Here is a 576,716-nt window from a genome sequence, read left to right on the forward strand (position 1 = left end):
AAAATCATGCTGGAGAAATTAGTTATAGCCAAGATTTTATTAGACATATATGAGACGTTCTTGTAACCCAGTGCATGGAAGTTTCTAGTTCTGTAAATCCTCAGAAGACTGAATATTGTGATTAATTTTAATGTTAACCCCTTAAGTTGTTGCAGTAGTGATACCTCATTGTAATTTTAGTTTGCATTCCTCTACATACTAAGCTACATACTAATTATTTTTAATAATTGAGTTATCTACTTCAAGGAGAGCATAACCAAGTTTTATCCATTTTTATAGTGGGTGGTCTTTTTATCATTTTTTTCTTTTTTTATCTTTATTGGAGTATAATTGCTTTACAATGGTGTGTTAGTATCTGCTTAATAACAAATTGAATCAGTTATACATATACATATGTCCCCATATCTCTTCCCTCTTATGTCTCCCTCCCTCCGAAGCTCCCTATCTCACCACTCTAGGTGGTCACAAAGCACCGAGCTGATCTCCCTGTGGTATGCAGCTGCTACCCATTAGCTAACTATTTTATGTTTGGTAGTATATATATGTCCATACCACTCTCTCACTTTGTCCCAGCTTACCCTTCCCCCACCCGTATCCTCAAGTCCATTCTCTAGTAGGTCTGCATCTTTATTCCCGTCTTGCCCCTAGGTTCATCATGACTTTTTTTTTTTTTGGTTCCCTATATATGTGTTAGCATATGGTATTTGTTTTTCTCTTTCTGACTTACTTCACTCTGTACAACAGTCTCCAGGTCCATGCACCTCACTACAAATATCCCACTTTCATTCCTTTTTATGGCTGAGTAATACTCCATTGTACATATGTGCCATATCTTCTTTATCCATTCATCTGTTGATGGACACTCAGGTTGCTTCCATGTCCTGGCTATTGTAAATAGAGCTGCAATGAACATTTTGGTACAGGACTATTTTTGAATTATGGTTTTCTCAGGGTATATGCCCAGTAGTGGTATGGCTGGGTCATATGGTAGTTCTATTTTTAGTTTTTTAAGGAACCTCCATATGTTCTACATAGAGGCTATATCAAGTTACATTCTGACCAACAGTGCAAGAGGGCTCCTTTTTTCTCTACACCCACTCCAGCATTTATTGTTTGTACATTATTTGATGATGGCCATTCTGACCAGTGTGAGATGATATTTCATTATAGTTTTGATTTGCATTTCTCAAATGATTAATGATGTTGAGCATTCCTTCATGTGTCTGTTGGCAATCTGTATATCTTCTTTGGAGAAATGTCTATTTAGGTCTTCTGCTCATTTTTGGATTGGGTTGTTTGTTTTTTTGATATTGAGCTGCATGAGCTGCTTGTAAGTTTTGGAGATTAATCCTTTGTCAGTTGCTTCATTGGCACATATTTTCTCCCAGTCTGAGGGTTTTCTTTTGGTCTTCTTTATGTTTTCCTTTGCTGTGCAAAAGGCTTTACATTTCATCACGTCCCATTTGTTTATTTCTGTTTTTACGTCCACTTCTCTAGGAGGTGGGTCCAAAAGGATCTTGCCGTGGTTTACGTCATAGAGTGTTCTGCCTATGTTTTCCTCTAAGAGTTTGATGGTGTCTGGCCTTACATTTAGGTCTTTAATCCATTATGAGTTTATTTTTGTGTATGATGTTAAGGAGTGTTCTAATTTCATTCTTTTACATGTAGCTGTCCAGTTTTCCCAGCACCACATATTGAAGAGGCTGTCTTTTCTCCACTGTATATTCTTGCCTCATTTTTCAAAAATAAGGTGACCACATGTATGTGGTTTATCTCTGGAATTTCTATCCTGTTCCATTGATCTATAGTTCTGTTTGTGTGCCAGTACCATACTATCGTGATTACTGTAGCTTTGTAGTATAGTCTGAAGTCAGGGAGCCTGATTCCTCCAGCTCCGTTTTTTTCTCAAGATTGCTTTGGCTATTTGGGGTCTTTTGTGTTTCCATACAAATTGTGAAATTTTTTGTTCTAGTTCTGTGAAAAATGCCAGTGGTAGTTTGTTAGGGATTGCATTGAATCTGTAGATTGCTTTGGGAAGTAGAGTCATTTTCACAATGTTTATTCCTCAAATCCAAGAACATGGGTATGTCTCTCCATCTATTTGTATCATCTTTAATTTCTTTCATCAGTGTCTTATAATTTTCTGCATACAGGTCTTTTGTCTCCTTAGGTAGGTTTATTCCTCAGTGTTTTATTATTTTTGTTGCAATGGTAAATGGGAATGTTTCTTTAATTTCAATTTCAGATTTTACATCATTAGTGTATAGGTATGCAAGAGATTTCTGTGCATTAATTTTGTATCCTGCTACTTTACCAAATTCTTTGAATAGCTCTAGTAGTTTTCTGGTAGCATATTTAGGATTCTCTATGTATAGTATCATGTCATCTGCAAACAGTGACAGCTTTACTTCTTTTCCAATTTGGATTCCTTTTATTTCTTTTTCTTCTCTGAATGCTGTGGCTAAAACTTCCAAATCTATGTTGAATAATACTGGTGAGAGTGGGCAACCTTGTCTTTTTCCTGATCTTGGTGAAAATGGGTTCAGTTTTTCACCATTAAGAATGATGTTGGCTGTGGGTTTTTCATATATGGCCTTTATTTTGTTAAGGAAAGTTCCCTCTATGCCTGCTTTCTGGAGGGTTTTTATCATAAATGGGTGTGAATTTTGTCAAAAGCTTTCTCTGCATCTATTGATATGATCATATGGTTTTTCCCCTTCAGTTTGTTAATATGGTGTATCATGTTGATTGATTTGCCTATTTTGAAGAATCCTTGCATTTCTGGGATAAACCCCACTTGATCATAGTGTATGATCATTTTAATGTTCTGTTGGATTCTGTTTGCTATTATTTTGTTGAGGATTTTTGCATCTGTGTTCATCAGTGATATTGGCCTGTAGTTTACTTTCTTTGTGACATCTTTGACTGGTTTTGGTATCCGGGTGATGGTGGCCTCGTAGGATGAGTTTGGAAGTGTTCCTCCCTCTGCTATATTTTGGAAGAGTTTGAGAAGCATAGTTTTTAGCTCTTCTCTAAATATTTGATAGAATTCACCTGTGAAGCCATATGATCTCCGGCTTTTGTTTGTTGGAAGATTTTTTTTTTTTTTTTTTTTTGGTGGTACGCGGGCCTCTCACTGTTGTGGCCTCTCCCGTTGTGGAGCACAGGCTCCAGACACGCAGGCTCACTGGCCATGGCTCACGGGCCCAGCTGCTCCGCTGCATGTGGGATCTTCCCAGACCGGGGCACGAACCCACGTCCCCTGCATCGGCAGGTGGACTCTCAACCACTGCGCCACCAGGGAAGCCCTGTTGGAAGATTTTTAATCACAGTTTCAATTTCAGTGCTTGTGATTGGTCTGTTCATATTTTCTATTTCTTCCTGGTTCAGTCTCGGCAGGCTGTGCATTTCTAAGAATTTGTCAATTTCTTCCAGGTTGTCCATTTTATTAGCATATAGTTGTTTGCAGTAATCTCTCATGATACATTGTATTTCTGCTGTGTCTGTTGATACTTCTCCTTTTTCATTTCTAATTCTATTGATTGGCATTTTCTCCTTATTTTTCTTGATAAGTTTGGCTAATGGCGTTTCAATTTTATCTTCTCAAAGAACCAGCTTTTAGTTTTACTGATCTTTGCTATCATTTCCTTCATTTCTTTTTCATTTATTTCTGATCTAGTCTTTATAATTTCTTTCCTTCTGCTAACTTTGGGGTTTTTTTGTTCTTCTTTCTCTAATTGCTTTAGGTGTAAAGTTAGGTTATTTATTGGAAGTGTTTCCTGTTTCTTAAGGTAGGATTGTATTGCTATAAACTTCCCTCTTAGAACTACTTTTGCTGCATCCCATAGGTTTTGGGTTATTGTGTTTTCATTGTTATTTATTTCTATGTATCTGTTGATTTCCTCTTTGATTTCTTCAGTGATCTCTTGGTTAATAAGTAGTGTGTTATTTAGCCTCTATGTGTTTGTATTTCTTACAGATTTTTTTCCTGTAATTGATATCTAATCTCATAGCATTGTGGTTGGAAAAGATACTTGATATGATTTCAATTTTCTTAAATTTACCAAGACTTGATTTGTGACCCAAAATATGATCTATCCTGAAAAATATTCCAAAGCACTAGAGAAGCATGTGTATTCTGTTGTTTTTGGATGGAATGTCCTATAAATATCAATTAAGTCCATCTTGTTTAATGTATCTTTTAAAGCTTGTGTTTCCTTATTTATTTTCAGTTCGGATGATCTGTCCATGGTGAAAGTGGGGTGTTAAAGTCCCCTACTATGATTGTGTTACTGTCAATTTCCTTTATTATGGCTGTTAGTATTTGCCTTATGTATTGAGGTGCTCCGATGTTGGGTGCATAAATATTTACAATTGTTATATCTTCTTCTTGGATTGTTCCCTTGATCATTATGTAGTGTCCTTTTTCTCTTGTAATAGTCTTTGTTTAAAAGTCTATTTTGTGTGATATGAGAATTGCTAATCCACCTTTTTTGATTTCCATTTGCATGGAGTACCTTCTTCCATTCCCTCACTTTCAATCTGTATGTGTCGCTATGTCTGAAGTGGGTCTCTTGTAGACAGCATATATATGGTCTTGTTTCTGTATCCATCAGCCAATCTGTTTGTTTTGATTGGAGCATTTAATCCATTTACATTTAAGGTAATTATCAATAGGTATGTTCCTATTACCATTTTATTAATTGTTTTTCATTTATTATTGTAGGTATTTTCCTTCTCTTGTGTTCCCTGCCTAGAGAAATTCCTTTAGCATTTGTTGTAAAGATGGTTTTGTGGTGCTGAATTCTCTTCTCTTTTGCTTGTCTGTAAAGGTTTTAATTTTTCTGTCGAATCTGAATGAGATCCTTGCTGGGTAGAGTAATCTTGGTTGTAGGTTTTTCTCCTTCATCATCACTTTAAATATGTCATGGCACTCCGTTCTATCTTGAAGAGTTTCTGCAGAAAGATCAGCTGTTTACCTTATGGGGATTCCCTTGTGTGTTATTTGTTGTTTTTCCCTTGCTGCTTTTAATATTTGTTCTTTGTATTTAATTTTTGATAGTTTGATTAATATGTGTCTTGGTGTGTTTCTCCTTGGGTTTATCCTGTATGGTACTCTCTGTGCCTTGTGGACTTGATTAACTATTTCCTTTCCCATATTAGGGAAGTTTTCAACTATAATCTCTTCAAATATTTTCTCAGTAACTTTCTTTGTCTCTTCTTCTTCTGGGAGCCCTATCATTCGAATGTTGGTGCGTTTAATGTTGTCCCTGAGGTCTCTGAGACTGTCCTCAATTCTTTGCATTCTTTTTTCTTTATTCTGCTCTGCAGTAGTTATTTCCACTATTTTATCTTCCAGGTCACTTATCCGTTCTTCTGCCTCAGTTATTCTGCTATTGGTCCCTTCTAGAGAATTTCTAATTTCATTTATTGTGTTATTCATCACTCTTTGTTAGCCCTTTAGTTCTTCTAGGTCCTTGTTAAACGTTTCTTGTATTCTCTCCATTCTAGTTCCAAGATTTTGATCATCTTTATGATCATTATTCTGAATTCTTTTTCAGGTAGACTGCCTATTTCCCCTTCATTTACTAGGTCTGGTGGGTTTTTGCCTTGCTCCTTCATCTCCTGTGTGTTTCTCTGTCCTCTCATTTTGCTTAACTTACTGTGTTTGGGGTCTCCTTTTCACAGGCTGTAGGTTCATAGTTCCCCTTGTTATTGGTGTCTGTCCTCAATGGCTAAGGTTGTTTCAGTGGCTTGTGTAGGCTTCCTGGTGGCGGGGACTATTGCCTGTGTTCTGTTGGATGAGGCTGGATCTTGTGTTTCTGGTGGGCAGGTCCACATGTGGTGGTGTGTTTTGGGGTGTCTGTGGCCTTATTATAATTTTAGGCAGCCTCTTTGCTAATTGATGGGGTTGTGTTCCTGTCTTTCTGCTAATGGATGGGGTTGTGTTCCTGTCTTTCTACTTGTTTGGCATAGGGTGTCCAGCACTGTAGCTTGATGGTCATTGAGTGGAGCTGGGTCTTGTCGTTGAGATGGAGATCTCTGAGAGATTTTCTCCATTTTATATTACATGGAGCTTGGAGGTCTCTTGTGGACCAGTGTCCTGAACTTAGCTCTCCCACCTCAGTGGTACAGCCCTGACGCCTGGCTGGAGCACCAAGAACCTGTCCTCCACAAGGCTCAGAATAAAAGGGAGAAAAAAGAGAAAGAATGAAAGAAGAAGATAAAATAAAATAAAATAAAATAAAATAAAATAGTAATTTTATTAAAATAAAAAATAATTATTAAGAAAAAAATTTCTAAAGTAAAAAAAAAAAAAAATAGAACCCTAGGACAAATGGTAAAGGCAAAGCTATACAGACAAAATCATGCACCAAAGCATACACATACACACTCACAGAATGAGAAAAAGGGGGAAAAAATATATATCATTGCTCCCAAAGTCCACCGCCTCAATTTTGGGATGATTCCTTGTCTGTTCAGGTATTCCACCAATGCAGGGTACATCAAGTTGACTGTGGAGATTTAATTCGCTGCTCCTGAGGCTGCTGGGAGAAATTTCCCTTTCTCTTCTTTGTTTGCACGGCTCCTGGGGTTCAGCTTTGGATTTGGCCCCGCCTCTGCATGTAGGTCGCTGGAGGGCGTCTGTTCTTCGCTCAGACAGGACGAGGTTAAAGGAGCCACTGATTCAGGGGATCTGGCTCACTCAGAACAGGGGGAGGGAGGGGCACGTAGTGCAGGACGAGCCTGAAGCGGCAGAGGCCGGCGTGACATTGCACCAGCCTGAGGCATGCTGTGTGTTCTCCCAGGTAAGTTGTCCTTGGATCTCAGGACCCTGGCAGTGGCAGGCTGCACATGCTCCTGGGAGGGGCAGCGTGGATAGTGACCTGTGCTCGCACACACGCTTCTTAGTGGCCGCAGCAGCAGCCTTAGTGTTTCATGCCAGTCTCTGGGATCCGCACTGTTAGCCACAGCTCACACCTGTCTCTGGAGATCCTTTAAGCGGCGCTCTGAATCCCCTCCCCTCGAGCACCAGGAAACAAAGAGGCAAGAAAAAGTCTCTTGCCTCTTCGGCAGCTCCAGACTTGTTCCCGGACTCTCTCCTGGCTAACCATGGTGCACTAACCCCTTCAGGCTGTGTTCATGCAGCCAACACCAGTCCTCTCCCTGGGATCCAACCTCCGAAGCCCAAGCCTCAGCTCCCAGCTCTGCCCACCCCAGCGGGTGAGCAGACATGCCTCTCGGGCTGGTGAGTGCTGGTCGGCCCCGATCCTCTGTGCGGGAATCTCTCCGCTTTGCCCTCCACACCCCTGTTGCTGCGCTCTCCTCGGTGGCTCTGAAGCTTCCCCCCTCCGCCACCCGCAGTCTCCACCTGCGAAGGGGCCTCCTAGTGTGTGGAAACCTTTCCTCCTTCACGGCTCCCTCCCACTGGTGCAGGTACCGTCCCTATTCTTTGTCTTTTTTCTTTTTTCTTTTGCCCTACCCTGGTACGTGGGGAGTTTCTTGCCTTTTGGGAGGTCTGAGGTCTTCTGCCAGCGTTCAGTGGGTGTTCTGTAGGAGTTGTTCCACATGTAGATGTATTTCTGATGTATTTTGGGGGAGGAAGGTGATCTCCGTGTCTTCCTCTTCCGCCATCTTTCTTATTGTGGTTTTTAAGTGTTATTTCAAGATTCTGGATTATGGAGAAGAAAGTATCTCAAGGATTGACATCCTGATAGAATCAGAAACAATTTTCTTACACTATAATCCAAATGTAGTGACTAGCCATATCCTCTACATCTGCCTTAAAAAGGGGATTTCTTACTGAACTTTTAGAAGATGAAAAAGTTCAACTTGTTTAATTTAATAAAAACTTACTAAAAAAGACAACATATCTCCTCTGATCTCTGTTCCTTTTCTCAGATTTGTCCTTAAGGTGAGGTCAGTCTTATACAGGATTGTATTAATAGTTCAGCCACAAACTATTACTTCTATTAAAATGTTCAAATTTTTAATGCTGATTGCTAAATATCCATCTCCTAAGATCCTAGGCTCTCCACTCTCTGCTGCCTGAGCTACTTTGACAGCCACCCTGGGACTTCAAAATGCCACATGATCCAGGAATAAAAGGGTTAATGCCAGGACAGAAGGGTTTCTATGATTCATTTCTAGGGTCCAGGTCTGGTTTAACAGCATGAGTATCCTCTGACTGGTCAGTGCCAGTGAAGTTGTGCAGACTGCTGGTTAAACATTTTAAATGCCGATACAATTTTTATCTCAGCCTGTATTTCCTTAGCTAATTCTTCCTTGTCCTTCACCTTAGATATCCTCAGAGAATCCCTCTATGACCACTTCTGTAAAACAACAAAGTACACATTCCTGATTAGCTCTACAGTATGACAAATCAGCTAGTCCAAAAAGTTTGGTAACTACCAGATTTAACAAAAAGTTAAACATTTATTTTTCTTTAATGTAAGCCTACTCTGACTTTTTAATATGCTAATGAGAGTTGTAAATATTCAAGCATTGATTTCAACAGGCAGTGTCTCCCCAATCTAGTTAACTAGTGGTAGAACATGTATTAATGATTTACATGCTTAACATTAGAGGAACACTAGTATTTTGATGTAAAGAGCTTAGAGAATAAAGTATCACATATATCAGACAAGTATTTGACCAATATATTTTCAGGAAAAAAAAAAAAGATGAAGAAGAAGGACAAAAATAAAAATCTATTCAATCAAGTGACAGTAATATTTTATGTGATAGAGTTTTATAATGTCATAATGTTTGATGTGGATTAATGGTGTCAGTACAAAATAGTTATAGGTATAAGGTACATGTAGCTCCTGCTATGTGATTTGAATATTAAAGCTGAAAAATGATTTCTGTGACTAGTGACAGCCTTAGTGTAATATAATCCACTATTATCCATCAGCTGTCCCTCATGGGATTTTTATTTAATTTTAATATTATATTTTATAGACTTTTATTGTTCTTTGTTTACTTGGTGAATCCAGCAATTATTTACGGTAATAAACTATAGGTTTAAAAAATAACTCATTGTAGAACATTTAGTTAATGAATGCTTGAAGGTTTGCTATATGTTATTATTGGAGCTGGGGTAGAGGATCTGGATTAGGGAAAGAATTTACAATACTTCAGAAATAATGTTAAAGTTAGTGAAGCATGCTGAGATTATGATTAATGTGCCAACACCTGGCTGAAATGATGTACAACACAAGTAAATAAAATGGTGAGGAAGCATAAATTATAATTTGGTAGGCATTTTTCCTTTTGAACAAAATGAAAGTTTAATATAATGAATGTCTGAAAAAAGATTTAGCAAGTAGTGTACTTTATATCTCTAACCTACACATATCTTCTGGTGTGTGTGTGTTTCTGTGTTTGTGTTCATGTACTTACATGCATGCAAACCTAATATGATATTAAAACCTGGACTTGGAGTGGGTCAGACAAAATAAAACAGAAATATAAATGCTCCCTTTTCCAACACAAAATGAAATAAAGATATTAAAATAAAATTTCATTTATGTACCAGTATCAAATAGACAAGAGAAAAATAAATGAACTGTTAAGGGAGGAAAATGTAGCTATAAGGGAAAGAAAAAAAATTTTAGATCAGAACTACTTGGCCTCCTCCAGCCAAACAGCACTGAGAGGAGAAGGAGAAGCGAATTAATCCTAGGAATTCTTACCAATGCTTTTCTGTCTCAGAGTTGATTGAGTTGGAGGTGGGTGAGTTATGAATACACTGCTGTGGCAAAAACATTAAGCATAGACAGTGCTGCATATTCATGGTACCAGGGAAGGTGCTAGAATGAATGGCTTCTGATTATGTCATTTTTCAGTCATGTTTAGGAATTGGGAATGTGAGCAGAAACTCATGGGACTGAAATAAGCCCTGACTGAATGAAATAAACTGTGGTATATATATATATATTTAAATCTCTAGAAAGAAATAACACAGAAAAGCAGGGCAAGCGGGGGTATAATATTGCTTAACCTCAAAAACAGCTCTGTTGTGTTTCCCTGGTGGCGCAGTGGTTGAGAGTCCGCCTGCCGATGCGGGGTACACGGGTTCGTGCCCCAGTCCGGGAGGATCCCACATGCGGCAGAGCAGCTGGGCCCGTGAGCCGTGGCCACTGAGCCTGCACATCCGGAGCCTGTGCTCTGCAACAGGAGAGGCCACAACAGTGAGAGGCCTGCATACCGCAAAACAAAACAAAACAAAACAAAAACAGCTCTGTAGAAGATAATGTGTATATTTCTCTGGAATTTTCAGGAGCTACACACAAACCAAGCTCCTTCTTTCACCCACCCATGTGTTTCAGAGGTATATGGCATAGATCAAATAAATTTGTCCAGACAACAACACTCTACCCAAATACTTTCATGCTAAAAACGATTATTTGCTTCCATTTAATGATTCTTACTGTAAATATCTTTAAAAGTATTATCTTATTTTAAAATCTATCTATCAGTCTGACTATTTGTTCTACAACTACCCATCCATCTATCCATGCAGGCATGCATGCATGGATATAGACATCATTCTCCATATACAGATGCATAAAGAAATATTTGTAATGATATTCACCCAATTGTAACAATAGATTTACCCTGAGAGATATTTTTGAATTATCTATTGCTTTCTTTCATGACTTCTTTTGTAATTTTAGAATTTAACTATTACTATAAGAAATAAAACAAAAAATAGAAAACTGCATTTTCAAACTTTTAAAAGAGAGCGGGGGAAACTTGAATGTTTATTTCCTTTTATTCCAGCCATATTGAGATGTAACTGACACATAATATTTAGAGCAGTAAAAACAGTAGCAGCAAAAAAGTAAGAGTTTGAAAAGGGGATAAACAGAGAAATATGTTTTGCTGAACCACTTTTAATATTTTAAATCTTTGTATTTGTTATTTGTTTTTTTGTCTCTCTTTTTTTTAATCTGAATTTTCTCATCTGTTCTTAATCAAACTTTATTTCTGATACAAAGGCAGAAATGAGGGATTTGTGTTAAGGTGTATATGGTGGTTGCACCCCTGCTGGTTTGTAAGATTCTGTGTGTTCATATGTGTGTGTGTGAGCAAGTGTGCATGTGTGTGTGCTCGTGAAGAGAGAAGGATAGAAAAGACAAAACAAATTAAGACATTGTCTCAAGGAATTTTGAAAACAGTGGAGTTTTACATTTATAAATCCTTCAATACAATTATAGGACACAAGAAGGAAACCACCTGGGACACATGAATTAACACTTGGTTTAACTAAATTTTTATTATTATTATTATTATCTGTCATTCTGCACTACCATCCATATACCACAAGAACTGACAACTAAGTAAATGCTGTTGGATTTTATAAGATCATATTATTCCTATCTTTTTGCTACAATGAACTGTATAGAAATTGACTTGTAGCATCATTTCCAAATTTCCCTTTGTCTTTAAAAGTAGCCTCTAAATCAAAGTAAAATTTGGTATTACTAATCTTCCATATCAGCAGAAATTTCAGTTTCAATACATATGATTCTATAAAATGCCTGCAGCCCATCCTGACAACAAATATCTGAAATCTTTAGTTTTTTTCAGTAATAACCTTCACATAGAGAACACCCAGTTCAGCATGCTAGATCAGCCTATATCAGCAAAGTCAAATCATTGCATTCTAATCCAAGTGTAGATTCTACTGATGTGCTATCATAATGTGCTGTGAAAAATTATTATTTGCATTTTAAAGTTTAAAGAACAGTTTTCTTAAAATTTCCAAATTGTCTGTCAAAGAACAGTAAATGAAATAAGGTTATAATAATACTGAATAGGCTTAAGTTTTCTCATACAATTACATTCTATTAAAAAAAAGTGTTTCAAAGTAATGTTGAAGACTTCAACTGGGCAACATCTACTTAACTCTTTCTTATTGTGTGTATTTACTTTAGACCTTCACGTATTCCTTTAAGTGCGCATATAAAGATATTAACCCATGCTGCATTGGCAAATCCCAATTCTGTGCTTTCTGAAGAAAAAACAGTGATGTTTCCTGGGGTCTTAAATGTTGGTTGTAGTCGGTATTTTTCTTCAAATCTGTAGTGAGGAAAAATACAATTAATTGTTACTTGTCACTTTTGATGAACTCAACTGTCAAGAAATTTCCAATAAGCAGTGAAAAGTGCCAAAAAATGGGTTTTGTGAAATTCTTTTGATGATTTACATTTCTTGAAACAATGTACTGAAACTCATCCAGCTGCTGAAAATTTGTCAATGCCACAGAGTGTGATTGTATCAACAAATAGAATTTAGTTCTAAAAGAGAAATAAAGCTCATCTCTAATGACATTATAAGTGTTAGAATTTAGGTCAAATGATTTTGTAAAATTATATAGTTGCAATAGAGCTTATAAGAGCTCTAGTTCGCTCATGTCTTTTTTCACACTGCTGCTTCTGAAATTTAATTATTTTCAATAACATAAATTTCTAGACCTCCACTCTCTTTCAAAGCTCCAAACTATATATGGATCACTGACCAAAAAAAAAAAAAAAAAAAAAAAAAAAGCAGAACAAAGTTAGAGCTTTGAGCTGATTGCATTGCTTTGTTTTTCAGAAGTAAGTCCGATTTCAAGCCAAAAGACAGATTAAAGAGAAGAATGTAAAGAGAGACCATATAAAATGTTCAATAAATTGCTTACAAGTTAAAAAATACATTATTTAAGGATTTGTTTTTACAGCTCATGTGAATAAATCATATAAATGGATGGTATACTTCCAAATGCTGTTACTAAATAAAAGTTAAGAATAGAGGACACATATAGTAGGTTCTATTGGGAAGAAGATTTCTTATCTACCTTGGAAAATGGTATTAGGCAATCTCATTTTTCACTCCTTGCCAGTTGTTTTGTGTCCGTACTCTAAAGTGTACACAATTGTGAGCTGATCTATAGAGATTTAATTATCTTGCATATGTTTGTGTATAGTTTGTATGTACTGGTATTATTTTACATTATTAATAAATTAAGAAAACTATTCTGAAAACCATAATTTATGTACAACTGATAGAATCCATTGATTTTGTTGTCATTATTGTCAGGAAAACCCAGGTGCTTGGATATATTTTACCATTACATTTTTATCCTACACTGTAAGTAACAATACATGACAAATAAAAATTATATTAAATTAATGTGGACTTGATAGCAGTAATTGCAGCATCAAAGATTTTCTGAATGGACTGTCATGTCTTTCCATAAAATTGAGATTATTTTTATTATTGTAATTTCAGAAAAACTTATTTGACATTACAATAAATATATATTTTATATTTAAAGATTGTCATAGAACTGGCCTTTTCAAACTAATGTATAGCACCTTCAAGATGCGAGTTAACTGATGGTGCATGACAGAGTAGTATATTTATTCTCAGAATAAATACAGTGTTCCTTTTGGAGTGTCAAGTTTAGTCAGTGGCAATTTTGAAATATTTTTATATTAAAACTACATTGATGTGGCATCTGTTTGGAAATACTTTCATGCTTTAAATGTTAAACCTTATAATTTCAAAACAAGTGTTATGTTCACTAAGGATGCTTAGGACATGCCTTCAAGACAACTGGAAGTAAGCATTCCTTCTCTCCTATCATAAGAACTACTTTGATGAAAGTATTTGAGAAGCACTGTAGTATTATAATCCCAGAGTCCCAGTAGTCTTAGGATTTATAGTAAAATTTTCTCCCAACCTTGATCATCAGAAAAACCTCACATAGTATAGGAATATTAAAAGTAGACATTGACAGAACTTTCAAGGAAGATAGCAGCATTTCTCCTAATTCCTACATTTTTGTGAAGATAGTTGTTATAAAATTAGGATAAAACTGCATCTGTGGGGCTTCCCTGGTCGCGCAGTGGTTAAGAATCCACCTGCCAGTGCAGGGGACATGGGTTCGAGCCCTGGTCTGGGAAGATCTCACATGCCGTGGAGCAACTAAGCCCTTGCACCACAACTACTGAAGCCCGCATGCCTAAAGCCTGTGCTCCATGACAAAAGAAGCCACTGCAGTGAGAGACCTGTAAACCACAACAAAGAGTAGCCCCCTCTCAGCGCAACTAGAGAAAACACCCACAGAGCAATGAAGACCCAATGCAGCCAAAAATAAATAAAATAAAACAAATAAATATATTTTTTTTAAAAACCTGCATCGGTGATGTAAACCAGGAAAATCTTTTACATATACTATATTAAAAACAGTACTGAAAGAAATGTAAAAGTGAGACATTTTACTTCTCATCTTATGAACTAGAACATAGTAGAAGAGAAGAATGAAAAGCAGGGATACCCATAACTCAGAGAGAAGAGGGCTGAGTTACAGCTTAGTGAGGATGCCCCATGGCTGGAAAATCCCACCAGGAGGAAGCACAGACATTACTGGGTCATGAAACCTGTGCAAATGGCCATGCCAGGCAAGAGAAGATCCTCTTTTTGCATAGAGGTGAAAATTTTATTGTCAGTGTCTGAAAATCTACCATTTTCCACACTCTATTTTAGCCATTGTGGAATGGAAACTATGGTTTATCTCAATGCCAAGCACATTGTTGGGAAAAGTGTCAAGGATTTCAGCTCAGGGGAAGTGCACTATGGCTGATTAGCAATGTGGCCTTTGGAACAATGGTGGGAAATGACACCAAGTGATCCATGTAAATATTTTATGACTTTGACGTAAATTATTGGACTTCTAAATGGGCTATTGCAAGTTAAAATAATTTTTTTTCCTTCTTTTTTTCTTCTGATCTTTGCCTTATCGCCATATTTTTTGGGGGTACTTTGTTTTTCCTTTTAGGTCATTTTAGTATTTTGTAAATTTTTGTTATGATTTTTTTATGTTCACTAACTTGTATTGAGCTGTGGATCTCTTAATTATTACTGTTTTACTTAGCACTCAATAGGGAGAAATAATTTGAGAATATGGATCTTCTATTTTGGAAAAATTGTCAGCAGTTTTCAATTTGAATCTTGCTTCTTCTCCATTCCCCCTATTCTTTCTTTCTGGGAAACTTGCTCAGTTTTTTTGAGCTTCTCATTCTATCCCTTATGCCTCAACTTCTTTCACATTCTTTTTTATATGTCTGTGTTGGACCAGAAGTTTCCTTCTGTTTTGTTGTGTACTATTTCAATCCTATACTTGACCATAGACATAGAAGCATCTAAAAGAACTGCTGAAAATTTGTATTTCAATAGCAATCTATTTTTATTTCAATCACTTTTTTTTTTTTTTTTTTTTTTTGCGGTATGCGGGCCTCTCACTGTTGTGGCCTCCCCCGTTGCGGAGCACAGGCTCCGGACGCGCAGGCTCAGCGGCCACGGCTCACGGGCCCAGCCACTCCGTGGCATATGGGATCCTCCCAGGCCGGGCACGAACCCGCATCCCCTGCACCGGCAGGCGGACTCTCAACCACTTGCGCCACCAGGGAGGCCCTCAATCACTTTTAACACTTAAAGATATTGTTAAAAAATATGTTTCTTGAGAATAAGATTCTGTCCCTTAATTCGCCTCTGATTGCCTTACATAGAATACACTGAAATGACTACATGCTCATGATGGAGCAGTTACATGCACACACATATACACATGTACACATTAAGTGTGAGTAATCTGAACATACAAACTACTTTGAGCAGATAAGTTATATTCACATAACAATTTCAGAATTCAGGCTATCACATCTCTAATGTGAGAAATTACCATTATCAGCATCCAGTCCCCTGCTTCTCTGTCTTGCTGGGTAGGCTGTGTAAAAGAGCAGCATATTCTTAAGGAAATTAGTTCTTTCTGACCATTTGTTCAAAAACAATGCCTGCTTTGATTTTCTTTCTCTCTCTCTTTCATCCTCTCTACTTTCCCCCTTTTTTTTTCTAACGAAAAAAGAATTGAATAGGCTTAAGACAGAAAAAATATAATGTGTGTGTGGGGGGGGGAATAAAATTTGAATATATTTAGAAGATGAGATGATGTGAACCAGTGGTTCAGAGGCTTTATTTAATCAGGCCACCAGTCTGTCTGACACAATATATTGACTTTGTTTATCTTTACTTTTTAATAAAATTAACTTCATTGTCTTTGCTGTTTTTCATACCTTCAGGATTGGATTAAATCTATACTCCCATTATCCTGGGCCTCCACTTTGCAGAAAGCAGATCACAGGGCTTCTCAGCCTCCCCAACTAGGTGAGCCAATCCCTCATAATGAATTTCTTTCTATATACTCTCTATATATCCTATTGGTTCTGTTACTCTAGAGAACTCTAATACAGTCTTTTTCAATCACTATGGTAAGAAAAAAGATTACTAGAGAATTTCAAACTAGAAATCAAATGCATCTGCCTAGAAGGGATATATGCACCTATATATGGTCCAGAAATAGTCAACTGCAAGAGTTTGAGAATTACAGTCTTCCATGTATGGGCACAAAAGAGGGAAAACAAGGGGAAAAAATGATGCCTAGGACTTCCCTGGTGGTGCAGTGGTTGAGAATCCACCTGCCAATGCAGGGGACACGGGTTCAATCCCTGGTCCAGAAAGATCCCACATGCTGCGGAACAACTAAGCCCATGTGCCCCACTACTGAGCCTGCGCTCTACAGCCTGTGAGCCACAGCTACTGAGCCTGTGTGCTGCAATTACTTAAGCTCACGCACCTAGAGCCTGTGCTCTGCAACAAGAGAAGTCACCGCAATGAGAAGCCTGCTTGCTGCAATGAAGAGTAACCCCCACTCCCTGCAGCTAGGGAAAGCCCAAGTGCAGTAACAAAGACCCAACGCAGCCAAAAATAAATAAATAAAAATAAATTTGAAAAAAAAATGATGCCTACACACCTGGAAAACTGCATCACCATATTCCTGGTCTCCTTGTAGCCTCCCTTCCCCCTTCTATGATCTATTCTCCTCACAGGAACCAGAATAATACTTGAAAAAAAAAAGTTTTATTTCATAACCCCCAGCTTAAAAATTCTTCAATGGCCTCTCATTGCTCTTTGGGTAAATTCCAGTGCTTTAAAACGGATTATATACCCTGCATGATTGCTCTCATTTTACAACACTCTTCCCATTGAATGTTATTTCCCAGCTTCTCTGGCCTTCATTTAATTTCTAAAATATAGCAAGTTTATTCCCATCTGAGAATTGCTGTTCTTTCTATTGGTATAATTTTTACCTAATACCATACTTAACTGAGCATGTTAGAAATTTGCTTTTATTATTCCCTTGTTTTTTAAAATGGTTCAATGAACATTATTTGTATATAGTAATTTCTACATTTCTGCAAATTTCTTAAGTTCAAATTCCAAATTCTACATAATTTTAAGATTCCTCACTTCTACATTTTAATTACTTTTAATAAGGACTCTAAAATGTGTATGCCTACCTGTAGTATACATTGCTATTAAACTAATTAATTCATTCATTTATCCTCTTGGGCAGTGATATTTATTGCACACACATATGTACCTCTGTGAAAAAAAATGGAGTTATCATTGAAAATAGTAAAAAGTTCCCTAATATAGGAAATTTTAAAATGCCTACTGGTGTTTATAATTGCTCTGTTTTATTCTTTGTGAATCTAAATATTTCTTTAAATACTTGGCAGCCATTTGTTTTCATATGTTTTGTTACTTCTATACTGACACTTTGAATTTTTCATTGATTGTTGTAATAAAATGAGGACTGGAATTAATTGTTGCATTTATCAAAGTGGAGGCTGTTCATGTCCTTAATAACAGTGATTTTGGTAGGATACTAGCAATAAAAACTTGATGGAAATTATCCCAAAAAAATCTGAAAAAGAATAAAAGAATAATAATTATAGAAAAATAGAGATTTTTATTGCAAGGTCTTTTGCTCTGAAGAGAAACAGATAAATAAATAGGATAGTATGTGGAGGAGAGTCAATCCAGCCCTCCACCTGTTTTTGTACATACAGTTTTATTGGAACATAACCATGCTAGACCATTTATATTTTGTCTATGACTGCTCTTGTGCTTCAGTGACAAAATTTAGTAGTTGTAACAGAGACCCAATAACCTGCAAAGCCTAAAAATATTTACTATTTTGCCCTTCACAGAAAAATTTTGCAAACCTATGATGTATAATAAAACCTAGGATAAATAATAATTAAAGTGCAAAACAAGAATATTTAACACTCTTCTCACTGTTTGTCAAGAAAGTCCCTCATAGCCAGTGAGAAACAGACAAATTGGTCTTAGGAAATTTTATAAGGGATCAAGATGATCAAATTATATACAGTTTTTATTTTGAATCAACAAAAGCCCTCAGAAGGTATTTAGAATGTAATACAGAAAACCTAGTTTTCTACAAATAGAATGAAAAAAATGATTAGTTCCATATATCATTACTCTATTAAAAGTGGTTCTTATTAGATAAGAATTTTGTTAGTTTTGAATGTGCTTCTGCAAAGACTATATATCTCAAAGGCAAGTAGAAAAATTAGGAACAAAGTGAATAGAAGGTAATTACTAATTGTCTGAAATCACCATTTTCAACAAGGTGATGATCCTTAAGACAACACATGTCCTTTTTATGTATGAATATTTATTCAAGGGAGTTTTCTATAATTAAGTGATTTTTCAAACTGGAAAAGAAAATAAGCAAAAGGTATTTGAGATTGTATTCACCATATCACCTCTAAGGAATTCGATCAGAGTGATTCATTCTACGATGAATAATTAAATGAATGAATCTCTATTGTCAGTGACATATGAGGTCATCCCCAGTAAGGTAGAGAATGCTTAGTAGAAAATTATTATGGACAAGTACTTGGGAAGTGTCGAGTTTGTGCTCAGATCAGTAACTCTCCATAATAATCACATTGAAAATATTGTTTTCTTCAGGTGTCTATTTCTTTTAACTGCTATATTTATAAATTCACCCAGTTAGCTACTATTAATTAAGTACTAGTAAAGAAGTCGACACTGTATCACACAGGGCAAAATCAAGAACAAAAAGGAGAGAATTTAATAAAACATTTTGTTCCTCTTAATCCAACTTTGTTTGCATTTAGTTATACTTCTGTTGGAAGAAGTCATTGAGGGGATGTGACAACTGTTTGACCCATGAGCTGGATTGAGGCAATCAGAGGCTCCTTATCCAGTCCAGTGTCCTTGGAATGTCCATTCTGCCTACCATTTCCATACTGGGAGCCATTTCAAGGAAGCAGCTTTGAGAGAGTAATGTGTTACTGAGACCATCTGGACTGTATAAATGACTAAATCCCATTAAGGCCTTTATATAAACTCTTAAAATTCTGGTGGATGGGTACAGAGATCCACTCATCTTGCAGTTGCCCAAGACAAACCTCCTATGTGAGTTCTCTGCTTATTAAACCTGCCACCTGCCAATCTGGAGAGATCTGCTTCTTTCTTCATTTCTCCTTGCCCTCCCTTTATGGGGGCCAATTTTGAATTTCACCTAAACTCCCAAGGTTTCAAACAGCAGTTGGTGAGCCAGTCAGGAAATTGAATAAATGGGTTGTAGAAAAGAGACATCTTTGGGGGAAATCTCAGGTTGGCAATCCATCTCTATGTAGGGAGAAGTGGCCCATATGTCAGATGCTTGTGTCCTGATGCATGACAACAGGAGGTTTAATTCATTTGCTTGAGAAACTGCACATAGTGTACTCCAGCAAAAAAGAAAAACAAATGGCTGGCACAGGGAGCTGGCCTCTACTGTGGACAATTCAGCTGGCCATTGAATTGCCCAACTAGAGGCTGAAGCTGGTGTTAGAAAGTTAGAAGAAGAGCCGAGGTTAGAGAAGGACGTTAGGGTGTCCACTACTCTGTTGGCACACAAGATGCAAGAACAGGGTGATAAATTGGAAACCTTAGCATGCATGCCTTTTTGCAAAACTAAGAGAGTGCAAACCACTGTGGATTAAAATCCAAGTGCTTGTGACAAAAACTGATTGGAATGCTAAGAGGTGGAATCCCTGGAAAAGTGAAGAGAAAGAAGAAGAAGATGTTGTGATTGATAATGAAACAGATGAAACGTCTGGTGCCATCCAACCCCTAATACAAGGAAAAGCAAAAGCACATCAACAACAATCCCAGTCCCCAATTCAAGAAATGTTCATAATGAGAGAATATATGCCTGCTGAGCTTATTGATATAGCTGTCAAGTTCCAACAAAAGGCCAGGGAAAGTACCCAGGCATGGTATGTTCAGCTATGGGATACAGGAAACAATGGCATTTCTCTGACTGGGCAGGAGGCAGGGAAACTGAGCAACATCACCACATATCCTGCTCTCCAGTAGATCCCACATGGTGCTCGAGTGGTTCAAGAGACCCATTCCCTTATTGATTGCATTACTCTGTCCTACAGGGAGGCTTGGCTTAATGATGGGGATCTTCTTGGACATATGGGACCCTGTAAATCTATAGAGGAAGTACAACAAATTCTTAGGAAGTTGGGAATGAGATCGGTCATCTACATCCATCTTTGAAGGCCCTGATAGAGCCACATTCACTTGCAGGAATGAAAGCCAAGATACCACAGACCACCCCCAGTATCTAATGTAGGAAACTGATATCCATGCTGAATCAAGTCATGGAACAAAACATTTATAATGTTGGGTAGTCCATTGTGGATCTAGGGAAAAGTGACAAATCCCAGGAACAGGTACAGGCTGTGAGAAAGACCTGAGACAGAGAGGAAGCTCAAGAAGCCAAATTCTATCCCAGCTTATTTGTTTGTGTTCTCCTGGGTTTTCCATATCTGCTTCTGCTTGCTTTGACACCAAACTACCTAATTTTGATGTCTTACATATTAAAACTTCTTTTCTTCAGATTTCAAAATCACAGTTATGAATTAATCATGTTATTCCATGTACCACAATAGAAAACAAACCTTAGAAACATCCTTTTATTCACATAATTTCAAACATGGTTACTATTAACATAGTAAATAATGTTGCTTATATTGTCATAGCCTGAAGACTCATTTTTAAATAGTTATCATACTGCTACTTCAATATTCAATATTTTTCAATATTCAATATTTTACTATGATGTGGGAGCATCTATTAATTTTTTTCTTATGTAGGCTGATTAGCATAAAGGAGAGAGGAAATTTATTTCAGAGATGGTTACTTATAGACTACATTTTATTCATGTGAGCTAGCTCTCTTAAATTGTGTGTCTTACTCAAGGGTCAGTATGAAATACTTCATGTAAAATTACAAAAGCCCTTTTAGAATCCTTGAGATTGATTGAATCATAAATATATGAGGAAACTCAGTTCATAAAACATCAGTGGACAGTTAAATCTATCAGAATTCAAACTCTAACTGTGTCTGTGCTAACTAGGTCTGTCCATGACAACCAAATGCAATTCTAGCTTGTTTTCCTGAGAATGCAAGATGTTTCAACACTACGGAAGAAATAACCTAAAACATACAAGTGTTTAATTAGTAAAATATAGCATAATATTACTATTATAAATTACCTTTTTTTTTCTCTATAGCTCTATAGAATACACACTCTATTTTGAAACTCACAAGAATCATGAAATATAGACAGGGCAGGTATTCAGAGATGCTAAAATATTTTCCCAAAGAAATGGAATTAGCATTAGAGCCTCTCTTAAATAGGACTCTCTTTCATATATCAAACTTCTATTAAAATCTGGTATGATACAATGGTAACTTAAAATAGTATCATATAACAAATATAATGCAATATAATGTAATGTAGTAATAGTATGTAATAACTGAAACTATTTAAAGAATACTATTCCTGCAGCTGGGAAAGAAAAGCTTTTCACCACACAGAAAGTATGGGTGCTGGGGATGTCACAGAGTACACCATAAAGCCATTAAATTTCTCCCTGACAGCTCAGGGAGCTGACAAACCTCTCTGACTCTATGAAAATAAGAGAGAATAACAGCTGGATAGTTTGGGACAGCTTATGCTAAACTTTTATAACTGTTAAGATAAAAAAAATGAATTGCTTGATATTCAGGTAGAAAACCTAGTTTCTGTTATACCTCACAGGTAGTTTAGAAAATATTTCTACAGTTTTTATCTGTCTGGCATTCCCAGGCCATGATGTACCCAATACTATCCCAAGTTACTGAGCCCAAATAACACAACATTAGTTCTAAGTGAATTGGATTGTCAGGTCACAAGTTGACTGAAGCCATATTAATAAGCGTATTTCTAATACATCTAGTAAACTGTAACCCAATGACCACTAATATTATTTAAAATGCTACATGTTTGTATCAGCAATACAATCTCAGAAAGTGGCTTTTGTTATTATAATTTTATGCCCATCATTTGCTAATTTTAATATTAATATCAGTGAATGTTAAAAATGAAGGAGAGTTAAAGCAATGCAAGCTAGCTTCATATTAAGGGAGACTGAATGAAATTCTTTCAATAGAACAATCAAACGTATTTACAAAAATCCCCACAAGCCATAGGTTTATGAATAAAAAAGAGAATATTATATCAAAATATTTGACATATATAGGCATCCAAATAAATTGAAGATATATTTTACATGTTGCTACATATTATAGATGGGATAAGAGATATGGGTTTGTTATATTTTTCTCAAGATGATAAATGAGGGAAGATGATTCTTGGAATCTGTCTATACCATCCAAACAAGAACATCATGTTCTTGATTGATATATTGAATTTTCTACAATGAATGATGATTGATGCCTACCAGTTTATTGTTCCACAGGAAGTATGTTTGGTAGCCAAAAACAATACAACACAGTGCCATAAATATATTCCATATTCTCATACAGTAAGGATGAAAATAGCAACAGTTTGATGAGAAATGTTAAATATCATGGAATCTATACAACTTCAATCCAGTATTACACCAACTAGAAAATAGAACATTTTGAGTTCAAGACCAAAAAAGTACAATTAAAAAAATTCTTGCAGTTTGGTATGTAGATTTCTTCAAATACCAACTTAATACAGTTTTTAAATAATTTCAGGTGGAAGTAATGGAGTGTTTGGAAACCATGTGGCAAATTTGTAATATGCCCCCCAAAAAATAAATATGTTAAAAGTTTTTTCATAGTAATATATCTGTAGATCAATAATTCCCAAGTTTAGTGTGACAGAGAAACACCTAGGAAGTTTGTTAAATTTCTGGGCCTATTATCCAGAGTTAGTGATTCACTAACTCTGTATGCAGCAGAGCTCAACAACAAGAACCACTAGTTATTCCAGTACAATGAATCCACAGATCTAACTTTGAAAAAAAAAATCTGTAACTGATAATATACCTTCATGAAAAATATTTGAGTAGGTAAAAATAAAATTAGATATTAATATTCAACCCAGATTTTCCTCCGTTGATTCAGAGAAATAGGAATAGAATCTGTTAGGTCACTTCAAGCAAGACGAGTTAAACTCCATAGGATTTTCATCCTACTCTACCAAGTTACCACGATCACCTTAAAGGATAAGGAGAAAAGTTACACAGAAAATAACACAGAGGAAAATGGCCATCTGTGCCTCCTTCCCACAAAGAAACAAATCAGAATATATATGAACAGAGAGATAGGAAAAACAAACAAAATAAAACAAAAAACAAATGAAAGAAAAATTCATATAATTAAAACCAGAGGCCAATTAGTGACAAGGAGGAAAAAGTGTATGCACCTGACCAGTGCACCACTGATCCCAGTTCAAAGCCAGGAAACAGATTATGTACTTTCCTTGAAGGCAGTTCTAAGTGAACCAGACCAGCAAATTACAAATCGTCTGAAGCAACTTCAAAAGAAATTTTTCAAAAGGTATAAAAAATCAAAATCAACTTTTCTGGGTCTACCTCAGCTTGACCAAGCTGAATCTTAACTTGAGCATAAGCTCTGCTGGTCCTATAAATAGACATGTCTAGATATAAGTAGAGGGTCCATGAGTCAGGTCCCCAGCTGCATTATGTTATATCTTCCATGGAAAAACTCATCCAAAAATAAGAGGTAGTCAAGGCTTAGAAGGTTGAACCAAGATGATAGTTTAATGCTGGAGAAGATACTTGAATATCTTAAGTACATTCAGTGTATTCTGGAGTCAGATAATATCCAGGGGAGCTCCCATGGAATTCACTCAATGAAGCCCTTTATTCGTCAAATCTTTACTGCATATGATACATTTGCCAGGTGCCATAGTAGACACTAGAAATGCACCAGCAAATTTTTAAAAAATCTCTACTCTGAAGAAGCTTTACATGGGTGGGTAGCATGAGGGGCATGAACAATTACAAACGTATGTGTGTGTATATATGTATATATATATATATATATATATATATATATATATATATATATGCAGGTGGTAGTAATTTCTATAAAAGAAACAAAGCAAGGTGAGAGGATAGGTTAGTGATTGGTGCTTAGAGAAAGGCTGACTTGAAATGCCTTTGTGAAGAAGTGACAATTGAACAATGCTTAAATTAAATTTCATCTAGGCAGAGAAAACAGAAAATGCAAAGCGTTAAGGAGTAGAATATATGAAGGGAAGAGTGAATGATGCTGCCAAGGGCCTGATCATAAAGGAGCACTTAGGCCACTGCAGAGAATTTGAAGTTTGATGTTAGTGAGATAAGGAGACTAAAATCTGTGGAAGAAGACAAGAACTAATGACCAAGTGAGATCAAGTCAGCATTGCTTTAAAACATGATTAAATGAGAGGAGAGATTGAAGCCTTTAGTAGGAAAAAAAAATAGTGCAATGTTGGTTTCTGGGACAATATTTTCTGGAATCATACTCTGAATGCACCACTCCCTAGCTGTGCCATTGAGTAGGTTATTCTAACTCAGTGACCTCATCTACAGAGTTAGGATAATAATAGTTTATTGTAAAGAATAAGTGAATCAAAATAATTAATGTTTTACTGGGCATATATTAAGCATTCCATTAGTGTTATTTTGACCACTATTATTATTTATTTACTAACTTACTAAAAGTTTTGGTACGAAATGCTATTCTTAAGACAATTTAGTCATAGCTTCATGTGATCAGATACAAAATATTAGCTAATATTATCTATCAGGTTCAACTCTACAGAAATTTTTGTTTTTAAAATCTATGAAACAGGGTGCTCTCAGCAGCTTTTGCATCCAGTGAAAAATTATAAAGTGTTCAGACACAGCAGATAGTTCTCTTAATATGAAAACATATCTGATACACGAATGTTCATAGTAGCACTGCTCCCCTATCCAAAAGGTTGGAACAACCCAAATGTCCAACAACAGAATGAATTAACAAAATGTGTATAGCTATACAAGGAAATATTCAGACATGAAAAGTAATGAAGTATTGATACATTGTGGATCAGTGTGAGTGAAACTTGAAAATATTATCCTAAGTGAAAGAAGCCAGACATAAAATATCACATATTATATAATTCCATTTACATTAAATATCCAGAAGAGATAAATCCATAAAGAAAGCAAGCAGATTAGGGGTTGCCAGGGATTGGAGGGAAGGAGAATGGGGAGTGACTGCTTAATGGGTGTGGGGTTTCCTTTTGGGGTGATGAAATGATTTGAAAGTAGAGAGAGGGAAAGGATGCACAACATTTGGAATGTACTGAATACCAGTGAATTGTACGCTAAAATGGTTAATTTTATGTTACATATATTTTACCTCAATAAAAAATCTTAGAACATACACCACAAAAGTCAATTTTAACTTGTTATTTAAAAAAATAAACATAAAAAAATTAGGAAGTATGATTGGTAGCTCTTTGGGCAGAAATCACTGGATATATATAGCAAGAAACTGTACCTTGACAAGCAGTAGTAACTCAACAAACTCAGGGTCAAGCACAAAATTTTTTTTGCGATATGTGGACCTCTCACCATTGTGGCCTCTCCCGTTGTGGAGCACAGGCTCCGGACACGCAGGCTCAGCAGCCATGGCTCACGGGCCTAGCCACTCCACGGCATGTGGGATCTTCCCGGACAAGGGCACGAAGCCGTGTCCCCTGCATCGGCAGGCGGACTCTCAACCACTGTGCCACCAGGGAAGCCCAAGCACAAAACTTTGATAGCTGTGAAATTTGAGACAACTTTCTAGATGTTAAAAGGTTTAGCAGGAGGTCGTATCAAGGAGCCAGAAATAAAAATAAAAGGGAAATGGCCAACTTGAAGGAATGGCTGAGAGGACATAACAGAAACCAGAAGTGTGGTAGAGGATGAAAAGAGAGAATATTCTTATGTTATGGACTGAATATCCATGTCTCTCCAGAATTCATATGTTGAAGCCCTAACTCCCAACATGGTAGTATTTGAAGGTGGGGCCTTTTGGAGGTAATTAGGTTTAGATGAAGTTATGAGAGTAGGGCCCCCATGATGGGATTATTGTCCTTACAGGAAGAGGAAGAGAGACCATAGCTCTCTTTCTCCTCCAGGTGAGCCCATAGTGAGAAGGTGACTATCTGCAAGCCAGGAAGAAGGTTCTCACTGAGGACCAAATCTGCTGGCACTAGACTTTGGACTCCTCATCCTCCAGAAATGTGAGACATAAATGTCTGTTTTTTAAACCACACAGTCTATGATACTTTATTATGACAGTCAGAGCTGATTATGACATTCTAGAATACTAGCCTTCAAAGTTATTTTCTGATTAATCTTTAAAGTGTTTTTTGAAAAGAAGTACATTTTAAAATTTAACATTTTTGCCAGACTGCCTACAGGCAAGTAAGCACCATTCCTGTTCACTTTTATTCTTTTTCTCCATCAAAGAGGCTGGAAACCTTGAAACTACATTTTTTTTTTTAAGTAGTTGGCAGCAGAGTCCTGAGGTACATTCAGCCAGTGAGATACATTTGAAGGAGGCTTAGAAAACATAAGAAGGACAGAAGCTATGTTATTTTTTCCCTAGCAGAGGTTGAAACTGCAGTAGCCACAGGTTTTGCCATAAGCTCAAGACATTTCCTGGCAAATCAACTTCCTTAATGCTCTGGAAAGCTATAGTCATTGGTGTAGTTTTCTGAGATTCTTGAAATTTCTTAATTCTCTAAAAGCTATGAGTGAATCTGAAACTGGTGGAGATTTTCCTGACTGTTTCATCACCCATCTCTTTCAATGGTTTTGTAAGAACCTAATTTGCCATTTAATTTCATTCCTGCTTAAAGTATGTGGAGTGGTTTCTGTTTTCCTGACCAAACATATTCTACATTAAAATGTCTAAGTTTAATATTTTCCAAGTATGTATTTCTGGCTTAATATATATATTGCTGTTGCAAGTGTACTTTAAATGTATTTTAGTGAAAGTATTTTGAGCTGCAAGTCTAGATCTTCCAATATATGAATACATGCACAACTTGACTTAATGATAAAGCAAGTGCTCATTATTTTTTTTAATTTTATTGGAGTATAGTTGATTTACAGTGTTGTGTTACTTTCTGCTGTAAAGCAAAGTGAATCAGTTATACATATACATATATCTACTGTTTTTTAGGTTCTTTTCCCATATAGGTCATTACAGAGTGTTGAGTATAGTTCCATGTGCTATACAGTAGGTCCTTATTAGTTATCTATTTTATATATAGTAGTGTATATATGTCGATCCTAATATCCCATTTATCCCTGCTCTCCTTCCCCCTGGTAACCATAAGGTTGTTTCTACATCTGTAACTCCATTTCTGTTTTGTAAATAAGTTCATTTATAACGTTTTTTTTAGATTCCACATATAAGCAATATCATACAATATTTGTCCTTCTCTCTCTTGGCTTACTTCACTCAGCAAGACAATCTCTAGGTCCATCCATGTCACTGCACATGGCATGATTTCATTTTTTTTTTTTATGGCTGAGTAACGTTCCATTGCATATATGTACCACATCATCTTTATCCATTCCTCCATTGATGGGCATTTAGGTTGCTTCTGTGTCCTGGCTATTATAAATAGTGCTGCAATGAACACTGGAGTACATGTATCTTTTTGAATTATGTTTTTCTCTGAATATATGTCCCAGAGTAGGATTGCTGGATCATATGGTAACTCTATTTTTAGTTTTTTAAGGAACCTCCATACTGTTCTCCATAATGGGTGTACCAATTTACATTCCCACCAACAGTGTAAGAGGGTTCCCTTTTCTTCCTACCCTCTCCAGCATTTATTATTTGTAGATTTTTGATGATGGCCATTCTGACTGGAGTGAGGTGATACTTTATTGTAGTTTTGATTTTCATTTATCTAATAATTAGCAATATTGAACATCTTTTCATGTGCTTTTTGGCCATCTGTATGTCTTCTTTGGAGAAATGAAGTGCTCATTATTAAAACAATCTGCAAGTCAGACAATTTCTGTCAGAAAAATCTCTCTTCCCTAATCAGTTCCAGTAAGTACATTAATATACTTATTACACTCTAATTTCTGAGTATCAAGATAAGTAATAGATGATAGATGATAAAGATAAATAAATACATACATACACACATACATAAATAATGCACAGGGTTGTAACCATGTGAAAATTTTCACTGTAGAGCATATTGTCATAATGTGCTCACTTTAATATATCTTACATGGACTTTATGGTCACAGGGATCTCCTCAATGGCTCAGGCTTTTACCAATCATTTCTATGTTTTCTTCTTTAGAAATTTTTGGTTTTTTCTCCTCTATGACAATGCCTCATTGCTGGATGAAAGGATTTCCTTTTTATTACAAAAGGGAAAATGGGTTATTGTGAAAGGAGAGTTTGGACAGGAAAATGAGGACCAGAAGTAGGTTAAAATTAGGAAAGGGTACGTATAAAAGTTGAGAGTCTGGATGATTATTCTCTTTAAATTATTCATGCCCACGAACTTCCTGGAAAACCAGAGGTTTGTGTCAGTTTGAAGACCACTGCTATAATAGCACATATTCCTTTACCTTCTCTGCCTCCAAAATTAAATGTCTGGGAGACTGAATAGTTACAAATTAATATGATATAGGTTTGCCTATTTTATAGAAAAATCTTATAAAGAATTTGTGGTTTTTCAATACATGAATGAATGTGCTTATGTGCTTACCACTGGTGAATTCTTTGGAGTAATAATCATTTAATATGATTTATTCACTATCATAATGCTGCAGTTTAATGTTAAACATTTTGAGGTCAACTATCGTATCTTAGAGGCTACCCTCTCTTACAACTCTTCTATATGCTTGTTTGTAATAAAAATTAATCGTTAGTCACATACTATAAGATGACATTATAGTGAATGGAAGACACACAAGTGAACTAGGTTCCCTCACGGAGCACTCAGGCCAGCGGTTCAATCGATCACAAAGTGTCTAGAGTTCATTTAAAACACACAGATCTCTTGATCTCATTCTCAACCTGCCTTTCTATCTATCATCAGAAAACACCATTCCACTCCCCTCCAAAGGAAAAAAGTGGAGAGTTTCAACCATTACATTACAGAAGAAAGTACATTATAAAAGTAATGAGTGTTGGGCTTCCCTGGTGGCACAGTGGTTGAGAGTCTGCCTGCGGATGTAGCGGACACGAGTTCGTGCCCTGGTCTGGGAAGATCCCACGTGCTGTGGAGTGGCTAGGCCCGTGAGCCATGGCCGCTGAGCCTGCGTGTCCAGAGCCTGTGCTCCACAACGGGAGAAGCCACAACAGTGAGAGGCCCGCGTACTGCAAAAAAAAAAAAAAAAAAAGTAATGAGTGTTTAACATTTTCTATGATTCTAACACTTGCCAGATAATAAACTGAGCTCTTAACAAAAATTATCTAACTTCTAACACTTGCCATATAATAAACTGAGCTCTTAACAAAAATTATCTAATTTAATACTCAAAATAGATATATGAAATCTATATTATTTTCTTCATATTCCATATGAATGGGTTGTAGATTATATCATTTCAGTAACTTATAAAAAGTTTCACATTTATTCAGTGCACAAACTTAGCTCGACTTTATTACAGGTACCAACTTGTTGCCACCACTAATTCTAGTCTTCTAATGCAAATTCTTCCAGTAAGAGAATCCTGTTTATCTTTCCATCATATACAGTTTTACTTCACATACACTATGTGCTTATTACCTCTCCCACAATTCAACAAATACGTTTTGCACTTTGCCCCTCTAGCATGTTGCTACATTATTTCATACTGGCTAGAATATCCATTTCACATACATATCCCAAGAACGACCCGGATAAATTCTGCCCTTTCTTTCAAACCTAAGACAAAATCCCACCTCCTAGAAGTCATTCCATGTCATTTTCCCTCCTTAGTCCTTGGTATGTTGCATGTAAATCAGAAGTAGCATATCATATTCTTCTATCAAAGTAAGTTCTAATATAAGGAGGTGTATTAATCCATTTATACCAATTTCTATTAAAGATGCATTTTTGTTTAATTTTACTTTGTAATTTCTACTTAACAAAATTTCCTTTGTATTAATTTTCAGAATTCTTACCTTATATTTCTATTTCCTTTTCTGTGTGTACGTCTGTGTGTGTGCTTGTGTGTGTGCCTTTCATTGGATTCAAACTTACATGACTTTTATTCTATTTATTTGATTGAATATAAAAATTTTAGCATGCATACTTAACTGAATAATATTCAAAATTAGCTAATATTTCTATTCTTTCCCTGCACAATAAGAATATAGCAGACATTCCTATATTCTCCAAGGCAGTGTTGATTATTAATTTAGATCTACTTACTTTTGTTCTAAAATATTTGTAATAGTAATAGCATTATTAAAAAATCTAGTGAAAACTAGATTTACCAAATATTTAACTTGTTTTTTTACCCTTGCTTTTGTGCACCAGACCTTCTTTTTGTCTTTGATTCTCTTCTTGCTGTAATATATCCTTTAGTGCTTTATTCAGATAGGATCTGAGAGTTATAAATTTTATTAGTCTTTGTAAATCTGAAAATTCAACTTTCTTCTCAATAAAAGCTTAATTCACAACAGACTTCTGGGTCGACTAATATCTTCAGACACTTTTGGACCCTGTTGCTCATGATAAGTGTGCAGCCAGTCAGAAACTTTTCATTTTAGGGATTCTGTTTCCTCCATATGATTGAAAAAAAAATTATATTTAGCTTTGATATTCTGAAGATTTACTGCTATTTATTCAACCGTGTGTTTTGTTTCATTTCCCCTAATTAGGATTAGAGGTGATTTTTCAATCTGAGAGTTTGTCTTTTCTCTATTATAAAATGATTTCAGTCAGTATATTTTTCAAATATGCCTCTTTTCCATTTTTTCCCTTTCTGGAACTCCTATAAAATACAAGTTGGAGTGTGTCTTAATAAACATCTAATCTTCCTATGTTATATTCTGGTAATTTCCCTGAGGAAATCTTTATGAGAACTAAGTCTTTGTTTTGTAAATATAGTTCACTCTTCTATCTATTGTTTTAATAACTATGTTTTTCATTTCTAAAATTTTAGTTTGATATCTTTTTCTTTCATATCTGTTTTTTTTCCATCTTTTGTTTAATCGATTCCTTTTTTATTTTTTTATTATTATTATTGTTTTTTTTTGCGGTACACGGGCCCCTCACTGCTGTGGCCTCTCCCGCTGCAGAACACAGGCTCTGGAAGCACAGGCCCAGCTGTCATGACTCAGGGGCCCAGCCGCTCCGTGGCTTGTGGGATCTTCCCAGACCGGGGCACGAACCCGCATCCCATGTATCAGCAGGCAGACTCTCAACCACTGTGCCACCAGGGAAGCCCAATCGATTCCTTTTTTAGTTTAACAGAATTTTTAAGTTCTGTTCTCTGTTTTGTTGTATCCATAAACTCTTTTTGACATTGTTATTTTTTTTCTTCTATTGTTTTGTAATTTTAAGTAGCGAATTCATCCTCAGCAGTTATTAATTTCATGGGAGTACCACAGACTTTGGGTTGCATGGGCATTTTGTGGGGGTCACTTTGTTTGGTTCTGCTGGAGTCCCACTAAGGCCAAACTTTTCTTTTTTAAACAGTGTCAATCCCATGAGAGTAGTGTCTTTTTGGAAATAGCATCTATGTCCAGCTGAGGGTTAAAGTTATGATTGTTTAGAGTTGAACCTACCCCATCACAGTTTCTATACTGACCAAGGTCTCCTATTGGTATGTGTTAATTTTCTTCATCATAACATAAACCTCTGTTATAGAAAGAATAATCTTTTAAAATTTTATTATGCTGTCTGTGTTTACACATTATAGATACCAAAAAATGTATATTTTCTCAACTAAATTGATCAGTTAGCAACTAAACATCACTCAATCTGAATACAAAGGAATTTAATACCATGAAATTAAATCACAAGAACCCATGGTTTAGACCCCGGAGGAAGATGGCGGAAGAGTAAGACGCGGAGATCACCTTCCTCCCCACAGATACATCAGAAATTCATCTACACGTGGAACAACTCCTAAAGAGCACCTACTGAACGCTGACAGAAGACCTCAGACCCCCCAAAAGGCAAGAAACTCCCCACATACCTGGGCAGGACAAAAGAAAAAAGAATAAACAGAGACAAAAGGATAGGGACGGGACCTGCACCAGTGGGAGGGAGCCGTGAAGGAGGAAAGGTTTCCACACACTAGAAGCCCCTTCACGGGCGGAGACTGAAGGTGGCAGAGGGGGAAAGCTTCGGAGTAGCGGAGGAGAGCACAGCAACAGGGTTGTGGAGGGCAAAGTGGAGAGATTCTGGCACAGAGGATCGGTGCCCTCAGGCACACACCAGCCCGAGAGGCTTGTCTGCTCGGCCGCCGGGCGGGCGGGGCTGGGAGCTGAGGCTTGGGTATCGGCTTTCAGTCGGAGCGCAGGGAGAGGACTGGGGCTGGCGGCAGGAAGAGAGCCTGAGGGGGTTAGTGCACCACGGCTAGCCCGGAGGGAGTCCGGGGAAACGGTCTGGAGCTGCCTAAGAGGCAAGAGACTTTTTCTTCCCTTTTGTTTCCTGGTGCGTGAGGAGAGGGCATTAAGAGAGCTGCTTAAAGAAGCACCAGAGATGGGCACGAGCCGCGGCTAAAGGCGCGGACCCCGGAGACGGGCGTGGGACGCTGGGGCTGCTGCTGCCGCCACCACAAGGCCTGTGTGTGAGCACAGGTCACTGTCCACCCCGCCTTCCGGGGAGCCTGTGCACCCCGCCACTGCCGGGGTCCCGGGACCCAGGGACAGCTTTCCCAGGAAAGCGCACGGAGCGCCTCGGTCTGGTGCAACGTCACGCCGGCCTCTGCCGCCGCAGGACAGCCCCACTCTGCGCGCCCCTCCCTCCCCTCTGCCTGAGTGAGCCAGAGCCCCCGAATCAGCGGCTCCTTTAAACCCGTCCTGTCTGAGCGAAGAACGGACGCCCTCCGGCGACCTACGCGCAGAGGCAGGGCCAGGTCCAAGGCTGAGACCCGGGAGCTGTGAGAGCAGAGAAGAGACAGGGAAATCTCTCTGTGCAGCCTCGGAGGCAGCGGATTAAAGCTCCACGGTCCACTTGATGTGCCCTGCGTCTGTGGAGTGCATGAATGGACACCGAATCATCCCAATTTGAGGAAGTGGACTTTGAGGACAAGATTTAAGACTTTCCCCCCTTTTCCTCTTTTTGCAACGAATTATCCCAAATTAAGGAGGTGGACTTAGAGAGCAAGATTTCAGACTTTTCGCCCTTTTCCTCTTTTTACAATGAATTATCCCAAATTGAGGAGGTGGACTTGGAGAGCAAGATTTTTGATTTTTCCCCCTGCTCTCTTTTTATGAATGTGTATGTGTATCCTTCTGTGTGAGATTTTCTCTGTATAGCTTTGCTTCCACCATATGTCCCAGGGTTCTATCTGTCCGTTTTTTTTTTCATTAATTACTTTTTAATTTGAATAATGCTACTCTATTTTACACTTTATTTTTTTTTACTTTACCTGCTATTTCTTTTTTTCCTACCTTCCCTTGCTCCCTCCCTCCCTCCGACCCTCCTTTCCTTCTTTCTCTCTTTCTTTCCTTACTCCCTCCCTCCCTCCCTTCTTCCTTTCACTCTTTCTTTTTCTTTCCTTCCTCCCTCCCTCCCTCCTGTCTTTCTTTCTTTCTTTCTTTCTTTCTTTCTTTCTTTCCTTCCTTCCTCCCTCCCTCCCTTCTTCCATTCACTCTTCCTTTTTCTTTCATTCCTCCCTCCCTCCCTCCTTTCTTTCTTTCTTTCTTTCCATCCTCCTTCCCTCCCTCCCTCCTTTCTTTCTTTCTTCCATTCTTCCTTCCTTTCTTTCCTTCTTCCTTTCTTTCTCTCTCTCTTTCTTTCTTCTACTAATTCTTTCTTTCTACATTTTCTCCCTTTTATTCTGAGCTGGGTAGATGAAAGGCTCTTGGTACTGCAGCCAGGAGTCAGTGCTGTGCCTCTGAAGTGGGAGAGCCAACTTGAGGACACGGGTCCACAAGAGACCTCCCAGCTCCACATAATATCAAGCAGCAAAAATCTCCCAGAGAGCTCCATCTCAATACCAGCACCCAGCTTCAGTCAACGACCAGCAAGCTACAGTGCTGGTCACCCTATGACAAGCAACTACCAAATCAGGAACACAACCCCACCCATTAGCAGAGAGGCTGCCTAAAAACATAATAAGGCCACAGGCACCCCAAAACACAGCACCAGATGTGGACCTGTCCACCAGAAAGACAAGATCGAGCCTCAACCACCAAAACACAAGCACTAGTCCCCCCACCAGGAAGCCTACACAACCTACTGAAACAACCTTAGCCACTGGGGACAGACACCAAAAACAACAGGAACTACGAATCTGCAGCCTGCAGAAAGGAGACCCCAAACACAGTAAGATAAGCAAAATGAGAAGACAAAAAAACACACAGCAGGTGAAGGAGCAAGATAAAAACCTACCAGACTTAACAAATGAAGAGATAATAGGCAGTCTACCTGAAAAAGAATTCAGAATAATGATAGTAAAGATGATGCAAGATTCTATTTCCAAGATCCAAAATCTTGGAAATAGAATAGACAAAATGCAAGAAACAGTTAACAAGGACCTAGAAGAACTAAAGATGAATCAAGCATCAATTAAAAACACAATAAATGAAATGAAAAATAGTCTAGATGGGATCAATAGCAGAATAACTGAGGCAGAAGAACGGATAAGTGAGGTGGAAGATAAAATAGTGGAAATAACTGATGCAGAGCAAAATAAAGAAAAAAGAATGAAAAGAACAGAGGACAATCTCAGAGACCTCTGGGACAACATTAAATGCACCAACATTCGAATTATACGGGTTCCAGAAGAAGAAGAGAAAAAGAAAGGTACTGAGAAAATATTTGAAGAGATTATAGTTGAAAACTACCCTAATATGGGAAAGGAAATAGTTAATCAAGTCCAGGAGGCACAGAGAGTCCCATACAGAATAAATCCAAGGAGAAATACGCCAAGACACATATTAATCAAACTGTCAAAAATTAAACACAAAGAAATCATATTAAAAGCAGCAAGGGAAAAACAACAAATAACACACAAGGGAATCCCCATCAGGTTAACAGCTGATCTCTCAGCAGAAACTCTACAAGCCAGAAGGGAGTGAGAGGACATAATTAAAGTGATGAAGGAGAGAAACCTGCAACCAAGATTACTCTACCCAGCAAGGATCTCATTCAGATTTGATGGAGAGATTAAAACCTTTACAGACAAGCAAAAGCTGAGAGAGTTCAGCACCACCAAACCAGCTTTACAACAAATGCTAAAGGAAGTTCTCTAGGCAAGAAACACAACACAAGGAATATACGTACAATAAGAAACCCAAAGCAATTAAGGAAATGGGAATAGGAACATACATATCAATAATTACCTTAAATGTAAATGGACTAAATGCTCCCACCAAAAGACACAGAGTGGCTGAATGGATACAAAAACAAGACCCATATATATGCTGTCTACAAGAGACCCACTTCAGACCTAGAGACACATACAGATTGAAAGTAAGGGGATGGAAAAAGATATTCCATGCAAATGGAAATCAAAAGAAAGCTGGAGTAGCAATTCTTATATCAGACAAAATAGACTTTAAAATAAAGACTATTAGAAGAGACAAAGAAGGACACTACATAATGATAAAGGGATCGATCCAAGAAAAAGATATAACAACTGTAAATATTTATGCACCCAACATAGGAGCACCTCAATACATAAGGGAAATACTAACAGCCTTAAAAGGGGAAATCGACCTTAACACACTCATAGTAGGGGACGTTAACACCCCAATTTCACCAATGGACAGACCATCCAAAATGAAAATAAATAAGGAAACACAAGCTTTAAATGATACATTAAACAAGATGGACTTAATTGATATTTATAGGACATTCCATCCAAAAACAACAGAATACACATTTTTCTCAAGTGCTCATGGAACATTCTCCAGGATAGATCATATCTTGGGTCACAAATCAAGCCTTGGTAAATTTAAGAAAATTGAAATTGTATCAAGTATCTTTTCCGACCACAATGCTATGAGACTAGACATCAATTACAGCAAACGATCTGTAAAAAATACAAACACATGGAGGCTAAAGAATACACTACTTAATAACGAAGTGATCACTGAAGAAATCCAAGAGGAAATTTAAAAATACCTAGAAACAAATGACAATGGAGACACGATGACCCAAAACCTGTGGGACGCAGCAAAAGCAGTTCTAAGGGGGAAGTTTATAGCAATACAATCCCACCTTAAGAAACAGGAAACATCTCGAGTAAACAACCTGACCCTGCACCTAAAGCAATTAGAGAAAGAAGAACAAAAAAACCCCAATGTTAGCAGAAGGAAAGAAATCATAAAGATCAGATCAGAAATAAATGAAAAAGAAATGAAGGAAATGATAGCAAAGATCAATAAAACTAAAAGCTGGTTCTTTGAGAAGATAAACAAAATTGATAAACCATTAGCCAGACTCATCAAGGAGAAAAGGGAGAAGACTCAAATCAATAGAATTAGAAATGAAAAAGGAGATGTAACAAAAGACACTGCAGAAATACAAAAGATCATGAGAGATTACTACAAGCAACTCTATGCCAATAAAATGGACAACCTGGAAGAAATGGACAAATTCTTAGAAATGCACAACCTACCAAGACTGAATCAGGCAGAAATAGAAAATATGAACAGACCAATCACAAGCACTGAAATTGAAACTGTGATTAAAAATCTTCCAACAAACAAAAGCCCAGGACCAGATGACTTCACAGGCGAATTCTATCAAACATTTAGATAAGAGCTAACACCCATCCTTCTCAAACTCTTCCAAACAATTTCAGAGGAAGGAACACTCCCAAACTCATTCTACAAGGCCACCATCACCTTGATACCAAAACCAGACAAGGATGTCACAAAGAAAGAAAACTACAGGCCAATATCACTGATGAACATAGATGCAAAAATCCTCAACAAAATACTAGCAAACAGAATCCAACAGCACATTCAAAGGATCATACACCATGATCAAGTGGGGTTTATTCCAGGAATGCAAGGATTCTTCCATATACGCAAATCAATCAATGTGATACACCATATTAACAAGTTGAAGGAGAAAAACCATATGATCATCTCAATAGATGCAGAGAAAGCTTTCGACAAAATTCAACACCCATTTATGATAAAATCCCTGCAGAAAGTAGGCATAGAGGGGACTTTCCTCAACATAATAAAGGCAATATATGACAAACCCACAGCCAACATTGTCCTCAATGGTGAAAAACTGAAACCATTTCCACTAAGATCAGGAACAAGACAAGGCTGCCCACTCTCACCACTCTTATTCAACCTAGTTTTGGAAGTTTTAGCCACAGCAATCAGAGAAGAAAAGGAAATAAAAGGAATCCAAATTGGAAAAGAAGAAGTAAAGCTGTCACTGTTTGCAGATGACATGATACTATACATAGAGAATCCTAAAGATGCTACCAGAAAACTGCTAGAGCTAATCAATGAATTTGGTAAATTAGCAGGATACAAAATTAATGCACAGAAATCTCTGGCATTCCTGTACACTAATGATGAAAAATCTGAAAGTGAAATCAAGGAAACACTCCCATTTACCATTGCAACAAAAAGAATAAAATATCTAGGAATAAACCTACCTAAGGAGACAAAAGACCTGTATGCAGAAAATTATAAGACACTGATGAAAGAAATTAAAGATGATACAAATAGATGGAGAGCTATACCATGCTCCTGGATTGGAAGAATCAATATTGTGAAAATGACTCTACTACCCAAAGCAATCTACAGATTCAATGCAATCCCTATCAAACTACCACTGGCATTTTTCACAGAACTAGAACAAAAAAGTTCAAAATTTGTTTGGAAAAACAAAAGACCCCGAATAGCCAAAGCAGTCTTGAGAACGAAAAACGGAGCTGGAGGAATCAGGCTCCCTGACTTCAGACTATACTACAAAGCTACAGTCATCAAAACAGTGTGGAACTTGCACAAAAACAGAAAGATAGATCAATGGAACAGGATAGAAAGCCCAGGGATAAATCCACGCACATATGGTCAACTTCTCTTTGATAAAGGAGGCAGGAATGTACAGTGGAGAAAGGACAGCCTCTTCAATAAGTGGTGCTGTGAAAACTGGACAGGGACATGTGCAAGTATGAGATTAGATCATTCCCTAACACCATACACAAAAATAAGCTCTAAATGGATTAAAGACCTAAATGTAAGGCCAGAAACTATCAAACTCTTAGAGGAAAACATAGGCAGAACACTCTATGACATAAATCACAGCAAGATCCTTTTGGACCCACCTCCTAGAGAAATGGAAATAAAAACAAAGATAAACAAATGGGACCTAATGAAACTTCAAAGCTTTTGCACAGCAAGGAAACCATAAATAAGACCAAAAGACAACCCTCAGAATGGGAGAAAATATTTGCAAATGAAGCAACTTACAAAGGATTAATCTCCAAAATGTATAAGCAGCTCATGCAGCTCAATAGCAAAAAAACAAACAACCCAATCCAAAAATGGGCAGAAGACTTAAATAGGCATTTCTCCAAAGAAGATATACAGACTGCCAACAAACACATGAAAGAAGGCTCAACATCATTAATCATTAGAGAAATGCAAATCAAAACTACAATGAGATATCATCTCACACCAGTCAGAATGGCCATCATCAAGAAATCTAGAAACAATAAATGCTGGAGAGGGTGTGGAGAAAAGGGAACACTCTTGCACTGCTGGTGGGAATGTGAATTGGTATAGCCACTATGGAGAACAGTATGGAGGTTCCTTAAAAAACTAAAAATAGAACTACCATATGACCCAGCAATCCCACTACTAGGCATATACCCTGAGAAGACCATAATTCAAAAAGAGACATGTACCAAAATGTTCATTACAGCTCTATTCACAATAGCCCAGAGCTGGAAACAACCTAAGTTTCCATCATCGGATGAATGGATAAAGAAGATGTGGCACATATATACAATGGAATAGTACTCAGCCATAAAAAGAAACGAAACTGAGCTATTTGTAATGAGGTGGATAGACCTAGAGTCTGTCATACAGAGTGAAGTAAGTCAGAAAGAGAAAGACAAACACCGTATGCTAACACATACATATGGACTTTTTAAAAAATGTCATGAAAAACCTAGGGGTAAAACGGAAATAAAGACACAGACCTACTTGAGAATGGACTTGAGGATATGGGCAGGGGGAAGGGTAAGCTGTGACAAAGCAAAAGACAGGCATGGATATATACACACTACCAAACGTAAGGTAGATAGATAGTGGGAAGCAGCCACAGAGCACAGGAAGATCAGCTCGGTGCTTTGTGACTGCCTGGAGGGGTGGAATGGGGAGGGTGGGAGGGAGGGAGATGCATGAGGGAAGGGATGTGGGAACAGATGTATATGTATTACTGATTCACTTTGTTATAAAGCAGAAACTAATAAAAAACAAACAAAAAAGAACCCATTGTTTATATTGAAAATTTTACCAACTTAATAATATTCAATAAATAAACTTAAAATAGAACTCCAAATTCTGCAATATTTTAATCTGTGTGTTTCTCCCATATAAGTAGAGAAAATAATACAAATATACTTGCATAAAGGCCTCAAAGTTAAATTATTTTTCAGTTATAGTGGTTTTGTTCTCCCAAGCTCTCATGCAAATATTTGTTTCCCAAGAAAGCTATTATTTGCTACTCTCTAATAAAAGAATGATAAGCTTTTATTGAGGGGAAAATAAAATTCCTAAAGGAACATGTAAATTTAAATACATTAATTATAAAAACAGTTTTAAATGTTAATATATGTGCAAAATAATATACAAAAATGAACCATCTATTACATTTGCCATACAGAAGAATAATACAAGATGTTACGAGGAAGCCATGCTGTTGCTAATCAGGCCCCAAATAAAGGATGACATTTCTACAGTTTTGGTCATCATAGAACATCTGTCGCAAAATATAGCAGACAGGTATATCATTAAAATATTTTCTTTCTGCTTATAAAAAATGTGTCAATATATAGACAGGTTTACAACAGGGTAATAAAATCTTTGCTGAATTTCTTTACAGGAAACCCATACATCTAGAGAAGAACTGTATCTTCTGCCATAAAGATGGAAAATATCATCAAAGAAATTTTTTCATCACAATAATTTCTGAGAAATTATGATACAAATATCAGAGAAGTTATGATACAAAGATTGTATCATATTAGAAATTTGGAATTTTGAAATAAATAGACCCAATCAAAGGGAGTTTAAATACAAAATTACTAAACTAGATTACAATAGAGAGCAGCTATTAGTTGGGTTCCATGGGTGATTTAATCTGAAACAACAATATATCTTCTTTAAAGAAAATAATTAAACATTTTCTTTGGACTATGATGAGTAGAGTATTTTTTTTAAACATCTGTATTGGAGTATAATCGCTTAACAATGGTGTGTTAGTTTCTGTTTTATAGCAAAGTGAATCAGCTATACATACATATATATATATATATATATATATATATATATATATCCCCATATCTCCCTCCCTATCCCACCCATCTAGGTGCTCACAAAGCACCCAGCTGATCTCCCTGTGCTATGCGGCTGCTTCCCACTAGCTATTTTACATTGGTAGTATATATAAGTACATGCCACTCTCTCACTTTGTCCCAGCTTACCCTTCTCCCTCCCCGTGTTCTCACGTCCATTCTCTACTTTATTCCTGTCCTGCCCCTAGGTTCTTCAGAGCCATTTTTTTCTTTTTTTTTTTTTTTTTAGATTCCATATATATGTGTTAGCATACGGTATTTGTTTTTCTCTTTCTGACTTAGTTCACTCTGTATGACAGACTCTAGGTCCATCCACCTCACTACAAATAACTCAATTTCATTTCTTTTTACAGCTGAGTAATATTCCAATCTATATATGTGCCACATCTTCTCTATCCATTCGTCTGTCGATGGAGACGTAGGTTGCTTCTAAGTCCTGGCTGTTGTAAATAATGCTGTATTGAACATTGTAGTACATGACTCTTTTTGAATTATGGTTTTCTCAAGGTATATGCCTAGGAGTGGGATTGCTGGGTCGTATGGTAGTTCTATTTTTAGTTTGCAAAGAAACCTCCATACTTACTCCATAGTGGCTGTATCAGTTTACATTCCCACCAACAGTGCAAGAGGATTCCCTTTTCTCCACACCCTCTCCAGTATTTATTGTTTCTAGATTTTTTGATGATGGCCATTCTGACTGGTATGATATGGTATCTCATTGTAGTTCTGATTTACATTTCTCTAATGATTAGGGATGTTGAGCATCCTTTCATGTGTTTGTTGGCAATCTGTATATCTTCTTTGGAGAAATGTCGGTTTAGGTCTTCTGCCCATTTTTGGATTGGGTTGTTTGTTTTTTTAATATTGACCTGTATGAGCTGTTTGTAAATTTCAGAGATTAATCCTTTGTCAGTTGCTTCATTTGCAAATATTTTCTCCCATTCTGTCTTTTCGTCTCGTTTATGGTTTCCTTTGCTGTGCAAAAGCTTTTAAGTTTCATTAGGTCCCATATGTTTATTCTTGTTTTTATTTCCATTTCTCTAGGAGGTGGATCAATAAGGATCATGATGTGATTCATAGCATACTGTGTTCTACCTATGTTTTCCTCTAAGTGTTTTAGACAGTCCGGCCTTACATTTAAGTTTTTAATCCATTTTGAGTATATTTTTGTGTATGGTGTTAGGGAGTGTTCTAATTTCATTCTTTTACATGTAGCTGTCCAGTTATCCCAGCACCAGTTGTTGAAGAGGCTGTCTTCTCTCCATTGTATATTCTTGCCTCCTTTATCAAAAATAATTTGACCATATGTGCATGGGTTTTTCTCTGGGCTTTCTATCCTGTTCCATTCATCTATATTTCTGGGGTTTTTTTGTGCCAGTACTATACTGTCTTGATTACTGTAGGTTTGTAGTATAGTCTGAAGTCAGGGAGCCTAATGCCTTCACTTCCATTTTTCCTTCTCAAGATTTCTTTGGCTATTCGGGTTATTTTGTGTTTCCATACAAATTGTGAAAATTTTTGTTTTAGTTCTGTGAAAAATACCATTGGTAGTTTGCTAGGGATTGCATTGAATCTGTAGATTGCTTTGGGTAGTAGAGTCATTTTCACAATGTTGATTCTTCCAGTCCAAAAACATGGTATATCTGTCCATCTATTTGTATCATCTTTAATTTCTTTCATCAGTGTCTTATAGTTTTCTGCATACAGGTCTTTTGTCACTTTAGGTATGTTTATTCCCAGGTGTTTTATTATTTTTGTTGCAATGGTAAATGGGAGTGTTTCCTTAATTTCTATTTCAGATTTTTCATCATTAGTGTATAGGAATGCAAGAGATTTCTGTGAATTAATTTTGTATGCTGCTACTTTACCAAATTCATTGATTAGCTCTAGTAGTTTTCTGGTAGCATTCTTAGGACTCTCTATGTATCATGTCACCTGCAAACAGAGACAGCATTACTTCTTCTTTTCTGATTTGGATTCCCTTTATTTCTTTTTCTTCTCTGATTGTTGTGGCTAAAACTTCCAAAACTATGTTGAATAATAGTGAAATAATAATAGTGAAAGTTGGCAACCTTGTCTTGTTCCTGATCTTAAGGGAATGGTTTCAGTTTTTCACCATTGAGAACGATGTTCGCTGTGGGTTTGTCATATATGGCCTTTATTATGTTTTGGTAAGTTCCCTCTATGCCTACTTTCTGGAGGGTTTTTACTATAAATCAGTGTTGAATTTTGTCAAAAGATTTTTCTGCATCTATTGAGATGATCATATGCTTTTTAGCCTTCCATTAGTTAATATGGTGTATCACATTGATTTTCATATAGTGAAGAATCCTTGCATTCTTGAAATAAACCCCACTTGATCATGGTGTATGAACCTTTTATTATGCTGTTGGATTCTGTTTGCTAGTATTTTGTTGAGGATTTTTGCATCTATGTTCATCAGTGTTATTGGCCTGTAGTTTTCTTTCTTTCTGACATCTTTGTCTGGTTTTGGTATCAGGGTGATGCTGACCTCGTAGAATGAGTTGGGGAGTGTTCCTGCCTCTGCTATATTTTGGAAGACTTTGAGAAGAATAGGTGTTAGATCTTGTCTAAATGTTTGATAGAATTTTCCTGTGAAGCCATCTGGTCCTGGGCTTTTGTTTGTTGAAAGAGTTTTAATCACAGTCTCAATTTCATTTCTTGTGTTTGGTCTGTTTCTATTTTCTATTTCTTCCTGGTTTAGTTTCAGAAGGTTGTGCTTTTCTAAGAATTTGTCCATTCTTCCAGGTTTTCCATTTTATTGGCATATAGTTGCCTGTAGTAATGTCTCATAATCCTTTGTATTTCTTCAGTGTCAGTTGTTACTTCTCCTCTTTCATTTCTAATTCTATTGATTTGAGTCTTCTCCCTTTTTTTCTTGATGTGTCTAGATAATGTTTTATCAATTTGGTTTACTTCTCAAAGAACCAGCATTTAGTTTTATTGATCTTTGCTATTGTTGCCTTCATTTCTTTTTCATTTATATTTGATCTGATCTTTATGGTTTCTTTCCTTCTGCTAACTTTGTGGGGGTTTGTTCTTCTTTCTCTAATTGCTTTAGGTATAAGGTTAGCCTGTTTATTTGAGAAATTTCTTGTTTCTTGAGGTAGGATTGTATTTCTATAAACTTCCCTCTTAGAACAGCTTTTGCTGAATCCCATAGGTTTTGGGTCATCATGTTTTCATTGTCATTTGTTTCTAGGTATTTTTTGATTTCCTCTTTGATTTCTTTAGTGATCTCTTGGTTATTAAGTAGTGTATTGTTTAGCTTCCATGTGTTTGTATTTTTTTACAGATATTTTTCCTGTAATTGATATCTAGTCCCATAGCATTTTGGTTGGAAAAGGTACTTGTTACAATTTCAATTTTCTTATATTTTCCAACCCTTGATTTTTTTCCCCAAGATATGATCTATCCTGGAGAATGTTCCATGAGCACTTGAGAAAAATGTGTATTCTGTTGTTTTTGGATGGAATGTCCTATATATAGCAATTCAGTCCATCTTGTTTAATGTATCATTTAAAGCTTGTGTTACCTTATTTATTTTCATTTTGGATGATCTGTCCATTGGTGAAAGTAGAGTGCAAAGTCCCCTAGTATGTTTGTGTTACTCTCGATTTCCCCTTTTATGGTTTTTAGCATTTGCCTTATGTATTGAGGGGCTCCTTTATTGGGTGCATAAATATTTACAATTGTTATATCTTCTTCTTGGATTGATCCCTTGATCATTATGTAGTGTCCTTCTTTGTGTCTTGCAATAGTCTTTATTTTAAAGTCCATTTTGTCTGATATGAGAATTGCTACTCCTGCTTTCTTTTGAATTCCATTTGCATGGAGTATCTTTTTCCATCCCCTCACTTTCAGTCGGTATGTGTCCCTAGATCTGAAGTGGGTCTCTTGTAGACAGCATGTATTCGGGTCTTGTGTTTGTATCCATTTTGCCAGTCTATGTCTTTTGGTTGGAGCATTTAATCCATTTACATTTAATCCAATATGTATGTTCCTATTACCATTTTCTATATTGTTTTGGGTTTGTTATTGTAGGTCTTTTCCTTCTCTTGTGTTTCCTGCCTAGAGAAGTTCCTTTATCATTTGTTGTAAAGCTGGTTTGGTGGTGCTGAATTCTCTTAGCTTTTCTGTATAGATTTTAATTTCTCCATTGAATCTGAATGAGATCCTTGCTGAGTAGAGTAGTCTTGATTGCAGGTTTTCCCCTTTCATCACTTTAAATATGTCTTGCCACTCTCTTCTGGCTTACAGAGTTTCTGCTGTAAGATCAGCTGTTAACCTTATGGGGATTCCCTTGTGTGTTATTTGTTGTTTTTTCCTTGCTGCTTTTAATATGTTTTCTTTGTATTTAATTTTTGATTGTTTGATTAATATGTGTCTTGGCATGTTTCTCCTTGGATTTATCCTGTATGGGACTCTCTGTGCTTTCTGGACTTGATTATTTCCTTTCCCGTATTAGGGAAGTTTTCAACTGTAATCTCTTCAAGTATTTTCTCAGTCCCTTTCTTTTTCTCTTCTTCTTCTGAGACCCCTATAATTCGAATGTTGGTGCATTTAATGTTGTCCCAGAGGTCTCTGAGACTGTCCTCAATTATTTTCATTTTTTGTTTGTTTGTTTGTTTTCTGTTCTGCAGTAGTTATTTCCACTGTTTCATCTTCCAGGTCACTTATCTGTTCTCTGCCTCAGTTATTCTTCTGTTGATTCCTTTAGAGAATTTTTAGTTTCATTCATTGTGTTGTTCATCATTATTTGCTTGCTCTTTAGTTCTTCTAGGTCATTGTTAAATTTTTCTTGTATTTTCTCCATTCTAGTTCTAAGATTTTGGATCATCTTTAGTATCATTACTCTGAATTCTTTTTCAGGTAGACTGCCTATTACCTCTTAATTTGTTAGGTCTGGTGGGTTTTTACCTTGCTCCTTCATCTGCTGTGTGTTTCTCTGTCTTCTCATTTTGTTTAACTTTATGGTGTTTGGGATCTCCTTTTCACAGGCTGCAGGTTCATAGTTCTGATTGTTTTTGGTGTCTTCCCCCAGTGGCTAAGGTTGGTTCAGTGGGTTGTGTAGACTTCCTAGTGAAGGGGACTAGTGCCTGTTTTCTGGTGGGTGAGGATGAATCTTGTCTTTCTGTTGGGCAGGACTGCATACGATGGTGTGTTTTGGAGTATCTGTGACCTTATTATGATTTTAGGCAGCCTGTCTGCTAATGGGCAGGGTTGTTTTCCTGTCTTGCTCGTTGTTTGGCATAGGGTGTGCAGCACTGTAGCTTGCTGGTCGTTGAGTGGAGCTGGGTCTTAACATTGAGATGCATATCTCTGGGAGAACTTTTGTTGTTTGATATTACATGGAGATTGGATGTCTCTGGTCTACCAATGTCCTGAACTCGACTCTCCCACCACAGAGGCGCAGGCCTGACACCCAGCCAGAGGACCAAGACCCTGTCAGCCACACGGCTCAGAATAAAAGGGAGGGAAAAAAATCAGGAAGAAAGAAATAAAGAAAGAAAGAAAGAAAGAAGGAAAGAAAGAGAAAGAGAGAGAGGGAGGGAGGGAGGAAAGAAGCAAGAAAGGAAGGATGGAAGGAAAGAAGGAAGAAAGGAAATAAAGTTATTAAAATAAAAATTAAGAAATTATTAAAAATTTAAAAAATTAAAAGTAATAAAAAAAGAAGAGAGAAAGAAAGAAGAGAACAACCAAACCAAAAAACAAATCCACCCATTATAACAAGCAGTAAAAACTGTACTTAAAAAAAATAAAAATAAAAAAACCGATGGGCAAACCCGAGGACAAATGGTGAAAGCAAACCTATACAGGCAAAATCACACAAAGAAGCATACACATTCTCACTCACAAAAAGAGAAAAAGGAAACAAACAAACAAACAAACAAACAAAAATATATATGTATATATCATCACTCCCAAAGTCCACCACCTCAATTTTGTGATGATTCATTGTCTATTCAGGTATTCCACAGATGCAGGGTACATCAAGTTGATTGTGGAGATTTAATCCATTGCTCCTGAGGCTGCTGGGAGAGATCTCCCTTTCTCTTCTTTGTTCGCACAACTCCTGGGGTTTAGCTTTGGATTTGGCCCCGCCTCTGTGTTTAGGTCGCCTGAGGGCATCTGTTCTTCTCTCAGACAGGACAAGGTTAAACGAGCAGCTGATTTGGGGGCTCTGGCTCACTCAGGCCGGGGGGAGGGAGGGGGTACGGCTTGCGTGCGGGGCAAGCCTGCAGCTACAGAGGCTGGCGTGATTTTGCAACAGCCTGAAGCGTGCCGTGTGTTCTCCCAGAGAAGTTATCCCTGGATCACGGGACCCTGGCAGTGGCAGGTTGCACACGCTCCTGGGAGGGGCAGCGTGGATAGTGACCTGTGCTTGCACACAGGCTTCTTGGTGGCTGCAGCAGCAGCCTTAGAGTCTCATGCCCTTCGCTGGTGTCCAGGCTGATAGCCGTAGCTAGAACCCATCTTGAACTCATTTTGGGAGTGCTCTGAATCCCCTTTCCTTGCACACAGGGAAAGGGGCAGCTTTAGGCAGCTCCAGACTTTTTCCAGGACTCCCTCCCGGCTAGCTGTCGTGCACTAACCCCCTTCAGGCTGTGTTCATGCAGCTAATCCCAGTCCTTTCTCCCTGGGATCTGACCTCTGAATCTTGAGTCTCAGCTCCCAGCCCCTCCCGCCCCGGTGGGTGAGAAAACAAGCCTCTCAGGCTGGTGAGTGCTGGTCGGCACAGATCCTCTGTGCGGGACTCTCTCCACTTTGCCCTCCACACCCCTGTTGCTGCGCTCTCCTCGGTGGCTCCAGAGCTTCCCCCCCAACACCCCATCTCTGCCAGTGAAGGGCTTTCCTAGTGTGTGGAATCTTTTCCTCCTTCACGGCTCCCTCCCAGTGGTGCAGGTCCCATCCCTATTTTTTTTTTTTTTTTTTTTTTTTTTTTTTTTTTTTTTTTTTTTTTTTGCTGTACGCGGGCCTCTCACTGCTGTGGCCTCTCCCGTTGCGGAGCACAGGCTCCGGACACACAGGCCCCGCGGCCATGGCTCGCGGGCCCAGCCGCTCCGCGGCATGTGGGATCCTCCGGGATCGGGGCACGAACCCGTGTCCCCTGCATCGGCAGGCGGACTCTCAACCACTGCGCCACCAGGGAGGCCCCCCCATCCCTATTTTTGTCTCTGTTTTTTTCTTTTTTATTTTGCCCTACCCAGTACGAGGGGAGTTTCTTGCTTTTTGGAAAGTCTGAGGTCTTCTGCCAGCGTTCAGTAGGTATTCTGTAGGATTTGTTCCACATGTAGATGTATTTCTGATTTATTTGTGAGGAAGAACTTGATCTCCATGTCTTACTCTTCCACCATCTTGAAGGTCTCTCCTAGAGTATTTTTTTTAACTTAGAAAATCTATCATATTCCCTCTCTCTCCCTCTCTCTCAATCTCTCTCTCTTTCTCTCATTGCTTCATGTAACTAGAAAAATAAAGAGTTCCTCACCTAAGATATAGACAGAAAAAAATTGCATAAAATTAGAAACCACTTCAAGTATGGACAAAATAATAATTGCCTTGGATTACTGCCATAGCTCAGACTCTTGGGTCAGCTTGTCATTATTCAATCACTTACCACTCATAGACTTTGGGACATTTCACTTTTACCCTCAGTTTTCTCATCTAAATAAGGGTACCCATATGAATGCTGGGTACATTTATTTAGAAAAAATATTGAGAGTGTAAGAAAGAGAGAGACGTAGACAGAGACAGAGAGAGACCATTTTTTTCTAATGCCTGGCCCAAAGAAATCACTCACATATTTTGGCTAGTTTTCTTCCAATGATGGTTACTGTTTTTGTTGTTTAAATTATTGTTATATGATGAAAATTAATGGACTTTCAGATCAGGCACTGTGAAGTAACACATTTTTATATACAGAAGGCCCAGTTTAAATCAATTTATTTTTCATGGGAAAAAAACACATTAATAATTTTTTTTTCTGTAACCTGGGCTAACTAACTTCTTAGAGATATAGCTAAGTGATTAGTCATTCATTTGGTCACTCCACAAGCACTTATTGAAATTTACTATGTGTCAGGTCCTGGTCTGATCCTGCAGATACAGTGGACACCAAAACAGTTTAAACACTGCCATGATAGAGCTTATATTATTGGAGAGGGAGAGTAGATAGACAAAAATATAAATATATATGTATACTTGTATATATACATATATTATGTTTATTATATATATTATGATACATATATAATGTTAGACAGCAATAAGTTATAATGTAGAAAATATAACTGGGCAAGGGTATAGAGAGTATTGGAAAGTGAGGAGATAAATTAATTTAAAGTAATGTGGTCAGAGGAATTCTGACCCAAATGAAATGAGAGAGCAAGCCATGAGAATATCATGAGGGAGAGCAGGTGGGGTAATAACTGGCTCTAGCTGTCTGACTGTGCCTAGTTACATGAATTTCCTTAGCACAGAAGTGCCAAAGCTATTGTAGGCAAAATCAGTAGGGGAGGTTTTTCTCTTGATCAAGCTTGGCCTTGTTTGTTTTAACTCTAAAAACCTACCATTTTGGGCCTCCCTGGTGGTGCAGTGGTCGAGAGTCCGCCTGCCGATGCAGGGGACACAGGTTTGTGCCCCGGTCCGGGAAGATCCCACATGCCACGGAGTGGCTGGGCCCGTGAGCCATGGCCACTGAGCCTGCGTGTCCGGAGCCTGTGCTCCGCAACGGGAGAGGCCACAACAGTGAGAGGCCCGCATACCGCAAAAATAAATAAATAAATAACCTACCATTTTACAGAATAAGGAGATTACAACATTGAGCACATCCCTTCTCCTGTACTGCTTTTGAACCTTGTATGAAAAGTAAATAATTAATTCTCAGAAATGTTGTGAGCTCTATTAGCCCAGTTTTATAGGTAGAGTTCAGTGCAGAAAGGGAGACTGAGTGGTCTAAGGCCATATTAGGAATCTGCACCAGACTGTCAGAACTTGAGGGCATGTGCAGACAAGCCTGTGCCCAAAACAGGAGCCTGTGTCAGTACCTGATTCAGTCTTAATCACTGTGAAGTGACACTATTAACTACAAAAAGCACTTTTAACTAAAGGAATTTCTAGCCTAATATCAACATGCAAGTCAAAGGAAAACCACATTTCCTGGTAAAATGGAAGTATGAATGATGCACAAAGATGACATTTAAAAATTCTTTCAGAGTTGATTTTAGGAGAATTTTGTCCAATTAGAATTAAGCCACAAAAAATGAGGCAAATATACTTTTTGTATCACCCAGTCAGCCAGCATTGTGCATTTTCCATGTTATAATTTTAAGTTCTGAGCAGGAGTCAAGCTTGAGTCAAAGCACTAAAGGTTTTCTAGGAACAGTTGAGGAAGGTCTAGAGAAGCCTCCTAGGACAGCCTATCCTTAGCAAAAAAGGAGCCAGACACAGGGAGTTAAACCCACTTACACACAGTCAGCTTTGTCATTAAGGAGCTGATGATCCTGTAATATTAACCCTCTGATCCGTCCTCCATTCCAGTGCCTAAAAGTCCTAAGAAGACACGGATAATAAGTTAAAAGGGCAAAGGCATTTAATTAAAAGATTTATAGCAGGGCTTCCTCTCCACTCTGACATGGTATAACTCAGAGGATCACACAATGTTCACTCAGATCCCTCCAAACCACTTTGTTCATTGGGCATTAAGATTTTTGTACATAAGCAGAGGCATTTGGCACAGTGACAGTAGCTCATGGCAAGAGATTGTAGTACCTAGTAAATCAGGAATACATTTCATAGAAGCCCAAATGGACTTCTAAGATGAGTAGGTCAGTGCCAATCCCCGGAGCAAGACAGCAGCACTGGCGGTTGCAGATGGTGGGAGCAGCCTTTTTTGCAAGAAAATGTGAGACACTCTCTAAAATACCAAATAGGGAACTTTATTGAGCATAAAATTCTCCCATCTGCTCTAGGAGTAAGTTGCCAGTGGGATTCCTTATCTACTCACCGGCTGTTGAAACTTAGAGAGACAAGGTAAAAGTAGAATTAGGGTAACATTGCTGGTTTCTGTATATTTGGAAGTTAACCAATTCTTATGCATGTGATGACTACGTCTGATTTTAACCTTAACAAGTTTGTGCTGTGTAATATATCATTAGCAAGATTTCAGGGTTATAATTATTGAGCCAGATAAACCCATCTTATAAAAGCTATCCAGAATCCAATCAGATGTAATTTTAATGTATATAATACTTGGCGATGCTGACATATTATAAAGAAAAAATATATATATATATATATACACTTATATGTGTGTATATATATGTGTGTGGTGTGTGTATGTGTATATATATATATATATATATAAAGATAGAGGACAGAATTCTGCCAAAAAATCAAAGAGGTAGAACAGAATTCATATGTGTATAAGGATTCCAATGAAATGGCATTAGTGGTTCTCTAGAGATAGGTACGAAGACATTTTAAATATCTCAAGAAAAACAGAAATAATGCAAAACCCAACAGATAATTAGGATGTAAAAGAGTTATATGCAAACTTAGGAGTGCTTGAAAGACTGTGAGAGTAAATAACGTTAGAAGAAATGGCTGATGACGTGACTTAAGCCCAAGAATGTGGACCACAATAGTTCCCAATTCTTAAATTTAGGAAGTCTCCTTTGATGTCACTATACATAGAACTTGAAATGTCCATACATAACAATAGCATAAGCTCCATACTATGCCAAAGGCATGGGCCTCTGGTCAATAGGAACCTCAAGACACCAACTGGCTCTAGAAGATGGAATCACTTCCTTGGTGGGGAAGTGTTTTTTAATCCTGAAGAGATTTGGATTTAAGCATTAGAATAATAAGTGAAACTGATCTTTATTTTTATTAGCTAATGATAGAAAGCTCAGCCATTTTATGTGTCAAGCATTTTTTCAGACTCTGGGATAGAATGATAAACAACAAGGTCCATATCCTCCTTATGGAGTCTATAATCTAGAGGAGAAGATGAAGAGTAATCAAATAATGACACACATTATATATACTATGATATTATATTTCATCAAATCTGAATATCCTTCAATTGTAAGATGTGTTATTTTCACTAAGAAAGCAAACAACAATAAAAGATAATTAAACTATCATATGATACTTTTTACACCTAGATTTTTATATTTCATATTTTTTAAAGTTTTTTAGATAAATTTAATCATATTTTACTCTTGGTCACATGTGAAAAAGTGCATACAAGTGAAATCAAGTGGATAACGTTTTCCTAAAAATGTTTTCTATTCACAATCAACCTCCCCTTTAGTGGTATTAATGTCATCTCTCACACACACTCACACACACACACACACACACAATCATTCTCTGTGTTATCAGGAATGCTAATTGTATAGGATTTCTTACAAAGGAACCCTATCTTTGCTTCCCAAATTTTCTTTCAAGACACTGAACTCCATTCTGCAATTTTGGTGCCAGTAATTTCCAACTTAACATGTGAAAGACAATCTTTGTGCACAGAATTCAGTAACAAAATATAATCCATATCCATCTATTGCTGGGATCTCTTTTTCAGGTACCATAAAAAAAATTCACTGCTACTTTGCAAGTAAATGTGGAGACGCATTGATTCCTTCACTGACTTACCTTTGCCGCACTATCAAATTCATGCCACATTGCTATTCTCATGCATTTCTGCATTCACAATGTCCAATTTGTTTTACTGCCAAACCAGTGTCACTTAAAAAAAAATAGTTTTAAATGGCAATTAAACTTAACAAATGTAAAGCAAAAAAATCACATAACTTTATAATTTACAAGCTCAGTTTAGAGTGATAAGCCAGCAAAGGTGACAAAAAAGTTGTTAAGAAGTAGACAAGAAAACCAGTTTAGCCAAGAGAACAAAAGACTTTACTGTGTTAAGAACTACTGAGATGTCAAGATAGAAAGGATTTTTAAAAATCTCATCATGTTCAGTGACAAAGGGCAATAACGAACTTAAAAGTAAAATCTTCCAGAGGAGTTGTAGCTACATTTTACATATCAGAATGTGTCTGGGGAATACATAATTCCAAGGGAGTAGGGTTAATTAGTATAGTCGATTCTCTTAAGAAGTTTGGCTTTAAAGAGAATGAAAAGAATGTGGCAGTTACTTAGTTATAAGAGTAATTGAGATGGAGGCAATTATATTGTTAAGATTTGGGAAACTTGAACACATCCAAGTGCCATTAAGGTAGGATCTGGTAAATTGGGGAAAGAGGCAAAGAAAACAAAAGGGATGATCGATATTATATAGTGCTTGAGAGAGCTGTAGGCATTGGGGTTGGTCTGAGAAGTCACTGAGGGATCTTTCCTTCCATTTGAGATTAAAGAATAAGGTGCTTTGTGACCCCCTAGAGGGGTGGGATAGAGAGGGTGAAAGGGAGATGCAAGAGGGAGGAGATATGGGGAGATACATACATACATACATATATATATATATATATATATATATATATATATATATATATATATAGTTGATTCACTTTGTTATAAAGCAGAAACTAACACACCATTGTAAAGCAATTATACTCCAATAAAGATGTTAAAAAATTTTAAAAAATAATAATGGTTAAGATCACAGACTCCAGAATCAGGTAGCCTTTATGAAAATATCACTGCTTAGTTCTAGGTGGCCTTGAGCAAGTTAGTTCACCATTTTGTGGCTCAGTTTCCACATCTGAAAGATAGAGACAGATAATTGTACCTATCTCACAGGATTGTTGTAAGGGTTACATAAATAGATATTTGTAAAGTCCTTAGAATAATACATAATGCACATTGAGCATTTATTAGTCTTTGTCATTATTGTCATCTCATTAAACACATTTCACTTACTTGCACTGAGAGAACTTGCTACTTCAAGTTAATAATTACTCTTTAGAGGTCAATGGATAAAACACATGTTGTCATGTGAAATTCGTGGCAAATGAGCTATTGGTATCAATTAAATTTTGCCTTATTTCTCCCTCACAAAACTAGTACAGATCAGAAAAAAAGAGAAAAGCAGTTTAATAGGCAGCATCATCTCCACCCCTCACATTTGACCTCTCCTCCTAGAAAATGTAGATTTCCAAAAATGCTATATTCTTTGTGATTTGTAAGATGAATTTATGATGTTCCTCAGATAAAAAAATGAGAAATTTATTATATATTCATGTTTAATTTGCTTTGAAGGAGCTTAGGGTAGCAATAGAATCATGCATTTGTCATCCAATAGAGCTAGGTTTTGATGGTGGCTTCAGTCACTTGCTACCTTGTGACATTGAGCAAATTATTGAAAGCCCTTAGTCTGTACTTCTTCACTTACAAAACTAAGGTAAGTACTACCCCAGAGTTGTAAGCATAAAATGTGAAAATACATGTAAAGTCCTTAATAGAGAACCTAGACTACAACATTATAAGAGCTCAATAATGTTAATTGAGCTTTGTAGCACTTGTATTAATTTATTGGCAAAGTTTTCATGAATACACAATGTAAAATATAACAAAATGAAATCTCCATTTTATATATAGGAGGAAGTCAAATAATATGATACTGTTTGCAAATAACAAGCACATAATAGTTGCGGAATAAATGGCATTGGAAACACAATGTCACCACATAAAAATGTCCCAGTGGGGCTTCCCTGGTGGCGCAGTGGTTGAGAGTCCGCCTGCTGATGCAGGGGACACGGGTTCGTGCCCCGGTTTGGGAGGATCCCACATGCCGCGGAGCGGCTGGGTCCGTGCACCATGGCCGCTGAGTCTGCGCATCCGGAGCCTGTGCTCCGCAACGGGAGAGGCCACAGCAGTGAGAAGCCCACGTACCACAAAAAAAAAAAAAAAAAAAAAAAAAAAAGAAAAAAGTCCCAGTGGCTTTCTTAAATCTAATCCATTAGACATGCTTGAAAAAATTAAAGTTCAGAAAGAAAACCATGTCATTGAATAACTTCAAAGAAGATTATATGTATTTGTTCTAAATTCAATTTTAGTTAATTATAAAATAAAATAATATTCAAATTTTTGAACCATTATGTACTTGTCTACCTTTTCTCATTTTTGAAGAGAAAATAAAATTTACCCTTGCAGTATTTCCCCAGACCAATCATTATGTATACAGAAATTGACAATAAAATTCAAATATTAATATCTAAATTTTCTATCATCATAATAATATGATGCTACTTAAAGTTTTTACCATATTAATTTCTTCAGTTCTCAAAGGAAATTCAATCATAGGACTATACAATAACATACAAAGAAGGTATACATTAATCTGGATTCTTCAAAACTAAGGTGAACATTTAAAAATATATGCTCTCAAAGTTCCTTACCAAATTTAAAAGGCTATGATGTCATAATAATATAAAAATATAAAACAGTAATAAAATAATATAACTTATTTATAATAACCTAATTTTTCTTAAGTTTTAAATTTATCCATTAAGTCTGGTTTAAAAATTTCTAGCACTGGGTAACCTCAAAACTCAGGTTTAAAAAATTCATATTTGTTAGCTTAGTTGTAGCACTAGCTGGGTAAATAAGCTATAGACCTCTTTGTAGTCTCTTTCTGCTGGAAGATTTAGGAACATTTATGTATTCTCAGTTGATTTAATTTTTTCAGTTCTACCTTAAATATTTCTCAAATGAATCTCCTTACTCTCTAGTCATAGATTCACTGTCAGTTCCCTCTTTCCTTCCATATAATTTCTTAAAACAATAACATCAGCAAACAAACTAACAAAAATCAAACAAAAAAACAGTGAGTTATATTACCTCTTTTACTTATGACAATAAAGGGATATAAAACCTAGAGATTCTCTTCCATATTACAAGATACTTCATGCAAGCCTCCTGTTTCTCAACTGTGGTGGGTTTTTTGTTTGTTTGTTTGTTTGTTTGTTTTTTGTGGTACACGGGCCTCTCACTGTTGTGGCCTCTCCCGCTGCGGAGCACAGGCTCCGGACGCACAGGCTCAGTGGCCACGGCTCACGGGCCCAGCCACTCTGCAGCATGTGGGATCTTCCCAGACCGGGGCACGAACCCGTGTCCCCTGCATCGGCAGGCGGACTCTCAACCACTGCACCACCAGGGAAGCCATGTGGTGTTCTTATATTTGATAATTCTTTAAATTATTTATTCATTATTTTATGGAGTCTCATTTTTAATAGATATCTGACACACATCCCCAAAGAAATTTAGTATCAGTCACTTGATTCTTTATAACTTTATGCTATAATACTATAACTATATGCTTTAATATAATATATGTAATATATTTTTAAGAATGGATAAGGCAAAAGTGTTTCAGACATTAGAGTTTCTGTTCAATCCTAAAAGTTATGGCTAAATCAGAAATCCAGTACTTCTGTATGTTTATTACAAAAGATAAAAATGAACTTCATTATTTAAGGTGTTGCAGGGTGTATCAACAAATGACACATGTGCTACAATAATATTCTTACAAATTTAAGACTTCTTCCCAACTTTATCCTAAATGATAGCTCAGAAGCCATTTTTTTAATGTGCTGCCTTTATAACAATGCTCAGTTCTTCAGAATTACAGCCTTCAGCATCAGAACAAATTTCTCACTCTTGGACTCCAGTTTTGCTAAATATGCATGATCATATAAATCTTCTTAAATTACAGGTAGCTTTGCTACTTCTACTCTAGTTAAATTATGTGAGTCTCTATACTTACAAAATTATTCTAAGTCCACAGACTTAATGCCTTAAGAACTGACATAAAAGATATTTTGTCTTACATATTAGTGAGGGAAACTCCTTCTATTCAAAATTACAGATATATATGCTTGGTTCTCACAAAACTCTAGGGCTCATTTTCTCAATTGAAAGTTCTTCACACAGACTACTCTTTGAAACTTCTATTCTGCTGTAGACTTTGGATGGATCACAAAATAAGACTTTCTGTAACACTTATCTGATACTACTAATAAAAGTAGCTTCAATTTGTTTAGTGCCAAATATATACAAAGCAAAGTTGTTCAAGGACAGGGATTGTAATGAAATGTGGGCTGTGGAATAAGAAAAACAAAATTTCCTTTAACATATAGTCAATTTCATGCAATGCAGAAAATGCTTACAATATATTAATGTTGCCAAATTCGCATTGCCACCTTTTGAGTTAGAGATAATTAATCTCATTTTAGAGTTGAATAAACTGAAACTCAGAAAGGTTAATTGTTTTGCACAAAGTAACAAAGCTAATAAAGAAGAACAAAAATGTAAACCCGAGTCTCTCTAATCCATAAATTTCTCTGCCTTCTTACTCACACATCGATGCTCCTCCTGATTAGAGTGTTGTACTAAAGAAGAGGTAATAATTTGTATGGTCTTTTGTCTTAAGGCTTCCAGTTTTATTCTCCATAGAGTTTCTTTTTTAGCCTTGATTTTCTGCAGTAATTATTATGGCCACCCAGTTCCCCCAAAAAACACACATGCTGTTCCTAGTAGAACTCATAGGCTTTAGCTTTTTAAACACTTTAGCATGGAGAATTTCAAATATAGTATAATTAACCACAATGCATTCATCACCCAGTTCCAAAAAACATCAATATCAATATTTGATATTGATGTTATGCTTCCAACCACTGCTCACTCTCTCCTTCAATTTTTCAGATAAAATTTATATAAAATGCACAACTGTTAAATATGTAATCTTCATAAATAGATACCCTTATAGTCCATATTTCCTATAAAGACATAGAATATGTCTTTATAGGAAATAGCCATAGAATATATTTCCTATAAAGACATAGAATATTCCCATCAGTCCAGATATTTGCTCATGTTCCTGTTAGTCAATTACTCTCAACTCCAGAGATAACAACAGTTCTGATTTTTCAACCACATATTAGTTTCACCCTTTCTAGGACTTCATATTTATGGCATCACATGTATGTACTATCTTCTGTCCAGATTCTTTGTCTCACCATAATGTCAGTGAGTTTCATCCACATTGTAGTGTATATCAATAATTTGAGTTTGGGTTGTTGTAGTTGGGTTTTTTTGGTTTAATACTGAGGCATAATAAGAATATACCACATATCATTTATCCATTTGATGATTGGCATAATGTTTTTTTAATAGTTTTTGGCTGCTATTAATGAAGCTTCTATAAACATTTGGGCATAAATCTGTAGAAAACTGTATAGGTTTTTTGTTTTGTTTGTTTGTTTGTTTTTTGGTTAGATATCTGGAAATGGGTGTCCTGAATTAAATGTTTACTTTTCAAGTATTTCCAAACCTTTATTTCCAAAGTGATTATACCATTTACATTCCCATCAGTAGTGGATAAGAGAGTTCTGGTAGCTCCACATCATCATTGACATATGAGTGTTGCTAGCCATTATCAATTTAACCTCTTTGGTGGATGTCTAGCAGTATCTCATTGTAATTTTAATTTGTAGTATTCTTCTGATGACTTATGATATAAAATCATGAAGATACTGTGTTTTTATTCTAAAACGTCATTGTTTTAGTCTTTACAGTTAAGCCTATTATCTGTCTTGAATTAATTTACATGTTTGAGTAAGATAGGGGTTATAGTTGATTTTGTTTCCATACGGGTACATTCAGTGAGCCAAACACCACTTGTTAAAAAGACCCATATAAGTGTGGGTATAGTTCTGGTTTTTCAAATGACTATCATTGGCTTTAGAATCTATTTTTAGGATAAAATCACACTTTTTTAACATCTTTATTGAAATATAATTGTTTTACATTGTTGTGTTAGTTGCTGCTGTATAACAAAGTGAATCAGCTGTACGTATACATATATCCCCATATACCCTCCCTTTTGCATCTCCCTCCCACACTCTCTATCCCACCCCTCTAGGTGGTCACAAAGCACTGAGCTGATCTCCCTGTGCTATGTGGCTGCTTCCCACTAGCTATCTATTTTACATTTGGTAGTATATATAAGTCCATGCCACTCTCTCACTTCGTCCCAGCTTACCCTCCTTCCTCCCCATGTCCTCAAGTCCATTTTTTACATCTGCATCTTTATTCCTGTCCTGCTCCTAGGTTCTTCAGAAACTTTTTTTTTCAGATTCCATATATATGTGTTAGCATACAGTATTTGTTTTTCTCTCTCTGACTTACTTCACTCTGTATGACAGACTCTAGGTCCATCCACCTCACTACAAATAACTCAATTTCACTTCATTTTATGGCTGAGTAATATTCCATTGTATATGTGTGCCACATCTTCTTTATCCATTCATCTGTTGATGGACAGTTAGTTCACTTCCATATCCTGGCTATGGTAAATAGTGCTGCAAAGAGCATCATGGTACATGACTCTTTTTGAATTATGGTTTTCTCAGGGTACATGCCCAGTAGTGGGATTGCTGGGTCATATGGTAATTCTATTGTTAGTTTTTTAATGAACCTCCATACTGTACTCCATAGTGGCTGTATCAATTTACATTCCCACCAACAGTTCAAGAGGGTTCCCTTTTCTCCACACCCTCTGCAGCATTTATTGTTTGTAGGTTTTCTGATGATGGCCATTCTTACTGGTGTGAGGTGATACCTCATTGTAGTTTTGATTTGCATTTCTCTCATGATTAGTGATGTTGAGCATTCTTTGGTGTATTCATTGGGAATCTGTATATCTTCTTTGGAGAAATGTCTATTTAGGTTTTCTGCCCATTTTGGGATTGGGTTGTTTGTTTTTTTGATATTGAGCTGCATGAGCTGCTTGTAAATTTTGGAGATTAATCCTTTGTCAGTTGCTTCATTGGCAAATCTTTTCTCCCATTCTGAGGGTTGTCTTTTCAGCTTGTTTATGGTTTCCTTTGCTGTGCAAAAGCTTTGAAGTTTCATTAGGTCCCATTTGTTTATTTTTGTTTTTATGTCCATTTCTCTAGGAGGTGGGTCAAAAAAGATCTTGCTGTGATTTATGTCACAGAGTTTATGCCTATGTTTTCCTCTAAGAGTTTTATAGTGTCTGGCCTTACATTTAGGCCTTTAATCCATTTGGAGTTTATTTTTTTGTATGGTGTTAGGGAGTGTTCTAATTTCATTCTTTTACATGTAGCTGTTCAATTTTCCCAGCACCACTTATTGAAGAAGCTGTCTTTTCTCCATTGTATATTCTTGCCTTCTTTATCAAAGGTAAGGTGACCTTATGTGTGTGAGTTTATCTCTGGGCTTTCTATCCAGTTCCATCGATCTATATTACTGTTTTTGTACCAATACCATACTGTCTTGATTACTGCAGCTTTGTAGTATAGTCTGAAGTCAGGGAGCCTGATTCCTCCAGATCCGTTTTTCTTTCTCAAGATTGCTTTGGTTATTCAGGGTCTTTTGTGTTTCCATACAAACAGTGAAATTTCTTGTTCTAATTCTGAAAATCACACTTTCTTTTTGGCTTTTTCACTGAAACACTTTGCCTAGTTTTTTACTACTTATTGTAGGGATTATAATGTACACCTTCTATATAACACAATATGCATTTAGAGTTAAAATTATATTACTCTGGAGCTTCCCTGGTGGTGCAGTGGTTGAGAGTCCACCTGCCAATGCAGGGGACACGGGTTCGTGCCCGGTCTGGGAAGATCCCACATGCTGCGGAGTGGCTGGGCCCATGAGCCATGGCTGCGGAGCCTGTGCTCCACAGCAGGAGAGGCCCGCATACCGCAAAAAATATATATATATGTATATTACTCTGTGTGATATATAGGAGCCTTGCAACAGTGTGGTCTCATGCACTGTCTATTGTGTGATTTACATTATATATATGGTATCCACTTATGTTGTGAATCTCAAGGTAGTGCTAGTTTTTAAATAATTAATTTTTACTTTAAATAGTCGTATATTGTTTCTGAGATTTATGTTTTATTCAGCAGGAATTTTTAGGACTTCAAGCTCAGGAGACAGGACAGCATCTCAAGTAACCCTAAAAGAACTGCTTCCAGGAGGAGAGGGGGAGCTAGGATATATAAGAGTTTTGCAACAAAGGGCAGATAGTTGGGAACATCAAAATACTACTGTTAATTAAAGAAAACCAGATATGTCAAGTTAAGGAATTTAGTGCCCTTCTATGTACAGGAAGATGCAAGAGTCTAGGCTCACTGAAAATCATTCCTTTGATATGCACCTCAGCTACCTGGGGACAGTAACCTGTGTTTTCATATCCTAAGTTTCCTCAGGGCTCACCACAGGGAGTGGCTGCAGTCTGATAGCTGCTAGATGTCAGGTATTCTTTCCCTCCTGAGTTTCCTTAGGGCTCACCAGCTCACCATAGGCTGTGGTTGCAATTTCTGTTGACTGTGACACCCTGAGTTTACTGATATGGCAAGAAATATTCCATTCCTAAGATCCTCCTCTTGGTCCAAAATTTAACTAATATTTGGAAGACATTTCATGACCAATTTTTGTCCCCTGGCACTGGGAGGCTCATCCCAGATCAGGCAAAATTCTTGTTGATATGCCACCCTGGGTGCTAATTTCTGGATTAACCCTGTTGATAATTAAAGATTCTCTGGATCCTCTGTCTTACTAGTTCATTATGATCCAGGAGGTATTTTCCCTTATTGCTTCTTCCCGTACCTAGAATCACATTATTACAATTATTTTATGGAGTTATAAATGTGATATATTTCCTCAAGGTGTTTAGCTGTCAATTTTGTTGGAGGCCTGATTACACATTAAACACTGTAAGAGACAACAATCTTATAAATAGATAGGATATAAGAAATGTAGGTAGTAACATTGACAAAGTGATAGTGTAGAAGGAAGACTCAAATCATAAACAATTTGGAAACAAAGAACAAATTAAAACAATGATTAGTATAACTAGTTGTAATCCAGTTGCAATAAACCATCAAGTCCATAGGAGAGCCAGCTGGAGAAACCAAATTCTAGCAGGATCAGGTAGAGAGAAAAAGATAAATGTTTTATCTTTGTTTACAAATGTATACTTTATCAATTTGTTTTAGATCATAGCATAAGAGAAAAGATTTTTTCTGGAAAACAAAAAATTAAAGCTTGTATATTTTCCAAAAAGTCATAAAGTTATAAACCATACTCATCAGTTCATTCAGTCCCATGTAACTAATTCTGTTGATTTGGATGAAGTAATCTGGTTTTCCATTAGAGTTTTATCATTTGTTACCCAGTTCAGTGGTATTACCTAAAGGCTATCAGAAACTTATATTTGTTAAAAGAAAAACAAGTTCTTTTTATGAGACTTCTTGAAAATCTTCATTTTGTAAAAACATCAACATAAAATAATGATTGTCTATAGAGGCCAAAACTTAAAATAGCATGGTTAAAGATTTGAGTGCAATGCAATTAGCAGGAAACTTGGATGTTTCTGTGACATATAATATTTTAGGATAATAACTAGAATTATGACTGATAACATTCTATCAGGACATATTTTTAAAATAAATTTTAAAAAATATATTCTTGGTCTTTGGTTGGTTTGGTTGTATAACATTTATTAATACATAATTGACATACAGTAAACTGCACATGTTAAATTATATAGTCTCATAAACTTTGACATATGTATATTCTCATTAAACCATTTAGACAATCAAAATAATAAATATGTCCAACACTTCCATAAGTTTCCTTTTGCCCCTGTGTAATTCTGCCCTCATATTTGCTGCCATCCCCAAACAGGCAACCTTTGATCTGCTTTCTGACACTAGATTAGTGTGCATCTAAAAAAAATTTGTATAATGGATTCATACAGAATATACTATATTGTTTAGCTTCTCTCTGAAACAATTATTATAATATTCACCCACATCATTCCATATATATATATTTTTTTTTTTTTTCAGTACGCGGGCCTCTCACTATTGTGGCCTCTCCTGTTGCACAGCACAGGCTCTGGATGCGCAGGCCCAGCAGCCATGGCTTACGGGCCTAGCCACTCGGCTGCATGTGCGATCTTCCCAGACCGGGCCACGAACCCGTGTCCCCTGCATCGGCAGGCAGACTCTCAACTACTGCGCCACCAGGGAACCCCCCATATATCAGTTTTATATTATCATTCTTATGTGATACTGAGTAGCATTCTACTGTATGATTGTTTAACCATTACATTTTTCTTTGTTGTTTTGATTTTGGGTTTTTTTTTTGTTTTTTTTTGTTTTGTTTTTTTTCAGTACACGGTCCTCTCACTGTTGTGGCCTCTCCCACTGCAGAGCACAGGCTCTGGACGTACAGGCTCAGTGGTCATGGCTCACGGGCCCAGCCACTCCGCAGCATGTGGGATCTTCCCCGGACCGGGGCACGAACCCATGTCACCTGCATCGGCAGGCGGACTCTCAACCACTGCACCACCAGGGAAGCCCACCATTACATTTTGGATGGGCATTAGAGCTGTTCAAGTTTTTGGCTGTTGCAAATAATATTGCTTTATTTATTCTGTATTTCATTTTTTGATATTTTCTGTCACTATGTATTCAATATCTTTATCTACAATCATCTGTGTCATACCTAGGATTATTTGATAGATTTTTGTTTTCTTTTTGCTATAGGCAGATTGTTCTGCTTCTGTGGTGCATGATAATTTTGATAAGAAGATAGACATTGTGTGTTTGTCCTTGTTGGATGATGGATTTTTTTTGTATTCCTATAAATATTGAGCTTTCTTCCAGGACACAATTAAGTTACTCAAAACCATTTGATCTTTGTGGATATTGTCTTTAAACTTCATTAGGTAGAGACAGATCAGTGTTTATCCAGGTGTTAATTTTACAAACCATTAAGTAAGATCTTTTTAGTATTCCATCTCTTACTTCATGAATTATGAGGCTTTCCACACTGGTTTTTGAGAACAAGCAATATTTTTCACTCTGAGCAATGCAGATTGTTATTTCTAATTGTTTTTGGTGGTTCTTTTTCTGAACTCAGGTATTTTCCATATATGTACTCACCAGTTAGCATTATACAGACACTGCAGAAATCCAGATCTCTCTCTCTCTCTTTCTCTCTCTTGCTTTTCTCTTGTACTCTGCACTGTGAACTCTGGCTGCCTTAGACTCCTGGACTTCCAGATCTATTTCCTCTAGTGAGAGGTAGTTGAGTTCTGCTTGAGTTTATGTTCTTCAGGCAGTAAGCTGAGGAAATTATATGGCACATCTCATTTCTTTCCCATCTCTCAGGGATCACTTTTACATTGCTGGATGTGTTTCATTGTTTCATTTATTTTGTCTGGATTCTTTGTTGTTTTGGGTGGGAAGGTAAATCTGTTCCATTTTGCTCCATTTTGGCTGGAAACAAAATCGTTTTGTTATTTACTCACATTTAACATCTGTATCTTTTCATGTATATTCAAGTTGTCATCTGGTGTTATTTTCCTTCACTCTGAATTAACTTCCTTAGCATTTTTGTATGCAAGTTTGAATGGAACAAATTCTCTCGGTTTTGGTTTACAATAAAATGCTTTTTTCTTCCTTCATTTTTGAAGACTTATTTTTCTAGATACAGCATTCCCATTGACAGTATCTTTTGTTCAGCATATTACATATGTTGTTCTGTTGTAGCCTAAACCCCACCTTTTTTCTAATAAGTCAGCAGTTATTTTAATTCATGTTCCTCTGTTTGTGATATGTCATTTACCTCTGGCCTCTTTTGGTTATTTATCTTTATCTATTGATATCCATAATTTCACAGTGATGTGATTTTTTGAAGTACTTGTATCTGTAGTTTGATGCTTTTTCTCCAAATTTATGAATTTGGGGCTATAATATATTTTCAAGTAACTTTTTGCCCCATTCCCTCTGTCCTTTCCTATAGGACTTCAATTATGTATATTTTAGAGTACTTAATATTTCTATTATTCAGATTAGATACTTTCAACTGATCTATCTTCAAGTTCACCAATGTTTTCTTTTGCAGCCTCCTATTTCGTTTTATCAATTTCATCAGTAAAATCTTTATTTTAGTTGTACTTCTTAGCCTCACTGCATTGATTAGGTTCTTTTTTATAGTTATATTTCTTGGTTGATTTCTCATCTGATTATCCATATGAGTATAGTTTTCCTTAACTCATTGAGCATATTTTAATAGCTACTTTAGACTCCTAGTTGCTAATTGTAATACCCTGATAATTTCAGGAAGGTTTTCTATTGACTACATTTTTTCTCTGTACAAATGTTAATGTTTATTTGCATTCTCATGATTTCTGAATGGATATTATATTTATATTTATATTGATGTCATTATAGAGGCTCTACATTTTGTTATAGTTCTCTTCAGAGGATTTTTTTTTTTTAAGCAGGTATTACACTTGTCTGAACTCAGCTTGTGTCTCCCTTACATGGGCAGTAACTGAAACAGCCAACCAGATCTTTCAGATTTGAACTACCACATTTTGAGAGTGCTCTGCATTCTCTTTCATGCATGAAGAATTTAGTGTTTTATTAGGATTTGTGCAGTTTTTAAACACTTTTTGTTTCCATCTCCTATCCAACTCCCTCTTTCCAGAGTTTCCTCCGTAAGTTTCCAAGTGCTTTCCCAACCCCAAGCTCTGTTCTCTGACACCTTAAGCTAGTAAGGTCATGGTTTTCCACCACAGGAGCAGTATTCAAATGGAAGATTCCTTCAGGAAAAACCTGCAAATTTGAAAATCTCATTTGTTCCATTTTCTACTTAAGGACACACTCCCCTCCAGTTTCTGCTAGATTTGATCATTCTACATTACCTTCAAATAGATGTTTTTCTTTCTGTCTTGTATTTCTATCTGCAAGAGGGTTAGGAGAACTAAACTGCAAAAACTTGAACTCCATTAACCTCTAAAAATATTTACTTGCATATAAGCTACTCCACATAATTTTGTAAAGTAATCCAGATAAAAATAAGAAAGTATCCTAATCTGTCACTAATCTCTTATAATAATTTCCTTTTCTCCCAAATCGGTCGAGTGCCTCTTATTTTGCAAGGACCCAAATCAGTGCTATTTAAATATTTCCAAAATCAATTGAAAGAAAGTGCACCTGTCAACATTTTCCCTGAAAAAAAATTACTACCATATACATGATTTTATAGATCCATATAAATATATCTGCCTTTAGTTGGGAAACATTTTTCAACATGGAATGGAAACTTTTTTTTCCCACCTGTCTGCTTAAATGAGTGTCATTTACCCTTTAAAACTTTTTTCAGTTGACTTTTTCTAGGAATTTTCCCAAGTTATCCCATTTCTATCAAAAGTTGTTTGGGGTACCTCTTTTATGGACTTTTAGGCTATTTCCTCCCTTCTTTTTGGCATTTATCACACTGTAATGTATTGGTTGGTTTAACTTGTCTGTCTTTCTGATAGACTGAATTCCTTGAGGTCAGGCATTGAGTCATTTCTAAATTCCCATCACTTAGCACATTATTTTTGAAAAGTAAGTGCTTAAATAAATTTATTTAATTAAATTGAACATTCAGTATGTAGAATAATATCATCTGTTTTATAATTTCTCCATATATTTTTTAGGTCAGTGGGAAAAAAATGAATATTTAGACACTTTCAGTGTTGCCCTTGTAAATATATTTCTTTTAACTGTTCTTCATCTCAAAATACTGAAGCAGTATAATGTAATTTTTTACATTCTTAGTTCATTCAAGTCTTTACTTCTTTCTAGTAGAATTCAGATAAAATAATGAAACCTACCAACACAGTTTTATTTTTAATGTTGCAAGTGAATATCGTCCTACTCTGACCAATCTGCAGCCATGTTTATTTCCTTGAAGAAAAATGGGCATTTATAACTGTTTAGATTTTTAAAACTGTGTGACCATTTTTTTCATTTATTCCCTTACTACTATAAAGATCAATTCAAATATTTTACCTTATTTTATATATTGGTTAAAACATTGCCTTCTGCTCTTTCTTAAAATTAATCAGGAGTTTTACCTTCCTTTGAAATGCAAAATAAACAGTACATACAAGATATCAATAATTTAGAAAGTCATGAATTCACTTTTTTTACCAATGATTCATTCTAAATGTATTGTTTAAACAGACTCATTCAGTATTCAAAATAATTGTTAAATTGAGCCATTACTCAGTATTAGTTGTTTTACTCCTTTCAAAATGTTTACATGTTATTAAATTGTCTTATAACTGATAAAAGATTTTCATTTAAAGAAAAATATCATAATACTGAGGATAACTTTCTGCTATAAGCTGAAAGTTTGTTTTCCTAAAATTTCAAATATTGAAATCTTAACCCCCAATATGATGGTATTAGGTGGTACCACATCTGAGAGTTAATTAGGTCATGAGAGCAAAGCCCTCATGGATGATATTAGTGCCTTTATAAAAGAGGCCCCAAATGAATCACTTGCCCCTTATGTGATGTGAAGACACAGTGAAGAGACAGCTGTCTATGAACCAGGAAGAGGGTCCTTACTGGCACCTTGATCTTGGACTTCTCAGCCGCAGAACTGTGAGTAATAAATAATCTGCTGTTGTAAGCCACCCAGTGTATGGTATTTATTTAGAGCAGCCTGAACACTTTCCATCTGGAGAAAAAAGAACCCCTGTTCACAGGAGGAAAAAATAATTAGAAATCCAGGAACCATAAAATAATGAGAAGAAAGGAAAGTTAATTTTTGGATGTCAGAGAATTGATTCAACAAATAAATGTATAGATTAAGATATATTTAATTATATTTTAAATCTGATTTTTAAAATTATACTCCTGTATGTTCACATATACACCCCAAATAGAGTTTTGAATCACCTTTACAATCCAGTGTTTGAACATTAAAGAAGAAAAGAAGAATGTAAATAAAGAAATAAAAATCATTTATAATAGTCTTCAAGGTTTTGTCTTATTGTGAACCACCTGAATAGCTAACATTTTGGAGCAGGCTCTACTGTCTGCTGAGAACACTGCTCTTTTATTGCCTAAAACACTGCTAGCAGGTGGTAAATATGAGGAAAGTACAGAAAATGGAACATTTGCCACTTGAGAGAAAATGGCTTGCATTAATTAGTTCTAAAAATTATTTAATGGAAATTCTACAATATGTTGTGTTAGAAATTGATAGCCAACTCTACAATGTCCTAAAAAAATTAAAGTACATTTTACCAAAAGGCTGTAAGTATTGGTGTTTATATTCTCTACAACACTAAGCTAGTAATATTTAATAATAATTAATGTTATTACTGAGAACCTTTCACTCTGAAAAGCTGTATAAGCTGGCAAGGTGGATTAGTGACACATGTTTCATTTTTGTTACATTGAGACTCTATAAAATAATATATTCAATTCCTGTCTGAGTCGACTCAGCTCTTCATTTTTTTAATATAAATAAAATTGCTTACTCTGATGCATACTGAGGATTTTTCTTTGGATTATTCTTTTTTCTATTTTTGGCTGTGCCACACAGCTTGTGGGATCTTAGTTCTCCAACCAGAGATCAAACCCAAGGGCCCAGTGGTGAGAGCGCTGAGTCCTAACCACTGGACTGCCAGGGAATTCCCTTTAACCAATTTCTGAACAGGCATGTTTGATTAGTATATGGTGCTAGCAGGAAATGGGATCTAAAACAAACTTAGCTGCAATTATCATAGTGTACCTCTCTTCTCACTATGAGCCACTGTGCTCAATGTACTCTAATGAGCTCACTGTCTTCTTTATCTGTCCTTAACATGGACTTTTTATTTAGATGATTTTATCCCCAACTGGGGTTATAGTCTAATCCTAAATTTTAGCCTATCCTTTTCATCTAGGATTCAGAAAACTTCCCTGGCCAAACCTGATAGTTCACTCAGAATTAAGACTTATCTGATTCTGAGAATCACTACTGCCTAGGCTATTTGACCACTTACTACAATGGCTTGTTCACCTTTCTAGCTCTTACTTCTATTTTGGATATAGCTTACATTCATCTAAATCATTTAAAACAAAAATTGTCAAACTAAGGTATGAAGCCTAAATCTAATTCTCCCTCATTTTTATCAATAAAGTTTTTCAGAGCACAGCCATACCCATTTATTCACATATGGCCTATGGCTGTTTTCATGCTACAATGGGAGACTTGAGTAGTTTCAGTGCAGACCATATGTACCACAAAGCTGAAAATATTTTGTCTAGCTCTTACAGAAAAGTTAGTTGAGCCTTGCTTCAAAACTGCTATTCGAACAGTTGTTGACTATGAACATGACCTTTCTGACAATGGATTTAGCATTTTTACTACCAATCTAAACATTGTTTTACCTGCCTAATGTCTTCCTGTAGTTCCAGCATATCTCCCAGAGAAGCTTACCTGATGTATAACATTAAATTATTTTCTTATTGTTAACTGTGTAATGTTTCCTGATAGGTACTCACAGGCATGATGATGATAATGATAAAGCCACAGAGAGAATACTCTTTTCATAGGAACTAATCCAATTTCTTCCACTTCTTCTCTGTGAAAGAGAGACCATCAAATCTAATTAATTACTCATGTTAGATTAATAAATCCTCTAACAGAAATAACTTTGGGTCTTTTATTACCCTTTTTAGTTGGGTTTCTTTTTTTGCTCTTTTTTCCTAAACAGAATTGACTTGAAATTGAAGATTCTAGAATTTGGAACTGAGAAGTCATAGTTTAAGGGCTTAGGTATTGGAAACCAATGAGACTAGGTTTTTGCTCCCAACTCCCCTGTTATTATCTGTAAATATATTATCATATTGCATTCTGAAATCGTAAATTACTAAAAATAAATTCAAAATAAATAAATAAATTTGGAGTTTTCCCATATGATCAATAACACTGACTGCAGTGAGACTATTCAGCTTTTAGTTTACATTTTCCAAAGCTTATTTGAAAAATGTGATTTTATATTTTGAATACAAACACATGTAATTTTCAAATATACAACATTTCAAAGGCTGCAAATCTCAGTGTGCTCTTGCCATGATCAGTAACATCGTTAATATTGAGCCCCCACCCCCAGGGCTTGGCACAGTGGGTGTATCAACAATACCAAATACTTTAAATTTTCCAGAGAGACCTTTTCTTTCATGCTTCCACGCGTTTTTCAATGGTTTTCTTTGAGTTTTGTCTTCTACTTTCTCACCCTTCAAGCCCATGCTCACGCAATGCTGTCTAGCTGACTCAACCTATGTGAGAGTCAATCCAAAGCCCAGAGAATCTAAGCAAACCAAGTATACAAAGTACTATTGACTCTTCAATGTCCCCATTTGTCCAGTTGTATATTGCTACATCTCTCTCATTCTCTAGGTCTGAATTCTGGAGATTAGATCTAAATCAAGTATAGATCTAAGTTTTTTATCTCCCTTCTCTTTGGTGTAATATATCTTTGAATCTGTAGCCAAGAGGACAAAGTAGATAAACAACCAACCAAACAACAAAAAACAACCTTTTTGGTCATGGTCTGATAACTTCTTTCCCTTTGAGTAGAACTGGACAATATCCTTCCCTGTTAAACTTCACTAATCACCTTACTTCAATTAGTATGGACACAAAAATACACAGTATATTGAATCACAACATTTTATCAATTTCAGGACACATTAATTCCCACAATATCTCTGGAATTGGAGGTTTATCTTAATATAAATGGAATGGTGTTTTAGTGTTGTGGTATAGTTCAATAATAAAAGTTTTAATTTCCTAGTGTTACATAAAAGAAGTCTGTATTTTACAATCAATGGCATCTTAGATTTTGAATACGTGTGTGTGTGTGTGTGCGTGTGACCCATGGTTTTTGGTCGAGTCCTGTAGAATGTAAACTTTTTAATGAGAGTGAACGTCTCTAGCATACTTGGCACTTACTAGCTATTCAATAGTCATTAGTAAAATGATTAAATAAAATGCTACTCATAGTAACATATGTGGATGCATGTGGTCTCATTGGAATGCCAGTGCCTGTACTTGAATAATCTAGTAAATCCTGGAACATGTCCCATGATCTGCATCCCAAGAGTATATAAATTCTACTTAGAAATGTTCGTGAAAATGAGAGAAAATTCCAGTTAACTAAATTCAGATCCGCCAAGAGTTTTGCAGAGGAGTGTTACCAGTATTATCAGGAAGCATATGTGCAATGTCTACAACATTATGTGCTCTGTTGTAATGTTACCACCTTTGGTTAATATGGCAAAAGTATCTCTGTTTTTTTTTCTTTTTCCTTTTTCTCTGGCTTCTATTTATCAGTCTTCATAAAGAAAACATCTTAATCCGTGAACCTGCATGTCGATGTGTGTTGTAGGCTGAATAATGGTCTCCCCAAGATGTCCACACCTGAATCCCCAGAGCCCGTGAATATGTTACCTTACATAGTAAAAGGAACTTTGCAGATATGATGAAAGTTAAGGACTTTGAGATGTGGCTATTGTTTTGGATTATCTGGGTGGGTTAAATGTAATTATAAGGGTCTACATAAGGAGGCAGAGGGAAATTTGATGACAGAAGAGGAGTGTCAGAGAAAGAACGAGAATGTGATGAGGGAAGCAGAGATTGGAGTGATGTAGCCACAAGCCAAGGAATATAAGTGTCTCCTGGAAACTGGAAGAGGCAAGGAGATTCTTCCCTTGGAACCTCTAGAAGGAAACAACCCTGCAGGCAACTTGATTTTAATCCTATAAAACTCACTTCAGATATTTGACTTCCAGAACCTTAAGAGAGTAAATTTGTGTTTTTTCAAGCCACTAAATTAGTGACAATTTGTTATAACAGCAACAAGTAAAATAATACAACGTGCTACAAAGTTTTGTTTTTAACCCTCTTCTAGCTCTATATAACCCTAGAAGATTCCACCCTCACCTAAATTTGTAACCGCCATCTGTAAGCAGTTGATGCTCACATTCTCTCTGTGGGGTAAGGCATCTCCACCTTTATTTAACACAGGCAGTTTTAGCACAAAAGTCCAAAATGGAAATCGTTTCTCACTTTGACTTGTGCCACCCTCTGCATTACTGTTTTAGTGACTGGCACAATTCTAAGATGTTTGACTCACCATTTCTTCAAAAATCACATTAAACCGAGCATCAAATCTAGGATCTCACATCTTAATTTTTCCTGACTTAGACTTAACTGAAGGCTTCTTCTTCTCTTACAGCACTATTTCAATAGAATCTATTTTTTTTTCCATATTGCTGTAAGAGTGACATTTCTAAAAAAGCACAAGTGATTATGTCAGTTCTCTGCTCCAAAATTTTAAATGATTCAATTATTAATAATATAAAATCTTATCTATTGTAAGATACATACACTCCTTTACCTTTACATCTTGTCCCAAAAGGTAACAGTCTTCTCATTTTTTTTTTAATGACATTGACTGTTTCAGGCCAGTTATTTTGGAGAATATCCCATATTCTGAATATGTTGCTAGATGTTGAAGTTAGCCTCATTCTTTTATTCTCAATAAGTGAACGTTAGACCTTGAGGTCAGAATAGATTCAGATTAAACATTTAGGGGACAAATATTTCATAGGTGATTTTGGATACTTTATAGTGCACTAACCAGGAATACCATGGTGTGAGGATGCAATCCTATGAATGATCTTGAATTTGATCACTATAGGTGGTTTTTTTTAAATTTATATTTTGCAATTAATATGTGGAGTGATAATGGGCACCCCATTCTTATCTTGCTTTCTAATACATTTTCATGTAATGGTTTTGGCATCCACTAATTACATATGATTAAATGGATTATAGCATAGAATGTTGTAAAAATGGTGATTTTCAAATCATCATATATGTCTCATTCTTCTGCAAAGAGCTTTCTTTCATCACATATGTATATATATATATACCTTTACTATCAATTCATGTTTGTTTGTTTGTTTTTTGTGGTATGCGGGCCTCTCACCATTGTGGCCCCTCCCGTTGCAGAGCACAGGCTCCAGACGCGCAGGCTCAGTGGCCATGGCTCACGGGGCCAGCCGCTCCACAGCATGTGGGGTCCTCCTGGACAGGGGCACAAAGCCATGTCCCCTGCATCGGCAGGCAGACTCTCAACCACTGCACCACCAAGGAAGCCCCCAATTCATGGGTTTTTAATTCAGTCTGCTACAATCAAAATAATGTACTCATTACTGCTTACAACAGTTTCCACTATTTGCCACTAAAGTCATTGTTATCAGTAATTTAAGAACACCTTTACGATTCTAAGATGTTTTGATCTCATGAGACTAGAATTAATAATTTTAACAAAAGAGTATAAGTATTTATGATTCTTCTCTACCATAGAGAAAAGCAATAGCATCTAATCACCTACTGTATAAAATCACTGTTCTAAATAATTCTCATGTGTTTTTCCCAGTCAATCCTCAAAGCATATTATTAATATCTCTTGTAGCATTTGTTCCCCACCCCTTACCTACCCTCTCATTTTACAGATCAGGAAATCTATACCTCTGAAAGGCTAAATAAACTGCTCAAAAACACTTAATTAGTAAAAGATAAGCAGAATTTAAACTCAGGTCTACTGGCTCTTTCCCTACCCAACAGTGCCTCTCTGAAGTTCTAGTCACCTTTATTTTACTGTTATGATACTTAATAATGATCATATTAGTTGGAATTCTCCAGAGATACAGAATCAATATATGTGTATGTGTGCATGTTGATAGATAGCTGAATAGATAGAGAGATAAAGAGAAAGAGAAAGAGAGAAAGAGATTTTAAGGAATTGTCTCAGGCAACTATGGTGACTGGCAAGTCTGAAATCTGCAGGGCAGGCCAGGAGGCTAGAGACCCAGGAAAGCATTGATGTTGCAGTCTTGAGTCCTAAGGGAGTTGAGAGACAAAATTTCTTCTTCCTCAGAGGACCTCATCTTTTTCTCTTAAGGCCTTCAACTGATTGGATGAGGCCCACCAACATTATGAAGGATAATCTGCTTTACTCAAAGCCTACTAATTTAAATGTTAATCACATTAAGAAATACCTTCACAGAAATGTCTAGACTGTTGTTTGACCTAACATCTGTGCACCAGAGCCTAGCCAAATTAAGTCATAAGATTAACCATAGCAGTGATATGCAATGGATGTGCTATCTTAGTTGTATATGTAATAGTGCCATGTTTCACAAATTTAATTTCCCAAATGAGTTTAACTGTTTTTTTTTCTTTTTATCATTGGAATATATGTTCACATTTAAGTTCATTAATTTCTTGTTCTTTATTGGTTGTGTTGTTTATGAATTCATTAAACTGTTTATTTTTTCCCATTCCAAATGATATGTGTAATATTTATTATGAAGTATGATATGTTATCTTTTTAACTGGAAGCTATAGCAATTATAACAGCCATAGGTTAATGGCTTCAAATTTTAACTTAAAAAAGTCCTTATTGGTGATCCTTTTTTGCTGGTCTTATGCAACCACTGTTAGTGCTTAAAAACAATTTTACAGTAAAAGCTATGAGTAGAGATTGTCTTCTTCCATGAGAGTTAAAGTGACACAGTACTTCAGAAAAATTCTTCACTAAACCCTATTCTCCATAGAAGAACACTGGGCCCTAGAATTTTGAATATCAGAGAGGCAGAACCCCACTCATTCTTCATTTCTAGTCCATACCTTTAAGAGATGTGCTTCTAGGAAGGCCAATATAGGCTTCCAGAAAAGTAGAAAAGTATAGTCACCCTGAGATAGACATTCCCTGACTATAAGTCCAATCATTGTTTCAATTCATTCATTGGGTTTCTAAATAATCTCAAACTCCTAAAATCCCCACATTCTTTCATGAATTGTTTAGAATAATCCAAATTTTTCACCTCAAATCTCCTGTTATTTTAAGATGATGCATCAGCAAGTTCAATAACTGAAAAAAGCAAGTGGTAAACACTGTATGTCCTTTCTTGCCTATGGTCCAGGTACCACTTCATTTAATCTTGACCTATTCCAATTATTTTCTAATTGTATCCTTGTTGTACCCCACCTACTGCCTGGACAATTTTGTATTTGTACTTTAGTTCTGTAACCCTAACCCTCAGACTATGGCTCAGACTCAGCACTTTAGCTGTTACTTGTTTTAAGTAGAGTTGTTTTAGCTCTTCAAGATTAATTTTGAGTTGCAGATTACTTGGCTGACTTTATATTTGAATCTCTTTCAATCCTTTGCATATAAACTTTAGACAAAAGATTTGCTTAAAAAATAATATAACACTCCATGTGAACTGACAGCAATAGGAAAGGGATCATCTGGACATGCACACAACATCTATAACAGAGACTCGTATCTCTAATGTGTTTTTAGGAACTACTGATATTTTTTTCAAAAATTCTATAAGTTTTGGTCATTTGATTGAAAGTTTTGGTATTGTTTAGAAAAAGTGATTATCCTGTTGATTGTGAGGAACATAGAATATAGTTACTTCCTTCTATATATTTTTGATATTAAAAGAAAGAAAAGAGATATGAAGAAAGTACCGTGGTTCATAGTAAATTTGTATCTATTACTGGAAAGGACCTGATGGCATTACCTGTTTGGCTTTGCCTTTGACCTTAAATATATCCTAGAGTTTCAGAAAATATTCTTTCTCTCAAAATGAATGAAACTGAAGCAGAGAATTTCAAGGAAGAGCTGAGGCCTCAAGGGATAGGCCTGTATACCGATTAGCATGACTGAAAGTTGAACAAAGGGGCAACCCCAAGTTCACTCCTGACCTTTTCCCTTCACTCAGTGACATTTATATGAGCTTAGACTGCAAGTATTCCAGAGATGGCAGAAAGCAGATCTGGGCACACTTCAAGCTATACTGATTCTTTTTTGCTCCAAAGAAATTAGCAAGTTATTTTTTTTATTTTCTCCCTGACCCCTGACATAACCCCCCCAAAAAAGAAACAAACAAACAAAAACAAAACAACAAAAAACAAAGAAAAAAAAAAGAACTGTCTCAAGGTAAATATAGGAAACTAACAATATATTCTAAATTCTATATTGACAGATAAAAATCTAGTTTTTGATAATAACCTACAAGGCAATTAAATTAACTTGAATTTAATCCTGCTCATTTGATAAAGAAGAAATTCTTCATGGGGAATTTTAGCGAGAAAAATTTAAGGAACACCAGGATGAAAATAATTAAAATGAAAACCATCTTTATATTCAGTGATGATATTTCTGAGAACTCAATTTTTAAGAGACCTTTCTATACAAGTATTGTACTTCTATAATAAAAAAATGTTAATAGCAAAATTAACATATCAAGAGCTAGTCTCATATGCTACTATTTGTGTTGAACTCATTAATTTCTGGAAACTTACTAGCTATGATTTTTATGTCTTCAACAAATGTTTGTGTTAAAGCAAAATTAAATTATACACAAACATACAAATATCATAACATATACATTCACACACAAACACACACATACACACACAGTCATTAATCTTGATTCATGACACAAAAAGATAAAAACCTCTGTAGAAGATGCCATTCATTCCCTATCCCACATATTTTCACCCCAAATGAGTTTACCAGTGGTTTTAGTTGACAGTTTCCAGCCTACCTTCGGCTTTTGATTTAAGACTTTATTTTTTTATTTTTATTTTTTTGGAATCTATTTTATTTTATTTTTTAAACATCTCTATTGAAGTATAATTGCTTTACAATGGTGTGTTAGTTTCTGCTCTATAACAAAGTGAATCAGCTATACATATACATATATACTTCCCTTTTGTGTCTCCCTCCCACTCTCCTTATCCCACCCCTCTAGGTGGACACAAGGCACACAGCTGATCTCCCTGTGCTATGTGGCTGCTTCCCACTAGCTATCAGTTTTATATTTGGTAGTGTATATGTGTCCATGCCACTCTCTCACTTCGTCCCAGCTTACCCTTTCCCCTCCCCGTGTCCTCAAGTCCATTCTCTACATCTGCATCTTTCTTCCTGTCCTGCCCCTAGTTCTTCAGAACCTTTTTTTTTTTTTTTTTTAGATACCATATATATGTGTTAGCATATGGTATTTGTTTTTCTCTTTCTGACTTACTTCACTCTGTATGACAGACTCCTGGTCAGTGCACCTCACTACAAATAATTCAATTTCGTTTCCTTTTATGGCTGAGTAATATTCCATTGTATATATGTGTCACATCATCTTTATCCATTCATCTGTTGATGGACACTTAGGTTGCTTCCATGTCCAGGCTATTGTAAAAAGATCTGCAATTAACATTGTGGTACATGACTCTTTTTGAATTATGGTTTTCTCAGTGTATATGCCCAGCAGTGGGATTGCTGGGTCATATGGTAGTTCTATTTTTAGTTTTTTAAGGAACCTCCATACTGTTGTCCATAGTGGCTGTATCAATTTACATTCCCACCAACAGTGCAAGAGGGTTTCCTTTTCTCCACACCCTCTCCAGCATTTATTGTTTGTAGATTTTTTGATGATGGCCGTTCTGACTGGTGTGAGGTGATCCCTCATTGTAATTTTGATTTGCATTTCTCTAATGACTAGTGATGTTGAGCATCCTTTCATGTGTTTGTTGGCAATCTGTATATCTTCTTTGGAGAAATGTCTATTTAGGTAAGACGTTCTTTAGTTTTGTCTTGTGAGGACTTTTTAAATCACTTGATCAAGGTATGATTGAAATGTAAGAAGCTGTACATATTTAGTGTACACAATCCTTGAGTCTTGGGATAAGTATATACCCATGAAATCATCATTGAACCACTATCAATGCCATAGACAGATCTATTACTTCCCAAAGTTTCCTCCCATCCCCTAGATGAGGATGAGGATGATTTTGTAGGTGCATGATGGTAAGAATGTTTAACGTAAGCTCTACCCCCTTAGTGAATTTTAAGAATACAATACATTATTGTTGAAGACTTTAATGGTACTTAAGAACTTGTTTGGACCTTGAAACAATGGGGAATGGAGTGGTCAATGAATAATAACAAGATTTCCCTTTTCTGGAAGGGAGATTCTGAAGTCTGTTCCATATCATTTTCCAGAGGGTCTTTAGAGGGCTAAGTGCCCATAACCCAAGCTTCTCTTCCTTGCCTCACAGTTTCTTACTTGCACTTCCTGGGATCCTCTCTCACATCATTCACTGTACCCAAATTCTTGTCTCTGAATCTGTGTTTTGAGCCATCCAAACTTGACGTAATGGAACAAGGCAAATATAATTTGTTCATTTGAGTTACCTCTGCTGCTGAAATAATCAATAATAGAAATAGAAAACCTGGTGAAATGGAATTCTGACAGGACTGTAAGATGACCAAAATATATTGACTGGTTTTCACATTAATTATTTTACATATGCAGGTTCAAAAGTGTCCTTGAACCACTATTTTCAAACTATCTAAATAAAACTACTTTAAGTGAAATGCACATTTATTTTTAGTGATGTAGAATTAAAACATGATTCCTCGCTAACAAAATAATTGGAGATTCCCTCCAATTAATTTTAGTAGGATTTCAACTGTTCATATTTGTAAGTTGTTCAAAAAAAGGGAAAATAATCCTAATAAATATACTCCTGACTCTTATAACTAATATATTCTCTGTTGAAAAATGTGTTCTTGGTTTAATCTTCAACGTTACTTAACTATCTCCAGTGGATTCTGTTTTGAATAAATTTTGGTTTTAGTTTCTTTCTTCTTGCCATAGAGAATAAAGCACTTCCCATGAAAAAACCCTGAGGTGATTCATGCTACATGCCTTAAAATACAATTTTCGTTATTTCCTTTTAAATTAATTTTGAATATTTATTATATTCATAATACAAGATCACTTACAGCACATGAGAGTGAGATTGTGCAGTTGGGATTGCCCACAGCCCAGCTCATATGAGTAATTGTAAGTAGTGTAATACCCATGCTTTTTTATTGGCTAATGCTTTAAGGTGGCATCTGTCATCAGCATCCTCATATAAACTCACCATTGCTACAGCATCTGTTCCATCACACAGTGTTCTATTTCTGTGTCTCACACATCTAGCAAGAGAAGAACAAATAGGCTATTTTAAAATAAGTTGCCAGTGTTTCTAAATGAGAACTCAAATCATCTTTTCCAGAAATGTATGTGACAGGACAGGAATAAGCTATGACATGTGACTTTAAAGAATATTAAAAAATGAGTTAACTGATTTATTTAAATTTTAAGATTATGTAATTAAATAACTAGAGGACAGGTTTATGGTCCTTTTTAATCATATTTTTTAAAAGCATGTGTAACTTAACTTTCATTCTGGATTGAAATAGCATACAAATGTGATGAATCTTTTTGAAACTTGGTAGATTCAACATAGGTAATTTTCATTTCACTAGAAATGAAACTTGAATTCATCTATGTATTCATCCTTCCATTCAAGAAATGTTGATGGATCATACTGTATCCTAGGACTTAGAGATAAAATAAGTTCTTGAAAAAGAAGCGACAAAAGTGCCTGGTTTCATGCAGCATATCATTATAGAAGAGGAGGCAGAGAATAAGAAAATAAAACAGTTAATATATATCAGGTTCATAAGGGCTGTGAAGGGAAATAAAGGAGGATGTGGGGATAAGAGTTGCAAAAGAGGGTATTACTTTAGAAAAGTCTATCTGAGAATAAGTTTCCTATTGAGTGGAAAATTGTATCTCAAGCACATTTGATAATTGGAATCAAAGATTAAAGAAATATATAGTCACTTATTCCTTTTGGAAAAGGTGATTAAAAAACATCCTGAATAGTTAAAGTTTTAGCACTGCCTGGCAAAAGCTAGTTAGAGAAACCATCCCTAAGAATCAAAAAGTACATGATTCTACAATCCAAAAGCATAGTGTAAAAGTATGTAAGAAATCTCAAACAGGCCAATCCTTAGGAGAGCTTTCTATTGTGCTTCAATGCAAGCATTGTATTTTAATGCAAACCCTATACATAGTTTACATGACTTAATGGAGAAAAGAGCGTTTTGTTTAAAAAGTGCAGCATAAATTATTACCATGATGTTAAATTATTCCTCTTACTGCTTTACAACTATTCAAGAACACTTTGCATGAGAAAAAAAATGTTCAAATATAAATGAAGGCCACCCAATGTGTGAAAGGCAGCAGCATTTTGTGGCACATGGTGTGTGACTCAAAGAAAGAAAAGGCATGACAAAATTCCATTTAGTCATGTATTTATTCAATGAATTTATTCAAACAGTATTTATTTCAGACTAAGTAAATATGCCACAGAACAAGTAAGAGATTTCAGTTTTTATTTCTGTCCACTGAACGTAAAACACTGCCATTGTTTGTATTTTAATTAAACAATGGCTAGAAAATAGTTCTTAAAGTGTAAAATGGATATTGTATGTAATCAAGGAATCATGTTATATTTAAAACAAAAATTTTATATGATACTATGTTGAGCTATAAGGAATGTATTTTCTGAACAAATAATAAGTGAGTAAATCAGTGGAAATATTTGAGCAAATGAAAGCTCTTGCCGTAATATTAAGGTATGATCTTTTCTTTCAACAGGGTTACAATGTAGTAATAAAGAAGCAAAGCATATTAACATAATGGGCAAATACTAAAGAAGTAATAATTAGGTATTACATTTAAGACTGAATCTGCATACTGTCTGATGGTGTGTGTATGTCATTGTGGTAATCATTCAGGGTCCAGAGTCAAAAGTAGTGGATTCTACCTCTGCAATTTCATAAGAGGGTAATTTTGAGTTTTGTTGTGTTCACCTCTAAATAATAAAATATGTGAAAGAGAAATAGGGAGAGAGGGAGAGAGAGAGAGAGAGAGAGGCTCAAATGAGGCAATGCATCTGAAAGGTACCAAAAGTGGTTTTGGTTTTAACCACCATTAATATAAAATTTCAGAAGGGTGCTTCACTGATTCATTCATTCATCCTATGCTTATAGAGCCCCATTTATATATCAGGCACTGTTCTATGGCTAGATATAGAACATAGAATAGACCAATCCCTTACTCTGGGCAAGCTTACATTCTAAGGAAGAGGACAGAAAATGAATAAGTAAACAGATATATCACATATCAGATCAGATTATAAACACTAGAAAAATATAGCAAAATAAGGGGATGCTGAATGATAGCCTTTGGGAGGACTAATTTAAGCAGGGTAATTGGGGAACTCTGTTCTGAGACATGTCACATAGTAAGAGATCTGAATGAAATAAGGATGAAAACTATGAGGGATTTTAGGGTTAATAGAGTTTCAAGAATATAGGTAAATAAATGAAGAAGCATCAGGGGAAATAAGTTTGGCATATCAGAAAAGGAACAGGGAAGGACAAAGTGAGTGAGGGGTCAGTAGGATAGGAGATGGGATTGGGATTTTATGGAGAAGGGTCTGACATGGAAAAGGGATGGGGATTGTCAGGAAAGGCTTAGAAAAGTTGCAGAACTTTATTAGAATCTGGACGGAAAGTTGAGATTTGTATAGGAGAAGAAAAGGCAGGGACTCCAAGATGAGGGAAACCTGAAAAAGAAGTGAGTAAAACAAACATCAAAATATTGAGGGGGGGCTTCCCTGGTGGTGCAGTGGTTGAGAGTCCGCCTGCCCATGCAGGGGACATGGGTTCATGCCCCGGTCTGGGAAGATCCCACATGCTGCAGAGTGGCTGGGCCCGTGAGCCATGGCCGCTGAGCCTGTGCGTCCGGAGTCTGTGCTCCTCAACGGGAGAGACCACAACAGTGAGAAGCCCGCGTACTGCAAAAAAAAAAAAAAAAAAAAAAAAAAATTGAGGGAATTGGGATCATAATAAGAACTATAATAGGATAGTGAACCAAAGCAATGATTTAGAAATAAGCAGCTATTCAACAGCTGTTTGATATAAAATGTATCCTGGCAATGAGAAGAAGGATGGCTTGATATCACAAGCACCTAAGATAAGGTTGTATTAATTAACCTATGGCTCAAAGTCATCCACGACATGATGTATTAGCCAAAGTAGGCTAACTGATTTAACAAACAAACCACTCTATCACACTGGTTTTACACAATTAGTTTATTTCTCACTTATATCACAGAAAGGACAGACCCTAATGGGAGCCTTGCTCTACAGAGTCATCTGGACCCCAGGATCCTTCCAGATCATGGTCTTGCTTGACTCTAAATCCTTGAATTCCTCCCCATTCAGTCAACTGATGGCAAGAGCATAGCCTTGGTATTAAGAAGGAGCATGTGTTTATTGTCTCTTCCAGACAGGAAAGTTGATTACTTCCTATTCAATTACTTGAACCTAAGCCAAGTGGCCACACATCACTGAAAAGGAGCCTGGAAAAAATAGTCCAGTTGTATGATGAGGAAGAAAAACAAAACAGAGAAAATATAGTCAGAGATACATTGCACATTACATGCAAGTAGGAAGTACAAAGGAAATTTAGTCAAAAGAATATACATATTAGAAGGAATAATAACATATATAAAGTAAATGGCACAAAGAAAACATAAAACATCCAGTGTCATCAATGCTATTGTTCTTATTTTAATACCTCTATTAAAAATTATAAAAACTGTCATCATTATCAAAAAGCTTTTCAGTAAACATCACTAGGACAAAGTCTTCATAACAAAATGTTCTATCTTTTATTAAAATATTACCTTTTGAATTGAATTTCATATTTTCTGGTTTCCTACATACTCATAGAGTATAGCAATGTAGACCATGGCATTTGGATAATGGGATTATTTTTAATCATTTATTTTTTCCATGTTCCCTAAGTGAATAATTCTGGTTCATTATGTCTTCCTTCTAAAATGCAATATGTGCATGCATCTGTGTGATTTCTATTTATTGAAAAATTTTCTTTTTCTTGCTAATTAGAAACAATGAGAGCTTAAAGTGAGATTTCCCTTTTGATTTAATGCAGAGGTGTTATGAAAATAGCAACTTGCTACCTGGAACTATTTGGAAGCATCAATGATAAAAGCAAGATTTTACAATAAAAAATAATATTTGTTAAAGATAATGTAGTAGTTGTTAGCATATCCAGAATGAATGCAAAACTCACATACAGTCTTACAAATTTGACTATATGGACTATGACATATAATGACCCATGAAAAGTTGGTCAGTTGTCCTATACCCTAAGCATCCATGTAGTAACAGTAGTAGTGGTAGTAATAGTAGTAATTATAATTGTAATAAAACAATTAGATTAAAAATCACTTTGACATAAAAGACTCTCCTCAAACACATGATCCATTAGGAAGATCTAGGAGACATGACTCAGAATTATTGTTGATTGCATTCAGGTATATCAGTAATTAAACCTATAAATAACTATCAGTTTTACATCAGCTCTAAAAGCCTCCTGTCTTTCTCTCATATTTATTCTCTCTCTCTTTTTCTCTCTCTTTCTCTCTCCATCCCTCTCTCTTTCTCCTACCAGGACACTATTATCTGGTGGCTAAAATCTGACTGTATCTTATCATTCAAAAATATTAACTTCCAATATATGCTGATGCTAAAATGATAGTGCCTGGCTAAAGCAGTGTCTTTTAAAAGTATTTTCCCTTCATATATCCCCTACAATAATTTAGAATAAAACAAGTATTTTCAAGAAAAATTTTAGGTTGACAATTAAATTCTAACAGTTTAAATAACTAAAACTTTTGAATATTGCCATTTTAAAATGAACGGGTTATGTCAGTCTTTTAATAACATACAGTGAGATCTAAATATAATAATGATTTGAAACACAACATTAATAATTAAAAAGAAATACATGAACAAGTATAATACTATGTGGTCCTTACTTCTTTAGATCATGTTCAATCCCAATGCCTCCACAGAATTTTATTCAAACCTATCCTTTTAATATAAGGTGTAGATAAATGTACTAGAGAAGGGAGATGTAGGAAAGAAGCTGCTTGACTCAGAAACCTTAATCAGTCTTAGGAAGGAATCCATATGGAAGTGAGGATCAGAAAATGAATTTCCTTAAAAGCATCTGAGCTTGCTGTATCTTGTAACCCCAGGCTATCTGTACCCCAATTGGAAGACAAATGGTCTAAGGAGGCTGCCTGCAAACTGGGGACAATCCCTTGGAGAGTTTGAATATGCAGACTAACACTGGTTCCTTACTTAGTCCCTTTTTTTTCTGTCACATATCACAGATGGCATGCAATGTTTCCTGCATAAACAGTAGAAGTTCCACATCCTGGAGAGATTGAGAGTCACACTTCTATTTGCTGAGAATTTTCTGACTTATTGAATTTTTCATGTGCACGGTTGAATGGACTTACATACTATATATTTTATAGGCTTAATTAATTAATACAATGCTTACAAATGGACAAGTGGCCTACAAATATTTCTGCCAAATAAACATATATTAAAGATAATATATGATTAATATCCAAACATGAGCAAACATCAGAAAATAGCAGAACTGATACTTATCAATCAAGTTCAATCTTCTGGCCTGCCACCCTGCCACACAAAAACAGTTATGGTCTAAATGATGTGACAAGAGGTTTGTAAAAAACTTCAGAGTCATCAAAAAGACAATATGAAGTATAAATGTACATCTGTAATTATTAAAATCTTTAAACTTAATCACTTATAACATCTTTGTATTTTGTGATGGTTTACAATGTAGTACATATTGCATCAGTAAAGAAGTATGTGGGGCTTCCCTGGTGACACAGTGGTTGAGAATCCACCTGCTGATTCAGGGGACATGGGTTCATGCCCCGGCCCAGGAAGATACCACATGCCACGGAGCGGCTAGGCCCATGGGCCATGGCTGCTGAGCCTGTGCGTCTGGAGCCTGTGCTCTGCAACGGGAGAGGCCACAACAGTGAGAGGCCTGTGTACCGCAAAAAAAAAAAAAAAAAAAAAAAAAAAGTATGTGTAAACAATTTATAAATAACTAAACATATTTGGGGATATTTGTCCAAAAATATTTTAATGGTGGGTTGTATTATCAAAAACCTTTGGGGATCCATTGTCTAGAGAAAGCCTAGGGTTAATTTTTCTATATGATAGAAAGAACAATCGCTCTGCACCTGCCTATTTAGAAATTTTGTCAGCATTATTTCCTCTGTATATTTTGTACTAAATGGCAAATATAGAAGAAACAGTCAGGTTCCAATAATGCTTATGATAACATAATTATGCTATTCTACATGTATAAATAGTATTAATAATATTATGATTTTCAAGTAATTCATACATAAATAACTAAAGACAATGATTTTTTTTTTGAATGATAGAATATAAAGTTTGGGAGAAGGTACATAATTAGACACAATTTTCTTTCAGCATGAATCATTTCCCCACAGCATTCTTTGTCAATGTAAATTCCAGCAGAACTTCCAAAATATTTGAGTCATGAGCTGAATACATCTTTGTCTTAAGCTGGCATTCCACAGAGAAGCAGAGACCTCTGCAGAAACAAACAAATCTTCACCAGTTTTACAAGTTGGGCTTAGCTGTATTCATCAGTTCTTTCACAGATACAGTTTGCATTTAAGATTTTTTATGTCTGTGTCCTATAGCTCTGGGCAGGTGTTCAATTTGGGGATAACATTACCATTAATTTATATGCTTCAGGTTAACAAACATGGAACAATTAATATTTTCTTTTCACTGTTAACCAAATTATAGAGCCTTCATTTCTGGAAGATGCATGACCTGAAATACCACAGTGCTTTAATATAATCGATGGGTACCTAAAATGTCTTCTAACTGAGTTCCTTATTTCAGATCCGAGAACTGCAATTCAGACAGAAAAAATGCAAAGAAAGTGCTTTACAACTCAAAGTAAAATTCCCTCAACTTAGAACACCTAAATACCTGAAAAAAAACAGAATGAATAAATGAATTTTTCTGCACTAATTAGCAATTTCCAACATAAGCCATATGTGAACAGACTGGACTATAAGGTTGAGGCTGAAACTGACTTGAAAACAATGAAAAACTCAGTTCTAGAAATGGTTATAAGAAAGAATTGTAAAAATTGTGAAAATGGATTTTCATTAGCCATTTTTTTCAGCCACACTTGCAAACACAATTATAGCAATTTTACCAGTAGTTGTGTGCAAATTTGAATAGTAATTATACACATGCACAGCTTCATTAAGGTTTGATGAATGTCTTTCTAATACATTATTAACTAAAAGTTAACTGCTTTTTGCTTAAATAAAATAGATGATTTCAGTTACTCATAACTAAAACAAGGTTTATTTTTTTCTTTTCTGCTTTTTAATTTAGACTTCTATTTAAAATTGATACTCAGGATACCATCAAACACTTTCCAATAACCTGAAAGGAAAAATGTATTCCACTCAGAACACACAAACAAACAAGCAAACATAAACCCAGGTCCAAGTACCAATGTAGATTTAATCCTTGATATCACAGTTGTTTTTGTGATTTCATTAAGGTTAAGCTAAAAAGATTTCAAGCAGTTTGCCTCAAATTGTGTCTCAGTTTTGCTACTATTCTAAAATATAACTCATTAAAGGTTGTTTAGTAAGAAGATGGGAGAAAGTAAAGAATACAGGGAAAATGCATTGTGTATTTATTTATAAAATCTATATTATTTTAATGTATTTTTGTGTTGCCAGACTGAAAATCTGTGTGTCTTCTAAATGCAAAGATACTTTAAAATATCTATTTTATTTTTAGCATTTTGCAAGTAAATATACGATGATCTTAGAGTTTAAAAACATTCCTAATCACATCCAAAGATATATGAATTAGGCATAATTCTAACATAAAGTAGTTATCACAATCACAAAGTATGAAAAGTTCTTACCTATGAGTGAGGAGGCTGAGAACTTTTAAAAAATCAATTTAACTCAATTCAAAAACATGGTTTGCATATATACACACATCTCAAATTATTGTAGACATTGACAACAAAAATTACTAGTGCATGTTTCCTGCCACTAAAGACTTTATATGGTACAGGAGTCATAAGTATCACCAAATCTAAATGCTACCTTGGAAGTAATACAAAAATGCAAGGAAAGCATCATTCATTTTTTAATGTTGTGGCCTATTCATAAATACTTGAAGAAGTGACATTAGAGCAGATCATTATAGAATGAGAAGAAATTTCACAGGCAGAGAAGTCAGAAGGATATTACATTCTATCCCATTGCAGAATTCTTCTTATATTTTCTCATTTCTCATTTCTTCTTGTATTTCCATCATTTCAAATATTATCTAAATCATTTTCAAACTTTCTTATACCTCAGGTTTTGTTTGAAAGATAATTTTCTACGAGAGATCATCTATGAACCAACAACATTGAATAGTTTTTCCTTATATTCAGTTTGAGTATCTTAAATTTTAATTAAATAATTTAAGCTGCTCATATTTACTTAAATAACTTTATATTTGGTCCAATGTATAATTTTATTTTATGCTTTTTTTGGTTCCTTTTTGTTCCATCTTTTGTCTTACTGACACTTCTCTCTGCAGTGATTTAAAAATTAGGGTGCTAATTTCAATTAAAGATTTTGAATTTTCTTAAAAAACAGGTTTATTAGTATTAAAATTAAACCATTTATTTTTAGTCTCTCTTACTCATTTTCCTTACATTTCTTTCCTAACATTTTCCTCAGTTCACATGTAATTTATCTTGAGGTCACAAGCAACATATTTAAAAAATAAATTTATCTTTTAAGTTTTTTTATACTTAAACATTCTATTTTGGAGTTATAATTACAATAGTTATTTAAATGCATTAAAACCCTATGCTTTCCAATAGACTTTAATACCTTCAGACATTTATCTTGGTTTTTAGCTGTTATATGTTCATAGCCATTCCTTTGTTCATATTTTGCTCAATTCCTGGCGTTATGGAAAAATTATTCCAGAAATTTTTTGAGGAAAATATATTTGAGTGTTATTCTTTTGAAGCTATACAGGGCTCTGAATGTTTCCTCCACACAGGAGCAATGTCTTTGCTGGACAAAACGGTTCTGAATTAAAATTGTTTTTCTGTTAAACTTCTGTTGAATTTGCTTCACTGTCCTCCTGCATTTATTGTTACATAAACAAAACAAAACAAAAAAGAAACCCCATGAACTCCTTAGAGGAAAGTCACTATAGAAATATAGCAATAGGGACTTCCCTGGAGGTCCAGTAGTTGAGACTTTGCCTTCCAATGCAGGCGGTGCAGGTTCAATTCTTGGTTGGGGAGCTAAGATCCCACATGCCTTGGGACCAAGAAACCAAAAACATAAAACAGAAGCAATATTGTAACAAATTCAATAAAGACTTAAAAAAATGTTTCACATCAAAAATAAAAAAAAAACTAAAAAATTAAATATATATATATATATATATATAGTAATAAAGTCACTGTAGAACTTACCAATAAATAAACCATTTTCTCAGAAGTCAGTGGCCAAAGGAGAACGACTTCCCCTCTTTGGAGAGGGGAGCAGTAACAATATTTGTCCATTGCCAAATCTGGAATATTTTGATTGAAAAATTTTAAAGACATTATAGAGAACGAGTTTGCAATATCTAGGTAAGATTAAAAGTTGAATCTTACAATCCTTAAATTCTGTTTCTAATTATGTAAATTTAAATAAACTCTTACAAGCATGTGCAAGAATTTTTATTAAATTGCAAACAGTAGAAAAAATAGATAACTAAGAAATGGATAACTTTCTGAAAGAGATGTATATTTATTGACATGTATAGGAGTTGAAAATATAATTCTGACAGTAAAAATACAAATTGAAGAATACTACATATAATATGTTAAATATTTTTTGAAATATTTAAAACCACATAAACTATATTATTTCACTTTAGTTTTATTTTAATAAATGTTATACATGGGTATAATTTAAAGACACATCGTTATAAAAGTTATTAATAAAACAGTGCTTCCGTGTCTCTGCTCCTAACATCTTTATCTTCAAAATCAATGGTTTTGACCCTTTTAGCTGATTATTTTTGTATGTTAACACTGTATTTCTAAATAACATGTAAATACTTCAGCCTCTCTATTTAAGGTTTATGCATTATCTATTGATTTTGTAATAATGAAGATAAGGATTTTATTCTCTTTAATAATTCCCCTTTATAACCATTCTCTCACATCCTTCCATCACATCTATTTATCAGAAATTTTATTAGATCTATATTCACCATTTGCATTGTTCTTACTATGTGATTACTATCAACAGGTCATTCAAGAGTTATCATATGATTACTTGTCTTTTCCTTAAACCTATGTTTTCCCTGAATAACAGTCTTGTTCTTTCTACCTATCAGTAAAATATCTCCAAAAAATTGTTAATTATATTACTCTTCTCCTTGTATTAAAATGCATTAGGCATTCTACCAATTTTATCTTCTGAAAGCAACCTTTCAGGTAGCTAATTAGTTTTCCACTTGTTGATTTAGTATTCAACTTTCTTGGGCCTCTTAGATTATTTATCACTCAGCCATTTGCAGTCTTATCTTCCAAGATAGTTTTCTGTTGTCTCCCTGCCTGTTCTCTTGCTCATTACGACTTTCTGTTTGTTTTTTAAAATCTCTTTATTAGTAACTTTAGTAGAGTTTAAGAGGTAATCTAAAGCAGATGCTTGAGTTCTATCTGCTACCTTTATACAATGCACAAATTCATCAGTATTTTTAATTTGGGCAAATCTGGGAGCTGTGAAAGTTTATTCATGTGGAATTAAGGGTACATGAATATGTTATGTAGTTGTTTGCAATTTTTAAAAATATTTTTAATGTGAAATTTAGATTTCAAAAATCCTATTAAGATATTTGGTCTACATAATAGAGTTCTTGAATTTTCATAGTACTATACTACTACATGATAATGAAAGTTTTAACCCACTTAAAACAATTAGAAAATCCAAAGTGGGAAGATATAAAAATGGACCTCAAGTAAAACTCCCAGTACAAAGTAATTAAAATAGCTGATTCTTGCTTTTCTAGTATTTTCACTTTTTTTTCTGGAAAAGAAAACCATTGCACACAAATAAATATGTAATTTTTTCCACAGTGTGCTTGGGGAAACCAAGTCATAATCCTGTGCCCACATGTATGATGATGTTTAAAAAAGAGATCTGTTTCCATTTTCCTCAGACCAGCTGTCTGACATTTCAAAATGTAAGAAGTACTGCTCAGCTTGAGTGAACTCAAAAATATCTCTGCAAATGTATTTGAACTCATCTTTTGAAATGTCAGTTTGTGACGAAGTGATATGAGTTACTCATTCAGGTACTGGAATATGTGTAAAAAGTCTAAAAATTTTTAAGGAGAAATAATGAGATTGAAGAGTCTATTTTGAATAAATCAAGGAAGCAAAAGTTTGTGTGACTATTATTTCATTAAGATAATTAGTTATTGTTATCATACTTAAAGTTTCAATATAGAAATGTTATTGTGGAATTTGCATATCAAGATATTCATTTAATTTTCTGAAATTTTTCCTTCAAATATTCTTTTTTATTTATTTAATATTCCATTGACTATTTCACTTGCTGTTTTGTGTACATGTTGAATATCTTTGTGTGTCCTAACATTTTCTTTTTACAGAGATTTATTATACAGTTGGATATGATTTATCCTGTTTCTGTTGCATAAGGTGGAGATGCAAACGGAGTGGCTGTAAACCACATATCTTTAAAAATTAATGATGAAAATGGCATAACATTTGACTTGACAATTGCACTTGTGAGCACTTAGTCCAAAGATATGAAACTATTTTCACACAGGAACTTGTACACGAATGTTCATAGCAGCTTTATTTGTAGCAGTCCAAAGCTGGAAGCTACTCATCTGTCCTTCAATTAGTGAACAGTTAAACAAACTGTGGTACATCCATACCATGGACTACTACTCAGCAATCAAAGGGAATGAGCCATTGATATGCCAACAACTTGGATGAATCTCAAGGAAATTATGCTGAATGAATAAAGCCGGTCTCAAAAGGGTACATATTATATCATTCCACTTATGTAGCATTGTAAAATGGCATAATGTAAATGGAGGATTTATTAGTGGTTTCCAGGGGATGGGGTAGAAGGATATATGTGGATATAAAAGATAACATGAGGGAATATTTTAGTGACGGTATGAGTATCCTGATTTTCCTGGAGGATACACAAGGCTACATACACATGAAATAAAATTGCATAGACATACACGCTCATACACACACACACACACACACACACAAATGAGTGCATGTATAACTGTTGAAATGTGAATAAGCTCTATAAATTGTACCAATATTTCTTGGCTTTGATTTTGTATTATAAATGTGTCACATTAAAATTAGGGGAGATTTAGGGATTTAGGGAAGGGTAATGTGACTCTTCTCTACATTTCTTTGCAATGTCATATGAATCTATAGTTATTTCAAAATGAAATGTCTACAAAAATGCACTTATAGTAAAATAGTTTTGACAGGCAAAACCTTAAGAGAAAATGCAGTGTTTTAAAAGTTTGTGTTTTGGGACCCTGTCACATTTTCAAGGTACTACTGTTCTCTACTATTTATCTCCCATTGGTGGGCCTACAAAAACCTCTGTCCTCAGACTAGTCCACTGTGTAAGTCTGCAGGGAAGCTTCACACACAAGCTATGAGCAAGTGACTGGAAGTGATTTTTTTAAATAACAAATGGGGGCATTTCCATTCTGCAGTTTTGGGCATTTTTATTATTCTTTTTTTTTTTTTTTTTTTTAATTCTAAACATGGAATGGAATTTGATTCTAGGACACTAATGCTGGGAATATATTTTATAAAAGTAAAGAAAAGGAAGTTTTTTTTCCCATAGACATTTTGTTCTCTGGAAAAATTATTTGTTTAATATTTGAAATAATATATTTATGAAATACACCCATTTTCATATTTTTGTAATTTATATTTAATAAACAAATTCAGTCTAACAATACAAATTATTGTTGAATTCTAAACCAAGGTTTTGATTTGTGATGTATGTTCATGCTTAGTCCTTTTGGTGAATCATGTTCTTCCTCAGAGGCGATCAGTACTGACAGTTAAATCTATGTTCAACTACAGCCAAAAAGGACTGATAGTATCTTTTTAAAACATTTTTTATTGCAGTATAGTTGATTTACAATGTTGTGTTAGTTTCAGGGGTCAGCAAAGTGAATAAGTTTCTTCTTTTTTTTTAGATTCTTCCTGCCTAGGCCATGACAGCGTATTGAGTAGAGTTCCCTGTGCTATACAGCAGGTTCTTATTAGTTACCTATTTTATATATAATAATGTGTGTATGTCATTCCCAATCTCCCAATTTATACCCTCCTTATTCCCTCCTGGTAACCATAAATTTGTCTTCTACATCCATGACTTTAATTTCTGTTTTATAAATAAGTTCATTTGTACCCTTTTTTTATTCCACATTTAAGTGATATCATATGATACTTGTCTTTCTGTGTCTCACTTACTTCTCTCAGTATGACAGTCTCTAGGTTCATCCATGTTGCTGCAAATGACATTATTTTGTTCTTTTTACGACTGAGTAATATTCCATTGTATTGTATATATGTACCGCATCTTTTTTATCCATTCCTTCATCGATGGACATTTAGGTTGTTTCCATGTCTTGACTATTGTAAATAGTGCTGCAATGAACATTGGGGTGCATGTATATTTTTGGAATTATGGTTTTCTCTGGGTATATGCCAGGAGTGAGATTCCTGGGTCATATGGTAGTTCTATTTTTAGATTTTCAAGGAACCTCCATATTGTCCTCCATAGTGGCTGTACCAATTTACCTTCCCACCAACAGTGTAGGAGGGTTCCCTTTTCTCCATACCCTCTCCAGCATTTAATGTTTGTAGATTTTTTGATGATGGCCATTCTGACTGGTGTGAGGTGATACCTCATTGTAATTTTGATTTCAATTTCTCTAATAATTAGTGATGTTGAGCATCTTTTCATGTGCTTTTTGGCCATCTGTATGTCTTCTTGGAGAAATGTCTATTTAGATCTGCCCATTTTTTGCTTGGTTTGTTTGTTTTTTTTATATTGAGCTGCATGAGTTGTTTGTATATTTTGGAGATTAATCCCTTGTCAGTTGCTTCATTTGCAAATATTTTCTCCCATTCTGAGGGCTGTCTTTTTGTCTTGTTTATGGTTTCCTTTGCTGTGCAAAAGCTTTTAGGTTTAATTAGATCACATTTGTTTATATTTGTCTTTATTTTCATTACTCTAGGAGGCAGATCATAAAAGATCTTGCTGCAATTGATATCAGAGTGTTCTGCCTATGTTTTCCTCTAAGAGTTTTACAGTATCAAGTCTTACATTTAGGTCTTTAATCCATTTTGAGTTTATTTTTGTGTGTGGTGTTAGGGAGTGTTCTAAGTTCATTCTTTTACATGTAGCTGTCCAGTTTTCCCAGCACCACTTGTTGAAGAGACTGTCTCTTCTCCATTGTATATTTTTACCTCCTTTGTCATAGATTAGGTGATGATAGGTGCGTGGGTTTATCTCTGGGCCTTCTATCCTGTTCCTTTGATCTATATTTCTGTTTTTGTGCCAGTACCATACTGTTTTGATTGCTGTAGATTTGTAGTATAGCCTGAAGTCAGGGAGCTTGATTCCTCCAACTCTGTTTTTCTTTCTCAAGATTGCTTTCACTATCCAGGGTCTTTTGTGTTTCCATACAAACTGTAAAACTTTTGGGTCTAACTCTGTGACAAAATGCTATTGGTAATTTGATAGGGATTGCCTTGAATCTGTCGATTGCCTTGGGTAGTCTAGTCATTTTCACAATATTGTTTCTTCCAATCCAAGAACATAGTATATCTGTTTGTGTCATCTTTGATTTCTTTCATCAATATCTTATAGTTTTCTGAGTACAGAATTTTTGCCTTCTTAGGTAGGTTTATTCCTAGGTATTTTATTCTCTTTGTTGCAACGGTAAATAGGATTGTTTCCTTAATTTCTCTTTCTGATCTTTTGTTGTTTGTGTATAGGAATGCAAGAGATATCTTAGTGTTAATTTTGTACCCTGAAATTTTTCCAAATTCATTGATGAGCTCTGGTAGTTTTCTGGTGGCATCTTTAGGATTTTCTGTATATAGTATCATGTCATCTGCAAACAGTGACAATTTTACTTCTTCTTTTCCAATTTGGATTCCTTATATATATTTTTTTCTTCTATGATTACCATAGCTAGGACTTCCAAAACTATGTTGAATAATATTGGCGAGAGTGAACATCCTTGTATTCTTCCTGATCTTAGAGGAAATGCTTTCAGTTTTTCACCATTGAGAATGATGTTTGCTGTGGGTTTATTGTATATGGCCTTTATTATGTTGAGGTAGGTTCCTTCTATGCCCACTTTCTGGAGCATTTTTATTATATATGGGTGTTGAATTTTGTCAAAAGCATTTTCTGCATCTGTTGAGGTGATCATTTAGTTTTTATTCTTCAATTTGTTATTATGGTGTGTCACACTGGTTTGTGTATATTGAAGAATCCTTCCATCCCTGTGATAAATCTCACTTGACCATGGTGTCTGATAGTATCTTTAATGGAATCAACTAGTTTTACTACAATCACTAACATTTCCACATTTACCTTATGTCCTTTTATCACTTTAAAATAGTTAATAATATATATTTGTCCTATCCACATAGCTTTCATATTTTTATAAGAGTAACATGGAGGAAAGACATGTTTTTATAAAAGTAACATGGAGGGAACATGAAGGAAAAATTGTTATTTCAGAAGGCTCCATTTTGAGCCAATATGACTAGGGAAAGCCCTACATGGATTTTTTGAGTTATGATTGTTGAGAATCTGTGGCATAAGTTTACTGAAGAAAATGACTTTGGGACTATTTTACTTAGTTGAAAAAATGGAAATTTAGGTGCATGGTAAAGGGAAAGATGAAGAAGGGTGGAAAGAAGAAAATAAGAAAAATAGACACTCAGAAAGAATCTGATGAAAAGTATTGCTCCAGAGAAATTCTCTGTGATATTCCAGGCCATAAAATTATAGGACATTGAAGTCAAATATCAATTTTCACTGACTCTGTGAAAAAAATACTCCTCTTTTTTCATGTAGTTTAAGAAAATTAGCTATCCTATTCAGAACCTACACATTCTGTAGCAAAGTTATAGGGATGTTTTACCAATTATGAAGTAAGTCAGTGTGGAAAGAAAACAGGAACAGAAGTGCCATCAACCAAGGGGGACATTGGAGATTTCAGCAGGAAATGCACTGAAACATGAGGCAGTGGATAGAAATTATGCCTACCAGAGTTGACAGAATACTTGGAAATATTGTGGACATGTCAAAAGCGATTAAATCAAACAAATGATCACCCCTGTTTTTAGAATAGGGGCAGGGGCCAACTGAAATAATTTTACTTTACAAATTTATGGTAGTATAATGTTATTCATTATCACTGTCTTTCAACTCTCTTCTATTCTTCTGTTTCTCCTTCTTTATTTTATTTTTTTCTTTCTGTGTGTGTGTATAAATACATACACATTTTCTTCTGGAATTTTTTTTACTTTGATTTTTCTACAAAAAAAAATCTGTATTTTTATACAAATAATAAAAGCTAATGGTAGAAAATACAAAAATAAAAGGCAGAAATTATCTCACCAGTCATATACAAATGTCATTAATGGAACATACCTTCTTTCCATATTAAAAAATTGCTTTGTATATGACTTTATAATTTGATATTTTAGAACTATTTTTTTATGCACATATTCTTCCAAGCATTTAAATGTTTCCATGGTGTCTATTATATAGATGTATTTAGCACTTCTTATTGAATATTAGAGTATTTCTGATTTTTATCCATTAAAAATACCATTATGTTTAATCTTTTCATCCATTTTTATTAATTTATTTCCTTAAATTTTAATAAGTGTAATTGTTGAGTGTAATGTTACCCACATTTTAAAGGCACAACAATACTGTGAAACCACCCTACAAAAGATGTTCTAGATTCACTTCTCACCCATAGAGTGTGACAGTACATGAGATTATCACTGCCAACTTTTACTTAGAAGCTGGTTCCATGGACAATCAACAGTGGTATTGAAAGCTTGGTTGTAAATGTACCCCTTACTTACTTACATCATTGAGCAAATGTATCAGTTTTCCCCCCAGCAAACTATTGCTAGTTATATTATAAAATATGTTCTCATATGTGGATTATTTATTAATTTCAAGTCAGTATATGCATTGAATTTAATAAAAACCTTTCTCTGAATATGAAAAATAATACAGCTTATTTTTCACATATCAGCAAAGACTTCTGGAGTCCAGAAGATGGTTAGAAAAGTGGAATTTTAAGTGAAGTGAGTCACTCTCACAATGTATCACTTCAATCTTGTGACTCTTCTGAGCACACTTTTCCTACTTCTTCAGCCCCGAGAGTCCTTGTTATTTCAGTGTCTACGTTTTCATATGATGCCAGTTGTTCAAGATGCTGGAGGCAAAGAGCAACTGACGAACTTCTGGGCAAATCAGTGTGGCTCCTCATCAACTTCAGCAGCCTTGGCCTCCTAATGCACTGCAGTATGGGCACTTGTAGCACTTTGATATAGGGATCATTAGAGAATAAACCAACCACCAACAACAACAATAAAAATCGGTAGCTCTTTAGATCACTATAATTTACTTGAATATTTTGTTCCTTATTCTTTGCTATAAAACTCTCTACTAATACTCACAGATAGTGGAAGATTTTATTCTGTTCTCGATATTCATAGAAAGTAAAAAAAAAAAAAGAATGCTGATTATAATATGAACCTGTTTAATAAGTGAAGTTTCTGATGAGTATAGTGTTTTAATGTATTGTTAATGTAATGAACAGTACATTTAATGTATAGTAATGAAATAATTTATAGATTTAAACCTTCATTAATTTATTAAAATGTTATTAATTCATTATTTTTAAAATTAAATACTTAACTGATAATCAATTAGATTTAATTAAATTAAATCTAACATTGTTATATAAAAATTTGGGTCATTAATAGACAAAGGGATTCTAGGACTTTTTTTTTTTTTTTTTTTTTTTTTGCCCTATGCAGGCCTCTTACTGTTGTGGCCTCTCCCGTTCTGGAGCACAGGCTCCAAACGCTCAGGCCCAGTGGCAATGGCTCACAGGCCCAGCCGCTCCGTGGCATGTGGGATCTTCCCGGACTGGGGCATGAACCCACGTCCCCCACATCGGGAGGCGGACTCTCAACCACTGTGCCACCAGGGAAGCCCGGGATTCTAGGACTTAAAAAAAATCTTAAAAAACAATAATGAAAAATTTTTGTTTTTATGTTAATTAAATTAAAATGCAACATATAAAAAATGAATATATTAGCATTAATCTGGTTGTGAACTTCAAGAGCTACTATTGATTGCTTAAATATATTTTAATATATATTGTATATAATATAATATATATTATATATATAATAAAATTATATATTTTAATATATTATATATATTAAATATATAATATTTATTTTTATATATTATATATTTAATATATATAAATATATTTTAATGAATCTTTACCTTTGGGATCAAAATAATTGACATCACCATATATGTATTCTTTTCAGGAAATCATGGATCTGAAAAAGTAACTTCATTAGAGTATCTTATTGTTTCATTAGGACATCTTATAATTTCAAATGTAACATCTACCATGGGTTAAATTTTGCTTTGTTCTTGTTTTTCCCAAATTCTCCCAAAGAAAGAATATAACTGTGACAACAATATTTAAAACAATTATGTAAAAAATTGCTAAGATTACATAAAATTTAGGGAAACATGTTCTTTGGTTTATGGAGTTTTATTTAGATTATTTTTATAAAGACTGTTGCTTGTGTTTTCTTCCATGGTTTACATGAGCTTCCTGCCATCTGTTTGTGTTGTCTGTTTATCTGTCCACACACCTCAATTTTGTTATTTTCTTGATTTAGTCCATTGTCTCCATTGTACACAAACAAATAGTGTACATGTTTTTGTGTACATGAGACAATCTTTTTCTCCATGTAATGCTCATTTAGGATCCTTCCTTTCTTGTTTTTTCCTATTCATTTAACTGACCTGTACTGTATAATTTGGCTAATTCCTTTTAGATTTAAATAAACCTGAAAATTGGAATACATTTTTCCATTAATTGTTCCCATTAATGGAGAATTCTTGGGTATTGCTCTTTTTTCCTGAACAACTGGTTATCAAATTTATTCTTTACTTCTGTTACATTATAATTTTCTCACACAGAGTCAGTGCCATGGGTTAAAATTTCCACATCTTACCAGCTGTTGGACTACTCAGGGTGCTTACCTCATTTCCTCAGTCTTTTCATCATCAATATGTGGCCAATAATTACACAGACATGATGGTTGGAGTGTCAACATTAAATAAAATAATTGATGTAAAACATCACATGATGCTTAATACATAGCAAATCATCAGTAAATACTGGCAAGTCTGCTTATTAAAATTGCTTCTGTTGTTCTACTTTGAATGCAGTGAAGATATATTCAGGTTTATTAATACATTGAATTTAACTATAATACCTTTTATAGGGTAGTAACCATTCAACATGTCATATCAAGGTGATTCTTCATATCTTTTCTTCATGAAAGCTTAGTACGAAAGCCAGACCAAGTAGAGATCTAGGGAGATACCAGCCACTTTCACCATTTTGAGGCCACAGCAGTTATCCCAAGCAATGAGAAATGCAAACATAGTAGGCTTTCTTGTGCAAAGCTGTAGTATGACAGAAAAAGACAAATCTAGTTTTCATGCAATGCCGTCATCCAATGTAAGTATGCTAAGAGTATGTCCATGCCAAGAAATCAACACATGGTCAAATATAAGATTTCCTTGGAGATTGAGGCCAAAGCCAAATCACCCTCGTTGTCGTCTGTGATTAACCTTCATTAGACCAAAAAATGACTTTCATTGCTGTTCCTGGGGCTTCATTTTACAGCTGTTCATTCTTTCAAAGATATGTAATAAATACTATTTAACAACCATGACAAAGATGGAGAATAGCAAGGTGGAGGATACAAAGGATTTTGTAAGTTGGAGAATACAAAGAATTTTGCATTCTGTATTCTCAGTCCCTTAATAAGAAGGTAGAATAATTCCCACCATAAGGAAGAGTGTCCCAGGTTTTCTTTGACATACCTAGTTTAAATTCTGTCTCTTTATACCAATATATATATACTTATAGTTAGATCATTCGTTCCAGTTTTTCACTCAGGAAATATTGTCATTGTGTTGATTGACATAAATAACAAGCTATGGATATTTGGAGAAAGAGAACCAAATCACTTCTTTCTGGGAAGAGAAAAATCAGTCTTGAATGCTTGCCTCTCCTTGGATACTGAGTAGGGTTTTAGATGAGAGAGATGTGTGTGAGGGAATAAGGTGGGGGAAATGTTAAATATTTTTAGGGGGTGGTGGAACTTCTGTTGAGTGAAGTACCAGATGTAAAAGCAGAGAGGTATGAGCCAATTTAGGTAACACTGAATTCAACATTTTAGTGTAAACTAAAATAGAAAATTTGTTTAAGCCGTTTGTAGTAGAAGGCTTTCAAAGATAGCCTGAAGAAATTTGGTAATTTTGTAGTCAAAGGTAAATAATTGGAGACAGATGAACAGAGTAGTAACAGAAATGCAAAGGATATGGAAGAGAAGAGAACTTGAAGATCATCTTCTCCAAATGCCTCTTTTTACTGATGAGGATACTGAAGCCTAAAGAAATAAAACAATAAGCTCAAAGTCCCATTAAACTTCCTGTGTTTCATACATAGCATTATTGTGTGTTCATAGGCTTTAGATAACTTCCTTGATATTCTGTTTAGATTTTTTTTTTTTTTTTTTTTTTTTTTTTTTTTTTTGCAGTACGCAGGCGTCTCACTGTTGTGGCCTCTCCCATTGTGGAGCACAGGCTCTGGACGTGCAGGCTCAGTGGCCATGGCTCATGGGCCTAGCCGCTCTGCGGCATGTGGGATCTACTTGGACCGGGACACGACCCTGTGTCCCCTGCATCGGCAGGCGGACTGTCAACCACTGCGCCACCAGGGAAGCCCTGTTTAGATATTTTTAAGTAACTCAACTATAAATTTGGGCGGAGGTGCTTACATTCTGAATGGTCTTCAAATAGAAACATAAATTTTAACTTTTCATCTCACTGTGAGGCTTTTTGCCAAACTGAGAGACTGATTCACTGCCATTCCTCTAAATTTGCTGCATGCATTTGGAGCACATTATAATAGAAAGAAGCTGCTTTTAGATTTCTGGTGCCAAAACATTTCAGGAAAAAAAAAATCAAAGATGAGCTTCCACCTCTTCATGAAATTGCATCACTGCCGCTTTATTCTTTCATCTTTATTGCAAATATTTAAACAAATAACAAATGTCATCAGCTAAAGATTATGAGAAAGTTATTGTGAAGACAAACAGGGCTCTCGATATCAAAGTTGGTGAGCAGAACCAACTTTATTGTGTGTGAGTGTAAACCCAATCTTCACAGTAGATACTCCGCAGAAAATTAAATGAGATACCTTTCTTCTAAAATCACACTTTTTGGTAGATGCTTTATCTGCAATTTTTTGTTTTTGTTTTTTTAATGCCAGTATACTAAAACTTGCCCTTCAGATGTATCTCTTTGAAAAAATGAATGAGAAAATTGAGGAAAAAATAATAAAGTAAGGGAAGACATAATAGGGGTGAAACATGGAAAGTTAATTGTTTTAAACCGTTTTTCTTAATTATTTGTGTCTCTCAATGCAGCAGAACATGACATTAAAACGAATTTAATTAAAATATCCTGAAATTAATTTCACTGGAATTAATTTCATATATCTGCATATCATATCATTTCTAAAGTATAAAACGTTCCATCAATGAAATTAGTTAATTAAATCATCACATCTTAAAGTAACTGGAACACCACAATTCTCAATTGCCAAATTCTTTGACTTCCTGAAATCGCAATCATAGCTACCGTTTCTATATTTAGAAATTCTACCATTTACTTTGAAGAAAATGTTGACTAATTATTTCATTCCAGCCGCCAAAATATTGGAAGAATAGAAAGGGTCAGTAGCAGTGAGCAATAAGGGTATTTAAGAAACTAGCCACGGACGAGCACAGCCTACGAATGCTTGGCTATGTGACGGCAAGGTTGTTGATGCCACAGCCTGTGAGGGATAGCAGGCAATATGCCAAACAAGGGACCCGCTCCTCTAAGGGCTTGCTGCTCAACTAGGTCTGATTTCCCTTCAGCTTCCTGGGAGCCCGGGTCTTCGCAGGTGTCGTCAGGAGAATTCTTCGCCCTAATTATCCTCGGAGAAAGACGCGCCTTTCTCGGAGACCGCTAGGCAACACTCGCCACGGCAGCCTCCTGGTTACTTCCCTCCGTGGGTGTGTGACTTCGTCTAAGCCACTCACACTTACAGTAGATTCTCACTGGCGAGGCTGCGAGCAGCAGAGGGCGGGTTGGGGGGGAGCCGGGAAGAGGAGGAGGGAGGAGGGTGGGAGGCGCAGAGCGGGCAGGCAGAGGAGACCGCGGAGCTCCAGACTCAGCAGGAGCGCGCCGTGGCAGTGCAGTTCCGAGCTCGCCTGCCCAGCGGCGCACACACCGTCTCCTCCCCGAGCACCGGGAACCGCCGCAGCTCCCGGCCGCCGCCGCCGCCGCAGGGCTCCGCGCTCTTGCCCGCTAGCCGCCGCCAGTCCTTCTGTCGTCAGCGCTCAGCCCGCAGCTATTTCCTTCTGCCGGCCTCTTTGAACTCTGGGTCTTTTCCTCCGCTCCCCTCTCTCGTATTTTCCCCACCCTATATTTTCCCAACTCCTCTTCCTTTCTCCTTAGCCACCCTGCTTTTTTCTCCTCTTTTTATTGAGGATTTCTTCTTAAGATGCCTTGTCTTCCTTACCTTCGTCCATTTCAGCCCTGAAGACTGAAAAGGAGCCTTCATCTCTCCTCCAGTGGCATTTAAAAGACCCCCATCCTTAAAAGTCTAAAGAGGTAAAGAACAAGACGCGGGACCTTCTCGACACCCTTGAGTCCGGTCCCTAACTGCACTATCAACCGTAACTACCATTTCATTTAACCCCAGTGTAGAGGAGGGAGTAGGGAGCCGGGAGCAAACTTCAGACGTCTCAGAGGATCCCTGGTTCCTGCATTTGGACGAGCCGCGGGCCAGAAGGCGAAGGAGCCCACGGGGAAAGAGGAGGAAGCGCGAGCCTCTCTCGCCCCCTCCGCGAGGCGGGAGCCGTGGACTGAGCGGCGCGGGACAGCGGCGGCGGAGGCGGCGAAGAGAAGATGCGGGGCTCGGGGCCCCGGGGTGCGGGACGCCGGCGGCCCCCGGGCGGCGGCGACGACCACCCCAGCACCCCCGTGTCTCTGGCCGGCTGCTACTCCGCACCTCGCAGGGACCCCCTCTGGACTTGCCTTCTCCTGTGCGCCGCGCTCCGGACCCTCCTGGCCAGCCCCAGCAACGAAGGTAGAGCGGTGGGGGTGGGGACCGCGGCGACCAGGGGCGGAGGGGCGAGGCGGGGCCTGGAAGCGCGGGTCCGGGCGCGCTGGACGCGGCTGCCGCGGATGAAATTGCACCCCTCCTCTCGAACTAACATTTGTCGTCCGCTTTCGCTAGCCTTTTCGCTCGTATCCCGCCGTCTCTGCTTGCATTGTTTGACATTAGCTGCGGAGTGCTGGGCGCGGAACCTGCCTGTGGACACAGGCTGCTTGGGGGGGCTGGGAAGTTGGAAGCCAGGAGGAAAGAGGGCTCCGAGACCCGCGCCCGGAGGCTGGGTGCGGCTGGGTCTCACTTGAAGCGCCTGGGGAAGTGACATTTCGGGCTTGAAAGAGTGGGAACTGTTTGAAGAGCAGTGGCGGGGATCTCGGGAGCGGTGGGGCTTTTCGAAACCGTTGTTTGAGGCCGGGGATGGGAAACTGGAGGCAGTGGGGGTAGCTGGATGCTTTTATTTTGGGGAGACGGGAGTGCCTTCTGGGAGCTGTTATTTAGGGCATCACCCGCTGCTATTCTGGGGTGGGTGGTAAGAGCTTTTATTTCTCGAGGGAGGGGGTTGGCGAAGGAAGGAAGGCGCTCCACACTGTGCTGGTGTCGCTCACTTTAGGGGTCTCATAATCACACTGAGGCGAAATTGGAAGAAGGCGGGAAGGTGGGACGCCGCGGGAGGCGGAGGTTTCGGGGGGGAAGGGAGTGTCGCCTCCGGGAAGGCGCTACTGGCACCCACCGGGTCAGGTCTTCCCATGTTTCCGTGAAGGAAAAGCCCCGCTCCGGATCCTCGAGTCCCCACTCTCCTGCCCACCCCGAATCCTGCGCTCCGGACCCAGAAGACTGTCCCCACCTTGCACCGGGAGAGTAGGGCCGGCGCGGGAGCAGCACCTGCGCGGCGTTCGCGGCTCTCCGAGCTCTGCTCAGCCCCTCGGCCCGCCGCCCTCGGCCTCCGGGTCCGCTCTGCCGCGCTGGCTCCTCTTACACGCCGGGACCGAGCTTAAGGGCACAGCCCAATGCGGGGGAGGGGAGGGGGAGGGGGGCGGGGGCGGGGCGGGCAGCATCTCATAACGGTCAGCTCCATTACGAACACATCGAAAACCCTACCCTCCTGGCTGCAAGGTTGAGGTTTCGGTTTGGGGCTCCGGATGCCTCGAATGAGGCACAGAACCTTAAAATTTTCCTTCCACTCGTGTGGCAGGGGATGCCGGACCGGAAAGATGAAGCAGCAGCGGCGGAGTCTTGTGTGTCCTCGTGACTTGCACGGGTTGTGTCTTGGCTGTAGGAGAAGCCGCTGTGCTGGTTTGGGAGTGCTGCCAGCTCCCTAGAAACCGTGTGAAAAGCAGGGCAGATCGAGACTCCTTACCCCACCCCATGAATTTCTCTCTTTTACCCCTACATTTATCTTTAAAAATCTGATTTAAGGATTACATGTAGATCGATCTATCTCCCTATCTATTTACCTACCTAGTCTCCCATGCTTAACACAAGCAGTCTGCATTTTTTACCTTCCCGACAAAGTTGAGAAAGTGTTTTCTGAAGTCGTAGTCCTTTTATTAACATCCCATGTTAGATTCATTATGTTAGAAGTCCGGAGGATTATGACAGGGTTAGGAGTCCTTTCATTAACTGTCTTATTCCACCAAAAGGGGCATCCTGGTTTGGATTTAAAGAGTAATAGTAGTAGTAATATAATTTATCCTTTCGTGTGTTCCTTTATGTTTCAGTTTTTTTTTTTTTTTTCCACGTGTGATGGGGCAATGGGCTTATGTAGAGGTGTAAGGGAGTAGTAGCTCTTGGTTAGAGAATGGAAGAAATGAAGTCTCAGGGAAGGTGGCGCTAAATGGAAACAAGGGTCGAGACTGTGCAGGGAGAAAGAGGCAAAAGGAGATGGAGGGAAGCAAGCAAATAGCATCGGTCTCCTATTGTAAGCGGAGCTGGAGTCTTGTGGAAGGTAGACTGGCTGATATTACAGACTTAACACCCACAGATTGTGTTGTCCTTACCCCAGCTAGTGGTACACACAGCAAAACTTGGGCTTCAGTGAGATGGGGATTGCCGAGGTCTAACCAACAATGAGCGGTACTTTACCAGCCAGTGTTCTGAAGACGCTAAAAGTAAAAGCGTGTCTGTTGTTTGGGGTACATTTTGTAACTTCATTATTTTACATAACTGGAAATAAAATTTACACACACACACACACACACACACACTTCTTCTCTTTCATCCTGTCTCTGCCCAACAGTTTCCATCTTTCCATTAGTGTCATCCCAGACGTTTAACATTTATGTTCTTTTCTTTTTGTTTCTCCATGATACTGCTCTTTTACATCAAAGAACAAGAATATAAGGTATTTATAACAGAAGTCAGTTTGTTAATTTATGTAAAGATTCAGATTGGAGATTTTAAGTTTGTTTTTTATTGTTTTTGGAGGAACTTTGGAAGATCAGGGGCAGAAAGATTTTATGTATGCATTGACTCCATTAATAACTTGCTCTCCTATACTTTGCTTTCTGCAAGCTATAGATGCTTAGTAATTTCTCAGACTATAGTGTGTATATACATTATATATGTGTATGATATGAATGTTCCCATTATGTGAGAAAAAATTTTTCAAGGCAGATAGAAATAAATGTGTTTACATTTATAATTGGTATTCCAGTCATGTTTAAAATTTAAGTTTGGTAGACATAAATAAGCAGAATTGAACAGAAAAAGTCAAATATGTGTCTAGAATCTTGGACTGATATGAAATGAATTTTAGAATACATTGGATAATAGACAAAAAGAGGAAAATTTACTCTTTAGCCTGGATTCTAGGATAATGTAAATATATCTTTAGTTGTCTTATTACACACATTAGGCATAAATAACATGTGGAAGAAACCTTTGAACTGCAGTGTAATATACAAGACTTTTATTGTAAAATAATTCCAAGGCATCTATAAAGCAAAAAATTTGTCTAAGACTGATCAGGCAGGACAAATGTTAGCAAGTGTATCAGCAAGTGAAAATTTTAATAGATTTAATAAGTAAAGGGAGCATGTCCACTGTTATGAATATTGGAGGTGGCCCTGAACTTATTCAGTAACTGCCACTTTTTGCTGTCTGGAGATGTATTTGTAAACAAGCATTATTTTACAAGTGCTTTTCGCAGTAGGGATTCTTGGCCAATTACTGCTGAACAGCTATGCATTGAAAATGATTCACCCGCAGTGAATCAAGCTTAATTCATTGAGCTACAGTCAGTAATGTCCCAGTAAAGTGCTTCTGACAGTTGTCAGCAGTTTGTATTTGAAAAGTCCAGTTTCTTGTCTCTGAATGTTTTGTATGTTGGAGAAAGTGGAATGGAGGGACTCTGAGAGAGAAAGAAACACCACATGAGGGGAAAAACTGGGGGGCTAAACTGTTTGAAAAACAATTATAAAATTGTAAATGTTTTCAGTGGAAAGAAAGAAAAGGAAGAAAGTTTGTTTTAGGGTCTTTCTTGGTTTATAATAGGACCAGGCCCATAAAACGATTGGATGACAGACATAATAGATTTGTAAAACCAAATGGCTTTGTTGTGTGGCCTTGTCATCTGGTTGTAATTCATTTCCTTTTAGATAAAGAGGCAGGACCCCACAGAAAAAGGACAGTAAAATTATTCCCTCACCAGGACGCTACTGAAGAAAAAGAGAGCCATTACCCCTGTTTGAATCATAGATTGTTGGAACTAGGAAGCCACCATGAGTTTAGGCTTTTTGCTTTATAAACCATAAATGGGGAGCAGAGGGTTGGGTCTTAAAATTGTAAGCCTTTTTTTTTGAGGTAGACAAAGATCTTCTTGGGTGTCAGGGTGACATGTAAGAGGATTTCATTTCCTCATTTAGGGCAGGGAAGAGGTTGAACAATTTCTGCATTTCTAATGGATATTTCTCCTTTGATTGAAAATATTCTTATTATAATATTGTCACTTGTAAATATTATTAATTCTTTATGTAAGTTCACATAGAATATAATTGGTATGGGAAAAGATTCATTTTTTATGCTTAGAAATGTATTACTTGCCATTATTTTTATTATTAATACTCTGCTTTACAAAATGTGACCATTTAGAGTATTTCTACATGAAATATAAAAATGAGATGATATAGCTATTTACAGACAATACAGCCCTAGTCTATTTAATTAAATATTAGACTTTATTCAGTGTTACTACTGCTGAGAAAATGACTATGCTTTAGTTATTTTCACTACATTTTTTTTTTTATTGACTTGACCACTTGAATCTCCTTTGTTTGGTGTGCTTTTTTATGTATTTGCTTGGGTGACCAATTTATTTCTCTTTCATTTGGAAGAAACCTTTTTACCTTTGACTGTAAAAATAGGGTATAATGTGCATGATTATGTTAACTAACTATGTGTTGTTAATATCTTGAAGAAATAACTACTGTGAAAGTAATGATAATTCTTTATACTTTATTTTTTCAATTTAAATTAGCAGATATATTTCATTTTACTAATGAATAACATGAACTTAAGTCAGCAGAGGTATCTGATTGTTCAAAGTTGTTTATGGCATTTTTAACAATCTTAAAATACCTTTACAATAGTTTTCATAAAACCTCAAAGTTAACTGAAGTTTGAATATTCAGCCTTGCTTATGAATCACTAAAAATTGATTGCAGTATTTGTCCTTTTGTTTTCTTTCCAGAAACAGTGTCTTTTAACTATGAAATCAATATGAGAGCTAAAAATGTAAATTGTTACCTTAGAGACTCAATGATTCTTTCTGCTCTAATATCTCTGGTGAGTATGTATTTATCTATAGAGCAGAATAGTTCCTGCTGGCATGCTCTACTGGGTAAATACATATTTAGTTATTTTATCAAAATGTATATAATCAGTTGGTTATATAGTGATTTCTTCAAAGGAGTTTTCCTAGTCTATTGTATACATAAACACACCTAATGGTATTTTTAATTGATATTAAAAATATATCATATGTTCTATCGCAGACTAAATGATACACTTACAATTCTATGAATGTATACAAAAGTCACTAAAAAATAAAATAAGTGCTAAAGGCTTTGTAAACACAGATTTAAATAGTTCACGATTTTTACAAAAAGGTTAATAATACATAACTTTGAAATAATAAACAAAATAGGTTATTCAGTAAGATATATTTGATATAGGAAATGAATAACTGGAGATTCTCTGATCTATTCATAACATTTTTCAAAGCATTATGTTATTATTATATTATATAGCAGTTTAAAAACTGGAAGATTTGATAGTTATTCACTGTGAAAATCTTGTCTGAATTATTGGTTCCATTGAAAATGTTTAAATCAAAATGTAAATGATCCGTTTTTAAGTATTTGGTTTTTAACTTCCAAAACAGCACGACTGCTTAAGGAGTCTCCCTTTATCATATATTTACTTTTCCTGTTTTAGTTTCTGCCTTTCTAGACATTTCTTTATTCAGAGTTAATGAAATAGATTTTAAAGTGTTTGAACAAGACAAAAATTTACTTTTGAACAAGAAAAAATGTTTAAGAATTTTAAATCCAAATTTTGGACAACAGCTAATTTTTTAGAATACATTTGGTAACATATCCAAGGTATTGTAATAAAGAACTTTCCACCAAAATACTAGGCTCACTGATGCAGTAAATTGTACTATGAAATAGCCATTTATAAATCAAATTACAAATAGGTAGTGGTGCAGGTATTCTTGAGTATTAAAACTTGATTGGAATTTACATTTTTCTATTGACACTGTAGATTTCACATGTATAGGTTTTATTCATTTTACTCATTCTAATCCCATAAAATAAGAGATGGCTGTAACTTAATATTCATATTAAAATGACAATAGAAAACACTTAATTGAATGACTTAAAATGTAATTCTAATCAACAAATCTCATGCGAAATAGATTTTTAAATTACCTTTTAACTTATTTCATTACCATCTTAAAAATTTTTAGCCTATATAATGTTAGTGTAAAGCAAAAAATAAATAAATAAAAAAAAAAAAAACGCTGTAAGGTACATAATAATTTAAATTGTGTCTGGTGAACTGTGTGGGACTTTATGGTCTGGTTTTTTTTTTTTTTTTCCTAAAAGTTCAAATTTGTCATCGAGTATCTCTAATGAGAATTCTAGGTGTTACAAAGTTATAAAATAAAACTGTAATTTAGTAGTTGCACCACTTGGAGCTTTTGAAAACTCTGTGGTTTAGCATGATGACTTTTATTATTACTAGCTGCCATTTAATGTGGGTATAATTTTTAATGTTTTTTTTTAAATCTTTAGCAATTTAAAGAAACCATAAGGAGTCATTTCTACCATTTAAAGAATGCCGAAAAACCCTCTAAAAAAAAGTATGTGTTTTGTCCTTAGAATCTCATTGATAATGTATTCAGTTAAAGAAAACCTAGTAAGCTCTGTTCTTAAAGCATTATTTTAGCTCTTTTTCCTCCCCGTAGGTTCTACAGCCTTTAGTTTCTGATCAGTTTATGTAGTACTTTATTAATATCATTTAAACTATTTCTTAAACTATTGGAGAATATACAAAACTTTGTTGATCAGAAGTTGATCCTAGGTCACACATTCTTTCCTCTATATCTTCCAGTGATTCAGTGTTCATGGCTTTAATTGCTGTGCATTTATTACGCAGAGTGCAGGAACTTGGCCTGAGGATTGTGTTTGTGCACATGGACATGTTTTGGGTTGTGTGTTAAGGTTGTGGTGAAGCTGGGAGAAAGAGTGAGGAGGGGTGTCATGATGGTATCACTATGAACTTGATATTAATAAAAGCGCTTGGGTTTTATTTTTTATATTGTTAAAAAATACCATACCAGCACACACACACATTCTAATTTTATATTTGTTTTACTGACTGAAGATTTAAATCCCAGCCTAATGGAAAAAAAATAACTCTTTAGTTCATTTTCTTTTATTTATCTGTAAGTTGTACAGTTTTCTTGAGTCATGACAAATACTTGTGGCGTTAGATACCTCGCGGATTAAATAATTGGGACTAAAGTGTCTGTGATGAGTCTAATTCTGTTCTAGTTGCTGGACTATTGCCCAGGCTATCTTCTCCATCCATCACACACGTCTTCGGTTCTAACTAATCTGGGCTCGTAACTCTGTTAAGTAAACGATCTGGTAAAAATAATAATAATAATAATCAAAGAGCCAAAACTGGAGGGTTGAAATATTTTGCATATGCTTTGTGAGAAAATGTTCCTACTTGGAAACATGTTTCCGGCTCAGTATTGGACGATTTAGAGAAAATACAGTCTGTTCTTTTACTCAGAAATGGGAAGTGTCTTTTTTCTCTTATGATAATTTCACACTCTTATTTTTATCTGTCACATCTCATTTCCCCTTTACCCCTCCTTTTCTCTCTCTTTCCCTTATTCCTTCTTCCCCCCTCCCCTATCAGATACTCCATTTATGCAAAGTCAAAACAAGATAAGAGGGTAAGAGCTCATCCATGCCTGTAAGAGCTCATCTATACATCCTGCCTCCAAGGAAGTACTGGGGCGATCAGACAATATAGTCTTCTGTTAAATAAATCATGGGACCCAGTCTTTAACGGTAAAGAGTAGATTGTAACAAACCAAGTTAAATATTTTTAAATTGATTCTTAAGTCATAAGTACAAGAGTTTAAGGTAACTCTGTCAGTTTTGTGTCTCTTATAAGATAGCTCACTTATTTACTTTGCACTGGCTGTCCCTTCCAGTTCCAGGATGCTTGTTAATGACTTCTGTGGAAAGACAAACTCAGCAGGTAGGTCCGGCTGGCACCGGTTCAGCCCAGCAGTCCGCAGCAGGCACTCTCTCTCTGAGCCAAGTTGTAGCTTTCACGCAGAGTCCTGGCCTGTGTGCTGCTAGCTGGACAGGTGATTTGACTGCCCTGTTTTGTGGAAGATGACAGTGGTCTGTCTTCTCCCTACAGTCTAGGCAGTATAGTGATGCTGTCATGAGTCTCCTAAAATGGATACAACCAGCCTTCTGAGAAAAGTAGAAAATACTTGGGAACTGTTGTGTCTGAAGGATTTTAACCATATCTAGTTTCAAACCATCATATTTAATTTTTCTGGAAGTTGGGGGTAGGAGCAACGACAACAACAGAACCATTTAATCTTGGAGATTTGGAGCCACTGTTTTTTGATTCAAGCCTGCAAAAAGAAGCAGGGAAAGGATTTTTGGTATGGAATTACAGAAAAATAAGAGAAAAGAAAAAAAAAATCCAAACTTCTGGCTTTGAAATTCAAAAAGAAAGTAGTCTTGTTTTGTTTTGTGTTTTTGTTTTTTTGTATTTTGTGGAGTTTTTTTTTGTTTGTTTCTGTTTTGTTTTGTTTTCTTTCCTTTTTTCTAATCTCCATCATTTACTACCTCTGAATTCTGTGGACACTCACTGTTGTTTTTTTTTAGCCTCAGTTCATGTATCTGTAGCATGGTACTACTTCACATAATTGTTGTGGAGAACAATCAAAATGAGATAATTCTCCAATTGGTGAGCATATATAAGTTGTGGGAGTGTGGCTGGTTAGAGCTCTGCAAAGTCCATGTATGTTAATGCTTCTCTTGCCAGGTAAGGACTAGGATACAAGGAAGCATTGGGAGCGGCAGTTTTGTGGATTTAAGTTTACACTATGTGAGGAATCGTCCTTAAGGAAAGGAGTACAAAAATATTTTAGTTTTGCAAGTGTAGCAGAAATACGGACTTAGTGAACACTTTGCTGGTGCCTTAGTGGCATGGAAGTGACCCATGTCATTGAGGGCCCTGTAGCTTAATTTTAATTAACTTTGCCATAACTGTCTATCACTGGGTAGTGCAAAATGGGAGCATGTAAAGACCATGAAGTGAGCCCTGCTATGTATGAGTGATGTGTTCTTGAACCATCCACCTCAGATTCCACATAGTTAAAATTAAGTGTTAACACACACTCATAGCGTTGTTGTGCAAATAAAATAATGTGCAGAGTATGTATGTTGCTTAGTAAAATTCCTAGAGCAAAACAGTTATCCAACAAATGTTAGTCCCTGGGGTTTCCCCACTACTAAATGTGGGATATTTGAGATAAGCTTTCAGAATCACAGGTTATTGTCTTCCTTGCATTGGATGATCAAAGGGAATCTGGGACAGGAAAATAATCTAACAAAAAGAATTGCATATGCAAATTTTCCATAGAGCAATCAAAGATAAAAATCAACCACGTGATGTTGTCCTATTTTCTAGCTGGTTTCCTACTTATTTAATATTGAATACTGGGATTAAGAAATAAAGGAAAAATCATCAGTACAAGGATCATGGGTTGTAAATGTTGCCTTTTATCTCATTATGACCCAAGGAGGGGTCAGAAGTTTCTTATTAGCCACAAAACATATCAAGAGATATTTCAAATGTTTTGGATATTTAGTACTGACATAGTAAGTCTTATATATATGTATTTAATATAATATATCATATATATATATATATATATATATATATATATATTTAAATGACCTCTTTGGTGCTATGAAAGTGGATAATTGGGAGAATTAAATCCTTAGAAGTTTCCTGAAACATATGTCTGACACTATAGTTCGACACCTCCGTTTTGGTTTAAAGTATATGATTTTCTCATCTGGTCAGTTATATTTAGATTTTAAAATATTACTTGGAAATATAACTGAGCTTTTATATTTTTAGAAAGGTTTTAATACAATTCTGTGAAAGCTTATCTTTTTTATGTAGGTAACATAAACAGGTATAAGGAAGTTAGAATGTACTGTATTTAGATCTGTTTGTGAAATGTATGTGTGTATCTGCGTGCATGGGTACACCCACCTGTATACAATAATTATAGCTAACATTCATTATTGATATACCACATGCCAAACATTAAGTGGTTTACATGTATACTGATTCATTTTCCTCAAAACAAGCCTAGGAAATATGTATTATTATTATTATTATTCCTATTTTACACATGAGGAAACTGAGGCAGAGAACAGTTAAATAACTTGCCCAAGGTTACCCATCCAAAAGTGATAGAAATCTGCATTCAAGCCCAGGCAGTCTGACTCCAGCACTGTTCTTTTCAACTCTTCTATACAAGGGGAGACTATTGACTAAAGTCCTTCAGATGTCCACAGTCACTCTTGCCCTCACCATCCAAATAATGGCTCATTCCACAGACAGTGGGAAATACGGTTAAAGTGCATACAAAAATTCATGTGGAGTCCTAAAGATATTTGTTCTCATGTTCACTCATACCTCTAATTTTTTTTTCCTTCTCACTAAATGCATGATCCGCTTCTTGTCATTGGGCTTTTACACACTGATTGAGCCCCATGTTGACATCTCCCCTCTTCATTGCCCACTAGCACAAGGAAAGATCTCTTCCTCCACATTATGTCTTTTTAATTTTAGGCCATGTATTTTTTAGTTTTTAAATTGTTTTCTGTTACTTTCATGTATAAGCAGCCCAGTTCTCAATCTCTAGCCCAGGCTACACACTAGACCTAGCTGTGTATGCCTGTAATCCCATTCAGAAACTCTCCCGGCGAAGTGCTGTTTGTGGCTGATCACTACACCTTGCTCTGTTGGAAAGAGAGGGCAGTTTTGAGATAAAGATTTGCCTTAAACTCATGACATTATAATTTTTAGGCAACACTACTTTTTGTAACAAGTGAAGGTACTGAAACGTTCAGTGGGTAGAGTGGAAAATGTATTCACCTTTAGTCTCCTACCCAAGGCAACTTCTTGGGTGCTTTTTTTTTCTCTTTATATACATGGCAATATTAAATATTTTATAATCACTTTTAGGTAGTTTATGTTATTAAAATGCTTTGTAGTTTACAAAATGTGCTAACCTACCTTATTCCACGAGAATCTCATAAAAACCTGTAGGGTAGATTAGACAAATAATTGCTATAAACAAAGGAACTGAAACAAGAAAATTTTGTCTAGTAAAAAATCAGAACTGGTCTCAAAGCCAAAGTCTCATGATTGCAGAATCAGCGTTCCACTTTAGGAGGCGGTGAGGCAGAGTGGTAAGAGCACAGGCTCTGGGGTCTGGCTGAACCACTTAGAGTTGTGTGAACTTGAAAACCCTGAAAGCTAGAAAACCTCCTGTGTCTATGCATTCTTTGCTGTAAAATGGGAATATTCATACAGTTCGGGGTTGTAAAGATTAGGTTCATATGGATAAAGTGTTTTGTAAAAGTTCTGGTATACAGGAAGCATTATATAAGTGTTAAATAGTCCACGTGCTAAAAAATAGTGTGGGTTGGCACTCTGACATTTAGCAGGGTCTAATTTTCGACATTAGTTAGTGAGTACTGTCTAATATTTATTGTATATGGAAAGACCACAAGAAAAGCACTTGACTTCAGTTCAGTTTCTCAAGCAGGCCTTGTTTACTCCCTGGGTAAACCCTTCAATGGCTCTCCAGTGCCCTCAGGATAAAATCTAAATTCCTTGAGCCTGAGTACAAAGCACTCAGTGATTTGCTCCTGGCCCACCTCTCCTGTTGCTTCCCTCCATGTCTGCACTCCATGCTTCTGTGGGGGAGCCCTTCTCTCAGCACAGTTGGGTTCTGGGTGCTCAATAGGAAACCCTCAGCTCCTTCCTGCACCTAGGTTACCTTGATCTTTATGCCTAGTTTTACAGGGTAAGAGTACTCCCTAGTTTTCCCAGTACTCTGTGCCCATTCTTTTTCCGTGTGTAGCATATCACGCTGGGCTGGAATCAAGTTTTCCCTTGTTTATATATTTCTGATATTTGATAAGAATAAAAATCGCCATAAAAAGTAAAGGTTAACGAGAGAAAACGGTCTTTCTGAACTGAGACATCCCTACTAAGAGTTATTTGGTATGATTTGCCAACTAAAGCAAGTTGATTCCAAGAAAACTGGCAGGTTTTCTGTTTTTGCATTTACCAAATGCATCAGTATGAAGAAAGCTTTGCCTGTCTGTAACCCCAATACCTGATACTCCGTATGTATCAGTGAAGTATGTTATGTCCTGTAAATTTACTTTTAAGGAATAAATTATATTAAGTAACTTGTTTTGTTTCTGCTTTTAAACACCCAGTCTTACCACATTACTGGTTTTTGTGGTAGAGCCTATGTAGCTTTTGTCCTAAATCCATAACCAATAGAGTTTAGAATCTCTGGTATTATAGAGTCTTTTCTATACGGAGATTTTGCCAACTAAAAGAGCGTATGATTTGCCCACCAAAACAAATTAATACCAAGAAATCTGGCAGTAAAATACTTTATTTTAGATTTACCAAAAGTATCAATGAGAGGAAAGTTCTACTGAAGTTTGCCAAACCATTAGGAAATAAATAGGATATATCCTGTGGTCACTATCTTTTTGTGATTTAATCAACTACTGTTTTCTCCCTCTTTCTTATGATAAGTTCTCAGAATTTATGACTTGAGCCACAATCAGCCAACATAAAATACTTTTTTCTGTTTTAAGCATGACTTAATTTTATCTCTAGAAAAACAATTAATATAAAACATCTGTTTCTTAATGGTTTAAATTTCTGGGGAGGGGATGGATTTACTCTTTCATTTGTTCTAGATTTCCTGGATAATTTAGACTGTCACTTACTTTATGAAGCACTTTAGATTTACAACTTGGTAGGAATTCTTAATAATGCAGGGAAAGGAGAAGGAAAATGGATATCATCAACCATGTGAACAGAATAACATTAAAAAAATAGATTTATAAAGAATAAAGTTTAAAATGTAATGATGAATAGCTTTTTAAGTATAGCTTGGTTAATGTCTGGTCAGTGTGTTTAATTCTACCCAGTGTCTGGTTAGTATATTTAATTAACTATCCCTTTTGAACATATTTTTATTTACTCTAAAAATTCTAACAAATATATGAGAAGTGTCAGTGGGTTAATATTGTATTCTACTGAGCTAAGAATTCTTTGAACTGAATTTTTCTTCTAGATGGGAGGGATAATAGTGATAACTGCTCTGAAAACTATTACCACATAATCTCTAATTCTCACAATAACCCTGTGAGCTCGATATTATTTCAGTTTACTAGTGGGAGATGGGGCTGGGGAAAAATTAAGTAAATTGCACTGGATTGCACAACAAATAAATTGATAGGATAGGAACCAGGTGTGTTTGATTCAGAAGCTCTTGGTTGCACCCACTATCTAGAGATTATATTTATTTAAATGTACTTAAGTATTATGATTTGTATTTTATTTACATATACAATTGTTCAAGGAAGGAATCATGTTTTGTTACAAAACCATGTTTTGTAAGAAAATCAATTAATATAAGAATAATATAAGCAAAGTATATGGGGACATGGAAAATTTATATCAAGAAAATCTCACTATCATTAATGCTAAAGCAATTGAATAGAAAACTTAAGTATAAGCTTTGATTTACACAGTTCTCATTTCCTTGCAGAAAACCTGTCAGAACTTATTAGATGAAAATCAGTTTTGTATATTGTGAAAATTGGTAAGAATTATTATTCATGGCATTGTTCAAACACAAACAATACTGTGACCAGCTAATAGGTTCTTATGTAAGTCACTGTTGACAGCCAAGGACAAAATGTTAAAAATGGTTTTCAAATTTCTTTTTTTTTTTTTTTAAAGTTTCAGGACCTCTAATTCCTCTCATCACTGTGGAAGCCCAATATATGAAGCGGATAACAACAGAGTTATTGGGTTTCCTGACTCTGTCTTTACCTCCTTGCTCCCTTCATCTGCTTGTGCCTCTGAGACATCTCTTTAGAACCACAGGGGCCATTATGGGCTCAGTGTGAAAACCACTGTGTTAAAATATTAAAGGAATGTTGTATAGAAGATCCGTGTGCTATGATCCTGACTTGTAGCTTTGTAACAATCTAGCTAAAAAATAAATTATAATATCTAGTAAAGTTTACTTTGAACCAGTGGTTCCTAACCCAGAGGCACTCATCAGAGCCAACCTCAAAACATGGTTAAATATACCATGCCTGGAGCCTCCTATACTCACTGAGTCAAAATTCATTAAAGCAAGTCCTGTGTAAATCTGTAAGTTTAGAACCTGGGAATTTGTACTTTTAGAATATATATTCTAAAAGTACAAATACATATATATATCTATATAAAAGAAACTATATAAGTGTTTTCTATTATTAATCTCAAGGAAAATATGAAAATGTGCTAAGGCTAAAGGTAATGTATATTATTATGTACAATAAGGACATAAAAATGTTAGAGAATTGTAAAAACAAATGTCAAAATCCAACATTATTCTAACTAGGGTTTGATATGTAGTCAATGAGAGAGCCATTGATATCAGAACTGATACTCAAAGTGTATGCTTTGATTAATATTTCCCCTTTATATTCCTAAATAATATTATCTATTATCTTCATTTTGAATGTGTTCCCATATATCCCTGAGTGTCAAATGTTAATTCAGATAATTATACCCTAAGAGAGTCTGACTTGGGGGACACAGAAGGATTATTTCACAGGTAATGCAAATTCAAGCAAATGTCTACTCTTATAGCTAAGCAATTGGAAGGTTGAACAATCAGCAGTATACTTCCTATTTTATGCACTGATGCATCCCCAAGGCCTAGAACAATTCTTGGTACTTAAGTAGATGCTTAATAAACATTTGTTGAACGAATGAACCCTCATTCACTGCAAGTGTCCATGGAACTGTAATAGAAGTTAAAGCAGTGAGCTAGACTTTCTCCTTTTTATATACTATTTGTATTACATGTAATTTATTAGGTTGAAGATAATAGAAAAACTATCCAACAGTGACTTACAATGTAGAGGGTTTAAAAAAATGTTTGAGAAATAAGTTTCAGGGTAGATGTCTTGTGGTTTGGGTTCAGTGGCTTAATGATGTCCGGATAGGAATCACTGTGACTTTTTGGCCTTACTTTCAAGCCTACTGCCTCATGGTTGCAAGAAGACTGATGCATCTCCAAGCATCACATCCAGTTCAGAACAAGGAGAAGGGAAAGAGAAGAGCCAAGAATCATGTCAGCTGCACTATTCCTTCAGCTAGGACAGCAAAACTTTCCCAGAAGCTGACAAGATTTCAGACCTATGTAACAAGGGTCCCCAGTTCAGTGGAGGCTAAGATTATAGAAACATAATGATCATTATTTGGTAAGGTCAGTTATGAACCATTGTCTGGTGCTGGGCACATTGCCCCTCTAAATACAAGTGAGATTCTGATATGAAGGAAGGAGAAAGGTATGTTAGTGATTAATGGGCATAAAATAGCATCAGATACAATACCACTGAAAAGAGAAAATGCTTTTATTTTATTTTATCTTGTTTTATTTTCTTTTTTCTTTTATTTTTTTCCTTTATACACATTGTAAAAGGAGAAGTAGCCAACTAGTGGGGTTATATTTTGACCAAATATATATTTTAGGTACCAGGTTAACTAGGCAAAAATGATTGCTACTAGATCATCAGTCTTATACCTTATAAAGATACATAATTTATTGTATTTCTTAAAAATTACTTTGCTGCTGTCATGAATCTTGCTAGCTATTTTTTTTTATAAATACAGTTGTTTTTTTAATAGTTTTTTTTTTTAGGTGTTGGGGGTAGGAGTTTATTAATTAATTTATTTATTTTTGCTGTGTTGGATCTTCATTTCTGTGCGAGGACTTTCTCTAGTTGTGGCAAGCGGGGGCCACTCTTCATTGTGGTGTGCGGGTCTCTGACTATCGCGGCCTCTCTTGTTGCGGAGCACAGGCTCCAGACGCGCAGGCTCAGTAGTTGTGGCTCATGGGCCTAGTTGCTCCGTGGCATACGGGATCCTCCCAGAACAGGGCTCGAACCCATGTCCCCTGCATTAGCAGGCAGATTCTCAACCACTGCACCACCAGGGAAGCCCCTCTTGCTAGCTATTTTGGAATGGGTAATTATAGCTGGGTACTAAAATGTTTATGTTCAGCCACCTAAAATTATTGGGCACAATATTTATTTATACTTCTGTCAGTATTGCTTTATATTTTGACTAGCTTTTTATGACAAATTGTTACCCAAGGATTTCTTGTAATATATATATATAATTTTTTTTTTTCCATTTAAGATAACAAAACCATTCTGTAGGGTTTACATCAGAATTCAGTTTTAATTAAGCCACAAGACTGACCTGGGGTAATGACTGAAGTTGCTAGCAGAAATTTTGGTCACTTCTCAGTTCACAATAAGGGCTACTGGGCCACACAGTTGTTTGTGCTTTTTTGGAAATGCCATCACCTTAAAATACAGACTGTGAAATTGTGCAAGTTTCTGTCTGTTTTAGTGCATGTTCAGATCTAATCATCATTTTATACTACCCTGAAGGCTGGAAAGCTAATTATTATATAGGTTGTTTTGCAGTTTGGTATATTTCAATCAAACATTAGGGGTAATTAGGGACTGGGGTAAGGATTCATTCCAAATGAAGAATCAGCTTTGCATACATTTCCCATTTCTATTTTGATGTGCTTTTTGACATCTAAGGACAAAGTATATTTTGACAAACGTATACCCTGTTTTGCCCCAGTTAGCATGCTTATTAAAGCATAATGAATAATAAAATAAAATAAAATAAGAGTTACCCTTTTGCTTTCTGAGATCTTGTAACTTACTGTTGGAATTTTGATACTAAATTTTGATTTCTCCAGGAAAAACTGGTATCTGCTCTGTTTAGATTAATAGATCTGAGGATTTCCATTTTATATAGAGTACTACTAGATCATTATGGGAGATGCTGGCTTCTCTAACATGTTATTCAAAATTCATTGATTTAGTAAAACTCCTTGATATGTAGAAATTAAGAGTTTCAAAGGAGGGAAACTTTGGATTCAGTGAGTCTGATATTGGGGCAAGTGTGATATAGAAGCAAGAGAAAGAGCTTTGGAGTTAGATAGACTTGGATTTAGATTCTGGTTTTGTGCTTATCAGCTCCATGACCTTAGACCATTGCTGTGTTTAGCTTTTCTCAACCTCAATTTCCTTATCTGTAAAGTGGGGAAAATAACATACCAAAAGATCATTGTTAGGATTAAGTGATATAATGTGTATTAACTACAGATACACATAATTTTATTAGTCTTGATCACTGATATTATAAATATGAGAATAGAGGCTCTCAAAGTAAAATCACTTCCACAAGCTCACACAGTAGCAAACCAGAACCATAGGACTGATGAATATTCTCTGTGCAGTGAACTATTCTCAAAGTGAATTGTGAATATGCACATTTATTTCAAATGTTGAGGATTTGCACTGTTTTGCAAGGAAGAGCTTCATATACTATCTACATACATTGTAGAGTGGTGAACAAGAATTGAGTGAGCATATTCTGTAATATGACAATTTTCAAGCCCATTATGTCATCTAATTTTGACTTTTCTTTTTAGAATAAAAACAATATGTAAAACTAGAAAAGTTTGGTTACCACACCTGACAAGGTAGCCATGAAAACCATCTTTTTGCTCTTTTCATGCAGTGTGTCCTGTGAGGAGCAGACTGCTCATTAGTCATAATTTCACTCAGTAGACTTCAGAGTTACCTTGCCTAAACACTCTGTATAGACTAACCAGTGGATACAAATTCTCAATCCCTCTTTGCCATCTCCATAAGTTTACAATTTTAGAGTATATTAACAATTCAAAATCTTTAGCATACATTTCTGATTGATTTTTGCTTCCTTCAGAGTTGTATGCTTCATAGTATGACTATGCTACTGCTTACTTTTCAAAGAGCGGTGGCTAAAAGTTCTTTGTTTATGATGATGAAAAATATTTTGTAACAAAATGAAAAAAAAGAGACAAAAAGAACAAAATGAGCAGAGGTGAATGTATTTTGAAACAAACAATTAAAGGCAGTGGTTATTGCTCATAGTCAACAATGAGAGTAATAAGATTGAAAGAGACAACAAAAATCATCTATCTTTGATATCACTTATCACTTCAAAGATAACTAATATGATGGTGTAAGTAACACAATTTGAAATGTTATTGGAATTCTTTAAGTCAAATATCTTTAAATGGGAAGTATCGAGACATGATAGAAGAAGAACAGACTTCTGGCATAAGAGAGACTAAAGTCTGCCTTCAAATTCTGCCACTTAGCAGTTGTATCTCTTAGGATGTCTTCCTCTGCAAATAGCAGATCACTTCCCACTGGATTAAGCAAAAAATTTGATTATTTCCCATATAACAGGAAGTCCTAAGAGAGGTAAGTTTCAAATTTAGGTGGATTAGCAACTCTGTGATATAATTTTGAATCAGTTACTTCTCATCCCTTCACTCTGCCAACCCTAATCTATAAGCTTCGCTCTCCTGCTGATTCTCCTTATTTGCTCTAGATGGCTGCATTAGTTCCAGGAAATATACTCATACCCAGCAACTTTCAAGGCATTCAGGAGTTTCTTTTCTACTGTTTTCTTCATAAAAACTCCTTTCCTTTGCAGATCACCTTCACAGCTCATTGGACAGGACTGAAACAATAGTTAAGACCACATAATTGGAACTGAGATAAGTTCAGCATTGCTAAATTGTGGAAAAAGAAGGAGGGAAAAACCTGAATGAAACTGGAGAAGAAAATAGAGACCAATTTTTCTGGAAGAACTTATATTAAAAACAAGACACAACTACAAGGTTTGAAGTAGGGAGGTGACGCGACCACATTGGTGGCTTAGAAAGGTCTTTCTGGGTGCAGTGTGTTGTAGACATTTTCAGGGATCATGCCTCTCTACTGAGAAACCAGTTAGGAGATTTTTCAAGTTAAAAATTATGGCACAGATTTGACTGGACTGGTTCTGCTGTGGAATGAAACAGAGAAGGCAGTTCAGAGAGTTATATACAGAATAGAGTTAGAACTGTTGGGATTTGGTTACTGATTCAATGTAGGGGGTAAAGGTGAAGGAAGACAAAGGTGACTCACAGACTTCTGGATGGAACAACTGGTTCTATGACATTGCATACACTGAGATAGGGAACATAGGAGGAGGAATTTTTTGTACAAGGAAGATACTTTGTTCACTTTGCTACAGGTTGAATTTGAAATGAGTGCAAGCCATGAATGTGTTAGTAAATAGCAGACAGTTTTATAAGTTGATTGGAATTTCAGGAGAGAGAGATGGACAAAATATATGGATTTGGAGGGTTATTAATATTTACATTACAACTGAAGACTTGGAAGTTCATGGGCTCCTCTACACGGGTTCTTCCATAGGGGTATGTGCTAATATCACCTCTAAAACCAATCAACTAACAAACAAAAGTTAAATATCCTAGCCATTCTCCATCCTAAACAGTCTTATTCAGTATGGATGGACTGGTGCTAAGACACTTGTTCTTTCCAAAGATTCTTTTTTCTTATTCCTACTTTAAGTCCTAGTCAAGAATCATTGGTATAGAGTGATAAGTGAAGACAGCCTACAAAAATAGAGTATTGATCAATGCCAAGGTTTGAAGGGTTGGTAGTGGAAGAGTAGCTTATAATGGAAACACATAGCCAGAGAGGTTAAAGAAAACCACAGAAATGCATTGTCACTGAAGATGAAAGATGAGAGTGTCCATGGGAGTCATGATCATATGCTACCAAAACATAAGGAAAATTAGGAACTCAGAGCTACATGATTATCACATTTTTTAGAACCAATCTTTTAAATTGGTAAGATTTTCCACAGGTAGTGTCTGACAGCCATGGTTCATGTACAAATAAAGTAGATTCATTCATGATTAGGGTTTACTTCTTGGTCTTTGGATGCCCTGGGGAGATAGGTTGCTGTAATCAAGGTATTTGATGATGTCTAGGCTCTTAAGTGTGGGACTTGGTTATGGGAAAAACCATAAGCAAGGCTTGTGGTCTGTCATGAAGGCTTCAGGTATTGCCTCATGTTCTTTTCCTTCATTGATTTCCCTGCTGGGGCTCTGAATGATACTGCAAACTGTCAGTGTTGTGTTGATCCTCTAGGTTTGCTGGGATCATTAAATGAAAGAATATATATAAATTGCCTGGTAGAGTACCTGACATATAGTAAACACTGAATAAGTTTATTTCCTAATATTCTTCCTTTTTTTTCTAAAAAAAGGTTGTACAGTTATGTTGCTCAGAATTACAAAAGAAATGAATACTCTCCCATTCATTTTTGAAATACAGTTGGTTACAGATTCCTGCTTTCAAGCAAAGATGACAGAAATCTATGTAACACCCCTAAACCTAAAACATAATTCTTACCAAATTTACAAATTTAGTTTTCCAGTGGGAAACACATGTCTTCTTTCTCTGCACTCCTGTTGCCAACTGTTCTTTGTTCCCTGCAGCAGTTGTCTCATTATAAAATTTAGCCCAGAAGCAAGAAATCACATCTGTACTGAATGAGACTATGGAGAGAGGCTGAAGAGCTGTATATCTGGGGTTTAGTCCCACAGATTAGTTAAACGTGTGCTGTAATTGAATCCAGTAGCTTTTCTGGTATTGTTAAATGGAAATCAATAAGCAGGCAAACATCAAAACTTGACTGTATTCAATGGGACTTTGGTTCAATGCCTTTAGAGAGAGAGGATGCCATCTTATCTGCTACTAATCCAAAGTATTCTCTCTTCACACTGTGGTGGAGGTCTGACTACCATTATAATTGTGTTTGTGTGTTAATGTGAAGATCATAGGAAAAACAGAAACAATGTAAAATTACAAATATGCCTTTTGGGTCTCCTTTACCTTCATGTCATCAAGGATCACACATTCTTTCAAGGCATTACCCACTGATGGTGGTGGGACCATGTGCCTTCAGCTGTCTTTTGACTCTTCAAAGTCTCAAAACACATTCATCCCAATGCATCATTTTCCTGGAAAATCCAATAACATTTTTTTGCCTAATATTAGCAAGATGTTAAGGAAGAAACAATGGAGTCAGAGGGATACACAGCAAGTTACGAATATTTGAATGTTATAACCATTAAAGAACATATTTGAATAATTAATTCCAATTACCCTTTAATTTTCAGAATGTGTGAAGTTGAAGGCTTAGGAGATTTTTTGTGCATATTCCATTTTACTCATTTTGCCCTCCCTTTGTCCTTCTTGAATCCCAACAAAAAGAATGAGTTAGCAACTCTGGATTTTCTGAAAGTAAAAATTTTAAAAGCTTTTCTCTGTTTGTTCAAGAAAGCATTAAATTTATTAGTATGTAGTAATAAAATTAAGACATACTTAAGATTAGTTTGAATTAGTTTCTATTCTATTATTTGGTTAGGCAGTTAACTGATTTTTACTTATTAAAAAGTTCCTGTATTTGTGAGTCATTGTTTTTCCTATGTTAACTTTAGGAATTTGCAATAGACTAAATACTCATTGACCTCTACAGAGTTATTTCTCCTGGAGAATCAGTCTTCTAAATTAATGATTAGATTACCAACCAATATGCCCATCTTCATTGTAATTGTAGAATGGCTGAGGGAAAATGACCTTGAAAGCTGTCTCTCAGTTTAATGGTGTGGCTTTATATTAAAATATAAATAATAGAATAAAAACATTTTCCGTAAAATTTCAGATATTTAATTAATGTCTTTCAGAGTAACTGTGGTATCAAACATTTCCTCTAATTATATTCATTAGTGGCTTCTCCTGGACAAGTTTTAATTAAGTTGTACAATGAAGATCAATACTCATTGTGTATTCATTGCAATTTACAACAAGCATATATACTGTTCAGAACAATTTAATTACTGTAATTGTAGCACAGAAGATACTTAGTGACTGTGCTGCATTACTGCCAAACCACCTTTTAATAAATTCAGTAATGAAATTAGAAAAGGAAATTCTGAAAATTCACATTTATATATACGCTATGTCTAAACCCGTTTTTATGTTAGTAGCTTAAGTAATGGGGGGAATGGAAGCATTGATAATATCAGTGGCATAAAGCTTTTTCATGCATACCATCATGAATGTTGAGAAATTATTAGAGCATAAATGCCTACACTTGTAATAATAGTTACATCGGTTACTAAAAATAATTTATGGGTGTTGGGTATTCAGAATACTCTGTTTTCTCTAAATAAGATGTCAAGTTTTGTTACTTTCATTTCCTTAAATAGGGGTAGTATTTTCATTCATAAGGAATGCTTACAAATGTGTTAACTTCTATTAATGATGATCATGCTACTGATGCATTGTGCAAGGAATTGTGAAGTAGAGATTTTCTAGAAGCATCATAGGTGCATACCAGGGTTTCTGAAATTTGGCACTGGTGAAATTTGAGCCACATAATTCTTTCCTGTAAGGTGGAAGAAGTTTTGCTGTTCACTGAAGGATGTTTAGTCAGTTGCATGCCTGGCTTCTTCCCATAAGATGCCAGTAGCAGATATTCCCCTACTTCCAGTTTTGACGATCAAAATGTCTCCAGACATTATGAAATGCCCATGTTGAGAACTACTGGTGTGTGTTGATTCAGCCACACCCTCCTGATCCATCTACTGGCCAAATGATTCATTCATAAGACAAACAGCTATTCAGCTGTTCTGAATGCAGGCTAGGTTCATAGGCATGAGTCAAACATAGTGTTCTTTTAGGGGAACAATACAATTCTATGTATTCCATGTTTTGGATATAAGAATTGGGTGTTAATAAAATATTCAGTAATACTACCTTACCCACATTTAGGAGGAGGAGAATCAGAGATGGTTTCCTGGGGAAGACAGTTTCTGAAATATGTTTTGAAGTACAAATGAAGAGTTAGAAGTTCACAAAGGGAGAAGGGTATTTGAGATAGCTAAAGCAGCATGTGCAAGACTTGGAGGTATAAGAAAGCTCTCTTACTCATATCTGTACCTATCTGTATATCTTATTTTATGTAGATATAATTTTAGATAGTTATTTTTCCTGAGGCATCAAATCCCAATTTACTCTGCATTACATGAACAAAATTATAAAGTAGTAATCTGCAGGTAATTACCTAAAACACCTAATTTTTATCTTTTTTCCCCTCAATTTCCAATTCAGTAATGGTATATGTAAATATCTGCTTTGCACTGTGAATGTTATGAAATCGTCTTCTAGGAGGAAAGCAATTTTAGGCAGTATGGAAAAGTGACATTCATGTATTTCCTATAAAACTCCTAATCTGTTTACCTGAAGAAAATCTTTTGAGAAGATCATCAAAAGAAAGATGATATACATTCCTATTGTAGTTATTTCCATGTGTTCAGTAATGTATTCCAATATGGAAAACTCCCAATAAATTGTAAAAATAGTGAAGCAAGTATTTTCATTTACTTTCACACTTACACATTTTCTAAGCCAAGAAGAGTAAAAATAGTAATTTTAATTAAAGTTAATTCAAATGAGGGCAATTAAATTTTAGAAAGACATCTGGAATTCTGTTGATAATAATGAATATTTCAAGATGCACATATTATTAAGAAGTCTACAAGGAATGCTGTGCTTCTCATGGCAGGCTAGTTATGAATTCCTAAAATTCCTATGCACATCACTTTGCCACCACAGGATTAAGTTCAATTTGACTGTCATCGAAGCAGAAGGCCTTTAGTTTGCTCATTTGCTCTACTTTACTAGACCACACAGATATGCCGCTGCTCAATATCAAAGGTGAGTAAAATGAATCATAAAGATGAATAAACAGAAGGATTTAGGTTCTGCACTCCCCTGATATTTAGTTATGTCTAGACACAGACCTAGTGCCCCAGAAAAACTAAAATGAAGACAAGGACATTTAAGTTTAATGTAGCCTTATTCCCATAGAAAACAGAAGAGCCAACAGTCGCGTAAAAAGAAAAGAGTATGGATTTCCTGAAAAATTAAATTTAGTGGACTGACTCGAGGATTTGCAAAGATAGTGTGTAGTGAAATAGTTTTGGTCTGTTTGTTTTTGGGTTCTGCTGTTTTAAAAAAATAGTTTTTGAGTTAGGTCAACTTCCTTTAAAAAATAATAATTCCACATATCATTTATTGTTTTATTCCCTAAAGCCAACATGCTGTATGTAGGCTAAAGTTGATACAAACATTCTATAGGCATGCATTTTTATAGTTAAAGAGCTCAGAACTTAATGAGGAAAATAGACAAGTTTATGGGTAGGTTACAGTATTGAGTATATATCTGTGTTTTCTAAGATTTTAAAGTTTTTGATTTATTTTCATATTGATAGTTTTAATATAGACTGTTACCTTAGTGTGTAGATATGTATGTTTGCATATATGATATGAAATAAAATGATGGATAATAAGGGTTAAATGCATATAATTTCCATAGCATGCCAAAAATTTATATTTCAGTTGTGATCCTGATTTCCTTGATCACAATAATTTCAGAGTACGTTCTCTTGTAGAAGTTTTACACATTTCTCAGCCTATCTAATGTTAAACCTTTAGTACCCTAGGCTTACACTTGCAGATCCAACCATCTTTTTAGAATTGCGGGCATTTCAAGATACTGACTCTTGAATGTAGTTTGAGAAAGCTTCAGTACCTCTGATGAGGGTTAACACAGTCGTTTCCCTTTTGGGTCCAAATACCATGCTCATTCAAAGTGGTTCAGCTGCACAGCACACCAGGTAGATCCATTTGGTTTAGGCATAATATATTTGAAAGATAATGGTCTATGGTCTAGGTCTAAAGCATTTTGACTACATAGCACCTTTTTTTAATAACATCTTTATTGGAGTATAACTGCTTTACAATGGTGTGTTAGTTTCTGCTTTATAACAGAGTGAATCAGCTCTACGTATACATATATCCCCATATTCCCTACCTCTTTCATCTCCCTCTCACCCTCCCTATCCCACCCCGCTAGGTGGACAGAAAACACTGAGCTGATCTCCCTGTGCTATGTGACTGCTTCCCACTAGCTATTGATTTTACATTTAGTAGTGTATATACGTCCATGTCACTCTCTCACTTTGTCCCAGCTTACCTTCCCCCTCCCCATGTCCTCAAGTCCATTATCTACACCTGTGTCTTTATTCCTGTTCTACCCCTAGGTTCTTCATAAACTTTTTTTTTTTTTTTTAGATTCCATATATATGTGTTAGCATATGGTATTTGTTTTTCTCTTTCTGACTTACTTCACTCTGTATGACAGACTGTAGGTCCATGCACCTCACTACAAATAACTCAATTTCATTTCTTTTTATGGCTGAGTAATATTCCATTGTATATATGTGCCACATCTTCTTTATCCATTCATCTGTCGATGGACACTTAGGTTGCTTCCATGTCCTGGCTATTGTAAATAGAGCTGCAATGAACATTGTGATATATGACTCTTTTTGAGTTATGGTTTTCTCAGAGTATATGCCCAAGAGTGGGATTGCTGTGTCATATAGTAGTTCTGTTTTTAGTTTTTAAGGAAACTCCATACTGTTCTCCATAGTGGCTATATCAATTTACACTCCCACCAAGAGTGCAATAGGGTTCCCTTTTCTCCACACCCTCTCCAGCATTTATAATTTGTAGATTTTTTGATGATGGCAATGTGATAGGTGTTAGCTCTTCTCTAAATGTTTGATAGAATTCGCCTGTGAATCCATCCGGTCCTGGGCTTTTTTGTTGGAAGATTTCTAATCACAGTTTCCATTTCAGTACTTGTGATTGCTCTGTTTATATTTTCTATTTCTTCCTGGTTCAGTCTCGGAAGGTGTGCTTTTCTAAGAATTTGTCCACTTCTTCCAGGTTTTCCACTTTATTGGCATATAGTTGATCATAGTAATGTCTTATGATCCTTTTTATTTCTGCAGTGTCAGTTGTTACTTCTTTTTCATTTCTAATTTTGTGGATTTGAGTCTTCTCCTTTTTTTTCTGGGTGAGTCTGTATAATGGTTTATCAATTTTGTCTATCTTCTCAAAGAACCAGCTTTTAGTTTTATTGGTCTTTGCTATTGTTTCCTCCATTTCTTTTTCATTTTTTTCTGATCTATTCTTTAAGATTTCTTTCCTTCTGCTAACTTTTTTTTTTCCTTCTTTCTCTGATTTCTTTAGGTATAAGTGTAGGTTGTTTATTTGAGATTTTTCTTGTTTCTTGAGGTAGGATTGTATTGCTGTAAACTTCCCTCTTACAACTGCTTTTGCTGCATCCCATAGGTTTGGGCCATTTTGTTTTCATTGTCATTTGTTTCTAGGTATGTTTTGAGTTCCTCTTTGATTCCTTGAGTGATCTCTTGGTTACTTAGTAGCATATTGTTTAACATCCATGTGTTTGTATTTTTACACATTTTTTCCTGTAACTCATATTAGTCTCATAGTGTTGTGGTCAGAAAAGATACTTGATATGATTTTAATTTTCTTAAATTTACCAAGGTTTGATTTGTGACCCAAGACATGATCTATCCTGGAGAATGTTCCATGAGCACTTGAGAAGAAAGTGTATTCTTTTGTTTTTGGATGGAATGTCCTATAAATATCAATTAAGTCCATCTTGTTTAATGTATCATTTAAAGCTTGTGTTTCCTTATTTATTTTCATTTTGGATGATCTGTCCATTGGTGAAATTGCAGTGTTAAAGACCCCTACTATGAGTGTGTTACTGTCGATTTCCCCTTTTATGGCTGTTAGCATTTGCCTTATGTATTGAGGTGCTCTTATGTTGGGTGCATAAATATTTACAATTGTTATATTTTCTTCTTGTATTGATCCCTTGATCATTATATAGTGCCCTTCTTTGTCTCTTGTAATTGTGTTTATTTTAAAGTCTATTTTGCCTGTTATGAGAATTGCTACTTCAGCTTTCTTTTGATTTCAATTTGCCTGGAATATCTTTTTTTATCCCCCCAATTTCAGTCTGTTTGTGTCCCTAGGTCTGAAGTGGGTCTCATGTAGACAGCATATATACAGGCCATGTTTTTGTATCCATTCAGCCAGTCTGTGTATTTTGGTTGGAGCATTTAATCCATTTACATTTAAGGTAATTATCGACATGTATGTTCCTATTACCATTTTCTTAATTGTTTTGGTTTTGTTATTGTAGGTCTTTTCCTTGTCTTGTGTTTCCTGCATAGAGAAGTTCCTTTAGTATTTTCTGTAAAGCTGGTTTGGTGGTGCTGAATTCTCTTAACTTTTGCTGTCTGTAAAGATTTTAATTTCTCCGGGAATTCTGAATGAGATCCTTGCTGGATAGAATAATCTTGGTTGCAGGTTTTTCCCTTTCATCACTTTAAACATGTCTTGCCACTCCCTTCTGGCTTGCAGAATTTCTTCTGAAAGATTAGCTGTTAACCTTATGGGGATTCCCTGATATGTTATTTCTTGCTTTTCCCTTGTTGCTTTTAATATTTCTTCTTTGTATTTTATTTTTGATAGTTTGATTAATATGTGTCTTGGTATGTTTCTCCTTGGATTTCTCCTGTATGGGACTCTCTGTGCTTCCTGGACTTGACTATTTTGTTTCCCCTATCAGGGTAATCATCTCTTCAAATATTTCTCTAATATAATCTCTTCAAATATTTATCAGTTCCTTTATCTTTCTCTTCTTCTTCTGCGACCCCTTTAGTTCAAATGTTGGTGCATTTAATATTGTCGCTGAGGTCTCTGAGACTGTCCTCAATTATTTTCATTACTTTTTCTTTATTCTACCCTCTGGTAGTTATTTCCACTATTTTATCTTCTGGGTCACTTATCTGTTCTTCTGCTTCAGTTATTCTGCCATTGATTCTTTCTAGAGAATTTTTAATTTCATTTATTGTGTTGTTTATCATTATTTGTTTGCTCTTTATTTCTTCTAGGTCCTTGTTAAATGTTTCTTATATTTTCTCCATTCTATTTCCAAGATTTTTTATCATCTTTACTAACATTTTTCTGAATTCTTTTTCAGGTAGAGTGCCTATTTCCTCTTAATTTGGTCTGGTGGGTTTTTACCTTGCTCCTTCATCTGCTGCATATTTCTCTGTATTATTTTGCTTAACTTACTGTGTTTGGGGTCTCTCTTTTGCAGGCTGCAGGTTCTTGTCGCAGGCTGTTGTTTTTGTTGTCTGCCCCAAGTGGGTAAGGTTGGTTCAGTGGGTTGTTTAGGCTTCCTGGTGGAGGGGACTGGTGCCTATGTTCTGGTGGATAAGGCTGGATTTTGTCTTTCTGGCGGGCAGGACCACGTCCAGTGGTGTGTTTGGGGGTGTCTGTGAACTTAGTGTGATTTTAGGCAGCCTCTCTGCCTAGCACACTTTTAAACTACTTTAATTTCAGAGGGACAGTAGGTGAACCTGTTGAAATATAAACTCCCTGAGTGTCTATGTATCTGTGTGTGAGTATGTGCAAGTTTGTGAGTGTGTGAATGTTGGTGCATGTGCATACTCTTCTATTGCTTCATTTTGCAATGATGATGTTTGGACTTCCATCTTGGGAGCTACAAATATGTTAGGATACCCAGCCCTAATTGAGTTCTGCCTTTCAAAATGTAGCTAACAGTTATATAAAAAACACATTTTGGACTATAGCTATATATAAAAGGAAAGTATCTTTGGGAATGCAATGAGCACTTAGCTATTGCAACAACCTTAAGAGCTGCTGCATTTCCTAGGCTTCATTGAGTGTATAGATTTATTTCTTAATTAAATTTGCAATTTGGATTATGGATTTTGGTTAATATCACAAAAAAATCTTACAAACTTAGGAATAGTTTATTGTTGTTTAATGTAAATTATTTGTTCATTGCCTTTATAACAGCTTTCCAGAAGAAAATAGAGTACATTTATCCCCAACTTTACAGTTGCAGCTTAATCCCAAGAACTAGCATCTTTAAAAAATGGACATGGTCCTCATGGTTTTCTGTGGACCTTTCATTATTTTCTTTTTCTTATTCTTTTCCTTTATTCCTGTTTGACCAAAAAAAAAAAAAAAAAAAAAAAAAGCACTTTGGATAATAACTTGTTTATATACTTTTGCTGTTATTTTTCTCCAAATAATTATTCAAAATCACTTGTTCTCTTGCATCCTAATAATGTTTTCTTCAAATTATAACTCTTGTATTCATCATAATGAATGCTCAATTTACTTTCAGTTATGGATGTAATATGTACTTTTAATAACACTATGAAAATAGTAATATATTTTTGTATATTTGACTCAGTTTTGTTTTCTTTCTCTTTTAGTGAATTTGTTGGATTCACGGACTGTCATGGGGGACTTGGGATGGATTGCTTTTCCAAAAAATGGGGTAAGACTTTATGAAATTTTCCTTACAACTTAAAATACTTGAATAGACATCATCTTAAATATCATATAGTTGTAAATTATCTGGACAGATTTGATGTTAAGAAAAGAGGGGTGTGTGTGAAGGGGAGTGAGGAGACTTCAAATTAGCTTTGACTGGGAAAAGCAAGCAAATTGGGAAGAGATTTTTATGACTGAACAACAAATATATTATTTTCCTCTCTGAATGTTTATCCATAAAGAAATATGAAGTTTCTTCAGCATTCAGGAGAGCTTCAGATTGAAGCAACCAACACATTTTTAGAATTGGTTTATCTTTAAAAAAAAGAAAGAAGAAGAAGAGCTAAGAAAAAAACAAAGATTTGCTGCTAATTTGCCCTTATCTTGTTTATATTGAATAGGAAATAAAAGTTCATGTGTCAATGACAGTGTTGAATCAAACACTGGAACCAATTTATTATGTGTTTAATTTACATTAGGGAATTAAAATATTATAAGAAATTCCTTTAAATTCCATTGAAATTAAAAATGTCTCAGATTATCAGATTATTCATCATTCAAAGGTTTTCTTTTAATTCTTGAATTTTTCTCTATTGAGAACTTTCAGAAAAGATGCTCCATTGGAAGAGTTTTATAATCAACCATTGTTTTTTTGTTAGTTTTTTATGGTTTACATTGAAAGTAACTTCTTTGGGATGAAAATTAAGTAAGCCATTTTTTTTTGACAATATGCCTATTAATATATTTATAGTACTAACAATCTTAATACATAGATTATATAAAAAGTATTCCATTATCTCATGCTTAATTAAAAACATCCATATTATCAGATGGAAAATGAAAATATAAGTAAAATATTGTGACATAAAATCATTGTATTACATAGAAAACATTAACTGTATTGCATGACTATTATATTGAAAACAATCTAGACTTTGATAGAACATTTTTATTATATAATGACTTTAATATTTAAATATATATATTTTTAATTTTCAAGCTAAAACTACCCAACATCATTATTGAACCAACTCTGCTCAATAGTCTATAATAAACTAAAGGGAAAATAATTTTAAAAAGAATAGTTACATGTATATGTATAACTGAATCACTTTACTGTACACCTGAAACTAACACAACATTGTTAATCAACTATACTCCAATATAAAATAAAACTAAAAAATAAAATAAAACACACATGGATTTTTATAATAAAAAATAAAATATATAAAAAAGAAAAGTAAAAAAAAAATTATTGAATCACCTTGTGACAAAAAGAAATAATATTTTCAATCCTCCATTTAAAGAAAAAGTATTTTTAAACAATTTAAATGCTTAAAACTTTATTATACAGTGTATATATGCAATTAATTAGAAGATTATGCACATTAGTAATATTTCATATGACTTTGAAGGTTAATTTCAATTTAATTAAGTAATTTAATATTATACTAAATCTGGTTATAACAAACCAAATAACCAAAACTTAAAACTTTTTCTAATTGATGAGTATACCAGATGTTTTAATTGGTCCTTTACTTAGAACATTCTTTCTGTAGTATTCTGTAGTAGACAAGTAGTATTAATTTTTCTAATGTATAATAATTTATATGTTAACATCCTCATCTCAATGTGTTTCTCTTTTTTCATTAAGTTGGTATTTCTTTTTGGTTGTAAATATTATGGTTAAATTTAGAGCTATAAAATAAATAAAGTAATACAAGTAAATTGTTAAGATATTAAAACATGAAGATAAGCCAAATGAAAAACAAATTGTCTTACTCAGATATAGCCAGTGCCAACATAAAGATATATATATTCTCTTAATCTGTCTCTTATCTTTCTTATGCTCTTCCTTTCTCCATTCTTTCTTTATCCTTCCCCTCACTCACCACCTCTGAGTTACTGTCTTTCTTTCATCTTTCACCACCCCTATATAGGAAGATGGCTGGCTAACATCCATCTATGAGAACCTGTAAATATATTTTGTACTCTGCATTTTTTCACATATCAAAAATGATTTATTTCATAAATAACTTAAATTGCCCTTCCTGAGAAGATGGCTGACATATTGGATTGAAATTATTTTTTTTAAGTGAGAAAATATGTCATATTCTCTTTGAATCTCTTGAGTTTAGTTTTGTGTTCCTCCTCTTTCCATTCAGAAGTTATTCAGACAAGGTTTGACAGAGTGTAACTTTGAGGGTAAATCTGATGTTGTAGTTGTTCTTGTAACTAAACATTTTTAGGGAAATTACTCAATTTTGTATGTGATTTCTGCGTAAAGCACAATTGATTCCTTTATAAAAACCTAATCTTTTTATCAGGAATGGGCTATTTCCAGTCATTCTAGCAACTTCATCCTTTCTTTTTCTTTCTATATAATTGTTACTATAGTGTTAATTTTGTTCAGATTTTTAAATGAGTATTTTTTCAAAACTCTTGTAATTTTTTGAGTGATGTTCCTTTTGACATAGCTAATGCCTGATGTTAATACTGAAGAAAAAGAAGTTAAACTAGAGAAACTTAGTGAATGTGCACTTATCCGAGTATGAGGAATGCATGTGGAATTCAGTTGTTATATTGATGTTATGTCACCCAAATGCAAAATGAAGAAACTTTAAAAATTATATTTTAAAGAAAATAAGCATACAGAGTACAAGTAGTTCCAATAAAGTGTGTGTGTGTGTATATATATATATATATATATATATATATATATATATATATATATATATATACTTTTTATATATTGCTATTAGGCTGAGTCATTTAGGATTAGATAAGAAATCTAACTCTAAGTGAAATATAGATCATTGGTGTGATATCAACAAAAATTTTGGAATAAGAGCATCTGAAATTTTTCTCTTCCATGAAAGCCATGAGAAAAGTGGAAAATATTATAAGAATCAATTTTTCAGAACTCTGGAAATTAACCAAAATCTTGGAGCAATCCAAGGAACATCTAGTCAAGAAAAAGGACTAAATCTTGTCAGAACAACAAGTTTGTGGCATTTCAAGGTACCCTGTGTCCTTTTCTGCCACTCCAGCTCTTTAAAGTAGCCTTGGACAATACCAAAAATCTGTTGTCAGGGTGAAAAACAGTAGTCTGACAGGCACTAGGGTGGGCAGAGTCAGGTAGGAGACTCTTCAAAGACTTGATCTCAGAGGATTGTCATTATATATAACCTGATAACTCCATGAAAGAATGTTCTTGTAAGGCTGTCTTGAATTGTCTGACTTAAGAGCTCCCCCAGTCTGAAAGCCTTTACTGTATTAAGTAAAGAAGAATATTCTTTTTTTCAGAACATTTCCTGAACCTCAGGCCTTAAGAATGCATGTTTTATTATTTTATTTCTTAGACCGATAAAAATAGTACCCTAAATCTAGGTCTGAGAATTGGGCAAGTAAGTTAGGAGAAACCCTATTCATCCCTTGTAGTCAGGCACACATTCCATACACCTCTTAGAAACAATCATTGCACCTGTCATACTTTTTCTTTGCTTTTAAGCTTTTAGATTTCTTATGGCAATCTCATATAAACACTGTACAGTGTTTCTAAAACTAGGCTCAGTTCCTGGCATATAATTGGACTTCAATAAATATTTATTAGGAGGATAACTGTTTGTTTGTTAATTTATGAAACACAACCAGAAAGCAACAGTTTGGTGGTTAAAAGCAAAAATCACTCAGCTATCTCTTTGGCATTTGACTGTTCAAATGAAGTAAGTAAAAACTCTTAAGAGTTTTTATGCCTCAACTCCCAAATGTGGGACTCAGTACTCTAATTTCACTTTAAATAAAATTAAGGGGAGGGTTTGTCAATGCTTTTTTTTCTCCCGGAACTGGTCTTTAATTGTAGACAGAAATAAAAACAAATAAGCAAAACACAGACTGACTTCTGGCTTAATTGATGTAAAATGTTCATAGTTACCCTCAATTCTAAATTTCACTGCCTATTTGAGTAAATATTTTTTTTCCTTCAGAGCACCTTTTGTTAGTATTTTACACTGCGGTTCTCAAACTTTTTCAGCCTCAACTCATTAGGACATAATTCTAACAGTAATAGTAGTTCATGATTGTGAATAAGGAATAATAAAGAGGTGTTGAGAATTAATTTATTTCATGATTGACTCTATTGTCAACCCTCTTTTTTATATTTACATAAGATTTTGTCTTAAAATACTTGTTATTTTTTTAACCATTGCCTTATTTTTAAAAATTAATATACTTAATTTTTTTAGAGAAGTTTTGGGTTTACATAAAAGTGAGCAGAAGGTATGCAGAGTTCTTATACACAACTTCAATATTCCTCCTTACCCTTTTTTCACTATTAGCATGTTGCATTAGTGCGGTACATTTGTTACAATAGACCAGGCAATGTTGACACATTATTATTAGGTAAATTCCAAGTTTATATTAAAGTTCACTCTTTCTCTTTTACATTCTCTGGGTTTTAACAAATACATAATAACATGTGTTTACCATTGCAGTATCATACAGAACATTCCCTGTCCTATCTGTACACACCCTGAAGATGTACTTTGCTTCCTTCTAATTACAGTAGCATTATTTCATTCACTTTCTGGAACATTTAGTGTTGATTAATTTATATAGTCTAATCATTCATGTTAATAGCATTATTTCCTGGAAATTTTGAGCAAGTGTTTTCAAAACATTCTTATAAGAATAAAATGAATGGCTATCGTGTTTGTTTAGAGCAGATTATGCTCTTAACGTCTTAGAAATTTCACTATTGCTCTTTTTCCATATGTTGTTGTTACAAAAGATCACAAGATAGACCTGCCTTCTTTGCTTTGGGAGAAAGCCTTTTCCCCACTGAGTCCTTTGTACTTCCTGTTCACACAGTGGGCAAGCCACCACAGTCCCCTAGCTGTCACCTCTGAATCGTATTGCAAATTCTGCTTTTATTTTTGCTCTCTTTTCCTATTCCATTCAAAGAAGATAAACATTATTTTTGCAGTCTTTTCTTATGCTGATCTTAGTGGGTATTAGGATCATTCAAAATAACTTATTCATTTGAGAGAGATTTCAGAATATTGACTTAAATCATAGTTGTACTAAAATGGAGACAGAGTAAACTGCTCTCTGCCTAGGGGAGAAAGAACAAGCAATAGTCCTACATAAAGTCACTTCAAAACAGAAGTTTATGGCTGTTCTTGTTTTAGTGTCAGTTTGTTCTATTTTCTGATTTCTTCAAGACAGAGAACCTATGTTTACTTTTTTTTTTTTTTTTTTTTTTTTTTTTGCTGTACGCAGGCCTCTCACTGTTGTGGCCTCTCCCGTTGCAGAGCACAGGCTCTAGATGCACAGGCTCAGCGGCCATGGCTCACAGGCCTAGCCACTCCATGGCATGTGGGATCTTCCCGGACCGGGGCACAAACCCGTGTTCCCTGCATCGGCAGGCGGACTCTCAACCACTGCGACATCAGGGAAGCCCTGTGTTTACTTTTGAAGTTGAAAATAACTCAAGTTTAGATTACTCAAAATGGACTGTGAATCCATCATTAGTGTTTTATGTGGATTCTCTTGAATCAAGAGAAACTTAAACTGGATTTTCTATTCTGATACTCAGATTTGGGTAAAAGTGTATGTGAGGGCTTTGTGTGTGATTCCTCCTCCCCAAACTTAAAGGCGAAGAATGAGGAGAAGTATTTGAACACTGCTAATCTCATATATTTTGGTTATGATCAGGATGTTTTGCCAGAACCTTGTTTTGGCTTTGCTTTCTACCAAAGGAGAGGAAAGATAATGACAAGCACTGAGGCCCACACTGAGCATGGAGAGGCTAATAAAGATTAAAGTTATGCTGAAGGGGAAAAAAGAGCACATTAGTGGATATAGAAAAGCTCTTTATTTGGACAGTGATAGAAAAGAATTCTAAAGGGAATGGGTATTATACTATATATTGCAAATGCCAGTATAATGAAGAACAATCCTATTCCAAAGTAGCTTTGTATCCATTATTTTTTAGAAAAACAAAAAGCACACCCAACCCCTAGGGTAATTAAGATAAATAATTTAAGGAATTCAAGACAGTCATTTAGCATACACTGAAGTTTAGATGAAGCACAATTTCACATTTAGATTTCCCACAAAGGAACTAAGCAATTATGAAGAAAGTTTTTTTAAAATGTGCAGTTCTGCTTTGGCATATGAGACAAAGGTTGTATTTTGCCTTTGTTATATATTGAATGTATTAACAAGAGTCACAGTGTATTCATTCAAGGTAGGATTGAGACATGCATATATTATTTGTTTGCTAGGTGTCACTGTTTATATATTTAAAGTCACTATAAAACAGTGCCTATATTTTCTTCTTTACAGTCTCTCAAAACACTTCTGCATTATAGGGAAACTCACAAACATAAACTGGAAAATAGCCTCTATTCATGATATCCTCTGGTTAATCCTTCTTCTTACCCCAACTGCAATAGGCTAGCTAAAGACCTCATCCTTCAAACTGCAGTTTAAGTCTTATTTCCTCAGGAAAGTATGGTTCAAAGATTAACTGTTTTTCCATTAGCAGATCATGCTGTGAAATCCTTTTTCCCTCCATCCCAACCCCTATCTATTTTTTCTCCAGATCACAATGTGTACAGCTATGTTATCCATACTCATCACCTAGACTAGCTTTCTACCCAAACACTTAATTCTCCTGATCTGCTCCTTTTGGATGACATTCTCTATTGGTCTGTATAAGAAGCTGGGAGCATACATGTGAACAGAGTTTCAGGTTATTTCTAAAGAGTTATATGTTACTGTCACCTTACCTGTGATGTCAGACACCTGTGCACCCACTTACTTCAAACAGCCATTTCCCAATATTATTCCCACCTGTTTCATATTGGGTACTCATGTTTTCCTTTTCCCCATTACATATATGGAGATTTCTGGGTCTCTATCTAGAGGTTCTCTGTGAAATGATTTACTCCATGTAAAATCTGGACCTAAAATCCTTCTTCTTCTGAAAAAGAATTCTCTGCTCTCATTGATATTTTCTCCAGTTTCCATATGTGACTATAATGATTTTTTTTTTACTTTCATCTTCCCATTCATTAATAAAGATGTTAAATAAAACGGCTTTGCAGAGGTCCCCAGGGGCCAAACACCGGGTATTTTCCTAGTGGTTTGATTGCTGTTTATCATGATATTTTTTTTAACCATTCCTCAGCTGTTTTCAATTCATGTGACAGTACTCCCATGCAAGTCAATTTGAATTAATTTTGCAAGCAAAATGCTTTATGGTTCTGAGTAGATAATCTCCCTCTCCCACAGAGAAAATATATACTGTAATCATCGAGCATTCCTGTTGATTATTTCCATTAAAGGCAGCACAGGGAGAGAGAATGCTGAAGACTCCTCTCACGTTTGAAGTTTTTTGAGGCTTTTGCTGTTCATTGCCTTATTCTCTCTCCCTCTCTCTCTCTCTCTTTTATTTTTCTTTTATGCCACTCACTGTTTGCATTAATGCAGAAAATGATGGTCCATACTGCTCAGCCTGGAATCTCTGTCCTCTGGAGCCTGGGCTGGTATCTTTGTGATCTTATATCCCAACACACTTCCCCCCAAATGAACTGACTTCTCTCTTCTTAACTCCCCAAAAGATTCATATAAATTTCTACCTCTAGTGTTTTGCACGGATTGCTTGAAATACTCCACCTTCCACCCTCATATAACCCATCTTAATACTAATCATGTTTTCTAAAGCCCAGTTTAAGTTATACAATGGAAATGAAACTTTCCATTACCACCTGGAAGGGTGACCACTTCCTAGGCTGAATCAAAATCCAGCACTTCCTGTGTATTGAACACACTAAAAATTAGATATTTATAGTGTTACCAGTGTTTGTGTATGACTACTGTAAGCTTCTCTAGTGTGAAGACCTTTATGTTGTTATCTCTAGCACGTTGCTCTATGCCTCAAATATAAATTCACATTAATCGCATCTGCCACTGATTGATACATAACTAGGCATATGAATCTGTAGGAAGTGGTGGTTGTTTAGATGCAAAAGGCTATACATTTTTGGCTAAAATAGAATAGTAAAAAGATACACCGAAGTTTGGATTTAAGGGTTCTTATTTATTTGGTGTCATGTAAGCTTGAACCAAGAATAGTTTATTTTTATTATACAATTAAGTTTACCAAAAGACTGTTATGTGCCAAATAGTGACATTACATTGTTATACGGAACTCACTTCCTCTCCTCAGGTAATCAGATAAGTTTGAATGATGTCTCCTAGAGTTGTGAAATATACAGTCTGCAAAAACATATACACAACTCTGGGCCCCCCTCTCTATTGAGTTCAATCCAAATTACTAATTTGTATACATATTTGCCTCCTTAAAGTCATTATGGTTAACATGGAGACTTTGAAACCAGCTAATCTAGATTCAGAATCTAACTCCACACCTTACTACCTAATGTGTAGCAAGTTATCACTCTGTGTCTCCATTTCCTCATTTATAAATTGTGTATAATACTACCTACTGCACAATGTTCTTATGCCTATTAGAATGAGATAATGATACAATGTTTAGCACGATGCCTCTTTAACTCACAGAACCCAATATCAATTGAGTTCTTGAAAAAAATGAAACCAAGGGATTGGGCAACGTTTCATGATCTGGTTCCTACCTTTGACTACTCATTTCTTTGTTATTCTCTCAGCAAACCAGATTTATTCGCTTCAGTTTCACATGGCTTTCACCCAATTCCAAATTTGATTGCCTGAGTTTAAAAGACCAGCTCAGGCTGACTGGGGATGTTCCAAATTCCACATAGAAATTTCCACTTGGCTCTGCTGACCATCACTTATTCAAATATACCCAGCTGGATTGAGGAAGGAGGGTAAAATCATACAGTATAAGTGTAGCTGTAGCTGTTGGTGACCATCTCTTCTATGAGAGCAGCTTAAAAAAAAAAAAGTTGGTGTCATCTCAATTAGTCTCTTGGGAATTCTGATAAGGAAGCATTTCCCTAAGTATAAAGTTGTTTTCTCATATAAAATTTATTTTGTTATAAAATAATTACTAATGTGAAACATTTATTCGAAAAATTTGCAGTGAAATTAGTTGTTTCAGTGCATAATTTCCATCAAGTTTCTAAAGCCTGATTTCTACAATGAATATGAATTTTACCCAGCATTCAATAATTTTATTTGAGTGGTCTCTTTGATTTATTTAAATTCTATTTGATAATCATATTTAATTGGTCTATTTGACTTATTTAAAATCTTACTATTATATGTCCCACTATTCTTATATTTTAGACTTCATTGTAATCAGTGATTCTACATCTTTTGATTATCATCATTCTGTTCTGTAAGACAAATATCTATGCGCCTCCATGCTTCTTTGCATATTTTGGTATACATCTAGTTATTATGAGTAAGAAGACTAACAGTATCCTATAAACTCATTGTTTCCTTAGAGGCCAAGAAAATCACCCTTGTGTTTGCTGACCTGGTCCTCAAAGTCACTATGTTGCATCATAAGCCAAGTCTCTTGTTTAGAAGCAAGCTATAGACACAAAAACATAGAAACAAAACAGTAAGGCAGTCTTTACTGTTGAGTAATAGTTTTTACAATCTTTAAGATAAATTAATGCTTTTCTTATGTGGGATTGCCTTACGTGATTTCAACACTTCCAAAATGTTACTGTGAATATTTAATGCCATAGGTTATGAATCTGAACTTATTCAGAATATACCTTCCAATTCAGCTTTATTTCTTAACATTTGATCTAGGACATATATAATAGAAATGGTGTGCATATGCTTCATGAATCCTTCATGTATTCCACCCCACGTTATATACATCCAGACAGGACAGCTGCCAAAGCTGTTGGAGAAGTTTCATTTTAAACAGAGTTTTGTATATTTGGGCATGCATGAAATTTTAGTTGATTATAACATGCAAATAAGTAATAAGCCGAAGAATCATGGACTGTGCTGTGATTACAAATTATTTAAATAATGGAGGATTATTCACTTTGTGTCACAAATAGTTCCAGTCTTCACAGTTAAAGTCATAACGATGAGTATAATCCTGAGAGATAAAGTCACTTCATTAAACAAGCTTCTCTGATTTACTGTTTGCTTTATTTTGATGCCAGATTGAATAATGGGATTTTTAAAGGTAATTTAACAGTGAAAGTATATTGCATTTATATCATCTTATAATTTTGCAATACTTCTACATTTGTAAAATATATAGATTGATGTTATTATGATAAAAGTAGCATATAATTTCAATGCTAATGTCAGGCAAATTAAAATGGTTCTGAAAAGTAATATTAGCATGTCATTAATCTGGAAGGTGAAACATAACTATAATGTCATCAGATGTTGATAATGTTTTCCAGCTAGCCAGTTTTCATGGTAGCTTTATTCATTAGTGCACTGAAATTTATTCCTGACATGTACATATAATATATGTTGTGTTGTTCTTTGAAAGTAGAAATGAGCATGAAGTTACAATATCATATACACAGTCAGTAAAAGATTGAAATAAAGATTGTCTTATGTACCATCTTTGCAATGTTTGTGTCTTCCTCAAATTCATATGTTGAAATCATGATGCAATGGTATTAGAAGGTGGGACCTTCAGGAGGTAAAATCAAGAGAGTATAACCCTTAAGATGGGTTGAGTACCCTTACAGGAGGCAGGGGAAGTTTGCTTCCTCTCTTTTTCTCTCTCAGCCACATGAGGATACAGCAAGAAATTGTCCATCTACAAGCTAGGAAGCAGAATCTCATCAGACAGTAGGTCTACTGGTGCCTTGATCTTGTATTTCCCAGCCTCCAGAACTGTGAGACATAAATATTTGTTGTTTAAACCACCTAGTCTGTAGTATTTGTTAAAGCAGACTGAACTAAGACAGGTGTCAATTTCTATTTTTCTAAAGGAGTAATAAGGTATAGTGTGGTCAGCCACAGAAAAGGCAATGAAAATATGGGAGATCTCTCTCTCCTGCTCAAACTACACATCCCATAAAATGAATATGTATTTAGTAAACAAGGCAGACTTTTAGGATGCAGATAACGTAAGGAGGGCTAAGACTCCTCAATTGAGGCTTAATATTTCCCAAGTTGATGTTTTACTTTAGTAGAGTAGTAGATTTAATAGATTGTCAGAAACAGGAGATTCACGTGTTAAGCCAAAGTGGTTCTATACTCAAGTAAGTTTCAAAAATATTAAATGAAGTAGAATTAGCATATTTCTCTAATTATTGCATTATACTAAGCCTTTGTAGATTAATGACCATGCAGGTCTCCCAAATAATTTGATCAAGCAACATTTTACCCACTATATGTATGAACACCTTCATGAACAATGTCCAGCGGAACATAATTTAGGAAACATTTTTTTCAAAGAACTTGTTTTCTTTCTAAAACATCTTCATGCAATGATAACAGAGAAATAAGAATAAAGAAATATGTGTTTTCCCTTTGTCATAATGACATATGGAACAGTGCCTAAGAATCACTTTCTTACACATGCCTGGAAATTTTGTCTAAGGCACCATAATAACAACCAGCTAGTCTGTCACTGGAAATTACCACCATATTAGTTTCAAATATGTGGCTTATTATAGGCTTATTAGGCTTATTATACATTCTTATTGCAGAGACTAGATGACTTAGATATGCAAGCTATGGTTGGAAAGGATTTCAGATCTACTTTTTCCAAGGGTCAATGAGAGAAATTTCCTTTTCATTTACATAAATGAGAAACAAAATAATGTATTTAGCTCATAAATAAATAATAATTTATTAGCTCTAGTTACACATCTATATAATATCATCTGTTGCTACATGGTAGGAGAGAATGAAGCCATGTAAAAATCCCACAGAAAGTTATACTGAATGAATGTCTTCTAAAAAAATAGTGTAACTTTTCCCTTAATCTGAGCATCACACATGCACAAGTGGATTTTCTAAATAACACTTTGATTTGAGATTATATGAGTTTGCATATAACTTTGAAATCATGCTTTTGAACTTAATTTCTTGAATAGTTTATTTGTTCATCATTTCCTCCAACAAATATTTATCCATCAAACTATGTGCTTAGAATTATACTAGACACTCAGGATACAAAGATGAAAGTTATTCATTGACTTTTTTAAAAAACAAGTGGTAGGGCTGGAGATTATATCATTATACAATTAAATACATAAAGAAGTTCAAGTCTTGTAATAGTTTTTAACAATGAAATTTGAATTCCAAATACAGATGTGTAACATTAAATATTCTATGAAAATAATGAAGTAGCTAATAGCAATGCTGTCTGTGGACTCTGGTGAGCAATTTGTATATTCAATGATATGTTAGGCTTTTACCACGATACTTATAAAACCTCAGAAGTTCAAAAGTATTTTTCATTACTGCAATAAATTCATGTTTTATTTCTCCATTGCCAGTGACAAATTTGTGTCAAGCCCTGATTTACATAAAGCCTCTTTTCAAAATGTAAATTGTCACTCAAAGTGTGACATATTTATGTGATATTCAGTTAACATTTATTGAAATACTTTCTTTAAATGAATATTAAAACAACTGCTAACAAACCCACATACTGTATTCTGGATGTTGTCTGTGTAATTGGTGATGCCAAAATCAGATTTACTTATTTTTAACTATAAATTGAATCACCTATTATATTGTGGACAATTTCTTATCATGTAGCTACAACCACAGAAACAAGCAGATTTTTAAATTTAGCTCACTTTTGCAACGGCCTCCTGTGAATTAGATCAGGTAGGTCAATTACTAAATCTTTCTAGAGATGAGAATATTGACATACCTCATAGGAGAACTGGGAGAGAAATACAAGCACCGTTTAAATGCTTGATATCTTAATATTTCTCAATGTCATAGCTGGTATCACTTGATGACTGGAGGAGATTAGTTTACCTCCTGTGTTACATAGTATGTGAATGCCTCTGCACATGACAAGAGGTGCATATGGAACATATGAAAATTCTTCATAGGTGTGTGTTTTCTTTTTTTTTTTTCTTGTTTTTTTTTTTCTTTTTGCGGTATGTGGGCCTCTCACTGTTGTGGCCTCTCCCGTTGCGGAGCACAGGCTCCGATGCGCAGGCCCAGCGGCCATGGCTCACGGGCCCAGCCGCTCCGCGGCATATGGGATCCTCCCAGACCGGGGCACGAACCCGTATCCCCTGCATCGGCAGGCGGACTCTTAACCACTGCGCCACCAGGGAGGCCCGATGTGTGTTTTCTATACACATGTAAAAAGGCAAGCAATCATCTTATATATTGTGTTTGATAAATTGGCAGTTTCAGAAAAAAAATAGATCACAGGCACAATAATTCTCTTTACACAGCTTTTTCTTCTATTATCTATTATTACATTTAATAGATTTCCCTCTATAACAGAGATCTGTGTCTTTCTTTTACATTCATTAATTTATGTAGGAGATCACATAAGGGAAATCTTAATAGAGCTTAATATCATAAGGGAAAATCTTTTCTTAGTTATCTAAATCTGAAATATGTTTAGTGCTGTAGTTAATAAAAACAATCATGTGCAATAAACACTGAGCTCTAAGGTGGTCATTTCATCTATATCAATGACTTTTTTTACAGCAGTTGTTTTTATTTATTTATTTATTTTATTTATTTATTTTTGTTTTACAGTAGGTCCTTGTTGGTTATCTATTTTAAATATAGCAGTGTGTACATGCCAATTCCAAACTCCCAATCTAGCCCTCTCCCCTCTTCTCCCCTGGTGACCATAGTTAATTCTCTAAGTCTGTGAGTCTGTCTCTGTTTTGTAAATAAGTTCATTTATATCACTTTTTAAAATTCTGCATATAAACAATATCATATCATATTTGTCTTTCTCTGTCTGAATTACTTCACTTAGTATGATAATCTCCAGGTCCATCCATGTTGTTGCAAATGGCATTATTTCATTCTTTTTAAATGGCTGAATAATATTCCATTGTACATATGTACCATATCTTCTTTATCCATTCATCTGTTGATGGACATTTAGGTTGCGTCCATGTTTTGCTGTTGTAAACTGTGCTGCAATGAACATTGGGTGCATCCTTTTGAACCATGTCCTTTTTTTTTTTTTTTTTACAGTACAGCAGGGGCTTTTAAACGTCTGTTTGTCTATTAAATTTGTTCCTGTTTCACAGATGAAATTATTTTCAATAATCTGTGTCCTTAAAAACATCTACTTTCAAATTTATTAGAATATTATGAGAGAGATAACAATGGGGTTTATTTTGTTATGATTTTAAAAGGAAATGCACTGTTTAATAGCAGTAAATGAAAGTTCTTGCCCCCATCTACAATCAGTTGCCCCGTCTACTACTCCAATGGGTAGTAACCATACTCTGCAGTGAATTTGTGAATCACTAATCTGAAAGGCATTGAATAATGATATGTAAACCTAAAAGCATTCAATTTTCAGTTTTGGAATGTCACTAAAATTATTTTTGTATTTGAAATAATTCAAAAAGATTTTTATCTTATAATTATTTTATCTCTTTCTATTTAACTTTTCCTGAGGTATAACAATTATTTCCACTTTAATTTTACCTGTATTTTTGTAAATTTCTACAGGTTATTTGGCCAAATTCTGCTTTCCTAGTTTCTGATCTGATCACAATTGGTAATAGTGAAATGTGAGGTTTGCTGTTAGATCATAGGTTTCACTTTAATTTTTTGTCCATTAGTCATTAGTTACCAGTGGTGCAAATATATGCAATTTTAGCATTTTCTAAAGTTTTACTTTGAATTTAGCAATTTTGTCAAATAAAACCTTAAACTTTCATTGCTATTTATAATAGCTGCCATAGTGCTATCAAAGCATATGGATGTTGGGCTTCCCTAGTGGTGCAGTGGTTGAGAGTCCGCCTGCCGATGCAGGGAACACCGGTTCATGCCCCGGTCCAGGAGGATCCCACATGCCGCGGAGCAGCTGGGCCCATGAGCCATGGCTGCTGAGCCTGTGTGTCCGGAGCCTGTGCTCCACAACGGGAGAGGCCGCAACAGTGACAGGCCCGCGTACCATACACACACACACACACACACACACACACACACACCAAAAAAAAAAGCATATGGATGTTAAAACATATAATTAATTTGTTTCTAAGAGAGAGATACTCTGTATCATAACCTTTAATGTGATTTCATTAAGAATTTTTGTTATATTGTTCTATGGTGCTCATAATAATAGGTATGATCCATTACATAACAAGGCAGAAACATACCTATCAGGAAGTCATGAAGCCACTGACCTCAAAGTCTTTCTTTTAATTGAAGTATAGTTGATTTACAATATTGTGTTAATTTCAGGTATACAGCAAAGTGATTGTTATTTTTTTTCAGACCATATTCCATTATTACAGGTTATTACAAGATATTGAATATAATTCCCTGTGCTATATAGTAAATCCTTGTTGCTCACCTATTTTATGTATAGTAGTTTGTATCTGTTAATCCCATACTCCTAATTTTTCCCTCCCTCCTTCTCCCCTTTGGTAACTATAAGTTTGTTTTCTATGTTTGTGAGTCTGTTTCTGTTTTGTATATAGATTCATTTGTATTATTTTTACATTCCACATATAAGTGATATCATATTTTATTTGAATTTCTCTGTCTGACTTCATTCAGAATAATATTCTCTAGGTCCATCCATGTTCTTGCACATGGTAATATTTCATTCATTTTATGGCTGAGTAGTATTCCATTGTGTATATATATATTATGTGTATATATATTCCATTGTATATATATATATATTCCATTGTGTGTATATATACACACACACACAACACATTTTCTTTTTTTTTTTTTTTTTTTTTTTTTTTTTTGCGGTATGTGGGCCTCTCATTGTTGTGGCCTCTCCTGTTGCGAAGCACAGGCTCTGGACGCGCAGGCTCAGCAGCCATGGCTCACGGGCCCAGCCGCTCCGCGGCATGTGGGATCCTCCCAGACCGGGACAACACATTTTCTTAAGCCAGTCGTCTGTTGATGGGCACTTGGGTTGTTTCCATGTCTTGACTATTGAAGATAGTGCTGCTATGAACATTGAGGTGCATGGATGTTTTCGAATTAGAGTTTTCATTTTTTTCTGGATAGATACCCAGGAGTGGGGTTACTGGACCACTTGGTAGTTATGTGTTTAATATTTTGGGGGAACTGTTTTCCATGGTAGCTGCACCGATTTACATTACCAAAAACAGTGTAGGAGGGTTCCCTTTTCTCCATACCCTCTCCAGCATGTATTATTTATAGACTTTTAGATGATAGCCATTCTGACTGGTATTAGGTGATACTTCATTGTGGTTTTGATTTTCATTTCTCTAATAATTAGCGATGTAGAGCATCTTTTCATGTGCCTTTTGGCCATCTGTATGTATTTGCAAAAATGCCTAGTTAGGTTTTCTTCCCATTTTTTGATTGGATTGTTTGCTTTTTTCTATTGAGTTGTATGAGCTGTTTATAGATCTTGGATATTAACTTCTTGTTTGTCACATTGTTTGCAAATATTTTCTCCCATTCCATAGGTTGTCTTTTCATTTTATTGATGGTTTCCTTTCTTGTGCAAAAGCTTGATTAAGGTCCATTTATTTATCTTACTAACCTCAGCGTTTTTATGCCTTAGTCTCCATGGAGTGGCTATTCTGAATATACCTAGATTTTGACTTCCAAAATCCTAGAGCCTCCTGCCTCATATAGCTATTTTGGAAGACTATAAGAGAGACTTAATATTTCCCTTCTAGCACTTATCACAAACCTGACATTATATTATATTAATTATATTATATTATATCATATTAATTTTATGATTGTATGCCACCTATGATAGCATGTTAAATATAGGTATACTTTAAGAAACATGCAGTTGTCTTTATTGTTCACTGTTGAGTCTCCAGAGCATATGGTGATCAATGTAATTGTTGAATGAATGAATAAATAAATGAATGTGTGGTAGGAAGAGAAACATTTCCTCATTTATATGAGTGTGGATTTAGATCCTTGGGATTGTCGCAAAAGAGCTATGGGCACCAGACCTCCTCAGTTATACCTTAAATGTGCTTCTCATAGAAACAATATCATATATATTAATTATATATTACGTATGTTGATAGCTTTTTGTGAGACTTATGACCTAGGAGCCCAACCTCTTTTAATAAAAGCTTTTTATTATGGGATATTATTTCCAAGATTCAGATAGGTTAGCTACAAATAATATGGGAGTGCTACCTTTTCATAAGCTAAACTGCCTAAACCCATGTTATCCAAATTAGTTGATAATAAATTGCCACAAAATGACTATATGCCCTTAAAATTAAATATTAATACACTATTTGTTTGAAGCCTTCCTGAGTTTCTACATGACACACCAGCCATTCTTCTCTTATTAATAGTTGAAATTACATGAACTTGAAATTCAAATACTGTGCACAGTTTACTTCAGAAGCCAGACCAAGTCCATTCTAGGAGACATCATTCATTCCTTCCTTTTCATACGCAAAACCCAACAGGCATTTCCTAGAATATAAAATAGTTATGCCACTCATCGACCAGTGATTGGAAAATTAAATTCAAAGCACTCTCTAAATCAAAACCCATAAACTACCCTCTATTATCACTTATGTTTCATTAAAAGAGAGAATTCTAATACTAAAAATAATAAGCATATAATCCCCAAATGAAGAATAATCCATTAAATTGAACAAATTGGGTTTTATGAAATACCTACTACATTTTTCTAATTTCTTTAAGAATGAGCGAAGACTTTGTCACAGTCCATTGGTTAACATTTGGAAATGATATAAAATTTGTATCTTCACTTACAGACTGAAACACTTAACTTCTTCTCCAGGGTCTTTAAAAATCTGCCATGTTTCCTCTGACTTGAACATAAATTCACCCCAGTCCATATGTGAACATATAAACAAATTAAAGTGTAAGTGTTTTTCTAGAAAACCTTTACATTGCTAAGGTGTTTACCATTCTTTCTAACTCAAGGTATGCACCCAGACCCTAGTTGGTAGATTGAATAAAAAACTGTACTAAGTATACAGTTCATCTTTGAAGAGTATACCAAAAAAATACTGTTTAGAATTGATTCTAAGCAAAAAAATGTTATTTTTCTGTAGAATTAAGCAATCTGAACACACTACAATTACATAGGACTAATATGAGGATGTCTAGAGCAAGTTGGGCCTGACTGAATAATTTTAACCTTAAGATTCCCATCTAAGGTTTAATCGTACTCCTTAGGCTTCAGCAAAATAGAATCTAAGTGAAGCTTTAATCTGAGAACTTAAGGGACTATAGGGTCTCCTTTGAACTCCGAGTACTGATAGTAATATTCATGCCCGATGCACTCTTATTTTGTTTTTCTAAATCTCTAGCATGCTCAGAAACACATCCACGTACAGACACACAGATAAGGCACAACCCAGTACTAGATACAGAAAAACACTCAGAAGATATCCAGGGCTAAATATGTCAACGTGCTAGGAGCCCTAATAAAAATATCACATGCTAGAACCCTGTGAAATGGTTTTCTGGAATTAAAACAGTATTTGAACTCTTCTTCTTATCCCTGGGGACCTGACTTTATTTCTGCTTCTGGATCTTTTTTTTTTTCCTGGATTATGATTTCTGAACCTTTCTCACTTTTTGGTGCCCTCTTTCATTTATTCAACAAAATAACACTTACTGTAAACCTATTTTGTTCTAGTACTTTGTACATTATAAATGGAGAAATGAAAGACAAACTCCGTGCTGTTCATAGTCGAATGGAGAAAACAGGCTGTAACTATTAAATAATAAGCATTATCATTCACTTACTATGTGCCAGTGACTGTATTTGGCATTGCAGAATCAAATATGGATATCTTATCTCCACTTTCAAATGGTTTAAAGCCCAGATTTTAATACATTTGTTTGTTCCATCCTACTTCTGGCCACAGTAGTATTTGCCACTCCTGGGCTTAGATGTCTTCCAGGTTGGTGCATATTTTCATAGCCAGCATAAGTGAAGAAGGAGGCGATTTATGTAAACAAGTGATGTTCCCCGATGGTTTTATTCCACCTTTCCTTGTTTAACTTCATTAAACATGATGGCAGTCTTCATTATTCAAACTGGACTATGTATCCTGATTAAGGGGAGTATCATTTTTCTAAGACCGGCGTCTGAGGTTAACAATTACTCTATTGCTTTTCCTAATGACTTTCAATATATAATGGAAAAAATGGAGACTTGGTTCATAGTGATACCCATGTAAGTATTGAAGCATGTTACTCCCTGCTGTTTCTCCTGCTTATCTGTAAGGAGGAAAGACCATATCACCTTGTGTTTTTCTTTTCTCCCACATATGGTGAAGGCATTGAGCCCTTTATAAGTTAACACAAATCCATTATCTGATTCCTCAAGTTTCCTGTGTCATTTTCTGAGTACATTTCTTTAAATTTTTCCTTATTGCTGAAACTCTTAATTTCTTTTCTGTTTTAGCATGTCTTTAGCCAAACAAAACTCCAGCCAGCACCATGGGCTGCTTTCATTTTATAGCAATAGATGTATAAGCATTCAAGAACTGAAATACTATTTTGACTTTCATTTTTATTTTAAAAAAGGGTTACATAGACCAGTAGATAAGAGATTTTGAATGATCATTCATTCTGTGTAACTGTCATAGACAAAATGTAAAAAAAAGTAGATTAAAAAACTTAAAAAAATTAAAGTGTAAATTAGGTCTCTACTAAAATGGTAGTAGCTTTCTCACAGAAAAGAAAAACTGTATGAGATTCAAGTATCATGAAGGAACATCACATTAATTTGATTTTTAGTATATTTAAAAGAACACTGTGTATTTAGATTGTAATTGAGGGAAAGGAAACACTTCTTTTTAATCCAACTCAATTTTTTTTTCTGTATATTTCTAAACCTGAAACGTGGGCCTCATCTGGGCCATATACTAAGACAAGGTATAGTTTTGAACATTTTATTTAGCTTCCTAGAATATCTGTTAGTTATTAACTATTATTTGTGTAGCAAACAGAACGATAAATGGAAGTCAGTGACAATTATTTCCTGTAATTATGGATATATCCTTTATCATATACAGAGTCTTGTTTGCTCCTCTACAAGTAGATAGAAATATCAAATATTATCTAAGATTATTTAGGCTAAAAATTTCTATGTTTCTGTACGATAACTAGACTTACCTGTTATCTACATTTGCACCATTTATGCTTCCTGTTACTAGAATATATTGGTGAAAGGGATTGTGTTAATAAGCAGAGAAAAAGGCAATTAAAAACTTGTTTCAGTTTTAAGATTAAAATCCCAATGCAAAATTAATTTCACTATTCCCATTTGTGGTCACTAACATAAGGAAAAAAAGGCTTCAAGATGATTAAGGGACAATCTAAGAAGATACAGAAAAAATATAGGCAGAAGATTCAAGTAGGAAGAACAAACATAAGATTTCTCTTCCCTACTGCTGTAATTTCACTAATGCTGTAAAAGTTTTATATTTGCCTAGAACTCTTAGCATTCTCAGAAAAATTCATTTTCACAGTAATCCTCAAATTAGAAAAATCCTCAATAAAATGCAACAAAATATTTAGATTGAGTTGATAGAAAATTTCTATATATATTAGTCAATCACTGTCTTCAACTAGCATGCCCTGTTATAAAACTCTACAGTTTAATGTAGGGTCAAAATTAAATTTGCATTAAACTAATGATCAAAAACATGTAAAAATAATGCTAAAAATTTGGATTTCCCACCTTAGAACTATCGCTAAACATTGAAAATGTTCATATTAAGTTTTTGGTAAAAAATGTACTTTTACTTAAGGAGCTATTTTTGTTGAGAGCAGTTTTTTGGTCAGAAAAGACTCAACAAATTCAGAAGGAAGAAACTGCAATGGATCCCTGGCTGTTCCTTCTTTTACTTCCACCTCAAAGAGAGAAGCCCTGGGGTTCTGAAAAATAAAGTTGTTCTGTATGGAAGTTACAGCTTCTGACTGGACAACACAGTAACTGTATATGCCCTCCATTTCTACAGTGTTGGTAATATGGCTATGGCAAGTGGATGCTGTGAACTTTAGTCTATGATGGCAGTATAATCACTTAAACTTGAATAAACTCAAAGCCCTAATGTGGCTGTTTTCCAACAAAAACTGAGATGGAAATTTGTGTTGAATAGCCACTGATTACAAGAACATGATTAACTTGAGATATGGAATTGATTACGGGTGCTGTTGTGAAGGCCTACACCAGAAATGTAATATCTTCTATTGAAATATGAGGACAGCATAAAGACCAGAGACCACAGACAACATTATGTTTTCTGGTATATTTTATAGGCTGGATAAATAACCCAGAGTTGCAAATGGTTTACTGAAATCTTTTTTTTTCTTTTTTTTTTTTTGCCAGAATGGCAAGTGTATAATTGTCTATCTATTTTGCCTGAAATGTTAAGTGCACCAGAGGTTAGCACCAGAGATTAATCTATTTTATTTTCATTAAATTGAATCCCAAGTGAAATAGTTGTTTTCCTCATTTACTGAAGCTTTCATATTGTTTTGAGAAGAAGGCTTCTCCACATAATTCTTAGCTATTTATAATAGGACAGTATTTATATTAAAGACAGTAGTAATGTCACTCTAAAATTTTAAAGTGTTATTGAGAACATGTATATTTAAATAACACTCGGAGGACCATTTCTAGCATCCTATAATACTGTCATGAAAGAATTCTTCATTGTGAGTGTATGTGTGTGTGTGTGTGTGTGTGTGTGCACTGTGAAACCCTGAAACATAGAAGCATATGACTCATTAAATCTTAAAATCTCTGTGGTAAATCTGTACTTTTACTTATGCAAGTATGTAATTGAGATTACAGTCATCTCTTTAGAAAGATATAAACTCACAGACTATGTGAACTTTTGTAATCGTACACAAAAGATTATCTGTATTACCAGTTTTACAAGTTATCAAATGTTGGACTGCCTACCTCTTGGTATAACACGATAGAAAATATACAGTGGTAAGCTACTATCGCATAAAAATGGAGGTGTCTCAATATATTGTATAAAATGGAACTAAACTAGATCAGTGGTTTATAAATCTATTTTTAGCTGCTGCTTTTAAAATTTTAGTTCATGGCACAAAATTACTGACAAACTAGATAACTTGTCATATTTAATGGGACTGCTTTTTGATTAAACACTGATGAGATCATTTAAGATTTTAATTCATTTTATTAATTTGTTAAATTCAGACATACCTATTCACTTAGCTTGTTCTGCCTTTTAAAATTATTATTGACAAGTTGATGTTTGAATTTGTTTTCCTAAGTAAACTTTTCAGGAAAAAGCCAAATAAAAACTTGAAGTATTCATGATATATTTTAACATTTTATGTAATGTGAAACTGTTTAATATATACCTTCTTAAAAGTGGAATAACAACAAATATATAAGCAGTCATTATATGTACATTTTCTTTTTTGTTTTTCAATTATGTTCATTACAATATTTTTCTAAGAAATACCTTTTTGTTTAAATCATAAACTTCTCTGTCAATATTTTACTAATGTAATTTTGATTTTTCCAGTCTCTAAGTCATTTCTTGTGCACTTGGATATTTTTTAAAGAATAAATGAAGAAAGAATCCATATTTCTTCTTTCTTTCCTTTTTGAAAAAAAAATTACATTAAAGAAAAAAATATGAATTGTTTCTCCAGGTGAAAAAAATCTCCTCTTTACCATTCATATTTAGTGTTGTAAGCAGATGCTCAATTGTCTACAAATTTCCCTGTAAAAGTACTCATATAAATTTGAAAGTTTTCATCTCTATATTTCTCAAGTGATTTCGTTTCACAAATTGAATTTGAGCCCATAAATACTTGTACTATTCTATGGGCAATAAAGTAATTGACTTCAGCTTTATTTCATACATAGAAAATTAATTGACTCATTTCTAGCAATATTGCTACATCATACTCATGAATTTTAAAGATGCTTTAAACAGCTCGTATTTGATGCAATCCTTTTTTCCACTAACATATTATTGAGGAAATGTAACAAGATTATTAATTCAAATGATTTTTGCTGAAAGTTGATACATTTTGTCATATTTATTTTACTACAAAAACATAGCTATTAAAGAGATTGAATTGCTGAAACAGAAACTACTACTACATATTTCTTTCTTTTTAAACCATTTTGCCTTGTGGTTGTGCATAAAAACTGAGCTACTTATCTTGCCCAATGGACTTGTGTGGTCTTGATCAAAAAGTCAGTAAACTGACCAAGGAAGGATGGGTGCTAGAATTCTACAAGAAAGGCCCACAATTTTATCTTTTGAAACATAAATACCTAGTTCATTAGGTAACGAAACATTTTCTCTTTTGTTGGTTAAAATGACCTCATGTGCCAGTATATTTTATGAATTAAAATATTAACCCTTCAAAAGGAGCAAACGTTAATTAATATCAGGGACTTCCGATCTTAGACATTAATTTGGCATTAATTAGTGTATCAATCTCTGGATCTCAGTTTACTCCTCTGCAAAATGATGTGGCTGTTTTCTGTATGATTATGTCACGCATATAGTGTGTAATGAGAAAATTAATCTTCTCAAATGTAGGTTGACTAGCTGTAGCTTGGACCTATTCTTCCTGTATTGTATTATAGTCTTGAGGTTTTCACACATTGCATGATTACCTTTGAGTTACAATAAAATTTCTTTCAAAGCATTATGATCCAAGGTAAAGTTTGGTCTTCTACTTGACTCTCACTGTTTAAGCATTTGGGCAGCCACTGGACAAGCAGGTGGACTAGTCTTAATAATACAGTATTTCTTTCTAATGAGGAATGACTCTAGTGGACAGTAACACATCAAAGGTAGTAAGAACAAACAAAAAAGTCTGCCCCAACAATAATAGGATTCCTCACTTTTTCTGCCATTAATCATGTTCCTAAGTCACTTATTCTTTGAGGATTTTTCTGGTTTATTTTCTCTCAGAGGAATTGTCCTGGATTGAATGTATTAGATAATGGCAAACTTCTGCATGCACACACAGACAAATGAGCTCAACTGTACATCCAACAGGGAGAAAAAACATAATGATTTTATGTAAACATAGCAAGTCTTATAAAGTGTTATGGGGAAGAATATTTGTAATAGTTTATCATGCACCTGGGAAAAATGAGAAAATAAGCAATTCATTTAGGTTCTTATTTGAGTATATTTTACCTAATTTTAATCAGTGTAGCAAAATTGAAAAAAAAATGAAATAATGAAACTAAAAATCTGATATTAAAAATATAAATTACTATAAAAAACTGGACATTAATAGAAAGAAAAAACAAAAGATCTTTGGTGTGTTTGAAGTTTCTGATTTTTTATATTGTATTTCATTTGATTTTTGCAAGAGCAGGAAGCTTCCAGAAATTCTAGACTTTAGATAAACATATGATGTGGTAGCAATTGGAATGTTTTGCTCACTAGTTAAAATGGGTAAAATGCCCAACTTCCAAATTTGAGCACATAGTTAAACTCTTTCCCAGGCAATTTCTAAGATCATGGAGAGGTACTACGGTTTTAAGAACAACAGTCAATTAGTAATTTGAGGTCAGGATATCTTCAGTGAAGTTAGCAAACACGCTACACACACACAAAGAAAATAAAAAATAAATGATATCTAACAATATTTTGAATAAAATGAGAAGCCTAGAATTAGTTTCTTTTGGAGCATTTAAAAATGCATTATACAAAATATTGTGATATTAAAGTATAATGGACAGTTATCCCTATATTCAAAGAAGCATTTATGTGGTAAACAAGGTTTGTTACAAAGTTATGCTTTGGACATTTCAGAGTAAAGCTGGGAGCAGTTGATTCCTAGCTATATTTTAACATTGCTCTGCCGAAGAAAATCATTAAGATGGTCCTAATGTTGTTTGACTGAAATAGGGAAGAAGGTATAGTGCCACTAACTGATATACTACATCCTGGGCTTTTAATTTGTATCGAATGTTGAAGAAGGCTTGTGAGTGAAAAATAAAAAGTGATATGTTAAAACATTTCATGCTAAAAAATATCTAAAAATATCTAACATACCTAAACTAAGCTGTAAGTTATAACTGGGAAAACGTAATGCTAAAGAAAAAGAGTCCTGTAAGTTAATATGCAAAACTAAACTAAAAATAATTGTATGATTGGAATAAACAAATGTCTTAAAATAAATTTTCTAGAGGTTTTTACTGAAGACTAATTTTCAAAAATATAAACTTATAAACTTTCCTTTATTTGAATATATAAAGTTCAGACAATTTACAAAATTTATTTTTCTTCAAACAAAAGCAAAAGGTAAATCATAAAGTCATTTATTTACCATGTTTGAATTATTTCAGATTTCATATTAACATATATCTCTGGACTTAGGAGGAATATGTATGTGTTTGATATTTATTCATTCATTATAAAATATTAACTGAGTGCCCTACTCTGTGTCCTGTGGTGTCAGACTCTGAGGTATAGTAGAGAAAAAAGAAAATTGTCTTTACCTTCATATCCATGTTTAGAGTATTAAGTTATATATAGGGAAAGAGAGAGAGAGAGAAAGAGAAGAAAGAAAGAAAGAGAGAGAAAGAGAGAGAGAAAGAAAGAAAGAGAGAGAGAGAGAAAGAAAGAAAGAAAGAGAGAAAGAGAAAAGAAAGAGAAAGAAAGAAAGAAAAAGAAAGAATTATTATTCATGGTTACATCATGTCTGAAAAAAAATGTGAATTTAGTATCAACAGAGTGGAGTAGCAATCAATGCAGTGAATCAAGGAATCCCACATGCAAACCCAGACTTCAAGGACAGAAACATGCTAATAAGAAGGCAGAGGTACAGACAGGCAGAGAGGATGCTCAGATGGTATCAGGGTGGTATTTTGTGAGCTTGGGAAAATCTGGTCTTCGGTTTTCTCATTTCTAAAATGAACAATAGGACCAGATCTTTTAAGGCCACTTCTGATATTTTATACTGGATATTAGATGACTGGGATAGAGAGTTTCAGTTCTCATTTGAGATTATCGTAATCAGTATGCCAGTGGTTAAGTCTTGGTTTATACATCTAGATACTGTAAGACCTGGGACTAATTCTAGGGCTTCAGGCTGTTAATCTTTCCTCAGCACAAGACCAGTCAACTAATTATATGCAGGCCTCTACTACAAAGTTTCTGACCACTGTACTTTAGCCTTAATAAATTAATCTCTGTATAGATGCATAATAATGAAAACAGAACTAGATAATAGGCACCCCCATAACTTGAAAGGTCAAAATTGACTCTGTTCACTTGATGATACTTTATGTGTATTTGGGGACACAATGTAAGGGGAGATTTTACTTTAGGCTGTGTCTCCTGAATCAGTGTTTTAAGTTGTGAAAACAAAAGAAGTGATGTATAGGCTAGGGTATTGAAAATGAAATAAATGCTAACAAGATAAGAGGCCATAGGAGCTTGGGGCAAGAAACCTAATAGGGCAATGAGAGGCAGGCAGGGATAAAATAGTTCTTAATGGCTTTGGGTAGGATAAGTGGGTAACACCATGATACACATATGAATATGAGAATAAGTCTTTTTTCTTTTGCACTTCTCTGATGAATGTGGCTGACTTGTGATGCCTGGCCAGGCATGGGATTAGAATGCAACTGACTTGGAGTTCTCAGTGGCCAGTGGGAAAAGGAGCAAGCCCAAGCATTTGAGAGAGAAATCAAGAAAGCCCAAGCTGAGTGTGTAACCAATTCTTTAATATTAAGGCAAAGAAATAGGAATTAGGAGGAAACAAGCACAAAGAAAAAGCCTGGGCTCAGAGGGTGGGTCTTGAGGCATAGCCAGACCTGAAGAACAGAGCTACACCAACCATATTATGTTCAGTGACCATGCCTCCAAAATGTCTAGGCACCTCGCTTGTAGTAGTCAGCAGATATTTTATTAAACCATGGGATCATAGGAATTCCAACAAAATTAAACTGAAAATATTGTTTTCTGTCTGTGTCCTTCATTAAATTACGGTAATCTCCTTGACAAGACATTTGCAAAAGCATCTAGGAATATACCTGCTGTGATCTTAAGTTCTTGATGAGTATTACTTTCTGTTCATCTCCTTGTTTCTTCTTCGTAAATAAGATATTTGCTGAGGACAGCAGGATGTCTCCTTTGTACTAAAAGGGAAGAAAACTTTGAAGAATTCAACGTTTTATTTCAGCTGGTCTATCTAAAATAAATGAAATATTTTTGCTTGTTTCTTAGTGTATTTGTCTAAATAGGAGCAGATATTTATTGGAAATGTGTATATATTACCTTTCTGATTCTCTGAATGGCTTATAGCCATAATTATTTAAATTAAAGTCCTCCCATTCATGCATTAGAAATAGAAAATGTGAGCCTTCATTTATATTTTGGACACTTGAAAAGAAAAATAAATAAAATCCCACCATGATAAATCCTAACATCAAAGAAAATTACAGTTTTTCCTCTTCTTAATTGAGAATATTCAGAGAAGTAATAAGACTATGCACATACTTTGAAATTATCACCCGAAGCAGTAACTATTAAGCTGTCTTGTCAAGTGCTGCTTGGCTTGCATTTTTAATAATATTTGTGGTACCTTGGACTTTGTACAAAGACTGTGAATTGCTTGCCTTATAATCTTGGAAGATGCTGCTATTCCAATTCCTTTTACTTGTCCAGTTCCTTTGACTTGTTAGCAGGATCCTATTGGAATATGTGATGCAGAAATGAGTCTTCTATAAATGATTTAAGGCCAAGGATTTGAAATATGTTTGTATTTTGCATTGGAGGACTATTTAAAAATAAGAGAATCTAAAACAGAGGTAATGTAGCATTTTGGTTTTCCTTTTTCAGAGAAGAGTTTTTTGATGTTCTTTTCCAATTTACTAATGCAAAGAAAATACATTTAATTAATCTTCTTACAGTAGGTTGTTCATTTTTGTTGTTTTCATTTGGTTAGCTGAGGTGCTTGTTTCCATTAAATATTAATCATGACATTCATTAAGCATTTATAATAAACATATTGATACCTGGATGGCTTCAGGAAGAAACTGTAAGAAGTTTAATGAGAGAGAAATCTGGTTTAGAAAATCAGAGGTTAAGTACAATTTAGATAAATTTTGAGAGAAGACAAAAGTGAGATTAAATGAATGAATGAAGGTTTCATGTAACACCCTAATATGAAAGTTGTTAGGTAAGATACAACCTTGATGTCTCTCTGATTTTAAGGAGCTCAGAAGTTTTCCCTCATTAACACCTTTTACTTCTGTCTGTCTGATGGCAGCTAAAACTCTGAGAGGGGCCATCTGAGGTATACGATTTATGTGCATCCCTTGTGATGCCACATTTTCATATCTTTGTCATTTCAACAGAATCAAAAAATAATGCTCCATTTTATTTCATGTCTAACTAAATGAGGCTCTGTGAAGTTAATACTTAATGTCTGAAATCACATTCTGGATTTATTGAAAGCCAGTATGTATGGTTTCATTGCTCTGTGTGTTTCAGGACAATTTTTAAAGATTTGAAACAAAACTATAGGTAGTTTTATTCACACAGATTGTAGACAGGTTTTAAATATTTCTTGTTATAATAACCTTTATGAAGAAGAAAAATCTGGTTTTACACTGTTTAGAAACTGGTATGGTGCATTAACATTCTCAAAACCATAGTATTTTACTAGGAAAGAGATAGGTTTAGATCTCTTCTTTGGCTGAATAGTATTTTGGAAGCTATATAAATCATACTTAATTTTTCTAAATCCTGTGTATATTCAGAACTTCTAAGGTCATTGTGCATAAAATAATGCTTTGGTAAGAAAGAATAATGCATTCCCAGGTTATGTATAACAAAAAAATCTCAGTATTTGAGATGACAAGGCTCTCAGTATTACTAATCTATAATTTTTATCTCTATTTTCTGTCTGTCTCTAGGTTTATATTTGTGAATAAATGTATGAATAAACACTTAGTTATCCAATTGTAAAAGATTCCTAACCAGATTGGTTCAATGAAATAAACATTTATTATTAATTTTAAACTAATGAATTTTCTTTCAAGTTTTATAACATTGTTGTGTTATTTGTCACATGCCAGGGTTAAATAAATGTGGATTCATGTTACATTTTTATCCCTTCTTTTCCACATTTACTGCTTTTTTTCTCATTGTCATTTTTTAAAAAATTGTACTTCCTTTTTTCTTTCAAACTTTATCTACCCTTTTTCTTTCAAACTTTCTTCCAAATATATATACTTGGCTTTCACTGCTTCTTGTTAGTCACACCCATATTGATTTTTTTTTTTTTTACTATTACTCTGAAATACATGATTTTTTCTGGGGAATATCATTCACATGTCTTCATGCTTGAGTTACATTGGAGACAATGACTAATACTTTATTTACTTAATTTAAAAAGGGAACTAATTTTTTAAAATTTTCACATTATAACTCCTTCTCTCAATACTGTATATTGAGGAAGCAGAAATTTTACACCTGAATTAGTTTTCTTTGACTATTTTTGCTGGTTATTTTCTAATTGTCTTTTAATTTTTTTTGTCCTTCTATTATATTACATAGTGGGAAGAGATTGGTGAAGTTGATGAAAATTATGCCCCTATCCACACATACCAAGTATGCAAAGTTATGGAACAGAATCAAAATAACTGGCTTTTGACCAGTTGGATCTCCAACGAAGGTGCTTCCAGAATTTTCATAGAACTCAAGTTTACTCTGCGGGACTGCAACAGTCTTCCTGGAGGGCTGGGGACCTGTAAGGAAACTTTTAACATGTATTACTTTGAGTCAGATGAGAATGGGAGAAACATCAAGGAAAACCAGTACATCAAAATTGATACCATTGCTGCCGATGAAAGCTTTACAGAACTTGATCTTGGTGACCGTGTCATGAAACTGAATACAGAGGTCAGAGACGTAGGACCTCTAAGCAAAAAGGGATTTTATCTTGCTTTTCAAGATGTGGGTGCTTGCATTGCCCTCGTTTCCGTTCGTGTATACTATAAAAAATGCCCTTCTGTGGTACGACACTTGGCTGTCTTCCCTGACACAATCACTGGAGCTGATTCTTCACAGTTGCTTGAAGTGTCGGGCTCCTGTGTCAACCATTCTGTGACAGATGAACCACCCAAAATGCACTGCAGTGCTGAAGGGGAGTGGCTGGTGCCCATCGGGAAATGCATGTGCAAGGCAGGATATGAAGAGAAAAATGGCACCTGTCAAGGTAAGAGTTTACCTGTGGATCTGCAGGGGTTGTCTGCTTCAGTTGGATCATGTATATGTATTTCTTCCAGTGATTATGAGCAAACGACCTTTTACTTTGCTAATTTATGGAGATTATTTCTCTTCAAGTTTGATTTCTTTCTTCTCAGAATTTTAAAACTTCTGGCAATGATGAAAGATTTAATGTAATATTTTATTGGATATACATAATTCTCAGAGAGTGTCTTACTTGCAGAGTAATATTCCATATTCATTTTGCTTTCAGAAGTTTTATTTTTGGACAGCTCAGATCAAGGGATTATTTCTTTGTATATAACTTTCTTTTTATGATTAGTGTCTGCTACTTTATTGCTATTTTATCTCCATGAAGAGAAAAGAGTACTCTTTACTCATTATATGAAATTCAAATGTAAACCTTCGATGAGACTTGTTTTGGCATGCTTTTAACTGCCTTTAAAATTTCTTCAGATATAAGTTCAGCCACATGAACTTCATTGGAAAATATGTGTAAGGTGACAGGACATAGTTTACTGTGTTGTCTACATATAATGGCTATTACATGCTTGCTTTTAAGAATTTTCAGGTCAATTTTAAATACACAATAAACCTAAGAAAATAACTGTTTGGAGATAGAACCAATACAGAAAGGTCATTTCAAAGCAATTTGCACTTGGAAATTTTTTTGTTTTAATTTTTCTTTTAAATTGAAACTTGATCATGCATGCCTCCTTCTTCATCTGAAAATACCCTCATTTTGCCTGCAGTGTGGTGAGTTGCCCTTTTAAACTTGGATCTTTATCAATAGCTTTTTGGAACAGGATAGTACTTTATGCAAAGTGAAGAACAGCTTATGAAGAAGAAACCACATTTTCCTTAAAAGAGAAAAAATCCATCCTTATGAACCTGAACTTGTTTTCACCATGATGTGTACATGCCAAATAGGTAATGAGAGATAATGTGTATTAACTGAGGAGAAAACCAAATGTTAAGAAGTCCCCTAATCCCACTGGTAGCTTCAGTTGCATTTTTTTTTTCTAAATCCAGTATATAATGTGGATCAAACTTGCTCAAGTTTGTTCAGGCCTGACTGTAGATTGACCGTAGATCCAGGGAAACAAAACTAGGAAATTTCCTGTAAATCATATTGACTTTGCTTAATTATTTCTCTCTAGAAACACATTGCACCATATTTAAATTTCCTTTTTCAGCATCAACTCATATTTGTACACCATCTACAATAAAGTGCATGATTGTTTTTCCATGTAATCTACAACTCTCTATTCCTTTATATGTATATGTAAAGTTTTATTAAATCAAAATTATGTTTCAGATATGCTTTTAAGTTTGTCAAGGAAGTGAATCAGATTTTATTTAGGTTTGGATTTAAAGGAAAGTTCTAACTAACATTACCTTAACTTTTCTTTTTGAGCAGCCTTCTTGGTATAAGGTGAAGATATATGTAATTGTAGAATCAGAAGTGGGAGTTAAATATAATCCACTGAATACACTGTATTCTTTTCCCTAAAATATTTACAATATGAATCTTATTAGTTCTAAGAATTTGTTTACTATTATTATAAAGAAGCATGCTTGATTTGGTTATTTGTTTATATCCTTTTAACGAATTATAATGTGGTAGCTTTAGTTCAAGCACAGTGACTTTTGTCTTTGTCCATATCGACAGAGTATAAAGGACCTCTGCATTTAGATGATAATTTTTGATTGTTGCTGTGCTTAAAATATCATGCAGGTGCTTATCATGAAAACATCTTGGGGAAGTAGTGTTCTGACAGGATGTTTTTTAGTGCATGCATTTACTGCAACTTTCTATTCTCGTACTCTTACTAATTGAGGAGTAGAGAGAGACCTGAGAGAAAGAGGGACGAACTGGAGAGGCTACCTTGGAGGAAACGTCAATAAACTGGATTCTGTCTTAATGTGTTTATTACCCTACTCTGGTAAGAGGAACAAAGGCTGTGGGTCATGAAGGCTGTAGACACAGCACCAGAAGTTGTTCTACACAGTGCAGTCTATATGAATAGTGTCTTTTGGTGTTTTCCCATGTACAAATGATATGTGGCTGGTCTAGGAGGAATTTCAAATGTTTATTCTATAAATAACATATCTTATTGAATAAATGTTGAAGGTTTGTTTTGGAGAATTAAGGCATCACAGATAGTCCCACATAAATAAATATATGCATTTAAACCTATATATTATATGTACATGCAAATGTAAATGTATGTATGTGTGTAAGTGTGTGTATCATATACAATTCCTCCATAACTCTAACTCATTCTATGGTTTTGATGTACTGTCCCCAAAACTTTAAGCAGGGACGTTGATGTTTTGGAGCTATCCTTGATAGGCCAGAAATCTAGGAATCATTCTTGACGTCTCCTTCTTACCCACATCCCACTTTCAATCCATCCCAATGTATTTATAGAAACTACCATGAAATTATCTCATAGAATCATCCACTTATTTCTGTTTCCTTTTTCCTCCAATCTATAAGCATATCATGTTGGAACTTTATTTTTAAATATAATGAATGACTTTTTATGTAGTTTTGGTTTTTGAGCCATGTGAGTGTATCATCTCTACAAAAATGCAAATCTGGTAGCTGCACACACACATCCTCCTCAGTCCCTGCCTAGTCCCAACACACTTACTTTAGACTCTTCAATGGTTTCCTTTAAAATAAAGTTTTTAAAGTAGCCTAAGGCCCTGCATGACTTTGCTCCTGTTAGCTCTCTAGACACATCTTAAACTATGCACTAGCCACACTGGCTCGCTTTTAGTTTCTCAAAGGCTCGCTTTCATTACTTGTTCTTTTATGATTCTGTTCCCTTCCCCTGAAACATTCTTTTACCTCCCTTATGCCTGATTAACTCATACTAATCCTTCAGATCTGTGTTCCAACACTCCTTGTTCAAGGAAGCTGGCCCTGATCCTTGAAGACTAGGTCATCCCCCTCTGTTATTTACTCACATATTTTCCTTCATAAAACCATTTAGAGTTATGATTTTGCACATATTTGTTAACTTATTATTTGATTAATAATTCACTCCCCACCCCCATTATACTACATACTCCTTGATTACAGCAGTGGTGTATGTAATCTTAAGAAGTGAGAAAGAAATCAAAAGGCAAGAGGTAAGGAAAATGAATTTAAAAGAGGAAATAGGATGAGCAAAGTCATAAAAGAATACGTTTTAAAATTATTTATTTTAAATAAATAATTATGTTTATCTTACCTTTGTACTTATCTTTAGAAAACATCCTTAGTCATAAAAATGGACAAATATGTCTTTTAAATTAATCTTTACTTAGTTCTAAGATTCTCAGGCCAAATTTTCAAGTTTCAGGTATTAAATCATACATGATTGGCATATGATACATTAACTATTATAGAGGTCATCTTAGTGATTTTTGTAAACCTCGAAACATCACATGTTGAAAAGTGTTTATAATATAGCCTTATTACATATTTACATTTAATAACTCATTTTCTTTTATAATCAAAATATGTTGGGATTTAATTAAGGCTGTAATAAGATGGTGAAGTTTGAGTAAACCTGTTGTAATGATTGTCATATGTTAAGATTTACTGAATCTGTACTAGGAAGTGACCAGGTAGTTGCTGTTGGATCGTGTTCATGTGACCTGATATGTGTGCAGGGCATGATAGACTTGACCGAGAGGCTTTTAGCAACTAAACCTTAAGGAATCAGAATACTAGGCAGATTATTAACATATGGCAGCTTCAATCCAGAAGACAACCAAGAAGTGATTCAGGAGTCCCTGTCCATTTAGCAATTCATATTTAACTTCCTATAGGAGAACTTGACTACTTTTTCCATAATAATCTGATTTTAAAAAGATAAGCAAGTACTCTGGTTTCTATTGTATTACCTTAAAATATAGAGTGAATTCATTTTTCTAAAGCTTACTTATATGCCTGAATTTTCTATAATAAGCTGCCTTAAGTATACAAATTTATTTCCTTGAAATGTTCTTTATTTTCAGGAACTGATAATGTATTAAATCCATTTATTCAAGTATGTTTCCATATTTGTTATTTATTATTATTTCTGATGAAATTCACACTATTTTTTCCCTTAAGAGTCAAATGAAATTTTTTTGAGCACAAAATTGTTAGCAGAAACCCATTTTGGAAGTTTCTGCTTTTTATTGAAGTGAATGTGTTTGACAGAAGTAATTGAGTTCACATGAATCAAATGTTGCCTGCTGAGTTCTCTTGTGATTATGTTGCTGACTTACTCAGATGCAAGGCAAGACCACTAATCTTCATCAGTTGCTAGTGTAATTTGAAATTACCCCTAGATAATTATTGTTTCACTTATATCAAATGGAGGAAAGAGATTTAGATTGTGGGTCACTGCCAAAACCAGTCAGAGTGAAGAAGGTATATGGTGCATGTTCAAATACAGGGTAAGGGAGGGTGTCACATGCCAAAGGCTGTGGAGAAAAAGCACATTAATTGTCCAACTGGGAGATGATTGCACAGCAAGGAAATGTAGTGAAAATACTGAGCTCAAGAAAGAGCCTTGATTCAGAAACAGTACAGATACTGCAGGGAGTAGTATGTCGATCATTCAAACTTCTGGTGCATATTTATGTTTGAAACAAAATTGGCTGGAAATTTAGGGTATTAGGTGTTCATATAATTATGCATTGGAGAGCCTAGTTATTTTTAATTAGGCACATTACCAAAAAACTTCAAAGGGGTTGAACTTTTGGCCCTGTTTCGTATGCTATTTTATGCAGCAGAAGGAAAATAATTTTAATCTAAAAATTTTAACAAAAGATGGCAATTATGAAAGTAGAGTGTCAATGGTGTGTGAGTATATGTGTGTGTGTGTGTGTGACCTACTGCTGTGAACTGCCACTAAGACAATCAAGTAGTTAAGTCATTTCATCTATTTGCAGGTATTACACATGAGAGTAATAAAATAGATTTTTCTTTTCTTTTTAACTCCTCCCTTGAATAATTTTAGATTCGTTCCATTAAAATGTTAGAGCATACTCTGCATTTTTTTTCTTTTTCTTTTTTTTTTTTTTTTGTAAATCAGCGTTTTTCAACACTGATACTATTGATATTTTGGGCCAGATAACTAGTTGTTTGGGGGGAGGGGTGGTCCTGTTCACCGTAGCATATTTAGCAGCTTCCTTGGCCTCTAATACTCCACTCCTGGTTTTCATAGTCAAAAATGTCTCCATATATTGCCAGTGTCCCCTGGCGGCAAAAATCTCTCTTAATTGAGAACCACTGATTGAAATATACTCCATCTGCCTACGTGAGCAGATGTGCTGCTAAAGCTAAATATGTTTATAGACTGGTTACCTTTGCAAAAGTGAACATTTTTCTGCAGAACGAAAGAAGTGTACATTTCTTAAAATGCATATTCATTTTGAAATGTGACTACTTTAACTTGGATAAAGTGATATAGGATATCAGGAAATATGCTGCTGATGAGACGCAATGTACTCTAGTGTTTTAAGCATGCAGATTCTGAGCCAGAATGCCTGGATTCAAATCCTACCTCTGCCATTTATCAGCTCTGTATCCCTGGCCAAGTTGTTGAATCTCTTTATTCCTTGTTTTCCTCGTCTCTAACTACCTCATAGCAATTCTAGGAGATATTATATGAAAATTATTTAGAATATTTAGAAAATTATTCAGAAAATTATTTGGAAAATTATTTAGAATAATGCCTAGAAAACAGTACTTATTCAATAAACATTAGCTATGTCTTAGATATTTTATTAAAAATAAAATTATGTACAGGAATATGTATCTGTTCATTGGAAAATACAGGGTAGCTTCAGCTTAGAAAATTCTCTAATTTGTTTAAATTAGAGAGTATATTCTTGAGTAGAATCATTTATCAAAGGATAATCCTACATTTTTATTTATTGGGTGATCAAAACTATGTAAATATGTAGGAACCTACTTTATAAAGGAGATTTGCTCTCTCCTTAGATATCATCACTCATTCTTTAAATTATTGATCACTCATCCTTTAAGTTATTGTACTAGGCACTGTAGTCTATCTATACAATTCATGTATCCTAGTAATGCAGACAGATAGCTCACAAACATACGTATGCACTCACATCTACAGTTACGGTTTATAAGCATTGTTACTGGCAGTGTGAGTGTGCAAAAAAAGGGTAGTAAGAAAATGTTTCTCTGAAAAGGTGATGTTTAACACAGATGTGAAAAAAAAGCCACATGAAGACTATGGGAAACAGCTTAACAAGCAGATGGAAGCTTTCAGTGCAGAGATCTATCATAGTATATTAATCAATTTTGTATATATCTCTTTTCTCTCTAAAATTATATTAAAAAGTTTTTGCATATTAAAATCTGAGAAATAAAAGAGTTGTTACTCCCTGAAATTACCTGCTAAAAGAGGTTATTCATATACATATTATACTGTCTTAAGGATAGAGAATTCCTAATAATATCTAGGGTCAAATACATACATATCAAATATGAAACAACTCAGTTTATTTATGAGTAGTATTGGTGTGGTGGATGGCAGCTTGTAAATTATTATACCAGTTGAAGGAATAAAAGTCTTTTCTTTTTTAAGAACTTAATGTTTCATTGGTCCAGTGAATCTTCTGGATATGTGCACAGTAAAAAAAAAAAATAAATAAATAGAGAGAGAGAGAGAGAGATTTGGCAATAAAGGAAAAGAAATAGAGGAAGCAGAAACAAACACTCCATAATCCCTCCTAGACAAGCTTTTGATCTTGATTTTGCACTCCTATTTTCTCACTCATAAAAGAAGGTACATTAGGCAAAGTCTTGAGTCTCCCTTTCCTATGCCATGTTTAGAATAAATGTAACAAATAAATACTATGCCTCATATTTACAGTAATAGTAATAGCTACTTTGTACATTTTACTTTGGGTCAGTCTCTAGAATGTCTTATTATGATTGTGGCACATTCCATATTGTTACTGTGCAAAGGAATTTTTGCATTTCTTATTTTGAGCTCCATTATGATCACATGGATGGAGAATTAATGATTATATTTATCTTCAAGTGTCTCATATTTTACAAAACATCTCCTGATAAAAAACATTTATTAAAATGATATGCATTGGATAGGCTACTTTTATTATAACAAATTAATATAGAAATATATAAATTAATACAGAAATATAGAAATAAATTAATATAGAAAGATAATTCTCTGAAAAAAGTTTTAATGATAAAGATAAAGGCTATTATATATCATCATATATCTGAATTGATATATTCAGAAGTGATTTAAAATCCATGATACTTAAATGTACTGGGAAACCACAACGTACTCCTTCTGTTTTATTGTTTGCATTTTTTTATTATTCAGTTAGCAGCAGAAGGATTTTCACAAAGTCTGATAACATAAATCAGTATAGCTCTCGTGGGAAAAGTGTGTACAGGAAAATTTAATTTTGAAAACTCACTGAGTGTGATTCAGCAAACATCTCAGTGTCTGTTCTCAGATTCTTAAGAGCAAAAAGTTAAAAAAAGAATGCAAATGATATGAAACAAAGTAGCCACCAATGGCATAAAATCATTAAGTAGACTTAAAACCTCAAAATCGACCTGAAATCACCAGGAGATTTTGTATGCAGTAAACAGAGAGCTTTGAGCTTTAAGGCGATGCAGGTCTCAGTTCAAATCTCACTTTTCCGTTTGGTAGCTGTGTGACTGTGGACAAACAAAATCAGATTGAGCCCAAGTTTCCTCATATGTGAAATGTTAAATAATACAACATGCACCTGCAGAGATAGCCTGTAAAGGCATTTAAAGTATGCCTACTTCAGGAGCGGGGCATGGACTAGCCACTTCAGCATGACCTGAGAGTTTCTGAACTGCAGAATCTTAAGCCCCATCATAGAAAAACTGAATCTGAATCTACATTTTAGCGAGATCCCTTGGTGTTTTTTATGTGCATCTAAGTTTGAGAAGCACTAATATAAAGGACTCTTGGAGTGAATCCTCCTTTTTTCTTTACTTTAAAGATTAGGGAACTGAAATACAGATAAATTTTAGGACCATGTAACTACATAAGGGCAAGAAATGTATTTATCTTAATCCCTTTAATAAATATCAAAATATTGCACTCTCCATGTTGTTTCATGACTATTACGCACTAATTATATATTTATCTTTCCCTCTAGATGTTTCTTGTTTTGATATAGATGGTATATAACTTTTGAATGTATTAGACTTAATGAAATTCTTTGCTTTTTTATTTCTGCTAACTGCTTCTTGACTTTGGAATCTCATATTTACTATCAATTCATTCTGCTATCATCAGAAGTAAACAATATTGGCAAATTAGGGGAAAAATCAAACCACAGCAAGGTAGAGAAAAAAGTACAAATGGCATCCATGTCCTAATCACTCCAATTTATGAATTACATTTTTGGAGTGCTTGTCTTTTTTTATTGGCTTGTAGTTCTTCACATGATTTAAGCTTTCCTCCTACTGATGAGGTATTATTGGGACCAGTTTTTATCTAATTTTTCTCTTCTCAACATTTTTATAGTGCAACATAGTAATTTTAATAATTTAAAACCATATTGTTGCTAGACACACCTATAAGAGATTCTGATTCCATTGTGTGGTGCTGGTCAGAGTGTCAGTTTTTTTGTTTTTTTGTTTTTTTGTTTTTTTTTAATCTCCCTAGGTGACTGTAACGTGTAGTCCAGATTAAGGAGTCTTATGATAGTTAGGATTAAGGTTTGGTGGCTTTTAGTGTCTTGTGTAAATTTATACCCCAAAACCTCATCCAGGGAAGGCCAGAAATTTTGATTCTTGAAGACTGATTTCTTCCCTCCACGAAGAGGTCCCACCTCCCACAAGCCTCTTTGGCACTCCTTGTAAACATGGGCAGTGTTTAACCCAGTGCCTTTTTTTTTTGTATTCCAATAAAAGTTTATTTACATAAACAGGTGACAGGCAGGATTTGGCCCATAGGTTGTAGTCTGCCAACCTTCTGCTTTAAACTCAAATATAAAGAAACTGTATAAACAACACAGAAATGATAAGCATATTAATATTTTTTCTTATTCTGTCTAACTCTACAAATTCTCCTCTCCTATTAACCAGTGCCTTCTTGAGGGTGCAGCCAGTTTTTTTAAGGTTTCAGACTCTCTGAAGGGCCCCCCACTTGACAAGACTATGGCTTTTTCTCCTGGACCCTGGGACATTAAAATCCAGGTCTTCCTGTTTCCCACACCCATTCTCAGCCCTCCTGCCCTGCAGAGAAGCAGGATAGGATCAGCTCTAAAAGGCAGCACTCCATGCTTTGGTTCCCTCTTTTTTTCTGCCCGCTGTGGGTTTCCATCCCCAGATTTATAAAACGTATTGCCGTCTTAAAATTTCCCTGCATTAAAACAAAACACAGTAAAATGAGCCCTGTTAAATATCAAAACTAAAACAATTTAGTAACAAGTTTGATACCCTTTTTTCAAAACAATCCATGGACTGGGGGAGTACAGTGCCTCACCAGCAGTGGAACACTCTTCCCAGGGGATTTTGGGCAAGAGTGAGGTTTTTAGAGCTTTAGAAGAGGCAATGCGGAACCAGGGAATGATTGGCTAGGAGGTCCGGATTTACTTACAAGGCTAGCAGGTCCTACTTTCTAGGGTAAGGTGGGCTAACTAAAGCTGAGTTGGAGGATACTGATTGGTGTATGTTAGGTTTCTCTTAAGTGCAGGCTGATTTAGGTTTAGATTTGTGACATATGCTGGGCCACTGGGGTGACCTCAATTTTGTGGGTCCCAATATATGAATTAATTTTATCAGCCCCAAACTTTGTTCTATTTAATTTAATTTCTAGGTATTTGTACCTGCAGCGTTTCCAGGTTTTCTTAGACCTTCATGTTGTTGGAACCAGAAGACTTGGGTGAACTAGTAAATGCTAAACTTAAGTCAATAGTTCCCTAAGTATACAATGCCCAAACATAAAAGTTTTAATTTTGAAAAATTATTGCTGACCTACAGGAAGCTAAAATTAGTGAAGAATATATACATCCCTGTCTGAAACACTCTCCACCCACCAAATGTAAAATTCAGTGGTATTCATTTTATCAGAAATAAAAAGTAGTTCATTTTTTGAAAAGTACATTTCATTTATGTTTTAGTCAACACGTTTTATTTTATTAAAGAGTTAATAGCTGAAAAAATTAAATTGAAACATTTGTCAAGTAAAGTAACTTTTTAAAATGAGAATTGACATTTTAACATTGACATGAATAGAAAAAAAGTTATCTTTTACTTTTCTTCTTCTGCTAGTAGCATTAGAATTAAAATGATTTACAGACCATAGAGAAAAAAATTCCTCCATTTCCTTAAATTCTTTCCACATTCTTTTATCAAAATCTCTCAAACTTCTTCAAAAAATAATATTTAAAAAAATTAATTTAGGGAAAAGGACATCCTGGCTTTGAGAAGGGAGTATAAAAGGAACATTTATGAAACTTGGAAACACAAACTAGTAGTCATACTGTTTTGTTTAAAACAATTTTAGCATAAAGGATACTAAATGATACCACAAAATTTAATTTCATGTTGTTAGACAACTTGGTGTAATTATAATAAATAATTTCATCCTGAATAAAATAAAATAAAAGACAGGAGTTTAGAGGTGCTATGTTAATGCTCTTTATTGAAATAAGAATAATCATATTTTTTTCATAGTACTAAAAATGGAGATATGATACAGATGGAAATCTTGATGTATTTCATAAGCTCTCTGTTACAACAAAATAACTAAAACAAAATTATCCTTTTCTGCAGAAAAAGGAGAACTTTAATTCGGGGGGTGGGAGTAACATATTTAAATATTAGCACAGCCTGTGACTTGACTTTAGCTAATCAGGATTTAATACATTAGTTGCAAATTTTATGATCATCAGTAAACTGATAAATTGAGTTTCAAGTGTTGGAAGTAGGGAGAAGATTAACCTGCCCAGTATCACACAGCCACCACGTTTTAGACTTGGCATTACAATCATATATTTAACTTCAGATTCTCCATTCTACTGTTATACTTTGAACAGTATATAAACACACTTAATCACAAATTGATTTGTAGTTTGCAATCACATATAGCATCCATGATAATCCTGAACAAAAAACACTGATTCTTCTTAGGACCACATTTCTATTATAATTAATATATTAAATGTTTTCTGCTAGACATGTTTAGATTTATGTAGTACACCTCCTGTATGGATAAGCCTTGAAAAATCTGCTTAACCACTTTGGAGGGTTGCACAGAAAGCTAACTATCTAAGCAACTAATAAGAAGTTTAGCTCAATTTGTAGGTATCAATCTATTTAATTGATTTGTTTATATATCCAGTTTATACTACTCACCTAAACAGTATAATTTATTGCCTTTAAATTTAGTTTGTATGTTAGTCCAGAAGGACATGCCGATTATTATAAAGCAGGAAGTCATGGAGTCACTAGCTCCACATAGTTTTTTCTAGAAAGTGTATTATTAATTAGCTGTAAAAATAAAACTATGAATTCTAAGCTATTCATGATCTCATAACTGGTTATCATTACATGAAAAGCCTTTTGTATCCTTTATTATTTCTGGCCATAGATGTGGATCACATCTTATCCTCCAGTATTTGATTTTCTTTGTTGTTTAAACACTTTGTCTGCATTTATGGCTGACCAGTAGGGTTGGTCCTTAAGAACTCAAGTGATTTGTTGATATGCTTTGATCTTTTCTGAGCTTGAAGATATCCTGCTCATTTGAGTGCCGTTAAGGTATAGTTAAAAAAAAAAAAAAAAAGAAGAGACAGTTTGGGGGAAGTAACAATTAGAGAAAATGATAATTTGACTGATGGATAACTCCATTTCTTTGATGGAATTGTTAGCAGGAATCAGACTTAGAGAATGAGCACTCCAAAGTTCCTGCTGTGTGATTGCGCAGGAGATTAATAATACACTACGCCATATGCATAAGGGCTTTTCCTCTGATGAATTCAAAGCACTTGGAAAGGATTCTATTAGGACATTTCTTAAATAAAGAATGGGACTATCAAAATTTTATTTTCCATTTTATGGATTGGAAAGTAAGGTGATGTGATTTCCCTAAAGCTTCCCAGTATTCTCCTATGCTTCCCTTTACCATACTAACTCTAGTTTTGCACCTCACAATCAGAAAGCGACATAATCACTGGCTCCTGTGAATGATGTCCCCATATTCACCTAGTCCCAGTATTTTCCAATGCTAAAAGCTTCTTTTTTAAGAAGTACACTGACTTGTATTATTTATTTATTTAAAATTTTCTTTAGAAGGTTTTGTGTGTCGCCTGTTTTTGCTTTCTTGGTTCAAGCATGATTTAATATGTCAACACTGGTTTGCTTAACTGGGTTTGATTGTCTTCCATACTTTACTCAGACGAGGCAGTCTCCTTTCAAGCATGTTGCTGCCCAGATAAATGAAATGTCACAACAGTGAGGACTCCTTGTTTTGTGACAGCAGTAGCTTTTTTTGACACAGTCAGTGGTTGGAGATAAGGGGTGGTGAGGGCATTTACACAGTAACAATAGAGCTGACAAGTCAGGCCTTCCTCTTCAGGCTCACACAAACAAAATGCAACAGATAATGCACTTAAACTTGGAGGAACTTTGCTCTTCATTCAGGTGAAAATGAAGTTAAATCCAAAATAGGAACTTTTGTCCCACCATGGACAAGAGGAAAACATCTGTTAGTAGTTGCCTCAAAATAATACTCAAGTATAGCACTTTATTTTTACAGTTTGATTTCTTCCATGCTTTATTGGCAGGCACTGAGATGTTATTGATCTCAGTACATAACGTTAGAAACTAATCCATAGGAAAAATGTTTTTCCACTGTCTCCCACTGTAAAAGTATTGTTTATGATTTTGAAACCTGGATTAGATTTTAAAGACTGGAGGCTCATGAAGCTTAGTACTTGGCCCAGAGCAAATCCTCAGTACATGCTAGTTACTTTAAAAGTTGAAAGCCATTTCAGTGAAAAATAACCCAAGGCAAAGTACTGGAGGTTTGCTTGTTTGTTTGTATCTGCTTTTTAAACTAACGTTTGCTTGTGTTGCTTTCACCACCCTGGGATGGTGTCCTATCCTCCTAGGACACGTGGAACCCTGGGAGGGGGGAGCACTCTGCCCAGTCCCGTCTGCACCGGGTCATCTCCTCAGGGCACGGCCTTTAAAGACTGAGGAGGTTTCTGAGTGTAAGTGGGAAAACTTTAATTTCAAGTTAAGAGGGAAATAAACTGGGCCAACCAGGCATGTTGCAAGGAATTGAATGTATATTACAGGAATGGAGAGTCCTTTTGTAACAAACTTTGATTAGGGACTGAAGAAGAAATTAATCATTGAGGAGGCACAGAGTTAGTTAGGCAAAAAAAAATCTGAGTTTTAGAAAAATCTGATTGAAGTGAAAGTCTTAACCAAGGGCAACCTCCATCATCAAAGGGAAGACTGGCCAGAGTCTTCCTCTGATCAGACCTCAGGAGAAGTTACATTGTTTTCATCTGAAGTTAGAAGAGAATGGAATGAAAGCTGAGGAGAAAACATTCTTGTTCCTTGAAAATACAAAAGCTGGCCAAAGGGAATAGTTTGACTTTCAAGTCAGTGTAAAAAGCAATAATATATTAGAAATAATAGAGATTCCAAGAAATAAGGCAAAAAAAAAAAAACGATAAATGACAAAAACTGGCAATTAATGACGATTCTGAATGTCAGGGTATCTTATATGGGATGGTGAGACAAGAAGAAACGTTGACACATGTGCAAAGACCTGCTGTGTGCCGGTACTATTAAATGTTTTATTGACATTCTCTCTTTTAAGCTTGACAGCGTCCTGTGAGCCATAGTTTCAGGGGTAACTGAAGCTCATAGAGGTTAATTTTAACTAAAACTATAAAGTGGCAAACTGACATTTTAACCTAAGTGTGTTTGTTTCATATCTGTGTTTTCCCACTGTAATATATGTTCTCCATTAAAATGCACTTGAGTTCCACTTAATTTTGTCACCTGACTCAAATCACTTGTGGGATAATCTAACATCTATGTGAGCAGAACTACACTGTATATCAGAGGCAGAGGCACCCTGGAGGGACCTAGGAGTCACCAGAGTCGCCTAGAGGACATTATTGTCCCCATATTCAGACCTCAAACTGAGGATTTGGAAAGACAATTTAAGGTAGAAGGATTATGTAGTGACAGGGGAATGGAACAAATAAAGCAAAGCAAGACTGTATGAGCAAAGCAAAGTGTGAGTGAGAGGAAATTGCAAGAGCATGAAGCGCTTACCCTGGTCAATAGAGACCCTATAATCAGGAACCAAACTAGAATTGATTACATGTTTTCTATGTGAATATTCAAAGGGGGGAAAGGAAAAACTTTTGGAATAAATCCAATATACATGCTGTGAGAGAGAGAGAGAGAAAGAGAGAGATTGGGTTGTAGGTTAAGAACTCTCAATCCATTTCTGACTTTTTTGCTTTTTGGATTCTTGTGCACATAAATTACTTTGCCTTATTTGTCTGCTCCCATAAGTAGTACAGGAAACCTTTTTCTTTTTCATGTTTTAGCTTTTGGAGTATTGAAGTGTGATTTTATTCAAGTTTTGTTTGTTTTGTTGCTTTTGTTTCTTTTGGGGGTGGGGTAGGGAAGCAAAGAAAAAAAAATGAAACTGTACTGTACAATGTGAGTGAGAAGATTTTGTAAAGATTCTGGCTTGGGAAAAGCCTCTGCACCTCATGGACCTGGTGTGGCCTTTGAATTTTCATGTCCACAGTAAAGAAACTAAATGATTCTTCACCTCCCCACCAATTCTGATATTATGGCTTTCAGGTACAAAGTGTCTTACTGGAGACTTCCATTTTGAAGTATTTTCATGTCATTCTTAATAGTGGGAAGTTGAAAAGAAGTGGAAGTAAGAAATACAATATAAAAATTAAAAAATGAGCAAACAGATCTTCATAAATAAAATAGTACAATTAAAATAATTGTTACTTCTCTGTTGACTCATCTAAATTAAACAGTCAGCCTGATAATAAAGGCAAATGTCCCTATGTTCTAATGGGTAAAACAGAACTGTCCTAGGAAAAAAATAGTACATATTCCTGCACTTTTAGACCCAGCTATATGTGAGGTATATAGAAACAATGTAACTCTGACAGATATGCTGTTGTTTCTATTTTATAAGTGAGGAAATTGAAGCTGAAATAGATTAAGTATGATTTCCAAGAACTCTGAGTTAGCTTCTAATACAGTTTTGTTTGACTTCAATGTATATAAACTTTGAGAGAAAAACATACTGACTATTCTACGTTCCCAGAAGGCACCACGTTTTATTTTTTAATTTAAAAATCAATAAGCTCAATTGTTAGAGTTATATGGGGGAGAAATATACAGCCATAGGACAAGCATGGAGATGATCATAGCATCGATGTAAAGAAAAATAATAACTGCTACTTGTTTTAAAAAATCAAATTCAAAGAACAATATATGATAATAATTATAGGAAAATGTACAAAAAGAACTAATTCTGTATAGATATATATGTAGTCAGTAATGCTGAAAGAATCATGACAAATCAAGATTGTATAATTGTTATATAACTTAAATATTTGACTTTTAGTAGGAAAAAAATTATTAAATTGGGTGCAATTATACAAAATTGCTAGTACATGACCACTTTGGAAATATAAAAGATGGTAGTTTCATATGATCTAAAGCAATATATGTGCAATCAAATACTGTTAATTTGCAGTGATACTTCTTCATTGTTTATGTCAGGAAAATAACCCAGGAATTGAGGAAAATATGGCTGCAAACTCAAATTCCCTAAGAATACTCTTTCTCTCTCTGTCTCTCTCTCCATCATTACTCCTTCTCTCTCTTCTCTCCTTTTTTTTTTTTCCTCTTTATTTGGGAGACACTATTTCCATCATTTCAAAGATGATAATTCTCAGAGTTTTCAATGTATTTCAAGTGAAAAAAATAATACTGGAAGGATGTTTTTCAGTTTTGGTATGATAAATATTACTAGTTTTACATAAGACCAAAAAAGGAAGGGGTATAAGACCCTAGCTTCTATAGAAAAATATATGTTCTTTTTCTTTATTTTGTTCAATTGGTTTCTAGTTAATAACATAGTTTTTAAATGCTTATTAGAGCTTGTTGATTTATAACTGCTAGTTACAACAAATGTTTTATATTTTCTATATAGAAAGGTCAGATGCACAACTAAATGTAACTGCAGACTCCAGTAATCCTTACATAACCCTGTTCTTTCCAAAAACGTCTTACTTACTTTGGTCCGGGAGACAAAAAGATTTCTCTGTGTATTCGTATTCTGTCATTTCAGCTTCTCTACTACTAGAGTGAATATATTCTGTTTAAACTTAAGAAAGTACTGACAACTTCAGCTCTTACTGTTCATTAAAATGCACTTGGCGTGTATTTTTCCTCACTGAAGTGGTATTTGACCTTGAAAAACTCTGAGGCCCAACTCTCAGACAAGATTTAAAACTAGGTTATGTTTTTTTTCTCCAATTCTTAGTTATTTTTTTCGAATACAAGCTGTTTCTCTTGTATTACTTTGATTGCTTCTACTTACGATTAATTCTACTTATATCCTTTCCTAGTTTCCTTTTTTTCTCCTTCTATTATAAATTTTTCTGTTATAAATTGATTTCCTTCATTTGAATATCTTTATTCTTCAAGAAAACCTGAAGTTAATTCCTTAAGAGAAAGCTATTTTGGCTTTGTTATTTCTTTTGCCTCTTTCTTCCAAAAGAGGATGTTTGGTTCTGTTAACTTAGAACCAAAGGACATAGGAGGGTATTATTGTGATATGGAAAGACATAGCCTGACATAAATATTTGTTAAGTGTGTGTAGGAATTTTTCTGTACAATAAATCCATCCTTTTTGTTCCATTATTAGAGATGGTGATAAGCCTGTTGATGATGATATTAAAATAATAACGATAATATGCCCAACACTTCCATGGCAAGTTCTATGTGGCACACACTCTACTGAACACTGCTTATTTGTTATATAATTTGGTCCTTGTGTACATGCACATGTGCATGCGTGTGCACACATACACACTATGAATCATGTATGGTTCTTAAGTTTTACAGAAAAACAAGCAGACACAGAGAGTTTACATAACAAGAGTAACAGTCCCTAAGTAGTGGAGTTGGATGAAAGCCCAGGCCATTTGCTTTAGTTTCTGCTTTTAACTTCTATACCACACTGCTAGTGGAGAGACCAACACACTGTATTTTACAAGCATTGATTTTATCCTCTCTCCAAAATTTTCTCTGATTTTTCCCATCAAGAGATAACCAGTTCAAAAGAGAAAAGATCATATATGTAATCATTATATGGATGCTAAATAAATATTTAAACAGACTTCCTAACAATATACTTTTCTCTCAAAAGAGAATAATTCAAATACAAAGGATTTCCATCAAGAATGACATTCACATATACGCAAACTCTGTCTAAAAATAAACATACACTGTTATGAACTAAGAGAGCAATATTTTCATTCAGAAGTGTATTTATATAAAAGGTAGAAAACCTTTTCTACTAGATATTCAGTTTCTGTTCACATTCAGTTTCTCTTGTTTCTTGCCTACTTTTAAACATGCAATAGAGACAAGACTCGTGTATATATATGCTTTGTCACTTTTGAGCATTTTCTGGATGGGCGTAGGGAAGCTGTGTCATGCCACCTAAAAATCTAAAAAGATCTTTTCTCTAACATCAAACTTTTGCAAGAGATTTTTTGAAACAGGGATTTGAAATGTTATTATTTTCATTTTAAAATATACCTAAATAATAACAAATAATGTGATTAAAACATTAAAGTTTGGCATTTTTGATTGAAGATAATTTATCTCTTCTCAGGCATCACTATGACTGTCCATCCAACAGTGATTTAATCACAAAGAATAAAGTATTATATTTTGAATAAATTCATAGGAGTTTATTTTTGAAGAAAATATTCCCATTACAGATTTTAGTTTTACCTTGTCCATTTAATTCATCTTATAATTTTAAGAGGAAGGGGGAAATTCTTGGTTACACTAATCGAAGGATTAGATATAAATTATAGGCATTTTCTGAGGCCAGTTGGCTTGATTATACATTGATATTTTAGCTAAATACTTTGCCAAATTAATATGTATTGTTAATATTCTGTATAATTTACTCTATAAATAAACAGTGTATGTTTATTTTTACTTAGCACATTTTATTTTTACTTAGCATACTATATATATGTTTCATCTACCTTTTTGGAAAATTCATGATACTAAAATATAATTTGATTTTTTATTTTATATAAAAAATAACAGGGCCTCCCTGGTGGCGCAGTGGTTAAGAGTCCGCCTGCCGATGCAGGGGATACGGGTTCGTGCCCCGGTCTGGGAGGATCCCATATGCCGCGGAGCGGCTGGGCCCGTGAGCCATGGCCGCTGGGCCTGCGCATCCGGAGCCTGTGCTCCGCAATGGGAGAGGCCACAACAGTGAGAGGCCCACATACCGCAAAAAGGAAAAAAAATTAAAAAAAATAAAAAAATAAAAAATAACAGATATATCTTTCTCATTTTACAAAATAAAATTTTACGTGTTCTGAAGGGTGATAACCACAAGCCATAGGGAAAAGTGCTGGACCACATTCAAATTAGCCTTATTGTTCTATATTATCTTACTGGAGTACAAGGTTAATTAATACCATAGGCGATGTGCATTATTCATCGCTGCAATCAGGCTTTTATTCTGCTGGGCCTTTATTGTCTGCAAATTGTTGTTCTTCTTATAACAAAACCTTGATAAACTATTATCATATGTTATTTCACTGAATTATATTGGTGATGCATACATTAGTTCATGTACTTTATTCTGAAGATGTCATTTCCATCTAAAAAAAAAATAGGAAGATTAAAGACTAATGTTCCCTTTTGTAGGAGGACATAAACTTTAAAGACAGGGAACATACGTTATTATTGCTTATTGTAGATTTTTGTTCTTTTAATTCATTTTCTCTGTATCTTATAGAGAAAGCTTTAATAATATCATGTTTAGTGGCAATAGTTTTTCATTAAATATTGATCTTTAAAATACATTTTCCTCTTATAATTGTAAAATTAATTAATTCCCTCTCTCTCAGTAGAATATAAACTTCCTGAGACTAGGGACTTTGTATAACAGTAACACATGGAACAATGATTTTACCTTAAGACATATTTTAAAATGAATTTAATGAACATGTGTGTACATTTGCAAATAAGAATGAGTCTGTTAACTAACAGTTTAATAGGACTTTTATTGTAGAATTAAAAATAAGGAAAGGGCTTACCTGGTAGCGCAGTGGCTGAGAGTCTGCCTGCCGATGCAGGGGACACAGGTTCATGTCCCGGTCTGGGAAGATCCCACATGCCGCGGAGCAGCTGGGCCCGTGAGCCATGGCTGCTGAGCCTGCGCGTCCAGAGCCTGTGCTCCACAACGGGAGAGGCCACAACAGTGAGAGGCCCGCATACCGCAAATAAATAAATAAATAAATAAATAAATAAATAAGGAAAGAACACCTTGTCTCAATTCTAGTTCCTGTATTTCTCCTCCTCTTATATAAAGGAGACAATGATAGAAGGAAGGAAGAGTGGAGGTAGTGGCAAAGATGACATAGGGGCTTCCCTGGCGGTGCAGTGGTTGAGAATCTGCTTGCTAATGCAGGGGACACGGGTTCAAACCCTGGTCTGGGAGGATCCCACATGTCATGGAGCAACTGGGCCCATGAGCCACAGTTACTGAGCCTGCATGTCTGGAGCCTGTGCTTCACAATGAGAGTCCGCGATAGTGAGAGGCCCATGCACCACGATGAAGAGTGGCCCCCGCTTGCCACAACTAGAGAAAGCCCTCACTCAGAAACGAACACCCAACACAGCAAAAATAAATAAATTAATTAATTAATAAACTCCTACCCCCAACATCTTTTTGTGTGTGTGTGTGTGGTACGTGGGCTTCTCACTGTTGTGGCCTCTCCCGTTGCAGAGCACAGGCTCTGCACACGCAGGCTCCACGGCCATGGCTCACAGGCCCAGCCGCTCTGTGGCATGTGGGATCTTCCCGGACCGGGGCACGAACCCGTGTCCCCTGCATCGGCAGGCGGACTCGCAACCACTGCGCCACCAGGGAAGCCCCCCAACATCTTCTAAAAAAAAAAAAAGATGACATAGAAGTGATGATCTATTATGTAATTCAAAGTTGTAGAATCAACAGAAAGTCATTTAGCACTAGTCACAATTGTCATTTCCCTTCATTCTACACCACTGCAGACTGAATTTTCAGTAAATATTGGTAAATTATTAAATTTCTCCATTTCTTCATTTTTTCAGAAATCAGATGCTTAAGATTACCCACACACAGCAAAGCTGCAAGCCAGTTGCAAGAGATGTTGCAATGCAATTTTAACTTTTCCTCTTTCCCCAGGGACTACACAGGTTACTTTCATAGATATCTCTGTAACCTTCATTTGTCTGGAGACCAGTTATCAGAAAATTTCAACTGAAACAAGGCACTTCACTTTATTGCTTTTTGATAATTTGTCCATAAACAAATTCTCTTTTTTTCCCCATAGGTTATGCTTAGGAAAATCTTTGAGATTGTTTTCTTTTCTTTTGTTTTCCCAATTGCCAGGCATTTCTGATATTCAAACAATTATAATTTAGTCTGTCCTCCAGAGGAAGAGAAAAAAAATAAGATAAAATGTTTTATTAGTACAGAACACCCAATTTTGCTTATCTAATGCATAGTTTTCCATCTAGTTTAGACTCTAAAATTTAAAATGGAAAATTATTCAAGGTGTAGTCAAAAATACCTATTCCCCTGGTTTAGCCTAAGAACAGAATTGTGGCATCCAGAAAATTAGTTAAAAATTGTTTGTCTCCCAGAAATTTTACACATACCTAAGTTACCACATTAACAGTTAGTTTCAACCTATTACATTATTCTTTCTTTCAGAATACATCCAGGATTTCTTTTTATATTTCTTTTTCCTAAATGAATTTGGAAATGTTTACTGCAGCTCAGGTCCTGTTTTTTGACATAGAGTCATATACTCACATAATCACACTCATATACACTCCCACATAATCAGACATGAATACTTGCTACCATTTCACCTAAAGTTTGTTACTTAGATGATTTTGTTAGAATTTTAAATGTCTAAGTGTAAAGAATTACAAACAAAACAGTGTTAAAAATTTGAAGAGTTATGTTATGTCTTTAGCATTTAATACAAAGCCCATTTAGAAACCTTCTGTTAAATTGGTTTGAAATAGTTATTTTGTCAAGAGATTATTTAGAACCTATATTTCATTTAAGGAAGTAAAATTCATTGAAGGCATTTTCTAACTCAAGACCCTATATAGAATTTTAGCCTACTGTAGTTAAATAAGCAGAATTAAAAATGTCCCTATGGCTAATATATTTTAAAACTCATTACCTTTAGTCTCCATAATCTATATAAACTCATGGAATGAAAGTTTCAGATTAAGTTTCTAAGATCCCAGATTGATGAATGAGGACAATGATAGTTAATGGTGTTTCAAAAAAACACATGACTGTGAATAGGTCACTTTACTTGCTAGAGCTCAGTTGTTCATTTTTTGAGGTGACAGATTGGCTTAGTGTGATGCTTTTCAGAATTGGTTTCCTGGACATGTTCTTCTGGACCTTAAAGATCTTTATTAGGATGTTTATATTTTATGTTTTAATTACCACAAAAATCTTTAAAAAGTGTCTTCACCCTTTTGGGCTGCTGTAATAATCAAGCAGAGACTGGATGGCTTATAAACAACAAACATTTATTTCTCACACTTTTGGAGGCTGGGAAGTCTGGGATGACTATGCTGGCAGATTTGGTGTCTGATGAAAGCCCTCTTCCAGATGTAGACTGCTGATTTCTCCTTGTGTCCTCACATGGTCAAAAGGACTAAGGATCCCTCAGGAGCCTCTTTTTTATAAGGCATTAATCCCATTAATGAGGACTCCACCCTTATGATTTAAGCACCTCCCAAAGGCCCCACTTACAAATACCATCATCTTTGAGGGTTAGGATTTCAACAATATGAATTGAGGAGGGAGCACAAACATTCAGACCATAGCAAAAAGTAATATAATTATGTTTTAAATCTGAGTACTGGGAGAATATGCATTTTCTCTAGGTCTACTTATGCACTTTTTCCAAATAAACCTTTATGCAAATTTAATTTACTTAAATATTAATTATTCAGAGTAAAGGTAAAAGAATGGAGCCAAGTAATTTGTTGCATGACCAAGCAAAATCCAAATGAAAATAATGTTCATTATATCAATAGGCATTTCATAGCATTTTATTTTATTATTTTTAAAAATATTTATTTATTTATCTCTTTTGGTTGTACTGGCTCTTAGTTGCAGCACACGGGATCTTTAGTTGCAGCATGCGGGATCTTAGTTGTGGCATGCATGTGGGATCTAGTTCCCCGACCAGGGATGGAACCCAGGCCCCCTGCACTGGGAGCGTGGAGTATTACCCACTGGACCACCAGGGAAGTCCCTCATAGCATTTTAAATATAGAAGAGTTTCAAGAGGATTGAATCATCACTTTGCGCTGAACTTGAAAGTTCCCCATGTAATGACAGAGAATGTAGTCAAACATAATATGTTACTTGCAGCTAAAATATCATAATCTGTGACATTAATAGTATTGTTAATTTGAATTTTATTGATTCTGTAGTTTTGTTTTCATTGACTTTGTAAAATTATTTGATTTTATAAGTATAGCACCTATAAGCTAATAATTTTATTTTTAGCTTTGTATTTGTATATATAAAGTAGTAGTAGAAAATTTTTTTAATTAAATAAATACTAAGAGATTGAATTTTGGGGAGAATTACTCAGGTTTCAGAACTTTGCTAAAATGAGCTGCTCTTCTTGAAAATGTAATCATTGGATTATTTTCAGGCTTAGAACTTTAGCTTATACACATTTATCATCAACTATATACTCTTTAGGGTTTTTTTTCAAATATTAATGGAGTGAATTAAATTTTTAAATGAATGAAGGAATCTTCTAATCTTTGTTGTAGAAGTAAGTGTTTGCACTTGCCTAAGTTACTTGCTCTTCAAATGAGAATCACTGAAGAATTATTTTTAGTACTTTGAGGTGTGTATATGTCTTCATTGATAGCCTAATTCAATAATAATGTCCTATTCTTGTTGGTTTGAAATTACTATGCTCAGAAAAATAATGATTTATCATTTCAGTTTTCTTAATTGACACATGTTGCTTGGAAATCAACTCGAAAAAATGGAAGTGGTCAAATTTGAATCACACTGACTGGAACTATTAGGCACTAGTATGTTTGACCCAACAGAGCTGAAGACTCTTTGAAGCAAATATGGGGAAAACAAATGCAATGAGTAATAAGAGGAATTATATTCCTAATTTTATAATTAGGAAATATTTTGAAAATATTATGAGCCATGAGTAACATATAGTAAAACATTCTAAATGTAGTTACACTCATTTGTTCCAATATTCATGTATCTCACATTGAAACTTTACTTAGGCTACACTGCCACAATCCTGAAGTGGCTGTGTGAAATGGCTCTGTATATCCATCCTTAACCCCATTGCCTACAGTTCTACATACAAATACTTCCCTTCTGTCTTTTAGTTATTCAGTCAATACCTGGGAAGAAAAATACTGACAACATAACTAAGGAGATGAAACAGTAGAAATTCCACATTCTCATGCTAAACTGGTTATTTAGTTATTTTGTAGTTAAAGAAAAAGGAATTCCCATAAGAATTTTTTAATGATCTTTGAAAAAATGTTTTTGAAAGTACGATACCTGCCAGCTATAAAAGTATGCTGTATATAGCAATTTCTATCTTAGGTTAATATTTCAAAACACCAAATAAAGTAATTGCTTCCCATATTCAGCTGCATTTTCTAGTTTAAGGTCTAATTGAGGATCAAGTATAGTATTTGATTATTTCCAAAAATATACTCTTACTGCTTTTAATAGTAAGCTTTAGCATTTCAAACAAATATGGAATTCTCTACATAAGAAGGCTATAAATATAGGCTCAGGAATAATGTTAGAATGAGTAAAAGCCAGCATTAAGGGCACTTTGTGTAGTTTTTCTCTCATATTTTCTTTAGTTTGTTGCCAAATTATTGCCTAAATCTTGATACCAATATTGGCCGTGTATTTGTTGGTAAACCTCAAAGACCTGTTTTTCTAATATATCCTTTTTGTTTCCTCTTTTATTAAAAAATTCAAACAGCATACACACTTTTCATTGCAAACAGTAAAATCTTTACCTAAATAAAACTTTAATTTACATACATTCTTTATATAGTGGAAGCATTTAAAGTTAACACTACATTAATTGCTGTCAACATTCTTCCCTGAACATACATTAATGGCTCAAATCATGCAGAGCATATGCGGGTGGGGCAGACATCTGACCTGTATGTCTGTCTCCCTCTGCTTACTGGGACTGTCCAGGTCCACTATTACCCGGTTCCTTAAAGGTGAACTGCCACTGTCCCTCGCTCCTGCCCCTGAGGATGACAGTGAGAGGCTGAGCACTGAGTCCCTCGTTTACCTGTGCCTTTCCAGTCTCCTCCTCCAACAGCAGTGTCTTTTACTGACCCTTCCATGGGAGAGAGGGAGGAGGAAAAAAACACCGCTGTCATTTTTCTGAGTGTAAAAGTTTGGAAGTAACAAGTCTGCTTGTTATATGAGGTATGTATATATTGCAAAAACCAGCTGGGGATTGGGGTAGAATATGTTAGGAAGAGTTTTATAGGAGAAACTCATAGATAATCCCAAATGATTTACACATTTGGGATGGGTGTGGAGATTAGACATAGATAGAGAGAGTTAGAGAGTCAGAAATTAGATATACATATAGGTATACTGATATATAGTGATATCTCAAGAAGTAACCCATATTTGTATAATAAACTTATTTATAATTTGCATGTATTTAATTATTCAATGAATATTAATTGAGGGCAGTTAAGTACTAGGTGTTCTACTACAAGAGACACAATGTGAACAAAGAACAAAAGTTTCCTAAATTTGTGGAGATTGTTCCTAGTATATTTGGTAACATACCAGCCTGGTGTGAGAGAAATGTGACGGAATTTTGTAAACGTACACTTCAGTTTTGATGCTAAGTACGTATTTTCCCTTTAAACTTTATTCTTTAAAAAAGAAATTGTCGCTGGACTTCTGCTGATATTTTAGAGTCTAGGTAGTTAGTTGTATTTCTTCATGTATAATGTAATGTTTTTGTCTAAAACGAAGCCTACTTTGTAAATAGTCTATTTCAAATTAAAATATAAATAATAGTATGCAGAATTTGCTTAAAACTTTCAAGCAGAGGAATAATAAACAAATTAGGCTTAAATTATAATAACGTAAATTAACTGACTGTGGAAAGATTTTCCTGCCCTAGTCTCTAAACACAATATCAATCCCTTAGTAGCCTCAAGATACATAGTAACTTACTTCATGTGCTACTGTCACATACACATGATATAGCAGACCTTTCTTTTAATATTATAAAAATGATGTAACTGTCACTGACTTATAAAAGGCTTTGAAATGAACTGCCTAATTATCTCATGAATGAACATAGCTGAAAGTATTAAAGAAGGTACCCTCCAAATACTGAGGTCCAATAGATAAAATGGTCTTTTAAAAACAGGAATTCTTGGGCTTCCCTGGTGGCGCAGTGGTTGAGAGTCCGCCTGCCGATGCAGGGGACACGGGTTCGTGCCCCGATTCGGAAAGATCCCACATGCCGCGGAACGGCTAGGCCCATTAAGCCATGACCGCTGAGCCTGCACGTCCAGAGCCTGTGCTCTGCAACAGGGGAGGCCACAACAGTGAGAGACCCGCGTATCGAAAAAAAAAAAAACAGGCATTCTCATAAATTTGGAAAACAATATATATTCAGTTAATAAAAAAATTACCCAGGTAAATAGATTAAAATGATTATTTTTGAAATTTATTATTATTATTATTATTATTATTTTTGGCTGCGTTGGGTCTTCATTGCTGCAAACAGGCTTTTCTCTAGTTGTGGTGAACGAGGGCTACTCTTTGTTGCAGTGTGAGGACTTCTCATTGTTCCGGTGTGGTGGCTTCTCTTGCTGCACAGCAAGGGCTCTAGGCATGTGGGCTTCAGTAGTTTTGACACGTGGGCTCAGTAGTTGTGGTGCACAGACTTAGTTGATCCGTGGCATGTGGAATCTTCCCAGACCAGGGCTCGAACCTGTGTCCCCTTCATTGGCAGACGGACTCTTAACCACTGTGCCACCAGGCAAGTCCCTAAAATTATAATGATAGCAAATTAAACGTGTCTGTGTTCAGCCAATAAAATAATAATAATTAAAAAATAAACCTTACCTTCAGATATGATTTTTAGCAAATGTTTCTTTGATTGGAAATAAAATGCGCATTCAAACGTTCTATTAGAAACAGTGTTAGAAAGATTTACATGTGTTCAAGAAAAATAGGATTCATTTTCCTATTTCTGTGGTGTGTAAACTTTCTCTCTTTCCGTGTGGAGAGTGAATGTCATTCAAACTGATGGACTTGGGGCTTCCCTGGTGGCGCAGTGGTTGAGAGTCCGCCTGCTGATGCAGGGGACACGGGTTCGTGCCCCAGTCCGGGAAGATCCCACACGCCGCGGAGTGGCTGAGCCTGTGAGCCATGGCTGCTGAGCCTGCGCATCCGGAGCCTGTGCTCCTCAACGGGAGAGGCCACAACAGTGAGAGGCCTGTGTACGGCAAAAAAAAAAAAAAAAGTACAGACACAACTGATGGACTTGGAGCGAGGCGGCAAGGGACTGAACATTTGCATCAAGTATGAAGTCAAGACCTGAACTCCCAGTGGTGCTACTCCAAATGCCTACCTGTCCTAACTTCGCGAACTTTTCATGTGTGTCTAGGGTGAGAGATCTCCCAAGCGAATAGAGTTATTGAGTAAGTGACAATTCATAGTAGAAAATAAAGAAAATATGTCAAACTCTGTGGTGAGTACCAAGATATTTTAGCTCCTCGTTTTTATCTTTTACACTCAAATATGTGTATAGTTTAGGGACGGTGCCTAATACTGGATGAATCAAAGTTGAGAGAGATGACTCTAAAGACACTAAGCCTTTTCAGGTGAATCATAATCACACATTCCACATACTACATACTTCGTACTTGTCTTATTATTATATTTTGCCATTGTTTCCACATGGATGGAGAGCTCTGCCATGGGGATGTTTCTAGAAAAATTTCAGACCAAAATTAGAAAATGTCATTCCCTTGACTAATTTTATATAGTTATTTCTAATAGAGTTCTCATTATCTTAAGATAGTGGTGGTGAGATTGCTATTGGGTTTTCAATACGCCATATATTTAGAACTAAAACTGCTTATAGACTTGATCCTTTTCCTTTATAGGGTGAAGAGGAGGAGAAGTGGCATAATTCATGTGAGGAAATAGACCATTATAATATTAAACATAATGCTTCCATCCTTTTGCAGAGAATATTAGGGTAAAAACTTTGAGACCTTGAATAGACATTTTCAAATAGAGAGCTTCACTGTGTAGTAGAATTTTCAGATAAACTAACATCTCCATGTTGAATTGTGGAGGTAGTAGGTGGAGAGACTAGATGATTTCTCTGTCATAAAGTTGCTGAGGGATGGGGTTTGGGCAGCAAGAGGAGGAGATACATGGACAGCTACTCAGCTTGGTAAGAATTTAAACATTTAGCTTGCTGACCATCCAAGGCGTTGAGCAGCAGAGGTGCTGTAAAGTATGGCCTACTCAATTTCACTGGGAAAGAATTAATCTTGTGGTGATTCATGTTGAGCTTCTCTCTGATCTGCTCACTTGTTCTAGTTGGTATGTGCTTTATATTGATTGCTCTCTCCTAAAAGTGCCCAGTTCTTTATACTGTTTTCCTAGGTTTATCCTTTTCTATGGCTAGCAATGGTCTTTTCACAATTTAGATCTTACTTTTTGTGGGATAGTGGCTATACCAGCCTCTTTGCCTTGTCTCTAGAAGGGAAACACTGTCCAGTAAAACCAGGGATGTTAAATATTAGAATTTCCATAACTCTGGTCTTGAACTGAAGGTGAGATGCTGGAGAATCCATCTGAAGTCTCACAGGATTTATAGGAAATGTCATTTGGGGGATTTAGATGGAAACACTCAGTATCTCTGGAGCATTACTGGAGCATTTTGCCATGGCATTCAGTGCTTTCTGAGAAAATGATTTTTAATGATGTTTATTTTTACCAAAATACAAGTAGTTTATTTAACAATTTACCTATTCCTGGACATTTAGACTGCTTTCTCTTCTTTTTGGAATAGGATTTCAATAAATTTCTATTTAAACAAATATTTAACTGTATTTCTAATTATTCTTTTAATTTAGAGCTTTAAGAGTATGAATGTATCTGGGTATTTTCAAAGCTTTTGAAATATATTCAAATCCACCTTACACAATTGTTGTGATAACTATTATTACACAAATAGTAAGTGAGAGTAAAGGACACACTCTTTTTATTGTACTTTTCTTTATTTCTATTTTCTTACACACACATGCTTATCATATTCCATATACATAAGCTGAGGGAAACTCTGCCAGAGAACTAGGTTTGCAGCCACAATAGTTATATAAACTTTTTAGCTAGTATATATCACAAAAGTCATGTTTATCAATTTCTATCACCTTTCATTATTATTAAAGTGATAGAAATTGATAATCATGACTTTTGCACTGTCTAAATTTTTTTCCCTTTATTTCACATATTACTGGGATGATTCATGCTTAGAAGCTATTAGATGTGGTTAGGATTTAAGTTTAAATATCGAAACTTAATTCTGTTTCTAGTCCATATGTTTACCTCTAGAATTCCTGCTATGGAGGTTGAGTGATATATTAAAGAGATAAAATGACTAAATAAAGTATGATGACATTATCATAAATAATAAAGTTATTATATCTGTAAGTATATACTTTAAAACTAATTGCAGAATGGTTTTGGGAGTAGAATCTTCTGAAGATGAAAGAAATTCTTTATACTCTTGGTTTGAGCCTAGAAACCATATCATTATTTAAGGATGAGACTTAAACAGGAACGTGAGAAGTTCATCACCAGTCAGTAAAATTAAACAGAAAACATACTTCAAGGTAGAGAACTAAGTGTCATAGTTACCCTTATTGAATAATTATTTTCTTCCTTCACTCCTTAAAAACGTATTTTCTTTAGAGTTCTATAAAGGGGTCATATTTGACTCAAGAAAAATGATTCACACTTCATATTGTTGTATTGCACTATAGAATTCACTAAAATATTTCTTCAAAGTATATGTCTGTGATATGCATTTATGACAGTTTCATGTTTGTGTAGATAAGTATTTGCATTATTCTCTGAAATAAAATTCGTGAGTTAGTTGAATGTTACTTTTCAAACATTTAAACATTTTAGCTATTTTTTATGCTTAGAAAAATTAAGCAAAATTATTTTTAATGTACATCAGGATAAAGGAAAATAATTAGTCATATTTAGTGTTAGAATATATGCTAGACCTTAATGATTAGAACAGTAGATTAAAGCTGAAGATCACTAGAGAAACACTTCTCATGATCCTAACTGTAATAAAATATTCATAAAATTGAAAAATTCATTGATGATAGATTTATTTTCTTTCTTTATAAGAAACAGTGTTTTCTTTAAAAAAGTAAATATATTTTTAGGATATCATTCCTATTGGTATGGTATTTTTGCTTTTCAAAACAAGTACATTCATGAAATATTTTTTTCTCTGTAAACTGAATGATAGTCATTTCAAAAGTTATGTTGGTATTTTCCATGCAGTAGAATAAAACACAATATTCAAACATTAAGATTTGGTGTTAAATAAAAATAGGCAGGTTTAGTGTTAATGGTTAGTAAAAACATTTAATTTTCTATTGCACATTTGGTATTTAGTTGGTATTCAAAATATTATTGTAGTCCAAATATAGTATGTGATTATTTGATATTTTATGACAAATCATGAGTAAATCTAATTTTTCATAACTCAAGACAGAATTTTCCATCTTTGGGGATTATTAAATCAAATGCAACAGTATTTTGGTAGATATAATTGTGTTAGGTATCCCAAAAGTGCTATATGTTTAATTCTCATACTTATTACTGAAGCAAAATAAGTTTATAAAATAAGTTTCCGTGCTTCTCCTTTAACAACTGTTGTTGGAATCACACCTTAAAGGGTGCTTTACTTTTCTAATAAGATCTACTTCTAGCAAAATTTGAAAGTTGTTTGAAGAAAGACACTTGTCACTTGAACCAAAAAGTCACACTTTCTTTAGAGCAGATAAAAAGATTGTGGAGTCAGGACCACAAATTTTTGCCATGACAAAAGAGAGAGTCTTTTCTTGAAGTAAAATATAGTTTTGATTAAAAATAGAAATATATTTTCCATGTTGATTACTCATGATTGTAAGTAGATTTCCATTGCTTCTGTGCCAAGACTTTGAGTATGAAAACTGGCCAATACTTCATGACACCTATGAAAAACTATCAGAGGAGGATTAATTTATCAGTTGGCAGAATCTAAAACAGGAGGGTCAGAACAAAGTATGAATGTGAATCTGAAAGGACAGGACAACGTCAGTGATGAGAACATAAATTATTATGAGAGAGTCCCCTAGCCACTCCAATATAGAAACTTTCACTGATCCATATTTTGCATTTCACTGTGGATAAGTGAAATGAACTCCTCAAGCTCTTTATTTAATAGGCACAGCCATAGGCTGTATTTACTGCTTCCTGCAAAATATGCTTTTAGACATATACATTCCGATGTTATATGCTGCATTTTTGTATGAATCATTTTAAAGCATGCTGCATTTTTATCTCATTCCATTTTCGGTAGCAGAATGTCATACACTGACAAGAGTTTGGCTGTCCCCAATTTGTACTTGAATATTTACTTCCTGGCAGAGCCCTTCTTTCAGTCTTTTTTCCTTAATAGGTTAGATACTCAGAGAACCTAGACTCTGATGTTATTGATATTAGCTTACATGTGGCAATATGTCAGCTGTTTAAAATATGTTTTTCCTATGATGAGAAGTGTCAGTTTGACATATGACCATTTCAAGACCAAGTATCAAAACTTACAAAAGAACCTAAGCGTTCTGATGCAACCTTGTTGACTGATGGAATTAGGGGGTTGCTAAGAACTTCACTTTTGGTGGTATTCTACCAAGTTCATCCATTTATGCCTCATATAATGAAATGCTTTAAGAACCAAAACTTTTCAAGAAATGCAAACATCTATTATAACTATCTATAAAATACTGGATTTTTTTTGCTTTCATAGCACATTAGAAATAAATATTTTCAAGCTTCTTTAAATTAACAGTTTCATGAATGCACAAATAGAAATGTGGAGTGAGTGTAGGTGGGTGGGTGGGTGAGTGGGTATAGTCAGTGTGTGATTCTTTTATATTAAGTACATTAGACCTATAAGAGTATGACCATGCATAAACGTGCATTCCTGAAATTCCCATTAAAAAAATGAAACTACATTATAATAAATAAATAAATAAAGGAATTACCCCCCAATAAAGAAATGTTTAAAGAGTCTGCTTTCCACAACCACCACGGTATATTTTAAGTGGTCTCTAGGTATGTTACTGTTTTGGTAGGAAAATCAATTTATTATAATTAGTGAGCTGTCAATTGCATTTTACTCCCACTACAGATATGATGGTGTAATACAGACAAGCCCTGCAAATGACAAAAATAGGCCTTGATAACTGTCAGACGTTTCTAGCCACCTCAGAGCTTTAGGGCCCAATCACTCAGTGCTGCTACTGTGAATTAAATTGGAGTAACACTATTCTGCTTCTCTGGATTTCCATCAGAAAAAAGAAAGGAATGAGAAAAAAAGAAGGTGGTAGGTTGAGTTGAAGAGAGGGCATGAAATTGATTTAGAAAATGGTTCACCATTTACATGGCAACCTTAATTTCTAAAACACAGTTTGTTACAGAAAGGTGTTTCAGAGGAGTCAGTTTCTTGGGGTGGGTTTCTTTGCTTTTTTTTTTTTTTTTTTTTTCATGGTACGCAGACCTCTCACTGTTGTGGCCTCTCCCATTGCGGAGCACAGGCTCCGGACGCGCAGGTCCAGCGGCCATGGCTCACGGGCCTAGGCGCTCCACGACATGCGGGATCCTCCCGGACCGGGGCACGAACCCGTGTCCCGTGCATTGGCAGGCGGACTCTCAACCACTGCGCTATCAGGAAAGCCGTTTGGAGTGGGTTTTTGTGGAACCATGTGAAGTGTTACTTTGTGAATTGCAACTGGATATGAAGAGTGTTAAGTGGTGCTCTGCATAATATCTGTATACATCTGCCAGAGAGAATTGTGTGTTTAATACACGCTGCAATTTAATCCATTTAGACTGTTATTATATTATGACATGTACATTGAACATGTTTGTTGCATGAATGGAATTGCTAAACAGGAAGAGGAGACCCCATTGTTTTCCATGTTACTCAGTCATGAGAAAATAGGGGCAGGGCCTCCCTGGTGGCGCAGTGGTTGAGAGTCCGCCTGCCGATGCAGGGGACGCGGGTTCGTGCCCCGATCCCGGAGGATCCCACATGCCGCGGAGCGGCTGGGCTCGTGAGCCATGGCCGCGGAGCCTGTGTGTCCGGAGACTGTGCTCCACAACGGGAGAGGCCACAGCAGTGAGAGGCCCGCGTACAGCAAAAAAAAAAAAAAAAAAAAAAAAAAAAGAAAATAGGGGCAGAAAGCTCTTAATTACCATATTTCCATATGGTAAAAGTAGGACACCCACAGAGGTCTTTTTGTAATGCAAAACACAGAGAAATTATGAAAGACAAGTTTGAAAGGATATTTTGAAGGAGGTGGAGAAATCAAGGTTATAACCTAAGAATTGGCTAAATTGAACATCACAGCATTTCTGGCATAACCAAATTTGAAGTAAAGATCATTAGGGAAAAAAAACAAAAAAACAAAAAGAGATAAAAATAGCCTTCTAGTTATTGTCTCCAAAGTACAATAGGAAATAAAAAAAAATTCATAATTTATTTCAAATTATGAACTCAGACTATTATAATTAGAATTAACATTTACTTGTTTTCTGTTCAATTTTTATTTCTATTATAAGCCAGTCTTTTTAGAATTTTTTGGTTATATTTTCCCTGTCAAATATACATCTACTGGGACTTCCCTGGTGGTGCAGTGGTTAAGAATCCGCCTACCAATGTAGGGGACACGGGTTCGAGCCCTGATGCAGGAAGATGCTACAGAGCAACTAAGCCCGTGTGCCACAACTACTGAGCCCACACACCTAGAGCCCATGCTCCACAACAAGAGAAGCCACCACAATGAGAATCCCGTGCACCGCAATGAAGAGTAGCCCCTGCTTGCTGCAACTAGAGAAAGCCCATGCACAGCAGCAAAGACCAAAGGCAGCCAAAAATAATATATAAATAAATAAATTTATTTATTAAAAAAATATATATGTACATTTACTGTATATGTGCATTAACTATAGTTTAGAATTCTCTTAACTTTAAAGATCATCTTGTTCCTTTAAAAGTTATTGTTTTCAGTTACTGTTTTTTGCTATACTATTTCTTTTGCCTTACACATATGCAAGTTTTCCAAATTTGGTGAAAGTGGAATATTATTTAAATAATTAGTTATGAAAATAACATAACTAATAGATTCACAAGTTTTTAGAAATGGAAATTGACCAAAATACATTGAGGTAGAATAAAGTAAATTATAGTTTGAGCAAAGTGAAAATTACAAAAGGCCATATTAGAAATCCCTTATTAAATTTTTCTGGAACACATAGTTATAAATTAATGAGTCTTTTTCTTATACAAGAGTATGAGTTTAGAACTTAAATACTTTGTGAATAGAGTTATTGAAATGAAATTGGGCTGAATATACTAGACACCAAATTTAAAGTGCTCTTTTCCCAAAATGGCTTAATGGCTATGAAACCAACCCAAAATATCTAGTTTTTTTTTCTTATGTTAATATGAAATCTAGTTTCAAGAAGAGCTAATTATATTTTTCCCTTATACTTGGGGAAATTAAAGTATACTCTAAAGGTCCACAAACATTCACAAGCATTCAAGGTTATACTGGAGAACCCTAAAGGTCTCCAAAGTGTGTTAGAAAAACAATTGAGAAACGTGGCCTTAAAATTTACAATATAAACTCTGGTAACTTAGTGCCAATATAATCCAAAACATAAACCCCAAAGTGGCACTATTCAGTAGTAATAGGAAATTTAGAACTCATTATATTAATTTCCCTAAATTGTCATTGAAATAAAACCACAAAAAGTGTTCCATTGAAATGATGGACCTCCAAGCTTACTTGCATCACAGTTGAAAAGTACCATTCTATTGTGTCTATAACATAATTTCCATGCCTAACATGTCTGGTTCTTTCAAGGAATGATGGCCAGTGACCTTCAAACTTGACTCAAAATTCCAAAGAATAAAAAGAATCAAGAACTCTGTTGTATTCAGTTGAAGGTGCTGACTTTCTGATAACCACAGTTAACTAGATTATAGATATTGATCAGGTTAATTATGAGTATTGTCAAACTGGATGGTCACCAGAAACGTCTTAAAATATTACACTCCAGTGGGAAGAGAATTATTACTGTATTGAGAGCAATAAAGCGATTCTTTCTAGGCCCTTTTATCTCTGATTTGCTAGTATATCAATCTTGCTTAAAAATTATTTCCTAGAATGGTTTTCCCCCCAACCTTTTTGTGGTTCATTCTACCCTATGGTTTCCAAGAAATATACCACAGATCCATACATGTATTTGGCTTTTAACATAATGGAGGTGCATGGACTTGATGATGAGTTGAGGCATTGAAACAGTTTATATCAATACAATGTGTCTTAATTTCAGTGGCCTAATGATTCTGTTGCTCTCACTTTCTGCTTTTACCCAATGCATGTATTTATATATACTTGTGAGACATTAGAAGTTGACCATGGGATCAGTGGACCACTTGAAGAGCTTAAATTCAGAAATGCACCTGCCCACTAAGTCGTGCCATTCCTCAGCACATTGTACTCAGTCTACCCCCTACCTGCCCTTGCTTATGAATGAGGCATCCCAACAGAGGGAAAATGGGACACTACCCTTATCTTCTGTTTTGAAGAATTTTCTAATGAGAAATTTGTAAGCTTTGGCGCCTTGAATAAAATGTTATGTCTCCAGGCATGAAACATGGGTTTAAATCCCAGCAGTAGATACTCTACAATTATTTTCTTTTCTTGTAGAAGGAAATAAGGATAGATTCCCAAATGGATTCTGTCCTACTGTGCTCAGCATATAAAGGTGTCCAAAAAAACCTACACATACATACACATGCACACACACACATGCATAGCTAAAATGAAGACCAATAAAAGGATCAGCTGGGACACATACATGAAATATTCTAATGTAATGATACTACACTTTGTTTTTTCTAAACTACTCCCGTGTGCATTTTACATTTCAATTTTACCAATCCACTGTGGGAAATTTAAATACACACCAACTACTAGAGAATGGACTTGAGGATATGGGGAGGAGGAAGGGTAAGCTGTGACAAAGTGAGAGAGTGGCATGGACATATATACACTATCAAACGTAAAATAGATAGCTAGTGGAAAGTAGCCGTATAGCACAGGGAGATCAGCTCGGTGGTTTGTGACCACCTAGAGGGGTGGGATAGGGAGGGTGGGAGGGAGGGAGATGCAAAAGGGAAGAGATATGGGAACATATGTATATGTATAACTGATTCACTTTGTTATAAAGCAGAAACTAACACACCATTGTAAAGCAATTATACTCCAATAAAGATGTTTAATAAATAAATAAATACACATCAAATGCAACTTCATGCAGGTGTGATATGTTATCATTATCAATAAATGAATGTATAATTATGCTTATACACAGCTAATGGAGAAAGGTGGAAATAGATTTTCTGAGTAGTGCAGTTTAAGAAGAATTTTGGCTTGGAATTTTTAGAATCATTTCAGTAATCAATCAATGATGTGAGAACATTGCTATGTTTTGTTTTGTTTTGTTTTTTAACTCACATTACCCAGCCCTTTACAGCTCCTTCCCTCTTTATTCCCCTCTGAAATCCCAGATAATTGTTAGAATTCTGTTGCCTCTTTACCTTCTTCCTCCTTGAAATCTGCTTGACTGTCTCTGCCTTTCACCTCTTAATTAAACCTTCTTGTTTATTACAGTTATCCCTGTTTTTCGGTCTGTGTCTACACACACATTTCTCTATCTCTCTCTCTGGTCTCTTGGATTAATGACTTATGCAATAATCTATATATATTTATGAATTTGGTTTTGTGATTTTATTTTTCTTCTGTTCTCTTTACTGTAGTGGTCTAAGTGCCTAGATCAAAGGGTAGCACATCATAAATACTCTAAAATATTTTCTGAATGAATGGTGATAATAATTATAAATTTAATATTTATTAAATAATTATGGGTCAGAGTTGATCAAACTATTTAGCTAACTTTAATTTTTCAATGATATTAGTTATAGATCATCATTTGTGCTTCATATGATCCCCAATGTATCAGTATTTAAACATTCATAACAAAATAAATTCATAACAAAATTTATATATGTATATATATGTATATATGATCTATGAGATACGTTCTGCCAAAATCGCTGTTACCATGACCCTTCCCCAAGTCTGTTTTCATTTTTACTCCCAGTAGTCAAGCCTAGACTATTCCATGTAAATTTTAATGTGTTTATACATCAGTCCTATTTTCAAAATCTATTTCCAAGCTTTATTACACCTGCCACAAGAAGAAACTACAGAAAATGAGACCCACCATAGTCCAAATAAAGAAAACAAACAGAATTTCTCTTAGTCAATAACTTTTTGATAGAGAAAAGGAAGGAAAACTCCATATGGAATTGGAACACAAAATTAAATGTTTTTCAGATGACAAAAAGCTCTATGGTTACTAACCTTAGTAGTTGTGATAGTTTGTTTGTTTGTTTATTTGTTTGTTTTTATTGGAGTATAGTTGCTTTACAATCTTGTGTTAGTTTCTGCTTTACAGCAAAGTGAATCAGCCACACATATACATATATCCCCTCTTCCTTGGATTTCCTTCCCATTTAGGTTACCACAGAACATTGAGTAGAGTTCCCTGTGCTGTACAGTCTGTTCTCATTAGTTATCTATTTTATACATAATAGTGTATATATGTCAATCCCAATCTCTGAATCCACCCCACCCCTCCCTTTCCCCCTTGGTAGCTTTACATTTGTTCTCTATGTCTGTGTCTCTATTTCTGCTTTGCAAATAAGTTCATCTATACCATTTTTCTAGATTCCACATATATGCAGTACTATATGATACTTGTTTTTCTCTTTCTGACTTACTTCACTCTGTATGACAGTCTCTAAGTCCATTGTCTCTGCAAATGGCACAATTTCATTCCTTTTATGGCTGAGTAATATTCCATTGTATATATGTACCACATCCTCTTTATCCATTCCTCTTTTGATGGACATTTAGGTTTCTTCCATGTCCTGGCTATTGTAAATAGTGCTGCAATGAACATTGGGGTGCACTAGTCTTTTTGAATTATAGTTTACTCTGAGTATATGCACAGGAGTGGGATTGTTGGGTCATACTGTATTTCTAGTTTTAGTTTTTTAAGGAACCTCCATACTGTTCTCCACAGTGGCTGTATCAGTTTACATTCCCACCAACAGTGCAAGAGGGTTCCCTTTTCTCCACACCCTCTCCAGCAATTATTCATTGTAGATTTTTTTTTTTTTTTTTTTTTGGTACGCAGGCCCCTCACTGCTTTGGCCTCTCCCATTGAGGAACACAGGCTCCGGACGCACAGGCTCAGTGGCCATGGCTCACGGGCCCAGCCGCTCCGCGGCATGTGGGATCCTCCTGGACCGGGGCATGAACCCGTGTCCCCTGCATCGGCAGGCCGACTCCCAACCACTGCACCACCAGGGAAGCCCCATTGTAGATTTTTTGATGATGGCTATTCTGACCAGTGTGAGGTGATAGTTTTGATTTGCATTTCTCTAATAATTAGTGATGTTGAGCAGCTTTTCATGTGCTTCTTTGCCATCTGTATATCTTCTTTGGAGAAATGACTATTTAGGTCTTCAGCCCATTTTTTGATTGGGTTGTTGTTCTTTTGATATTGAGCTGCATGAGTAGTTTGTATATTTTGGAGAGTAATCCTTTGTCAGTTGCTTCATTTGCAAATATTTTCCCCCATTCTTTTCGTCTTTCTTATGGTTTCCTTTGCTGTGCAAAAGCTGTTAGGTTTCATAAGGTCCCATTTGTTTATTTTTGCTTTTATTTTCATTACTCTAGGAGGTGGGTCAAAAAGATCTTGCTGTGATTTATGTCAAAGAGTGGTCTGCTTGATTTCCTCAAAGAGCTTTAAAGTGTCTGTCCTTACATTTAAGTCCTTAACCAATTTTGAGTTTATTTTTTTGTATGGTGCTAGGGAGTGTTCTAATTTCATTCTTTCACATGTAACTGTCTAGTTTTCCCAGCACCACTTATTGAAGTGACAGTCTTTTCTCTGTTATGTATTCTTGCCTACTTTGTCAAAGATTAGTTGACCATAGGTACATGGGATTATCTCTGGACTTTCTATCCTTTCCATTGATCTGTTTTTCTGTTTTTGTGCCAGTACCATACTGTCTTGATTACTGTAGCTTTGTAGTGTAGTCTGAAGTCAGGGAGCCTGATTCCTCCAGCTCTGATTTTCTTTCTCAAGATTGCTTAGGCTATTCATGTTCTTTTGTGTTTCCATACAAATTGTAAAAATTTTTGTTGTAGTTCTGTGAAAAATGCTATTGGTAATTTGATAGGAATTGCACTGGATCTGTAGATTGCTTTGGGTAGTATAGTCATTTTCACAGTATTGATTTTTCCAATCAAAGAACATGGTATATCTCTCCATCTGTTTGTGTCATCTTTGATTTCTTTCATCAGTATCTTATAGTTTTCTGAGTACAGGTCTTTTGCCCCTTTAGGTAGATTTATTCCCCGGTATTTTATTCTTTTGTTGCAATGGTAAATGGGATTGTTTCCTTAATCTCTCTTTCTGATCTCTCTTTGTTAGTATATAAGAATGCAAGAGATATATGTGCATTAATTTTGTATCCTGCAACTTTACCAAATTCATTGATGAGATCTAGTAGTTTTCTGGTGGCATATTTAGGATTTTCTATATATAGTATCATGTCATCTGCAAACAGTGACAGTTTTACTTCTTGTTTTCCAATTTGTATTCTTTTTATTTCTTTTTCTTCTCTGATTGCCATGACCAGGACTTCCAAAACTATGTTGAATAATAGTGGTGAGAGTGTACATCCTTGTCTTGTCCCTAATCTTAGAGAAAATGCCTTCAGTTTTTCACCACTGAGAATGTTTGCTGTGGGTTTATCATATATGGCCTTTATAATGTTGAGGTATATTCCCTCTATGCCCACTTTCTGGACATTTTTTATCATAAATTGGTGTTGAATTTTGTCCAAAGCTTTTTCTGAATCTGTTGAGATGATCATATGGTTTTATTCTTAAATTTGTTAATGTGGTGTATCACATTGATTGATTTGCATATATTGAAGAATCCTTGCATCCCTGGGATAAATCCCACTTGTTCATGGTGTATGATCCTTTTAATATGTTTTTGGAATCTGTTTGCTAGTATTTTGTTGAGGATTTTTGCAGCTATATTCATCAGTGATATTGATCTATAAGTTTCTTTTTTGTGATATCTTTGTCTGAATTTTGTATCAGGGTGATAGTGGCCTCATAGAGAGAGCTTAAGAGTGTTCCTCCCTCTGCAATTTTTTGGAAGAGTTGAGAAGAATGAGTATTAGCTCTTCTCTAAATGTTTGATAGAATTCACCTGTGAAGGTATCTAGTCCTGGACATTTGTTTGTTGGAAGATTTTTAATTGCAGTTTCAATTTCATTACTTGTGATTGGTCTGTTCCTATGTTCTATTTCTTCCTGGTTCAGTCTTGAAAGGTTGTACCTTTCTAAGAATTTGTCCATCTCTTCCAGGTTGTCCATTTTATTGGCATATAGTTGCACAATAGTTCTTAATAAATATTTATTCAGGTCTTAGCCAATACAAAGGAACAAAAATGGTGCCAGTTCTTTTCCTGGGTTATAATGTACCATAGGGCATTTGTTGGTAGTTAAAATTGAGCTGTGTTGAAGCTAAAAGTTTATTTGCTAAATTTTACCCATACTCTGAAAATAGAATTAGAGATAAAAACAATATTAATTTATATTATTGTAGTAATACTAAAAGTCTTTAGAATCCTCTAAATTATAGAAAATTGTTCCCCATGTGATTTCCATAACCTTGTACATAATTACACATATGTACACAATTGTTGGATAAATTATTTCTACCAAACACAAATTGCCAATTGTAGAAACATAGCTTAATCCTTCTAATTTGATATTTCTCTTTGGTCCACAATTATTAGATGTTTACTTTTGTGGAGAGGAAAAATTATATTGGTCATGCTGAGGCTATTTCTAATCCCGCCAAGTACTCCTCTGAGTGTTCTCAGCATGCGGTTTGACTTCCACTAGTGAGTGGGTGAATTGTCCCTGGCTTAGCCCTGCCACTCACAGACGTTTTATTGACATCATAATAGTTCTTGTAGTATCTCTTGAGCCTGTTCCATTTAATCTGACTTGTGGTGAAATAACACATATCCACACTTACCATCAAAATGGCTTTATGCTTTTTCAAAACTGACATGTCGGTAGAAAGATGTGTTTTCTGTATGAGAAATGGCTACTGATATCTTACCTAGGGTACAGGTCTTTCTTACATTATAAAATATCAATAGGATTTGGTGAAGTCTGCACACATTCATCATCAGCAGCATGTTCTTTTAGTTCCACTTTTTAAAAACTGTAGTTGGAATTGGATTAAGAAAGGTAGTGATTTTAAAAACAAAATCCTGAAATTTTGGAAAGTTGTTATATCTTTTCCATTTTTTTAGATTATTTGATAACAGTTTGTGAAAAATAACAAGATTTGAAATAAATACAGCTTGAAAAATGTTAAATTAACAGACGTTATCCTAGTATTCCTACTAGACAGTCTGAATACAGTGTATATCTCTTTGCTAACATTAGTCTGGCCTCATGGGTTTGAGTTAAAAAATACACACTTAATAATCAATTACTGTCAGTTGTCAGAATATTTGAATGATCTCTTAAGAGCTTGATGAAGTAGCCCAGCTTTGAACAGTGTGTCAGAGTAGTGTACTATGTGAAATTTAAAATAAAGCAAATCTTGTTTTCTTTGAAAAAACAGGTGATTGAGTTTCACTTAAATTTTTGTTTTGAGTTGATAGCCACAGACAGATAGGTGGGCATTTTTTTAAGAGTGAATTTAGGATCTGGGGAAAAATGGTATATATTTAAAACACTATTTTCGGGCCTCCCTGGTGGCGCAAGTGGTTGAGAGTCCGCCTGCCGATGCAGGGGATACGGGTTCGTGCCCCGGTCTGGGAGGATCCCATATGCCGCGGAGCGGCTGGGCCCGTGAGCCGTGGCCGCTGGGCCTGCGCGTCCGGAGCCTGCGCGTCCGGAGCCTGTGCTCCGCAGCGGGGGAGGCCACAGCAGTGAGGCCCGCATACCACACAAAAAAAAAAAAATTAAAAAAAAAAAAAAAAAAAAACACTATTTTCAAATCAGTGTTTTGAATCATGGTGATGTATTCAAATTTAGCCTTTGGACATTTCTTCCCAGTGGATTCCAAGCTGCCATAACATTTTCTTTTTCATTCTGAGTCTGCAAAACCTGAAAACATATATCCACTGCTATTGAAGATGCACCCAGGAGTAAAATGGTTGAGTCACAGAGTATGTTCACTATTTTAAAACAATCTGTATAGTAAATATAGCTTCCCTGAAATGAACAAAAGCAATGTAAAATATCTATTATTTGTTGTAAAGAGGGAAAGTGCTGACATTTTATACCTAAGCGTGAATTTTCCCCATCTCTGGGACGTTATCACTGTGTAGAAGCACAGGTAAATTTTATTGAATTAAAATAAATTTCATTAAAATTTATTAATACTGAGAGTCCAGAGACCCAGGATAACTACTTCTCAATTACATAACCAAGCCTTAAAACAATTGTTTACATAAGGTAAATTCTCACTAAATATTGACCATATGAAAAATAATCAGATAATTCATATAGTTGTCTTCAGAATGATAGAACTTTTTATCAAGTAAAAAGAAAATTCAACATAGAAATATATTTAGTGATGAGAAATCCATTGACCGTACATAGGGGAATAGTTTATTAATTAAATGTAGACTAAGTACAAGCATTACCTGAAAAAACTAATGTAGAGTTTAAGAAGAAATCAAATATGTAGTATATTTTTATTATAATTATCTACATATTTGTCTTACCACTTTTTCCTTGCCGAACTATCAGATTTTGTTCAAAGACTATTTTATTTCTCACCTATATTTCCTAAAGTAAATTATTAACTTTTAATAAAAATTAATTTGCACATACTTAATAAATAATCATTATTTGGTGAATAAAATAGAGCTCAATGTTGTTGATATAACAACAAGGATAGCCAAAATGACAGCCAACTAAGTAATGAAATCCAATGAAATGAATGAAAATAGTAAAATGGAAATCATATGAATGTTATATATTAATATACATACATATATGAGATTTCAAGTGAGAGTGTGTATCTTTGAGATTTGCAGAAGTGCAAATTTCAGAGATTTTTTTTCTCATTTGCTTGACATCTTCAAATGTTATATAATATTAGAAGCACAGGGATAAAAGAGGAGTACTTTTTGAAATGAACATTGAAATTCATAGGTATGTAATAATTTTTCTCATGTACCAAAGACAACATCTTTTGCTAAGAGGTATTCTTACTGAAAGTGTAATGAAATTCACTGAGAATTTTTTTTATACACATGCTTGCTTTGCACAGCTTCTCAGAAATGTACCTAATATATAAAATAAAATTTCACTAGAATTTTCTATTACGATGGTGCATATTTCCATATTACTGAAAGATTTTCCATTTGGGGGAAAACAAGTTATTTAAATCTTTAGGCAGCTTTGAATCTCTTTTTATAATTGATTTCAAAACACTTGAGTTCCTACATCTGAACACTTCATTCATGCACTGCAATATTTATACAGCCAGAGAGATGAAGGGAAATGGCCTAGTCTTTCACAAATATTTATTTAGCACTTTATGCAAGGTACTGTGATCCACATTTCTTCCCACATAACATTTAGAAATGAATTTCAGCTTACTATTTTACCAGGTGTTTGGCTAGAGTCCCAAATTGACTGGACACAAATCAGGAACTAAATGTATTGAAAGAGAAATTGAGGACTACTAAAGATTCTTTCTGAAGTCACTAGAACTTCAGTGATGCAAAATGTGACTCAATAATAATTCCTGGAAATGCAACTATTGATAAAAAGAAGTTTAGAAAAAAAACAGGACAGTAGGCGTAGAAATCAACATAAAGTAACAATCATTTTTAGCTGGTCCTTAAAGATATCACTCTTCCAAGTTTGCCTATTTAAATCAAATGGTCTTTCAATGTTCAACAGGTCTCTAAATGCAAGAAGATGGCTTGGACATCTCATTGATCCATTTGCTCATTCAGATTCTTATGACAATGTATCTAGTTGATTTTGTTTGTTTGTTTGTTTCAATCAGTTTAATGTAAATTTGTGGTGTAGCAGGACATAGATTTTAAAATGCCAACTCATCCCTAAACTCATTATTGAGATTTTAATCCTACTCAGAAAACAAATATATATACTCAGAAAACAAAATCTGGAATACATAATATTAATCTGAGGCATTTACCAATTATTATTTTCATCATTTCTTCAACCACACTTTTTCACCACATCAACAATAGATAAATGTTCTCAAAGCAGGTAATATCTGGAACTGTACAGCCGAGCAACTAAGCATTATATCCATGAATAATAAAGCGATCACCTTATGTTAATATGCCATGAAAAAATGTATCTATTTTGGATTAACATTGGTTATTTCTTAAAAAATGATTTTTCCTGTTAATTGCAGAACACATTATTCAGGTAAAAATAATTTGAGCTTGTTCTTTATTCTGTAACAGAACAAGAAATATAATTTGAAAGAAAAAACATGCAGAGAAAACCCTTGAACATGACAGGTATTTTTTTTTTTTTTTTTCTTTTTGCGGTATGCGGGCCTCTCACTGCTGTGGCCTCTCCCGTTGCGGAGCACAGGCTCCGGACGCGCAGGCCCAGCGGCCATGGCTCACGGGCCCAGCCGCTCCGCGGCATATGGGATCCTCCCAGACCAGGGCACGAACCCGTATCCCCTGCATCGGCAGGCGGACTCTTAACCACTGCGCCACCAGGGAGGCCCATGACAGGTATTTTTAAAGAATCTTAAATAATGTTGTGATCTGACACTAAAACACTTTATACTTTTACAAGTATTTTTGTCTCACAGTGTGAATTAATCACTAATTGCCTTTGTGTGATGAGCTGAAATTGGTCCTTTCTTCCCCATCACTGCCTAAGACATCTCACCTCCCACTTCTTAAAGAGGTTGGGCACAGGCCTCTCCTTGAATCCTAAATGGGATTTGTCAGTCAAGCGTAGCAAAATCTAATCTCATCCAAAGGAAAAGAAGAAAAGGGACCAGAAAATGATCTGATTTTCCAATTTCATGGCCAAGGTTACCCTGGGAAGTGATGAAAGTGGCATTTAAAGTCCGTAACTAAGGTGGTATGCCAAACTTATCAGTAATAATGGATAAACCGTGTGGAAAGATATCTCTTTAACAATTTTACAGTTGCTAAGTGTGAAAATTGTAATGCGGTCAAGCTCCAGGAATCCATGGCAATCAGTTCAAAGAACTGGAACAGTGCTCAACTAGAAACCATTCTTTGCTCCTGTAATTTAAATACTGATGAAGTCAGCGTCTGCTGTTTCAACATCAGGCCACAGGGCCAAACAGCTTCATTAGTGATGTTGGTGTTTTTACACCCCCTGCTCTGAATGAAAACACAGCATCACTGAGGAGACAGGTAGAAATGTACTGAAGCCTAAATCATTGTTCAGCTTGTTTAAGATGAGCCTCATTTACAGTGTTTTGTGTTGCAGTTCTACAAGTTTGTAGAAGGAAAAGAAAATTGACAAAATAACTTTGCAAGTACAGACTTGATAAATATTTTACTACAATTTTTAACATGTAATTTATTAACCACTAGCTTCCAATGTTCCGAATAATTGTACTATCTGCATGGGAATATCTACATTCTTAGAACTCTGAAATTACAATCAGAATCAATCAACATTATTCATTATACAGATTACTGAGTAGTATAATCAGTCTGAGTAAAAATGAGGACGACTACTTTGGTTACTTAGTATTGAATATTGACTATTGTTTGGGCAATAAGTATATCACAAAATTTTTAAACTTATATTAGAATGCTATTTATGCAATATGCCATAACACATGCTTGACATACTAAAATAAAAATGTAAGTGCTGTATACAACATGCACACATTTAGAAGTTAAGAAAAGTTTAGAAGTTACTTAACATTTGAAATGTTACTAAAATATAAATCAAGTGAAATATCCATTTTCACGTGTCAAAATAGATGAATATCAGCAATTTCTTATGCTTCAACATATTTTCATATTGATGTAATGACTGGAATGAAGAGAAATAGGAGCACTTCTCCCCCACCACCCATGAAACAAAAGTTTTGAAGAATTAGCAACTTGTGTCTAAAAATAATTTTTACTTCTGTTTATTATTTCTCTTTTCTTATGTTTTATCCAGTTCAGTAAAGCAAATAAAAACAATAATTTAGTAGTGATTATTATTATTTTTTGAAATATCCATCTTTGTTATGTTTTGAGAAAAACTTCTAAGAATTTTTGTATATTGGTTTTACATGTCAAATGTTTTAAACATGATACTTATGTAATAACAACATCACTATGTAGTCACATACACAGTCTTAAATGCTCTAATATACTTAGTTTTATAAATAAATGTAAAGTGTTCTTTGGGGGCTCCGGGCAGCATAGTTGAAAGATACCTTAGGGATTATTACTAACCCTTACAAGGCAGGGACTTAATTTTAATTTTTATGCGTCTAAAGGAAATATTCCTGTATATCAAAGTTTGGGCATATACATGATTTTTAAAACGTTAACATTAACCTTTTTATGTACAAATAAAAATATATATACTGTAAACTTGATCTACTTGGTCTGTTAATCTCTTCTATAGAAAGACATACTTTAAATAGGAAATTTAATTCAATTCTTTGTTTTTTCTATTTTCTTTAGGGTTTAAGTGTTGTCCTAGAGATTACAGCATGCATCTCTTTCATATTAAAGAAATGTATTTGTTACTTTAACCTTCTTTCCAGAAAAAGATTGCCTTAGAACGCTTAGTACCATGACTCTTTTCCAAACTGAAGCCATTGCTGTCTCTTATTTTAATTGGCTCTATATTTCAAACTATTATGGTTGTATAAATATTAACTTAAAATTTGCCATATATGTACATATTTTGCTATTTATCATCATTCTTGAATCTGAGTCCTTCCATTTATAATCATATTCCTGCTGCCAGAAGAATACCTTTTAGAATTCCTTAAGACTTGGGTCTACTGATAATATTTTTTCTCAATTTGTTTGTCTGAAAATCACCTTGAATATTGAGGATATTTTTGCTGATTATAAATTCTTGGTTGCCAGAATTTTCTTCGAGACTTTTTGGTATCATTCCATTATCTTCTTGCTTCCATGATTTCTATTGAAAATTCAGTTGTTAGTGTACTTTTTCTCATTTGAAAGTAATCTGACAGGTTTCTTTGGCTGATATTTAGATTTATTTTTGTCTTGGCTTTCTGAATTTTTGCTTGGTATATACATCAAGAACTGTGAAAGATCTGTTATTTTCAATTCATTTTCAAGCTAATACAATTATCTTGCCAAGTTTCATGGATACTGGTAGAAAACAGGATACTCCTAGTTCGGAGACAAAGAGCTTTATTATTCACTGCATTACCACTAGCTAGATTGTTAACATCATGCCAGTTCCCTGAGCCTCAATTCCCTGATAGAGGAGCAGAGTGCCAGGTGGCACCTGCATACTCAGTGGGTTGCATTTCAGGTGAGAGACATTGTGTTAAGGGAACATGAGATTTTATAGCTGTACCTTTGTTACACTGGAGCATAAAGAAAAACCTCTCTGCTGTAGAGTGAGGCACTTACTCTATTATCCAAGAATGTTTACTATACAAACATCTATGCAAAGGTCAGTCTTGAGCAAAGCCAGTCAGTGCTTCTGCTTGTAGGACATACAGAAAGATGAAACATAGACAATAATCTCCCCAAATGTATTACTTTATATTTCCTTGCTTAGAATTAATAAAGTTTCTTGAAATTGTGGTTTCACATCTTTCATCATGTTTGCAAATTTCTTAGTCCTTACTTTATTAAACATTACTGCTGACTCATCTTATTTGTCCTCCCTTCCTCAGATTCCAATTAGAGGTATGTTATTACTTCCCAGGGTATTATCTTTGTCTCATACCCTGTCTTCTACATTTTCCATTCTTCTCCTTTTATTTCAGTCTGGAATTTTTGTCCTCTTACTTATGTTCCAGTCCACTAACTCTTTCTTCTATTTTGTCTAATTTGCTCTTACCCCATCCATTAAGTTCCTAATTTTATTATATTTTATCATTTTAAAATAAAATTTCCAAACTTCTACCAAAAATCTTATTCTTTTCTTATTGAATATATTTTATATAGCTATTTTTAAGTAGTTATAGTTATTTAATTTCTACATCTGCTAATATCAATACTGTAGTCTCCATGAATCAGTTGATATTGCTTGTTGTTTGGGGCTGGCTAGTTTTATTCATATTGCCCTATCTTGTGGTGCTGGTTATTTTTGATTATGTATTGTATATTTTATTTGCAAAACTGTGTGACTATTTGATTTACTGGATGATAATATTTTCCTCGACAGAGGATGCTTGCTTTTGACCCAGGATTTGTGGTACTCATAGTAATCTGAGATCTTCTCAATCCATTTTAATGAATTGAGATAATCTGAAGCTGAGCAAAATCCTATATGAGAGTGCCTCTGGTTTTATCTAGACTGTAGGCTTCCAGGGTCACTTTCCAATGCAGTACTACTGTATTTACCTAGGATCCCTCAGACCCTGTTTCTGGGTGGCCATTAGATTCCAATCTCTCTTTCCCTAAACCTATGTGGTTGTCAAAAGGACCACATAGCCTTTCAGTTTGGGGATCAATAATACTGCTAGGGACAGTGTCCCCAAACATCAAGGAGATATTCTTAAGTATTTTGTTCTGCTTTTTAAACTTGTTCTAAGAGGGAAAATTAGCCTGAATTACCAATTTCATCATAATAAAAAGAGGAAGTCTAAGAGTAGTTTTTTAAATCTGTTTTCTCTTATCCAGAACATTGTATTTAACACAACAGTAGGGAAAAAATTAATGGATTATGAACTATGTTAGACCATGAAATATGTCAGGATAGCCCAGTCAATATATATTGACTGACCTTTTTCAAAACAGCTTGCCTGTCTCATTTGCTCTTTTTTATTCCTCCTTTCTTTTGTCCTCATCACCAAAGTGAAAGCAATAAGGTCACTCTTGTTCTTTCTTTTTTCTCCACTTGCCTTTGAATCTTCATTATTTTGTCCAGTTGATGTATAGGTAACTGCAGGTAACAGAGAAGTCCCATGATGTAAAAAGTCAAATTTATCCCAGAATGCCTTTGTCACTGCCATCTGTTTACTCCTGTGTTTAAGGCACTCTTCGCCCAACTCCACACAAATACCTACACAGACTTCTTTATCTCCTTCTTTCTCTGCATTGATTCATCACACCAGTCATTTGTGATCATCTGTTATTACAGTTTTCATGGTGGCTAATGCTATATTTAAGGTTGCAGTTCCATTACAGAACTATTGCTTCCAGTCACATTGGGTTATGAATGCTTATTCTGTTAGGGAAGAGGTTGAAATTTTCCAATAAATGTGTTATGCAGACAGGTTACTTTGCAAGTGGGACAAAGTTGATTTGAATTAGTAAGTTTTTTTTAAAGTGCTACCTCCTAAAAATAACATTCCTTTTGGTGATTGGTAGAAACTTAATGATTGCTTTCAATAATGCTGACTTTTTTTTGTAGAATTAGACTTTAGGGATCTTGAAGTTCTTAGATATTTTCATTTCTTCTTAATATCCAGATGAGATTAAGAAAGTCAGTGCTTGGGCTTCCCTGGTGGCGCAGTGGTTAAGAGTCCGCCTGCCGATGCAGGGGACACGGGTTCGTGTCCCGGTCCGGGAAGATCCCACATGCCGCCGAGCAGCTGGGCCCGTGAGCCATGGCCTCTGAGCCTGCGCGTTCGGAGCCTGTGCTCCGCAACGGGAGAGGCCACAGCAGTGAGAGGCTCGCATACAGCAAAAAAAAAAAAAAAAAAAAAAAAGAAAAGAAAAGAAAAAGAAAAAAGAAAGTCAGTGCTTTTTGTGTAACTTAGTGTCATATAGTTTAGAGTTTCACTTGCTAACTTTGAACAGAATCAGAAACTTTGGCATTATAAATCACTTTTGCAAATCAGTGGACAGTTGCTAAAATATCTGCAAGTATGTTTGAGTCAGGAGATATTGCACTACAGAGAAAATGAATAAGTGCAATATATTTGTTCAAAAATAAATAAGAACCATTAGAAAAATAGTTTATATAAATTCAGGAAAGAAATTATATGCAAATGTGCAAAGAACTGCATTGCTTTTAAAGCAATAACAAGCACATCCCCCTTTCGATGCAACTCTCACTTTTCCACATAGCTGTTCTTGATGCCTTTTAGTATTCCCAGAATAGAAGGAAATATTAATGATGGGACACATAAATATTTGTTTGGTGTCCAGTATAGCTGCAACTTGATTAGTTATTAAATTCTCTAAGTGCCTCTACCATGAAGGCTGTGTATAATACATGGCAGTCAGAAGTGAGCATCCTAGCACTTCCAAACTCTCACTGCCTCTCCACTTACTTATAAAATAAAGGTTAAAAAGTAGTAAAATAATTTAAAATGTTTACTCAAGTGTGATTCTTTGTGATGGAGTCATTCAAATGCAGGCATGTGGGACAAATCCCCCCCAGAGCTCATTTATTTATTATTTACATATTGTCAATTCCTAATTTTGAGCTACAACTCGAGAGTTGAGTGGCTGTGATGGAAGCCTTGTGGCTCATGAAGCTGTAAATATTTACTGTGTGGTCCTCATAGTCCCCTGCATTAGAGTACCACTGAGTATGGTGAATGTGACATTCTATCATTCCAGTGCTGCTCTACAATTAATTGACTCCTACAGTAGATATGTCAAGTTGTAACTTCTGTTGTTAGACCATTGTTTTTTTTTTTTTTTTTTTTTGCGGTATGCGGGCCTCTCACTGTCGTGGCCTCCCCCGTTGCGGAGCACAGGCTCCGGACGCGCAGGCTCCGGACGCGCAGGCTCAGCGGCCATGGCTCACGGGCCCAGCCGCTCCGCGGCATATGGGATCCTCCCAGACCGGGGCACGAACCCGTATCCCCTGCATCGGCAGGCGGACTCTCAACCACTTGCGCCACCAGGGAGGCCCTAGACCATTGTTTTATTGTTGCCAACCTTTTTTGTTCCAGACCATGTGAGTTGGTCCTAGCAAATGAAATCATTGGCCTCACATGCAAGCTTGTGTTGGATCAATAAAGATTGGTAGCTTATATATGCTACAATGTAATGTCTTTAGTCAAATGGAAAATCACCTAGTGTTAAAAATATTTTGTTCTTTCCTTTTTCACCTTCTTCTCTAACAACGATCACTCAGCCTGAGCTCCAGAATTCCTTGTTTTGTGTTTTCTAGTTTATTTATATCCCATTATGTCAAATTGTTTTACTACTAGTCAAGTTCTATAAACCTCGTCTCTCTTCTGGACTTTTAGGTCAAAGAAATAACTGATAACAATTTGTTTTATTTTTGATAAGCATTATTCAAGCCTTGGCATCATGTATTGATCCCATCTTTCTGTTTTCATGTGTATTAGTCAAGACAGTGATCTTTGTAGTTATCTGATCAGGAGTAATGGGTTATTTTGGAAAAATGGAGATCCCATCTGTTTGGGGGCTACCAGATACATGGGTACTGCTTTCCATAAGTGATCCTATTTGAGACCCCATCCAAACTGTATAAGCAGGGAGAGGAGAAATGAGACAAATTAAATGAAGAGAAAGTAGCAGGAATACACTTATTTGAGAATCACAGATGCCTGATTCTTTGACATTATATTTCTTTCAATTAGAAATACCAACATTATTAGGGCAGAAAAAAATGATCCTGGATAAAACTGTGCTTCTTTGATGACAAATATATTAATGAGAATAGCATCTGCATAGTTTTATGACCACAAGGTAGTTTTTCCATCATGACTGAACTTTCTGTCTTTGTTTAAACACAGCTTAGAAGAAAAGACAGATTGGAGATTTAGATAGAAAAAAAAATACTTGAATGGTATTTTTCTTAAAAGTAGAAAAAAAAGTAAAGATAGAAAGAAAGGAGGAAAGGAAGGGAAGATTGGTGGGAGGTGAAGAAAGGACAAGGAGAAAAGGGAGAGAGAGGAAGAGAGAGAGAGGCATGTAGTTGTACTGTCATTTTTGTCTCAGGCTCATCATTTTCAAAGTCTTTCTTTTGTTGAAAAGTGTTCCCTTCCTTCCACTGAACAGAAATCAGCAACCAGACCTAACACTTCAATGTGTTTAGTGACTAATGCTTAAAAAGGATTTTTCACTAAAAGTGACTGCTGTCAGGTTCTGGGATGGGGATGGGATGGGGTTGGGGCTTGGAAACTCATACCATTACAAAGAGAAAAAGAATAAGGAGATAAAAGGCATTCAAGAGGAATAACTGTGTTAAGCACCCTTGACTTTCTGTCCTGTAATGTGGCAATCTAAGTACCTAGGTGAAACCAACCTGGTGTTAAATAAATTCCTGCAGTATTTTAATTATTGTATGATTAGTGGTGTAAGAGGACCCTGCCAACTTAAATCCATGTTTGCAGGAATATTTTGCAATGCTTCTCTTCTTTAAAAAAATGAACCTGTTTTCCTGCTTTTTTGTTTTACTATTATTTTTCAGATTGTCAACATATAAATTATTTTTAAACACGCACTGAAAAGATATGGTCTGGGCACCAAACACAGGGGAGAATAAGCAGTTCAGAGAGGAAAAAAAATGATTGTTTATTGAACTATAGAATTGTCGATGATAAAGTTAGACTGGTGTCAGATCCCATTTATTCACGTGAACTGTGCGAGACAAGAGACAATTTGATCCTTTGGAGAAGAAATAACTTTTCATGATCATATTTCTTCCATTTGGAAAATAGAACTTTTAAGAATACTCCTCAGGCTTTAAGAATATACCCTCTGGTCTATACAGTGAAATATAGTGTTAACATGTCTTGTTGCCACCCATTCATTTATGACATTCATGGTAAGTGTCTGTATGTTCCTGACATTTGTTTCACTGTGACTAATTTCATGCATGGTGCTGACTTTGCCAGTATCTTCTTCCTGTCAGTAGAACACCCTTATAGAACAATCACAGTACATAATTGCCTATTTTGTTTTTGTAAATTTTAAATTGCAGGAATGCTCTCAGAATAGAATAGTTTTTCAAAAGCACTTATTGGAAAAAAATACAGTAGTCACATGCGAATTTTATTGTATAATAAGGTACAATGATATTTAGCTTATTATTTGGCATATTATATGATTGTAAAATGGAATAAAAGGTGCGATCATCATTAACATGATTCACAATAACAACAACTAGAGTGAAGCATTAGCAAAGTGAGTCAGATTTTGAAAACAGTATGCTTTCAAGAAACTTTCTTGAAAAGTGGATAAGCCTAATTTAAAGCCTCCTTGTTTCTTCCAAAACTTTTTTCTATGATATCATTTAATTTGAAATTTTTTTTCAGTGAGATTGTAACATCTCTACTGATCAAATTGTAGCCGTTTTTAACCTTTTGGAGCAGCTATCTGAACATACCAGTCCCTTGATCTGCTTGCCGTACAATTTTAACAAACTGCTATTGAACATGATTATAGAAGGAAATGGAATTATAACTATGTTTCTTTTTCACATCTGCCTAAAAATAATTAACAAAGGGTCATTTTTGTCATATTCAGACATTATTTCTGTCTTCTTTTATGCTAACTGACACATAAAAGGCCTATCTTCATTCCCTTAATAAATTATATTTTAACAAATTCTTTTCTCCATCTTTTTTCTTCTTTCTCCTTCTCCATTTCCTACTTCTTCTTTTTCTGTTCACCTTTTAAGAATTCTAATTATATTTTTAAGAAACTTCTTCTAGAATAACATTTTTGACTCATTCCTGGATAGAATAATGATGGAAAAGAAGGAACCAAGTAAGATCATGTAAAATTAATACCTATCAAAGCTAAAGTCTTATTTATGCTCCTAAGAAAGGAAAATAAGGCTTTAATCTTTCTTTAGGCCCAGGGGCACTTCAGCCAAGCCCTAAACATCTAGTAGGAATGACAAGAAATGCTCTTTGGTGAAGCCATTTGTATACTTCATGCCATTTGTTCAGTAGTATAAGATAGATTATTCTTATTCCACATTCTTACAACCTTATGGTTGCCCTTAATAAAACTGTCTATCATTAATACATTGATTTAAACTTTTGAAAAATTGCTATCTGTATATTTAGTCTATATCATGTCTTGGGATAAAGATCTCTATGAGGTCTGAATTTGTATAAAAGTAGACACTAGAAGCAGAATTTGCCTCTCAGTTTTTCTGTCTTGTGTTTACAAAGAACAGAATGCCTTATGCTTACTAGAGTGAAAGGGGATTTAGGATGTGGCTTTAAACCACTAGAGGTCAAGCCAAAATGGAGGGACCTGGCCTTAGGGAGAATGGGAGACAGTGAGCTCCTGCAGCAGGTGTTTATGAAACTTCACTTTTCTCTGCCAATCATAGCAACCGCTAACATCTTTGTGTCCCCACTGCTTGACAGGTCTTACTCTATTTTCCTCTGCATTAATTTTTTAACCTTATCAAATCTTTAATCTTATCAAATCCTAGGAGAAAGATACTATTATCCTTCTTTACAACTTTGAGACAAATTCACTTTTGGGTTCTGAGATATACCAAATACGTAGAAAGGTCCATGTTTAACGTGATACGAGTAAGAAATGGTTCTATACTAAAAAAAAGAATTGACCCCATATGAAGACTGTGAGCCTGAACCTATTTTGTAGATATTTATTTCTGGGCATTTTTAAAATTTGGGAATGTATCTAATAGGGTAAGTAAACATTCTCTTCCAGGCATTCCTGAGTTCCAGGGAGCTAGTGCCACAATAGCAAGGTACAACTTAATTTTGCCATCTGAAAAACTTGGATTTTTCTATGTCATAGATTTTCACTAAATAGCTCCTACTTATCATACAGTTATGTAATAACTATAAGACTTAATGATGTACATTAGTTTTATTCCTTAAATTTAAGATGATAATGTTCCAATTTAGATATAAGCACATGCTCAGTTGAGTTATAAAGAATCAATTGGAAAATAAGTGGTCCATATCCCAGTTTCTTATAACTGAAAATAAATTTTGGTTCACCACCTTCCTTTATTTCCACTACAGGGAGCATATAGATATTCACTCTGTCTCTCAAGTGAGAAATATGCTCTAATTTTTGAATCCCAGGGGTTTTATGGAAAAATGTGTCCCTTTAAGTCATAGTCTGACCCAATTAGAATATGAAAGTGATTAATTCATTTACCATTTAAAGGACGTAAAACTGGGTTGTCATCACAGAAACATGATTCTAAGATATGCACCAATTTTATATATCATGATAAATCAAGTATAGAATACTTGAAACCGAACAATTAATTTCAGTTTTCATTTTCCTTTTTGTGCCATGAATTGCTGTTAAAAGGGGATGTAAATATAAAGATTTTTATAGATTTCTTCTTCCAAAACTTCTGCTACATGAAAAATGGATTTAAATCTTCTGTAGTTTAGATTTCCTTTTATTCAAGTTGAAAGATACAAATGTCTCATTTTACGTGGATGAAGTTGTTGAATTAAGTTTATATACTTTGGAATTGTTTGTAATTTGATTCAAAGACAAATTTAATTTATTTCACCAACATTTAAAATATATATATGTAGAATTCAGAGACCTTGCAAAGATGTAAGTAAAATTTCTGTCTCAAAAAATACAGTAAAATTGACTGCTCAGGATGCTGCTGGATTAATCTTTCTGGTGTGTGTGAGAAAATTGCACTTTATCTCAGACAATTAGTAAAATATACATGGTTTCACTCATATACTAGCTCAGTAGGAATGGAACTTCTTCCATATTATGGAACTGGAAATTTGTTTTCCTTGAAGATCTTGTCAGATGCAATGATTTCCTTGCCAGTCAGTAAGGAGTCAATTACAAGAGATTTTGATGCCTGCCATACTTCAAGGAAGTTAAATGAACTGAAAGAAGTCAGATCACAGTGACAAATTGTTATCTGATTGCTTCAAAACAGATTAGGAGAAGGCAATTTTTGCCCTGAAGTGCTGTGGGCTTAAGTATTCATTAGAATTAGCTTCTGCTGAATATAAGTGAAAGTTCAAAGGCCTAAACAAGTTTCATTGCTTAAATAAGTATAATTGTTTTTCTCTTGTGCAAAAGAAGCCTGGGGGAATTCAGCCGAGGACTGATGTGATACTTCTTTACTATCAGGTACCAAGATCCTTGTTATCCTGCAAAGCCATCCTGCGTATATTGCTTTCATTCTTTTTTTTAAAAAAAATATATTGTAGTATAGTTGATTTACAATGTTGTGTTAGCTTCAGGTGTACAGCAAAGTGAATCAGTTATAAATATATTCACTCGTTTTTAGATTCTTTTCCCATATAGGTCATTACAGAGTATTGATTAGAGATCCCTGTGCTACACAGTAGGTCCTTATTAGTTATCTATTTTATATATAATAGTTTGTATATGTCCATGCCACTCTCTCACTTCATCCCAGCTTACCCTTCCCCCTCCCTGTGTCCTTAAGTCCATTCTCTATGTCTGTGTCTTTATTCCTATCCTGCCCCTGGGTTCTTCACCACTATTTTTTTTTTTTTAGATTCCATATATATGTGTTAACATACAGTATTTGTTTTTCTCTTTCTGACTTACTTCACTCTATATGACAGACTCTGTGTCAATCCACCTCACTGCAAATAACTCAATTTTGTTTCTTTTTATGGCTGAGTAATATTCCATTGTCTATATTTGCCACATCTTCTTTATCCATTCATCTGTTGATGGACACTTAGGTTGCTTCCATGTCCTGGCTATTGTAAATAGAGCTGCAATGAACATTGTGGTACATGACTCATTTTGAATTATGGTTTTCTCAGGGTATATGCCCAGTAGTGGGATTGCTGGGTCACATGGTAGTTATATTTTTATTTTTTTTAGGAGCCTCCATACTGTTCTACATAGTGGCTGTATCAATTTACATTCCCACCAACAGTGCAAGAGGGTTCCCTTTTCTCCACACCCTCTCCAGCATTTATTTTTCGTAGATTTTTTGATGATGGCCATTCTTACTGGTGTGAGGTGATACCTCATTGTAGCTTTGATTTGCATTTCTCTAATGTATAGTGATGTTGAGCATCCTTTCATGTGTTTGTTGGCAATCTGTATATCTTCTTTGGAGAAATATCTGTTTAGGTCTTCTGCCCATTTTTGGATTGGGTTGTTTGGTTTTTTTTAATATTAAGATTATTCTTTTTTGTGTTACTAGGTATAGCTCTAATCCTAACAGCTCCATAAATTTTCTCTAACTGGTTAAGTTATTCTTGGGTTTCATCCTTTCAATAGTTTGTACTAATTATATTAATTCTCTTTTTAAAAACTCTATGATAGACATTTTTTTTCCCTAGCTAGAATGTAAGAAATATGAAACTAAAGTCATTTTATTATACTACCTCTGTTTCACCTGGCACTTGTCACAATAAAGAATACATAGTATTATTTTTAATTGTTTATACTTTAATTACTTTCTTAATTATCATATATATGTGTTAACTTTGAGTATCAATGTTTCTAAATTTGTATGATTATAATGTCATTTTGAATTAGAAAAGATTGCTTCTTAATAGTAGACTTTAGTTCATTAATAACTCCTACCAGAACTTTGTCAGAATTGATTACTGAATTATTTGGAAAATTTTTATGGTACTTACTATCACTATATTAATTTAATATACTGAGTTTGAACTAAGTATATCTTAGTAGAGTAAGGGTAACATATATCCATGTCATAGTTCCAGCTTTACATACGCAAGCACATTTGTGTGATTCAAAGGTTGGAAAATTCTTGTCTCTACAGAGATTTGTTAAAACATATATGTTAATAAGATTTACATACATTCATTATGTGTGTATGTCACATATACACAATGAAACTTATTAATATCTATAGTGAAAAGACCAGGTATACTTAAACACAATCTTTCTCTGTCTCTCTTGTTCTCTGATTCTCTATATGAAGAGTATACATAACGTGATATGCTATATCTGTGTCTGTATGCACGCATTATATTCATATATAATTGACGTCAATATATCAGTATAGTTATTATTTCATATAAACCTGATTGGGAAAAAGTATGCTTTGAAAAACTATTTCAAATATTGGACCAGTGCTTGAGGATTAGAAAGATTGTGGATTTCTGCAAATGTACTTATTAACATTCTGCAAGTGTTTTCATAAACAGTTCTTGATCACCTGTTGTGTGTCAAATATTCTTCTAGTCGATTTTATTATGTCATATGTTATAGTTGCTTTAACAGGGAAGAACACTATTACATTCACCAGGAAACCATTTTTGAAGTTATGAGATATTTTAATTAAAAATATTTTTAAACACTAAAACCTCAGAAATCGCTTTTTCAGTTACCTGATTACTTTCTTAGATCCATCACTCGCTTGACTGTTTATCATTGATATTGTGGGCAAGAGGTTAATTGTAATTGCACGGTCACCTGGACTATCCTATAATTTGAAGTAGAGTCCCTCTGCTGTGTCAGGTTCGACAGTATATTATTTCCAAGCATTAGTGCCAGGATGCTCTTTAAATCAGCTGTGGAACTAGGGAAGAGGTGATTTACATGCTCGATTTAGTGCTTCTTTTTCTGTCCGCTTCAGGCCACTTTCCTATGAATAGCAGAATGTGAATAGAGTTAAAATTCAAATGCAACAAAAGATGGAAAAAATAGTGTGAAACAAAAGGAAATGAAATTCATTCCTGCCCTGCATATTTGTTGACAAGGATGTAGTATGTAAATCACTGGGTATCCTGAACTAGTTATTTCCCTCTTGGGATTCTTGAATTAAACATAAGAAGATGGATTTTAATGAATGAATGTCTATACACATTGAATTTTCTACAGATTTTTCAAGCAACAGGGAAAACCAAATGCTTTTTACTTCTTAAGGATAAAAGGAGGATAGAGGAGGAAGTGACTTAACCACATTTCTTAAGAGTGCATGAAATGGGGCTTCCCTGGTGGCACAGTGGTTGAGAATCCATCCGCCTGCCGATGCAGGGGACATGGGTTCATGCCCCGGCCCGGGAAGATCCCATATGCTGTGGAGCGGATGGGCCCATGAGCCATGGCCGCTGAGCCTGTGCGTCCGGAGCCTGTGCTCCGCAACGGGAGAGGCCACAACAGTGAGAGGCCCGCGTACCGCAAAAAAAAAAAAAAAAAAAAAAAAAAAAAAGTGCATAAAATGTACTTGAGGAGAATAATTAGACTCTTTAAATTAAGAAATCCCTCTTTTTTAATCTTAGCAAAAATTAGTGCCAATATTAAAGCACAGTATATTTTTTTCTTTATCCAATTTTGGATTAATTAGGCTAAATCTAGAAGCTGCTCATTTTTTCTGTGGTGTTTTGGCTCACAGCACCTAATATTTTATCAATGTGAAATGTTTAACTGTGTCCCCCTTTTATATTTGTAAACATCCACAGCAAGATTATATCTCATTATGTAAGAAATGGCTTAGGAAACATTTTGGTAATGTCATTTACTGGTCAAATGATTTTTTTTTTTCAAGCTGACCATAGCTTAAATTTCCATCAGCATAATGAGAGAGATGAGCAGATAATACTAAACCCTGGAACATTTATTTAATTAACTAAAATGTTTAAAAATAAGGATGCCCAGAACTTTAATTCCCAACACATCCTAGTCCTAGCAGAGTTACCATTAAGCTTTTCATACCAAACCCCATGGGGTTATTGGCTGAAAATATAGGTCTGATTTTAAAAAGAAATGGTTTTCTTTTTAAATTATTATTTCATTAAAAAAAAATAAAATTGAGGCTCCACTCCTACTGAGTCTTAACCCTCTCCAAAAGTAAATACTCTCTTCTAGTTATGTCTTTTTGTACTTCATGTGTATGTTGTGTGTTCGTTCCTATGTGTATGGGTCTATGGGTCTGTGGGTATGTGTGTGCATATCTCCAGTTCAGTATATAATTATGTTTTCTTAATTTTACAAAATTTAGGTAATTGAAAAATATTTTATGTATAATTTTACAGCTATTTTTCCTATCAACATAAGTTTTTCATGTTTTATGCTTTTGGTGAATAAAGATCTAATTTTTAAAATTTCATTGCTGTATAGTATTCTACTATAGGTTGTGTCTCAATAGCACAATAAATATCTTAATACAAGGCCCTTGGTACATTTGTGAGTGTTTCTCTAAGAGACGTACATAGAGGTGGAATTTAGGCAGATTCTGCCAAATTTCTTTCCAAAGTGTGCTTGTCCTTAGCACTATATGCAAACTTAATTGTTACCACTTGCTCACCATCTATCAGTAATATCAATATTTTAAATGGTTGCAGTCTGATATCTATGAGTTGGTAGCTAAAATTTATAATTTTCCAAGTAGGGGTAAGAATGAACTTTTTTTTAAAATGTGTATTTGGTGGCAATAGAGGTTTTTTTTCTTCTCTGAAATTCCTGTTAATATATTTTGGAATTTTATTATCTGGATCTATTGCCTTTACCTTACTGAAGGTAAATAATAAGATAAAAAGGAAGAAAATTAGGGAGATCCTGCATTTTTCTAAGAAGGTGGAAGTGAGGCAAAACTTTAATTTGATGCAGCTGGCATTTAGGTGATATGATCTACAAATATGCAAGGTATGGCTTTCATGGCATTTCGGTTTACTTAAACTGATATCAGAGATGATGCTAATTTTATTTTCCTAACGGATTTTGAACTATTGTAGATATTTTTTCCTAACAAACAATGGTAATTCACTAAGGAGACAATTGCTTCATAATTAACTTGTCTTTTTTAGACAAGTTGCCTGATAAATTCTGACAATTTATCAGATTACCAACAAGTTTTGATAAATGCAAAATAATAATACCTATCATCAGTCGAATACTTATTATATGACAGGTACTGGGCTAAATGTTGGTGGTTCATAACAACAATAAAATGAGGTAGATAGTAGTAGTATACTATTTTTTATATGAGGAGACTGAAATTGAGAGAGATTAATTTGTCCAATAACTGGCAGAATCAAGTTACAGGAAGTGTTACTCATCTCTATAACCTCAGTGCATAAGATAATATGCAGCTACCAAGTGATTTTCAAAACATCTTTGGTGCCTGAGAGAAAGATATAGAAGAACAGATTCAGAAAAGTTCCATGGTAATTGTTTGAAGCAAAAAAAATAAAGAAATTTGATATGCTCTAACTTTTATTATTCTTATACTATTCCTTCAACAGTACATTCATGGTTTATTCATGCCAGGGGGCTTCTCTTTGAGAAAATGATGAGTCTGTGTGTTTAGTAAGGTCATTGTGTTTTTATTTCTTTGTGTTTTTCATTTGAGGAAGTCTGTACTTTTAAATGTGAGCACTTTAAGGCAGATCACTGCTCTTTAGAGTATAGTAAATAGTTTTTCAGTGGTTCCAAAGGGTGTAGTAGGTTACTTGAATGTGTCACAAATGTGTATCTGTACAGTTTAAGAGCAGAAGGACACTTGTAGCAAACAGATTGATAACTGCTGTAGACAGGAGAAAGAATACATTGTATAAAAATGTTCCATCTTAAAATATGAAAAGCTATATATTAAATCCATGATATATTTTAAACCTGTCTCTTTAAATTGTATCATTATCATTTCATAGCCCTGGGACAAAATAATAAAAAAAAACTTGTGAATGAATGAATTAATGAAATTATATTAAATTATTTCTCTTTCTTAGACACAGTCATAAAAGCAACTTTTAAAATAAATCAGCATTACCTGCCAAATGCCACTCCATTAATACAGCAGTTCCAAGATATATCTACTTAATAGTCTTTTAATAGATGGAAAATTTCATAATTGTAAGCTTTAAAAATCTACTACTTTCAAATACAGGCTCTTCTTAAGGCACAGGATACATACTGTAGGACTCTACATGGAACTTAGGAGATAATATGGTATAGAAGATATTTTTAAGAAAGGAAAAAGTTACAGACAATGCCTCATAAGATGTGACATTTATATGATGTGTATCATTGTGGAACAGAATAGATCTTTGTTGGAAGGATTAGGTACTTTTAAACACAAAATTCAGGTACCCCTCCTTTGCTTTGTAGGAGTAGCTAGGGGATCTGTTATATTTACTTATGTCCTCAGTGTTTCAGCTGCCAAACAATCTGTTCCTTTTCTTGGTAAAATATTGGTGTAAGTACTTGAAAAGCTTGTTTATTGATATGGAAAATTTCCAGGATTTTATTCAGAATTAAACACAATGAAAATGCACAGCGACATAAAGTGTGATATATATGCATATTTAATATTTAACTTCCTTTATCTAGAGGCTATTTTCTGATACTCCATTTGGTTAATCCAAGCAGAGTTTGATTGGTTCCAAACAGATATGCTGAGATATATACAACACAACTTTTATCTTCTAGGAGCTTACAGTTTGGAGCGAAAATACAGGTACAGATATAATTACAAAACTGAGAAATGTGACAAGTGGTATGTAAATGTACACACCATAAATAGCATAGAAATACATGTCTGGTATAAAAATATAAGGCAACAATAAAGGATATGATGTGTTAACATTTGAAAGAATCACATCTTTGTCTACCTAGTCATCTTTGGCTCAGTAGACAAAGCACATTATCTGTTTTGCTCTCTAGACTTTGCCTCTAGACTCCTTTCTCCTTTGACAGAGTCACTTCAAAATATTTTATCTTTTTAAAAATTTTATACTTACCTATTTCAATTTCACTACTCTAGTGACAATCCTGCTCTAATTTTTTGGTAGATTTCCTTGAGTACTGTGGTCCATCAAAAATGTAGTGAATGAAAAAATACAGTGAAAGTAATGTAAACAGCAGTAAATTTTTTTATATATGTTTACAATTTTGCTTGGAAGGTGGAGACCAAGTTGTTTTTCCAGTCAATCATTTTAAATTATTTCTAGGCATTTCATAGTTCAATATTTACTCTGAAGTTTTCAGAAGAGTTTTTGTGGTGCTGGCTTAATCACCTTAGCTATTCTGATGTGGAAGTAAAGCATTCACCATTTTCCCCCTTCTTTGTTCTAGGTTAGGAAAAAGACACTTTTGAACTTGAAAACTTGCCTCTAGCCATACTGTGTATTGAACCTCTTACTCAGTAGTTTTCTTTTTCTCAGGAGGAGCTAGAAACAACTAAAAAAAATCAAGAAGACTCTGAAAATTCAACAAAATTATTGGAACGTCCTTTTTATTATCTTTGTAAAACCTCGGTTCCACATTGATAGCTCCTGGTCTTTGATATCCAAACTGTTTCATAAAGGAAAATATTGTACAGCATCAGATTTGTAAGCTCAATTGAAAACTGTTTTCTGTTTTCACGTTTGGTTATAAAATATGTTTTTCATCATATAGCAAAACAACTTTGTTTCTCTTAAAACGTGTCTTTTATCCCAGCCAGCTGGACATCTTCTCACACACTGTAGGAAAATTAGCCACTCCCCTCCATTTACAATAGCAAAGAGAAATGAAATATCAGGCCAACTGAAAACGTACCCCTAATCTCTGTTTCCATACTTTGTTGCTTTAAAGCTCAAGCACCAGGTCACAGTGGCAATGTATGATTCCAACTTATTTTACATGAAAAACCATGGTACAAAGGAAAAATATTCATAGTTGTCTTATGCATATTTATTACTTTTGTGGGATCCCAGGTGATATATAATACATATTATATAATATGATGTATGTTATATTATACTACATACTTTATCATGTATCATATTAAGTATACATTTCAATTATATATTTTGTATTAGTCCACCTACTGATGCTCTGTGATTAAATATTAAGAATGGAGAAGATAGAGTATGAAAAAAATTAAATCCACTAACTAAATTAGCAGCCACCTGATAATGCTTTTCTTTTATATCCTTTACCTTTCTGTTAATCATGCTTTTTTAGACTCCCTTAATATATTCTCAATTCCCAGGGTATTGCTTAAAGTAAGTGATTTAAAATAAAATGTGTGATATGAGACCACCTTATTTAGATTGTTGTAAAATTTATATTGAATCATTTCAATTGCAGTGAATTGTAAGAATAGAAAATAGAAATGAAGAGTTAAAAAAGGACCGATTGCACATTGTGTAAGTAAAGCATTGTTGGTAGAGGACAGGGGTGTGATATGAAGAACTGTACATCAATCATGAAATAAATAGGGTCTCTGCTGGTTCTGTTACACTAACTCAAAGTCTTATGTCATTCATACATTTACATTAAGGGAGCACAGAGGTTTCTGTAATGTAAATATTAGATAAACAGGATGACACTTTAAATCTGTTCTCCACTAACCACAGAGCTTAGATCATATGTTATTAAAAAGTCTCCATACTCTGGAAAACTAATTTTGATGGCAGATATGATTCAGAGAAGGGTCAAGGTTGCTTTTTAAATTATATTTAAATACAGAGAAGTCTTTTGCTTACCGGTATGAAAGATGAAAATGATGAGGAAAGTAAATAGGGTGTTGACTTTGAGTAATTCAAGTGCAATTATTGAAAATTTGTGTATTTACATAGTTCATCTATAATTATTAATTACTTAGAAAAGCCCAGCAGACCAAGGATGAAGCATAAAATCCCTATCCTGCAATATTCTCAAAGAATTGGGACACAAAAGAACCAGAGCCTCCTTGGAAGATACAGAACATGTTAGAGGCAGTGCTGGGACAGACCTCAGATTTTCAGCACCCCTAGCAAATATACATCAGTTAGTATCTTAGACCTTTTTCTGTTGGTTTGAGTACCAGAGATGTGTGTTTTGAGAGTTATAGCTATTTGTTAATTAAACAGAATTTTAAGATGGACTGTGAAATTTAAAATGAAGGGAAAATTTAAGTTACATAATGATTTTCAGAATAGAGCTTCACAAATCAAGCTCTGGAAGCTCTAAATCTGAGAAGCACAGACAGTGGGCTAAGAGCTGCTGCTGAACTTGTTACAGGCTAGTACTTCAAGTTTATGGCAGGCAATGGGAAATGAATTTGTCAGGGTTGGGATGGTAGCGGGATTACATAAAGAAGAGGAAGGGAAATGTTTACTTTTGCTTCCCTTTGGGGCAAACCTATGCAACAGTGACTCTCAAATGATTAGGACCTGAATAGTTTAGGTTTGGCATTTCTATAAAGCCTACCTCACAAGCTCAGCTTTCTTTAATTTTGGTAGAAACTTAGACATAAAAAAAGTAAATGTAAATGTTGGAAAAAACATAGTAGGCTCTAGGATATGAAATAAAAACTTATACATTTCAGGTTTCACCTTTTGCTTTTACTCTCAAAGATAACATGGTGACTACAGTGGATAACACTAAACTGTATGATTGAAATTTGCCAGGAGAGTAGAACTTAAATGCACTCACCAAAAATAAATTTAAAAAGATATCGTGGGAGATCTTGTGGCAGGCACTGTGAAAAATAAAATCTACTATAGGGAGAATGGTCTGGGAAGTACAATGTAGAGCAGGAGGGACACTTGCCCCGTTTAGAAGCCAACTGGTAGGAGGGCATATGAGATAACCATTACCCCTGGGCAGTTACTGTCTTCAGGAGAGAACCATGTGTTTGCTAGAGCTAAAAAGTAAAGAGAATGTGAAAAAAGATTGAGGATTCAGGAGATTTTGCTGATAATTTAAAATAGACTAAGAATTATAATAGTAGGTTTTCAGGTGTTACAGAAGTGAGGGACATGAGATCAATAAAAGGGGGGATGTACAGAGTTGTATAGAGAAGATGATTCATGAGGTAAGGGATAAAATAAATGGTAGGTAAAGTGTGATAGTATATGCAAAGTATTTATGACAAGACCTGGCATATAGTAGGCACTCAACAAGTGTTAAATCTTGAATTTTATTATATGGATAAGAATAGAAAGTTGTTTCCCACTGACTTTTTTTGATTCTCATGACAAAATCATAATATGTATTAAAATGATTTAAATGACCAGACAAAGATTAATTATTGAGGTATCTTTCCAAAAATTTTAAAAGGTGTAAAAGTTGATTCAGTCAATGCCTTGTTACTAGGTATAGTTTCAAATACCTTAAAGAAAATAAACACACAAAATATGTGAAATATTCAAAAGTGCTTAGAAATCTTCATGTGAAGTACTCCACTAAAAAATATGATTTGTCAGAACTAGGAATGATTCCATTTAAACTTTAATTTAAATACTTAATATGTCTGGGAAGAGTTTATAAAAACTAGAGACTTCCCTACTATCTGTGTGCTTACATAAATGAAAATCTATCAAGAATATTTAGTGGCTCCTTAAGAACAATGTTTGTAACTTATTACTGCTTTGGACTAGAGCCCTAAAATGTGGGTAGTGCAAACACACACAACATAAATCAAAATAAGTTCTCCCAAATGTCATATTTCCTAACCACAAATTACTCCAGTTGTTTAAACCAGATCATAATTTGAGAATCCCTCTTTCTCTACAGGTTCAGTGACAAATCTGCATAGCAGGCTTGATCACAGGACTGAAGACTCAGTTCTAGTAAGCCATCACACATCTGGCTTTTGAAAAGTCAGGTTTTTTCCCCCCGAGATTTCACCACTAGATTAATTTTTAAATTTTGCATACAGGATAGATTTTGAAAAAGTTAGGTGTATTCATTTATTTTTCATGTTTATGATATATCAGTTGATGTTTAAATGATTCATTGTAAAATCTATGTAAAACACTATAGTCTTTATATTTAAAATATTTTTTAAAAGTTTATTAAAATTAACATAATTCATGACATTTATTTCTTATACTTTTTTCTCTGTATGTTCACCTACCACTGGCAATGCCATCTTACTGATATGTAAAATATTCTTAATAGTAACTACTGCTAATGATGGATTTAGTGTATTTTTAATAAGAAGCTTTAATATCACAACATAATGACTGCTTTCCAAAAGATGATTTTTAATTTTGTCCCTGTTGATTTTTATTATAATTTTGATAAAAATGTCATCATGGGCTAGAAAGAAATTTACATCTTACAGGGAAAAAAATGAAAATGTTCCCCCAGATAATGTATTACCTAATTTTGGTCATCTTTGAATAAAAAGTGGGATGGTACAAAGCCAGGTGGCATTTAGTCCAACCAAATATGGGTTTTCCTTCAGAAACCAAAAGGAAAGGTGGAGAGAGAAAGTGGGGCTGAGTTTCTTCTTGGGAAAGAAGACTGACAGAGCCAGAATCCTTTCAAGAATAAAGAGCCAGAATCCCTTCAAAGATAAAGAAGTAGGAGATTGGGGGACAGACTTGTCAGTGAACAGAATGGAGTCTGAATCTCAGCTTTTTTGGGGGGTATATTTCAGGGGGTACAGTTTACTTAAGTGTAAAATGGATGATATTATTTACCTCATGGATTTCTTGAGTTTTTACTGAGGAAGTGAAGTTTAACTTCATGTATTAGTAAATTGCCCGGAACTTTGAAGACACAATAAATAGTAAATAAATAGCTGAAAGCTATGCTTTTAGTCTCTTGGTAGTATCGTTGTATTCTGAGCACCCCGCCAAAGACAACCAACAATGTCTGGAATTTTTTATGTTGAGTACTGAGTGTGGAGGACCATCTTCTCTTCTCCAGGAACACTCTTCCCCATGGAGATTTTATTCAGTCCCATGGCCTTAAATACTCTTAACTTCAGCCCTGAGTTATCTCTCAAACTCCAGACTCAGATGCAGACTCTATGCAGCTGTATGGTTGACATCTCCTCTTGAATTTCTCATACTTCTTAAATGTAATATGTCCCAAACTGAATTCCCCATCTTCCCCTGAAAACTTGCACCATCTGCAAACTTCTCTATATAAGATGAGAACAGTTTCACCCTTTCAGTTCCTCAAATCATGCTTTACTCCTCTCTTTATCTTATATCTCTCATCCAATCCATCAGCAAATGCTGTTTTCATTACTGTCAATTATATGCAGCATCCAGTGGTTTCACAGCACTTCCACTACTATCAACCTGGACCAAACCAGCATTATCCTTCTGGTGGATTATAGTAGTAGCCTCTTAACTGTTCCCCTTGTTTTCCCTCTTTATCCATTAAAGTCAGTTCTCAAGACAGAAGCCACAGTGATCCTTTAAAATTGTACTATGTCATTTCTCTGATTAAAGTGAAAGTTTTTACAACAGCCTTCAAAGCCCTTTGTGACCCGTTGCCCACCATCTGTTTGACCACATCCCCTAATACATTTACTTTTACTAACTTTGCTCCAGCCACTCCCCATCTTCTTATAAAGCCACTAATTCCATCATGAGGGCCTCACCCTCATGATCTCATATACTTAGTTACACGTCCCACAGGCCCCACCTCCTACTGCCATCACATTGCAAGTCAGGGCTTCAGCATATGAATTTTGAAGGCACAAACAGCATTTAGTCCATAACAAATGCTATCTTTTCAATATTAATTCTGTAGGTTTTGTGCTGAAAAATGTGTCAGTGTAATATGTTCATGATGTAAAAAAAAAGGAAAGAAAGAAGAAAGAAGGAAAGAAATGTAAAAGTTGAGGTTCTATAATGCACTGCACATGCTTTCATCAGCCTCTATCATCTGTAACTTTTAAGTTAGTCATTCATACTATTCAAATTGTAGTTTCTTAGAAGAAAGTGTTTCCCTAAAATTGTGATATTATTCTACAAAACTGGAAGAAAATTAATATACCCCACATCTCTAGACACTCACAAAGACAAAGATTATCTAACTTCTGACATTGTCTGTTGTTTAAGGCAGGAAAAATTATCATGAGTCAAATTTTAGCCTTATAAAAGGTTATTCCTGATTGCATTAAAAAAGATAAATGCTGGGCCTCCCTGGTGGCGCAGTGGTTGAGAGTCCGCCTGCCGATGCAGGGGATACGGGTTCGTGCCCCGATCTGGGAGGATCCCATATGCCGCGGAGCGGCTGGGCCCGTGAGCCATGGCCGCTGGGCCTGCGCATCCGGAGCCTGTGCTCCGCAACGGGAGAGGCCACAACAGTGAGAGGCCCGCATACCGCAAAAAGAAAAAAAAAAAAAAAAAAAAAAAAAAAAAAAAAAAAAAAAAGATAAATGCTGGCAGTCTCTTAAAGCTTTTTATTCTAATGAAGTGAACATTTTGAATTTGTTTATCTAATTTGAGTCTACTTTAAGACTTGCCCATAGGGCCTCCCTGGTGGCGCAGTGGTTAAGAGTCCGCCTGCCGATGCAGGGGATACGGGTTCGTGCCCCGGTCTGGGAGGATCCCATGTGCCGCGGAGCGGCTGGGCCCGTGGGCCATGGCCGCTGGGCCTGCGCGTCCGGAGCCTGTGCTCCGCAGCGGGGGAGGCCACAGCAGTGAGAGGCCCGCGTACCGCAAAAAAAAAAAAAAAAAAAAAAGACTTGCCCATAGTGTGGTGACCATCTAAGTCTGGGGTGGATGACGTTAGTCAAGACAGTTGTGAGATATTCAAGGTAACACAGTCAAGTGGAAGAGATGAAGTCTAACACCATCACCACCACGAACAGCTGCTTTCCATGGCATGGTTTTATGAGGTTTATTTTTGTTTTAAAAGTGAGTTATTATCCTTCTGACAATAGTTCAAGAATGTACTTGAAAAAGTATAACATTGGAATCAGTGGCCAAGGTTTTAGTCCTAAATTTCTCTGTGATTTTAGGCAGCCTATTTTAATCTTTTTTGCTTCTCTGTTAAAAGGTTAAAAGCCCTGAAATGTCTTTCTTAATTTAGATTTTAGGTTAGTTTTAATGAAGCCTTGTCTTTTACTCTCACTCAAGTGTTAGTATGGTTTCTTCAGTGGAAAAACAAAGGGAGATGAGAGGAATTACTGCTACTCATTATACACAGCCTGGTATGTGCTTGTATTATGTCTGGCATGTGACAGCCATGTGTAAGGTCATTTCCAGTTCTGTAATCTTGTGATTATGAGATGTAAATCTCTTCTGAGTTGAAGCGGATGGACGTAGAGGTAGCTCCAGACTTGATGACCATTGGCATATTAATCATAGTATTCTTCATATTAGTAAAGAGCTCATTTATTGAGTGTCCTCTGCCAAGCCCAGTGCTACACATATATGGGTGTGTATGTTACACACTGTGTATATCTATACCTATACTATATTTGGATCTATACCTGTGTATATGTGTATTCCAATTAAACCCTTACAAATATCCATAAAGGAGCTACTGTTTTACAGATATGGAAAATTAGTTTCAAGGTTTGTAATGTATTATCTCAAGGGTCATATGGATAAAATGTAAAATTGCCAAGATTTGAACTCAAGTCTAATAACCTCGTAAGTCCAAGCTCTTTAATCAAAGAAGAGATATTCAGTCCATGTGGCCACATGGACTGAAAGTTAAAAGCAGGAACTGTGGAGAGCACAGTAATGAGAAACAAGTAGTGAATAAAGTCCTGCTAATAGCAGTCTGGGTTACCTGAGATTGTATAGAATACACTTGAAATGTTCTCCACAATCCTCAACCCTGAGAACGGTTCATTACATAGAGAGTGACTATTATCCAGGAACAAGAAAGTTGGTGCCTCAAGGCCTGCTCTCAACAGAATAACAGTGAGAAAGCTTATCTGTGTTAACCAGACACTCCGGTGCTGAACTTCCAGATTCTTTACTTACTGGCTGGTTCTAAGAATTTAGGCACATTGCTTAGCCTGGTACCTATACAATGGAATTAATAGCACTGACTTCATATTATTATTTTCCTAATTAAATGATCTGGATCTGTGTAGAGTTCCACTTATTGACTGGCACTAGTGGTCATGCTGAATATATGTCATTTTGTTTTATTAGTATGACTACTGTAATTATTGTTTCTATATCATGTAATTATAAAAGGAAATGTTTGGTGAGATGCTGGCAGGATGGTAACCATAAAGTGCCAGTGGAAAGGAATATGCTTTAAAACATAATCTAATTTTAATTGAGATTATAATCTTGAAGTCTAAATTTCCATATTACGAAGTAAAGAAATTGCTTTGTAATCATCCTTGAGATCAGCCATTTAGTTATTGTTTTTCTGGCTTCCTTTTTCTTCCTGCTCTGACTTTTGAAAAAAAGCCAAGCCTCATTCTGGTTTTGAATTGAAATCACTAGATAGCTAAGACATAAAAATAAACTCTGGGAATGATTGAGAAATTCTATAGCACCGATCACATTAAACTAAGAAGAAAAAATATGTGAGCTAAACATAGACAAATAAAGATAATGTAATATATAATGCTATGAAATATATTTCAGATTTTGCCTGCTTGAGGTTTCTAGAAATAAGGTATATTATTAAAGGACAGTCTTTACTAAGTTATTTTGGGCATGAATTTTCTATTCTGTGAATAAAGCATTGTGCCCCTAATGTTGACATTTGAAATTGGTTAATTTGAAACCCAGTAAGACACTTGAACACTGAAAATTAGGGGCAAATAGATGGTTGCTTTTGCCAAATTAACTGCACTAGCCAGTTGCTTTTGCTAATTTACAGACTTTTGATTTAAAAGGACAACATTTCATAGATATGGATTAAACATTTGCAAAATGGCTTGATTCAGTTTAAGTCTCAGTGTGCAATCTGGAGAAAATTTGGAGTGACTGCATGTCTTAGGTATCCTTTATACTGTCTTCATTGTATTTATGTTCACATAAACCAGCTACATCTTATATCCAAGCACACTTTCTTTCAAATAATCAGGGCAATTTTTAAATATTTCTTTTGTTTTAATGTAAATTATAGTTTTCAAATATTTACTGTAGTTAATCTCTCTATATCTGTGCTTTTAAAAGAGAACTGCATTGTTAACATTTTAGTTAAAGTCAAATTATAACCAATCTGGGGAGTAATTCTCTTAATGGACTGAGGAGTAAATTTTCCTTTGTTGTAGTTGTTGCTTGATTTTTAAGGAGAAAATGATCACTAATTCATTTATACTACAAAGAGTGGCTTATTCTTTGTTTCAAAATGGTACATACTTAATCTGTACTTTTTCATCATATCAAAGGAGATATGATTTTGTTACTCTGGTGGTATCATCTTCTGAGTTAGTGTACTGAAATGTAATGCCCAGTGGTACAAGGTGAAATGTTCATAACAGAAAGCACTATTTTTATCATAGCTGTCAAGGTCAAGACCCTGGGCCAGACCTTGAATATACTTCAAAACAAATGTTGTGTTGGATTCTGTTCATTTTAACAACATAAATACTTTTTAACTCCCAAATCTTTATCTGATTAAAATTTTAATTTAATTTTATCTAATTAATTTTTAAATGGAGTTGAAAATATATAACCAAGTATCAAGTGTTTTGCACATTCACATACACTCTCATACATATCCTATACACACTATTACTAAAGCATGCTGGTATTTGTTTGGGAGAACAAAACTGCTCAGCATCTTAAGTATCTATTGAAATTATAGCAATAAAATGTGTCCAGTAAATTAACAATTAAAATACAACTTTAAAATTATCTATAGCAATTTGTTATTGGAGAGAAATCTAGTTAATCAAAAACTAAAGGGAAATTATAACCTCTGCTTTGAGAGATACCATGGATTTTATTATTTTCAATAAATGTTCATCCTTAGATAGATTGGTTATGGAAGTCTTTGAAGAGTTGCTGAAATTCTGTGGCTTTTATTTTAGTGGAGATTTAGTTAGATAAATATAAAATGGTAATCTTGTGAATTACAGTTGTACACAGTTTAGGGGCCATGTGTCAGTCCATTCCAAACCACAGAGGGCTTCATGGGTTAGTTATTATATCTCAAGCATGTCTATGTTGCCAAAGTGGAAAGATACATCAACATATCACTGCATAATGTCTTTTCATGAATACTCCACAGGACTCTCGGTATTTAAACTTGTGAAACTGAAATTAGTTTAGCTTAACTGTTTTATCTTAGAAAACCATATCATCATCAAGGAACAATTTTAACTAAGTAACAATTCAATCAACATGCATTACTTGAGCATGACAAATATTCCATCTCAGGTTATTTAGTACATAGATATTATCTATACATAACTTATTCAGTATATTTCAAATTTTAAGTATTTTCTAATGTTGCCAGCTGTTAGTTATGAAGTATGGAAGTTCTGATCTTAGAAATAAAGTAGGAGGTAATATTGGTACATAATAGTTTTTTTACTAAATTTAAGGATATTCTGCTCTTTTGTGACCTCTAGGGGAGGTGTCTTACCCTAGACTATGAGAGGGAGTTCAGTTCAGTAGAACTGATCATTGACCCTACATGATACAGCACTTCTATAAATGATATAGATTTAGAACATAAAAATCTAAGAGTAATACAATCCTAAACAATTTCTAAAGTGACACATCTATATTTTATGTATAATTTACAATATAAAGTATAATTTAATAAATTTATAAAAGTTATAATTTTATATATAATTATAATTTATAATAATATGTGTGTATATATCTTTTACTGAGAGACAAAAAATTTTTGTCTCCACACACATACAGACACACACACACAGGATGCTATTTTTAAATTGTCATTTTGAGTGTCTTTTAAAAATGTGTATTAATACTAAACATTAAACAAGTAATGAATGCTTGAATATGTGCCAGACAACAAGTAAGCAATAGCCACATGACTGAGTTATTTAATGGCATAATGGCAATGAGTCGTTTTTACTTATATTTATATATCCAGTACAATTTGTGACACACAGGCTTGGTTTATTACATATATTGAATGAGTGAATATGTAAAGGATATGTAGCAATTAATTTTACTTTTTATTTATAAATAGTATGTAATTCCTTTGAACGTCTATCAATATTTGGTGAGCCTAATTTATATATATATATAGAGAGAGAGAGAGAGAGAAAGAGATATATTTAAAGTATTTATCAATAGTATTCTTGTTTTTCTCTGATATTGTTTTCTAATATTCAAATTAACCTTATTGCTTTCAATCATTTAAAATTAGATTCTAATTAGCCTATTCTAGATTTTAAAATAGGTTAATTCTCATGTTTCTGTTTGCAAGCATTCAAGAACTGTTACCTAGTTGAAAACCTATTATAATGTCAGTGTTTTAACACAGTACCTATTTTTTTACTGAGCATATATTTTAAATGTAAGGATAAATCTGCTATTACTGTTAAATTTTGGTATAAATATTATTGGATATATTTTGAGTTGTAATTTCCTTCTAGCATGTTGTGTTATGCTGTTTTTCTTAATTAACACATCTTTTAAATTTCAGCTAACTATCTTGTGGGCACCTTATTTTGAAAAATCTATTTAAAAAGCAAATTTGACATAGCTTATAGTCTCTGACAATTCACATATGATAGAACTATGGTAAAAATCTTGTTCATAGTGATTTTCTGTCATTCTTAATAAAATATAATTGGATAAATCTAATGACATTTTTTGAAGGTTAATTATATCTTGAACTCTATAGACAACAGCAGTCTGTACATTTATTATTGTCATTTCCTTCTATATATATATATTATTTATATATTTATATATATATATATTTAAATGATGTGTATATTTTAATTCGAATGGGGAGAATTATAATTTAATTATAAATTACTAAAACAGAATTTTTTACATTACTTAAATAATTTTTTCCTTGGTGACCATGCTTCTTCTGAAGTATTGACTTTGAATTGTAAAATGGATTCATTTAAGTATCCCAAGAGTGAAGGACTTTTAACATGAAAATATTTTGGAAACATTAAAAGTAATTTAAATGACAAGACATAGTTGAAAAAATCCTAACTTGTCAATTATACATTTTTGGTAATTTTGAGGATTAAAAAAAAATCCTAAGCAGAGTAGACAGCACCTTTTCACACTTTTAACAAATGACAGCCTTCATTAATTTGAATACAGATGACATGCATCTTATGTTTAAATTTAAAAACTGACTATAACATCTTTGCTTTTAAAGTGATACATATGAGAGTTAGTGTTGGTAATCTGTGCAAAACTTCTAAAGTAGTGAATGAAGATGAAATATTATTTTTTACTTGCCAGAACTTAATATTTAAACAACTCTGATTACCAGCTTTTTTAAGTTCCTGCCATACCATTTAGACCCTAAGACACAAATGTACTACTTATACCAGTAAATACTGATGAATATGTACTCAATACAAAGAACTATGCTTCATATGATGAAAATCAAATGAACAGTTTCCATTCTCCAGAATGTTTATATGAGTTGGGAGTAGATGAGAATTCATACACATAGAATTTTGGCAAAATATTTTCTATCTACCATAAAAGAGACGCTAAACAAATGGCTCAAAGTTCTAAAGGATGTGTAAGGAAACAATATGTAATCATGGATTTAGCACAAGCATCATAGAAAAAAAACATAGCACTTAAAATGAGACTTGAAGCATGGACAGAATAAGACTTTTTTTTTTTTTTTTTTACAAATTTAATCAGTTATACATATACATATGTTTCCATATCCACTCCCTTTTGCGTCTCCCTCCCACCCTCCCTATCCCACCCCTCCAGGCGGTCACAAAGCACCGAGCTGATCTCCCTGTGCTATGCAGCTGCTTCCCACTAGCTATCTACCTTACGTTTGGTAGTGTATATATGTCCATGCCGCTCTTTCACTTTGTCACAGCTTACCCTTCCCCCTCCCCATATCCTCAAGTCCATGCTCTAGTAGGTCTGTGTCTTTATTCCTGTCTTACCCCTATGTTCTTGATGACATTTTTTTCTTAAATTCCATATATATGTGTCAGCATACAGTATTTGTCTTTCTCTTTCTGACTTACTTCACTCTGTATGACAGACTCTAGGTCCATCCACCTCATTACAAATAGCTCAATTTCATTTCTTTTTATGGCTGAGTAATATTCCATTGTATATATGTGCCACATCTTCTTTATCCATTCATCCGATGATGGACACTTAGGTTGTTTCCATCTCCGGGCTATTGTAAATAGGGCTGCTATGAACATTTTGGTACATGTCTCTTTTTGAATTATGCTTTTCTCAGGGTATATGCCCAGTAGTGGGATTGCTGGGTCATATGGTAGTTCTATTTGTAGTTTTTTAAGGAACCTCCATACCGTTCTCCATAGTGGCTGTACCAATTCACATTCCCACCAGCAGTGCAAGAGTGTTCCCTTTTTTCCACAACCTCTCCAGCATTTATTGTTTCTAGATTTTTTGATGATGGCCATTCTGACTGGTGTGAGATGATATCTCATTGTAGTTTTGATTTGCATTTCTCTAATGAGTAAAGATGTTGAGCATCCTTTCATGTGTTTGTTGGCAGTCTGTATATCTTCTGTGGAGAAATGTCTATTTAGGTCTTCTGCCCATTTTTGGATTGGGTTGTTTGTTTTTTTGCTATTGAGCTGCATGAGCTGCTTATAAATTTTGGAGATTAATCCTTTGTCAGTTGCTTCATTTGCAAATATTTTCTCCCATTCTGAGGGTTGTCTTTGCATCTTGTTTATGGTTTCCTTTGCTGTGCAAAAGCTTTGAAGTTTCATTAGGTCCCATGTGTTTATTTTCGTCTTTATTTCCATTTCTCTAGGAGGTGGGTCAAAAAAGATCTTGCTGTGATTTATGTCATAGAGTGTTCTGCCTATGTTTTCCTCTAGGAGTTTGATAGTGTCTGGCCTTACATTTAGGTCTTTAATCCATTTTGAGCTTATTTTTGTGTATGGTGTTAGGGAGTGATCTAATCTCATACTTTTACATGTCCCTATCCAGTTTTCCCAGCACCACTTATTGAAGAGACTGTCCTTTCTCCACTGTACATTCCTGCCTCCTTTATCAAAGATAAGGTGACCATATGTCCGTGGGTTTATCTCTGGGCTTTCTATCCTGTTCCATTGATCTATATTTCTGTTTTTGTGCCAGTACCATACTGTCTTGATTACTGTAGCTTTGTAGTATAGTCTGAAGTCAGGGAGCCTGATTCCTCCAGCTCCATTTTTCGTTCTCAAGATTGCTTTGGCTATTCGGGGTCTTTTGTGTTTCCATACAAATTGTGAAATTTTTTGTTCTAGTTCTGTGAAAAATGCCATTGGTAGTTTGATAGGGATTGCATTGAATCTGTAGATTGCTTTGGGTAGTAGAGTCATTTTCACAATGTTGATTCTTCCAATCCAAGAACATGGTACATCTCTCCATCTATTTGTATCATCTTTAATTTCTTTCATCAGTGTCTTATAATTTTCTGCGTACAGGTCTTTTGTCTCCTTGGGTAGGTTTATTCCTAGATATTTTATTCTTTTTGTTACAATGGTAAATGGGAGTGTTTCCTTGATTTCACTTTCAGATTTTTCATCATTAGTATATAGGAATGCCAGAGATTTCTGTGCATTAATTTTGTATCCTGCAACTTTACCAAATTCATTGATTAGCTCTAGTAGTTTTCTGGTAGCATCTTTAGGATTCTCTATGTATAGTATCATGTCATCTGCAAACAGTGACAGCTTTACTTCTTCTTTTCCCATTTGGATTCCTTTTATTTCCTTTTCTTCTCTGATTGCTGTGGCTAAAACTTCCAAAACTATGTTGAATAAGAGTGGTGAGAGTGGGCAACCTTGTCTTGTTCCTGATCTTAGTGGAAATGATTTCAGTTTTTCACCATTGAGGACGATGCTGGCTGTGGGTTTGTCATATATGGCCTTTATTATGTTGAGGAAAGTTCCCTCTATGCCTACTTTCTGCAGGGTTTTTATCATAAATGTGTGTTGAATTTTGTCAAAAGCTTTCTCTGCATCTATTGAGATGATCATATGGTTTTTCTCCTTCAGTTTGTTAATATGGTGTATCACATTGATTGATTTGCGTATATTGAAGAATCCTTGCATTCCTGGAATAAACCCCACTTGATCATGGTGTATGATCCTTTTAATGTGCTGTTGGATTCTGTTTGCTAGTATTTTGTTGAGGATTTTTGCATCTATGTTCATCAGTGATATTGGCCTGTAGTTTTCTTTCTTTGTGACATCCTTGTCTGGTTTTGGTATCAAGGTGATGGTGGCCTCGTAGAATGAGTTTGGGAGTGTTCCTCCCTCTGCTATATTTTGGAAGAGTTTGAGAAGGGTAGGTGTTAGCTCTTCTCTAAATGCTTGATAGAATTCGCCTGTGAAGCCATCTGGTCCTGGGCTTTTGTTTGTTGGAAGATTTTTAATCACAGTTTCAATTTCAGTGCTTGTGATTGGTCTGTTCATATTTTCTATTTCTTCCTGAGTCAGTCTTGGCAGGTTGTGCATTTCTAAGAATTTGTCCATTTCTTCCAGGTTGTCCATTTTATTTGCATAGAGTTGCTTATAGTAATCTCTCATGATCTTTTGTATTTCTGCAGTGTCAGTTGTTACTTCTCCTTTTTCATTTCTAATTCTATTGATTTGAGTCTTCTCTCTTTTTTTCTTGATGAGTCTGGCTAATGGTTTATCAATTTTGTTTATCTTCTCAAAGAACCAGCTTTTAGTTTTATTGATCTTTGCTATCGTTTCCTTCATTTCTTTTTCATTTATTTCTGATCTGATTTTTATGATTTCTTTCCTTCTGCTAACTTTGGGATGTTTTTGTTCTTCTTTCTCTAATTGCTTTAGGTGCAAGGTTAGGTTGTTTATTCGAGATATTTCCTGTTTCTTAAGGTGGGATTGTATTGCGATAAACTTCCCTCTTAGAACTGCTTTTGCTGCATCCCATAGGTTTTGGGTCGTCGTGTCTCCATTGTCATTTGTTTCTAGGTATTTTTTAATTTCCTCTTTGATTTCTTCAGTGATCACTTCGTTATTAAGTAGTGTATTGTTTAGCCTCCATGTGTTTGTATGTTTTACAGCTCTTTTCCTGTAATTGATATCTAGTCTCATAGCATTGTGGTCGGAAAAGATACTTGATACAATTTCAATTTTCTTAAATTTACTAAGGCTTGATTTTGACCCAAGATATGATCTATCCTGGAGAATGTTCCATGAGCACTTGAGAAAAATGTGTATTCTGTTGTTTTTGGATGGAATGTCCTATAAATATCAATTAAGTCCATCTTGTTTAATGTATCATTTAAAGCTTGTGTTTCCTTATTTATTTTCATTTTGGATGACCTGTCCATTGGTGAAAGTGGGGTGTTAAAGTCCCCTACTATGATTGTGTTACTGTCGATTTCTCCTTTTATGGCTGTTAATATTTCCCTTATGTATTGAGGTGCTCCTATGTTTGGTGCATAAATATTTACAATTGTTATAACTTCTTCTTGGATTGATCCCTTGATCATTATGTAGTGTCCTTCTTTGTCTCTTCTAGTAGTCTTTATTTTAAAGTCTATTTTGTCTGATATGAGAATTGCTACTACAGCTTTCTTTTGGTTTCCATTTGCATGGAATATCTTTTTCCATCCCCTTACTTTCAATCTGTATGTGTCTCTAGGTCTGAAGTGGGTCTCTTGTAGACAGCATATATATGGGTCTTGTTTTTGTATCCATTCAGCCAGTCTGTGTCTTTTGGTGGGAGCATTTAGTCCATTTACATTTAAGGTAATTATTGATATGTATGTTCCTATTCCCATTTTCTTAATTGTTTTGGGTTCGTTATTGTAGTTCTTTTCCTTCTGTTGTGTTTCTTGCCTAGAGAATTTCCTTTAGCATTTGTTGTAAAGCTGGTTTGGTGGTGCTGAACTCTCTCAGCTTTTGCTTGTCTGTAAAGGTTTTAATTTCTCCATCAAATCTGAATGAGATCCTTGCTGGTTATAGTAGTCTTGGTTGCAGGTTTTTCTCCTTCATCACTTTAAGTATGTCCTGCCACTCCCTTCTGGCTTGTAGAGTTTCTGCTGAGAGATCAGCTGTTATCCTGATGGGGATTCCCTTGTGTGTTATTTGTTGTTTTTGCCTTGCTGCTTTTAATATGATTTCTTTGTGTTTAATTTTTGACAGTTTGATTAATATGTGTCTTGGTGTATTTCTCCTTGGATTTATTCTGTATGGGACTCTCTGTGCCTCCTGGACTTGATTAACTATTTCCTTTCCCATATTAGGGAAGTTTTCAACTATAATCTCTTCAAATATTTTCTCAGTCCCTTTCTTTTTCTCTTCTTCTTCTGGAACCCCTATAATTCGAATGTTGGTGCGTTTAATGTTGTCCCAGAGGTCTCTGAGACTGTCCTCTGTTCTTTTCATTCTTTTTTCTTTATTTTGCTCTGCAGCAGTTATTTCCACTATTTTATCTTCCACCTCACTTATCCGTTCTTCTGCCTCAGTTATTCTGCTATTGATCCCATCTAGAGTATTTTTTTATTTCATTTATTGTGTTTTTAATCAATGCTTGATTCGTCTTTAGTTCTTCTAGGTCCTTGTTAACTGTTTCTTGCATTTTGTCTATTCTATTTCCAAGATTTTGGATCATCTTTACCATCATTATTCTGAATTCTTTTTCAGATAGACTGCCTATTACCTCTTCATTTGTTAGGTCTGGTGGGTTTTTATCTTGCTCCTTCTCCTGCTGTGTGTTTTTCTGTCTTCTCATTTTGCTTATGTTATTGTGTTTGGGGTCTCCTTTTTGCAGGCTGCAGGTTCGTAGTTCCCGTTGTTTTTGGTGTCTGTCCCCAGTGGCTAAGGTTGGTTTAGTGGGTTGTGTAGGCTTCTTGGTGGAGGGGACTACTGCCTGTGTTCTGGTGGATGAGGCTGGATCTTGTCTTTCTGGTGGGCAGGTCCACGTCTGGTGGTGTGTTTTGTGGTGTTTGCGGACTTTTTATGATTTGAGGCAGCCTCTCTGCTAATGGGTGGCGTTGTGTTCCTGTCTTGCTAGTTGTTTGGCATAGGGTGTCCAGCACTGTAGCTTGCTGGTCGTTGAGTGAAGCTGGGTGCTGGTGTTGAGATGGAGATCTCTGGAAGATTTTCGCTGTTTGATATTATGTGGAGCTGGGAGGTCTCTTGTGGACCAGTGTCCTGAAGTTCGCTCTCCCACCTCAGAGGCACAGCACTGACTCCTGGCTCCTCAATTTGGGATGATTTGTTGTCTATTCATGTATTCCACAGATGCAGGGTACATGAAGTTGATTGTGGAGCTTTAATCCGCTGCTTCTGAGGCTGCTGGGAGAGGTTTCCCTTTCTCCTCTTTGTTCTCACAGCTCCTGGGTCTCAGCTTTGGATTTGGCCCCGCCTCTGCGTGTAGGTCGCCGGAGGGCGTCTGTTCTTCGCTCAGACAGGACAGGGTTAAAGGAGCAGCCTCTTCGGGGACTCTGGCTCACTCAGGCCGGGCGGGAGGGAGGGGCACGGAGTGCGGGGCGAGCCTTTTGGGAGGTCTGGGGTCTTCTGCCAGCGTTCAGTAGGTGTTCTGTAGGAGTTGTTCCACGTGTAGCTGTATTTCTGGTGTATCTGTGGGGAGGAAGGTGATCTCCGCGTCTTACTCTTCCGCCATCTTACCCGGAAGTCCGAATAAGACTTATTAAAACTAGTTTCTGTGTCTCCAGAGGACTGCTAAGATAATCTTATGAAACATGTTAACATAGGATGCATTTTTTTCTCCTGTTTCTTGTCCAACTTGAGTGGGCTTGCATAGTATTTTCAAATATTTAGGTGACGTGTCATGTGAAAAAGCTTTGCTCCAGAAGCTTCCTTTATTTTGAATGAACTATATCAAGTTGGAATTTAGAGAAATTTTACTGCTTACCTAAATAATTTTTGTTGAATATTGTCATGATTAAAATGTAAAAAGTAAATTTTACTTTTTTGGACTATTATTTATTTTCTGTTTCCCAAATATATCATAGCTTCAGGGTATAGAGAATATTTTTTTTTATTTTCTCACCACAGTACAAATATTCCCTGCCACAGTGCTTAAGAGAAAGAGTGTCCTCAAAAAAAAAAATAATAATAATACACACTGAGTCTTCCAAATATGTTCAGATTAAATCCAAGTTTATCATGAACTACAAGTTTTTTTACCTCCTCCTCCAATTTACATTCTTGTCTTTTGATCTGGAATGCTTTTCCTGCAATATTCAGAGGCAGATAAAGGAGTTTCTCAAGTGCTGGAAATTGCAAGTAGGTTAGTATGAATGGAGATAGTGAGTGCAGAAGGAGGTCACATTTAAAGGTTTTCTTAAATATTGTGTGGAAACTTGTAGGTTATGCTAGCATTTTGTAGGAAAATTAACTGGAGTTTCCAAAAGGAGGACATGATCAAATGCTGTGGAGAAGTATGACAACAAGTAGGCTACACTCTTAATAAAAGCAGTGGCAGTGGAGTGGAGTGTGTCAACATGTGACTTAAAATGAGGAGGTGGATATGCATGTATGGAAAAATAATTTAAGAAATTGTGTTCTGCATGGAAACCAAACTGTTTGGTAACTTTTCCCGTGGGGAGAAATGGGGTCATGCGAGATTGATAGTTTTGTTGTTGTTATGTGTTTTGTTTTGCTTCACTTTGTTTCCATTGATGAGTTCTGGAAATTGTATCAGGCTCCTGTTAATGACTACAGGAAGGAGGGAAAGAGAGAGAGAGAGAGACAGAGACAGAGAGAGAGGGATTGATTGAGAGTGCCCCGAGTATGTAAAAGGGATGGTAGACACTTGGAAGATTACTCTCAGAGAGTTACAGTTCCTAATTCAAATAAAGATATTTTTATTTGATAAGAGCAAAGACATTTCCATTTTAACAGGAAGAAAGGTGCATATAGGTTTGGAGATTTGGTGGTAGGAAAATAAGAAAGTTCCTCTCTGATGACTTCTATTTTCTCAGCGTGCACACACAAATATAACATGAGACTCACAAAGGAACAGAGCTTGTAAGAACTTAGAAGAAAGAGGAAAATCTACAAAATAATCCTTTCAATAGTGGGAACTGAAGTTAACTAAGAAAATAATACTAAGATTGTGTAGCAGCATTGCATGTCTCACTTGGATTTAGGGTCGTGATTTGAAAGCAATGGATAATTACAGTTTTGTGATATTTTTCTTGGACAACATTAATCACTACAGTTTTCCTCTCTATACCTCTATTTGGATTTCTTTAGCCACCTCAAATTAAATAATGCTTTAAACATAATCACTATCTTCCCCCAATACATTTCAGATCTAGTGTTCTCTGAGAAAATGGTACCAGTATTGTCAGTGCAGTTTAAGCCAAGCACCTTAGAGCTGTTCTTAAGATTTATCACTCATGCATCTGATCAATTAAATGTATCATGAAATCTTGCTGATTTTACCTCATATTCATCTCCTGAATTTACCTACTCTTATCTATCACCATTGGATCCACCCTTGTCCATTTTCGGACCAACGCAACAGAAACAATAAGGCCAAATACCTCCAACCATGTTCCTTTCCAATCCATTGCATGTACTACAGTGAAATGATCTCTTAAACACTACTTTGATCTTATTATTTCCATGCTTAAAACATTGTAATGACCAGTTTTTACCTGTTAAATAAAAGTCCCAAATAATAGAAAACATAGGGTGTTTCTGACCTGGTATCTCTTCCCTAACTTCATCTCTGCCTCTTTATCCTACTATCTCCCTGATAAATATTTTAGTGTTTTTCATATCCCTATTGTTCCTCCTCCTCTTTTGGTCCTTTGAAAAGACTTTACCCTCTAAGGCACTGCAGTACTCCTCCTCAAATTGGATAATTTTCCTAATATTTTACATCTCATCCGAGACTCTGCTTCCTGAGGGAAGTCTTCTTTGACATCCCAGTCTAAATTAAGTGTCCATATTCACTCCCAAGCTCTTTCTCTTTCCTAGAATAATCATATTTATAATTATTCCTACAGTACCTTTAAGACTCATAAAGGCAGGGCCATGTCTATCTTTTTTACCTTCATAACCCAGTAGCAAGGAAACTTTCTGGCCCACCACCTGCTGAAAGCATTTTGTTCAACTACTGAACAGAAAGATACATTTATCTACTTTTTACTTACACTTATATTGTATCCTATTTCCAAAGTTCCCATGGAGGGTTGAAAAATAGTGTAATATGTGATATCATATAAAGTTTTTAAATTAAAATACACTCATTAAAAAGAAATGACTTTTGTTTCATGAGTGATAAATGAGTTCCAAATATGCAGAATATGTAGATCGACAGTTCATGTCTTTGAGAACAAATCATGTTTGAAGTGAGAATGGTTTTACTAAAAAGGATAAAAGAAGAAAAATTGGGTAACTTAGCTAAGAATGGTACTGGTTGCTACAGCAATCCTATTATAAGAAAAATAATATTTTAAATCTACTCCTAATCATTTAACTACAAGAATGTCCCTAATATTATCAAAAAGCTCTTCTTATCTTTCAGATACCTTCACATTCACTCTGAATTTATAAGAGCATTAAGGCTTTACTATAGCTATAATTAGATCTACTGAAAAAGTACCTTCTCATTTTTGTCAATTCCTGATTATTCATGGGGATGGCAGAAAACCTTAGCATGGATTACTAAAACCCGAGATCATTTATAGCACATGAAAATTGGCCCCAATTCATTATGTGTATCAAAAAATTCCTTTGAAATACAAGTTTACTTTTAAGCTTAGCAAATGTTCATTGATACTTGAATAAATGCTCTTAAGTATATATAGTGAGTTTTCAAAATATGAAAAAACATAGATGGTTGATTAGCTTTATGTTAACTAAGGTCTAAAAAGTAATCAAACCATCAGTTTGATGGTCTTCACTTTGTCCATAATGGGCAATTGGAATATTGAAGTTTAGCTTTATTACCCATTGAGAAGAAAGAAAGATACAAAAGTCTAGGGAATCTACAGAATAAAGCGACTTACTTTGTTAGCATTTACTTACCTGACCACCAACTTAAGAAAAATATCAGAGAACATTTTCTTCATGTGACTCTAAGTAGTTCAGTTACATTTTTCGTTCCATGTCATTTACTCATGTGTGCATTACATAACAATACGTGAACACCTTCTGTGGTCAAACACTGCGATAAGTATTGTGAATGGAAAATTGAATAAGGCACAATTTTTCCCCTTTGTAGAGTGTTATAAGTTTTATACTATAAACATGACTGATATTAGAATAGATGCATATTGAATCAGTAAGAATCTCAACGAAAAGTTCTAAAATGAAGTAAAATGTAAAACAAATGCCTAAAATCTGACTCCTCCTGGAATCAATATAATAATAATAATAATAATAATTAATAATAATGTGAATGATATACCGGCTCAATTATGCATTCTCTCCATTCTAACAGAATTTTGTTAAGGTTTTAGCACCTACTAATTGGTTTATTTATTAATCAACAACAAAATTTTAAGTAACTACTGTGTACCATGCCATTCTCTGAGCATAGTGGGAATTTTGTATTTCTTCAACATAAGTTGTATTAATAATAGCATAAATGAAAATTATACTCAAAGCACTTCTTCAGTTTTAAATACATATGTGTATTTGCCTTTATAATTTCTTATAAGCTCCTGTAGCATAAAAATCATTAAAAATATATCTATTCCAACATGTTTAATTTAAATACTTAAAATAAATATTTAATTATCTGAATGAATAGCCTGTTATTTATGATTCAGAAACTGATGAAAAAAATTTTTTTTTTGAAATTAACGAAAAGATGGTGTTATATGTAATCTGTGTATACTAGTCAAAATAATGACATTATTCACAAAACAAACACTGCATCTGTTCCAGGGAAAAGCTTAGTCTCTTATTTCTTTTGACAGTGTGCAGACCTGGGTTCTTCAAAGCCTCACCTCACAACCAGAGCTGCAGCAAATGTCCACCTCACAGTTATACCCATGAGGAAGCTTCAACCTCTTGTGTCTGTGAAAAGGATTATTTCAGGAGGGAGTCTGATCCACCCACAATGGCATGCACAAGTAAGGAAACCCATGGACATTTGGTGATGTTAACTTTCACCAGTTTGAAGAAAGAGCATGATGGAGCCTGTTACATTCTATTACCATTTCCCCTAAAACAGGCATAATGTTTAATCATCCAATATAGTATTTCACCAGATTTCAACCTTCTTGAGTAAGCATTGAGAAATTTGAGTCTTTTTTTATCACTTACTGTGAGAAGCATCCATTTTCCCTCATTTCAAATTCAACATCTGAGCTAGAAATATGGAATTTTTCCTTTTATTTTATGATTTATTTTAGTGTTCATGATAGCCAAACATGACTTTGACAAATCCATTTCCCTGTTTCTGGTAAACCTTTTTAATTTTTCTTCCTCTTCTTCTTCTTCCAAGGCAGCTTTCTGATCACAAAAAAAAAAAAAAAAAATGCAGTACATGGCACTTCTACCTTCTCGTTCTAACCTGCCCCACTAAGCTGCAAAGATCAATGAGAAGGTCATTTATAAAAGAAGACAGGAAACACCACACAAACATGGAGAACTGGGGGTTGGCAAATCATATTTAAGAGTCAAATATAAAATCAGTTTTCAACTAGGATTTTCAAGTAGCTGTTGTGTTTATTAACAGTGAGTGTCCTTAACTGTTATTAATTATATGATCAGGTAATCTTATAATGAGTAGATGAATATTAAACATTTAATTCCAAGAGTTGCAGTGGGTACATCCACATCTATCAATGTTTTGGTGTTTTTGTTTTTCTAGTGTTCCACATATTTCTGGGAAGGAAACAAATGTATGTGTTAGTTTGCTTCATGGCAATACTTCTTTAGTTTTTCTACCATAGTCTCTATAGCAGGTCAAACAAAAACAGAAAATTGAAGGGAAGAACAGTGAATCCCATCTCCCCATAACATTCAGTTTCCATGACATCCCATGTTTTGCTATTTTAGATCCCAGTAAGTTGTAGGTGCTTTCAAAGATGAAGACACATTTTTTTGAAATTTAGTATTCATGGGTATCATATATAAAGACATACAATTTCTTTACTTAAATAATCACAAACTGAAATTTTATCTGAATTTCAGTGTCAATTTCATCGTGTCAGTGAAACATATTTTCATAATTTCTCAAATCATTGATATTAATTAACTCTATTGCTTAAGATCATTCTTTATCACATTCTGATCATTTTATGGGTTAGATGATTACTAATTATTAACAATCCTCTTCAAATAAGTAAATGACATTATTATATACATTTTTTGAGAGGATACATTTGAATTGAGGAGATATAAACAATGATTGAATGTGATGCATCTTGGTTTCAGTGGAAATTGCTTCAATTATTCAGAGCAAAAGAAAGTCCAAATAGTGGGGGGGAGTGTTGGCTAGACTGTAGTTTGGTAAATTAGGGAGAGAAAACCATATCTTGACTTATTTAAATTTTATTAATTTTGTAAGTATTCTTTCTTTAAGTAGTCCATGCATGACCTTTATCTTTCTCAGCACAAATGTGAGCCTCCCTTTCTGTAAGTTTACTAGGTTTGGGAATGGTGGAGAACCCTGCTCTGGTGGCAAGGACTGCTTAGCTTTCTTTTAGGACCTGAGGCTTTATATTTTCTCTGTCTCCAGGTGTGTGAATTTCTAATACTGTGTCTCAAAAGAACACTAATTTGTATGCATTTCTCAAAAAAGACTATTGGGAGTCCTGTAGAAGATCTTTCTAATATATAATCTGTGAGTGTGTGTGTTCTGTTCTTAGTTGCATTCATAATAACACAAATTCTTCGTATGATGATACCCTTGAACAGATGAGATGGCTTGATTGATGTCTCTTTGGCTCTTTACCATTAAATTTATGGTTTCAACTACTTTTAATGTTTTTTCTGGTACTCTGGGCAAAAAAAATGTTATAAACCTGTAGGAAAAGAAAATCAAACAAAATTCAGATTCTAATGAATCTGTTCAAATTGAGGGTTCTTCTCACAGCTCTACTTTGGTTCATGCATCACATCTATTAGCAGGACAGTGAAATTTCATTACATTATTTTTAGGTGCATGTAAGTCTCAGTCTCCACTGGTTACCTCTACTTTAGAGCTTCCCTTGAATATGAGTTTTATTTTGACTTTGAGAGGCATATGTGCCCCCACCCACAAGCTGAGGGGCTGTTAGTAGCAGAGTCAAGAAAAAGAGTCAGACTCTGATGCAGTTTTTACAGATTTAGAGGAAAGGTGGTAACTGAGGGGTGTATTTCAGTTGGTAGAAAAAAACCCTCAGAAGTTTGATATCTTTTTGAATTAAACAAATTTCAAGTATATTTTACCTTTTTCTCACAAGTAGACCTGTAACATTTTGATCTCAAATTACATTTTCTCCATAACCTTCTACTATTAAATAAATAAGGTAGAGGGAATAGAAAAAAAAAAACACACTTGTATTTCCACCTTAAGTATTTGTTTCAACTTAAAAGTGACTGTTTTATATAGAAGTGTGTGAGGTTCTATGGAAAAATTCACAGGGTTCCACCACAATAGCTAAAGTGGAGATTGTTTTGTCAAAACTGGCAGCTTTTATGGGGTTATGGGGTTATGGGGTTCTTTAATTTTAAGTGACATTTTATAAATAGTAGGTAGCTTTCTTATTACTTTTAAATTTAGTCCTCAGTAGTCATAGCTTAATAAATGTTAGGTAGAAATTAACATTAATTTATATATTTAGAACAGACAGCACATATTAAGATAACTAAGCTATGTCATCCTAAGTAGCTTAATTTATGCTTAGGAACCATTCAGCTACCATCACAATCCATTTTATTCCCTGTTGGGAAATCTTTGCTACGTCTGAAACAAATATAAATGTATTTTCTCTTTGAGAACATCTGATCATATAATATTAACAGCTGACTGAAGTTGTAACTCTGAGTATCTAAAAATCTACTATAGAGTCAGACATTATGCAATGAATTATTTTAAAGACTTTATTTTTTAGAGCAGTTTCAGGTTCACAACAAAATTGAGAGGAAGGTGTAGAGATTTCCCATGTATCCCCTGTCCGCACACATTCATAGCTTGTCTCATTATCAACGTCCCCCACTAGAGTAATACATTTGTTACAATTGATATGTAAACAAGTTTAATTCTCTTTAGTCTGCTAACTATTATTTCAGAAATAAAGTAATATACACATGAATATTATTCGTTATTTATATATAAATTTATTCTGCTGATCTTTCAAGGTCAGAACATGTTCATTCTTCCTCTTATTGTGTTTTTGATAGTTATTTTTTAAATTTTAGGTTTCCAATTAAGTAAAATTCACAATTTTGCAGAGCCACAATATTAAAACAATATCAAAGTAAGCAAACTTTTATTACAGGTTTCAATGTTGATCAACTATTTAAATTCTAGTTCTTTCTTGGCATATGAAGGAGGTTCCAAATTCTGTTGGTGGTTTATCAGTAGCTATGCAATTTATTTTGAGATAAACTAAGGCTACTTTTTCTACTTTTTGGTGGAATTTGTAGTCAAGAGCCACACTAATAAATCCTATTTCTACCTGTGCTCATTGCTTAATAAATCCTTCATGTTTACTTCCTAGGTTTCAGGGATGAGTATCATTGAGGAAGTAATCTGTTCAATCCCCAAGGAGAATTTTTCCTTGGACTTGCCAAAGAACTTGCCACTATTTGAATACATAATTTTATCTAACATTTTTTACATACATATTTTTACTCCATAATTCTTTACATATACACTAAGCAAAACATCTTTATTTGAATTTGCAACTTTGCCAAAATAAGTCATTTCTATAGTATACCAACCCCACTATCGTTTCTACAAAGGTATAACAAGATTTTTCAAAGATTATTACAAATTGATGACTTGCATTCTCCCTGATTAACAGATTGATTGCAAATCCATTTTTTTTCCTTCAGACCAGAGATTTGTGTAGTAAACAATGCCTAATTTTATCATCTCAAAATTTGTTTTTTTCACTTTACTTTGCAAACCAGGACCCCCCTCAGCTCCTCGGAATGCCATCTCAAATGTTAATGAAACTAGTGTCTTTCTGGAATGGATTCCTCCTGCTGACACTGGTGGAAGGAAAGATGTGTCATATTATATTGCATGCAAGAAGTGCAACTCACATGCAGGTGTGTGTGACGAGTGTGGCGGTCATGTCAGGTACCTCCCCCAGCAAATCGGCCTGAAAAACACCTCTGTCATGATGGTGGATCTGCTTGCTCACACAAACTATACCTTTGAGATTGAGGCAGTGAATGGAGTGTCCGACTTGAGCCCAGGAGCCCGGCAGTATGTGTCTGTAAATGTAACCACAAATCAAGCAGGTAAGTGTGATGTCTAACCAAATCATGTACCTTAGGCTGAGCACTGTCAGTCATCTCCACAGCTCAGGGCTAAGTTGCCTGAGACATGAGAGATGACTTCCCATTATCCAGAGGGTTAGGACTTAAAGTAAAATACATCTTGAAATGTTTTATCTTAGCTTTAAGCAAATAAAAGCTAAGGCTTTCTTAGCAGACACATCCATGGACAGAAAAAAAAAAGATAGGCTTTAATTGAATTTTTTCATTAAAAAATACATTTCTGGCTCAAATCCATTTGTAGCAAAATTTTTTATCTCATAATTTCACACAGTGCAATAATTACAGCTCAGATCTACATTTTTGTTGTTTTGTTTACTTCAGGTGTTTTTGTTTAATTCATTAATTAAGCAGGTAATCTGGCAGGTTTGTTTGTTTGTTTGGCACCACATCTGAATTTTCTTTGCAGATTAAAATAGGGTTTTCTAATTATTTCTATTATTATTATAATAAAAATGCATGAGATTTTTTTTTGATAAATCCACTTATCAAAATTAAAATAACTATGAACCATTGTACAACCACCATACATGTGAAGATACATCTATATGCCATATGAAGATCTTGGAAATATTAGGAAGTAATTATTAAGGAGTAGAGAAAATAGTTCTGCTTGAACTACTAATTCCCCTAAATTTTCCCCTCAAATACTTAATTTTAAGTAAACAATATAGAAGAATTATTTTCTGTTAAAATAAAAACCAAAGATAAACTATGGCTGAATTAATAACTCATTATGTGGCAAGAGTCATTCAAAGCCTATGAGTAACTTATAACTTGTTTTTGTCAACAACAAGTACATGGGCGGGAAGAGGCATTAAATGTAACTTTCCTTCTATTTTTTGGCCAAAACCCTCAGTCTAAGGGCATAAGCTTGTTACCTCATAATTACCTCGGGTGGGCTTTTGTGGGTGAGGACATCTTTGCCGGTAGAGCTCACAATGCAATAGGATGTGTTTGACTGAATCAAATCAGACTTAATTCACATAATGTTAGTATAAGTTTGTAGGTGGTAGAATGATCTGGTTGACAAGAGAATGCTGTTGGTAATCAAGTTTTGGCCAAAATAATTTGAATTATTGGATGTGTCAGGTAAATGAAGTGGTTATCTCTTGAGAAAAAGAAAACACATGCCGTTGAGTTCATAGTTATTTTTGACTGAAAAAACTGAAGAAAATATTCAAAAGTGTCCCAGATAATATACAGGTATTTGCGTAATTCACTAAGAATCATTCTAAGCACTCTAGATGTTCTCATCCACGTTGAATACATGCCAATAGCATTTTTTTATTCCATGAGAAAAAACACAGTACACGTATACACCACTGTCCTCAGTGAATCCTTTATATTTTCTCCATTTACTCCCTAACCTAAGGTTGAACTAATAAAAGTGCTAAAAAGAGCTAGACAAAAATAGTGAAAATTAGGTTTTCCTTCAGTATAGACTCAGCTTCTGGCAATACTAGTGTATGTTGATTTTCCATCGCAGCGTCTAGATTCCACAAGTGCTCTGTGAATGTGAACTGCCTTCCCACATCAGAAAAATACTAGCATTAAACATTTGATTTCAGTCTTCATATGCAATGTCTTTCAAGCTTACTTGGTTCTACGCGTGAATCTTCCATTAATATATTGAAAGCATATTGAACAATCATTAAGAGTTGTATCCATTTGGGAGGACATTTTCTAAGCTTGCATAACTTTCTTTGAAAGATATAGCTCTGATGAACTAGATGTAAGAAATGATCGTTTATTTTTTAAATGATGTTATTAATAAATATTTGCTCTAGTTGTCTTTGAGTTGCTGGCCTGTTAGGACTGCAAAGTGTGTTTTTTGTTTTTTCAACTATAAATACCTTAAATATCAAGAAAGAATAATTTTTATCCAGCTGTTCAAGGCATGGCTATCATGTAAAACAAACATTTGTATTCAGAGTAGAAATTTTTGGTTGCTGCTTCTTTTCCCCAAGTTCTCAGAGTACACATAGTGTAAAATAACTACAAAACTACCCCCAAAAAAATCAAAATAAGAAGGGAGATTTTCACAGCATCTGACATTTCAGACCAACTAAGTCTCAATTTCCACAAAAATTATTAACTTCAAGTAGCTCCTAAAAGCTCTTAGATTCAATGCCACTATGCTGCACATTTATCAAGTACTATCATTATAGAAAGTGGGCTGTAGTAATTGGTTTTAATGTCTGAATTTTTCTTCAGCATTAAACTGAAGAAAGTTATCTGTACCATATGCTGTTTTTATATAAAACTTCTTTCAGCAGACTCCAACATTAGATTTACTCTCCTCTAAGGAGTGTTTTTTGAGAGATGCATTTGTTTCTTAATTGATTTGTCTCAACTTTATAATTTTTTTGTCATTTTCTGATTGATTTATATTTGTGACAAGAATGTGATATATGAACTGTCCAGATTCAAAATTATATTCAACAAGTACAAGAAGAAAAAAAAAATAGTAATTTTTTTCAAGATGAGAATCTTGCATTAAGCTAGAAACTGAAACTGATTAGGTAACCCTGGCTCAGTCTATAAAAGGAAATAATGATTTCGTGCTGAAGATAGTGATTAAATGATTAATTTATGAATGTTTATACAGCATTTAAGACATTTTTCCAGCTATTAAATCATTATGGAGTCTAGCATCTTGCTTTTGTGAGTTGCCTGAATTCAAATGATACTTTTTTGCATGTAATTTAATAGTCAAGTCAAAAGATAAAGTTTTAAGAAAAGCTAAATACTATAATTAGTTGGAATTTATGGGCCTTGTAAAATGCAGCATAAGTAGTTAGGTTGACAAGGAAAGAATTACAGAGTTATTGTGGGGATTATCATGGTCAAGAAATATAAACACATATGAAGGGGGAAATAGAGGGAAAAAGTAATTTACAAATGGACTTGAGGACACAGGGTGGAGGGAGGGGGAAGCTGGGGCAAAGTGAGAGTAGCTTCGAAATATATATACACTACCAAATGTAAAATAGATAGCTAGTGGGAAGCAGCAGTATAGCACAGGGAGATCAGCTCGATGCTTTGTGATGACCTAGAGGGGTAGGTTAGGGATGGTGGGAGGGAGGTTTAAGAGGGAGGGGATATGTATGCATATGGCTGATTCACTTTGTTGTACAAGAGAAACTAACACAGTATTGTGAAGCAATTATACTGCAATAAAGATGTATTTAAAAAGACAAAAAAAGGGCTTCCCTGGTGGCGCAGTGGTTGGGAGTCCACCTGCCGATGCAGGGGACACGGGTTCGTACCCCGGTCGGGGAAGATCCCACATGCCGCGGAGCGGCTGGGCCCGTGAGCCGTGGCCGCAGACCCTGCGTGTCCGGAGCCTGTACTCCGCAGGGGGAGAGGCCACAACAGTGAGAGGCCTGCATGCCGCAAAAAAAAAAAAAAAAAAAAGACAAAAAAGTAAAAGAACAGTGTGAGAAGGGGAAAATGATAGGAAAATATTGCGTTGGCCAAAAGATTCATTCGGGTTTTTCCATAACATCTCATGAAAATGTGAATATGTTAATCACATAAAGAATTCTAATAGTCGAATAGCAAAGTGGATAAAATAATGGATATACAAGCCATGCTTTATTAAACTCAGACTTAGAAAAGGAATAAAATTCATTGAGCTCCTCCAGTTTTCTAGTGATTTTGTCTTTCTATGCAATGCATTGTTTTAAAAAACTGACGTACATTTAGTAATTTTTCTTTATAGAAAAAAGCATTTAGATTATTTACATGACAATGCTTCTGTTGCTCTCTCCTGTTGTTCTTCTGTTTTATTATTTTAGGGCATCTAAAAGTATATATCTGCTAGATAGATGGATAGATGGAGGGTGATATATCAACTGTATGAAAATTTAAAATACCATTGAAAGCAGTTACTTTATATGTTTCATTATCTGCTCACAAAAGAGTGTGCATTTATGATGCTCTTCTATAAACATATTTTTAAAAATTTTACTTTAAAATAATTTTTCACTAGGCATACTTTATCAAGAATTAAATCATAAAGCTCTTTTAATATATGCAAATGTATATTTTATCCCTAGAAAGAATAAGCTCATTCTAACTGAAAAACCAAAAGTAATAACACTTTAATTTGCAACGGTACAGAATCTTAATTCTGAGCTGAAATAGACCAAATTTTAATTGTTTTGAAATAGTCTTAGACTCTTGGACTTTTTCCTCAGAGCACTTGATTAACATGATATGAGTTGCTAAGTGCAACAAACACTTTGGAGGGAATGTCCCAACCTGTCCCAGACTATCAGAAATATCACTAGAAACGTGATTACTGTATTTTGAAGGGTTTTATTTCTTGGTTCTTCCAAATGTGTCTGGGGGACATGATAATCTCATTTCATCAGGTACTTTCAATTTGATGCCATTCATGTAGTTGTTCAACATGATGTCTCACAGGATGTGGAGATGATCAGGGTTCCTGAGACTAAATTATTCTGTAGAGTTGGAAATGTAAGAGAATGCTGAATTGAGATGGTAAAAGTACATAATTGTTCCTGAGAAGAGGGCAACAAATAATTTCTGTTGGTCTCTATTGATTGAGATGTTAAAAAAAATGTTCATTGTCACTTGCTAGATTATTACTATAATCATTCTGAGGGTCTTTGCTGATTTTCTTCAGTGGAGAGAACTTATTGGCTGTATTTATAATCACCACTTGATTAAATGTATTGTTGTTTGCCAAGATTAGTTTGTCTTCTATACAGATTAAACAGGTAATTTAAATCGGCATGTTGGTAATCCCCACTCTTTATTCTTTTATTTTTTTATGGTGACACTAATTGCTGCATTCCCCCATGGATCCACTAAAGGTGTGTGTTTACTCTTTTGGCAGGAGGGAGATGCTTTAGTTTGGTCATTACTACAGTTTTACAGCTTTTACTGCATAAGCCTCAGAGACAAAGAGATATTTCTTCCAGTTGAAGAGAAAATCTTCCAAATATACACCAGTAACCTGTTGAAATAATCAAAGAATTGAATGTGCCAGTTGTAATATGCGCTCAGGACAAAATCTCATTCATCACATTACCATCATAGCCTCCGCTCAGATCAGGGTTTCTTAGTGGTATTCCGGATTCACTTGGATTAGTGTTAGCTCAGAGGCAGTTTTCCATAATTTGTGAAATCTATATTCTATACCCTAGTTTGTAAATCTAAATTTAGATCCAGAAATCTACATTTTATAATCTGGGCGGTAACACCCCCCATCCCACTTATCTAGAAATGGCCAGAGATTCCTTTCAGATAAACTGAAAAGGAAAATGTGTAATATTAACGTATGTTACTATTGCACAGTCCTTCTTAAAGACAGTCAGGGCTTCCCTGTTGGCGCAGTGGTTGAGAGTCCGCCTGCCGATGCAGGGGACACGGGTTTTTGCCCCGGTCCGGGAAGATCACACATGCCGCGGAGCGGCTGGGCCCGTGAGCCATGGCTGCTGAGCCTGCGCGTCCGGAGCATGTGCTCCGCAACGGGAGAGGCCACAACAGTGAGAGGCCTGCGTACCGCAAAAAAAAAAAAAAAAAAAAAAGACAGTCAACTTTCTCTTCTTATTTAGGGGTTATAGGGTAAGTAAACGAAATCAGTCTAGGAATTCGTGAGAGACCATGACTAACTAGGTCACTAAATTTTGATTTGTATTTCTCAGACCTTCATATCATTAGTGGTACAGATCAAATGGCCCATTATTTCAGTCGCTAAATGCCATCGTACTAGACATTTTCCATTCACATCTGCTGCCTATTATGAAACCTGTTCCCACTTTCCTTCTAGTGGTAAAGTGCTACTACTTGGCCTCTGCCATACCTGAACCCTAAAGAAATCAAGAAATCATTTCACTGCATCTTCAACCTCTGTGTTCTCAAGTATAAAGAACAGAAATTTTAGAGATTTTATTTATAAAGGTGGCACTGTCCTCATCAATTTATTTCTTATCATTATGGTAATGAAATTGTCTTCTGGGTCCTTTCTGAAGATGTAATTAGTGGATAGTTTCATAGGTCTTGGAAAATAAATCCACTCTAACATTCCTATTTCAGTAGGTCATTTAATCCCTTCTTCTACATTAAAACAAGGAATTCCCAGTATCTGAACTTTATTTAAAAACTTAGCTCACCTTTCAGTCCAGATTTTGGTCAACTAATTAAAGAAGCATTTAGCACTTGTGATAGTTACGTGGAGAACGACATTGATCCAGAATCTCTAATCATGCATTTATATCAGCTTGAATGAAATTGTTTCTTGCTTCTCTGTAAGGAACACATAGAATCCATTTTCACACATATTCCCTATGCTTTTGCAGATTTAAGTTACAGAATCTTGTGAGACTCATATTCAAGGAGCTTCTTCTCTCCAGTATTGACCAGGTAGTTGGCTCCCAAGAGGATATTGGGATCTTGAGTTCAGATGGAGTAATAAGTTTGAGCAGGAAGACAAGTACTTTCTTCTATCAGTTAGTGATCTTAGATAAGCTATTGAAGACATGAAGGAACAGCTTCTTCAGTCAGGTGTGGGACAGCTTAATGGTAGCAGGAGAGACTCAGTAAGATTTAGAAGTTGAGAATATTTTGAATCATCTGTATTCTCCTACATATCCACATTCCAATGCTCAGGGTTTCACTCTTTTTTTCCGGTCAGTGGCCTCATTTTCTCATAAGACAAGGCAATAAAGTTAATCATTTTAGCAGTTCAGGAATTCTGTGGGATAATACTTGGTTTTTAATGTGCAGTTCTGTCATCCTTTTCACTGTTAAGAGGACGTGAGATACGGCATGGAGACTCTCTGATCATCTCAATATGACTTGAGCAGATAATTTAGACTTTGAGAAGTTAATTTTGTTTCTTTAAATTCTGCAGTGCAGTTAGACACAGGCTATCCTTCCTATATTTCTTATATTTCTCATGCTTTTATGGTACTAAAACAGATGGAATTTGGTCACCAAAAATATTATCCTCAAGAATCACTTTATTTGAGGTGACCAGAGGTGATAAGACATATGTCCCGTGTTGTTAGATTACCATCTTTTAAAAATACATAGGTTCTGGCTACAATGAAATTCAACCAGTCAAACCACTGGTCCAAATCCCCATTCCTTTAAAAGACTGTTGCCTACAACACTTCTCTTTGGGGAACATTTTTTGGTTTTAATGTCTATTTTCTTAGTTGCAAACAAAATTTCCTCTGGTTTAAACAGAAAAGCCCTTTAATAAAAGGTATTAAGTGGCTTATACAATCATTGAGAAAAATAGATTCAAAGATTAGAGGCAAGTTTCAGCAGAAATGGCCAATACTCTACCAGAGATCTGGCCTGATGAAACGAAACATTGCCACTGCAGCTGTCAAGCAATAAATGGCAGGCACTTTATTGCAGTTGCTGCTGCCATTAGTAACATTGCTATTTTGGAATCTCAAATTGAAGCTACTGAAAAATCTTCAGATTTGCCACCATATTCAAACTATGATATCCAATGAATTTGTTCGAATTTGAAAGAAAATTTCTACATATAATTGTTAAGCAAGTTATCTCCATTATTTTGGAAAAATATGTTTTTTCAAGTAATTAAGGTTTGTTCATCCTATCTTTCTCTTTTTCTTCCTCCCTTCCCCCCTTCCTTCTTTCTTTCTTTCCTTTCTTCCTTCTTTCTTTCCTTTGTTCTTTCTTTCCTTCATTCTGTATTTTCTTTGTATTTCAGATGATGTGAGTTGAGTTAACAATATGCCTTAACTCATGGCACATTACCGTCTTTGAGCTATGCAAGGTATTCACCTGGTTTATATATTTTCTTATGTACTGTTTTTATCCCAAATCCATTTTCCTAAACAGCAGCCTTTTCATGGATTAATTGTTTATTTCTATTCATAAGTATTCTTATTAAAAGTTTATTTAGCATTGGATGCATGTGTTTTTAATTTCATGTAATCATATGTTAAATATCTCATTCTGACTACTAAGTTTTTCACCACAATCAAAATATTTTATAGATCCACTTATATTGCTTTTGGCCATCTAATGTGCTGCTTATAACTGTCTTACGTCCGCTGCACTTTACACACTAATTCACCCAGGGACAGAGACCCAGATCCTTTGACTACCCAAACTGTGGGCATTCTTTATTCAATTTAAAGCCCTAATATAGTGACTTTCATTCAGTATACCCAAATTTTATTTTATAAAAAGGAAAACAACTCAATAAAACTAGTAAATCACATTTTCAGTTCTTTTCCAATTTCCCTACACAGTGTACCTAATATAATTTGTCTTCAAAATAAAATACACAAAGTAGAAACTGTGCGTGTGTGTGTGTGCATTTAATCTGTTACACAGAGCAGCAAACTAGTTTGTTGGTTAAAGATCTAGACTGTGGAGCCAGACTTTCTGTTTTCCATACTGTCTCTGCCACTTACTAGCTATGTGACATGGTAAGTTACTGAAACCTTCCAGAATCTCAGTTTATCCACTTGTAAAATGGAAAAAAGAAATAGTATCTATAACATTGTATGGTTGTGAGAATTAAATGAATTAATATCTATAAAAGAGTAATGCTTAGCACATAATAAGGTATTGATAAATGTTACTATAGTAGTATTTAAGAAACTTTTCAGTAGTATTCCAAATAGTGTGAGTTCATAGAAGAAACTATGAGATAAGAAGCTTTTAGACTTTATGAATATTATATAGACAAACTCATTGGTGAAGTAAAATAAAAAGAAAGAAATTCAAAAGTGAAAAATAATGTATAGAATCAGTGATGCTACAGGTAACAAAAGCAACTGCTTCAAGTTTGGAGGAGTAAACTGAGATTTGATTTTCCAGTGGTGACTATCTTCAATGATTTCTTAAAACACTGAGTTTTATATTGGCATTGAAGTTTTTCAATTCAATAAAATATCCACAGCAATAACATAAACAAGAGAATAACAACATCAAAGTAAGAGCAAAAAGGGGGAAATACTTTGTGTATAGAAAATAGTCATAATTTTCATTTTCATCAAAATGTATTTGGAAAAATACAAATTTTGTTAACTACATCATTTTTGTTTGTGGGCAAATATTACTTTGTCATTTATTGAAGTTTCTAAGGAAAAATATCTAGAGATAAATGTTTTGTTTAATTACATATCATGAATATCTGTACAGTGGCCTCATACTACCAACAAAAGTCTTTTAATTTTGCCAATTGAAGCTGCTTATCCACATCAAAACTTGGCTTAAGTGAGGCACAAGTTCTGAGCTTTTCCTATGCCTATTTGTTGTTTTGAAAACATAGTTCAAAAATGAGACACTAATCTGATGAATTTCTCCATAATTCATCTCTAGTGTATTTAATAAAGATTAGCAGATGGGGTGGAATATTTTTAGAAATCCTCAAAATACGTGTCTGGTTCACTGACAAGAATCTTTCTAGAGACTTTTCTGGTTTCTAAAAGAGACTTCAGGGACTTCTGTTCCTTCTTTTTTTTCTTTCTACCTACTGTGGTACCAGTAACAGAGACTATGATGGCTAGCATGTTTCAGCACTTAGTGTGTGCACATTGCTATGAGAAGAACTTTATTTGCATTTTCTTATTTGATTCTAGCAATATCTTCATGACATAATATTATTATTATTCCCATTTTTAGGATGAAGAAACTGAAGTTTAAAGATCTGAAGTGATTTGCCCAAGGTCACAAATCTAGTAAGTGAGGGAATAGGAATCCAAACCATGAAATTCTTACTCTAGAGCTACTGTGCTCTGAATCTCTAGTAAATATTGCTGTTTCCTCTGCCTGAAGCATATTTCTTACATCATTGTCCTAGATAGCTCAGTCTTCAGATCTGCCTAAATCGCTGCTTCCATAAGAAAGTTTGCTCTGCTCTCCAGTTTGGGCTTGCCTCTCTAAGGTAACCTGGAGCACAGGCAGTATAACTATTTGCTTTCTTATCTATTTTTCTGGAATCTTCCCCTGGGGATCACACTAATGACTGGAATTTGTGCTTCCTAAAATATTACCTAAAATAATTAGTTCAATTGTTTCTCTATTATTTGAATTAATGTCATAATTTCAGTTACTGGTGTGATGTGTAACGTGTTTCTAAAATTTTTGGAATTCTTCAAATAATTACGTGCTAAGGCTTTGTTTTCTTATTTCTGTTGAGTGCCTCTCCCCACCCCCTCTCTTTTAAATTCAGGATCCAGACACAGAGCCCTAATTGTAATTCATAGGTTTAGGTTTTCTGGAACTCTGAAATAAGACGTTATTATTTAAGGTCTACTGCTTAGCTGAGCTTCCTACTTTCTTAATATATGTTTCTTTAGACACTCTAATCTTGACAAAAGGGTTTACTGCAATTGACTGACCTCATTCCAGAGAGGAATTTTGTATAATGATTACTGTGCTGTTTAAGAACAATGCATAGTGTTTTCAATCTATAGTGTGTTTATGAGTTACTTACTCATGAACTGCACACCCTGCATTTATGGTTCATTATATCCAAGGGAGGGTCCGAGAATCTGCATATTTTAACACCCACACACACCCACACACAGTCAGTGATTCTGCTGCAGGGTGTGTTTAGCCCACATTTTGAGAAAAATTACACTTGCGGGAGGTTATGATGTTTGTTTCCTGTCCCTCCTCTCTAGGGAAATGGTGATAACGCTTAATCAGGTTTGCTTGATGTTGCTTTTCTCAAAATCTCTTTACAAAATACCTGCTGATTTCTGTTTTTACACCAGCAATGATTTTGTTAATACTATTTTCTTTCTTTCTAATGTGGGTACTCTATTCTGCCTACTTCTCACCTGGAAGCTAGTTTTAAACTCTGCTCTTTTGTGTAATTCTGGTTGCAAACTCACTCCCTATTTAACAGAAACATGGTCAAGAATCCATTTCAAGTGTGAACCATCATGTGGTTCAGTTCAGAATCAGAGCAACTCACTCAGCATTTGAACTGTTCAATCAGTCATCTCATTGGCATGTACGCTGTGAACTTATTTGCGTAAAGATGCCTATTGTAAATTGATATGCATAGAATATCAAGTTGTTTAAAACCTCACTCTGAAGTACTGTTGCTCTCTAGTCCTTGAGAACAAAGTTCTGAAAGCATTCCCTGTGACCTGGCATCATGTAAAGCTTCTTAGTGTGCTCTTTAGATGTAGCATAATACAGATGCAAAATCATGTTTAAATCAAGCATATCCATGAGTTCTCTATTAGGTTCTAAATGAAGTTTACTTAGGATACTGAAACGTTTTTTGTACAGCATGTCGAAATGATTTGTTCATGTGATTTTCCTGAAATTGACTGCCATTCATTCAAACATCAAGTATTTATTCAGCACCTCCTGCATTCATCATATGCTACTGAGCATTCTGAAAGATACAAAAGCAGTTGAAGTACTCCATCCTACTCCAACCTTAGAACTTTTTATTTTCTTGCTGAAGAATTAAAGAATTGAAGAATAAAGTCTAATAAAATAAAACAGTTGGAAGAGAACTAATGACAGTTTGAGTATTAAGCTCAGCAGCAATAGCATCAAATTCAGTATCTTTGGATGATGATATGGATTGACTTGTTGACTTCACATTGTTTTTCTCTGTATTTTGCTTCCTTTATCACACATACATGTCTGTAGAGGCATTTATTCAAATCCACTTAGGATATACAGTTGCATTTATTAAAAATAGATGATACACCATTTTGTAACTGCCCTTACATCTATTTCAATAGTCATGCCTTGTTTGGTGAATATCAATACCAAAGTAATCAATCTTTGCTGATAATGACCTATCATTGAATGATATATTAACACAAAATGAAGTGACAAAAAATATCTTGAGATTATTTGACTATTGGGATAATTTTAATTTATTCTGTTATATCTAGTTTTATTAATATTTGACAGTCCATTTAATACATTATTGGAATTCAGTCAGAGGAAATTACCTATTTGTAGCTTGGCACACAAACACCAATATCTTTTGTGTCAAAACAAGCATCTAGCTTGAAGAATGTGTTTGAAGATGTGAAATGTTTTCCATTAAACAAAATATGCTTGCAGTGCTGGCTTTTTGATCTCACTTTTTACAAATTTTCTTCCATTAGTAAGAAAAGAGAGCCTAGATGATTGAATCTTCAAGCCTAAAAGGCCTGAGGATATGACCTGTATTGCAAACCGATGCTTAAACTACAACTCGAGCAATGATTTCCCTTAGGCTTGTGGTAGAGAACCAAATACAAATACAGTATTATTCCAAACAATGCAGTTTCTCTGCTTTAATTACATCTATGTATTTAAAGTATATGAATTTAGAGGGTGTCTATCTATTTTTTAAACAATCTTTATTTTTCCCTAATAAAACAGTAAATGACATTTGAAGATGAAAACTTTCATTATCCTATAAATTACTAACCTTTCAAGTTATAATTTCTGTCATCAACAGTCTACTCATGTTAATAAGACTTTACTTGTTATTACTTATACTTAATTAATCCTTTATAAACTATAGATATAGAAAGAAATAGTTCTATTTCAGAAAAAAAAACTTTGGTTGTATAGAGTAAATTAATAGTGCTTTTAAGTTATTATTGGTAGTAATGGGAAAGGTGGTAGCAGTTTAGTGGTTTACCGTATTCTCCCCTTATCTGCAGGGGATACATTCCAAGACCCCTAGTGGATGCCTGAAACTTTGGATAGTACGGAACCCTATACATCAGCGGTCCCCTACCTTTTTGGCACCAGGGACCGGTTTTGTGGAAGACAGTTTTTCCATGGATGGTGGAGGAGGGGTGTGAGCGGTAATGTGAGCAATGGTTCAGGCAGTAATGTGAGTGATGGGGAGTGGCAGATGAAGCTTCGCTGGCTCGCCTGCCACTCACCTCCTGCTGTGTGGCTCAGTTCCTAACACGTTGCAGACCAGTAGAGGTCCGTGGACCGGGGGTTGGTGACCTGTGCTATACACATATACTATGTTTTTTCCTATATATTCATATATACATAAGTTAGGCATAGCAAGAGATTAACAACAATAACTAATAATAAAATAGAACAGTTGTAACAATATATTGTAATAAAAGTTATGTCAATGTGGTCTCTTTCTCTCTCTCAAAATATCTCTTTGTACTGTACTCACCTTTTTTCTTCTTGTGATGATGTGAGTTGATAAAATGCCTATCTGATGACATAAAATGAATGACCTTGGCATTGTGACATAGTGCTAGGCTGCTATTGACATTCTGATGATTTGTCAGAAGGAAGATCATCTGCTTCAGGTGGTCCTGGATCATTGAGCCATGAAGAGGTGGATTTTTGGATGCCAGGGACAGAGGATGTTGATGGTTGGGGATCCTAGGTGGGATGGAGCGGGTCAATGTGAGATTTTATCACATTACTCAGAACAGTAGGCAATTTAAAACTTATGAATTGTTTATTTCTGGGATTTTCCATTTAATATTTTTGGACTGATGTTGACTGGGGGTATCTGAAACCGTGAAAAGTGAAACTATGGATAAGGCTGGGGGTAGGGACTACACTATTTTTTTTTTTTTTTTTTTTTTTTCTGTACGCGGGCCTCTCACTGCTGTGGCCTCTCCCGTTGCGGAGCACAGGCTCCGGACACACAGGCTCCGCGGCCATGGCTCGCGGGCCCAGCCGCTCCGCGGCATGTGGGATCTTCCGGGATCAGGGCACGAACCTGTGTCCCCCTGCATCGGCCGGCGGACTCTCAACCACTGCGCCACCAGGGAAGCCCTACACTATTTTTTTTGTTTGTTTGTTTGTTTCGGTCCATTTTACACATTTAAAATTTATGTATGAGGATAAAAGGACTAAAAGATTAAATGAATCATTTTAAACATTTTCCAGTAAGATGCTAATATTGGTACTCTCAGAGGGAGCTAAACATTTAGTTTTTCACAGGACTTAAGTCTATTTTTCCAGGGACTTGGACTGGAAATATTAGTGGCTTGCTTCCTGAAACTATGAAATCACACACTTACATAATTGGTAAAGGATCACAATGTCAGGTAGTCTGACTTTTTTCTCTACTTTCTAAAACACTACACTTATTTCTAGTCCTACCGTTACATTAACCTTACAGAAAAAAAAAATCTAACACTGTATGTCACTGTGCTGCTTTTGATGGAGATAGTATTCACGAACTTGGTTATTACAAGTCAGCAGAGAAAATAAATGTTCTACTATTAAGTGTTGAGAAAATCCCTCGAAGGCTTCTGCAGTTACTTCCATGTGAGATGAGGTTCTTCAGCTCAAAAGTATGAACTTTTAAAAGGACTAGCTATACTGTCTTGAAAAACAACTATTGATTATTTTGTTAGAAAGTCACATCAGTGGTGCAAATAGACTCTGGTTTAACAACAATGTACCCTCCCTTAATTTTCTTATTTGTTTTTGTCTTATTAATATGAATAGTTTTTTTTTATATTTAATCAGAATTTATTTTAAATTCTTAATTAAATGCTCCTTAAACTTATTTTAAAGAAGCTGATAATAATAATGATGATTATAGCAAAAATATGTATCACTATATGCCGAGTTCTAGTTTTATAGAGATATGTTAACTAAATTTCTTAGCAAAATATCTAAAATAATTTTGGTGAAATTGGAAATAGAGACAGAGTTTGCCTTTTATCCCTGAATCTGGTCTTCTTTCCCAAATAACTATTAAATAGCCCTTGCATTCCTCACCTTCATCTAACCCTGGCCTTTTGTTTTGAGAAATTCAAGGTTTTTCAGATTTCATCTAATCCAGCCATGGCTTTGGTGTTTTAATTATCATATACAAGAATTTTTTTTTCTTACATAATATTTTCTAAAATATGAACAACCAAAGGTATCACCCATTATCTTATTTATTCCTCACACCATCTCGTTGAAGTATGTAAGTTGTATCCCTATTTTACACAGTATTACCTATTTTAATAGATTACAGATTTAAATTCATAGTTGTATGACTTTACAGCAGCCAAAATGCTGCAAATAAGATAAATTCAACTAGAATGTACTTAAGCAATGCAGGGAACATATTTTATCATTGAAAAGCACCAGTTTCAGAAACAGTTTGATCATGGATCTGACTTCATTTCTGTGAGATTTTTAGAACTTACCCTCTTCTGGGTCTGTTTTGATGGAATTCTTTCAAGGTAGCAAAATGACTAGAGCGATTTCAGACCTCATACATTTATAGCACATGATACCATAAGGAAAGAAAACTTCTCTTCCTCAATTTATCAAATAACAGTCTTAGACTTCAAGCACAAGGATTCCAAACCCTCCTTTAAAATATATCTTATTTTGCATTTTGCAGTTTATTTTGTAAATTATTTTATTTTCCCCATCAATTTGTACATTTTTATTCTTCAAAGTTCTACCCTAGAGCCTTTTCTCTTCTCACTTAAAAAAAAAAAAGTTTTGACATTTTATTCCTCAAGCATGCTTGGCTATGTGATATGTAGCCAACCACCCCCAAACTCAGTAACCTAAAATAATAACTATTTATTTTTGCTCAGGGGTCTATAACTGCTAGGTGTTCCATCTTGCCTCGGCTTGCTTATTCATCCATGTATAGTCAGCTGTATGTTGGGTAGGTAACTGTATTAGTTTTCTATGGCTATTGTAGCAAGTTAAAGCAAATTTAGTGGCTTAAACAACACAAATTTATTATCATTCGATATAGTTATCTCTGATAATTATCCTTTACATCAGAGCTCAACAAGGGTCTCATTAGGCTAAAATCAAGGTCTGCAAGGCTGTTTTCTTTGGGAAGCTCTCGGAAAGAATTGATTTCCTTGTCTTCCCAGCTTCTAGAGGGTACCTGTGTTCTTCGGATTGTGAGCCCCTCTCTCCAACTTCAAATCCAACAATGGTGACTCAAGTCCCTCTTACATTACCTTGCCCTGCCTCCTTCTTCACTTTCATGTACCCTTGTGATTACATTAGACAAACTCAGATAACCCAGGATAATCTCCTTATTTGCTGATTAGCAACCTTAATTCCATCTGCTACTTTAATTTCCCTTTGCCATGTAATGTGACATATTCAGAGGTTCTGGGGATTAGGACATGGATATCTTTGAAGGACCATTATTCTGCCTACCACAGTGACTCTGTTGGTTTTGTCTGAGCTGTCTTATACATCTGAAGATCAGCAAACTGGCTTATTTAGAAAGGCCTTGGTTGGGATAACTGGGCTTTTCTCCATATGGTTTTCAAACTACAGTTTGTCTCTTTGTTGAAGTCAGGTTTCCAAGAAAAATTACACATCATCACATTTATTGCTTTCTACTAGCTGAAACAAGCCAAAAGACCTGCAATCACCATGATTTACTCTCTAAGCATGCAAACTCTATTTTGTTTTCTGACCTTCATATGTTTTTCTGAGTAGCTGGCATTGCTCCATCTTTCCCTTTCTCATCCCATTGTGTAGAAGTAAATTAATAATCTCTTTGTATTTGGGTTTGTTATGAGTGTGTTCCATTAGAAACAAGAGAGAGAGTTAAATTTCACTTATCTTTATTGCCATCTCTTTTATATATATTTTTAATAACTATCTTGTTTGTCCCATTGGTGATTAAGGGACTTTCGATTTTGTGTGTCTCATTTCTGCCTTCTGTTCTCAGATGCAGGAAAGATGTGGGGAATTCATGTGGACAGCTATAGGCTCAAATGCACCGAGGTGACTTGCCTAGAAGGAAAGGGAAGTGTTACAGAAAGGATGCCTCCATCTTAAGTATCTGACTTTAATAACAAGATTCTTGGCCCATAAAATCTTAAGGAAAAGAAGCAACCTGGACAAAGAGTCTGTGTTTACAATCAGATAATACCAGGTAATGTTTGAGAGTTGACATAATCTTGGAGTCCTTTTTGATGCTTTTTCACCCTCACATCCTACATGCAATCATCACTAAATCCTAACTATTCTACACCTAAATGAATCTATAATTCAGTTGTTTCCCACCCATTTCATTGTTAACATTTTGATTCAAATCCTCATTATTTCATAATTAAATTATTGTAATAGTCTCCTAACGAATCCCTTTGTTTACCCCTCAGACTTGCACAGTTTATTTTCCACAAAGCAGCCACAGGGATCTCTTTAAAATACATCAAATGATATCACTTCCCTGCTCAAAACTCTCATGACTCCTCATCTCGCTCAGAGTAAATGACACAGACCTACAGGATCCGGACCTTTACCACTTCTTTGGCTGACCTCATCTCCCAGTACTTTCTCACTTACTCACTTAACCAGGTGCACTTGCCTCCTTGTTAATCATTGAACTTTCCAGATATGTACCAGTCTCAGGACTTTTCTACTTGCTGTTACTTCTGCATAGAACTGTCTTCTCCCAAACTTCCATATGTCTCCCTACCTTGGCATAATAAATGCCTTTTGCCTACATATCTTTTCAGAAGTGTTTCCTAACCATCCTGTTTATAATTGTGTTCTTATGCTAGCACACACGCACCTGCGCTCACACACAGGGCCCTCATCCGGGCCTTTCTTCTCCCACTTTCCAGTTTTATTTTTTTCCACAGAACATAGCGCTTTATAGCACTATATAATTTACTTAGTTTGTATATCTTTTTTGTTCTTCCCTGAGAATGTAAGTTCCATCAAGTGCAGGAATGTTACTATTGTTTCTTGCCAAGAAATGCACCTGCATATAGAGATAACTTGATAATTATTTGTTGGAAGAGTGAGTGAATGAACAAATGACGGAAATTCTTGAAAGGTATTTTTTTACAAATAGGTATTTGTCTTAGAAATTTCCAAACTTTACAGTTTTATCAAACAAAACAGTTACATCTTCTTAATTCTCAAATCATTTGCTGATCTACCTTAAAAGATGTCATTACACTGGCTAAAGCAAGGGACCCCACATGGGAGACATCCCCTAGGCCCCCATTAACTCCACTTTTTGTTTGGTTAGCTCCTGCTTGGTCTTTATTTCCCAGCTAAGATGATTTCTTTCAAGAAGCTGTCTTTGAATCATCAAATCTGAGATAGGTGCTTCTCTTCAGTGCTCTGAAACACTCATCCCTCTCATGCAAGTATGTCGTTATTTGCTTTCTTATTTATTTCCTCCACTATGCTATAAACTCCTTGAGGGCAGAGATTATGCATGTTTTATCCATGACTGAATTCTCACTGACTAGTATGGTTCTAACATATAACAGGTGCTCATAAATGATTAAATAAATAATGTAATTAAGTGAAATGGTATTAATTTTCAAAAATCAGGAAATTTTTATATGTAATTTTATTAATAAAAAACTGATCTCCTCTCAATACTAATATCAATTCTTCCTGACACTTCAGGAACCCAAAAGCAATTTTGCTATTCAGTTGAAATTATCCTAATTTTGACAACATTCCCATTTGGTCATAATTTCTGTTTTAAATAATCCTGCCTGATTTCTTCTTAAAATACTGAAAATACTGTTGTGCTTCTTCATGTGTACATTATTCAACCTTACAGTTTAATTATTTTGTAATTTGTTACATCAAAAACATTGTTAGTTAAAACTATCACAGCTTTTGGTTTTTCAGGTTTTTTTGTACGATTTTGTAAATTATTATCTATTTAAGTTAAGTTAATTGAATGTCTTAAAATGAAAGTGCCTGGTTGCCCTTTGTGTTGCTTTATCAGATTCTGGGGGCAAATTTCACATATATTCTCGCTTTTTTTTTTTTTTTTTAATTTCTAGGCATGCCAGTAATTTTAAATTGGTTCTGAATAGAAAAAAAAATTGTAGAAAATAATCTGCATATGGGAAGACTGATGAGCTTTGAAACTTACTTATTTAAAATGAACAAAACTGAGTCGCAGCCAATGCACATTTTCAGAACTCTTACACTGTACATTTAAAAGAAGTTGTTACTTTATTTAGCATATGCCTGAGTTTCTTTCATATTTCTCATGATATTCTGCAACTACAATTTTCTTCTTCTTAGAATAAATGAAAGGAAAAGTTTTATGAGATCTCTAAGTAAAATTACATTTCGTATTGTTATAGTGTTAATGGATGTGGAGATTTTTAGTGTAGGAAAACAAGTAGAATAATAAATCATTTGCCTAACCTTAATTAGGGAGAAAGAAATTTATGGATAGATTTTAAACGTCAGGAAACATTTTTCACTTATTTGCTAAATCATCTTTGATGTTTACATGTAAGAGTTGTGACTATAGATTTTTATTCTTTCTTAGGATCTCTGTACATGTAAGCATCAATATTAATATCAATCCTAAACAAATAATGACAAAAGAAAAATTCTATAAAGACTTGCATATGATTTACATTGTAGACGGTGACATTTTCACAACACCGAATGGATTTATATTTAACTGAATGGATTGATATTTAAATGAGGAGAGTAGAAAAGGAAGTAATTGTCAAAGGCTGCTTAATCATTGAAAGATTTTATGCTGCAATATGGATGTCTGGAATCCCTATCCAGTGCTCTTCACACTTAACCTTGTGGATTCTTTGGTGTTCTTCCTTTCTAATAGTGCAAACACTGATGTAAAGAGCTTCCTATTGCTTCAAAGATTCTTTATTAATAGCAGTGATATTTCTCATAACTTTTGTAGAATTGTTTCAAATTCATGACTGAAATCCAGTTTAAATAAAAGGATTTTCTTCACTGGTATCACTAAAACTATAAATTCCATGCCTAATATAAGAGATAGATTTCATAAGGTTTCCTCTCGTGAATGTCATTATTAAATGCTTGAGTCATCTGTCCTAAATGGTTTTCCAAATAGAAAACTGCTGGGATACAGAATGAACCAAAATGCATCCCACGAGAGCACATATATTATAAGTAGCAGAGAGATCTTATCTTCATTAAAAAAGAAAAAAACTGTTACCAATACTGTTTAGTTTTGTTGCAAATATAAATTATATGCCTATGTTTGCATTCATAATATGACTTCTTTGTCACGTACTAGATTAAACATTAGTTACAACTTTAACAATAAAAATACAGACTGATACCTCTGTGTACTATACACTGACCTCCTGGGAAAAATATTAAAAATATTATTTACTTATAGACCATGGCTATTAAGTATAGTTTTATATTCTCAAGATTGCATTTATTATCATAAATTTTTTAGAGACCTGGCTAAGGAATTTGTTTCATTCTTTCTATATGCAGACATAGAGATTTCTATTTAAGTTTCCAGGTCCTGGAATAAAATTAGAAGTTATGGTAGGGTATAAAAACTCTTAAAGCTCCTTCCATCAAGAGATGAATTCTGTTTTTCCAACTCTTCAATCTGGGCCAGCTTGTGATGTTCCTTGAGTAATAGAATACAACAAAGTGAGGTGTGAATTCATTAGCCCAGACCTCTAAATGCCAGTAGTTCCATCTCCCACCTCTTGGAACCCTGAGGTCATAGTTTTCTGAGGAAGCCTGGTCTAGCCTTTTGGAGGATGAGAGAGCACCTGGAGAGACAGGGCTCCACCCTTCCCATAGAAATCCCTACACTTGGGATAAGGATTTCTGGGACAAGCCTAGAGCCCAGGACTTCTGGGAGATGAATGCAGCCATGTGAGTAAATCCAGACAAGACCTGCAGAAGAATCACCCAGCCAATGCCTAGAATTGTGAGAAATCGTAAATCATTTTTGATCTAACTCACCAAATTTGGGGGTTATTTCCTCACACAAGCTGGAAATTAATAACATAGCCAACATCTGTTGTACACTTACAAATATCTTGAAGTGCTCTGAATACTTAATGAATGTTACTTCATTATCACCTTCATCATTCCTCTTTTACTGAGGAGAAATCTGGCATATAAAAATTGAATCCACTTACATAGAACTAATAAGTAGAGAAATCAGAATTTGAATCCAGGCAATTTTGTTTCAGGAGCATCACATTAACCACCATCACTGTATTCATTCTCAAAAGATAATTCAGAAATCAACATAGATGATTTATTCTTAAAATGCAAAAGACCAAACCTTTTCAGTAGTCCTATTTTATGTATGAATATGTATGAATTGTGATGCTTATCTATTTGTCTATCAGTCTGTCTACCTATCTCTCCATCAACTTAAGTGTGTATATGCTTTATTCCTCCCATAACAGGCATGCTATACTTGGTTAACTGCATAATTATTCAATGTCAATTGTATTCTGTCACTGTGTCTCTAGAGACCTGGTCTGAGTTTCTTTTATGAAATTATATCCTCATTAGCTTTTATCTTATATTTCCTCTATCTGGCTGTTGACCTTGAAAAGTCATTATTATAACAGTTGTTTAGTAAATTCCAGGCACAAAGCTAAATAATTTACATTCAGTACTCATTTAATTCTCCAGCATCTTCCATGGTATCTTCACTTGAAGCTAAGAAAACTGAGGCAAATGGAAACTAAGAATTATTCAGTATTATAGTTATTGATGGAACTGAGATTCAAATCATGTCTGGCTATCTCCAGTCACATAGTTAAATTCATATTTGGAAATAAAAATGTATTATAAAATATTATGAATTTGAAATTTAAGACTGTATAGTATTAAAATTGTACATAGATAAATATAATTCTATACTCATATATATTTAATTTTCCGAAATCTATTTTTATCACCAGAATCAGTATACATATCTATATATATCTATATATCTATATCTATATCTATATCTATATCTATATATATATATTATTTTTAAAAGTAAAGCATGTTTATTTATTTTCAAGACATTAACATTACAACAAACAATAAAACTCGAAAGGCCAAAAATACATTATTTTCAAATTTCTCAGGCTGAAGTTCAAAGATAATTCCATACAGAGAGTAGATTATTTCAAAATAGGATTTGGGTAGGATTTTCTATCGACAGCATTAGCCCTTGATAAAAAGCACTTTTTTCTTTAGTTACCAACCAAGTGATTTATGTTGGATTGGATAACAGAATATTTTAGAATCAACAAATATATTTTTAATAGATTCTTCTATTTCAGAATAGTTCTTCCTTAGATTTCTTTTATCAAAATTACAAAGTCCTCAATATTGGTTCTAGTGGCTTTAGTGTTTTTTTATCCCCATTCTAACAAAAGACAGACTGAAAATGCATAGGCAGATAAATTTGGAGTTCTACTTTATTTTTCCTAAGTTAGGAAAATTTTGTAGTCATAAATAAACTTAATAAACTATATATATTATTATGCTATATATTTTCCTCTTATAATATCCTGAATGTGAGAAGTTACAAAAAGATTTGTAGATATTCATGCCTTAGAAGTAAATCTCCCATGCCTGACTAGTTAAGATCACTGGCTTGATAATCTTATTACAAGTGAAAACCTTATCTCCAGCTAATCATTCATACTTTGATTGTGCAATTGATGAAATGGAAATATTTATAAATATTATAAGAAATATGAAAATGCCCAAAGAGCAGTGATTTTTGCATTATATATCATAATTGAGGAAGCTTGGGAAAGTAGTTTTCCATAAGCCAGAGTTAATTTTTTAATCACTGTTTTTTTTTTTTGCTTTTCCTTTAGTTTTCATTGTAGTGATAGGATATGATAATTTACAAGCATTAGATCACAAAATTTGAGTTGAAGCCCACTGGTAAGATGTAATATTTCTCTTAATTTGTTTCTAGATCCAATTTGAATTAGGAATTAAAGTACTGAACATGATTATTATATTCCTTGGATATGCATAGTGCATAGTTGGCCCCTGTTTAATCTCCAGAGGCAAGAACCAGAATACTTCAGATTTATGATTATGTTCCTCGCTTAACTTGTTTGCAGGCATTAGAATGTGAAATTGTAACTGATTCTTAGTCTCTTAAAAAATTTATAGTTCCAGATGTGAAAATTCACGTGCATTTTCATTGTATGGCATAGGCACTTAAAATTAATGAAAGAGGGGCTTCCCTGGTGGCGCAGTGGTTGAGAGTCCGCCTGCCAATGCAGGGGACACGGGTTCGTGCCCTGGTATGGGAAGATCCCACATGCCACGGAGCCGCTTGGCTCCTGAGCCATGGCCGCTGGGCCTGCATGTCCGGAGCCTGTGCTCCGCAAAGGGAGAGGCCCCAACAGTGAGAGGCCCGCGTACCGCAAGAAAAAAAAAATTAATGAAAGAGACTTTTTTGATATTTAGGGGAATAACATTCAAAGTCATATTAATGAATATATTAACTCACTTACTGATGGTGATATTAATCTCATATCCTACATAGAGCAATATGGGCATAAATAAATCTTATCAATGAATGGCTAATTAAATAAGTGATTGAACAAATTCATGTATATATGACATTTACATTAGCCTTGTTTCTATTAATATATTTAGTCTATAATAATTTTGACACCTGCTATTAAAAAGACACTATTCTAGGCCATATTCAAAATAGAGAAATAAATCATAATTCCTACCTTCAGTGAGTGTAAAGTTTAATGTGAGAAATTATATATGTATACAAGTAACTATAAGATAAAGTTAAAAGTAGGTCTATTAAGAAGATTAATAAATCAATATGGACTTTTAGAAAATATAATAATTATTTACAGGTAAGAAAATCAAAAATCTCCTTTTTTCATGAAGGAAATACTGTTTGAATAAGGTAATGAAATGTAAGTAGAATCTGGACATGTTGAGACTGAAAAGAATATGCTGGGCTGTGGAGAAATATGTTGAGTAAAATCAGAGAAGTATTGTCAAATATGCATGTGAAGAACTTCAAATGGTCCAGTTTGATTGTGCTATATGTAAAACAGTGGAACTATAAATTTGGAAAGCTATGTTGGGGCAAGATTTTGGAAAGCTTTAATACCAGAGTAAAAAGATTTAATTTTCTATACATTGAAGAACCATTAAAATTTCTTTGTATGAAATTAACTTCATTGCTTCAAATTTTTTAAGATAAAATAATTGAAAATAAAAATTTTAAATGTGAAAAAATTCATTACAATGGAAGTTTATACAGTCATTTATCATATTATAGGAACCTCCTTCAAGAACATTGTTCTTAAGCAACCTTCCTTATCAATGAATCTAAATAGCATACCTTTGTACATTACATTGGCATCTCAAAAACTCCAGGCCCCCAATGCAATAGATATAGCGTAGGTCAAAGTATTTACATTTTTAATAATTATACCTACTAATTCTGATATGGTAGGTGCTGAACTATGCTTAGAAAACCACTGTTTTAGGCCATGAGACTCCTCATTGAACAGAAAAACAATAATGCATTGTAGAAAAACTTATTGATTTGAAATTATGAGTTATTGACTCCTCTTCTGGATATACACTTAAAAGTGATTATTAGCAAATATTAGTTCACATATAGAATATATTCTCAAATCAAAGAGAAACTTATTTTTACAGAAGAAGAAATGGGAGAGAAATGTTATTATTTATTTTATATATAAATTATAAAATGCTTACTATATTGTTTTCACAAATTAAGCCATTCGATCCTTATAACGACCCTATTTGTAGGTATAATGTGTTCTTCATTTAACAAATTAGGACACTGAGTTTAGAGAACTTGCCTAAGTCACAGTGCTAAATCCAGTATACAAGTCAGACTCCATTCCATTAACCAAAGCAAGATGCAGTTTCTCCAGTGTGTTCCTCCCTCTTCCATTCTTACAGGAGAAATGAATATGGTATGTTTATTTCAGTTCACAAATGAAAGTACATATAGCTTATTAAAATGTCTATTTTCCTACCTCTAAGTATAATAATAGTATTCTTGTATTCTGGAGGCCAGTTCTAAGGTTATCATTTCTATCTATTCTTTGTTGGTTACACTGGTTTACATTATAACCTAATAAAATAATGAAATTTGTAATGTGAATGATATCAATTGCTGCAGTGAGATAGCAAATAAACTCTTGGGGTTATGCATTTTCATGTACTAAGCAGTTTAATCAGATTGAAAGGAAGAAAATAATGCCTTCATGTATATCAATGTGTTTCCATAGCTTGAAATGGAAAGAAGATTTTCATTTATTACTAATCAAGTTTGAGAATGTGGGTAGGTGACATATTATAAATCAGTTAATAATGTGTGTGTTTATTTTACATGTTTTTTTTTCCCCTCTCATAGCTGATATACTTCAATGGAATCATATTTGACTAAAATAATTGTGTTTTTATGCAACTTTTATGTTGATTAAAATTTTAATTAAACATTTCCAAGATCCATTAATTACTTGGCTCCCTTCAAGCTCTCCCATCAGAAATTGAGCAGCATACGTGATTAGTTAAAAATACGGTCTTCTTGTGACACACTAATCAGCATTAACATTTCATCAGTGATTCAAAAGCAAAGTGCATGTTTTTCCTTTTTGCTGGTCTTTAACAAATTGGAGAAAACAGCACAGCTACTACAGCGTGTTTAGAATCATAGACTATTTTATGCTACTATTCCCTCCTTTCCCATTCCCATGAAGGGAAGGAAAATTAAAGAGCAGAAGAAAGCAGAGTTCAGAAATAGAACCAGAGAAATTAGTGCTGTGAAATCTGCCAGAGTCGGCACAGGCAGTAAAGATCGGCCTCTGGTACAGAACCTCCCTTTGCTGTCTTCGGAGAGTCTCCTTTCTTTCAGTGACAGACTGGCAGAGCGTTGTTCAGGCATTCACTCTTCATTGTTCCTATTTTCAAGCAAATTTGCATAGTAGTTATTCATACTGATTCATGGTTTTCTTTTTAACAAGTTCCTTTCTCCTCCCAGCTTTCCTTTTGGCAGCCTTTATTATCCAGTTGAGTAGGAAAAATAATGCCTTTATGAATGGCCGTGAAATCTGATCTTTCCTTGAAGAGGAGGGAAAGAAGTCTTTCAGAATTCAGTTGATAAAAATAAAGATGTGTAGATTTTTTACCATACGTTGCCTTTAAATAGAACAAGTCCGAGCCTTTTCCTGCATTAACATTTGTCTAATGGGTACCTGACATTCTTCTAAACACACACTGGAACGATTTTACGTTTTTGATGAATTACCTTTCTTCTATATTTGCTGAGGGTCAATTGAATGTTGCATAGGACCAACACTTTTCATGATAAAGAATTTGTTCTTTGTCCTTCACAATTTTCTTGCTGTCCAGTATCCAATTATTTCAGTACATATGAATATGTAATATATTCCTTTTTGGTCATCATTAATTTTTTAATCTCTTTTTTTTCCATAAAGGTTATGTATCTTTCTTTGAAACACTTATATTGCTGCCATTTCTTTAGCAATCAAATACATGACATTAAAATGTACTTGACATATATTGTAATTAAGCAAATGCCCAGGAAACATGAGCAACAATTAGCAACACAATGACTTTTACTTAAGTGATAGCTCACAACTGCTATTGCTACCAGAACTTAGTTTTTTGTTCACATCAAGTTCTTAACTCACAATTACATGACCAAAATTAGCTTGATAGAAAAAACAATGATTTGATTACCTAATAGCTGATCAAATTATTATGTTCTACCCTCTCTTATTCTTTTTCTCTACATGTAAACTTCAGTTAAAACTTTTCTCATTTATCAGAAAATTTTGAGACACTTTGGCCAAGTTTTGCTTTAAAAATATAGCATCTTTACACTTATCTATTTTAAAAATCTACAATCTAGAGTGTTTTAGGACTTGATGGAAAAGCCATGCTGTTTTTATGATGTAAGCATGTTGTTCACAGTAATCTGAATTTAGGTATTATTAGTTCTATAAATTTAATATTTCTTCTCAAATAGCTAGTTGTTTTTTAAAGAATTCTGTGCCTTTTGCAGGGCAGTTTTAATTGATCTAAAGAGTCAGTGGAGAATTAAAAGTCTTAACACTAATTCATTTTCACATATTTTGGAGAGAAAGATAGATAAGACATTGTACAAATATGTTTTAAAATCTCATACTTAGCGGGATATCTAGTGACATGTAGAATTTTACTCTGTTAATCATGCATTATAATTTTTTACACATAAAACCACTTAATCTTTCTCCACTATTTAATTAGGATTTTTAAGTAGGTATAATTTTTCATGTGTGCTGATACAGTAAAATTAGAAAAATAGCTTACATTATGAGTATTAAGAAATGATTAACCATGAAACACAATTTTGCAAATCTGCTTTCATTTAACTTGCAACGGTTGCATGGAAAACAAAGGCATTTGAAAGGAAAACAATTTTTTTTTCCATTACAGTTCAAAAGATTATGCTCATTTATTACCACAAACTTTCTCCTTTAAATTTGTCTAAATTACTAGAACCATTGTTTATATGCACAAAGACTGAGGAAATAAGTTCCTAAAAACTGTGTCTCAGTGAAAATGGAAAACATAGGAAGGAAAAATAACGATTACCAGTCCAGGAAAACTTTCTCATTGTTTGGAGGTAATTTTTCCTTCTTATTTAAAAATACTTGTTATTTTACTACAAATACATAAGTGTTAAATAGAACACAGAGTTAATACAGTGCACCAGCTGTTTCTAGTTATGAATCAGTTGAACACTCTAATTTCCTCCTTGTTTCTGCTCTACTTTCAAATTTAAAGACAAACATTACTCATTTTAATTTCTTTGCTTGCATTCATGGAAAATGACACTTCAAAAATTGTTTTAAGTGAATTTGTAAACATTAAAACTTTACTGTCTAATTTTTAATTTATGAGCTCTCACAGCCATTCAATATTGATTTCTTATGTTTTGTTTTGTATTTTAGTTGAGCAAGGTAATGTACTTTGTTTTAAGCAATGGTCTGTCTCTGTCACAAGTTTACTTGGAATAGTTACCCCCTTCTCTCCCTTGTGCAAGTGTGTGTGTGTGTGTGTGTGTGTGTATAAATTAATGAAGAATACTGCAGATAAGTTTTCTGACATACCTTGGCATTTAAAATATTTTTATGAATTACATTCTCAGTAACATTAAAAATGGGCATGTTTATTTGATGTTTATAACAAAAGTTAAATATTTCATGTGGAAAGAAATATGTATAATCTCTCTTTGTTTAAATAATTATACAGAATAGATTATGAATTTTAACTCCTGCCACAGTAAGTAGCAAGCACTGAAGTGGTTAAAAAACTTACGAATAAAATATATATAAACAGGATCAACAACATTTTGAATAAAAGTTAAATGTACATGAAACTTTTCAGTAGAATTTATTTTTTCTCTCCATAACCCATTCTTCTAATGATTCTGAAATATTTCACTGGATAGATTTTTCCACCTACTCAAACCTCATCTTTACCTGTAAAATAATTTTAAAGAAAAAAAAAATGAGCTTTAACTATCAAAAGAATATGACTTTTTGATAGATATGTTAATTATCTTGATTGTGGTGATCACTTCACAGATTATACATATATCAAAACATCACATTGTACACTTTGAATATATACAATTTTTTATCTGTCGATCATACTTCAGTGAAGCTGAGAAAATATCATTAAATTAAAAAAATGACTGTTGGAAATTTACAGGAGAAAATGATAATAATTAAACTAGAAGAAAACAATCCTCCTTGCAGCAGACAGTGTCTGCTTCCTCCTACAGACTCCTGCCATTCCTGCTCACATTCAGAAATCCTTCCATCTAAATGGCAATAAAACCCAATCAGTCTTAAACAGCTGACATAGCCGATTTATATGTACCTGACCATAATGTCAGGCCTACTTTGATTATTCCATAAACCTGGCTAGATTGATGCTCTTAGTTAGGGGGAAAATAAGATCTAATGTTAAGAGCACTTGAATGTAGTTATGAAAAGTTGCCATAACTTTAATAATACTTTTGATAAAATAGTTTTGCCATGCTCAGGAATGTATTTGATTTGATTTTTACTTTATATTGTTTAATTTTTTCTTAACTATGAATCAGTTTTGATAAAAGTGCCATTCTATCCTTTGAATGTGATATTTAGGTATCATAATTATGTTTTTTTAATGTGCTTTTTGTATAACTTGGAATTAATATATCCAGAATAGGCTATAATGAATGACTAGCAAAAATGAAAATGTTTACTTTGGTAGATATCTGGGATTGCAAAGTGTGATAAGTGTGATTAAAATGCAATAGAATGGTATTTTTTTCAGAATTTTGTCCAAAATTATTTGTTTTCCTTTATAGAAAAAAAAAAGATGGTGAGTTGAAGATACTTGGGATTATACTATAAAAACAAATATGGTTTTCCATTTTTTCTTCAATTTTTCTTAAAAAAATTTTTAAACTGCTATTGACTTTTGGATAGTCAGTGTATGTGATGCAAAATATCTCACAGAAAGAAGCTACTTCTCATTCAAAAGTGATTGAAGCCATCTGTTCTATTAGCCAGACTTTATCATGGAAGGATGGGCATTCTGAACAGCCTCTAGGGTGCTTGGTTAGTCTTTGAAGTATCATTAGAAGGGCTGTGGTAAGGAATAAGGTTTCACTGTTCATGCTCCAGGCATTAGTCAAAGCAGTCTCATGCACGAATACCCTTTTGAGATTGTATAAAGTTATACTTAAAGAGGCAAAGCACTACTCATTTCAATTTTATGAGAGAGGACAGAGGAGGAAAAAGTAATGTAGGATTTGTACTGATGAATTCTTTATCACAATTATTTCTGAGGTTCTTAAGGAGAAACTGTGCTCTGAGTTTAGAAAGTGAACAAATTTGGGGGGAAATTAATGGGGAAATCAATAGGTAGGTAACTTCATTCTGTCAAGAAAAATGGACTGATTTGTTAGGTTGTCACTTTCATTTTTTAATCCAAGCATTGGTTCAGTATTTTAATTGCTACCTCCAATTTTAATGATTTCATATAATTCATAATTAGAAAGAGAAAAGATGTTACTTCTAATATTTCACATGATCACACATTTTCCATTCTGCCTTGAATGTGCAAGTGAAACAGGTGATTATCAGGTTTTACATTTGTCTAAATGTCTGCCCTTCCATGTAATGGTCATAATGGCTTTGCAAGTGGAATACTACATATGGATCTGGGTTACTGGATGTTAAAACATGGAGTAATGTAAGTGCTCTGTTTTCCACTTTGTAATGGTGAAACAATTCAAAGACACAAAGTATACATAAAATGATATAAGATACTAGTAAGCTGAAGCATAGAATTTTTTTCCTCTTGGTAGCTTAAATTCTCTCACTTTCCAAAAAAAGACACTAAAATTTCTACAGTTAAATTCTGACTCTCATTCCTTCTCCCTCACCCTCTTCCAAGAAAAAAACAATGATTGTAAAGTATGTGTGTATATTGTTTCTACATTTTCTGTAGTTTTACTGCAAATGTAGGCATTAATATAAAAATCCATGCTTTAAAATTTGATATACCATGACTTTTTTGCATCTTGCTTTTCATTTAAATATTTCTAGAGCAGTTTTAGATTCACAGTAAAATTAAGAGGAATGTATAACAGTCTCCCATATTCCCTCTGTTCCCACACATGTGCAGCTTCCCCTACTATCAATATCCTTTGCCAACATGGTACTGTTATTATAACTGATGAACCTACAGTGACACATGATAATCAGCCAAAGTCCATAGTTTACCTTAGGGTTCACTCTTGATGTACATTCTAACATATTGCTCTTTTAGTGTTTTTGAGACTTATCTATGTTGATACCTGTATTCATTTGCTAGGGCAAACCTAACAAAATACTGCAAATTGAGTGGCTAAACAAAAGAAATTTATTGTTTCATGGTTATGAAGACTAGAATTTCAAGATCAAGGTGCTGACAGGACCATGCTCCCTCTGAAGACACAAGGGAAGGATCTGTTCTAGGCTTCCTAAATTTTGGTAGTTTTTTGGATTGGGGCAGTATGACCTCAGTGTTCATAAGAGGTTCTCCCTGTGTGTGTCAATGTATCCATATTTCTCCTTTTTATAAGGACATTGTCATTTTGGACTAGGGTCAGTACTAATGACCATATTTCCAAAGAATGTAACATTCACAGGTACCAGGTTTTAGGAATTCAACATTTTTTGAAGGACATAATTGAACCCATAACAATGCCTACATATGAACTTTACTGAATATAATTGCTATATGATTATACCACAGTATATCCATTCTTTCACTGAATAATAATTTGATTGTTTTCAACTTCTTTCTCTATACAAACAATCGTTGTACATACCTCTTCTGCCTAGAGTTTTGTTGGGCCAGAGACACAGAATTTAAACTCTTGTATTTTAAATTTTCTCCTGTTCTTAAAATTCAAAGTGTGCCAATGTATATACTTTCAAAAATGTAAATCAATGCAAAGGACCTTTTCAACAAGCTCCCACTAATGCAGGTTTTATTAGATTTTAAAATTTTGGGTGTTAAATGTATTCTTTTTTGTTTTCATTTCATTTTTCTGTACTTTTGAAAAAGTACTAAAACTTTTAATATAATTTTGTGCATTTAGGTTTATTCTATGAGTGACCTAGTAATTTTAAACCCATTTATTATATTGAAATATTCCTTTTTAAAATTTACATTCACTAGATAGTAATTTTGTTGGTTTTAAACAATACATATATCTTTTATTAACCTGTAGTATGTTTTTAAATTTTGTTACACATTTTTTAGTTTAACATGTTCAGAATTATCAGTCTTTTCTTCATGGTTTGTAATTTCTGTGTCAATTACAAAAAAAAAACGTTCCTGTTGTGTGCTGCAAAAATATTCTCATATATTTTCACCTCAAAATTTGTATTTGGATTTTCACATAATTTAGTTCATCTATAATTTTCTTTCTGATATATCATGATTCTGGAGTCATTTTAATACAAATGGCTTGTTTTCTCATGTCATTTGTTAAAAATGTTTATCATTTTTATGGGCTTTTAATAAAGACTCATATATACATGGCTCTTTTCCTAAACTCTTCATTGTGTTTCTTTTATTTATAATTACAATGGAATAATTATCAGTTTGTAATATATACATAATATCTGTATCTTCTTTCTTTCTTTGGTGGTTGGCATGGGGGGTGATTGTAGCTTTTCTCTGCTTCTGTAATAGGTTGACAATATATTTTTTTTTAATTTCTGTTGGTATACTTTTGTTTGTTCTGTAGAATGGCCTGTTATCAGTGTACATTGTAGTTTATCTGTAAATTGTCTTTTTCTTTCTCTAAAGTCTCTTAAGTGTTTATTGTTGTGATTTTTTAAGTTTCCATATGACAAGAAATTGATGTTGAGATTATTTTCTTTAATAGTTCTTGGAACAGTTGTTGAAATGAGAAAATATGATAGTCACCTATTTTGGAAATTGGTAATCATTTTCTCTTCAACTCTTGCCTTCTGGCTCTTCTTGCTTTCTTCTTTTGGAACTTCTTTTAGAAAATTCTAGTTTTTCTCAAATATCCCATGTCTCTTTTCTCTTACATGGTATTTTTTAATATTTGTCATTTTGTTGTAATTTCCTCAGATCTATCTTCTAGAGTTTTCTTGGTCTGCCATTTCTTTGCCAGACAAGAAAAAATTTATTCAAGGTATACCAGAAATTCCTAACAACTTTTTTAATCACTTCCTATACAATATTTCACTTTTTGCAAGTCAATGGAATCCTCTGTAGCAAAGAATTCAACATTTACAACTGTTTGTGTTGGCAAGGAATGGGTTATGAAGGGAAATTTTTGATTTAAGATTGTCTAATTAAAAATAATGTTTAGTAACATTCAGCAGTCTTCTAGCTTTTGTCAATTTTTGCTTGAAGAAAAACCAACAAAATTTTGTCACTCTCAAGTCCAGCCTTCAGAATTAGATCATATATATATATATATATTCTTTCTTTCTTTTTTCCTATCTATCTATCTATCTACTTATCTATCTCATAGATATCTCCTCCAAAACTACATTTTCAGAGAAACCACTAGGACAAAAGGAATAATACATTTCTTTGACATTGACCATAATGATGGCTGCAGAATCTTGAATTTGGTATCATTTATTTATTTGCAGAAGTATTTGGAATATCTAAGTGAATATCATGATCCCTACCAAAGAGCATATATCTGATTGGGGACTACTTTCATAACCTAACTGGTATATTACCCCCACACACACACACTTTTAATCCGTCATTTGCAAGGTAAACAAAGTAAGCTTTTAAAAAGCTTTTAAAAATGCAGGCTTGGCAGTATGACTCTTTATTTGTAGCTATTAAATATCCCCAGTTGGTCTTAGATAAATTCAAAAACTCCTTAATATAGTTTATTGGTTCTACATCACTTGCCCCTGTTTATCTCACAAACCTCATGTCTCATTCTCCAAATTTTCAATTTGTGTTGCAGCCATATTGAAACATCATATGCTCATTAACACACACACACACACACACACACACACACACACACACACAGTGTTCTTTTTGTTTATAACATACTTCCCTACACCCTTTTAAATGGCTAATTTCTGGACATTATTAATATCTTGATTTATAAGTTATTTTCTGGTAAAACTCACCTGACTTTCCAACTCAGGAAGAGGTACTCCACTTATGTTTTCCCAAGGTACACTATTCTACCAGTGTAGTTATTTCCCACAGTGCTACATTGTAATAACCTCTTTTACTTGCCTGTATCCCTCACTAGAGTCTAAACTCAGTGACATCAATGATTGTGTCTTCTTGTGTATTGCTCTGGTGTCCTAGTACTCATCAAAATTTCTAGTATAATATGGGGAAAAATATTTATTTATTAAATAAGTAAATGAATGAATGAATGAACAGTTTTTTTTTTTACTGATTATAATATTCTTAGCCAAATAGTCATTTTTGGCCTTATACTTGTAAATATTGTATAAACTAATTCATACTAAGACAATAAAGTTGTTAATTATAATATATTTAAAAAGTAAAAAACAAACAACTGGTGCAACTTAAATAATCAAACAAATATATTCATCAAAGGCCTTGTAAGCCGTGTTGAGAAGTTTGCTGTTTTATTAAAACTAAACTGAGTATGTTAAATAGAGTGTTGACATGATATGAGTTTTGTTTTACAAAGATCCCTTTGACAGCTTGGTAATTAATAGCTATGTGGCCAACACTGGAAGAAGGGATCCCAGTTAGGATATTATTACAGGATCCAGGAAGAGATGTTTTTGGGCTGGACGACAACAGTAGCAAAAGAGGTGGCATGTTTTGAATGTTACATTTTAAAATGGACTCAGTATTTAGTAGAAGATTGAAGTATTTTTATTCCTTGAGCTACTAGAGGAATTGATGGAAGAAATTGCTAGTCTTGTTCTTGTGTTTGTTACCCGTCTGTGTATTTGAAGTAGTGGATTTGAAGCACAACTATTTGAACTAAGATTAATATTTTTGTACAAGAACATTAATGCTTTTGTTAGTTTGAAAGATGAATGCAATGAGTATAGTCTGGCAAGGAGAAGGTCACTGAGTATATGAATCACCTGACAAACTATAGAAAAAAATGCTAAAATTTTAGATGGCACAACTAACTTCTTTTAAACTTGCAAGTTAAGGCTGGAGTACAGAGATAAACTTTTAGTGTGGTGAAGTAAAAACTGCTTGTAATAAAAAATGATGAACCTCTACTTATCATATATTAATGTTTTATCTTTATGGCTGATTCTTTATGGAATAGCAAAAATTTTGGTATGCAAAGCAGCAGTTTCAGATGTAGTTAACTTTCTTAATAATAAATTTACTTGAGAATGTTCACAATCTTCACTATCCAGGAAGCTGTATGATTATTTAAATTTTCTTATAAAGCAGCAATATTTAAAGGCCTCTTGCTATTCATTATTTGTTTTAAGCTGACTTCTTCCATCTATGATTATCAACACTCCCGCACTTATAAGTAAATTGCTTAGATAACATTTTTTGTTTTAAAATGTTAATATATTTGTTAATTCAGTTATGAACTCTATAGCCACATACTGCATTAAAAGAAGAAAATCTAAACTATTTTGAACAATTTGTATATAAATTTAAATTGTATATATACCACAGTTTATATTGTCAATACAAACACTAAACTCCAAAGTGTTAAAAAAACAAAAAGACATTTAAAGTTACTACAACTTTGGTTTGTTGATATTCTATAAAAATATATATCCAAAATATAGACAAGGAGAATAAGAAACATTTATGAAGTAGGAAGAGAATCCAAAGGAAATATTTTATTTATTAGAAGTATAGGATAAATGCTAAAACATAGTGAAATTGACAGCTGTGTACAACTTTTCTAAAACCCATCATTATTTTTTTGCTTGTTTTTCTGTATTGGTTCAACAAAATAAAATGTGTTAAATGGCTAATTCAATAAGACTAAAGATCTATTTTATAGTTATGGCTGGGCAAAAGAAATGTCTAAGGATGGAAGAATTTGAAGCTTTTGAGAAAAACGACACAAATACTCCTAAAAGCACCCAAGCAAAATGTATCAGTAATTGGTGTGGCTATTTTCATATTCAATAAATAGTGATGAGGTGGCTAATGAATAATATAACAGAACTACCAAGAAAGAAGGTAAATACTGGCTACAATGGCAAGAAAAACAAAGTGATTAAATGTGCTCCTAATCTGGAAGGAGAAAGTGTATCTGCCGGTTGGGCACTAACCATTTTAACTAAACTCATGAGAATTAAGCTAATATCTGTAGTATTTCTAGACCTGTGATAAAAACAACCAGAAAACAAGCAAAAACACACTAGCTTTGAATGCTAACTGTGCAGAATTGAGCTGTCACTTCACCTGTCTAAAATTAATACCTCTCATTTAGAAAACCAAGACAAAATGTATATTTTGTAGCTATAAAAGAGATCATCTCTATAAAACTTTGATCAGTGTGCTGTGCATAGTAAGCATTCATAGAGCTTTGATTTCCTCTTTTCTACTGAGATGTTATGATGACTAAATAAGATTATTCAAATAGAAGCTCCCAGTATCTACAGTAATAATACTATACTGGGCACTGCTATATAATAGGCATCGGCTAGATTAGATAAATATGATATCCTTAATCTCTGTAACAACTTAAAGACAGATATTATCTTGATTTTATAGAGATGAAAAGAGGTTCGGAATGGGTAAGCAATTTTCCTTCAATTACTCAGCTAGAAAGTTGCAGAACTGAAATTTAAGCTTGTTTGTGCTATTCCAAAGCTAAAACTCTTTTCTCTATGATATACAGCCTCATTACTTGGTGGCAACATTAGTAAATCATTACTTAAGCATACAAGTCAACCATGAAAGGCTTCTAGTTAGAGTCAACAACCAGTTACTAAATGATGTTTACTGTTACAGTACAAACCAAAGCTACAGAAAGCCTGTACACGTACATGTGTATTCCTCACTGTCCCCAAGCCCCTCCCCCTATACACACACCCCAAAAGCCTAGAAACATAAACTTTTGTTATGGGAAATAGGCAATTAAATCTTTGTCTCTCAAATGGAATTCCACTATATTATAGTTAGTTTTGTCATCCTCATGATGAGACCCAGCAAAAAAAGGTTTTGCTTTTTGCCAGATGGCTTCTTGTCAGAGTCTACCAACTGCAGTCAATAGAGGGAGATTGGAAGATGGGAAATTATCCTTCTTATTTGCTTGTTGTTTCAGGCATTGCTCCACTAGTGCTTTGTCTCCACAACAGCAGTTTGTTTCAGCCTCTGATTTCTGTAGGCATTCCAGAACCACCTTTATCACACCCCTTCAGAGGCTCTTCTACAAACCACTGGGGTACTAGAAGCAGCCAGGCTTCTTGGTTCTGATATTCCCAAATTTCTTTCTCTTTTATGTAAGGATGATAGCTGCTTTTGTAGCACCTACCAGTGGAATACCTCAATATTTCCTTTTATCTTTTTCAGTATTACAACACCAGTATAAACAACTTCCTATGTTAAATTCCCTCTGTTGAAATATCTAGTATGGTTTCTATTTTTCTAAATGGAACCCAGCTAATGCAATTATTGATATAGTTTGTGCAGATGATATTCATTTACATTTTAGAAAAACTTGATCAGCTTTATGGAATTCAGATAGAAAGATTTATATATGGATACACTTTAAAAAACTAATGAAAAGCAGACACAACTATGAACTACAATGTCTCAGTCTAGACAAGTTGAAAATAACTAGGGCAAACCCCAGGATACTGCAACAGAACCTTCTCATCCACTACACCTGACATTTCAGATTTACTCTTCTAAAAAGCTAGTCACTGAGGTGTTTGAAGTTTCTAGCATTGTTCTTTGAAAGGAACTGTTGGAAAATATAGTTTGTTCAATAGGAACTTTAAAGTGTTTCTAACTTCTGAAGTTCATTGTATAAACGTTGGTGATCTGGTGAACTCAGTAGAGATCTGAGACTTGAGAGTTGTCAACCCTAGTGTTAGGCAGTGACTGTGTGACTACAGACAAGTCACTTACCCTCCTCTGCATCTCAGTTCTTCTCACCTTACAGGGAATTGCTGAATAACAATGATTTTCTAGGCGATACAAGTTGACTGCAAAATTTCTTGTTGCCATCTCTGAGAAAAAAATTTGATTGTGGTAGGCATATTTAATTTTAATCCACTTTATTGCTTTTAGAAATTCAAAATTAAAAAATATACATATAGCATATTATATATGTAGTATATAATAACTATTATTATTTAAATGTATGAGCATGTGTACATATGATATGCCCAGTTCCTACACATATATACACACACACGTACACTGACTGGTACACAGGACAAAGCTAATTTAAAGATTTGTGTAGTCATCTCTGTAGTCAGACTACGTGGAAATTTTTACAAACTGAATGATATTAAACATTTTACTTAGGAATTCTTACTTAACCTATATACTATCTGTTATATGAGATAATGTATAGTATCTAACTCATGTGGTTATACGGGAGATTAAATGAGGTGATCCATGTAAAATGCCTAGCCGAGTAATGACAGACCAGTGAAAGCTCTATATATGTTAGAATAAAAAGGTCATATGTCTGAAGTACATTAGAAAAAGATATAACCAATAAGTTCAACTGAGTTGGCTAATCAGTGGATTTTCTTGATAGTTGCTTCATTTGGCTTAGATAATATTTCTGAATTGGAGACAGTTTTTCCACTCTGTCAGCTTGATTTTCCAAATGTTCCAAGTTACTATTTTTTCTTAATACCTTTTGCAGAACCTTCCAAGGCTGTGTTTATATGTAATTTACATTGTCCTTTTTAACAGTTGTAGTATATTCCATAAAATGGATATACCTTAATTACTCTTCTACATCATGCAAATTGCTCCTTTTCTCCTCCTCCCTCTGTCCCTTCCTTTTTCCTTTCCTCCCTCCATCCCTTGAGTTTTTTTCTCTCTTACCTCTTACTTCTTTATTTTTTTTCCTCATAAATAATGTTAGAGTAAGCATTACTTTATGCATATGTTTACCTAGTAGTAAAGATAAATTTCTCTATGTATGTACATTCTAAATTCAAGATATTCTGTAAACTTACTTTTCAAAAACTTCTTGTTTTATAAGTAAATCACAGAAGCATTAATTTTCTTACACTCTTAATACTATAAGATGTGTTTAAATTTTTTTTTAATTTTTCCAGTAGTATGAATGCTGCTTTAATTTACATGAAACTAAGCACTTTTTTCACGTTTGTTGGTCATTTGCATTTTTCTTCAATTTATTACTCTATATCATTTGTTTTTATAATAAAGCATTAAATGTCTTAATGGTGTTATATAATATGGTGACTTGAAGTTATTAGAAAATCAATAAGCAGGTATATTGAAAAGCATTTATTAATTTCAAAGTTATTAACTTTTTGTGCATCATACAATGAATATATTTCTGATAGTTAAATTGTGGAGGAATAAGTTTGGAAGCAATAAGTCACTCATAGCAAAATGACATTTGGTTGAACAGTTAACAGAGGCCTGGGCAGACAAGGACAGACAGAAGCCCCAGCCTTACTTACTATTCCTATGCTTGAGAAGTTATACACAAGGCTACCCACATTATTCCTCTGATCTTCCTTCCCAACTACAACCCCCTCCAAACACACCCACAGAGAGATGGGCCACCAGAAATGGCTCCTGAGACAAGGCCTTACCTTTTCCTCTTCCTCTCCCCCTTCCTCTCCTTCCAGACATTAGAATCCTCCCCATGGTGTTACCCTTTCCTTCCCCAAAGGCATTCTTCACTTTGCATATGTCTGAGTGAGTAATAAGACTTTGAATTATAATTACTAGATTTGGAGTGATATGTTTTGATATCCAAAAACTTTAAGAGGGAGGGATCTGCAGCCATAGAATTGAGCAGGGTTGGACCTTAACATTGATGAATCCCAAATAAATAATATTGGGCATATATGTATCAAAATACCATAGAAAAAAATTGAAGTATATTTTTATATGATAAAGTAATGGAAAATAAATTCTTCTCTATTCTGACAAGAACAGAGAATTCTATCCTGAGTTTATTTTTCTTTGCAAAGCTTTAGGAAAAATTTTAATAACTTGCATAAAAATAGCAAATTCATATTTTCCATAATATTTTTTTGCATAAATATTACTGAAATTCTGTAGGTATAATACTAAATTTAATATTTATCCAGATCTCAGGGTCTCCTCTGGAACCTCCTCTTTTATCACAGTGTTCCCCCCTTAGTGTATTACTCATATATGTATTAAAAAATCTTTTTAATGAATTAATAAAAGCCAGAGAATACCTTTGTTTTGTTTGATAATATCTATGAAAATTTTTAGTAATATTCATACTGATTATGTGCAAATACTTCATGAGGTTAAAGGTAACATTTCTGAAATTAGAAATAATTATGTTCAGATAGTCATTTAAAGAATTATTAAGAAACAAGGAACTCTATTTTGTTTTAAATATGTATATAAATAAATATTCATTCACAAAGACTCTGTGAGAGAATATCTCATGATATTAATGGTATTTCCAAAAAAGAAATATTATTTAGTTTTTGATAACTAAGAAATAAGCAACTAGTACAACCTATAAGCATTGCAAAAAGATAAATGAAATAAAGTATAATTAATACCATAATTACACAGATGACAAAAACCCTCATAATGTAAGCATATTTCCTACTTCTTATAACATCAAGGGCATCATTCTACCTGAATCAATTAAATACAGATAATCCCAAGCATTTGGCTTTCCTTTTGGCAAATGCAAACATAAAAGAAAATAGATTAAATATAGCTATGTTGTATACAGAATAAACTATGCTACTGGAATTGCTAAAATAAATCAGAGGGTTTTTGAAAAAGATCATGAATCCTCAGTTCAAACCACTAAGACAAGTTAAAATACCCTGTTATCTGACTTTATGGTTACTTAATCATTGATTCATATACATTTTCTTTCTAACTCAAATGCTTTTATGTCAGTTAATATCGGCATCTTGTAATTCTGACTAGATTTAGGAAGGAATTTTCAACCAGCACTTGCAAGATAAGAACTCTCAGACTGGGGCTTCCCTGGTGGCGCAGTGGTTGAGAGTTCGCCTGTCGATGCAGGGGACACAGGTTCGTGCCCCGGTCTGGGAAGATCCCATATGCTGCAGAGCGGCTGGGCGCCGTGAGCCATGGCCGCTGAGCTTGCGTGTCCAGAGCCTGTGCTCCACAGCAGGAGAGGCCACAACAGTGAGAGGCCCGCGTACCGCAAAAAAAAAAAAAAAAAAAAAAAAAAAAAAAAGAACCTCCCTGGAGCACATAGGAGATTCAAAAACAGAACTCTCAGACTATCAAGAACTTTAAACAGTGATTATGTCTCATAGGAAAAGAATTTTTTCTACGTTGAACAAAGATTGTACACCATTTATCTTAAAAATTAGACACAAATACAACATCTACTGACTAACCTAAATTCTTGTTGTACAGGAAATCCAAGCAAAACAACAATGCTAAATATTTAGATTTCCCTTAAAAGTGTAAAGCAGTTTTTACATATCTGAAAGTATTAAGGTATTTCAAGTTTCCCTGCCTCTTCTAGGACACAACTGTTATAATATAGTATAGTACTGTCAGTGGTTAATCATGTGGACTCTGAACCCAGATTCCCTGGGTTTGACCAACTCCAACACTATTTGTACCCTCTCTCTGCCTCAGTATTTCTGTCTGTAAAATAGAAATGGTGACAGCATCTACCTCATAGTGTTGTTATGAGATTTATAACAGTTAGTATATGTAACAGTTTAGTACATTTTAATGAATTCAGTGTATGGAGTTATACAAGCTGCACAGTCAGCCCTCCATACCCGTGGGTTCCACATCCATGGATTCAACCAACTGCCAGTGGAAAATATTTGGAAAAAAATATCCAAAAGTTTCAAAGAGCAAAACTTAAATTTACCATGCACTGACAAATATTTAGGTATTAATGTTAGGTATTACAAGTAATCTAGAAATGATTTAAAGTATACAAGATGATGTGTGTAGGTTATATGCAAACACTACACCATTTTATATAAGGGACTTGAGTATCCATGGATTTTGGTATCTGCGGGGGGTTCCTGGAACCTATCCTCTGCGGATACCGAGGGACTACTGTATATCAGTGTTAACTGTTACAACTATATTCAAATATAAGCCATCTGAGCCCTTCTTTTTTATTTCCTTTTTCTTCCTCAACTAGAATTATGAGTTCTCACTCTTTTTTCATAATTACATATTACTATAGTCTCTTTTAGTTACAACTTACCTTTAACTTTCTTCCTTTTATTCTTTACACATTTTGAGCTGATATTCTTGTGTGTGTGTGTGTGTGTGTGTGTGTGTGTGTCTTGTGGTTTTTATTTTTAATAAATCCACTAACCATCTTGTAGCTAACTACAAAAGTTAGTTTCCATTTCGCAGCCTGCTTGATGTCTCTGTGAAATATGTCTCCACCATTGGCTTCTAGACTTTTAAAATGTTGCTCCCAATCAGTGTTTCACAGGAAAATGTGGATGGCTGGCATGAAATGCATCTGTTAGGATAGTGAAAGAATGTGAGACCAGAAGCACAGGCTGAGGAAAGGTCAAGATCTTTGTGTGCAGATTAAAGGGCTTCTACTTTTCAGGTGATGGTAGCACTTCACAATTTAGAGGCTGTTGAAAGTATAGAGCAAGATTGTAAGACTCTGATCTATGGTGGCATTGTAATAAGGATGAGGAAAGGTCAAGATCTTTGTGTGCAGACTAAAGGGCTTCTACTTTTCAGGTGATGGTAGCACTTCACAATTTAGAGGCTGTTGAAAGTATAGAGCAAGATTGTAAGACTCTGATCTATGGTGGCATTGTAATAAGGATGAGGAAAGTTTTAAAAAATATAATAGAAATGAATCAGTGGACATTTGTGATTAATTATTAATTCAATTTGCAACTAATTTAATTCATGATCAATTTAATATGTCCATACAAGGAATATGATATCCTTAAGGTTTTCAACAGAGTAGATGTTTATTTTTCCTAACATAAATGAAGGATACCATGGAGTGGTGGTTGTAGGGTTTGAGTTTGAGCAGTTATAGCATTGTAATTGCCTTGGAAAAAGAAAACAACTTATTTAAGAAATGGCAAAACAGGGCCTCCCTGGTGGCGCAGTTGTTGAGAGTCCGCCTGCCGATGCAGGGGATACGGGTTCGTGCCCCGGTCTGGGAGGATCCCATATGCCGCGGAGCGGCTGGGCCCGTGAGCCATGGCCGCTGGGCCTGCGCATCCGGAGCCTGTGCTCCGCAACGGGAGAGGCCACAACAGTGAGAGGCCCGCATACCGCAAAAAGAAAAAAAAAAAAAAAAAAAAAAAAGAAATGGCAAAACAATCATTCACTCATTTTGTTTTCTTTGTTTTCCTTTTAAAATCCATCTCATATGATCCCTCCTGCCTTCTTCCCATCCCAGACATCCTACATACTTTGGCAGGGATATCTTCCTACCGTACCACTTTCATGATGTTAGTTCCTATGCCTCCAACATAACTGAGTATCAGTTTGACTTACAAAGTCCTTGGTACTTTGGTCCTAGCATAAGTATTTAAGCTTATTATCCAAACACATGTTAGTGCAAGCCCTTTAATCCAGAGAGGATTAAATGTCCCCATAGTTTAGTGCCTTTTTCTATTTTGCACATTTGAGCCTTTGGATATTTTCTTTGGTAAAATTTCCTTTCTCTCTTATTTCCTATCCATTCATAGCCTATCATTCAAGTCCCAGGTAAAATCTAGTATCTGCCAGGCCATTGTGATCTCTATTTCTATAATTCCTATAGACTTTCTCACTGATATTAAATAGTATTACGTTTACCACGCACTGCCAGCACCAACAATAACAGTGTTAGCAATAGCAATCACAAACATTTGTGGAATGATTCCCATTGCTTTGAGATTAGGGGCAAAATGTTACAGATCACTGGTCACTGTTTTTAAGAGTGCAATATTTGAAGACACTGAATTTATACCAAATATAAAATATTAATAATAATAACAACAATACAACTATCCTAATTATAAAATCAATGATAACAGCATTCTGGTTTTCAACACTTATTCCAACTTCTTTTTCTGCTTTCACCCACCACACATATCCTTTATAACATCAAACATCACTGAGAATTATACACATTTTTCTTATCTCTTGGTCTTTATACTTATATTCCTTCACCCCAAATGGTCCTTGTTGTTTATGCCCAATAGAAAATTTTCCATTTCAAGGTTTAGCCCATATATTTCCTTATTTAAATCCTTTCATAATGTTCTTCAACTCCACATGTTTATTTACTGTCTTCTTTTTGTTTCCCTAGCCTTCAGCTCATATTTTAGAAGAAAGATGTGAGAGGGCATTCCAAACAAGATGAAAATATATACATATATATATGTTTATTCACATTTACATTACTATTCATGTATATATATATATATATATAATTCCAAGAAGTAAGTGGGTTTAACTGAGTAATTAATTTAACTGATGCAGGGAGTTCACATAGGGAAAAATAGGTGGAAAAGATGGATGTGAGACTTTTGTAATAATCTGAGTTCAGTGGAATATTTTGAGGTATTGGGGTGATTATTCTTGCTACTTCCTGCTCATTAAATAAATAGGTTTATAGATAAAGTGATAGCATTTTAAGTGTAAGCTTCAAGAAGGAATGGACTTGCTTATGTTGTTCACTGCTGTTTCCCCAGCAATTAAAATAGTGCCTGCCACATGGTAGTCTCTCTGCAAGTATTTAATTAAATAGAAAGGTGATCCTACTATGGTGTTTTATGAACAGATAAATACTGTTTTCAATTCTGAAACCAGAGGACCATTTCTGACACATTTTTAAAAAATGCAGTGTGAAGCCTTTGAGATTTGATAAGACACCACAGGAGAGACAAAGGAAATGGATGCTTAATTTTAACTCTGTAAATTCATGATTTTTTTGATATAGAGATATTATGATTTTAATATTACATTTAATATGGCATCAACTCCCTGTGACTTTGTGAGTTAGGTGGGAGAGAGATAAAATCCCAATTTTACTGAGGCACTGATAGAATTTTCTGACTTTACTATATTTTGAAAGAACTTGAGCTGAATTCCAGATTCACTCTAGAATTCAAAATTTTGAATCAAATTTTATAATTGAAAACAACAGGTTTGTAATCCTATGAATGACTTTGTAGTTAGTGGGATTGGTAATTTTGCTTCTGTATCAGAAAGTTGGGCCATTCCCTAATGAGTATGGATTTCAAAAAAATTGTTTTTTTACTTGGCACTTCTTGTAAAATACAATCAATTTTATTTTAATATTTAATAAAAATGAATAGACTTCTATTACTATTTATGGATTGTCCAAAATTTGATGTATCTTTTTTTAATAAATTGAAGAAACAAATGCCTAATGATGATAGACATTGATGATAGACACTCTTAAGACCCATTGGAAAGGTTGTTAAACTTTTAAAACTTGTTAAGAAGGATGGCCATTGAGTACAATAAGAAAAAAACTCTGATTGGCAGGAAGCCAGAGGTTCTTTCTGAGGACCTGTAAGCCAGTATGAGTGCTCTATTTGCCTTCTTTGCAACAATATTATGAGCTGAGATTGTGGGATAAGTTTGAGAAAAATGTCTTTGTAATGCATGGGTGAAGAGGGAAAATGAAAGTAAAATAAATTATAACAGTGATAGTACTTAGTTTTTCCTATTACAAAACGTTTCTTTTTATGTTTTATCTTGTTTACACATTCATGAAATGCCCCTTTCACTATATTTAGGCACACTTACAGAAATCAGCACATAATTCATAAACTCCTGGCAGTGAACACTGTAAAAAGAGTTTTGTTTCCTATCCTACCATGTTATTGTGATGGAAATATACAGATCAAAAGCCTGGTACCATTTATTCATGAGAGGATAAAAAGAAAATAAATGAGTGCTAAATTATGAGGAAAAAACAACCTTTGGCATTATATAATTGATCACAAAGTCATTAAACTTTCCAGGTCCCAGAATGTGTGAATTAGTTATGGATAGATAATCTCATGTCTAAATAGCCAGGTAATTATTGTTGTAGTAATTCTTATATTAGTGTAGTCTCATGCTGATTTCACTGTTTAAAATATATACATTTAAAATAGGTACTGTGCATCTGAATCTAAGAATGTCTCATGGAATTTTGTCCATATTCAGAAATGGAAAACAAACAAACAAACAAAAAAACTGAGTCTCAAGTTAGTCAACATTTAATACACATGCAGTGCCAGATTATCATTTTTTACCAGACTCTTTGGATTGTTCCATTAGTACCTCCGTTATCTTATGTGAGGATGATTTAGTCATAAGGAGGTGTAATCTATTGGATCCTTTAAGTAAACAGGAGTTTTAAAATATAAGGGAAAGGATCAAGATTTAACATGAAAGTGCCCCCAAGGAACTGTGTATCACTAATGATTAATTATACTTTTTGGTGCTTGTTTGTAACACTACTTTAATAGACCTTGAAATAGTTGGTCAGAAAACATAGAAACATTTCTCCAAAGTAATTAAATGCTGTCTAGAGAATATAGATCATTCAGTTAAAATTATTTATATAGAGTTTAGGATTTCCCAAGTTCAATTTCATAGAACAATTCTGTCTCAAAAAATGAAGCTGCCCCCAATGACCCACCTCCTATAGATAAAGGTGGAATTAAGCAATTCTCATGTTAAACAGTTTAGTTCTCAACAAACATAATGTGAACTTATATACAATTATTTCATCATTAACTGTTGTTATCTTTGTCCATTGAGAATATTATAATGTCCACCGTCAAGTAAGGAAAAGGTTTGAATTCAATTTTAACATTATAATGAATTTTTAGGACCCCAAAATTGAAAAAAAAATCATTTAAAATTTACAGAAGAGGTGATTTGTATTCAGGCATTTAATTGGACTGATGCTCAAGATACATGACCATGTGTCAGGGCTTCTTTGCTCAATTCAAGATGGACTTTTTTTCTTCCCCAGTGCTTCATTTCTATGCTTATAGAATATTTTGTGTCAGAAGGAATAATATAAATTCTGCTCCAGCACCCTAATTTTACACATAAAAAGGCTCCATGATTTGTCCCTAATGCTAAAAGGATAGTGGCAGAGCCAGAACAGAAGCTCTCCTTGCTCCCAGATCTGTGATTTCCAGCAATCACAAGAACTTTTCAGAGAACAAGGAGTGAAACAACCCACATCTAGAAAAATTATTTGTTTATAAACCTTTAATTTCTTGAGAGTAATTCAAAAATCTGTCAATCTAATTAGATATCTTGGAGATCTTAGAGATTGCTAAGAGATCTCTTCTTACGGCTCTGTGAGTCAGCATCAAGGTCTGTAATATTTTGATTTCTTAATTTCTCCTACACTTTAAAAAATCATCTTTTGAAGATGAAAGAGCCCTAATAAATGTTATGACTGCTTGTTATGCCTTTAAGCATACTTCTTCATCTGAGTGCTGCAAATATTATCCTTGGCCCATAGCAGTGTGGTCTAATCAATGCAGCTGCTTCCACTCTGGGGCAAGAAACCTGTAACAGGGGATACAAATCATGTACTGACCACAAACACCTATTACACAAATTTTAAATTCTAAAATTCTCAATGATAGTAAGTTGGGTTTTAATGTGTGCTAATAAAACATTCATGAACTTGCCCAGGGTGTGTATTTAGTTTATGACTAAGTGTTAGTCAGAATTTGGATATTATAAGTGATTTGCTCTTCCTTTTATGTGGTTATTTTATGTAATATAGACTGTTAATGGTAAATTTCTTTACCTACATATCCACAGTTTGCACACAAGGAGGGCAATGGAGAAAATATAAGAATCTATATTTTGTGTGTTGTCTCATTTATAGGCTTTATTTTAATCACTGTATCTTTACAAAGCATTGTGTCTGTTTGGAGCATTTTCTGGAACAAGATGGAGAAGTCACATAAATTCTTTCCGAAGAGCATGCTCTGGATTGAGTACTTTGTGGTCAGATAAAAAATAGTCAACATTTTGGTTTCAAAGTTGCAATTTGTTAGTGAGAGGGGTTGCAACATTATGTGAGGCAACAATCTTGTGATTGTGAGATATATATGTGTGTGTATATATATGTACGTTTGTATATGTATACATATGTACATATATGTATGTATACATACATATACATATATATATATATACACACACACATATATATCTCACAATTTCTTTATCCACTTATTTATTGATGACTACTTATGTTGTGTCCATATCTTAGCTACTGTAAATAATGCTGCAGTGAACATTGGGGTACATATATCTTTTTGAATTAGTGTTTTTGTTCTCTGTGCTATACAGTAGGCACTCACCAACCATCTACTTCATACATAGTAGTGTACATACATCAATCCCAGTCTCCCAGTTCATCCCAACCCTCCCCCCTTGGTGTCCATACATTTGTTCTCTACGTCTGTGTCTCTATTTCTGCTTTGCAAATAGGTTTATCTATACCATTTTTCTAAATTCCACATATATGCATTAATATATATTTGTTTTTCTCTTTCTGACTTAACATGTGTTTAATATTTTTTAAACTTACATATATTTAAAATACATATTTTAAAATGGTAGATCAAATGGTTGTAAAGCCATTGTTTTAGGTAATATAACTCAGAGTAGATACAATTATACATCACAAAATGCATACAGTATATATGACTGTAGAGTTGCCTAATCTTTTATGAGATTATTGTTTTTATTTTGTTTTCTGTCATCAGCTTTGGAAGATACTAAAAAATTGAATAAAAGTTAAGAGGTTAAGCCATATCAAGGAAAAATTAAGTAATCTGAGTAATCTTTAACGTAATTTGATGTCCAATGAAGTATGAAGTGCAGCATCTCTCTTATTGAGGGATTCTTTTATTATCCTATGGTGTAATGCTTAAGAATACAAACTCTGAAACAAGACTGGTTAGGTCTACCAATTCCTGATGGGTTGACTGAACAAATTACTTAACTTTTCAGTGCTTCAGAAGAGGATGATAATAGTATGGACTTCCTAGGGATGTTAGAAATATTTAATGAGTTAATGTGTATAAAGTACTTAGACTACAAAGTATCGGGCATGTAATGTTTACTATAAATGCAATGTATTATCAGGTAATTACAATAACTCCTTTATCCATCTATTCATCCATGAATGTATTTGCTCCTATTTTTTTTTAGCCAAATTTGTTAAACATTTGTCAAAGTAAAATGTGGACTTAGTCTCTTCTGAGTAATAACTGAAATTTTGCAAAATGCATCATCTTGGGCATTTTACAGCTAGAATTATGTACTTTTATTTTTCTTTTCTGGAAAATATGAGCACAAACTACTGCTCCAATAAAACAAAACATATGAACCTCATGCTATTTGAACTTCTAATGACAAATATATAGTGCTGTATTTTGTTGGCTTTAGAAATTTCTCTGTGTGGTCACTCTCAAAAGAAAATGGCCTCACATTCAAATTCAATATTAGCTGAGATTTCCCACCACTTGGGGGATATGTGGTTGGATTCACTAAAATTGGTCTCATGGTAAGAGCTGAAGAATTGAATATATGATAACATTACTAACTTGGAACAGAATATCTTGATTTGGCTTTTTTCTGGACTTTAAAAGGATGACTACCTATAATCATTAATCTTGCATTTTCTTCTGGCCTCTCTTGTTGCTGCTAGGAATTATACTATTACAAGATATTGTAATTGGGATGTTTATGAGGTCAGCTGATAAGCACTGCTCAGGTCTCCTTGGTTGTTTGATAGTCATAAAATTTAGTTTCTTGTTTCTACCAGCACAACTTCAGATTTTAAAGAATCCTGTCAGATGGCCTCAGAGAAAATATATTTAGGGAAAGAAGATGTGATGGCTTTGAACTTAAGTGGTATAACAGAAATTTCATCTGATTCTTTAAACAGTCAATAGATAAATGATAACTTATTATTATGATCTTTGTTGAATTAAATAATCCCTATTGTTGGGCTTCCCTGGTGGCGCAGTGGTTGAGAGTCGGCCTGCCAATGCAGGGGACACAGGTTTGTGCCCCGGTCCAGAAGGATCCCACATGCCGCGGAGTAGCTAGGCCCGTGAGCCATGGCCGCTGAGCCTGCGCGTCTGGAGCTTGTGCTCCAAAACGGGAGAGGCCCGCGTACTGCAAAAAAAAAAATAATTAATAATAATAATAATAATAATAATAATAATAATAATCCCAATTGTTTATATAGCTATTTAAGAGTAAGACCAATAGGAAGTGATAAAGGAAAAAAATAGGTTGTTTATATTTATGATGTGTTTATTTTGCTTTTTAAAATGCTAGATCAGTTTATATTATGAAAATCTTGAAGTAATTAAGAATTGAATTAAAGTTACCAGTTAATGGTTTCGTTATTGTTTGTGGTTTATTCTGTGGTAAACAAGACTTTACGTAATATGGATTTATAAGAAGAGATTAATTTTTCTCTTATGAAAAAACATGAGTTATGAGAGTGTGTTTATTGACCTAATTACTATTTATCCACTTTATAAGACTAATTGTCATATCCTATAATTGAGGTTTAGCATTGATTAAAGTTGGTAAAATTGATTAAAATTAAATATGATACTATATTCCCTTGGATATAATGTATATGAAGAATACTGTGTTGATTAAAGTTTTCCAACTGTGCCATGTTACTTGCTAAATATAACCCCACTTTATTTTAAAAGGATATTGTAAAAACGATTTAAATTCTGTTTATCATAAAATGAATATTGTGGTTAAGATTAAACTGTCATTGATAGTAAGGCCATTTTGTGTAATAAAAATTCTATTATAGGGTAATAAGAAATAATAAATGAAAAACAAATTCTATGATCATTTATTTGGTGTGGGATTAATTCATAAAGAGGCATGTGTCATTTTACACATTGTTACATTTAATATTTGTTTTGTAATTTGCATGATTGTATCGGAAAAACATTGACTATAAATGCCTGTGATATAGTTCTCTCTTTTTATTATCGCCATTTTCTTTTCTAATTAGCATCATTGCGCACATGTCTTCAAAACGGTATTTGATGCATATGGTTAATACTATTAAGTCTTATCACATCAAAATTACTTCTTTGCAATTAAGTTGCTTTTATTTCCTTCTGAAAACAATTCATTTTCAGTAGCTTATGATTTTCAAATTTTTGAAAATAAACAAAGTATACCTAATAGGACATTTCAGTTCATAGGTTCTTTTTATTAAAAAGGACATCATCTTTCTATAAGTACTGACATTTAAAGCCAGTTTTTTTTGGAATGGTCTTTTGATCATATATCAAAAGATCCAGTGTAGGCTTTTAAGATGGAGGGATTGTAGGTTCTGTCTAAATGAGCAGATTGAATTTTTATTTGAGAAATAAACCTCTAAAATGCCTTTTTTCTTTAGAAGAGACTATGGATACCAGGTGTGATGAGAATGCACTGTAGTTATTTCTCTTGGTCTGGTGGTATCAAATGACAACATAGTAATAAATATATATTAAGTATAGAATAAGTGTATACCTCTATAATTTATATGCTACATATAGTATGAAATATAAAATATATGATATAATACTCAATGAACATGTACATATTTAAAAATATCTGCCCCACTTTTCCACTTTGACAATTTCAGATATGTTTATTATTTAATTCAGCAACTGCATTTCTCACTTACGTTAGGAAATCTAATTGCTTGTTTTCTTACATTCAAATGATATATATGTACTCAAAAGTAAGTATAGCAGAGTAGTCGTTATATATAGTTTCATTAAACCAGCTATACAAAAGATGCACATTACTCTCTTGTTATTTATGTATATATGTATATATATATATATAGAGTGTTATATATACAGATATAGATGTAGACATATGATTATATATAAATATACACATTTTATATGCACATATATAAAAATATAATGAAATAAGGATGTATTTATATTTCATTAAACTACATAAACCCACACACATACACACATATTCATGTACACAAAGGTAAAATTCTGTCCAAACTTTGGCTTAATATATAAGGCAATTGCTGACAAATTACTCTCCGTAGATCATATTTTTAATAGTAATAATAATAGTAACATTAGCTAAAATTGAGATTTGAGGGGGAGCTCTAAATATGTTTATGATTTCCCCACCTAATTATAAAAATAGAAATGGCACAAAGTGACCAACGATGTGGAAATTACTGTCCAACAGATGGTACAAATGAAAGATCAGGATCAAACAAATTTTTAAATAACTTCAGTTTAAAAAAAAAAACCACAAACTTTTAAAAGCCTTCCAGGATGAATTGAGCCTGACAGACAGCTCTTTTATATATAGACATTCTTAACCATTCCTTTGGTAATTGCTGCCATGTCAGTTCAGTCCATTTCAGTCAGCACTTTGCACTTGGAAGGAAACCATACAATTAAGGAATTGTCCCTGCCCTCACTAAGCACACTACCATATAAATAAAATCATTTTTTGCTTTTTACTTTGGGGTAGAAATTTTTCAAAAGATGGTCTAAAATTATATAAAGAAATAGAAGTGTTATGATAATGTAAAAATCAGATAACGTAAAATATTTAGATGATTCTACCATTTTAATAAATGTGGAAGTTTTGCTAATAGTGAGACTAAAAGTTGTTTTCTTTTAGAAAGAAAATAAGTGAAAATTCACATATAGGGAAAATTCAAGTAAACACAGTATTCCAAATGCTTGTTCATAATGTGAGGATAGATGATGATATAGTGTCAGTTTGCATCAGACACCGAGGCAACATAATTTTGGTCACACTTCTTTCTATTTAATTTTATCTTCCTGCCATTTCTCATGAATTGATTTAAACATTTAACATTTATTTTCCTTAAAATTGATTTTAAGTTAAGAATGTATTATAGCTTGATATACATTTACAACTTTCATTTATATTGTATCATCAGAGAATGGTACAATACAAAGACAAAAATATCAAGTCTGTAACAAGAGATTGTAGCCATTAATTTTTATAATATTTATTTCAGTCTACCTAAGCAGCAAAGAAGTAATTAACCATATAGAATTTTTATTAAAGCCACTAAATTTCAATTATAGCTAACCTATAAAAATTGATTCAAATTTTTCCCAAAATTAAAACTTTCAATATTATTTTATTACACTTTTCTAACTAATTCACATTTTGATAAATAGTCTTGGGGGGCATTGGGCACATATGCTTTTCACTTCAAACCCACACATGTACATACACTTTAGTGTCTTTCTTGGTGTATAATTGGTATGCAATAAACTGCACATAAAGTGTACAATTTGATAAGTTTTAGCATATCTATATACCTGTGAAACATCACTACAAATAAGACAACAATCATATCCATTTCTCTCAGCAAGTTTACTCATGTCCCTTATTAATCCAACTAAAAAGAATACATACTGTATGACTCCATTTTAAAACTCTAAAAAAAAAAATTCTAGAAAATCTATTGTAATAGAATGTGGATAAGTGTTTATTCACCTCTTATCAAAATTTGTGTGTGCCTAGGATCATCCAGAAACTGTTCTAAAAACTAAGCAGACAACAGTGAAAAAGGCACAGAGTTTTCTAATTTTATGGAGATTATAGTCTGGTTGGACTAAAACAGATTGCTTGAATGAACAAACAAATCAGTTTACAAAAAGTACTAATAGGTCAGGAAAATATAAAAAGAAACAATTCCCAAATGAAGAAAGACAAATATGGTATCAGACATCAAGATAGCAAGGCAGTTAGAGTGAGCCAAAGGTTTAAGAAATCAACAGTTCACAAAACAACACTGATCCAGTTTCTTGCCTCAGGTTTCCAAGTTTGTATAATTTTGTTAAAAGAACTGATCCTAGTATTGTTGCATTCAATATTTCCCAAAATTACTGAAAAAATAATTCAGCTAGAGTGTTTATTAAAAACACAGAATCCTTGGCCCATTCTGACCTCCTGAGTCAGAATTTCCTGGAGTGAAGCCTAATAATCTGTATTTTTAAAAAATATTGTCCCAGACCAATCTGTGCAACAAGAAACACCTAAATATGATGAACTGCGTGGCAGAGATGAGTGGAAGCTTCCAGCTACCAGATATTGACAATCCACTTGGCCAGATTTTGACCTATGGAATTAAATATAAGATACATGTATTTTTAAAGCTTGTGTATAAATAAACTAATACATTACTCATGTGGAGGGACCTTTGGAGGAAAGTAAAATAAGTGCCATCTGAGAAAGTTTTAACACATTTGTGGATTGTCACAGACTGAAAAGATTTCAATATTACCTTATTTATCTTTCTCAGTGCTTTAAGATTCAAATTTTATGTGGATAGGTAAAATATTGATACATAGAGATGTATTAGTTGTTTTTTTTAATATAAGGAACCAATACTTGAGTCTATCTATAGTTTATTTTTGTCTACACAAATAACATTGTGTACAGGGACTGATGAATAGTATTTTCTTATTCCATTTAATACAACTGAGTTTCATGTTTTCATCATGATAACTTTCTTTTGAATAATGAGACAGACATCAATCTATATTAAGTGAATTATTAGTAATTTAATTAACAATTAAAATTCAACACTTTTAGGTCTTTAAAAAATCTGTGAAGATGAAGGAAGTTTACCTATAACTATTTATTTATGTAGAGTTGTGAAATCCACTGGATGTTGAAAATTAAATATCTTATCTGTATAGGTACTTTGCCTTTTGATCTCACCCACCCAACATTTAGAACAGTGTCAAGTTTAGAGAAGAGGCTACATATAATTTTGATTGATGAAAGGTTGAAAGGATTAAGGATTTAGAGAGAATCTGTTATTGAAGTCTTCTTAAACAATTGTCTAATATTTTAAAACTATTAATACAAACAGTATTGAATTGGTACCTATCCTATAACTATACTGTAATACAGAATCAGACTGCAGTCTTATGAAAAGTTTGTATCATTGTTCCTATTTTAAAGATAGAATTTACATTCATAGTGGTTAAGTAACTTAAACAGAATCACTCAGCTAGGAGATGGCTGGTTGCCAAAGGATTTGAAGCCAATTCTGCTTGACTTCAAGGCTGTCTGTGTCATGGCATCCCTTCCCATCTAAGGACACTGTGCCCTAAACTAGCTTCTATATTTGAAAAGTTAAGATGATATGCTGTTTTACATAACAGCAGACTTTTGTATGTCATTGCTTGTACCATTGAGATGTTAGAGATTTCTATGTTATATCATTATCAATAAGCCAAACAGACACAGATTGACAATTCTTTAACCACTAGACACATATACTGGAATTAAACAATTAAGTAAATGGATGGCAGATGGTGGGAGCCACTGTTGAAGTAGGAGGTTACAGAAAAGTTAGGGTGAAGAAGCTAGAATAATCTGTGTGATAACTGATTAGAGTTGGTGACATCAGTTTATACTTATGTCTAGCTTAACATATATATATATATATACACACATATAGTTATATTTAGAAATGTTTACAGATATACACAGGTTAACATACACCCATTTATTTCCTGGCTTTGCCAGCTGAGAGGACCAAGAAGCAAAGCCCCAGTAGCAAGGAGCACACTTATCCAGACCTTGGAATTCTCCAATAAAAGAAACCAGTGTTCCTAGGAGAAATTACTTATTCTAAGATTGAGGACAGTAAATAAACAAGATGGACCTAGTGCATCTGGTCTTGCAGTGCCAGGGGGAAAGAAAGTGATGTAGAAAACAAACAAAAAACAGACAGAAAAACTCAGGATGTTGGGGGTATGTCAAAGAGACATAGGAGCTAACTGAAAGAGTAATCAATGGCCAAAGCTTTAACAATATGAGAAAAAATAAAGTATTAGATTATAAGCTAAAGTATAAAAATCCCATGTGTCTGTACTCCACATGAATATAAATAAATGATTAAACAAACAAACAAACAAATAAGTAAATAGGTTGAAGAGACAATAATTTGGGCAGATCCTGAGTGGGATACTGGGGTAGTAAAAGGATAATAAGTAAAAATAAGGAAATCTGAATAAAAATGAACTTTAATTAATAATAATGTATCAATATTGGTTCATTAATTGTGACAAATATACTGTACTATTGTAGGAAACATCTTACAACATATTTTTTTTTAATTTTTATCAGAGTATAGTTGATTTACAATGTTGTGTTAGTTTCTGTGGTACAACTGAGTCAGTTATACCTATACATATATCCGCTTTTTTTAAAAAAGATGTTTCTAATAGAGAACATTAGGTGTGGGATACAGGGAATCTCTCTGTACTACTTTAATAATCTTTCTATAAATATAAAACCATTCTCAACTTAAGTTTTTTAAATTCAATTAGACAAATTAGCCCATAATGGGAAATGTTACTAAGGGATAAATATCTTGCTTTATTATAGTGGTATTCAAAGTTCACCTCCAATATAGAAGCTACAATACAGAAACCATTTGGGATGTTTCCACATAAGATGAAACTTAGAAGCTATGTAAATTATTTTATTCTATTCACAACTTGATTCCTAGTGTTTTTGTTCTGCTTACACTAGGATGGTAATAGTTTTATGATGCAACATCATCCAGAGCAATTTTACAAGCAGCAATGCTCTGTGTCATAATTCTCATTTTGTTCCAGGCTTACTTAATAAATGGTTGAGTAGATAAAGAATGAGTAGAAGGTATTAGTGAGGGAGATGAATGAAATAAATTAAACATGCCTTGCTATTGACAAGTCTGGTTACAGTTATTTTAATGTACATATTATCTGTAAAATACTTTGCAGTAGGGTAAGAGTGCTTCCATTTACAATTTGCACATCATCATTGTGTCTCCAGGAGCTGTCAGTGTCCCCACTTTGATCAGCTTTACACAAATGATGCAGAGATGGTCTCGTCACAGAGCAAATTCTTCTGAATTACTCTGAGCTGAGAAGTGGTTTCCTCTTCTCCCTCCATTCTGAACCATGATTTAAAGAGTATTATTTAGCCTCTGAGACAACCAAGTTGGAAAACAATGGTGTTTATTAAATCAAACATTCTTTGAAAGCCATACAGTTTATGTTTAACTTTGATGGATGTAAGTAAATAACAAAGAATTCCACTTTAGGCTGGTTATGTCTGTGTTGATGTTTATTTTATAGCTTCAGGTTGAAATGGTTGATTATTTTATTAAAGAATTGATTGCTTTAAAATAAAGCACAAATCTCCAAATAATAAGATCCCAGTATATGCACGTAAGATGAGACAAACTCGGTGTTGAATGATACATGATGATGTATGTATTTCCCATTCATTCATTAATGCATGTTTCCATTTTTTAAAAATTTATGAAATATCTAGATGCCAAGTAATTTTCTGGTGCTGGGAATATAGCAGTGAACTAAACAAAATTAATCCCTGCCTTCATGGAGCATACATGTTAAATGCAATTATGAATAGAAAGTTGGCAACACTATCAATTTGTTAAGTGAAAACTGATAGCTACCTACAAGAAATACATCAATCAAAATGAGAATGTTTGCAATGTAGTAAAATGAGTGAAGAACTTTAAAGACAGTCTTTGTCTGGATCTTTACTAAAGTATAATGCAAAAAAATATATAGTGGTAATGGGAAAGTGAGTATAGTTTATAATTTAAGATAATTCATAAAGATATTCACTACTGAACAAAGTACATTAAAAAAAATTCTACTGTCTTCCTTAATTCTCTTTTCCTGCTTCTGTCAGTAAATTTGTTATTTTGCTACAAACACTATGATGAACTAGGGGGCTTATAGCTTCCTCTTTCTTGTTTCCATGTCTTCTGAATGCTTTGTCCATAATACCAAATGTGGCATGACTTTTCCCTCATGAGGGAATCAATAGGGACTTCGAACTTATGCCAAAATGTGACTGTGAGAACCACCAGTCCAGTAAAGTTTCCGTGGAAGTAAATACACTGCAATTTCAAAACTTCTTTTAGACAATTTTAGCTTTGTATGCACACTATGTGTTCTGTAGTAGTCCAGAAAATTTGTGGACCTGGACATGTTTAAGAAAAGCAGATAAGGCTGAAATTATGCATCCTCTGAATCTGAATATCACAAAGTACTATGATTATAAGAATAAAAGTACATTTTATAGTACCAAAGCCATCATCACCCTATTATGAGTACAGAAAACACTAGAAAACACTAGTTAACAAATTTTGCTCTTACAAAGTATATCTGTCTCTATTTTAATTTTATTGAAAGACACTTCACACTTGTTTCCTAGATGGGTTTGTGGACATAATACATAATAAAAAATAAAGGTTTTCTCTATATTTGATTTTTTACCACCAGTCATTTATTCCATACATATTTATGGAATCCTTCTCTGTCCAGGTGTTGTTCTAGATCTAGGGATTCAGCTGTGAATTAAATAAATGATATCCCTACCTTCATAAAAATTACATTTTACTTGAGAGGACTGAAAAAGCAAATACAGAATTAAGATATGAATATCAGATGGTGGAAGTTGAAGAACTAAGGAGAAAAATAAAACACTGAAGAAACAGAGGGCATGGCGAGGTTAGGGGGGCTGAGGTAAAGAGCAGACAAGAAATGTCTCAGTGAGAAACCCGGAGCAGGGAGAAAGCCCTGGAGAAGTCAGGGTGAGAAGCACCTCTGAATAATAGAATGCAAATACAAAGAATCCTTAGGCAGTAGTGTGTCAGAAGTGCTTACAGCCAGCCAGCCAGGGTAGAGTTGCTAAAGAACAGTAGCAGGAGATGATGAGGTCAGAGACGTAGAGAGCCATACGGTAGTGATGCTTGTATGCATTTGCACATTTGGGTTTCACTCTGCAGTGAGACAGAGAGACACAGAGGAGTGACAGGATCTCACTTCTGTTTTTAAATGATGAGCCTCTTCCCCACCCCCTTGTCACACTAGTATGGGGCTCACCAATCAGTTCTAAACTTTGTTCTTGCTGTCTGTTGTTCAAAGTGGTGACTCTGATTTGATTACATTTTTGGAGGTGTAGAAAAAATAATTAAACATAACAAATTACAGTGTATTACTTTGGACACTGCTGGAAATTAAAATAGTTAGAAATACTATACATATATATGTATATAACATATCTTTAAATTTTAATCTCACCAGATGTCTAATACTGTTCACATAGGGCTAAGCCTGTGGTTATACACTACTCACTATGACTAGCCTCTTTTCCATCTTATTATATGTATACATTATATAAATGTATATGTATATATAAAAATATAATGTATATATGTTATGAAATATGTATATACATATATATTTTATATATAAAATATGTATATTATATATTATTTCTCTATCTCTTTATACATACACACACATATTATATGTGTGTGTTTATATATATATATATATATATATATATATATATATACCATTCAGTAGTCCATGATGGTTTTTTTCCTTGGTTGTCTATAAAAGCTGAAAACTACAAAAATAAAGGTTACCTACATCAAGAAAAGTATTTGTCAATACCTCTTTATGGTGTCAAACCCAGAGTCTATACAAGTCTTAGCAAATTGATAAAAATGGATGTTGAAATAAATATTCATATGTGTGTGACTTCAAATTCAAAATATTCAGATATACCTAAAATAGCATATCTTTTTTTCTATTTTCATCAGTGTCATTTAATAGACACTGGCAAATAGCAATGAACACCATAAGCAATTGTGATTTCTATTGAAATATTTGGGGAAATGGAAATGAAGGAAAATGTCTCTTTTATTTGCTATTGTTTTCAATATATTAACATGTTTAATAGCATATTTTTAAGAAAAACTCCACTATATTTAAGGTATGAATTTTCAGTGGTTATAGGACCCATATGATTTCAAAAATAAGAAATTATAAGAGTTTTAATGTCGTGAAAATGTGGTAATATAGATAATTATGTATTAATAGTGTAATGGGATTTATTATACAGAGTCCATAAATTTTAGGAATATAGAATATACATAAGGCCATCAAGAACATCTTTATTCTATAAAAAGTAAGATAATTTATGTATCTAAATTTTATAGAGAAAATGTAGACTTAAGATTCTATGTGACTACAATTTTATTATAGAAAATACTCAGGATATTAGTTGATTTATATTTTTTAAAACACTTCAAAATCTGTAAAAACTTGTATATAAAGTATAATTGTTTCCAAGTAAAATTAAAATTTAATTATTTGGGATTTTTATTCTTCTACATGTCAAGAATGCCCAATATACATTATAGACAGGTGTAATTTCAAGGCTCTGTTAATCATGCTACTCTTTATTTTGCAGCTCCCTCTCCAGTCACCAATGTGAAAAAGGGGAAAATTGCAAAAAACAGCATCTCTTTGTCTTGGCAAGAGCCAGATCGCCCCAATGGAATCATCCTGGAGTATGAAATCAAATATTTTGAAAAGGTGGGACTAAGAATAAAGAATATCCTTTCTCTTCTTCTTCTTCTTTTTTTTTTTAAATTTTAGCAACTGCAGTTATCCAATTTGTAGAAAAGCGTGTTGGAATTTTATGTGTAAATCAATGACAATTGACTTGCAGTCATGATTATGAAGGCTGGAAGTGTACAGGGAGCATTTCATTTGTGTTCTGCTGCTGCCAAATAGTTTACACTGCCAGGATACTGCTGTAGAGTCTAACATTAGCTTAACTAGGGTTCACAGCATTAATTAAAAGTTGAAGTCATAGGACATTTTCAAAGTGTCCTAAACACTGGAGTTGTTAACCTTCAGTAGTAACTGCAGTGTACCACAGGGAAAAACATATTCTTATGGTCAGTAACCCTGCATAATACCTATATTATTAAGGACGTATAGGCAGATAAGGTGTATATGTACCTTATAATTTAAAAAAATCTATAACAAAAATCTAACACTGTAGCATAAAATTTATTTTAAAAATGTAAGGGCATAAAATTGGAAATGTATGCTTCACATTCCCTATAGTTTCCTGATTTCCTCTTCTTCACTGAGTTGGCTCCTAGGTCCACTCTCACATGTTTTGCCATAATAGTTGTTGAAATCTGAAGGCAATAATCATCCCTCTTCCTCTTTTCTGAATCCACAACCAAATGAGTTATTGATAAAGGAATAAACAGGTGGAAACTAAAGATGAACTTATAATTTCTAAAGCTGGACTGGAATATTTGGCTTAGATATGTAGCCACCTTGTTGCTTCCATGTTGGAAGTGACAACTCCCACCCTATTTTATTGTGATTTTTTGTACAGACTAGATCTGAATGGCATACACTACTTAGAACAACCTGAGTTCTAACAGACCAGGTAAAGATAGATGAGTGCCCAAACTAGTCTCTAAGAGGTGGATAGGAGACCCTGGCCCAGACATATGTGTCCTATGGAAGTAGGAGTATAAAAGGTTGCTGAAACAATGCAGAGAAGCAGATCCCAAAAGAGAAGGGAAGGAAGGGCTCAGCCACACTTACCCAGTTGCTTCTCCCAAACTCCCAGAGACATTGCTCCTTCTCTCTTAGGGAAGAATGAAAAGGGTGGAAGTTCAAAAACTTACTCTGCAATACCTAAGAAATTGTCCAAAGTAGAACATTGGAAACGAGAGGGGAAATGAATGGCCCCACTTATACTAATGCAAAAGTATCATGAGAAATACTGATATCCTGTTAATGAAAGTTACTTAAAAATTCAACATTCCATTTATATGCATAGATGAAAGATTATAGATACAACATTGAAATACATTGAAGTAATTCATAGCATTTGTTAAAAAGCTTTCTTGCAACTGATTTTTTTAAAATAAATTTTATTTATTTACTTATTTGGCCGCATTTGTTTTCGTTGCTGCACACAGGCTTTCTGTAGTTGTTGCAAGCAGAGGCTACTCTTCATTGCAGTGTGTGGGCTTCTTATTGTGGCTTTTCTTGTTGCGGAGCATGGGCTGTAGGCACGTGGGCTTCAGTAGTTGTGGCACACGGGCTCTAGAGCTCAGGCTCAGTAGTTATGGTGCACGGGCTTAGTTGCTTCACGGCATGTGGGGTCTTCCCGGATCAGGGCTCAAACCCAGGCCCCCTGCATTGGCAGGCAGATTCTAAACCACTGTGCCATAGGGAAGTCCCAATTCATAGCATTTTTTAATTGCTTCTTTCATCATTGACTCAACAATTACCCGTGTAGAGATACAACAGAGAACAAAACAGCCAAGTTTATGTGGGGGAGAGTGAGGTTATCTACATTCTTTTTAGGTTTTGGATGTCTATACAATATTCATATATTCATTTTATAAATAGATAAATAAAAGCTCAATTATCATGTTTGAAATAGTTGTCTCTAGGAATGATTTGCTGGTGGCATTACATGTAGCTAGTGTATTATTAGTAAACACAAATGAAGATACTTATATTTCAGAAAAAAATATATTATTTAATACATTATTCACCAAGAGTGTCCTAAGAAAATACTTCTGAGACAAAGCTATGTTGAGATAAGATTTACAGTGTTTACCGAAAAAAAATATAGGGTAAATCAAATAAAATGTTATAATATTAATACCCTCACTGATTCCCGTTTCTCTGGGAGTAGTGGTCCAAACTGAATTGCCAATGCTAGAAGTCTACAATTTAAGCACATGCTGTATCCAAAAACAATTGGTTAAATTAATGTTTACATTCCTTTTTCAAGTTTTTGTAAGCTTTATTACTGCATACTAATGCAAAGCTAGGCAAATATATATATATATATATATATATATATATATATATATATATATATATGAACTCTTTTGTAAACATTTTAAGTTTCCAGATTTTTATTGTAATTAAAATTGATTTTAAAAGAAGTTGAGGTGCATAATGACATTTTAAAATAACTGTACTATGAAAACTATATATTTGAACATACATATCTTAGATGAAATAAAGTTCAACAGCAGGATGACTAAAAGTTTAACAAGTACTTGTTTTCCTGCATAGTTTTTCTTTACCTGAAACAACTAACTGGACCAATGAGTTTGTTTTTCTATTTTTTTGTCTTTAAGGAAATTGTCCTGATTTTTTCCCCTTATGTGTAACCTTCGATTGTTTTTACTCTTACTTCCCAGCATATGCATGAGTCTCATATGCACAATATTCATTTGGAGCAAGTATTTTTTTTTTAAGCTGCTGCTTCTGTTAAAACAAGGAGTTACTCAACAAGTGGTGGGGCAGACAAGTGGTTGGGCATTCTATTAATGTTCATTCTAAGTAATTTTATCCATGTTGTGGAAGTATTTTCTTTATAGTTCATGTTTATATTTATTTCAGTAAGATTTGGTTTTACATTTAATATTTTATATTTAAAGCTGTATTAATACATTCTATTATCTGCATAACTGAAAGTGAGAAAAATGATTTTGGGAAAAAAGATTTCTATTCATATTCTCAATAAATGAATAACAAGTTGCCTACCTACATGCTTTTAACACAGCAACCCTCATATATTATTTTGGGGAAGTTAACTTTTGGTCAGTGTTTTCCATTTTACAGAGAAGATACTAATACCCGACTTTTTGCCAAGCAAAATTATTGAACACACCAGTAAAATACACAAAAATGTTGGGGTTTTTTTTTTTAACACTTTAAGAAGAAGAAAAAAAAAAGGATAATGAGCTTTTATACCATGTATTGAGGTGGGGGTCCTGATAGGTTTCCAGAGCTCATTTTGAATCTTCAGAATGATACCACCAATTTATTGGATGGCTCTTGGCCAGACACAGGTGGCAGAGCTTTCCAGGGCTCACACATTTGCCAGCTGGCATTTCCGCCTGTGATTGCCCTGCTCTAATAGAGGTCATTGGGTCTCTCTGCTCCTGCATGGTGATGGGCCCATTGCCATCTCTTAATTAAAGACAGAGGCAAAGGGAAGCTGCCCTTTGGCAGGGTGTTTGCCAGCTGTCTCCTTCTGCTGAGGCCCTCCCCTCACTGCCTGTGAACAGTGTTTGCTAAGCAGCTGGGGAATGTAGCTCATTTGCTCAGCTGGGGCATGAAGGCAGCAAACCACTACCCTGACCAAGGACTTGGAAACATTTGGTTGTGGGTGCTGAAGATATGTATATAGGTTTGTGAAATGGAGGAATTTATGAGGATGATTTAAAGGAGTGGATCAGAAGCAAATTTTAGAAGATAATTCGAGGATTCAAAATGTGTATTTATGGGTTTTGATCCCTAAGATATATTCGCTAAATCTCTTCAATAATATAGTATTCAACTAACTCAAGGAGACAACGTACCATTAGACCCACAATAAGGAACCACTGAGACATACTTAATGTTAACAGATAAATCAGATGGAATGTTGTATAATTTTTTATAATCAACTGATGTTAGATTATACATTATGTCAAGGAACAGCATTCCAATTTCCTTGCAATGATTTTTTTTCTATTTTTGACAAAATTATCAATTTCTACTTTTTCAATAGTTAAGAGTTACAATCATGTAAGCTTTTAATTTTTTTTTTCTTTTCAGTAGAAGAATTTGCCATCATACTATAGGGTAAAATCAAATTTACCTAGAAGCTCTAATGCTCAGAAGATTGTGCTGGGTGCTATGTATATTATCTCTATCTCTGTGTCCTCACAGAGTCTTGATAAATAATTTCATCCTATTTTAAAAAAGAAAACAACTTAGGTTGAGTTGCATACCCACATTTACACATGTACTTGGTTAATAACATGGTTGGAATTATAACCCTGATATTCCTATGCTATTTTTCATTTTAAAAAAATCTTACTTTACGTGTAAATGTTAATACTTCATGTAAAAATCCTAATTATATCAAATATACCAGAATCATAACTTCAGTTTTGTCTAGATTTTTCTCATGAACTCAAATTCCCTTTAAACAAAATGCAAATAGTAGCGAATGTATACTTTATCAGTTTTTACTGAAAATTACTGATTCAATCACAGCCAAACTGGAAAGGATAATATTACTAAGAAACTCTTACACATTCAGTCATAAACTTGAGTGTACTCAGAGTATCAGTAACTACAATAGTTTATAGAAGCTATTTACCCCTTTAAAAAGGAACACATCAAGAAATTGCCTGCTTTTTTTTTTTACTGTTCTACCCCTAGCAAATAGAAGGGGTAATAGAGTACACAAGATCAATAAATATTTCTGAGTGAAGAAAATGACTGACATTACTAGGTAAAACTTTATAGAATTTATTTTTCTACTTTAAATTCTTTTAAAACTCTAACAAAGTTTCCTAAACACTTTAGAGACTAGGCACTTAAACTAACGTGAGCATTAAAAAAACAAAGATCAATTGTTTATGTAGACGGAATCAGAAAAGCATATTTGGATTAGAATTTGAACCATATCTATCTAGAGAGAAATTTGGATATACATAACCCTAAGAAAATTTTATATGTTTTGAATGTATTAAATGAGGAATGGTAAACTGCTTTAAGGGAAGAATATGTACCCATTGTTTATTTTAGATTGTATTGGTGGTAGCATAGAATATGGTTAGAAGTTGAGTTTGATGTGTCAAATTAGAAAAATATTAAAATAATAATTATGACAATTAAAACATGTGCTTTACAGTTTAATACATGTTTTCACATGCATTACCTGTTTCATTCTTACAACATCTCTGTGAGGATATCCAGCCACCAATTTTTATCCCAATTTTACAGATAAGGAAACTGAGGATAAAAGAAAAACTGGGTTTGCCGTGTTTTAGCACGTGATTTCAGCGTTCACACTAAAGGCACAGCATGGCATGCTGTAAACTTCAAGGGACAAAAAGTGTGGTTTGCATTTGTTTTACTTTTTAATAGCATTATGAACATTAAATAATAACCTTATTCCCTACTAGAGTGCTTGAGAAGTAAATGTTATTTTCTTGTTTTCAATGTTTTTCACTCATTTAGGAGAAATAAATCCTTTGCATGTTGTTCCCCTTGGATCATTTTTAAAAATCAATACATTTTTTTCTACTTGTAAAGACAAAATTCCCTGAAATATTTAGAAAATAATGATTTACAGGCATCAATAAGTTATTTTAAGTAAAGGCCAATTCTTAAAAAAGGGGAATAGGGCTTCCCTGGTGATGCAGTGGTTGAGAGTCCGCCTGCCGATTCAGGGGACACGGGTTCATGCTCTGGTCTGGGAGGATCCCACATGCCACGGAGAGGTTGGGCCCATGAACCATGGCCACTGGGCCTGTGCGTCCAGAGCCTGTGCTCTGCAACGGGAGAGGCCACAACAGTGAGAGGCCCATGTACCGCAAAAAAAAAAGGTGGGGGGGAATAATATCTCTAACCATAACCTATCTTTAATTCATCCTATAATATCTATCAGAAATTTACTACATGTGAAAAGACCTTAAGGAGAAAAACAAACTTAGCCAAAAATTCACACAGAAAAACATAAGGGAAGAGAAAGTTCAAAGCATGTAATGTGTATTAAATCTTTATATTCAGAGTGGTAACTTCAGAAATAATGAGGAGTTATAGATGGTTTGTCTAGACTTTTGTTAGCAGTCAAAATAGGAATAGTTCCTCTCTGTTTCACTTTCCAAAGCTATCTTTTCAGTGACTTTTGCCCCTTCATCTCCATTCACTACTAACCTAGCACAAACACATGAAAGTGAAAAAACGAAGTTTTTAAAAAGGAAAAAAATATTTTGCTTATGTGAAATTTTTCTTTAAAACTCTCTGTTTCGACTTAATGAGTTAAAATTAAATTTCTCCAGTGAAGTTCACATTCCTCTCCCAACCCCTAAATATGATTAGAAATCAAATTCAAGGGATTCTGCCAGTGGTCTTCATTTGGGTTGCAACTCTTCCCAGAATATCTGGCCTGCTGGCCTACTATATCAGATTTTGGAATCACCAAGCCTCCACAATCATAGCCTTGGTGCTGCAGCCGGGTGTCAACCCTGAGCCTCTGAGGTGAGAGAGACGAGTTCAGGACATTGGTCAACCAGAGACCTCCTGGCCCCATGTAATATCAAGTGACAAAAGCTCTCACAGAGATCTCCATCTCAATGCTAAGACCCAGCTCCACTCAACGAACAGGAAGCTACACTACAGGACACCCTATGACAATCAACTAGCAAGACAGGAAAACAGACCCACCTGTTAGCAGAGAGGCTGCCTAAAATCATACTAAGGTCACAGACACGCCAAAACACACCACCGGATGCAGTCTGGCCCACCAGAAAGACAAAATCCAGCCTCATCCACCAGAACAAAGGTCAAAGTCCTCTCCACCAGGAAGCCTACACAACCCACTGAATGAACCTTACCCACTGGGGACACACACCAAAAACAAGGGGAACCATGAACCTGCAGCTTGCAGAAAGGAGACACCAAACACAGTAAGTTAAGCAAAATAAGAAGACAGAGAAATACACAGCAGATGAAGAAGCAAGGTAAAACCCACCAGATCAAAGAAATGAAGAGGAAATAGGCAGTCTACCTGAAAAAGAATTCAGGGTAATGATAGTAAAGATGATCAAATATCTTGCAAATAGAATGGAGAAAATAAAAGAAACATTTAAGACAGCACTAGAAGAACTAAAGAGCAAACAAACAATGATGAACAGCACAATAAATGAAAGTAAAAATTCTCTAGAAGGAATCAATAACAGAATAACTGATGCAGAAGAATGAATAAGTGACCTGGAAGATAAAAGAGTGGAAATAACTACTGCAGAACACAATAAAGAAAAAGGAATGAAAAGAATTGAAGACAGTCTCAGAGACCTCTGGGACAACATTAAAGGCACCAACATTCAATCCATAAGGGTCCCAGAAGGAGAAGAGAAAAAGAAAGGGACTGAGAAAATCTTTCAAGATATTATAGTTGAAAACTTCCCTAATATGGGAAAGGAAATAGTCAATCAAGTGCAGGAGGCGTAGAGAGTCCCATACAAGATAAATCCAAGGAGAAACATGCCAAGACACATATTAATCAAACTATCAAAAATTAAATACAAAGAAAAAATATTAAAAGCAGCAAGGTAAAACAACAAATAACATACAAGGGAATCCCCATACTGGCAGGACATATTTAAAGTGATGAAAGAGAAAAACCTACAACCAAGATTACTCAACCCAGCAAGGATCTCATTCAGATTTGATGGAGAAATTGAAACCTTTACAGACAAGCAAAAGCTAAGAGAATTCAGCACCACCACACCAGCTTTATAACAAATCCTAAAGGAACTTGGTTGGCAGGAAACACAAGAGAAGGAACAGACCTACAATAACAAACTCAAAACAATTAAGAAAATGGTAGTAACAACACAATTATTGATAACTACCTTAAATGTAAATAGATTAAATGCAGCAACCAAAAGACATGGACTGGCTGAATGGTTACAAAAACAAGACCCATATATATGCTGCCTACAAGAGACCCACTTCAGACCTAGGGACACATACAGACTGAAAATGAGGGGATGGAAAAAGATATTCCATGCAAATGGAAATCAAAAGAAAGCTGGAGTAGCAATTCTCATAACAGGCAAAATAGACTTTAAGTAAAGACTATTGCAAGATACAAAGAAGGACCCCACATAATGATCAATGGATTGGTCCAATTAATCAATCCATTAACAATTGTAAATATTTATGGACCAAATTTAGGAGCACCTCAATACTTAAGGCAAATGCTGATAGCCATAAAAGGGGAAATCAACAGTAACACAATCATAGTAAGCAACTTTAACACCCCACTTTCACCAGTGGACAGATAATCCAAAATGAAAATAAATAAGGAAACACAACCTTTAAATGATACATTAAACAATATGAACTTGTTTGATATTTATAGGACATTCCATCCAAAAACAACAGTATACACTTTCTTCTCAAGAGCTCATGGAACATTCTTCAGGATAGATCATATCTTGGGTCACAAATCAAACTTTGGTAAATTTAAGAAAATTGAAATTGTTTCAAGTATCTTTTCTTACCACAATGCTATGAGACTAGATATCAATTACAGCAAAAAAATGTGTAAAAGTACAAACACATGGAGGCTAAACAATACACTACTAAATAACCAAGAGATCACTGAAGAAATCAAAGAGGAAATCAAAAAATATGTAGAAACAAATGACAAGGAAAACAAGATGACTCAAAACCTATGGGATGACACAAAGGCAGTTCTTAGAGGGAAGTTTACAGCAATACAATCCTACCTCAAGGAACCAGAACCATCTCAAATAAACAACCTAACCTTAAAACTAAAGCAACTAGATAAAAAAGAAGAAAAAACCCCCAAAGTTAGCAGAAGGAAAGAAATCATGACTGATCAAGAAAAGAAGGGAGAATACTCAAATCAATACAATTAGAAATGAAAAAGAAGAAGTAACAACTGACAGTGCAGAAATACAAAGGATCATGAGAGATTACTACAAGCAACTATATACCAATAAAATGGACAACCTGGAAGAAATGGTCAAATTCTTAGAAAAGCACAACCTCCCAAGACTGAACCATGAAGAAATAGAAAATATAAACAGACCAATCACAAGCACTGAAATTGAGTCTGTGATTTAAAATCTTCCAATAAAGAAAAGCCCAGGACCAGATGGCTTCACAGGCAAATTCTATCAAACATTTAGAGAAGAGCTAACACCTGTCCTCTCAAACTCCTCTGAAATATAGCAGAGGGAGGAAAATTCCCAAACTCATTCTATGACACCACCATGACCCTGATACCAAAACCAGACCAAGATGTCACAAAAAAAGAAAACTACGGACCAATAGCACTGATTAACATAGATGCAAAAATCCTCAACAAAATACTAGCAAACAGAATCCAACAGCACATTAAAAGGATCGTACACCATGATCAAGTGGGATTTATTCCAGGAATGCAAGGATTCTTCAATATATACAAATCAATCAATGTGATACACCATATTGACAAATAAAGGAGAAAAACCATATGATCACCTCAATAGATGTATAGAAAACTTTTGACAAATTCAACATTTATGGTAAAAACTCTCCAGAAAGTAAGCATAGAGGGACCTTAGCTCAACATAATAAAGGACATATATGACACACCCACAACCAATATCGTTCTCAATGATGAAAAACTGAAACCATTTCCACTAAGATCAGGAAGAAGACAAGTTTGCCCACATTCACAGCTATTATTCAACATATTTTCAGAAGTTTTAGCTACAGCAATCAGAGAAGAAAAAGAAATAAAGGGAATCTAAGTTGCAAAAGAAAAAGTAAAACTGTCACTGTTTGCAGATGACATGATACATGATAAAGAATCTTACATATGTTACCAGAAAATTACTAGATCCAATCAATGAATTTGGTAAACTAGCAGGATACAAAATTAATGCACAGAAATCTCTTGCATACTTATACACTAATGATGAAAAATCTGAAAGAGAAATTAAGGAAACACTCCCATTTACCATTGCAACAAAAAGAATAAAATACCTAGGAATAAAACTACCTAAGAAGAAAAAAGACCTGTATGCAGAAAACTATAAGACACTGATGAATGAAATTAAAGATGATACAAACAGATGGGGAGATATACCACGTTCTTGGACTAGAGGAATCAACATTGTGAAAATGACTATGCTACGTGAAGCAATCTACAGATTCAGTGCAATCCCTAGCAAACTACCAATGGCATTTTTCACAGAACTAGAACAAAATATTTTGCAATTTGTATGGAAACACAAAAGATCCCAAATAGCCAAAGCAATCTTGAGAAAGAAAATCAGAGCTGGAGGAATCCGGCTCCCATACTTCAGACTATACTACAAAGCTACAGTAATCAAGACAGCATGGTACTGGCACAAAAACAGAAATATAGATCAATGGAACAGGATAGAAAGCCCAGAGATAAACCCACACACATATGGTCACCTTAACTTTGATAAAGGAGGCAAGAATATACAATGGAGAAAAGGCAGCCTCTTCAATAAGTGGTTCTGGGAAACTGGGCAGCTACATGTAAAAGAATGAAATTAGAACACTCCCTAAAACCATACACAAAAATAAACTCAAAATGGAATAAAGTTCTAAATGTAAGGCCAGACACTGTAAAATTCTTAGAAGATAACATAGGGAGAACACTCTATGACATAAATCACAGCAAGATCCTTTTTGACCCACCTCTGAGAGAAATGGAAATAAAAACAAAAATAAACAAATAGGACCTAATGAAACTTAAAAGCTTTTGCACAGCAAAGGAAGCCATAAACAAGATGAAAAGACAAGCCTCAGAATGGGAAAAAATATTTGCCTACGAAGCAACTGACAAAGGGTTAATCTCCAAAATATACAAGTAGCACATGCAGCTCAATATTAAAAAACAAACAAACAACCCTTTCCAAAAATGGGAATAAGTTCTAAATAGACATTTCTCCAAAGAAGATATACAGGTTGCCAACAAACACATGAAAGGATGCTCAACATCACTAATCATTATAGAAATGCAGATCAAAACTACAATGAGGGGTGGGAGGGAGACGCAAAAGGGAGGGGATATGGGAACATATGAATATGTATAACTGACTAAATTTGTTATAAAGCAGAAACTAAAAAAAAAAAATCTGATGAGAAAAAAAGAAATCTACAATGAGGTATCACCTCACACCAGTCAGAATGGCCATCACCAAAAAATCTACGAACAATAAATGCTGGAGAGGCTGTGGAGAAAAGGGTATCCTCTTGCACTGTTGGTAGGAATATAAATTGATACAGCCACTATGGAGAACAGTATGAAGGTTCCATAAAAAACTAAAAATAGAACTACCATAGGACCCAGCAATCCCACTACTGGACATATACCCTGAGAAAACCATAATCCAAAAAGAGTCATGTACCACAATATTCATTGCTGGGCTATTTACAATAGCCAGGACATGGAAGCAACCTAAGTGTCCATCTACAGATGACTGGATAAAGAAGATATGGCACATACATACAATGGAATATTATTCAGCCATAACAAGAAATGAAATTGAGTTATCTGTAGTGAAGTGAATGGACCTAGAGACTTTCATACAGAGTGAAGTAATTCAGAAAGAGCAAAACAAATACCTCATGCTAACACAAATATATGGAATCTAAAAAAAATTTTTTTAAAGTACTGAAGAACCTAGGGGCAGGACAGGAATAAAGGCACAGACGTAGAAAATAGAGTTGAGGACACAGGGAGGGGGAAGGGTAAGCTGGGACGAAGTCAGGGAGTGGCATGGATATATGTACACTACCAAATGTAAAATAGATAGCTAGTTGGAAGCAGCCACATAGCACAGGGAGATCAGCTCAGTGCTCTGTGTCCACCTGGAGGAGTTAGATAGGGAGGGTGGGAGGGAGACGCAAGAGGGAAGGGATATGGGGATATAAGTTTATGTATAGCTGATTCACTTTGTTGTACAGCAGAAACTAACACACCATTATAAAGCAATTATACTCCAATAAAGATGTTAAAAAAATAAAAATATATATAAAATAAAATTTTAAAAAAAATTAAAAAAGAAATCAAATTCACTAAAGATAAAAGGCATAAGTCTTACCTGGCTGTATATCAGACATTGTCACCTTCCTCTATAAACAAGCAGCATGTTAGTTGCACTCCAATAAATCATTTATGAGAAAAACAAGCTCACAATTAACAATACTAAATTAGAGTTTGTAAAATAGTGTATCTCCTAGAAATTTTATTTTTAAAATTTACATATCTGTTTCTGCCCAAGGCAAGTGTGGTGGATGGGTGGAGAACATATCTTACATCTATGAGTTCTAGAAAATAGTTTAATAAGGTTCTACATAACTAACACAACTAGGATGCACAGGATTTTGTTTGTAAAATATCATATTTGTACTAATAGCAAATACATTAGTTTCTGAATTTTTTCTTATCTTTGATTCTGTGATTTTCTGTCATTAATAATTCATTATTTGACTTCTTTTTATTGCATATACATGTGTAATCCAAGGACCAAGAGACCAGCTATACAATTATCAAATCTAAAGAGACAACTATAACTGCAGAGGGCTTGAAACCAGCTTCAGTATATGTCTTCCAAATTCGAGCACGCACAGCAGCAGGCTATGGTGTCTTCAGTCGAAGATTTGAGTTTGAAACCATCCCAGTGTGTAAGTCATTTTAATTACTGTCAACTCATATCTCTGTAATGGTTACCAGAAAATAGTCATTTGATCAATACTCTCCCTGGGCATTCTGTCAGTCTCCCGCTTCTTCTCTCTCTCCCAGGCATTACTCCTTCAGGTAGGAAGCATCTGTCATGCTATTATGGGAGGTTAGCGGGTTAACACATCGGTCCCCGATCCTCATAGCATTTAGTCTACAGGGAGATGAAACATCAGGAGAGCCTTAAGAGCTGTTTAAACCTTGCTTTTAAAGACTTTCTTTCCACTGTTGCCGTACTTTATTGAATTATGCCATTTACTTTTTACTTGTTTCATTGAGCAATGCTACTAGGCTTAGTCTTTCTATGAAAATTCCACAGGGAACTTTCATTAGTATTGAGTTTGGCAAGAAAATGGTGATCTAATGAACCAGTCTGATTGTTTTGAAAAAAAAAATCAAAATCTCTGGCAACATCTCTGAGTGGAGGATCCAGAAATATTTCTGGAAAACCCTTCTTGTACCTTTCTTTTCATAAAATAGTAAAGATAGCATGAAACTTTTTCTTCTTTAATGTCAAACAAAATATTTAGATTACTTACTTGTACTAAAGCACACATTTAAAGTAGGATTAGGAGAAAGCAATAATTTGCCTTGTTTATAGATGAAAGAACTGACACTATTAATGTCTTGTTACAAAGAAAATAACACAGAGAAGTAGTGTGAAATGTCAAGTATGTGTAAATGTATTTGTTTGTACATATACAATACACACACACACACACACACACACATATATATATATATACTTTTTTAAAGTCAAGTTTTGTAAGAATTACTTATTTTTAAATGAAGAAAATAAAATGCATGTTTCCTCCCTTTGAAAACCAACAAAACAAGACCTTAATTATCAGATTTACTTTGTAATGATTAGGAGAGCTATTAAATTAAAATTTTCATAAACCTATATAATACAGCTCTTTAGAAAATGAAGACATACTTCCGTTTAAAGCATGTTTAACTGAATTATCTAAAAAATAATTTTTATTACTTTAAAAATAGCTTTCTAAGTATGACTTCACTTGATTTTATACAGATTAGGGTGCCATGGTGAAAAATGATAAATTATTTTCTTTCCATACAAGGAAAGTCCCATGTCTGAAGTTTAATTGACATATTGAAATTTAAATATTTAATGCTATTTAGAAAAGAGTTTTAAATAAATTTCATATGAATTGATGTAATTAGTCAGAAAATTTCCATAATATTGGCAATGGATTATTCACTCTCATACCTTGAACCCTGATCTTGATTTATGATGAAATATGTATTATATAAGCTGGCCATCCTAATAGGGCTTGTTTCTATTTGTGCTTATGTGCTTTGCCAACTCTGGGAACAAAGTCATAGAGTAAATAATATCTCACAATATGCTCGAGTGCTTGGATAATTTTACAAATGAAAAAATCTCACTTTAAAAGATTCTAAAATTATACTTAGTTTTAGGATGTTGGCATGTTCAACAACTAGTTTTTCTTCAGACTATTTTATGTTCTTTCCTTTACTTTTTTTTTTAAATAGTAGTTTCCAGGTATGCCAATACCCATCAATCTGATCATTGAGAGAAATAATATGAGGTCATTTTCCATATAATTTTACAAAGTCTCACCTGAAACTTTCTTTTAAATATTTTCCTACATAACTTCTAGAGAGAAAGAAATATCACACAAATATTTTTATTACAAAATAAGATTTTAGTGTTATTATTAATAGATAATGAATATATTTTAGGGATGTACTGCTTCAACTTTAGTGTAGAATTTTATTTTTACTTGCTTATGTGTACATGTATTTGCAAACAATTTAAGAATGAATTTTTCTTTGTACCAAGTATCTGTTACATACCAACCCCCTTTGACCTTCATGTAGAAATCTTCTGGATACAATTCAGAAAGAATGTGTTCAGCCCCTGTTATGTGTTTGGCTTTGCTAGACTCTGGAGAAGTATACATGAGTAACAAGTGGAAACTTCTCTCCTTAGAATAAGTATACACACTGTTTACTTCTGAAGATTAGAATGTTTGTGTCAAGAACCATTTTAGGATAATAGTTTTGTTCATTATTTTTTAATTTGTCATTAACTCCCTACACATCAAAAGATTGTTCACGCTAGCTACTGTGAGTGACTCAAATAACTTTAAGACATAATCCCTCCCTTCTCCAGGATTATACTCTAATAGGGAGTTAAAGAAGATACACAATTATTATTAAAATAACACTTCATTTTGTGTTATATACCATTCATTTGACAACTATTTGTGCAGTATTTTGTGAAATCACTTCAAATATATTATTGAGCAATTATTTACTTAATACTATAATTTAATTCTTCACATACATATATTATTTCCAAAACACGATCTGCAAATACTAGAGACAAGAATTATGGTATCTTAAACATATTTACATTTTTGCTGTCAAAGCTATTGTCAATTTCATTTGGTGGATGACAGTTAACCTGGCTTTAATGAGTCACCATTGTTAAGGAAAGTCTACCTTATCATTCAGGTATATTAGGACAAATAATTATCTGAAAGTCATTACTTTGAACTTAAACTTTACAAAGAATTTTCCAATTGATTATTCAGTTCATAATTGCACGATATGATATTTTGACATATGTTCTCGATTTGCTTAATTTTTTAAACTTATTAACTATTAATTTATATTATAATTCAGTTACAAAATTGTTATGAAGAGCTTTACTTTTTCATCTATGCTATCTTCTATGTTAAAAATATAGCCCTAAAACCAAATGCAAATAATAAAAACAAGAATGCAAAATATTTATTTTAGAAAAACTATTTACCATGAGGATTTGGGTGGAAAATCTCCAGCTTTTTTTCTGTCAGGTTTTAGTTTATGTTTTATAACTGACTGTAACCCACTTTAATTTTGTTGTGCATACAATTAATGTGTTTAAAATTGACCCCTTTTATTATTCCTATTCCCAATGGCGATGATAAAAACATGCCAACAAATACACCTAGCATGAATGAAACCATCCAGCCAACTTAGCTAGCTCTTTTTCTTAGTTTTTTTTCCTTAATATAAATTGTCTTGAAACTATGGAAACATCACTGAATCTTTCTTAGTCTCTACTTGCCCAAGATTTACTGAACACATTTGTGTTTCTTTTATGATTTTTCTCCTCAATATACTTTCTCTCACCTAATTCTTACCTATTTGATTAAAAAAACTGTATAGTCCAACTGCTAGAATAATGCTATTCTGTTTTTTAAATGAAAAATTCACCAAGATAATTGTAGATTCATATGCAACAATACACAGAGAGCTCTTGCACACTTTGCTCAGTATCCCCAATGGTAACATTATGCAAAACTATAGTATAACATCAAAAGCAGGATATTGGCATTGATGCAATCCACCAGTCTTACATTTCCTCGTACTCCTTTGTGTGTATGTGTGTAGACAGTTATGAATTAAGTTCTGTAAAATCTGGTCACTTGTGAGGGTTTGTGTATTTACCATCACAGTCAAGATATTGAACAGTGTCAACCTCACAAAGATCTCTGCTGTTGCCCCCCTTTTTTTTCCCAAGGGATAACAATTTATTTTATTATTTATTTTATTTTATTTTATTTTTGAATTTTGTTTTATGTATTTCTTATACAGGAGGCTCTTATTAGTTATCTATTTTATACATATTGGTGTATACATGTCAATCCCAGTCTCCCAATTCATCTGACCACCACCACCCCCGCTCCTCATGTCCACCAGCTTGGTGTCCATATGTTTGTTCTCTACATCTGTGTTGCTATTTCTGCCTTGCAAACCGGTTCATCTGTATCATTTTCTACACTCCACCTATATGTGTTAATATATGACATTTGTTTTTCTCTTTCAGACTTACTTCACTCTGTATGACAGTCTCTCGATCCACCCAAATCTCTACACATGGCCCGATTTCATTCCTTTTTATGGCAGAGTAATATCCCATTGTATATATGTACCACATCTTCTTTATCCATTCATCTGTCAATGGGCATTTAGGTTGCTTCCATGACTTGGCTATTATAAATAGTGCTGCAAAGAACATTGGGGGGCATGTGTCTTTTTGAATTATGGTTTTCCCTGGGTACACGCCCAGTAGTGGGACTGCTGGGTCATATGGTAATTCTATTTTTAGTTGTTTAAGGAACCTCCATAATGTTGTCCATAGTGGCTGTACCAATTTACATTCTCACCAAAAATGCAAGAGGGTTCCCTTTTCTCCACACCCTCTCCAGCATTTGTTGTTTGTAGATTTTCCAATAGAGCCCATTCTAATGAGCGTGAGGTGGTAGCCCACTGTAGTTTTGATTTGCATTTCTTTAATAATTAGTGATGTTGAGCAGCTTTCCATGTGCTTCTTGGCCATCTGTATGTCTTCTTTGGAGAGATGTCTATTTAGGTCTTCTGTCCATTTTTGGATTGGGTTATTTGTTTTATTAACATTGAGCTGCATGAGCTGTTTATATATTTTGGAGAATAATCCTTTGTCCATTGATTCATCTTCATATATTTTCTCCCATTCTGAGGGCTATCTTTTTGTCTTGTTTATAGTTTCCTTTGCTGTGCAAAACCTTCTAAGTTTCATTAGGTCCCATTTGTTTATTTTTATTTCCATTACTCTAGGAGGTGGGTCAAAAAAGATCTTGCTGTGATTTATATCAAAGAATGTTCTGCCTATACTTTCCTCTAAGAGTTTTAGAGTGTCTGGTCTTACATTTAGGTCTTTAATCCATTTTGAGTTTATTTTTGTGTATGGTGTTAGGGAGTGTTGTAATTCCATTCTTTTACATGTGGCTGTCCAATTTGCCCAGCACCACTTATTGAAGAGGCTGTCTTTTCTCCATTGTATATCCTTGCCTCTTTTGTCATAGACTAATTGACCATAGGTGCATGGGTTTACCTCTGGGCTTTCTATCCTGTTCCATTGATTTATGTTTCTGTTTTTGTGCCACTACCATATTGTCTTGATTACTGTAGCTTTGTAGTACAGTCTGAAGTCAAGGAGCCAGATTCCCCTAGCTCTGTTTTTCTTTCTCAAGATTGCTTTGGCTATTCAGGGTCTTTTGTGTCTCCATACAAATTTAAAGATTTTTTGTTCTAGTTCTGTAAAAAATGCCATTGGTAATTGGAGGGGAATTGCATTGAATGTGTAGAGTGCTTTGGGTAATATAGTCATTTTCACAATATTGATTCTTCCAATCCAAGAACATGGTATATATCTCCATATGTTTGTGTCATCTTTGATTTCTTTCATCAGTGTCTTATAGTTTTCTAAGTCTTTTACCTCCTTAGGTAGGTTTATTCCTAGATATTTTATTCTTTTTGTTGAAATGGTGAATGGGATTGTTTCCTTAATTTCTCTTTCTGATCTTGTGTTGTTAGTGTATAAGAATGCAAGAGATTCCTGTGCATTAATTTTGTATCCTGCAAACTTACCAAATTCATTGACTAGCTCTAGTAGTTTTCTGGTGGCAACTTTAAGATTTTCTATGTAGAGTATCATGTCATCTGCAAACAGTGACAGTCATACTTCTTCTTTTCCAATTTGGATTCCTTTTATTTCATTAACTTCTCTGATTGCCATGGATAGGACTTTCAAAACTATGTTGAATAAGAGTGGCAAGAGTGGACATCTTTGTCTTGTTCCTGATCTTAGAAGAAATGCTTTCAGTTTTTCACCATTGATAACGATGTTGGCTGTGGGTTTGTCATATATGGCCTTTATTATGTTGAGGTAATTCCCTCTGTGCCCACTTTCTGGGGAGTTTTTATCATAAATGGGTGTTGAATTTTGTCAAAAGCTTTTTCTGCATCTATTGAGATGATCATATGGTTATTTTCTTCAATTTGTTAATATGGTGTATCACATTGATTGATTTGCACATATTGAACATCCTTGCATCCCTGGGATAAACCCCACTTGATCATGGTGTATGATCCTTTTAATGTGTTGCTGGATTCTGTTTTCTATTATTTTGTTGAGGATTTTTGCGTCTATATTAATCAGTGATATTGGTCTGTAATTTTCTTTTTTTTGTAGTACTTCTGTCTGGTTTTGGTATCAGGGTGATGGTGGCCTCATAGAATGAGTTTTGGAGTATTCTTTCCTCTGTAATTTTTGGGAAGAGTTTGAGAAAGGTGGGTGTTAGCTCTCCTCTGAATGTTTGATAGAACTCACCTGTGAAACCATCTTGTCCTGGACTTTTTTTTGTTGGAAGATTTTAAATCACAGTTTCAATTTCATTACTTGTGATTGGTCTGTTCATATTTTCTGTTTCTTTTATAACTACACTTACTGCCTTCACTAAAAACTCCTTTTCCATAACAAATCTTTGGCTACCACTAAAATCTAAACATCCATTTTTAAATCTTGACATTTTAAAAATGTTTTGTAAATGGAATCATACAGTACATGACCTTTAAGTTTGGAATTTTTTCTTAGCATAATTCCCTGTAGATTAATCCAAGTTGTTGTGCATATCAAATCTGTTTCTTTTTATTGTTGCATCATATTCCATGATATGTACTTACTATAGTTTGTTTAACCATTCACCTGTTGAAAGATATCTGGGCTGATACCAGTTTTTGCTATTATCAATAAAAATGCTATGAACATTCATGTATATATTTTTGTGTCAACCTAAGTTTTTATTTCCCTGGGATAACTAACCAAGAATACAATTGTCTGGGTCTTATGGTAATTGAATGTTTAATTTTGTAAGAAACCAACAAAATGTTTTCCAGAGTGGCTGTACCATTTTATATTCTTACCAGCAACGTATGAGTGATCAGTTTCTCCACATGATTATTTATATTTGGTGTTATCATTATTTTATTTTGTCCCTTTGGACACAGAAGTAATGGTATCTCATTGTGGTTTTATTTGACATCTGTAATACCTAGTGATGTTCAACATCGTTTCATGTGCTTATTTGACTGCCATACTGTTTTCAGTTTCCCAACTCCTGTGTACTCATATTACAAATCAAAAATTATAACTTTGATCACATTCTCCTGATCAAAAATTTAACAGATACTATTTGCTGTGTGAGAAAGGTCCAAAATTCTCACCCTGGCCTTAGAAACCCTTATAATCTCTCTCTAACAAACCTCTTTATTCTCAATGATTAACTCAATGATTCAAATATGTAGCAAGTATCTAGAGAATATTTATGTAATATGGATTTTTAACCAGGAGTGGGGGAAGCAAAATATCAGAAAACAATATGATTTCTCAACAGATACTATCTTAAAGTTTCCATGGATGATGTAAATATATAATAATTGACAAAAAGAAACATATTATTTACTAAAGAATATTAATTTTCATAATTAATATCCTTTTAATAGTATGTTTCATCACTCCAAAATTTACTTTTAAATATTCCCCAAACATTCTGCAGTTATTCTTCCAAAACTACATTATAAATCAACTAATTCTTAATAAACATATATAGGAAAATAGGCAAAATGCGTGACTAGAGGTTCATATCTTTAAATATTAAAAATTTTAACAAAATGTAAAAGGACAATCATGAATCATACTGGGCTTACTTTTTTTTTTTAAACCACTGCTAAAGAATGAACAAGTATGAAGATATTGATAGTATCCCATAAATTCTATAAATTTTAAATTTACTTGATGTATTTGGAGATATTATTGATGCTGTCAGGGCAAACAAAGGAATAAATAGTAAAAAAATCTTGATGAATTATTTCCTATGAGAAGAGAGTGGCATGGACATATATACACTATCAAATGTAAAATACATAGCTAGTGGGAAGCAGCGCATAACACAGGGAGATCAGCTCGGTGCTCTGTGTCCACCTAGAGGGGTGGGATAGGGAGGGGGTGGGAGGGAGACACAGGAGGGAGGAGATATGAGGATATACGTAAAGCTGATTCACTTTGTTATAAAGCAGAAACCAACACACCATTGTAAAGCAATTGTACTCCAGTTACAAACCAATTATAAAATAATACTGAATTTTATATTAAAAAAAGAAATATCTCACAAATTAATCAGTGCAAATTAAATAGTCAATAATTAAAACAATCAATGAACTTAAAAAATGGTTCAAACTGACCAGAGGGTAGACAGCAGAAGCAAGAAGGACTACAATCCTGCAACCTGTGGAATAAAAAACACATTAACAGAAGATAGACAAGATGAAAAGGCAGAAGACTATGTACCAGATGAAGGAGCAAGATAAAACGACAGAAAAACAACTAAATGAATTGGAGATAGACAACATTCCAGAAAAAGAATTCAGAATAATGATAGTGAAGATGATCCAGGACCTTGGTAAAAGAATAGAGGCAAAGATCGAGAAGAAGAAAGAAATGTTTAAAAAAGATCTAGAAGAATTATAGAGTAAACAAACAGAGATGAACAATACAATAACTGAAGTGAAAAATACACTAGAAGGAATCAATAGCAGAATAACTGAGGCAGAAGAATGGATAAGTGACCTGGAAGACAAAATGTTGGATTTCACTGCTGCAGAACAGAATAAAGAAAAAAGACTTAAATGAAATGAAGACAGCATAAGAGACCTCTGGGATAACATTAAACACAACAATATTCACGTTACAGGGGTCCCAGAGGAGAAGTAGAGAGAAAGGACCCAAGAAAATATTTGAAGAGGTTATAGTCAAAAAACTCCCTAACATGGCAAAGGAAATACCCACCCAAGTGCAGGAAGTGCAGAGAGTCCCATACAGGATAAACCCAAGGAGAAACATGCCGAGACACATAATAATCAAATTGGTAAAAATTAAAGACAAAGAAAAATTATTGAAAGCAGCAAGGAATAAATGACAAATAATATACAAGGGAACTCCCATAAGGTTAACAGCTGATTTCTCAGCAGAAACTCTACAAGCCAGAAGGGAGTGGCATGATATACTTAAAGTGATGAAAGGGAAGAACCTACAACCAAGATTACTCTACCCAGCAAGGATCTCATTCAGATTTGATGGAGAAATCAAAATCTTTACAGACAAGCAAAAGCTAACAGAACTCAGCACCACCAAACCAGCTCTACAACAAACGCTAAAGGAACTTCTGTAAGTGGGAAACACAAGAGAAGAAAAGGACCTACAAAAACAAACCCAAAACAATTAAGAAAATGGTCATAGGAACATACATATCGATAATTACCTTAAACGTGAATGGATTAAATGCTCCAACCAAAACACACAGGTTTGCTGAATGGATACAAACACAAGACCCATATATATGCTGTCTACAAGGGACTCAATTCACACCTAAGGACACATACAGACTGAAAGTGAAGGAATGGAAAAAGGTATTCTGTGCACATGGAAATCAAACATAAGCTGGAGTAGCAATACTCATATCAGATAAGGTAAACTTTAAAATAAAGAATGTTACAAGAGACAAGGAAGGACACTACATCATGATCCAGGGATTGATCCAAGAAAAAGATATAACAATTATAAATATATATGCACCCAACATAGGAGCACCTCAATACATAAGGCAACTGCTAACAGCTATAAGAGAGGAAATCAACAGTCACATAATAATAGTGGGGGACTTTAACACCTCACTTACACCAATAGACAGATCATCCAAATAGAAAATTAATAAGGAAACACAAACATTAAATGACACAATAGACCAGAAAAATTTAATTGATATTTATAGGACATTCCATCCAAAAACAGTAGATTACACTTTCTTCTCAAGTGTGCATGGAACATTCTCCAGGATAGATCACAACTTGGGTCACAAATCAAGCCTCAGTAAATTTAAGAAAATTGAAATCATATCAAGCATATTTTCTGACCACAACACTATGAGATTACGAATCAATTACAGGGAAAAAAACATAAAAAAATACAAACACATGGAACCTAAGCAATACATTACTAAATAACCAAGAGATCACTGGAGAAATCAAAGAGGAAATCAAAAAATACCTAGAGACAAATGAAAATGGAAACATGATGATCCAAAACCTATGGGATGCAGCAAAAGCAGTTCAAAGAGGGAAATTTAAAGCTATACAGCCTACCTCAAGAAACAAGAAAAATCTCAAATAAACAATCTAAACTTACACCTAAAGGAACTAGAGAAAGAAAAACAAACAAAACCCAAAGTGAGCAGAAGGAAAGAAATCATAAAGATCAGAGCAGAAATAAATTATATAGAAACAAAGAAAACAATAGCGAAGATCAATAAAACTAAAAGCTGGTTCTTTGAGAAGATAAACAAAATTGATAAACCATTAACTAGATTCATCAAGAAAAAGAGGGAGAGGACTCAGATCAATAAAATTAGAAATGAAAAAGGAGAAGTTATAACAGAAACTGCAGAAATACAAAGCATCCTAAGAGACTACTACAAGCAACTCTATGCCCAAAAAACAGACAACTTGGAAGAAATGGACAAATTCTTAGAATGGTATAACTTTCCATGACTGAACCAGGAAGAAATAGAAAATATGAACAGACTAATCACAAGTAATGAAATTGAAACTATGCTTAAAATCTTCCAACAAACAAAAGTCCAGGACCAGATGGCTTTACAGGTGAATTCTATTAAACATTTAGAGAAGAGCTAACACTCACCCTTCTCAAACTCTTCCAAAAAATTACAGAGGAAGGAACATTCCCAGTCTCATTCTATGAGGCCACCATCACCCTGATACCAAAACCAGACAAAGATACTACAAAAAAAGACAATTACAGACCAATATCACTGATGAATATAGATGCAAAAATCCTCAACAAAATACTAGCAAACAGAATCCAACAACACATTAAAAGAATAATACACCATGAACAAGTGGGATTTATCCCAAGGATGCAAGGATTCTTCAACATAAGCAAATAAATCAATGTGATACACCATATTAACAAATTGAAGAATAAAATCCATATGATCATCTCAATAGATGCAGAAAAAGCTTCTGACAAAATTCAACACCAATTTATGATAAAAACCTTCTAGAAAGTGAGCATAGAGGGAATGTACCTCAACATAATAAAGGCCATATAGGACAAACCCACAACAAACATCATTCTCAATGGTGAAAAAATGAAAACATTTCTTCTAAGATCAGGAACAAGCCAAGGATGTCCACTCTCACCACTATTATTCAACATAGTTTTGGAAGCCTTAGCCATGGCAATCAGAGAAGAAAAAGAAATAAAAGGAATACAAATTGGAAAATAAGAAGTAAAACTGTCACTGTTGGCAGATGACATGATACTATATATAGAGAATCCTAAAGATGCCACCAGAAAATTACTAGTGGTAGCCAATGAATTTGGTAAAGTTGCAGGATACAAAATTAATGCACAGAAATCTCTTGCATTCCTATACACTAATGATGAAAAATCTGAAAGAGAAATTAAGGAAACACTCCCATTTACCATTGCAACAAAAAGAATGAAATACCTAGGAATAAACCTACCTAGGTAAACAAAAGCCCTATATTCAGAAATGTATAGGACACTGATGAAAGAAATTAAAGATAATAGCAAGAGGGGCCTCCCTGGTGGCGCAAGTGGTTGAGAGTCCGCCTGCCGATGCAGGGGATACGGGTTCGTGCCCCGGTCTGGGAGGATCCCATATGCCGCGGAGCGGCTGGGCCCGTGAGCCATGGCCGCTGAGCCTGCGCGTCCAGAGCCTGCGCGTCCGGAGCCTGTGCTCCGCAGCGGGGGAGGCCACAACAGTGAGAGGCCCGCATACAGCCAAAAAAAAAAAAAAAAAAAAAGATAATAGCAAGAGATGGACAGATATACTATGTTTTTGGATTGTAAGAATCAACATTGTGGGCCTCCTTATTGGTGCAGTGGTTGCGAGTCCACTTACCGATACAGGGGACGCAGGTTCCTGCCCCGGTCCGGGAGGATTCCCCCATGCCGTGGAGCGGCTGGGCCCATGAGCCATGGCTGCTGGGCCTGCACATTCAGAGACTGTTCTCCGCAATGGGAGAGGCCACGGCAGTGAGAGGCCTGCGTACAGCAAAAAAAAAAAAAAAAAAAGAATCAACATTGTGAAAATAACTAAAATACCCAAAGCAATCTACAGATTCAATGCAATCCCTATCAAATTACCAATGACATTTTTATGGAACTAGAACAAAAAATCTTAAAATTTGTATGGAGACACAAAAGACCCCGAATAGCCAAAGCAGTCTTGAGAGAAAAAAACGGAGCTGGAGGAATCAGATTCCCTGACTTCAGACTATACTACAATGCTACAGTAATCAAGATAATATGTTATTGGCACAAAAACAGAAATATAGATCAATGGAACAGGATAGAAAACCCAGAGATAAACCCATGCACTTATGGTCAACTAATCTATTACAAAGGAGGCAAGGGTATAAAATGGAGAAAAGACAGTCTCTTCAATAAATGGTGCTGGGGAAACTGGACAGCTACATGTAAAAGAATGAAATTAGAACACTCCCTAACACCACACATAAAAATAAAAATTCAAAATGGATTGGAGACCTAAATGTAGGACCGGACACTATAAAACTCTTAGAGGAAAATACAGGAAGAACACTCTTTGACATAAATCACAGCAAGATCTTTTTTGATCCACCTCCTAGAGTAATGGAAATAAAAACAAAAATAAACAAATGAGACCTAATGAAACTTAGAAGGTTTTGCACAGCAAAGGAAACTACAAACATGATGAAAAGACAGCCCTCAGAATGGGAGAAAATATTTGCCAAAGAATCAACAGACAAAGGATTAATCTCCAAAATATATAAACAGCTCAGGCAGCTCAATATTAAAAAAAAAAAAAAATCCAAAAATAGGCAGAAGACCTAAATAGACATTTCTCCATGGAAGACATACACATGGCAATGAAGCACATGAAAAGCTGCTCAGCATCACTAACTATTAGAGAAATGGAAATCAAAACTACAATGAGGTTATCACCTCACACCAGTTAGAATGAGCATAATCAGAAAACCTACAAACAACAAATGTTGGAGAAGTTGTGGAGAAAAGGAAACCCTCTTGCCCTGTTGGTGGGAATGTAAATTTATACAGCCACTATGTAGAACAGTATGGAGGTTTCTTAAAGGACTAAGAATGTAATTACCACATGACCCATCAATCCCACTACGTTGCATATACCCAGAGAAAAACATAATTCGAAAAGACACATGCACCCCAGTGTTCTTTAGAGCACCATTTACAATAGCCAGGTCATGGAAACAACCTAAATGCCCATTGACAGATGAATGGATAAAGATGTGGTACATATATACAATGGAATATTACTCAGCCATAAAAAGGAACAAAATTTGGTCATTTGTAGAGATGTGGATGGATCTAGAGACTGTCATACAGAGTGAAGTAAGTCAGAAAGAGAAAAACAAATATCGTATATTAATGCTTACATGTGGAACCTAGAAAAATCATATAGATTAACTGGTTTGCAGGCAGAAACAGAGACACAGATGTAGAGAACAAATATATGGACACCAAGCGGGGAAAGTGGAAGTTGGGGCAGGGGTGGGATGAACTGGGAGATTGGGATTGACATGTATACACTAATATGTATAAAATGGATAACTAATAAGAACCTGCTGTTTAAAAAAAAAAAAGAAAAGAAAATTCAAAAAATAAAAAATAGAAAGAAAGAAAGCCTAAGGAAGGAAGGTAACTTCAAAAAAGAATGCTGCAAACTTTAAAAAATAAATGAAAATATATTTTTAAAATTCTGTCTCACAGCCCCTTTATTTAATTGCCTATTGTACAAAAAGATCTGATTTCAGTGGACAACAGATAAAAACATGTAAGTAAGAACATTTGTGATTTGACATTACTTACAAAGTATTTTCATAAAATATATTAATTTAAATATTTTTGAAAATTTTTGGCATGCCATTAACAATTGTTTTATTGCAAGATATTATCCTCTACCTACATGCACATTTTAGCACATTGTTAATTTAGAGATCTTGGCAATTACTAAAAAATGAAGCATTTTACACTTCTAAGCACCGTATTTTTTTCTCAAAATTAATACTTTGGTTAGTCTGAAATTGCCCTGTTTTGATCCATACTTCTGATTAATCATGCCTGCTTCCTCCAAAATCCTATCTTTCAGAGTCCCAAACTGGCACATTGAGACCAGAAAGATTTGTTAGAGTCAGATTAGAAGGGCTTTTGAAAGCATGATGGAGAATTTGGAAATTTTTTTTCCATAGGCAGTAGGTATCTATTAGCTTTTTGCTCAGAGAAACATGATCAAAGTGATATTTTCTGATATTTCATGTGAGTACATAGAAGTCAAAGGGAGCACTTAAAAAACATATGAACCATATTCCAGCAGATTTGAATCAAATAGATGAGTGTTGGATGAAATAAAAAGTAATGCATGGGGAGAAACATAAAAGAAACACAAAAATATTTGGTGATTAAATGTAAGTAGGGGTTAAGAAAAATTCAGTGCTGCTTAAAAGAAACCAGAAAAAGATAAAATTTGTCTGGTTTGTTGGTTTGATTTATGGTATATTTATATATTGATGCTTTTTTTTTAAATGCCATTGGGGTGGATGTGGTATAAGGGTTTATTTTAAACATGTTTATTTTTATGTGAAAATAAAATCCAAATAAAGGGAATAGAGTTTTGTTTTTTTAATACAATGATTTGCTGAAGACAAATAATAGTTGGAGATATATATGTGGGACTCGCCAGCTTATAGTTAACTGATGTCATGAGCAAAGAAATATCTATGAGAGGTAGGGAGAGAAAGAGGTAGAAAGCGAGAAAGATAGAAAGAGATAGAAAGAGAGATGGAAAGAAGTGGGCAGGATTAAGAACCGTCATTCATCAGGAATTGCTTACACATAAAATGTTGGAAGAGAATTCAGAGCCAATAGAACTTACAAAGCAGTGCTTCAGAGTGGGAAAAAGAGAAAACAGCTCATCTGATGTATAGAAACAAGAGAAGAGTTTAAAAGGTGGAGTGTATGTTCAACAAGGTCAAATACCTCATTATAGTGTATGGTAAGGTAAATGGAGAAGTACTCATTACACACGGCAAATATATCATGCATAGAACTCAAAGGCAGAAGAGAGGTTTCAGAGGAAATTTAGTAATGTTGGTTCTCAGAAGATGAGGCTGGTTCTAGATGACTCAGTCAAGATGCTGAAAAATAGGAGAGAATAAGAATAACAAATAAAACAGGAGATAATTTGTATATGTAATATCTTCTATTTAAATAAGGCTGGCAATAGTTGAAGTACGATGCTAAGTGTTATCTCTAAACAGAAATATAATGATTCAGGGAAATTATCCCTAACTGGAGATTAATGAAATGAGACTTTACAAGGTTAAATAATTTACCTTAACCCAAATGAATAGTAAATGTTGGACCTGTTTTCAAATTCAGTTTGAACTAATAATATCAATAAGTTTATGTATAAGAATTTGTTCTCTCCAAGAGAAATTATCTGTTTAAGCTTGTAAGTAGCAGAGAAGCAGTCTGTAAGGAAATGATAATCTCTCCTGGAGGGAGATCTTTAAAGATCATTATCTTGGAAGAGATAAGAAAGATTCTAACAGGAGAGTTAGGTAAAGCAAAAGAAGAGTATAGAGTTGTATTTAACCATGGAGTTCAGACTTGATCACTCTCTTTTATCTATAAAGTTTATCATTTCTAAAATGTGGGAAGTTAGAATGGATTAGTCTACTGAGAAAATGAGGAAGACATTATGGGGATGACTTTGTAAGGAAATTAAAAGAGAGAACCAAAAGCTTTGGAGCACAAATGAAATAACATTGAACTTATTTGGACCAAATTTGCATGTTTTTCTCTAGAAACAGTGCCACCTGCCAAAAAGAAAGTTGACTGAGAAAATAAGTAATTTGAATTTAGAAATTAATAAAGCAAATCTTAGGGAAGGCTACTACTAGTCATAATGGAGTAGCTTTGCCCTACTACATTTATACTGTTCACCAGTAGTAAATTCTCTACCACACACCTCAGCATCAGAGGATAGGAAAAAGCAGGGTAAAGGGACCTTGAATTGCAACTATTATTATCCAAGAAGAGGGAGGGGAAGAGTATAGATTTCTATTGTAAGTAGTAGTCTTCCTCATACATGAACCACTTGTTGCCGATATTGGGCTCTTGAAGACTCACCTGAAAGGGTTGAAAATGTAGATCAGTGTAAGAAGATTGTCAGAGAGTCAGTCAATTTTGGTTAAAAGAATCAATGATGAGGTGACAAGACTAGAAAGGGTGGCATTTAAAAGTCCAAAACTATTGATAGGGCCAAGATCATGTAAGAGACTGTCAAAAACAAAACATGAGATGTATAGTTGTTATTAGTTTTGGTGACTTAAAATTTGTTATCATGCCACTCTGAATTTATGAAAATGATAATGTCATTAAACAATGAGCATGCTAAGTTATCCTATTGAGGGTTTCTTGAGAACATTAATAAAATTTATTTTGCTCTATAAGTTTCTTATTTTAATCAACTTAGCTATCAGCACAAAAGAAAAAGTCCCTTGCTTTTTTAGGTACAGCTATCTAATTATGTCCATATTCCTCTTATGATAGTAATTGTGTTATTAAAATATAAAATATTTCATCTAAATTCATGTATTTAAAAAAGATCATGTAAACAAATCTAATCTTACTGTAGATACAAAGTTCTAAATGTATTCCTTGATATTTTTGAAAAAGCGTTCCTACTAATAAAGTATATTTAGTGATTATATTCTGCTTGATATTATAGTTTTTAAAATTATATTCATAGCCACATCATTTGGACATTTTGGACATTTCAACCTATATCTATAAGAGAAAGTCTTATCTAATATAATGAGACTTATTTTTTCCTAGAGAAAAGCCACATGCAAACTCTAAAAATGTCAAATCTCATATACTTAGCACCTCCTATTTAGGAGGTGTTTGAAATAAAAAACAAAGTTACATTTTGTCTTGCAAACCTAAGATTGCTAAATTAATACTATACAAACAATGACATTCTTTTTTATGATAAGGAAATAATCAGTGACTTAGTGGCTCTTTCAAATTTCCATTTGGAGAATAAATATTTTCTCCTAAAGATGTCTTTTCAATTACACACCATTGAGAAGAGATATAAGGGGAAATCTCAGCCAAGTGTGGGTAAATTGCTTAAACCTTGCATTGATTACTGACTATTAAGCAGCTCTCATTTGAATGCATATGATCCCTGTAACCACAGGCTACATTTTCTCTGTCTCCTATCAGCAGTTGCAGCATCCAGCGATCAAAGCCAGATTCCTATAATTGCTGTGTCTGTGACAGTGGGAGTCATTTTGTTGGCGGTGGTTATTGGCTTCCTCCTCAGTGGAAGGTAAGACAGGAAGCTGTGCTTCTGAACTTTTGCAGCTGATCTCTTCCTTACCTTGATCTGACCATTTGGCTATTAAGCACATCCTGAAACAAATGAGGCGAGCAATATATCAGTAGATAACCTGTATGTAGGATGTATTTCTCAAGCCTTACCTTGTCCATGTTAGTGCTAACTTTTAAGTGCACAATTCCTCTTTTCCAGGTATACTCTACACAAGAATAGTATTAACTTGTTATTATTTATTATGTCATTGATATAACCATAACTTTTTCTGATATAGTTTATTTTATTTTTCCTCTCAAAAGTATTGAAGTATCCTCTCAAAAACTTCAATTTTAGTGTTTGGGAAGGCCTGTGTCTGTGCCTGATATTTTAGAAGAATAAAACTAATAATTCTAGTTAGCTAGAGTTCTACCTAACAGGGTGATGAATACAAAGCAGACACACCCGCAAACAATCATTTTGAGAAATAACCACCCCTTTTTATGATTGCATTTATTTTCAGCTTCTGAATGATTTCAACCTGAATACCTCAATCATAGTGTATACTGATTTAAAGTGAATTTTATTGAATGTTATATCAATAGATACATTAATATGTGTATTACCTATCTACATTTTTCATTTTAAACAAAAATAAAAGAGGTAGAGCCCCAGCAAGTGCTTATGTAGAAGGTATCTCCTGACATTGAGCTGAGCATAATAAACCTTCCTAAAAAAATAAACAAATAAAAGCATGAGTGTGCTCTACTCCTACAACAAATGTATTTTCATTTTTCATCCAGGCCACTATTAGAAGGGATATTCCGTAATGAGAGCTGTCCATTTGAAAGTGTTTTGGTGTTAGACTATTATAGAAAATCTCATGAAAATCTTCATGAAGATACTTAAACCTGCACAAATACACAAAAATATACGATGAGGTCCAAAAAAAAAAGTCATGAAATCAATATTCATATTGATTTTGTACTGTTTTACTCATTTGCTTTTGACTCTTCAGCACCTATTCAACTCATAAATATATAGAATTAGACATTTTCAATATACTGCATATTGTATTCTGAAAAGATTTATGACTACATCCTTAAATTACAGTAGTGACATTTTATTTTAATAAAACACTGTTACTTCCTTTGAACATCCTTTCTCTTTTCTGAAAATTCCCTTTCTTCTAGTTCTTGTTCATTTGAGTGTTGAAAGTTTTCCTAAGAAATCATTGCTTACTTTTAATGTTAGAATAGCAGTGATACATTTTTAGAATTGCTAAATTCTAAATTCTTCCCACAAATTGGGAAGCAGTTTGTGTTCTGTTGAGGACAGCCAGCCCTCCCCAGTCAGAGGCTGGTTAGCTCGTGCCCCACTGATCTCCTCCCTCTGAAGTCACTTTGGGAGAATGCTCTACCATTGTCCCTGCTTTCTGGAAGATAAGCTAATTGCACCAGTATTGTCATAAAAACTTTGCTCAGGTTTCGATCAAGTAAGATAATTGAATTTAGTGAATTGTAACTACTAAGAAAACTACCACGAGATAATGTATCTTTTCTACCCCAAAAGGGTGGATAACTATGATACATTTGCAAAGCTGGTTTGTAGTATCATTTATTTACTTCTGAGAAATGGTTGGCCTCTTCCTTTCCAATAAATCCAGAAGCGTTAGTTATATTTAGGGACATGGGGATCATAAGAGGATATTATTTGTTGGTTCCACTGAATAAAAATGGAGGAAAGAGCAGACGTCTAAAGACCAATAAATTTGTGTGTTTGAAGGTTTATTAAAGAACAAATAAAGTATAGGAAGTATTTCATTGTAGACTTAGCACACTTTATCTGTTTAACCTAAGTATTGCTAATGTGAATTTACTGATGACATTCAGCTAAGGATTCTCGCTTACCTATATATGAATCAGCCCCTGCCCCCCCAATTTTTTCCCTAATGCATACAAAATTGACTTAAAAGCAATTCACTTTGTTATATCTGCAGCATTATATAAAGTGAGAGAAGGTTCAACCTACCTACCATTTGGTAGCTGAAGGAGAGTATAGCTTTAGCACACACACACACACACACACACACACACACAAATTCCATATCTACCTGAAACTACCATAGAAGAATAACTAAATTTTAGTATATAGAAATGTTTAGTGTATTTCTCAGTTACATAAAAATGGCATCTATACCCAAGAGGCAAAGCTTATCAGCATAACTAAACCCAAGACATGGTAAGATAATTTTGGATCTACTGTCTTACGGAAGTATATTACTTTTTAAAAATAGCAATACCTTACAAATTGTGCATTGTTTATTCACTTTATTTTTTTTTTCTTAATTACACAGACTGTGATGCTGAGACTAGGGATTTGCAATTTAATGGAAAATACATTTTACTAAAAATCAGTTTGAGATTTATATATTTTTTACCAGCAAATTCTTTGCACCAAACTTTTACTTCATCTTGTTGAATGCACATTCTTGAATTTCAAGGGCATTTGTCTTATGATAGAAATATATTTGGCCAAACAAAGAAAAGTTTGGACCAAATAGAAAAGAGCTGGCAAAGTGGTAGATTTTAATCCAATCCATAATCACATTAAATGTGAACAATCTAAGCATACCAATTAAAAAGAGACTGCCAGTTTAGATAAAAAGGCAAAACCCAACTAGATACTGCCTACAGACAAAGATGACGGTGAAGTTGTAAAAGGGGTGTGCATATTTGGGGTTTTGTGGGTTATTGATTTGGGTGGTAGTTGTACAAATTATTTCCTTTGTAATTGCTTGTTAAACTCCATTTTATATACTTGATATGTATATTCCCAATAAATAAATAAAGTTAACTGGCAATCAAAAAAAAAAAGAAATATATTTGGCCATTTTATTTTATTTTTCATGAACAGGTTATTTTATGTTTGTATTATATAAACATACTTATTCAAAAGCTAAATGATATGATTCTAGAAAGGCTTTTCCTATCTCATGCAAGGCAATGAATTTTGCAAATTTTGTTGGGACTAAAAAAATTGAACCTACCTCTTAGTACATATAGTATACTGATTAAATAAGTAAAGTTTTGTCAAATAAAAGAAAAACTAAATGAAGAGATGTGGACAAAGCCTAACACAAATTTGGGAATTATCTTTAAGCAATAGCAAATTATTGAAAAAAAAGGCTTTTCTATGAATGTTCTAAGGACACTGAATTATACATATTTCTCCCTCTTCACTGTGCTAAAATATGATTGATAAACACACAAAAACATACTAACACTTAGACTCCACTCTCACCTTGAACTCACTTTCATATATCACCTTTTAACCTCTTGAATATATTATAAACCAGATATTTGCTCTTACGTAAAATGTCTTTTAATTACAAATAATTTAACTCAGTGGTGATATAGACTTAATTCTGATATATTGCAAATATATTACTATCCTCTGTATGCAATATTCATTAACAATTTATATCATCATTTGGGCTCAGAAGCAGCTATGTATTGAAAGTACATATTCTCTGGCAATTTGAATTTTTATTCAGACCAAAGGAAAAAAAATCAGGAATATAACACATTGACTACTATGAGAATAATCTATTTTAAAGAAAGTAATAAACTTTTTTATTCTAAAATACATTGAAAATGAAAAATAAATTAAATATAGAGACTTTCTAATCTTTTTAGGCTAAAATTGATTATGCAGAAACCTCTTGGAGTCTTCTTACCTAGATACAGTTAAAATAATTATAGACAAGTATCGATCCTGAAGGGAGAAAGTTCTATTTAAAAAATGACAAAGAATTGTAACATCTTAGGATTCTATCAGTTTTAGAAATCATGTGACCATCTTGTTTAAAGGTGCTAAATATTCCATAGAGCATTTTCTGCAGGTTTCAGACTATCCTTTTTACTTTCTTTTCTATTACTTGTAAATGGAGTTTTCATGGGACTACAAAATAATTGACTTGTTCTCAGCAAACTATGAGATAATTACCCTGGGCTGAATATAAATTAAACCTCCTAATATGCATAGCGTGTTGTAATTATTTTTTGTTTTTTTGTAATTGTTTTTTTAATCTTTCTCTTTTATCAGTAATGACACTGCACATTGATAACTTTCTTATTATACCCTAATTTTGTGAGGTTGTCTCTTATATATACAATTTTATAGATATAAATTGTTTAATCAGTCTTTCAACCAATGATGTCATCTCCACACTCTTCTAGTTACATGTATGAGAAAGTCTTCTACTTTGACCTTCTCTTTTTCTTTCCTTTGAAGACAGTCATTGATACTATTAGATTGACTTTTTTTCTGTGTCCCTATTTTAAACTTGGGACCTCATTCTGAAAATTGACTACTGGACACTTTCTTAGTCTGATATAAAGCTTAAATTAACAGGATTTAGTTGTATAGGAAATACAAAGGAAAACATCTTTCAGTGTACAGAAACTATTTCTTTGAAACTTGTACAATATAGACACCCTGGGATAAAAGAATATATTTTAATACTTTGTCTCTTTTATTACTTATGAATTTAATTAAATCTTAAGACAATTTCAGAGCTTTGCTTTTTTATTTCAATTAATTCCACATGTACACTGAGAGGTTAAAGATACACACATGTTACACACATGCATGCCCACACTTATGTGTACTTGTCTTTCATATAAACACAAAAAAGGTAAAGCTGTTTGCCAATTTTAAAATTGGAAAAGAAAACCAAAAAAAGTTATAGCTCCTAAAGGGGAAGAAGGAATCCTTCAAGATGCTTAGTCTTGGATATGATTCTAAGGCTATTAATATGTGGCTTTATTTCTGTGATGTTCCTGATATGATAAATTTAGTCTAAGGAGTGGCTTAATGCCTATAAAAAGGATTAACTATTTTCCAGGCAAAAAATCTTCCCTTGATTGTTCTGGTCATGTTCAAATACTGTGGTTAGACATGCTAAATCCTGTTTCCCTTTGTCTTTCATTAAACAATTGAAACTCAATCGATTTGAAATGTCAAATCATTTCCTGAGGAAAAAATTCTTCAGAAATCAGTTAATACTGTACTTGCAGCCTAGGTACAAATTTAAGTTACTCAGACCATGTCAGAAATTTAGGGGAAAAAAATAAATTTATGAAAACACTGCTTTCAGGGTTTTTTTGTTACTTAAAAATAATATTAAAATTTAGGCTTTTGTAAAGTTTTTTCAAGTCTCTTAAATTCTAACATGTTGTAAATGTCACACTCTTCCTAATTATCCATTACAAACATATATTGAGCATTTATTGCACATAAAACACCAAGAAAAGTCCCAGGCATTTAAAATAAAAAGGCAATGTCCTTTTTTCAAAGTGTTTCCAAGTTAAATTAGTAGTCCAATAAATGGACAGAATTTCATAAACAGAATTACAACAGCTGGGGTTAAGTAAAAGAGTTTAAGTTGGAATCATTTCCTTCATGATAACTTTTTTTTTTCCTTTGGATGAAAAAGATGGTATGATTCATTAATTCAAGAAATATTTGAATTAAATGTCAATTAATATTCTTATTAAATGCCTGCCACAGTTCTTATGTTAGGGAAAACAATAGCTTGATAGTAAAATATGCTGGACTTAGAAACTTTTCTTCAAGCTCATTTGGATCCAAATAAAATAATGGTACAGGCATCTTGAATGCAATTATTTAATTCAGACAAATGCCAGAGCTCTGCCCACATTTGATATCAAAGAATAATAGCTTCCAAAGTGAATGATTTTTAAAGGCTATGTAGCATTCTAAAACCATCAGAGAAACATCTTTGCCTAACAGAAGTAACACAATAATAATATTGATAATAATAAGTTTAATATTGTCTAGCATGAATTACATACTACCTACTACTAGGCACTGTTCCAAGGACTTTACATGTAATATTTTACAATGCTATATCTCATTATCAGCTCTATATCCAATTTATAATTCATAAAAGTTATCTTCTTGATGTTTCTTGAATCTTGTAAAAATAGTCCAGCTGTAAGGCTTTTGCATTGGTTCTTCTTCCTGTCTAAAACTCTTTTGACCCAGAGAACAACATGGCTTCCTCCTTCTTTCTTTGCTCAATCTAATTCTCTCAATTGAGCTGACTAAAATGATGACCCATGATTCCTTCCTCTGCACATCAGATATCCCTTACCCTGGCTTGTCTCTTATAACACTCATTGCCATTATAATATGTATATCTTATATATATTATAATATATTGGGTGGGCCAAAAGGTTCATTCGTTGTTGTTGTTTTTTTTTTCCATAAGATGGCTCTAGTAACACTTAGCTCTCTTTAAGTTCATTCTAAATAATTTTGTTAGATTGTATGTTACAGCTGTCAGATCAGCATACATTTAAAAAAAAGACATCAAAATTGGTGAATTTTTGTGTAGCCATTTTAATATTGAAGATGGAAGAAAAAAGCAACATTTTTGGCATATTATGCTTTATTACTTCAAGAAAGGTAAAAATGCAACTGAAATGCACAAAACGATTTGTGCAGTGTATGGAGAAGGTGCTGTGACTGATCAAACGTGTCAAAAGTGGTTTGCAAAATTTTGTTCTGGAGATTTCTCGCTGGACGATGCTCCATGGTCGGGTAGACAAGTTAAAGTTAATAGTGATCACATCTAAACAGTCATTGGGAACAATCAATGTTATACCATGAGGGAGATAGCCAACATACTCAAACTATCCAAATCAAGCATTGAAAGTCATTTGCACCATCTTGGTTATGTGAATTGCTTTGATGTTTGTGTTCCACATAAGTTAAGTGAAAAAAACCTTCTTGACCATATTTCCACATGCAATTCTCTACTGAAATGTAATGAAAACATTCCGTTTTTAAAACAAATAGTGACAGGTGATGAAAAGTGGATACTGTACAGCAGTGTGGAATGAAGGGACGAGATCATGGGGCAAGCAAAATGAACCACCAACAACCACACCAGAGACTAAGGCTGGTCTTCATCCAAAGATGGTGATGTTGTGTATATGGTGACATTGGAAGGGAGTCCTCTATTATGAGCTCCTTCCAAAAAAACAAACGATTAATTCCAACAAGTACTGCTCCCAATTAGATCAACTGAAAGTGGAACTCGACGAAAAGCGTCCAGAATTAGTCAACAGAAGATGCATAATCTTCCATCAGGATAAGGCAAGACCACATATTTCCTTGATGACCAGGCAAAAAATGTTACGGCTTGGCTGGGAAGTTCTGATTCATCTGCCATATTCACCAGACATTGCACCTTCCGATTTCCACTTATTTCAGTCTTTACAAAATTCTCTTAATGGAAAAAATTTCAATTCCCTGGAAGACTGTAAAAGGCACCTGGAACAGTTCTTTGCTCAAAAAGATAAAAAGTTTTGGGAAGATGGAATTATGAAGTTGCCTGAAAAATGGCAGAAGGTAGTGGAACAAAAGGCTGAATACAGTGTTCAATAAAGTTCTTGGAGAAAGTGGTAAACGTGTCTTTTATTTTTGCTTAAAAAACCAAAGGCACGGGGCTTCCCTGGTGGCGCAGTGGTTGAGAGTCCACCTGCCGATGCAGGGGACACGGGTTCGTGCCCCGGTCTGGGAGGATACCACATGCCGCAGAGCGGCTAAGCCCGTGAGCCATGGCTGCTGAGCCTGTGCGTCCGGAGCCTGTGCTCCACAACGGGAGAGGCCACAACAGTGAGAGGCCCGCGTACTGCAAAAAAAGAAAAAAAAAAAAAAAAAAACAAAGGCACTTTTTGGCCCACCCAATATATATATTTCTTCTGCTGATTTTTTTGTCTGTCTCCCATACTAGAATATAAGCTCTAAAATGATAGGGATTTTTATCTGTGGGTTCCTGCCCCTTAGAACACTGTCTAGAACATAAATTATATTATATAGTCAGTTAGTGAGGGCCTGGGTCTTGAGCACAGCTCTAACTTTAAGGCATTTGCTCTTCACTATATAACTTCCCCATGACCTATATCATTCAACTATATGATTTTGGTGAAATTCTGATCTCTTATATATAAAGCCACTGAATATTTACTACTAAAGATAATACTATTAACATTTAAGAACCTTCCAAACTGCTATGAATAAAATAACACTTAGAAATTAAAGTCAGCGATATTTTAACACTAAAGTAAATTAAGGAATACATTGGGTTATAGTGAATTTTCCCTCTATTCTACACTTGGCAATTATACCTGGTAAACTATATATATTCTAGAATCACACATATCAAATATCACCAACCACATGACCATTCCTGATTTTGTGAAAGCTAGTTAATATCACTTTTGTTTTCCCTCAAAACGTTTTTCCCAATTGAAATGATTTTATTTCATCATTTTATATGTCTCCCCTTGATAGATATGTAATCATGTTGAACACGATTCTAGTGTAGTTTCTCAATAAATGTCCAATGACTGGATGACTGGAAGAGTGAAGCTGGAGTTGGAGACTATTGAAAACATGCTTCGAACTAGCTTTCCAGCATTATCACTATGTGTTTTTGACCTGGATTCCTTTGGTTGCATATGACAGAAGGCAAATTCAAAGTGGTTTTATCCAAAAGATCGTTGTAAATCATATAGATGAAAAGTTCCAGAGATTTTTAAAAAATACAAAATACAGGTACTTAATATATCCAAATGATAAAATATTCTCTGCTATGCAATTGGAGACACATGATTCAATAATGCTCTGGCACAAATATGGTATTTAAAGGCACTGATCAAAATGAAGCTCTTTGGGTAGAGCCCCGGGGCTCTGATATGTATTGAGAGATAGAGTGAAGGAGGAAGATCCAGCCAAAGGAGACTGAGAAGGAGTGGTCCATAAAGTAGCAGGAGACCAGAAAATTGTTGAAGCAGAAGCAGAAATGGTCACCATCTTGAATCCAGCCCCTACTTTAGAGCTTTTGACCTTCACTCTCACAGATGGCACCTGCTCTGACAGGAACCTAATAGGCAGCCCCACAGAGTAAACCAATCAGTAGCACTGACACCTTAACTAAGAAGAGTATGGGGAAGGTATACTGCATGGCAGTACAGTTAGAGTTCATGCCTGAACCTGAAGTAGGGTCAGTCTCAGCGCACATGAACTAAGAATGAAGAAAGATCTCACGTGGTTTCTTTTTTCATATCCTCTATTTCATCTCTCAATATTTAAACCTCACCCACATGTCAAAACTCACATCAACTGTTCTATCATAAAAGCATACTCAGTTCCTTTAGCTGAAGTATTCTCCCCTTCCACTTAAGTCTCAGAACAATATACCAGTATTTCTCATGGAATGTAATACTTTCAACCACAAATTATAGTAAATATGTTTTCTTTTCTGCCCTCCAGTAAGTATATAGACGATAAAGACTTCTGTGGCTCTCCCACATAACCTAATTGAATGAATACCTCATAAATTATTGAATTAAAGATAAATTGAGCATCAATCTCTATTTGAAATGCTTTGTCTCATTTTTCCCATTAATATTGATAGTTTGGAAAATGAAAAATGTTAGTAACTCTGACATAAGCACAATAAAATACCTAACCCATAAATGTGCTTTCTTCCTGAAAAATTGAACTTTTTGTGCCATCAGCAAAATAAATGTAATGATACCAAAGAAGTATTGTATAGGAGATAAGAAATCTTCACTAGCTTATATTATTTATTTGACATCTGGGCATCTTATTGCCAGTGTGGTGATGCACGTGGTGATATCAATCTGTATTCACTTTTATAAATGATAATGTACATCAACGTAACTGTATTTCCCTCTCAATCTTTGCAAGTTATGGTCAGCATGGATAGTTGATATATTTGGCACCTTTAACAACTAGGATTATGTACTTTCAGAGTTGATAAGTTTTGATAAGGATAAGTATTACATAAAATATTTTAATCAAATACTATTTTATTTTAAAATAATGATAGACAAATATTTGTAATCACACATGCAATCGCTGATTTTAGAAAAGAGCTCATTATAAACAAATCTCAGTGGTTTATGAATTAGCAATAGATGTGACTTAAAACTGTAATAAATCCAGGCATGTGTATTGATTTAATATCTAAGAGTTGTTATCCCTTCTATTTTCTCATGATTACGTGCTTTTTTCTTCAGAATCTGAATCAAAGATAATTAGAGAGAAGATGATAATTTATTAATAACATACAAATGGGGATGAGGGCAGAGTAGTGCCAGAAAGACTAGGGGCATAGCAACAACTAATTGCCCACTGTGGGAAATAAATCGTCTTAGGAAACTGAACCCAAGAGGGTTACTGGCTCAATTGCTCAACATTATTGAACATCCCACCTGTGACTTCTCACAGATCAAACATGTAAACATCACTGAAACTCTCAGGAAGTTATACTGAGGCTAACATTTGGAAGGAAAAACTCTATTTATGGTACTGGAAGCAAGTTAATGTCATTGTTTTGCAAAGAAGAAAATTATTTTAGCAAAGAATCTGGAGACTTTCAGATTTTAAGTACTGTGAAACACAGGACAGGTCAAAAGCCTAACCACAAGAGCTGAATACATTTTTTATTTGAAGCTCCATTTGCCTGAAGCTCCGTTTCTTTTAGAATGTGATCCCCACCTGAAAGAGACAGCGTGCTGGCATGTCAGTAGACGCTGCACTCTGGTGGAAAACACTGCTAGTTTCTGGGAACCTTACCATGTCTCTCAGAGCCCACAATAGCACAGGCTTTCATAGGAGGCTGATAGCCAGCTCTACAGAGAAAATCAATAGCACTGCCCTATGCCAAAAGGTGGACCATCTATTCGACAAAAAATCAGTCAATTTCCTGAGGCATGTCTAGGAATGTAATTATTGCTGAGAAATGAAGCAAATGAACAACAAAATGTTCCAAATGATTTTAAACACCAGGTAAAAGCCACATTTTTCAAGACCTGTGCTGTTTTTTTAAACTTGCATGAACCTGTACAGAAATAAATGTCTCTAATGGATTAGCAACTCAGACTCAAACAGCTGAACTCTTTATTATACCATGTAGAAGTATTGACTTGAGATCTGTCTGATGGCTGTGATAGCTATAGTGCTACAAAACATACTATATCCCAATTATCTTGCTTATCAAATTCTTTTACTATCTCCCACCCATTGCTTCTTTCTTCTTTCTTATTTCTTACTCCCCTGACTTTCTAATCTCATAGAAAAATGACATACTTTTCTCTATCAGATCTTTGGCACACATTTGCTGTCAATAGTCTACAGGCATTGTCCACTCTCTTGAGCCATCAGTATTGCGGGTAATGATGTGAGTGAGTTTTAATTATTATTTTATGTTTAATTATATGTTTTTAATTGTTATTTATAAGGACTTATCATCCTGTTCTTGTGTTCTGGCACTGGTTTGCTTATCTCCGTGATGGTCATGAGTTCTCTTGATTCAGGGTCAATTGAAAGGCAAGACAAATGCTTGGGGGCTTATCGTAGGTGTTTTTGTTTTTGTTTTTGCTTCCTCTCCACACTACCACTTTCATCCTGAGTAGCAAAATATCATCAAGTTGGCAAGTTGAGATCTCTGTGTGGTGATTAGTGGAGGAAAGCTTCTTTGTTTCTTAGGTTTTCTTAGGCCCTTCTTAGACCAACTGCATAACTCCTCTTCAGGGTCTCTCCAAACTGAATATTCCATAGGATTCAAATATTCTCATGTAACTCACAAACACTGCCTCTCCACCTCCAAGAGCCCTCCATGCTTCTGATATTGAGAAATCCTAATGCTGCTTTCACATTCCTATGCCTATTTCATTTGATTTCCCTGAAGCAAATTTAATAGACATTAGTTTGAACTGATTCTATTCATTGATGATGTACACATTTGCCAACATTTAAAAAAAAACTCTATGTGGAATTCAATTTGTGTCATGTAACTTTGATCGTTTAATACTTTAACTTGTTAATACCTTGATTACTTAATGCTTTCTCTGTTTAATACAAAGATATGTCTTTTTCAAAATATGGGGACATAGTACATATAGGAATGTAAAAGATAATCATAACATACAATCACAGAGCAGAGTTGAACAAACATCTTTAAAATGTAATATAGGATTAAGTGAAATATTTTCTATGTTAATATTAATTTTTCCTAGATATACTGGAATTTACCATCAGTCCTCATTGATGAAGTTGTTTGTGAGATCTCCATATCTGCCAGCAACACAGTACTACATTTTAAGGATACTAAGTTCAGAATAAGTATTTAATCATTAGATACTAAATTTGTAGAATTATTCTGATTTTCTTTATTTGCTACAAGTAAAATTATCAGGAAAATGTCATTCTATAGGTCCAATCCTCCTCAGAAAACTTTAAGATGAAATTTAGCTACCCAAATGACTAACTTCTATCTCATCATGCCAAAGATGATGTAAAATCTGTTATCATCAAATCAGCATGAATTCAATATTTCCATGATAAGTGATACTGAGCATTGTTTATATACACAGTTTCATGAGACAAATATATGATGAATCAGAATTCTAAATTAGCATGACTTTGTATGTTTTCTAATACATAAGGACCTCTTGATTTATTTTGTTGTTGATATCTGACTTTCTCTGACCTCCTGTTATTCTAGCTGTTTCAAATGTACTTATGATGCTCTTCTAGATTCACCTCTTCTCTACTCATTTGGAATGTAAAGGGCCAGGACAAACTGGGCCTTTCCTGGAGTCCTAAAGATTTGTAATTAATCATTCCAAACCTGTGCTAGTATGCACTGTCACTCACCAGCCCCCAAAGGGAAATAGCTATTTTGAATTCCAAGTTGATGTCTATTTTACCACCCAGTATCTTTCTACTTAAGCCCTGAGGCTTCTAAATCTTCATGCAGGAAATGGAAATAGAAAGTCCCTCTGTACATCTCAAAATACCTGGTTGGAGCTGGTGCAGTTTGGCCTATTGGTTCTTATCATCTCCCCAAAGCCAGGGTGACTGGATCCTGCTATTGCATCTCCAACCCTTTGAAACCCCCCTCACTCTAAGAGGAATCTTAAATAACCTAGCTTGGAAGTCTACTGGGGGTCATCTCCGTACAATATGTCCTAAAGTGAAACTCACTAACAATCCTGCTTCTATCTTTCCACACACTGCACTTTGTCTCTTTAGACCTCAAATATTCAACTTGCTGAACTATTTCAGCTATATCCTAAAATATCTCCAGAGGTTAGATTAATGGCCATTTTCTTAGATGAACATCCTGATTTTTTTACTTTATCAAGACCTCTTGCTGTCTGCCTTTCCTATACATTTCGGTTGATTTTTTACATTGCATATTACATAGTTGGCACGGTTATAGTTATTGTCCTAATTTCTTACTAGCTGCTATTTCATTTATGTATACATATTTAAATTTTATGATAAAAATTATATAGAACTTTCAAGACAAAATGTAGAAAGAAAATTAGTCATAAATATCTACCAGAGGTAATCAATATTAATAGTTTTCCATATATGTTTAAAATATTATATATATATATATATATATTTGAGTTCAAAACTTATAGTTTTGTTTTCTGTTTTTCTCTGATTAACATTATAATATAAAATTTTCCTCCATAATTGGAAATATTTTAAAAGCAAAAATTTATTGCTTCTTTGATATTCTAATATCTAACCTTTCCCATATGCTTTTCCTTTAGTTTTGTTCATTTGTTTTCTTTTATTGTGTTGGTTTAGGGGGAAGGGGGTTGCCATTTTTTATCTCTAATGTTCTTAGAACACATTTGTATAATTCAAAGTAAGGGTCAATGAATATGAATATTTTAAAGGCTGTTGATACATATTGACAAATGGCCCTCCTAAATCATAGTACCAATTATTATTCCACCCAACAGTGAATGAAATTGCCTGGTGGTTCACAAACTAGTCAATCTCTGCTAATTTAATAGGAAAAAAATAGTTCTGTGTTTTTAATTGAATTTCTTTATATTTTTGAGATGTAATAGGATCATTAATATATTTGCAATGAGTATATAGTCATTAGCTATTTTATTACCTATTTTGTAAATTAGGTGTACATGCTCTTTACCCATTTATGCTAGTGGGATCTTAGCTTTTCATATAGTGAAAATATATCATTAGAAGTAGCAAGATTTTTTTGCTTTTCAATAATATTTATTTTGCATGGGATACAAAAACTGTTAATTTTATGGGGTTGGGGCTCTAAATTGATATTTTCTATGGACTTATATAAGTACCATCACTGTTTATCACCCTCTCTTGATACTGTTATAGGTCTCTACATGTAGCATATACTAAATAAGTGTCTGTGTAGGAATTCTTTTCTCTATACTGCCTCTGGGCTATCAAAGCTATTCTTCTAGCTAATACCAGGATCATATTAGTTTAAGTATTATAATTTAACCATATTTTTCAATGTTTGTTCAGGCAAATTCATATTGGGAAATTACATATGGTCACAATTATAAATATTTGACATAAGTACTTTTGCATGTATATATACACACACACATATACCTGTATACACCATTGCATGCATATAAAGCAATTTTAATCATAATTAACCACTGTTATGTTATATATTGAATATGTGCATAATGTATTAAAATAGTTAACATTTATCACCCTTGTATTTAATTTTAAACACAACTACCATAATATATGATTTTGGTAATCCTGACCAATACTAATAGAAAACAAAATATATTTACATGGAATTTGAATAGTTCGATATGAAAATGAAGCTTTCTTTTAAATCATTCTCATAATTAATTCAATTCTCATAATTTGAGTATCACAAAGTACACACATTCCTTGTGTTTTAATAATTTCAGTGTACTTTCCCAGTTATTTTAATTTTTTTGTGAGTTATGTAATTAAATTAAAACATTAGTCCTGGTTTCTCTACCTTATAAGTTTAATGCTGATAGATGTGATTCAACTTTGGAAAAATATTTAACAGCCACAATGGAGGGAGCTAAATAAATTGGAACTTAAATATTTGGCTTATTTCTTTGAATAATCTCTTCCCTTTTTTTGACCCACTCTTTTTTAAATTAATATTACACTTTCATTAAGACAAAGGAATGTTTGAAACAAATGTTACTATCAGAACTGTGCATAAATATTCTATTTTTTTTTAAGCTGGCAAAATTAGCATCACATTTTTTACAACTTTATTTTATCCTGCTTTTTCCTTTCTACTTCTCTCAAAATAAATTAAAACCTAAAATAGATAAGAATACATAAGCACAATCAAGTTAGTCATGACAGTCATACGCTTCTCTCGAAGAAGCATTGTAGGTAGACTGATTCAGCTGTGAAATGACTGGGAAGGAGAAGTTCAGAGGAAGGAGCTTGTAGTCACTTTCGGCTTCTAGAAATGGAGGAAATTGATGTTTGCTCGGTGGAGGTGTCATACTGCAGGAGAAACACATAATTCAGTATTTTGTATATTAACACTATTATTGTGCCAGAACAGAACAAAGATAGTGGTTGATTGCAAAAATGAATCTATCTAATTTCCCTTTATTGAACTAGTAAAGATGATCTCTTCTGTGGAAATAAACAAAAAGACACCTAAATTAAAACAAGCAAAGGCTATTTACTAAGAGCTTGCTATAGCAAGGGAATCAGCCACCATCACCGGAATTTGGCAGAGACCCAAAGGCAGGCAGAGGAGTGTAAAAGCTTTATAATGAAAAAAAGCAAGGCTTCAGGTATGCCCTGATTGGAGGTTATTGGCCTGGGGTAGTTGGAGGTGAGCTAACCAGAAGTGGGGCATCCTATGTGATTGATTAGGCTTCCTCTAGTTTGTCCTAAGTTGGAAGTACAGACAAAAATTAAGGAAACTGGCATTTATTGATAAAGTTCTGACCATTTGAGACAATTACTACAGAGGTTGTAGTTTGGCTTCCTGGACTGGTTGCTGCAGATTTGGAGTCAGAGTTCTATTTTTCTACTTGGTCTGATCATTGTCCATTTGTATATTCATTCTCTCACTTCATACATTTCAGTAAATAGCAGTGCAAGGCTTTTTTTTTAATAGATCTTTATTGGAGTATAATTGCTTCACAATACTGTGTTCACAGCAAAGCAAATCAGCCATATGCATACACATGTCCCCATATCCCATCCCTCTTGAGCCTCCTCCCATCTTCTCTAACCCACCACTCCAGATCACTGCAAAGCACCGAGCTAATCTCCCTGTGCTATGCTGCTGCTTCCCACCAGCCAATTATTTGACATTTGGTAGTGTATATATGTAGATGCTACTCTCACTTCGGCCCAGCTTCGACCTCCCACTGCTTGTCCTCAAGTCCATTTCCTATGTCTACCGCTTTATTCCTGCCCTGCAACTAGGATCATCAGTACCATTTTTTTTTTTTTTAGATTCCATATATATGCATTAACATGTGATATTTGGTTTTCTCTTTCTGACTTACTTCACTCCGTATGACAAAATCTAGGTCCATCCACCTCACTACAAATAACTCAATGGCTAATATTCCATTGTGTATATGTGCCACATATTCTTTATCCATTCATCTGTCGATGGACATTTAGGTGGGTTCCATGTCCTGACTATTGTAAATAGTGCTGCAATGAACATTATGGTACATGTCTCTTTTTGAATTATGGTTTTCTCAGGGTATATGCCCAGTAGTGGGATGGCTAGGTCATATGGTAGTTCTATTTTTAGTTTTTTAAGGAACCTCCATTCTGTTTTCCGGAGTCATTGTATCAGTTTACATTCCCACCAACAGGGCAGGAGTTTTCCCTTTTCACCACACCCTCTCCAGCATTTATTGTTTGTAGATTTTTTGATAATGGCCATTCTGACCAGCATGAGTTGATACCTCATTTTAGTTTTTATCTGCATTTTTCTAATAATTACTGATGTTGAGTATCTTTTCATGTGCCTCTTGGCCATCTGTATGTGTCCTTGGTGAAATGTCTATTTAGGTCTTCCACCCATTTTTTAACTGGATTGTTTGTTTTTTTTTGATATTGAGCTCCATGAGCTGTTTGTATATTTTGGAGATTAATCCTTTGTCTGTCATTTCATTTGTAAATATTTTCTCCTATTCTGAGGGTTGTCTTTTTGTCTTGTTTATAGTTTCCTTTGCTGTGCAAAAGCTTTTAAGTTTCATTAGGTCCCATTTGTTTATTTTTGTTTTTATTTCAGTTGCTCTAAGAGGTGGGTCAAAAAAAATCTTGCTGTGGTTTATGTCAAAGAGGGTTTTTCCTATATTTTCCTCTAAAAGTTTTATAGTGTCTGATCTTACATTGAAGTCTTTAATCCATTTGGAGTTTATTTTTGTATATGGTATTAGGGAGCTTTCTAATTTCATTCTTTTACTTGTAGCTGTCCAGTTTTCCCAGCACCACTTATTGAAGAGGCTCCATTTTATGTTCTTGCCTCCTTTGTCATAAATTAGGTGCCCATATGTGCATGGGTTTACCTCTGGGCATTCTATCCTGTATCATTGATCTATATTTCTGTTTTTGTGCCAGTACCATATTGTCAAAGGATTAATCTCCAAAATATATAAACAGCTCAGGCAACTCAATATTAAAAAAAAACAAACAACCCAATGAAAAAATGGGCAGAAGATCTAAACAGATATTTCTCCAAAGAAGACATACAGATGGCCAAGAAGCACATAAAAAGTTGCTCAACATCACTAATTACTAGAGAAATGCAAATCAAAACTACAATGAGATATCACCTCACACTAGTTAGAATGGGCATCATCAGAAAAATCTACAAACAACAAATGCTGGAGAGGGTGTGGAGAAAAGGGAACCCTCTTGCCCTGTTGGTGGGAATGTAAATTGATACAGCCACTATGGATAATAGTATGGAGGTTCCTTAAAAAACTAAAAATAGAATTATCATATAACCCAGCAATCCCACTACTGGTCATATATCCAGAGAAAACCATAATTCAAAACAAGATGTGCCCCCCAATATACTTTGAAGTATTATTTATAACAGCCAAGTCATGGAAGCAACCTACATCTTCATCAACAGATGAATAGGTAAAGAAGATGTGGTACAATATGGGATGCAATATTACTCAGCCATAAAAAGGAACAAAATTGGGTCATTTGTAGCGATGTGGATGGACCTAGAGACTGTCATACAGAGTAAAATAAGTCAGAAAGAGAAAAATAAATATTGTATATTAATGCATGTATGTGGAACCTAGAAAAATGGTACAGATGAACCGGTTTGCAGGGCAGAAATAGAGACACAGATGTAGAGAACATACATATGGACACCAAGGGGGTAAAGTGGCAAGGGGGGTAGTCATGGTGGGATGATTGGGATAGACATATATACACTAATATATATGAAATAGGTAACTAATAATAACCTCCTGTATAAAAAATAAATAAAATAAAATTCAAAAAATAAAAAATTAGACTAGGAAACTAACAGATATGTTAGGAAGAATATAGAAATAAATATATAGATGAATCAACAACCAGAATGTACATCAGTACCACAATAGTAAAAAAGAGGAGGAGGGAAAAGAAAAAAAAAAAAGTGGGGAAAGGCCTTGCTGTGCAAGGCAGGACCTAAGCAAGGGTGAGGTTTGGGTGGTGGGCATTGCCAATGCTCAGGACCCACAGGGTTGGACACCGTGGGCCGTGGCAGTTGGGGCTTAGGCTCAAGGAACAGAAGGGGCCCAGGCGTGCCCCCCACCCCAGGTCTCAGAGAGCAGGGGACCTCACCTCGGAACCCTGCAGGCTTCCTGGGCTCGAGTGGGTGGAGCAATTGCCCTCCCCTCCTCTCCCGCTCCTCCTGGAGGGCCCCACCCCCCTGACTCTCCTCATCTCCCTGGCCTCAGAGGCACCGATCCTGTCTGGCCTCCACTTCTCCTACCCCCTTAGTCCTCCTACATCCTACCGGTTCACTTTGGGTTTCCTCCTGTCTCCTTTGGCATCAGAGTCCCCCACCAGTGGGAGGCAGGAGCCCTAGTTGTGGGGAGACGCTAACTCTGCATCTTCCCCCACCACCATTTTCTGCAAGGCTTTTTATAAGCTTAATGTTCAAATTTTTTAAAAAAACTAAAGAGGAGAAAAAAATCGTAAGGATTACAAACATGAATATACAGTGAATTCCTTTTACTATGTGATCAGCTAATTAAGTAGTTCAAATCAGCATCACCTCGAATCTTACTGGCTTATGAAAGAAACAATATAATTTTGAAGTTGGAGGATTGAAATTGTTTGAGAAGGATTTTGATTTATCAAATAACTCAAGAAACAATATGTCTTTACAGTGCTAGAGAAGGAAAGTGGGAGATAAGGAAAAAGAAAAAGGAGTGGGGGTGTGGAATGAGATTGATATGAAGTTGAAAAAATATTTTTTTTGCATTTTTACTAGTTCTTAAGCTTTTTCTTTTATCTGCCTATTTGCCAGTTTTTGAGTTAGATATCAGTTTGAAAATTTGCAATCTGCCTTACCTATATAATACCTACATTGTTCTATTTCCTATTTGCTACTTGAAGAGAAAGTTGACTTTTCAGAAGGTTTAATCTAAAACATCATGTATACTTGACAAGAGTATGTAGACCAAATAATTTTTAAAAGCATTCATGTTTTATTGGCCATATCTAAATTGTACTTATATATATTTGAATTTATATACATAAGTACATGTATATATAAATATCTGTACAAATATATATATGTACACATGTGTAAAGTAATATAGTACTGACATTCAGTTACATAAATTTGAATAATATTTTAAAAATTAAATGGTGAAATGTATGAAAAAAGGTAAAACAATTTGATTTTCCCATTCAAAATATCACACTGGGCAGCTTTTAGCAAGAGTCCTTAATGGATCATGTAACTTCTTTTGTTATGGGCTCACTAGATTTTTCTGACCTTGGTGATCTACAGAATTTGCTTTTTTGATAAAATTTGATTCTTTGATATGCTTCTTGCTTTCATAGCATGGGTGGGTAGTTTAATCATGACACAGTCATGCAATTAGATAATTTCAACATAACACAATTAGTGTTGTATTTTTAACAAATTGGTGCAATAATAGAATGGAAGATATGGGTATCTTTACCTTAAGGGGTACAGAAGTATTATTACAGAAATTGTAAATTTGAGCTGGACCTGGAGAATGAAGAGAAATTTTACAAGAGAGTGTGTGTGATGGGTAAGGAATGTAAACATAAATGCGAATGGAGTGTCCAGGTTCCTGGGACCCTTTAGACCAGTCTACAAGGCCTTCCACAAACTCTGCCTGAGCCCCTCCCCAGCCTCATCTTCCTTCCTGCCTGCCTCATTAATGGCATGAGTTCTCATATATAAATATATATATATATATATATATATATATATATATAAAATACATATATATAATTAAAGATATGTATACCTAGTTCTGGTTTACTCTAGCCCAGGAACAGTTCAAAGAGAAAATCTTTTACATCAAAATATTCACCACTTCTTGAAGGCCTTCTGCAGAAAAGCCTCGAGAAAACTGAGCTTTGCTTTCACGTAACTTTAAGTCCAGTAGGTCAGAAGGGCAAAATGAGGACACTGAATAAAGAATAGTTTTACTGTTTTGTTATTTTATTTGAGATATTATGACTCCTAGAGCATCCAAGTAGCTAGTATTAAAATATAGAAGTACAAATATCTGTCATTAATCATAGAACTTGCAACTGAAAGAAACCTGTAAAGTTAAATGTTATGGGCGAAAAATTGTGATTTAAAAAGATAGAGGATAGGATGAAATTAACAGTTATTTAACAAACCAATCTTCATTTGTAGATAATGTAAATTAACACTGTAAACAAATTGCAGGAGAATTATTTAAAGTACTTACCAGAGAACAAGTTGTTTTAAAGCACCTTCTGGCACTTTAGAAGTTTTTATTAACATGCAGACCATTAATATGCTAATTACAAACCTTTTCCTTTGTATTCATTAGGTAAGCTCCCCTAAGACTATTATAAGACACATCATTCAATACAAGTGTTTATTGAGTACCTATAGGCTCAGTGGTTGTCAACATGGACAAAATCAACTAACAGCTTTTGAAAAATAATAAAGCTTGTGTCCCACAGGCAAGGTGTTCTAATTTTATTGTTCTGGGCTGAGGCCTGGGCATTGTGGGTTTTTTTGTTCTTTTTCCAAAACTCCCCAGTTGACTCTAGTCTGTAGCCAGGTTTAGAATCATTATATAATGTGAGTAGAAAGCATTTTTTTTATATATAATTTCTTATTCTTAAAGCATAGCACATCAACTCTTAGTAAATGTTTGCAGATAATGAGAATGATTGTGTTTACTGTAGCAAAAAAGCTTATAAAAGGTGGTTAGTATTTGGTGAAATTCATTTTGTGTTCCCAAATATATACTGGCATAAGTAAACTGAATCTAACATGTTCAATAACGTTTGCTAGTTGCATCAGTCCTTTTACCTGTGGCATTCATGAAAGAAGGGCTTGTTTTATAATGATCTCTCTGGCCCATTAGAATGATTAAAAGAAGTACAGTGAATCATCATTAAAGTATAGCGTGGGAAATAAACCAACTGAATAGTAGTCTAAGATAACTTGCCACAAGTTTTCTTTCTGCTTTTGAAGCCGAATCTGGCCTCTGTACCGCAACACCGAATTAAATCTCAGAGAAAGAGTTTTGGGTGAAGTAGAAAAGAATAGCTTTATTGCTTTGCCAGGCGAAGGGGGCCACAGCAGGCTAAAGCCCTCAAAACTGTGTGTCCTGACCTGGAGGGGTAGTGAGGAGTTTTACAGTAATGGTTCCAAGAGGGTGTGGTCAGCTAGTGGACATTCTTCTGATTGGTTGGTGGTGAGGTAAGTGGGAGCTGTGGGAGCTAGCATCATCATCCCTCAGGTTCCAACTGGTCTGGGGGCTACATGCTTGTGGGAAGCATAAAGTTAACTTCTCCCACCTGGCGGGGGCTTCAGTATCTGCAAAACAGCTCAAAGATATTGTTATATATATCCCTTGAGGGGGAACCAGGACTTTGCTCCAAGGCTGCACTACTGTTTCTTGACTGTTCCTCTCTTGTCTCCACATCCCCTCCCCTTCCCTAATTAGCATCTATCAATATCTGAACCTGCCCATTGGAACTCAGGGAAGGTCATAGAGGCCGAATAAAGCCTATTTCTTATAATGAAGAAATGGGGAACACAGAAAGGCTTTTGTGCCCAGAAGCCCCACAGGGTCCTTGTCAGTATCACTTTCATGTAGTTTGATATTCCTAGGTCTTAATAGCTGTCTTCAGAGTAAGTTGAAGTGAATTTGTTTGTTTGTTTATTTTTGTGACCTTGTCCTTAAGAGAAAAGGATGATTGCACATAGAACACTTAGATTTGTAGAATTTGGGGGTTAGTTTTTATTTTAGAAATCTGTGAATATGTATGATTTATTTAGTTTACTTCAGTCACTTATATGATCTAATCTCTATTTTATACATGCATTTGAATAATGTAGTAGAATTTGGATCACTGAGTATTTTTACGACACACACATTTTAATACTTTAAAACAAAATGTGGTATATTTTGCTACAATAAGGGCAAGACTCAGATAAAGGCAATTTAGTTGTTGTATGTAATTTATTGTGAATCAATTTATCAGACTTTTAAAGCCTGGTAAGTAGCTATTAGTGAAGGAAGAAAGAAGTGTTCATAACAGGGTTCCCCATGCAAATGTATTTAAATTTTCAACAGAGGGAAGGGGGAGCTGAGCATGGGGGAGAGGTAGAACTGAAAGGAGCTGGAAGACATGGAAGAAGAAATTGTGCTTCCAGTACACTACAGTGCAGTAACTGGTACCCACATCTTACCTCCGCAACTTGTTATAAGTGCCACCTTGTGAAAGCGGTTCCCTGTCTCCGAGTCCCAGGATTCTTACTTTTAGGATGAATATTACAATAGGACTATTCAGGCTTGAAACAGGTAACAGAAGGAGAAAGCAAGTGTGTTGGAAAGGCAAAGTCCTGTTTTGTGTTTCTCGTTTACTTTCACACTGCTACCACAATCACAAGACTTCTGATACTCGATGTCTGGGGTTATATATTCCACACCAAGCAATTCCCTGTGAAATCACGTGGGTGTCCTGTAATTCAGTTTGACACTAAATAGAGTTAGCACAGACCCTACAGGTTAAGGGTTCAGTCCCAGACTGTCCCTTACTTCAGATGCAAGTCACAACTAGTAGGTCCCCAGGTTACCCACAGCTTCTCTCTGACTTGGCTACAGATCAAAGGTTCCCATGATCCCCCTCCTTGGATTTGATTATTTGCTAAAACAGCTCACAGAACTCTGGGAAACACCTACTTACAACTACCAGTTGATTATATAATAAAAGATTTGATGAAGGATACAGATAGACAGACAGATGGAGGACCAGGTCTATATGGGTCCCAAGTACAGGAGCTTCTATCCTGTGGAGTTGAGGTGTGCCACTCTTCCAGTACATGGATGTATTTTAGGGATTTTTATGGAGGCTTCATCATGTAGGCATAATGAATCATTAACTCCATTTACAGCCCTTCTCCCCTCTCTGGAGAATGAGAGGTAAGGCTGAAAATTCCAAGTTTCTAATCATGACTTGGACTTTCTGGCAACCAACCCACCAAGGGTCACCTAATTAGAACAAAAGACACTCTTATCACACAGGAAATTGCAAGAGATTTTGGAGCTTTGTGTCAGGATCCAGAGTCAAAGACCAAATATTAGAACAAGAGATGCTCCTAGTGCTTCTGTAACTTAGGAAATTACAAGCATTTTAGGAGCTCCACGTCAGGAACTGTAAGTTAGAACAAAAGATTCTCATAGTACCCCTATTTAACAAGGATTTTAGGAGTTCTGTGTCAGGAGCTGGGAGCAGAGACCAATATATATATTTCTTATTATTTCACAGCAAGATATGAGTATGCCAGGATTGGAACTTGATTAGGTAAGACTAAGATCCATTGATATTTCAAAACTCATCTACCAGGGACTAGTGCTCAGATAGGACAGTTTTTGATAAGTGGTCCTAGAGGGTAATAGGGAGACAGTTATAATCATTGGTGAGGGGTAAGGAGCTCTTTATAGGAAAGAAGCAGACAACTGGAAAAGATTTTAAAATTACTGTGTATAACTATATCCTATTCCAATTTGCCTAGACTATGACTTGGGAATAGTGATTGGATTGCACATATAAATTTATGCATGTGTTGTAGATGTGGGATTCCCCTCAGAGTTACTCAAAAACACACTAAAACAAAAACAAAAATGAAAACAAACCTCTTTCCAGCCATTTTACATTACCTCCTCTTGGAGGGTGGAATAATTTTATGCCTTTTTGTCAGAAGTATGGGGACTGAGGTGTAGAGTTTGGGGATCATATGTGTTACCATTATGTTTTTTATCTCCTTCCTAGTTTTTGCAAAAGATATTTTCAGTTTTAGCCTAGCTTCATCAGGCAATCAGTAATAAATGTAAGAAGAGTAAGAATAAAGACACAGATGCAAAGGTATCACATTATGAGATATTTTAACAAATGTATAAAACAACACTGTCAGTGTTAATTACCACTAAACAATAACCTAAGCTTCTTTTGCTGTAAATATTTGTTACATGTTTAAATTATTTTTAGCATTTTAAAACTGATACAGTGTAAATGACAGTATATTGTGATCAGCAACATAATTGGAATTATTTGAATTCTTTGTTTTTCTTAAAATTACAAAGTGAAATAACCACAAAAAATTTTGAAATCAGGGAAACTAAAATTGTTTCATAAAAATACAAATTCATGAAACACTCCAACACAGTAGCTCTTAAAGATTTTATATACTTTTTGCCATCATTTTGTTTCTCTGCACACTAATTTTTACCTAAAGTTTAAAAAATTTAATGTTATACCATATTAATTTCATTGCATCATAGACTCCACAAATAGATTTTATTAACTGCAAAATATTTGTTGGTCATTGGTTCCTTTAAAATCTGTAGCCAGCCTCGTGCATATTATCTACACCTTACTTTTTACCATAAGTCCATGTTATTATAATAATACCAGTTAAAAAACTTTTTAAGTGCAGACTGTGAGCCCAGGACAGTGCAGAAAGCTTTACATTTATAATCAAACTCATTCTTCAAAGCAACCCTATGTAATATAGTTTCTACTATTTATTTCATTTATTTCAATAACAAGTTTACCAAAAGCTATACATTTAGTAGTGGATACATCCAGGACTGCTCTTAATTTGACTACAAACTCCATGATCTTAACTGTTTTGCTACTCAATGGTGTCAAAAGGTAAGGACATTTTTATCACTCTTTTTTTGTTTTTTTTTTTAAAGAAGATGTTGGGGGTAGGAGTTTATTTATTTATTTATTTATTTTTGCTTTGTTGGGTCTTCGTTTCTGTGTGAGGGCTTTCTCTAGTTGTGGCAAGCTGGGGCCACTCTTCATCGCGGTGCGCGGGCCTCTCACTATCACAACTTCTCTTGTTGCGGAGCACAGGCTCCAGACGCGCAGGCTCAGTAATTGTGGCTCACGGGCCTAGTTGCTCCGTGGCCTGTGGGATCCTCCCAGACCAGGGCTCGAACCCGTGTCCCCTGCATTAGCAGGCAGATTCTCAACCACTGTGCCACCAGGGAAGCCCTTATCACTCTTAATAAGTTTTGGAGGATTGTTTTCTAAAGCACTGGTGGTACTTTTCACTGTGACCTTTGAGGGCACAAACTACAGTCTTTTCTCCAGCACTAAGTACCACCAATTTTGTTGTTGTCATTGTTTTATTTAAAATGGGTAAGTTATGCAAACTTTTCATTTTCTTCTTTTTTTTTAAACCAGTAAACTAAAAATACTTTCTATTTAATTAAAATACTTCTTTTTCGTATTTACTCTTTCTGCCTCTCTCATTTATCTTTTGGGATCTTAGTGTTTTTCTTATCCACTTGTATGATCTCTGTTTAAGAATTTAAGTCATCATTTATCCACAGCCTGTAGTCTTACTTCTCTGATCTAGCATCTTTGAGAATTTCCTCCCTAGAGTTATAATCACCTTTCTTGGGTAGAAGGGAGATTATCTTACCTACGTTGACACAAGTGGTACATATATTGATCAATTCTGTGTAAGACCTGGCTAAAGTAATTTCATTTGAATCTTCTTTGGGTCTGGAAAGATTCTGTTATCACATTTTAATATTCGGAAAGACAAATCAAAATATCTGTTAAAACAAAGATCTACAGTTTTGATATTAAGTCCAGAAGGGCTAAACTATTTTAAACTTTGATAATAACGATCTTGTTATAGCTACATGCAGTCACTTACAGGCTTCCAGGTGCTAAAATCTTATGGGAATGCAGATGGACTTTGTTGAACCATAGCTCACATAAATTAGATTGACTGCTATTTCTAGCACACTTTGGTTTCTATTTCTAAATTATCTCTGAGGCTTGTAAGCATCTTCAACCTGTACTTTGAGTATTTATTGATTAAGGAAAGAACATGTTCTTTATACCATCTGGTGTCTAAGTGTTATTGTGACAGCATCCTTGGAGTTAATTTAAAAAGAGTAATTTGGGGGATTACTATTCCACTTCAGACATTCACAGAAAAGGAACTTCAGTTTTAATTTTCTCAATGACATATTAATGCACAGTATGCTCTGATCACTAAACCCCAAGAAAATGTATCTTGTGGAAATGATTTTTTTTAACTTACATTGGCCATCTGTATTTATACGGATTGGTCTGAAGGTAATTAGATATTTATTTATGTTATAAATGGAAATTCTTAGTATGGTAATATTATATGGATCATGAAAAAAATAAATTTCTCTGAAATAATGAGAATCTATTCTATCACTTTGATTATGGTATTACTAAGGGTAATAGCTACTGCTTTTCTCCCAGGCACATGATGTGCCAGACACTAATCTAAGTGAATACATATATTCTCTCACTTTATTTTCACAAAACCTATGAGATAGAATCCATTATTATACCTATTTTATGGCTGTTAACTGAAACACAAAGAAGTTAACTAAGTTACCCAGGGTATTTATTTATGCCATCTTAAAACAAGTCAAAGAAAGCATCAGTACCAAATGTAAAACAATGACTCAGAAAAAGTAGGAGTGTTTGATTTTACAAGATTTCAGATTTTTTGACTAAACTTTTTAAAAACTATAAATTTGAAATCTAATGATAGGTAAGGTGATTTAAATTCTTTAGGACTAAAATTTTTAGATTTGGTGTTATAGTGAATTGTGTGTGTGTGTATGTGCATGTATATGTACTAATTTGTAAGACAAAAGCCTTATTATATTTTTTCAAATAAAAAGGACTGAATAAAATGTTATTATTTTTGGAATCATTGGTGTATTTTTTGAATCTTAGAACACTGATCAAACATTAAACAAATCCTTATAGGTAATGGCCAATCACAGTGCAGTTCTTGCTTTCCTAAGCACAATTCTACATGCATTTATAAGCTGTGCACACTCAACTAGAAGGATGTTTGTACTTTATTAGGAGATGACATCATCTTTTTTAACTGCTAAAAAACAGTTGTTTACATTTGTCAACAATCTATTATTTATTTATTTTTTGAATTGGAACTGTGCTATTCAAAATTAACACATCTATGCAAACTTTCCGTATTAATAGCTATCAGTAAATTGAGATAATTGTGCCATTAGGTAATACCAATTACAGTGAAACTACTTATGTGTCATTAATTATGTTTAAACTGTGATGGGAAAAAGGTCAAGGAATCATCCTCATCTCACAAAACTAGTAGTCTTAAAAAAAAGAGGAGGGCAAACTTTCTTTAAAGTGCCAGATAGTAAATGTTTTAGGCTTTTCAGGCCACACATTCTCTGTTACAACTACCTAAGTCTGCCGCAACAGCACAAAAGACTCCATAAACAATAAATAAAGAGTGTGGCCATGTTCCAACAGCACTGTACTTACAAAAATAAGTGGTATGCTAGATTTGGCCAATGGGCCATAGTTTACCAACCCCAAATCTGAGTGCTGATACAAACAGAAGCATTAGAAAAGTTAACATATCTAAGATATCAGTAATTAAGACATTAATGAAATAAATGTAATTATGAAGAAATATATCAAGATTTGCCAAAGGTTTTTACAGATGCTTTATCTACTCTTATAAGTATTTTAACAATTTTATATACTGTAACTTTGACTTTCAATATCTCTACAGTGAAAATAATTATTTGGCATAGTCTTTAAAATACAAATAGTCTAGCTGAAAATAAATGTCACAGTTGCCATTTTAGTGACAGCTAAATTCTCAGATACTTAGTAGTGGGAATTTTTTTTTTTTTTTCTTTTTTTCGGTACGCAGACCTCTCACTGCTGTGGCCTCTCCTGTTGCAGAGCACAGGCTCTGGTTGCGCAGGCTCAGCGGCCATGGCTCACGGGCCTAGCCGCTCCGCGGCATGTGGGATCTTCCTGGACCGGGGCACGAACCCGTGTCCCCTGCATCGGCTGGCAGACTCTCAACCACTGCACCACCAGGGAATCCCAATAGTAGTGGGAAAATTAAAGCATTGTCAATACTATGAAGAAAATATATGGAACATTGCCTATTTTTCCTTGAAAAAGATCCATTGGAATTTAATTTGGAAATACTTGTCTACCTTTGTTAACATTCCCAAATATATTGGATGTTTATATTGTATTTTCTTCTCCTTATTTGATATAAAATAGACTAGATACATTTTAAGCAATTAAAGTTCAAAATAGACAGAGTTTAGATAAATGTCTTGGCCTGCTGGTGTATGGTAACGTTACTGAGCTCATCCCACAGTTCTCTTGATATCACTGTAAATGCAATTTATAAACTATACTGGAAAGTGAATGCATTGAAGCACTAAATAATTTCTATGTTATATTCTGCCATTAGTTTACTTGGTTTCTAGCAATAAAGTACATTATATTAAACAATTTACTTCTTATTTTCTGGATTTTTTACTATGAATATGTGGAAAATTTAGAAAAATATTGAATATTGCGATATCCAGAAAAGTGCATGTATTATATATAGGTTTTTTTTAATATAACAATAGTTCTGCAAATATATTATGGAAATGCATTTTTAAAATCTGAACCTTTAAATTTAAATTGGCAGCTTTCCATACATGATTGGCGAAGTCATGTAAGGATAACATTTTCATTAGTCTGTGATAAATGATGCCACTGCTATAAGAAATCAGTGGGTCAAATGAGCAAGGCATTATTCTCCATCCTAAATTTTTAAGCTCTATGCAAAGCATTTATTTACAGGGCTATTTAGAACGTCTTCTGAGTATAATTTTTGCAGGAATTTCTGAGGAAATATTCAAATGCTTACATTTTTATTTGTATGTTGGTTTTAATTGGATAATCAAATACATTGGCTCATTATATTTCCTACCAAATAAGCTTTTTTAAGTAAAATAAAAATAACTATTTAATACAGCTCTGTATTTCTTAAACCCATAAAATACTTCTCAATTTGAAAAGCATTGTGGGAAAATTAATTGTATTCATTTAGGAATTTTTGCTTTTGCAAAGCAAAGCAGACACCTGTCTAAATTCGTAGTGTCTTTATAGCTATATCTAGGGAGTGGGATCTCTTCCTTATCTTGGGCTCTCTTGTTTGCTTTACAGTTGCTGCGATTGTGGCTGTGGAAGGGCTTCTTCCCTGTGCGCTGTTGCCCATCCAAGCCTAATATGGTTAGTGTTCCCCTCCTGCTCTCACTCTTATGTGCTGTCCCACCTATATGTATTATCATCAGCATTCCTTTTTTTTTTCATTTGTGTACATTTTAATAGTTAGCATTCAAGTTACGCTTTAACAGAAGAATAGACTGAAATTGAGTCCCAAAAAAGAATCTTAAGTGATTTCACAATGGATACTTTCAAATAAAATATGCATATAGCATATCACCCCTAAGTCATGCATTCATACTTCAATTCCAAGGCTTTTACTGTGGTCCTGATTTAAAGCAGGAAGTTGTAAGATCGTAACATCTGTTTTACATTTAACATGTCACTGTTTTTGTTGTTCCATCAAGAGTGAAACCATATCATACGTGGAAGTAGAATGCCACTTCTGTCAAAGTGAAGTCAACTTTTCTGTCTCCCAGACCCATGGAATGACCATAACCTAAGTAGGATCTTCTATTTTCATAATCATTGCGGATATATGTGGCATTGGAGAACAGAACCACATGTAATTTTAAATGGTTTACTTAATAGTTTTAAGCTTGAATTACTTCAGATATTAGAAGTGTTATTCCTAAGTTGATACTAATTAAGTAAAAAATATGCACATTTTTGGGATCAGTGTCCAAATTAGATAGTCTTAATTATTTACAAATGCAAATCCTAAATATATCTGGGTTATAGCTATGAAACTATAGGCTAGAACATAAGACCAAAGAACACTCTTCACAGATTTAGAGGAACTCTCCTACACAGTAGTGAGCTACCTTGTAAAAAAGTGAAATATTCCAGATAATTTCTGTCTAGATTAAGAAGTCTAAATCCCTCCACTACTATATTGAGCTGTTATTTGTAGTCAAAATTTGCCAAGAAAAGAGCTGAAATGCATTTTAGAGAATTATAGGGCTGCCTTGGGTCATTTAAAATTATTACTTGTGTTCTCTAGGTGTAAATTAATTTTTGTTGATTCAAAAAACTGTGGTGTGAATGAGAGTGCATGCATGCATAGATGTGAGAAGTAGTGGAATTGATACCAATGATCTTCTGAGAATAAGAGAGCATAAACAAACACAGATTGATAAGATTTGTTGATCTTTTTACTCAATCTTTTGAAATTTTTATATTTGAAATTTTTTTAAGTTAATATGAAAGTACATATTTGTTCCTAATTATTTAACTTAGGAAATTCTTATATGAGCCTAGGGCTTCAGTGACAGACTAAAAAAAAACAAAACAAAACAGCCCTGAAAACTGACAAAGGCTGAAGTATAATATAAATGTCTTGAAACTGTGACTTTATTTTTGTACTGCTCTATAGAAAAACTTAAAAATGGTCACTGAATTGCTCATTCTACTTGACTCTCAAATTTGATTATTATAAGAGATAAATCACTGAATCAGAACAAGCAGAATTTGCATCTTGGAAAAAAAGAAAAATGACATCCAGACATACCTTGAACTAAACCTCAAAAATATGGGTGTATGAACATTTATAAAACCATGACTTAGAAAGTATTGACGAAAACTAACTTTAGCTGAATTTAAATTGCTTGATTTTTTTTAAAAAAAAAGGTATCTCTTTCTACTGTGTAGTTGACTTCAGGGAGTTTATGAAGTGAAGAAATAAAAGAAAAGAGGAAAAGAGGGAAGGTGGAACATTTTCTTCACAAATCACACACCAGGAAACCTAAGAAAACAATTTATTTCTAACATCTTTCTTCAAATAATGTCAGCAATTATTAAATGAGTGTGTTTGTGTGTGTGCATGTGTATTTGTGTGTGTGTGCATACACACAAAAAAATTATTGAGCCACAAATGTGCTTAGGTACCCAATAAAATGCTAACAATTTGTGTGCAAAGATTTATGGAAAAGCCAGAATTTTTTTAATGCATTCTTAGTAAAACAAAACAAAATAAAGCAAAAGAAACAAACTTTAATTGAGCTTACATAGACAGCAAGAAAGTTGTTCAAAATTATTAATTGGGAAGAATGGAAGCTAAATATGTTTATATTGCTCTGCTTTCTCAACTTCCATTTTACAATTTCTAGTCACTGTGAGGTTTCAGTTAAAGATACTATTTGTTTAGATTAAAGCATTGGAGAGGAAAAAAAAACTTAGGTAGTGGAAATTAAGGGCTGAGAATTTTCCTACTACAATCAGTAAAATACTAAGAAATCTTGACTTAAAATCTTGTCACCTAATTTTGTATGTATAATCATATCAGCATTTGTCAATTACCACATAAATAATTTCCAAGGAACATTCTATGATCATTTGTGAATAGACATATTTACAATTACAGAGCAGAGGTTAGATAGATGTTTTGAGATTTTGGAATATCATAGTTTCTCATTTCTTGAAAGACCACTCATGAATATGTGTGATTGGTTTTGACCTTAATATAATGCAACACATATACATTAAAATTGCCCATTGTAAATATACTGGCTTTTAGAAGTACCTTAATATACCTTGTGGAAATCTTAGGGTCTGAAAAACATAATTTCAAAACCATTGATCTAGATCCTTTGTTCTGCAATTCAACTACATTAAATCTTCTGCAGGGCTATGGAGTTCTGAGTTTTACTCTCAAAGTTCCCACCAGGAAACTCCATTATTTTTCAAATGCCTGGTGTGCTATTTATAAGATGAAATTGGTAATTACATGCTGTTATCTTTGATCTCAAATTATTTTTCATCACTCTAGTGCCTACTTTGTTGTGAAATCTGTACACATATGCATGATGTTAATTTTAAAAATATTCTTCCTGCTTTGATGGAAATCTACCCAGTGATGGAAGATATTTCTGTAATATGTCTTAATGAAACCCAGATGCTTAGATTTTAGGCACCCTATCCCCAAGACGGCCTTTTTAACAGGGGTATTTTTTTTTATCTGTGATCTTTGACTTCATACCATCACAGCTGGCTTGAGACTCTAGTCATTTTTTCATTCCTCCCACCCTCAACCCATCCATTTTTACAAGCATCCAGTGTTGAATTGATTGTCTTCAATGTAAATAAGATATTAATACATGCAATTTCTAAAATAGCATTACTATTTACCCCTTGATATTCATTTTTGTTTATGCTTACAGGAACCAATATATATTTATAACATAACGTTTATTATAAGTTCTTCTGAAATTTCCCATAGTCCCAAAGTAGCTTTTTCTTGCATTTCTTAAATTCAAACATATGTTAGGTTATTCCTTCATTCATCAGTTGTCAAGCTTTTCATTGTTTTTATATCCCTTACTACTTCTTCTGAGGGATTCATATGGCAAGTAAAGTGGAGTTCACTATTCTGAAAATAGAGATATTAAATTCTTATTTTGTTTATTTACCTACTCTGTGATTTTTAGAAAATCAACCTCATATTTTAGAAATTATTATTATTTATTTTAAATACTACTTAAAATCGGAAGCACAAAGGATAAACTCTAACTTCTCTCATAATTCAGAGAATAAAACAAAAACAAAACATACTTCTCTGACCAAAATGATTGTGGATTACATTGAAACATTAATTATTACCTTAATTTTTCAATGAACTAAGGAAAGTTAATTCGTTAACTGAAAGTTTCTTGAAATTTGAAGTAAGCAAAGTTTTATGTTTACATACTTAACAGATTATTTCACTCATCTTCAACAGATTTCTGTCAGGGAGGTATGTGGAAGTGCTATTCTAGTTTATAGAGTTAGGAAAAAGACATAGAGAATAAAATCATCCTTATAATTCTAGACGGCCATTTAAAGTGCTGTTGGCAGGCAGATATGAGGCTTGCCCACAATATAGAGAGATAATATATTAAATTCCAACTGAGATCTTGCTATGAACCGCTCCCAAATCCTTTTTTGTAATACCTGTGGAACCTCAGACAATAGGAGATATTAAGTGGGACTACTCTAATTGAGAAATCCAATGGTCACATCCATGAACTATTTATAAATTAGTAGGAAATTACCTACTCTCACATTAAAACAAAATTTATTGAAAACAGGGAGACACAATACTTACATTCATACTTTATGAAATGTGTTTTTATATCAAAATTCTAAGGTAATTAAATTTTAACTCAATAATGAAGTCTATAATTCATCTTTGAGTTTTCTGAAGTATTTCAAATTATTCATGCCTTTCTCTTATTGCTATTTCTAAAAGGATTTGAAGATGTTATTAATGAAAAACTTTACAAATTCATATGTACTACATTATTTTGGAAGTGTTATTTCTAAGGTTTTTTTTTCTTTGTCTTTTATAATATAGAAATTAAAATGATATATAAGGCATAAAATAAGAAATAAGCTAGCTTCTCACATTGCCATTAATCATAGGGTGGTTAGTGTCCTTGGAAGAATGTGAGATGGGTACACAGAAAACTGTGCCCTCATTTTGTGTGTTATAATCATCACTCCATTCCCCTATCCAAGGAAAGCATGTTTTCAAAAACATGTACATTTTCTTTGAGAAGTATGTCTGAGAATTTTCAGTAAATGATAATAAATCAGTTGCATTTTTTGTGTAACTTACATCTCTCTGTAAGGAACTCAAAATCCAGTACCCTAGTATACAAATGCTAGCAAGACAGCCTATATATACAATGTCCCATTTTTCTGCATTTGCACTCACATTCTTATTGAAGAATGTGGTCCTGTAAAATAAAACGATCTATTTTCAGTATTTATTAGATATTTTAATAAGTTAATCTTCATATGTTTCTTTATTTTATGGGGGCTGAGTTAACTGAGGTTTTATTAAAACTACTTTACAGTTAGAGAGACTCTTGAAGTGAAAAGGTCAAACTATTTCCCAAAAAAACTGTAACTTCTTTTTTTCAAGATTCCAGCATAAAAGTCTTAAACACAACATTATGCCGTGGTTGAGGTCATTATGTCAGAACAAGAGAGTGTGCATATATGGAGAAATGTGTTTTTAAAGGAGGCTACAATACAAGGAACTTTTCTTTTCCATAAGCAACACATATTGAACCTAACGTTTGCTCCAACGTTGTCTTTTGAACATTTTTGCTTTAAAGTATGGTAAAGCATCTCTTAATCCATCTGGGTAATAGAGGAACAGTTATAGGCATGTCCATTTCTGAGCCAGGCACTGCATATGCTCACTCTTTCAAAGACATCAAAATGCAAAACCATTCCTTCTTTCACCATTCCCCCCTCCCCACGTTATTTAGAATTAAGGGGGAAAAAGTGTTTATTCAGTGTTTATTTCCATAGGCTAAAGCAATGGAAAAATCAGATTTTGTGGAGATTATTGTTGAGTAAGGATCTACAATCACCTTTTGTTCTTTCATTCACTCATCTTTCCTCATTGTCCATAATGGTGTCATTTAGTAAAGTTCTGATTCTGTGCTTCACTTAGTACTCTGGAGGGCTTGACATTCATACTGCTAATTTATTATCAAATCTTTAATTTACATCCAAGAACTAAATTACTCATTGGCACATCCATCCATTCATAAAGATTATTGTTTACTGTTTCATGTCTTACAGAAATTTCAAATATTCAAATTTAGATGTTGTGGCTTGGGCCAAGTTTTTAAGATCTGCATTAATATTATCAAGGCTGTGTTATTCAAGTCCTTAGGATAGAAATGGGGGAAAATACATTGATTTCTAAATTACCCATGAAGTCACTTATATAGGAAGCAGCACTCTTGTACTTTTTAATAAATATTCATTTATGAAGATGAATTATGCTTACATTTAATATGATTTCTCATGCCCACCTTACTATTAAAAAATAAAATATCATTGTTTTCTAGAAGAAAATAAGTATAAATTGTTAGAAGATGATTCCTCTACTTGCACTACAGTTGTTTTTAGTAAAATGATATCAAATTTCATTAAAATTGTGACTGAAGCAAAATGAAGAAACTGATTCTTTCCATTTGAAAAAAAATCGGTTCTAGAAGATAGGAGTTGTAATTCATGTACAGAATGGCATATTTATTGACTCTAGTGTATGCTGAGTTAAAATGATGCATCTGGACAAAGTACAGAAGATGATACTGAATGAACAGGCTCCCTGCAATGCTTTGTTAGAAAGGCTGAACCACTGCTTGAGTATCAGTCTCTGCCAGCTGCACTTCTATTTGCTGTATCTTGTTGAGGTTTGTTTTAATGTTGCTTTGGGGTGTTCCAGAACTTAATTTTTTATGTTAATGTGACATGCAGCCATATTATGTTATAGAAGTCTTGAGATGTCTGTAGTCAAAAATAACTCCTTCTTATTGCCCTCCTGACTCTCACCCTAGGTATTAAAATGTTAACATCTCCTCACCATGGTATTCCCAAATCATTTTTTAGATGAGATCCAAAGTTTTATTTCCATTTTCATATGAGGCATTTGCATGGAATTTAAATATCCATGAAGCTTATTTAATGATAAAGACTATCTGAGGATATAAGTTTCAAAGCTTGATTTTTTTTTTTGAAGGTAGGAGAGTTAAAGGTGGAATGGATGTTTGTTTTCTAATGTAAACTGCAAGAACTTGTATACTTTTTAGGTATCTTTAGAATTCCTCTAACAAAGTTTTTTGTCAGTATTATTTATTTATTTATTTATTTATTTTTTTTGCTGTACGCGGGCCTCTCACTGCTGTGGCCTCTCCCGTTGCGGAGCACAGGCTCCGGACACACAGGCTCCGCGGCCATGGCTCGCGGGCCCAGCCGCTCCGCGGCATGTGGGTTCCTCCGGGATCGGGGCACGAACCCGTGTCCCCTGCATCGGCAGGCGGACTCTCAACCACTGCGCCACCAGGGAGGCCCTGTCAGTATTATTTAAATAACATAAATCACAGAATGATTTCACACAATTGTATTTAGAACATTGGTAAAAAAAAAAAACAATATCAATAACTTCTCTCTAGAGGCACACACATTAAAGATTGAAAGAATAATGTAATATCTAAAAAATATGAACAATGTATTAAAATATCTTAAACGTCAGCTTGAATAGACCAATTATTATTTCAGGATGATATCATGTGTTCGTTTTTTCTCTCCATTTCACTGTGGTGAGGTGATTCAAGATGTCTTAAGGGCTCCTAATTGACAAATGCATCTACATGTTATGAATAAAATTTGAAAAGCCACCAGTTCCTCATTGTGTAATTCTCCTCACCTAAGAACATTATATGTATTAAGTATATTACTTCAAGTTTACTTAAATTTTCCTAGATATACTTTACTAATAAATTGCCAGTTCTTTAACAGGATAAAATTAAGATAATTGCAGTTTTTTTCAAAAATAGCACAAGAACAGGTTTTGTTATCTATGTTGTATAATATATGTAATTACACACTAAGAAAGAGAGAATAAAATAGGTTTCATTTTTATATCAAAATATACACATATTTAAGAAACATTTTAGAATATGAAACCAAGGAACAGTCCTCATTGTATGCCAATTGGCCACTTCATTTACATCATATAGTAGTTTTCAGTCAACTTTGTAATGAAAATATTTTGTCAATCTGACATTTTGGCTGTATTTTCTTTATGCAGAAGTAAATGAAATTTTGTTTTTAATAAAATCAATTTTATTATAAGAGCTTGTGAATAATAAATTCACTTCCTTAGAGTTTCACTAAAAGTAATTTAAATATTTTTATTTTGGTCAGCTGTTTTAATGTTATATGGTTATTCATGTACCTTAATATTCATCAGCGTATTCTCTCTCCAAACACTTGTCCTTGTGTAGACTCAACCAGAATATCATCCACTCATTCATTTATTCATTCATCAATGTGATGAATATTTTTGGGGCCAACTCTGAGCCAGGTCACTTCAGAAATTTATAGATGAATGGTAGTTACTGCCATTTAAGAAACTAACAACAATAGCAAGAGAGCCAAAAAACTTTATCAAATGACTATGTTGCACTGTAGAATGGCAGTCACACCATGAGAGGGATACAGAAAGCTACTGAGTTCAGAGGGGGCAAGATTGCATTAATCCAGGGTATTAGGGAAAAAAAAAAACATGAAGAAAGCAACAATTGAACTGGACTTTGATAATTGGAAATTGTTAAGAAGAGCATCCTAAGTGCAGGAACCAGTATATAGGAACATACGGAAGCATGGAGAAATATCTCAGAGATGATGTGGGAAATGTACATTGGGGCTATGTTTAGGAATCTTTACCTTATTATTTTATTGAAGACTTTGCAGAAGAGAGCTAACACAATAGAAAAGTACCTTATTTATGGTAATTTGGCTACAGCCATGTCTAGTATAGTTTAGGAAAGCAGTTATAGAATGCAGGGGCATCAGTTCAGAGGCACTGATAGTAATCCAAATGAAAAACAGCAAGACCTTAATTGAAGAAGAGGTAGAGCTAGTGAAATAGAAGAGGTGGATCATAAGACTTTTATGTTATATAATGCTTGGGATTTGGCAACTAATTTGTTTTGAGGTACACGAGAACAGGGCTTCGACCTTAAGGTATGAAAGCCATGAAAATATTATTAAGAGGAAAAGAAGGCAGCAGATCAAGATTGAATTAAAGGGAAAGGTACTCTTTTCTTTTTCAGATCTATTGAGTTTGAATGCCAGTGGAATATTCCTAGAAAATAAATCCACAGGGAATAAAAGTATAACTCTCAAAAGAATAAAACCAGAGGGATAGAGGTATTAATTAAATTGATGGAAATGGATAGATTGACAGGAGACCAGTGGAGACACTAAAGACTCCAAAACAAGAGAAATAAATAAAACAGAATAATGGAGTAAGGTGCTGAAAGGAGGAGACTTTTGAATCAGAGACGTATTTGGGACAGTTCATCCTGAGAAAAAGCAGGGGCCTCCGAGGTGGCAAAAAAAACAGTAGAAGAAAAAGGGAACAGAGAGATTTCTGGTGTATGGTGTATGATGAAGTCATGTTTAAAAATAGGTTTGGAGAGCTTCAGACTTCTCAGTGAAATCTGGGCAAGAGTGAGGGATACTAGCTGGGGAAATACGATTCATGTAAAAGAGTATTGGTGTTATTTCATACTGCTGGTGTGAAAATCACTTAAGGTTGCAATCATTTCAATTGTGTTGTGTGCTTCTGGGCTTGATGTGATTCACCACTTGGAGATGTGGCTAATCGTAGCTTACTCTGTTCCAGGCGGTGCGGTTACAGCAAAGCAAAACAAGATCCAGAAGAGGAAAAGATGCATTTTCATAATGGGCACAGTAAGCAAACTGTAAAAAAAAAAATCAAAATAAAACAAAGTAGGGGACACTTTATTGTTATTTTGGCTTCTTTTCAGGCTAGAGATTTGTAATAACTGACCAAAAATATTGGGATAAAAAGTGTAAGGGTTTTGTTACATTCCCCTAAAGCGTATGGGCTTGCGGTGTTGCCTGCTGACCCTAGGCAACAGCTGGATGTTTTTTTTTCAATCCTTTAAAGCATACTTTCATTATAATCATTAAAATAAAAACTTTTTGCTTAATATAAAAAGCTATTATATTTCAAACCAAATTTCCAGGCCAATTCTAATTCCTAGCAACAGTCAGTAGAAATATGTCATTAAATAACATCACCAGATTAAATGAATAAATTTCTTCTTTTTCTAACATTTTGGTAGGAATTTCCCTGAGGACTTCCTGTAGCAGCAACCTTGGTTCAAATGACTTGAAAAAGACTACACTTTTAAGAAATGCAGAAAATCAAGTTTTAATAATGAGCTTTAAAAATCTGCCTAAATGGATTCTAATTTTATTATTATTTTAATATGTTCATTTTTTAATAAATAGTACAGTGTGAGTTGATTTGCCAAGTAAGTGACAAAAATAAGTTTTTTTTTTGTCACTCTGCCATGACCATGAAAGTCAAAATCATGAAAGCCATAATTCATGCTGCAAAGCATTTTTGAGTCCATTTTCACAGTCCTATCTTATTTAATGTTATTTATCATCAAAAAAATGTGAGGGTAATATCGGTAGCCTTTAATATGTGATGAAACGGAGACTCATAGAGCATAAGAGACTTGCATAATGCCCTGCAGCAACAGTAGAGTGAATTTCTCTTTTCTTCTTGACTTCTTTGTCAGTCTTATAGGACCAAAGCACCAGAAAAGTTATTTTAAATTATTTTTGTAAAACCTAAACTAATCATCTGTGATGAGATTTTAAGGAAAGCATAAGAAAACAAACCAACAACTAAACCAGTAGCATTTCATTGTCCAGTTTAGTAAACAAAAGTGTCTTAGTTTGCCTCAGAGACTGACTCCTGAACATTAGTGTTGAAATATGTCCTTATTCAAATATGTCGTCACATATGCACTTCTTCTTGTGCATGCCAACAATCCAGATTTCTAAAATTATAAAAATAAGATAGCTGTACAAATGACTTCTATAATTCAGGAGAAGGTCTGTCCTTGTAGCTCTGTCATTTCTAGGAATTGGGGATTTAAGCCATAGTTGTACATTTATAACGTCTATAATTTCACTCATCCATCACAAGCACTTCGATTGTAATGCCCATTTATTTTTACAGTTAAACTGCCAGGAGTAAGAACTTATATTGATCCACACACCTATGAGGATCCCAATCAAGCTGTCCACGAATTCGCCAAGGAGATAGAAGCTTCATGCATCACCATTGAAAGAGTTATTGGAGCGGGTAAGATGGTGTGTTTAACTTGGACTTTTAACTTGAGTTTATACTATAAAATGTAATATATCAATGTCCTGATCTAACTCAGAAAGTTTTTAATCTTTTGTAATTGACTTGCTTTCAAGGTGGTATATAATTGATCATATTTTAATATTACCTTCTGCCTAGCTCATACTTAAACCAGCAAATGTTTGGTTTATGAAAAAAACAAACCAGCAAAAATGTATATTCAAACATAGTGTTTTTTTACCATCTACTGTTTATTATATTTCATATATAATACATATAATTTTTAATACCCAAAACTATTTACAAAATTCAAGAACCCAATTAGTCTACTTGTGAATCATCTCTTCCTTAAGACTGTTTCCTTTTTGTCCTGCTATGGCCCTTTTCTTTTTTCCTTTTCTCATTAGTGTCACTGCTAGAGTAGAAAGCAAGGAAGAAGGAAGTGATTTTCAGCCAGTTGCTTTTAGTTTCTTTCTAATGTTTCCATTAAGGTTTCTGTAGGTGAGAGAGATGAAACTAATAGCCTCCAATGTGTCTTACAATCACCTGTAAATTATTTTTCCCAATGCACCATTAATTTAACATAGATAAGGAAGTTGGACTCCCCTTCAACTCTGTTTTATCTAAAGCTTACTATTCTAAGAGGACTTTAGACTACTGTTAGAGTAGGGATTTGTAATGAGTTTCTGTGTTTTCTACATCTTTATCACAAGGTGAATTTGGTGAAGTTTGTAGTGGACGTTTGAAACTTCCAGGAAAAAGAGAATTACCTGTGGCAATTAAAACACTTAAAGTAGGCTATACTGAAAAGCAACGCAGAGATTTCCTGGGTGAAGCAAGTATCATGGGGCAGTTTGACCATCCTAACATCATTCACTTAGAAGGTGTTGTGACCAAAAGTAAGTACAATGGCAAATTATGCGTGTGTGTGTGATCATAAATATTCGAATTTCTTCTATTAGATTATTATTAATTTCAGGATAGAGAGAAAACTGGCCATAATGTGATTAACAATTTCCCTAATATTAATAGTATTTGTCCTATAATTTAGTGGATTTTTGTCAAAGCTGATCTTCAGTGAACCCGAATTTCTATTTATTATTTGAAATATTTGTGTTAACTCACTTACTATGAATTCAGCACCAGAGAAAAATGTATCCAGATAAAAGGAGCAGTAAAAGTATCAATTTTTTTCCTCTTGGCTCTTTCATTTTCTATCCTAATGAAATATTAACTTCAAAGTTTTGATTGAGGCATTGAAGTTTAACATTTAATAGGATTACTGTAACCATAGATGCCTACCACCTTTTAAGTGGTTTTTTTATAGCCAGACGTCTTTCTTTTATTGATTTTTTTCATTGAGATATTTTAATAGTTCTAAGGAAAGCAATTGCCTCAGAAGACTGGGAAAGTTCCTTGAGACTAATTATTTTGTTAAAGCAAATCCTGTTTTTACTCAGATATATCTGGAATTTCACATCTCTCAGATTCTTGTTAGTGTCTTGTAAATGTGGTTATGTGTTGAGCTTCCCAATATAAGGATTTCAAATAATTCTTCAGTCACTCAATAAAGTATTTATGTGACACATAACTGAGGCCTTTATTTTCTTTTAATCCACTTTATCTTTGCCATTCCTATGTATCCTTTTTCCTTCCTTTATACCTCATACACTTCATACCACTTTGTAAAATCGTCTGAAACATTTGGCAAGGAACACGCTTTAGACTTTTTTCAAGCACTGGTTCAACTTCCATTTGCTGTTAATCAAGTTTTAAGTTATATATGCCAAATATGCATAGCATCAATGTATGTTCAATAAATGTTCTCAACTTATGAAGTAATTTAAATTGATTGGATATCCATTTATGCCATTGAGCTTTTAAATATGGAAAACAAAACAAAAACAACAACCATAAAAACTTTTTCCCAATAAAGAGGAACAAAAGAAACAACAACCAAAAAATTTACTGGTTTATAACCAGTTAATTCCCAAATAATGATTCATTCACAGTAGGTCACAGATGAGAACACAGAAGAAAAATACCTTAGCTAAAATTATCATGTTGATGATTGGCAGAACTTTTGAATCAGGCTTTATTGCTGGGAGATTGGTTTTCTCCATGTCTCAAAGAGATACACATCTCCAGTAAGAATGCCCATAGGGGAATGTAACATAGGAATAAAATTACCTGCAGCCATGTGGGTTTCTTCAAACTTGGATGTGTTATTTTTCATTTACCTCTTAGCCATCTCTATGTCTTCTTTGGTGAAATGTCTATTTAGGTCCTCTGCCCATATGTATGTATGTGGCTGATTCACTTCGTTGTACCACAGAAACCAACACAGTACTGTGAAGCAATTATATTCTAATAAAGATCTATTAAGAAAAAAAAAAAAACTTAGATGTGTTTCTTTCCCCCAGTTGAGTACATGCCTAAAAATAGGTAAGAGGCAGGGACACGACGTAGGTGAGAAACAAAGAAAATATATATTTTTTGAAGGAATAAAATAAATTAAAATATTTTACAAAATCATGCCCTATGATGAATGGGGAGGAATATTTTAAGTAAGAATATGATGTGAGGGAGATGGTCACAGGTACAATAAAATGAAATCAGAATTTGAACGGGACTATATCTGAGGGGAAGGACTTTGAAAGGACATTACTGATAGCATGTGCTGGGCTAGATACTATGTGAACAAGAATTATAACAGTGATTGAGTAAAATTATTTCCTATGCAGGAAAGGTATTATCTAATATAAAACATACTTCCTAATGATAGTCATAGTAATAATAGGATGCAAAATATTTGATATATTTCATGTCTTCTTTTCATCCGTAATATGACTGCTAAGTTTCACTTCCTCAAATAAACTAGGACCATGAGTTCCTCTTACCCAGGGTATATGTAAAACTAATGCCTATATGTAGACAGCCAATCCATCCTGTAATGAGATAAGCTGTAATGTGTAGAAGAGTGCCAGATCACTATTATGATCATGGAAAACTGTACTGCATAATGGTCAAGAACATGGGCTATGGTTCTAGCCACCAATTTTCATTTTGCTTCTGCCATAAACTACTATGTGACTTTGCACAAGTTGGTTATACATTCAGAACCTTAGTTTCCTCACTAATGACATGGGGCAAGAATGCCTCAGTGATGTTGTGAAGGTGACATGAATTAATACAGGTAAAGTTTAAATGGGCATGACACAGAGTAGATAATTAATAAACACATGGTTATTACTTTTCCATTTATTTCTCTTCCTGTGCTCTGAACTCCTCTATATCCATTTCATTCCTAATCCATTTTAATTGATATGTTGCCCTGCCTACATTGCCTCTTCCTCTGAAACTTAACTACCTTTTCAATTCCTTCAAAATCTTATTCAAATTCTATCACCTCCATGAAATAATTCTTCATCACTTAGCCCTGAAATAATCGCTCCTTCTTTTGAACACTGTACCTATATAAGGATTTTTGCAACTGTCAGTAATGTTCCTTCCTTTGTCCAAAACTCTTATTCAAATTTTTCATTTAATTTTGTCTCCTCTGCATATATTTTTAGCTCCCTAGCTAAAAAAGTCAGCTCCTTGAAGAAACAGATGATGTCCTAAATATTTATGTAAACCCATTACACTTAAACCTAAAACCAATCTATGGTCACTTTAGTTAAGCACTCTGAGCCTCAATGTCACAGAAAAAGAAAAAAATCATACCTACCTTATAACAATTTTATGCAGATTAAATTAAGATACATTTGTGTGTGTGTGTGTGAACAAAATTGCAGGTAGTTATAGTAGTATTTATTTTAATCTGTTTAGTTGAATTCATCAACTATCATCAGATATTAGGAGACAAGATCCCAAAATTATTAGAGCTAATAGTCACCTACTATTATAGATCTCTAATTTATTACAGAATTTGTTTTATGTGAATGGGTCCTGACTGAGCAATATGAGACAACTAAACTTCTCATAGTAAAACAACTAAATTTGTCATATACCATTTTATATGCACTTGAGACCTTTATTTTAAGAAGCAAATGCCATTATCAGCAAATGATCATATTTAAATTCTGTAAAGTCTAGTCTAAAAAACAGGGCTGTGGTTGAAAATACAGACTTTAAATTTCCAGTCTTCTAATCAAATATTCTGTTTGATGTTGCTGCGGTGAAGTTACACATACAGGTAAAGCAAAATGTAAATATTTAAAATACCTCTTTGTCTTATTTTTTTTTTCTGTTTGAATTGAAACTGTATTTCCCCTTAATAAATGTAGCTCTTGATGTTCAACTTAGGAAGTCTTCAATTTGTTTTTAATTTACCATGTTGCAACTCACTTTATTTGTGTCCTTAATTTCATGTTCTCTGATCTGATGCTCATTTATTCAGCAGTCATTCTCAACCTGCAGCACACAGATAATGAGACATAAGTGCAACTAAATCTTGTGATTGTTTTGACTGAAGCTCAGGTGGGGAGTCTGAAGTAGCACTCCTCTGGGTGGCGCCGTCATGAACCTTCCTTTTTCCTCTTATCACTGCCTTGCATGCCAGAAATATGGGGCCTCATTCAAATTCCTTCTGTGATTTGTTGTTAAACAGGAGACATCATAAATAAATATATGTTCTAGAGAGACTTATGACAAATGACATAAGAAACCCACAGGCCCTGGCTTGACTCATTCGCAATGCATGATGCTTTAATGTAACATACATAGAGTCAGCTTTTACTATTCAAATAGATTCAGGAATAAAATTTAGAAGTGGAAAGTTATAATTTTTCTGTTGCAACAGCCTTAGTTCTTTAAGATTTATTTTTTCCACCCATGGAAATATTATCAAAATTGACCAAAGGAATATTTTTATTGAAATATTTATAGTTATATAATTATATAATATAGTTTATACAATGTAGTTATATAAATATAAATATTTCTATTTAAATACTTATAGTTATATAATATTTCTATTGAAATATGTATACTTCTATTTAAATATTCATACTTATATTTCTTAATCTAGGATAATATACACATAAACTTAGTTATCCTGTAAAATTAATAAATTTAAACAAAATATTAGAGAAAAATTAAAGAAATGTCTCCCTGTTTTTCTTTCCATGTCTGAAGAAATAACACATTCAATGGCAATTGATTATTTAAATTGTCAGATAATTCTGACATATAAATTTGTAATTATCTTTCAAATATAGTATTTCATTCTATCCTGTAAAAGTCCATTTTATTTTACAGGCCCTTATTATATATTACCCAGGGCTATTCCAACAATCTTCAGACTAGTCTTTCCATTTTGGTATTTTCCAATGGACATTAGTCCATTCCATACATTTTACTAAATCAATTACCTCTCTTGCGTCATCACCAGGAGCAAACAAATCAAGCAAAATACATATACTTCTATACTGAACTTGATATAATTTGGCCATATCTCCATATTACACTATTTCCTTTCCAGAAAACTCTACCTAGTTCTTGTTCTGCCCTTGGAGATACTTCATTCTGCCCTAGCATGTCCTCTCCACTTTCCTCAGTTCTACTTGACCTTCAAGTTTAATTCAAATGTGACCTTCTCCATGAGATCAGTGTCATTTCTCTTCATTTTTCCTTCCATCCTCAGTGTCTGCCTGGAATAGAGTAGGCCACTCAATAATGTTGAATAGCTGAGTAAAGGAAAACATCCCAGTTCTACATTTGTTTTATTTTGCTCACCTGTGTGTTCCTAGATCTGTGCTCAGCACGTGTAGCATTTCATGTATTTGTTGAATGAATGAGTTCTCAGCCAGAGACAATCTTACAAATTCTAGCTGCATTTCTCTGCACTTTGTCATATTGTCCATTGTATCATAGTTATCTCTCTACATGTTCTGTCCTTATTACACGATGAACTTCTTGAAATTGATATATGTTTACAGCACCCCTAGTATCTGTCACAGGGCCAGACACATTAGGGAATTTCAAAACTTTTTTAAAAGACATGAATGATAGTAAATGAATCAATGACTAAATTACAGTTATCTAAACAGTTAAAATGAGTTAGAGTGATATACAATTTATATTTTAATTTAAACAACTTTGTTCTATAAAACTATGGGTGTTTTAGGAAAAATAATTAAAATGCATATGAAGAAAATTGCACGAGGATCTTTTCACAGGATCTTGCATATAAATATAACAGTTATAACTACTACTAATAATTAATGTTACTTTAAGTATGTGCTAAGTTAATGTTCTTTATATATTATCTCCTTTAGTCTGCACAATAATGCTATCCTGTAGACACTAGTATTTGTTCTCATTTTACAGATGGGAAAAATTAACCTTAAGGAGGTTAAATACCTTATCCAATATCATAAAACTAGCATAGGATAATACCAGATTTAAAAGCAGTTCTGCATGACTCCAAAACCCAAGCTCTTACAGTGTACATTACTAAACTCATTTTTATTATTTGGTATACACTTGACAAGAAACATTTATTTATTCAAAATATATTAATTGATCACCTAATACATGTCTATTCTTATTAATCAGTGGGATACAGCAGAGATTAAACAGACTGATTTCCTGCCTTTATGGAGCTTACCTTTGGGTAGGGGAGAAAAACTAATTGAACAAATACATTTATAATATATTAAATGAAAAAAGTAAAGCTAAGTTAGGAGATTATGGATTGTTTCTACTAAGGGTTGGTGGTTTCTATTTTATTTAGGGTAAGGCCTCTCTGATAAGGCTTGAATAAGTGAAGTGTGAGCCTTACAGATATCTGGGGGCTGGCAGTGTGTTGTAGAAAGAAGAACCTGCAAGACTCGAATGGAACTTGCATAAAATGTTCAAGAAAAAACAAGGCCAGTGTTACTTCAATGGAATGAATGAGAGGAGTCTGGTAAGAGCATAACTTGAAGACTTAATAGGAGAATAGACAGTATATGAAGACTTTGGTCCCTGCAAAGACTGCCTCTTAATCTGAGCCTTGGAGCCAAGATGTAATAGAATCTTATTTCTACATTAACAGGACCAGTCAGGATGCTGTGTTGAATAAAGACGGTAGAAGCCAGTGTTGAAATGCGGAGACAAGGAGGAGACTACTGTCATTATTCACACCTCATTATGGGTTAGATCAGGGTAGTAATCTAACAAGATGGCGAGTAGTAGTTGAATTCTATAGATATTTTGAAGGCAATCACAGTAAGTCTTCTTGTGGATTAGATGTGGAATATGAGAAAAAGAGAAGAGTCAATGATAATTATAAATTATTTGCCCTGAGTACCTTAAAGAAATGAATTGTCAGTTATGGGGAAAATTCCAGGAGGAACAAGACTGTGGTTGGTAATCAGTAGTTCCGTTTTGGACACGTTACTTTTGAGAGGCTTATAAGCACCCAATTGCAGATGTTGTGTATAAGATTGGATTCTGAGAAATATAAATGAAAATGTTTGTAGTATGAATATGCTTGAATTTTATATCTTCCCTTTCACTAAAGGAAACAATTCTATGAGCCATTATCAGTGATAAACCATGATGGAAATAAACAAATTTAACACTGCAGTAGAAAATAGAAGCCAGCTCATTAATTTGATACTAGTTTTTCATTATTAGGGCATAGAGAGAGGTATAATAAATAAACATAAGATACTTATTAGATATTTACAAGGGCTTTTTCTGATAAAATCTAAATTCTACTCACCTGAAAGATATATATCTATAGAAACAGAGATTTACTTGCTCGAAGATTGATTATTAGTAAATTAAAACTTGTGTTTTTAAAGTCATTTTCATTACTAATAAAACAAAGCTGTCACATTGTTAATTCTTAGATTCCTTAACTCCTTTGCAAAGTTGTCTGACTCCACAAGTAATTATCCACCTTTGTCAGAGCAATTCTAATTTATTTTTAATTTGAGAAATGAGCAGCTAATGAGAAAGTTTATATCAATATAAACAATCTGAAATAAAAGAGGATATTAAGAAAAATTTGGAATTTCTATTTAATAGAAACATTTGGTGTTTCCATTTCAGGTAAGGTATAGAGGCTTTTGATTTTATAGTCTTTCCTAAAATTAAAATTATGTAATTTTAAAAGTAGTTTTCCTTAAAGTGTTAACCAATAAATAAGGGTCATAATGGAATTAAAATATCTGCGTACCTTTCTAAGTTCTGATTGCCCCATACTTCATCCTCCCTTCACATTCCGCCACTTGATAAGCATTATCTAGTTCTACTACAAGCACAGGGTCCCATTTTCTGGGTGACCATTAACCATTAATAATTGAATCATGATATTTCTTATTCCAAGCTTCCCTTGGAGTAAAAATAAAAGTAATTTCAAACAGCTACAAGTGTTAATGTACTAAATGGAATACAACCCAAATAGAATGGCATAGTGAAATAAAACTATAGATTTATAAGTATAAGCACAGGCTTACTTTTAATTATTTACAAATCTTGTAAAATGTTTGTAAGAGAAACCAGTGACAGTTGTTTTCCAGTGAATTGTGATGTTTCTAAGTCAAATGCTCCCTTATACCCTTAAGTGGTACCACGTGTTTTTTTTTTTTTGTTTGTTTGTTTGTTTGTTTGTTTTGGGGGTTCACGGGCTTCTCACTGTTGTGGCCTCGCCCATTGCGGAGCACAGGCTCTGGACGCGCAGGCTCAGCGGCCATGGCTTACGGGCCTAGCCGCTCCGCGGCATGTGGGATCTTCCCAGACCGGGGCACGAACCCGTGTCCCCTGCATCGGCAGGCGGACTCTCAACCACTGCGCCACAAGGGAAGCCCTCCACGTGTTTTTTGATGCACTCGTGGTTTCAGAAAAGCAGGTAATACCAATGCAAATAAAATAATAAGCCCAGATTTAGTTGCAACTCTTGTGATGTAGCCTAGTTCAGTATTTCTCAAAATACAACGTGCCTTTGAGGATATTGCTAAAATGCAGAATCTGTTTTTTTTTTTTTTTTTGCTGTACGCGGGCCTCTCACTGCTGTGGCCTCTCCCGTTGCGGAGCACAGGCTCCGGACACACAGGCTCCGCGGCCATGGCTCGCGGGCCCAGCCGCTCCGCGGCATGTGGGATCTTCCGGGATCGGGGCACGAACCCGTGTCCCCTGCATCGGCAGGCGGACTCTCAACCACTGCGCCACCAGGGAAGCCCCAGAATCTGTTTTAATAGATTGGATTGGGCACTGAGATTTTGCATTTCTAGCAAGCCCTCAGGTGATAGCTATGCCACTTGTCAAGGGCCATGCTCTGAAAAGCAAGGACTGAATCAACACTCCCCAAAATTTGTCTCACCTAACTTTGAGATAGCTTGTGAAAAAGACTGCTTTACCAGAAGGGGCGTGTTCTCTTCTCTCTTGGATTTTGTTGGACATTAGCACCAAAATAATCACTTACTAAGGAAGCAAATGCAGTTTTGTTTTACTGTGGTAAGGAAAACCCACATATCATGATATCTACCCTATTAAATTTTTAGGTGTAGATACAGTTTTTTTAATTGTAAGCACAATGTTGTACGGCTGATCTCTAGAAACTTTTTGTCTTACATAACTAAAACTTTATACCTATTGAACAGTAATTCCTTCTTTACCCCTCCCCCAGCCACTGGCAGCCACCATTCTACTTTCTATTTCTGTGGGTTTGACTACTTTAGATACTTCATATAAGTGGAATCCAAGACCTATCCACTTCACTATCGAACACTTCAGAACACTTGGAGCATATATAAATAATGATCATACATAAGAATATATTATTTATTGAAAGCAACTGAATTCCTACCAGATCTGCCATTAATGCATGAACAGTTTGTTATAGCATAGTCGTCAACAGTTTGTTGTGGCATAGTCATCAAACTTATATTATCACAGAAGACTAAATATTTGTGAGATTTTAAAGTTAAATTTAAAATTCAAAATAAATATTTGGAAATTATAGCCATCATAGTATGGAGGGAAGGAAAACAACTTTTATAGTCAGGTGGACATGAATTCGATTCTCAACTTTGTTTCTTATACGACTTGCACTAATCAACTCAGGTAATATATTGAATCATTTTAAGCCTCACTTTTCTGTCTCTGAAAAGAGTCTTTTGTAATATCACTGTTATAGAATTTTGATGACAATTAAAAATAACATCATGCCTTGTAAGTGGGCACTCAGTATATCAATAAACTGTAGTTCTTTTATGATTATCAATATCAAATGATGAAATATGAGGTTGGTGAATTCCACAAATAATGTGTTTCTTTTACTACTTAGAATCTGTCTGAACTGGGTCCTCAGTAAATATTATGAAGTAATGTAAAAACTCTACTCTGTGATTAAAATCATGTTTTGACATGCTTTATGAACTCTTTTTATATTGATTTTTGATAATATGCTTTCAAAATTATTGGCAGATTTAATCTTTGTCTGTACTTCAAGCTGGATAATGGAAAATGATTTATACCATTTTATTGAATTTACAATGTTTAGAGTAAAGCCACATTAATTAATGCTATGTCATTTTTGCAGGCTAGCAGAAACTGAGACAAAACATATGCCAAGCTAAATATAATTATCATTAAAATGGCTCAAGCATGAGAAATAATCAAATGAGTCCTGCATTGTCTTATTCTTGTCAACAAAAGAAGATCATCCTTGTTGCAAACATGCATTTTAATTGTTTTTCCCCCATTTTCTGAACTATAAGAGGTGTTTTAGGTCCCTATCATATTTTTCAAAACCTACACTGTCATAAATAATGAATCTGACTTTTAAAGCTAAGTGATGAATACTAAAAAAAAAAATCTTATAGGAGGAATACCAGGTGCCCATCTCCCTAAAAAGCAATTACTTTTTCTCTGCAAATATATATTATTCAATATGAATAAAGTTTCTGATCAGTCATTCTCTTTAGAGTATGCATTCTTTCGTCTAAGCTCAGTGAATCTGGGTTGAATTTAAGGAACAAATTTACCCAAGAAAGAGGTATTTTTACATAGGTATTTTATCCAACTCCTGCTCAGGAGACCTTGGGTGAGCATTAGTAAATATTTACCACTAACCCACAGCTGTAAAAAGAGGGTCTAAAAAATTAGAGGATAGACAGAGAGAAGAGAAAGAAACTGAGAAAATGTTTTCTATTCTCTAGAAAAAGAGAATAGAAGGAAACTGAAGGTTTTGAAGTAGTAATATAGAAGTGCTGTAATCATAAAAGGCTTGGGGTAAAAAAAATAAAAAAGGCTTGGGGTAGAGTAGATAATTGTAGACATTGATTAGGCCTTCACTTTGATGGACAAGGCATCTGCTTATGTGGTAGGAGCTGGGAGGTACCAATGAGGGAAAGCTAAGACTATTCTCTGGATATCTGCTGGAATTCAGTTCTTCCAATTCCAATTAAACTATGACAACTCCCTCAACGGATTTCTGTAAGTGAGAGCCAGATCTACACAGGACATATTCCTAGAAACACAGGCTGATTCTAGAAAATGTAGCCCTTTTCCTAATTTGATCAGGGCTGGTGTTCAGCAAATACATACTTTTTTAGCTCTATTAGCTGTAAATTTATTGAAATACTCCCATGCTATTTGATAAAAAGCTGAAGCCAGGGTTACCCACATGTCCCTTTTATATGCTTACTCAGCTTCATCTCTGGGTACTTCTGAATTCCTGAAATCAGGCAGATGAAGAGGTGATGTCTGGTACACCAGGACATTCTGATATTCCAGCATTATGGCTGGTTGAACTTCAGACATGTAGGTCCCTGTGCCAAAACAGTTATCAAAAATTTTGGCTGCCGTCCTTGGGGAAGCATATTAATTCTGGACTTTTGAAGGAAAAGGGGTTTCAACATTAATAAAAGCCGGAGGTAGACTCTAGGATTGAAGAATGGGACCAAAAGGGCCTAAAGCAGAATTTTGTCTATTTAGAGTTTGTCTGAGGACCATTAAAATGGGTGTGGCATCATTAAAATGAAGTTAAATTGGAAGCATATCTCAATTCATGAACTTAGATTACAGCCATAGTAAGGAGAAAAAGCAGTTATAATCTTTTTTTCTGTTATGTTGTCTTGGCCGTTTACAAATACAATGAGTCATTCTTTTTTTTCTAACTAAGGTATTGTATATCCAGTCAGTTTAAAAAATCAACATTCCCCAACTCATCTCCTGTCACTTCCTGAATTACAAAACAAAATTCAGCCCTCTAGCCATGTTTGAACTTGATGAACACTTTCATGACAAGATACCTTGGCCCATGCTGCCTCTTCTTCCTGGAATATCTGTCACCTTTTATTACACCAGTGATGCTGTCAATCTTCCAAATTCAAATTAAATGACATCTCCAATGTATATTCTCTACACAAGGGATGTTCTACCTAACGTAGGCATGGTACAAATGTATGAAAAATGAATTTTTTAGACAAAGTTTTTAAATAACTTTTACAAACTTTAAAGAGGAGGAGAAATGCATCTGCCTTTTTAGCACTACATGTCACATTTCATTCAAAGAATAATGCTTCTAAAGTATTTTAAAAGAAGATAATTGTCTGAGTGAGAAATTAGGCTGACCTACCTTATTATACTAAATAGTGAGTTTTAAGTGATTTTGGAATGAAAACTCCTTTTTCTTTCTAGTTATTTCTTTTTCATGCAATTGTCTAACTTTCTATATCTCTGTTTACATTTCAGACTAATGTTGTATGAATAAATATAAAAGTTCTAACTCTATGACCTGAATGAATCACTTCTCAAGTAAAATACAGATACCCTTCTGGAGAATGCCATTAAGTTAATTACAGTGCATTTCATAATTGAATAGGCCCTGTTTCCCTTCATAATATAAAATGTTAATTAATAGATATACAAGATAGAATTTTACTATCATAAGGTCTTTTTTTACTTACCTAAAAATAGTTTAGGTTAACACTAAAATTGTATGTAGTATATTTTTATAAAGAGTAAAGGGGCATGTTTTAAAATATAGTGAGGTTAGCGTGGAGTGATAAAACTAACAACCATATTTTAGATATTTTTTCATATAGCAAAGATTTTTGATCTTATATTTTTCATCTTGTATCACAGACATATTACACACTAAATGCCATAATTTTATGAGGGATAAAATATGATCTATTATCTCAGTCGACTTATATCTAGCAATGAAACCCCACAGATACAAAGTTGATAAAGTTTATAAAATAATAATACATAGCAAATTCTAAGTGACAGGCACTATTTTAAGTGACTTGGGTAACAATATGACTTGGTGGATACTCACAGTAACTCTATGAGGCAGGTGCCATTAATATCTCCATTTTACAGATGAGAAAAAATGAGATACAGAGATAAGAGTTGATTTGCCCAAGATCACTTGATAGTAAGTGATTGATCTGGGATACAAAGTCAAGCAGTATAGCTCCAGAGTCTGTCTAGCTATAGTTTTATATCAGACATGAAAAGAGGAGGACCTCATCCATCAGAATGATGATTGCAAGAGAAGTTTCCAGACAGCAAGAGGCATCAGAACAGGGTTTTGAAGAATGAAAATATTTGGGTTGATAAAGATCATAAGTATGTGGCAGAGAGGGAAAAGGGAGGTAGCCATAAGTAAATGAATTATAAGAACATAGAAATAAAGTTTTGAAAATACAACATATATTCCAGGCATCATAAACAGGGTAGTTAGACTGGACAAGAGTTTTTATTTAGAACCGTGAGGAAGATGAATATGTTTTCAGTGCTTTGCTGGATATTATTATTTGGCACTTTATATCATTACCTCTATTAAAATAAAATTCATCCTTAAACTCATTTTCTACATAAATTGATTTTGGTATTGAAAATTATGGGTTTTTGAATCTTAAATGTCAATCTTTATCATTCTTGTGATACTTTCTTCTCACTGACCCAATTTAGTATATACTAAGATATCATCATGTTATAAATTTACTTGCTACTCAAAAATGACTATTTTTTTAACAGATGTATATAATTTGGACAATAAAAACTTCCAGGTAAACTTTTCCTGGATAAGAGTACAAAATCTAAAAGCAACAGTTTATACCACTGTGTTCTTTTCAGGTAAACCAGTGATGATAGTGACAGAGTATATGGAAAATGGCTCTTTAGACACATTTTTAAAGGTAAGATATGAGACAAATGTAGCTATTCAAAGTGTTATTCATATATTGACCATGATGTTGAAGTTGAAATCCAGCCACTTTAAAGCTAAATTTTAAATAGAAATATCTGGAGTCAGGATAATTATACTACAAAAATTAACTTTGGTTTGAAAATTATCCACTTCAGAAAATGTATACAAATCCAAATTACGTGTCTTTACAGTTCAAGTGTAGGTTAATGTGCTCCCCCCAAAAAAATAAAAGAGGGAAGGAAGGAAGGAGGAAAGGAAGTAAGGAAAGGAGAAAAAGAGAAGACTTTATAGGTACTTAACTCACTCTGAAGTAAGTCAGACAGAGAAAGACAAATATCATATGATATCACGTATATGTGGAATCTAAAAAAATAGTACAATTGGACTTATTCACAAAACAAAAATAGAGTCACAGATGTAGAAAACAAACTTATGGTTACTAGGGGAGGAAATGGGGGAGGGGAGATAAGTTGGGAGATTGTGATTGACATATACACACTACACTAGTATGTATAAAATAGATAACTAATAAGGACCTACTGTATAGCACAGGGAACTCTACTCAATACTCTGTAATGGCCTATATGGGAAAATAGTCTAAAAAAAAGTCAATATATGTATATGTGTAACTGATTTACTTTGCTGTACAGCAGAAACTAACACAATGTTGTAAATCAACTATACTTCAACAAAAATTTTTTTAAAAAGAAAAAAAAAGTACTTAACTTTCTCAAAGTATATCAGGCAGAATAAGGAAAATGTCTAAAAAGTCCATGAAAATCATCTATATTAACGAAAGAGTCAAATAGATTCATAACTCATCTGAGGGCCAGTCACTACTTGTACCAGCAGAGTCATTATGTGATAATAGACAGTAGCGAATGTTGTCAGATCTTCTGGATTTTAGGAAAAGATTGTATTTTTAAATATGCAAGTCTTCAAATTTTAAACGTTGGCAATTCATTTTATTAATAAATAGCATGTGCTAGACAATGTAACATGTTTGCAAGCCTGATTAAACCTGTAGTCTGGCAGCTTTTCACTTTCAATATAGCAACTATTGCTACTGATTAAAAGTAATGGGACAGAGGCATTAATGGCGATTATAAGAAGGGCCTGTGCATTGAATATGACAGGGGTCCACTGACAAGGCAAACTTCCCTTTCAATCTCCAACCTCTACCAGATTTTGCTGCCAAATTTCTTTTACATATATTTAAGTTCTTCAGTCTCTTAATGTCACATCATTCCTTTAATTCAAAATAAGCATCAGTTGAGCCTTATTCTGTGTGTCTGCATCAAGTCCAGTGCCCTTGACAAAGACAGCAAGCTTCCAAGAAAAGCTAACATTCTCCTGGTCATTGTTCAGTCCCTCCCTCCCCCATCTGCTACTGCAGATTCTCCCTTACTTCCTCTGGTCACTTCTTCCTTACCCCAATATGCCTATCCAGCCAGCTTCTTTTAAGTCACTTCAAAAATGTGCAGTGTTAACCCAAGGCAAGCACTAGGTTGAAGTGATGAAAACACTCCTCTGATGACTGAGAATAAAAGATTACAATGCAGAAAAGAGCAACTATAAGTGAGATATTTGTCAAGGGCTTTCAAAACCTTTATCTGCTTTGACCGAGCAGAGGACTGTTATGCATTATCAAGTTAACTATCTATTGCTTAACTTTTTCCATTCTCCTTCAGATAGGAATTGCATATGAATTTGGTAGTAGTATATATTAATTTGGAGATTGAAGGAAGATCCTTTTATATTTTCCCTAAATGATTGGGGTTGTAGGACTAATATTTCTGTATAATCATTACAGAAAAATGACGGGCAGTTCACTGTGATCCAGCTGGTTGGTATGCTGAGAGGCATCGCTGCAGGAATGAAGTACCTTTCTGACATGGGCTACGTGCATAGAGACCTTGCTGCCAGAAACATCTTAATAAATAGTAACCTTGTGTGCAAAGTGTCTGACTTTGGGCTTTCCAGGGTACTGGAAGATGATCCTGAGGCAGCCTACACTACTAGGGTAAGAGCTAATGGAATGCATTTCTGAAATACTAGACTAGAGACATTTAATATTTAAGTTTTTAAAGGAAATAGAAAAAAAAGAAAGAAAATAGAAAAGAAAGAAATTCCTGCAAAATAGGAAGAAAAAGTGAGAAAAAGGGGAAGGTGGATTAAAAAAATCCAGATAACTCTCCTTGTTAGATATCAGAAAATTCAAATATTAAATTCAGATAAGCCAAGTATTCACTTTATGAGTCTTAGTAGTTCATTTTATCCTTGCAGATACTGAAAATAAAAAGTTTGAGTTCATAGTGCATACAACTCATAAAATTATATATAGTATTAAATGTAAAAGAAAAAGTTAAAGAGAGAATCTCCTGCATTGAAAGCAATAAATATATTATATATACATATATTAACATTATTGGTGGTATTTTAATGCCTAATTTCTTTTATACTATGTAAATTGTTAAGCCCACATCTATGAACAATTGGTCACTAATTCACATTGTCATAATTAGCATAAATCAACACCCTTTTCCAGCAAAGTAATTGCTTCCTGAATTGCTGTTGTATAATTGACAGTTTTTTTCTGTGGAAAACTGTGGGAATTGATGCAACAGAATTTTCTGGACAGTCTGTATATTGCACTTCTTGAGTTTTAATCCCTTTTAATAAACTACATTTGTTTAATTCTAAATCTTCTGAAGGGCATCAAGATAGCCTCAATGTTTAAACTTCTTATGAGGACAGGAATTTATCATTATATCTTTTTCACTATACAATGTGGCTAACTTTTGTTTCAATACAGAATACTTATGTCATCTCTTATTCTTATGATAGATGTTACACATTTTCTTATTTAATTCAATGCTTTAAAATTACTTCTACTCATAGTCTAACAATAATCTATAGATTATAAGGCTGTTTATTTTTCATTGCTGCATTGTGATTTATGGATAGTTAAGGATTATACTATGCTGAAGATCATGAGTAACTTATCTAAGCAAACAAAACCTTCAAATTGTCAGCTTAGTAAATCAATAAATTAATTGGTGGAATATCCCTTTCCTTCTAGATCTAATTATTATTGTCATTATTTGAGTTAAATGAAACCTCAATTAGGAATTCTCCTGGGATTAGAGTTACACTTAATAAACTTGGCCTAAGCAAGATTGAGGTTATAGAAAAATCCATTCCCAGCATGACTGGTTGGTGTCTCAGTTAAATGCATAAAGTAAATATGTCAAGGTCTGTGTGAAAGTGTCATGCTGGTGGAGAGGGAAGGGGAGAGGAGCCAGAGATCCTGAGACACTCAAGACTACTCCTGGGAAATGGGGTGTGGCAGCACTTCATGGGAAATCCATATACTGAGAGATTAGCCAATAAGGGAACTTCAGATAATATTGATGTCCAATATGATGGTCAGAGGACCAGGAGAAAATTTCTAGGCTGAAGTTTAAAGTAATAGACCCATTACAATTTCAAGAGGAATTGTAATAATTATAGATGATTCCAATGCCACATAGCCAGGCCTAATAATGTGATCTTGCCTATGAATAATTAATTAACAAAAATTATGTTTCAGGAAAGTCTTCTCAATGTGGTGCTACCATATTTCTAAAGAGCAAATAATTCAAACTTAGTTTCAATAATTCAAATTAACATCAACTCAGAACAATTTTAAGCATTACATGAAATTGTTATTTCTTCATATATCCTGAAACTTTGGTTCATAAAGAAAGATTAAGTCCCATTTTTTCTAGTATGTGAATTATTTTTTTTTCTTCCTGCAAAACAGGAAGGCATATATTAGTCTTTTTACAGGAAAATATTCAAAACACACACTTCTCTCTTTCTCTCTTTTAAAATATATTTGCTTATAGATGAAATGTTTGGTTGCATTGATTTTTCTTCTTTTAAAAATGAGGAGAAAAAGGTTTACCCTGAAAGGTGTGGGATATAAAAGTGTTATCTTGTAAACTAGGAGAAAACTTACCAAATCATTGTTTTTATCATGTAAAAACCTCTAACTTGATAATGTTGTAAGTTTTCCCCCGTAATCTAATTTTAATAATTTTTAATTTGGTTGAATTTCATTTAGATACTTACCTTTTAGGTTAAAACAAAAACAGTTTGACCAAACACACACTAAAATATGACAATGGGAAATAAGAGAAATCAAGACTAAAAGAAATTGCACGGTGTCAGGAGAAAGTCTAACTAAGTTTTTAACATATCTGATTTTCATGCTTGTCTTATTAACTTTTAAACTTCTCATGGTTACATTCAGCAATCAAGACTATCTATTTACAGTCCCTATATTAAAGGAAAAAAGAACCCTGGGAATTTGAGTCCTTTACTTTCTGTTAGAAAGTCATGAAAGTATACCTTATTGATTTGCCTGACTGCCTGCTTTCCACACTTAGAGCTGCCATCCTGATACTGTAATTGAGATGTGGGTCCTGTATATGTTCCAGTAGTCAAACAGAATTTAAACTAGAAAGCTTGCAGCCAGCCAATTAGTAGTCAGCCTACAAGTGCTTATGGGCTGAGATATGTGAAAAGAGACTGTATGCTGTCAAACAGATTCACTTAAAAATGCTACATCTCTTTCTAGATCTTTTCAGTGAGGAAGCAGTATCCTTAGATACATTTGAAGTATGTGGGAATTTTTTTCTTCTTTTTCAATTGTAGGGAGGCAAAATTCCAATCAGATGGACTGCCCCAGAAGCTATAGCTTTCCGAAAGTTTACCTCTGCCAGTGATGTCTGGAGCTATGGGATCGTGATGTGGGAGGTTGTGTCTTATGGAGAGAGACCCTACTGGGAGATGACTAACCAAGATGTAAGTATGGAACTACTCCCCCTAAAGTTTGAATTGAAACAGTTAGTTCTCTGAGTCGGGAGACTATATGTGTGTGTGTGTGTGTGTGTGTGTGTATTTCTGAAAATGACACGCTTAAAAAAGTGAAATACTCTTTGCTTAACCTCTGACCTGTTTTGTTGTCATTAAAATCCTTTATGCAGTAGCTCAAAATAAGTTAGTACAAAGGAAAGCAAGTTACTGTTATATAAAAGCTTGCCAGAGAGTTCTAGCAGTACTGTAGTGCTGTGTCACTCATTTTATGTCAGTATCATTTTCAAAAATGAAGAAAGATCTATCAAAGAATGAATACTGACAGACAAGTTTTTATGACATGCACTTGATAAAGGGAGCTAAAACTCCAAACCAAAAGGGTGAATGATATCGATTTAATAGTGGATGCTCTTAGAGGATAAAAAGAAATAATCTGTTTCTTTACATTAAAAAAAATTTAGGAAGAGTAATATTGTCTATTTAATTTGGGAAAAAAACAGATTTTTCTCCCATGTGGAGAAATAATTCAGGCTTAGAACAATAGAATCCTGGAATTAAAGAGACCATGAAAGAATCTTCTATTCAAGTTCAGAATGATGCCTGACTACATGGCTCTTTGGTTTTTGACTTCGTAATTGTTACTATTCAATATGGCCCTTTCTATTTTGGATTGCATTGAAATTTGATATTTTTCTTCAAGTAATTATAAAAGCTGTCTTTTATTGAGCCCTTACTATATGCCATACTCTGTTTGAAATGATTTACCAACTAATAGCTCATTACTTCTTTATATAAAAACCAGTATAATGGACTTATAACCAGTATAATGGTCTTAACTAAATACCATGCTGATTTAAAACATTTCTTTTTTTTCTCCAATTATTTCTTTCATCCATGCTCTGTAAAATCTCCTGCTCCTATGCCTTCAGGGGTTATTAGACAGGTGCTTTAGCTCTCTGGCTTTATTTTGGTGAATCAACAGTACCACGCCAGTAATTTTCAAAGTGTTTTCCACAACTGCAGGGCCAACCTGACCCTAAGTAGCAAGATTGGGAAGGAAGAATTGTCAGATTCTTGCTTTCCCCTCTGCAAGGTCCTTAAAGAGGAGGATGTACTCCAACTGAGATGTCCCAGAGTTCCTCGTGCTTGCCGCCTGCTCCCCACTTCACAGTCTCTAATGGTACCTTACACATGTCTGCTTCACCTGAGGAAAGCACATCCTTGTTTGATGTTCTACCAGTTTTCCCTCTTTTAGATACTATTGCAGGCTACCCCAGCCATCCTGCCTTCTTCAGATTTCCCCAGATGAGAAGCCAGGGTCACCCTGTGGCTTTCCCAAGAAATATTTCACAGCATTCTTTTCGGATAGCAATAGTAAATTAGGCTGATGGATTCCCGTCTCTCAACAAGCATACTGAAAGGCAGTGAGTCTTCCTTTCTTTTAGTCATCTAAAATTGCTACAACGAGTTTTCTTTTGCCCTGTTCACTTGACCTAGTGAAGGGATGCTGACCTCTGTTTCTCTCAATTTGAGAGAACGTAGTATCTATTGTCTTCAACTTTATGGTTTTAGGGGCACGACTATGGCCAAAGTATTGAATTCTTGTCACACATTTAACAACCCATCAGAGAGATATTATTTCTGTCTGGCTGTTAATAAACTGAAACTTAAGAGATTAAATGATTTTCTTAATGCCACAAAAATAATAAAAGTTATATCAGAAATTTCAACCTGGTTCTCCAAAATTTTAATACCTAACAACTACACTGTTTCCAATTGAATCAATGTTTACATCCTCCCTTTCATTTCCAACCAGTGAGCCTAGATCAACCTTCTAATTAAATGTAAAATATTCAATTCAATATATAATGATTACTATGAGTTAATCTAGCCGAGACAAAGACCAGACCTATTTGCTACTTGCTACTCTCCAGATAAATGCCGAATGCTAACTTGAGATGTATGGTTTGGCTTCTGACTTCTCTCAAGGCTCATTTCAATGCCATTTTTCCTTTTAGTTTTTGTGAAAGTATTTTATTCTGTAATGCCAGCAAGCCTGCTCCCTTCACTCAAGGAAAACATTTACCCCTTATTTGCCTAGTGTTTTAATTCCTTCTCACTTGAGATATTTTGAATTCTGATTCCATCACTTGGAATTATTAGTCTTTCCCAACTATGTGTATAATATGTGTAGGATTATTATTCACATTATTGGAAATTATGCCTGATATAGCTGTATCTGTCACAAATAAAATGATAGATCAAAGTAGAACATAATGCTAGGTGAATGCTCATAAGTGTTTCTACTGATCTGGACTGTGCTTGTTCATGCTCCTGGGGATTGGCTGATCTATACTGGTAAACCTTGGCTCTGCTCCACACAGCCCTCCTCTTCTTTCAGAGACCAGCAGGCTAGCCTAGATATGAGCTCATTTTTCCCATGGCTGAAGGGTGAGAATAAGCCCAGCCTGCAACATTCCATTGTCCAATCCCATAATCAGAGGATCAGTCCACTCACACTGCTATTGTGAATGGACAATATAAAGTTATATGGAGGGCTTCCCTGGTGGCGCAGTGGTTGAGAGTCCGCCTGCCGATGTAGGGGACAGGGGTTCGTGCCCCGGCCCGGGAAGGTCCCACATGCCGTGGAGCGGCTGGGCCCGTGAGCCATGGCCGCTGAGCCTGCACGTCCGGAGCCTGTGCTCCGCAACGGGAGAGGCCACAACAGTGAGAGGCCCGCGTACCGCAAAAAAAAAAAAAAAAAAAAAGTTATATGGAAAAGGACATAGAAACAAAGAGGTGTGAATAATTCAGAACAGATATTTTTCCTGATTTCAGCCATTTGAGAGCCTTGATACTTTTTCAGATAACTTTATTTCAAACTATTTAGAAAAATACAAGGAAGTGCTAATATTTTTGGACATAATAAAAGTAAAAACTAATATTTTGACATTGGCTGGGTTTTCCAAGAATCTAAATGAGGTTTACAGAAAAATGTTATACAGTTAAAGATCTTTCTAAAATGTCTGCCTTTAATAGAAGGTCCAATACATGCTTTGCATTTTCTCAGCAAGTTTACTAGCATTAGTGGCATTTAGTTTCTAGATATGGCATTAAGTTTGGTATGCCTCAATTTCCATCAAAATTTGTATCTAAGAAACATGACAGATCTACTGTATTTGAAAATCATGATCACTGAATATTTCATTTGAAAAAAAATTCTCAGAAAGCAAAATAGAAGTACTGATTTGGCAGTTTTGAATGATGTATCCCATCATCTCTACATTCCAGATACTGATTCTAAAAAGGCTTTGCCACCATGAAAATGTTACATTACCAAGACATTCAGAATAACCTAAATCTCTCAGAGGAGACCTTCCACTGTGTCAGGGGGATAGAATGCTGTGGTAGGTTTTTTTGGTTTAGGATTGCCTCTGTTATCACAGAGAAAAGCCATAACAACACATAATAAAAATAAACTAAAATGACTAAGATGATTTTAGGCACATATCAGACCATGAACTCTGATTCAAGCTTGGGAATCTAAGATAACATCCTGTAGTCAGTAGAAGCTTCTTTATTTATAGCAAAGATTTTAAATCTCAACATTTTTCAGAACTTAAAATAAAAAACAAAATAAGAAGAGATGTCATTGTATTGCATTTTTATATTTAGTGACAATGTCTTTCTCTTGTATTTATTCAGAAATGTAGGAATACATAGTGTATACTAAGCACATAAATTACAAAATGTTTGAAAAACTCAAAATGTTTTAAGTAATCTGTTTTTAAAAATTTTTTTAGGCATTCAGGTTTCTAGTACCATTTCTGTCAGCCTAAATCTTACTTTTAAGGAAGCACAAACTTTGACTCCAGAAGGATGTGAACTCACTTTGTGCTGGGTTTTTCTCTCTCTTGGTCTTCTAAGGATAATGCTGCCCTTGGATACAAGTAATTACTTTAGGGACTGGTAGGTAACCTCATGGAAATTCTTACCCCTTTGGGAAAAAATGAGACATAAAGAAATATCAATACTGCAGTCTAAAATCCCTATACCTTGTTGTTTAAAAACAACTAAAACACAAATCTGAAATTGAAAGAATAGAATCATCTTTGATTCTATAACTCTCGGTCAGTTTCAATGATTATAAAGGGAATGGACTTGAACAGATTTCCAAGATCTCTTTAATCTCTGGAATTCTATTGATCTAAGATTGATATGCAAATAAAAAGACATACTCAGTACACTTTTAATAGTTATTGGAGACAGAAAAAAAATCTTAGGAAGAAAATTGGTCTATATGGAACTATTTCTATGGCATTTGAGATAATTTCCAGGAATATATAATTAAACTCTAGTCACTTTGGGGGAAGCTTCATATCTCATAGTAACTAAAGGACTCATCTGTGAAATTTTGAGTAAACACTAAGCAACACAGGTACTCACACTCTGTATAGAACCTAATTCATCAAAACACACAGCTGTTGCTCAAAGTTTCCCTATATATTTCCTGGCACTCACTTATCCAGCCTACAGTTTCACACCTCCTGTTATAAAGAATGCACTATCTTACAAAATAGCTCATTTTAATTCTGGGTATTAATTTTTTTCTTATGGTGCAAGAAATCTGATTCCGTGAGGTAATATCCATACCTGTCCCAAATTATTTTCTTGGGAGGTAATTATTTCTCATTTCAATAGTGTGACTCAGCACCAGGATAGAAAGACTGCATATCTGCATGCCAGAGGGACTTAAATGTGAATCTTTCTACTGCAACTTGTTACTTATGTGAACGTGGGCAATAGTTAACCTTCTGGAATGTCACGTATTTCACCTGTAAAATGTGTATATGATTTCTATTTTGCAAATATGTGTTAAAAATGAATGTAGATAATATACAGACAATTTGCTTCTTAGTACCTATGATATCAATGATCCTGGGCTAGTCTAGATGCTCCAAGAAGCCTATGCTATGAGGAAATTACATACACATTAGTATTATTAAAGGGAATTGCTTGTGAAGACAAACATGAAGGGATGAGAGGAAGCTGGGAGAGATGTCAGACTGTGATACAAATCTGACCCCAGGTAGAGTAGAGATTGAAGGAAAGATGATTGGAGGCAAGTATCTGAGTCTGAAGTGCACTTCTAAGAGAGGTTGCCAAGGCCTCCAAAGAGTCCTCAAGCCAGCATTGCCTGTCATAGAAGTCTCATAGGAATGTGCCTATCTTATCACTACCGTATTCTGTAATTGACTGGGAGTAACTTATGTAAAGCATGGCCTTGGTGTAAATGTGATGATGGATTTTAGAGGTTTTAGTGTTAAGGACTATAGATCAATTTCCATCCCTGCAGGTGAAGATATGAGAGACAGATTCTCGAGGTTGCTATGCTCCACCCCTTTTGCAACACAGAGCAACTTTTCCACACAGGTTCAGGAAGCATCTGTTCCATGGTTCTGTGGGGTTTTCTTTCTGAAGGGAAATTCAGCAGAAGCGGGTTATGGACTGAACTGCAGTCTCTGTAGCTTCAGCTGATCTCAGGACCTCATCTGGTCCTTAGCCTCTCCCTCCTCCACTATCCATTCTGACTTCCCATCGCCAACAACCTGGCAGATCATCGTGGCTTAACTGGTAGATGGAATCAATCCTTCACTCTTGGAGGTTGGCATTTTCTGGCCACAGCTGTTATAAAGGGGTAACAAGAGAGCCCCTTAGAGTATTACCTGGATTCCACATAAATTTCTCCCCACCCCAACTGTGTGAAAACAGCTCAAATGCCCCCTGCTCTTCAGTATCAATAACCTTGGCCATCATGGTGACTCACCTTCTCTTGTGCTTGTACCTGGGAACAAGTAGTCCAAAGTGCCTGGTGACAGCTATAACCGTTTGTCACCTGGCAAGAGTTACTGGGAATGAAGCACACTATAGAAGTTTCTGAGTTGATTGATTTAATACATAAATTGCATCCTGAATAATGACAGCTACTATCAAAGTGTTGCCTCCATGTTGGTGCTTCAGCTGTGCCTTTAAAAAGCCTACCAGCATTCTGTGAGGCTAGTCGCTTCTGGATGATGAACTATGTGTAGTGGTTGCTGGAACCAGCACATATCAGCTGGTGAATTTTCAGAACATTTCTACCTGAATGAGATTATGTTGGTAGCTTACAGTTGACATGGAGCGAGTATTTATATCAGATAAGTGAGAAAATGTTATAAATCTGTTTTCCCTGAAAGAAAAGCCAGTTGTTAAATATTTAGGAGCATATCACTAAGTATGTGATAAACTCACACATCCTTCACTGAGGTGGATGTTCTAGTTAGGGTATATGCTCGTTGGGAGTCCATGTTTGTGGATCAAGCATTTCAACCTTATAATGCTAGCTGAGGCTCTGTGGGTAAAAGCAAACCAGAGTGGGTATGTGTGTCTGAAAGATAAACCCATGACCCTTGCATGATGGAAAGGGCCCAATAGAGTCACCACCCACTGAAGAGTGCCTTATTAGGTGCTCAGTGTTGGGTTTTATATATTGGAAGGAAGAGCAGTGTTCTATAAATTGTGTTCAGACTATTGATTTACATGTCAATGCCAAGAAAATGCTTAGTTTATGATAATATTTCAGATATAGAAATCTGAAATGGTGCCAGATTGTCTGTAAAAATTCTGGTTGTCTTTTTATTTTTATTTTTTCTCTTTTCTTTCATTCATCTCAACCACCTCAATTAACAAAGATAATCATAATAACAAAGTCAATTGAGATTATGACTCATTGGCCATACATTGTATATTGTATGGTAAAATGAACAGCCTAAATAGCACTTTGGCAGATTTTCAGCATTTCACAAACCACCAGAGTACTAATGCCATTCATTTCTCCCCCAAGCTATGAAAGGAAAAATAGGTAAAACTGAAAAAAAAAAATCACTTCAAAATGTCTAAATATAAAATCTAAAATTATAGCTCTAAATCTATTTTAAATATAAATTCTAAACATTAATTTAGAATTAAATTCAATGACCTAATTACTGGGCCAAGTTCTAAGTTAACTTAGAGACAGAGTACTATATTTATATATAAAAAATTAGCTGGAAATAAAGTTAAGTAATATATTCTGGAAATAATTTCTCAGATCAAATAACTTACTAATTCCTTTAAAACTAAGGAATTGGTTTAATTCATTCATTTCATAATCACATATAAGACTAGCTGCTCAGTGGAGGAAAGTCAATATTTTTTTTAAATAGGTGCTAATGAAAAAAAATAGACATAATTTGTATCAGCTTTGGGGAAAAGCACATTATAAAATATATCATGCTTTAAGTAAATAAGAATGACTGTTTTCACTGCATAGTTAAATATTTCATGATATAAAATATACTAAGACATTTAATTTGGGTACATATATGTTATTAAGGTAATACCACCATCCTTATCCAAAATGCAAAGTATTATAATAAGCAAATTAATAAATAAATGAGCTTCCATTAATATATGAGTGCAAATGGTACTTTTAATTTTTATTATTCATTTATTTGATCACTAGTTATAATTTCTCAAAATTGATTTAGCACTTTTTTCTTTTGTAAATTTTTTATTAGTACCTATTTCTTATTTATTTGTTGTTTTATTTTATTGTTTTATTATATTTCTCATATGCATGAGATTTTAATACATTAGATACGTTAACCATGTGTTATAGTTTTTGTAAGATTTTCTACGAACACTATCACATAGTTATTCCTTTTTTTTTTTTAACATCTTTATTGGAGTATAATTGAATTGCAATGGTGTGTTAGTTTCTGCTTTATAACAAAGTGAATCACTTATACATATACATCTGTTCCCATATCTCTTCCCTCTTGGTTCTCCCTCCCTCCCACCCTCCTTATCCCACCCCTCTAGGTGGTCACAAAGCACCAAGCTGATCTCCCTGTGCTATGCGGCTGCTTCCCACTAGCTATCTATTTTATGCTTGGTAGTGTATATATGTCCATGCCACTCTCTCACTTTGTCACAGTTTAACCTTCCCTCCTCCCGATATCCTCAAGTCCATTCTCTAGTAGGTCTGTGTCTTTATTCCCGTCTTGCCCCTAGGTTGCTCATGACTTTTTTTTTTCCTTAGATTCCATATATATGTGTTAGCATATGATATTTGTTTTTCTCTTTCTGACTTACTTCACTCTGTATGACAGACTCTAGGTCCATTCACCTCACTACAAATAACTCAATTTCATTTCCTTTTATGGCTGAGTAATATTCCATCATATATATGTGCCACATCTTCTTTATCCATTCATCTGTCGCTGGACACTTAGGTTGCTTCCATGTCCTGGCTATTGTAAATAGAGCTGCAATGAACATTTTGGTACATGACTCTTACCGAATTATGCTTTTCTCAGGGTATATGCCCAGTAGTGGGATTGCTGGGTTATATGGTAGGTCTATTTTTAGTTTTTTAAAGGATCTTCATACTGTTCTCTATAGTGGCTGTATCAATTTCCCACCAACAGTACAAGAGGGTTCCCTTTTCTCCACACCCTCTCCAGCATTTATTGTTTGTAGATATTTTGATGATGGCCATTTTGACAGGTGTGAGATGATATCTCATTGTAGTTTTGAGTTGCATTTCTCTAATGATTAATGATGTTGAGCATTCGTTCATGTGGTTGTTGGCAAGCTGTATATCTTGTTTGGAGAAATGTCTATTTAGGTCTTCTGCCCATTTTTGGATTGGGTTGTTTGTTTTTTTGATATTGAGCTGCATGAGCTGCTTGTAAATTTTGGAGATTAATCCTTTGTCAGTTGCTTCATTTGCAAATATTTTCTCCCATTCTGAGGGTTGTCTTTTGGTCTTGTTTATGGTTTCCTTTGCTGTGCAAAAGCTTTTAAGTTTCATTAGGTCCCATGTGTTTATTTTTGTTTTTATTTCCTTTCTCTAGGAGGTGGGTCAAAAAGGATCTTGCTGTGATTGATGTCATAGAGTGCTCTGCCTATGTTTTCCTCTAAGAGTTTGATGGTGTCTGGCCTTACATTTAGGTCTTTAATCCATTTTGAGTTTATTTTTGTGTATGGTGTTAGGGAGTGTTCTAATTTCATTCTTTTACATGTAGCTGTCCAGTTTTCCCAGCACCACTTATTGAAGAGGCTGTCTTTTCTCTACTGTATATCCTTGCCTCCTTTATCAAAGATAAAGTGACCATATGAGTTTATCTCTGGGCTTTCTATCCTGTTTCAGTGATCTATATTTCTGTTTGTGTGCCAGTACCATACTGTCTTGTAGCTTTGTAGTATAGTCTGAAGTCTGGGAGCCTGATTCCTCCAGCTCCGTTTTTTTCCCTCAAGATTGCTTTGGCTATTCAGGGTCTTTTTTGTTTCCATACAAATTGTAAAATGTTCTGTTTTAGTTCTGTGAAAAATGCCAGTGGTAGTTTGATAGAGATTGCATTGAATCTGTAGATTCCTTTGCGTAGTAGAGCCATTTTCACAATGTTGAATCTTCCAATCCAAAAACGTGATATTTCTCTCCATCTATTTGTGTCATCTTTAATTTCCTTCATCAGTGTCTTATAATTTTCTGCATACAGGTCTTTTTTCTCCTTAGGTATGTTTATTCCTAGATATTTTATTCTTTTTGTTGCAGTGGTAAATGGGAGTGTTTTCTTAATTTCAGTTTCAGAGTTTTCATCATTAGTATATAGGAATGCCAGAGATTTCTGAGCATTAATTTTGTATCCTGCTACTTTACCAAATTCATTGATTAGCTCTAGTAGTTTTCTGTTGACATATTTATGATTCTCTATGTATAGTGTCATGTCATCTGCAAACAGTGACAGCTTTACTTCTCCTTTTTCAACTTGGATTCCATTTATTTCTTTTTCTTCTCTGATTGTTGTGACTAAAACTTTCAAAACTATGTTGAATAATAGTGGTGAGAGTGGGCAACCTTGTTTTGTTCCTGATCTTAGTGGAAATGGGTTCAGTTTTTCACCATTGAGAATGATGTTGGCTGTGGGTTTGTCATATATGGCCTTTATTATGTTGAGGAAAGTTCCCCCTATGCCTTTTAACTTTTGAGGGGCATGGACATATATATACACTACCAAATGTAAAATAGAGAGCTAGTGGGAAGCAGCCGCATAGCACAGGGAGATCAGCTCAGTGATTTGTGACCACCTAGAGGGGTGGGATAGGGAGGTTGGGAGGGAGACATAAGGGGGAGGAGATATGGGGATATATGTATATGTATAGCTGATTCACTTTGTTATAAAGCTGAAACTAACACACCATTGTAAAGCAATTATACCCCAATAAAGATGTTAAGAAAATAAAATTAAATAATAATAATAAAGATGTATTGTTTTTGAGTTAGCTAAAGTGGTAGATGACTCCCAGGTATTTTGCTCATAGTTATTCAGTTATTTATCTGACCATTTATTTTTAGAGTCCTTGAATACTTTTTCTTTCTCTGCCCAAACTTAACTATTGGTGATTCTCAGGAACCTTTATTTCGTGCCCTTCCCGAGGAGATATAAACTATACCCTATTTCAAGCTGTGACCAAGCTTTGGTGACCCTCACATTTATTATCATCCCAAATATCTCCTGTACTGCAGACAGATTCCTGTAGATTGCCACCTGTGGTTCCCTACTCACCTCAAATAAAACAAGCCCCAAATTATACCTGTCAGCATTTCCCACTCCCATAAATGTGGTAACCGAAAATTAATCACAACAACCATCCGGTGTGAAAGGCTTGAACTTGTTTTCTCTCAAATACTTTCTCTACTCTCACCTCTACCCTTATGTTATAAATGTCTCTGAAATCTCTCCATCTGACACTACTTTTGTACAGATGCCATTTCCTTTATCATTGAGAGACTGGTTTCTCTACAATCTTTCAAAATTATCTTGGTAAAAATTCTATTCTAATCATCATATTTTTTCCATTTGTCAGATCAAATCTAAAGTGCTTGTTGAAAAATATAATTAAGTTTAATCATTAAGAAATTATTCAAATAGGATGTTGAGAAATATGCTCATTATTATTGGTTTGGGGTATCATTTAAATGTTAACATTTTAATAATTGAATAAAAGTTGTATTATTATGTTCAGTAGCATAGACAGAACTCTTCTGGACTTAGACATTTTGATGGCAGCAGCAACATTAAGAATGTTTTTGATAAAACAATCTCACAATTAGACTGATACTCGTATGTGTGGTTGCATTTAAAATCAATGATGTTTGTAATGCCTGCACTACTAAACAGTCATTCCAAATTCCTGACAGAAATCAGTAGATGATAATAAACAGCCAGACCTTGACATTATTAAATGATACATAAGACTTTTATGCTAATTTAGCCTTTGACTTATTCACCATTTGCCATCCAAAAGTCTCTTTAGAAGTAAAATTGCAGTTCTATTACTTAAAAAAATGTGTTTCTACACATAATTTTTCATTAAAAAGACATTAACTTTTCAGAGAGGCCACTAGAAAAGTTAATCTCTATTTGATTCCAGAATGCGAGGATAAATAAAAGATGAACTGTTTATTTTTATGTCAATTAATTTTACAAATCACCTTACACCAAGATTTTAGGTAAAGATGATTACCATTTATTTTCTTTATCATATGTGAGGAAAGCCTACCTTTTTTTTATATTGTGTGATAGCATATTTTTTCTTTGTTGTATTTTGCAGCCAATGGAATAATCAAGGATGTTAGAGACAGTTATGCTGCTTGGTATTGGAAGAGTAAGAGTAAGAAAGGATGCAAAATGAACAGTAGGAAATTTCTCAAGCTATTCTGTACTAAATTTGTGGCTTTGGGGGACCGGTTCTCTTTCACTTTACACAGGTGATTAAAGCTGTAGAGGAAGGCTACCGTCTGCCAAGCCCCATGGACTGTCCTGCTGCTCTCTACCAATTAATGCTGGATTGCTGGCAGAAGGACCGAAATAGCAGGCCCAAGTTTGATGAAATCGTCAACATGTTGGACAAGCTGATCCGTAACCCAAGTAGCTTGAAGACTCTGGTTAATGCATCGAGCAGGTACAAGGACAGTCTGGAGAGGTTTTTCTGAATATTGTTAATTCAGATTGATGCCACAAATATCAAGTTAATGAAATTATTTGTGTACACATGCTAGCCTATGAATCCATATTACCTAATTTCTTTGAATATGTTTTTTTCATAATGTTATTCTTTTATAATGAGTGAAATATAAATGATTAAATTATACTTTAAAACACCTGTACCTAATCTAATAGTCTAACCTACCAGTTTCAGATAAATGTTAACTATAGCCAGATCCAGGTAGCATTTTAAAAAATCCACAAATATGTGTATTTTCAGGTGCTTTGGACTCCACATAGGTTTGGATGGAGGAAAATAAGATTATAACATGATGGGGAAAAGCCAATTAAGCACTGGTATAATTTTAAACAGGAGATATATAACAACAATTACTCTTTGATTTCCTTAGAATAGATTTCACCACCTGTTATATTTTATGAACATCAACAACTCCTTTTCCTTATCCAGTTGAGTACAGATATTTGGATAATCATTTACTGTGTAGTATTAACAGGACTTAAAAATAATAAATGAGTAATCTTGTGGAAAAAATTTGTGTGAGCAAATGAGCATTTTTTAAACTTTTCTGAATGCATGTGAATGCATTTAACTAATGTTACATTATTTAAAGCATTCTTACTTCTTTTACCTGAAAAATTACAAAATTATCCTCTCAAAAAATAAATCAGTTTGATTCTATACTAAAAAATTTACCAAATTGTTATTTTCATTATATATAAGGCCGTTTTCTATCTCCATAAGAAAAAGTATCCTGCTGGTAACTGAACTGGCTGCCCCTAGTATGAACTAAATGAGAAACAATTTGTTGATAAAGTTACATAAGTTCTATGATTCTGGTATAACATTTGCTTACTAGGCAAAAAGTCATTTTTAAATACAAATGAGGAATGAATCTTCAAACTCTGTTCAGGCATCATTAACTTTCTATGGTAGCAACTGGAGAATGCATCTTAGAGATCATTCCCTATGTTGTTCCCAAAATAACTGCTTTTAAATTGTTTATTGTCATCTAAAATATTGTGTTTCTCTCATCTACTTGTTTAAGTTATGTTAAGTTGTCACAAATGGATATAAGGAAAAGAAATCATAAAAATATATTTCTGTGATCTAAATTGTATTAATTTATATCAGCATCATCATTATAGCTTGAGAGCAGCTTTAAAATCTCCAAAGAACTTTCATATTTCCTTGTATATATTATATAGAATTCAGCTTGCTAGGTTTCATTTAAATAGATTTAGCTTAAGACTATACAGTTGGTCCTCTGTATGTGCAGATGTGGAGAGCCGACTGTACTACACCATTTTATATAAGGGACTTGAGCGTCCATAGTTTTGGGTATCCATGGGGTGGAGGGTGGGGTCCTGGAACCAATTCCCTACAGATACTGGGGGAAGACTGTATCTCTCACTACCTCATCTTTATTCAGTCATCTACAAATCCTGGTTCTAGAAGGTGTTAGTTCCTGATTCACTGTCTCTTTCTCTCTATCCCAACCCATGTCACAAAACTAGGTGATTTGAGTAACCATGTAGATGATATTCAAATATCTCTCAATACTTGAAATTTTCCCCTTCAATGATTTTGGTCTGTAGCCCACCTTGAACTCTTTTTCATAGTCATATTCTAGACTTTGCTATTACCAAAAATTGCATCTTTTCTATAATCTCAACTTCGAGATTCTATTCTCCATTCTATCTTCAACAAATCTTTGACTGTTCTGTTTAATGGCTACAAATTACTACCAAATGTCCACTTATTCATCCAATAAATATTCATGTGTCTACTCTGTGTCATGCTGTGGGCTAGGTGTTGATTATACAACATTGAGAAACACACAGTTGGGGGAGAGAGAGATAAACAAAATAAAAACATTGTGAGAGTGAGAGTAGAATTTAGCAGAACAACTATGAGCTAGAGTGTTTGTGCAGGTAAGACATGATGATGTCTTGAACTAAGGTGGTGACAAATTAAATAGAAATGGTCAGATTTGCAATATATTGGCAGTCGAATGGATAGTACACACAATTATAGATTGTAAGGGGACTGAAAACAAGGAAGGAGCAGACTATTGTATCATAGAGTATAAAGATGAGAACTTCAGGAAGAATTGGATGTGGAGAAGATGAGTAGTGTGGCTTTGGACATGTTGTGATGAGAACCCCAGGAACTAATGGAGACATGAAGTAAGCACATGAATGTATGAGAGATTTAGGCAGGAGGTGAAAATTGGAGAAAAATAGATGCTATGAAAGTGGGTAAAACTGCCTAAAGTAGAATAAAGTTATAGCCTGAGTAGACAAGATATAGAGCCATGTCCTGGCTACCTCCAAATTTTAAAGTCAGAAAAAGAAGCAAACAAAAGAGATTGAAGAGATGTATACAGTGTTATGGTAGCCACAAAAGAGAGAACTATGATTCAAAAAAGGTTGAGGTAAGGTAAAATTTCAAGAGGGAGGTCGTAGTGGTGATTGTTGAATGTTTCTGAAAGGTCAGTCATCTTACATATTGGAAAATCTTCACAGATTTTGATAAAATCTAGGTCATTGCTCACCTTAACCAGAGCAATTTTTGTAGAATTGATGTGGAAGAAACTACACTGAAGTAGGTTGAAATGTAAATGGGATGTGAGAAAGTACAGAGAACATGAGTAGAAAGAAAGGTATTTGTCCTATATCTTATGGTTGAAATGTACTTAAGTAAACTCCCACTGATGGACATTTAAATTGCTTTTGATGTTTACTTTCATTAGCAAAAAAGTGCACATGTACTTTTTGACATTTTTCCTGATTATTTCCTTAGGATACCTTTCTAGAAATCATCATCTTCATCATCATCATTATCATATCATATATTATTGGCCAAAGTGTATAAATTTAGTATAGTTAAGAGCATCGCATGGTTTGATTAATTCTACACAGTTTTCTTATGTATTGGGGGTTTCGTTTTGCTTTCCAGTTCCACTACTGGAATTAACCAGTAATTAGGTGAATTAACAAGCACCCCTGTATTTGTAAGAGCATAATATAAAGGATAACTAACTTCTGGTCTCCTGGGAAAGTAGATTAAATGAGCATGAGTTTCTCTAATGAAGTCTAGAAGCAATTGGCTTTACACAAATTATCCTGCATATCTCTATTTGGTAGCGTTTTCTATATTATTTTTACAAACAAAACAGCTTTAGGAAGTAAATACATCTAAATTACTACATGGAATTTTTAGCTAATGTACATATCAAGCCATTATAAGTCATCATTAACTATGGATAGAAAAAATCTGAGTAGAATGTTTTGTGTTCTGTATTTTGAATTACTTTCTTCCTTGTTACCATTTGTATATTTTTCTATTATAAATATACTTATAGACTCAAAGATCCATTGATTATGAGCTAATATTACAATATAATTTGTTACAAAAGAATTTAAATGTTACTTTTACTATTTGTGTTTTATGTGTTTTAGAGTACCTAATTTGTTAGCAGAACATGGCTCACTGGGGTCTGGGGCCTACAGATCAGTAGGTGAATGGCTAGAAGCAATCAAAATGGGCCGATATACAGAGATTTTCATGGAAAATGGATACAGTTCAATGGATGCTGTGGCTCAGGTGACCTTGGAGTGAGTAATTTTTCTGACAATTTTTACATAATTGCTGGGGTGAGAAAAATTGTTCAGAAACCAATCTGGATGAGGTCAAAGGAAATCAGTTAACCTTTGTCCATGTATGGCAGCTTTCAAAGAAGCCTCTTCATTTTTAGCCTGTATTGTTAACAACTGCATGGTTAATGCTACTTGTGGCCAGTATCTTTGCTTCTTTACTTCAAACAAATAACATTTGCATATTTGAATAATTGGAATGACATCTCCTTGGCAAAATACTGGTACTTTGTGTTGTGTTAAAAGATGTTTTCTTGACAAAGTTTTTATACTGATACCTATGTTATATGAATGTAAATACAAAACAAAACAAACTGTAAGCACAATTGGTGTGGCTAGCCCTAAATAACAACAAAACATACTCTTAAATTTTGGCTCTGATGAATACCCAGGTAACATCAGCTTAAGCAAAGCTTCCCAGGCAGGAATCTTGTTTACTCTCTAAGTGGTGCATATTATATTCTTGCAATCCAAGGATATATTAGATCCTGCCTCTGATTTGTTATTTGGTACAATCTCAGTGGAACCAATTGTGCCCTTTTCTGTTTGCACGTTTAAGATAAAGTTTATCAAATCTTATTAAATATAAATCACTAGAGTTAAATATTGAATTCTTTAAGGTTGTAAGTTGTTTGTATCTTATTATATACTCTGTATGTGTAATTACTTTAGCCTAATATTTGTTATTTGTGAAAATTAACTGTTGTTATGGTGGTTACATCTAGATTACATTAACATGAATGATGTTTTAACCTGTGAATAAAATGATAACTTAGTTCAAATTACCTACAAATTCAAAGGTTAAAATATTGTTGTAAGGTTTAAAACATGGTAGAACCTTCTAAAGCAGTAAACAACAGACCTTCTTCCATTACTTCACATAATATGAACACTGAGTGCTTGGTTCTCACCATTTCTATTCTGGCATTCTCTGGTTCATTTAATTCATTGTCCATCCACAAAAAGGTAACAGGGTACCATCATTTATCACCAATTAATGTCACATTCTCTCAGCATTTCTCTTCTCCATAACTATAGCTAAAAGGACCTAAAATCACCACTCAGCTGGCTATCTTAATTTATTGACTCTCATTTTCACCATCACCACTAAATCATATATACTTGATGACATGTATACTTTGCCCATTATTTCTTTGGACACTCAAAAAATTCATCTGTGCTTACTTAAAATAATAAATGGAAAAAATTACTGATAATTTAAAACTATTTTTACATGATTGCTCTTTAATTTTTCTGTAAAAATTGTCATTTTAATTTATTAAAGTCATTTGTCATTTTATATTAAAATGATACTGTAGGTATTTCTTCTACCCAATGTCAGATTACTTGTAAATATATAATAAAACTATTTGCATTAAGTGATGTCTCTTTTTTTATTAAAATAACACATATACATGTATATATTTATATCCACTACTTTTTTTGTTTCTCCCTTCAGAAAATAGTTATAATCACCAATAATGGCTTTTGTATTAACTATCTCTGTTTTACTTTCTTTGGGGCCCCCAAATACTGTAAATATGTTGAGTGTTTTAGAATTATGGTCTCACTTTTTCTTATTTCTTTTAATTCCTTTCTCTTTACTTTCCTATTTTCCCTTCTGTCTCCAAACTCTCTCATTTTTTATGTTTTCTTTCAAGCCCTAATAGCTTCTTCTATCATCTTATGATGGTCTGCAATTCATTTCTATTTTCCAGTATTTTTGTCTGGTCAGTTCTTCTCTACTTGGTTCAATTTCTTCTCTCTCTGTTACTTTGGTAGCTTGTTGCCTCCTTCCATATTGCCTCCTTTCAGATATTTTATGTTTTAATTTATTTACTCTGACCAGAAGAGTAAGGTGAAATTAAGAGACTTACCAACATCTTCCTATTCAGAGAATGTTGGTCATCACGTGTCAATTGCTTGAGTTTCCTGGGACCATAATAACATATTCCTTACTAGGAACTGAGCCAGCTAACCTTAACCTCAGTGAAGCTGATTTATTGGAGAGTCTAACACCCTTTAAATACATGTTCTCTTGTTTATTGTGGAGTTTTTTGTTTGTTTGTTTTAATATTTGAATTGTAGGACTGATTTTTTTAAATAAATTTATTTATTTTTTATTTAGTTATTTTTGGCCAAGTTGGGTCTTCATTGCTGCATGTGGGCTTTCTCTAGTTGCAGCAAGCAGGGGCTACTCTTCATTGCAGTGCACCGGCTTCTCATTGTGGTGGCTTCTCTTGTTGCAGAGCATGGGCTCTAGGCACACGGGCTCAGTAGTTGTGGCTTGAGGGCTCTAGAGTGCAGGCTCAGTAGTTGTGGTGCATGGGCTTATTTGCTCCGCGGCATGTGGACTCTTCCCAGACCAGGGATTGAACCCATGTCTTCTGCATTGGCAGGCGGATTCTTAACCACTGCAACACCTGGGAAGTCCTGTTTATTGTGTTTTTGACCATATTTTTTTCCTATTAGTAAGAACATATTTATCAAAATATTACGTTAAATAACTCACAAAAGAGTGGGTAATCAGTTACTTGTTTGGTCAGAAATATAAGAAACAAAATTATCTATGCATTTTGCTTGTCCTTCACCCAAAAAACGTCAGTCATTATTAAGGACTATGGCAAAGGAACTGGGATATCAGTAAAGACAAACTCTTAAATACTCAATGATTTATTTATACATGGTCTTTGCCTTTATCTAAACAATAATTTTATGCTGCCTGTATAATACTATAATAAAATAAAATATTAGTGCCAGTATTATTGCCAGAGTATAATAGAAACTGAGAAATGGAAGAAATATTCATACCTGTAATAAATGCTTAGAAAAAAAAAGTTAAATTAATTAATATAAAGCAAAAGATCAAACTGCCATATACCTACATAAGAAAAATATGCTATAATTTGTGCCATTAAATTTGTTCTCATGGTGGGTTTAGAATAAGGAAGAGGAAACAATTACAGTTTTTCAGAACCACATACTTTGGTGAAAATTTCCTTCATAAAGGTTTAATTTTATGTATTTATTTTTTTGCCAGCACATACATGTATGGCTTGATGTGGAATAGAAATTAAATATTTCAAGATCTTAGAGTTAAAATGCGTTCAATGAAAGTGGCTTTCAACCTTAGATGTTTCTGTCTGCTGATCTCTGTGCCTAAAGTTTGCTGTTCTGTGAACAGTACTCATATTAGAACAATTGCTGTAGCAGTAATGACGCAATCTGTACTCTGGTGTTTAAGTGCAGTGAGTTATGGTCGATAGGGGGAATTGTGAGCTTGAGGTGAGTTGCAAAATGAATCCAAAGATTTGAATTAAGGACAGTATTACAGCTGTTTTTTAAACTTCTTGTCAGACCAGTACTGTCAACTTTTGATTATTCAAAAATGAGCAAAGTCCAATGAACTTAAATATTATATCAATTGTGTATAAGCTGGAGGTTCCTATTAGTGTCATTTATTAAAATAGGGTCTTAAAATATTTAAATATTTTAAAGGAAAGTGTCACAAATCTAGAGCCAAAATTTGTGCACACTAATTCAAATAAATTTAACTTATCATTATGCATAATTTATTGTATGCCTAAAATACACATAGGAGTGTTTACTATCCTCTGTGCTCTACATAAGTAAGCTAAAACATCTAGTGTAACCCTCACAAGGTCTCAACCATTGAAAAACATAACCAGGTCATGGTTAAGTTCTTTCTTGCCAAATATATGTATATTTATCTTGTACAATACATATATAATGATTATCAGGATTCTTCTAAGTGAACCAAAAGAGTCCAAACATACAACTGCATAATAAAACTATGACAAAAAGAATAAGCACTGAAATTTAGTGAATATTTATTAAACTCTCTTCTCCCTTCTCCTATCTAGCCAATGTTGGTGGGGTTAAGTACCAATGATATAGCAAAAAGGTGTGTAAAGCAGAAGGGAGAAGAATGTAAGGGAATGTTTCCTCTACAAGTGGATGAACTACATCCTGAATAATCAAGAGCTGGCTCCGATAACAACTAAACACCTCTCGTTATTCACCACTTTCATTCTGACATTTTAGCACCATAATATCAGTATTTTCCATTATTTAATATTATGGAATAATATTTGAAAAAAAGATTGGAATGTCATCACAACAATGGCAATTCATTATATTTGCAGCGTTTCTAAAACTAACCATGCTTTGTTGACAAAATCCAAACGATTTTTTATGTAACAATACTATTCTCATCATGTTTAGATTCATAGACCTATGCTGAAATATAGTTTATCATCATTAGAATTGGCTTTGGGTATTACTTAATATTACACGTGGTCATGATAAAAATTAGTATAATTGTAAAGGGGACACACTTAAAACTTTGTCTTGTTACAAAAATTCCTATATAGAAAAATGAAATAGTAAAATACATCTTAAACCATTTTCAAGTTATTTTTTCAAAAATCATTGCAAATAGAGCAGCACTTTCATCATGAAATGTAAAATACTTCAGTTTTTATCAAATTTCTCTCACATTATTACTGTTAAATTGACCATTTAATATGTACTTTAAGGAGTAAAATGGAAATTGTTGGAAATCACAAAAGTGTGAGACAAAACTACATAAAAGAAAATACTTTAATGTACTTATCAATATTGGAATAAAGTTACTTATCCTTTACTAGAAACGTTTTTCTAATACCATTTTAATTCTCATTTGTAGTATTATTAGAAAAATAATAAAAGGGATTTTTAAAGAAACTAGTTTGCTGCTGAGAACAAGTTTAACTGCATTAATAATCTTATTTCTCCCCACATTTTAACTGTAAATCACATTGTATAAAGATAAATGTATATAGCATGAAATGCTACTTTCTAAATCTCTGCACATTAATTTGACAGCTTTTGGAATGACAGATCAGATTTTAAAAACAACAGCATTCCATTAAAGACACATAATTTATGGCAGTATGTAAAACTCAATGCTGTGTTTTCATAATTCCATTTATCCCATGGAAGGAGGGGTAGAGGTGGGAGGTGAGATGGAGGGAGAGAGAGGAAGAAGGAGAGAGAGAATTTCAGTGGCCTGACCTTCCGTATGAATCTTAGGGGATAATCAGATCATAAGATGACCCTAAATACAATTTTATGCTTGAGAAAATTCAAACAAATTTAATTTAAAATCTAGATATATGAAATGTTCTGAAGAAGGACAGGTTTTATTTGCCTGTAAACACAAACTCTATAACTGTATTAATCCAATACAATTCCTTAAAACATTCATTCTTTAGCATGATATAGATGCCACAAAAAATTTAAATTGCCAAAGCACTGAACCAGAGTCTTTCTTGTGGTTATTTGCAGAGAATGAGGTTATATTTACATATAATATAATAACAGGTTAAGACAGTGGAAACAAAAATAAGTCCAACTAGTGATTTCATAAGAGTTAGACAAAACAACCAAGAGTTGGAATATGGAATACATACACGCATACACCCATGCACCCCCCCCCCCTTAGATACACACTTCAAATTAAGGTTTTGGTATTGTATATGCAAAGTCCACCCTGTTTGAGCAGGAAAACCTGTAAAATTTTTCAGGTCTTTCAGAATAAACTGTAATAGCTATTTTCAAAGCCTCATCCCTATTAATTAGGTTGGCCATATGAATTGTGCAGTTTAAGTATGTATATATTAAATCAGTACTTTCAAATCTGAATTTGTCAGAATCACCTGTAGGTTTATAAAGCATATGATAAAACATATGTTTTAAACTTTATTTCAAGTACTAATTATTTACATTTTCTAGTAGAGGTCGATTGCTTTCAGTTTAAGAAATTTTAGACTCTTTTCTCCTGACTTAGGTCCAAAGTTTGGTAGTGAGCACCCGTGAATTCTCCTGTCTGCACAATTCATGATGCACAAATTACATGTGGAAACATGAGTATTAGTTATACAGCCCATAACTGTAGTTGTCATGAAGTACACTTCTATAGATTGTGTTACCATAGCTTCAGTCAAAGAAGTAAGTGTTTGGTTTCCTTTATTAGATATCTTCTTTCTTTTAGAATTTTGGATATTTGATGTTATATATACAGAGTTCTCATTTTACAGATGAATAAATAATTACAGGTAATTTAAAGTTCTGTGCTCAAAATTATATCTCAGAGAAATGAGAAATTAAGAGTATGGACTTTGGTGTCAGATTTGTGGTTTTAGTCTCAGCTCTGCTAAGACTGGCTGTGTTACCTAGCCAAGTGATTTCCCTTTTATTTATTTATTTATTTTTTTAGTTATTTTCCATTTGCTAAAACTCTCATAAGAAATCAAGAAAACATAAAAAGAAAAAGACACCTAAGATATTATTTAGATAAATAATTATTTCCAATAATAATACACGTGGAAGTTAAGTACCCTTTTATTCAATTTGTATCCTCTGATAATTAAGAGATTTATTTGATCTTCCAAAACTATTCAATTTTACATATAATAATTCTAGTGTCATTGTGTCCAATTCTAAAGAATTCTAAGACAATCTGAAATTGATGCATTTACTGCATGCAAAAATATTCTACTTTTAGCATAATGTGTTAAATACAGTAATTCTCTAAAAAATCTAACATACCAAACATCTCTTGTCATTTAAAAATCTTGAATTGTTAATGCTCATTTTTTATAATTAACGTTATTATTTGCCAAATGTACCTGAATTATTATATTTGCCAAATGCATATTTTGGGAAAATAGAATTCCTGAATATCCTATGAAATAACATTTAAAAACCATGAACACTGGCCTTGAGCTCCATAATATGCTAGTAGTTTAGAATCTAAACATTTGTAGTTTTCTTTTGAATAATAAGCTTGTTTAAAAGAAACAGTATGGGGGCCTCCCTGGTGGCGCAAGTGGTTGAGAGTCCGCCTGCCGATGCAGGGGATACGGGTTCGTGCCCCGGTCTGGGAGGATCCCATATGCCGCGGAGCGGCTGGGCCCGTGAGCCATGGCCGCTGAGCCTGCGCGTCCGGAGCCTGTGCTCCGCAACGGGGGAGGCCACAACAGTGAGAGGCCCGCATACCGCAAAAAAAAAAAAAAAGAAAAAAAAAAAAAAGAAACAGTATGAAAGTATCTTGGTTGAAAAGACTGCTTGATAGCGTGTAATCTTCAGAATGCTCTAAATGCCAATAAAGCCTAGATGTATTTGATAAAGAAGAAAGCTCCCCTACTTTGGGTTCCAAGTAAAAAATAAAATATTTGTAAGTGTTATAAGTGCAATGTAGTGCTGATTATCCCCTAAAGATATCTGTTATAGAAGATGATTGTGCTGACTGAGTCATTTGAAAAGTTTGGTCTTCAACTGCTTAGCTATGAAATTTTTTAAAGTATATTTTATGCTCACTTCTTTTAGCAAAAAAAAAAAAAAGTGCTTGTTCATATTGTAGGTCCATATTTTCAAAACCGTTCAATGAAATTGTAACCTTTAAATATTTATTGGTAAGCATGGGCAAATTTGTTTTTTCACTGCTCTGTGTCACCAAATTAATCATGTCCAAAAAGGGGGGCAAATATATAATATATCATTCCTTGTTTTAAATATATCTTTGACTGCAAACAGATTTTCAGGTACAATTTTAGAGCCTGCTTTTGAAAACTGGACCCTGTATGTCTAAATTGGGACTGTAATCTAATTAGTTTCTGCAAAATGTTTGCCTCTTTGCCAGCGTGAAATATTGAGGTGTGCTACAAATTGAATCAATACATACATCCAATGTGTGCTTTCTTCATGCAGGGATTTGAGACGGCTTGGAGTGACTCTTGTTGGTCACCAGAAGAAGATTATGAACAGCCTTCAAGAAATGAAGGTGCAGCTGGTCAACAGGATGGTGCCATTGTAACTTCTGTTAATTGTCACTTCGTCAAGTGAATTATTCTGCACTTTGTAAACAAGCCCTGAGATTTATTTTAACAAAAAAATGGGGTAAAAGGGAAAACTCAGTGATTTCTAAACCTTAAGAAAGCATTTGTTTCAGCCACAGAATTTGTGATCAGTGTTTTACTAAAATCTCTTTATCTTCCTCTCAATATCTTCATTTTTCATGAAGCAAATATAACCTGCATGGAATAAGAACATGAGGTTAAACATTATCTTATATTACAACAACAAAATCCTTCTCACTACTTCTACAAAATTTTTACATGAAATATATAACTATATATAAGCACTTTTTTTTTTTTTTTTTTTTTTTTTTTTTTTGCGGTACGCGGGCCTCTCTCACTGTTGTGGCCTCTCCCGTTGCGGAGCACAGGCTCCGGACGTGCACGCTCAGCGGCCATGGCTCACGGGCCCAGCCACTCCGTGGCATGTGGGATCTTCCTGGGCCACGAACCCGCGAACCCTGAATCGGCAGGCGAACTCTCAACCACTGCGCCACCAGGGAAGCCCCTATAGCACCTTTAGAGACTGAATGAAGGCAGCCCTTTTCAAAACTTCCAAGAATCTATTTGAAAGGAAGAGTTTTATAGCCATTTGTGGGCTAACAAAGCTGCAGTTTACTGAAGTTTACTTCAAACTTCAAGTCTTAATTGTCTACATAAGTGTATTGAAGAGCAATATGGTTAGATAATTTCTAAATAGATATCTTCTTTTGTAATTTTAAATGCTGTTACACAGCGTTAAGTTATAGAAACTAGTGTATAAACATGTTGCTTGATCAAGGACAAGTACAATACAAGGTGTATATTTATTTTTCTGTGTTATAAAATTTACTTTTAGTTGTTCTTCTAGAAACTACTAGGTAATAAATGTGAATATACTGTATAATTTGCTATATACCCAGGAATCAATTTAAGTTGGATCTCTGTGTATGTGTGGCTTGCACATGTGTGTATTACCATTCTGCTTGCATTGTTAATAGTGTTTTAATTTTAGCAACATTCAGGAACAAGTGTTCCAGAGTGTATTAGGAATCGGAGAAATAGGGAAGCTGTAAAACAAAATTTAACCCAAGCTTGTGTCTTTTTTCCTCTCATGTATCTAAAAGCTACTAAATCTCTTTATTCACCAACAGGAAATGTCTAAAAGACTAAATCCCCTTTGGCGTTTTAAAAACACTTTGTGATATCTGTGACAATGCAGTTCTTCTAGCCATTAATCTTGCACCCCTGTAAGAAATTTCACCTTTCTGAGTCCCAGAAAATATCTTGTCAAGCAAAGTTGACACCGAAGCGCACATTTTCAGCAGGATATAGAAGGATTTAACTGTGCAGACTTCTGTTAATGTTGTTAAATCCAGCACATAGCATCAAGCATTACCCCTAAGTGTTAATCCTTGGTAACCATTTCCCTTGTGGCTCAGCTCTAAGAAATTTTGATACTAAAGCAGCAATGGAATGATGACAAATACATATGTATACATTTTTCCCTTTAGAATTTTCTCTATGGCAAGACTTGACAGTTTTATTTGTTGATGGCAGTTTATTCATTTGGTAATTTCATCTTGCATTCAGTTACACTGAACTGAATTTATTTTGATGAGCCAGTCTAAAGTGTTATTTAATTGGCCTTATTAAGAAATATATGTCCTATGTACATTCTGTATACCACACTTGGTGAAGACTGACATTTGAACCATTATTAGAACTTGAACAAAACTGAGCTCCTTGGTGAAATAACCAAGTTTTTTTGTATTATTACACTTTATAAATCATGAATGACATGTGATTATTCAAAGAGCACAGCATTTAAGCAAAATACAGCCTACTTCTGGTTATCAATGGCAATAGTTATATTGGAGTAGCTTGGATTAGTGACATCTATAGGGAATATACCAGCATTATATTGTTGGTACTCCTTCTCTCTTTCCCAAGTGCCTGTTTCAGTCAAATGTTAACATATATAAGAATAAACTTTTGGGATGTACCTTCTTTCTGCCCTGCCCACCTTTTACTTAAGTATCTCTTTGCTAAAGAATATAAGAAAAAAGTGAAGTTTTAAGCAATTTCAAATGATATATTGAGTCCTGTCCAATTAGGGCTATAATGCTTTATACTGTACCATGGGTCTATACTGTACCATGGGTCCACACAAACTATGCTTAAGTATACTCTATAGTAGTGAAATTTCCGGAGAAAATTGAGAGAGATGGGCTTAACTTTGTCTTGATAAAATCACAAGTAAGGAGGCATCACCATTATGAAAGATGCATTTGTTTGTTTCAGGAAACAAAAAAGTAACTAAACTAATTCCTTTTGTACAAAATAATTGGAGATTGTGTTGCATTTATTGAATTTAGTAAAACCAACCAAATATAAGTGATAAAGTAACAATTGAGAAACTTCAAAGTAACAATAAATTTATTGTTTTAAAAGAGAAACGACCATAAATTTTAGAGTTGATGGACTAGCCACAATTACTTATACATAACAAATATACTTAAATTGTATTCCAGCTTTATGTGTTCAAAGATGATTGGGAGGTCAGGATGGAATATATCTAAGTGATTGGAATTTGAAGTTACAATGCAGATTTTCTCTTTTTCACAAAAGAACATTATAAATTAATTTTGATCAAATGTATTTCCTTCCTTTGCAACCTTAATGTATATTTTGGAAAGTAAATTGAGATGAAAGTTAAATAAACACATAGCTTTCATCCATATCTCACTTTGGTTGAGATTTTCTAAGGAATGTCAATATGATTTTAGAAGATGCACTCCCGCCCCCCCCAAAAAAAGAAGAAAGAATTCCTTTCAAAAATATTTGTTCACCACTCGATATATCACCAATTTGGAAGTGCCAATCTCATCCATAAATGTGAGAAGTGGAACAAGGAGAGGGGCAGCTTTTGTGAAATGCAACAAGGCAGTAACCCAGGACAAGGTTTGACAAATCTTGATTGTGTGATTTCTTATCCTTTTGGTTCATATCGTCACCTACCAGACAACCAAAAATAAAATATAGATTCAATAATTTTAGTACATAAGATAGATTTGTCAAATTAAACATAATGTTATTTTAACTATCAGTAACAATACCTTTAAAGCATAAGTCTTTCTCAGTGTTTAACTTTGAAAAAGAGGTACAAGCAAGGAGTAATTCTCAACTTACTGATATCTGTCGAAGTCACTCAATTCTACTTTTATCAATCATAATTTGTTTTCTAATCTTGCCATTTGCTTACATGTAAAAATGACATAATTCTTCTTGGCTGTTGAAATGTATGAATTGTATGTAAAAATGTAAAAATTTTTATTTTCCCATTTAAAAAAGATGAATGTGCATGGTCTTTTATTTCTTGTATTATAATCACCAAGTCAGTGTTCTAAAATTGTAGGATTACTATAAAAATTATATTCCAATATTCTACCTAAACTTAAATGTGGTCAGCATTATTAGTTTCAGAGTTGCCAAAACAATACAAAACATCCTTAACTCAGTTTCTAAGAGTTTTAACCAGTGTGCAATGGTGAAGAAATAGTTTCCTATCTCAAGTTTAAAATGGAAAATTGATATCAATTGAGCACTTAATGTGTTTGCATGTCTGCTATTTAATCTCCATGTGAAAGTTAAAGATTTTTTTAACACCATTCTTTCTCCCATTTAAAGTGGGTTCTCAAAAGCACAAGCAGAGATATTTACCTGTGGAAGACATTTGTTGGCTGTAATTGTACATTAGATGGCAAATGCCATTTGAGTCAGATGTTAGAAATTTACTAGATGTATGATGTTGCATAGTAGAGTAAGATCCTTTTCTCATTTTGTCCTTTCTAAAAATAAAGAAAAAAGAAAGCTAAGTATGATAGTAAACTGTCTTTGCTTATGTCCTGACAGATGTTTAACCCCAAAATAAATAAAAAGTAGTACAATAAAATGATGATGATGATAATGAGTAAACAATCAAAGTGCTAGTTTTATTTGAAATTAATAACTAGAATAAGTCATCATTTTTCAACTCTGTAGCACAGCTGGTTACATTGAATATTTTTCTCTATTATGCTGTTAATTATATAGTAAAGTATCAAAGAAGAAATAGATAAGAACTTTCTTTTCATTTCTTGTTGATTTCTGAAAAAGTCTTTTTACACATAAATGACTGAATGCTCTTATTCAGAATTACCACATAATTATTGCTTAGGAAAAGACACCAATTCTTAAAAAAAAAAAACAGTCTATTTATAATAACCAGAATCAAATGTTATTTGTTTCTTCTAAATGTAAATGAAAAAAAAATTGAAGGTGGCAAAAAATGTCATATTTATTCAGGCTGGGCTATCTTAACAGTAGAAGTTTCAGTGGTCAACATGTTTGTGCATCTTTAGATGCTGATAGTTTTACAATTTATTATTTAAAAGTGTAAAAAGTTCATTTATAATACTCTGAGAATAAAACTTAGACTCAGTCATTTGTTAATAAGTTTATTAGAATGTTTTAGTTTCAGACAAGTCAGAAGCAGCTGTATAGTGTTATTCTATGTTAGGCATTAGGATATCTCAAGTCCCTGCCTCAACATTAATTCAAGGAAGAATTAGCATTTCTGTATTTTTTCTCCATTTGAAGCTCTATGTGCATTTGGTTTGTGTACATGCTTTTGTAGTGTAAGATATGAAATTTTATATTTTTTCAGAAAATAAAAAAATCATTTGAATACAGATAATTCCGATTGTCATGCTTAACCCTCCCCCAAAAGACTTTAAACTTAGTCTTTTCATAATGATTTCAGTTCCTTCTACTAAACATGTTGGAATTTCTTATGCTAAATATTTAAAGTGCAATCAGCATCCCTTTTCCTCAAAGACATATTCACGAATCTTTGCATTCAAATATTTTTTGCAGCTAGAGTTTGACACTGAGATTGTTGGACATGAGCATAACTATGTGAAACCTAATTAGAAGTTTAATTGTGGCAGTGTTATACAACATTACTTAAAAGAAAAAAAGGAAATAAAGAAAAAAAACCCAGAAAACTGTGTGTACCATCTGCAAAAAGAGACTTTCTGATGGCATTCTTATCAACAAGCATCTGCTTGTGGCAGAGTGTGGAAGAGTTACATTCTTACAGGAAGGGATGTCATTAAGTACAAACACTCCCTCTTCTTCTCTGTGTATTGTAACATATTGTTCTCCTTTTGTAAAGAGCATAACAAACAATCTGCTGTATTTGAGGAAATGAATCATATTTGTATTTTGTTTGCACTTAATTCATAAAAAGTGACATCACCATGCCTATGGAAATTATCCATAACCCCTTTGTCTATGCAGAAAATCATATTACAAGGGAAATCCTATGCTATTTGCTTTAGTCTCATGTAAAGACTACGAGTTCTTTCTCAGCAAGTAGACAATTCTTGCTTTGCTACAGAGGTAAAGATCCTGTGATAAAAGGAATTTTCCCCCAATCCCATAGGTACTTTTGACAAGGTAGGAGTGATGGGGTGGTGGTGAAAAAGTTAATTAACATTTAATAAGAATGCACTATTTTGTATTAGAATTTTTACACTTAACTTTGAGATACATTTTATTGTCTCTGCTTTATTGATAAGGAAACAATGACTCAAAGCTGTCAAGAAATTGCCCAAAGTCTGACTTCTCTTCAAAGGTAGGATGAAACCCACATTTATTTGAGACCAAACCCATGTACTTACTACTACACTATTCTCATTCCACTTGGTGCTATCTAGGTATGGATTAATTTAAGCCAACCTGTTAATTTAATTGATGCAGGAACTAATGGTTAGTGAGAAAAAATGATGTGCACACTTTTCCAAAGCAAAGTATAGACCTTGGGTGGGAACCAGGATCTGACTGATTACATTTCAAACATATTCAGTTTTCAGAATAAGCAGACTTTGGGAATCAAAAATTTTTTTTCTTATTTGTGATTCTTCCACTGAGTAGCAGCACAACCTAATTCAGAGTATTTTTCGAGCATATGGCATAGTTTTCTCACTTACAAGCTTAGGAAATTGTAATAAATATATATTACTTAATTCCATCCATGATAGCTGAACCTCCTCTATGAAACTTTGAAGTCTACAGGTGATTTACTACCAAATTATTATTACCAAAAGTAAAATAAGTTGATGTTTCTGAAAATCCACAGTAGCCATTCAAATTAAGCAGAGTTCGATATAAAATATCAAAAGTATTTTACTTGAATTCAGCAGCTAAAAACTAGCAAATTGGAATGAAGTTGGCAAAAATGCTGAAATATAATTGAAAATTTTCACAGCAAGAGTTATTCTTAAATCATCCCTCTAATTTTTTAATAGTTGGTTATGAAAAATACAAATCTGTTGGGATTATTAATTTCAGTTTGAAGTTTCTTAATGATCCTAAATTTCCAGAAAGTAAAAATCTTCATTCAATCCTCACAACAGTTAAGTGAGACATTTATTCTGTTTTTCTTTTGAACAAAGGTAGAAATGGAGCCTATGCAAGGTTAAGTGATTTTCATCCAGAACATAGCTCATTCGTATATCCCTTCTCTCTTTTTTTTTTTTTTTTTTGTGGTATGCGGGCCTCTCACTGCTGTGGCCTCCCCCGCTGCGGAGCACAGGCTCCGGATGCGCAGGCCCAGCGGCCATGGCTCACCGGCCCAGCCGCTCCGCGGCATATGGGATCCTCCCAGACCGGGGCACGAACCCGTATCCCCTGCATCGGCAGGCGGACTCTCAACCACTGCGCCACCAGGGAGGCCCTCCCTTCTCTCTTTTAAAGTTAACCCTACTGCCCCTGAGTTCCAGATTACACTCTCCTACATGCTTTGGAATGTGTTCCATCCATTGCTCTTGAATATCTTCAGCTGTCAGTCTTCCTGGCCCTCTTACTCCTCCTCTACACCGTGTGATGGAGTACAGAGCACTATGATTGTCTAGAGCCAACATGTCATATCCTGATCTGTCACTTAACAATTGTGTGAACTCAGACAAGCCATTTAACCTCCCTGCCTTCAGGTACCTCATCTATTAAATGAGGAAATAACATGACCGTTATAATAACCTAAGGATATCGACATAGAGTGAAAGTAGTGTCTACCACATAATAATTCTTCAGTAAATATTATGTATCTTTATATATCCTACTTTGCCATCTCTTCACTATCAAAACATGTAAGAGAATTACCTCGATTTTCTTATCTCTTCCTCTATTTAATTTCACTGCAACCATTCCTTTCATTCTGTATTTGTTTTAACATGATATTATCAAAACTTTCAAACATAAAATTTGATAAAATTTTAATAAATTCACTTGTACATGTAGCCAGCTTCAGCAATTATCAACTCAATGCCAATCTTGTTTTGTACATAACTCCACTGACTATCTCTTCTCCTAGACTGAAGAAAAGGACCAGATATTAAATCATTTCATAAATAAATATTTCAGAGTGCATCTCCAAAATGGAGGGATTATTTTAAAAATATAATCGTAATACCATTACCTACCTAAAATTTAATAAACTTTTAAAATATTTATAAATACCTATTCAGTATTCCCCTGTTTTATCATACCTTTTTTTACAGTTCCCTTAAATCAATATCCAAATGTTCCCTTTATTTCCTGTAAATTGGCAGTCAGATTCAGGTTTGGTTTTTTTTTTTTTTTTTTAGAGGAGAATTATTTTTTTTAAATTAATTTATTTATTTTTGGCTGTGTTGGGTCTTCGTTGCTGTGCGAGGTCTTTCTCTAGTTGCAGCAAGTGGGGGCCACTCTTCATCGCGGTGCGCAGGCCTCTCACTATTGTGGCCTCTCTTGTTGTGGAGCACAGGCTCCAGACACGCAGGCTCAGTAGTTATGGCTCACGGGCCTAGTTGCTCCACGGCATGTGGGATCTTCCCGGACCAGGGCTCGAACCCGTGTCCCCTGCATTGGCAGGCAGATTCTCAACCACTGCGCCACCAGGGAAGCCCCAGGTTTGGTTTTTTAAAGAATATATCATAAGTAGTTTTGTGTACTTCATCAGTACACAAAGTCAAGCTATCTTTCTGCTATGTTAATGGCAATTGATCATTGCCAAGTAATTATTTGTTAATAATTTCAAGATGGTGATTTTCATCATTCTTTGTTAATGCTATACTACTTTTATAAAGACTAATTTCCCTTCATTAACTCTTTAGTTTTTCTGAGATAGAGTTTATATAGATAAAGCAGAACAGTGTATTGGTGTTATTTTTTGTTTGTTTTATTTAAAAGTGATCAAATGTTCAAATGACCCCCCTGTGGCCCTTGGGCCTGATGACATATTTTATTGATCTTTTTCTTCAGTCTCTCTATTCTCATCTTGACTAATGTCTTAACAACATTAAGAAGGCCCTTTTGATTTTATGTCCACCTTAAATATCCCCCCTTTCTTGGCATCCAAGAGCTCAATCTTTCTTGCTTTGCCTACATTTCTAGCCATTTATTTTCAATCTTTTCCACTATCCTTTATTATTCTGCCTTCCTTTCAAATACTGAAATTATGGGTACTCTTCCCATCCCATGTTATATGCTTTCCCTTGGAAGTTGTACCAAGTCACAAGTCTTCAATATTACCATATATTGGAATAGCATTCCATACTGAATCTCCAGCACCAATCTTTCTCCCAAAATATAACTCCATGTGTATAAATTTTTACTAAAGCTCTCCAATTGGCTGTAATGTATGCATTTTAAAATCAGCATATCCCAAACTGACTTTCTTACCTTCAACACAACTTATATCTTATTCCATACTCCCAGTAGAAGATACTACTTTATATATAGTTTAAAAAGGAGAGATCTAAAATTTATATTTTAAATTTTCTCAACCCTCAGCTCCATCTAAAACTTGTAAAATTTTATTAGTTTCATATTGAAAATGTTTCTCAGATGTATCACCAGCAAATGTAAAAAAAAAAAAAATAAGAAAAAGTCAAAGATAACTCTAAGTAGGAAACATAGCCTAGAAAATTAAATATATCACCCAGAACCAAAGAGACCTTCTTCCTTGATACTTTAACTTATGCATTTTTATCATGGGGATTTAATAGGAATCTTACACCATTGAGCAAACAGTTGTAAACATTATACAGCACATTCTATCCAAAATTTTATAAAATAGTGTAACTTTGGATCATGAAAGAAAAAATTAGAAGGCATCAGATTGGCCCTTTGTACAAATAAATAGACATACCCCTTAAAGAAGGTATTCTGAATCATGTCAGCAAACAAATTGACTTGGATTATGCTAAAAAAATATTTTTTAAAGAAAATAATTTATACATTCAAATAAAATGATAATCCTTGAAGGGTTTCCACTCTGATATAAGGATAAAGTAAAATGATTTACTGTATCTTCTTTGGAGTAGTAACAGCTCTAACCATATCAGGTATGGAGGTCAGACCAAACAACAAAGTTTTTCAATCATCCTTTTTTTCCCTACAAATATGTGAGATACAATTATAATGAGTATTAATTTCAAACAAAGTATTTCAGAAACGTGCAGCCTAAATGTGTTTTCAGGGCAGGCATATTGCAGACTTCTGAGTCCTTCGCTTTGTTAATACTGAAGAAGGGGCAAGAAATTATGATCTAATTTTTGTGGTGAAGCACAGGTCTTTCTCAAGATTTGTGGAATGTTCCCCATGTTTATTCATGAACCGTGCCTTCATGATCTGTCAAAGCACATGGTCCTGATTGTCCATAATATAGAAAAACAGTTTCCAGCAAATAAATGGTCCTTGTCTTTTATGAAAAAAAAAGTGTTCCAAAGGTCAAAGTCAAATAGGTTTTGAAAACTTTGCTTGTATTATCCTCTATTAGAGCTCCACAAAACATTCTAGAAATACAAAGCCTCAACTAAATTTAGTTCAATGATTCCCCAAATGTGTGACCATGGAACACTTTTAGCTAGTAGGGATTATTACTACTACCGCATGGTAATTCTAAGAACGAATTGTCATCTGTGTGACCACTTATCAAGTTAACCATAAGAATGCTATTATTTTCTCAATCTATGTTACTGTGGGAATGCAATGACAAGAGGATATCCACTCTGGGATGTATCTGTATCAGTGCATTGTATCTGAATAATGATCCATCCATACTCATGCCTACTTTTCCTGGAGACCAATGCAATAGCACAATTATGATGCAGCTGCATGGATTTGGGTGGTTCCTAAGACATATAAAAATGAATTACTCAAATTCATTCTCTTTGAAATATATATTATATTTCATTATTTTCTGTTACTTAAGATATGGCCCTAAATTAAGAGGTTACAGAATAAAATGTTAAAACAAAAATTATTACCCTGGTGAATGTGTCATTTGATATTAAAAGTTATAGAACTCTTCAAATATTCTTAGCCAAGGAAGGCAGCAGACTGGGGTAACAGATATTTTCTGAGAAAAAAGAAACGTGTAACAAGCAGCTGTTGATGGTGTGGGCATCTTATTAAAAACGAGTGCATCAGCACAATGCATCAACCCTGAGGGACTGAGGAAAAAAGGCTGGGACCTGGAAATAAGACTGAAAATCAAGAAAACATTCCACACACGTGTGTGCATGTGCAGACACGCACACACACATTTTGCTAAACTTTAAGTTAAGAATGTTATGTGTTATGTGAAAAAAAGAGAGAAGTATAAAAATAGAAGTACATATATATAGTACTCAGAAAAGTAGAGAATAAATGAAATAAAGGAAGTACATATGGTAATTTTACATAGATATTTCTGAAGAAATGACCCAGAACCAAAGGTCTTAAAATAAGTGTTATTAACCTTTTAAACATTACTTAGTGCCTATGGACAATAGCCTTGGGGAACTGGGGAAAATTGCAAACTTGGTATTTTGGAAGGAAAGGACTCACGATCTTCATTAAATTCTTGAGGGGCTACCTACCATAAACTATTTAAAATCATGACTTAAAGTAATGATTGAATATCTCTAGTCGGTGACATCTTATATTTGCAAGCAAACAATTTGTAATAGGACTTTCCTACTATTTTCACTTATTTTTCCAGAGGTTAAGTCTTAGGGAGTATTTCTGAGATATTACTTTTAGGAGATTAACTTCTCGTATCTCATAGCCAGAGGATAAAATATATTGATGATAATAGCTTCATAATATAGTGGAATCTAGAGATAATACCATATGATTTCTATTTTTTTATGAACTAAATAGAAAACAACTTTAACCACTAGACAAATTCTGCTATGCAAGTAAAACAATGGTATTATCATAGAGAAGAGCTTTAAAAAAAATAGTAAGGAGTCATCTAACTATGAAAGACATTATATAGATGTGAAATCTAATAAGTTTGCTTTTACAATAGGATTTTTAGCACAATTTATTGTCTTAAACCTAAACTCAAAGCTTATCCTCAGCTGCTGGCATTATATGCCTGTATTACTGTAGTGGCTATTATTCACATGGTTTTTACCTTAAATAACATTCCTATTATTGGACTAGTATTGATATTTTGGCTGATCAGATGAGCTTTAATGGTCTATCTAGATCCCTTTTCTAAAGCTCATTTATTCATCTTCTCATTCATTTAAGCACTTTTATGTTAAAAAAAATCAAGATCCAGACCGTGGGCTCTGGGATCCTATAGAATAGTGCAAAATCTGGCTCTGTCACTTACTAGCTGTGTGACCTTGGGAAAGTTAGTGTATATATCTATGCCTCAGCCTCTTCATCTGCAATGAATATGGACAATACTCACCTCATACTATCGATGATCTTTTCACAGAGATCTGCAAGCAACGGTCTACCTCAAGATCATTGTATATGCTATTTCTTATACCAGGAACACTCCTTCCCCAGAACTTTGTATGGTGCATTATTCTTATTCTTAAGGTCTCTGACTAAATGTCTGTTGGGTTACTCAGCTTGTCTAAAAGTATCACACCATGCCCCGACTTTTCTCAAAGAACCTTGCAAATATATATTGATTTTTGAGACATATTGCTTATTTCAGTGCTTGTTTATTATTTTTCTTTTCCTCTGGAATATAAGCTCGATAAAAGTAGAAATCAAGTCTCTTTTGCTGACTGCTGTATCCCTATCACCCAGAATAGTTCTTGGAACAACATAGGCACAGCATCTCAGTCATTAACCCTTCCTCTAGAAGGTTGCCTCAAAGCCTGGTCAAGATGTATTTCTTTCTTACCAATTTTTGAGGCAAAGTGATCTCTCATATTAGTACACATGATGTGGTCCACTGAATGTTAGGTTTTCTGCAATAGCTTCCATAATCTTTCCCTATAATGAAGAGCAAGAAATAAAAGGACTTTCTTTCAATGACTTTTCCAAGAAAATGGAATTATTTGTGGAATCTTTTCGGAGACTAAAGCAGAAAAATATGGAGAGGAGGTAAGTGGTAATTGTCTCAAATTATTGCTATTGAGGTTATTGTTATTTTTATTGTGAGTTCCAGGATAAGATCCATGACCTCAAGAAGCTACAAATTATCAGGTGAGACATACCAGTAAAGAAATTAAGTAACAGTAAAGCATTATGTGCATATGGGGTTTTAGGAACAAGAAAGAAGGAATATTCAATCTCTGATGGCTAAGGAAAGGCCTCTTCATGGAGTTTACATGCTAGAGGTGTATTTTCCAACAGGGTGTCCCCAGCCAAACATGGCTATTTAATTTTAAATTTGAATTAATTAAAATTAAATAATTTTTCAATCTCACTAGCCATATTTCCAGGGCTCACATGTGACTAGTAGTCATCCTAAGAGACACTGCAGATATGGAACATGCCCATCATTGCAGAAAGTTCTATTCAACAACACTGATCTGACAGTCTCACGTGTTGTTCTGTAGTGGGGGCAGGGGGATGCCTTAGAGAAGGCAAGTATTGAAAGTCAAGAAAGCCAATTAGGGTAGAGATATAGTAAGTGAATTAGATAAGAAATGCTTAAATCAGGGACATAGTGGTGGTGGGGGGGTGCTAATAAAAAGGAAGGAATTCATTTTTTAAGAAAAGTAAAGAGGTAGAATCAGTAGGGCACATGGATGGATTGATGTCATTTATTTAGGAAAATAGAAGAATGAGTCCAAAATTTCTGGCATGGGTGGCTGAGTGGCTGCTTTCCAGGATTAGAACGAATATAGAATGCTTCTCCTGTGGATGAGGGTGAGCTTCAACAAATCTAGCCAAGTTCTTTTGCTGGTTATTTCTCTGACCAAAAACAGAGACCAAGTTTTCAGTTCTTGTCTGTAGGCCCCTGGATCTCAGTTCTGGTCTCAATGACTATTCAAATATGAAAATAATCATGTCCACGCATATAAGCATTGGCATGCCATGCAGTGCAGTTACAATCTATATCTGGAAAAGAACCATTTCCCTGAAAAAGAGCAACACAATTTTTATTGACAAAGAGCTGACTCAAAAAGACATGGACATCAATCTACATTATCAAATGAAAACTGGGCTTAGAAGTTTAAATCCACGCTTACCTCAAAGATTTCATCCCACATTTGGTTTGTTTTCTGTGTACCTCTAGAATTAAAGGGGTAATTCTTGAGACTTTCCCAGAACAACAGAATAAAGGAGAGAAAAAAAAATATGTTCAGAAAAGGGTGGGGGGATGGAAGGGATATGTTCTCCACTTTTTAAAAGACAGGAAATCACAGCTTTGAAATTACACTTTCATTTCCCCAGCTTCTAGAAGTCCCATCGATGTCTTGGGAGTTTCATTTAAGACTCTACAATTCACATAATCAAATTACTAGGAATTATTGCTAAAGCACTGGAGAATGATTGATGGGTATAGTAGTGGTACTAGAGGCTCACGGCCCCCCCCCCCCCATCTTAATATACATTCCCTGAAAGGAGTGCCTGAGGCAATGTCTTGGGTATATGAGATTCATTTGGGAGATGGCTCTGGAAAGCAACAGTGAGGAAAGGGAAAGGAGGAAAAGCCAAAATGATAATGCTGTAGAAACCAAGGACTCCATTTCCACCAGGATCTCTGGAAGCTTCAACAATGTCTCTTAAAAATAAGCCTCTAGAGGAAAGGCTGTCCATTGGTCCACAATGATTGAAAGCCACCTTCAGGTAATTCATCATCCACAAGCTTTCATGCTGCACTTGTGTTCAAGCTTTGTGAGTTCCTGCAGCAGAAAAGTAGAGCTATTCAAAACACAATCCAGGTAGGTGTTCTTACCACAAATCAGTACTATTTACTTCAGCTGTAGATAAAATCAGAGTCAGACCAAGGAATGTGACCTAGGACACCATGAGTGTTTGTTGCAGCCCCACTTTTACACTACTTAGATCTACTCAGGCTTCATATTAATTCTACTCCTCAAGACAAAGCCAACCTCCCTGGCCTGTGACCAGTGCAGTCCCTTAAAGTCCATGCTCAGTAAGGCTTGGCACTTGAAGTTTAATGCTTTGCAGTTGCCATCTTAAAATTCTTTAAAATGCTATCTTTAATATTTTGTAAGTGAAATCTGATGGAAAAATGAAGCATGTGTGTGTGTGCAGGTGGGTTAATGGAGGAGGAGGGTATTGGATCCTCAGGTCCTGCACTCCCCCAACTCTCAGTATTTCCCTGGGGAGGATGCCAGGCTCCCTGCTCCCCTTTCACTAGCACCACAGCTGCCTAGCTTCCCAGACCCACTCTGGCCATAGACAACTGCTGCCAGCCCTTCCTTTCCCATAGCAACCAGGTCACATCAGTGGGGTGGGGCAGGGGGAGGCTTACATTCTGCATCTCCATTTGACGCCCCATAGCAGCCTGGGCACAGATGCAGGGAGGGTTGGTATTGGGATTCCTGACCCACAGAGTCTCGGAGTTGATCATGACAATTGCAGTCCTGGTCCCAGCCTGCAGCATCATGGCAGGTGACTAGTCAGGAACAAGCTTCTAGCCCACTTGGAACCTAGATACCTAGTGCTTCCCAAAGTGGAGGTTGCAGTCTCTTGAGGGTCACCCACTCATCATGGGCTGGGGCTGTGAGCACTTGGAAAAGGGAAGTTGATGCTCCACCCACTTTCTCCACCTGCCCTGCATAGTGTGTTGGCCCTGCCGCTGACAGAAGGGCCAGCTTGACAACATAAAGGCCACTGTTGTGCACGTGCTGGGTTGAAGGGACACCCTGGGCACCTATGAAGATCTACACTCTCCCTGGGGGGATCTCCTTCCTGGAAGGAATATGACATTTAATAACAAATTGAAAACACCCTGACTGGTCAAGAAAGAGACTAGAAGGAAGAAAGGAAACAGTTTTTTAAACAACATTTTAGTTTTAACAGCATTTTTTTTCCTGCTTTTTGAACAAGGAGTTTTACATTTTCATTTTGCGTGGGGCCCCACAAGTCATGTAGCCAGCCCTGTTACTGGGAAGCAACAAATCATAATCTCTTAAAAAGGATAAAATACATATAATACAGAAGAAACAAACTGCTGCAGCTACACCTGAAGCCATAAAGGATACCCCTTATCACCCGCCTCCACCACCCACTCTCCAGCAACCTCGCAGCCAGTGAAGTCTACTTACCTGACTAGGGAACCCACTGTCAACCCTGAGTGGTCTGAGCCCTTGATTGCCTTGGTTTTTTCACACTCTAGTCACTGCAATTGCCAATTCAAAAGACAGAAGCCTGGGGAAAATCCCTAGTGACTTCTTCAAGTTTGACATATTTTTCTTTGTCCCTATTATGTAAGGACAGTCCTAACTCCGCATGATAATGAGGGTCAGTTATGCCTGTCAGTGTAACAGTTCATTTGTCTGTGGGTTCAGTAATCAAAGCTCAGATTCAGTAGAGGATGCATTTCCTTCCAGTCACAAACCAGCAGGTTCTATACAGCAGAGCCGAAGAAGCAAACAGAAAATGTAAATTCTGTAAGTTGGTCACTGTATAAGTTTGCTAGGGCTGCCTTACAAAGTGCCATAGACTAGGTGACTTAAGCAATAGAAATTTATGTTTTCATAATTCTGGAGGCTAGAGGTCCAAGATCAAGGTGTCTGCAGGGTTGGTTTCTTCTGAGGTCTCTCTCCTTGACTTCTAGATGTCCAACTTCTCCTCCATTTGTCTTCACATAGTCACCCCTCCAGTGTGTGTCCTAATCTCCTCTTCTTATAAGGACATCAGTTCATATTGGATTTGGCCCACCCTAAAGACCTCATTTTAACTTAATTACCTCTTTAAAGACCTTATCTCAAGATACAGTCACATTCTAAGTTACTCAGGGTTAGGACTTTAACATATGAATCTGGGGGTGGAAGAAATGGTAACAACTCAGCCCATAACAGTCACTGAGTCTGATGATAAACCTTACTTTCAACCTTTGGTCTCTGGATCCTGATATTCTAGCTGTTGATAAAGCAGCATGAATTAGTTCTTGAATTATCATAAATATTGCATCCTAGAACACAGCACCATAACTTTGTAGTGTTTTGTTTCCCACCTGATGCCTTAGGTGAGGGCATTCCAGGGTTCTATGGGGCTGACTACTTCAAAGTGATGGGTATATGGTGGGATCAGTGACCCACACTCACAGTCACAAATTCTTCACTATAAAATGCATCCTTGGTTTCAGGTTCTGTGATGTGGCATTCAGTGTAAGGAAGTCTGGCATACTCCCCTAATGGTTCTGGCAGAGACACTATAATCAGGGTAGATGAAGCCATATCTGGTATAGGTGTGAAAGGGGAAAATGTGTCTGAAGGAATTAGTTTGTTAGCAAGTGGTTGGTCTGATATCAAACACTAACTGCCAGGAAAGCAGCAGCTCAGTTGGCCTTGTAAAGGGGCCAATGCTGTTGGGCCCTATCACCATGACTACACCACTCATGAACCCATTATATGAGCATTGGAGAAGCCACAGATAGGGCTAGCCAAATTCTAACAGGTCCATCCTCATATGCACCAGTGTTTTGAGTGTCTCTTCTGCACTGAATGCTCTGTGGTGGGTATTAGTATAAAAGAAAAAATTCTCTCAGCATGTGTTCATCCTCATATACCCCAAAATCATCATGTCACTTCTTTAGTTATCCTTGTCTCTGACTTTCCAATTTGCCCTTCCAGGCCCCTAAGCTGACCTACCAAGGTATTCACCATTACCTATACTCTATGTATATTGTTGCCAGGCCATTTCTCCCTCTTTCCAAGTATACAAGCAAGTTTACTTCTCACAATATAGTAGTGGTACAGCTATAGTCAATGGAGTAGATGTCCAATTTTAGCTAACACCAACACAACAAGCTAAACAATTTGTAAACAGACCCCCAGTTCTCCTCAGTCACCAACTAGTTATGGGAATCAAACTCCTTGAGTCTTAAGTATGAGCTGAAATAGACACATTAGTGTACCCCAAGTGGGTTAACATGGGGGATGGTGCCACCACTTCAAGAAACTGACAGGTCCTCTGGATATGCTGGTACTTGATCCAAGATGTACTTTTTCTATTGTATGATGGATTGCTGCTACACCCGCTGGACCTAATGAATTAGCAGAACCGATAACACCAGGAAGCTCTATTAAATCATGAAGTCACTTATCATCAGTCTCTACTACTGCCCAATAGTATACCACACCAAACAAATGCTAGAATGACTGTATAACTCAGTGTTTCCACTTTGCCTGTCCCTTACTCTAAATCAGCTCAGATGAGTATCTAATTAATTTTGGTGTTGCAACAGGCCATTTATCACAAGCAATGGGATCTGTGTTACATTCCAGTGATGAGAGACTGTAATGGTTACATTGGTCAGATAATTGAAAGGGCTGACTACACTCCACAGAACATACGCATGTAAGGCTTTAATGAAGCTGATAGATTTTGTATTGAACAGTAGAAATAAAATGCAGGTAAGCATATGGGACCCAAGAAACTTCTAGGCACAGCTCTCCAAAATCCTTTTCAGTCACACAGGATACTCTTTAACTCTGGATTGTGAACTACCAAGACATATATAAGGAGTCTTGGTTTCAGGAGACCTAGGGCAAACGTTTCCAGGAGGGTCTTTTATGCCCCACTGGACATGTATACAAGCCAGCTGATAACTGGTTTCACCAGGTGTAAGCCATTAATCCACACATCCTTAAATAACATAAAAAAGGTCGCTGCTGGGGGAGTTCCTAAAATTAAATAGGTAATTATAAACTAGGTAGCCTCTCTCCTCCTTATCTTAGCCTGGAGTCAGTATCAGACTTCCAGACATCCCCATAGGTAAGTCAGAAAAGCAGTTCAGCTTTAAGATAACTTTATCTTACAGTGACCTAGTTCCAGAAACTCATTCTGAAAGGTTGCTGACTAGGAGTGCTCTGGTTTTAGCTTCTTAGTTTGGGGGTTTTCTCTAAAGCATAGTCTGGGTCAAAGTCATGGTTGCAGGTCATTTATTTATGAGACTCTTAGAAATCAGGGGCTGGTGAGCAGGGAAAGTAAGACAGGAAAAGGGGACTAAACATCAGGGTGGGTGCATTATTGAGGCTTAACCTGCAATCACAGAGAAGTGTCACAAATTGTCTGTTTGAGGCATGAGATGTTGGGGCACCTGTTTAGTAACTCACATCCATACTTGTCGAGGGTTGCCTCTGGGGATGTTAACTTCTTCATTCTTTCAGGCTGCACTGGTGTGCAAATAGAGCAGTCCATTATGGCTCTGAAGAAGGCCATGACCTTAGTGATGGTCCTGTGTAGAAATCTTCCAGGAATTTTGAGAGTTTGTTGTAAAACACAGCCATCATTAAAAATTAAATTCCATAAATTTATAATTAAATAATTTATAAGAAAAATGAAATAATTAATAATCAAGATCCATCTTGTACTAATTATTTTCTATTATCTACCCTCTTGTGATTGTCTATTATCTGTATGGTGGAATATTAATATAATGGAGCACTACTGCATATCTCTTCCCAGAAATGCATTCAGTACCTCATGCTGAATCTTGAAATTGTCTATGGTGAGAATATTTACACCAGGGAAATCAGCAAATGCTACAAATCAGGGCATGATTCCTGCCCTCTCCCCTGCCCCATCTAGCACCAGCTGCTTATTAAACAATTACTAGCCCTCCTCCATTGCAGAAGAGTGAAGAGAAACTGCTAGAGACCATCAGAATAAGATGGAATTGTCCAACCCATGTGGTTGAAATAAGAGATCAGTCCAGGATATGTGACATTGGTCGTTAAAAGAATCTGCAATTCTCCCCACTCTCCCAGACTTTATTCCCAAGTGGTAGTGAAGTAGAAAAGTTAACCCCGTCTCTAATCTCCAATATGTACCCCCAAGCCACCCTACATAAATATTATCAGAAGTGGACATATTTAATTTCGTGATTTTGAAAGTGGAGAATTACGGGGATGAAAGGCAAGGAATGAAGAGGCCAGGGTTTAGCTAAGCCACCATTCCACACTATTCAAGTCAGGACAATAAAAAAAACTTGAGTAAGAAGAAAATGAGACAGGGTAAAAATCTTCCAAGTTTGTTCAAAAGTTAAAGAGTAGTGGCTGAAAAAAATGTTGAATAATGAATATTATATTTGAAACATGCATTCATAAAACAGGAGGGATTTAACTCTAGAAGGGTAGAATAATGATCAGTAATACACCCTCAAAGGAACCTCCCCAACTTAGAGTTCTCATGGTAAGACTGTCACTATCCATGCCCTACCTGACATCACACCCAACCTCATCTGCTCTCTCTCTCTCTCATGTACACATACCAAAAACAACACTCTCAAAACTATGTAATAAAGAATAATAACAAGTCATACTTAAGTGTTTGCTCTGTGTTAGGAAACCTTTTATGTGTTTTGTGTATATTATCTTTCTAAACCCTCACAGTAATCTGACAATTTATATCATTCTTATATTACAGGTGAAAAACTGAAGCACAAAGAATTTAAGTAACTAGGAAACAACACACATTAACAGGTAAAACCATGAAACTGTTCTCTGAAACTTTTTTCTTCATCTTCTTAATCTAATTGAAATATGCTGTTACTTCAAGGCATGGCTTACCTGTCAGCCCTATAAAATGGTAGATAATTTTACACCCACAGGACCTGTAAAGAGAGAGACATCTTCTTTTCTTCTCATAGCTCTTCCAGACCATTGTTTTTCCCCATCTTTAAATTAAAATCTCAATCTGTTTGAAGCTGATGCCAACAGAGCATACTGTCTACTCCCTTTCTTAGTTGCAGTCCTTTGCAAGCCTTCCTGTCAGTCCTTTTCATTCCTTGACAATGGTAATATAATACCCTTACTCCTTACTACACGTTTGGTGATTCCAAACCAGGGATCGGTAGCACAGAGTATTTTTGTTCAAATTATTTTAAAAAACCTCTTCTCTGTGTATGAATTTCAATAGAGGCATTCCCTTCAGGCAGATGAATTTAAAAAGGAGTTTCTTCCTTCAGCCTGAGACCAGCCTCTGTCCAGAGCCCGGGGTTGGAAATAGAGCCTGGACTAGAGTTCAGCCTGCCAACCCCTTGTCCCAAGCAAATAATTTCCCAATTCTGTTTTCCCTTCAATGTTTTTTTTTTCATAATTGTCAATAACTTTCCCTCCACCTTACCTCTACCACCAGCTCCCAGACTCATACCATTACTCCTATTATGTATAATAGTATAACCTCCAGTATGTTACTAAAATCAGCCCCTTCTCTGACCACCATCTCTAATATTTCCAGCTCACTTACTCTACCCATTGTCATAACTTTTCAACTTCCAATTCTTTAATGGTCCCATTTTCACTTCCAGTCACCATCTCAAAATTTCCTTTTCCAACTTAGATGCCATAATCCATCACTATAATCATATAATCACATTTATAGACATCCTTAAATAGTGTGCCCCAACTCCCTCTGTCTTCCTCAATGGGAAAAACTGCAACCCACTTAATTTTACTATGTGTCTCCTAATTAATTGCCTATAGAACATGAGTAGGGAAAATTAAGCCATTGTTGATGGAATCACTTTACATTTAGTATCACAACGTTCACGTGGGCGCGTAGCATTGCTTAGCAATCTTATTGCATTTGTCCAGTTGATTCACTCTATTTCCCTTACCTATTTAAGGATTTTTTCCCCCAGAAATAGCTCCTGTCTCTACATCATCAATGTCATCACTCTATTATGTCATTTTCATAAGGAAACAAACATGCAGTAATATTCTCCATAAATGACCACTTATCCCTCAACTCTCTCCAGTTACTGCTCCATTTCTCCATATCTTTATGTAGCAAAAATTTTAAAGTGGTTTTCTATAACAACGGATCCATTTCCCCAACTCACATGCTCTCTTCCACCCACTCCAATTATGCTGATTCTGCCAAGTTCATTAATAGTATTCAGTGACCTCCATATTGACAAATGCAATGGTTGATTTTAGTCCTATTATTCAACCTCAGAGATATCAAAATTTTCTTCCTGAAACACAATTCCCTTAGCCTCTAGAGCAGACTCATAGTCCTTGAAGTATCCACGGTTTCTTTTATACTCTTCTTTATCCACACCCAATCTACACTCAATCCATACCCTCGTTCATAACTGTAAATAATTTCTATATCACCAATGTCACTATCCCCAAAACCCTTGGCTTCAGAACTACACTCTTAGTTACAGACATATGTGCTCAACTGTCTTCCTGATATCTCCATTCGGATGTCTAAAGGGCATCATAATTTTGAAAGGTTTAACACAGAACTTTTCATCCATGTGCTCCAAAGCCTGCTTCTCTTCTCTCTTCTTGCTCCACATTCAAAATGCATTCCAAATTTGACCATTTCTCGTCACTTCCATTACTATTGCATAAGATACAGATACCACCTAACTGATCTTCTCGCTTCTGTTCTTATTTCCCTAAGTAAAATCTTAAAATGATCATAATTGTCTTTTAAAGAATTAAATTGTATCATGGTAGCCTGCTGCTCAAACTCTACAATAGTTCCCTGTTCCAAAATCCAACTTTTAAACAAGTGTGACAGAACTCTAATTAGAGTGTATTTTAAATGATTCTCTGAGTGTATTTTAAATGATTCTCTGATTCTATCTCCTAAATTTGTGTGTGTGTGTTGCTTTTTATCTCCTTCACTTAATCCTAATCACAATGATCTGGTCTTACTGCAGTATCTCAAGTATCCCTAGTTCATTTCATGGCTTTCTGTTCTCTCTGCTTGGATTACTCTCCCCCATAGATATTTCCAGGATTCTCCTTCTTCCTCAGGTTTCTGCCCAAATATTCCCTCCCCACACTCCACATGACTATCTATTTTTACCCTACTTTATTTACCATAACAGAATTCATTACTACTTGAATTCATGTATGTATGTATTTTTGTGCCTACTGTTTGTTTCAACTACTAGAATGTAATCTCTCTCAGGAATAAGATTGTATCTGCTTTGCTTATTGCTATTATCTCAATATTTAGATAAATACCTGGCACACAAAAGTTCAATGAGAGAAAAAATGATTAATAAGACATCATTTGGGAAGGAGAAGAATGATTTAGGTAGTCTTGAACTATACACAAAGAGGAAACATTGAATTTCTATTAAAGAATAAGGGTGGGGGGGCAATTTGGTAAGAGGAATGATAGTATTTACCACATTTGCCAAACTGTACTGTAATCATGTACTTATATGTCTATCTATCTGGCTGAATTGTAATGTCCAGAGGGCACCAAATGATATTTGTGCTTAACATTGCATCTCAATTACAGAACATCATGCTTAAAGGAAAAACCAGCTGCTCTGTAAAAACTTGTTGAATGAATGGCTTAATACAAGGGCCTGGACTCAACCAGTTAAGGAGGGAAGGATAGTCATTAGGATAAATCCAGGGAAAGAAGTCATTATAGTTTACACAGTAGTCTCCTTTAGAGCATTTATTTTGTCTGAGAAAAATAAATGCTTCTGGAGAAATGAACTTCTTGTTTGGGGAAAATTATGTCATTTCCCATAAACTATCACTATAATGATGATGAAATTATTTACAAGTCCATCATAGAACTAAGAAAAAAAAATGAGGTGGTGGGTGTAAGGAACTTTGCCTTAATCTGATAAATGTTATCAACATACTTTTTAAATGCTCTTAGAGTAACAGAAAGGATAATGGACAAAAGGCTAAAGTCTGTTTCATAAACATCCACTGATGTATTGAGATAAATACTCTCTCCTTTACTCAATACTTCAAGTACATGAGTAGCACAGCAATAAAAATTGATCTGTGTTGTTTTGGATGTTTATGTCTTTGAGCAAATGAAACAGACATTTCCTGTTAGAAATAAGGGTTTCCAGAAATTCAGTAGGAAGTTTGAAATTAAGAGTCCATTCACATGTCCACTATTAGGAAGAAAAAGAATGGGGAGAAGAAAAAAGAGACAAGATATTTACAGAATACAAAGACCTGAAACAGCTCTAATTTTCTGGCCTCCATCTACTGGAATAACTGTGTCTCCAACTCTCTAATGCTCCTCTAGACCTGACTAAAATCCAGCGAAATCTGTCATTTTGGCAGTCAGTAAATAGTCAAATGAAGCAACACCTTGTAATAATTTATTCTGTAGATCCCTGGGTTTGCAACAAAATACTTAACATTCACATAGCTTCTTCATTTTCTTTTTCTCTCGGCGTTAGCTATTTGTAGCCTCTCTTCTATCTCTCTTTCCCTTCACCTCTCTGCTCTGCATCTTGTCTCTTTCTCTCTCCCTCTTTCCCTCTTTTGTCTTCTTTTTCTCTTGTACAAGAATGCTGTTCCATACCACGTAATTATTAACAGGTAATATTGACTGGAAAATTATTTATTTAATAGCATGATGTTTGTGGTTTCTTCTTTGTGTTGTTAAAAACAAATAACCATAAAAATACATTGGGTTAAATAATAGTATTTGTAAAAATTGGAAAAAAACTAAAAACATTATTCAAATTGCAATTACTTAAATATTGAAGCTAGCATACTTGGAGCACAGACAACTGTCTGATAAAGTTTGTGTACTATACTATATTTTTCTTGGTTTTCTATCTGATCACTTTTTATAGCAGTTCAGAACTGTTAATAGTTTGAATGTGTTCAATATTACATGGTTAATATTTTATCAGAAAGTTATTGCCTTTGCCTTGAAATTGTTTTATTATTTGAAAGTTGTTGTCTTTTATATTACTTTGGAAAATTTGCTATGCTGAAAGTGTACTTCATCTAGGAAACACTTTTTAATAATAAACTAGCCTCTGGCTTTTAGAGTAACAGCCAGTGGAAAATAATTGCTTATATGAAGTTTGTTAAACCTGACTTTGCTAGACTAGAATTATTCCTTTATTGATAGACGATTTGACCTTAATAATACAAACCCAAGAACATAGTGTTTTTCATCATTCTGTACTTTTATAAAGAAAAATATTTTTGGAAAGAAATGCTGTTTGTAGTAAAAGGTAATAACAATTTAAGTGATGCCTTTATATTTTAAAAAATAAAAGTAGTCTAAGTTTTACACTTTTTTACAGAATATAATTCTAGTCAATTTTATATTGCCATAACATACCAAGGGCCCAAAATGAAAAGAAAAATTTGTGAACTCCTTACATCTGCCTCTTCCCAAACACAGAGTTTATTTTATAACATTTATAAAATAAATGTTATAATATGAATCTGGAATGGAAATGATGTTATAATGAGGAACTTCCTTATAATTATGTTTTCAGAATAGACAGTTCTTGTTTCTGCCTGTGATACATGGAAGAAACCAAGATGTTGGGTGATAATAACATGAAAGGCAACTCAGAGAAATTAAGCTAGGATGCAATATAAAGAGCAGAGAAAAGGCAAAGGATTTAGCACTAGGAAACTTCTCTGCATGGCTCAATGACAATAGTTATCTCCTCTTTGTAGCATATGAAGTTCAACTTTTGTGTGTAAAATTGAATAAATTTTATAAGACTTTGGACATTTAAACTATAATCCAGTGACTATTTTCTTTCCCGTGTTAGGGAACTTCTCCACTAAGATCAGAGCAGAAATAAATGAAATAGAAATGAAGAAAACAAAAGTAAAGATCAATAAAACTAAAAGCTGGTTCTCTGAGAAGATAAACAAAATTGATAAACCCTTAGACAGACTCATCAAGAAAAAAAGGGAGAGGATGCAAATCAATAAAATAAGAAATGAAAAAGGAAAAATCACAACTAACACCACAGAAATACAAAGGACTATAATAGACTACTACAAACAACTATATGCCAATAAAATGGACAAACATGAAGAAATGGACAAATTCTTAGAAAGGTATAATTTTCCAAGACTGAACCAGGAAGAATTAGAAAATATAAACAGATATATCACAAGTAATGAAATTGAAACTGTAATTAAAAATCTTCCAACAAATAAAAGTCCAGGACCAGATGGCTTCACAGGTGAATTCTATCAAACATTTAGATAAAAGCTAACACCAATCCTTCTCAAACTCTTCCAAAAAATTGCAGAGGGAGGAACACTCCCAAATCCATTCTATGAAGCCACCATCATCCTGAATTCAAAACCAGAAAAAGATATCACAAAAAAAGAAAACTACAGGCCAATATCACTGATGAACATAGATGCAAAAGTCCTCAACAAAATACTTGCAAACAGAATCCAACAACATATTAAAGCGATCATACACCATGATCAAGTGGGATTTATCCCAGGGATGCAAGGATTCTTCAATATATGCAAATCAATCAGTGTGATACACCATATTAACAAATTTAGGGAAAAAACCCATATGATCATCTCAATAGATGCAGAAAAAGCTTTTGACAAAATTCAACACCCATTTATGATTAAAACTCTCCAGAAAATGGGCACAGAGGGAACCTATCTCAACATAATGAAGGACATATATGACAAACCCACAGCAAACATCATACTCAATGGTGAAAAACTGAAAGCATTTCCATTAAGATCAGGAAAAAGACAAGGATGTCCACTCTCGCCACTCTTATTCAACATAGTTTTGGAAGTCCTAGCCATGGCAATCAGAGAAGAAAAAGAAATAAAAGGAATCCAAATTGGAAAGAAGAAGTAAAACTGTCACTGTTTGTGGATGACATGATACTATACATAGAGAATCCTAAGGATGCCAACAGAAAACTACTAGAACTAATCAATGAATTTGGTAAGGTTGCAGGATACAAAATTAATGCACATAAATCTCTGGCATGCTTATACACTAACAACGAATCATCAGAAAGAGAAATTAATAAAACAATCCCATTTACCATTGCAACAAAAAGAATAAAATACCTTGGAATAAACCAACCTAAGGAGGAGACAGAGTTGGAGGAATCAGGCTCCCTGACTTCCAACTATACTACAAAGCTACAGTAATCAAGACAGTATGGTGCTGACACAAAAACAGAAATATAGATAAATCTTACAGAATAGAAAGCCCATAGATAAACCCATGTACATATAGTCACCTAATATATGACAAAGGATGCAAGAACATAAAATGGAGAAAAGACAGCCTCTTCAATAAGTGGTGTTGGGAAAACTGGACACCTACATGTAAAAGAATGAAATTAGAATACTACCTAACACCATACACCAAAAAAAAAAAAAAAAAAAAAAAACTTCAAATGAATTAAACATCTAAATGTAAGACCAGACACTATAAATCTCTTAGTGGAAAATGTAGAAAAAACACTCTTTGACATAAACCACAGCAAGATCTTTTTTGACCCACCTCCTAGAGTAATGAAAATAAAAGCAAAAATAAATAAATGGGACATAATTAAAGTTAAAAGCTTTTGCACAGTGAAGGAAACCATGGGAGAAATAGGAGAAAATATTTGCATATGAATCAATGGATAAAGGATTAATCTCCAAAATATACAAACAGCTCATGGAGCTCAATTTCAAAAAAAACCAAACAATCCAGTTAAAAAATGGGTGGAAGACCTAAATAGACATTTCAGCATAGAAGACATACAGATGGACAAGAGTCACATGAAAAGCTGCTCAACATCACTAATTATTACAGAAATGCAAATCAAAACTACAATGAGGTATCTCCTCACACCAGTCAGAATGGTCATTATCAAAAAGTCTAGAAACAATAAATGCTGGAAAGGGTGTGGTGAAAAGGGAACCCTCTTGCACTGTTGGTGGGAAAGTAAATTGATACAACTACTATGGAAAACAGTATGGATGTCCCTTAAAAAACTAAAAATAGAATTACCATATGACCCAGCAATCCCACTACTGGGCATATACCCTGAGATAACCATAATTCAGAAAGAGACATGTACACAATGTTCATTGCAGCACTATTTACAATAACCAGGACACGGAAGCAACCTAAGTGTCCATCGACAGAAGAATGGATAAAGAAGATGTGGCACATATATACAATGGAATATTATTCAGCCATAAAAAGAAATGAAATTGAGTTATTTGTAGTGAGATGGATGGACCTAGAGTCTGTCATACAGAGTGAAGTAAGTCAGAAAGAGAAAAACAAATACCATATGCTAACACATGTATACGGAATCTAAAAAAAAAAAAAAAAAAAGGTACTGATGAACCTAGTGACAGGGCAGGAATAAAGATGTAGACATAGAGAATGGACCTGAGGACACGGGGTGGGGAGGGAGAAGCTGGGGCGAAGTGATAGTAGCATGGACATATATACACTACCAAATGTAAAATAGATAACTAGTGGGAAGCAGCCGCATAGCACAGGGAGATCAGCTTGGTGCTTTGCGATGACCTAGAGGGGTGGGATAGGGAGGGTGGGAGTGAGGCTCAAGAGGGAGGAGATATATGTATGAATATGACTGATTCACTTTGTTGTACAACAAAAATTAACACAGTATTGTGAAGCAATTATACTCTAATAAACATGTATTAAAAATTAAAAATAAATAAATAAATAAACTATAATCAATTACTATTGCTTGTAGTTACATCTATTTATACTTTTTTTGTTTCAACTGGAAACAGAAATGAGTTTCATGTAGGGGTATTTGGAGAGGTTTCTTCCAGACAGCCGAATATTTATATTATTCTAATTCTAATTATAAAACTTTGTAAGGAAATGACATTATTATCATAATTTTAGAGTTACTGATATAAACTAAGATATGCTTAAGATGGATATACTATAGACAGCCCTTTTTTATTATTAATTTTGCCTTTTAAATCACTAAAGAATAATAATAGTAAAAATAAAATGTATTATGGTGACTATTATGTGCTTATATTAAGCACTTATATTAAATTTCATAACAGCTGTTTGAATCAGTTACTTTTGTATGTATGAAGAAAAGCACAGAGAAGTTAAGCAATTTGCCCAAGATCACGTAGTGTTGGGGCCTGTATTTGAATCTCATTGTTCTGGTTCCCAAACCTACCCTTTTACCCATTGCTTATAAGGTCCAATTCTGCTTGCTCTTATTTTATTTTTTACCCCCAAATTAGTTTATTTTCTTAAATAGAGACTTGTTTTTCTTCCTATAACATTTCCCTCTACTTGGTTCAGTTTCCCAAAAAAAACAAATGACTATATAAATGAACTGGAGCAGGAGTGAGACATTCTCACAGCTGCTGTCTCTTGTATCTTCCTTTATTTTCCTTGTGATTTTTTTGTTTTAGAAACCATTTTGTGCTTTTTTTTTTTTTTTTTTTTTTGCGGTACGCAGGCCTCTCACTGTTGTGTCCTCTCCCATTGCGGAGCACAGGCTGCGGGCGCACAGGCCCAGTGGCCATGGCTCACGGGCCCAGCCGCTCCGCAGCATGTGGGATCCTCCTGGACCGGGGCACGAACCCATGTCCCCTGCATCGGCAGTCAGACTCCCAACCACTGCACCACCAGGGAAGCCCCTCATTTTGTGCATTTTAATTATATCACATGGAATCAAATATTTCTTCAAAACCTTCACAGATACTATAAAGATATGAAATAATTACTCAATTCTATATACTGTCTTAATGGTAGAAAGAAAAAACTTCCCCAATAGCAAAGTTTAGATTATTAATTATAGACCATAATTATATTCATCCCTAAGAAGTTAATGTTATTCATATTTTTAAGATATTTAAGGTTGTTAAATTCAAAGAAGGAAAACATTAAAAATTTGAAGAAGTAAAATTTAGTCTTGTGCCCTATCTTCAGTGATTCAGGAATGAATATATATTTTTTAATTGACCAAATAGCAAACAGTTCCAGTAGATCCCAGGCATAGTTTGTAAGAATTTAGCAATTCTTGGCACACACAGCAATCTGTCCAAGCAACCACATAGAGAAAAAATATATATATAAAAAACTAGGGCCTCCCTGGTGGCGCAGTGGTTAAGAGTCCGCCTGCCGATGCAGGGGATACGGGTTCGTGCCCCGGTCTGGGAGGATCCCATATGCCGCGGAGTGGCTGGGCCCGTGAGCCATGGCCGCTGGGCCTGCGCATCCGGAGCCTGTGCTCCGCAACGGGAGAGGCCACAACAGTGAGAGGCCCGCATACCGCAAAAAGAAAAAAAAAACAAAACTAAAAATATGCATAATATTTGGGGAAAGGTGGTCTTTCACTTCAGTGGCACACCTTTCCAGTGGACTTATATGTTTGTCTGGCCCTTCAAACTCTTAAACTCATGGGAAACTTCCAAGCAGAAAAGAAATAAAACCACATTATAAGATGTTTTTCCAGATATGACTTCCAGTGCATTAGAGGGATAAAGTTTTGGTTGTGATGTAGGGAACTGTGTCACTCTGCGATAATGTTGAAAGAGGGAAAAATTGTTAAACATTTCAGTAAACTTATGACAATTTTAATTTTCAATATAGACTTCCATTTTTTCATATTTTATAAATAATATGTATTCACAAAGGAAAGTTGACCATTTATTCTCATAATGGGATGTTCAGTTTATTTCACATGGCTAAAATATCAAAGAAACCAAGATCTAAAAAGGGAAACATACCTTTTCTCTTGGATAGCTGAAAAAAAAATTTTTTTTTTTCTTTCCAACACACCACTAGGGAAAGAACAGCAACTCAATAAAGTATTTTCTTGGGAGTAATTCATTTATGAGTATCTCAGAAACACACTAGTTTTATTTAAGCTTTAAATATGGCTCTGTTTTAAATTTGTATTATTTTGTTTTTTGTTTGTTTATTTTTTTCAAAGATAATTAAAATACCATATGCTAATGGTAGAAAACACCAAAAGTTTAGGTCAGATTTAACATAGGTTATGTTTATTTTGGCCCAATATTACAAAGCTCTCACTATTTATAATAGTAACTCTAACATCTGTCAAATAAGTTGTTTCACCTCTTACAATATGATGTACTTACTTTGTCATGTAATGGAATAACATATATCCAACTCAAATATAACACAGTTACCTAATGACATAATTATAATTTAGCATGCATCATTTATTAATTTCAACTTTCTTGCATTCAATTTCCAGTAGTAAGATGTAGAGATGTATTTGCATGATATACCAGGAATACACCAGAATAGACCTCACTAACAGGGACCAGCAGATACTTCCTTTCCTTAAATCCAAAGGCTATGATATTTTTAGTCATCAGTTTATTGATTGTTTAGCACTATTAACACATTGGAATACTTCCTCTCTCTTGAAAGAGTATCTTTCATGTGATGTTGGTTTTCTCCTACTTTTTTTCAGTTATTTTCCTGACTCTTTACAGGTTCATTGTCTTCTATCTAGCTAAGAATTTTTGAAATTTCTTAAATCTATTCTAGATCCCAGTAATCTCAATGTATGGTGTGCAAACGGCAGCAGCAGCAGCAACTTAAAACTCATTAGATAAATAAATTCTGGGTTCCCATCTCAGACATGCTGAATGACAAGCTCAGAGTGGAGGCCAGAAATCTGTATTTTAACAAGTGATCCAAATTATTCTAATGCACACTGAAGTTGAGAACTACTCTTTTGCATTGTCATCTCTCCTCCATATTCTCATCCCAAATCTACTCACATAAAACCATGTTCTTTCTTTTAAAGTAGGAGTCAACAAATTTTTTTCTGTAAAAGATGAGATATCTTTTATGCTTTGTGGATCATACCATCTCAGTCTCAACTGGTCAACTCTGTGTCCACAATATGTAAATGAATGCATATAGCTGTGTTGCAATATAACTTTAGCTACACTGAAATTCAAATTTCATATTATTTCATGTGACATGAAATACTATTCTTCTTTGTTTTTTTCAACCATTTTAAAAATGTAAAAACTGTACTTAGTTTGTCGGATACACGAAGGGGACAAGAAGTTTTCCAAATTTTGCACAGAGGCCACAGTTTGCCCATTTCTGCTTTAGAGCCTTCATATGTATGATGGTTAATTTCATGTGTCCACTTGGCAATGTGGTACCCATTTGTTTGGTCAAGCACAACTGTAGATGCTGCTTTGAAGATATTTTTTAGATGTGATTAACATTTAAATCAATAGACTTTAAGTAAAGCCTCCATGTGTGAGTGTGAGTGTGAGTGGGTCTCATTCAATCAGCTGAAGGCCATAAGAGAAAAGATTCCCTAAAGAGGAAGAAATTCTGCCTCCAGACTGCCTTTGGACTCCAGACTGCAACACTGACTCCTTCTGGAATTTTCAATCTACCCTATTAATTTCAGACTTGATAGCCCCCACAAGTGCATGAACCAATTCCATAAATTCTAATATATCTATTTTCTATCTATCTATCTATCTATCTATCTATCTATTTTCTTAGTTTTGTTTCTCCAGAGAACGTTGACTAAAATGTTACTCAGATGTGATCTGTGGACTAGCAGCATCAGCATCATCAAAAAGCTTGATAAAAATGAAGAATCTTGGGCTCTACTTAGGTCCCACTGACACTGAATTTACATGTTAATGAATTTCATGGTGATTTGTGTGTACATTTCAATTTCAAAAAAGTTGCATTTGAGTACTCTTCTGAGTTTAAAAGTATACATTTATTAGTGTGATCTTATATTAGGTTAATAGCTAGCATTCCTACTAGGTTCTTATTCCATGAGCATAGAATCCTAACTTACATGACTATCTTAGTTGTACCTTAGTAACAGCACAATATTATATCTTAGGCTTGTACTCTGTTGTATCCTACATCAGGGGTCCCCAGCCTGGTCTGAGGCCTGGTAGGAACGGGACTGCACAGCAGGAGGTGAGAGGCGGGCTAGCAAGCGAAGCTTCATCTGCTGCTCCCCATCGCTCGCATTCCCACCTGAACAATCTCCCCACCACCACCCGCCCCCATAGAAAAATTTTCTTCCACGAAATTGGTCCCTGGTGCCAGAAAGGTTGAGGACTGCTGTCTTAGATGACAAGACTAGTTTGGGGCCCAAATTTATTGAACTCCCCAGCCCTGAAAACTAAATGCAAACATGAAGAAAATCACAATTAATATTAGGTAGTACAGCATGTAGGATCAATTTATATCCCTATAATTTTTATTTTATCATAACTAATATTTCACATTCCATAAGTACGCTTCCTATAAGAAGTTAAGTTTTTACTTACATAGGAATGAGTAGATTATTAAAATGACCAAAAATAGGATGTTAACAAAACTATCATTCAGAGGAAGCATACATATTTTGCAATTCATATTTACAAATAACACACAGCTAATAGTACCATTTTTGTTTGATTGTTAATCTAAGGTCAAAAGATATTAACCACAGGAAATTTCTTTGTTTGTCTCCATATACCAATCTCTCCAAAATATTCTGTAGAAGTAGATATTAGTCCTATAGTTTTGCTTCATCACAGTTCCTTGCTATAACTCTTATTTTTGTTTGTTTTTAATAACAAAGAGCAGATTTGTCAGATTTTCTTTGATGTATTAACCATGATGATCTTGTGATTTGTTCTTATTTAATGGAGAAGTTACTTTGGGCTTTCAGGGGCCCCAGTAAGACAATGCATGCATTTGGGTCAATAGTTAATGGTCTTTCTATAGTCTTCCCTGTACCCTCAGATTTCTTTTCAGAATTGATAGAGCAAGACAAAAATATGTTATTTCTTCTAAACATTGTACAACCTCATATAACAATTTAATAAGATATCCAGAAACATATGATTTCTGGGAAGTTTCTGGATAATATGGCCTAATGTCACCATGTATGTTTTAAAAATTGGGCTTTTCAATCAAACTCATAGTTACAACTCAGGAATGATACAGTAAAAATGCTCTGGTACTTTGGCTATTATGTTAAGATTTTCAATCATAGATAAAACATAAGGAACTGATATAATTTAACATATATAAAATATATATATATTTTTAGTTAGATTAGCCCACATTCCTCTAATTGCTATCATCCTTTTGTCTCACAATACCAAAAAGAGAAAACTCAATCAAAAGGAATATTCTCTGGAGGGTAATCCATAATAAAACCTATTTTTCTGTTTCTATATTAAAGGAAAAAAAAAAAAAAACATAGCCACAGAAGATGAGATATTCAAGTCTACTTACCAGAATACAGTAATAGAATAATCATGGAAACAAGATTTAAAAAGCTTTTAAAACTATACTCATTTTTCTTCATTATTTTTTAATGTAATCCCAAGGAATATACTTAGTTTTCACAATGGTGAATTTCTGAAACTAAGGAAGTTAGAATTCTCTTCTTGATAACGCGTAGATGTATGCTCTTTTCAGCAAAATGAGTCAGACTGTGTTGCAATTTCTCCAGCTACCACACCAACTGTGAAGGACAGGTAGATGGCTTAATGATTTCCTCTATTCATTTTTCATCCTGTGTGTGTCTTGTCTGTTTTCCTTTTTGTTTTTCTTTGGTTTTTCTCTCTATGGCATTGTCATTTTAATAAGTGGTGCTATGTAAAAAGATACACTTTTAAAAACTTACTCTAAGATGTAATACTCATTTTGAAGCAAGTATAGAAAAGGGTTTTCAAATAAATGTAAAAGATATAAAGGACTAAGGATATTAAGTATTTGGGGAAGTAGAAATCTGACAATGCATACACTTGAAGGAAAAGAAACTTGTTGCTCCATTCACATTGCTAAGTTTATACAAAAGAAGAAGGAAATATATATTCCAAAGGCCTTGCTCTTACTTAACAAACTAGGGGAAAAAATGTGTAATAGTAGAAAGAAGAGTTAATTCCCCCAGGGACACCCCTCAAGGAATGGAGGGAAGGATCTAGTGAATAGGTGCCCCAGCCTCCGTGCAGCATCCACCCACTGAACCTCACCCTTCTGTTCCCTTGGACTCTTCTAGCAATAAGCTAAGGCATTGCTAGCACCATCTCTTAAACTTTGTATTATTCTTGTGGATGGATAAAATTGATTAATTGGCATTTTGTTTTTGTTGACTATACGTATCTTCTCTACAATATTTTTTACTTCAAATCCTTACAAAAATACAGACTTCAATTCTTATTTTTATCTATCTCTAACATGACTTCTTTTTCTGACACATCCTGAGAGATCAAAAAAAGCCCTAGAAACAAACTCTTACAATAAACGAATAATGTGAATATTACACACCTTACTGAAGCCTAAATCTTAAATGTTTAAGCTAGTTATAAACATGATTTTCAAATAAACCTGATTAGCTAATGATCCATTTGTAGATTCTTTTTGTTTGTTTGTTATACCTCAGTATAGCAAATCAGTCCTTGAGTGCAAACCATGAATCCTGCCTCAAGTGATTTTGTTTTTTAAACTGTGAATCTCAGAAGCCTCCAAGTGATAAATGAAGACTTTGTAAAACACAAAGACAACTTTATCATTCACTGTTAATAGCCTTGCCAAGTTGTTTTTGTTTATTTAGTTGAGCTTTTAATATCTTTTTTTCATTTTCCCTATATATAAAATAAGAGATGTTGGTTACTAAGGTTCTTACCAGCTAGAAAATATAAAGTTCTGTGATTTGTATAGGATACAGAGCAGTAGATTTTACCTCTGTATTATGCATGTTTAATTTATCACATATTTAGTGTAAACTCATTCTTGCTCAAAGTGTAATATCTATTTTTTTTCTAGAAATCCCTTCATTATTTAAGCATATGTTTATGGAACATATTGGAAACTACATGATAAGATGATGGAGGTAAGGTAGCATTAGTGAAATTCTATACTACCCATAGACCTTTAGTAAGAAAGAGTAGAAACTTCTTTCATTTAGTATACTGTGAATTATAATTTACCAGGCAGTGTATTTTTCTTTGAATAAACTACCATACAGAGGTTTTATCTTTTTTTAGAGGATCTTAAAAAGCCTCCCTCAATTTTCTGTGATTTTTTTTTTTCCTGACAGTACTTGAATTCAGCTCTCATGGCCTGGAGCATGCACTATTATCAAAGCTTCTTAACCAAAATATTTGCCTTTAATCTCTTCTATTTCCAATGCCTTTCATTCAGCCACTGAATAAATCCTTAAACATTGTTCTCATGGTAAAAAAATTTAACAGTCTTCATTACCTACAAATAAATTCCTAATCAAGAAATATCATTCAAGACCCTTGCCATTTGAGTCTAGGTTACCATTCTTTCCTCCTTCTTCACACTTCTAATACATGTTTTTAGCTATTTAGTCATGCTCGACAGCCTTTCCATTTTGCATGTATTTCCACTTGTCCGTAATGTTTCCTTTGCTTGTGAGTGTCACCTTCTCACTTCTAAAACTGAAGTAATAAGGCTTCAATCTCATTGGATGACCTTACCTCATACTGCAGAGAGAAAATAGATGTAATTGTTTAAGGACTAACCCCTATCATATTTACCAATCTATATTTTCTTTATTACATTTGGGTCATTAACTATGGTAGTCAGGTTCCTATACAAACCCAACCCCTTTCCATACACTGGAGCACATTCTTTTTTACTTTCTCAAGGTCTTTGCATCAAAGTTATTCCCCTTCTTGTCTGAATCATAATTTTCTCCCTCCCTACTGCATCATTATATCAGCGTGAAAAATACAACCCATTTCCAGCACGCGGGTTGCAAAGCTCTGCATCTAGTCTGGTAAGCTTCCTCAATCATATATTAAATTTTCTCAACACAGTAGTTTATATCAATGAAGCACATGATGATTCCTGTTAATTGAAAAGAAAACTAAAGACACACATAGCATATTTTAAAATTGGAGAGGTTTATTATCACACAGAATAAGTGAAAAATTATGTGGCATAGTAAACTACAAAATGCTGGCATATAATTAAAAGGTAAATGTTGACATAGAATTTTCTGATCATAAGAAGAGTAGATGTAGTGTTTGATGGGTAGTGTGGAAAAATAAGATCCTTGCAATTTGCCAAGTTGACTTTCCTATATACCTTGTTTAAGAACTATTTTACTTAATAATTCAATGATTTTCCTAGTAAAATGATTTTCTTCACTTGACTGAAATTCTCATGTGAACTTGAAAATTTACAAGAAGGAAATAATGTATAGTGAATTTTCATCCAGGCCTCCATGTTCTAAATATCTGGACAACAAACCATGTCTAAGGATAAGAGGGTCAATCTTTATGTCAACAAATGATAAAGGTAAAAGCATGACTCACATATAAATACAAAACAACCACCTGTCAAAGATCTTATTTTACTCAGTAATTGATAAGGAAACAGTAAGATGCTAAAACCGGTTCATTAGATTTCTAAGAATAGACATGTATATAGGCAATCAGGAATACTAAAATAAATTTGCTAATCTATGAAAAACTGCTCAATATCAAAAAGAAATTAAAAGGTGATATTTGGGATTATCTTTACCACCCTGGGGGGTTGGGCTGGAAATCAATTCATCTCCACCAGACACAATTAATTATCAACTTTGTGAACAGGAATGACTTGCATCACCATAAGCCTTCCAAGTTAACTTCCATCTGTACAGAGTTTTATAACAGACCAGTAAAGAAAATGAAAAGCATACATCCCCATAGAACCAGATTGCCCTCAAAGGTCCACTAGCAACACCTTGCATTCCACAGAGAAGACACCCAGTAATCATTTACTCATTTCAAAGCCTTTCACATGTTTTTCTGTTACAAATATGTTCTACAAAGGGGGCAGCCTATAGAGACTTAACTATGGAAGATGACAAAAAGAAATCAAGTCTGACGTTTCCTGGTCTTTAATTCCCAAGTAGACACACAGTTATCTAAATAAGACAGCTGATCTACACTAAATTTGTTATAAACAGAAGCAGACTTCTGGACTGGAACTTTCTTTGATGATCCTTCCTTCTACTTCTGTTTATATACATGTTAACAGAAATATATATTACTAATTGAAGTTATAATTCAAATATAACTAAAAAATCTCAATTTCAGTGGTCAGTGTTACTAATTTTTAATGTAAAATAAACATCAATACTACATTTCTTAGGGAAACATTATTTAAGAATATATAGAAAAATCCAATGTCACTCTTGTCATCATATTTATTTTGATATCCTCAAATTTTGAAAACACTAATTTGCACAAACTGTCAGTACAGACAATAAGATCTAACTTTACTTAGAAATCAGAGTTTTATTTAGTTATTTTAATTCTTTTCTGATCAGAATCCAATGAGGTAAATCTGAAAAAGTCATATAATAAAAAAAGCAAAAGATTTATTTCAGTTTTTCAAAAATTATATCATTCATTGGTAACATTCAAGTAGTTCCCAACTGAGAATTCTATATTATTTTCCATGGATTTTCTTTCAAGTCAAAGAGAAATCTCTCATTCTACTTCCCTTTTTGCATTTTCTAGTAATGTGAACCCTTTCATTGGGCATTAACCTCCCTGAAACCATTAAGCCCTTTGCATTAATTCACAGTGAAAAAGTCTAGATTGTTCACTGTTGAAAAGGTCCATATCTGTGTTGTATTGTTTTTCCATCAGGATTATTAATACTATAAGAAAGTTGCTCACAAAGGCATTCTCCTCCTTACTTCATTTTAATAAGCTGCTTATGCAAAGCAGGTGTCTGCAATTGTCGTGTTGCTAAGAGGGGTACACACATCAATCCAAGGGATAACAGGTGAATCTGCTTCAGCTGAGTCATTTACATGTCTCTATAAAATATGTATGACCAAATTTACATATTAATGTAAATAGCAATAGTTAGATGTTCCTTTTGGCTCATCTTGAGAGATAATAGGAAGAAAGATACTAGGGATTTAGAAAGATTATCCTGAAATTCTCATTAAAGCTATACAATACAGGTGCGAAAGTAAAATGCATGCAGATTAAAAAAAAATATTCTAAGCATTTTGAACTCTAAAACCACTCAGAATTTCTCTCAGGAGCATACATTTAATGTATTTGAATTTTAGGTCATCACTTTGCAAAAAGTTCAGGCACAAATTACTTGAAAATTCTGAGATTTACATAAAATTGGTAGCAGTGTTAGATGTTATTCTATGGGATTCAGGCTATGGCTTTTTTCTTTATATTGTACAGGATATTTATTATGCTCTTAGCCTGAGAGATAACAAAAATTCTCTCCAGAATTGGAGAAAAGTGATTATAAGCAGGAATTGGACTTTATAACTTGGGTGTACAAAGAGCAATATACTCTTACTCAGTACTTTCTGCTAAAGCTTGTGAGAAATGCAGAATCTCTGACTCTTCTCCAGACCTAAAGAATCATGATTTGCATATAACAAGGTGCCCAGGTGATCCATATGCATATTAAAGTTTGAGAATCACTGCTTTAAATGGATTCACGCCTTCCGCCTTGCATGACTTCAACCCATCCTTCACCAAATGAGTTCTCAATACTGAGGAACTGCAACATTATCACAGTCTACTTTAATATGAAAAAATTCTCAAACAAAAAATAATTGAAAACTATAGCTCAATACTGCGACCATATTGATTTTACTAAAAGATATACTAGATGATTTTTCTGTTTGACTATGTATAATTGTTTCCACTATGTCTTTAAAATAAAATCCAACCCCTGGTATACAAGACCTATAATGACCTGGGCACAGCCCAAACATGTCACAATCACATATAAATTTTGTTCTGTAGACATAGTAAACGCTTGCAATTTTTGGAACTCCTACTGTCTTTCTTGTCTCGGCATTGTTTACATACACGTTCTTCTGGCTGGAATGCAATATCCACCTCTTCCCCTCTTTCTCCATCTGATGAACCTTCTATCAAGTGTATGCACTGTGAAGCCCTAACTTCAAACTCTCCTTACTATACATTTCATTTATATTTCTATGAGATCCCCCTTTGAAACTCCAATATACATATTAATATACATGTGTATGTTCAAATCTGATTCACACTGTAAACATAAAGACAGGAGAGTTATTCCATTTATCTTTATATCCCTAGGCCATAGACATAGTAGACTTTAATATGTGAAAGAATGCATGAAAGAATAAAAGAGTATTCCAAATGACTTCCAGTTTTTTATATTCATGTTTAGTCTTAGCATGTCATGACAATCAGAAGTTCATGTATAGTATATACTCCATTGATAGAGGATCTGAATATTACCTTGAAAGAATAAACTATCTCTGCTTTTCCACTGTTAGAGCCTTAAAAAACATAAGAAGAAAGAGAAAAAAAAGATGCATCTGGTTTATATCACACATCTCTTATCTGTACAAGAATTTGGAAGTCTATCATGATAGAATATCTAGTACTACCTGAATGCTGGTTTCTCTCTTATTCACAAAATACCTATTACCTTCATAAGCAATACAGTTATCAAACGGAAAACCCAAGTCTACTTCCTGAAAAATGTAAAAGAATGCATGGTTAAAATCCTTTGAAGGACTCTTTCAACCTTGGTATTATATCATTCTATAATGAAATTTAGATAAGCAAGCTGCTTTGCATAAACATAAAATAAATACAGAGAGAATAAAAAAGAGAGTAATGCTAACAGCAAACACATTTATTTCTATAATATCCTCGAGATATTTTGGAACATCTGAATAGATATAATTTTCAGTAGTTCATGACAAATTACCTTATTGCAATTGTCTATATCTAGTTATATTATTATTGGTTCAATGTAGAACCTGTATGTATAATTTAGAATTCGAGATGAACCAATGGGATTTCTGCTGTTTCTTGGAACACTTAAGTCTTCTCTTCAGCATATATATTCATTTTATATCTACAATGCCCTCTATTTTCTTTAACAGGCTCACCAAGTGTTATATTTACTCCTAGTCTGGTGTATTTGTTATCTATTGATTGCATACAAGCAATTATGAAAACTCTATGAACAATAATTTTTTTTAGCATGAGGATAATAATGGGATAAGCAAAGGAAAGGGGGTTGGATCTGGAGTATAGATTTTACATACTATAGATTTTATATACACATAGTAAAAGTGAGAACAGAACCTGGAGAAGGAGCTTGATAGTAGATGACAATATAGAGAATTAATATTCCATGCAGGTCTGATTTTCACATGCATCCCTCCCCAACTAAGGGGATGAAGCTTGATGGAATCTGGCTTATCCGTCTCTATAGATCTAATACTAAGCATGGTTCTAAGTCGTGAATCTGAGGATTACTTTTCTTCTGCAGTTCTGACAAAGTAACAGCTGTTATTTTCAACCATTGTTTTTCCCTATTTACTCTATTTCTTCTAAGTTTGGTATTAAATGAATCCCAGAACTTCTCAAGCTGTTTTTCATCTCTCAGTTTTTTTTCTTAAAAATTTTCAAGTGGGATAATGTAATTGTAGTAACATTTATTCTTAAATAGGATAATTCTTCAAATTGATCTTCCAGTGTCCTCATTTGTTCTTTGTATACAGTATTTTTCTTTTCCTAGGTCTAAAAATAGCAACATGTATTTGTTGTAGTCTCTTCTTGCTTTCCCCACCCCTTGAATGCAAGTCATTTCATTATCTCTGAGACTCCCACACATTCTTATTTTGAAGCTATTACCTGATTTCTCTATTAATCATTTCTTTGAGTTACATTTTTCTCTTTGCTAATTTTTTTGTGTTCATTTTTTGAATTTTCCCAGTTTTGGATCACGCCCTGCATCACAAGTATCGCATCTTCTCCTTGGACTGTGTTTGTAAGCCTTCCAGGTCTAGTTACATTGGCTCCTGAGCTGCAGCAACTGTAGCAACTTATCTAGTTTGGGGCAGTTTGGGGGTAATAGCAGAGATTTTCAGTGGTAGCAAACATTGCAGTTTCTTGTCTGCTTCTTTTTCTAAACCTGATTTTGATTCACAGACAGTCCCCTTTCTTGTCTTGAGTTCTGTTTTGAATTAAATTACATGTTAGTAAAACCCCTCTATGTTTTCCATGGGCTTACTTGGGAATGCTTGGTGCTGCATCTTTAAACTACAAGTACAGTTTCAAGCACACAGTTTTTTAGACTTTATGGTAAAACTAGAAGTATATAGCATTTTAGTTTGGCCTTGAAAAATAGATGTGTGTTTCCTATTCTAGGATGGAGTGGGGAGGGGCAAAATTCAGTCAGAGGATCTTCCTTTAGCAATTCATGGAAGTTCGAAGCACAAAAGATATTCAGATAATGACGTTAAAATATCTTTTATAAAAAAAATATTTTATATATACCTATTATATATACATATATATGATTTATATATACATATATGTATTTATATATATGTGTGTGTTTATGTATATACACATATATAAAATGATCTAAATGTTAATCTCAACCAAAAAACACTTTCACAGAAACATCCAGAATGATATTTGACCAAATAAAAATACCTGGGCACTATGGTCAGCCAAATTGACACATAAAATTAACTATAACAAATCCACCCTTGATCAGTTTTGTTTATTTATACTTTGTCCTAGAAAGAAGCTGTAGTTCTGCAGCTGTCCACTTTCAGATGGTACTGGCATATAATGCAGAACCATTTGTAAACCTGATATGAGTCTTTTTTTCCTTTATCAACTGAGCATGACAAACTCCTCACAAGGCCATAAGTGTGGGTTGGGAGAGAGAAGGTTATGTTGCAGGCGTGGAGACCATGGGTTATTGGCCCTCTTCTTCATGTAATTTTCTTGTACCCTCAAGTCCTCTTAGGTTGGATATCATATATATCACTTGTATTTGATGATAGAGTGCTGCTCTACACGCCCAACTTCACAGTTTGGTGAGGCAGATAATACCCAGTTCATCATGGGCAGCTCAGATCACATGGTAACTTGGTGGCCTATGATTAAGTGTTCAGTCTCTACTAAGGCCCAGTAGCTGGCCAAAGCTGTTTCTCAACAGGACAGTAGCTATCCATAGAGGATGGCAGGGCTTTGCTCCAAAATCCTAAGGGCCTGCGCTGTGCTTCACCTAGAGAGTATCAGTGAACAGCATCCCTAACTATCACTAACGTTTCAAGAACCATTAGATCTATTTCATTATAATGGCCCAAATGGCAGAGCAGCTTGGACAGCAGCCTGGAGACTCAGGAAAGAGTTGAAGTTCAAGTCCAAATGACCCAACTGGCAAGAATTTCTTTGCTGGCCTGTCTTTGTTCCATTAAGTCCTTCAAATAATAATATGAGACCTACCTACATTATGGAAGATAATCTGCTTTATTCAAAGTCCAGTGATATAAATGGATTACTTAATTACTTAAATTCTGAAGTAATCAGAATTGTTCTTTAATAGGATAATTACACTGATGATCAGTAGACTAGATAAGAACATGGAGATTTTGAAGGCAAGGCCATTCTTGAAATACTTAAAGAATAAGTTAATATGTTCTAGAGTAGTATTAAAAATCAGGATACAGAACAGAAAGACTTTATCCAAAAGTAATTACAATAAATTTGGTAAGGTCATTATGTATCAAAATATTTAATAAACATTTGGAATTAAGAAACTCAAACAGCAAGGTGGACCAAGAATCAAAATGCAAGCTGATTAATCATTCACACAGAAGTCAGAATTGAATCTATATTTATTTTAAAAATCCTTGAAGAGCATAGATGTTATTTTAACAAAATATTTAACTTTCATTAGTTTAAAATAACAAAGTGATGCTTGAAGTCACAATTATTTTAAAGTTGTTAAACTTGAGACTCACATTGGGAGAAATTTGTACTTTGATGTCTATAAAGAAAGTAATCCTAAACAGTCCTGAAGACAATCAGAAAGTTGGTATTGGGTGTGATTAATAATTCGATTTAATGATTAGATTTAGTTTAATATTGCCAACTTCTAAGTAGATTTAGAGGACTCCATTTTCTACAGTGAATATTGCATAATTTAGTTTAATCTAAAGCTGTTGTACTTCTATGCTTGGATGAATCAATGAATAAATCTTATTTATATAGGAAAAATATTAAGTTCAATAATCATCAAAGCCAGTGGCTCATTATATGCAGCTGTTGCATCATCTCTACAGTCTGTTCAACTGTCTTGTAACCTTAAGATTGTAAAGAGCTTCAAGAGGTCATATTGTCCATCACCCTACCTCAGCTGTGCTGTACATACTGTAACAGTATTAGAAATATAAGATGACCTCCTTTATACCTGACCGATTAACCTCTTAATTGTTTTTAACACACTGACTCCTATTTTCAATTGATGTTTCATTTGTATTATATTCACTACTTTTCAATTTTTCTCTCTTATTGGTTTAGGAAACTTTTAAAAATTCTTCACAAACACAGCTATTTTATTATGTTAAAAGTTTTAATGTTTTGATTTCCAACTGTCATCAGCAAAGTTTTAATATATTTCACAGACAAAAAAAAATCACTCTGGTGTTTTTTGTTTGCTTCTTTTTACAAAGGATGTCACCAATTTCTTCTGTTCTGTCAATTTTTGCAAAATGTGATTCAATGTTACCTTGTAAGGTAAAACTGCTGTTTCTTATATTAACGTATTTAAACAAAGTACAAATAAAAAGAAAATAAGATGACTTACGTTTAGTTTTTCAACAGTAGACGTAATGGATCTAAAGTCCAATTACATTGTTTTCCCTTTCTGAACACAACTCCTTGACTGATGTGCTTCCCTGGATTGTAAAAAAATTTTAATCTTTTTTTTTTTTGACTAGAATTTTTTTAATTATTTATTTATTTATTTATTTATTTTAAAGTTGTTATTCTTAAATGTCTTATCATAAGGCTTAATAGAGCAAGTGAGAGTACCTTGACATTGATAAATACAGTTTAAAGAGAGAGAAAAAAAAAGAGTCAAAAGAAAGATAAAAGTAGCTGCTGGTGCCAGAGAAAACAAAGCTTGTTTGGTGATGTGTGTGCTGTGCAAAATCTTTTGAAGCCATGCCATCTTTTCCATAATTAGTTTTTCTGGAGAATTAAAATCCCGTTATCTTCTAAACTGCCTTAAGATTAAAATAATGGGGGAGGGAAAATGAACTAAAACCTGCCAGTATGAGAACTGGAGTTTAAAGGCTGAGGGGAAAAAAATTAAGAACATATTAATTTTCTACATAAAAATAATACATGTGTTAACAAAATTTTCATGTCAGAGGAATGTTTTCTTACAAATACTTGCATTGACCCTTAAAATAGTTCTAAAGTAATCTTTTTCTGAGAAGAGGTACTGCCACTTAATGAGAGGGATAAACTTCAAGGGTTTGAGCAACAGCAAACTTGTGATATTTCATGTATTGAGGTAATGTTTGAAATGTTTTCTTTAACAAAGCTATTTTAATTATTTTTGTCAATGTAAAGCATGTACATAGCTTTTTAAAAATTATATACTAAAGAAATCTTCATAAGAGCAAGAGTCATGCTGTGACCCATTTCTTTGCACATTCTGCTCCTCATAGGCAAATATTTTAAAGCTTTCCGATGTTTCTTTTGCTATTTCAGTTCCTAATTATTGCACTCCACTGTTATTTTTGTCTTGCCAACTGTAGAGTTTCTATTTAACAGTTACAATGGGTGAGAATGTACCTCTTATATAGTCCACACCTATACTCTTTTACCCTTTCTCATTCTTCTGATATAATTATAACACAATTTAATTTAAACCAGCAATTAGGGTTTTCTTATTATTATCTGTAAAAAATTTTCACTGAAGAACTAAGTACTGTACTATATATTATTAAATTTCTTTTCTTATATATCTGTATTTTCTAGAAATTCGTGGTTGTTTTATTTTCTTCAAATGTTCAATCATCCATATTTTTGCATTCTTGTAATTTTTTCCACATGCTCCCTCAGATACATATGGTTTTCAAAAGGTAAACTCTATCAGCTAATCTGTCCATTTCCATTTTGTGCCCCTTGCAATCCCCCTTCCTCCTGCTCCATTCAGCCTGGCTGTTCTCTGTGTTTGCTGCACTCCCATCATCTTAGGACTTCCCTTTGCCATTTTCCCCTGTTGGTTCTTCTGTTTCATATTCCATGTTTTTCTCTTAACTGGTTTACTCCTTTATTCCCAGAAGTACTTTTGCTACAAGGTTTTTAAGGAAGAATATGTGTGAAATAATTGTTTTGAGTCTTGGACAGTCTAAAAAAGTTTTTATTCTATGTCCACATTTGATTGACAATCCATATGTATGTATCAGACTTTATTGTGCCTAATTCAAAAGTTTTTCTCATTTGTATAATGAAGAAATCAGAAATATAAGTATTATGTGATTCCAATTAAATTACCTGAATATTATTGAACAGAACTATATGGTTTTCTTATTTCATACGTTCTTCAGCATTATTCATATAAAATCAGTAATTTCTCTTTCTGGGAAAATCTCCCTGCTTCTTTTTTTAAAATTAATTAATTATTTATTTTATTTATTTATTTTTGGCTGCATTGGGTCTTCATTGCTGTGCTCTGGCTTTCTCTAGTTGTGGTGAGTGGGGGCTACTCTTTGTTGCAGTGTGTGGCCTTCTCATTGCGGTGGCTTCTCTTGTTGTGAAGCATGGGCTCTAGGTGCGCAGGCTTCAGTAGTTGTGGCATGTGGGCTCAGTAGCTGTGACTTGTGGGTTGTAGAGCGCAGGCTTAGTAGTTGTGGTGCACGGGCTTAGCTACTCCATGGCATGTGGGATCTTCCTGGACCAGGGCTCAAACCTGTGTCCCCTGCATTGGCAGGCGGATTCTTAACCACTACACCACCAGGGAAGCCCCAATCTCCCTGCTTCTTGATACAGTTCCTTTTAAAATTTACATTTAGTAAGAAATTTTTTCAAAAAAAGTTTTACTATTCAATTTAAAATAATACTTATTATTAAAAAATCTGTTGTCCTTAGACCACAGCATTCACCTCTCTTATATAAGAGGAAATGTCTTATCTGTTTTTTCTGTGTAAATCATTAAAACCTTGATATAGATACAATAAAATATTATGGATCATTGCTTCAATTATCTTTTATTTAATGAAGAAAATTTTGATGACTATCATAAATATTCTTAGAAACAAAAACTCAATAACTTCTCAGTAGATACTGGAACAATATTTCTCAAGAAAATGTTCTGTCAAAACAAATACAGAATATATTTGTGAAAATACATGGGTTGGAGCCATCCATGCCCAATCAGTACACATATACAAATCTTGGGAATGGAAGATGAGAGAAAGGACGACTGGAGTGGTAAAAGAGATTCCTTGCACTGTGGAACAAATAGTGGAAAAGCTAAACTACATTTTTTTTTTTTTTTTTTTTTTGCGGTACGCGGGTCTCTCACTGTCATGGCCTCTCCCGTTGTGGAGCACAGGCTCCAGATGCGCAGGGTCAGCGGCCATGGCTCACGGGCCCAGCTGCTCCACGGCATGTGGGATCTTCCTGGACCGAGGCACGAACCCGTGTCCCCTGCATCTGCAGGTGGACTCTCAACCACTGCGCCACCAGGGAAACACTAAAGTACATAATTTTTACTGCAGTTGATTTACAGACAGATTAGCATATTCCCCTTGGCTTTAGAGAGTAGTGTCTGAAAATACAAGGCTACATTGTTTTGAAAAGAAAGCCCTCTTGAAGTTTGAATATAAGCTAAAGTAATAAATACAAGAAAAAATTCACTCTGTGGAAGTAATGGTCCACACATTCATTTGTACTTCAAAACTTAGTTAACTTAACTAGTATTTCATAAAAATTAAAATTTCACTCAAACAATAATACCTATCCCTATAAAAAATACTGAGAAGGAAATAACTGGGGAAAATTTGCCATACATATGACAAATAAACATTATTTTTTTAAAGTCTTGTAAAGCTACATCGTACATATGTAAAGATACTTGCAATTATCAGTAATAAAAAACAACAACAGGCCAGTTAAATAAAGAGATACCATTTCTCCTGATTGACACTTTAACCCACTTTAATTGATGAGGGTATGTGGAAATAATCACTATCATATCCTATTGACCTTTCTAGAAGGCAATATGCATAAAAATTAAAAATGTGCATACACTTTGACCTAGCAAATTCACCTCTGGTGATTTATGCAAAGAAAAATAATTGGAAATGTACAAAAATATTTTTCACAGTATTATTTATGATGTCAAAATAGCAATATCAACTAAAATGTCAATTGGAAAGGGTTTGGTTAAATAAATTATGATACCTCAACATAATATAAAGCTGGTTAACCATTATAAGGGCAATGACAATTCTTTATTGACCTATAAAATATTCACCACATAATGTTAACTTAAAACAACAAAATTATAAAATATTTTGGAAATTTGGGCACATTTTGGGGGGCAGGGGAGAGGGTATCCCATACCCATACCTATATAAGAAGTAATTCTGGGAAACTATTTAACAAATTATTAAAAGTAATTATTTTGGGGTGGTTAGTATGTAGGCAAATTTAACTTAAAATTTTTAATTCCTGTTTTCTGTTTTTTAACATGAAAATGTTACATTTTTATCAGAAAAAAAGTAATTTTTATATTTTTAAAACACACACATAAACACACGAATGTCCAAATGTAAGAGTGCTTGAAATGAACTGAATCTGTGCATATTTGTTCTGCTTCTTTGATTAGTTGAAAGAAAAAGAGAACTTTAAATGTTTAAAGCATCTATTTAAAAAACTCATACTGGTTATTAATATTACATTATCAATTTTAAAGGTAGTTCACTCTACCAAACCATCAGTCATAAGATGTCCTAAGGCATTTTTTTTTTCTCAGTAACACAAGGCATGGTCTGTAAATAGTAATGAAATTCCAATGTGTTAATATTTGATCGATTCAAATACAAAAGTAAATAGATTAATAATATAATTTTTCTATGAGTGACTCAAAATTAATATAAACTAGATTTTTAAATGTTGTTTTAAAGCAGAAAGTGATTTAAAATTAGCTGGAATTGGAAAGTTCTAAAGAATTACTTTATGAGCTCTATTTTGTAAATTAACTTCTATTGATGTAATTGACAAATATGAAATTTAAGCCTTGCACAATAACAAAAATATCTATGTTCTCCTACACATAAACTTAGCAGCAAAATGTCAAATTTCAAATTTTTATTAGATTTATTGAGCTTTCAGAATTTTTCAACTCCACTGAGTTATATTTCAAAGATGCCAAGCATCTTTGGTGCTATTTCTTAAAATATTATTTTAAAAAGTGAATAGAGTTTAACTGAACAAAGAATAACATTTTAAAATTTAAGCAATAGCAAGAAGTGGGAAAACTTAACCATCACGAATGCTGTTCTTTACTGTTCCCCCAAAGCCTCTGAGTCGTTCTAATTAGTAAATACATGTGCTTCCAAGTGTGCATTTTTAATAACACATGAGTGCCAGAGGTCAGTCATTATTTACATAAAAATAGGAACTGAGATTGCAGTGCAAAATCAGATGTTAATACAAAGGCAAAATGTTAATAAGAGAGGCTCCTAGAACAAGAGACATTATCCTAGTACATTGAGTTCTTTTGATTATTCATTCTGTACATTTGTAAGTAGACTCAAATCACAATTAAAATAAAAAGTTATCAAGTACTTGAAACATCTGGGAGCAGTGATGCTCAAGCCTTGCCGATCTTTACCAATGGAAAGATGAAGTTAGAGGACCCACTGAGCACGAAGCCTGTGATCTAGAAGTCACTGAAAATAGATGGGTCATAGACATGTGATGCCAAGTCACATTATTGAGTTAAAGGATCTAAATATGTCAGGAATAAGTTGGTAGCATACAATAAAGAGTTCAGTAAATATACAAACTGAAAATTTCATGTGATTTTTTATTAAGTAGCAGTTTTAATAAAATTAACATTCTCTTAGAACTTCAATTTTAACAATGTCCTGGCACTTTTACTGTTACAGAATATTGTTTTATTTTTTTCTGGCTAAGGCTGTAGATTTGGGAAATATACATATATACATATACATGAAAATATACATATATAAAATTTTAGTAAGTGGAGCTTAACCACTTTTTAAATGAAAAATCTTTTTCTTTTCTAAGTCACTGTGATGATGATCTTCTTTGACAATTATTTTATAACTCCAACCCTTCCAAAAAGATCATGATCTAATTCAGTTATATTTCATAACTTAAAGTGATTATACAGAAGTTTCATTAACATAGACTTCAATTATTCAGGTAATGATATGCTTCAAATTTATTAAAATCTTGTTTTTCTTAAATAGCAATTCTATGATCAAAGTGGTATGTCTAACAAATAGTTATTAATGTGTGAGTATATTTATGATATTATTATTAAAAAAAAAAAACAAGCCCCAAATGGATTCACCTGTGCTAAGCCTCACATCAGTAATCCAAGACTTATACCTAACCTAATTTCAGTTCCAGCCTCTCACAGCAATGTGACCTTTAACCAGTCAATCTGGAATTACCTGGTCAGCACTAGTGAGGTAATCTGCCTGACTGACCACTGCCTTTCCCCAAAGAAAAGTGACCTTGCCTGAAACAATGCACTCTTTGCTACAATAACTTTCTTGCCCTGCCTCCTTCTGCCTATGAAAGTATTCCATTTTGTACAGCTTCTCAGACTACTATTTGCTAAATGGGAATCTGCCCAACTCATGAATTGTTGAATAAAGCCAAATACATATTTACATTTTACTCATTGAATTTTGTTCTTTAACATTATTATTAGGATTCCCCTTCAGTCCTTGAAGATATGAACTCCTGACTTGTCATTTTCTCAGCATGTTTTGAGCAGTAACTATGGGCCAGACCGTCTCTTAAGAGCATCACATATCTCATTTATGCCTCCATAGCAATAAAAATTGTTTGACAATATTAGTTTTTCCATTTCACAGATGAGAGTTCAGAAACTTAGAGAGCTTGTCTAAGGCTTTAGCAACAGAGTTTGGACTTAAATGCAGAGAATCCACTTAGAGCTCTTAATATTTCAGATTACTAATGTTTTAATTTTAGAATGCAGTTTTTGAAATTACATTTTAAAATAATTTTCAATTCAGAATTTTTCCCTCACCAGTGTTGGCCCCCTCATATTTGAGAATTAATGTGATTGTATTATATTTTCTTACATATCTGTTAGGTTTGTTATAGTGAATATAAGGTGGATTTGGATTCTGGCTCTATCATTAACTGCCTGTGTAAGCATGGCAGGTTACATAATTTCTTTTTGCATCAGTTTCTTCAGTTAGGAAATGAGAATGATAGCATTACGCACTTCATAGGGCTTTATATAAGATATCAACAAATTAATTCATATGATGTACATGGAACATAGCCCAGCTCACAAAAAAATGCTGGGCCCAAATTTTCTTTTTATTATTAAGTTGTTCTTTGTTAAGTATTAAATACAATTTTGCATTTGTAATTTATCAAAAATTTTATGAAGCTAAATATGTGTAAAGTGTTATCTAAAGTATAACAAATTGAAGAGTGGGCAAGAGACCTCCATATGCTTCTTCAAGAGTTTTCTATCTCTGTTCTCCCTCAACTCCAATATTCACAGCTACCCCAACACAGTTTACCAAGGAGACCATTATGACTAATTTAATCTTATGCTTTACCTTCTTCATGAAGGCCACACAACCTGGACTCTCATCCAGTTAGAGGTCTGTGCTTCCCGTAACCTGACCCCACCTCCCATCCCTTCAGATTCACTCTCCAGATTTCTCCACTCAGTTCTGTGCCCCAGAGTGCTGACCAACATGGGCTACAATCAACATTTTTCTTGTACTTTGGTTTCTGATTGGATCCAGCCAATGGCAATCACAGAATATCAGAGAGAAATGGAACAATGAGTCATATATATTTCCCTCAGGCTCCCTCTCTGTGGGGTCTCTATGGGTTGGCATTTTCTAGACCAAAGGTCTTAGCTTCTGTCAAGTGGTCTCTTCATGAAATTCTCTCTCATTCTCTGGGTCCCTCCTCTTGTCCCTTCAGGGTTGGGAGAAGAAAGAGTATCCACTGTCATTCTCTCTTATAGTCCCTTATGTCACTTTCCTCTGCTTTTTCCTACAGCCTGATATCAGTAAAATCCATATGCCCTCATCTTCTGAAATATTCCTTCTGAACTATCTTACATCAACTAAAAGTGGGATCTCCTTTGAGGATGCTGCTACCTCATAAAGTAGTGGCTAGTTTACTCTATCAGTCATGTATTATAGCAGGCTTGGTATTTACTGTCACTTTAGAGTTATTGTCCCTCCATCCTAAAAATTTCAGTTTTAATGTTATGCCGTAGAAATAAACCACTTTATACTCCACCTTGTTGCTGTGTTATCTACAATGTTCCCCTTCCATCAGTTCTCACTTGGGAAAAAACCAAAGTCTGGATAAGTCCAAGTGGTGTAGCTAGCTTGGCAAGGAAAAAGTTAGAGTCATGATGCCTGATCATCATTTTGGGATCACCAGCAATATTTGAGCCCAGAACTCTTTCCAGAAATCTTACTATGTTTTCCTAGTTTATTATCTCTCTTACTCATAGACTTTTCCTCCGCAATCTGCAATACATCCTCCCCCATTCTCACATTTAATAAACAGAATTATCGCCCCTCACACCTCCACCTTAGCCAGCCAACCTGAATTTTTACTCATTTTCTATGCCTTTTTTCTTGTTATTATAAATCAGTGATGCTCATCATCAACACACAGTCTCCTAAAGATTTCTGGGTTTATTTTCATTTATGAAATGCTTGCAGGTGAGGGTGATACTAGCTTCTAGATGGCAGAGACAAGTAATCCTACAAAAACTGCAGCAAATGTGATAGTAATATCCTCAAAAAAGTGTTTCTAATATGTCTCACAACTTTTAAATGTCTTGCCATGCATTCATGTAGGTAAATGTCTGCTTATAATTACCTGTTTCTAAAACATAATTCTACTTGGAAAGTAAGCATAATGAAAAATTTACCTGTCTTTAATGCACACTGAATTTATAGTGAATTTCATTAAGCATATATTCTTGAGGGAAGATTTTACTTTAATTTGTTCAGAAACAAATTACCAATAGCTGCTCATCATTTTTAAAAATAAGTCAGCCAAATAACATAGCTCATTATATTTGAGATAGTGGGATCTAAACATAATACACATGTCAATCCATATCTGTACTTGTTATATTAACATAGATTCTCCTTGACAGTGCAGTCATTTAACGATTTCATCAGGTTTTCCAGTGTAATTATGTTTTAAAATTAAGCTAAAGGATTATTATTTTATTTCTCATTTTGATTGCAATTAGGACAAAATGTTGACATTTTTGAAATTAAATGCAAAGACATTAGCTTTTTTAGAAATATAATTTTTGCATAATAAAGGGCAAGTTACCAGATATTTGATACAGAAAGTGGTAGTGGGCCTGATGGCATTGAGAACCATCATATACACAGGTCATGCTTCTTTCAAAGACCAAACCTGCAAAATGAATTTCATGCCCCTTTTCCTTTTCAAAAAAAGTACTTCAACAATTGGCTTTGGCTCTCTCTTGAACCGTTTATTTATTTCAGAATTGGCTGGATCATTATCCAAAGTATAAAAATGTGTTACAGAATCTCCCATAAAAAATAAAAGTTTTCCTTGAGCATGTCTGGCTGTTACTGTTGTTGAACCCAAGTTCATGCGCCCAATGCACAGGAGGCCACACAAAACAAAACATCAGTTTAGAGCAAAGAAAGGTTTATTGCAAGGACCAAGCAAGAAGTGGCTTGTGCTCAAAAGACTGGAACTCCTCAATGGGTTTCAGGGAAGAGTTTTTAAAGGCAAATTTGGTGGGGGGGAGGGTGCTGCAGGGTGTGTGACTTCTTTCTAATTGGTTGGTGGTGAGGTAACAGGGTGGTGTTTCAGGAATCTCAAATAGCAGACTTCTGGTTCTGAGAAGTCTGGGGTCCAGTGCTTGTGCTCAGCCTAAATTTATCATCCTCCACCTGTGTAGGGACCTTCATTCCCGTAGAAGAACTCAGAGATATGTATCAGATTGTTATGCATGTGCCTTAAAGAGGAACCAGGGCCCTTGTTCATCTCTGTAATACTGTTTCTTTTTTTTTTTTTTTTTTTTTTTCTTTTTGCGGCATGCGGGCCTCTCACTGTTGTGGCCTCTCCCGTTGCGGAGCACAGGCTCCGGACGCGCAGGCCCAGCGGCCATGGCCCACGGGCCCAGCCGCTCCGCGGCATATGGGATCCTCCCAGACCGGGACACGAACCCGTATCCCCTGCATCGGCAGGCGGACTCCCAACCACTTGCGCCACCAGGGAGGCCCTGTAATACTGTTTCTTGACTGCTTCTCCTTTCTTTCTGCATTGCCTCACTCCCCAAATTAGTAACTCTCTGAATCTGCCCTTTGGAACTCAGAAAAGGTCTAGGAGGCTGAAGCCTTTTTCCTACAAACAAGAAACAGGGGACACAGAAAGGCATTTGTACTGGGAGGGCCCCACAGGATCCTGCTCTATTTCAAAATCCCCATTTCTTTGATACTTCTCAATCTTGAGGGCAACAGGTAATAGACAAGAAAGGGAATAATGTTAAGCATAAAGTCGGCAGAGGAACTTGATTTTAGGGGGACTTGGTTTCGTTATCACTTTTCTCTGTTCTACTTTACAGTAAAACCTCAAGATAGTTTTACATTCACTTCATTCACTATATCTTAATTATTTTGTCTTTTTCCCTCTTGAACCCAGTTCATATGGGCATTTCTGCCCCTCCCATGCCAAAATATCTCTTGTTAAGAACAGCCCCTCCTCACTGCTAAATGCAGGGTGTCTGTTTTTAGTTTTGTTTTTACTGGCCTATCAGAGATTTTAACTCAATTATTTAATTGTGTGGGTTTTGCTTTTTGTTTTTGTTTTGTTTTGTGTTGTTTTTTGAAGCTCTCCCTGTTTTAGTGCCCTAGGGATCATTCCTCAGACTTCTCATCTTCCCCTAGGAATTTCATCCAATCTCATCTTAATTGTGATCTATATGCAGATGTTTCTGAATTTATTCCTTCAGCCTGGATCTTTGCCTTCACCTGAAGACTTGTTCTCCAACCAATTATTAGATATCTACACTTGAAGTCTAATAGGTGTCTTAAATATAAATAGTCCAAGTCAGAATTCTTAATTCATCCCCTAAATTTGTTCCTCATACACTTTTCTTCATCTCAATTAATTGCAAGTCACTCTTCCCATTCAGGACAAGCACCTGGGGTCATCAGTTACCCCTTTCTCTCACTCCCCATATGTACTCCATTGGTATTTTCTATTGATAGAACTAATAGAAATCTTTGAAATCTATGTTCAAAATATACCCAGACTCCAACCACATTTTACTACCTATGTCATTCTTCCTTAGAGTTAGCTTCACTTAGTTAAAAGATTCTTAACTGGTCTTTCTCTTCCCAACCTTATCCCCTTCTGTTTATTTTTCACATAAAATACAGATTGGTCTTTTCAGAATGTAGTTCAGATCATGTAATTTCCTATCCTTCCAATCTCACTGACAGTAAATTTCAAGGTTATTACAAGAACTTGCATGAATTGGCCCTCTGCTCACTTCCGACAACCATCTATATCCACTGCCTTCTCACTCATCCTTGCTTTAGCCCTGCTGTCCTCCTTGAACCTCTCTGATCTCCTCAAGCATGATCTTGCCTCAGGGCATTTGTACTTAGTCTTCTCTCTGCTTAATAGGTCACCTCCCTTGTATTCACAGGAAATATTCTCTAGGGTTTGGAGTATGTCACTTTTTAAAAAAAAAAATTTATTGGAGTGTAGTTGCTTTACAATGTTGTGCTAGTTTCTACTGTACAGCAAAGTGAATCAGCTATACATATACATATATCCCCTCTTTTTTTGGATTTCCTTCCTATTTAGGTCACCACAGATAAATGAATCATTCCTCAATCACTCTAGATAGAACAGCCACCTTCCTTTTCCCAGCCACCCCTCTAGTCCTCTAATTTGGCTTTTTGTTTGTCCTTGTAATCATTTGACCATTTCTGTATTTACTTCTTTATTTGTTCATTAGCCCTTTCATCCTTTAGAATGAAATCTCCATTTGGGTGAGGGGGTACTGTATAGTCAGACCACTCAAAATGGTTGTTCTCTTGCTCTCTGTACCTCCGCTGCTCTACCAGGGCCTGCTTCACCTACACCCTATTCACGTGACTGACCTTCCTATGTACTTGCCCCAGGCCCCAGCTAATGATTGTTCTAGCTTTAGATCAGAACTCTCTACTATGCTTTAGATCAGAACTCTCTACTATGTTTATCAAAGGGGCTGTGGAGGTCATGTCCCTCTGCTGGTTTCCCTGGTAACTGATGAGCCAACCCGATGTCAACTCCCCCTATAACTGCTAATCTCCCTCTTCCTTCCCCCAGGAGCAAAGACTGCCGCCTTGTCCTGCCCACTGTCTGCTGCACACGGTGGGGTGTCCCCACAGGACCTTGCTTCAGATATGTAAGATCGCCCCCCATCCATTAAACTATTTATGTCTCTGTTGCTGACTCCAGGCTCTTTCTTCAGGCTTGAGGCTGCACAAGTACACGTCTTGCAGGTCTGTGGGATGCAGCTCAGCAGGGTACCCTGACATAATAGTTTCAACAAATACTTGTCAAATTAAAAGAATAACTGACCTAACCTAATAATTAAAAAAAAATTGTTAATCTTCATGTGTTTAAAGTTCATCTTTATTTATTTAAACCTGTTCATTAGCCAGCATATCTTCTTTGCTTTCTAATTCTTACACTGATAACAAATGGATTTTTTTTTTTTTTTTTGGAGAAAGACCTGTGAAATCAAAGTCTGAATTAAGAATATTTTAGCAAAAATTTCTTTAAGATTTTCTCAGGCTTACAATTTTTTGATATATGGTAATATCAGGCTTGACTACACAGAAAATCAGTACTCACCTAGATTCTGAAGTTCATTCCAGACAAGCAGAGGATGAGGGAAATGCCAAGGGCTACTAGAATAGATCCCTTATGGCCTCAGGCTGTAGGATGAAGGGTATGGTGTTCAACCGTAGAGTGTTTGATAACATTGATTATTTTTTGACATGTTCCCTGCTTAGAGAAGCAACTGAAATAACTCCATAAATTGCTAATAAGTGGATTCAAGGAGCTTTGGAAATACAATGAACACATGGAAGAATGATCATGATAATTATATACAATGTCTATTATACTACCTTGGAGGCATTTTAAAGCCTGAAAACTTGAAATGAATTTCAAATACCTACTTACCTATGACTATGGGCAAGTTACTTATAATTCCTAAGCTTTTATTTCCTGATTTGCATAATAGAAATAGTAACAAACCTACCTCACTTGGTTGTTATGAGGAATAAATGATTTAATATATATAAAGTGCTTAGAACAATGCCTATGTAGGGGAGCAAAAAGTTTCTTTCAACTCTCTTAAGGGTCCCTGGCAGGGTCTGAAAATTAAACTGACAAAGACAATAACAGGAGAAAAGAATACAAATTTTATTGAGTTTTTACATGTACATGGGAGCCTTCACAAGAGAATGAAGACCCTAGGAAGTGACTAGAGGAGGCTTTTATACCTTCGAGACAAAGAAACAATAAATTTGTGAAGAACTGAAAAGGCAATGGGGTTTGGGCTAAGGGTAGTGGGATTAGGGCTAGGTAGTCCTTATCTTCCTCAAGTAGGAAGATAAGGGTTAATTTAACAAGATTTGTTTGCAGATTCCTCTGGTGCCATCTCTGGATGAAAAGAGATGTCTCCAGTAAAAGGAAAATTTATTTTGTGACTTTAGGCAGAAAGCAGGGAGCGTTCTGTGTGTTTACTCCTTGATTACCTTCAGCTCAAAATGATTTTTACAGCAAAAAGTCATATTTTGGTGGGACATATTCTTGTTTCCTTCCCCTGGTATATAATAAGTGAGCAATATGAATTAACTTTGTTCCTTTTCATTATTCTAACCTGGAATTCTTCAAGTTATCTTAAATTCATCTTTAGTATTTTGAAAGATTAAAAATGAATTTTTAAAATGTTTTTGTCTAAAGATTTTCCTTTTAAATTTAAGGGAAATAAAATCTTCAAGATTTAAAAATATTTGAATCTAGTATTTTATTTCTAGAACTACTTTATATGCTGGAGTTCTCTAAATATTTAGATTTTGTGAAAGTCCTTTTTTTCCCCTAGAAATTAAAAAAAAATGTGTCATTCAGAGAATTAAACACCCCCTTAAAAATTGTGGTTCTCAATGAAATAATCAAAGATCAAGTTTCCAGGCAGGCTATTGCTTTCATTTCTGTGCTGGTACCCACTGTAGTTCGCTTTCAAAATTATAAGTACATCACTAGACAGAGTGCTTCACTATTATTATTTGAGTAATCCTATCCCAAGAGATAGGTCTAACATTCACACTGTCTGAAGAATGAAAGCTCTAAGACGTGAAAGGGGCAGGCTTAGATGGAAACTGACAGTAAATGCTGTTCCTGTCAGTCAGACCCAAGCAGCCAGTAAGGCTTTGGCGATTTTGATATAATTAAGCTTCATACTTAGCATAAGAGATGGATTTAATAAGCCATATGATTCACATTATATGTCAAATGATCAAAAGTTGACACATGGTACGCGAATGTCTCTTCTCATTCTGAAGGTTATCGTTTATATGGCATAAAATAACAAAAAAAGATAATTTGTAAAGAATGTCCTCCCTTTGTCTTCTCCTATCTTTTTTAAAGTCTCCTTGTTTTCAAGCTAAATATCACTACATGTTCTCACACAAGTGACTTCTAGCTGTGAAAATTTCCCATGAGAGTTAAATAACAAATTGACACTAGTTTGGGTAAAGGTTTCCTAATTAGCTGATCAAGGCTGTCAGGCCATGAGAGGAAGCAAATCACCATGATATTCTTAACACTTAACACATTCCTCTATCATCATCTTCCACTTTTCCCTGCTAATTCTATCTGATTAGTTCAGAGGGCTTGAAATCAGTTTAGCTTTTGTAAGGACGCTTTTGTCAGTTGCGGTCTTTCTTTCCTAAATATGTTGGTTGTCAGCAAGCCAAAAGTACACTTAGAATCTTCTGTAAGCTTCATCTGAGGAGGATCGAGGTTTATAATAAGAAGGCTATTTGCATATAAATTATGCCTAGAATGTATGGAGAAGTGGAGTCTGAGAAATGCTACTATCTGGAAAGAAAATAGAGGGCAATCTCTGATATAAAACTATTTTTAAAAGTTCTGTGGAATTGGATGGTTTGTATGACTTGTGGCACAACCAGCTACAAGTTCAGGGGGAAATTTTGGGCAATCTGCAATGCTCCCAGCCAAGAGCTTTTATGACATTTAATTGGAGAGCAACATTCTGTGGAGATGTATACAAAGGAATCTGTGTGATATCAGAAAGTAAAGTTCTCTGCCTATTCTAATACTAGAAAAAATTTAAAAATTGTGGTGCTATTTATGTATATCTGAAACCTTACATACAATTAAAAATAGCAAAACTAGTAGAGCACGAATATAGCAAATATTCTATTCTCTTACAACAACTATTCCTTCACAAATATTCTATTCATTACTGTACCGACTCTGCAAAACAGTGATATTCACAGGGACAGAAGTTTTCTGACTATAAATTTGGCTTTAAATGATCAGCAGTAATTTACTTCCAAGGTCATGTTTGAAATGAACTATACATTTAATACCTTTAAATTATTTCAATGAAAACTTTTAACTGAAAAGAGAAAAACTTCCACCATGCACTGAGAGATGAACATACCTAGACATACTATCACTAATCTGTATGTCCCAGATGTATGGGACACTATCCATGATGAATTTGAGCCATCCTTCCGCCACTCCTGTCCTCAGGCTACAAACTGTGAGAAACCTATGAATTGACTACTGCATGATGCAGCTGTATAACAAGAGGGCCAGTTGAGTAATTTGTTTGTAAGAAAGAAAAAAAGAAAAGAAAGAATGACAACCTTCAGGGCATAAAGACACCTTGCTAATGAGATAACACCTTGGCTAAATTAAAGACCTTACCTAGCCTGAAGTCATTTAGATTTGTTCTTTGCTCATTTCTCTTTGTTCCCTCCTCCCTCTTCTCTCCAATCTGTCAGTGACATTCATGTATTTAAAAACTGTGATGGTTTAATTATATATGATAGCATAATGGTGAGACTTCATGTGAGATGTATGGGATGCAAAGCACTGAAAGTTATTAAGCTACAGAGATTTAGGTTTTGTCTTAATATAAAATAATACTTTTGCAAACAGATATCTGCTTAGAAAGCTATTTTCTGAGGGACAAATTCTAGGGAATATCTTTCATTACACCCCTGCAACCTCACTGACTCCAAAAGAGACACCATGTGGGTTTCTCACTCCTCACTTTAGTGTATGAAAACTGGATATGGTAGTCTGCCAGTGTGAGCCAAAAACTGAGTGCAATTTTAGGACTATGAATTTAATCAGGTTAGGTCAACAGGAGAGAATATCATTCGGATAGTTTTAGGATTCACTTCTAAAAGAGGATCCTTTTTTTTTTTTTCAATTGCATTAAGGATTGTGGACTTTATGGATTTCACTCCATTTCTTCTTTCCCTTGAGGAGTTATTATTTTAAGAACATGAGAGTCTGAGAGGATAAAAATAGTTCACAAATTAGTGAGTTATAACAAATAGCACATGCTGTTTTTAACTTTACTAAGCCCTCAAATTTCCTTAGTATAATTTGTCTCTTAAAGGCACCTGTCCTCTGTTCAAGTCCTCTTTTCTCAATTGTACCTCACTTAAATGCAATACAGCAACTGTTTATTAAGTACATATTGTGCCCAAAACTCTGAGCTAGATACTCAAGATGATAAAAGGTAAGAAAAATGTTAAGAAATTTCCTTTAGGTGAATCTATTTATGATGGCATATAAGGCCTTTAATTATCTCATTCTTGATTAATTTTGGAATTACTTTTCACCTACCAAACTCTATGCTGAATTTACTTAAAACAAAACAAGAAAACAGAGTTAAATTCCTTTAAATAACCAACCTGCACTTCACCTTTTTTCTGGATTAACTAAGGTTCTTCATTCCCTCTGTAAATCATACTGATAGATCTCCACTATTATTTCAATCCTTCCTAGTACAAACTAACACTTCTCCTGTCTAGTGAGTTTGATACTTGCTAGAAGTATATTTGTTTCCAAATCTTTTTATGTAGTTATGGATGTTATTGCTTTTATGGTTGGATTAACTATTGAGTAAACCAATGAAACATGCAGAGGAAAAACCCGTTGTTTCCATGAAAACTAAATTGAATGTTTTAGAAAAGATGTAATGAAACTGAGTTAATAAATTAAGTGAAATGGATAACTATAAAATACAGGGGAAAATCTGAGCCTATATTGCTTTAAAAATGTCCTTACATTCCAACTCCATTTTAAAGAAAAAGAAAATTGGAGAGTGCAGATCATGAATTTTGGGTATGATTTTATAAAAAAAAAATTACATGGAATTCTAATTCATGGTCCCAATACTCTAGGAAAGTCTAGAATAAATGTATTTGCATATATTTGAAGTTCAAAAGCCAAATCCAGCCTCTGTAATCTGACAATGGATTAAATCTTGGAGACAGAGTTTTGGGTGAAGTAGAAAAGAATGGCTTTATTGCTTTGCCAGGCAAAGGGGGCCACAGTACACTAATGCCCTCAAAACTGTGTTTCCCAACTTCGAGAGGGTAGTGAGAAGTTTTATAGTAATGGTTCAAAGAGGGTGTGATCAGCTTGTGGACATTCTTCTGATTGGTTGGTGGTGAGGTAAGTAGGAGTCAGCATCATCAATCTTCAGGTTCCAACTGGTCTGGGGGCTATGTGGTTGTGGGCAGCATAGCTTCATTAACAGTTAACTTCTCCCACCTGGTGGGGGTTTCATTATCTGCAAAACAGCTCAAAGATATTGTTGTGTGTATCCGTTGATGGGGAACCAGGACCCTGCCCCAAGGCTGCACTACTGTTTCTCTTGACAGTTTGTTTCTCTCTGGTCTCGCATCCCCTCCCTTCCCTAATTAACAACTGCTTGAATCTGCCCGTTGGAACTCAGGGAAGGTCATGGAGGCTGAATGAAGCCTACTTCCTATAACCAAGAAATGGGAGACACAGAAAGGTTTTGTGCCCAGGAGCCCCACAGAGCTCTGCTAGGTATCAGTTCGACACATCTTTAATGTGTTATTAATGTATAATTAAGTTTAATGAATGCATGTATACAATTTCTCACTATAATGGATTGTTTGAAGTAATTAACCAACAAGAAATCTCAATAGCTTAGGGTAAAGAACGCCCATGCTCTCATATCTTGATGTCTTTATACATCAAGACTCTTGTCTGTTCTGTTAGCTTGAAACAATCAAACTTCCTCTTTTCCTGCCACTTAAATTACTACTTGCCCATTCTCCTTCTTCCTCTTTTCTATTTATGATTGGCTAATTCATACATGTTTTTTGGTACCCATCTAAGGCATATGATATATATGTTAACTTGTTAACAGTGTATGTATGTGTTTGTATATCCCATGCACAGAAAATACTACTCAGGCATTTTTCTTTTTATTTAAAATTAAATTTTATTCTATTAATTCAAATTATTAAGCTCAAAACTCTCTTTTTCTTAAATGTTTATAAATATTACTCTTCTATTTATGAAACTAGCACACTTTAACCATTACTTTAAGTGGCTTTTTGATTAATACACATTCTAACATGTAAACTTAGATACATTTGCTAAAATTTTACACTGAATTTATATATTTAATATGTTTGGTTTTCTTATTAAGTACTCCAATAGATCTTCTCAAGTACTTAAATAATACTTGTGAATCTGATAAATTAAACTTATAAATATCTTTACTACTAAGTTCATTTAAGTGTTCCGGTAAAGTTTATAACCTGAGTAAAATTTCAACTTATAATAATAATTATACATATTATAGTATCATAAAGTACTTTAGGAAGAACTGTTACTCAATTAAGCCAAGTTCTCTGAAACATTATACACGTGAATAATACTAAATATGCATGGAATATTCCTTAACATAAAAGCAGTTTTTATGTATTGAATTTATTTTATTATTTCTACACCAATCTCTAAATCTTCCTGTGGGTAAAATATACTAACCCACCAAGGAAAAACTATGTCACCCTGTGTCAGGCAGTGTAACACCTCTCCCCCAGATGTCCACATCCCAATCTCTGGAAACTATAAATATTTATCTTATGTGGCAAAAGTGGTTTGCAGATTGATTAAGATATGGACCTGGAGATGAAGAGGACTTACTGGATTTTCTGCTTTAGCCCAGTCTAATCACACACATCCTTAAAAGAAAGAAACTTTCCTGGTCTGGCTAGAGAGAGATGTGACAATGGAAGAAAGGCAGAAAGATGTGACATAAGAAGGATTCAATTCACTCCTGCTGACTCTGAGGATAGTGGATGGGAGACAAGAGCCAAAGAATGTGGGTGGTCTCTAGGAGATAGCAATGCACCTCAGCTGACAACCAATCTGAAAATCGCAAGGAACAGAATTCTGCCAGCAAGCTAAATGAGCAAGGAAGATGATTCTCCTTCAAAGTCTCCAGAAAGAAACGAAGCCCTGTTAATACTTTGACTTGAGCTTGGTGAGACCTGTGTGGGAGTTCTAACCTACAGAGTTATAAGATAATAAATGTGTACTGGTTAAGTCTGTGATAATATGTTTCATAAGCAACATAAAACTAAGACAAGTGTCAAGAAAATTCTTAAGATAGTATCTCAGAGTATTTGCATATTTGTCAGATATTTAAACCAGTTTGTGAAAACTGAAACAACAATTACCTGGTACAGTTTTCCCACATCCAAACTGCTGTGTTGAACCCTCATCTACCATGTTTACAACAAGAGGAGACTTTCAGTCCAAAAAGACTAGTTTTGTAGTAAATACCCCCATAATTCAAGTTGCAGTCTACCTAACACTCAAACTTCCTATAGCTATACTTCCTGATTGGATTCAACTAATGTATTTTTTATTTACTTAATAAATAATGTATATATTATTCTAGTTTATGATGAATTATTTTTAATATTCTTCTCATAATTTTTATATACTTTTAGATGACAGCTGATGTGATTCTATATCTCTCCAGAAGTTCTGGTGTCACAATTTTCAAAATGATTGTAATGACAGTCAGGAAGCCTTCCCTGATTTACACCTTCCCTCTACTCCCCCCACCCCACATGTGTATATACATCCGTGCTAGTGTTCATTGTATGTAATTCTAGAGCAAGAACCCTATTCTACACTTCTGCCATAATACTTATCACCCTATATGGAATTTAACAAAATGTATCTGTACCCTGTACAATAAAGTAAACTTATTGAAAATGAAATAATATACATACATAATATAGGACTAAACTTAATTAGATTAAAATTAATCAAAATGAATGAACAGATGTAATTTGTATTTTATGAAAAAAGGAACCATGTTTATCTTAAAAAAACAAAGCAAAACAAAAAAGATTGAAAACAGATTATAATCACTGTTCCGTTAATTATTTTTTAATGAGGTATAATACCTATACAATTAAATTCATCTGTTTTTCGTTGTCGTACAGTAGCAAGAACAAAGAAGGGTTTGAAGTCTGAAGTTTTATTCTGCTTGCAAACTGACAAGTTAGGTTGCCACAGTTACATGGGTGCTGGTGGAAGAGACTCCGGGATCAGAAGCAATAGATTTTATTACTCATAACAGTAGCATTTGCTCCAGTTTTCTCAGCTACAGACCCCAGGCCACAATATAAACAGGGCTCGATGATACCCACACATGCAGGGAGATACATTATAGGAGAGAACTGCATGATTTAGGAAACCCGAATATTTTATAGTGGGAGCAAGCCTTCTCCAAAGAAAGAGAGACTATATCTTTATTATTCTGGATGGTAAATAAACCGGCCCTGTATTCTGGAGAGAAATAAGGCTTCTAAGACTATTTGTTCTATAAATACTCTTGAAAAGATTGTCAGGAAAAAGACAGTGCCTCTGCTTGTGAGATGTTCAGAGACATGAGAAACCCACAGAGAACTGTCTCCCACCAATATCTACTTCTTGTTTCTATGTCATCTTGGCTTTTAGTGAATTTTCCCATGGGTACACCATTTTCTGGTCACTCTGATGAATCTGAGAAACAGAGACTGGCACCAAATTTGTTCAATTTCTCCTGTCAGTATTTAGTTAAGACTATTATCAACAAGATTCCAAGCAGTGTAATGAGGCCAGCTAGCAATATGGACCTTAACCTCGTGCTCAAGAGTACTGGCTCCAATCTGGAGAATGAACTCATAAGCCAAACCATCAGTGTCTATCTATTTTTTTAGAAAGAAAAGTGGCTTTCTCCTTAGGTTTATGAATTGAACTTTCCTCTTAGCAGAAGGCATTACTCTAGGTGCAGCAGACTGTATTAGCAAGTGTATATACACTGCTTTGGTTCCTAGGGAGGAAGTTAGAACAAGTCTATCATTCATAATAACCCTGGCCAGTGACTTGGGGATGACCTGACTGCCTCCAAAAGCCAGAGCTGTGTCATTGATCACACAGACCAAAGTCAGGTACAAATTTCATATGATCTTTTCTAACTAAATGACTCCCTTCCTTGGGATAACTGTCTCTAAAAAACACAAAATTAATGAGCCATTTATCCCCCTGGGAAGCTTTCTTGAATGAATTAGTTTTCCATGGCCCCTGTAATAAATTACCACAAATTTGGCTACTGAAAATACCAGAAATTTATTCTTTAACACTTCTGGAGGCCAGAAGTCCAAAATCAATGTGTTGGCAAGGCAGCACTCCCTCTACAGGCTCTAGGAAAAATCTGTTCCTTGCCTCTTGCAATTTTGATGGCTCCAGGTTTTACTTTGCTTGTGGCTCAATCATTATAATCTCTGCTTCTGTGGTCACGTTGCTTTCAACTCTGTCTGTCAAGTGTCCATCTGCCTTTCTCTTACAAGGACACTTGTCACTGGATTTAAGGCCCACCTTGTAATCCAGGGTAAACTCATCATTCAAAGATTCTTAACTAAATTGCATCTACAAAGACCATTATTTTTTCCAAATAAAGTAACATTCACAGGTTCTGAGGATTAAGATGTGAATATACATTTTGAAGTCCACCAATCTGCTAAATACAAGTAACCAAGCATAGTTTCATTTTTGAGATTTCTTTACAGTCATTTGAGAACCACATGATTGACTGTAGTATTGCCTTAAACAATTGAAAGTCTCCCCTAACCACCACCAAGATACAATCACCATGTTTCTAAGAAGCAAGTTAATTCCTGGCTTTCCTCAAGAAGTACAGTTCCAGGAATGTATGTGATACCCCTAGAGGGGAATTGTTGACAACTGCTGGTGATCTGCAGATCTGACCTACATCATTCAGGGAGTGCAAGTTGATAGCACCTTCAACATGGCCTCTAGCTGGCTGGTAAGCCTTAGGGTTCCCAATTCAGTTAGGATAATTACATTCAGTGCATACTTATGGAAAAACTGCCTAAGGCTGTCAATACAACCTGTGTTGTTGTCCAGTCACTGACTGGATGATATTTGTTCATCCATGGAATGACTAACAGCTACAGGAATGGGATCAGGGCAGACACCCAGAGGTTCTGACAGATATTTTGCATGGAAGATACAGGAAATGGCACCATTCTCTGCTGAGTCTAATAGATGTCTAGGCCCTACTAAATACTCCAAGGTGGAGGATCCTTCCATTTCCTAGTTTCTTTTGGTGAAATAATCAACACTAACCATTTTTAGTCACAGTCCTTCTGCCTACAAATGTATAAAGTTTTCATTCACACTGAAAATCTATTTTCCAGGTCTCTGGACACCAACTAGGTGTCTTACAATTTGATTCATTTCTGACACTAACTTCCTGGAGTAAGCATCAGATCCCACAAATTAAGGGTTCAGTCCCACAAGACTGCCCCAACTGCATATGCTAGATGCAATTTCCCAAACTCTAGGACTTCTGACTGACCAGCTACAAATTTAAGGGATTTCCATACCCCGCCCCCAAGGTTTGATAATATGCTAAAATGGTTCACAGAATTTAGGAAAAGCACTTCACTTAAATCTACTGGTTTATTATAAAGAATATTATAAAGGATACAGATGAACAGCCAGATGAAGAGTTACATAGGGTGAAGTCCAGAAGGGTCCTGAGCACAGGAGCTTCTGTCCTGTGGAGTTAGGGCATGCCACTCTCCTGGCATGTGGACGCATTCACCAATCCAAAAGCTCTTCCAACCTTACCATTTAGGTGCTTTTATGGATATTTCATCACATAGGCATGATTGATTATTAATTTAATCTCCCTTTCTCCTTCTCAAAGGTTGGGGAGAGTGGCACTAAACCTTTCAGGCTTCTAATCAAAGCTTAGTCTTTCTGGTGACCAGCCCCTCTCCTGAATTTATCTAAGGTCCCACCAAGAGTCACTTCATTAGAACAAAAGAGGCTCCTATCACCCTGGCAATTCCAAGGGATTTAGGAGCCCTGTGTCAGAAACAAAAGATGCTGCTATCACCCCTATCATTCAGGAAATTACAAGAGTTTTAGGAGCTCTTTATCAGGACCCAGAGACAAAGATCAAATATATATTTCTTATTATGCCATCATCAGTCACAAGGATTTGTAGTTCAATACATTCTTTAGTGTTGTGGGACCAACACTACTAAGAGCTACTACAAAGGTAGTAGCTCTTTTCTACATGTAGCGATCCCCCAGTTGGGAGAACACCCACTGGAATGTGCAAGATGGGGAAATCTATGCATATAACTACTCAGCAATTCCTACTATACATTCAGATATAAAGTAATAGTAGTATATTAAACTGGTCCAAAAGGCTGTCCTCACAAGGTCGACTATCTTTCCTGTCCCATTGTGATTTCTGTGTGTGGTAGGTAGAATAATAGCTTCCCCAAGAGGTTCATGTCCTAGACTTTGAAATCTGTGAATATGTTATGTTACATGGCAGAGTAGGAATTAAGGTAGCAGATGGAATTAGCTGTCATCTAATGGAATGGTATGAATCAGCTGACCTTAAAATAGGGAGAACATCATGGATTATCTGGGTAGGCCCAAGGGAACCACAAGGATTGATAAATGTGGACGAGGGAGGCATAAGAGTTAGTGTCAAGTGATGTGGTATGAGAATAACTCTACTAACGCTGCTGGCTTTGGAGATGGAAGAGGACTACAAGCCAAGAAATGCAGGCAGCATCTAAAATCTGGAAAATGTAAGAAAGTAAATTCTTTCCTAAAGCCTCTAGAAATTAATTTCATCTTGCCAACACCTTGCTTTTCACCCATTTGAAACCCAATTCAGACTTCTGACCTCCAGAACTGTAAGATAATAAATTTGTTTTTAAGGCACTAAATTTGTTGTGATTTGTTACAGCAGCAATAAGAAATTAATACATTGTCTAAATCCCATTGGTTTAACTCAAGAGCACTTTATCCTAAATAACAAGACAGCAATGTGACTTGGAGATCTCTATTCAAAAAGCCATAAAAGATTAATATTAGAAATTTTCATTTTAGAAAACATTCTATCAAGAGTTTAATTATTAATATTTTATAATATTATCAATTTTATAATTAGTTGTATTAATTATAAAATTAATTAATTAAAAGAATATTATTATTTTATTAATTAATTGTATTAATTATTTTGTCAAATGTTATTTTCACCATTTATGATCCAGGAACGGTGGTAAGCAATGGGAATTAAAAAAATATATATTCTGGAGAATCTTTGCCCTCAAGGAACTTAGAGTTTACCATGATCAATTTTGATCAAATACTCCATTTTTTTTAACATCTTTATTGGAGTATAATTGCTTTACATTGCTGTGTTAGTTTCTGCTATATAACAAAGTGAATCAGCTATACGTATACATATATCCCCATATCCCCTATCCCCTCTCCCTTATGTCTCCCTCCCACCCTCCCTATCCCACCCCTCTAGGTGGTCACAAAGCACTGAGCTGATCTCCCTGTGCTATATGGCTGCTTCCCACTAGCTATTTTACATTTGGTAGTGTATATATGTCAATGCCACTCTCTCACTTCATCCCAGCTTACCCTTCCCCCTCCCTGTGTCCTCAAGTCCATTCTCTACGTCTACATCTTTCTTCCTGTCCTGCCCTTAGGTTCTTCAGAACAAACTTTTTTTTTTTTTTTAGATTCCATATATATGTGTTAGCATATGTTATTTGTTTTTCTCTTTCTGACTTACTTCATTCTGTATAGCAGATTCTAGGTCTATCCACCTCACTACAAATAACTCAATTTCATTTCTTTTTATGGTTGCAAATACTCCATTTTTATATCAATCTTTTCTTTCTGACTTCTACACTAGTCCACTTTCATTTGTAGAACAGTTTTAGAATTATTAATTAATGGACTGATTAAGAATCCTTTTTTAAAGATTTTCTCAATATTTACTTCATCTCGATTAATTTGTCTCCAAATCAGATGTGTTATTATTAATATTTAAAGCAAAATTCCAAGTTTAAATGAAAGCAACAGATTCTATGTAAAGATAAATAGAATGTATCCTTTATAGTTCATTTCAAATTTTCTAAGCCATTTTCCTTATGATCCCCTTTGATCATCCTAACAAAAATAAATAGAAGAGCCATTACATAATTCTCATATAATCTCTAAAAATTAGATCACAGTAATTGAACAGAATCAGATACAAATATAAGAATTGTGCCTATCCACCAAATGTTTTCATCACCACATGAACACATTCCTGCGCCTCTTGTGCAATAACGTTCATGCAATTCACCAGAGGATCTTGAGAAAATGAAGATTCTGATTTAGTAGGCCTGGAGTCGGGCCTGAGGTACTGTCTCCAACATCCTGGTGATGTTGATACTGCCCATCCCTGGATCACACTTTGAGAAGCAAGGTTCCATATCAAATTCCATTTCCTGTACATGGCTTCCAGCTGAAGTCACATTTTGTCCCTATTTTTCATCATTTTGGAATTCGTAGGGAAACCAATATTACAATTTGTTTTACCTTTTCTCCACAGTATATATATTATGTCAGAAATGAAGTGGCAGTTCCTAATGCAGCTATTCTGTATCAGAACCTATTCAGCTGGTGGTTAATCTTACCTCTAGAATTTTTATAATCAGGTATAATTATTGATAAGTGAAATATTATTGAAAAAGATGAGACTAGAAAATGCTTCATCTTCTCAGTCCTTCCTCTGCCTTCTTGAATACCCACTCTCATGTTTATACTTTAAAACCTAGTTCATGAACTGTTTACATTTTAAAATAGAGTCTAGGCATTGCCTATTCAAAAAGGCTATAGACCTCTTTTCAGCCTAGAAATGTCACCATAGTGTTTTGTTTGTTTGTTTTTTTTTTCAATTTCTGTATTAATGGAGACAGAATAAGATAAGATCTTACAATAATAAGATACTTTTAATCTGGTTGGAAATAAAATAAGTTAAACCAATGTAAAGTAATGTTTAGATTATTAGAGCCATTTTTGGATAGTACTGAATATTAAGTTTGTATACTTTGTGTCATGGACTAAACTGTGTCCCTCTAAAATTCGTATGTTGAATCCCTAAGAACCAACGTGGTGGTATTTGGAGGTAAGACCTTTATGGAGGTAACTTTGAGGAGAGAGTTTCACCAGAACCTGACCAGATCATGCCAACTCCCTGAGCTTAGACTTCCAGCCTCTAGAACTATGAGAAAATAAATTTCTGTTGTTTAAACCATTGAGTTTGTGATATTTTGTGTGGCAGCCCGAAAAGACTAATACGTTTTTCAATTAATGTATACTTATTTTCATAATTAGAAGCAGGTTTGTCACTGGAACCAGAATTCCTAAGAGCAAGTCTTGCTTTTATACTTAGCTGTTGGATCTTGAGCAAGTGACTTAGCTTCTCTGTGCCTCCATTTCCTCATCTATCAAATTAGAATAATTATAGCATGTACTTCATAGAGTTATGGTAAAGATTAAAGAATACACGATGGCTAAAGACCTTGGAAAAAGTCCAAGGAAATAGAATAATTAGTCATGATGACAATGCTGGTGGTAGTTAAATAGACTTGCTGGAGAATGACAAGCTCTAAAAAATTAATATAAGGCAGTTTAATAATGTTCATAATAAAATGTTATGGCCATATCTCAGAATATAAAATAGTTAAAATGGTAAATGTTTGTGTTTGGGGCAGAGTTGCTAGCAGTTTGCTTCATTTCCAAAACCTCAGTAGCCCTCAACACTCTCCAGCAAGAACGACTGTTGACAATCTTTAATGTAAAGTTAATACACAGAATACATCTGCTGTTTAAACAGCTGCTCCATATTTTGAGAGGATCTCAGGAGCTATAGAAGTGTAGCATCAAATGAACATGATTTAGGTTAGTAGAATAATTTCACATAATTATTGTCATTAAAAACTTGGCACACAAACTTTCTGATATCTTTTTCTCTGAACTTATGTGTTTTGAGAGCCACCATCCTGTTTCTGGCATATGTTAAGGTACCAGTGACCTTATGATCATGCCAGCATTGCTCTTGGCTCTTAAACCTCTGCAGCAGTCCAAGCTTACAAACTGCAAAAGACAAATAACGTAAATGACATTTCACCAATCTGACCCATTTCTTCGAAATAGACCGTGAAAGTCAACTGCGGGTTTATCAGAAGAAACAGTTCCCTGAATTCTTTCTCTCTTGAGCCACAGGCTGACATTTCTTTGCTTTTGGAAAAAACTGAAGTCATACAACAGTTTTGTTTAACTGAAAAGAAAAAAAGAAATCTTCCTGGGTGCCACCCCCCAACCCACATACTATACAAACAAAGAAAGGAAACAATGTCATATTTTTCCAAATGCTAAAATAATCAGAAAATAAACTTTCATAAATGTAGGTGATATATCATTTGGTTCAGAATATCAGATTTTGTGTGACATAAGTAAGTAAAATAAATAAATAAATAAAAACGAATGAATAAGTAAAAAATGGACTGATACTCTAACCATTAAGAAAAAACAGACTGAATTGTTTGATTTTTCAAGAATTTGGAAACACACATACACAAATGAAAAACAATGACACCGACCAACAGAAAGTGTTCTTTTTATACTACTCTATGTAAATTAGAGGAAATAGTATGTTAGTGACCACAAGAGATTAGCTCCTCTGACAGTTTCTTACTTTCCTTCCAATGAAAGATATATTTACCAAAAGGAAATTAAAACCTTCTTGATTTTTTGAAATGCAATACATTTCAAGGTTGACATTTAAACATAGACCCAAGGTTTAATAATGTTCTTAAACCAAAATGTCGTTCTTTTGAAGAGACAAAATGATTTAATATTGGAATAAAAAGGCCTTCTATAACTGAATGTACTTACTGAAAAATATTTCTACTAGTGGATTAGAAAGAAAGATACTTTAGTTTCAAATTATCATTATCTTAATTAATTATTTTTATTTTTACCTTTCTAGCAGTGAATATCACATGTCATTGACTTAATTTGGAACACCGAGAAGTTATCTCAAGTATTGTAATATCAATAAAGTCTCGCATTAAATATTTACATACTTAAGTACTAAGTTTTGACCAAAGTAAATGCCATTCTTTTCAGGTTTGGTCTGCTCAGTGACCTGTGGCCAAGACTGATATCAGAGGAGGAATTCAAGTCCTGAATTGATCATGAACTTTACAAAATACATCATTTTGTTTAAAATAACAATTACTTTTGTTTGCTTGCTTAGCCAATTTACCAGTGAAAAATATGAATGAGACAGATTAGGAAACCAAAAGATACAGAGAATATTCTGTTTACTAGCTTGAATAGTGTTTCCCATATATGTTCATATATATGTGTGTGTGTGTATAGATAGATATATGTACACACAAAATGAAAAATATTTGTGGGCCATTTCAAATTGGACTGAATATATATCCTCCTAACAGATATTTATTGAGTGCCTGTTATGTGTCAAGTACTATCCTAGGTACTGGAAATGTGGCAGTGAGCAAAACGTATAACACTGTCTGCCCCATGGCACTTACACTCCAGCAGGGAGAAACAGAGAGTGGTTGAGTGATATGTGTGCTCCAGTCAGAAGGCCTGGGATTTGGAATCAGACTTCTTCAGAAATTAAATGTTCTCAGTATGGTCCTTGGGATGCTGGGTGACTTTGGACAAGTTATTTAATCCCTTAAAGTCACAATTTTTTTTCTTTAGAATTAGGATAAGCTGATTGTTTTAAGAGACTTTTGGCCAATATTGGGGAAGTCGTATTTTAATTTGTCAAGGTTTCTACTAAAAAATTCATTTTTTTTGCCAACTGTAACTCTGAGACATCAGAAAGCTAAGAGGTAGATCAGTCAGAGGTAACAATTTTTACCAAGGTGTTTTCTTTTCCCCCTACCATAGCTAACATGGGATAATAAATACAACTGACCCTTGTTTGCTTGTCTTCTAATGATGAAGTCTTTTTCCTTGACAGTTTTGGTTACTGACCCTAGATTCCAGACCCTATGTTTGAGGACGGGTAGACAAAGAGGTTGTGTTTCCATGGACACAATCTGGACACACTGCTTCTCCCCCTTGAGATAAACTCCCTCCCTCCTTTATGTCTAAGATGATTGACTGTGATGACATCTAATTACAACTTTTCCATTCTCATTTGCATCACTAAGGGACTGGCTTCTCTATTCACCATCAGAGATATCAGAACGTGGCAGGAATGAAAGAATTTCTCATGACATAATGTGGGAAACAAAGACAAAGGAACGTTGTGTGCTTTCATTCCATTTCCTTGTTATAACTGACTTAAATTGCCTCATGGGAATGGAATGGCTTAAGCCTGGTTCTATCAGGCTTTCTTTGTGATAATTTACCAATTCCAAGTATTTGTAGATGACAAAGCATTGTCACATGGAAAAGGCCTGAAATCCCCCAGACTGCTAGAGGCAGGGTTGTTCAAAGAATCCTGGCTATATCTATATCAATATCTCTACCTCTATCTCTAGTCACACACACACACACACACACACACACACACACACACATATATATATGTTCATATATATGCAAATACACATAGATGATAGATAGATAGATAGACCCCAGGTTTGGAATGTGTATTCATGAGAAGGTAGGTGTATTAAGGTTGTCCAGAGAAATGGAACTAATAGGATGTGTGTATATTTAGAAATATATTTATTATAAGGAATTGCTCATGTGATTATGGAGGCTGACTAGTCCAAACTCTGCAGGCTGAAGACTCAGGAGAGCTGATGTTCCAGCTCCAGGTCAAAGGGCAGAAGCTTGGAGACCTAGAAGACCTGTAGTGCAGATGAAGTCTGAAAGCAATCTGCCAGAGAATTCCATCTTGCTCATGAAACGTAACTTTTAGATACCCAGGGCAAAGGAAAACCTATGACTCAAAGAGCCATATTAAGTTTAGCATAATTTTCCCATCACCATGATCACCTTTGCACCATCAGAATTTATCAATACATGTGTAGATTGTTCTATTTTGTTCTTTTAAAATTTTCAGTGAAAAAGTTGCCCTTCCTTGAATATTGCATATGAAATAACAAATACTAAAAGAGATGGAGGAAGCTTAAATGTATATTACTAAGTGAAAGAAGCCAACATGTAAAGGCTACATACTGTATGATTCCAATTATATGACATTCTAGAAAAGGCAAAACTATGGCAACAGTAAAAAGATCAATGGTTGCCAGGGTTGGGGTGAGGAGGTGGGAGGGACAAATAGATGAAACACAGAGGAGTTAAGGGCAGTAAAAATAGTCAGTATGATACTATAATGATAAATATGTGTCATTATATATTTGTAGAGACCCATAGACTGTATGACACTGAGTGAACCCTAATGTAAACTATGACTCTGAGTGCTAATGATGTGTCAACGTAGGTTCATCAGTTTTAACATATGTATCCCTCTGTTGGGAGATGTTTATAATGGGGGAAGCTATGCATATGTGGGGCCATGGGAGTCTATGGAAAATCTCTGTACCTTCCTCTTAATTTTGCTGTGAACATAAAACTGCCAGAAAAAAATTGAAATTAAAAAAAAAAAACTTTTTAAAGCCACAATCATTCTCATAAACTTTCAAAAGAATGGACCCCTTCCTGTTTTTCATGTCATATATCTGGTATTATTTCTGAGTACACCCAGGTATCCTTTATCCAAAATTTCCAAGTCAGAACAAAATTCTGAATCCACCAATTTAAATGGTATTCAGTAAATGGAATAAGAAATAGAAGTTATATGCTAATGATATTTAATATTTAAAATTAAATTATTTCAGAAATATTATCTCACTCCATGATAACAGACATTGTATTTTTGCCAAAGTCATTGTGCAGTTCTCTGACTTAACACTAGATATGGAGTATAGTCCTTTTTAGTAGTTAACATTATTGGTAACATACCAGGAAAGATGTCAAGTCTGAAGAGGCAACATTATTTACTACCTTTGGAAACTATGTAAGTAAACATTCACTGTACTTTTCCATTTTAAAATTTAGGAGCTTTTTTGGCACATAATAATAAGCACTCAATTACCATTTGCCAAATTATTTACCTCTAGCTCTTCCTGGTCCTGCTGGTTGGCAGGATTAAGGATGAGGAGGGTAAGAACAAAGCACTGAAATTTATTTCGTTCTTTTATATGAAAATGGGTTGAAGTACTTTTGCTTTGTCACATCTTCCTTACAAAAGTGTATAATATCTTGGATATTGTGATCACTTCACTGTCCATACTAATAGAAAAGAAGAAACAAGAGCATGAGGGAACACAGATTATGTTCAAGCTATATAGTGGCTGGTGGGCAACACATAAAGTTTTAAAGTGAAATAAAGTTCCTATGTTAGAAAATTCAGTAATTCATATACTATGTTTATTATTGATTTATAATTAGTTTAAACGCTAAATATCAATTCAAACATTTTAAAATGTGTTCTGTCGGGAATTTTTTAGGACTGTTTTTCTGTTATATTCCCAGATTTCAAAGTCTTTACAAATACGTAGTTTCTAATTAATGAACCAAAATGACATTTATGGGTGAAACTAAAGAAAATTGTTGCTAAAAGAAAAAAAGTCTTAGTAAACATTTAGTTCAAAGCCTTCCTTGTCTTACCTAATTATTCACAGATTTCAACGCACTGAAGATCTTTCTTAATTTCATTATTACTCCCTAAAGTTCACATAATGCAGACATTACTAATATTCTACATATAAAAACATAGATTAATTAAAAACTATTTCAAAAGTCTTCTTCACAGTTATTTGAAATTATTAATATAAAGAATTTTTCTTGAGAAATCCTTCATTCCTTCACCTATATAATTTCAACTAATTGTAAAGATATCAAAAAAAGATAGCTTCATATCCTTTTGATTGCAATCTATGGAGAAAATAAGATTTAGGATTTAAAACCCTCTGTTATGAGCTACATAAAACATTCCTTCTGGGCATATGTCACAAAATAAGTTGTCAGCCAACTTACAAAGGCACCATAAATTCACACTATCCATTTCCTATGAATTATATTTTTATAAGTGGCATTCATGCCATATGCACGTTGAATTTTCTGTATACAAACCAAATTATTTTATTCACAATCCAATGAGTGAAGATCATTCCAAACCACAATTTCATACATAAACAGGTTTGTTACAATCCAGAAGTTAATCACACTCTAATGAATTCATTAGGTAAGCAACATATTTGTGATAAAACTCCAATCTGTTAGGCACACAAAATTGTCTGGAATTGGATTTTGTTGTTGTTAGAACCATATGGTATTTTTTTTTCCCAAAAGCACATTTGGAAGACCACTCACTGTGAATTTTCATTTGATAATTTGATTAAAAAAATTATTTCCAAATATTTGACTGTCCATTCCAAACAATTACAATAAAAGAATACTTGAACAAAAATTAATTAAGTTGTTGTCAAATGTTAGTAGTAAATATATTAGAAACATATAAGAACCATTTGCAAATAATATTTACTAGGAACAATTTATACATAGAGTATTTTACTAATCACTGAGAGGATATGTAAATGTAAAAAATAATTACCTCCAAAAATTCCATTTAGGTGCTGCCACCAAGGTAGAGAGATGAGAAACTGAAGATACAGTTAAGTGGAAAAATGACAAAGCCACATGTAATTAAGTAATCAAATGTATAATAAAGAAAATAAATCCTATAGGATCATTATGGTGACTGATGGATTTTGATAATGGATCCTACAGAAAGTGAGAATTTAGATTGTCTTTGAGAAAATGTATTGCATTATTATAGATAATGGAAGAAGAAAGAGTCCCCAAACCTGGAGAACATAATTTTTTGTTGTTGTTGTTTGTTTGTTTTTGGGTTTTTTTTGCGGTACGCTGGCCTCTCATTGTTGTGGCCTCTCACGCTGCGGAGCACAGGCTCCAGACGCGCAGGCTCAGCGGCCATGGCTCACGGGCCCAGCCGCTCTGCAGCATGTGGGATCCTCCCGGACTGGGGCACGAACCCGTGTACCCCGCATCGGCAGGCGGACTCTCAACCACTGCGCCACCAGGGAAACCCCATAATTCTTTTTTGTTAGGAGTGAGGACTAAGAGATGAGAAGAAAGTTTAGGCTGCAGAAGTAGGTTTGGCTTGGAAAAAGCAGTTATTGTTGTCTTCTTAGAGTCAGGTCTGATTTTGGAAAACTTTAGAAGTGGGCTGAAAGTGTCAGGTATTAAATAATAGATAAAACTGAAATATCAAAAGTTTAAAAATAGAAAGCAAACTTTTTGTTTTGAATTTTAAGAATTAATCTTGTAGTAGTGTATATATGCATTGGGCAACTATGGGAAGACTCTAATTTAAGACAGTAAAAGTTCTAAAACAGAAGAAAACTGGTATTTTAAAAAGAAATATTTGAGGCTACATATAGGTTACATATAGTTCTTTGTTAAATTAAAATAAATATGAACAAATAGATATAAAAATAGAAATACAAAAGGGTGATGTATTGGATACAATATTTGAAGAAAAAGTTTGGTAACAGTAATTGAGTTGAATGATTAAAATTGTTTGAAAATACTGGAGTTATATTGTTTAGTAGAGAAAACCCATTATGGATGGTATAAGATAGGGGTGACTTAGGGAAGAAGAGGGTAATGAATTCAGTTACATAGCTATTCCAGTTTCAGGAGCTGGAGAGAGTTTATTTACCTGACCACTAAAAGGCCACAAGAGCTGTAATTTTAATGAGGCATAATGAGTATTCTCACTAGTGACAAGCATAACAACCTTGTGCATGACCTCTACTTTCTTTTGATATGAATGGACTCACTTCATTAGTTCTTTTGAGATACTGAGGATGCTATTCATGTATGTATTTATATATTAAATTATCACCCCCAAAAGATGTAATGAGTTGCATTATTAAATGTACAAATGTATAAATCAAAGTAGATACAGATAGAAAAATAAAGGGGAGTAAAATAAATTATATTGGTAAAGGGGCTAACATAAACTATGTACACTTTTAAAGTGTACATACCACTTTAAAATTTTTAAAAATATTTTAAAATTCAAGTATAGTTGATTTTCAATGTTTCAGGTGTACAGCTAAGTTATGCAGTTGTCTTGTGATAACCTATAGTGGAAAATAATCTGAAAAAGAATGTATATATTGAATATAGTTCCCTGTGCCATACAGTAAGTCCTCGTTGTTTATATATTTTCTATACAGTAGTGTGTATCTGTTAATCCCAAATTCCTAATTTATCCTATTTGTTTCAGTATTTCTATTGATTTAGATCCAACAGGAAAACATAAACCACACCAGGTATTTCAACAAAAGATATTTAATATAGAGAATTTGTTATAAAGCAGTTGGAAGGCTGTCTGAGTAAAAAAGAGAGCACAGAAATAACCCAGAGATAATAACTGCAAAAAAGCAGGACTGGGAGAACAAAAGGAAGAGGTTAGATTGTCAGATCAAGAATCTCTGAGCAAGGGCACCAATGATCTAGAACTTACACAAAATGTAATTTGTGTGTGGCTGGTCCTACTAAGGAAGAATGATGAGACTCTTTCCAAAAGTGTCAAAAGAAGCTGAGGAGAACCACCTGCATCTGTTGGAAGAAACAGCTACTGCTGGGCAATACTATCAGGGATAGCAAGCAAAGAGTTGGAAGTATGTCCTTCTCCTCATTCCAAATTCTATTACCTTCTATTTGGAGTTGAGAGAAAATTGTCAAATAACCAGTACATTCTTTTGGCTACTCATCATTGGAGTACATCGTCTTATAAATATGTTATGACAAATACAAACAATATGCTTCCACCTAATAAAATGTAATTCTCCATGGTACATCCCCAGAAAGGGTAGATGTAAATTCCCAAGGATCATGATTTTCATCTCTTGGTCCCAGTCACAGTATCCATGTTCTTCCTCTTCTTGTTTAGTCACAATCCCACCTGAATATCATACAACCTAAAGGCTCGATGTAAAATTAACTAACAATCCTTATATAAATTTGTAAGGGAAAATGCAGGAAGGAAAGAAAAAGCATTGGAGTTGGAAACGAGATAAAATAATTGTTACAACATTATATTTGGATAAATACTGATTTGAAATATAGCCTTAAAAGATCATGACTGAAACACTGAATGACTGACTGAAGGTGAGTAAGAAAGTTATATACCAAAAGTAAGGACTTGTGTTCTATTTTTGATAATAATTTCTAATTTAATTTTCAATTTGATGAGAAGTTTTCACTGTTGTAAAATAAAGACATAATTTACTGTCTGAATTCCCATGCTGCTAATATGTTTCTTACCAATTCATATTTTCCATTGCAGAAACCTGCAGGAGATATGTGTAATCTTCCACCATGACATGATATGTTTTTGATGAATAGTACTTTGTTTTTGTATCTTAGAATAAAGATTTTAGAAGTTCCCTAAAAGATATGCTTTTTTTCCCACTCACCATTTAATTTACTATGAAGATGTTTCCAAATTCCCTGTTATTTTTATTTAACATTCTACATAAATGAGCCATTTGTCATAGTCTCTAATAACATATTTAGGAAGTATTCATATACACTCAAGAGCATGAATATAATAATGATAAAACAGAAAACTAAAGATCAAAATATATAGACTAAAATCATGATAATTTCTCTGTTTTAATTTTATGGACTTCTGAGTAACATAATGATATAAGAAATTATTAATAACCACTGTTATTTGCTTACTTAATCTATTACTAGTGAGTTTTGCTACACAGTAATACAAAAATCCCACTGTTATGTTCCTTTTAGTTTTATTTTCTCTTTGGGAGATAAACAGCAAAAAAAAAAATTCTTTCACACTTTTGAACTCAGTTTAATTTCAAACCATACATACAACCATGAACTCTTCAATCCTAGGAAGTGATGATCACAGAGGGAGCTCATCCTTTCATCCCAGAGTTGAAGAATTATTTTGCTTTGTGCAATTCTCCTGGATACATTGTGACAGATCTTCAATTTCCATTTATTTTCTAATCAAAAAGAGTCATCTCCTTGGCTCTGGTACTGGTCTGAGTAGCTCAGAGGAAGAAACATAATCAGCAGAAGCAAAGTGTATGATATTTAAAATATCATTCTCTCTACCTTGTTTTGAAAAATTAAAATGGAAGTTAATGTATTTATCTATTAGCAGATTCAAGGCCATGTATATAAAAAAAAGTTCAGTGGCTAGCCATGTGGATGTTTGGGTGTTTTGACACTTTTTAGTTGCTGCTAGCAACATTTGTGAGCAAGACTGCTAGGTCACTGTCGTAGACTGGATGTAAAGGGAAAAGGAGAAGAAATAGAAAGTGAGAAGAAGAAATAAAATGTGGATAGAAGGTAAAAAGAAGAAATAGAGAAGTAATGAAAAATGTTCATCTAGTGTAAAGTAACTTATTCTAAATTCAAGGTGTCAGATATAGTTCATGTTTGTGATTGTCTCATATCTCAGAATATTTTATCTTTTTTTTCTTTTTCATATTGTAAGACTTCAATGTGGAAGGATATTGGTGTTGGAAACCACTTTTACCCATGTTTATCTTCCCATTTTCATCTTTTCTAGCAATGGCAATACCATTTATTGTGCTGTTCCTAGCTACAAAGCAAATTATAGGAATTTTTTTCATATAATCTTCATGACACTATGTAATATAATAGTTACCATTATAACCTATATTTTAGATAACGGAGGGCTAATGAAGTTAAGTCACTAAACCAACATCAGATCTGTCTTTAGCCCCTAGTGTCCCTGTAAATTAGAAATTGTGTACTCTCTAAGCAGTCACAGGTCTTTCCATGGCCTATGGGTTAGTAACTAGAGCTTTGGTTGGTTTTCATCATGACTTCTTCCCTCGACCAGAGACCATGGTATAATGGACACCTTGCACAACTCTGTATGGTTTCCCTGGCAAGTTTACATAACCTATTGTTGGTAGAACTGAGATTCAATTACTCCAAAGCAAGTGCTTGTTGATACTACACTCTTCAGACTCTCAACTACACTCTTCAGACTCTCAACTAACTCTTGTCAGTACTTCAGACATCAGGTGAGTTGTCTCTCCTTCCTCAATATTCCTTCTCTAAGTGGCCCCCTCTGAATTGGGAACCACTCCCATGAGCTTCCATCACATCTTGTAGATATTTCTGACATCAAGTTATTACAGTGACTGTGACTGTGAACTTGTATATATTCCTCAGTGATCTATAAGCATTTCTATAGTAGGGACTATCTCAGAATCCAGCACCGAGACTGTCAGTTACTAACATTTCAATAAATATATGTTGCATGAATAAAGGGAGTTCCATTACTCATGGAAATCTGGTAAATGTATGTTAGGAACTCCCAGAGCCAGAATCTGAATATGAATCCTGAATCTGAAAGTGTTGAATAATATGAAAAAATAAAGGACATACCAAAGGACAATGGCTTCTACCAGTCTATCCAGTCGAATGTACGTTGGGAAACTGACATAGGAGCTTAAGTGGCCTAGGAACCAGTATTGGAAGCATTAAGCTCTCTCATCTTTTTCACTGTCAGCATCTTTAGATCGTTCTCTCTTATGCTCTGTTTCAACTTGTTTGCATTCTAAGTTTCTTTGAAATAAGGTGATATGTTATTACATAAATGAGGCCAAAATACATACTGACTTCAGTATATTAAACCTTAGTCTGAAAACAACTCAAAATACCCTCTGGCCCACATCTATTTCGCTCTTTGGTATGACATTTAAAAGAAAGATAAGAAAATGGAATGTCAATTTTTTTAAGTTACTGCTCAGTTGACATTTCTAAATAGCACAGGATTATAACAATATTAGTTATGACTTGACTAATCATCTTACATTTGACCTCAGTTTGTGAGCATATTAGTAATAACATGTGATCAAATCCTATTACTTTATCAGAGTTTTAAAATACCACTCAATAATATCTCCATGAGAAATTAAATGTCCTATACCAATGTCTACATATGCTATGAAAAAAGTATAAATGATTTGGCTTGTCATTTCAAAAGTCAACCAATTACACGTTAAGTGACTAAAATGCATGGAAATATGAGCCATGAGCTATTTTGTTTGGAATATTTAAATATGTTTGATTCTTTGTCTATGTGTGCATTAGCCAAAAAGTTTTAAAAGTCCATCAAAATTTCCAATATCTCATTGGTATTTTACTCTCAGAAATATTTGTAATTTAGCAGTGTGCTTCCCATATAATTAGAAAGACATCTAAAGTCTGGGTGGAATTACACAGAATTAGAGCTATCACCAATCCAGAAAAAATTGTGTTATATTCCAGTTTTTAAGTCTTTACCTTTTAACTGGCTTCTTCTCAACAATGTATGAGTAAACGGGTTTAATATGTAGTCTATTGTTGTTTCATCATACTTATGAGATTTAGGGAATAAACTGTGCACCTCTAGAATTACAAAAATGTATGAATAATAATTGTTCAATAACTAACAAAGATCAAACTAACAGCATAAAAAATGGTAGCAGACTATACAAATTTTATACAGTGCATACACTGACCTAATGCTTACCACATGCTAGGGACTGTTTGGGTGTTTTACACACTTTAAAATAATTTAATTAACATTTTAACCCTAAAAAGTAAGTTCTATTATTATTCGTATTTTACATATGGGAAAACTGAGCCACAAAAAGGGTACATAAATTGCCTAAGGTCACACAAAAAGTGGTAGTCTGGATTCATACTCAGATAGCCTGGCTGCAAAATCCATGTTCTTAAATTCTATTCTATGCTACCTGCCTAGCATTGAACAAAAACAAGATAATACAATTAGAAGAGGAATGTTCAGAAATAAAAGGAAAAAGATGATAATATGCATCTGAGCAATTACCTAAGCTTTGAACAAAAAGATAAGCATTGATGAATATATGTGGTCAATTTCTCATGACTGAAGTCAATTCAAGGGCATGATGTTTCTGTAGGGGGCTGCAGTTTCAGACTAACCTGGAATGTAGATCAGGTTTACCGGGTGTATATTTACATGAGATACTGAGTTGTTTCCGTGAAGAGAGAGGCAGCCTGCCTTAATATGGAGCAGTTAAGAGCACAGAGCTGGAGCCAGCATGCCTGGGTCTGAATCTTGAATCTTTCTTTTATTAGTTGTGTTACCTTGAACAAGTTAACCTTTCTCTGCTGCAGTTTTCTCATCTGTGAAATGTGGCTAATAAGAGTACCTGATTCTTAGATTCGGAATAAGAATCAAATAGGTTAATGTTATAAAGTATTTAGGATAGTGTTTGGCACAAATTATTTTATTAATGTTTTAAGTAAAGATGAATTTGATGGGATTAAACTTGACTCCATAAGAGTGTTAGGCTTAGAGAGAAGAAATGATTTTAGTGCTATGTGGTTTGTCACTCGAATCCTTCACCAGCCCACCTCATGAACTCATGTGTAATTACTAGGAAGAAAAAAGTAATCTGTAATTTCAATCTACAACAGTGGTTTTACCAAAAATTTGGTAGAATTGGGGTGAGGGGTAAAAGTACCTTTACCAAAGTATAAAAGAAAAGATAAATAATCATTAGCTTCTGGCTTCAATGTACCAGATATGTGCCTAGTGCACTGAGGTGTGGACCACCGTGGAAGGGCATACATGAACCTAGTTGAAGTGTACTGAGAGAGAGGTGACATCACACCATGAGTAGCAGCAGCAGCAGCGGTGCCCAGAGGTGGACAGTGCAGCATAAAACAACAATGGCTCTTCCCTGCAACAGTGAGGGTGGTCAGAGGGTCAGGGCAAGTATTAAGGCTGTAGTGTAAGTACCACTTGGAAAAGGTTGGACTTCGCCGGCCTCTTGTAAGAAATTTAGTAGAGAAACCCCAAAACACTTGGGCACTAACTCTACTGTATATACTTAGGAAGATAATGAGTAAACACGAATTAAAAACAGGGTTTATCCTTTTATGTAGCTTTCAGCTGCACAGGTATGTGGATATCTTGCTTTGTGATATTTTCACCTAAGATCATCATCACAGTACTCATTCCCATCAGGTTTGTGTAAACGTTAATCATATCCCTTTTTAAGTTTAGTATTAAAAATCAATTTTCTAACTTATTTTAGATACTGACATATTAAAGACTTAATTTGGAGTTCAGTTTATCTGATTTTGTAGAATCTATTTCAATGTATTCCCTAGCATTTAAGTAGGAAAACATTTGAAGAGAATAATGTTGCAAAAAAAAGTAAATGTCTAAGAATACGAACTAGTTTTTTTAAGCACAAAGGGAAGAAATAAGGAAGTGAAAAAGGGCAAAATGGACGAAATGTGAGCCTCTTTCCAAAGACTTTAGAAAGTGAAAACAAATGGTTAACAAAAGCTTCACAAAATAATCATTAACTGTTATTTGAAAAGCTACTCTTTGATCCTTGGATCTTCGTAAAAAGCTACTACACTGTGATAACTATTCTTTATGTGTCTTTACGTGTAACCATACTTTATGTGTCTGCTTGCTTAACACTTTTTCTCATATATTAAGATTGATAGTTTGATGACACTCATAGTCTCAACTAACATGACAGTGGATCTTTTCTAGGTCAGAGAGAATTCATTGTTTTATTATTTCTGGGTATTTTAAATGACCTGTTTGGCTGATATATTAGTATTCATTCATCATTTTAAATATGTTTCACTTTATATTTTTTTCCTGATGACCAGTGAATTTGAAAAGTAAGGAAAATTTAACAAAATAATGAAACAAAACAGAAACATTATCCAGGATTCCACCATTCACAGGCAAAAATATTTTCTACTTTGACATTTCCCTCCAGCTTATAAGTTTTAAGATGACAAATAATAGTACAGGTCTCTCATTTAAAAACAAATAAAATATGATGAAGACAACTGGAATTCAGGTGCTATAATTCGAGACCCAGAGGCCAGCAGTGATAGCTGCATGTTTGAATCCTGGGTCATAAGTGTAACAGACATATGTATTAAGCAAACTGAAAATATTCAGCAACCAGAAGGCTGGCAGGTCGGGATGGTTGGGGGCTGGTGGTTAAAGAGCTATTCCTCCTGCTAGTTTATCATCGACACTTCAGTGATCTTTATGGAAATGACCAATAAGCCAGATTTGTACAAATAAGTCCACTGAGGTAGTCCTTAATACTCATTCTTATCAAATTGAATCACCATGGAACTAATCTTCTGCAAATTATTTCAGAGAGTTGACATTTTTTGTGCACATTAAAGCTTCCTGGAAAGGGTCCATCAATCTGGAGAGGGGCACAGATGATTCCTGTCAGGTTTCAACTTGGTATTTATTAAGCTAAGTCTGTGTATATCCTTTAGCACTGAGTGAAACATGGCCATCCTTAACTGACTAAAGGTAGAAGTAGTAGGAGAAAACAAAGCAGCTAGGAGAGATGAAAAAATACAATTGTACTTTAAAAAAATTAGAATACATAAGTGTATTTAATAACAGTTTGTCAGCATTTTGACTTCAGATAAATGTGGAGATGACACTGATTCAACAGGGTTTTAAAAATGCAGCTGTCAGTACTGACTGTTTTGCTTTGTAACTATTTACTTCAATTAATTACACTTTATAAATGCCAGTGGAAAAAAATAATTATTGCGTGAACACAATAAGACATGACAGAAGAGAAGCAGAACCTCTCTAGGTATGTCTGAACACACAACAAACAATACATTTATCTAACATAATTTTTTGAGATTTAAATAACACATCTTTATGGCTATACTATGTGAAAAGTATTACCTTGGGCAGTGTAGGTAGACACATAGATATATAAGACATAGATATTTTATTAAGCACCAGAAGTTCAGAGGGGAGTATATAGTGGGGGTAATACTGGGTAGCAAGACCAGAGGTAGAGATACCATTTAGGATATTATTGCACACAATCAGGTCAATCTAATTTATTCAGTACAACTTTATATATATATATATATATATATATATATATATATATATATATATATATATATATATATATCCTATATATGTTCTACATCTTTTCCTTTCTGAATCTCCAAAACAATCCTAAGATATGTTCATTATTACCATTAAACCTGCTATTCAGGAAGATACTGAGGTTCACAAAAGATGCATACTTCTGGGCTTCCCTGGTGGTGCAGTGGTTGAGAGTCCGCCTGCCGATGCAGGGGACACGGGTTTGTGCCCCTGTCCAGGAAGATCCCACATGCCGTGGAGCGGCTGGGCCCGTGAGCCATGGCTGCTGAGCCTGCACATCCGGAGCCTGTGCTCTGCAACGGGAGAGGCCACAACAGTGAGAGGCCCATGTACCGAAAAAAAAAAAAAAAAAAAAAAAAGAATGCTCACTGCCCAGTATAATAAATTTGAGTTTCCTAAACTCAGGGGTTCCTCTGTTGTAACGCAACCCACTGCATGTGCTGGCTTTCTCTGGACCCATTCCCATTGCCTCTATGGGACATGTTTATGCTGCCTGCTGTTCCATAAGTAATAAAGTCATTTGCCTCTGACCCACGGATCTTATGACTTCTGCTACCATCCATGAAACTATAGCAAGCTAACTTGTTACCTTGCAAGTAAGGTAAAAGCCCAGACCATCACAGTTCTTGAAAATGTTCTGACAAGTTCTTCAGTCAGTAATGATTAAATTATTTAAACAAGCATTTCCAGATATCTTCATCTATGAAACATTTGTAACCTGCAACATTTAACCTGTAATATCCCACAAACTCATTTTACAATGAACATTGAGATATCCCCATCTAACACAGTTAAATAGCATGTTTTTTGTCTGAGTGATCGTCCAAAGTGCAATCTGGTTTGATAAATTACTCAGATAAAATGTATTACGATTTCTGAGGTTTTTACTAAATTCAGGTTTTCCATTATCATATGGTATAAGGTATCTTTCAGTATATGTCTCATCCACAGTTGATGATTTCAGTTTAGCTAACCATTTACCATATATTCTCATTTCCCCCATTTCTGATTATTGGCAGTGTTGTTATGCAAATATAGACTGTGAGATATATATATATATATATATACACACACACATGCACACACATATATTCACATATTACATATATGTGAATATATATACACATATATACATATATATATATATATATATACACACATATATACATAGGGAGAGAGAGAGAAAGGAAGGTGAAGTAACAGGTAAGAAAAAGTTTCTTGAAGTTAACTTGAAGAAAGCAGGGAAATGACTTAAGAAAATGTTACTACTTGATGATATTTAAAGTACTGAATTCAGGTTTGGGATTTTCACAATTAAGGAATGTGTTTCATTGAAAAATACAATGAATTTTGTTTATGAGATATTACTTACTAAGCATTGTGATTTTTATTAGAGATTCTATTCAATTCATAAATGCCAATAATATTCTAAGTTTATAAGCTGAATATATAATGAAAAGACATGACAAGAATTAGTAATAAAGTGTTTTGTCACCAACCTCTGTTCATTACATTTCCTTAATTACTACTGTGAAACTCATCCTAACACTTCAGGTAAATACTAGTTTTGTCAGGTGAAATAAAGCAAAATGCAGGAAGCTGGCAGGAACTCTAAAACTTAGGTGCTTCTCAGAAAATGTGACAGTTGGTGAAGCTATGAGAACTATGTGAAAATATGTAATCATTTTGGTTTTGAAATTGCCTGTCACTCACTACTCTTGTGCCTTATTAGCAAAACTTTGGTGCATGTCTTACTTTTAATGTGCCAAGATACTATAGTCCTCCTTTATAACATTTTAAAACCACAAATTAAAAAGAAATACATTGACAATTTTTTTTTGTAAAGAAAAGTTTTTCAATTTTTTTTTTAATTTAAAAAGGTTTTTGTTCTCAGATGGTTTATAAACATAAGCATTGCTCTTGTTCCCCAAGTCCAATCTTCATTTCACAAATTCTGGTTTCCAGAGATCCTCCCCAGGCCACTTAATCTCCACCACCAGTGTCCAGTGGGGAACTGGACACTCCAAATTTGGAACACAAGTCAACTAACAGCACTCAAGTTTGACTGTGTTCTTCATTTCATGGGCTTTTGTGAGCAGACTTTTCTTAAAATGTTTTCTTAAATATATTTGCATGGTTGAAAACTTTCAAACTAAAGAAATTAGTAAAGACTCAAAAATTGCATATCAGCCTACCACTCAGAGATAATGACTTAATATTTAGTATGAATACACAAGCAAATAAACAGGAAAATAATGAAATGGTTTTATTTTGTTTGTTTTTGTTTTAATGCCTATATTTTAACTTCATGTATTGTCAGCATTTTGCCAATTTATTAGATATCCCTCAAATTTTTAATATTAGATTATATGAGCCCTTTATGAGTTGGACATCTGTTTACCTGTAAGCTTTTTTTGCAGAGGCTTTGTACTCCATATAAGCATTTTTTTTTTTTTTTTTTTCTGTAGGACACAGCTCCCGGAAACTTCCTCAGTTAGCATGTGAACAGACATGAGGAATAACTGGAGACTGCTCATTTTAGAAATCTTGACTCTTCACTTTTAAAATGTTTATTCAACAAACCTCTTTGTTTACTTACAGAGAGATGAGGACTCTTTTATTTTCATTTTTTCTGGTTTCCATTTGATGAAATTTCATGTCACAACTCTTGATCTCCTTCATTTTTGCTCATCGTAGGATGTTTTAGATATTTATGCTTGATATTAGTCATTCCACAACTTGCATATGGTTTATTAGTTAATTTCTGTTTCACTATCATCTAGCAAGCACTGAGTATCATAGAAATTTTATATCTTTTTATTGCTGAGTGCAAAATACCACACTGCTTTTTAATTTTCATGGCTTTGAATGAGATTGGATATTGTTAATCTGTTTATTGGCATTTATATTTATTGTATGTGGATAGGCTATTAATGTCTTACATGCATTTGAGAGAAACTGTACTTATGTACTGATATGTAAAAACTTATATATGTAAAAACTTAGATATCAATGCAGTTAAATCTACATCTTCTATATATATATATTTAAACACATTCTCTGCATTCAAAGACCTTATTCTTTTTTTTTTTAATTAATTAATTTATTTATTTTTGCTGTGTTGGGTCTTCGTTTCTGTGCGAGGGCTTTCTCTAGTTGTGGCAAGCGGGGGCCACTCTTCATTGTGGTGTGCGGGCCTCTCACTATCGTGGCCTCTCTTGTTGGGGAGCACAGGCTCCAGATGCACAGGCTCAGTACTTGTGGCTCACAGGCCTAGTTGCTCTGCGGCTTGTGGGATCCTCCCAGACCAGGGCTCGAACCCGTGTCCCCTGCATTAGCAGGCAGATTCTCAACCACTGCGCCACCAGGGAAGCCCTACATCTGCTTTATTTATTGCATAGATTGTTTTCAGTTTGTCTTTTTTTTTTTCTGAGAGTTTATAAATCTTTACACAGTCAAATATATCAAATATATACAAATATATAAAAAATATCAGATATTCTTTAGAAATTCTCTCATTAATTTATATTTAGAAAATGCTCTAAACTATACTTAGTTAGATAAAGAGAGAGAAAATTTCAGGTACTGAGAAGTAAGTTTAATACTCAGAGTTCTTGACAATATAGCAGCATTATGAAATATGGCTTTATGAATATATTCCCAGTCTTTTCCATTTTTCAGTTCCACTTAGGGAATCATTCTAATTTTTTAATGTATATTCTTTTTTATTTCTATGTGTTCTTGTGAAATATATATATATATATATATATATATATATATATATATATATATATATATAATTATATATAGTTTAGATAACATATTCTTTAGCTTGCATCCAACATATTTACTTATCTATTTCCCCAAGAGGGTCACCCAGATCGCCTTCAAAACCCCACTAACTCAAACAGTGTGTGTGAACATCATTAAATTTGTCTCTACGGATTTGTGTAGGAATTTACTTGGCATATATAACCAGGTCAAGGACATCTGAAACAAAGAGTATGTGTTTATCTAATTTGACTAAATATTGCTGGATTACTCCCTAGAATGAGAATATATCAATCATCACTTACACCTTTAGTGTATGAAGATTCCTGAATGCCCACTTATCTGCCTATACTTATGTTATTAGATGTTTTATTTTTGCCAAATTTCTGGGAGGAAAATTATATTTCATTGCTGCTTCTGTTGGCATTTCTCTAATTTTAATGAGTTTGACCATCTCTTTATATGGTTATTTGCCTTTTGGTTGTCACTCTCTGTGGATTTCTGTTCATATTGTTGCCCATTAGTTCTTTGAGGTTCTTCTTGTCCAGCTCCATGTTGTGTGAATTTTCAGAAGTTCCTTTAACTGCTCTGTTAGTTACAAACATTGAGAATATCTTATCTAATTTGTCTTCTTTTTGTTTGTATTTTGTAATCTTTATTAAAGATTAAGATTCTTAATTTTGTTGTGTTTCTATTCATCAATTTTCTGCTTTATAATTTTTGATTTGGAGTTTATCCATATGTTCCATTTCCTAGTTCACTAGGAGTATATTTCTTAAATAAGAAATGAACTTTACCAGAAGTTTTTATATATATATTTATTGATGGAATAATATGTTTTTTTCTGTTTGGTCTATTGACTTAGACCATGTATGTACAACATGTTGAGTGATCTTTGTGTTTCTGAGATAAGGTATTTGATCATGAAATATTACTTTTAAATATGCCATTGTGATTTTTAAGCTAATATTTATCTCCAAGAGATACAAATTTATAATTTTATTGAGTTTTCTTTATCTAGCTTTCAAATGCAATAGTAATTTTATGAAATGAATGGAGAAATTTATTCTACTTCTAGTAATGATTTTAATTTTCTTAATTACTTGAATTTTTTATTGAATTAAATTATGGTAATCTTACAAATAAATAGTTAATTCTCCTGAAATTTATTTTGCAATATAGTAAGATGATTTTTTGTTCAGATAGCCAAACGTTACATCAATATTTTTGAAGGAATGGGTGATTTTCCATTCATTACTGACTCCTTTTTTATGATATGTTGAAATCTTAAATATACTAGAAACTATTTCAGGTCTATGTAAATTGTTCCAATGATCTTTCTGTTGATTTTTGTGCCAGTATTGCAGTGATTTTCAAAAACATTGTATGGATATTATATTTTAAATTTCTTTGCATATCTAAAATATTTTCAATTGTTTTTGAAATTATAGAATTAAAACAGCTATAATAAACATGTTTTTCTGCACAATTGTTATTATCAAAATTACTTAGAAATTATTTCACTGGCTTCAGGCATATAGTGATAAGAATTTTGAGTCTTGTTTTTACTAAACTTAAGAATGATTACATAATGTTCCATGAAAAAGAATCCTTTCAATTATCCTAGTTAAATTTCCAGAAGCATTTTATTTTTTTCAGTTGACAATACTGTCCTTTGAAAATTCTCTTTGCTTGGCCTGTGTGACACCACAATATCCTGTTTTTTCTTTTCCTTCATAGATGACTTTCCAACTTCTTCTAGGTCTGTTTTTAGATTTTTTTTTCTGTCTGCATTCATGCAAAATTTCATTATTCCTCTAAAGGGCTGAATCATTGGCCTTTCTTATTCTTACATTACACTGTCTCTTTGAGTGATCATATCTAGTTCCATAACATCAATATGACTATTATTCAGAAATGTATAGCACCAGTTTAGAACCCTCTTTTGATTTCCAAGAATCTGACTTAAGATACTCACCTTGATGTCTCACAGGAAACTCAAAATCTTGTCTAAAACTGACTTCATAATTTCTCCCTAACCTCAGAACATCATGACACAAGAGTGCTCCTCCTTTTCCAGGGATACCTGTCTCAGTCCAGTACGAAAACCACCTAATAGTTCATCCCAGAATGTCATTAATGTCTTCAATGATATTTCCTTTTCCTTTAAGTACCATCACTCAATAGCCCTTCAAATATCAAATATTTTTAACTCTCTCTTGAAACATTTAATATGCCCTTATTTTTCCATGTTTAAATTTAATACTTCAGAATTGTTTCCATCTTGTTCTGCCTGAGCTACTGTAGTAACTCTCCTAGGAGGTTTTTCCATAGTGCTTGTCTCACTACTGTTCACACTTCTAGGGGAATATACTGAGAATATAGATATAGTTGTTTTACTCCAATGCTCAAAAACTACTGTTCTGTAGTTTTTTGTGTGTTCATATGAGTGTTTTATTAAATGTCCATTTGAAGGTGTTTATCATGACATTATTTGCCAATAGACAGATTATATTAACTTCCCTTGACTGTTCTTATAGAATATTCATTAAATATTCTAATTTTTCAGACTTGTAGATGGAGAACAGGGTACAGTATACACTAAGATCCCTAGATTATAGTAATTATACTTGCTGTGCAGTTCTGCTGGAGTGAAAAGTTTATCTACACTTTTCCCTGCCTAATCCTCTTAGCTTCAGGAACCTTGAGTACTGTGGGCAATTTAGAAAAATAAGATGTAGTTTGAAAATTTTGAATTTGCAAAGTACTGTAAGAATAATTTATAGTAATGAGTTTAAAAGTTGAAGGCAACTTTTTATTGCCTTTTCAGCACCTGCAAAGTGTTTTGTACTGGTGAATTTTTGCAAAAATGCAGTGTGGTACATTTTAAACTTTGACTAAAGAATACTTGAACTTCTTAAAAAAAAAAGAAAAAACACACAAAAAACCCGAACTGACAAACAAACAAAACCCAAACTCTTACTGATAGAGTTTATGAACAAAAAAAAATAAGTAAAACTACCAGCATATCCTAATACTCCTACAAGCATTCTGTTTATTTATGCCCTTGAAAGTAGTTTACTTCTAAGGTTTGAATCTCAAACCACTACCCTCCTTAGTTTCTGCCTCAAGAGAAGTTGGTAGAGTTGTCTGTGTGTGTGTATGTGTGTGTGTGTGTTTGCTGATGATTTTAGTTTTTGTCTTGTCAGCAGATAGCACTCATATAGAGAAGGTAGGCTGAGCAGGTTCTAGTTTTTTAGCTGTTACAGAAAAATTAGTAACCAAAAGAAAAATAATTATAAATGCTCAATAAATACGAAAAAAATTCTCACTCATCCTTAGATAAACATTTAAAACATATAGCATTATTTTTCCACCTAATATCTTGGAAAATATTTCAGAAGTTTGTCTTTTGGCAAAGGTATATGAAAAAATAACTTTTGGACATTCTGTGAACTTGTAAGTCCTTGTTAACTGTCTAGGAGGGAAATATGTAATCATTTATCAAAATGTTAAATGTACTTTTTAATATATACAAGAAATTTCACTTCTATTATTTATACTTAAGATATATTAATACAAGTGTGCAAACATACATGTGCATGATGTCTTCATAAAGTCTTTTGTTATTAAACTATGAAATAATTATATTTTGGAAGCTACATTGAGTAAAATGCAACTATTGCTTTATAGAAATATCAACATTTAAAATCCAACACACTGAGTGTACATAAATTACATCTGAGCTGTTCATTCGAAATTTTCATATAGGACTGTGCACAGCTGTTATGCCTGAAGGTCAGTGGAGAGAAGTTATACATCCTTTTCCACAGTCTGGCCTTTCTCATCATAGCAGCTGTCAGAAATCAGCCTAGCTATTAGACAGCTACCGCTGTTAAAATTTTAAGGACTGTCAGAGACACTGGTTATCATGTGACTTTTTTCTATCATCTCTTCAACCAATGTGTCATGATGCCTTCAGCGCTTCCATTGCAAATACTATTAAGAGGCAATAAATATTATCTAGATTTCATAAAATTCATGAAAATGGCATTATTATCTGATAAAAAATCAATCATAAGAAATTTCAATGCAACATCTAGCAGTAATGCTGATAAAAGTATCAAAATCTCTAAGGTGAACTTGAATAGAAACTAACCTCAGAAGTTCCGAAAAAAGATTTTTGAGAATGTCAGGAGGCAGAGGCATGGACTTTGGGAATTTAATGAATCTCTTGTGTTGCTTTAAATCTTCCCTGTCAATGGGTGTCTGGTCTGGATTTATATTCTGCAGAGAGAAGCAGTAATCACAAATTTTGCTCACTTCCTAAGAGGCAGGATAATGCTTGGCTACACTATATTTTTAATCATCAAAAGGACCCGGATATGTTTCATTTCAACATTGGTTGAGATGGAAAAAAATGTTTTAATCCATTTTGCTTTTTGTGAAGTTGTCAAATTGTTAGTTTATTGTCATTTACCCTAAGGACAGAACTGATGTTTATGCTTCTTATCAATATATACATCTTGAAGAGACACTTTCATGCAAGAAAGTAGGAGTGTGTGTGCATGTGTGTGTGTGTGTGTGTGTGTGTGTGTGTTTCTTTTGAAATCTATAAAACTTGATTTGGAATATAGTAAGGGCAAAAATATTCATCTTATACAACTTGGTATGCAGTAACCCTGTCTATATACATGACATACATGATACAGACATTCAGGTTTATTTTAAAATATTTTTGAATAAATGGATAAATCTGAATTGTTTTTCATGTTTTTTTTTTTTTTGATGGTGTCCTCTTCAATGATGTGATGTTCTTTCTCTCCTCACTATGCTATGCAGTCACCACTCAGTTTCTGAGGGGGATTGATTCCTGGACCCACCACAGATACCAAAATCTGTAGATGCAGAAGTCCCATGGTCAGCCCTCCATATCCTGGGATTCGACATCTGCAAGTTCAGCCAACTTGGGGCATAAACATAGTACAGGATCTGAAGTTTGTTCAATCTGTGGAATCAGAACCCTCAGATAGAGATGGCAGACTGTATATTTATTGAAAAAAATCCCCTTGTAAGTGGACCTGCACAGTTCAAACCTATATTCTTGATGTATTATCTATTCATTTATTTAATCATTTACTCAATAAGCATTTATTACTGAACTAGGTTATAAGGGTAATACAAAAAGAAGTAAATCTCTGACTTAAGATACTCATTGTTCATAAACTGATTTATTTGACCTGTTCATTGGCTATTCATGCCCTCTTACTTCCCCTGAGAACAAGTTCTTTTAAATTCCAGTATATTACCATTTCAAGCTATGGCTTCAAATGAGAACAATAATTGTTTCAAATGTGTTTGGATACCAACCAATATCTGAAGATGAGATTTTGTCCCACTTTCAGAGAACACCATAATTTTTGAAAGATCTTTTAAACATACACAACCCATCCATATATATGCACATTTGTAATACTTTTTACTACATAACTATTGAAACATTCTACATATCTATGAAACTATTTGGAAAACATCTTAGCCAGCTTGGAAGGAAATAAATCTACACAATCACCAAGAAAGTGAGAGAGGCTGTAAAATGAAACATATGTTCCATTTTAGAAAGACTTGTGTTCTCAGAAGGACTCTGTAGAAAAATGTCAGAAGAACTTGGTTGAAATAAAATTGTATTTCCTGAAAAGCATGTGTATTAATGAATCAATCATTAATTGCAGAAGTGTCAGTTAAAGGTGGAAGTGACTGTGTGTTTTTTACTCTGAATATAAAAGATTTTCAGTTTAGAATTCTAGAGAAAATACTGATTTATGTAAATCTTTAAGTAGTTTGAGGAAAAAAATCCAAGGAACATCCAATTATCAATATTTTTCATTGTTATTGTGGTTCATCAGAATATATTCATTTAAAATCACACAAAAAAGAGAAGATATAAATAGTCACAAATTTGCTAAGATGTCACATATCATGGGAGAAAATGGTTACTTATGGTTGCAGGATGACTTAAGAAGTTAAATCAAAGGATACATTTTAAATAGCTTTACTAACTCAATGAAACAAATTAATCACAATTCTACTTACAATATTGATAAGAAAAATACCTTAATCTAGGAGTAGTCAAATGTGTAAAACAATGCACAGTATTTCTATGAATTGGGCCTCAACCATTATGCAACAAACATTAGTTTGTATTAGAAAGATGCAAAATGGGAGGTGCAGTTAAAATCAAGTTTTGGAACAATAGAATAAAACTGTGGCTCTTGAAATCACCAATATAACTTTCACCAAAATAATTGTTATGTAGTTTAAACATAAGATTAAAAATTAGATATTTGTTATTAATGCATGAAACAAGCAAGTCATATGGTATAAGCTACAGCAAACTAAAAAGCCCAGGGGGAAAGAGATCACTCATCATTCAAAGACAAGAAAAGGGTAGTCTTCTGTTTATAGAGGATGCTGATTCAGAAATCAGGAAAGAGGTTATTTTCATTTTGCCTCTTGATATATTTCAGGCTGCTCCCTGATATACATGCAAGCCTTTATATACACAAAAAAAGAACTCAATTTCTTTATTTAGTCAACTGAATGACAAACATCTGAATGGAAATCCTCTCTGGACTCTGGGAATTACTAATAGCAACTTGTTGACATATGAGAGAAAGCCAGCAGAAAGATAATTTATACTTTAAAGCAAAGTTCCCCAAGCCCTATTCCATGAAACAATTCTAGAAACAAAGTTCGGTGAGATTAATGGATGTCACATGAGAGAGAAGTATTCCATTTGGGAAAAAAACACATTTCATATTTCTCCTGTTGGAGATTACAGCAGTGTATTGGCATTTTATAAACTGAACTATCTTGCTATGGAGTAATCTATTTAACTTTAACTTAGCATATTTTTCACAAGTTTTTTGTAAAATATCCAATGAAACTTCATTTTAGAAAGACTACCCAAGACTTGGAAAAGAATCTGCTACATTTTCTGGCTTCCAAAAAGGATCCATAGAAGATATTGCTACATTTGTTTACATAGTATGTTAGCTGTCTTCACTTTTGAAACATTTTGATTATTTTTTGGCTGCTATTATTTTTGTTACCCTTTTAAAGGTGTCTCCTTTGATAGTTCTCCATTGTTTCCCTTACTGAGCTCAGATGAATTTCCCTAGTATTCTGCATCATCCTTGGAACTTTCTCTCAGTGTGCCCTGTACCAGCTTTTGCTTCCTATATTCAGAGAGCAGGGACAGAAAGATGTCATGATGCCAAAGGAAAAATCACTTACATAAGACTAAGACCAATAGCTGCTTTCAAATAAGACAAACCTACAAAAGATGGGGCTGAATTTACACTGATATACCATGTAAAACAGAAAAAGAAGGCAAAGTTAGGATTCCTCAGAAATTGGTACAATCTATGACTGTTAAATAGATTGGGATTAGACACACCTGATTTGAGAGCATATTAGTCATAAAGGTATACCATGCTCATCACCATTTTGTCATAAGTGGAGCTACCAAATGTTTTATATTAAAAGCCTATCTTATATCATGCACCCAAATAAATTCCTGATGTTTCCTGATTTAAATTTAGAAAGAAACAAGCCATTAACAATAAATATAGACAAAACTAACTAACTTAAAATCAATAACTGGGGATTTTGCTTAGATTATTAACTTTTCACAAAAGAATGTCTATTTTATTATACATTTATATAACATTTATATAGCTTTGTTTGCAACTTCAACCTCCACCTAAAAATGTTAGCAATTGAGGTCTTTTTTAAAGAGAATGAAGTCTTTTCTCTCAAGTTCCTATCAAAAGCTCAGCTGAGAAATAAATTTAGGAAATTTTTCTGAAAGATGTGCAATCTTTACACTCTTTGCACTATTCTTGAATAAAGCCTGATAATTAGAAAGCCAAATGTTATCAGGTATGATATTTTAGCTTTACAAAAAATACCTTTGGCATGTTGCATTTTTATATTATGTTCTTGGCTGTCATCAAAAATATTATAAGATGAATCAAATAAAATATTTCATCTTTTTTGCTAAAAAATTTTGAATGATTGATTTGGTTGTGCATTGTAGTATTACTCAATAAATGGAAGAATTAAAGAATTTCTTTTAGACTTTGGTGCTTGAAAAGTTTTGCCTTTCCCAAAAACCTGCAGTTTTCCTCCTTTCTGAAAATGTAACCATGGAATACACACATATACGTGTGTGTGTGTGTGTGTGTGTGTATTTTTTAATGATAAAAGTTTTGATTTATTGCGAATACATCATGAGTGTAAACTTGCCTGCACCTAATAGCACAGATTCAAAATATGAAGGCAAAAAATATCCAGAAATGTAAGTTCCTTATAAGGAGGAAATGAAGAACACCTGTTCATTAAAAAAACACAATAATGATAATGAAAAGCAAAGCAGCCAACTAGGGGAAGAAAATTTGCAGTACATCTAACTGACAAAGGATAATTAACTGGTGCATATCAAAAAATTTCACACAAAACTCTTAAAAATCCTTAAGAAAAAGACAAATCACCAATAGAAAACTGAACAAAAATCGGGGACAGGCATTTCACAGAAGAGAAATCAAGAATGTCCAAAACACATGAAAAGATGCTCCATTTAACAGTTTGACAAAAATTAAAAAGGGAACAGACCATATTTTAATCTTTTTTCCCCCTTTGGCTTCAAAATTGGGAAGCAACAATTTTAACTATTTGTATTTTTAGTCTACTTGTCTACTTAGTTGAGTTCTCCTTCCCAGTTTTCATTACTACTCATATCATCTTTTGTCTTGATTATTTTTGTTTTTTTCCTTGCAGCAATTATCCTGATCTCTTTCAAAACAAGAAATGCAGAATAGCGATGCAGATTTCTCATAAAGTGAAAAGTTTCAAAATCCCAAAGGATAATATTTTATTTGCTGTTTGATGGGAAATAACCTCCAACTTGAATCAGATCTGCAAAGATAAAGGTTATTATTCTCTAGACTTAGCTCTTTTTGAACCCCCAGGAATCTCTCAAATTTTTTTGTAATTGCTTGACTCTTGTAAATGTATATTTCACATCTATTTTAGCCTTTCCCTGGCTCTAATTCCCAGCTCCTATTTTCTTTTCCTTTTTTTCTTTTTTTTTTTTTTTGAACTTTCCTAGGTATTATAAATTTTGTTAAACTTAGTTCTGTATTTATGCTATTTTGGGGTTTGTTGATTTCATTCCTTCTATAGCTCCTCAGGGTATACTTCACCTTTTTCCCCTTAGAAACCATAGACTCTTAAAGGTCTAAAGCCTGTGTCATAAAAAATATGTGTCAGATATTTAGTGATATTTCTTTATTAGTCAAACAGATAAATGTCTTCAGCTTGTGGTTTCAGTGTTCCACTTCAATTAGGCTACAGTCATTGCTTAAGAATCCTGACTTGAGTTGCTGTAAAGTGATACTAATTAAGTAGTTTTACTTTTCCTCTTCTCTTTGTTTGAAGAACACTTTTCATAGAGCTTTTCTTTCTTCCTTCCCATCACTGAGGTGTGAATTCAAATATAATTCTCTTTGACAGGTCTTCTGCCCTCAGCCTAGCTCATATCAGTTCTCTGAATGACCGGCTCCCCAGTAACCCTCTACCATGTCTTATTTAATCTTCTTGATAGTAATTTTAAATAATATTTCTTATATATTTATTTGCTTGCATATTTGCTTCCTGTTTCTGCCATTTGAATATAAGCCCTATGAGAACAGGGATTCTATTGTACTTCTCTAATCCCTAGTACCTAAAATAGTGCCTGGCACATAATTGGAGTTTAAAGAACTAACCTATATCCTCATTTTTGATATAATAAGAATTTGAATTTTTTATAATGTATGAATTCAGTGCAACAGCTGTGTTCCCTTAAATGAGAAAAGCTCACTGGTGTCATTGATTTAAAACTCATAGACATAAGCTCAATTCTTTCTGAGAATTGTCACTCAATGGGAGATTATCATCCAAAGAGTTTCCTCACCCCTTCCATATTTCTCTATACAAATTTAGGTGAGCAGCACATATTCTTAGGAAAGAAAAAATATTACATTCTTTCCTTAGCAAGATAAACTAAAAACACTGAGACAAGCAAAATTATATTATCATGCCAATAAATATAATACAGATTAACTTTCCACATTATTTTTAAAAAATTAAATAGACAAATTCCAAAAGCTGAATCACAACTCTTTTTTGGTTAACCTAGATCATTGTGGATTAGATAATAGTGGCAGATGTGATTTTAGTTCCATCTAAATTTGATCATTGTTTAAAATGCCTATTCTGTGGTTAGCTTAATGCCTAGGGAGAAGGACAAGAAAATGCTGGCTAGAACTGATGACAGGGATAAAGGACCAAAATAACACAGAAAGGCTCAAGGGGAAAAAAATCTGGCCACCATTCAGTAATATGGCCTTAAAATGTGTACAGCCTGCTTATCACATGGTCTCTTCAGTAATGGAAAGAATCAAGTCTTCAGTACAAAAAATATATGAAAGTATTAGAAACCATTATCATTATATACAAATTATATACTATTGTAGGAATAAAACAATTTCATCATTTCCTGAGCCACTAATACACCTATAAATAGCAGCTTTAAGGGAAGCTTAGTGTTCCCAACAAAAGTTGTATGTGGTAATGGAATTTAGGATTTTTCCTTCCAGATAATCAGTTTTTCCACAACTTGCCCTGTGTTTGATGAGTGACAATGCTAATTATGACAAATTTCTCCCTTTGGTAGTGTATGGGTTGCATGTTTGTAAATGTCTAGGCTTGCCAAAAATATTTTCTTACTAATCTACTTATTTTCCTTTTGAAAGTCATCAAGGCAATAAATCAGGTTTTTGAAGGGTACTATGGAAGCAAGAAGAGGTAGAATTCTGTCCGAAGTTGGCTAAAGGGAAATCATCTGAAATTGCAAGGCAGTGGTTATTAACTAAATTTCTAAGAATTTCTGTTTTGTTAGCATTTCTAACTCAGAACTTCAAGTCTGTAGCAGCAAAAATAGGAGATGAAAAGCAATTACTTTCTGGCACTCAGGACTAATTAATATAGTCTTTTTTTTTTTTTAAGGATTTTTAGTACTTTAATGAAGATTTCTTTCTCCTGTTGAGGCTCTTGATCTGCTGATCTGGGTGACTGGGAGATATGGGCTGGAGGAAAAGCACACAGCAGCCTGGTCAGTGCTTGCTCTCTTCTCAAATTGCAGTAACAAGGGAGCTGCTGTAGTTGTGGTTCCCAAGGTTTGGCCTGCCTGGTCCCATTCCTGGTACCTGGTACCCACTCCTCTGCAGTGTCTTTGGTGCATGGAATCCAGCACAGAGAGACAAATTTGCTGAGATTTCCTTTGTGGTCTAATAGAAGATCTTTATAAATGTACTCTAAGGATTTGAAAAGAGAGTCTAGTTTCTGATTTCATTATAAAGGTTTTGATTACATTATCTACCTATCTATCATCTAGCTATACATATGGGTATGTATGTATATATAAAATTTATTTATTAATTATATCTAGCTAGTCATTATGCTATTTTTATCTTATATTTTACTTTTATTGTACACTTGCTCTGCCTTGTACAAAGAGTCTTCTACTACTAATCTGTTTCTCTTTCTGCTATTTCTACCTTCTTATATTTCCATGGTGGGAAGGAGAAGGGCAGTAATAATTTTAGGAAAGTTCTGGCCAGGAAAGGTCTCACTGAGAAGATGTCCTTTGAGTAAAGGCCTGAAGTAAGGGAGGGAGGGAGCTGCATGGGACCTGGAGTGAGAACATCCTAGGCAGAGAATGCTCAAAAGGCAAAAATCCTGAGGCGATTAGGGATTTGAAACAGAATGAGTGAGGGAAGGAGAGGCAGAAGATGGAGTCAGAGTTGGGAACTGGGGCGGGGTGGTGGAGAGGGGTAGTGACATCCAGCAGAGCCTTATTTTTAGAATGAGTTGTAAATAGGGAAACGTAGCAAAAGTCCACAAGTTGCTGAGAGCCTGATAACCTGCCCTGTAACTCCGCTCTGCACTGCAGTGTTTATCCAAGTTGAATGCGTATAATGGTCATTCAACAAACACTTGTTTGAGAATTAATTGAATGAATGTGCTTGAACTAAAGGGCATAGAGACCACGTGAGTCCCATCTTCTGTTACCATAACTATAGTTACCATCTATGGACTATAATCTGTTTCCAATTACTCTTCTCCCAAACATTCTTACATGCACTCCGTATTAGCTTCCTGGGGCTGCCATAACAAAGTACCATAAACTGGGTGGCCCACCTCTGGAAATTTGTTATCTCACAGTTCTAGAGGCTAGCAGGCCAAAATCAAGGTGTAGCAGAACTGGTTCTTTCTGAGGGCAGTGAGGGAGCATTTGTTCCATGCTTCCTCCTAGCTTCTGGTATCCTCACGTGTTCCTTGACTCGTAGATGGCATTCTCCCCTTGACTTCACATCATCTTCCCTCTATGCATGTCTATCTCTGTGTCCAAATTTCCCCTTTTCATAAGAACATAGTCATATTGTATAAGGGTCCAGCCTAGTGACCTCATCTTAATTTGATCATCTGCAAAGACTCTATTTCCAAACAAAATCATATTCATAGACCCTGAGGGTTAGAATATCAACATCTTTTAGGAGGACACATTTCAACCCATTCCAATCAAGATATTGTCTGCATCTCTGCATTAAAACTGTTATGGACAAGGTTACTGATGGTCCTATGTAGCTAATTCTAGTGGATGGTTCTCAGTTCTCTTCTAAATTGACCTGTTAGCAGCACTTGATGAAGTTGATCCCATTCTATTCTGTGAAACACTTTCTTCACTTTGCCTCCATGATGGCATACTCTCCTGGTTTTCCTACTATATCTTTGCTCACTCATTTTAGAACTTTTGCTAGTTTCTCCTCTTTCTCCTGATGTTTTAATGTAGGAAGAATCTAAAGCTCAATTCTTGGTCCTTGTTTTTCTCTGCACACACTGCCTTAGTGAAATCATCCACGCCTCTGGCTTTAAATACCATCAATGAACAAACAGGGTAGACATTCTTAATCTAACTCAGCCTTCCCTTTCGTATACCCACTTGTATTTGTAAATGCCTACTTACCATCTTCGCAGTCATGTCTAATAATAATTTTAAACTCAACATATCAAAAAGTTAATTTCTGCACTTCCCCTGAGCCATTGCCCATCTCACTACCTTTTTCATCTCAGCTAATGACAACTCTATTCTTCTATTTTTTTAGTTAAAAAAAGGAGACTCTTTGATACCTTCTTTCTCCCACACTCCAAATCCAATCTCACACCATATCTTGTTGTCTCTGCCTTCAAAACAGTACCAGAATCTGACCACTCTCTCCATCCCCACTTCTAGAGCCCTGTACCAAGTTAACAAGTTACCATTATCTCTTTCTGGGATTACTGTTATTATCCTCTCACTGGCCACATGGATGAAATCCTTGTATCCTATAGTCTATTCTGAACACAACAGTCATAATGAATTTTTTAAAGTGACATGCTAAGTTAGATCATATCATTTCACAGTTCAATACCCCGTGATTGACCTTCATTTCATTCAAATAAAGTGCCAAAGTACATAAAGTGCCTCCAAAGCCCAGTGTGATCTCCACCTTCCTTTCTCAACAATTTTATTTTCTAAGTCTCTCGTCTGGCTTATTCTTTGTTGCCACTGTTCTCCTTGATACAATTAATATGTGCTGAGAATACTCCCCCTTTGGGACACTTATATTGGCTTTTTATTCTGCCTAGAATGTTTTTTCCCCCACATATATATAAGAAATCACTTCCTCACTGATTTAAGTCATTACTCAAATATTACTTTCTCAATAAATCTAATTCCTATCTTCCTATTTAAAATTGCACTTTTGCTTTTTACTCTGCTTTACTTTTTTTGTTGTTTTTGTTTGTCCATTGTATTTCTTAACTAGAACTATTTATGTTATTTCCTCATTTGTGTTTTTTTTAAATCACATCTCCTCTCTCATGTAAGCTCCATGAAAAGGAGTATCTTTTCTGTTTTACTGATATATCCCAACTGATTAGAACAATCCAGCAACAGTCACATAGAAGTGGCTTAATAGACTGAGTTAAAAACCTATTAATTGATCTACATAAAGAAGTGGCTGCATAAAGGTAATAACACATTCTGAGGTCAAGAGAATTCAAATTAAAAATACAAACAAAAATTAAGAATATGTTTATATGTCATAATAGTATTTTTGACACCCAGATAAATTGGATAGATCAATCAGTTAATGACAATTCTCTAACTTAAAGATGTGTTAAAAATATAGACAAGATAGACAAGCATTTTTCAATGAGTGGTCATATTTTTTTTTCTTTTCACTTTAATTATCCATTAAATAACAATTGAATTCCTACTATGCACATAAACAAAAGATTATTTTTTTTGTCTGAAGCCTAAGTGTATATAGTAGAAAAAAAGGGAAGATTTCTGACACTAATTTTCTTTCTCTAAAAGAAATAATCTATCAACAATCTATGTTTATCGAAAAAAAAAGTCTAGCATTTTATTTTACTTGTTACTCCTGATCATCTCAGCATATGGACAAAATAGGAAAAATAACCCTTTATATCAGGGCATCAGTAATATTTCAGAAAAGATTAAGTGCCAAAAATGTCAGGAATAAAAGCTAAGGCAAATGAAGCAATAAGACTCAGACTTTAGCAAAAATATGTTAGGAGAAGGGAAAATTGGGACAATAAGGTTTTCAAATTATGAAGTCCCAGAAAAAGTAAAGCACTCCAAGGCAAGAGAATAAACTACTGCAGGCCAGCTCATTCTCTTAACTCTGGGGAAATGCAGTGTAAGTAGGTCCGATGAGTAGGTATTCCCCTGAAGTTACAAGGGATAAGAATCTGGCCCTATGTTTTTAATTCATACAAAATATATTTTTAATAAGGGAAAGAGCTTTAAGAGCTGCTTTGCCTGAGAGAGCTGGAAATGTGTACTGTATTAAGATAGATTAGAGAAAGTGCTCTATTCCAGAGCCCTGGCACAGAGCCAGGGGGAGGAGTCTAGGCTGAGGTTAACCTTTAGAGATTCTTCTAAGGTTTGCTTGATTTTTCCTCAGTTCCTAGAAAGCCAAGTTACATAATATGAGGGCCGGGGTTACTGAAAAATTCTTTGAAAAATCCTTTGAGGGCAGAAAGCATAATTTTACACACAGAAGCCCTGGCTATCATAATAAAAACAAAACCTGACCTATGAGTACACAATCATTTCATCAACAAATTTTCTGAATTATCAAAGAAGTTGCTGGTTCTTCTCTCCCTGCATTCCTAAACCATGAATTACATGATTAAATTCTTATTTCAGTGGAAACATCACTATCATCTTCTTTGTCAATTTAATCAATAACATCTACGTTTATTAATTTCATACTGTAAAATATATTGCTCTATTCCAATGATCAGGAAGTATGCTTTTTATTAAAATGACACTGAAAATTAAACCAATAAATGTTATCTAAATCAAATTTTAACTTCAGCCATTAACTATTTTGTATACTATGTTGTTTCAGGAATTTAAGTAAAGGTATTTATATACAAACAAATATGATTAAATATATTATACAAGTAACTGACTTTACCTAAAATTTTAAAAAGTTTACAAGAATATGTATTTTTCTTCATTAATCAACCAACCTAACAAGCAACAGCAAAATAATTGATTTAAAATTGTTTTCCAACTTGTTTTGGCATTTTTGAAAGATATGACTAAAATTATTTCTTGGATATGTGCTTAATATAAAGTTAGGTATTAAAAATGATCCATTTTTAGTAAATTCAATGTAAGAAGCCATATTCAAAATCCATTGCTAAATTTAACTATTTGTGGAATTATCATTCATTGATTCTATGATGCTTTTCCTTTTTTAAATTTTTTTTGGGTACGCGGGCCTCTCACTGTTGTGGCCTCTCCCGGTGCGGAGCACAGGCTCCAGATGCGCAGGCTCAGTGGCCATGGCTCACAGGCCTAGCCGCTTCACGGCATGTGGGATCTTCCCAGACCGGGACACGAAGCCGTGTCCCCTGCATCGGCAGGCAGACTCCCAACCACTGCGCCATCAGGGAAGCCCTTTTGAGATATTTTAAAAAAATGTTTTAACCAATTTTTCTACAATGCAATATGTCTATTACACGAAGCTTAATTAAAACTGAGCTTTAATATAATTGACCAATTGCTCATCTATACAACCTAAATAACTATAAAATTACACAAATGTTGCTCGTTTATAAAATGACTGTTGGGATATCAAGTTTGATATAATTTGGAATCAGATCAAAATTTGCAAAATAAAAAAAAATTGCTTCCAATTTTTGAATAGATTTTGGAATCCTATTAGGATAGGAATCCTTCCAATACCTAATGATTAGGTATTCAAAATCCAATGTATACAGGGCAGAGTTGTTAACTACATGAGTCATATCACTTGTTTATTAAGGTTTATATTCTGAAACACTAAATCTTACATTAAAATTAAGTATTAAAGTTCAAATAACTTTAGATTAAAAAAAAAAAACTTCTCCACCTAATAGAGGAGCTACTAATTTCTGAGTATTTTGTACCTAGTTATCTTACCTGAAGAGTGTAAATAAAAATGTGCCTACCTCTTAGTGTTTGGGGAAATAATGTTTGGAAAGTGCTTAGCACATTGTCTGGCATAGCAATCACTATGGCAGAGAACAAGTTATGTGAGCACCATCTCTTGATTTTTCTCTTCCTGAACCACAGGAAAAGCATATTTCTCAAGCTCTTTTGCACTTAGTTGAAAGGAACTAAATTTATCTAAGGAAAAGAAGTTACTTCCAGGCTGAGGAATTAAAGAGCTAATGTTCTTGCTCCACTGTCAGCCTCTCTTCTGCTGTGGTGACCATAAAGGCTCTTTGGTGAGACAGCAGAGTCACAGAAAGGAAGAAGTCAGGATCCCCAAGTCACTGCTTGAAGGGAGCTGACTTGAAGAGGGGCCAGACCATCACAATTGTGTGAGAAACAAAATAACACTGTTACTTGTTGAGTTATTGAGAATCTGACTAATGCACTCAATAAATGATAGACAGAAATGGTAAGCAATCACAATGTTAGTTAAACTGCTTGTGTGTGCATGTGCGTGTGTGTGTGTGTAATTAAATTATGTTAATATTTAATAGAAAAATTCTGTTTTGTAATAAAGGTAATAAAAGTAATAAAAGTAATAAAGGTAGAGTTTGTTAAGAATTTACACACTGCCCTTTCTCAGGTGGAGTAAATAGATTCAGCTACTGAGATAATGATTTAAAGTACATTTTCCTCACAAAACTGTCCAAATGGGAGTTACCACTGATTTTTCTTAATTGACTTTACTTCTAAAATGAAAAAAATTTTGAATAAAATTCATGGTATGTACTTTGAAAATAGTTGAATTTATGAAAATAAATCACTGACAGCCAAGCCTATATAAACAAAATATTATTGCCTTTGTGAGAAAAAAAAATGTTAATCAAAGTAGTCAAATGACTTTATTTATTTATTCATTTATTTAAAAACTCTTCCAGCTCTGATATATATATATATATATATATATATATATATATATATATATATATATATATATATATATATATTTAATTTATTTACTTTATTTTATTTTATTTTTGGCTGCATTGGGTCTTCATTGCTGCATGCAGGCTTTTCTCTGGTTTCGGCGAGCGGGGGCTACTCTTCCTTGCGGTGTGCAGGCTTCTCATTGTGGTGGCTTCTCCTGTTGGAAGCATGTGTTCTAGGTGCACAGGCTTCAGTAGTTGTGGCACATGGGCTCAGTAGTTGTGGCTCGTGGGCTCTAGAGCACAGGCTCAGTGGTTGTGGCACACGGGCTTAGTTGCTCCACAGCATGTGGGACCTTCTTGGATCAGGGCTCGAACCCATGTCTCCTGCACTAGCAGGTGGATTCTTAACCACTGTGCCACCAGGGAAGCCCAAAGTAGTCAAATGACTTTAAACCTATATACATGGCCAATATCCATGACAATGTTGGTGGTTAAATTTTCATACAGATAAGCACAGCAGTCCTCCATACTGAAGGCTTTATATAAATAAGTCATTAAATAATTAAAAAATATTTTCTTAAATTACAAAGGTATTGTACTGCTTGTACCCCTCCCCCAATCTACTGTCATTCACAATCTTTGAGAGACCCAGATTCATGGTCCCTCAAGCCCTCTGGGAGTCCATGATTGGTGGCACTATCCTTTATGGAACCAGTACACTTACTCCTATTGCTATTCAATCTGTTCTGTCAAGTCAGTTGGTGAATGCAATTTTGGACACGTGAAACTTATTATATGTACCTATATCTGCCTTTTCATCTCCTTTATGTTTTGAAAAGTCATAAAAAGTCTTTCCACTTTATTACATGAGCTTCTTCAACCAAGTTAAGGATAAAATTTGTATACACGTAAATTGCTTACCTACTGTTAATGACTATAATACTAGATTGTATATATTGGGTGAACTATTTGAAAAATCTCAGACCAGTAACCTATTTCTACAGATAATTTCAGTTTTAGAAGATCTACAGGCTTCCTTTACTAGAATTAAATTCATCTTTTAATGGAGTAAATTAAGATTTTCCTTTAAAAGTAAGAGGAGTAATTATCTGTTCCTTGGTTTAATGCAACCCTTTTAGCAGGATTGTGCTGAGTGCTCTGGATTATTAAAGAGTGAGATAGCATATCAAGAAAGAGATTTTTTTATTACATTGTCAAAACACATGAGTGATGATGGCAATGTCTCTTTTCCAAATTGAATTACTCTTTTGTTTAGCACCAAATAATTAAAATTTACATAAGAAGACACACATAAAGCAACTATTATGAAATCAAGTAAATGAGAAAGAGTGAAGAGTAATTCATTGACTACTATTATGGCATGCAAAGTAGAAGGCTGAATGGAACATATTTAAGAAAAAATAAAAACTGAAGCCTGAATTCTCCAAGTGTATATCTCCAGCTTTAATCCCTCCCCTGAAAGCAAGCCTCTTAGAATGAACTGCCCACTCTCAACAAATGGTATCAGCATTCACTCAGACCAAAAATTTGAGAAATCTTCTCCTACTGTTTTTTTTTGTTTGTTTTTTTTTTTTTGCTTTCTGCTCCTCATCCAATGCATCCATAAATTCTGTTAGGCCTACTGTCAAATTATATTCTGAGTCTGACCACCTCTTACCATTGGTAACATTGCTATCAGTGATAGGCAGAACAACGGACTACCAAAGATGTCCATGTCCTAACCCTGGAATCTATGAATACATTAGGTTATGTGGCAAAGAATAATTAAAGTTGTGGATAGAATTAAGATTGCTAATCAGTAGATCTTGATAGGGGAAGTTTATTCTGGATTATCTAGGTGGGCTCACTGTAATCACAAGGGTCCTTATACATGAAAGAGGGAGGCAGGGGAGGGGGAGCCAAGAAAGATGGCAATATGAGAAAGACATTGCTGGCTTTGAAGATGGAGGCAAGGGCCATGAGCCAAGAAATGTGGGTGGCCTATAGAAACTGGAAAAGGCATGGAACAGATTTTTCTTTAGAACCTGCAGGAAGAATGTACTCTATTAACACCTTGATTTTAGCCCAGTGATGCCTATTTCAGAATCTGGAACTCAAAAACTGTGTGATAATAAATTTCTACTGCTTCAAGCTGCTCAATTTGCAGTATTATTTTTTATAGCAGCAATAAGATACTAATATATCATCCGACTTAAACAATTATCTTCACTATTGCAGCAGCCTACTAACCAGTCTCCATGATCCTATTCTCATCTCTCTAAGGTTCTGCTCTCTACAAACAAAATTGGTGATTTTTTTTAAAATGGAAATTCTCTTCTTTACTCACTTACACAAACCCTTCAATGACTTTATATAACAATCAGAAAATAAACTCAAGAATCTCATCCTGACCTACAAGACCTTACACTACCTGGTTCTAATCAGCCTCTCTGACTCATTGCCTATCTCTCTTCATTCCATTCATTCTGATCTTCTGCCATAATCTAAAGCATTCCAAACTCACTTCTGAATCATAATTTTTGCTTTGTGGAACCCTCTGCCTGAAACCCTCAGGCCCCAAAACTCTGCACAGCTGGATCCTTCTTATTTTCTTGTTTCTGTTTCTGATCAAATATCACCTTCTCAGTAAAACCTCTGGCTACCCAATCTAAGTTAATCCTCTTCTCTTCAGTCATCTTGTTTCATTTCTTCATAGGCCTTATCTCATAATCACCTAGTTCATTTTGTGCTTTTATATTAACTTGTTTATTCCCACTCCACACACACCAAAATAATGTAAACACCATGAGAGGAAAAATATCTGTACTTCATTATTATAACATTGGTACTTAGAATAGAATCTGACACATTATGAAAGCTGCATATATATCTGTTGAATGAATAAATAAAAATAGTTAAGTCAATTAAGACTTTTAAATATTAAGCTCACACACAATTAAACATTAATACTTGTTTCTTCTCAGTTGATTAACTTCATTAATTCTCCTACTCTGAAGATGCATATTATCACTTTCCACATCAGGGTAGAAAGCTGAAAGCATTTCCTCTAAGATCAGAAACCAGACAAGGACCCACTCCTGCCACTTTTATCCAACACAGTATTGGAAGTCCTAACCACAGATTTCAGACAAGAAAAGGAAATAAAAGCTATCTAAATTGGAAAGGAAAAAGTAAAACTGTCACTGTTTGCAGAGGACATAATATGACATATAGAAATTATTAAAGATGCCACCAAAAACTATTAGAATTAAAACATGGATTCAGTAAAATTGCAGGATACAAAATTAATATACAGAATTATGCTACATTTCTACACTAACAACAAACTATAACAAAGAAAAGTACAAAAAACAATCCCATTTACAATGGCATCAAAAAGAATAAAATATCTAGAAATAACTCTTAACTAAGAAAATAAAATAACTATACTTGGGAAACTATGAGAAACTGTTGAAAGAATCTGAAGGCAATACAAACAAATGGAAAGATATATTGTGCTCATGGATTGGAAGAATTGATATTGTTAAAAGGACCATACTACCCAAGGCAATCTACAGATTCAGTGCAATCCCTACCAAAATACCAATGACGTTTCTCACAGAACTAGAAAAATAATTCTAAAATTTGTATGGAAATTCAAAAGACCCTGAATAGCCAAAACAATCTTGAGAAGGAAGAACAAAACTAGAGGTTTCATGCTCCCTGATTTCAAACTATACTGCAAAATCACAGTCATCAAAATAGTATGGTATTGGCACAAAAATAGACACATAGATTCATGAAAGAGAATAGAGAGCTCAGAAATGAACACATACTTATATGGTCAATTAGTCTATGACAAAGGGGGCAAAAATAAGCAATGAGGAAAAGACACCCTCTTCAATAAATGGTGGTGAGAAAACTGAACAGCTACATGCAAAAGAATGAAACTGGACTACTTTCTCACATGATACAAAAATCAAAATCAAAAACAAAAAACAAAAAAAACCTTCAAAATGGATTAAAGACTTAAATGGAAGACCTGAAACTCCCAGAAGGAAACATAGGCAGTAATCTCTTTGACACTGGTCTTAGCAGTATTTTTTTTGGATATGTCTCCTAAAGCAAGGACAACAAAAGCAAAAATAAACAAATGGGACTACATCAAACTAAAAAGCTTTTGCACAACAAAATAAATTATCAACAAAATGAAAAGGCTGTCTACTGAATGGGAGAGGATATTTGTGAATGGTATATCTGGTAAGGGGTTAACATAAAAATATATAGAAAGAACTTATAAATCAATATAAAAAAATAAATAACCCAGTTAAAAAATAAGCAGAGAACCTAAATAGATATTTTTCCAAAGAACACATATAGATGGCCAACAAATGCCTAAAAACATGCTCAACATCACTAATCATAAGGGAAAATACTAATCAAAACCCCAATGAGATAGCATCTTACACCTGTCAAAATGGCTATTACCAAAAAAACAACAAATGACAAGTATTGGAGAGGATGTGAAGAAAATGGAACCCTTGGTCACGGTTGGTGGGAGTGTAAATTGGTGTAGTCGCTATGGAAAATAGTATGGAATTTCCTCAAAAAATTAAAAATAGAATTATCATACCACTTTAATTCCACCTCTGAGTATTTTTCCAAGGAAAACAAAAACACTAATATTATAAAATATATGCACTCCTATGTTCATTTTGACATTATTCACAATTTTTAAGATACGGAAGCAACCTAAGTGCCCATTGCCGGATGAATGGAAAAAGAAACTGTAGTATGTATATACAATATATAATGTAATATTAGTCATAAAAAAGAATGAAATCTTGCCATTTGTGACAACATGGATAGATCGAGAGGGTGTTATGCTAAGTGAAATAAGTCATACAAAAAATACAGATACCGTATGGTTTCACTTATATGTGGAATCTATAAAACAAAACAAATGAACAAACATAACAAAACAGAAACAAAGACATAGATACAGAGAACAAGGAGGTGGTTGCCGGTGGTGGAGGTGGGGGCAGGGATAGGTACAAACCTTCAGTTACAAAATAACTGTCACAGGGAAGAAATATACTGCCTGGGGAATGCAGTAAATAAGAATAGAATATCAGTGTATGGTGACAAATGATAACTAGACTTATCATTGTGATCATTTTGTAATATTTAGAAATATCAAATCACTATGTTGTGCACCAAGGACTAACATAATGTTGTAGGTCAATTATACTTCAAAAAATGTATTTTTTTACATAATAAAAAGAGAGTAAATCCTGAGCTCTCATCACAAGAAAAAAATATTTTTTCCTTTTATTTTGTATCTATATGAGTTGATGAATGTTCACGAAATTTAAATGGCAATCATTTCATGATGTATGTAAGTGAAATCATTAGGCTGTACACCTTAAACTAATTCAGTGTTGTGTGTCAATCATCTCATCATTTAAACTGGAGGAAAATAAATCTCTACCTATAAAATAAGATAAAAGAATAAAAGGATAAAAATGTAAAAATGAGAAATGATGGAAATGCAAACTATGAATATAAAAACCTTCAGACCTATGAAATGCTTCTCTAGGAATTAGGGAAATGAAATTCAAAGACTCAATGCAAAATTTCACTTATATTGATAAAATTATAAAAGATGAATCATATCTATTGCTGTTGAAGATGTGGTACACTAGTCCAAGTTTTAAATGCTACAATTTGTAAAATAAAACAATTAAAATTTGATTCAAAAGCCACTTTTGACATTATATCCTCCCCCCCAAAAAAGTGCAGTGTGTGTGTGTGTGTGTGTGTGTGTGTGTGTGTGTGTATGTGTGATAGTTTGTTGTGAGAAAATAACTGAGAAAAACAATCCCTGGAAACCTATAAATATGAGAATGATGGAGTAAATCCTAGCCCTTACTTAGAGCACATACATAGTAGGAAGTACTTTGCAGCTGTTTAAAAAATATTTAGACCTCTTTGCATTGGTTTGGAAGAAAATTCATGTTATAATGTTAAGAAAAAAAGATACATAGGTTGCCACATAATAAACATGAATAAATAGTTAGAAAAACAGATTTCTAGATAAACATGATCTCATTTTTCTTCAAAATACAGAAAAAATGTGTCTTTTTATTGTTTTTAAACATCTTTAGTGGTATGAAGAAAAGTATGTAAAGGTTTCACACATTATTTTTCTGGGGTACAGACTGAAGGGAAAGGAAATATTTTAAAAATGAGATATATCTCTAGAGGTATAGATATATATCTCTGTGGTTTTGGCTTGAATAAAAGGAATTCTAGTGTTTCCTTCCCTTTTTTTCCTCCTTTTAAATAAGGAACGTTAATCATCACTCTTCCACCATTTTGCATGGTGTGTGTGTGTGTGTGTGTGTGTGTGTGTGTGTGAAGTGTGTGGGTAAATAACTTATCTTTTGTGTTTATAGCTCAGTGGATCAAAAGGAGCCACACCCAAACATGGCACAAAATTCATTACCCAGAGAACTTGGCTCTGAGCTGGAGGGACAGGACAGGAAGGTAGGTTATTTCTCTTGAGCAATTTCAGAGTATTTTCTATGTGTGAAAAGAAAGAAGCAAAGGGATATTTGATGTCTAGAAGCGTGAAAAGTAGCAGAGAATATTAACAAATATCCATTTTCCAGATTGTTCTTCATTAGGTTTCATTGAGGAAATCTATAAGAAAAAAATTAAGATATAGTTTTTGTAAAAATGTTGGTAAGAAATTTGAGTGAATTTTTCATCTTTTTATGGGGCCCCACAAAAGACTTTTTCTTGTGCTACCAAATTTCTACATCAGATATGAACTAACAAGCCTTTATTCTACACAATCTATGATACTTGATAATGATGTAGTCAAATTTTGAATGAGGTTTATATTTGTGCAGAGTTTTCTCTTTTCAGTTCTTAAAATCTGTTTCATTTTAATATTTAATCTTGTTTTTACTTAACACTGCTTGTAAATTTTATTTGTTACCAATGGTATTACATGATTAGAACAAGTGGACCCAAGTTCTTTTTGTAATAATGGGAAGTATTCAAAAATAGACATACATAAAAGCCAATATTTTTGTGATCTGTGATTACATAAATGCATAAAATGTTGGGACACTGTCCAAAGGATACAATGCCATTTATTAAAAGAAACATTAGGAAAGCATTGGTCTTAGAGAAAAAGTTGGGACACTGTCCAAAGGATACAATGCCATTTATTAAAAGAAACATTAGGAAAGCATTGGTCTTAGAGAAAAAAATAAAATTCTCTGTATGAAATTATTAGAATTGAACAGTAAAATCTTTATTTACTTTTACAATCACTTACTTTTCTTTTTGAAAGGAGAATGGGCATTTAAAAATCCTCAAGGAGGAAAAAGATGTTTAGCATATTTTACGTCTTGTTACTATATGTAACAAGTCTTAATTCCATGAAAATCTTGAAGAATTGATGTTTATTTTCTAATAATGTCAATCACTGAATTATATACAATGGATCTGATATTCAAAAGACAAAAAACTAAATAGTATATATTGAAAAAATGTAGTATGATTTTTGATAATATTATATTTTAAAAGTGATTTTGCTGTATTTCTTAGTTCCACTGAGATACTGTGTATATATGTAAATAATTACTGTAGGAGTAAAAGACTGAAAAGCATTTAAGATAGTTTACAACCTTTAAAATATCTATTCTCTTATAAATTTAAATTTCATTAGATATATATATTTATTAAATTTAAGTTCTAAAATCATACAATTATTCATTGATATATTTGTATGTCGCATTTCAAATCATGTTTTCACATCTTTTATGTAACAGGTAGTTTGTTTATTGAGTGGCAAATGGCATTGGGTCTGGCATAAGGTGTCATTTTGAAAATTTATGTTTCCAAACAATTGGCAAGATTCTTATTAAGCTGAATTGACTGTTCAGAACCTACCTTATTAGTAATATATCACGATGGTGCCTTTGTACCAAAGATCTATTACATGAGTACCACAGCAGTGTGACAGTTCTAATGATGGATGGGAAAATTCATCATGAATGTTGTTTTGTTGTATTCCTCAGAGTTGTTCACTTGCTGAAGAAGAATGAGACTTAGAAAACAAAGTGGCTTCAGCTCCATAGGAAGAATCTGTTAGTCATTAAGAAGTCTATAGTACATTTATTTATCTGAAGAGGAAGCTAAAGCAGAAGTTATGAAAACTGTTCAATGAAGCAGTGTCACTTCCCCAAAGGACTGTACAACTGACTTGAGGATTGAAGTATTTCTATGACTTGAGTATTGAAGTATATCTATTAAGTATAAGAAATTTTGGTCAATGTGCAATATCTTTAACGCATACTTATTTATGCGGAACACTCTAAATGGTAGTATTTGAAGAAAGAAGATACAAAAAACCTGAAAAGCATTCAGTCTAATTAAAGTTGTGTTTATTTAAATTATAAAAATTAACCATGTGTGAAAAATCCTGTTTTAAGAGCTGATCCAGATACTACCCGTTCTAATTTTCTGGAATCAAAATTAGTACTAATACTTAGATGAGACCAGGAAGACAATAATTCTGATTCATGTGTAGCTTTATGGGAAAATGTTCAGTACACTGACTTTGTGCCAGGGACATGAATGGCCTCGTGTGAGTAATCTATTAGTTTCTAAGAAAATCTAATGTCCTGTAAAATCCCTAGTGAAAAAACAAGCACGTCCTATGTTTCTGTAGGTTTCCTACTTTTGCATAGGACAGTACAAATTTCTATTATATTTTTATATCAAATTTCTATGATTGAAGTTTGGCTTGGGAAGTGCATGAAGATGGTGGTGAGGGAAGATGCCAAGTTAGCATCCATCTCCCCACAACTAGGGTGACTGCTGGCCACTGGATGGGGACCGTGATGTCCAAGGAGATGGGAGGAACCACCAAGTGAACCTGTAGGACGTGGGGGGACTGAGGAGGGAGGAGAGGTGGAGTCCAGACAAGATCGGCATCCCTAAGGCGGGGAGATCAGGAGAGGCAGGCAGGAGGGACCCTCTGGGAAGAGCGGGAGAGGAGCAGAGGGTAATTGCCCACCTCTTGGGTCTGGGGAGCCTGCTGAGATGCCAGGCCTATCCTCTGCCCTACAAAGCAACCCCCCAAGCCGTGTGGGTCCTTGGGAGCATAGGAGGCAGGCTAGGGGGAGCAGGTGAGGAAGGCAGGAGGGGCCATCTGGGAGGAGCAGGAGAGGAGCAGGGGGCATTTGCCCCATCCACTCAGGCCTGGTGAGCCTGCTGAGCTCTCAGGCTAGTCCCAGCCCTAAGGAGGAGGGCCAAGGGGAGAACAGGAGAGGCAGGTAGGAGGGGCCCTCCAGGAGTATCAGGAGAGGAAACGAGGGTGCTTGCCCTACTCACTTAAGCCCAGGAAGCCTGCTGAGCTCCCAAGTGAGGTTCCCCCAACTTCTGAGACCAGAGTGGGGCATGTCTGGGTCCCTTCTGTTCCTTGAGCCTAAGCCCCACTCCCCCCACAGCCCCCAGAGCTTTTTCCAGCCCTGTGGGTCCTGAGCATTGGCCCCACCCACTGCCAAAACCTCACCTTGCTTAGGGCCCACCTTCCACAGCCAAGGCTTTCCCCCTAATTGTTTTTCTTCTTTCTCTCTCTTTTTTTTTTCTTTTCCCTTCTCCTCTTTTTTACTATTGTGGTACTGATATACCTTCTCAGTTGTTAATTCATCTATATTTTTATTTTTAATATTCTTTCTAACATATCTGTTAGTTTCCAAGTCTAATTTTATTTTTTAATTTGTTGTTTTCTCTGTTTTTGTGTGTGTGTGTGTGTGTGTGTTTTTGCCACCCTATGTGGCTTGTGGGATCTTGGTTCATGAGATGGGGGTCAGGCCAAAGCTCCTGTGGTGGGAGCTCTGAGGCCAAACCATTGGAGGAAGACAGAACCTCAGACCACAGGGAATATTCATTGGAGTGAGGTCTCACAGAAGTCCTCATCTCATCACCAAGATCCAGCTATACCCAACAGCCTACAAACTACAGTGTTGGAAGCCTTGGGCCAAACAACAAGCAAGACAGGAACACAATCCCACTCATTTAAAAAAAAAATGAGATGACAAAAAAATGTGTCACAGATGAAGGAGCAAGGTAAAAACTTACAAGGCCAAATATATGAAGAGGAAATAGGCAATCTACCTAAAAAAGAATTCAGAGTAATGATAGTAAAGATGATCCAGAATCTCAAAAATAGAATGGAGGCAAGGACTGAGAAAATACAAGAAATGATTAACAAAAACCTAGAAGAACTAAAGAAGAAATAAACAGAGATGAACAGAACAATAACTGAAATGAAAAACACACTAGAAGGAATCAAAACAGAATAACTGAGGCAGAAGAACGAATAAGTGAGCTGGAATGTAAAATGGTGGAAATAACTGCTGAGGAGTAGAATGAAGAAAAAAGAATAAAAGAACTGAAAAACATCTCAGAGACCGCTGGGACAACACTAAATGCAACAACATTCAAACTATAGGGGTCCTAGAAGAAGAGGAGAAAAAGAAAGAGTTGGAGAAAATATTTGAAGAGATTATAGTCAAAAACTTCCCTAACATGGGAAAGGAAATAGTCACCCAAGTCCAAGAAACACAGAGAGTCCCATAAGGATAAAGCCTAGAAAAACACAAGACACATATTAATCAAACCAACAAAAATTAAATTCAAAGAAAGAATATTAAGAGCAGCAAGAGAAAAACAACAAATAACATACAAAGGAATATCCATAAGGTTATCAGCTGATTTTTCAGCAGAAACTCTACAGGCCAGAAGGGAGTGGCAGGATATACTTAAAGTGATGAAAGAGAAAAACCTACAACCAAGATTACTCTACCCAGCAAGGATCTCAGATTTGACAGAGAAATCAGAAGCTTTTCAAACAAGCAAAAGCTAAGAGAATTCAACACCACCAAACCAGCTTTACAACAAATGCTAAAGAAACTTCCCTAGGCAGGAAACACAAGAGAAGAAAAAGAACCACAAAAACAAACACAAAACAATTTTAAAAATGGTAATAGGAACATACATATCAGTAATAACCTTGAATGTAAATGGATTAAATAACCCAACCAAAACACACAGACTGGCTGAATGGATACAAAAACAAGGGCCATATATATGCTGTCTACAAGAGAACTATATCAGACCTAGGGACACATACAAACTGAAAGTAAAGGGATGGAAAAAGATATTCCATGCACATGCAAAAAAAAAAAAAAGCTGGAGTAGCAATACTCATATAAGATAAAATACTTTACAATAAAGACTGTTACAAGAGATAAGGAGGGACATTACATAATGATCAAAGGATCAATCCAAGAAGATATAACAATTATAAACGTTTATGCACCCAACATAGGAGCACCTCAATACATAAGGCAAATGTTAATAGCCATAAAAGGGGAAATAGACAGTAACACAGTAATAGTAGGGGACTTTAATACCCCACTTTCACCAATGGACAGATCATCCAAAGAGAAAATAAATAAGAAAACACAAGCTTTAAATGACACAGTAGACAAGATAGATTTAGTGGATATTTATAGACCATTCCACCCAAAAGTGGCAGAATAGAAAGCCCAGAGATAAACCCATGTACATATGGTAACCTTATCTTTGATAAAGGAGGCAAGAATATATGATGGAGAAGGGACAGCCTCTTCAATAAGTGGAGCTGAGAAAACTGGACAGCTACATGTAAAAGAATGAAATTAGAACACTCCCTAAGACCATAAACAAAAATAAACTCAACAGGGATTAAACACCTAAATGTAAGGCCAGACACTATAAAATTCTTAGAGGAAAACATAGGCAGAACACTGTATGACATCAATCACAGCAAGATCTTTTTGGCCCATGTCCTAGAGAAATAGAAATAAAAAAATAATAAATGGGACCTAATGAAACTTAAAATCTTTTGCACAGCAAAGGAAACCATAACCAAGATGAAAAGACAACCCACAGAATGGGAGAAAATATTTGCAAATGAAACAACTGACAAAGGATTAATCTCCAAAATATACAAGAAGGATTGTATCTCAATATCAAAAAAAAAATCCAAAAATTGGAAGAAGATCTAAATAGACATTTCTCCAAAGAAGGTATACAGATTGCCAACAAACACATGAAAGGATGCTCAACATCAATAAGCATTAAATGTAAATCAAAACTACAATGAGGTATCACCTCACACCAGTCAGAATGGTCGTCATCAAAAAAATCTACAAACAATAAATGCTGGAGAGGGTGTGGAGAAAAGGAAACCCTCTTGCACTGTTGGTGGGAATGTAAATTGATACAGCCACTATGGAGAACAGTATGAAGGTTCCTTAAAAAACTAAAAATAGAACTACCATACTACCCAGCAATCCCACTACTGGGCATATACCCTGAGAAAACCATAATTCAAAAAGAGTCATGTAGTACAATGCTCAATGCAGCTCTATTTACAATAGCCAGGACATGGAAGCAACCTAAGTGTCCACTGACAGATGACTGGATAAAGAAGGTGTGGCACATATATACAATGGCATATTATTCAGCCATAAAAAGAAATGAAATTGAGTTATTGTAGTGAGGTGGATGGACCTAGAGTCTGTCATACGGAGTGAAGTAAATCAGAAAGAGTAAAACAAATACCGTATGCTAACACATATACATGGAATCTAAAAAAAAAAAAAAGGTTCTGAAGAACTTAGGGGCAGAAAAGGAATAAAGACACAGACATAAAGAATGGACTTGAGGAGAGGGGAGGGGGAAGGGTAAGTTGGGAAGAAGTGAGACAGTGGCATGGACATATACACACTACCAGATGTAAAATAGATAGCTAGTGGGAAGCAGCTGCATAGCACAGGGAGATCAGTTCAGTGCTTTGTGTCTACCTGGTGGGGTGGGTTAGGGAGGGTGGGAGGGAGATGCAGAGGGAGGAGATATGGAGATATATGTATATGTATAGCTGATTCATTCTGTTATAAAGCAGAAACTAATACACCATTGTAAAGAAATTATACTCTAATAAGGATTTAATTTTAAAAATGTAAAAGAAAAGAATAAATTCTGAAAAAATAAAAGTGGCAGAATACACTTTCTTCTCAAGTGCACATGGAACATTCTCCAGGATAGATCACATCTCATATCTTGGGTCACAAATCAAGCCTCAGAAAATTTAAGAAAATTGAAATCATATCAAGAATCTATTCTGACCACAATGCTTTGAGATTGGAAATCAATTACAGGAAAAAAAAATTATAAAAACAGAAATACATGGAAGCTAAACAGTGTGCTACTAAATGATGAAGATATCACTGAAGAAATAAAAAACATACATAGAAACAAATGGCAATGAAAACATGATGACCTAAAACCTATTGGATGCAGCAAAAGTATTTCTATGAGGCAGGTATATAGCACTTCAATCTCACCTGAAGAAACAAAAAAAAAATTTCAAATAAACAATCTAAACCTACACTTAAAACAACTAGAGAAAGAAGAACAAAGGAAACCCAAAGTCAGTAGAAGGAAAGAAATCACAAAGATCAGAACAGAAATAAATGAAATAGAAACAAAGAAAACAATAGTAAAGATCAATAAAGCTAAAAGTTGGTTCTTTGAGAAGATAAACAAAATTGATAAACCCTTAGCCAGACTCATCAAGAAAAAAAGGGAGAGAATACAAATCAAAAAAATTAGAAATGAAAAAGGAGAAATCACAAATGACACTGCAGAAATAGAAATGATTATAAGATATTACAAACAACTATATGCCAATAAAATGGACAACCATGAAGAAATGGACAAATTCTTGGAAAGGTACAATTTTCCAAGACTGAACCAGGAAGTATTAGAAAATATAAACAGGTCTATCACAAGTAATGAAATTGAAACTGTAAAAATCTTCCAGTAAACAAAAGTCCAGGACCAGATGGCTTCACAGGTGAATTCTTTGAAACATTTAGAGAACAGCTGACAGTAGCTGACAGTGATGCTTCTCAAACTCCTCCAAAAAACTGCAGAGGGAAAATACTCCCAAATTCATTCTATGAAGGCACCATCACCCTGATACCAAAGCAGAAAAAGATATCACAAAAAAAAGAAAATTATAGACCAATATCACTGAAGAACATAGATACAAAAATCCTCAACAAAACACTAGAAAACAGAATCTAACAGCACATTAAAAGGGTCATACTCCATGATCAAGTGGGATTTATCTCAGGGATGCAAGGATTCTTCAATATATGCAAATCAATCAATGTGATACACCATATTAACAAATTAAGGAATAAAAACCATATGATAATCTCAATAGCTGGAGAAAAAGCTTTTGAAAAAATTGAACACCCATTTAGGATAAAAACTCTCCAGAAAATGGGCATAGAGGGAACCTACCTTAATATAACAAAGGCCATATATGACAAACCCACAGCAAGCATCATACTCAATGGTGAAAGACTGAGAGCATTTCCACTAAGATTGGGAATGAAACAAGGATATCCACTCTTGCCACTCTTATTCAACATAGTTTTGGAAGCCCTAGCCATGGCAATCAGAGAAGAAAACAAAATAAAAGGATTCTAAATTGGAAAAGAAGAAGTAAAACTGTCTCTGTTTGCAGATGACATGATACTATACATAGAGAATCCTAAAAATGCCACCAGAAAACTACTAGAAATAATCAATGAATTTGGTAAGGTGGCAGGATACAAAATTAATGCACAGAAATCTCTGGCATTCTTATACACCAACAATGAAAAATCAGAAACAGAAATTAAAGAAACACTCCCATTTACCATTGCAACAAAAAGAATAAAATACCTAGGAATAAACCTGCATAAGGAGGCAAAAGACTTGTACTCAGAAAACTATAAAACACTGATGAAAGAAATCAAAGATGACATAAACAGATGGAGAAATATACCATGTTCTTGGATTGGAAGGATCAACATTGCAAAAATGACTATACTACCCAAAGTAATCTACAGATTCAGTGCAATCCCTATCAATCTACCAATGGCATTCTTCACAGAATTAGAACAAGAAATTTCACAATTTGTATGGAAACACAAAAGACCCTGAATAGCCAAAGCAATCTTGAGAAAGAAAAATGGAGCTGGAGGAATCAGGCTCCCCAAGTTCAAACTATACTACAAAGCTACAGTAATCAAGGCAGTATCGTACTGACACAAAAACTGAAATATAGATCAATGGAACAGGATAGAAAGACCAGAGACAAACCAACGCACCTAAGGGCACCTAATTTATGACAAAGGAGGCAAGAATATATAATGGAGAAAAGACAGCATCTTCAATAAGTGGTGCTGGGAAAACCGGACAGTTACAAGTAAAAGAATGAAATTAGAACACTCCCTAAGACCATATACAAAATAAACTCAAAATGGATTAAAACCTAAATGTAAGGCCAGACATTATAACACTCTTAGAGGAAGACATAGGCAGAACACTCTATGACATAAATCACAGCAAGATCCTTTTTGACCCACGTCCTAAAACGATAGAAATAAAAACAAAAATAAACAAATGGGACCAAACAGAACTTAAAACCTTTTGTACAGCAAAGGAAACCATAAACAAGACGAAAAGACAAACCTCAGAATGGGAGAAAGTATTTGCAAATGAAGCAATGGGCAAAGAATTAATACCCAAAATATACAAGCAGCTCATGCAGCTCAATATCAAAAAAACAAACAACCCAGTTAAAAAGTGGGTGGAAGACCTAAATAGACATTTCACCAAGCAAGGCATACAGATGGCCAAGAGGCACATGAAAAGATGCTCAACATGACTAATTATTAGAGAAATGCAAATCAAAACTACCATGAGGTATCACCTCATGCAGTTCAGAATGGCCATTATCAAAACATATAGAAACAATAAATGCTGGAAAGGGTGTGGTGAAAAGGGAACTCTCCTGCACTGTTGGTGGGAATATAAATTGATACAGCCACTCTGGAGAACAGTATGGAGGTTCCTTAAAAAACTAAAAATAGAACTACCACATGACACAGCAATCCCACTCCTGGGCATATACCCTGAGAAAACCATAATTCAAAAAGAGTCATGTAGCACAATATTCATTGCAGCACTATTTCCAACAGCCAGGATGTGGAACCAACCTAAATGTCCATCAACAGATGAATGGATAAAGAAGATGTGGTACATATACACAATGGAATATTACTCAGCTATAAAAAGGAATGAAATTGAATTATTTGTAGTGAGGTGGATGGATGTAGAGTCTGTCATACAGAGTGAAGTAAGTCAGAAAGAGCAAAACAAATACTGTATGCTAATGCACATATATGGAATCTAAGAAAAAAAAATGGTACTGATGAACCTAGTGGAAGGGCAGGAATAAAGATGTAGACATAGAGAATGGACTTGAGGACACGGGATGGGAAGGGGAAGCTGGGGTGAAATGAGATTAGTATCGACATACGTACACTACCAAATGTAAAATAGCTATTTGGAAGCAGCAGCATAGCACAGGGAGATCAGTTTGGTGCTTTGCGACGACCTAGAAGGGTGGGATAGGGTCGGTGGGAGGGAGGCTAAAGAGAGGGAGGATATGGGGAGACATATGTATGCATATAGCTGATTCACTTTGTTGTACAACAGAAACTGACACAGTATTGTGAAGCAATTATATTCCAATAAAGATCTATTAAGAATATCTATGATTAAATTTAGACTATATCCATAAAATCAGGCAGAAGGAAAATAGGATTAAACAATAAAATTCAGACTATATTATTTGACAAGAAAAATTTGATCACATCACTTTTCTACTTAAATTCTTTCAGAATGTCCCCATAACTTTGAGAACAAAGCTCTCTTAGCACATCTAGCAAGACTCTGTCTGCATGATCTTCCCATCTGCCTAATTTGTATGGTCTCATCTCAAACACTCTAGCCCTGATGGGCTCCACCTGAGCACACTGGCTTTCTTTTAGTCTCATGTCTCTTCCTTCTACTGGGCCTATGTGTACACCAATTTCTCTGTCTGGAAAGTCCTTACCTAATGTTAGACATACAAAAAAAAAATAGAGAATATAACCAATAATCATGTTTACATCACTCAACATAAGAAATAACACATTGACAATAGAGTTGAATCCCTGTCACTCCAATCATATCTACTTCCTCTACTTCCTCTCCCATTCTCACCCCCTGATAACCAGTGTTCTGATTGGAAGGTTTATCAATTCCACACATTTAACAAATAATTTGTATTACATATATATGTATTATTAAGCAATAAATCACTGTTTTACATGCTTTAAAACTTTATGTAAATGGGATCATGGTAGATACCAATGAATATCATGGTATATATTCACATGCAGTTTACTTTTTTACACCCAATATTACTTGAAAAGTTCATCTATATTTATATATATAGAGCTAGTTTATCCCTTTTTATTTTTGTTTGATATCTAATGTAGGAATACAATGTCATTTGCTCATCCATTCTTCTAATGATTATATTTAGGGTTTTAAATTTCCTTCTTTCTTTCCATCCTTCCTCCCTCCCTCTCTCCCTTCCTCCTCCTCTCCCTTATTTCAACTACCCTTTCTTTTCTTGAGTGATAAAACAAATGTTGATATGAACAAGCTAGTTATTATTTCTCTTATGTACATATATATGGTTGGGTAGCATTCATTGCATGTGCATCTTCAGTTTTTCTAGGAATTATCATATTGCTGACTAAAATGATTGTACCAGTTCATATTTCTTTAGCAGAATAAGAGACGTCGGTTCCGGGTAAGATGGCGGAAGAGTAAGACGCGGAGATCACCTTCCTCCCCACAGATACACCAGAAATACAGCTACACGTGGAACAACTCCTACAGAACACCTACTGAACGCTGGCAGAAGACCCCAGACCTCCCAAAAGGCAAGAAACTCCCCACATACCTGGGTAGGGCAAAGCAGAGAGATTCCCGCACAGAGGAGCGGTGCCGAGCGGCACTCACCAGCCCGAGAGGCTTGTCTGCTCCCCCGCTGGGGCGGACGGTGCTGGAGCTGAGGCTCGGGCTTCGGTCAGAGCGCAGGGAGAGGACTGGGGCTGGCGGCGAGAACTCAGCCTGAAGGGGGCTAATGTGCCACAGCTAGCCGGGAGGGAGTCCGGGAAAACTCTGGAGCTGCCAAACAGGCAGGAGACTTTTTCTTCCCTCTTGGTTTCCTGGTGCGCGAGGAGAGGGGATTAAGAGCGCCACGTAAAGGAGCTCCAGAGACGGGCGCGAGTCGCGGCTGAAAGCGCGGAGCCCAGAGACGGGCGTGGGACGCTGGGGCTGCTGCTGCCGCCGCCAAGAAGCCTGTGTGCGAGCGCAGGTCACTGTCCACACCGCCCTTCCGGGAGCCTGTGCAACCTGCCACTGCCGGGGTCCCGGGATCCAGGGGCGGCTTCCCTGGGAGAACGCACGGCGCGCCTCGGGCTGGTGCAACGTCACGCCGACCTCTGCCGCTGCAGGCTCGCCCCGCACTCCGTGCCCCTCCCTCCCGCCCGGCCTGAGTGAGCCAGAGTCCCCGAAGAGGCTTCTCCTTTAACCCTGTCCTGTCTGAGCGAAGAACAGACGCCCTCCGGCGACCTACACGCAGAGGCGGGGCCAAATCCAAAGCTGAGACCCAGGAGCTGTGAGAACAAAGAAGAGAAAGGGAAACCTCTCCCAGCAGCCTCAGAAGCAGCGGATTAAAGCTCCACAATCAACTCCATGTACCCTGCATCTGTGGAATACATGAATAGACAACAAATCATCCCAAATTGAGTAGCCAGGAGTCAGTGCTGTGCCTCTGAGGTGGGAGAGTGAACTTCAGGACACTGGTCCACAAGAGACCTCCCAGCTCCACATAATATCAAATGGCGAAAATCTTCCAGAGATCTCCATCTCAACACCAGCACCCAGCTTCACTCAACGACCAGCAAGCTACAGTGCTGGACACCCTATGCCAAACAACTAGCAAGACAGGAACACAACGCCACCCATTAGCAGAGAGGCTGCCTCAATTCATAAAAAGTCTGCAAACACCCCAAAACACACCACCAGGCGTGGACCTGCCCACCAGAAAGACAAGATCCAGCCTCATCCACCAGAACACAGGCAGTAGTCCCCTCCACCAAGAAGCCTACACAACCCACTAAACCAACCTTAGCCACTGGGGACAGACACCAAAAACAACGGGAACTACGAACCTGCAGCCTGCAAAAAGGAGACCCCAAACACAGTAACATAAGCAAAATGAGAAGACAGAAAAACACACAGCAGGAGAAGGAGCAAGATAAAAACCCACCAGACCTAACAAATGAAGAGGTAATAGGCAGTCTACCTGAAAAAGAATTCAGAATAATGATGGTAAAGATGATCCAAAATCTTGGAAATAGAATAGACAAAATGCAAGAAACAGTTAACAAGGACCTAGAAGAACTAAAGACGAATCAAGCATCGATTAAAAACACAATAAATGAAATAAAAAATACTCTAGATGGGATCAATAGCAGAATAACTGAGGCAGAAGAACGGATAAGTGAGGTGGAAGATAAAATAGTGGAAATAACTGCTGCACAGCAAAATAAAGAAAAAAGAATGAAAAGAACAGAGGACAGTCTCAGAGACCTCTGGGACAACATTAAACGCACCAACATTCGAATTATAGGGGTTCCAGAAGAAGAAGAGAAAAAGAAAGGGACTGAGAAAATATTTGAAGAGATTATAGTTGAAAACTTCCCTAATATGGGAAAGGAAATAGTTAATCAAGTCCAGGAGGCACAGAGAGTCCCATACAGAATAAATCCAAGGAGAAATACACCAAGACACATATTAATCAAACTGTCCAAAATTAAACACAAAGAAATCATATTAAAAGCAGCAAGGCAAAAACAACAAATAACACACAAGGGAATCCCCATCAGGATAACAGCTGATCTCTCAGCAGAAACTCTACAAGCCAGAAGGGAGTGGCAGGACATACTTAAAGTGATGAAGGAGAAAAACCTGCAACCAAGATTACTCTACCCAGCAAGGATCTCATTCAGATTTGATGGAGAAATTAAAAACTTTACAGACAAGCAAAAGCTGAGAGAGTTCAGCACCACCAAACCAGCTTTACAACAAATGCTAAAGGAACTTCTCTAGGCAAGAAACACAACAGAAGGAAAAGAACTACAATAACGAACCCAAAACAATTAAGAAAATGGGAATAGGAACATACATATCAATAATTACCTTAAATGTAAATGGACTAAATGCTCCCACCAAAAGACACAGACTGGCTGAATGGATACAAAAACAAGACCCATATATATGCTGTCTACAAGAGACCCACTTCAGACCTAGAGACACATACAGACTGAAAGTAAGGGGATGGAAAAAGATATTCCATGCAAATGGAAACCAAAAGAAAGCTGGAGTAGCAATTCTCATATCAGACAAAACAGACTTTAAAATAAAGACTACTAGAAGAGACAAAGAAGGACACTACATAATGATCAAGGGATCAATCCAAGAAGAAGATATAACAATTGTAAATATTTATGCACCAAACATAGGAGCACCTCAATACATAAGGGAAATATTAACAGCCATAAAAGGAGAAATCGACAGTAACACAATCATAGTAGGGGACTTTAACACCCCACTTTGACCAATGGACAGGTCATCCAAAATGAAAATAAATAAGGAAACACAAGCTTTAAATGATACATTAAACAAGATGGACTTAATTGATATTTATAGGACATTCCATCCAAAAACAACAGAATACACATTTTTCTCAAGTGCTCATGGAACATTCTCCAGGATAGATCATATCTTGGGTCACAAATCAAGCCTTGGTAAATTTAAGAAAATTGAAATTGTATCAAGTATCTTTTCCGACCACAATGCGATGAGACTAGATATCAATTACAGGAAAAGAGCTGTAAAACATACAAACACATGGAGGCTAAACAATACACTACTTAATAACGAAGTGATCACTGAAGAAATCAAAGAGGAAATTAAAAAATACCTAGAAACAAATGACAATGGAGACACGACGACCCAAAACCTATGGGATGCAGCAAAAGCAGTTCTAAGAGGGAAGTTTATGGCAATACAATCCCACCTTAAGAAACAGGAAATATCTAGAATAAACAACCTAACCTTGCACCTAAAGCAATTAGAGAAAGAAGAACAAAAACATCCCAAAGTTAGCAGAAGGAAAGAAATCATAAAAATCAGATCAGAAATAAATGAAAAAGAAATGAAGGAAACGATAGCAAAGATCAATAAAACTAAAAGCTGGTTCTTTGAGAAGATAAACAAAATTGATAAACCATTAGCCAGACTCATCAAGAAAAAAAGGGAGAAGACTCAAATCAATAGAATTAGAAATGAAAAAGGAGAAGTAACAACTGACACTGCAGAAATACAAAAGATCATGAGAGATTACTATAAGCAACTCTATGCCAATAAAATGGACAACCTGGAAGAAATGGACAAATTCTTAGAAATGCACAACCTGCCAAGACTGAATCAGGAAGAAATAGAAAATATGAACAGACCAATCACAAGCACTGAAATTGAAACTGTGATTAAAAATCTTCCAACAAACAAAAGCCCAGGACCAGATGGCTTCACAGGCGAATTCTATCAAGCATTTAGAGAAGAGCTAACACCTATCCTTCTCAAACTCTTCCAAAATATAGCAGAGGGAGGAACACTCCCAAACTCATTCTACGAGGCCACCATCACCTTGATACCAAAACCAGACAAGGATGTCACAAAGAAAGAAAACTACAGGCCAATATCACTGATGAACATAGATGCAAAAATCCTCAACAAAATACTAGCAAACAGAATCCAACAGCACATTAAAAGGATCATACACCATGATCAAGTGGGGTTTATTCCAGGAATGCAAGGATTCTTCAATATACGCAAATCAATCAATGTGATACACCATATTAACAAACTGAAGGAGAAAAACCATATGATCATCTCAATAGATGCAGAGAAAGCTTTTGACAAAATTCAACACCCATTTATGATAAAAACCCTGCAGAAAGTAGGCATAGAGGGAACTTTCCTCAACATAATAAAGGCCATATATGACAAACCCACAGCCAGCATCGTCCTCAATGGTGAAAAACTGAAACCATTTCCACTAAGATCAGGAACAAGACAAGGTTGCCCACTCTCACCACTCTTATTCAACATAGTTTTGGAAGTTTTAGCCACAGCAATCAGAGAAGAAAAGGAAATAAAAGGAATCCAAATGGGAAAAGAAGAAGTAAAGCTGTCACTGTTTGCAGATGACATGATACTATACATAGAGAATCCTAAAGATGCTACCAGAAAACTACTAGAGCTAATCAATGAATTTGGTAAAGTTGCAGGATACAAAATTAATGCACAGAAATCTCTGGCATTCCTATATACTAATGATGAAAAATCTGAAAGTGAAATCAAGGAAACACTCCCATTTACCATTGCAACAAAAAGAATAAAATATCTAGGAATAAACCTACCTAAGGAGACAAAAGACCTGTATGCAGAAAATTATAAGACACTGATGAAAGAAATTAAAGATGATACAAATAGATGGAGAGATGTACCATGTTCTTGGATTGGAAGAATCAACATTGTGAAAATGACTCTACTACCCAAAGCAATCTACAGATTCAATGCAATCCCTATCAAACTACCAATGGCATTTTTCACAGAACTAGAACAAAAAATTTCACAATTTGTATGGAAACACAAAAGACCCCGAATAGCCAAAGCAATCTTGAGAACGAAAAACGGAGCTGGAGGAATCAGGCTCCCTGACTTCAGACTATACTACAAAGCTACAGTAATCAAGACAGTATGGTACTGGCACAAAAACAGAAAGATAGATCAATGGAACAGGATAGAAAGCCCAGAGATAAACCCACGGACATATGGTCACCTTATCTTTGATAAAGGAGGCAGGAATGTACAGTGGAGAAAGGACAGTCTCTTCAATAAGTGGTGCTGGGAAAACTGGACAGGGACAAGTAAAAGTATGAGATTAGATCACTCCCTAACACCATACACAAAAATTAGCTCAAAATGGATTAAAGACCTAAATGTAAGGCCAGACACTATCAAACTCCTAGAGGAAAACATAGGCAGAACACTCTATGACATAAATCACAGCAAGATCCTTTTTGACCCACCTCCTAGAGAAATGGAAATAAAGAGAAAAATAAACACATGGGACCTAATGAAACTTCAAAGCTTTTGCACAGCAAAGGAAACCATAAACAAGACCAAAAGACAACCCTCAGAATGGGAGAAAATATTTGCAAATGAAGCAACTGACAAAGGATTAATCTCCAAAATTTATAAGCAGCTCATGCAGCTCAATAGCAAAAAAACAAACAACCCAATCCAAAAATGGGCAGAAGACCTAAATAGACATTTCTCCACAGAAGATATACAGACAGCCAACAAACACATGAAAGGATGCTCAACATCTTTACTCATTAGAGAAATGCAAATCAAAACTACAATGAGATATCATCTCACACCAGTCAGAATGGCCATCATCAAAAAATCTAGAAACAATAAATGCTGGAGAGGGTGTGGAGAAAAGGGAACACTCTTGCACTGCTGGTGGGAATGTGAATTGGTACAGCCACTATGGAGAACGGTATGGAGGTTCCTTAAAAAACTACAAATAGAACTACCATATGACCCAGCAATCCCACTACTGGGCGTATACCCTGAGAAAACCATAATTCAAAAAGAGGCATGTACCAAAATGTTCATAGCAGCCCTATTTACAATAGCCCGGAGATGGAATCAACCTAAGTGTCCATCATCGGATGAATGGATAAAGAAGATGTGGCACATATATACAATGGAATATTACTCAGCCATAAAAAGAAATGAAATTGAGCTATTTGTAATGAGGTGGATGGACCTAGAGTCTGTCATACAGAGTGAAGTAAGTCAGAAAGAGAAAGACAAATACTGTATGCTGACACATATATATGGAATTTAAGAAAAAAATGTCATCAAGAACATAGGTGTAAGACAGGAATAAAGACACAGACCTACTAGAGAATGGACTTGAGGATATGGGGAGGGGGAAGGGTAAGCTGTGACAAAGTGAAAGAGCGGCATGGACATATATACACTACCAAATGTAAGGTAGATAGCTAGTGGGAAGCAGCCGCATAGCACAGGGAGATCAGCTCGGTGCTTTGTGACCGCCTGGAGGGGTGGGATAGGGAGGGTGGGAGGGAGACGCAAAAGGGAGGGGATATGGGAACATATGTATATGTATAACTGATTAAATTTGTAAAATAAAAAAAAAAAAAAGAAAGAGATGTCATTTCTCTGCATCTTTGTCATCACTTACTGTGAAATTCTATTCTATCTTACTAGGTTTTTAGTTGCATTTTGATAGTAGAAAATTTGAGCTCATTTTATGTTTATTACTCTCTTCTATGAATTGTCCAATTTAATATTTTGTTTGTTAGTCTATTGGATTTACCTTTTCTCCTTAATTTTTAATTTTTGAAAATATATTATGGGAAATATCTCCTAACCTAAGATTATATTTTAGCTTTCTGATGTCTTTTTATGAATATAAATTGTTATAAATTATAATGTAATCAAATTTATCAATATTTTTCTTTAAAGTCTGTGTTTTTTACTCCTTATTTAAGAAATCTCCAATTTTATGAAGAGAGTATATTTTCTTATTAAATTTAAAATTAAAACTAAAGTTTTTAAATATATATGATGTCAGGTATGGATTCATTTTTTTCCCCATAAAGATGATTGTGCAAGAAGCATTTAATATCTAGTCTACCTTTTCACACTGATCTGTAATGCTCTCTGTATCATATTTTATTTCCTTATAAGTGTAGGCTTTTTTCTGTGTTCTTTAGTTCTGTTCTAATTACCTCTTCATTGGTTAATACCATATTTTTAATTATTATACTTTGATATCTGATGGGGCAACCTTCTTCAACTTATTCCTATTTTTTTCAAGTTAACACGGCTCCTCTTATACTTTGTTTTCCAAGTAAAATATAGAAGCAGCTTGTCAAACCCCATGAATAATACTGACAGAGTTTTTATTGGACTTGCAAATACTTAACCTAATTAACACCTAGTCATCTTTCAGATGTCATTTAAATAGATTATTCCACTTGAAAATAATCCACTATTTTTCTATCAGTGTTATTTCCCCTTATGTTATCTCACTAAAATATACCTCTGCTTTGTTATATTTACTATGGTAACATTTTTATATTTGTCTCTGAAGTTATTTGTACATGTCTTCTCCCCATTAATGATAAATGTAGTAGTAGTAGTAATAATAATCATAGTAAAATAACTACAAGAATAACATAACTACTCATACTTACTCAACAAACTTAAACACACAAACTGAGGTAAATCGTGAAGTGAAACAGTATCCTGTAATGATTTAAGTTATTATCCTACAGACAGATTATTTAGGGCAGACCTATACCTCCCAAAGAAAATCTTAGAAGCACAAGGTATTATATAGTGTAACTGCCTAGTCACCTGCCATTTTCATTTTTGTAAATATAAATCTACCAATCAAAATAAGTCAAATTAAAAAACAATAATGTTCCATTATATCTTTATGCTGTTTTAATTATTAAGAGAACATCTATTATGTATCTATTTATCCATCTATCTGTCTAGTATCTATATTTTAAATATGAAAGTACACATTACTTTGGTAAAGTATGTGAGCATGTTCCAAAGGAAGTTTTTGCCCAAGCAATTGAAACTAAGGGTTAAATAATATTTTACTCTATAGAGTAGCTGTTACTTTGTTTACTGCAGTTTACTGCTATAAAACCTAAATAATAGTGAAAAGAGGAAGGGAGTCTCCACAGCTGAATTTCCAGGATAGGGCTTTTCACTTTTACTCATTTTATACAGTTTGTTTGCCTTAAACTCTGTGTCCTTGTCTTTTGATCTAATCAGATCTTTATCTTTATGAAAAGCAGAACAAAGGCCTATAGCTAGAAATGACCAGTAATATTTTCCCAGATACTCTTCCCTAAGGGAAACATACTTTTCCCACTAGCTATTTTTTTCATATTTGTCACCAAAAATGATCTTTAAAAAGTGGCATCAGCTTGAATGGCTGAAAACATTGTTCTCACTAGTCACTTCTTTTTGGACAACTTTGCCTTAAACGGCAAAATGAATATTAAAACAATTTAAAGAACAACATTAATATATAATAAAATGTAATAGAGACGGAGATTCTTTAAGATGCAAAAACTCACATAGAGCTGCCAAACCTAGTTACACTAAAAACAAGTGAGAAAAATGTAGACTGCCTCCTGAGCTTTCAAAAGCCATCAGACACTCAATATGTAGTAATGACTGAACATATTCTTTGTACTTAAAGCCCATATTAAAAGAAGTGTCTAGAGAAATTTGAATTAAAGAAGATTCTGTGAAATTTGCCTAAGTACAGAATGCACATCTATTTTGAATTTTCTTGCTTTTATTTAAGACAAGTGGCAGATAATTTCACAGCTGTCAGTTAATGCATATAATGAATGTCTTATAAAAGGATGAAAGCATGAAGTTGTATTCATGTTCCCCAAGTATGTAAAATAAATTCAAAAGGATGTCAAGATCTGGTATGAAATGAAAAATGCAAGAACACTTTTGTTTAGCAGTGTGTGGAGACAGGGTTGGGGAATACTAACCCTTTGCCTCCCTACAAATTAAATCAATAGGAGAGTAATTCTAAAACTAACTGCTTCAACTCTTAGATTTTTACATCAGTTTCTAAGGACTTTATGTGGCACTTTTATCTGACATGGGGCCAAAATTAATTAATTGCTTTGAAACACTTTGTCTTTTAAATTTAATACTGAATCCTGGCATTCTTTAGCTTTTAGAATCTGTGGGCATTTTTTTCTCTAGACAAGATGGATAAGGACATCCTTTAACTATAGAAAAAGAAGTACAATGAAATTAATAAAAAAAGAATTGCATAGTGTTGATGTTGGATAGGTTTAACAAATCTAAATCTTATTCATCTAATCTTTTATAATTCCATTAAATTGTACCAGAGTTACTTCTTGATTTCTGAAAATGAAATGCTTAGATATTGTTCTTTAATACTTTTGTGATAATAATTGCATTGATTTTAAAAAAAGAATCAGTGAATAAAACTTATGAAATTTGTGATATTAAACTTACTTCAACTTACTTAAAATGCCACCATAAAATCTGTATATTTTGGACATAGCACATAATCAACTACTCAAAACATGGGTTAATATTGTGTTTGCAGACAGAATGATATCTCACTTGCTTATTCATTTTGGTGGTTCTTTATGGCTTGCTTCTATGCACTTCTCTGAAAATCAGTATGTTTTTGCAGTCTTAAACTTTGCCTTTTGTCTCGTGTTATGATCCAGTCTACTGAAGGAATGAAACTATCAGTTTAGGCCAGCATCACTCATATAACAAAATCACACAAGTATCTATCCTTGAGTCAGAACAGAAACAGCATATTTATGTCAGTTCCCTAAACCCTAATTCCTACAAGATGATGCAAAGAGGTCCAGATGACACTAGCATATACAGAATATTGCATTATAGGAGATGAATCCTAAACTTACAGAACCTGAATCTTTTAAACACTTAGCATTCTTCTTCTTTGCTCCAGAGGTAGACACTATCTCTACCTTCTGAGACTATAAGGTAAGTGTCCCTTCGCTCTGGAAAAATATACTATCTTTCATCTTCCAAGACAGCTCACTTTACTAAAACCCTTGAAAAGTTAAACCAGAACAATGATAGTCAGGTCCTATGCTTGCAAAACATGCAGGAATCTGAGAGACACCTGGAGAATTGTCTTCCAACAATATCAAGAGTTATTATAAAGTAACATTGAATAAGATAGTCTGTTATTGGCAGAAGAATAGTGAAATAAACCAAGAGAGAATCAAGAAACAAACCTATACATATAGTTAATTTACAGATACGCCACTACAATGGCAGTGTACTCAGTAGTGATAGCCTTTTCAATAAATTGCTTTGTGTTAATTAGATATCCATATGGGAAAATATGTATACTTTTACACACACATACATCCACACATATTGACTTCTATTTTATGCTGTACACACAAAAGCAATGCAAGATGGATTGTAGATTTAGATATGAAAGCTGTAAATAAAAACACTTCTAGGAAATAACAGAGAAAAATACTTTCATGAGTAGATTTTTAAATATCACTGAAGAAATACAGATTTGGAAGGTGATGGTAGCTCATTTCCTTCCCCCCTTTTGTTGTTTGACAGATACTTGGCTCAGTAGATCCAAGTTAAATCAAAGGCAGAAGAGTTTGATATTAGTCAATGGGTTTCATATTATCACCCTTTATAACAAAGTCACTTCCCAAACCAAGAAGGTTCTACTCTTATATAGTCCCATGTATTTTACATTCTCCCCTGTTCCTATAAGTAGAGCATTACTGAGGCAGTCTTCCTCTCCCCTCAAATGTTAGCCAGTGTGTATGTAGTCCATTTATGCTCAGTGGAGTCTGTGAGATAGGATAACAAGAGATTCTGGACACTCCATTCCTTCTCTGCTTCTAAGATTTTCCCAGTAAGCTCCATCTCATCTGTACATTTATGGTACTATGGTTTTATGTCTACACTCTTTTTTTAGGACAGCTGTTAGTCCTTAAGGGATATATTCCACTCTGCCTGTGAATTTTTGGAAAAAAAAAACTTAACTGGCTTAGTCATGAGTGGATATTATTTCTTTCTAATTTTGAGGACAGGTCACCCTCTGCTAGCCCTGAGTGAGTAGGCTGGCTGTTAAGTCAGCTTAGCCCTCCCTCCTTTAAATGACTGCTGAGAGGTCTGTTCCAAACCCCAAAAGAGTCACTTTGTCAGGGTAGGTATCAAGTAGCCACCTAGTCTGTTAGCCCAGTACGCTGCCATCCTCACAGATGTTTAACTCATTTCTTGAGGCCTTTTAAAACACAAGTTTAGGCAGCATAATGGTCTGTCAATCACAAAGTCTCCCAATGAAAAACAAACAAACAAACAAAAACACTGGAGGCCTTCATGCCTCATTCACATGTGGTATGCTGTGTGCCAAGAGCTGGGGCTGAGTTGGGGGCTGGCTGAAGTCTTCACAAGAAATAAAGTGGCCACGGAGTTTAATAGTTTGGATAAGATGATTCAACTCCAAAGAAACACTGCCAACATCAGACATATCAGTGTTTTGGCTCCTGTTGCCCTGACTGACTGTCTTATATCTAGTAATGGCAGTTGCCTGGCAAGCAGGAACTTGATATGCTGATTCTAAAATTCATATAGAAGAACAAAGGACCAATAATAGTAAAAACATATCTGAGGAAGGGTAAATGTACGCAGACTGCAGAGAAAATGATCAGATGTGAGGTATCACTATGAAATCCACTTCCCACTCACTATGTTATGCAGGAGTCAGGCTGTTCAGGCTTAGATGCAGGTGGAGATCGCTGACCAGCTTGAGGCCAGTCCACACCTGCCCCTCATCTACCCAAGTAATGAGAACCACCTGGTTAATCTGATACACTCTCCAGGACATACCAATTTTGCCTCTGAAGTATAAACTTGTTGCATTTGTGATGGGTACATCACTGTGGTAAATGTGATGGAAGCAGTCTGTCTGCATATATAAGAAGTTCTGTGACAAGTCTGGATCAAAAATATTCATCTAGGTTTAGTGATTAGTGAATGAGATTACTTGATAGTGGAGCTGAAATTCACTCCACAAGAGGCTTATTCTCATATGACGCATCTTTTAGAAGAGATTAACGCACTCACAGGAACTCTTTTACTTCTAACGTCCCAGAAGGAGAGCAGAGAGAGAGACTAAACTGCAAGTGAATCCAAATTCTGAACAAGGAAGGCAAGAATATGACTGAAGCACTGGCTTAGAGGATATGGATACTTTTTTATGTTATTTTTTCCAGATTAAAGAAATATGGTTACCAGTGCATTGGATGGGTGAGACTTTGGAATTAAGCTCCTTGACAAAATCTAGTCAAAAGATTAGCATCAAAAAGGAATTTTTTTTGAAAACCTGTGAGGAGATTATCAGATGACTATAAAGAATAAGAAAATTAGGAGGATTGATCAGGCAAAAGGAAAGAAAATTTTTATAAAGTTGATCCTGGAAAATATATGTAGTTTATATGATGCTGTCTTGAAAAACAGCAAAGAAAAAATTAATGAAATAGTAAGTTCTTTAGGATAAAATATTGGAGCCCAGAAGGCAACTCATTTAGATACTAATGTTCAGATGTCAGTGGCCACCATATCCCAAACTGTTCTTGCTATAGTGTGTCAGAAACATTATAGCTTGCTTAATATTATAGCCGAGAGAGTGGAGAAATTAATGGGCACAAGAGGACAAATGTTTGATTCTCTTCCACAAGAAACCCAGGCACTGAAATCAGCTTTTATGAGATGTAGAAGGGAAGACAATCCTCCAGTTATAATCTTTGTTTCCAACATATTTCCAGTTGGTTCTGAGGTTTTCCCTCACAATAAGCCATGATCTCTCACTCAAGAAGAAATCTGACATGAGGATGTGAGACAAAGGTACATGGAGAAGCTGGCAGCAGTTCAGGGGCAGGCGCCTTTCTAGCCCACCCCAAATGGGAGTGCCCATGAAACAACTCCAAAGAGAGAAGAGTCAAGAGGTGATGAGCAAAAGATGGAGATTATGATGTCTAAACCTGTGTTTTAGGAGGGAAACAATCAAGTATGTTGTATTTCATATGGCTTGAAGAGGAAATAAAAGAAATGTGGCTCAAGGATGGTCAGCTTGAGCTTTTGCAACAGGTACCTTTAGGTTTCTCAGTTCCAGCAGATGTCCTTCCCCAAGTCCTCACATGCCATTTTGTATTCTTAAGAACACAGATTTTCTGATTAGAATGGAAATAGGAACTGGAAAATCTAGAGGGGCTATCTCTAAGAATAGGAGGCCTACAAGACTTTGTGGTGATTTCTGCAATACTGTGTAGCTTGCCATCCTGCCTACCATTTATTCCACTCAACTTTGTAGCCACCTTTATTGTCAGGGTTGCTGTTGAATAAAGATCCCCAAGTGAAATGCCCCACCTCATCAAAGAAATGAAGCTGTTAAACCAAATGACCCCTTGGAATTTAATTCAGGAAATTGAGCTGAGGGCACATTTTAGTTACAACCAGAGAAATCCACATTCAACAATGCCTGATGACTTAAAAGAAAAATTTGTAAAGATTCAAATCAGTGTACCTGAATCCATTATTCTATTCAGAAAAACAATCATAAAACCTTCAAAAGTTGACATGGTAAATGAATAAATAGTCAATCAACAAAAAAATTACAGTCATACACAGAACAAAAGAAAGCAAAATCCATGAAGGAATCCAGGTTGACTCATGTGCTAATCACCAAAACAACTTTCAATAAATTTGTCATGCTCAGTGTGAAGATGTAGGTCAGATTCTGGAAGAAAATAGTGATCTGGTTTGTTCTGTGGAGGAACTGACATCCTCAGTGAATCAGGGCAGAAATATTCATGATCCACCAGAAGATCTAAGAGGGAATTGTGAATTCAAGGGAAAACTAGAGCAACATCTAACAGGGAGAAAATGGAGGAACACTGTTGGCCAAATCTGGTTGTTTGTCCCAAGACAATTTGGGTCCAACCTATTAGTCCATAATAGTGAAGTTTTTCAGAACTTGGTATGACCAGGCCCAACTGATCAAATTTCCAAATAAGCCAGTAAATACTGAGATTTGGACAATAGCATTGTGAGTATCTTCCAATAGCAGCCCCCTCTGGGCCCATCCTCTCATGGATGCCCTCTCATGGATGCCCTCTCATGGACGTCTGTTTTGTCTTAGAATACGAGCCTTAAGTAACTTCGAGCAACAAGGAGCAAGCCATAAGCAGAATCAAGAGCCAAGTGGTCTATTAAAGGAGAAACAGGGGGAAGATGAAACCTAATCTGGTCAAGATGAAAACCAAGATGGCTGCTCTGAGCCTTTTGAGAAGGGGACTGCTCAAAAAGGAGAAGCGTTACTGCCTAATTGCTGTGGACTCTTCTCAGGACAGCTGACTGCCACCATGAGAGAAGTGTGTTGAGATGTGCTACAAGTGAAAACTCAGTGCCTGCTGGCAGTTATGCACATATGTGGCATCATGCCCAGAGGTAATGTTCTTGGCTTAGTAAGTCTATACTGTCTTGTCAAAGAGAAAAGTTTAAGTGTTTCAAGAAAAAGAAAAGATTAGGCAGACATATTTATCATTAAGCCTCTGCTGCCCATGGCCAAAAGCTTTCTTCATGGATGAAATCAGGAAGAAGCCAGCTCACAACTGGTATTCAGCCATTGGGAAATCATTCCAGCAAACTGCCCTGGGTGCCAACCACTGAGGAAAAGTACTTGCACTTTGGGGAAGAGGCTGATTCAAAGAACCAGATATGGAAGTATATGAACATGGTGATAAAGTAGAAAGGTTTTTGTCTGGAAAAGATTGTGGAGCACATGGAAAAAGCAGAGAACCCTAAGCCAAAATAAGTAACTGATATCTGCAATACTGACTCATGGGCCAAACCTAGCCTCCACTGGTAGATATTCTACTTGGACCCTTATTGTAGACCACCAGGGGTGAACCAAAAGAGGCTACAGTTGTTCCCACAATGCTTGCCATCACAACAGTGACTAAACAGAGTGCTTCTATTTCCAACTTTTGTTCCACATATCACTCTGGATATGGATAATGCTTTCCTGGACATGGCTGACACTCCAGGAAGAGCAAAAGAATCTACTTGGCTTTACTTGGAAGATAAAGAACACCATTTCAAGTGAGTAATATATCTATAACAAAAATAGGATAACACTATGCATTCAAAAGAAAAGATGAAATTTAAAAAGATTGATAATACCACTAATTGACCAGGATATTGAATGACTAGAATTCTGTATAAAGTACAACCTTGTCAGATGTACAGAAAGGAAAGGACAAAGATATCCAGCTGTAGGTAGTTAACCGTGGTAGGCAGAATTCTAAGGAAGCTGTATGACTCCCCTCCCTCTGTATAATTCCCTTGCATTGAATGTAAGCAGGGCCTGTGAATATGTTTCAGACCTGTGATAAAATTATGTCATAAGGTAAAGGGATTTTGCAGCTGTAAGTAAGGTGCCAAATCATTTGCATTTGAGGTAATCAAAAGGGAGACTGTCCTGTGTGGGTCTGACTTCATTAGTGAAAACATGTAAAAGAGATACTAGGACCTTTCTGAAGAGAGAGAGTCTCCCATTGGCTTTGAAGAAATAGGCTTCTATGTGTTCTATAGCTGCAAGGAGATGAATCCTGCCAACAACTATATCAGCTTGGAAGAGAACCCCCAGCCTCAGAAGGAAACCCAGCTCCAGCTTACATCTTGATTGCAACATTGTGAGACTCTGAACAGTGGACCAAGATGAGCCATCCCCAGACATCTGGGAGATGATAAATATGTGTTTTAAGGAGCTAAATTTGTAATTTATTGTACAGCATACAAATCTAGTATAATAACTAACATTTGATGTGCTCACAACAATAGCACAATCACTCTATAAGTTAAGTAATATTATTATTTCCATTTTATTAACAAAGAAACTTGAATCATAAAGAGGTCAGGTCCGATGCTAGTATGTTGTGGAGCTGAGATTGTTGCTGTGTTATATTGCCACTCCTCTACTATACAACAAGTTTTCTCATTCTAAATAGTTAGAATTTGTTACTTGATGCTATTAAGAAGGAAGAAAAGAAACAAGACACATTATCTTATTTTCTATGCTGAGAAATAGAAAATCTGGAATTAAAACCAAATGTTGTGCAGCACTATTAGGATGGGGAAATCTGCAAGAATGAAAGAGGACAATTTTCATCTTATTTTTCTGCTCTTTCTCTACCTCCTTATCTAAAAAAATAGTGAATCAATTCATTAGTGTTATTGGCATATACTGGATCTGCATTTCCATACGTCTGCAGTTCTTTTCCCAGTATAAATTCTAAGAAACTTGTGAAAATGAGGTCCGAAAAGAAGAGTTTACCAAGCTAAAGACTAAAATTTGGTAAATATCAATAAATAAGGAACAATATATCCAATTTCATCAGTAATGCTGTTATGCATTGTTTATTTTATAAGAGCTAACAATTCATTAACTAAAATATTTATCATCTTTATAAAAGCAGTGCTCTGTGAAAATATTGTGCATTCTACTCATATATGATCAAATGAAATGTCATTTATTGACAAGTAATAATGGCTTTATTAAACTATATTTGTTTCATTGAAACAAGATGAGTTCAGAAGAAAATCAATTTGTAAACATTATCCAACTTAATGAGTTCAATATGCACTTGTATCACACGCATAACTTAGAAAATAAATCCATTTCAAAAACAATTTATTATAGATATACCTTGCTCATTGAAGGTAATCAAGAATGAGAAAATCACAATTTAAAATGGGAGAGGATTCCTAAAGAGTTAGAAGTAAATTATTATAATAATAGAGATTTCCCTTCAAATTATGTCAAATTATAAGATTTCTGATAATTATACATGAAAAATTCTATGGGTTGAGAATACCTTGGGAAAGTTGCATGGAAAAAATCCACCATATGATATATTCTCAAGGCTAATAGTAGTCAATACATTTAAATTTAGTCACACATTTTGGGGGGGTCAGAGTAACCCCAATTATTTTTCCAGGACAAATGAGTATAAGATGTTCTCCAAATGCAAAAGCCTTTGAAAATGCTGTGAGCTTGACAGTTACAATTTGAAACACTCACTTTGCTCTTTGAAGGAATATCTGGATTAAATAGACATTTAAAAAATAGATGAAGGAGACAAAAACATTGTGAAGGGTGTTTAGTTTTCATAAGCAATATCTATAGAAAAGTTGGATGATGTTCAAAGAATGGACCAATTGAATATTACTTATTGTTCTCCTGAAAATTTATATTAAATTCAAATATGTTTTAAAATACTGAAGGAAGAGGTTTTGAGATGTATAAGTACTTCCAAATAAGTACTTCTTTTTATTTTGAGCTTTATTATAGCACGAATTTCAGCCTATTCACCTTGTATTTTAAGAGATGATACCTTTGATATCAAATCAACAATCAAAGGTTGAAATTTATTTGATAATCATGAATTGGCATATACACATTTGTCCATTTAGTTATTCTTTGGATTCAGCTGAGAAGCCTGGGGTTTTCTTTGTTTGTTGAAGATACATAAATCTTAAGCACAGCCTACCTGCTATCTGAATAGAGATGCTCTCCTATCACTCACCCCAGCTACTAACTTTGAGTTCCAGTCTCTTCATTATTTCAATTCCCGAGGTCTTGAAGAATAATGTAGATCTTATTGTCATAATACCTCTCTGAAAGTCACCTAGAGTATTCAATTTTGCATCACTCAGAAATTTCTGAAATATTTTCTTTAGTTCTGTTTCCCTCTCAATGCTTTCGCCTTGGCTTACACTATACCCTCAATCCTTTCTTCTATTACTGATATGTGTTTTTACATACACTGAATCTCCGTGTCTGTAGTCCAATCCTGATTCCATCCTACTCCCCATCCTTTTGTAATTCTAGCAAAAATATTCTCTAATAAGTAACTTACATGTAGTCAAATATTGGAATTTTTAATGAAATACTTATATTTTACCAGAAAAGGAATGTTAAATAGTTGAATATAACCCCAATTTGTATTTGAATAGATCATGACAGGTAGAACTTTTGTTATGTAACTCTACCCTTAATGGTCTTTTACATCAAAATCTAAACTCTAAGCTCTCGGCTTTATAGAGCTTGGTATTAGTTTTTTTCATTCATCTATTTAATCCTATTTCTTGGTTTTCCCCATTGTAATATCTTTATCTCTTTTTGGAACTTGCTTTTGCTACATTCAGCATGGATGATAGACACTGTGCTTTATATGTGACCCCTAGTTAGGAAGGAATTCCTTTTATTCTATTAAGTATACAAATTCTACCTGCTATGCTAAGTTCAGCTCAACTTTTACATAGCCTACAAATTCAAAATGTATTGTTCCAGTCAAGAATAATCTTCAAATATCTTGAGCTAGTAACTGTTGCTAAACTACTAACAAGATCAATTATTTTCTAATATTTTGGCATCATTAGTTTCACATATCTTAATCAAAATAATAGAACTTCTAAGTTCTAGAAACATGTTTTGCCTCTCTTTTTCTTTCTCAGTAACATAGTACTGTGATAACTCATGGTAAAATACACACAATAATAATCCTATTAGGTAAGATTACATATATTTTAACACAAAATACTAAGCAAAATTCCTAGCATGTAAGTGCCAACTAAATATTAGTTAACAATAGTTCATTCATTCTTGTTCTTGGCTTGACATTGCTAAAACTACTCAGAAAGATGCTCATAATTTGGTCAATTTTAAGGTTTAATTTCATACATAAAACTACTTAGGAGTGGATTTTTGCAAGGATGAATATAATATATTCCTGCTATATAGACAATGTAAAGTAATTTTGTCTGAGTTAAAGTTACACAATGCAAGGTGAGAATGAAGACTTCATTAACAGCTGTACATTTATTTCTATAACAGTGCTTGGGTCACTTGACCCTCCAGCACTAACAACCATATCATTTTACCTGTGAATATATAATATACAGAGTCTTTAAAATATTTTAAGATCTGATACAGAAAAATATTATAAATCTTAAATATGGCTCTTAAAAATGCTAACCAGGGCTTCCCTGGTGGCGCAGTGGTTGAGAGTCCGCCTGCCGATGCAGGGGATACGGGTTCGTGCCCCGGTCTGGGAAGATCCCACATGCCGCGGAGGGGCTGGGCCCGTGAGCCATGGCTGCTGGGCCTGCGCGTCCGGAGCCTGTGCTCCGCAATGGGGGAGGCCACAACAGTGAGAGGCCCGCGTACAGCAAAAAAAAAAAAAAAAAAAAAAAAAAAAAAAAAATGCTAACCAAATTGTCTCCCTTATGATTATATTATTATTCTGTTTTTAACCCTGAAGAGTCCAACATGATTTTTAAGCCATGGTGGTAGTAGTGGTAATGGGTGTGTCTGTGTGTGTCTGTGTATGTTGTATACACTGAGACTATCTCTTCTTACTCATCTGACATGAATAAAAGCAAACAATCCCATAGTCATGGATATCTCCCTACACTGGTTTGTTGCCAGTTGAACCCCTGCATTATGGGTCATAGTATCTGGCTAAAGAGTTACAACATCATGAATTTTATCAAGAAAAATATTCTATACTTCTATAAGGGTAAAGTGTCTCACCTTTCTCAAGCCACCAATAGCAATCTATTGGTCTGTAATGAATCATACTGTCAAGTCCGACAAGATGAAGGGAATCTTGTTACTTCTAGGTAGCCCTGGTCTGTTTCCATGATTTGGATCTGATTTCAATATTTAACTTCCTTTTGGAAAAATCATTATGAAATTACCGGAAGCCTTTTCAATTGTACTAAGGCTAACAAAATAATATTTATTCAAGGAAAGAACTAGATAAATGAATGTGATATAAATAATCTGGTCAAAATAACATTGTGGTCCAGTACCAGTACCTTTAAAGCATCTGGCGTTATTTGATGTGTAAGAAACAGTTCACCAGACAAGCTGGGCCTGCTTTATTTATGAGACTGTTATGTTCTTATGGAACCCTTTTTATGTAAAATGGCATCATTGATTTAATAATAAGAACACTGTTGGAAGAGATGTAACAATATACCATTTCCTCTCTAACAGAATAACAAACATTAGGATTTCCAAGGCGAAATTATTAGAGTCAATGCTTTCCATCTGGTGGAAGGTCAAGGAAAATGGCAATGATGTAATGTTACCAAATATCTAAATTTTGTAAGATTTATTCAGGTTTCTAAGTATCTTGCTAAAGGAGGTAAGGAAAGGCTTAGATTTTGCAATTATTTCAAACCTCCCCTTAAAGTCCTTTCAAGGAAATTCTAAGGGGCATTTAGAGTAATATTCTCTTTATCACCAAAGTCTTTTAAAAAATGAGATTTTTCTTATTATATTATATGGGACCAAATTTGTGGAAATATTCAATAGCATTATCATTTAAATTTACTGTAGCTATTTTGTCCTTTACAATTCGACATGTGCACATTTTGATTATTCCACTAAAATAATTAAATAATATGTTAAAAATGAAGATTCTATAACCAAGCTGACTGAGGTCTGATCCTGGCTGGGACACTTACTTGCTGTGTGACTTGGATCTAGTGGAATATTTCTGTGCTTCAGTTTCTTCATCCTACCCCAGAGAGTGGCTGTGATGACACATGAATTAGTTCATATATAGAACTTTGCCCACTGACTAATGCATGCTTGAAAGTTAAACGTCTAGCTACTTTTGGCATTATTATTAAAATTATTTCATCACAATGCCAGTTGATGGGGTTAATAATTTTGTTGTCTATTTTCTGGATATTTAACTCTTCCCTTTCTATGAAAAGAAACAGACCAGATAAAGGCTAGAGTTCTTTTATATCTTAAAATATTTTTTCTTGATTATTTATATGGAGGGTTCAAAGTAGCAGACCCTTAAATTACAAAATGCAGAATCTAAGTAAAGAGATGGAATTCAGGATATTCTGAACCCAGAACTTCAAATAATAATGTGAATTAATATCTATATTCTGATCTCAAGTTCTTAGATATACAGTCACTCTAGTGTAACAAATACGTTTTAAACAAATTGTGAGAAGTTAAATGTGATTTTTTTTAAATAAATTATACTTTATAGTATACTACACTAAACGTAACTTTAGTATACTAAACTAAATATTACTTCCAGTATTCAACTCGAATAGGATATCCAATGTTACAATGAGCTTGTAAAATATATACACAGTTAGCTATGTGCTAACTGACAACAGTGGAATTACAGTTTGATACACATCATTTTAGTGCATCTTTGATGTGATGTGGTGAATTTTGTTGATAATAAAGGAAGTCTTATATGCTCATCAGTTTCTGATCACATTCCAGCAGAAAGTTATCTACCTTCATGCACTTAAATACACTAAGAGAAAACTTACTTCTTGGTGAGATTTATGGATTTCATTTTTATATTGAATAAGCGATTCCCTTAAAAATTGATTTATTTAAAATTCCATTCAATCATGATTACTCTGTTTTCTGAAAAAGTAGAATAATTTAATCACTATTTGTCATGTTTCTCATTTCCCTAGAATTATTTTCCAAGAAAAACAACTATTAGTTCTTTCAAACCTTCTGCATATGAAGTGTTTCTGTGTCCTTCATTGTCTTGTTTGTTCTGTGGATGCAATCCTATTTGTGATCCTACATTTTGAGGATAATCTATCACATATTGTCTGTTTAGTGCAGGGCATAGAGTTCTTCCTTACCTTAAGCTGCTTTAACTATGGATTGTGGACTCAGGTTAACCTATTAGTCAAATGGAATCCCTGGAACTTTTGTTCATGAACTGATATGATTCCAAGACTTCCCCATCCTACAGTTGAATTTGCTTCTTGAAACAATTGCATATGTGAATATTTCTATTAACTTTCACTCTTCAGCTTTGTCACATTCTTTCCTCCCAAAAATATTATTTTTAATACTGAATCATACTATTTAAAACCTGACATTTATTGAGCACTTACTAATCCACAGATAGTACTAAGCAATTATCTCATTAAATATTTAAAGTCATCATATACAAAATATTCTATTACTATTTTCACTTTTATTTAATTATGTGGCCTCAGATTTTTGCCACCTGAAAATTTGGTAAACCTATCTTAACTCATCTTGTAAGCCACTAATAAAAAATGTTTAACAAGTGAAAAGCAATCACAGAATTATTTAATATTCTACCAAAGATGTCCCTCAACTTAAATTCAAGTAGATTCATATTTACCTACTTTCTTGATACCTCTGCCTGGATGTGTCATGGATACTCCAAACATAAATGTTCAAAAATTTACTGGTCGACTTCCTCACTTCTTCTCAATTTACCCCCAGTTTCTCAAGCCATAAAACTTGAAGTCAAAATCCTGCCTTTTTACTGCCTGAGTGAATTCTTATTCTGTCCACTTCTTGCTATCACCATTGCTACTGTTCTAGTCCAAGTAAGTAATTTCCACATTGTCTCTACCTGTCAGCCAAATCCATACTCAGGACTGCAGCCAGAATGATCTTTTAAAGAGAAAAATCCCTGAATAGCACTTCCTTTCTTAATACCTCTCAGTGTTTTCAATGCTATTAGAATAGAATTAATTTTTAAGATGACCTTTAAAATCCTTCAAAATCAGGACTTCCGGGTAAGATGGCGGAAGAGTAAGACGCGGAGATCACCTTCCTCCCCACAGATACACCAGAAATACAGCTACACGTGCAACAACTCCTACAGAACACCTACTGAACGCTGGCAGAAGACCCCAGACCTCCCAAAAGGCAAGAAACTCCCCACATACCTGGGTAGGGCAAAGCAGAGAGATTCCCGCAGAGAGGAGCGGTGCCGAGCGGCACTCACCAGCCCGAGAGGCTTGTCTGCTCCCCCGCCAGGGCGGGCGGCGCTGGAGCTGAGGCTCGGGCTTCGGTCAGAGCGCAGGGAGAGGACTGGGACTGGCGGCGAGAACTCAGCCTGAAGGGGGCTAATGTGCCACAGCTAGCCGGGAGGGAGTCCGGGAAAACTCTGGAGCTGCCGAAGAGGCAGGAGACTTTTTCTTCCCTCTTGGTTTCCTGGTGCGCGAGGAGAGGGGATTAAGAGCGCCGCGTAAAGGAGCTCCAGAGACGGGCGCGAGTCGCGGCTGAAAGCGCGGAGCCGAGATGGGCGTGGGACGCTGGGGCTGCTGCTGCTGCCGCCAAGAAGCCTGTGTGCGAGCGCAGGACAATGTCCACACCGCCCTTCCGGGAGCCTGTGCAGCCTGCCGCTGCCGGGGTCCCGGGATCCAGGGGCGGCTTCCCTGGGAGAACGCACGGCGCGCCTCGGGCTGGTGCAACGTCACGCCGACCTCTGCCGCTGCAGGCTCGCCCCGCACTCCGTGCCCCTCCCTCCCGCCCGGCCTGAGTGAGCCAGAGTCCCCGAAGAGGCTGCTCCTTTAACCCTGTCCTGTCTGAGCGAAGAACAGACGCCCTCCGGTGACCTACACGCAGAGGCGGGGCCAAATCCAAAGCTGAGACCCAGGAGCTGTGAGAACAAAGAAGAGAAAGGGAAACCTCTCCCAGCAGCCTCAGAAGCAGCGGATTAAAGCTCCACAATCAACTTCATGTACTCTGCATCTGTGGAATACATGAATAGACAACAAATCATCCCAAATTGAGGAGCCAGGAGTCAGTGCTGTGCCTCTGAGGTGGGAGAGCGAACTTCAGGACACTGGTCCACAAGAGACCTCCCAGCTCGACATAATATCAAACGGCGAAAATCTTCCAGAGATCTCCATCTCAACACCAGCACCCAGCTTCACTCAACGACCAGCAAGCTACAGTGCTGGACACCCTATGCCAAACAACTAGCAAGACAGGAACACAACACCACCCATTAGCAGAGAGGCTGCCTCAAATCATAAAAAGTCCGCAAACACCCCAAAACACACCACCAGGCGTGGACCTGCCAACCAGAAAGACAAGATCCAGCCTCATCCACCAGAACACAGGCAGTAGTCCCCTCCACCAAGAAGCCTACACAACCCACTAAACCAACCTTAGCCACTGGGGACAGACACCAAAAACAACGGGAACTACGAACCTGCAGCCTGCAAAGAGGAGACCCCAAACACAGTAACATAAGCAAAATGAGAAGACAGAAAATCACACAGCAGGAGAAGGAGCAAGATAAAAACCCACCAGACCTAACAAATGAAGAGGTAATAGGCAGTCTACCTGAAAAAGAATTCAGAATAATGATGGTAAAGATGATCCAAAATCTTGGAAATAGAATAGACAAAATGCAAGAAACAGTTAACAAGGACCTAGAAGAACTAAAGACGAATCAAGCATCGATTAAAAACACAATAAATGAAATGAAAAATACTCTAGATGGGATCAATAGCAGAATAACTGAGGCAGAAGAACGGATAAGTGAGGTGGAAGATAAAATAGTGGAAATAACTGCTGCACAGCAAAATAAAGAAAAAAGAATGAAAAGAACAGAGGACAGTCTCAGAGACCTCTGGGACAACATTAAACGCACCAACATTCGAATTATAGGGGTTCCAGAAGAAGAAGAGAAAAAGAAAGGGACTGAGAAAATATTTGAAGAGATTATAGTTGAAAACTTCCCTAATATGGGAAAGGAAATAGTTAATCAAGTCCAGGAGGCACAGAGAGTCCCATACAGAATAAATCCAAGGAGAAATACACCAAGACACATATTAATCAAACTGCCAAAAATTAAACACAAAGAAATCATATTAAAAGCAGCAAGGCAAAAACAACAAATAACACACAAGGGAATCCCCATCAGGATAACAGCTGATCTCTCAGCAGAAACTCTACAAGCCAGAAGGGAGTGGCAGGACATACTTAAAGTGATGAAGGAGAAAAACCTGCAACCAAGATTACTCTACCCAGCAAAGATCTCATTCAGATTTGATGGAGAAATTAAAACCTTTACAGACAAGCAAAAGCTGAGAGAGTTCAGCACCACCAAACCAGCTTTACAACAAATGCTAAAGGAACTTCTCTAGGCAAGAAACACAACAGAAGGAAAAGAACTACAATAACGAACCCAAAACAATTAAGAAAATGGGAATAGGAACATACATATCAATAATTACCTTAAATGTAAATGGACTAAATGCTCCCACCAAAAGACACAGACTGGCTGAATGGATACAAAAACAAGACCCATATATATGCTGTCTACAAGAGACCCACTTCAGACCTAGAGACACATACAGACTGAAAGTAAGGGGATGGAAAAAGATATTCCATGCAAATGGAAACCAAAAGAAAGCTGGAGTAGCAATTCTCATATCAGACAAAATAGACTTTAAAATAAAGACTACTAGAAGAGACAAAGAAGGACACTACATAATGATCAAGGGATCAATCCAAGAAGAAGATATAACAATTGTAAATATTTATGCACCAAACATAGGAGCACCTCAATACATAAGGGAAATATTAACAGCCATAAAAGGAGAAATCGACAGTAACACAATCATAGTAGGGGACTTTAACACCCCACTTTGACCAATGGACAGGTCATCCAAAATGAAAATAAATAAGGAAACACAAGCTTTAAATGATACATTAAACAAGATGGACTTAATTGATATTTATAGGACATTCCATCCAAAAACAACAGAATACACATTTTTCTCAAGTGCTCATGGAACATTCTCCAGGATAGATCATATCTTGGGTCACAAATCAAGCCTTGGTAAATTTAAGAAAATTGAAATTGTATCAAGTATCTTTTCCGACCACAATGCGATGAGACTAGATATCAATTACAGGAAAAGAGCTGTAAAACATACAAACACATGGAGGCTAAACAATACACTACTTAATAACGAAGTGATCACTGAAGAAATCAAAGAGGAAATTAAAAAATACCTAGAAACAAATGACAATGGAGACACGACGACCCAAAACCTATGGGATGCAGCAAAAGCAGTTCTAAGAGGGAAGTTTATGGCAATACAATCCCACCTTAAGAAACAGGAAATATCTAGAATAAACAACCTAACCTTGCACCTAAAGCAATTAGAGAAAGAAGAACAAAAACATCCCAAAGTTAGCAGAAGGAAAGAAATCATAAAAATCAGATCAGAAATAAATGAAAAAGAAATGAAGGAAACGATAGCAAAGATCAATAAAACTAAAAGCTGGTTCTTTGAGAAGATAAACAAAATTGATAAACCATTAGCCAGACTCATCAAGAAAAAAAGGGAGAAGACTCAAATCAATAGAATTAGAAATGAAAAAGGAGA

The 576,716-nt window shown here is 34.6% G+C and overlaps 1 protein-coding gene and 1 pseudogene across 5 annotated transcripts; both read left to right on the forward strand.

The window, feature by feature from the left end:
• The first annotated feature begins 101,496 nt into the window (after window positions 1-101,496).
• Window positions 101,497-425,308, forward strand: EPHA5 (EPH receptor A5). Of its 5 annotated transcripts, XM_060109012.1 has the most exons (19): window positions 101,497-102,425; window positions 131,539-131,603; window positions 161,281-161,941; window positions 247,650-247,805; window positions 251,800-252,135; window positions 312,007-312,131; window positions 324,683-324,842; window positions 342,167-342,272; window positions 371,958-372,023; window positions 381,151-381,218; window positions 382,528-382,653; window positions 383,370-383,555; window positions 386,843-386,854; window positions 396,742-396,803; window positions 398,628-398,837; window positions 401,516-401,665; window positions 413,535-413,728; window positions 417,235-417,390; window positions 425,203-425,308. In XM_060109012.1, the coding sequence occupies exons 1-19, from the start codon at window positions 102,245-102,247 to the stop codon at window positions 425,306-425,308; spliced, it is 3,126 nt and encodes a 1,041-aa protein (XP_059964995.1). In that variant the 5' UTR covers window positions 101,497-102,244. The 5 variants fall into 5 exon arrangements, 4 of the variants coding, with proteins under 4 accessions (XP_059964995.1, XP_059964976.1, XP_059964984.1 ...); XM_060108993.1 differs by lacking the exon at window positions 386,843-386,854 and having other exon boundaries at window positions 342,170-342,272; XM_060109001.1 differs by lacking the exons at window positions 371,958-372,023; window positions 386,843-386,854.
• A 136,496-nt stretch (window positions 425,309-561,804) lies between these two features.
• LOC132488573 (elongation factor-like GTPase 1) lies at window positions 561,805-565,291 on the forward strand (annotated as a pseudogene).
• The last annotated feature ends 11,425 nt before the right edge of the window (window positions 565,292-576,716 follow it).

This window comes from Mesoplodon densirostris, chromosome 1, assembly GCF_025265405.1.
Source record: "Mesoplodon densirostris isolate mMesDen1 chromosome 1, mMesDen1 primary haplotype, whole genome shotgun sequence".
NCBI lineage: Eukaryota > Metazoa > Chordata > Mammalia > Artiodactyla > Ziphiidae > Mesoplodon > Mesoplodon densirostris.

Coding starts and splice junctions, on each gene's coding strand:
- EPHA5 (XM_060109012.1), top strand. CDS start 102,245: ATGCGGGGCTCGGGGCCCCGGGGTGCGGGACGCCGGCGGCCCCCGGGC. Junction 372,024..381,150: donor GCCCATCCAAGCCTAATATG/GTTAGTGTTCCC, acceptor ACTCTGTTCCAG/GCGGTGCGGTTACAGCAAAG. Junction 401,666..413,534: donor GGGAGATGACTAACCAAGAT/GTAAGTATGGAA, acceptor CACTTTACACAG/GTGATTAAAGCTGTAGAGGA.